We start from the raw sequence: 576,716 nt of genomic DNA on the forward strand, positions 1-576,716 counted from the left end.
AATAAAAATTTCATGACAATTTCCTACAAGAAAAATTTTGTGACATTTCATGTAAGTTCACCATGGTCACCATCACAAGAAAGTTCTTACCCGATCTGTGCGTGCTGTCATTGTGACTACCTGATCCAATCTCATAATGCATTAATTCACCTAAAACATCATGCAGCTATTAAAGTGGTGATTGTTGAGCACCGTGGGAACAATATTGAAGTCTTCTTGTGAGAAGTTAGTAGAAAGGAACTACAGAGTCACAGAATGCCAAGTTGGAAGGGATTTCCAGGATTATCTGGTCCAATCCTTCTAGGTGATAGTGTAGTTTAAATGAGTTGGCCCACACTCTGCCAAGCTTTGTCTTGAAATTGACCAATTCAGGGGAATCCACTGCTTCTCTTGTGAGATTATTCCAATGCCCAGCTGCTCTCATTGTGAAAAATTTCCTTCTATATTCCAATCAGAATCTCTCCAGGAATGACATGTACCCATTAGCCCTTGTCATTTCCATGTAACCCCTTGTAACAAGGAAGTCTCCATTATCCTAGCAGCCACCCTAGTATGTAGTAATAAAGTCTTCCCTAAACCTGTTCAAGGTTAAACAAGCCCAGTTCTCTCAACCTTTCCTCACATTGCAGGTCTTTCAGTCCATTGATAATTCTCATGGCTCTTGTCTGGATATTTACCAGTCTGTCCACATCTGTTTGTACATTACGGACTAAAACTGCATGCAGTGCTCCAGGTGGGGCCTGAGCAGTGCTGAGTAGAGTGGGACAATGACTTCTTTGTCTCTTCTGGTAATAGCCTTGCTGATGCAACTCAGCATCCTGTTGGCCTTCTTTGCTGCAGCAGTACACCATTCACCCATGCTGAGCTTCTGGCCTAGCAAGATATCCAGGTCCCTTTCCCCATGACTGCTCTCCATCCAGGTGGATCCCAGTCTGAGCTGCACTCTCAGGCTATGTATTCTCAGGTACACGATCATATCTTTTTCCCTAGTGAACTTTGTGAGGCTCTTGCTAGTGCACTCATTCAGCCTGTTCAGGTCTTCCTGAAGAGTGTTTTTCCTTTCTGAAGTGTCATCCTCCCCATTCATTTTGGTGTCGTCTGCAAACTTTGTCAGGATGGTCTTGATTCTAACATCAAGATCACTTATGTGGCTATTAAACAGTGTTTAGGCTGAAAATTGATCCCTAGGGAACCCCATTTCTGACTGGATGCCAGGTTGAGAAATAACTATTGACTACCATGCTTTGGGTATGGACTGTCAGCCAGCTCCCCACCTGTCTAGGCACTAATGTGTCTGTTTCTCAAGGGGGAGGCTACAGGGTACTGTGTCAAAAGCCTTTGAGAAGTGAGGTAGACAATGTCAGCTGCTCACCTTGAATCAAATGCATTAGTTCCTTTGTCATAGAAGGCGATCATGTTTATCAAGCATGATTTGCCCCTGATAAATCCATGTTGTTCTTTCCCAATTATATACTTCAGTTGACCTGAGACAGACCCCAGGAGGATTTGTTACATAATTTTCCTAGGGATTGGTGAGACTGAGTAGGTTTAGACTAGATATTAGGGTAAGTTTTCACACAAAGAGTGGTCAGGCATTGGAGGTGGTTGAGTCTTCAGCCCTGGATGTGTTTAAAAGTCATTTGATTGTGGTGCCTGGGGCTATGGTTTTGGGTGAACCTTGCAGAACAAGGGTTATCAGTTGGACTTGATAACCCTGAAGGTCTTTTCCAAGCTGACTGTTTCTGTGATTCTGTAATGGGTCTATAATTAACCTGGGTCCTCCTTAGAACCCTTCTTGTAAGTGGGGGCGACATTAGACTTCTTTCAGTCTTCAGGGATCTCTCCTGATCTCTCTGTGTGTCTTCTCACATATTATGGAAAACATCCTTGCACCAGCATCATGTAGCTCTCTTAGCACCCTTGGATGGATGACATCCAGGCCCATCAGTTTGAATCTCTTAAGACAGGGAAATAGGAAACAAACACAGACATTTGCTGTGCATTTGATGTGCTTTGAGTAGGATATTGAATATATTGTCAGTATTACCGACTCCTGGATGTTGATAATTTCTATCATCCCAGTTTCAGGCATGGGCAAATGTTGTGATAGGTATTGCCACAGATTCCCTCATACTGGAAATAGCAATGTGTTTTCATCATTATTTTATTTCATATGGTGCTGTGATGATACAAAGTGGAAAACTGTGTAGTATCACCTTCTGTAACAATAAAATGCTGAGCCTGAGCTGCAGGGTATTAGGCACATCCTTTTGAAGAGCTCAGGCTTTTAGATTGATTCATCCTTGTGTCATGCCAACAGACTGTGTGATTACACCACCCTCTAAGCCTGTGTAACAATAACACAATTTCCAGAGGAGCAATAAGATCTCCAGGTGTTTAGGAATTTGGTTTTGAATCTTATCTTGACGGGTTAGCACGATACCTCTTTATACTGAGGTCTTTGTCACCACTGGTGGATTACCTTGCAGCTTCCACAGAAGGCTCAGTTGTAGGAAATGCCAGTCCTTGATTTTCTGTAAAAAGGATTTGACAGATAATAAAACAACAGGGAGCATTATTAGGCTTACCCTTCTTTCTTATAGGCTCGACAGCCTTGCAAGGGTGGTTGATGAGTTTCTGCAAGCTGCCCCAAGGCTGTCACATACTTTCAGTTCCCAGCCCAAATCTTTCTGCTAGTTTTATTAAAGGTGTTTATTGATACTGGTGCAATCAGTCTCTATCTCTTTGTCCACACTGAAACTAAATGACAAAAGTATTTATCCTCTCCTAATAAGAGCTGACTTTCCTCATTTCTTAGGCTCTGCTGTGCAGCAATAATCTGTGAGTCAACATAAACAATTTCTTCATTTTCCAGGCCTTTATTTCTACTGCTGTCCATTTCCTTCTGTGGTCATTTGGTGAGCTAAACCATGCTACTGGTCAGTCAGCAAAGAGTAGGATAAGTAAGAAAAAAAGGTATTTTTAAATGAGGAAATTACCATATTGCAGTCTTGCTCAGATGTGCAAGTAGATGTGCAGACACATCAGAGGAGTTAATGCAGAAGGTATAGATGGATGTCAAAGAGGCAGGCTTAGAGACTAATGCAGAATTACTGCAGTGGCCTTAAGTTGGTTGAATTAGGTCATTTCCTTCTGCCCTGCTGCCTAAGGACTTTCAATTAACATTTATACTACATACCTTAATTGCTAGATTCCTGGCTTCAGGCTGTTTCCCTCTGCTTGTAGGTTCCTTAACATATTACATTATAATTTTACATATAGGCAATTTACATATTCAGTGTGTAGCCCCCTTTTAAGGTGTAAAAGGTGTAGAAGTGAGCTTTTATTGGAGTCTGCTTGTATAACTTGCAAGCACGTAAAAATCACTAATCTGAATGTGAGGTGACCCTTTGTACTTTATTAGATTTAGGACCTTCAAATTATAGACATTGAGCTGGGCACATAGCCCAGATGATTAGTAGTATTTAAGTAACTGATTAGACAAAGATAGTTTTAATCTGTTATCACTTAAACCCTCTTTTGAAATGCAGAATACCTTTGTGCTTATTAGAGCTTCTTACCAAAACTGAATGCAGTCAGACTCTTCTATGACCCCTTTAAATGACTGTGCATTGTTCTTTTTGGGTGTGGGGGAAGGATGAAACAAATTCTAATTATTTGAATTTTTTTTTTTTCCTCAAAGTCATGATGTAACCTTAAAGCATCTTCAACCTGCAGAAAGGTGCAAAGTTGTCTTCATTTTCTGGAGAAATTTGTATTATACACTTCTCTTATTTTTGTAGGTCTCATTGTAGAAAAATAAATAAACCACCCTAATGGCAGCAGAGTTATTTCTTTGTGAGGGATTCCTCTCTATTTTGCATTTCTTTGTCTTTGTCCAGTTCTGTAACTCCTGACTTTGAAAAATTTTTCAGTGATCCAGGAAATCTATTTCTCCTTTCTTCTTGGTACTTTCATGCTTCTGCTTTAGGAAGGCATTAACAATGCATTAAATAGGAGTCATTACTCATAAGTAAGAGAGTGCTTGTTAGAAGCAGAATGTCTCATTTTTAAATCAGTGTTTTTAATCATTATTTATAAAATCCTTTCCTAGTCATCTGCCATCAGCAAAATAATCTAAAGTATACTTCTAGCATTTGCAAGGAAGGCTTCATGTTTAGAGATGGGGAAAATAATCTATGAAAATTGTTCTTTACTGATGAAACTAGAGTATGGATTTGAATCAGGAAGAACAGGTTGCAGGATATTTTAAGCTATGAAACAGAACTTGCAGTTGACCAGTTTTGCTAATAGATACTGCTGCAGTCTCTGGGAATTGCTGCAGGTTCAAACATACATAAACATTAGGAAAAAGCACACCCTGAAAGACAAAGAAGGTTAATGAGTTAGCCTTCAAATTTCTGCCTACAAAACAAAGTAATTAAAAGGTATGTAAGTGAGTATCATGAGCTGGTGCCCGTTTCAAAGATAGAGAGATGATGTCAGCTACCAAATGGTAAATTAGTATAGATGTGACCTGCTATTCTAATCAATTATCTTTTCTCGACAAACATGGGAAAAACATATTGATTTAATCTTCAGATTTTGTTTCTATATGCATAGAGTAAATCACTTTTGGCATCTTGAACATGAAAGTAATTTACTGTGCTAATACTGTAGTTTTTTTGGGTCTCAGATGCATTTATATACTCAATTTCCTCTTATGAAGCTAAACTTCCACCAAAAAAAAAAAAAAATTAAAAAATAATGCTTTTTCAGGTTGCATTTTTGGTCTCTGAAGAATGACCTTACAGCTTTTACATGTTAGAAAGTGATTAGGTTTTGGAAAGAATATTTATTCCACCTCTCCACTCTATATACTGTAATTTGTGAAGTTTGTGTCATAAATCTAGCCAGTGATCAGCATAACAGCATGACACTTTACATATCTCTTTCCTGAATTATCATACAGCTTCTGTCTTACAATTTGCTCTTGAATGCAGGCTGAAGCATTAAGATTCCTTGCATGAAAAATGGTTCCTGAAACCCTCATTAACTTTTTTTTTTCCCCCTCAAATTTTCCTGTGTGTTTCCCTGTGCTTTTATCTGCATCATGTAGAAACAAATGGCTTTATTCTGGTGTTCTCTATTACAGTTATATTATGTTAAACCTTTTTGGTTTTGACACCTTTACTTCCAAACACTTTATTATCTTTCAGCCTATCACTATCTCTTTTAATTTTAGTTAGGCATTATAATCGGTTTTTTTCTCCATCCATCTGTCCATCTCATTGATATTAATATATTGTAACCATAACGTAAAAAAATAAAAAGTTACGAACACCAGAGTACTTTTTTTTTGTTCTCCAGTGTTTTAAGCATATCTAAATCTATTTAATTTCAGAAATAGTCTCTCTCTTATTGACACACTACATTTAACAGTTCTCGGTTGGCAAACCAAATGACATGTGTGTGATCCTTTATCATCCCTAGGCAAAAAAGAATATGCAAGGTAAGAATACTGACATATACAGCCACCTACTCCTCCCTTTGTAACATTACCAGAATCCTCAAATTGAGGTAAAATGTACATTGCCTAAGGCGAAGTGTCCTGTGAAGCTTTGTCCCTTGGGCTGCACAGACTGCATGATGCATGGAAATGAGGCAGTCTTTCTCCACGTACTTTGTTTCATGAGAAGACAGTGTCTTGATATCTCTTTTATTTTCCTAAATATTTAATTTTCCATGTATTTTTGCTTAAAATTACCCTCCTATTTCATGCACATTACAAACATACTGCTGCCCGTGTAAATGTAATTAGTCCGTTTCTACACAATGTGGCCTTCTGTACACCAAATCTGTTTTTCTGTTTATTCTGAGCAAAAAGCTACTGATCTGCATTTGAATTCACATGCATCTTCCTATGTGTACTAGAGGAAGACATGAAGATGTTAGTGAATAAGGGAGTAGGTCAAAGCAGACCTAACATTTATTTCCATTTATGATCTTGAGGTTGTCATGCTCCTGTACTCTTCTTCATGGTGTAGCTCCTGATCAAGATGCAGATAGCAACTATTGTCAGAATGGCTGAAGTCTTTCAATGGACTGGGGTTAATAATTGAGTCATTGCTTGGCTGATAAAACCTCTTGTGCTAGTGGTGGCAGGACCAAGCTGCAGGAATCAATAAAAATTTCCTTGAGCTTTGAAACAACAGCTTAATGCTGCTGAAGAGTAATGGTTGCTTAAAGAAACTTTTGATTTGATGTACCTTTTCAGATACATGAAGATCTTACAAAGTACACTTATCTACATTTAAGTAGCAGGAATGATAATTTTGGGAGTTTGCTTATTTCTGTCTGCATGATTGAAGCTTGTTAATAGATACTTCAATTATCTAAAGTTGTCTTTACTCTTTATTAAATGTATGAATAATTCTAATACTAAATAAAGGCCTGTCTAATACTCCTTTCCTTGACAGCAGTCTGTACCAGCTGCTCAAGTCAGAGTCCAGGAGGTGGAGGATGTGATGAGGATTCCTCTTTTCAACAGGATGCAATCTGAGATTTGGAAACCCTCTTAGAGTATGAGAGCATTACTCATGTCTTTTTTTAACCACAGTTATCTTACATTTCACATTTCTGGAAGTCATTTTCCTCATCTATTTGTTCCATTGCTTTGGGAAATCTCCTTAGAGTGCCACTACTTGATGAAAAGTTTTTTTTGGGGTTTCCCTGCTACACTGGGACCTCATCTAAGAGAACTTCAGAGCTCTTTATCATTTTTCATTCTCCAGACACAGTTTCATTTCACTCACCCATACACACAGGGACACACATCAATATATTTTTGAAGCTTAGGTATTTCTATAAGTTTTCATGAAAAATGACATTCAAAAGCCTCCCATTGATTTTTTTTGGATAAATGGTTCATGCAGAAACTTGCTTGACAGCCAACAGGAATGAATAAGCTTATTCCAATAAAATCACCTCCATGTCTGATTACAGTATTTTTCAATGGCCAGTTTTGTGCAGAGAAAGAGATCCCTACGGGGAGGTCATTTGTCAGCCAAAGTCAAAGCTTTAATGTTACTCTGAAATAGCTCAGTTGAAGTTGGGTGAGAATTTCTCTTTTTCCTTTCAGATTAAAAAAAAAAAAAAAAAAAAAAGGAAAGGAAAGTAGGAAAAAAATGTGGAGAATCACAGCACATATAAAGAAGGACTCATTCACAGCAGTCATATGATTTCAAATAAGCTCCTGGTGCCAATACATTAATTTTGTGTTATAATGGGGCACTTAGTTGTGAAAAGACTTTTTTGCTGTTACATTTTCCCACATCTATATCTTCTTTAAGTCTATTCAACTTTATTTTGCCAAGGTATTCTTGAGCACATTTTTATCATGAGATTATTAGTCATGTTTCTCAGTGCAGTGGCTACAATAATGTACACTCCATCCCTAGGAATTAGTTTTGCTCTCAGCTCTCCTGATAATTATTTTTAACTAAACAATAATCCTTATGTCTGAAGCAGCTTCTGCACTGAGCAGTTGTTTCAGTGGGATATGAAATTTAAATGGCAATAACTGTACTTGCTTTGCTCCACAGTTGTCAGCTAAATTGGATTTTTCACATAAATTGTGCATTCTCCTCTCACATGAACCATTTCAACAGCAGTGTGAACCTGCTGTCCTCAGTTAGCAAGGTCTTCATTTTAGTTTAGTTTAACTAAAGAATTTTATCTTTGCTGAAGAATGATGGAAAGCTTTTAGTTCAGCATGTTTAGCAAACACTGGCTAGTATAGTGCAAAATAACACAGAGGGGGAAAAAATGGCTGTACATTCAGAGCAGAACTTAAAGGGAGAAGGATTTCTCTTAGTTTTCCCTTGCAGCTCTGTAAGCTCACAGGACCACAGGATCAAGGATGTTAGAGGTTGGAAGAGACCCAAAGAGATCACTGAGTCCAACCCCCCTGCCAGAGCAGGGCCATACAATCTAGATCAGGTCAGCGGAACTCATCAGACAGGCCTTGAAAATCTCCAGAGAAGGAGACTCCACAGCCTCTCTGGGGAGCTCTGTGACCCTTACAGTAAAGAAGTTCCCCCTGTGTTGATGTGGAATCTCCTGTGCTGCAGCTTACAACCATTGCTCCTTGTCCTATCACAGGGAGCAAGTGAGCAGAGCCTGTCCCTCCACTCCTGACACCCAGCCCTTAGATAAGTATAAACATTTATTAAATTATTTCTCAGTCTTCCCCAGACTAAAAAGTCCCAGGTCCCTCAGCCTCTCTTCATAAGGCAGTGCTCCAGTCCCCTCATCATCACTGCAGCCTTCTGCTGGACCTTCTTTGGCAGATCCCTGTCCCTCTTAAATTGAGGAGTCCCAAAACCGAACACAGTACTTAAGATGAGGTCTCACAACGGCAGAGTAGAGAGGAAGGAGAAACCTCCCTTGAGCTGCTGGACACACTCTTCTTAATACACCCCAGGATCCCATTGGCCTTCTTGGCCACAAGGGCACATTGCTGTGCCATGGTTAACTTGTTATCCACCAGCACTCCCCGGTCCCTCTCCACAGGGCTGCTCTCCAGTAAATCACCTCCCAGCCTGTACTGGTGCAGTTTATTATTCCTCCCCAGATGCAGGACTCTGCACTTGTCCTTGTTGTACTCCATCTGGTTCCTCTGTTCCCAGCTCTCCAGTTTGTCCACGTCTTGCTGGTTGGCTGCACAGCCTTCAGATGTATCAGCCAAGCCTCCCAGTCTGGTGTCATCAGCACACTTGCTGAGCAGACACTCTGTCTCCTTATCAATGTCACCAATGAAGATGCTGAACAGCATTGGACCCAGCACTGATCCCTGGGAGATACATAATAGGAACCAAAGTATTTAATTGCGAGTTGAGAAAAAGCTCAAACTGTTTGGATGTACATGGAGGTTCTGCTACCCTTCTAATGTTTAAGCAAGGTAATAACACTTGGTGTCCTTTTCTTCCTGAGGAACAAAATGAAAACCTCATTCCTAGCAGCAATGACCCTTTTGCTTTATTTTTTTTTATAAGAAGGGTAAGTATTGCATTAAATTAAAATAATTTGTTCCAGAAAAGGATTCAGGTTCTGTGGTTCTGAGTATTGACACATGTAATTCTTAGGTGGCTTCTGTCTAGAGTGATACTCCAAGGCACTGTATTACTGAAGCAGTTCACTGGGGTGATGCCAGGAAAATATGCAAATTGGACAGACTACTGAGCAGGAAAACTGGATGGAGCTAACCAACCGTACATGAGGCCACGTCACATCTGAAACCTGATCGCTCCTTCAGGCCACTTGCATTAAAACAACCCCATGCAGGACTACAGGACTGGGGAAGAGTGGCTGGATGGCTGCCCAATGGAACAGGATGTGGTAGTGCTGGCTGACAGCTGAAAAGCCAACAGCACCCTGCCTTGTGTCAGAAATCATGTGACCAGCAGAATTAGGACAGCGATCATGCCCCTTTACTCATCACTGGTGAGACTGCATGCCAAATACTGTGTTCAGTTTTGAGCCCCTCACTACAGGAAGGACATTTTATTTGCTGGCTGTTGTTGGAAGAAGGAAAACAAAGCTGGTGAAGGATCTAGAGAATAAGTCTTATGAGAAGCAGCTGAGGCAACTGGGATTGCTTAGCCAGGAGAAAAGGAGACTCAGAGGAGACCTTCTCACTCCCTACAACTCCCTGAACGGAGGTTTTTATCAGGAGGAGGTTGGTCTCTTCCACCTAATATCAAGCGATAGGGCAAGAGGAAGTAGCTTCAAGTTGCACCATGGGAAGTTTAGATTGGATATAAGGAAAAAAATCTTCACTGGAAAGGTTGCAAGTCCTGGAAAAGACTGCCCAGAGAAACAGCGAGGTCACCATTTGTGGTAGTTGGAAAAAGCCGTGCAAACTTGCTGCTGAGGGGTATGGTTTAGTGTTGAACTTCACAGTGATAGGTGAACTATAGGACTCAATGATCTTAATGGTCTTTTCCAACCTAAAAGATTCTATGCTTCTGTGTAGGTACTTAGTTAGAGGAAGACTATTGGGTAGTGCTTGACACAGCTCATCTTCATTTGGACCAAGTGGTTAATCTTCTCCTTCAGTGCTGAAGGGAGGGGTGGTTTCATCTTTTTAACCAGATGCGTTTTAGAAGAAACAGCTGGCTGTCTGGACATACAAATAGGTCTGAATGAGTGTCACAAGCTGATAGTTGAATATGAGAATTTAGCTTCCTTTCCCGCTGCTTTGCCTCAGGCCATAGACTCCAATACTTAATAAAAGGCATTTCCTTCCTACTATTTAAGACTCAGAGTCAGTACCTTGCATCAAGCACTTGCAACTCAATAGAACAAGGCCTAGACCAGAATCTCCTAGAGTCGTGCTGCTGGCCACAGGTCCATGTTTTGCTTTCAATTAAGTCACTCTGAACATAACACAAGGTTTTGATGGAAAGCAGAATGAATTTTAAGCTACTAAAGGGCAAAGTCAACAATGTAGTTGCTAGATTTGGAAAGCAAATGCAAAGTAAAAAAGGCAATTACATACCTTATTAGCCAGCTGCACTTGGCTTGGTTTCCTGCCTCCACTCTGCTTGTTTGCCCAAGAGCTGACGGGATGGATTCGTAGCTTGTTAGAGCTAGGACCAAGTTCCTCTAACAAGCCTCATCCATCTGTCATCGTCTCTGCTGAGCTGGAACCTCTGACTTAGGACAATGTCTGTCTTTAATGAACTGCCTTACTCACCAAGACATCTACAGAGCGTAAACATAGCCCAAGGGGATTGCCAATAATCCAGTCTTGATAGTTAATTTGATTACTGTTTGAATTTATGAGCCTTCTGCTAAAGTAAATTTGTCTGATGTAATATTAGCTACTTACACACAAACATGTTTTTGAAATACTATTTCATACTGAGTTGCTGTGATGTCTTTTTTTTTCATCAGTAGATGATGCATTAATACCATATAAGTGGTGCTCTTTGTAATACACAGGTTGATGAATACCCATGGAATCATTTGAGCTTGTAAGACTTTTTAGCAGCTGACTTTGCTAGAACATCAGGATTATTTATAGTCAAAACACTTCAAGGATAACATAAATGTAGGTGAAACACTGGGGAAGAGAGCAAAACAGGGTGCACTGCATATGACTTGTTATTTGACAAAAAATTAAAAAGAAAATTATGAGTTTTCCAAATTGTGTGAACAGATTAAAACCTCAGGAAAACATTCATATTTGCAAAATAAAACAGGCTTTTTTTCTAGCTTTCTGGTGAACTAAGTAACAACAACAACAACAAAAAAAAAAACCCCATGAAAATGATGTCTGTGAAATACATTATTCAATAGAAAAAGGCATGTTGGTTTATTTGGGGGGCTTATGTAACTTTTATTCACATGTTCTGTTCAATTTATAATTAAAAAAAAAAAAAACAACCCAGTACTTTGAAACTGAAAAGCCACAAATGGTGAAATTTTGAGAAGTTTTAAAAAAAAATGAGTATTTCATCATTATATTGACCTATTTTGGACATATTTGATAGCAAAATATATCTTATTTAGAGTGGGGAATTTCACTTCATTGGAAGGGTTTTCTCTTGTTGCACAGCCTGGGAAGACACGTTGCCCCGAGTGAGCCTGAAGACAGCATGTACATCTAATCAAGTGAGGGTGTTGCATCTTAATGATTCCCAAGGTGACCAATAATCATTTTTTTCAAGATAATTAGGGATGAGTTGGGCTTCCAGGGTTTCAGCTTTAGAGCTTAAATTCTGTGCAAATTTCATTTTGGGTCATTTGTTTAATCTTGCCTAGGGCAACAGGGAACCTTTCATTACTATGTGTTTAATCTGTCAGAATAAGTGGGAGTTTTCTTTTGCCTTTAGTACAAAAGTACCTGATGCTATGTGAGGGTTTGATAAGAGCTAATAGCAGCTTTACTGAATGCACCTTACTTTGCTAGGGGATCTCCAATTTCCATAGTCTTCTACCTGAAACACATTTCTATCTAATTAATTTCTGGTGGCAGCTGAGCCTTGACACTCATTCTACACTTCCAGCTCAAAAGGCAGTGCTATAAACTAACCACATTTTAGTGTATGTTTTCCATCCAAGGAGTAAAATGCACAAGAGTAGCTGTCACTTTGCATTCACCAATTCAAAATCGTGTAAGCATTTTGCAAAGGAACCAGTGCAGTTCTCAAGAGCAGTGCAGGACTGGCAGCCTTGAAAATTGAAGTTGTCTGTCCACTGACTGTCTGCTGTGATGGAGTTCACTATGGGATTTCCTGTCAGATGCTGTTGAGATGCACAGCTCTGTTTTGAAGATTCAGTTTATTGCCATGGGATAACTCTGATGTCCAGTACAGTCATTGGTAACACAAAAACCACAGTACTAACTGCACACTAAGCAACATTTACTAATCATAGACTCATAGAAAGTTAGGGATCGGAAGTCATTGCTGGAGATCATCTAATTCAATCCATCTTCTAAAGCAGGTATGCCTAGATCAGGTTGCACAGGAACATGCCCAGGTGAAAGCATGAACAAAATAACTGGAAAAGGGCTAGGCTCTGGAAATGTGCATACATTTTATTTTTCTTTTTCTGCAATGATTATATCTGGACTAATCAGAGCATTTTGATTAGGCTATTAAGATTTTACTTATCCGGACAATAAATTATTGATTTTACATTCCACTGAATTCCTTTCTTCTCATTACAAAATTTGGAGTGCAACCTATCTGAGCTATATCTGTAATTACTGACATAACCTGAAGCAGGTTTTATGCCCACAAAAGAAGTGGGCTGTTTTCACAGAAAAGGTAAATGAATTGTGCACCACACGGTGGGCTTTAGATTTTTATGAATATGTAGTAGTTTTAAGAATAATTAGAAAGTGGATGGATTTAGAATTCATCAGTTCACTTATATAGGCTCCATTTCAGCTACATCCAGGTTTCTAGTCTTACAGGGCTGTAACAGTCAAGGCTGTTATGCCTGACAACGCCAGTGCAGAGGAGGAGCATTGCCTTTCTCTGGGATTGCTCTGAGAAAAGCCAGGAAACGAGGGAAATTAACTGAGACATTGTGAAGAAAAATGTTTGTTGTTTTCTTTGCCAACCAGGAGTCCCAAAGCTATGAACAAACTGTTATGAAAGAACCCATTTCTCTCAAACCACAACTGGGTTCCTTGGGAAGGTTGTGTTGATTATAAAGACCACAGCAAATGCACCAGATGAAAACCAACATATGATATGCTGTGAATGCAAAGACTCTTTGCTTTGACATCTCTTACACAAGATTCCTAGACTCTCTGTACAATGCCATGCTCTGCTCCAGGTCCAGCCTCCCCCACTCCTCATTTCAGCTATAGAAACTGGCTGACTCTTAGGGAATTGCATTTTCCTTTGCCTGTAACTACCATCTATCTGTCTGAGATAAGTGTGTACTTTAAGGAAATGGCCATTTCTGGGAATAACCTAAGTAATGTCATTTTGTATATATTGCTTCCATTTTACTTAAATGAGCAGATCATGTACTGCATTCTTTCTTTTTTAATTTTTTCCCCTCATCCTTACCCCTCCCAGATAATCAGCAACACAAAGAGGGATAGATTCAATTCAACTCTGATTACTGTGGATGTGATGTAGGGAACAAATAGTTATGAGGCAATGTAAAACAAGGGTGTGATTCATGCTGTGACAAAGGCAAGACAGTGCAGATGCAAACTGTTTCCAGGAAAGAAGTTAAGGAGTAAACAGAAAGCCATTAAAATATAAGCAGATGGCAATAGTATTAAAATTTAGAACAAGCTCAATGGAAAGAAGAGCTGAGCACAAATAAGGTGGAAACTGAAGGATAGTGTAAAAATCAGAGAGACCCACTCTGCAAGCTCATTGGCATGAAGAGATATATTTGTGGTTGTATGTCATGGTCCAAGATCTTATCAATGATGATAGTTTATAATGCTCTTTTTTTTTTTTTTAATTAATCTATTGTGCAGTAGTTTGCTCTTTGCTTGTTACTTTCTTATTTAACCTCCTTGCGTCTTGTAGGTGCTAAATTACTCATTAGACATTACCAACTTTGGGTTCTTTGTAAAGTTAATGGAAGAGAGATCGCTGTTTCTTCATGATAGAGAAAACTCTTCACCAAAGCCATAAGGTATGCAAGAATAACCAGAGAATTCACCACCTGTGCACAATCTGGACCTCTTCATTGCTGTCTGTGGAAATTTTCTTTATTGCATACTCCACATGCCAAAACAAAATGCAGAGGTGGCTTTTGAGGGTAAATTTGTTGGGTATTAAGACATGTGAAGAGGAATTCTCCCCTACAAGTGGTAGATTTATGGCTGAATGGCAGCAGATGAACACCTAATACTCATGTGAGCTATACTCACACACGAGCAGAATTTTGTGATAAAATTCTAGATAGGAAATTGCAGTATTTTTTTTTTATATTCAGGCTGGCTTTTTCTCTGTGTGTTTGATTGGCTCTGAGCATTGTAGTGTCATGGTTCGTGACTCAGACTCCTCCCTTCTATTAGCAAATAATAAAAAAAAGAAACAGTTGGGGAACAGAAACAGCAGAAAACTGTGTGAAGGGAATACCTGAGTGGATATAAAGGAAGGAGTGAAAAGCATTCACGTGAGGAAATTAGTCTGCTTGGCACACGTAGACTACACCTGAGGATACACACAGGACTTGTGAATTACTCTCTATTTATGAACAAAAGTGATTAATACACCTTAATCAATGACAATAAACTTCAACAGAGTCCTGTGGAGACATGCACCAGCTAAATTGTGTCCAGTGGGAAGTGATGTCCTCACAGTGACGAGTGGCTGTTGAGATTGGTAGGACAGCATATTGATGCTACAGAAATATTATACTAAGCAATGGCCATCCCCCAGGAGGGAGGTATTGTGCAAAGGCATTAAGTCACTGTTTGTCATTACTGTGCACAATAATTTTCTGGTGTGTTGTGGTAGGCCTGATGGGCCAGAAATAGTCTTATACATGTCCTGACTTGCCCAGGCAGGTTTTTTTGCCCTCCCTCCTGTTAAGGGGAGAAGCAACTGTGGGAAAGAAAACAAAAGAATCTGGAGCCACTAAGTCTAAGGACTGTGGCCTACCCGGACTTGTCATGGTCCTGTGGTAAACAAGGTACACACATTTGATTTGGCTTGTGCCTGCCTTGTGCAAGGCCTGTGCTTTTCTCAAACTTGGGTAAAGCAAGCTTATGGCTTTACCTAATAGGTTTGGCTAACTGCCATTCTGATCAGCTGTTCTATGTCCAAAGGCTCATTGATCTCGGCCCACATTGATATAAAGAGATATGCAGGTAAGCACTATGTGCTCTGCTGTACTCTGCCATTGTTTTTGTTCCTGCTGTTGTCTGCAGCTATTGCATGCTGCCCTATTGTTTGCCTAGAAATTCCATTGTCATGAGTTCACCAGGAACAGACTCTAAATGTCTCCACATGATCAGCCTGCATAACCAGTGTGACATTGTGCTGAGACTGCACATCACAAGACATCCTGCCTACACCTGAAAGTCTCCTGCCGAGATGAGAAGTCCTGGAGATATACAGATTGTCCAGAGGAGCCAGGAGACAAGGTCAGAGATTGTCTGCCTCCTTTCCCTAGAAGCCTGGGAAGAATCAAGTCTCACTGGACGACGAGACAGTGTTCTCTGAAAGTGTTTGGGTACTTTCTGGGATGGTGGCTAGCCGCACAAGTCAGGTAATAAAGCCTCTTTGCAATTCTGCATTGCCTTCTACCATAAGCAGAAAGGGCTCCTTGAGTTCATCGAGTGGGCAAGTGGTATATTGACTGCAAATGGAGAGAATGGACACAGGCGCCTGTCAAAAGGGGCAAAGGAAAACCCTTCCAGCCCCTCTCACATCCTCAGTTGCCCTTGCACAACAGATGTAGGGCACTAGAGGTTGAGGGGGAGGTGGTTTTGGTGGCAGAAGCATCACCATCTGAGGGGTTGACTAAAGAAAATCGGTTGTCCCCTCACATCAGAACTTGTAACCAAAAGAAAAAGATGAGAGTAATTGTTATTGGTGATTTCTTCCTGAAGGGAACAGAGGGCCCCATATGCTGGCCTGATCCCTCCCACAGGGAAGTCTGCTGCCTCCCTGGGGCCTGGGTCAGGGATGCTACCAGAAGGCTGCCTACTGCAGTGCAGCCCTCTGACTACTACCCCTTATTATTTATACAGGCAGGAAATGATGAAGTTGATAACAGAGATCTAAAAGCTATCAAAAGAGACTTCAAGGTACTGGGAAAATCAGTTGAGGGGTTGGGGGCACAGGTAGTCTTTTCATCTTTACCCTTAGTCACAGGTTGGAATGCAGAGAGGAATAGGAAATTGTACCTGATTAACAAGTGGCTCAGAGGCTGGGCACAACTGACTCAGAGGGGTAGAAAGATACTGGCACATGGTCTGGCTGGGCTTGTTGAAAAGGCTTTAAACAAGGGCCGGAAGGGGGAGTGGGTTAAACATGACAGCACTAGAGACAAACCGAAGGAGGCTGAGGGTGGTAGGCCAGAGATAGGGGTAAAAGCAGCAGCCCAGCTGAAGTGTGTGTACACAAATGCATGCAGTATGGGAAACAAACAAGAGGACCTGGAAGCCTTGGTACAAGAGGAAAACTACAATGTTGTCACCATCACAGAAATGTGGTGGGATGACTCACACAATTGGAGTGCTGTAATCAGTGGCTACAGACTCTTCAGGAGAGACAGGCAAGGGAGAAGGGGTGGAGGAGTGGCCCTGTATATTAGGGATCCTCTGGATGTCATGGAGGTAGAAATTAAGGATGAGTCCCTATGGGTAAGACTTAAGGGAAAGGCCAACAAGTCTGACATCCTGGTTGGAGTCTGTTATAGACCACCCAGCCAGGAATAGAATCATAGAATCATAGAATCAACCAGGTTGGAAGAGACCTCCAAGATCATCCAGTCCAACCTAGCACCCAGCCCTAGCCAGTCAACTAGACCATGGCACTAAGTGCCTCATCCAGTCTTTTCTTGAAGACCTCCAGGGACGGTGCCTCCACCACCTCCCTGGGCAGCCCATTCCAATGCCAATCACTCTCTCTGTGAAGAACTTCTTCCTAACATCCAGCCTATACTTACCCTGGCACAACTTGAGACTGTGTCCCCTTGTTCTGTTGCTGGTTGTCTGGCAGAAGAGGCCACCCCCCACCTGGCTACAATGCCCCTTCAGGTAGTTGTAGACAGTAATAAGATCATCCCTGAGCCTCCTCTTCTCCAGGCTAAACAACCCCAGCTCCTTCAGCCTCTCCTCATAGGGTTTGTGTTCCAGGCCCCTCACCAGCTTTGTTGCCCTTCTCTGGACACATTCCAGGACCTCAACATCTTTTTTGAATTGAGGAGCCCAGAACTGGACATAGGACTCAAGGTGTGGTCTGACCAGTGCTGAGTACAGGGGAAGAATAACCTCCCTTGTCCTACTGGCCACACTGTTCCTGATGCAGGCCAGGATGCCATTGGATCTCTTGGCTACCTGGGCAGACTGCTGGCTCATCTTCAGCCTACTATCCATCAGCACCCCCAGGTCCCTTTCCTCCTGGCTGCTCTCCAGACACTCTGTCCCCAGCCTATAGTGCTGCTTGGGGTTGCTGTGGCCAAAGTGCACAACCCTGCGCTTGGCCTTGTTAAATCTCATCCCATTGGCCTCTGCCCACCCATCCAGCCTGTCCAGGTCCCTCTGCAGGGCTCTCCTACCTTCCAACAGATCAACACCTGCTCCTAGCTTGGTGTCATCTGCAAACTTACTGATGCTGGACTCAATCCCCTCATCCAGATCATCAGTAAAGATATTGAACAGGACTGGGCCCAGCACTGATCCAAGTGGATGTGGCACCATTCACCACCACTCTCTGAGCTCTGCCATCCGGCCAGTTCTTGATCCAGCACAGAGTGAATCTGTCCAAACCATGAGCTGCCAGCTTGGCTAGGAGCTTCTTGTGGCAGACAGTGTCAAAGGCTTTGCTGAAGTCCAAGTAGACTACATCCACAGCCTGCCCCACATTCACCAGTTGGGTAATCTGATCATAAAAGGAGATCAGGTTGGTGAGGCAGGACCTGCCCTTCCTAAACCCATGCTGGCTGGGCCTGATCCCTTGGCCATCCTGTAGGTGCTTTGTGATGGCACTCAAGATGACCTGTTCCATCACCTTGCCTGGCACTGAGGTCAGGCTCACAGCTCTGTAGTTTTCTGGCTCCTCCTTACGACCCTTCTTGTGGATGGGTATCACATTGGCCAGCTTCCAGTCTTCAGGGACCTCTCCAGTGAGCCAGGACTGCTGATAAATGATGGAGAGTGGCTTGGCCAGCTCATCTGCCAGCTCTCTCAGCACCCTAGGGTGGATCCCATCTGGTCCCACAGACTTGTGAGGATCCAAATGACGCAGCAGGTCCCTTACTGCTTCCTCATGGATTAGAGGGGGACTGTACTGATCCCTAACTCCATCCACCACTTTAGGAGTCCAGCTGTCCTGGAGACAACCTGTCCCACTAGTGAAGATTGAGGCAAAGAAGGTGTTAAGCACCTCTGCCTTTTCCTCATCCTTTGTCACTATGTTCCCCTCTCTATCTAGTAAGGACTGGAGGTTGTCCTTGGCCCTTCTCTTGCCATTCATATATTTAAAGAAACACTTTTTATTTTCCTTGGCAGCCGTGGCCAGCCTGAGCTCCAAGTGGGCTTTTACCTCTCTAGTTTTTCCTCTACAAGACCTAGCAACTTCCTTGAACTTCTCCTGGGACACCTCCCCTCTCTTCCAAAGGTGATACACTCTTTTTAATCTTTAATTCCTTCAGCAGCTCCCTGCCCATCCAGCCTGACTGCCTCCCTCATCAGCTGATCTTCCAGCTCAGTGGCACTGCCTGCTCCTGAGCCTTCAGGAGTTCTTTCTTGAAACAGCTCCAACCTTCCTGGACCCCTTTGTTTTCAAGGGCTTTTTCCCAAGGAACTTTCTGAATTAGTTCCTTAAATAGGCTGAAGTCTGCCCTTTGGAAGTCCAGTGTGAAGGTTCTGTTAATGCCCCTCCTGGTTTCTCCATGTATTGAAAACTCTATAACTTCATGGTCACTGGACCCCAGGCTGCCTCCAAGCACCACATCCCCTACCAGCCCCTCTCTACTTGTGAGCAGCAGGTCAAGCAGGGCTGCCCCCCTGGTAGGCTCACGTAACAGCTGGGATAGGAAGTTGTCTTCCACACATTGCAGAAACCTTCTAGTCTGCTTCTTCTCTGCAGTGTTTAAGTCCCAGCAGATGTCTGGTAGGTTAAAGTCGCCCACCAGAACAAGGGCAGGTGATCTTGAGGCAGACTCCAGTTTGTAACAGACTCCAACCAGGATATCAGCCTTGTTGGCCTTCGCCTTAAGTCTCACCCATAATGACTCAACTTGATCATCTTTGATTTCTACCTCCATGACATCCAGAGCATCCCTAATATACAGAGCTACTCCCCCACCCTTTCTCCCTTGCCTGTCTCTCCTGAAGAGTCTGTAGCCACTGATTACAGCACTCCAATCATGTGAGCCATCCCACCACGTTTCAGTGATGGCAACAATATCATAGTTTTCTTCCAGCACCAGAGCTTCCAGCTCCTCTTGTTTGTTACCCATACTGCATGCATTAGTGTACATGCACTTCAGCTGGGCTGCTGCTTTTAGCCCTATCTCTAGCCTACGGTCCTCAATTCCCTTTGATTTATCTCTGGTGCTGTCATGTTTAACCCCCTCCCCCTTCCATTCTAGTCTGCCACAACAAGCTCCTAGCCAAGCTGGCAGCTCATAGTTTGGACAGATTCACTCTGTGCTGGATCAACTGGCTGGAAGGCTGGGCCCAGAGAGTGGTGGTGAATGGTGCCACATGCAGTTGGCAGCCAGTCACTAGTGGTGTTCCCCAAGGATCAGTGCTTGGCCCAGTCCTGTTCAATATCTTTATTGATGACCTGGATGAGGGCATTGAGTCCAGCATCAGTAGGTTTGCAGATGACATCAAGCTAGGAGCAGGTGTTGATCTGTTGGAAGGTAGGAGAGCCCTGCAGAGGGACCTGGACAGGCTGGATGGGTGGGCAGAGGCCAATGCGATGAGATCTAACACGGCCCAGTGCAGGGTTGTGCACTTTGGCCACAACATCCCAAGAAGCACTACAGGCTGGCGACAGAGTGTCTGGGGAGCAGCCAGGAAGAAATGGACCTGGGGGTGCTGATTGAGAGTAGGCTGAAGATGAGCCAGCAGTGTGCCCAGGTGGCCGAGAGAGCCAATGGCATCCTGGCCTCTACCAGGAACAGTGTGGCCAGTAGGACAAGGGAGGTTATTCTTCCCCTGTACTCAATACTGGTCAGGCCACACCTTGAGTACTGTGTCCAGTTCTGGGCCCCTCAATTCAAGAGAGCTGTTGAGGTCCTGGAATGTGTCCAGAGAAGGGCAACAAAGCTGGTGAAAGGCCTGGAACACAAACCCTATGAGAAGAGGCTGAGGGAGTTGGGGTTGTTTAGCCTGGAGAAGAGGAGGCTCAGGGATGACCTCATTGCTGTCTATGACTACCTGAAGGGAGGCTGTAGCCAGGTGGGGGGTGGTCTCTTCTGCCAGACAACCAGCAACAGAACAAGGGGACACAGTCTCAAGTTGTGGCGGGGGAAGTATAGGCTGGATGTTAGGAGGAAGTTCTTCACAGAGAGAGTGATTGGCATTGGAATGGGCTGCCCAGGGAGGTGGTGGAGTTGCCATCCCTAGGGTTGTTCAAGAAAAGCCTGGATGAGGCACTTAGTGCCATGGCCTAGTTGACTGGACAGGACTGGGTGATAGGTTGGACTGGATGATCTTGGAGGTCTCTTCCAACCTGATTGATTCTATGATTCTATGATTCTATTACCTTTAACTTGTAAAATGCTGCATATAGCTGTATGTATTGTAAACATCTCCTTAGATATTATGCTAAGCTGTAATTATAAAGCTTCATTCCTTAACCTCCAGATGGATGAGTCTAGTCTGGGTGATTTCACCTCAATACAACCTCCTTTCATGGAATTGTGGAGAGCTGTGAAGTCTCCCCTCAGCCTGCTCTTCTCCAAAGTCAACAATCCAATTTTCCTTAGCCATTACTCTTAAGAGTTGTTTCCAGACCCTTCATCAGCTTCTGTGGCCACCTTTGAGCACCTCAGTATCCTTCTTGTTGGAAGAGGCCTCAAACTGAACACAGTATGCCAGGTATGGCCTCCCAAGTGCTGAGTACAGGGGCAGGTCAGCTCCTTACTGCTGCCGGCCACACTGTTCCTGATACAGGCCAGGATGCCTTTGGCCTTCTTGGCCACCTGGGCACACTGATGGCTCATCTTCAACCATTTGTCAACCAACACCCCCAGGTCCATTAGTGATAGGCAGCTTTCCAGTCACTCTGCCTAAAGCCTGTAGCATCATCTGGGGTTGTTGTGACCCAAGTGCAGGACCTAACCTATGGACTTCGCTAAACCTCATACAACTGACCTTGACCCATCAGTCCAGTCTGTCCAGGCCTCTCTGTAGAGCCTTCCTACCTTTGAGCACATCACATGTTCCCACACAATTTTGTGTTATCTGCAAACTTGCTGAAGGGAGCACTCAATTCTCTCAACTAGATCATTGATAAAGATATTAAAGAGAATTGGTCTCAGTGCTGAGCTCTTGGAAACAGCACTAAGTGACCATCCTCCCACTAACTGGATTTAACTTCATTCACCACCACTCTGGGTCCAGCCATCCAGTCAGTCCTTAACCCAGTGAATCATCCACCCACCCTTGCCAATTCCTCTGGGAGGATACTCTGGGAAAGGCTTTACTAAAGTCCAGGCAAGCAACATCTACAGCCTTTCCCTCATCCACTAAGCAGGTCAACCTGTCATAGCAAGAGATCAGGTTTGTTAAGCAGGACCTGCCCTTCAGGAACCCACGGTGACTGTGCCTGATCCTCTGGTTGCCCTGCATGACATCAAATATGAAGAAAACTTTTCTAAAGTGAGGAAGTGCAAAGGTACTAAAGTGGGGAAGTGGAACAGGTACACTCTAGGTATAGTCCTGGTAGTGAAAAAGCCCTAGAATTTGTCATTGAAAATGGAGAATTAACCCATGATCCCAAAGACAGTTAACAGAACTTAAAAACATGAATATTTAACAAAGAATAGCTTGCAAATAATACTATGAGTGCATGGAAAAGTGCAGAATGTCTTTGCTGCTTCCACTTCCACACATTAATTTTTCCAATACCATTTTTGCTCCCAAATGCCTTGGCACTACTTTTCAAGTGGTTACCATATTCTTGGTCAGTTTACATTTACTTCCTGCAGGTACTCAGTGGTTAATTGTATTCTTTTTAATTTCTATTTTCTGGTCTTCAGATGCATCTTTGTTATTCCCTTAAGGAAAGACGTGAATTTTTGTTAATCATTCTGGTAGTCCTTCTCTGTATAGATTCAACTGAAGCTAACTTTCTTCTTGATCAAAAGTGACATGAATTACATTTAATGATCCATATGAACCCTTATGAATGGTCTGTTTCATCTGATAAGCTATAATGGTTAGACTTGATGGTCTTAAAGGTCTTTTCCAAATGACACGTTCTGTGGTTCTATTATTCTAAGTTTCAAGGAGAGCAATTTTGATCTGGGCTAGACATGAAAGCACATTTTGCACATGAGACTCCTAAGCATTTCCAGAAACATTAAGTTTTGGTGGAAGTAGCAGCATATTTGTGTCCAGACAAGTGCAGAGATTCTGTGGGCATACTTAACTCATGATTACTTTCTCAAGGAGAGTTCAGAATTCATTCTTATCATTAGGCATGATCTCTCTGAAAAGGCTCCAAAAAGTTTGCTTTGCTACACCTCTGAACATAAAACAGATCTTGTAAATTGTGTTTATAAATAAAACATGAATAAATATCTTGGTTAAGTTGACCATTACAGGAATAAGTAGTTTTCTAAAATGCCTTGAACCTGTACACTTTGTAGGTCAGCCTTTTGCACACAAAAGCCTGCCCTGACCACTGTGGAAGTGACCACATCTACTGCTTTTCAGTATCAAACTATCACTCATCCTTGAAACACTATTTATTTTCTATATATATTCTTCTCACAGCCTTAAATTCTCGTTTAGATTTAAATAGTGGTGGCCAAGGACAATGGATAAAGTGTGAGCTATCACATCCGATGACATTTTCTATCAATAGGCTACCAAAAAGATATTACATTCAACCATATGTATTAGCACTAAAAGGGAGAGAAAGCATTATCACTCAAGAAGCAATTCTTTTCTTTGGTATCTACAAGTGGGGACGATTCTCATTATAAGTAGAGGTTGTAACACTGTGGCTAGACTATATCACACTTTCCAATATTCATTTTAGCATCTCCAGGGTGACTGCATCTACTGTGGCACAGTGCCATCCTGTGGACCCTAAGGTTATCTAAGGCAACCACACTGATACAGCAGGCATGGCAACTTAAACTGTTGAGCAATTTTTCGTGTGAGGCATTAAACTAGATCTTGCTCAGTAATTGCTCATGCATTAGTTAAATGCTGTTGGCTGAAACCTGTGCCTGTGCTTCCTCATGCAACCACACAGTTCATCCTGTGGCACTGATGACATTAAATTCCTGAGATGCCTGGAGCACAATAATCTTCTTCATACCAGCTTTCAAAAAAATACAGAACTGAGTTCCACATTTTATCAAGGTAACCACTCCCAATGCTTTTGTTGAAAAGCAGGTAAGATCTAACTTTTGTCAGAAGTCTTTTTTTGATGGAGAAGTATATTTACAATTTGATCAAATTTACATTGAGTGCTGACACGCTAGTGGTCAGGATGTAAGTGCCCATGGGAGAGCCAGGCTCAAGGCCTTGCTGTGGGTCACAAAGAGTTTTTTTTCTTGCAACTAGTGCTAAATCTGACCATGAGAAACTCACACCCTAAGGCAGATTTAGGAGGTCTGTCTTTCCCATCTTCGGTAAACTTTGTGATCCTTATTCATATGCCTTTGAAATGATCTGGCTCCATAAAATTTCATCATGTTGAAAGTATTTTATCTGACTTTGACAGTATTATCTTGTCCTTTCAGGGGATCTATTTCCTGTCAAGCACCTGTGTGGGGCATATCTTTTTCCCAGAAGGTTTGATCTATGTCCTTGCTCTTATTTTTCTGATAGGTCTGGAAAAAAAGAGTTTCAGCAAGCCTAAGAAAGCTTTGAAATAAGTCTAGGGAAAGCAGGGGAAAAAAAAAAATCTATTGCCTTGAGAGTTCATGCAAGGGGCTGGCTGGTATCAAGCTTGTGAGTTGAACGCTCTATGACCCCAACAGGATAAAGACAGATCATCTGATATATGCATGTGCAAATATAATGCTGCTGAATGCAAAAGTGTTGTGCTGAGTGTTGAATGAATGCTCTCTGGTGACTATTTATGAAAGCAGAGCTTTAAAAGTGTTAATGCAATCAATAAAAAGGAAAAGGTCTGGGAGTAGCACTCAATCTAAGCAGTCAAAGCTTTACAGAACATTGCCACTGAAATAAATATTTAGTAACTCTACAGTGAAGGTGCTATTCTTTTGACAGGATGAGTTTCATGCCTCACAGCACAAAAGTTATGAGATTTCAGTCAGTAATCAAGAAATAACTCTATATTTTTCATCGCAAAAAGACATTGCTTCTTTTCCCCTGACATACTAACAATTAAGTGAAACGGTTCTACCTTATCTCCATATCCACACTCTCCTTTCATTTTTAAGCAAAAAGAGCTCAAAAGGGGAAAAAAAGGGCTCAGAAAGAGAAGATAAAACAGGTGAAACAAAACCAGAAAATGTATGTTAACTACACTGTACCAAAGTTGAAATTGGTATAAGTGTCAATGGATGTCACTACATGGCACTATTGCATGTTTTGGTTCTGAGAGCAAAGCTCCTCTAGAGCTCATGCCTAGGACCACAGATAATGCACTGATAATGCCCCAAAAATTTAACTGGATATTTGGATTTCATAGTCTCAGTTTTAGCAGGAAAATAGACTGCTTGTTTTCACTACTACACAATAACTACAGCACTTACAACATGACCTTTTTACATATTTGCTGTTAGTGACTTACTTTATAAATTTACTTTTATACTAAACACAGTTCATTTTGTGTAGTGCTTCCAATTATAAGAGTGAAATGATGCAGAAGATTTGTTTCAATAACAAATAAATAATTGAAACAGCATTTTTTCAGATGAGAAGCTGGGGATTTTGACAGTTGAGGAGGGCAGCTGAGGACTTTGGCATGTAAGAAAGCTTTGGGGAAAATACACGAAGGCAAGATGTTTCTGCTACAATGAAGCAATGAAATACTTTAATAATGTTGCCTCTTAAAATGCGTCCTAGTTTCTGGAGTCCTAGAGGTGAGGTTGCAAATCCATCTTGAAATGACTGCTTCCAACTCAACAGCCTCTGGAAGACAATGCTACATCCATTAAACTGCATTTTCCTTCTTTTCTCTGAAGGGCAAAATTTCAAGGAGGCGTTTGATTGATAAGAAGTTATCTCTCTGACATGAATACTTGGGCTGCTGCTGCTGGAACGCTAGACTGTACAGCAGAGAGAGGGTAGGGACAGAGAAAAGTGTATGGCTGTGAAATAAATGCTCTGATATCAAGTAGTTCACAGATAGGAGAGTGAAGGAGTGAAAAATGAGAGCGAGATCTAAATGTCCCACAGTGTGACTAGCCATCTTCATGGTGATGGGGGGGAGGGGGGAATGCCTCAAAATACAGCAGAGGACATTTTCCTACATAAAACACAGAAGTAGCTGTAGAATTTCTAAAATACTGACTACTGCCATCAGGAAGCTGGGTTGTTATTCATCTAAACTCAGCATATTTCAAGCATTTAAAATTCAGAAGTGTCTTGAAGTGCCTTTTAATCTGTTACTGTTTGTTGTCTAGAAGGATCACAGAAAATACCTAAATGTAGGTAAAATTTTGATAGCATTGCATTTTTTTTACAAAACTGAAAAAAAAAAATCTTAAGTAAGTACTTTGGAAAATGTTTCTATCAGTTACATCCTGGAGGTGCCCCAGCTGACAATCAGAACTGAGTTCTAAAATCGCTGTCAGTGATGCAACAGCTTTACTGCTTGCCAAAAGCACTTCCCACTCTTTCCAATCAGCGTAATTAGATCAAGGCCAACCTCATATTCATTGTGCTGTTATCTTTTCCTGTAACCAAATATTCCTAAGGTAATAAAAGCATTGAAATGCACCTGGTCTTAGCTAAAATCCACCATGCACGCTGTAATTTAAGGTAATGAGGCTTTTAACTTCATTAGTCAATGAATTCAGTACAATTCATGTACTTAACATTTTTAAATTGATTTTGTGTTCTACGTATTAGCAAGGAAGATTCATTCATCCTAGAAATTCTTGGTGGGATTTCATGCATGGGTGCTGTCCTACCACAAATGTTTGGTTGTGTGTATATATATATGTATGTATGTATGTATGTATTTACCAAGAGAAACCTCTCAAAATTATTTCAAGATTTAAGTTTTTTTGCTATGTGTATTGACTTCGGTCTCAGGAGAGGAATGTTTAGTAAAATATCCCTGTAGTGGAATTGATTGTTTGTCTGTTTTGGTTCCTCAAATTAAACAAAGACATCCATTTTTTTTGTTCCTGCTTTTAAACTTCTTGACTCCTTGTATGAATCCAAACTGCTTTTAAATAGAATGGACAGATGGTTCAACATGTCCAATAAGGTTATCCTGGGACTTGTAAATGTTGATTCTTAGATTTAGATGACCATACTGGAGTAGGGAGTGGTATCCACATAGTCTCTCATTCTCAGTGATTTAAAGGCATTCTTATGACTGGTAATTCAATTAACATTATTTTAACTGCCTTGTGCGTGAGTTGTTTTGTATGGGTTTTTGTTTTAGTGCATTTTTAGTTGATTTTTGTTTGTTCATTTGTTTGTTTTGCTTTGCATTTTGTTTGTTTGCTTGGTTTTCTTGAGAAATACAATCTCGTGTAATAAAAGAGCATATTATTGTATTTTGGCCATTCCAAGTATTACCTGCATGTGTGTGTTTTTTTTGGTTTGTTTTTGTTTTGTAATTCTATTTATTCTATGATTACTACTTCTGTGGTTCATATGAGCATGAACCATAATTACAAACATAGAAAAATATCCCATTTTATTTGTATAAATCATGGGGAAACAGCTCAGCTAAATTAATACTCCCCCATGGAATAATTTATATAATAAGGCCATTTTCCATTAGCTTAAAAGGTATTCTTGTATAGCTTATTTATTCCATGCAGTTGATAGTTGCAAGAGAAAATACTCCTACTTACAAATCCTTTCTTTTTTTTTTTTTTGGCTAGACCTAAAAATCACAGCTGTCATACTGAGGTAAACATTGCAAAATATTATTTACAAGAAAGCAGTGCAAATTTCTTTATATCTCTTTTGGATTGACACTTCCAAGGAAAGGAAAAAAAAAAAAGAAGAAAAAAAAGAAAGCTTTTGAAAGCACTAAGTATTGGCCTCAGATTGTTCCCACTAAAATCAGTGTGTTTTATTATTGGCTTCGGTGGAAACTGAGTGAGTTGAACACCAAGCAGCTTAGGGAATGTGAATATAGGGTCAGAGCTGTTTAAGAGGCATCATGTGTGGACGTTGTTCATGTGGTGCTCAGCTTCGGATCTCATCCCTTTGCTGTGGCCTAGAAGGAGGGTAGGAGGAGAGTAAACATCTTCACAAAAATTTGAGAGCATTACCTGCTTTATTTATTTTTCCTTTTATTCTTTTTATATTTTTTTTTTCTTAGAGGTGACTACAGTCATGTGAAATGGAAGAACACAAAATTGCACTTGAAAATTGTGTAAATGAGGTGAACTGTGAAATTACAGAACTAAAAGCAGGCAACATATGTTGTGCCCTTCAAATTCTGATACAGGTGATAGGGAGGCAACCCTGCTGTGTCACATTATGGTTTGTAAGAAATAGCTGTTTACAAGGCAAATATGTTTCTTTTGGTCGGCTGTGCTAAAATATTTCTGTGAGACTAGTCTCAAATTTAGTACACAGAATTAAAGAATTCATACAGGGCCACTTTTGTCTGAGTGAAATCAATTGGTATTTTGTAACTGTAAAATAGACTTATAGTTTTGGTAGTGTTTAAGTAGAGCACTTCAGAGTAGCTTCCGAACAACACGCCCCAATTTTAAAATTAGGTATGTTTCAAAGATTAAAACTCATGAAGGTCAGAGGAACCTCTAACCCATTTATAGCTATGAAAAACTTCCAGCCACAGCCTTCCAAGGACTAGCAATTTGGGTTTGTTTATAAAAACCACAAAGCAACCCCCGCATTTCAAATCCTTATTATAGTTCATAGTGTGATATTGCTTCACCAGGTGGCCTGCTTTCATGACTTGTGTGTTTCTTTATAGAACTAAGAGCTGGTTGGGCCTTCATAATTACACACATTACTTAATTATGCCCCAGCTAACATTTCAGAAGTTGACAGAAATATTATGAATATAAATCTTTATAAGAGGATAGTAACATTTCTACAGTTTCTAGTTGTTAAATTCATAGATTCATCACTACTCCTTCTTGTTCTTGTACTTTCTCCTCATCTGTTGCCATCTTACACTTTCTTCTGCATTAGACTTAAAGAATCATAGAATGCATGGGGCTGGAAGGGACCTTTAAAGGTCACAGTATCACAGAATTGTTGGGGTTGGAAGAGACCTCAAGAATCATCTAGTTCCAACCCTCCTGTCATAGACAGGGACACTTTCCACTAGGTCAGATTCCCCAGAGCCACATCCTGTCTGACCTTAAAAACCTTCAGGGTGAAGAGCTTCTTTCTAATGTATAATCTAAGTCTACCCTTCTCTAGCTTGAATCCATTCTCCTTAATTCTATCACTACCCAACATCCTAAAAAGTCTCTTAACAGCTTTCCTGTAGTCCCCTTTCAGATACTGGAAGGCCACAATAAGGTCTCCTTGAAGCCTCCTCTTTTCCAAAATGAACAGGCCCAACTCTTTCTGCCAGTTCTCATAGGAGAGATGCTCCAACTCTCTGATCATCCTTCTCTGGACACACTCCAGCATGCCCATATCTTGTAAAAGGGACTCCAGAACTGGATGCAGTATTCCAGGTGGGGTCTTGTAAGAGTGGTGTAGAGAGAGAGAGAATCACGTCTCTTGACCAGCTGGCCACAGTTCTCCTGATGCAGCCCAGGGTATGGTCAGCTCTCTGGGCTGCAAGTGCACAATGGTGGCTCACTTTGAGCTTCTCATCCACCAGCACCCCCATGTCCTTTTCTTCAGGGCTGCTCTCAAGCCAGCCACTCCCCAGCCTATAGTGGTGCCTGGGATTGCCCCAGTCCATATGCGGTGCTCTGCATTTGATCTTGTTGAATCTTGTGAGGTTGGCAGGAGCTCACCTCTCCAGCCTGTCAAAGTCCCTCTGGAGGGATCCCTTCCCTCCTGCATGTCAGCTGCACCATACAGCTTGGTGTCAGTGGTGAAATTGCTGAAGGTGCACTCACTGAGGGTGCAGTCAATGCCAGTGTCCATATCACCAACAAAAATGTTAAACAAGACTAGTCCAAGTACTGATCCTTGAGGCACTCCACTTGTCACTAGTCTCCACCTGGACATGGTCCCATTGACAGATACTCTTTGGGTGCATCTGTCAAACCAGTTCTTTATCCACTGAGTTGCCCATCCACTGAACCCATATTTTATCAGGATGTCGTGTGGGATAGTGGGATAGGGCTTTGCCCAGGTCTGGATGAATGATGATGGATGTTCTTCTCTTGTCTATTGATGTTGTGACCCTGTCATAGAAGGCCACCAGGTTTGTCAGGCATGATGTGCCCTTGGTGAAGCCATGTCAGTTGTACCAAATCACCTCTTCTGCCTCAGCAGTGCCTCCAGGAGGATCTGCTCCATGATTTCATCAGTTACAGAGGTGAGACTGACTGGCTTGTAGTTCTTTGGATCATTCTTCTTTCTCTTTTTGAAAATGGGAGTTATGTTTCCCCTTTTCCAGTCAGTGGGGTATTGTATTAAATGTTTTAATTATGTGAGCATTTTCCAAAATTTTCAATCTCTTCCTCTGATCATCTTTATTTGAAGAGAATCATAGAATCATGGATTCAGCATTGGAAAGGACCACAAGGATCATCTAGTTCAAATCATGATGTCCCTGCCATGGGCAGGGACACCCTACCCTAGATAAGGCTGGCCAGAACCCCATCCACCCTGGCCTTAAACATCTTCCGGAATGGGGCCTCAACCACCTCCTTGGGCAACCCATTCCAGGATCTCAGCACTCTCATGCTGAACAACTTCCTCCTTATGTCCAGTCTGACCCTACCCATCTCCATCTTTGCGCCATTCCCCCTAGTCCTGTCACTCCCTGATAGCCTGAAAAGTCCTTCCCCAGCTTTTTTGTAGACCCCTTTCAGATACTGGAAGGCCACAAGAAGGTCATCTGGGAGCCTTCTCTTCTCCAGACTGAGCAGCCCCAACTCTTTCAGTCTGTCCTCATAGCAGAGGTGCTCCAGCCCTCTGATCAACCCAGTGGCCCTTCTCTGGACACACTCCAGCACATCCACATCCTTCTTGTAATGGGGGCTCCAGAACTGGATACAGTACTCCAGGTGGGGGTCTCACCAGAGTGGAGTAGAGGGGAAGAATCACCTCCCTCGACCTGCTGGCCACACTTGTCCTGATGCAGCCTAGGATCTGGTTGGCCCTCCTAGCTGGAACTGCTGGCTCATGTTGAGCTTCTCATCCACCAGCACCTCCAAGTCTCTCTCCTCAGGGCTGCTCTCCAGTCAGTCGCTGCCCAGCCTGAATTTGTGCTTGGGATTGCCCTAACCCAGATGCAGGACCCTGTACTTGGTCTTGTTGAACCTCATGAGGTTGGCTTGTGCCCACCTCTCCAGCCTGTCCAAGTCCTTCTGGATGGCATCCCTGCCCTCCAGCATGTCTGCTGCACCACACAGCTTGGTGTCATCAGCAGACTTTCTGAGGATGCACTCAGTGCCTCTGTCTATGCCACCAACAAAGATGTTGAACAAGACTGGTCCCAGCACTGATCTCTGAGGGACTCTGCTTGTCACTGGTCTCCACTTGGACATGGACCCATTGACAGCCACTCTTTGGGTGTGGCCATCAAGCCAGTTCTTTATCCATTTAGTGCTCCACCCATCAAACCCACGTGTCACCAGCTTGGAGACCAGGATGAGCTGCAGAACATTGCCAAAGACCTTGCAGGTCAGTGTCAAAGGTCTTGCTCAGGTCCAGTCTAGTCTCAACATAAAGTCACAAAGAGAGCTAAATTTTTCCTTTTTCATACATATTTACTTCTTGCATATTCTCCAGACTACATTCTGTTTGCTACTCTGGGCTGTAAGAGTAATAGCTGTAATTGTGCTCTGCTGGTAAGTAATGCACAAGTCTACTGCAAGGTGGGCTTTGTTTCAGGACAGTTTTCTGCCTTTGAAAAAGACGTACTATGCATTGTGAAAAAGCATCAGGTGATTCAAATTCGTCGATAGGGTATTTGGCTCTTTACAATTGTTGTCGCTTTTATTGATGTCAGTGTTACTATCTTTTTACTCTCATAAGAATTGCTGAAGATACTGGATACAGTTACAATATCAAGTTGCTTTGGTCCTTCTTTCCATGGTCCTCACCCATCAGTTAGTAAGATCCTCTGCTTTTATCCGAAATGAGCAGATTAACTCTCTAGCTGAGAGAAATTAACTCTGACTGAAGAATAAACTAGGATCTATACCAAATAAGAAGTATGAACACAGCCATTTACACTGCTTCATCTGGAGACCAGCACTTACTGCCTGCTGTGGTAATCACACTACTATTGATGAACCAATATGCACACCTCTGTTGAGCCACATTTTGTTGTTTCAGGACTCCACTAACACTGCTGGATAAAGCAATGTTTTTTTTTTTTCCCACAAGTGTTTTCTGAGCTCTCTCATTAACCCATTAAGCTATTGTAATACCAGGCTGGGTATTTACCACACTATCATGCCCCAAATTCCTTAGTGGTGCTGAAGGACATTAAGTCAGCCCAGGCACCTTGATCACCTTGTCTTTCCATATCAGAAAAAAGATTTTGCAAAATAGGGCAAAAAAAAACAATTAATCAACCAATCAAAACCAACCAAAGCATCCAACCTAACAAACAAATCACAGACTCACAGAATCACAGAATTAACCAGGTTGGAAAAGACCTCTAGGATCATCGAGTCTAACCTATCACCCAACCCTTCCAGTTAACTAAACCATGGCACAAAGTGCCTCATATAGCCTCCCCTCAAACACCTCCAGGGATGAGGACTCCACCACCTCCCTGGGCAGCCCACTCCAGTGCCAGTCACTCTTTATATGAAGAACTTCTTCCTAATGTCCAGCCTAAACCTGCCCTGGTGCAGTTTGAGACTGTGTCCTCTTGTTCTGTCACTGGGTGCCTGGGAGAAGAGACCAACCCCCTCCTGACTACAACTTCCTTTCAGGTAGTTGTAAAGAGCAATAAGGTCTCCCCTGAGCCTCCTCTTCTCCAGGCTGAAGACACCAGCTGTGCTTGACACCTCTGACAAGCTATGAGCAATGTGCTCAGTGTCTCTGGTGCCCAGGCGCAGGGGCAGGACAGCCACAGTGGCATCTCACCCTGTCCAGGAGTGCTAGGGTCAGGCACAGCATGCCCAGGTCAGTCCCAGGTTTGCTCTGCTCTGGCTGCCCAGCTCCAGGACAGGGCACTTGACAGTCCCCCAGCTCACAGGGACTTTGGAAGGACTCAGGTGCCAAACAAACAAGCAAACAAAAATCCCCAACCCCAAAACCAACAACAAAACCCAAACCAAAATCTCCCCGGAAATCAAACCAAAACCAAATGAAAACCCAATGGGATATCGTTAACACACTACAATTCCTTCAGTTTCTGCTCATAATCCTACCCTGGCTCAATTTTCCTATTCCTTTTGTCTCATAATTGTCAATTACAGTCCCCTTGAAGCCGTTTGGAGGCATCATTGTGGATTTTCTTCAAGTGGGAATACTTTCCCTAATTTTTTTTTTTTTTTTTTTTTTTTTTTTTTTTAAATTTTAAAGGTCCCACAGACCTTTGCAAAGAAATAAAGAACAGATCATATTTTGAAGTTCCATATTATCTGATTTTTATGATATAAAATAAATGCAATATTAATTCCTGCTTAATGCACTATTCATTAATACAAATTGATTTTCATTATGCATTGATTTAGTATTAATTACTGCCCCAGGAAGTAGTACCCACTGCTTCTGTGCCTAGAGGGGAATAATTACATTTAGTTAAAACTTTACCCCACTATTGGGCACCAAGGATTTTCTGCACAAATTCTCTATGATGTACCTCTGTGTGAGATACACACCCTTTGAAGATTCATGACAGATCAGCACAAGGCTTGAAAACCAGACCGGTTTCTATTAAGGTTGTTCCTAAACTTGAGAAGAATGCCCAGTAATACAAGTTTGTCTCTTATCTGCTCCTGTAGAAGAATACAAGCAGGCTGTTTAGACATAGCTGCCTTATCTCTTTCTTGTTTTCCTTTATAAAATAATATTTACTATGCAAATAATTTTTCCCCCCATGAGCAGCTACAAAATGGAAAACACAACCAGAGGGGAGACCTTATCTGTCTCTTCAACTATCTTGAGGGAGATGGAATCCAGGTGGGGGTCAATCTCATCTCCCTAGTAAAATGAAATGAGAGGAAGTGGCCTTAAGTTGCACCAGGGGAGGTTTAGACTGGATATTGGAAGATTTTTTACTTGAAAGGATTATTAAACACTGGCTGCCCAGGGAGGTGTTTGGATCACCATGCCTGGAGGCAGAGATGTGCTGCTGAGGAACATGGTTTAGCACTAGACTTGAAAGAGTTAGATAATAGTTGGTCTTGATGATCTTAAATGTCTCTCCCAACCAAAATGATTTTTAAAGCAATGATCCCTGCTTTGTGTTATCAAGCCCTAATAAAGATCTTTGTTAGTAACTGTAAATTGCTACTGGCAATTTTATCTATTGTAATTTCTATAAGATAAATTATGTGTATTTGCATTCAATGACCTCACAAAAGCAAAAGGAAGCTTTTGCTCCATATTCTTCCTTTGAGTAAAGTAAGCTAAATATATTTGTGTAGCTCACTTCTTCTTCCTAAGGATTTTCAGTGCTCTACTGAGCCATCTGAGAATGAAGGATATTTTTCTGTGCACATGAGTTGAGTGAAATTAATTCCTGTGCAGCTGACCACTAAAAAACTGAGGCATTTGTCAGTCTAGAAGTATAATTTCAGTGGATTTATATTGGCCATTCCAGCTGCTTATAAAGAATTGCATCTTGTGTTTCTTATTTAAAGAAAAGTACTCTCAGTGGAAAATAGACTAAAAGTCTGCATCCACTGGTTTAGGCCTGGGCATTTAAAATTGCATGTTGTATTCCTTCAACCTGAAAACTTTACATTTCCAGCCAGAGAGAAAGTGATAATGTAGGAGCCTGGGGGCAGCAGAAGAGATTTATTAGTACTTAAGATTCCTTGTTAGCAAAGATAGCCTGTTTTCTAGTATTTTATCAGAACCCAAGTGCAGTAAGACAAATGGTTATTCTTTAGTGAAATATTTCACTAGAAATATTCCACAATACTTTTACTTTTCCCTACACTCATACACACACATGTATTTTATATTTGCTAAGGCTTCACTTGTGGCTTTTGTTTTTGTTTGTTGGTTTTCTTTTTTTGCCACAGTTGATCTTAGGAGTTTACTGGGATTTAACATGATGTAGTGTAATTGCTGACTCTGTAGGAGGTAAAATACCATATAAGAAAGTGGTAAAATGAGGAATAAACAAGTGGTATAATGGATTGTGTCCCTGGCAAGTTTCTGTGTAAAACAAGGTCACAAAGGACAAAATACCTAGCAAAAATGTGAGTTCAAAAAAAAAGCTCTTCTTAATGACATTTGTGTATACAAATGTATGATTGCATCTGCACACAAGCTACTCAGGACTAGAGGACAGAAGTGACCCTTATACCTTTTCAAGAGCAAGAATGAGGATACTACACATTGATTGGAAGTCTAAAGAGAAATAGGGACTCTGTCCCTATGGTTTTGTTAAGGGAGACCCAGGATCCCTCAGACTACCACAGTATCATATTGGTGTTCATTGCAAAACTCTAACATGCCAAAAAGTGAGTTTCTTGCAGCTGATCAAGAACAAGAAGGATCTCAGAGAGAACCACAGGAAGCAGAAAAATCTGTTCCTCTATTTTTGACCCCTCTCGGTATTCTACTGTCCCACTTTTACTCCTTTTACCAAGTCCTTCTGTACAGATGTTTCACATCACTGCCAGAAGGTAACAGTCTCTTGTGCTCAATGCAAAAGAATCAAAGAACCATAGAACCACAGAATTACAAAATCAACCAGGTTGGAAGTGATCTCCAAGGTCATCCAGTCCAACCTATCATCCAGCCCTGTACAATCAACTAGACCATGGCACTAAGTGCCTCATCCAGGCTTTTCTTGAACACCTCCAGGGATGGCAACTCCACCGCCCCCCCATGGGCAGCCCATTCCAATGGGAAATCACTCTCTCTGGGAAGAACTTCCTCCTAGCATCCAGCCTATACCTGCCCCAAAACAACTAGAGACTGTGTCCCCTTGTTGTATTGGTGGTTGCCTGTGAGAAGAGACCAACCCCCACCTGGCTACAGCCTCCCTTCAGGTAGTTGTAGATGGCAATGAGGTCCTCCCTGAGCCTCCTTTTCTCCAGGCTAAACAACCCCAGCTCCCTCAGCTTCTCCTCATAGGATTTGTGTTCCAGGCCTTTCACCAGCTTCATTGTCCTTCTCTGGATATGTTCCAGTACCTCAACATCTCTCTTGAACTGAGGAGCCCAGAACTGGACACAGTACTCAAGGTGTGGCCTGACCAGTGCTGAGTACAGGAGAAGAATAACCTCCCTTGTCCTACTGGCCACAATGTTCCTGATACAGGCCAGGATGCCACTGCCGCAAACATCTCACTGGGTGTTTAGTTAGTAATCCTCCAGAAACAAGGATTGTTTAACAACCTGAATGACCACTGAAAGGTTTCTGATTTTTCAGTATTGGTCATGATCTTCTCAGGTTCTCCATCCCCTACCAGTATTCCTGTGAAATTGTGTAAAATTGTACTCCATTAGCATTTATTATATTTTCTGTAGCCTTCCATGCTGACTGAACATAATAATGATCTCTGCACTTTGGAGATTCCAGGCTGGTTTTATTAACTGTACTTCTATTATGATTTACAGCTGTGCACTTTGAGGTTTCAGCAGGATAAGAAAAGCATTGCTTTTCACAATTACTGAAGTGGCAAAGGAAACAAAACCCTGAATTGTCAAGACATTGTAGTTACCGAAGCAGTGGCCAATGTCTTGTATCAACTTTCTAGTCCTTTTACTGACATGACAACAGATACTGAACACAGTGGTATTGTAGGAAAATGCAGAAAAAGGGAAAACAAGTCAAAATGCAAGGTTATAATTATACCTCATTTTATCTTTCAGTTTGCATAGGGGCTGAAAGGTCTTTTTTTGTTTGTTTTCTTTTAAAGGCACATTTTAGATGGTATTATTTTGGTCCATTTAATCATACATTTTAAAACTTAAATCTCATCATTTTACTTCTTCCATTCTGTTATCCTATTGAAGCTATGTGGTATAAATCATGGGCTAATGTGAAGTGAACTAGTAAATTCGTGCATGATAGGCAATTCTTTTTTTTTGTATCTGCTGAAGTATTTCACAGGTGCTGGTAAATACATTACACTGAATATTTGTAAGTGGCTTTTGAAGAATGCAAATTCAGAAGTCTGTACTTCCTGAGAAGTTTAAACCCTTTGACTTTCAGTGTTCTATGAAGATACAGGAGTTTAGCCTCAAATTGTTTTGTTTGTTCTGCATTTGGTTTCTGGAGATAAGAAACCTGTAGCCATGGAAGTCATTTGAGGAAAGGTACTTCAGCTAAGTTCCACAGGAAATAATTTCTTTATGATGACCTTGTGTCACTGCAAGTACAAAGTAGTCTTCACAGCTGAATGCTCTAGCTCCAGGGATTACTAATGATGAAAAGTAATAGCTTTTAAACTTCTGTCCACTTGAGCTATGTGTCACACACATTTATTCCCTTTGGACTTTTTAGAGTTTATTTATGCCGTATCTTTCAGGATGTTTTCAGTAAAGCAATATCACCTTGGTGATAAGTTCACATGAATTTCAGGTACATCACAGTAAGACATTGATTTACCTCCAGGGAGCTGAGGAACTCAGAAGTATATATGACAATCTAGAAAGCGTTGGCCACTTTCTATTGCATTGGTGTTCAGTACCTTCAGTAAAATACTCTTAGGAAATACTTTGAGAAGCAAGTAGGTAAAACATCAAAAAATATGAAGTTCTGCTTTGGTCAGAGATACGGATGAAAAACAATCAATTGGGTAATGAGAAAAGTCCCAGAGAATTATAAGCATAACAAATTCAAGGCACAAAATATAAGGTATATCTGTTGTGACCTTTACTTTATTTCTCTCCTGTGGCAGATTTGTTCCTTGCTGAGCACTGCCCTGAGCCCCAGCCAGCCTAGATATAAAACATTAAGTCATGAAGATGCCAGTCACTATTCCCTTTGAAAGTTTATATATCACCTTACTTAGCATTCAGGAAGCCAGGAAGAGTTTTACGGATATCTCTGCTTTGTCTGATTATGAAACCTAAGGATAGTTATTAGTCACAAGCCTCCATGACAACCTGTGGCAAGAAGCAGCCCCTCAACAGAGGCACTTATGGTACACTGGGTCTTCTCCAGCATTTTTGAACCAAGCACGACTTTTAGTACAGCCTTATACCCATAATTGTATTTAAAAAAACAAATTTCATCTGCCTGTGAGGATAAAGAACATTAATATCCTTCGATGTAACACTCTGTGCACTAGAAAACAGAAATCTCCTAAAGTCACTACTTGTAACTAGCTATTCAGGTGCTGTAGATCTCCTCAGCACAGTGCTATACATGCTGAAGAGCAGATTCTGAGCAGTGTCACATTCAGTACAACTTGCGATTTACAAGGCAATCAGGAGGGCATCAGAGATGTTCTGCTTAGGGAGATCATAACTGACTGTAACATGATGCAGGTTTGAAGATATGTGAAAAATAAGGGCACACAACACTCTCCCTGGAAATGCAACTTCTAGAAGTTTGAGCTAACTTAAGTATGTGGGAACAAACAGTCATGGGGAACACACAACAAAATGGACTTGAAAAGTGGTTTGCATGTAGATAAGTACATGTAGGTTTAGGTAGGGCATCATACTGCTCATCTTTACCTTGCACATTATTTCTGGAATAAAATACACATGATGACACTGCCATGTGGGCAATCACAGGGTGGAGCATTCAAGCAGAGAGCTGCACTGGAAGACTGTTACATGGCATTAAAGGAAAATGACTTAATGTATTCACTTCTAAAGAAAAGCAAATTACTCATTTGCACTTGACTTATTTTGTTCTTTTGCTAGTTCTTAAATTTATAGGCACAATATATTTTGCTTAATCTCCAGCTAGGGGTGGATGATTAGTCACAAGTGGACAATGGGCAAGCAAGTGTGAGAAAAAATCTGTGCATTAGTAAATGCAGAACTCAATAATGCAAAGAAGTCTGTAATATGATTGTATTTAAAGATTTTATTGAAGCATTTCATAGAATGGCTCATAAAATTTGACCTGAAAAAATTAATTCAGGTCAGTTGGAAAGAAACATGAGGACAAAATTACAAGATGATCATTAAAAAGTGCCATGATAAACAGTTATGTGCTAAGATGTTGGGAGGTTGCTGTTGGGGTATCAAAAGGATTAACAATTATTTCAGTTTCATGTAATAACTCAATTAATTGCCTGAAATAAAAATATGGAAAAAAAACTATTACATTTATAAAAGAACCTGAATTAGCACCTGGTGTCATTCCCTCTGACATAACCCCATAAAATGAAAGTTTGTGGCTAGACCTGTGTGTCAGATGAATATGCAAACATTACTGTTTATGGATTTTACATGCCAATATGTTTGGACTATCATCTTCTCTGAGGAAAAGTGAAGATCATTCTTCTTACTGTCCTGTTGGAGAACATAATTACAGAAGAATTATAGAAGAGGGAAGAGGGTCTTTGTGGAGGACATTGCAGGGCTAGTTGACAGGGCTTTAAGAGGGATGTGAAGGGGGAGTGGGATAAAGTCATCGGGTTTCCATGTGGCAAGGTGCGGGAGGACACACCAGTGTGGGAGCAACAGGGGACTAGTAAGAGCTCTCAACCTGCTGCCCAGAAACATGCTGGGGACAAAATAAAGCAGTCAAACTCTTGCAGAGATGAGTCAGATCCCCTTGAAGTAGTAGCTGCCAACTACTGAAAACATCACATGGTAATGATGACATGAGGGGCAGAGATAAGTTGGGAGCTACAGAGGTGCCTGAACATGGGCAGGTGGAATCTGACCCTAAGATTTGTTTACAGACTGACAAAACAGCTCCCAAGCATCAGGGTAAGGGAATATCACAAAGTTTGCTCCATAAAGGCACAACTGAAATGCCTCTACATTAATGCAAGGAGCATGGGGAACAAACAGGAAGAACTGCAAATATATGCAAGTCTACAGGGTTATGATGTTGTTGGCATCACTGAGACATGGTGGGATGGATCTCATGATTGGAGCTTGAGGATAAATGGTTATAGACTCTTCAGGAGGGTCAGGCAGGGGAGAAGGGGAGGGAGTGTTGCCCTCTACATCAATGATAAACTGAAGTCAGTCCACGGAGCTCCACCTGGGGATGTGCAATGCAAAAGCAGAGAGCTTATGGGAAAGGTTAAAGGGAAGGCAGGAAAAGGTGAGACCATAGTAGGAGTTTGCTACAGACCTCCTGATGAGGAAGGTGAAGAAGTGTTGCGCAGGGGGTATTCTGCGACCTACACTGATTAGGCGGAGGGCAGAAATTAATTAATGCGAGAGGATATTTATAAATATATATATATTTATTAACTTCCAATATTTCAACCCTCGCCACCCCCAACCACTGAACTTTAATGTTAAAAGGATTCTTACACAGTTATGAAGACATTATGGGAATATATATCTACAGAAACTTATTAATAACTAGCAAACATTGAAACTATTAACAGAGAGAGTTTTCCCCGTGGCTTAATGCCGCCCGGGGTCTTATACTATTTGCCCAGCAAAGCTGAGCTGAGAACTGCTCTCTGCTATATGGCAGAGGTAATAGAAATTACAGAGGCATCTACTCACAATTCTTATCAATCACCTTTCAAGGCTGTGTCAGCCTGTGCCTAGTGTCCAATTCTTCAGTGTCTCTGCCTGTGGGCTTTGAGGCTGGAATCCTCTGGCATCCGAGGAAACAGCAGTCTCTGACCTTATGCGGCTGGATCCTGCTGGCTGCTCTCTCCAGGGGTACACAGGCAGGATCTCCAGGTGCAGAGGCAGGACTCCATGCAGTCTGAGTACGGGTCTAAAGCTGACCAAAGGCAGGCATAAAGCTGCAAGGCAGTATGCAGGCAGGCAAGCAATGTGGCAGAGCCACAAGTAATGTGGGGAAGGCTGCACGTGAGCCTGTGCACCCCTATTTATTAAATGTGGGCCGAGAGTCAATGCTCTCATTGGCCACTCGAATGACCAACCAGGTTGGCAGTCAGCCAAACATTACCATACTGGGCAAAACCAAAAGGCCTGGACTCCAAATATGGAAATCACATGGGCCCAGCACCAGACAGGCCTGAGCTGGGCATGTGGAGACTTACACAATCAGGTGTCCTGGGCAGCTGACTTTATGGCCCCGGTCTGTTGTGCCCCTTTGTGCTCATTTACCCCTGGTGCAGGCAGAGAGACATGTCCAGGCAGAGCAGGCATAAATAAGCCTGCTTTGGGGCCTACAGGCCCTCCACAACAAGAAGATGAGGCCCTTTACAAACAAACAGGAGAAGCTTCACACTCACAGGCCCTGATCCTTATGGGGGACTTCAACCACCCTGACATCTGTTGGAAGGATAACACAGCAGAGCACAAGCAATCTAAGAAGTTCCTGGAATGCATTGATGATAACTTCTCCTCCCAGTGGTAGAGGAATCCACAAGAAAAGGTGCTGTGCTGGACCTAGACCTTACCAACAAGGAGGGGCTGGCGAGTGAAGTGAAGCTAAAGGGTAGCCTTGGCTGCAGTGACCATGAAATGGTAGAGCTTAAGATCCATCCCTCCCTGAAAGTGTTCAAAGCCAAATTGGATGAGGCCTTGAGTGACCTGCTCTAGTGGGAGGTGTCGCAGCCTACGGCAAGGGGCTGGAACTGGATGATCCTTGAGGTCTCTTCCAACCTAAACCATTCTATGGTTCTATAAGACTGATCCTCTGTCAATGACTAAAGCTAAGGGAGGGGAAGTAAGTAACAGGTATGCTATATGTTTCTTCTGCAGGTTGATGAGATGACAATGGGGAAAGCTGTAGCTGTGAAAGCACCTGCCTGGTTTAGATCCCCAGAATACTGAATGAGAGGCCATATGAAATTCTCCTGTGCACACACACAAATACATACACATGTTGTATTTTGGACGTTATGGTGACAGAGGTCAGTGCATTGACAATGTACTTGCTCTGAGTACTTCACTGACTGATCATGATGTTCATCAAGATTTCTTTAGGTTTAGCTTTGCTTTACAGCCCTAAGAAGATTATTTACTTCAGGAAAACCTTTTCTAGTGTGTCAGTTTGCTTTTAACACCAATGAATAGATTGATATCTTGCCAGGATGGATTGGACCCACAAACTCTGTTGTCACTTTTTCTGTGTGTAGTCTGCAGACTCTTGTCTTCCCCCATTTCTTTTTCTGTTTCTGCATGAGAAAGGGCATGTAATCTTCCTGCTCATAACAGATAGGAAGTAGAGTGATATTTGCAAAGCTAATGATTGCTGAGAGCTGTGGTTTTTGTCCCTATAAACAGGCAAGGTGGTTCTTGGAGGCAGGGTAATTATTTTCTCCCAGCCTTCATGAAGGCTATGAGGCTCATATACACAAGGAGATAAATTTTCTAAGGTAGTAGTTGGATATAGAGCCACAACTTTTTCACTTGGCACACTGAGGATCCAAGCTGCAGCTAGTCTTGAATACCTCTTCTTCTGATTCTGGGAATACAGGATGCTCATCTATTGCAAACCTCAGTGGGGACACCAACTTCATAAAACCATGTACTGTGGTCCCTTACAAGTTTGTTTTTTTTTTTTTTTTTTGTTTTGTTTGTTTGCTTTTTTTTTTTTTTTTTTTTTTTTTTTTGTAATGACATCATACAGCAGAACTTGCTGTGATGAAAGTGTCAACAGGCCTTTGCAGTGGCTGGAGAGTACTGTCTGAAGAAGGTAAACTATTTGCTTAGCACCATTTTTATGACAGACCTATCTCCACAGGTTTGGAGACATTTCCTTCATTCTCCTTCTGAAGCTACTTCTGTTTGTCAAGAACATGATTTTAATAGCACTTAGCACAGTGCCACCAGTGAAGACTACCCTTTCCTTTGTGACATTGCTGTCTTGCCTTTAGCTCCAACAATAAAGCTGAAAGTAACCATATACTTCTAACAAAATTACAATCTTGTGGGACTACAGCTTAGAACAGAGCAGATACACTTGCTGGTTTCCCTCATGAGTAAAATGAGAAGAAATCACCAGTGTTGAAAAGTGACAATTTTGGAAAATTTTAAAATGTGCCCATGACTGCTTCTGTCTGAAAAAAAAAACTGATTATGCACTGCCACAGATTGTATGATTCCTCTCAGACTGAGACAGTTTAATTTTAGCTGGTGGGAATAGTGATGAAAAAAACAACCCACCTACTGGAACCAGCAGGGACATTCAAAGGATGATGGAACATAAAACAGTATAGTATATATGGTCAGGTGGCTTGGATATAGTTTCATTATTTTGTGATAATTAGTGTCACTTGCATGAAAGCTCACCCTTAAAATATACTGATTTACTCAGCAGTGTTCTGCTTCAACAGTACCCTTAGGGACAGCTGTGAATAATAACAAAGGAAGAAGGGGTTTGGGCTAGGATATTCAGACAGATGGATAGACAGGTGATTTACATGTGTATATGATATATAGGTTAAGTTCTACTAATTAAAGAAGGAAATAAAAAAGAAATAGAAGATGGTGAATTATTTCTAGTGTTGCATGATTGACATCAAAACCTAGTCTCCCCACACTGCAGAGCAGCAGTTATTGTGCTGCTGGGGGGATCATTACCCTTTTGATCCAATATTTGCTTCTCTTTTAATCTTAAATTTCTTATGTAACTAATTTCCTTAATCTAAGTTTTCCCTCTATCCTTACTGCTACTAATTAGAAAGGGATCTGCACACTCAAGGATAATTTTACTGAAATATGGTTATTTCTCATCATCTGAGGAGCTGTCAGCACTGGTTTTTAAATTTCTTTCACCCACATAGTCAAGTTGTAGAAAATAATCATGGCCAGCAGTCTTTTCATTTTCATGCTGCAACAGGATAATAAAGAAGCTTTACACTGGATTCTGTGCTGACCTGCCACAGAAGCTACTAATAAAGTGTGCAGTGGAAAATAGTTTTAAGCAGCGGGGCAGGCAGCAAAGGACATGGTTCACTGTTAGCCATAGCAGGTCCCTAATGCTATTTGTAGGACTGATCTGTTTCTTTGCCTCCTCTTCAGTCATCCATTGTATGGGATCATGTTGGGAGACTGAGCTCCCAAGCAGATCTTGTACCTGCACTGGATGAAATTTACCTCCTGGTTCCTGTGTTACTTTTATGATAACATTTACTTGCATACATGAGAACTGTTTTATATGTCTATATTTTTGCTTCATCCTTCATCAGGACTATGATGAAATGAGTTTCACAGAAAACCATACAAATGTTACATCATTTTCACTGATACATTTAAGCATTGCAGTAAGTTCCCTGACATTAAATAGCTTGCCACATCCCAGGTTCACCTAGGCAATAATCCTATCAGCAATCACCTATGAGATCTTTCAGCTCTCCGAGTCCTCCTCCAGGCCTGAAAAAAAGTGATGCCACAAGTTTTGATGATCTCCAGTAGAAAATGGAAGACATCCTGTTAATCCTTCCCAGCCACCTCTTAATGTTAGCTAATATTTTTCTGCCACTCATCTGTGGTGGACAAGAAGCTCAGGTATGAGAGTTACTGTTGAAGATTTTTGAAGTGAAATGCACTGACCCTTTTTGAAGTCCCATTTTCAGCTGGGAAAAACTATATACTGCAGTTGCCTCTATAACCTTCAGTTGTTCCCACACAAAATGCTGGACAGGCTGATGAGAAACTTCTCATTGGCAAACCTCAATAAAGGTGCAAGCAGGATGCAAACAATCCTACTGCTGGAGCATGCAAAGTCAGTGTGGCTGTTTGCAGCTTGTCCATGTGTAGAGCTGGAGGTTACAAAAGCAAGCCCTACAGGGCCAACTCTGACAATCCTGCTGCCCAGGAGAGGATAGCGTTGCCTTGTTTCACAAGGGACTTATGGCCTCAGAATGTCAATAGCTGCGATTTTAAAGGTGACCACTTTAAATACGGTCTGTAAATACAAATATATGAAAAGCATATGCTAAGAGCAGAGTGCTGTTTTGCATTCAGTTAGCTGTGTCCATGAAGCCACCTTCATATTTTTTCTATTAAATCCATGTGGAAAACAAAACAAAACAAACCCCCAAAACTCCAAAACCCTCAAACCACAAACAACCCCACAAAAAATTCTTTAGAAAATATCTTGTTAAGGCTGGTACCAAATCAAAGCCTGAAATTGTGCCAAGGGAGGTTTACATTGAGTATTAAGAAACAAAAAATTCTTCTCTAAAGGAGCGGCCAAGCATTGGAACAAGATGTCCAGTGAGATGGTGGAGTGTCCATTCCCTGGAGGTGTTCTAGAGATGTATGGACATGGCACTTTGGGACATGATTTAATAGCAGTGGTGGTGTTAGTGTAATGATTTGACTTCATCTTAGAGGACAGGGATCTTCTTGAGAGGGTCCAATGGAAACCTGGAGAATGATGAAGGGCTTAATCATCTCTCCTATGAAGAAAGATTGAGAGACCTGAAACTCTTTAGTCTTGAGACAATAAGGCTGAGAGAGGATCTTGTCAATGTCTATAAGCATCTGAGGGGTGGATGTCAAGATGAAAGTGCCAGTCTCTTTTGAGTAGTGTCCAGTGATAGAACAAGGAACAGCAGATACCACCTAGAACACAGGTGTTCCATGTCAACACAGGAGACACTTCTTTACAGTGAGTATGATGGAGCACTGGAACAGGCTGCCCAAAGAGATTGTGGCTGGAGACAAATACCTACGTTGATGTGTTCCTGTCCAGACTGCCCCAAGTGATCCTGCTCTGGCAGGAGGGTTAGACCCAATGATCTGTCTCTGGAGGTCTCTTCCAACCTCTAACATCTTGTTATTCTGTGGTTTTTCCAACCAAAACAGTTCTGTGGTTCTATGAAACACTGTTTCTGACTGCAACTGACTTGTGCATGCAGGACCTTTTCTTTTTTTTAATTGTTTATTTACTGGCCTGTTTTCTCTCTTGTCTGGTATGCAGGAAAAAAACCACTTGAACAAGGGTACCACTTTGGATAAGGAAAACCAAAAGCATGAAAAAAGGAATAGAGACAGATAGATAGATAGATAGATAGATAGATAGATAGATAGATAGATAGATAGATAGATAGATAGACAGACAGATAGGTAAATATAGACTAAGGAAATAAATGAACTGGAGAGACACATGTCTTACCTGTTGAGTCACAGACTCACAGATTATCTCTAGTATGATTTTAGTGGTGAACCCATGGCTCCAAGTGAGCATGTCTCATTTCTGCTCAAAATCCCATTGTAGTGGAATTAGAGCATTCTTCTCATCCCTTTTATTATTTCCCCCCTCTGTTTCTGGTTGTCTATTGTTCTAAATTATATACTTATCTCCAAACCAGATTTTCAAAGTATAATATATTCATATAAAAGATTGTGATGATAATTGAAAAGATCTCTTGAACTGCATCTCTTCTATTAGCCTCTTTCAAGTTGTACTACATTATTTCTTTGTCAAAGAGTAACTGGTGCATAATGTTTCTTCTGAGCTCATTGTCTTTAGGGATTGGATTTTATAAAGAGGAGTGAACTCTAATACCATAAAGACTTCAAAATAAACATATTTAGCAATTATCCTCAGAATTACTTGTGAAAGATCAAGCAAAACCAATCAATTTTTTTTAAATGAGAAATGCAGTCTCACTAAAATAAAAGCCAACAAACACAAACCTGCCTCTGCTCTTCCCTCTGCTACCCACACAGACATCTTTCATCTAGATGTTATTGTCAAGAGAAGAGAAATATCAGAAGGTTTCTTGGCTCATTTCAGCATAACCTCAAACTGATGCTATTGAAGCTTGTTTGGGTGACCCTGGTGTAAAACTGATACAGGTTAAGGGGCTATTAAAATTGATACTTTTAAAACATTCTAAGAAGCACAGCTTTGATGCATGCCAGTGACTGCAGTGGCACCATGGAATATTGACAGGTACACACCAGTCCCAGTCTCCCACAGCTTTCACAGTAACTCAATTACAATATTGTATTTCTTTTGAGCTGACAGAAGTTCCTACAGCTGATATTTTAAGAACTCTGCACGTAGATGGAAACTTGCAGACACACGGGCAGTAGATGTGTGTCAGGATTCTGCATTATGCATGAAGGTCACTGCTTTTTGCCAGATCTGGAGAAGCTCATTGTACTTCGAGGGTGGTTTCTCATTGAGTTCAGCATGACAGTGTTGTCAGCAGCCCTACAATTTGCCTCCCAGAGCCTTCCATTTTGAAGGCTTTGTGCTAACCTAGCGGTGTGTGAAAAGGCAGAGGTGACATATCTAGATATTAATAAGGGTATTTTTTGGAAGGAAGGTCTTGTAAAGAGCAAACATACTTGTTTTGCAGGGACTAACCTTGAGCTGCTCTTTTTTTTCATACATCCTGTTTAAACAAGATTTATAGTCTTGCCATTTGTAGGTGATTATATTTGGACAATAGTGTGCATATAAAGTTAATTGCATTGAAGCTATACACTGCAAGAACTTCCAATAATTTGGAAAAAGTCTCCAGGTGGAAACACATTGTCTAAAACACATAAGCTATCCAGAGAGAGTAATTAAACCCTTACATGCTTAATATTATTTTTTTACTAGTAGGTTGCCTGTGTCTGAAGTGGCTTGGCTTAACTCTCTATTCTATTAGCTAACCACATTATAAAACCCACTGAATTAACAGTCTCCTATATATTTGCTCAGTGACTTGAACCGAGTGCAGGTTTTGAGGAAGCAGTTGTCCATTATTTCTCTTCCTAAATCAATACTCCTTTGAAGGAGTCACTAAGATAATTTATGCTTTTAGTCCCATAGCACTTGTTCAGTCTGGCAGTTGTGGAGAAGGTCAGCAGAGGTAAAGCTGTGTTTCTTAAGATACAGCAGCTCTGAGAAATCCCAGGTCAGTCTAATTACAACCAGTCTAAGCTAAGCACAATGGCAGCCTGCCTTATGCTTCAGAGAGCTTGGAGGTGTGATGTGCCTTGGGAAAATGAAACATGCACTCCAATTTGTGTACTCATAGGGCTGATGTGGCAGTCACCTGGGATGTAATTTGATTTACCTTTGAATGAAATCCTCTGAAGTAAAACAGGTTAATTGCCTTTGTCAACAATTGCACCTGCTACGCAAACTAATGATCAAAAGGGTCTGCTGATGGACAGCAGATCATACAGCATTTTTCTTACCAAAAGCAGTCTGAGGCCACTGCATGTCTGCCCTTGGCAGAGCAAAGGAGCTGCCTGCCCTGTGTGAGGTGAGTTTGGTCTTCCTATTAGAGTGGTTGTTCTCTCCAACATCAAACAAGCAGATTGGTACTATGGCTGGTAGAGATTTCACTTACAGTTGTACACATGAATCTTCATACCTGAGACTTGTATGCCTACACAGAGGAAACAGTCTTGCTGCTGAGAACATTTTCCTAATGAACAATTTATGGGTTTGTTTGCTTAATAGATCCATGTTTGGCTGAGTCCCATGGCTTTCACAAATTGTTCATGTTATAATAGATGAGTTTCTGACCCTGTCTCTCCCGAATTTGTTCCTGTGTTTATGAAAGTGTCATGTGCATGAGGACATTAAGCAAATGCTGCGAGACATTTTCTGCACTTTGAAGGGAAATGTTTTCAGCCAGCCATGTGGGAATGATTCTATATTTTATTTTAAAAAATGCACAAGTTTTGAAATAATGAAGATTAATACATGCTGACAGTTTCTGGGTTAAGCCTCTCTTCTGAGAAGGTTTGTTCATTGTGACTCCAGGACAGTAAATTCTCAAAATAAGGTAAACAGTCAAAAATAAACCTGTTAAATATATGCTACATGGTTATTTTAAGCAGAGATCAGGTTTAGTGAGATGGGATGGCACTTGATTATATTAACACATATTTGAAACAAGTGGAATGGAGTTCATGCTGAAATCTAGCTCAGATGTGTGAATATTGTGAGATTTACTTTGTGTAAAATCTGAGAAGCCAGAACATTTAAATCCAATAAATATCCATGAAATATATTTTTTAAAACAGTGTATGTTAGCTATTTTTAAAATGGTATGTTTGTTCTAAGAAGGGAATTATATGTCCTTGAACATAAGCCCTGTTGACTTCTGTGTATCATGTCTCTGAGGACATTAAGAAGAACAAGTCTAATGTCTTAAGATAGGAAGCCTCCACTCCTTGCAAAAACAAGATAGGTAGTCTCTATGGTATCACAGTGTCACAGTATCAACAAGGCTGGAAAAGACCTCGCAGATCATCAAGTCCAACCCTTTACCACAATTCTCAAGGCTTGACCATGGCACCAAGTGCCACATCCAATCTTGCCTTGAACAGTCCCAGGGACAGCGACTCCACCACCTCCCTGGGCAGCCCATTCCAGTATCCAATGACTCTCTCAGTGAAGAACTTTCTCCTCACCTCAAGCCTCAATTTCCCCTGACGTAGCTTGAGGCTGTGTCCTCTCATTCTGGCACTGGCCACCTGAGAGAATAGAGCAACCTCCTCCTGGCCACAACCACCCCTCAGGTAGTTGTAGACAACAATAAGGTCACCCCTGAGCCTTCTCTTCTCCAGGCTAAACAATCCCAGCTCCCTCAGCCTCTCCTCGTAGGGCTTGTGCTCAAGGCCTCTCACCAGCCTCGTCGCCCTTCTCTTCCTAAAAGGGTGTATCATATTGTTTTAATAAGCTACAGTTATTCTAGTCTCAAGAAGTAGTTCGCAAAGAAACTTTCATTACTGCACTGAAGAAAGCTGTGAGCTGGCAATTCATTTCCAGTTGAAATGCCAAATTGAATCACAGTTACTCAATGTGAAGAATGTAGATCCAAACTGCTGAATATTGGCTTTGTCATGATCTCACTGCTGAGATGAAAATCTCACCTTCCTTCCCATGGTAAGAAGCTGGGGGAAAAAAATTCTCATTTTAGAGGACAATGATATAATTTTCACAGAATATGGAATCCGTGAAGGCATCTTGCAGGAAAAAAAAAATTATCACACCTGTATCGTCTATTATTTCAAATAGCTGCACCAAAGGAAGTTCCAGTATTATTAGGTGAAATATTCACATTTGGACAACTCTGAACATGTGTGCAATTCAGAATTACATTTAGAAAGGGAAAATAATAATTACATGAAAAATTATTCCCTGATTTTCCTACAATTAATGATGCAGCACTTGCACTGTTAGAAATCAAGCATAAGAAGACCTCGTATTTTGAGTGGTTTTAATCATGTATAGGATTTTTTTCCCCCTCAAATAATGACTATAATTTTATAAGGGGCATTTCACATATCTCATAAAGAATGGGAAAAAAAAGCCTCAGTTAGAGACTTGATCTAAAAAAAGCTAAGGTGTGGAGCATTCATTGTCTTCCTTCAGGCTAGAAGGATAAGGCATAGCGTTTCTCCCAGTGGCAATTCTCTGTTGCATTTATCACATTAATTTTCCCTCTCAAAAATATGGCTGCAGGAGGATAGAAGAAAAGGTACGGCTTCAATAAGAAAAACTGAGTAAGACTTATCTTCAAATATCATATGGCCCTCCACAAACTGTAAGAGTCATGCTCTGAGTAAACAGTGTCAGCTGCCTGCATAATATTTGACTAGAAATGTTAGACTTTATGAACTTAAAGATGCATCATTTAAAGTAAAGGGAAGATCTGAATCAGATTCAGATTTGATTTTAGATTAATATGCTTGAATGATGTGCTGGTTCTGCATAATATTCTCAGGCAGGACCACAATGTATTAAAGCACTTCAGTACACACTGAATATGAAACAATACATAAGTCCTGTGAAAGGCAGCAGAATTTGAATAGAAAACAAAACAGGACAAAACAAATTGCATCAACAGATTAACACAAAGCTTAAGAAACAACAGAGGATGGTGGGAAAAGACTGTATAGTTTTGGGGGACTCCTAGGTCTGGCAAAAATCCTGAGAGAAATAATTTAGATGTAGAGAAAGGCTGAATATTATTGCCTTTGAGTTTGGTAGTGAAGTCCAAGCATGATGGACACATGCAAACATACAAAAACCGTATCTGTCTGTGCTTGAGAATTAGATGTATGGTGCTCTTCACTTGCATGAAGGAGGAGAGCAAGGCATTTGTCACTGGAGGAACAACTCATGAATCCTTCTTCCTTGTACAATGGGCTGAATTCTGCTCACAGCTTCACTGACACCAGGAGACTTACTTTGTAATAGGTCCTGATGGTTTTCCTTTGAATCTCCCTAGTATCTCCAGGCTGATAGTCCACTTGCAGCCTTCTCAGATCTTCAAGTGATAGCAGGGCTGGCCACTGGACAGATGACAGATCTTCTTTACTAACTAACTCCTGCCCTATCCCAGAAAGAAGTGAAAGGAAATGAAGGAGAAAGACTGGAAAACTACAACAGATTTGTTGTAAAACCAAAACCAAAGCCATAATTACCCAATAAGATAAAATCTATGCATGCATATACAAACTCAATATCTAGCACAATTCCCCTGGCAATTATATCACCGCTACCACTCATGCTGTGGGCAGGCACTGGGGAAGACCCAGACAACTCAGTGGCAGATGGAAACCAGATTCAAGAGCTGGATTCTGGGACTAGATTCTAGAACTGGATTCAAGAAAACATAGGTTGGGACTGAAGGCAGAACAGATGAAGTCCTCCTCAGACACTGGCATTGACGAAGAAGCTTCATCCTCATGATCCTTCATCTTTATACTGAAGATGATGTATATGTAATTCATCCCTTGTTAGTCAATTTAGAGTCACCTGTCCTGTCTCCTCCTCCCCTTTGGGGTGACCTCTTATCTTCTGCATCCCAAATGTAGCACAAAGGATAAGCAGTGATCTTGGTCTCTGTAGGAGCAAGTAGAGTTTCTGCACATAGATCCTTGGCAGTAACTATTGAACCTTAGCACTACTAGGAACAGACATTGCAAAACCACTCTGTTAACTTCACAAAGTGCTCTTATTTAGAAAAACTGAGCTCTAGAGTAAGATGACTGTACAGAATTAGTTCTGGTTTAACTCAAACCAGAACAGGGAGTCAGCTATGTCCAGGGCAGATTTCTTTCTTATCATTGCCATGACTTATGGGGAAGGTTAGTATGGGACTTATTGTGGTTATCTCTGCCTTCCCACCTGACTGTTGGGTCAGTCACACATCTGTATGTGCTGTGCTGCATTGTATGGTGTCAACTACAGGGAGAAAGTCACCATCAAAGCTGTAGGGCCATGGAAAGACAAGCTACAAATTTTCTGCTCAGTTAATGCTTTCTCTGAGCACAGCTTGTGGCAAGTCCTTTTTGGTTTGCAAATAAATCTGTTTTACTTTGTGCCTTTTGTTCTCACCTTTCATTTAGTGCCTGGCTTTTAAGTTTTCACTTAACAAAACAAAACAGGTAAATAAGCAAAGTAACATGGAACATATTAGCATGTAGTGAGTTTTTCATTATACTGAAAATTAACTCTTTGCTCTTTGTGATTCATTGTCAGCTGCAAGGAATAATTAACAACGGACAAAGAATGAATGCCATTATAAGGAGCAGTACAGCTGAGATTTTGTGTCTCATTTGCAATTATGCCTGAAGGTAACAAGATCGCATAGCAGGCTGAGATCCTGTGCAATCAGTTCAGAGACTTTAATGTAATAGGAATGGAAAAAGGTTATGGTGAAGGCATAAGCAAAGATGCCAGTCACACAGCTGCTTCTGAATATTACAGTCTGTATAGCAGTGCTATTCAAATCTGTGAACCTACCCAAAGCCAAAGTCCATCACAAGTAAACATGTGTGTACTGCTGTATTGCCTTTATCACAGCTGAGGAGAGCACAGAGCAAAGATATTTCTCACAGCTGTGCTCCTCTTGATTGTGCAAATATATCTCAAATCCTGGACAGTATTTTCAGGTATTTCTCTTCCCTCTCCCTGCCCCACCATGGCTTCAGTTTAATAAAGGCTGAGAACTAGTATTCATGGATATTGGTTTGTTTTTTTTTTTTTCAAATGTTCTCCTAATTCCACTGCATGGAATTAGATTGTCTCAAGACAAAAACAAATGGAGAAGAAACCCAGAGGCAGAACATGCTTAGAAGTTATCTTTCAGATTGGAAGACTTGAAGAGTCACTAATGTACTGGGTCAGGTAAGTTCAGCTCAAGATCTACCTGTTTCACCTTCAGTCCCAATAGAATGAATATTCAGTCTCAATAAATTGAATAAGTCTCAATGAATTGAATAATAAATAAATAAATAAATAAATACTTATAAAATCTAATTATGTACTGCATACTCTTGACGTATCTTTTTAACCAGAAGGTGCTGGGTCTATGCTGTTTCTGCCAGTGACACTCATAGTTCATAGAGCCTCATGATTTGAATAACTGGGACCAGGCCAAATTACATTTTCTTGCGTCACCTCATTTCAGTTTCTGCGTGTTTGAGAATGGGGAAAGAAGGACAAGCCAACACCATGAGAAAGGACAGAGATGCAGAAGCAAAGTGGAAACTGGAGACAACTTCCAATCGGACTTCACTAACATTGCTCACTTGGCTCTTAAAACTGTGCCAAGAATCTTACTGATGAGCTCAATTACTGTCTTACAGCCAGGGAAGCACAGTTGAAACCTTGCCTCTTTATTCAGAGCTGAAATGAAAGACCAAATTCTGTGAAAGATTCACTGGGACTGAAGACTGGTCCCATCAACACTTTTACTGTAGATATAAAGGGAAAAATCCTTGCTTGGTGAGAACAAGGAGTAGGTAAAAGGATGTTAAACAAAGTTGTCCTCCCCAGTACAGACCAAGTTTTACGTTTTCTGGCTAGTGCAGGTTGTCTTGAGACAGTTAATGAATGCTAGTGAGTCTTTGCTCATTTTTCAGTCAAAACTAAGGTTTTGTAGCATTTCAGGAGACAATTTGGCCTGCATAACTGTCAACACAATAGGTTGATTCACTGTGACACTGGGATGCAACCAAAAGGATCACCCATATATACCAAGGGCTCAAAATAAGGAAAAAAGAAGGCTATAAAGGACTTCTTGTGAATGTACTAACAAAATGTGTACCAATGGAGATTTTTTTACAACATTGTGCAAGACAGTTTCACAGTCACCCATGAGAAATGTTGGGTAAGAACTATGCAGTGTTCATTTGAGCCTTGGTAATCCTGAGCTGCCTCCTGGGTACCTGGAAGGAGCATGGCTCTCATCAGAAAGCACATCACCAGTTGCAATGGAACATTATTGCACATTTTACTCTCCTTCAACTTAAACAAGCCCTTACTGTGAAGAGGTTGCTTGAAATCAATTTGTTGACTCATATGGCTATTTACTGGGCTGTTGGCATCAAGGGTGTCTCAAGCAACCTTTCCATTTGGTATGACAAGGATAGAAGACTAGTACCATACATTTCATTGTGGACTTGTAACAGTCCATTATATGACTTCAGGGACATATTCGTTCCTTTGGGAAGTCTAAATGCATTTCAGACATTAATCTGAATAGAATGTACTCCATTGGAGAAGAAATCAACCACAAATGCATTTTTTACAGGCCATAGGAATGCTTGTGGTAGAGGCTAGGGAAAGGATTGCTAAATGTTTAAAAGTATCCAAACTGTTTTAGTTGAAGTGCAGCCTTTAATACCATGAAGGGATTAACTGGGACATGTTTACTGAACCATTCCTGTTACCCACTGTATTTACGGATGTAAACTGTGCCTGCCATTCAGTCAGCTCAGCAGTTGCACTGGGACTGGGTAAATTTTCCTTCACCACATCACACCTAGCTTCTGGACTGCTCTGGTTTAGAAGTCTGGCTTTAGACTCCCAGAAATATTTGGGGAATGTGACCGTTACAGTAAAACGTGTTCTTAATGAAAAGCTATTTGTGAATAGATGGTCTCCTTTCCACAGCTAGACAACACTTTCTATTACAGCTTAGTAACTGGAAAGAGATGGAAAGGTGGAGCAGCCAATGCAAGTGATGAGTGACATGCTATATACGTATGTTATATAAATACTGTGTCAGATTCTTCTGGCAGTCACTTTGACTCCTATCTGGAAATTAAATATCTTTCTGAACAAGAAAATCTTTTTGTTTATTCTGGTCATAGGTCAGTGATTTTTTTTTTTTTTAATAAAATACTTTCGAATCACAATGAAGGGAAACACTTGAAGAAAACTCCCTTTCTGTGTGACCATCTAAGCCAAAGGTAATTAAGCAAATGAGGAACATAAATAAAATACCCACAGATAAGCACAGTCCCCTTTCTCCACTTAATTTTCTCAAATGGATGAAAATTATATCAGTATACATAGGATGAACTTAATTGGCATCCTTGAAATGATAGTTCAAAACACTAACTAGTAACAAAATTAGACAGAAAGACTAATCACACTGCTTTGCTTACAGGTCAGAGCCACAATTGGTGTAAACTGACAGCTACAAACCAGGTACTTGCCTGGTTTGGAGGCTCCCATCTATGGGAGCTTACTGAGGCTTTAACTGTGAGTAAAACGACCCAATTTCAATTATATGTGCTCAGCTTTAGCTTGCCAGTGACAGAAGATGGGGCTCTGACAGAGATGTTCTCTCTACCTTGACCTTACTCTATTTCATTGACAGAACCATACTGAAATGCTTAGATATCTTAAACCACTGCTAGTCTCTGCCTTGGCAAGTGTGTTGTGCCAAGGTTGTAGTCTGTGCTAGAAGAAAATGAGACTCTTCAACTTTGCAGCAGAGGATCTTTCATCCTCTTGACATTGTAGTTTCCAGCATAACTTGCAAAATGTCATACTGTATTTGTGAAATTGGATATTGTTTAATTTCCTTTGCACCTTCTCAAGGAAGAAGTAGAGATGTCAGCTTAAAAATGAATTTTGGGGAAACACAAAGAGCAGTACATTGCAAGTATTTTATATATATATATATAAAATATATATATATATATACACATTAAATGCCTGTGGTGGAAGGGCTGAAGCCCGAAAATAGAGATCTCCCTATGCCTCTACATTCCTGGGCATGTTTTCCTGCCAGGATCTATGGTAGTAAGCAGGTTGTGTAACACAAGCACACCCAGTCCGTGTACCCCTGGGGTCCACCCAGGTGATCCGCATATTTGGGAGGGTCCAGGCAAACAGCTCCTACCTATTAAGGTAAGGTTTGGCTTACTGCCAACCTGATTGGTCACTTTGGGTGGCCAAAAGGGCCACGAATCTTGGCCCACAGTCTATAAAGAGGGGTGCAAAGGTGCACCGCATGTTCAGAGTATCCAGACTCAGCTGCTTAGACTAAGCACTGGTCAGATCTGTTCAGACTCAGCAATCTGATCCACATTGCAGCTCTGACCTGCACCAGAAGTGCTCAGTCGCTCATACCCACATGCTTGGAAGCCAAAGCATTGCTCCGATGCGCACAGAGGCTTAGACCTCTTACTTTGACCTCAAACTGCAGTTAAGCTGTCTGCGTACCTTTAGAAGCAGAGCACCTTCAGGCCTGCACCTGATACATGCATGGAGAGCCGACAGCCCCCTAAGACGAGAGCCAGACAGGCATACCGGCCAGCTATCTCGATTTATCCACAGAGCTCAGTCTCCCTGCGGCCTGGCACACACTGCGTACCTGCTGCTATAGCCTGGAGGACCCACAAACACCGCCTGCTAGCTGTGAAAGGACCGTGCCAGAAGCTGCACAGATGAATCCTTCTCCTGTTCCTGAAATCCCGCCAGCTGATCATCCCTGGATATGCAGCATCCAGAAAACCAGCAGCAGGAAAAGTTAGAGAGGCAAAAGCCCACTTGGAGCTCAGGCTGGCCACGCCTGTCAAGGAAAATAAAAAGTGTTTCTTTAAATATATGAATGGCAAGAGAAGGGCCAAGGACAACCTCCAGTCCTTATTAGATAGAGAGGGGAACATAGTGACAAAGGATGAGGAAAAGGCAGAGGTGCTTAACACCTTCTTTGCCTCAATCTTCACTAGTGGGACAGGTTGTCTCCAGGACAGCTGGACTCCTAAAGTGGTGGATGGAGTCAGGGACCAGTACAGTCCCCCTCTAATCCATGAGGAAGCAGTAAGGGACCTGCTGCATCATTTGGATCCTCACAAGTCCATGCGACCGGATGGGATCCACCCTAGGGTGCTGAGAGAGCTGGCAGGTGAGCTGGCCAAGCCACTCTCCATCATTTATCAACAGTCCTGGCTCACTGGAGAGGTCCCTGAAGACTGGAAACTGGCCAATGTGATACCCATCCACAAGAAGGGTTGTAAGGAGGAGCCAGAAAACTACAGAGCTGTGAGCCTGACCTCAGTGCCAGGCAAGGTGATGGAACAGGTCATCTTGAGTGCCATCACAAAGCACCTAGAGGATGGCCAAGGGATCAGGCCCAGCCAGCATGGGTTTAGGAAGGGCAGGTCCTGCCTCACCAACCTCATCTCCTTTTATGATCAGATTACCCAACTGGTGAATGTGGGGCAGGCTGTGGATGTAGTCTACTTGGACTTCAGCAAAGCCTTTGACACTGTCTGCCACAAGAAGCTCCTAGCCAAGCTGACAGCTCATGGTTTGGACAGATTCACTCTGTGCTGGATCAAGAACTGGCTGGATGGCAGAGCTCAGAGAGTGGTGGTGAATGGTGCCACATCCAGTTGGCAGCCAGTCACTAGTGGTGTTCCCCAAGGATCAGTGCTGGGCCCAGTCCTGTTCAATATCTTTATTGATGACCTGGACGAGGGCATTGAGTCCAGCATCAGTAAGTTTGCAGATGACACCAAGCTAGGAGCAGGTGTTGATCTACTGGAAGGTAGGAGAGTCCTGCAGAGGGACCTGGACAGGCTGGATGGGTGGTCAGAGGCCAATGGGATGAGATTTAACAAGGCCAAGTGCAGAGTTGTGCACTTTGGCCACAACAACCCCAAGCAGCGCTATAGGCTGGGGACAGAGTGGCTGGAGAGCAGTCAGGAGGAAAGTGACCTGGGGGTACTGATAGACAGTAAGCTGAAGATGAGCCAGCAGTGTGCGCAGGTGGCCAAGAGAGCCAATGGCATCCTGGCCTGCATCAGGAACAGTGTGGCCAGTAGGACAAGGGAGGTTATTCTTCCCCTGTACTCGGCACTGGTCAGACCACACCTTGAGTCCTGTGTCCAGTTCTGGACTCCCCAATTCAAGAGAGATGTTGAGGTGCTGCAGCATGTCCAGAGAAGGGCAACAAAGCTGGTGAGGGGCCTGGAGCACAAATCCTATGAGGAGAGGTTGAGGGAGTTGGGCCTGTTTAGCCTGGAGAAGAGGAGGCTCAGGGGTGATCTTATTACTGTCTACAACTACCTGAAGGGGCATTGTAGTCAGGTGGGGGGTGGCCTCTTCCCCCAGGTAACCAGCAATAAAACAAGGGGACACAGTCTCAAGTTGTGCCGGGGTAGGTATAGGCTGGATATTAGGAGGGAGTTCTTCACAGAGAGAGTGATTTCCCATTGGAATGGGCTGCCCAGGGAGGTGGTGGAGGCACCGTCCCTGGCGGTCCTCAAGAAAAGACTGGATGAGGCACTTAGTGCCATGGTCTAGTTGACTGGATAGGGCTGGGTGCTAGGTTGGACTGGATGATCTTGGAGGTCTCTTCCAACCTGGTTAATTCTATGATTCTATGATTCTATGGTGAAAGACATATTGCCAAAGCTTGTAATGACAGGACAAGGAGCAATAGTTTTAAACTGCAAGGGTAGATGTACACTGCACATAGGGAAGAATTTTTTTACATTGAGGATGAAGAGGAACAGGTCACCCAGAGAAATTGTGGATGCTCCATCCTCAGCAATGTTCAAGGCCAGGCTGGACTGAGTTCTAAGTAGTCTGGTGAAATATGTCCCTGCTTATGTCAGCTGGTTTAAGCTAGAGATGATTAAAAAAAATATCTTCCAAGCCAAAACATTCTGTGATTCTATAATTTTGTGTCCACATATAACAGAAATTTATATCACTCACATATCCTGGGAACAAAAAGACCTCTAACATGTAGGGCTCCTATACAACAAGTCCTAATTTCTGCAGTCTGTTCTATGAGAAATGGAAGAAAATCGTGAGGGAAAGGGCAGTATACATCACTGAACTTACTGACCAAAAGATTTGATAGAAATGGAATTAAGTCCTACCGTGATAGGCCTGATACATGGGACACAGTCTCAAGTTGTGCCGGGGTAGGTATAGGCTGGATGTTAGGAAGAAGTTCTTCCCAGAGAGAATGATTTGCCATTGGAATGGGCTGCCCAGGGAGGTGGTGGAGGCACCGTCCCTGGAGGTCCTCAAGAAAAGACTGGATGAGGCACTTAGTGCCATGGTCTAGTTGACTGGATAGGACTGGGTGATAGGTTGGACTGGATGATCTTGGAGGTCTCTTCCAACCTGGTTGATTCTATGATTCTATGAAAATAGGCTTAATACATATCCTGGCTTACATAAGCATGTTTTTCTGCTCCACGAGAGGCAAGCATGGGAAAAAGACACAAAAGAACCTGGAGCTACTGAATCTGGCCTGCCCAGGGTCCTGTGGTAAACAAGATACACACACTTAGCTTGTGCCTGCCTAGTGCAAGGCCTGTGCTTTCCCTGAATTTGGGTAAAAGCGAGCCTGTGGCTTTGCCTAATATGGTAAGGTTTGGCCAACTGTGATTCTGATTGGCTATTCTGGGTCCAAGGGCAATTAATCTCGGCCCACATTGATGAAAGGAGATATGCAGGTAAGCAACATGTTCCCCTGTGCTCAGCTGTGCTCTCTCTGCTGTGCTCAGCTGTGGTGTGGTATTGCCTACTGCAATTGTCTACTGTATTATTGTTTGCTGGTAAAATCCACTGTCATGAGTTGCCAGGAGCAGACCCTGGATGCCTACCTGTGATCAGCCTGTGTGGCCAGCTTGACATCATGCTGAGACTGTACATTGCATGACATCCTGCCTCTACATCTGAAAGTCCTGCTTAGAAGTCCTGGACGTACACAGATCGTTCAGAGAAGCCAGGAGACAAGGTCAGAGATTGCCTGCCTCTTTTCCCCAGAAGCCTGGGAAGAATCACATGTCAGTGGCTGACGAGGCAAGAGTCCCCTGAAAGCATTTGGGCACTGTTTGGATCTGTGGCTAGCCCCCGCAAGTCTGATAGTAATAATTTGAGTGTAAATGCTTCAAAGCCTCTTTGTATTTCACCATTGCCTTCTGCCATAAGCAGAAAGAGCTCCACGAGTCCATCTAGTGGGCAAGTGGTACACTGACCGCAAGCGGCATTTGACCACAGGAATCTTCTCTTCCAATTCAATTAATGTTTATATATTTTGCTGGTTATTACTAGATCTAGATATTAGCCATAGAATGTTTCTATGACCATGTAAGAACCAAAATATTATCAAAATTAGTGGTCAGGGGTGGTGAGAGTTCTGAATAGCAAAATTAATAAACAATATTAATTTTGGAAAATATCATCTTACATTAATTAATTTCCCCTTTGTAACAAGTTCTGGGCTCAGTAATGAGTCTCCTGATGCTCTGTAGATTTATTTGGACAGTTGTATAAATATTGGAGAGCTGCAGGAATTGCAACACTGAAATGTAGTCACCTTCTTTCTGTTTTACTCATTCTCACAGCATAGGACATACACTACACCAGCATGTCCATATGCTGTAGTGCATAGTGTACTGATCCACACTACTCACTTCCATTAGAACATGTTGTATCACTTTTTAACAGGCCTTTGAATCTGCTTCAATGGGTCACATTCATATTTTATGCCAGAGCTTGTTTATTTAATTGTATTTATTGTCATCAAGGCAATACATTTCTTTACAGCTCCTACTGACCTCTTGCAGCATCACAGAAAACCAATATATTTCAAAATGTTCATTTAGCCAGCTTTTGATTTTCCAGTCTGATGCAAATGTTTTGTGACCTTTCCTATCATCTTTTGAGAGCTGATATCCTTCATCTAGTCTTGTGGCCATCAGAAGTGTGCCTACTGACCTATCATCTGTTCTGCAACTTCAACCACAATGCATCAGCTCATAAAACAGTGAGAATGCAGCATCAGAAATATTACAGTGATGAATAGGCTGTGCTCTGACCATTCCCCCTGTCTGCTGTGCCACATCTGCATTTCAGTAGTCATGTGTGCTTCCCATACATTTCCCTACATGTGGAGCCCACTTCTCAGTTGACATATAGCACATCAAAACACAACAGGCATTGTTACTAGCGTATACTGACAAAGCATATTTTGCTTCACTCCTAGCAAGCTAAATGGTGAAAACAAGGCATTTATCCATGTTCTCAAGTTCAGAGGCAGTTAGATGTGTACACTTACCTGTCCCTAAAGGCTAAGACATATACATTTCATTGAACAATAATCTGTGACATAAGCTGTTACAAACTATGCAACGACGTCCTATACAAGTCTGCGTATCATGTTTTATATGCTTAATGTAAAGCAGTCTTTTGCATCCTAAAGTGTATCTCTCTCTCAAGAAAATTATGTAAAATAGACACACACACTTATATATATATATATATATAAAGTTTGTATCAGTAACATTATCTTCTATTTTGTCCTAGTTTATAAGCCTGAGTGATCACAGGTCTTTTAGTGATCACCAAGTGAACAAGTTAACCTCCTATTGTTTGAATCCAAGGTACAAAGTTAAGTGTCATTGTATTTACCACACAAGTAACAGAGACTGCATATTTCATACTGTTGTAGGGTGTTAATATTCATGTTAATCCCTTTGCTCATTAGCAACATGTATGGGAGGGTGGACATTGATAAATAGTTGCTATTCAAAAGAGAATTACTCATTATTTTCTCTCGTTGTCTTCATTAGAGATTGTGGGTATCCACATTATGAAGAATGAGAGGAAAAATCACTTTCATTTCTCCAGGAACAGGCCCCATGTTTCATGAAGGAGTTGCAATTTATAATTAAGTCAGAAAGTTTCAAGATGTCTATTTTCAGAAGTCTGTAACTGAAGTGCTAATACATAATTCAATGAAAACAATCTGTGTGTGTGTGTGTGTGTGTATGCCTGCATGCATCTTTATATTCTCATTTCTGTGACTAGTAGAGATACGCAATCAGAAAAAATCGCAACATCAGTTCTGTGACTTGCCCATTGACAGATGGTACGTTGTTAGTGTTCAGACTGCACATTTGGCAGACAAGGTACACCAGTGTCTGCTTGTCGATGGTTTTTAATCTCCAAAAGATTTTTTTTATTGAGAGAATAGAAACTGCAACAGATATGAAAGAAAATAATAAAAGTAGGGATCTTATGGGGAAGACAGGGAGGGACTGTTTATCAAGTAAGGAGTGCAGTGATAGGATGAGATGTTAACTGTTTCAAACTGAAATGGGAGATTTAGACTAGATATTAGGAAGAAAATTTTTACTGGGGAGGAGTTGAGACACTGGAACAGGTTGCCCAGAGAGGTTGTGTATGGCACATCCCTGAAATTATTCAAGGCCAGGATGGATGAGGTTCTGAGCAACCTCAGCTAGTGGCCCTGGCCATGACACTGGGGTTGTATCTAGGTGACTTTATGGTCCCTTCCAATCCAAACCATTCTATGATTCCTTGATCAGTAAGAGTAAACCACTAAAGCTTCATATCTCTTAAGTATACAAAATATGTTGTAAAAGTCTTATTGTTTAAAATCGGAATCAAATGGCATTTACATGTGCTACTTCAACCCCTAAGGTTCTTCAGATACCAACATGATACAGTTAACTGAGAAATCTTGGGGAGGAGGAGGCTGTACACAGCAAATAAAATGAAGAGAGGTGAGGATTGTGGCACCTCTGCTGGAAGCCTCATAACGGGTCTGCTTGGCAGTTGCTCTTTATCTTCCCCAAAATTAATTTGCCTGCGCAGGAGTGCAGAGGAGAAGGATAAGGATTGCTAAACATCCCAAGAAATTTGACTTAAAGGAAATAAAATTGTCAGTTTACATTTCTGGTGCTCACTCCTAGATCAGCATGATAGGAAAATATTTTTAGACTCACTAGAACCTTTGCCTTTTTTTTTTTTTTTTAATCTGAAAGAACAAAGGAAACACAATGAAGGGAGTGCAGCACCACTGCTGATTTTGACAGAAACAAACTTACCACAAAGACCCCAAGAATGAATCCAGGAAAATGCCACATCATATCTCTGCTCCACATTTGCTGCTAGTGTGCCTGAGATAAGTTGTATGTCCTTCAAGGTGTTGCAATGTAAGTGCTTCAAAAATGAGCTCATTTTTCAAAAGTTTTATTGTTAAGTTTGAATACTAGACAAGGTCATACTGGTTTTACATTGTTCTACATGATTTAAGTATATACAAAACCATTTGAATAATTAACACAGCTTGAAAGGTTGCAAAGGTCATTGTGTCCAAGATACTTCTGTACTTACTGACACATCTGCAGCCAGCACTAAATATTATAGTTCATATTTGTTGTATAGCAAAGATACACTCATTTAGTATCCTTAGTCTTCAAAAGTGACACTAATTTGTATGCAGCCATTCCAAAAGAGAAAGTCAACCTCAAAACCAGAGCCAGTTAACTTGATAAGCCCTTTAACAGAATACAAATAAAACAGAGCCTTGTGCCAGTGTTTTATTTCCCAGGCTATAAACACAGCACATTAAAGAGCTACAGAAAGGTGAAATCTGCCTAAAAATACGTGGTTTGGGGTGATATTTAATTAGGATAACATTTTCAGTCTTGTTCAATTACATTGTTACAATTAATACAGAACCCAAGGATCATTTCAGAGTGTTTCTCTATCCCCTCTTAAAGGGACTTATGCTACTCTCCAATTATTTCTGGTTTTGGGATGCCAGTTGCTTTGTCTAGGAGAGAACAGCCATGCTACTTTATGTACTTTATAAGTTGGCTTGAACCTTCAAGGGTGTTGGTTAAGACAAGAAAACAAAACTAAAGGCAAAAAAAAAATAATTCTGGACTATAAACTGATTATCTTTTTTGTTGTGGTGGTTTTGGTTTTAATGTGAAGTATTCCTTAGAAATCAAGAGCTATTTCAGACTTATACAGCTGACACTGGGAGTAGAAATTGGTACTATGGCTGCACAACATCACTTAGAGAAAGCTTCTCAGTAGCTAAGGAATAATCAAATTAGCAAAGCCCCAGTACGTTGGTATATGATTCTTCTAAGAATTATCAGAGAGTGCTGTTGACAACGTATGGAGCTTTCTTTGCAGGTTGTGAAGACTGCTGGCAGATGAAAGCAGACACAACAGACAAGGATAAAAATACTCTAAATTAATACAAAATGAAGTTACTCTCTTAACTATCATGATCACTATTTTTATATGCAGATGAATGAATAACAATTAAATTACTAAATCAAGAAAGACTACTTCAACACCGTAACTGAAGTTGTAAAAGGTGAATAAACACACAGAAAAATCACTTAAGAACGCATAACAAGTATTTCAAAGGATCATCAAAGCAGGTGGGTAAACTTGTGAGCCTAATTTCCTGAAATGGCCTTCCATTTTTTTGGGTACAGGTGACTAAAGGAGTAAGCTGCATGCTATTTCTCATCTCTGTAATCAAATTCAGGGTTAATTGATCTCCTACAATAGGAAAATGATTTTGGACCTCTTTAAATATTTTGCATGCCTTATAAACATTTTTCCTCCCAGAGCCTTAAGGGCAAAGCATGGGCAGTTGGTAATTTATGAATACACTTGTCCTCCACTGGTCAGAATTGTTTTGCTCTTCAGAAGTACTATCACGATTGACTTTCTCTTTAAAATCACTCACTATGCTTGAAGACCACTCTATATATACATCATTAAGGAATGCTGTTAACACAGTTACAGACAAGACAGTAACAGTCTAGTGGCTTTTGTTATGCAGCACAAAGTAAAAAATAAAGAACAAAGTTAGCAGTGTTGCACAAGACCTCAACATTTCTTACACATACTTTTACCTTTACAAGACTCTTTTTAAAGAAGTTTTTAAATGTCTAAGCCTTATAAAATAAATACTTGTATAAATACAGTTTAAGGATTAAGTCATTTTATAGAGGCAGGGTGTTCTGTTTGTTAAAATGTGACAGTTTAAGTGACACTATCAGAAAACCGCCACCAATATATCCCCAATTCTTGCATGTAAAATTCCTGGCTGCTATTCTAGAGTCTTTCACAGTTCAATGGATCATATATTTTGTCTGTGGTGGAGAATGTGTGATTGAATGCAGGTTTTTGAATCCAAACCATTTTGTTTCCAAAGTAAACCTTGCCCTTTGCAGACTGTGGGCTGACTAGCAGTTTGCCTGGGAAGCAGTGCCCAGGTTCATACTTTAGTGTTTTGGTGAGAATGTAAGAGACAAAAAATAAGTGCCATTTGTTAAAACATGCAGCTGTATTTTTATCTACCCATCTCTCTGTCTGTCTATCTCTCTCCACATCAGCATGTTATGAAATTAGAAGTGCAACAGCAATCGCAGTTGCTGTTGTTTCAGATAAATCAACCCCTTGCTCCTTGTCTCAGGAGTTTTTTAGACTTAGGTGTTACTATATCCTAGTCATAGACCACTTCATTTCAAGGAAACTCAAGAGTACAAAGGTTGGCATCGTTATCTCCATTGTTAGGGGAAACTGAGGCACAGGGGAGAATATCACCCCTGCTCTTCCAATTTTCATCTTAAAACCTAATTGTTAAAATGGGGTCCTAGCTGTTAAAATGGGGTCCACGCTGGCAATCAAACTAAATCAACACAGCATGTATGAACAACACAGCATGTAGATGAAGCAAGATAAAAAACAGATGCCTTGTGGCTTACTGGGAAATGTCTCAAAAGACATAGTTGGGAGTATTAAGAGTGCCAAGGACCCAGCTTTGGTGAACTCCTGCAACACTTCTTGTCTTCATGCCTAGGATGAAGGCTGAGAACACCACCATATGAAGAGCCTGTTGAGGAGATATCTAGCAATAAGGGAGTCATTCCTCCTCTGTGTCTTCTAGTGCCTGATTCTTTCACCCCCATATTCACAACATCACAGAAATTTAAGAGGTTTCTGAATGAATTGGGCAGGAAGCTCCATCTAGGGCTGTGTGCTCTTTTCTGGGCAAGTCACAAAACAGGCTTAGGACTTCCAATGCACTGTGTGCCTTTTACATACATGGGTACTTATGATGAGGCACCAGAAGTGTGGTACACAAGTGGTGTCTCATCTGGGCCTCTTTGAAATAGCGCATCTCCAACAGAAATAATAACTTTTGGCAAATTCTTAATTCCACAATACTCTGATAACAGATTTTGCTCTGTATGCAAACAAGTAGCCTCTTTCAAAGAAAATAACATTGGTGGTGACACTAAACAGAAAAGATGGAGGTCATGTCTCTAGCATGCAAAATAGAGGAGGAAAAGCACTAGTTGAGAAAACCCTTTAGGTGTGTGGACTTTGCTTTTCAAATTAAAGTGATGAAAGGTAGCTCGCAATATCACAGGTACCATGTTTTACAGTACCACAAAATATCTTCCAAAATATATGTCATAAATACTGACAGTGTTTGATAGGCACAATTACTATAATGCAGTCATCCCCAAGTAAACTTATTGCTAAAAGCTGCAGTATCACTTCTTGCAAGTAAGATGACAATATGATTTATGAAGAACTCGTCAGCCCAATGTTTCTAAAGCTGCAAATGAGCTTTGTCATGCTATTTCTCTTCCCTTGTAAAAAGGATGCTGCTGTTTTTTCCCTAACACGTTTCAGCTAGTGTGAACGACTCAGAGGAAAACTAGAAAGATAATTCCACAGCAGAAGGGACAACACTAACAGATTTCAAGGACAAAATCGGATTGGATCATTTAAAGGGCAGGCTTAGACTTCCTTGCAAAAGACAGTTAGCGGCCTACCATATGATGAGCTTTTGTTCATGAAAAACCCACTCAGTATCCTACAGGCTTTGCACAGTTTCTTCTACGAAGGGACTTTTAGCTACACCAGCAGCTGTGATGTCTGACAGAGACCCGCTTCAGTCTTCCACTGCGCAGCCCAGCAGCTCTGACCGCAGGGTGATCCTGCCGTACCACGACCACGGGAGGATGCGAATGTGCCGGGCGTAGATCGGAGGGTCAATAACGTTCTTGCGGTGAGTGTCATTGTCAAAATTTCCCTGGAAAACCTGCAGGTCAAGCAACAAGAAGAGTTAAAGTCCACCAGATTCAGAAACAGCTGCGGTAAGAGTTCTGCTGTCTGTGTGCACTTCTTCATGCTGAATTTTGATCATCTGGTGCACGCAACTCATGCTGCAAAGAGTACCTGCCCTTGTTAAGACCTCAATAATTCATTGCATGCCAGGAAGCTCAGAGATGGGGATATACATGGGATGCTCAGTCCTGCAGTCCTCTGCATATGCAGCCTTCATTTCATAGAATTGTAGAAGTTCCCAAACTTCAGTCTGTGTTTAAACTATGTGAGATTTCCTACCCACACCCCCCCCCCCCCCCCCCTGCCCTGGTAGCCACTATTGAGATTCAAAGGCCACAGCATCACTTTGTTTTGTTTTGTTTCTTTTCAAAATGATCAGATTATTATTTTGGGATATTTTCAGGTTTTTTTGTGGGAAATGTCCCTTCTCTTCAAATGTCAGACAATTCACTTTTTCTTTGTTGAAACTGAATCTGAAATGAAATGAATGAGTTTCATGTGCATTATGCAGAGAACAAATACATTTGTCCTGCAAAAGTGCTTATACATCTGAATTAGTACAGAATGACAAATTGCCTAGGGTTCTTATGAAAAATGTCAGAGACTGAATTCAGAAGAAGCTGGTCTTCTGTTTCAGCCCTTGAGCTGGTTCCTTTGTGACATGTTTACAGAGTACTGGATGAAAATATTAACTTTTTTTGGTCTCTATGCTACATCTTTAAGTTTTGAAAGCTTCTCGCAAGTGCTCTCAATTTGGCATGTCAGACAAAACATGTGTCCTCCACAAATGACGCTCTTTCACAAGTGATATATTTCTCCTCTGGAATCTCATTAACACACAGATAGGAGCATTAAAACATCTAGGACTTAAAATAGTATGAGGGGTTGAAATTACACCCCAAATAAATCACCAGACTAGCTCAGAAAGTTTAGAAGCAAAACAAAGCTATATTTAAAAGCAAGCTAAAATCTAGAAGCATAAATTGCAGTGAATACATACTAAATACATCTGCACATATTTACAATTATTTACAGTTCAGAAACAACACAATTATTCCCCATCCCCTGGGACAAACCCAAAAGGGGCTACCATGAGCCTCCTTCTTCCCCTCCAGCAGCCCACAAACAAAACACACCAGCAGGGCAGGAAAGAGGATAGGGGAGTAGTGTAAAGCAGAATCACATAGGGAAGAAGCAGGAAGGACAAGAATTGCAGCAAACCGTACACTAATCCAGCAAGTGAATGGAATGATCCGGACTTACCATTATTTTTCTTTTGTATGCTATCCCTTGCTTTATTTTACCTTTTACTCAAATATGCCCAGAAAGTGCCTATTTCTTCTTTACAATTTAGAACCAGACTAGAGTGTTGAGTTCCAAACCACCACAGGTAGGTAGATAAAATTGCAATCAGACTGACCGCAGAAACAAGTGTTTGAGTCTCTTAATCACAGAACCAAATTTTGATGGTCAAGTGCAGTGTTGATTATACAATCAGCTGGAACTTGGGCTAATAAGATTGTGCCTGAATTTGAGCTTCTTTGTGCCCAGGTGGTCAAGAGAGCCAATGGCATCCTGGCCTGCATCAGGAACACTGTGGCCAGTAGGACAAGGGAGGTTATTCTTCTCCTGTACTCAGCACTGGTCAGGCCACACCTTGAGTACTGTGTCCAGTTCTGGGCTCCTCAGTTCAAGAGAGATGTTGAGGTACTGGAACATATCCAGAGAAGGACAATGAAGCTGTTGAAGGGCCTGAAACACAAACCCTATGAGGAGAGGCTGAGGGAGCTGGGGTTGTTTAGCCTGGAGAAGAGGAGGCTCAAGGGTGACCTCATTGCTGTCTACAACTACCTGAAGGGAGGTTGTAGCCAGGTGGGAGTTGGTCTCTTCTCCCAGGCAACCAGCAATAGAACAAGGGGACACAGTCTCAAGTTGTGCCGGGGAAAGTATAGACTGGATGCTAGGAGGAAGTTCTTGCCAGAGAGAGTGATTGGCATTGGGCTGCCCAGGGGGGTGGTGGAGTCACTGTCCCTGGAGGTGTTCAAGAGGAGACTGGATGAGGCACTTAGTGCTATGGTCTAGTTGACTGGCTAGGGCTGGATGCTAGGTTGTACTGGATGATCTTGGAGGTCTCTTCCAACCTGGTTGATTCTATGAGTCTATGATTCTATGTGGTAGTATAGCACACAGTACAACATGACATCACCCAACACACAATATGCTGGTAGAAAAGCTTAGAAGTATTTTTTTTTTTGGGTGGGTGGGTGGGTGTGTTGTTTAATTTTGATTTCTTGCACATGCAAGCAGTATATCTGTTGATATTTTTTACCAAGGATAAGCAATGCAGAACTGCAGACAAATCTTGCTACAGAACCACTGGAAAATTGCTGTAGTCTCTGTTTTACTTTCCTTATGGAAGAGCATTTCACAGATAACATCTAAATGAAGGCTTAGAGCAAAAAACATCAGTTACCAGAAGAATCCAACCTCCACCCCAGTATTTGTGTCTGCATATAGCTACGCAAAATAAATAAAATTATGTGATGTGAGCCAAGCAACAAATAGAGCTGAAGAAAATTGTCATTTACTTAAAGCAGGAAAACAAGGATTAAATCTTTTTTCTAATTCAAACATGATTTCATTAGCACCTGAACTCAAACTCATCTCTTTCAGAGGTTAAATTATGCAAATCAAAAACTCTCCTTCCCTCAAAATTCATGACTCAATTCCAAGAAAATGCCTAAACATGATAGAACAGAAAAAATGATTTTAGGGAAATAAATTTATCAGAAAGTGAGAGAAGCTTTGTCAGCATCCACAAGTGTGACCTGCATGAAATGTAACATTCTAAGAGCATATTTACTGTTTGGTTTTTTTTTTCTGCTGTAGACCCAAGGGAAATTTCTTATGGGAAAAAATGTGTTGTCACTCTTCATTTTATTTCAGTCTGAATACACTAATGGATGGAGTCAAAAGACTTGGAAATAACAGAGGGGATAAAGGAGAAAAAACATACATGCAAATTATCAGTACAAAAAAGCTATTTCTTTAGACAAAAAGTTTTTAATGGTTTGGTTTTTTTGTGATTTTTTTTTTTTGGGGTGGGGGGGTTGTTTGTTTGTTAGGTTTTTTAAATTAATTTTTGATTGCTTTATGCTCAAACTTGCTCATAATTAAAGAACCACCGAAGCAGTTAAAAGCCCTTGAAGAGCTGCTAACCCCTTACCGTAAGTGAACAATCCCTACATGTTTCCAATAAGTTTGTTTCCTTACAAAAGACCACTGAAGTCTGTAATTATTTATTAGCATTCAACAAGCTGATGGTAGAGTTATAATACCTTGCTCTATGCAAAAAAATACCCTCAATGACAACAAAACTCAAGTTGATTAGCACTGAAGGAGCAAAGAGCAGGGATCTAAGTTTTTAACTTGTCAATGCATAACGCCAGCACATATCTTCTCTTTGAGTTCTGGGTGCAGAACTCAAAATCTTCATTTGGAGCACAGACTTATTCCTGCCTTTTTTTCAACCTGCAAATACACTATGGGAAGCACCAAGGTCTCCATAACCGTGGATGGATGTCCTTGTGCAAATTATTAAATGGACTGGCTCTTCAGCTTGGAAGGAGATACGATATGGATGTCTGTAAAATTATAAGTGGCATGGAGAAAATCAATGATGGGCAATATTGCACTGTCCTCTTACCAGTGTCACCAGGGAACAAGGAATGATGGCTGATTTGTCCTGAGCCAGCTAAAGGTCATGGTTTCCCATACAACACATAATTAAACTGTGACACAGTTTCCATAGCCTTTAACTACTGTAAAAAATCAGATAAATTGTTAGGGGTGAAATCAGCAGGGGCTATAAAAGACACAGATATAAAAAAGCTGGAGGCTGGGAAAGTACACTAGGGAAGAATAAAAGCCCTGCATCTCATTTCTTCTCTAGTCATCATTTGCAAGATGTACCCTCCCTTAGACAAAGCTTCAGTCTCCCCCATCCCATCATCTCCCATGTTACAAGGTGCCTCTGTCAGCAGAAGTGAAGTGAAGCTTCAGCTTTTGAAAATCCTGTTGTAGAATGTTAAACATTTTACGGTGGATGTTTCTATTTATGTCAGTTTGCATACTTAAAGGGTGTGACTTGCTAAAACATTTACTCAGCAGCTTCATCAAGTTTACTCATACACACCCCACACACATATGTGTAGCTCATCTGTAGCTTAGTCTCTTACAGATGCTGTTAAAAAAAAGTTGAAAATGCATGTTATTGCATTTTTAAGTATCATAATTTATTTCTTTATGATCAGTTCATACAAAAGAGAATCAAAGCCTGGAAAATACGTACTGACAACCCCTGACAAAAAAGACTTATGAAATATAAAAAACTCTTGTTGGTTCTTGAGCTCTGTGGTAAAGGATTGGACTTGATGATCTGTGAGGTCTCTTTCAACCCTGATAATACTGTGATACTGTGATAATTGTCTGACAAGCAATTTGTGTGTCTTGCCTTTAAACTTTCGCTGGAATTTTTCAACAGAACTGTTTTTTGCTCTTGGTGGAGTGAACCTTTCACCATGAAGTTGCAAGTAGGCAACACTAGGTAAAAAGGGGAGAAACATGCCTTGATTTCCCATCAGTAGAGCTATTGTTTACAGGCTTACCTTAATCTTGAAAAGACAGAAAAGGGATCTGATCAATGTCTATAAATACTGGGGGCTGGATGTCAAATGGATGAGGCCAATCTCTTTTTGGTGGTCTGCAGCAATAAGACAAGGATGTACAGGTGCAAATTTGAACATAGACAGTTTCACCCCAACAGAGGAGAAGCTTCTTACAGTCAGGGTAACAGAGCATTGAAACAGGCTGTCCAGGGAGGTTGTGGAGTCTCCTTCCCTCGAGACTCCATACATTGTTAGGAGGAAATTCTTGCCAGAGAGAGTGGTTTGCCATTGGAATGGGCTGCCCAGGGAGGTAGTGGAGTCACCGTCCCTGGAGGTGTTCAAGAAAAGACTGGATGAGGCACCTGGTGCCATGGTCTGGTTGACTGGATAGGGCTGGATGATAGATTGGACTGGATGATCTTGGAGGTCTCTTCCACCCTGGTTGATTCTATGATTCTATGAAATATGTGATGGCTGGCCAGGAGTGGGGGGACAGGCTCTGCTCATTGCTCCCTGGGATAGGACAAGGAGTAATGGGTGTAAATTGCAGCAAAAGAGGCTCTGCCTCAACACAAGGGGGAACTTCTTGACTGGAAGTGTCCCAGAGCACTGGCACAGGCTGCCCAGAGAGGTTGTGGAGTCTCCTTCTCTGGAGCCTTTCAAGGCCTGTCTGGATGTGTTCCTCTGTGATCTGTGTTAGATAGTATTGTCCTGCTCTGGCAGGGGGGTTGGACACGATGATCTCCTTGGGTCCCTTCCAACCCCTAACATCCTGTGAGCCTGTGAGCCTGTGATTGCTGTGTAGAGTACCCTAAGTGACCCTGCTTTTGGCAGTGGGGCTGGATTTGATGATGTTTGGAGGTGCCTTCCAATCTCTAACCTTCTGTGTGTGCTAGTTTGAAGCAAGCTACAATGTTTTGATGAAAAGAACTAGATAATGGGCTGTGAAAAGGAAAACAATTGTGATGTCAACTTCTCTCATAGTCCCGCTGAGAAGTCTGGGAACAAGAAAGTAAACATTAGATAACATTCTCCATTTTGTTCTCACTCTGTCTTCAGATCGAGCCACATCTCCTTAACCTCACTGCCACTAACCTTCCTTTTTAACCTCTTGGCTGCACCTTTATTCCTTTCTCAGGATTTGGGGTAAGGTTGAGAGGAAAGGGGGAGGTGTTGGGGTGGTTTGAGAGCCCCTCCTGGGGACTCAGGTTTCTGGGAGGGGAGTTGTGCTTCTGTGTTACTTTTTCCTTGTATATTTCTATATATAACTTTATATATTGTAAATAGCTGCTTGTATATTGTGCTGCTTGCAAATAAATAGCTTCATTTATATTCCTGGAGGCCTTCTGAGTTAGCTGGGGCAATTCCAAAAGTGTGTGTGGGGCGGGTAAGAGCCCAAACCATCACACTGTGATTCTGCATCCGTTGGAAAAAGCTTCAAATAGAAAACACTGTGGAGGAGTCTTTTTTCATACACAGGAAATACAAGCATGTATCTCGGGGCGTATGTATTTTTGGACTGATTAAGAGGATTTCTCTTCAGTGGTTATGCATAAAACCTCTGGGTGTAAGTTTCTTTCTCCTGGTATTAGCCAACTTCCTTTCATCTTCACCAAGTACGTTTTCCAGGAATGTCTGAAAAGGCAGCAGTGGATTGGCACGTGATGGACAGCTATGTGAGAGGATGCAGCGACAGGAGAAAGACTGTTTTTTCCTCTCCTTGATAGTGAATACAATTGTGTATTGCACAACCTTTGTTATTTCTTCAAATTCAGAACAGATAGCAGGCAGATAAAACTTTTGAACTTGTGAAACATACTATAATGTTCTAGTTGTTTGGTTTTTTTTTTCCACTTCATCTGTCTACTGATGCTACTAAAATGGGAATTTATTCCACTCTATATAGTTTATAAGTGTTTTGTGATAGAAGATTTGAAGCCAAGGAATAAAAGAAAAATTCTGAAGACTGACCTCCTTCCAGAGATGCTTATGAAAACTCAAAGTGGAGACTGTTAATTTGAATACTTTGTCTTCCTTTACCTCTTGGTGTGGTACAAGAGAGAAATGTGTGTACTGGATGCACAAACTAGGATGCATAGAGTTAAATTTTAACCTGATACAAATTGTGTTAACTCAGGTGAAAGTAATGGAAGTCATGCAAGACATAGACTAGTGTAGGAAAAAAAAAAAAGTTAAAATTAGTGCTAGATAAGAAATATTATTTTAAATAATAATACTAAATACTAATAATAATTTACATAAGGTTTAAAAAAATGTTCTTTAACTGTGCCAAGTATGTAGGTGACATGTAGGAACTGTATTTAACAATGTAAGCCAGTGAGTATAATAATTATAACACCATGCAGAAAAAAACATTAGCAAATGCAGCGCAAAGATTTTTTTACCCTGACATAATCTAACTTTGTATTTACAACAGGTTCCTGTCTTCTGTTACTATGGCAAGCAACTAGACATGCAAAGTATAATATGCATCATTTCAAGTGAAAAATCCAATGGCCTTTTGTGTACGGGACATTGTCCACCTGCAGTTAATTGCACTGCTGATGGCAAATAGTGACTGACGGTGCTGTAAACTCCTTCAGGCTACTTTCAAATGTTCTTGCCTTATTTTAAATCACAGACTCTAAAATGCCATTTGACACAGCAGCTGGCCTTGAGTTATCTACAGCAGACTGTGCAATTTACAAATCACATATGGAATCTGATTTAAAAAAAAAAAAGAAGTCAAATTTGGTTTGAATGTCCTTAGCTTTGGAGGCATAGTGAGCTACTGACCTCTAGTTGAGAGAAACAAGATAGCTATTAGCTCTGGTCCTTTTTCTAGAATATTTTTCTATAACCTTCTTGCCAGCTTGCAATATAATTTATTTTGCTTCTTGGAGACACCAGGAAAAGCTTTCATATTTTCCAGGCAACTCATTCAAACTACTTAAAATGAATGAGAAAGGCTTCATTTTTTTAGACACAAGATTTTTTTTTTCCCCCCAGTGACTTTTCATCTGCATTCATAGAAGTTTAGCACAGACATGACCTCAAATGACTGGCTGTTAAAACAGCAGAAGCCAAATAGGAGCGGCAGGAGCTGTTCTTGGAGCAGCTCTTCCATTTGAAATAGTGTTGAACGCCATACTTCCATCTGTTTAAAACAACTAATTTGTTGCAGATTGATCAATTATACAGGCTGCACATAGTGCACTTCTGCCTGCAAGATGCTATTATTTTTTTCCTTTGTGAAATAACTTTACAAAGGATGAGGACACAGAGGTGTATAGGACACAGAGGTGTATAGGTTCAAGAATTCACTGAGTTCTCCTTGTACATTAGGACTCATCCTGTAAACTGCTGAACTGAGATGTTCAACACCAGACAGGATTAAGTTACTTAAATGTGTGGTAAAGCTGCAATATTAATCCACAAATTGCTGTTACCAGCCTACCAACATCTTCATAATTCCTGTGTCTGAAACAGTCTTTTTATCCTTGCTTTTTGAGAATGTAAAATGACATCTTTTCATTAGGGCTTTAAAAAGTAGGTTTCAATGATTTTGCCAGCATCACAGGGTGAGTATAAGATGAGTCAGTTGTCTGCAGAGGATATAAGAAATCTATATACTCCATCCTTTATAGAAGAAATCAAGATGTTCAGTTAATAGGTGGAATGAATGATGCTGCAGTTGATAGCTGTCAGTATCTATCTTTTACCTCCCTTCTGTGTCTCCAAAGGACAGCAGAAACATCTAAGAGGAGTTTTGCTTTGCTGTGAAAACATGGTTGCTTTTACAGTGTTCTTGGAATTTGGGCAAAATTTTGCATCTTGAGCTAAGGAAATTGTGTGGATCCTGATCAAAGATGTTGCTATTATTCAGGATCAATGACATTGTTTCTCCTCTGCTCCCCACGGATGAGGCACAGAATGTTTTATCTTCAGTTCTTTTTTTTTTTCTTTAACTTTTTATTTTTAATCATAGAATCATCTTTGGTGGAAAAGACCTTCAAGATTAGGGTCCAGCCATTGAGCTAACACCACCAGGGCCATTAAACCATGTCCCAAAGGGCACTCTCTACATGTTTTTTGAATGCCTCCCAGGACTGTGACTCCATCACCTCCTTGGGCAGCCTGTTCCAAAGCCTGACCACTCTTTCAGTAAAGAATTTCTTCATCATTTTCAATCTAAACCTCCTCTGGCACAGCTTGAGGCTGTTTCCTCTTGTTCTATCACTTGTTATTAGGGAGATCAGCCCCCAATTCACTGCCTTTGAGAGGCAGAGAGCAAGAAGGTGTCCTCTGAGTCTCCTTTTCTTCTATGAAGCAATCACAGTTTCCCCAGCTGATCCTCATAAAACTTACTCTCCAGACTGTTCACCAACTCCACTGTTGCATTTTTGTGTGGCCAGTATTTCTGGTGCTATACATCTGCAGTGTGAAAATCCCATTTGCATTGAGACATACCTAGCTGGAGTGATGATGAAAGATTTGGAGTTAGACTGGAGGTTTTACTGAGTGATGCTCTGCGTCTCTGTCTGAATTCAGTTTAAGTATCCTCACTAATTAAATTGAAGATGGAAATAGATTTGCTTATTAAAAGTGCAGATGTGGTCAAGTTCTTCCCCTTTTGAAAGGTTGGATCAAAATTCAAAGAGGTCTTTGCAAATTAGAGAAATGCCCAGAAGATCAATGATGCAATTTAACAACGATTAGGAAGTCATAACTAATGTCACGGGTCTGATATGGAGGCTGATGGAGCAGACAGTAATTCTGTGATAAAGACTGCAACACAAGTAGTCTGGGAAAACACACTTCAGAATGAGCTGGTCCAACCAGGGAGCAACAGATGATCTCAGACTGAGAAATCATCTTTGAGGAAAGATTGAAAGAATAATAGATTAACATACTTCAACCAAAAAAAGCTACCTGAAAAGATGAAGATAAAATCGTGGGGGTTGTGTCCTATCAAGCCAGAGTGATTGTATTGCAGGGAGAGTGACAAGTGACACCCTGCAGCAGACTGCTTACATTTCATTACTGATTGCTTCTATGAATGTATTAAATAATAATCTGATGAAGAATGGTGCAGATTTGAGCACAGCATGAGGTAAATGAACTAATCTTTGAACTGTTTGCACCTACTTCTAGGGTGGGAGGAAATGACTTCAAAGCTGTTGAATCCTGTGTTCTGCTGAGAAAACACCACAGGAAATGGAATCATAGAATCATCCAGGTTGGAGGAGATCTCCAAGATCATCTAGTCCAACCAATTACCTAGCCCTGTCCAATAAATTAACCATGGCACTAAGTGCCTTGTTCAGTGTTTTCTTGAACACCTCCAAGGATGGCAACTCCACCACCTCCCTGGGTAGCCCATTCCAATGCCAATCACTCTCTCTAGCAAGAACTTCCTCCTAACATCCAGCCTGTATCTCCCCCGAAACAGCCTGAGACTGTGTCCCCTTGTTCTGTTGCTGGTTGCCTGGGAGAAGAGACCAACCCACACCTGGCTACAGCCTCTCTTCAGGTAGTTATAGACAGCAATGAGGTCACCCTTGAGCCTCCTCTTCTCCAGGCTAAACAACCTCAGCTTCCTCAGCGTCTCCTCAGAGGACTTGTGTTCCAGGCCTTTCACCAGCTTCATTGTCCTTCTCTGGATATGTTCCAGTGTCTCAACATCCCTCTTGAACTGAGGAGCCCAGAACTGGACACAGAGTTCAAGGTGTGGTCTGACCAGTGTTGAGTACAGAGGAAGAATAACCTCCCTTGTCCCACTGGCCACACTGTTCCTGATGCAGCCCAGGATAGATTCCTCATAAGTCAAGGGATATTTGTCTAACTGCTGTCTTGAAATCCTTTTGCAGTCCTATCTCCTATAAAGTTTTGCCAAGTTCGCCGACTGACAGCTAGTATTTCTAGAATGCCAGACTCTGCCATCAGGCTTTTGACTCTTCTAGGCTTTTGTCATATGGAAAACTTTTGAAAAGTAAAGATATTTTGGTTGAGTGTCTAGACTCATATAAGTGATCTTGTTTGCTTACTTCATGCAAAATTAAATTCAGAAGTTGAAACTTCTAATTTCCAGATAAGTATATTTGATCACATTCTGTTTTAATTGTTCTTGATTTGTTAAAGAGCCATAATAAGGTGCACCTATTTTATTCTTAGGGATGTGATGTTAATTTATATGGCACGTGTGAGATGTTTTAATAAGACAATGATGGAGAGTTTTCCATTGTTCCTAACAGAATGTGCATATAGCAATTAACAATCCAGCTGATGATGTAAGCAAAAAGAATTTAACTGCCTTGGCAAACATTGTAAACAAGTGTGGCCTAGAACAATTCTGTAAAGTGAGTGCATTTTCTTTCAGATTTGCTTGTGACTGCTATTGTGGCTCCCAATGGAAACTGTAATGCATGCTTCATTTTTCAGTAAAATGGAATGAGGGAATTTATTAATTGAAGCTTGACATGGAGAAGACATTTCTTTCACGGTGGATCTTCTGCTTTTTAAACACCAGAGACTTAAAAGAGAATGTGTGCAAATTACAGAAGTGACTATCTGTTATTTATATTAATTTATGATACACTTACAAAAGATGAGTCGTCTGTTTCCACTTTTCATCTGACAACCAATCATATATCCATAATCATTGGTGTCAAGACCTTCTCATCTAGATGGCCAAAATAACTGATTTTGTTTTCTCTATTTAAGATCCTTTGGAATTTGATAGGGGAAAATCTCATTGCAGGATATAACTATTTTGGCATTTAAGAGTAGAACTCCAATTTTGAATAATAATTTTACAAAGTTAATGTGTCTATGCAGGCATACATCCACGGTTTCAATCCAGTAATTTAGGGCAAACTCCACTAATAAATTCATGCACATTCGATCAATCATTTAGAAGCTCTGAGATTTAAGAGATATGGGTCTAATCCCTCATCAACAGATCTACCTAAACTCATGCAACATGCACCAAGAGGAGGCTTAGGGGTGACCTCATTGCTGTCTGCAACTACATGTTGTAACCAGCTGGAGGTTGGCCTCTTCTCCCAGGCAACCAGCAGTAGAACAAGGGGACACAGTCTCAAGTGGTGCTGGGGGAAGTATAGGCAGGATGTTATGAGGAAGTTCTTCCCAGAGAGAGTGATTTGCCATTGGAATGGGCTGCCCAGGGAGGTGGTGGAGTTGCCATCCCTAGGGGTGTTCAAGAGAAGCCTGGATGAGGCACTTAGTGCCATGGTCTAATTGACTGGATAGGGCTGGGTGCTAGGTTGAACTGGATGATCTTGGAGGTCTCTTCCAACCTGGTTGATTTTATGATTCTATTCTATTCTATTCTATTCTATTCTATTCTATTCTATTCTATTCTATTCTATTCTATTCTATTCTATTCTATTCTATTCTGTTCTATTCTATTCTATTCTATTCTATTCTATTCTATTCTATGCATTGATTAAAACAAAGACCCAGTTGGCCTACATGAAGGGTATTCATTTTTTAATGAAGAATTTTTGTTTATTCAAAGAAAAATATGTACACGGCTGTGCTAGTTTGAAGCTAGCTAGAATGTTTTGGTAAGACGGACTAGATTACAGGCTGGGAAAGGAAAACAATGGTGATGTCTACTTCCCTCATAGGCCTGCTGAGAGTTGATTGGTTAGGGCTGGCTGATAGGTTGGACTAGATGATCTTGGAGGTCTCTTCCAACCTGGTTGATTCTATGATTCTATGATTCTATGATTCTAAGAACAAGAATCAAAACATAGATAACTCACTTCTCCTGCTAGGGAGCTCTGAGCTGCATCCTCTTTCTAACCTCACCCTCCATTTCTCTGACTAATCCACTTTGCTTCCTAACACCCTGGTCAAACCTCCATTCTTCCTTGGGACAGAGATAAGGTTGAGAAGGGTGTGGTGAAGGGGTTAAGCCCCAAAACTGAGGCCTCCCTATGCCTCTACATGCCTGGACATGTTTTTCTGCCAGGACCCATGGCAGTCAACAGGTTATGTAACACACACCCCCCCAGTCCGTGTACCCCTGGGGTCTGCCCAGGTAATCCCCTACTGGGAGGGTCCAGGCAAACAGCTACTGCCTATTAAGGTAAGGTTTGGGCTTACTGCCAACCTGAGAGAAGAGAGCAACCTCCCCCTGGCCACAACCACCCTTCAGGTAGTTGTAGACAGCAATAAAGTCACCCCTGAGCCTCCTCTTCTCCAGGCTAAACAATCCCAGCTCCCTCAGCCTCTCCTTGTAGGGCCTGTGCTCGAGGCCTCTCACCAGCCTCGTCGCCCTTCTCTGGACACGCTCAAGCATCTCAATGTCCCTCCTAAACTGGGGAGCCCAGAACTGAACACAGTACTCAAGGTGTGGTCTAACCAGTGCAGAGTACAGGGGCAGAATGACCTCCCTGCTCCTGCTGACCACACCATTCCTGATGCAGGCCAGGATGCCACTGGCTCTCTTGGCCACCTGGGCACACTACTGGCTCATGTTCAGGCGGGTATCAAACAGCACCCCCAGATCCCTTTCTGTTTGGCTGCTCTCCAGCCACTCCGACCCCAGCCTGTATCTCTGCATGGGGTTGTTGTAGCCAAAGTGCAGCGCCCTGCACTTGGAGCTATTGAACCCCATCCCATTGGACTCTGCCCATCTGTCCAGGCGGTCAAGGTCCCGCTGCAGAGCCCTTCTGCCCTCCAACCCAGTCACATCTGCCCCCAGCTTAGTGTCATCTGCAAACTTTCTGATGACTGACTCCATGGCCTCATCCAGATCATCTATGAAGATGTTAAAGAGGATGGGGCCCAGCACTGATCCCTGAGGGACACCACTAGTGACTGGCCACCAGCTGGATGTGGCACCATTCACCACCACTCTCTGGGCTCGGCCCTCCAGCCAGTTCCTAACCCAGCACAGAGTGTTGCCATCCAAGCCACGGGCTGACAGCTTAGCCAGCAGTTTGCTGTGGGGGAGAGTGTCAAAGACCTTGCTGAAGTCCAGATAGACCACATCCACAGGCCTCCCCACATCCACCAAGCGGGTCACCTGATCATAGAAGGAGATCAGGTTAGAAAGGCAGGATCTGCCCTTCCTAAACCCATGCTGGCTGGACCTGAGCCCTTTCCCATCCCTCTGGTGTGCTCTTATCACCCCCAAGATAACCTACTCCATCAGTTTCCCTGGCACTGAGGTCAGGCTGATAGGTCTGTAGTTCCTGGGTTCCTCCATCTGACCCTTCTTGTGGATGGGGACCACGTTGCCATTTTCCAGTCTCCTGGGACCTCTCCGGTGAGCCAGGACTGCTGGAAAATGATGGAGAGTGGCTTGGCCAGCTCAGCTGCCAGCTCTCTCAGCACCCTGGGATGGATCCCATCTGGTCCCATGGACTTGTGGGTGTCCAGGTGGCTCAGCCGGTCCTGAACTAATTCTTCATGAATTTCCAGGGGAACACACTGCTCCCCGACCCCATCCCCCAGTTCAAGAGCCCACTTGCCTCTATGGAGCTCAAGTCTCCCTGCAGCCCGGCAGACCCTGCTTGCCAGCTGCCCTGTAAGCCTGGAAAAATCCAGACCCAGGAGACCTTCCAGACTGTCTTCTAACCTACAAACACAGCCTGCTAGCTGTACAGATGACCATGTCAGAAGCTGCACGGACAAATCCTTCTCCTGCACCTGGAAATCCTGCCAGCTGATCATCCCTGGACACGGCATCCAGAAGCAGCAGCACCGAGGCAGAGACCACTTCACACCAGGAGAGAAGATCAGAGAAATCCTGTTTACCCCAGAGACTGGGAACACTTATCATTCTGGGACAGATTCCAGCTTCACCAAGACCCGAATACTGGGCATACGCTGTGGCACGATCCCAGGAGGGTGATTAATGATTAATACTTAAGAGCAACACATTTAAGCAAGCTCTAATTCCTTTGTAAAATAAGTTACCTCTTTCTTAAGAGCAGACACAGTTTCAGCCCTTGCTGGGCAGCAATATAGTTGTTAAGAGGCATTAAGCCTAAGGGAATCTTTCTCTCTGTCTATAGTTGTTGATATTTTGATATTTCCATTTAATAATCCAATCCCTGTAAATATATCCCAACTGTTTTCATAACTTTGCACAAAAGAACTTGATTTCATAGTGGTTGGGGGTGGTACAGATTTGTAAATATTAATTTTAATAAATAATTTTATAAAAAAATTAATACTGCCTCAAATTAATTTCTCACCTTCTCCTAACAGGGAAGTTATAAGAGAAATCCCCTCCACAACAAAGGGTAAGGGGAAGGTGAAAGGGCAGTTGGAAGCCCCTCCTGGGGACTCAGGTTTCTGGGAGGGGAGTTGTGGTTCTGCACTACCTTTTACCTTGCGTATTTCTGTATATAACTGCATATACTGTAAATAGCTGCTTGTATATTGTGCTAAAATGTAAATAATAAGCCTCATTCAATTTCCAGAGCCAGCTGAATCTAGTCTGACTGATTTCCAAGGGGTGTGTGTGGAGGGAACACCCAAACCATCAAAACGGGGAACATTTATTGCCCTGAATAGAGATGTTAGAAACACCAGATTTGGGGCATGCATTGTCAGATAGATCAGATGTGTGGTATTCTTATTAGTGTATCTTTGGTTTCAGTCATAATCCCATTGCTATACTTAACAATTGACATTTTGTCAGCTTTTGTCAGCATTACCTTAAGCAATGCATATGCTGTAATCTCCTTCTTAGCAGATGCCATTATGAAATCCAGACATGTGCAATATAAAAGTGCTATAGATTTTAAAGAAACAGGATAATGAATAATATCTTAAACAGCAAAAGTTGAATGCTTCGAGTAAATCAGTAAGCAAACCTAAATTTCTCGATACCTTTCATTAAAGAAGTTGCAATACTTTTTAATGTTTTTGCATTAATTTAATAGTGTAATAAAAATGAATCTTTCCACTAGGCATTTGAGACCTTAGTGATTTATTTCCAGAAAAAGAAAAAAAAAGAAGAAAAAAAAAACCCAATCCAAAATGTTTGGGCAATGTGGTACACTATGCACAAGGGCTATACAGAAAATGTCAGAAAATAGTGCAAACTTATGAAAATACACACTAAGAGACTGTTTTTAAATGTACAAATAAACTGCTATTTATATGCCTTCTTCTCTAATGTTAAAGGAAGAAATAATTCCCCTAAATGGAGAACTGTAAAGTTTTATGTCCCATATTTAATAGCATTAAACCAGGTGCACTGCACTTCTAGGTGTGATACTACTGCACTGTGAATGTCATTGTGTTATATGACTCTTTTTTATTAACCTTGACTTTTATCTGTGGGATTCTATGCATATGGAACCCTATAAAGCAGGCAGCATGCAATAATCTACAGGCTTCCAGCACTAGAGTTACTACAGATGTAGTCCATTGTAAATGCAACCGAAATATTAATTTTCTCTTTGCTTTACCTTATCCTTCTTTTGCTTTTCATCTTGATATATGAACCAGTGCTCTCCATCATTGCTGTATGCAAGCTTGTAAGACCCCACAAACTGGACATGACCAAAATCTTTAGCTCCTTGGGTGATGATACCAGTGATCTTTGTAGGAACAAGCAGATCAACCTAAGCAAAACAAAACAGAAATAAAACAAGACACATGAGAATGTGATTAGAACAGTTTCTGTTCACAGTCTGACTTTACACTACACCAAAGCAAAATGGTGCAGCATGTCACACCATGTTTGCAGACTGTTCCTGGGTGCAGATAGGAAACTCAGAGTTGTTAAGAAGCCCCATATTGCACAATGAGAAAGGATCTAGTCTAAGAGGTGGCTTTGCGCTGCCTTGCAGTCATGCTGACACCAGAGACAAGAATTTCCATTCCCTGCTCTAAAAAAGCGTTTCCTTTCCATGTGCTCTTAATAATCAGGACACAATGTGCCAGAAATTGGTTCCCCAAGTGCCTTTCCATTTTCTTTCCAGTAAAAAATCTGTGCTTTACTAAATCTTTTAAAACTTTTTTTGCTGAAGGTTTCTTCTCTTTTTAAGCTGTTACTTCATTTTGCTACCTCTAAAGCTCTGACTTTTTCACTCGTTGAGGTTTTTTTGGGTTTTTTTTTTTTTTTTTTGAGTTCTTTATTTTATAATCTTAGCAAAAGATTTAAAAATACAAGGCAGGAATCTTGAGGCCTAGTATAATCTGAGCTTTCAAGCGGCTTTCATGTGAGTCAGTGCATCTGTGATCACTCTTTTGAACTAGAACTCAAAACTGGAAATAACAGATTCAGTCCATAAGCCTTGAATTAAAATGTTGAAGAAGCAGAAGAAAAATAACAGAAGTAAATTGACCAAATAATGTACTTTTGGAGGAAGAATGGAGGAGTAAACGAATTCCCTGTTAAAACTGACATTTTCTTGAAATGTGATGGCAAAAAAATGAGGCTTCACTCTGTGTCCTCCAGCAATGTGGGAAGACAGTAAAATAAGAAAAAAAGGTGGATTTATTTCAAACAGTAAATGGTAGTGAAGCAGTTGGCTTTTTTTTAATATTGTCCATTAAGTCAGGCAAGAGACTAATAGCAAAAATACTACAGTAAAACAAGAGGACTGCTGAACTCATGAGAAGATGAGTGGTAGGTATTTAAATTAAGAACAAGAAGCTGAATAAATACAGAATCTCTGGCTGACCAAATGCTGATGATCCAGTCTTGTGATCTTGGGAAGCTGAGATCCCTTCAGAAAACAAGAATGTGACTGGATGTGGGACAAGAAAGAAGGACAGACATATTATAAAGCATAAGATATTAATTATGAGAAGAGAAAGAAAAATAAACAAGCATTAATAAGTCAGCCCAAGGTGATGCCTTTGAAAGATGAGTGATCCAAGATAACACACACATAAAGAAATATGAGTGGATTTAGAAGAAAAAATGAGGAAAAATTACTCTGGAGCAATCACACAAGAAAGACTGCTAGAACTTTCAAACTCAGGTAATAAATGACGAGTAGTGAATCCTTTTAAGAAAAGAAGTAACTTGAAAGCTTCAATACTGTGATACTACATCAGGAAGTGCAATATGTCGTTGTCTGCAGATGGTTCAAGAATTTTGCTTCTACCAGAATGAGCTAATTTACTGTCATCTGATAGCAGCAATTTTGCTTATAAAAGCTCCTCTTTGGTCTTTGGTCTATTGAGAGAGAGATTGAGACTCAATTGATGGTCCCTTGGAACAGGAGTCTGCTTTTGATGCTTCCATGGACTGCTTGAGGGAGCTTCTATCTTCTGTAAGGAGTGTAGGAAAGCTTACTTCCATAGCCTAAGTGAGCCTCTGGGAAATGAACACTGCTAATTAGTATAGGCCTTCCATGAATTAATAAACACCAGGTCTCCAGACCTTGCTTCCAAATATTTTGGAGTCTAAAGGAATAGCCTGTTTTTCAAACAAGCTGATCTGGTAAGGAATCACTAATTGGTCCACACTTTCAGGCAGCATTTGAACTAAACATTTTAGAACCAGCTTCAGACACTCTTTATAAATAATTTTGACATTAACATTTCACAAGTGTAACTTCTTTTTTTTTTAGCAGGGACTGCTTCTTACACTAAAAGTTAATGTCTCTCCTCTTAACTTGAAAAAATGTCTCCATAAAATCAGTTGTTTATTTTTCAAATGTTGAAAGTAATCTAAAAGGATTTCACAAATATTTAACATGGCCATGACACTCAGAGCATTTCTCATTGAAATTCAGAGCAGGGAGAAAGAAATTCTCATTAAGATTCAAGGGATTTCAAAGTTAAAATTGCAATAAATCTTTATTACTACATAGATCCAATGTCCATAAAAATGTCCCAGTAACAATTGTTTTGTTCTTACAGGACATATCCAGCGGCCTTGTGCTCTCTATTCAGAAAAATTATATGGGAAGATGAAAGGTAATTTGGCATATGTTCAGTCTTTTTCTGAAAGACTTTCATAGCACTTTGTAGAATATATATGTCTTTGTGTCTGTATGTAATGTATTAAAGAAAAATAAAATACAGAAAAGAGAGGGGCAATGAACAGACTGTGTTTAAGGCCTTGATGTTACAGGCAATGCACATTGCTGAAGACTGAGAAAAAGAATAAAAAGATAGAGTACTAGCATCTCCTCCTCATGCTTTAGTATCTTATTTACTTATTTATTCATAAGCTGGTGAGAAGCTTCCAGACAGCGAATACTATCATTAACCTAGCATTAGAGAAATACAGTTTTCACTGTTCACTGTTTTGATCATCTACAAAAGGTAGCTTTTCATTCTTCCTATTGAAAATATTTCACAGCAGAAAAGTGAGAAGAATTTACTCCAAATTCTAGGAAAAAAAAAAAAAACAAAAAACCAAAACACAACCAACACAAACCCTGCATTAAAATAGCTTAAACAGAAGTCCTATCTTCTAGTGAGGGCACAGAACACATTTATTCTTTCAGGGCAGATTGCAAGTTACAGGCAATCAAACAAATTACCAGGGAGAGAAGTTGAATTAATGCAGAACCACTATGTACTCTTCAAAGCTGAGTGTGATTAACAGGATCAGAATGTGACTTTGGCTTTTTCAGTGCACTAGAATTTAGAACGAGGTTGAGGCAATTAGTCTGCGACTGATAGGACCATTAGCTGGTTACAAGAAGAACCATGGTTTACAGTTTAATGTACATTTCTGCAAGCAGCTGATCAAAAAGCAGTTTAACATCTCATGTCTGAAAGAACTCTCTTGGGCTGCAGCTACTCCCTTTTCCCACCTTGCTTCAGATGTTAAAGACAATTCAGTATGATTTGGAGGAGAATTAATTTAAGAAAAGCAAAAAGATAAATCCACCTGAGTAAGAAACATTTTTAACGAGCCACTGCACAGATGCACAGCATGAACTCTGTGTCAACGTGCAGTTAAATGTGGAGTGACTAGTACTTGTACTGTAAAGTGGTCTTTCTCATCCGGAGAAAACAAGTCACATGTGTGCTCTGTCCCTGCTATGAGCAGTCCAGGGCTCACAAACTTCAATCTTCATGTACAAGTGACTGTGCAGTTATGGCCAGTATTCATTTAGACACCTTTTCACCTCAAGTCCTTGAGAAATGCAACTTACAGATGAAGACTTTCTGGCACTACTCATTTCTCTCAAGAGCAGAAACATATGGATTAGATACTTCCAGACATTTGAGAAATCTGCCCATAAATTAGTTCAGATCTGAAAACAGTAAAAATGGGTTCTCATACACTGTGTTCAAGCACAGATATTCTTCTGGACTCAAGACAGTCCTCACAGCGATGCATTGCCTAGCACAACCTCCTGGCTTGGGTCTCCATTATGTCAGAAAGGTCTGTGTAAGTGGAGTAGATGTGCATGACATATCAACCCCAACTGTGAGCATCCTCTCCCCATTCCTTTTCCCTCTTTTACAGGGTGAAAACAAATTAAGTTGCAGGAATTTTCTGGGACTACTGAGGCGGACAGCACATGACTGATAGCCATATGTGAACAGGAATCAAGAGACAAAGTGAGTAACTTTGATAAGATCACATGTGGAAGCTTAGTTCAAGGAGTCTCTTCCAGAACAGAAACACACACTGTCCCTCTGACATACAAGAAGACAAGCCACAAGAAGATACAACTTGTAGAAGTCTCCAGCACCTGGGACACTAACCCAGGGAAGATGGATCTAGATGGCCATATATCACACCTGGCACCAGGTGACCTTGCTTCATCAGAGGAGGCTGGGCCAGATAACCCTCAGAGATCCCTTACAATCTCAACTCTTCTGTGATTCTGATGCCTGGCTGAATCCAGCCACACTGCCCAAAGCACTGGAGACTGAGAAACCATCACAGCTTCATTGGTACTAACAAACAGTACAGTGCAATGGGCACAGATCTGTAAAGCAAAGAAGACAAGGTGTGTACAGGGGTCTTCCTTCCAACTACTTTGGACCAACTTTTGAAGCATGCCTTTTGGCTCAGTTTAATCTGAAAGAAGTGAATTTTGTGGTCTGTCAGGGCACTCTGCCATGCAAAACAAAGCATGGAAAGTGAAGATGATCATTAAAAATAACACATTGTTTATCTGCTCATTAATGTCAGAGGAAAAGACAGAACCATCAGAATCCAGGAGGCATCCAAACCTATTTCATGATGAAAATAATAGCTCAGTAAAACTTCATCTCAGGACATGCAATCTCAGTTACAGTTCAAAAGAGAGAGATGGGGTGAAAGATTTCAGGAGTGCTGAGAGTTAAGATTTAGCTCAATAATGGGTTCTAATAATTAATTTAAATGTTCATTTAAGATCCCTCTCTATATAGCTATTTTGTTTCTGCTGCCATATATATATGTACCCAGCTTTTCTTGTAATTTTTGCCACATAATTTTTCTGCCATGTTTGGTTTTATTTACTTTTCTGACTTTTGCAGACTGGTTGTTGCTAGGTAACACATGAATTTCTAGGTAATCCTACTCTCTAAGACAAATAACATGCCCCTTTGGACTAAAAGCACCAGAGATCAAAACCAAAGAAACCTGGATCTATCACAGGTGAGAAGAGAGAAGAGCTGCCAAGGTTAGGGTAGTACTCTGAAAATGTTTTTAAAAAGGAATGCTAGCCTAGCCATCAGATGCAACTTCACCAAGCCATGGATCTGTGTATCACATATGCTGATCTTGCAAGGAGGTCTCAAATATCTGGGTTGTTAGTGTCAGAAACTCATGGTTAGACATCTGAATCCCACCAAGACAGTTTTTCACACTTTAGCTGTCTTGAGCAGACTATTTACAGAACCACAGAACCTTAGAGATTGGAGTGACGTCCAGAGATCAAGTCCAAGCCCCCTGCCAAAAGCATGGTCATCTAGGGTAGTCTGCACAGGAGTGCATCCAGGTGGGTTTTGATAGTTTTAAGAGAAGGACAATTCACAGCCCTCCCTGGGCAGCCTGTTCCAGTGCTCTGTCACCCTCACTCTAAAGAAGTTTGTCCTCACGTTGAGGTGAAACCTCCAGTGTTCCAGTTTACTCTTCATTTAACAGGTCTGGACTTCGGTGATTTTTCCAGGATAAACTGTCACATTCAGACAGTTGCTATCTTTACCCAAGGCTAAGAAAAGGAGGGTCTGGCTTCAATGTCTGCAGTATAAAGGCAGAACTGCATCCTTCCTTATCTTTCTGCATCAGATGTAGGCACTTAGCATTCTTCTCTATGCTCAGACAACACTGGAGATAAAAGGAAAATTGGTGACCATACGATTGCTGCAGATGTGTAACAACTGTATGTTTCTATTTCAGCAGCCTTTCTTGTTTGTAAACTATGCAGCTTAACATTTCAGACTCTTTTCAAAGGCTCGTATTAAGAAAAAGAAACCCAGGATATAATCCATCATGCCTAATTGAACCTAAAAAAAATTGGAGGGAAAAAAATAGAGAAAAAAAATAAACCAATCAAGCAGCTATATATACTTGGTAAAGAAATACAGCTTACAGGGCAGCATTATATGTAACAGAGTGGTTTTAGTATAGTCACTTAAATATGCACTCTTAGGGTAAACATTCATTAATAAAACCTGGAAAAAATTAGAATAAGAAAAAAAGTTATGAGACAAAAGGAAATGCTCTAGAGGAAGACATAATAATTTGTTAGGAAGAAGCATTTCAAAGCTTCTTGTTCAATATTCCACTATAAAGGATTTTCATTTTTTTCTAAGCAAAATAAAATTTACATTTAATTGGGTCTGCATTAGTTAGCATACGTTTAAAATTAAGCTCATGGACTCAGGCACAGATGGGTTATTTTCAGACAAATTAAGGCTGGAGTGCCATTCTTCTTCCTCTTTAAAAATGTTTGGTGATTTATTATTTTTTTTTTCCATTCCTTGCTTGCTTTTCAATTTAATCTTAGACCTTCAACACTGTTTTAATCTTGTGCCATTGTGTTTTTAATGTCTCTGGTCTTTGCCTAAAGAGAACTAGAAGAGACTCTTATTTTCTCGTATACTCTTATTTGCCTCCTCTCAAAGAGCACAATCCCTCTGAGCTGCTTGTGCTAGTTTGAAGCAGGGTAGAATGTTTTGGTGAGAAGAATTAGATCATAGGCTGTGAAAGGAAAACAGTGGTGATGTCTACTTCCCTCAGAGTCTCGCTAAGGAGTTTGGGAAGAAGAAATGAAAACATAAGATAACACTCTCACCATTTTCACTCCCTCTTGCTTGGGCTGCTGGCTGAGCAACATCCCTAACACCACCTTCCATGTGGCCTAACCCACCTTCGCTTCTTAACCTCTTGGCCAAACCTCCATTCTTCCTTAGGACCAGGGTAAGGTTGAGAGGGGTAGGGGGAAGATAAAGGTCTGGTTGAGAGCCCCTCCTGCGGACTCAGGTTTCTGGGAGGGGAGTTGTGTTTCTGTATTACCTTTTACCTTGTATATTTCTGTCTATAACTGTATATACTGTAAATAGCTGCTTGTATATTGTGCCAGCTGTAAATAATAAGCTTCATTCATATTTTCAGAGCCAGCTGAGTCTAGTCTGGGTGATTTCTAAAGTGTGGGGGGGGAGGCAACACTCAAACCACCCTACTGCTTTATGTCCGCAGCAACTGCACCTAAGAAGCAGCGTCACATACTGTCAGTTGTCCCATGCACAATTTTAAAACTGAGATTGTGAGGCCTGTCACTTGAAATTTCCATGGACTGTCAAAAATAGATCTCAGGTCATTATTTTGAAATAGCTCACGAGTCACTTTATTTCCTTTAACAACTCCTTAAGTAGCAGCTACTTCTTGAAGAGTAAATCCTTAATTAATGTGTTTATGTACTTATTAATCAGTGTTGTAGAGATGTCACAGGAAAAAGAGAAAAAGCACCTGAATTACCATAGAATTTTCATCATTTTAGAAAAAAATTCAGATTAATCAGATGTTTCTGATCAGTTGTTGCCATTTTAAGAGGAGTATCTATTTCTTACAGAGAAATGTTTTATAGCCATACTTTACTAAACCACGACTAATCTAATTTTGTTGATATCTCAAATTTAAAATAAAAAAAGAATGAATTTTAGCCCTAGAACCTGGATTTTCAAAAGTGCCAAAGGGAGCTGCTGCCCATTTCCCATGGGAACTCAAGGCAGTTGATGTTCCACAGTTGTATCAGCAAACTAGTAAATCCTGCCTGCAGTGCACACAAGATAATACTGTTTTCATACTGATCCTGCAAGCCAGAGTGACTCCTGTGGATGTGAGTTGTCTTCCAGAACTTATCAGGGAGCATTCATGTCCTCATGGGAAAGGACAGTATCCAGTATACCCATGTCTGGACATAATTTGAAGTAAGTGTAATATTTCAAAATGATAACATCAGTTATCATTTAGATGTAGATAACATCTACAGTCTTTTCACCTGACACTGACTATTTCACATCTGTATTAATAGTGTAAATGTGATCTAAAGATTTTCATAGAAATGATTGTGTTGTTCACCAACAGTCAAGAAACTATTTATTAACCAGAAATACTCTGTCTGCTGTGGCATAGTGAAAGTTTATGAGTCTTTGATGATGTTAATAGACTTTAAAATAGTCTGTTAAATTACCAGTGATTAAGCAGGTTTAGACATTTGGTTGAGTTAGAAGAAACTTTTGAGCTACATCAGTACATTTCAAGAGTTGAAAAAAAAATCTCTAATACCATTTTTAGATTAACGAGCTGGAGATTTTGTGGGAAAGCCAAGGACAAAATAATACTTGCCATTTAAAAGCAAAACCACCACCACCCCCCTGCAAAAAAACCCACATCAAACCAAACGAATAAAAAAAAAAAAAAATCCAAACCCCCAAACTCCACAAAATAGAAAAAAGATGAATATGACTGTAAGTGGTTCATGATACAACATGTTGACAACATAATATTCTGCTTCTCTGTCAAAAGTCTTCAGCTGAAGACTACTGTAATCCATGGCTGTGCAGTACAATTCATTGTCCCTAGCACCTAGTTATGGCTAGAAACAGATATGGAAATGGGGATAAAAAATAATTTACAATTAATTCTTTACATAATGTTAACAAGCATGCATAAAACTGAATGGTGAGAAGCAGTTTTCGGGAGTATGATCTCTGGAATACACAATTTAAGGCAGTTATTACCATGCTCATTATTTTGGATCAGAAAGTTTTGATTCTGACTGAAGGTGAAAATAAATCACAGAAAGGAACAATTAACAGAGTTTAAAAGATAATATAAAAAACATGGACCATTTGCATTTCTGCTTGTCCTTCCTTTACATTAATGTGTGAATAAGGAACATCCTGAGATGTTAGGTAGCCATGCTCCACTTTTAGATTGTAGGAAGAGCAAGAAGGAATTGTGTTAGCTCATCTTATTTTACTAAAATGTATCTGAAGATGCTGAACAATTTTATCAGTAAAATTTCCTTCATGCTAGTGCTTTAGCCTCTGAACCAGTGAGTCCTCTGTTCCTACACCATAGCAGGGAATTTGAGGTGATGGAGTGGGTAAAACGACAGGGTTCTGCACTTTGGCCACAACAACCCCAAGTAGTGCTATAGGCTGGGGACTGAGTGGCTGGAGAGCAGCCAGGAGGAAAGGGACCTGGGGGTACTGGTGGATAGTAGGCTGAAGATGAGCCAGCAGTGTGCCCAGGTGGCCAAGAGAGCCAATAGCATCCTGGCCTGTATCAGGAACAGTGTGGCCAGTAGGACAAGGGAGGTTATTCTTCTCCTGTACTCAACACTGGTCAGGCCACACCTTGAGTCCTGTGTCCAGTTCTGGGCCCCTCAATACAAGAGAGATGTTGAGGTGCTGGAACATGTCCAGAGAAGGGCAACAAAGCTGGTGAGGGGCCTGGAACACAAACCCTCTGAGGAGAGGCTGAGGGAGCTGGAGTTGTTTAGCCTGGAGAAGAGGAGGCTCAGGGGTGACCTCATTGCCATCTACAACTACCTGAAGGAAGGCTGTAGCCAGGTGGGGGTTGGTCTCTTCTCCCAGGCAACCAGCAACAGAACAAGGGGACACAGTCTCAAGTTGTGCTGGTGGAGGTCTAGGCTGGATGTTAGGAGGAAGTTCTTACCAGAGAGAGTGATTTGCCATTGGAATGGGCTGCCCAGGGAGGTGGTGGAGTTGCCATCCCTGGAGGTCTTCAAGAGAAGCCTGGATGTGGCACTTAGTGCCATGGTCTAGTTGACTGGCTAGGGTTGGGTGTTAGGTTGGCCTGGATGATCTTGGAGGTCTCTTCCAACCTGCTTGATTCTATGATTCTAAGCTAGTGTCAAGCAAATAGAAGAACACCTGGAACGTGAGCGTGGGAAACAGCATCTATTTAACTGTAAATTTCAGAATGACACTTGTTAACCAGAAATACAAAGATTGAGGAAGTTAACATTTTATACCAACACTTCAAAACAACATCAGCTTTTGAACTACCGTCAGGAGAAATCTAGCTACCCTGGATTTCAATTATCTTAGGTTTCTAACATAGTGGTAGTTTTAAACCGGAATTGAAGGCTGCCAACAAAATGCCTGGGAAAGCAAAACCCTTCCTATAATGAATTACTTCAACTTCTGCTTGGCTTTCAGTAGGAAAGATGATATAATGCCTTTTATTGGAGGACTGACAAATACCTTTGTAAAAGTGTTGAGATCTTAAATGGATTCACCTATCATAAGCAGTTAATTTTATTTTAAAAATGAAAAATAATGGTGGTAATATGGATTTTCATTATTCACTTGGTTGGCTTTTCTCAAGTGATTAATAATGTTGCAAATATGTAAGTGTATAAGTATATAATTTTTTTTCAGTACCAAAATGTGTCCCAGTAATCTATGAATATCTAGACTGCAGATGAACAAGTAAACTAAAGATGTTTGCACATAAGATACGGCAAATAACATTAATTAATAAAACTACTGAACTGCTGAAATACAGAAACCTGACTGTAACCAAAGTTAAAACTGCCTAGAAGATAAGTGGGGTTTAAGATGGAAGTTCCCCCTTCTGTTTAAAGCCTCTAAATATATGACTCTTGTTTTCATAGGAAATACATCCATGACAGCATCGTTCATGCTATTCTTTTTAAGAGTGACTTTGCCCATTTGTCAACCAGGATTATTATGTGTAACCTATTTCATACAGCCATACTGCTGTAGCTGTAAACTAAAAACGTCAGAATGGTACTGCCAATTTTTGAAAACAGCAGTAAGCTTCTCTCTGCTTTTTTCTCCCCTCTCTCTTTCTTTGTGTTCTCCTCCTTAAATGAAAAGATAGGCTTTTGTTTCCAGTGATACATGGCTAATGACCATCAGAAAGACACTAAATTGGTGCACTACAATGTAGAAATTAGTTTTGGCTCTGTTATCTAGAGAAGTGTTTTTCCAGGTTTACAGAGGATATTAAGTTTCTTTTTCCTTTTAGACTAAATAGCTTGACGCTTCTAAGGCAATAATCTCATAATGTACTGGCTTGAATACAATTAAAAGGTCTATTAATCTTCATTCTCCAGGACATAAGAAAGATTATCTGTTATTAGTAAAAAAGACACCCTGGAGCCCCTATTATAGGGCTTTGTAAATAGACCTCTGGTCAAAATGAGACTAGGCTACTGGCAGGACATATCCAACTGTGGGACTCTGTTCTGCCTTTGATCTGACACAGATGCATTTTCTTGGCTTTCAAAACACCCTGTTACGCTTATCAGTTCTCTGCACCTACTGCAGAGCATGTGGAAAGCACAAGGCATGACTGATTCAAGGGATTAACACTTTGCTAAAATCGTTGACCAAGCCTGCAGTTAAATGAGAAAATATTTTCTTGTTCCCTCAAAGTGTAAAAATAAATAAATAAATAAATAAATAAATCACTTTTTACTGTCAGAAATAAAAAAACCCAAACACCCACATCCTGAGAGCTGCAAGATGAAGAAGTTTGCTTTTGAAATATGTGATCAGTATCTCAGCCATTAGACTTGCCCAGCCCAGACTCAGTTGCTGATCCAGGTAAGGAAAAGAAGAGTTTTGAAAATGAACTTCCACATCCCAGATAAAAATAACAATTTAATAGCTTTTACTATTTTTACTGTATAGTCTGTTCCAGAGCTTTGGTGTGGTGGAGGGGCAGCAGCCCCAAAACTGAGGCCTCCCCATGCCTCTACATGCCTGGACATGTTTTTTCTGCCAGGACCTATGGCAGTAAACCGGTCACGTAACACACACACACCCAGTCCGTGTACCCCTGGGGCAAACAGGTCCTGCCTATTAAGGTAAGGTTTGGGCTTACTGCCAACCTGATTGGTCACTTTAGATGGCCAAATGAGCCACGAATCTCGGCTCAGAGTCTATAAAGAGGAGTGCAAAGGAGCACCACGTGTTCAGAGTGTTCAGAGGATCAAGCTCAGCTCTCTGATCCACATAGCAGCACTGACCTGCTTGCATGGCCTAGACACAGAGTCAGGCCCTTACTCTCTTGCAGACATTACTGAGGCTCAGACCTCTTGTATTGATCTCAAGGTGCAGTTAAGCTGTCTGTGAACCCTTTGAGAAGCAGAGCGCATGCACGCCTGCATTTCATACATATATGGGGAGCCGAGAGCCCCCTGCCTAAGCCTAGAGCAGCCGTGCATACTGGCTTGCTGCCTTGCATTTATCTACGGAGCTCAAGTCTCCCTGCAGCCTGGCAGACCCTGCTTGCCAGCTGTCCTGTAAGCCTGGAGAATCCAGGCCCAGCAGACCTTCAGACTGTCTGCTAACCGACAAACATAACCTGATAGCTGTGAGATGACTGTGCCAGAAGCTGCACAGACAAACTCCTGCACCTGGAAATCCTGCCAGCTGATCATCCCTGGACACGGCATCCAGAAGCAGCAGCACCGAGGCAGAGACCACTTCACACCAGGAGAGAAGATCAGAGAAATCCTGTTTACCCCAGAGACTGGGAACACTTATCATTCTGGAACAGATTCCAGCTTCACCAAGACCCGAATACTGGGCACACTCTGTGGCACGATCCTGGGAGGGTGATTGATAATTAATACTGAAGAGCAACACATTTAAGCAAGCTTTAATTCCTTTGTAATATAAGTTACCTCTTTCTTAAGAGCAGACACAGTTTCAGCCCTTGCTGGGCAAACAGTATAGTTGTTAAGAGGCATTAAGCCTAAGGGAATCTTTCTGTCTATAGTTGTTGATAATTCGATATTTCCATTTAATAATCCAATCCCTGTAAATATATCCCAACTGTTTTCATAACTTTGCACAAAAGAACTTGATTTCATAGTGGTTGGGGGTGGTACAGATTTGTAAATATTAATTTTAATAAATAATTTAATAAAAAATAAATACTGCCTCAAATTAATTTCTCACCTCCCCCTAGTAGGGAAGGAATAGAGAAATCCCCTCCATGACATTTGGCGATGTAAGTTCCACAGAAACAGATCGTCTTGGAGGTCTCATAGGAATTTTCACCGAGGAACAGGTTCAAACTCAGATTTTAAACTGGAACCCACAGATGTAGTAGCAATTAATTCAAACTGCACTACATTAACTCAAATATTATGTAATGCTGACTTGTAAAGAGAGCTATAGTCTTTAGAAGTGATTAAAAAATTATGCCTCTGAAATTCGAACAATAGCTTTCATGAAACCAAAAGTTTCACCATTTTAATAGTGATATGAATTGCTACTGAAGTTCAAAGCTATATATGGAGTCTTATATTTATAGCAAAAAGATTTAACGGCAAAAATACAAACTGCAAGATACTTTATATTTCATAGCAAAACATAAAATTTCAGGTTTTCACTTACAATGTTCTTTCCATAAAAACAGAGATTGTTGAAGTCGTTGAAAGATTTTTCATTATTAAAAAATTGGTGACTACTCTAACCTTTGTGTTAATTAATCAAAGGAATACTGATGCCCATGTGCTGTGCTGATTTTGACCAGGATAGAGTTAAATTTCTCCATAACAGCTGATGTGGGGCTGTGTTTTGGATATAGCATTGATAACACAGGGATGATCTCATTACTTTGTATAGTGCTTATACAGCGCCACAGCCTTCCTTGCTCTTTACCTAACCTAACCGTCAATCAGATTGGGGATACAAAAGAGGGCATGAGGTGACACGGCTTGGACAGGTGATTCTGAATGACTAAAGGGGATGTTCTAGACCTTATGATGACATACCCAGCACATAAAGCCATTTGACGAGGAAAGAAGAGGTGTTCATTGCGATGGTGTTTGTCTCCCTAAGTCACTGCTGTGTGTGATGGAGCCCTGCTTTCCTGGAGAAGGGTGGAGATCTGCCCTCTAGTGGGTAGTGGTGACTGAGTCCCTTGTTTCGCTTTGCTTGCGTGTGTGTAAGTTTTGCTTTATCTACTAAGCTGTCTTTATCTCCACCTGTGTGTTTTCTCACTCTTCTCATTCTCTCCCTCATCCCATCAAGTGGAAGTGAGAGAGCGGCTGTATGTAGCTTAGTTGCTGGCTGGAGTTAGACCACAACAGGGACACAGGCAACAGGATAATCAATACAGACAAATTATTTTCTAAATGTACTGGTTTAACACAGTCTGCTCTAACATGCAAGCCCTTCACACACAGATTTCAAGCAAAAGTAACACAAAGACCCCTGGGTTGAGGTAGAGTTTTATGAGAATAATACACCACACACTTTCCAGTCTATTATCTAGCCTATTTAGCAGAAAAGCACAGCAAAAGCAGAAGCACCAGCAGCAGAAACTAGTCATAGAATGAACCCCCTCCACACCTGCAGCCAGCCCAGGTTAAAAAAACCCACCACCTGAAACCTCAAAACTGGAAGCAGCAATCAGAAATAGGAAGCCTCCATTCCAGGTCAAGCTCATGTGGGGTGGGAGAGTGGTCTGCAAACGTGACCCCAGATGTCCCTAGCCATCTTTGATCCCCCCAGGTCAAAGTTTAGCCTGCTCCTACTTCCTGTCCATTACCCTATTAAAGAGGAATTTGAGTTTCTCTGTCTCTTGTTCCTGCCTTCACCTTTGCAACATCTCTCTGTGGCTGTTACTGATAACCACATGGCCAGTCTATCATGTGGCTAACTCTGTTAACTCCTGCATACAACAACAAAATCCATCTCAATTCAGAGAATCCACTGCCATCCAACCTGGTTTTGTATATCTACTCTGTTCCCTTCCCTTGTATCTCTGTAATCTTCCTTTATCTTAAATACTTTTTATTTGTTGTTAATCTTTTCCTTTTAACCTCCAAATTGGCTTAAGACTGTTCTTTGGTTGTTTGGCCACCTTTTTTCCCCCTTCTGCCTAAAATTTTCTATACAGAGAGAAGAAAACAGGGGAAGCCACCCTAAATTTTGTTCTGCCAGGCTTGTGAGCTCCAGGAAAGGTTAAATGATAACAGCCTCTCACATAACTATCCAAAATCAAAGCCCCATGATACTTTGCTTCAGCCAGCACTTTCATTTTGAAGCTGGCATGACATCAACATGGTGTTGAATACTCATCAGCAGACTCAGCTGAGTCCATGACACTAAGCTCATCTAAACTCTTCTCAGTTTGAAAAGAATTGATGTGGAAGACTTAAAGTCTGTGAACATGGAGCTTGCTGGTGGAAGCTACATCTAATTTGTTATGTCTTCTTATACATTGAAAGACCATATTCCTTAAGAAAATAATTTAGTGTGAGTGACTGGCCCACATAACTCAAATCAGACCTGGATGACATAATTTTATTACTATTATTTTCCTACAGATTGATAGAATTAAAACACTCCTACATTTGGACCCTAGCTCATGTGACAGCATAAAAATAATATAGAAGGTTGGCATGTAAATATATCCGCCTCAGCTTCTCATCCAACACTGCAACAGGGTCTAAAAACTCTTTGTAGAATTTAAAGAAAGCTAGGGTATATTTGATCGAGGCTGCAAAGACTCTCAAAACTGATGTTGCCTTAATAATAACACTGGACAAAACACATGGTTGTAGAACGTGATCTGCTTCCACTGTGCTTTCACAGTGCTTGCACTGAAGAAAACGAAGAAACCACATGCACGTGCTTTTTATACTCTAAATGCAACCTAGTCTAAGTTCTTACACCTAAAACCTCTCTGGTGCTCCTAAACTAGGAATGGAATCAGTGATTGTTAAAGGCCATTAGGAAAAGTTTTCATATATTTGAGATGACACTTGAAAGTTGTGTTGTAGATACACTAGAAGTAGTAAATTACTACCATTTCCAGTATAAATAGCTATACGTATGTTCCAAGCACCACTCTGCTTACTTTCTGTGCTTAACATACTAAAGATTTAGACAACAACAAGAGTTATATCATCATCACACTGGGAAGGTTAGTGAAAACATCTTAGTAATTTTTTCAATATAGGATGAGTGCCAAAATTGTCTAGAAGCACTTTGGCTGCAGCTTAGATTTTTTGGAAAAGAAGAAAACAACTGTTCTTTGAAGCAAAGAAAGAGCAACATATAGCTATTGCTGGAAAAGCAAACACCATCCTCTCAAAAACATAATTATTGTTGATAATAAACAAGGCTGGATGCCAAAGAAAGCAGTATCTGAAGCAAAATGTTTATACATACCCACTCAACCCCTACTGGCATCTGTTACAGCTAACAAAGAGCATACCACAAAGGAAGAAGTCTGGTCTGCCATAAGACAGCAGAAAGATAAGAAATGATCAAGTATTAATGAAGATGAAATCTTAACTTAAAAGTTTTGAGCACCAACATAAAGTAGTCTATGAAAGAGTAGCATTAACTAATTTCAAAAGAATGCACCTTTAGCTCTGGGCTAAGGGCTTTTCTTTGTGCTAGTTTGAGCCTAGCTGGAATATTTTAATGAGAAAAATTAGATTAAGGGCCGTGGAAAGAAAACAATGGTAACGTCTACTTCACTCATAGGCTTGCTGAAATGCATGAAAACAAGAGCACAAAACACAGACAAGACAGGGCGAGAGTGTCAGTGTGTGTGTATCTCTGTCAGAGCCTGGGGTTTCTCCCTGGGCTGCTTCTGTGTATCTAATCCTTCTGCTTTCTATCTCCCCTCGCTGATCCTCCAAACTCATCCAGTACATAAAGGCAAAATCTGGGATAAGGTAGAGGCATGGAAAGGAGGTGGAAGGGTGGTTTGGGAGCCCCTCCTGGGGACTCTGATTTCTGGGAATGGTGTTGTGTTTCTATTTAGAGAGACAAAGCTGGTGAAAGGCCTGGAACACAAGCCTGGCCTGTGTCAGGAACAGTGTGGCCACTAGGACGAGGGATGTTATTCTTCCCCTGTACTCAGCATTGGTCAGGCCACACCTTGAGTCCTGTGTCCAGTTCTGGGCCCCTCAATTCAAGGGTGAGGTTGAGATATTGGAACATGTCTTGAGAAGGGCGACAAGGCTGGTGAAAGGCCTGGAACACAAACCCTCTGAGGAGAGGCTGAGGGAGCTAGGGTTGTTTAGCCTGGGGAAGAGGAGGCTCAGGGGGGACCTCATTGCCATCTACAACTACCTGATGGGAGGCTGTAGCCAGGTGGGGGTTGGTTTCTTCTCACAGACAACCAGCAATAGAACAAGGGGACACAGTCTCAAGTTGTGCCAGGGAAAGTATAGGCTGGAAGTTAGGAGGGAGTTCTTCACAGAGAGAGTGATTTACCACTGGAATGGGCTGCCCAGGGAGGTGGTGGAGTCACTGTCCCTGGAGGTGTTCAAGAAAAGACTGGATGAGGCACTTAGTGCCATGGTCTAGTTGACTGGACAGGGCTGGGTGCTAGGTTGGACTGGATGATCTTGGATGTCTCTTCCAACCTGCTTAATTCTATGTTTCTATGATTCTATTACCTTTAACTTGTAAAATGCTGCATATAGCTGTATGTATTGTAAACATCTCCTTAGATATTATGCTAAGCTGTAAATATAAAGCTTCATTCTTTAACCTCCAGATGGATGAGTCTAGTCTGGGTGATTTCATAAGAGTTGGGGAGGGGGGTGAATAGCTTCCAAACAGTCACATCCTTGTAGATCCATGAGGGTCTTACTTGGGTTTGGTTTGGTGTTTGGGGATTTTTTATGATTTTTTTTTAATGTGACTGTTTTATTTTGTCTGGTTTGTTTGGTTTGTTTTTCCCTTATGTTCCAAGCATTGCCTTCTCAAAGATTAATCTTTTAAATGCCTCCTGAAGCCCTTGCTCTACTAAATGGGTAGGACCCTAATTTGTTAAACCCCAGTGTATACTGTCAAAAAATCTTCACCTCTGTGGAAGGCTTGGCAAAACCAGAATTTTTAAGTCAACTTTAAGCATGTGTGAGATGTTGTGACACATCTGTTTTCATATTCCAGTGGTTAAAAAAATGTATAAATCAGAGAAACAAACTTGAACATGTTCCGATTGCATGTATCAGGAAAATGTCTTAGATAAAAAAAATGTCTTAATATATATTAACTTCTACTAGAAAACAAAGCACTGCTGTCATACATAAAGATCTTTGGCTTATCACTGAATGGGCTGTCTGTTAAATAGGGTTTTCTATCTAGAATTAAGTGAAATACTGCCATTAGGCAGTTTACGGGTTTTATCTACAGACTCTGAGTAGATATTTCTCTCTCATGCATTGCATTTCCATGAAGTGGACTATTTCCTACCTATTTGCTCTGTAGGAAGCAGAAAATATACCTATTACTGTAATGCAAATTAGGAGTAATTTGTATACTGACTTGCAACAGATTATTGTGCTTATATCAGACGACTCAGTGAAACAATGTAATCTTCAAATTTGCTACGGTATCCAGTAGTGAAAATGTTCCTTTTCCTTACAGAAAACAGTATTTTAAACCACACAGATGTTAATGGAATGTTTATTATTATTTAGAGCTACAGTATTTTTCCTCTCTGAGTGATTCCTAGAAAGTCTTTCAAGAAAAGTGTTGCCAAGATGAGGTTAAAAAGACATTTTTAAGATTATGCCTACAGTGAATGTAACTGTCCTGTTTATCATCATCTACAAGGAAAACACATCACCCTAAGTCAAAAATGCGTTCTTTTAGAATTTCTTAATGCTACACTTTTACAGACTCCTTTATGTCAATGTACCTGTCCTGTTTATCATCATTTCTGGAAAGTCATAGAGAACAGGAGAGGTGCTTGATGACTAGAAGAAAGACAATGTCACTCCAGTCTTTAAAAAAGGTAAGAAGGATGACCCAGACAACTACAGAGCAGTCAGACTCACCTCCATCCCTGGAAAGGTGATGGAGCAGCTCATTCTGGAGACCATCTCTAACCACATGGAAACAAAACAGAGTTATCAGGTGTAGCTGTTGTGGTAGGCCTGATAAGCCCATCCTGCCCTGCCTAGGCATGTTTTTCTGCTCCACCAGAGATGCATGCATGGGAAAAGAACACATAGGAACCTGTAGCCACTGAGTCTAAGCACTCTGGCCTGCCCGGTGCCCTGTGGTGAACAAGGTACATGCACTTAGCTTGTGTAAGGCCTATGCTATTCCCAAATTAGGGAAAAGTGAGTTCATGGCTTTGCCTAATATGGTAAGCTTTGGCTAACTGCCATTCTGATTGGCTACTCTGTGTCCAAAGGGCAATTAATCTCAGCCCATATTGATAAAAGGAGATATGCTATGCAGATAAACAACATGCTCACTCCCGTGCTCTCTGTCATGCTGTCTGCTGTGCTCAGCTGTGCTCTGCCGTTGCCTGCTGCAATTGCCTACTGCCTTATTGTTTGCTGGTAGACTCCACTGTTCTGAATTACCAGCAGACTTGGATGCCTGCGTGCAATTGGCCTGTGTGGTCTGTGTGACATTGTGCTGAGATTGTTCATCACATAGCATCCTGCCTCTACACCTGAAAGTGTATCAGTGACCTGGATGAGGGCATTGAGCGTACCCTCAGCAAGTTCAATGATGGTACAAAACTGGGGTGATGGCTGACACCTATCAGGGTGTGCTGCCATCCAATGAGATCTAGCCAGGCAGGGGAGCTGGGTGAAGGCTAACTATATGAAATTCAATAAGGACAAGTACAGGATCCTGTATCTGGGGAGGAATAACGACAGGCAGTTCAGGTTAGGGGTTGCCCTATTGGACAGCAGCTCCACAGAGAAAGACCTTGCAGTGCTAGTGGACAGAAAATTCTGCATGGGCCAGCAATGTGCCCTTGTGGTCAAGACAGCCAATGGTATCCTGGGGTTCATCAAGAAAAGTGTGTCTAGCATGTCTAGGGAAGTACTTCTCCCCTCTACTCTGCCCTGGTGAACCCACATCTGGAGTATTGTATCCAGTTTTAGGCTCCCCAGTTCAAGAGGGACAAGGACCTACCGCAGGGAGTCCAAAGGAGAGCCACAAGGATAACTGGGGGACTTGAGCATCTCCTGTATGAAGAGAGACTGAGAAACCTGAGGCTGTTTTGTCTGGAGAAGAGAAGAATGAGAAGAGATCTGAGCAATGTGTATAAATATCTGAGAGGTTGCTGTCAAGTAGATGGAGCCAATCTCTTTGTGGTGGTCAGGGGCAATAAGACAAGGAGCAATGGATACAAACTTGAACTTAGGAGGTTTCCCCTCAGCACGAGGAGAAATTTCTTTACAGCAAGGGTGATGGAGCACTGGAACAGGCTGCCCAGGGTGGGTTTTGGTGTCTCCCTCTCTTGAAACTTTCAAAACCTGCCTGGATGCATTCCTGTGCAGACTATTCTAAAGGACTCTACTTTTGGCAGTGGGGTTGGACCCAATCTTCTCTGGAGGTCCATTCCAACCTCTACCATTCTGTGATTCTGTGATCCCAAACGTCTTGTTAAACAGGCTTCATGGAATTGGGTGAGAATGATCTGCTGAGAATAAGCAACAAATTGCATTTCAGTTGGAATTAAACAATGTCTTTGTTTCAGCTCCCTCCCCCCCCAAAAAAAAAAAAACAAACAAAACCCACAAATAAAGGGCCTAATTAACCTTCTTTATGTCTGCTACTGTACTTACACCCAAAAATTTCAATGAAAATATTTGGTATAGGCATGGAACAGCCGTTAGAGATACTGAGTTCAGAAGAAATTACTATCTCACTGAGCCTGACCTGCTTATATCAAAGGCCAGAGATCTCACCTCAGAAGTACAGATCATCCTCTAAGACTACTTAGGTTAGATATTTAGCCATTTTAAACTGCAAATCCATGGATGAGAAGGATGAAGCTTTGCTTACAAATAATTTTGATTGTAGAAGGGTCTTGAAGAGCAGAGAGTGAAGGGGCTTCTATAAACTGTTAGGGGGTTACTCTGACTTTGAAGTACATTTTGACTCTCCGCAGTAAATATTTCATTCTCTATCTTGAACAACAGAAAACTGTATAAAAGCAAATACCTACTAGAAAAAGTACTGATTTTCATAGTATAAACTGAATACTTTGTCCACAGCTGCCACTTTCCTTTAGTATTGTGGGTGCAGCAAAAAAAATGTAGTTTAACAGCAAAAAAGACAATATATTAATTCCCAGTATTTCCATAATTGCAAATGTAAATTAGGCTGTTTGAATCCTGATATTATGTGCTGTATTCAGTAATTTATTTCAAGGCTGTGATGATGATCCTAGGATGCCAACACAGTTTGTACTTTGGTTTAAAACTGATAACTTGGTATGTATGTCTGCAGCTACACTGGCACATGAGAGCAAAGGTCTGAGGCTAAATCAGAGCTGAGCATTTGGGCTTTTAAAAGTTGTGTTCTCAGCATTTTTTTTAATTTTGTTTTTGATTACACATTCGGTTTCAGATAAGAACCTTAAAGAAAAGGATTTTTTTAAAAAATTTTGCTTGTCCAAGTAATGCACATTTGAAATGGTCAATGACTATTTAGAAAACAAAGAAAGAAACCTCACAAAATTCTTTTTATTTTATTGGGCCTTCACATGGTTAATGAAAGCTTCATTGACTGAGATGTCAGTGGAATTATCTACAAGCAGAAGTCTGGATGCATTTTGATTGTTCAGAAGCCAATCGGACTCTTTACAACAGCAAAATTGTGAAAGAGCTTTTATCTGAAATGTTATAAGATGGCACCAGTTCTTGACAGCAGGTGAGAGGATCAGCCTGTAGAGACTCTCTTGCTGTCTGTAGCTCAACAGAGCATGGCAAAACATCACAGGCATGCATGGTATCAAGGAACACGATTCATTGCCGATGCTACACAAATGACTCATACAAGGCCTATTGAAAACTCTAAAAGAAATTCTTGTATAAAATTTTGAAAGGCGACCTTGGTTTTCAGTAAGACTCTGTCAGTGTGCTTGCGTACATTGGCAAGTTATCTTTTCTATACTGGAAGTCTTTTGTAGCCAAAAGGTATCATTCTGCTATAGAAATACTCGTATATACATATGTATATGCGCGCACACACACACACACACATATATTTACTTACATACACAGATATTTACTCTGGAACTGCACTGCCTTTTTAACTAATGGATTTCACATTTCCCTACCTGTGAGGTTGCTATTTGGGTTACATGAGCATGCTCTCAAACATACCACTTAATTAATTTTTCCTTCAAAATTAATAATTATTTGTCCACTGAGACCAACCCTTACAACAGCATTATGTGTCTTTATGCCAGGGTGATAAATGTAGGGATTTTTATATATGTATATAAAAGGATTTATGATTAATTCAATTGTGACAAGGTGTAAGCACATGTGTAAGATGAAGGAAATAAAAACAAACAAAGAAACAAAAAAAACCCAACACCAAAAATATTGCTGAGGGCAAGTAAGAGAAGCAAATTTCTTGATATAAGGGAAATAAAGACTGGGAGATACAACACAGGTGATATAACAACAATAACAACAAAAAAACAAAAGGAGGAATAAAATTCTGCAGGGTTATGTGGCAGTTGTGCCTGGGCCAGCTGCAAGAGATGGTACGTATAGTCAATAATTTTCATTGTTGTTCATGGATATTAGATGAAATTAAGTCTGGAATATTTTTTTCATCAAGACCATGTGAAATATTAAACCCACATATTTGTATTCTTTCTATTTCATAGAATCATAGAATGTCAGGAGATGGAAGGCAACTGGAAAGATCATTTGTTCCAGTAATACTGTGATACTGTGAAAGATCATTTGTTCCAGCCCCCCTGCCAGAGCAGGATCACCTAGAGCAGATACATCCAGACATATCTTTAATGTCTCAAGAGAGGAGGGAGACTCCACAGCCTCCCTGGGCAGCTGGTTCCAGTGCTCTGTCACCTTCTCAGTTTAAAAAAATCATCCTCAGATTCATATAGAACCTCTTATGCCTTAACTTCCACCCATTGCCCCTTGTCGTGTCACTGGGCATCACCAAGAAGAGCCTGGCTCCATCCTCCTGGCACTCACCCCTTACATGTTTATAAATATTAATCAGGTTACCCCTTAGTTGTATCCTCTCCAAGATAAAGAGCCCCAGCTCCCTCAGTCTCTCCTCATAAGGAAGATGTTCAACTTCCTTAATCATTTTTGTGGCTCTGAACTGGACTTTATCAAGCAGCTCCCCATCCTTCTTGAGCTGAGTGGCCCAGAACTGTACACAGTGCTCCAGATGTGGCATCACCTGGTGTCGTGGAGGGGATGCTCTTATTTCTCCTCTGTTAGGGGGAGGTGAGAAATTAATTTGAGGTGGTATTAATTGTTATAAAATTATTTATTAAAATTAATATTTACAAATTTGTACCACCCCCAACCACTATGTAATCAAGTTCTTATGTGCAAGTTTATGAAAACAGTTGGGATATATTTACAGGGATTGGATTATTAAATGGAAATATCAAATTATCAACAACTACAGACAGAGAGAAAGATTCCCTTAGGCTTAATGCCTCTTAACAACTATACTGTTTGCCCAGCAAGGGCTGAAACTGTGTCTGCTCTTAAGACAGAGGTAACTTATATTACAAAGGAATTAAAGCTTGCTTAGATGTGTTGCTTTTAAGTATCAATCATTAGTCACCCTCCCAGGGTTGTGTCACAGTGTGTGCCCAGTATTTGGGTCTTGGTGAAGCTGGAATCTGTTCCGGCTTGTAGGAGAAATGATAAGTGTTCCCAGTCTCTGGGGTAAACAGGATTTCTCTAACCTTCTCTCCTGGTGTGAAATGATCTCTGCCTCAGTGCTGCTGCTTCTGGATGCCGTGTCCAGGGATGATCAGCTGGCATGATTTTCAGGTGCAGGAGGAGGATTTGTCCGTGTAACTTCTGACACGGTCATCTGTACAGCTATCAGGCTGTGTTTGTAGGTTTGCAGACTATCTGGAAAGGGTCTGCTGGGCCTGGATCTTTCCAGGCTTACAGGACAGCTGGCAAGCAAGGTCTGCCGGGCTGCAGGGAGACTTGAGCTCCATAGATAAATGCAGGATAGCAAGCCAGTATGTACGGCTGCTCTAGGCTTAGGCAGGGGGCTCTCAGCTCCCCATACATGTACCAAATGCAGGCGTGCGTGCGCTCTGCTTCTCAAAGAGTTCACAGACAGCTTAACTGTGCCTTGAGATCAATGCAAGAGGTCTGAGCCTCAGTAATGTCTGCAAGAGAGTAAGGGCCTGACTCTGTGTCTAGGCCATGCAAGCAGGTCTGTGTTGCTATGTGGATCAGAGAGCTGAGCTTGAACTTTCTGAACACGTGGTGCTCCTTTGCACTCCTCTTTATAGACTCTGAGCCAAGATTCGTGGCTCATTTGGACATCTAAAGAGACCAATCAGGCTGGCAGTAAGCCAAACCTTACCTTAATGGGCAGTAGCTGTTTGCCTGGACCCTCCCAGTAGGGGATTACCTGGGTGAACCCCAGGGGTACATGGGCTGGGTGTGTGTGTTACACAACCTGTTTACTGCCATAGATCCTGGCAGAAAAACATGTTCAGGCATGCAGAGGCATAGAGAAGCCTCAGTTTTGGGGCTGCTGCCCCTCCACCACACCTGAGCAGAGCACGGGGGAAGGAGAACCTCCCTTGACCTACTGACCACAGCCCTTCTAATACACCTCAGAATGGCATTGGCCCTCCTGGCCACAATAGCACACTGCTGGCTCATGGCCATCTTTCCATCCACCAAGACTCCCAAATCCTTCTCCCCTTCACTGCTTTCCAGCAGGTCAGTCCCAACCTATCCTGATACATGGGATTGTTTTTTTCCCAAGTGCATGACTCTACACTTGCCCCTGTTGAACCTCATTCAGTTTCTCCCTGCCCAACTCTCCAGTCTGTCTAAGTCTCCCTGCATGGCAGCACAACTCTCTGAGGCATCAGCTTGGTGATGTCAGTAAACTTGCTGACAGTGTACTCCATGCCCACATCCAGGTCATTGATGAATACACTGAAGAATGGTTCCAGTATCAACCCCATAGGAATTCCACTAGTTGCAGGCCTCCATTTAATGTTTCCTCCTGTATGGACACCATAGCTATATACTATCAGGAAACAATGTCATTATATTTGGAAGCTTTAAAGCAGTTGCTGGTGCCTGATCCACACATGTATAAATGCTCTGCAAAGGCACAAGACCTTTTCCTGTTCCTGTATTTGCCAATATTGGAATGAATAATTGAGCCTTAGAGCTTCACTGTGGAAAGCATCTTCAGGAGGACATTCATGCTGACAGCTTCTAGCCCTGAGCACCAACAGTGACAGCACATGTAGCAAGCATACAGCTAACAAACACCCTATTTGACAAGTTCAAAGTATTCTACAAGTTTATAGCTCCATTTTCGCTTTTTTTTTTTTTTTTTGGCCTTTTTTTTCCTCCCAAGGAAGTCCTTCAGAGCAAATCTAAGAACTGCAGGATACACTTACTCCTGTACTGGCCCATTAGCCACAACCAGGGATGCTTCAGTATTCCTTGGAAGCAGGTTATATCAGATAAAATTAAGAATGTCATATTCCTGTTAGATAGTAAATCTATCATCTGGCCATGTAAGGTATATCTACTTTTTTTCTGCAGACCTTGCCTCAGCTACATTCTCACTGATGCATGCAAATGATATGTTATTCGTTATACACATCTGTGCTTACTCAATTATTTTGGGAACATTGCAGGAATACCCTTCCTTTATCATTGCTTTCTACATCAGTTTGCATGCACCTACCCTTTACTATCCAATCCACTCTGAATTCTCTAAAAATGAGCAAAAATAATTTAGGCAAAAGTAAGACAAATAAGTACTTTGTAAAATTTTAACAGTCACTGAAAATGCTTTTAACCTGTTGACAAGTGTGTTGTCACGCACAAATGACATCATGTGCATCCTAAATTTAACACTATGACAATAAGAAGTGTGCTACACACCAAACACAGTTTATTTGTTCACAGTGTTCTTCGTTTTTCAGGTAGAATGTCAGATAATTTAGGCTTTTGCTATATGGAAGCTGAAATGTAATGATCTTGGAGAAATATGGAGCTAATGGTTTTGTGAACTAAAATAAATGAGATGGGACTTGCTGCTGTTTTTATGTACTGCTTAACATAGACCTCTGCAGTATGTATTTTTATCTGTACAAACCAAGCCTTTTCTAAACAAGTCAATAAGATGGGATGTGACATATGTTTTTCTCTTCCTAAATGCTGATAGTTTTATCTCTACCAAATTGCACCCTGGTTGTCTGCAAGCAGACAAGATTCATAGACGCATACACAGTCCATGTCTAGTTGACATGTTGCCAGACCATCCTAAGGAATTAGTCTTTCATTCATAGCAAGCTAAAAACAGCAGTACTTCAAAACTGTATGTATCTATCAACCACATTCCAGTTTGTCTCTTGTCTGCAAGCTCATGGAAAGAGCAGTGAGGCATGAACCTTACTCTGCCTCTTGCAGGCATGATCTTAAATTAGTATAATTTTCATGAGCTCCAAAGGGGAATATGTTGTCTCTTGCTCTCTGTTCCCAAAAGTACACAGATTAGTCTTGCATGTCTCTTGTTCCGCTGCTACAGTCTGACACAAAGACAGGAGCTGTTGTAGTAGCTACAACACCAGTGACAGCCACCAAACAATGGTTTAGTTCCCACAGCTGCTCAATTAGCATTATTCTCACCAGACTTTCTATTTGTTTCCAAAACAGTTTTACCAATGGATGGTAAAGATCTGCTCCTCTTTGTGCTTATTGCAATTTGCTTAATTATATTAAAAACTAAACAGATTTTTTTCTTCCTCATTGAGAAGTAAAAGCAGCACTAAACTTCTTAAAGGAATGTATTTGAAAAGTGTTATTTCCTATTTTTGACTTACTGCTTAAAATGTGTTACTCAAAAATATGTCACTACTATAAACCATCCTGCAGAGGTCTGACTATTACAGTACCCACTTGAATTTGGGTACAGACTAGAAATATGATAACATATTAAATACATATAACTGTGTTTGATCATTACGGTAACAAACTTAGACAGAGTAAAAGAGAAATCAGTGTGGTAACTGATTTATCTGACATTAAACTCATTATTCTGAATCTAATCTTTTTCCCTGAGTAATCTTTGTTGAACTAGTGAATGTTCAGGCTTCTCTAGTTTCATGACTTTGCTCCTCTTTTGGTATGCAAGTGTTAGATGCATATCAGTGCAGAATATTTGTAGTGCATGCAGCATTGCTGATCTGAAATCTTGTTGACTGGCTGCTTTGTGACTACAAATGCAAAAAAGAGCCAAAGGCTTGCAGGCTGTTTGTTAGCTGCAGTGATATCTACCAATTAATTATAATTACTCCACTTCCATGGATGCCTTGAGCACTGCTTGTACCATGCCCTGCACTTGGTGTATGTCCAAAACAACGTAGCAGGTCTTATGAAATATCAGCACTCTGATTTCAATAAGTAGGTGTCCATGATGTTTATGATTTATCATAAGGAGAGTGGAAAGACTTGGGAAGTGCTGTGGTAGAAGAACACTGATGCCACAGAAACATCTGAAGAAGAGATACCCATCAGCAAGGCAACACCCTCTGCATAGGGTTGCCATCCACATGTGGATGTCCATGTGGAGGGAAGGCAGAGGGCAAACCTTTCTTCATAGCTTTCCCTAGAGCTGCTGGTGCAGGGTTTGACAAGTCTAACAATGGGGAGCCTGCTCTAAATGTCGGCATGACTGGATGGATGAAAGGGCTGGAGTCGAGAGGACAGGTGGTAAAGACAGGCAAATGTAAACATTTGTTTCTTCTGAGGAGATAGGAGGTTCACAAGAAAATTATAGCAGGATGTTGACAACGTGACTCAGGCTGCTGCTGTTTCACAGAAGCCTAGTTATCTTAATATACTTTTTTTTTTTTTTTTTTTTTTTTTTAAAGTAGGTAGCCTGTATTGGATTTTTCTGTAGTAAGAGTGACTTAACTTTTAACATGAGTCTACTACTTGAGTCTCTTTTCTCTGGTAAAATGTTTAAAATATTCTGCCCTGTTTTGTCTTGGAAGTGACATACATACGTTACAAAATCAGTGTGCACCTCAGGATACCTTTATCGGCCTGATAAATCCCACAATTATGGTGTAGTAGACAGAAGTGCAAAGGTGTGGATTATAGCTATTGAGCAAAATCTCTCCATGAATTTGAAAAGAAGCACAGATGACACTATTACTGACAATGTTTGTCCCCACCCCCCTTCCACAACAGCCACTGGTAGGTAACTTTGATTTAATTTTCATTCTGGCAGTGTGTCCAGTGCATGACTGTAATTTATCATCCAACCTGATGTGATGCATCAGTTCAATGAATCTGAACATCATATAAGGCTTTAGATTTTATGCTGAAAAAACAACAGTCACCACTTCACCTCTTCTGATGCAGCCAATCAAGAACAGCTCATCAGGTCTCACAACATGTTCCCAATTCCCAGAGAAAGCCAGCAATGGCCTTGATTCTCTAGCCAGGGACAGTGGCAAGCAATTTTTCTTTCAGAAGGGTTGTAAGCAGAAAGGGGAAAGACACAAGTCTGCAAATCTGGTGAAAAGTAGGTAACACAAATTTTTTTTTTTTTTTTTTTAGGAATTTGAGCACGTCACCAGACATTTTGCATGAACCTAAATTTCCAGCTAACAGCATCTTCAGATTCAAGTGCTCTCAGAAAGGCAGAGCTGCTCAAATTTTTCTGGAAAGCACCTGGAGCTTTTTTTTCTTTTTCTTTTTTTTTTTTTTTTTAAGTGCTGAAGTATGTGAGCACCTGTACTCAAACACAATCAAAAGAAAGCTGAGTGACAGGTAGGCATTATTGACTATATCAGATAGGCAATATAATAACAGCTAAGTATGTATATAAAATTCAGCAAAAATAAAATGCAAAAATATTGATAATGCTATAGGCTGGATGTTAGGAGGAAGTTCTTCACAGAGAGAGTGATTTGCCATTGGAATGGGCTGCCCAGGGAGGTGGTGGAGTCACCCTCCCTGGAGGTGTTCAAGAAAAAGCCTGGATGAGGCACTTAGTGCCATGGTCTAGTTGACTGGATAGGGCTGGGTGCTAGGTTGGAGTGGATGATCTTGGAGGTTTCTTCCAACCTGCTTGATTCTATGATTCTATGATTCTATTACCTTTAACTTGTATAATGCTGTATATAGCTGTATGTATTGTAAATATCTCCTTAGATATTGTGCTAAGCTGTAAATATAAAGCTTCATTCCTTAACCTCCAGATGAGTGAGCCTAGTCTGAGTGATTTCATAAGAGTGGAGATGGGGAGGCTGATAATTTCCAAATTATCACATCCTTGTAGATCCATGTGATCTTACTTGAGTTTGATTTGGTGCTAGGTTGGACTGGATGATCTTGAAGTTCTCTTCCAACCTGGTTGATTCTATGATTCTATGAATTTGTTGAAATACGCAAAAATGCATACTTGAATAAATATATAGTAATTTGGAAACCTGTACAACAATTAAACTCAAATAAATATGATTAAATTATTAAACTATAAAGTAAGGTACCTAAACAGGCCTTAAAATCATTAATTGGCAGTATCCATGCAATAACCACTGCACAAATTAAACCCTTTATCTCAGAAACAAAATACAAGCACTTAGAAAAAGCACCTCTTGTAGGCAACATCTTTCACATGACAGGAAGAACAGACAATACACAAATGCCTTTTGCTCTCTACTGGGTGGATGAGCTCTTATTTTCATGTCAATTTCCTAGTGCTTATTCTGCTCCCTGTAAGGTCTCCCCACTGCTCTAACAGCTTATAATGTTAGAATGGAGTGTCCCATAGTCAGCATTCCCTCATAACATAGCATAAATCACACATTTTTGTTACTGTTGTCTTCATCTAATACAAAGTGCATCCACTGCATCTGATTCACAGAAAAGTGAAAAATCTCACAGTTTCTTTACAAACAAGATGCTCTTGTGAGCTCACAAAAAAACTGAAGTTCACAGGATCACAGAATGTTAGGGGTTGGAAGGGACCAAAAGAGAGCACTGAGTTCAACCCTCCTGCCAGAGTAGGACAATACTATCTAACACAGATCACAGAGGAACACATCCAGACAGGCCTTGAAAGTCTCCAGAGAAGGAGACCTCACAACCTCTCTGGGGAGCCTATTCCAGTGCTCTATGACCCTTACAGTAAAGAAGTTTCCCCTTGTGTTGTGGTGGAACCTCTTTTGCTGCAACTTACACCCATTGCTCCTTGTCCTGTCACAGGGAGCAATTGAGAAGAGCCTGTCCCCTGGCTTCTGGCTATTTATAAACATTCAGCAAATCCTTCTCTTTTCCAGACTAAAATGTCCCAAGTCTCTCAGCCTCTCCTCATAAGCCATACCCTCCAGTCCTCTAATCATCCTCATAGCCCTCCACTGGACTGTCTCCAGCAGATCCCTGTCCCTCCTAAACTAGGGAGCCCAAAACTGAACACAGTATTCAAGATGGTGTCTCACGAGGGCAGTGTAGAGGGGAAGGATGACCTGCCTTGATCTGCTGGACACACTCTTCCTAATACACCCAAGTTCTTGTTGAGTGAAGTTCTTGTTGCATGAAGTTACTCTAAAATATATTATAGTGCTCACACTTTTAAATTTGCTCAGCTGTGCTTCATGTGATGTTTGCAATCTGACACCAAATTCTGCATGTCATTCCTATCTGTACAGTGTATGCTGACAATGCTGTCCCACACATACTACCAAACCAGGTGTATTTAATGATGATGAGTCTGGTGCTAGGAAAGCAACACAGGCTTCAGTAATTGGATATTAAATCTAACATTTATACTGGACATAACCAGTTATGTCCTATGCCTTGATACATATCAATGTGCCACAAATGTGTTAGAATGTTGCAGTAAATTCAGCTTTTCGTGCATAGCTTGCTATGAAACATCTTGCCTATCCTCCAATCATTTATTTAAGCAGGGTGAAAAATGTTATGAAGAAATGGAAAGCCAAAGCTATGTTCAGTACCTTTAAAACTCCATTGACTGTCAGGAACACTTCAAAATTCTTCTGTGAAAAACCATCTTATGTCTATTTGCACAATAGCTCTTCCGTTCCTTTATGCCGTATAAACGTCTCTATGCAGTTTTAATTTGTGAGAGGAACAATATTGTGAAGATCACTTGATACTATCATATATAATGAAAATTTAAGAGTTCAGAAAAGTTGATAATGAAACAACGAGGTAATTGCTATCCTGGCCACTTGCTTAGTTGCTTTATAGGTAATTCATTCTGTGGTGAAGATATTGTGGTGGAGGGGCAGCAGCCCCAAAACTGAGGCCTCTCTATGCCTCTACATGCCTGGACATGTTCTTCTGCCAGGACCCACGAGGCAGAAAACAGGCCCGTGTAACACACACATGCCCGGTGCGTGTACCCTGAGGTCCGGGCAGGTAATCCCCTATTGGGAGATCCAGGCATGTCTCTACTGCCTATTGGGGTAAGGTTTGGCTTACGGCCAACCTGATAGGTCATTTTAGATGTCCAACAAGCCACGAATCTCCGTCCAGAGTTCATAAAGAGGGATGCACAGCAGCACCACGTGGTCAGACAGTCCAGAGGTTCAAACTGTTCAGAAGTCTACAGCATTTACAGTATCACAGTATCACAGTATCACCAAGGTTGGAAGAGACCTCACAGATCATCAAGTCCAACCCTTTACCACAGTGCCCAAGGTTAGACCATGGCACCAAGTGCCACATCCAACCCTGCCTTGAACTGCTCCAGGGACGTCGACTCCACCACCTCCCCAGGCAGCCCATTCCAGTGTCCAATGACTCTCTCAGTGAAGAACTTTCTCCTCACCTCGAGCCAAAATTTCCCCTGGCGCAGCCTGAGGCTGTGTCCTCTTGTTCTGGAGCTGACTACCTGAGACAAGAGAGCAACCTCCCCCTGGCCACAACCACCCTTCAGGTAGTTGTAGACAGCAATAAGGTCACCCCTGAGCCTCCTCTTCTCCAGGTTGAACAATCCCAGCTCCCTCAGCCTCTCCTCGTAGGGCTTGTGCTCGAGGCCTCTCACCAGCCTCGTCGCCCTTCTCTGGACACGCTCGAGCATCTCAGTGTCCTTCCTAAACTCGGGGGCCCAGAACTGAACACAGTACTCGAGGTGTGGTCTGACCAGTGCAGAGTACAGGGGCAGAATGACCTCCCTGCTCCTGCTGACCACACCATTCCTGATGCAGGCCAGGATGCCACTGGCTCTCTTGGCCACCTGGGCACACTGCTGGCTCATGTTCAGGCAGGTATCAATCAGTACCCCCAGATCCCTCTCTGTCTGGCTGCTCTCCAGCCACTCCGACCCCAGCCTGTATCTCTGCATGGGGTTGTTGTGGCCAAAGTGCAGCACCCTGCACTTCGAGCTATTGAATGCCATCCCATTGGCCTCTGCCCATCTGTGCAGGCGGTCAAGGTCCCACTGCAGAGCCCTTCTGCCCTCCAACCCAGTCACATCTGCCCCCAGCTTAGTGTCATCTAGACTCAGCTCTGATCCACAGCAGCATCCTGCTGCCCTGACCAGCTTACATGGCCTAGACACAGGATCAGGCCTCACTCACTTGTAAGCATTACTGAGGCTCAGACCTCTTGCATTGATCTCAAGGTGCAGTTAAGCTGTCTGCGAACCCTTTGAGAAGCAGAGCTCATGCACGCCTGCACTTTATATATATATGGGGAGCTAAGAACCCTCTGCCTAAGCCTAGAGCTATTTTGTTTTAACTATGGATCTCGTCTCCCTGCAGCACAGCACAGACCCTGCTTGCCATCTATTCTGTAAGTCTGGGAAGACCCAGAGCCCAGCAGACCCTCAGACTGTCTGCAAACCTGCAAACACAGCCTGCTAGCTGTGAGACTGTGTCAGAAGCTACATGGACAAATTCTTCTGAACCTGGGAATCCTGCCAGCTGATCATCCCTGGACACACGGCTTCCAGAAGAAAAGGCAGCATCGAGGCAAAGATCACACCAGGAGAGGTTAGAGAAAACTCTATTTAACCCAGAGACTGAGAACACTTATCATTCCTTGCAAGCCGGGACAGACTCCAGCTGCAAAGACCCCAAATACTGGGCACACACTTAGACAGAATCCTGGGAGGGTGATTAATGATTAATACTCAAGAGCAACACATCTAAACAAGCTTTAATCCCTTTGTGATATAAGTTATCTCTATCTGAAGAGCACATAGTTTCAGCCTTTGCTGGGCAGACACTGGAGTTGTTAAGAGGCATTAAGCCTAAGGGAATTTCTCTGTCTATAGTTGTTAATAATTTGATATTTCCACTTAATCCCTGTAAATATATCCCAAGCTATTTTCATAAACTTGCAATATGAACCTGGATTTCATAGTGGTTGGGAGTGGTACAAATTTGTAAATATTAATTTTAATAAATAATTTTATAAAAATTCAAACCCGCCTCAAATTAATTTCTCACCTCCCCCTAACAGAGGAGGAACAGAGAAAACCCCTCCATGGCAGGTATTTCAGCTATGTATTGCAAAATATGGCACAGTGCTTGAGATGAAAAATAGAAAGACTGAATGACATACACACAGAGGATTTGTAACACGTAAGCAAGCCCCTTGGCAGATATTTCACATACTTCTCGCTCTCTTCTAATGCAGTCCACCTTGTCCACCTGGCAGTACCTCAGAGACCTTTTGGGTTCACCAACATGGATGAAACTAATAGATTGACTATAACCAGTTGCAGAAATTAACCCTCAGAAATGAACTTAAAGTACTACAAAATTTGTGTAACATCCATAAATTACCCTTTGGGAGCTATTCTTGAGTCAATCAGATTATGTAAACTCAGTGTAGAAAACTATTTGGATTGTCAGATTACAGAAACATACTTTGTATTTGTCCTGAAGGGCTGAGCATTTCCTTCCAACTATATAAAATAGAATATCTTGAAAGCAGTTTTCCTAACAATAGAATTATACAGAAATGGAGAAAAAACTCACAAACCTAAAAATCTCATTTTAATAAAAACCCTCCACCTTTGCTATTCCAATCTTCTTTTTGAGTTTACTTTTCCTTTTCCTTGACAGTGCTACCTTCAATTATATTGTACATGTTTGTAGAAAACTGACAGAAGAGAAGAAGTTAACTGGTGCATTTTTAAATTAAATATATATATATATATATATACACACAAAAGACAAAATACATCAGATTGACATTGACAGATAATCAAATTGTCTACAAAGCTCCAGTTTTCAAGATTGTATTGCCCAAATGTCTGAAGTGTAATGCTAAAACAGGATTTCCAGTTCTCTGCAAAAAGTGAGAAGCAGATTAAATTTGAATAGTTAATTTTAATGTTTTCATTTAGTGTCCTGTGCCTTAAAATTTAACTTGATTATAACTTTTAGTGCAAGAAATAAAATTTAATTCCCAGAATTTAGCTCTGGTTTCAGACAAAATGAAATGGAGAGGCTGATGAAATGTAAGAGAACTCCAATGTAAATTGATTAGTCACAATTTTCATCTTCTGGGTGAGCTTCTGTAATAGATGACAGATTTTTTAAGTTATAGAGTGAAATGTTGCTCAACATAGAATCATAGAATGAAACAGCTTGGAAGAGACCTCCAAGATCATCCAGTCCAACCTAGCACCCAGCCCTATCCAGTCAACCAGACCATGGCACTAAGTGCCTCATCCAGGCTTTTCTTGAAGACCTCCAGGGACGGTGCCTCCACCACCTCCCTGGGCAGCCCATTCCAATGACAAATCACTCTCTCTGTGAAGAACTCCCTCCTAACATCCAGCCTATGCATCCCCTGGCACAGCTTGAGACTGTGTCCCCTTGTTCTGTTGCTGGTTGCCTGTGAGAAGAGACCAACTCCCCCCTGGCTACAACCTCCCTTCAGGTAGTTGTAGACAGCAATGAGGTCACCCCTGAGCCTCCTCTTCTCCAGGTTGAACAACCCCAGCTCCCTAGCCTCTCCTCAGAGGGTTTGTGTTCCAGGCCCCTCACCAGCTTTGTTGCCCTTCTCTGGACATGTTCCAGCACCTCAACATCTCTCTTGAATTGAGGAGCCCAGAACTGGACACAGTACTCAAGGTGTGACCTGACCAGTGCTGAGAACAGAGGAAGAATAACCTCCCTTGTCCTACTGGCCACACTGTTCCTGATACAGGCCAGGATGCCATTGGCTCTCTTGGCCACCTGGGCACACTGCTGGCTCATCTTCAGCCTACTATCCACCAGCACTCCCAGGTCCCTTTCTTTCTGTCTGCTCTCAGCCACTCTGTCCACATCCCGTAGTGTTGTTTGGGGTTGTTTGGGCCAAAGTGCAGAACCCTGCACTTGGCCTTGTTAAATCTCATCCCGTTGGCCTCTGCACACCCATCCAGCCTGTCTAGGTCCCTCTGCAGGGCTCTCCATGACAACATTTATTTTCAATTGCTCCATTGTTACCAAGAATTCTATTGTTCCATTTGAAGTTTAACTTTTTAGAGGGTCAAAAAATACAACACGGGAGGAGTTTGCTACCTATCCTTTCTTGCTCAGATAGTGGGTGCTGTTATTGTTTCATTAGAACTGAAAAATAAATGACATTTTATGACATTTTGCCAGAAGAGTGGAATGCAATTAGAAAAAGATACGAAGTAACTCAGACTTGCAAAATTCTCAAAAGATCCTTGTTCTCCTGTTTTATTTATGATTTATATTTCAAATGGAAAATCTATCTTAGAAGTGAAAAAAAAATCTTTATATGCAGAGTAAGACTGCCCTAGCAACACAAAATTACATACACTAGGACAAGAAATCGAGAAAATAAGGGGAATGTGTTAAAATTCTCTGATAATAACCCTCAAATAATTCTTAAATTCTCACAAAACAAATATTTAATAACAAAAGACTTTCTAAGACCATTGCTATGAACCTTGGAAAAACAGACTTCTAAAATCCCCTCAAATTAAAACAAGCCTTTTGATCTATTTTGGAGTACAAAGCAAATCTTGCTGTGGCCTTGGAGTTTATATCAGTGTATACTGGGGGAAGTGAAAAGTGCTTTGGTGACAGATACTGAGAAAAATGGTCAACCACTAATAACTAAACTGGCAGCTGTTTTAAAGCAGGTCTGAGGCTTATTTTGAGAAAAGCAATACTCCCAGTGGAGATAGGTCTGTGGGCAGGAAACAGTCAAGCTTGTTTAAGACTCAAAATGGATGTATTTGTTTGCCAACTACCAGGTACCTCTCTACCTCTAAGTCCTTTGGATTTGGCTCACAATCCTCTTATATAGGATCCATCACTTTTGTGATGCACACATTCTTTGACTGAGATTCACACCATTCATTGTTACTGCATTAGCATGCAACATGTATTTACATAAGGAAGAAAAGAATTCTTTTACCAGAGAACCTACTGAAGTGGATGAAGAACCTTCACAGGTTGAGTACCAATGAGAGATACTGAATATGATTTTCTCCTGTGGTGGCCTTGGTTGCTGCTCTCAATTGTGATCACTGTGCTCTGAGTTCTTACTGAGTTTGTAGGCATTCATACTTTGTGAATTCAGCTGATCAGTGAGTTTTATATTATCCACACCACCGTATTAAGTAGCTGTTTAGTCAATAATCCATCCTCTCAATATATCTTACCTCAATTTGGCTCAACCAAATGGCATTGGAGAGTCATCGAATCAACCAGGTTGGAAGAGACCTCCAAGATCATCCAGTCCAACCTAGCACCCATTCCTGTCCAATTAACTAGACCATGGCACTAAGTGCCTCATCCAGACTTTCTTGAACACCTCCAGGAACAGCAACTCCACCACTGCCCTGGGCAGCTCATTCCATTCTCTGTGAAGAACTTCCTCTTAACATCCAGCCTAGACCTCCCCTAAAACAACTTGATACTGTGTCCCCTTGTTCTATTGCTGGTTGCCTGAGAGAAGAGACTGACCCCCACCTGGCTACAACCTCCCTTCAGGTAGTTGTAGACAGCAATGAAGTCACCCCTGAGCCTCCTCTTCTCCAGGCTAAAAAATCCCAGCTCCCTCAGCCTCTCCTCATAGAGTTTGTGTTCTAGGCCTTTCATCAGCTTTGTTGCCCTTCTCTGGACACATTCCAGTATCTCAACATCTCTCTTGAATTGAGTTGGTGCTTCTCCAAAACAAGCCAGTCTTACCTCCTTCTCCAATGTGCTATTGAGGTTTCTAAAAGTTCAAAATGCTCATCATTATGTAGTGAGACATGAAACTGAACCCACATTATCTGTATATGTGATATAGAGAAGTAGTGCTTGTGTTCACTGCAACTGAAGTTGCTTTGGAAGGAATATGCAGTGGAGGTCTGTTCCTGTGTTTGTGAATACTGTAGTACTTCTGATGTTGCTGTAGGGATATCATCAATTACCTGCTGTAAGCCCTTTATAAAACATTATGATAGTTTCCTTCCTAGGTGAATACAGCGTTGTAATTTTCACTACCTCTTTACAAGGGAGGTCTATTCAGGTGGGCCTAAATATTTTTAATTTTTCATGAGAAATAACAGATCTGTTTGTGTTTATGTTTGTTGTTGTTTTTTTTTCAGAGATGTTTTCCTTTAATTAGCTATATATAGACCTAGCTTCTAATTGCGAAGATATTTTTCTGCTTAATTATACAACGAAGAAAAGTTTGGTTTAAATAGGATTAATATATCTTCTGGTTAATTAAACATGAAGCTTCTAAGAAGATGACTCTGAAAACAAAAGCAATTAAGACTTGGTTATGTATGGAACATAATTAGGCAGGACGTTCTTGTAATCCAAATTGTTAAAGTATGCATTTCTTTAAAATAACTTGTTATCTGACTTATTTTAGAAAAGAATATGAAACAAGAATACGAGCACTGCCAACTCAGGTACCTTCTTAGCTCTGTCCTGATACCAAAGATTAATTATAGATTAAAAAGCATGTCTCTGTTCTGAGAAAATTTGCCTCCGTTTCTGTCTTTATGCTTGCTGAGCATGTCTCATTCCCTGTGAGCAGATGTACACACAGAACCAAGTCCAAAATAAGTAAGGAAACTCCAGTGAGAGGCTGTTTTGACACTCTCTATCACAAGTCTCAAGGTGCTCTTGAACAAGTCCCAGATAAGTGAAGAAATGTTTAGGTGCAGTATTTTTGTATCCGCTGTTATTTCCTTTTAAAATTCTCTTTCTTTCTTACTTTTTCTGATAAGATTTTTCTATTATGTTGTACTTTCTGACAGGAAAATTGCTCTTGTGTTACTTGAGGATCAAGCAGAATGAATGCTATTAAGTGAAGTGGAAAGATACACAATACACCACCACATAAACACACCTGAGTTAATGTGTTGTGGGGCACTCCAAATTCCTTCTTCCCCCACCTCCATCTCCAGAGATTTGAGTGGAGGAAGAAGAGGGCTCAAAAAACTGCTTCCCCCTTCATGGATTTGGAGGGGAAACAGAAAAATGCAACTTTTCCACACGTGGAAGCTCACACAGGAATCAGCTGGTGGTTGGCTAGATACTTTGTGCCCAGTATCTATGGCAAGTGGACACTTTGTCTAGGAAAAATCATAAATAGAGTAAGGAAAAAGGTGCCGGGTTTCTGATTTGCAGTTTCTGCTTTACAGTGTTCCTGTTTTAGAGAGTTCCCACTTTTGGATGGCTTCAACTTTTGCATGGCTCCTGTTTTTGCACTGTCCTGTGCAGTCCCTCTCTTGCACAGTTCATGCCACTTGCACACAAGTCTGCAAGCTTAGCAGGTGCTAAGCTTGCAGGTCCATTTGAGAGAGCTGCCAGCAGCACCTGGACCAGGCTTCTCTCAAACCACACCATGTCCTGACTTCCTGCTCACTACCCTGAGCCGAGGAAGAAATTAGCAATTTGATTTTTCCCTGTGTTGCCAAGGCAGTACCACTCCACGAATCTGCCTTGTGGAAGCTGTGTCTGACACACTTCTGACTTCGGCATTTTTTCCTACTCACTTTGGACTTTTGCCACGTGGATCTGCATGATTGGATATTGCTTGCAGTTTCAGAAGCTGACAAACAGAGAAATTCACCAGGGATCATAGCCAATTTCCTACCTCACCTCTGTCAGTAAAGTCTGCTGTTCCCTTCAATTCTCTGCTCAGCCTGATTTCTAAGTGGGGTAATGCTGTGTTCTAGCTTAGCCTTTTCCATTTTCTGACTTTCCTAAATCACTAAGCTTTCCTATAAGCATCCTTGTGAAGACTTCCTAACTCAATTAGAGCCTGTAAATAAACCTTAACTAATTCTGTATATAGTTTGGGGGTGGAGTTTTTGGGAAAATAAAAATAATTCCTGCCTTGGCCAATTTACATCTAACCAAATCAATGTGGGATCCAAACTCAAAGTATCTAAGCAAGAAACCAAGCTGATATTAGCACCAAACTATGAGTGGGATGTTACTAGGGGAAAAAATACATGATGAAACCAATGAATAAGTTAACATTCAGAAATCGCGTGAGAAATATCTACATCTGCTTCATGTGATCCTTGTACATGCTAAGATAGAACTATTTAATTTCTCTTCTTTCTGCCAGATAAATGTCAACCTAGTTAAACACTTTTCCCACTACTCTGAAGAAGGCTGTCAGGTAGTTTGCTTCCTTCTAATTTAGATTGATTTAAGGTTCCTTTGCCACTGCTACTCTGTATTTGTGTCTGCTTCTAACTACTTTATGCAAGGAACCAAACAAGAAAATGTGTACAATTTGAACAAACATGTTCTAAAGTTAACTGAAATGCCATAATAAAGCTTTACTCCATTTTAAAAGTGGTATTAGGCCTAAAAGCATGTGAATGTGAAATTGAGAGGTGTACCCAGAAAATGATAGCTTTCCAAGATCTTTGTACATTTAATGCATGGTGCCTTAACTGGTAGATGAAGAACATATGTATCTTTGTCAAGAAGTAACATTTTGGGGAAAAAAAGCACAGATCTAATACAATTAGTAGAGTCCAGTTAATATCACATGAAGTTATCATTGACCTAAACTAGATTGACCTCCTCTAGTCTCTTGTTTTCACTCCAAAGTGGCTTTTGTCTCATCTGTTTCTACATCAGGTATTTTTTGCTGCTCAAAAATACTTGACCTTGTCATGGTCACTTCGTTTCTCTCCATCACCATTTTCTTGGTGTTTTGTTTGTTTGTTTGTTTGTTTGTTTTGTTTTTTTTTTTCCCTGTCATGTCAAGACTGAAAATATTATGGGGCAGCAGCAGTGCCCAGTTGTGCTAAAATCAGTTTGAATGTAGCTATGAAAATAAAGAATGATTTTGTTATGAAAAAGTGGATGTTATTTTGAAACATTGATATGAAAAGAAAAAAAAAAGAAACAAATTTGCACCCTTTGCTTCTGTAGCCCTACTTAACCAATTTTTGTAGCTATTTTGCTATTATAAGAGAGGGCAAGGAAAATACAATTTCGTTTCACAGAGGCAGAGTTTTATTTTAAAGCAGCTGTGTAAAATAGGCAGTAATTTAAAACAAAAAAAACAAAACTAATATCTCACAATTAAAATTCAATGTGTGCCTTTTTCAAAAGGTGCTGCTATTGGCATAGACCAACAGCAATATTTCCACTGTAAATATGCAGTAACAAAAATATACTCTAGATTCAAATCTTATCTACATCAAAATTCAGAACAACCAGAGAGTTTTCGCTTACACTCACAGATTTTTTTAAAGCAAGATCAAAACCTGTTAATATAATAGGAAATGGGTCATTACTCAATCTAACTTTGATCGGCAGGGAAGAGATGTATAGAGGAAAAAATACAAGTCGGTAAGGGAACTGACAGTATGCTCCTGTGATTCTTGACAGCTGGACATGATTCAGCTGCTTATGGACACTTCTCAAGTAATTTTTGCCAGTGATGATAAATTTGTTATGCTTCAAAGACAGACTATGGAACACTAAGTTAACCCCCCATTAGAGAAAAAGGAATATAATTCACTGAATAAGGTAAGACTTTGTGCAATGAAACATTTTTCTGCTATAAAATGTAACCATAGGTAATTTATAGTTCAGATAAACTCTTTGTTTATACCTGTTTATGAAGGTATCATCATACAAATTTTTATCACAGAAACAATTGTGATGCAACTATTTGTTGCCTATTTCCTGGACCTTCATGAAAAAAATGGCTCTGTATTCTCTCTGTCCTTCTGTGAAATACCTTTTCTGTTTGGCCAGACTATAATCAATGATTCCACCAAGGCTTGAGATTTTGCTATGAAATGATATAAAATACAGCCCAAATACAGCATTGAAAATGCAAAATAAACTGAAATTTTACACTGCCTTTTTTAATTTAAAGGCTTAATTTCAATTACCACTATAAACATTTTGATGAAATGAATTGTTGAAGAAAGCTATGCAAAGTCAAAAGCAATTTAGGAAGGGCAGTGCTGAAATGCACAATTTAAGAACATTATTAATGTGAATAATGCATTTAACTTGAAAAGATTTTGAGGAAAAACTAGGTTAGAGACTGACCTCTGGAATAGCCATCAAATGCTGTCTGGCAAGAAACCAAGACTAGGATATCAAGGCATATAGAATCGTAGAATCAACCAGGTTGGAAGAGACCTCCAAGATCATGCAGTCCAATCTAGCACCCAGCCCTAGCCAGTCAACTAGACCATGGCACTAAGTGCCTCATCCAGTCTTTTTCTTGAACAACTCCAGGGACAGTGACTCCACCACCTCCCTGGGCAGCCCATTCCAATCGCAAACCACTCTCTCTGCCAACAACTTCCTCCTAACAACCAGCCTATACTTCCTCTGGCACAACTTGAGACTTTGTCCCCTTGTCCTACTGCTGGTTGTCTGGGAAAAGAGACCAACTCCCAGCTGGCTACAACCTCCCTTCAGGTAGTGGTAGACAGCAATGAGGTCACCCTTGAACGTCCTCTTCTCCAGGCTAAACAACCCCAGCTCCCTCACCCTCTCCTCATAGGGTTTGTGTTCCAGGCCCTTCACCAGCTTTGTCACCCTTCCCTGGACACGTTCCAGCAGGTCAACATCTTTCTTGAATTGAGGAGCCCAGAAATCGACACAAGACTCAAGGTGTGGCCTGACCAGTGCTGAGTACAGGGGAAAAATAACCTCCCTTGTCCTATTGGCCACACTGTTCCTGATACAGGCCAGGATGCCATTGGCTCTCCTGGCCACGTGGGCACACTGCTGGCTCATCTTCTGCCTACTATCCATCAGTACCCCCAGGTCCCTTTCCTCCTGGCTGCTCTCCAGCCACTCTGTCCCCATCCTGTAGTGCTGTTTGGGATTGTTTGGGCCAAAGTGCAGAACCCTGCCCTTGGCCTTCTTAAATCTCATCCCATTGGCCTCTGCCCATCCCTCCAGCCTGTCTAGGTCCCTCTACAGGGCTCTCGTATCTTCCAACAGATCAACACCTGCTCCTAGCTTGGTGTCATCTGCAAGCTTACTGATGCTCAATCCACTCATCCAGATCATCAATACAGATGTTGAACAGGACTGGGACATGTCTTAATATCATTTCTCTAAACCATGTGTTTATTGGTAGTGTTCTTCCTGTTTATGATGAGGAACACACTGTTCTAGAAACAAATAGTGATATTCTAGTTGCAGCTTGTGGTTTCCAAGCAAGTGAAGAAGACTGTACAGTAGCCCACTGGTATTTTAAGCTAGGCAAGACAAAGTAAATAAATTCAACACTCTATAAATTAGAAGCGAGTTATCTCTCTGCCTGCTTCTGTCCTTAACTAAATCACTCAGAACTATTTGTCTATTACTACCTATTTTACCATTGGCTGATTTTTATAGGGAAATCAAGTTATAGTGAATTTCTGGCAAAGTATAAGAAAGGAAAGATCCATATTAATAATCTGATTGTGACCTGCCTTGTGATGTTCTTGCATCCTGTGAACTACCAGACTACAGAATCTCTTCACTGAGATGAGCATAATGCCAAGGAGATACCAAATCTGAGTTTCTAATAAATCCTTCAAGCAGAAATGACACCTGCCTTGCCGTAGACCAGAAGAAAGCAAAATTATGCTTTTGAGTTGAAAAGATAAAATGGTTAATAATATCTGTAGGTATCTCTCAGTACTCCAATAAAAACAGGGGACAAAGAAAGGCCCTACACAGCTTGTCTGAAATTTGAAAACTCACTTTTGTGCTTCTGGGAAATTATAATTAAAAAACAGTACTATCTTTATACCTGAAGAATGAGAGAGATCTTTTGTTGCTGTGCATGTAAAGGGCATGGATTTCTTTCTTAATTCTGGTGGTGATGGCTATGGTTTATTGAAAATAAAGAGCAGATACATGCCTTTTGTCTATGATCTGTTGTAATTAAGCTTACAATTCCCATGGCATACTTATCTTTCAAAGATCAATCAGAATGTGCTGATTAGCAATCCAAGCCTTCCAGAAGTCATGTAATTTCCTCATTATGTTGACTACTAGATTGGTTTTAAACTAATAATTTATTATATTATGAATTTATCCTATTACAGTTTTTGGTCTTTCAATTTCTTATTTAATTTAGATGTTTTTAATTTTTTTTTCCATCCAAACTGTAGGTGTTAAAAGAAAATAGTTAGGCCGGTGACCAGACAAAAAAACACTTATCTGGCTACGTTAGCCAGGATTGGTATTAATGCTTGTTTTGCTAACAGCACAATTCAAAAGATAACTAAATGATCCATGCAATTTTCTCCTCATGAAATGCTACAGTATAGTGCTTTCCTATCTCCTAAATCTCTGCAGAATTCGTTATGAATGAACAGACAAATACAATAAAAAAGGGAGAAAAGACGCAGGCGCAATAAAAGATGAGAAACAAATACCATGAGAGACAAGAAACAACATTCCATTTTGGTTTAGTCACAGAATGAACAGCAACATTAAAATAAACTCAGCTAACCAATAAGAGATGAAAAAATAACGTTCTTTTCCCATATTAAAAAGTGGAAGGATTCAACTCATGTAACTTTCCTCACTCAAAATTTCATCTTCTGTTTAAGCTAATTGTCTGTCTGTGGCTAATGGGCTAAAGGCCTACCTCCAGGGTGATTCACAGCAGGCAAAATTAGGATAAGATGATTTATTCCCTCAGGAGAACTGTGGCCAGCAGATTGAAGGAGATGATTCTTCCCCTCTACTCTACTCTGGTGAGACCTCACCTGGAGTACTGTGTCCAGTCCTGGTGTCCCCAATACAAGAAGGATGTGGATGTGCTGGAGGATGTCCAGAGAATGGTGACTAGGATGATCAGAGGGCTGCAGCACCTCTCCTGTGAGGACAGGCTGAAAGAGTTGGGGCTGTCCAGTCTGGGGAAGAAGAGGCTCTGAGGTGGTCTTGTGGCCTTCCAGTATCTGAAAGGGCACTACAAAAAAGCTGGGAAAGGACTTTTCAGGATATCAGGGAGTGACAGAACTAGGGGGGATGGAGCAAAGCTGGAGATGGTTAGGCTCAGGCTGGACGTGAGGAACTTCTTCAGCATGAGAGTGGTGAGAGGCTGGAATGGGTTGCCCAGGGAGGTGGTTGAGGCCCCATCCCTGGAGGTGTTTAAGGCCAGGCTGGATGGGGCTCTGGCCAGCCTGATCTAGGGTAGGGTGTCCCTGGGCATGGCAGGGGTGTTGGAACTAGATGATCTTTGTGGTCCCTTCCAACACTGACTGATGCTATGATTCTATGAGAGTGCTGTCCTCTTTCCATTGCCTATAGAGGGAGCCTAAGCAACTAATTTGAGCTAGATATTTTAAGACATCTTTACATTGCATATGTAAATGTTATATATAAAAATCTGCAAATTTTAAAATTGCATCAGGTTACATAGCAAATAACTAGAAGTGCTAAAAAAATAAAAGGGGGGGAGGGGGAGTCTGAGTTATCACTAGCCTCATGTTAGCTGTGCTTTGCATGAGGCTGCCAAAGCTGACATGACATGAAGCATAGTTACCCTCTGTCTTCCTTTAATCTTCATTTATCTTAGTATTTAGACAGTTTGGGATGCCTTGAGTTGGTGGTGCAAAGCACAACTTATGCCACTGACAAGTCTTGCAAATACTGAAGAAATGCAGCATAAAGTCTACTTTCTTTGAGTACTCTATAAGAAAAACTGAATAGAAGCTGTGTTTGGTTCAGCCTTTACATAACAACTCTTTCATTTTATCACTTAGAAGCTCAGACACTGTAACTGAATGCTGGAAAACAAACATGAATAGATCCTGTCATGGCATGAGACTTTGCAGACAGATGCTTTTGCATACATATACATACATATATATATATAAGAGAAAAATCAATTGGAACATCTGTGAATATGATTTTGACTTTGTTTTCAAACCAGAGACATTATTATGTAGAAAAAAATCTGGTCAAGTATTAAACTGGCATAATAAATCAACTGCAGCACTGAAACAACTGTTTTCTTGTGGTGTTAATGAAAAATCTTACTAATGTTGTCTTGTATTGGAAATTAGGTTGGCACTAAAATACCCACTCCTAATGTATTATTCTATTGGCAATCTTCACATCTTGAAAATGTGCAGTTTTATATATGACAGTCTTCAAACTATCTACTGTATTTATCAGTAGTTGGTGGTTTTTTTTCCCCTAATAGCACTTAGCTGATTCCATCACATACAATCAGCTAGAGAAACATTAGTGTAAGACATTGCTTGTTGCTCCACTCTACTCTGTAAGGGAAGAATGATTTTCCTAAATCATCTGAGCTCAATGGCAGATATAAAGTAACTGGGTGGATGAAATATCAAGTTTATGATTCATGCACATCTAGCTGCAGAACATTCTACTAGCTTTGCAGCAAAATACAAGCTAAACAAACAAATTAAAGCAATTTTTTGCAGTGAGTGAACTCTTTTAATGTTTCAAGCACAGTAAGAAATAAAAAGATACTGCAGGGCTGCTGGTCACCTGAGAATACAGAGATATAAAACGAACTTCAGCAGGCTTACAAGATGGGTATTCTTTTCAGCCAGCTGCGACCCGTTGAGAGACAGGCCTTCAAAAACCTGATGTATCACCATTTTGAAGATAAAATGCTGCCAGTACCCATGTACAAAGATAAAATTAGGACTAGGGTAACATACAAACCAATTTATTCAAAAGAGATGGTTGATGGGGGAGAATACATCTTGAGATCCTTGTGGACACCAAATGAAATGAGATGCCCAAGTCCAGGAATATTGCAGAAGGTGGTAGATTACAGAAAGAGCATCAGAGTAATTATTTGCTAAAGCACCAGGCAAAGGACAAGCAGGGAAAGGCAATAAAGCAGACCACATTGCTGTCTCTATTATACAGTGAAAGAGAGTGGGAAATCAGTACAATGATGAACATAGCACCTGTTAATCTGGCAGAAATAAGGAAATATTTTAAATCACCAAAACTTAACTATGAGTTAGAAGGAAAAAGAGGAGTTTAAGTTGCTGTTCTAATTTTGTAGAAACTGTACATTTTTGTGCAGATTTTAGCAGAAAAATCAGTATCAGAGACAGAATGGATTCTGAGGGAGATGTTAACTCTTTTGAATGGCAGTCTCAGAGAGGAAAATGAGGTCTAGAACAGTGAATATCTATTTATGAGGGCAGTCATCAAACATCTGAACAATAGGAATAATTCAGTGCCTCATTCTGAGCATATGGTGACAAGTTCTTTAATATAAAGTGAATGAAGAAATGAGGAATGGTGTGACCAGCTGGCATGACAATCCTAGATTGCAACCAGGAGGAGCAGAAGCATTCCCAAAATTGGCAAAGAAGCCTGATTGCAGTAGTTCAGCAACAGATCTTGAGAGAAGTCTGTGAACTGTTCTAGGTGGCAAATGATACTGACAAGCAAATTAAAGTAATGAGGGAATGGGAGTGCCTTGTTGGAAAATGGAGTTAAGGCTTTTTTTTCTTTTCTCAGTAATTAACTTGAAATGCTTTACCTCAGTTTATGCTAAGTTTATACATAATTATGGGAAGCAAACCATTACCGGTTTTCTTCTTCCTTTTTTTTTTTTTTTTTTTTAATTTCACATCCCCACCTCCCTCTAATATTTAATTTTATGCAGATAATTTCACAGAAGTGTCTTCAAAATGACAGGAATACCTAGAGAAATTATTCAGGAGTAGAGAAAGTTGCTGGAACTAATTACTTGCATTAGATCAGGTACCAAACACAAGCAGTTATTTTGTTCTGTATGGGCAAGCTGCATAGATTTCAGCTGCAAGTACAGAGATACTAAACAGACAGGGTAACTAGGCTGATGAAAGCTTCTGTGTCATTAATTAGGCCAAGTAAATGACATGCCTTCTGCATTCTGCAGCATCATCTTTAAAGGAAGAGTGCCCTTGAAAAAGTACATGGTGAAGTTTCACATACAGACTATGACTGAGATGTAAAGGTCTGGTTTTGGTCATTTGAACTCATTAACTCCATATTACAAAAATACTTTCTTCCAGTGCTAATGATGGTGTTTGGTGTAAAGAAGTGTTGTGCAAAGAGGGAGCTGGGGTTGTTTAGCCTGGAGAAGAGGAGGCTCAGGGGTGACCTTATTGCTGTCTACAACTACCTGAAGGGTGGTTGTGGCCAGGAGGAGGTTGCTCTCTTCTCTCAGGTGGCCAGCTCCAGAACGAGAGGACACAGCCTCAGGCTGCGCCAGGGGAGATTTAGGCTGGAGGTGAGGAGAAAGTTCTTCACTGAGAGAGTCATTGGACACTGGAATGGGCTGCCCAGGGAGGTGGTGGAGTCACCGTCCCTGGGGCTGTTCAAGGCAAGGTTGGACGTGGCACTTGGTGCCATGGTCTAGCCTTGAGCTCTGTGGTAAAGGGTGTCTTCCAATCCTAATAATACTGTGTGATCCTGGAGTTTGCAAGTGAACAGAGTTGGGATCACAACAGATTTTCAACAGCTGCAGCTCCAGTAAGATAAATATTCTTCCTGACCCTAAAAATGTACAGTATCTGTGTGGAGCTGCATAGTGCTTCATATTCCCATGTCCAGGGCTGAATTATGGATGTAGTAATTCCGAACACTTTTAAACAAAGAGTATGCCTGTTAATGGCTGCATTTTTAAATGCATAGGTGATTGAAAAATTTCCTTTTTGAGAGAAAACTGAGTAAAATAATCAGCTCATAATGGAGAAGAATTTATCTCTTGGGTTCATCCAAAAATGCTGTGAATTGCCCATAAGGAGCAAGAAAGATTTATGCAAACGTGATCTCTTAGCAGCCATTATCACAGCAGGTGCTCTGAAATGTCTGTCAGCACACAAGCTTTTAGGCAGAGAACAGTTAATAGCAATGGAATTTGGGCAAAGATTATCCAAAATAACTGTAAGTCATAACAGATCTGTTCAAACCATCCATAGGACACACTACGACAAACATTCTAGAAGGCATTCAGTAAGACTTTACCTAATTTTATAGTCTTCCCAGTGAAAATTCTAAATGGTAAAACAGAACAAGCAAACAAAAAGATGTGGAGAAAATTCAAAGGGCATGGAGAGCAAACAAAAAAGATGTGGAGAAAATTCAAAGGGCATGGAGAGCAAACACTGTGAAGTATCATAGGGGTAGGCCAGCTATTTTTGCAAAATCCATAGGTCTATTTTTAAGCCCATTTTAGGGTACCCTGGGATCACAAGTGGAATCATTCTTTGTAAGATGTAATTGGTGAGGAAGAAGGGCATCCAGATAAGTTTGGTTTCACATGCTTTTTCTTAGAAATGTTTTGACTAAACTCTTTGAAAACACCACAACTTAGTGTTTTAAAAGGTTACAGTACAATACTCTGCGTTTTAAGGGAAAACAAAGAACTATAAGTAAAGAGAATAACAATGAATGGATGAATTTAAATCATAAACATTTTTTTCTTACAGAATCTAGACTTGAAGCATGCTAGTCCACCTTTATTCATGAACTGAAATCAGAATAATCAGCCCATAATAGAAGTTAACTACTGTCTTAATGTCCTGGATTCCTGTGTATCCCGAAGTTCCTCTCCCTCTGTGGTTTGAATGGGAGAGGAAAAGGCTCAAAAAGACCTGTTTCACCCCCCTGCCCTGCAGGCGTGAAGGGGGTGAGCAAGGGGCCCTTCCAGCAGGAAGGGTGCCCCATGCAGTGCCCGCGCTGGAATCAGGCTGGGGATTTGTCCTGGAGTCCTGTACCCCTAAATTCCTCTCCTGCCCGGACTTCGGGGGGAAAGGGGAAAAGCCGCCTGGTTTCCCCCACCCCCCTCGCCTGCCCTGCAGCCGTGAAGGGGGCGGGGACTGCCCCGTGAAGGGGGGGAGGACTGCCCCGTGAGTTCCCGCGCTGGAGCCAGGCCGGGACTGGCCGTGCGCTTTCGCGCCTAAGGTGTGGTAACTCTGCCCTTTCTCTAGCGAAGGTTATAAATATTGGGGGTCTTCCCGCCTTTGGGGTTCCCGCTTTGGACTTTGCCTGTGCCTGGACGTATGTCTCTGCCTGAGCTCACACACTCCCCTGTGCCTGGACTGCAGAGAGACCAAGGATTTGCTTTCCTGTTAGGCACACCTTTGTGTGCCTAACGACCCTTAACGACCCTTAACGACTCCTGCAGCCGCTGGAGGAGGAAGACAGACTGCACGAGCCAGCCTGAGTGAGTTATTTGGCTTAGCTTAATTTAGTAAGAAACCGCTATTAATTAATAGCTGAGTCCTTTTCCAACCTCTGACTTCCAAATATAGTCAGATTGTAGATTTAATTCTCATGCAACTCAGCCTGTTTATCAAACGAAATTAATCTTTGTATATATAGTTGTGGGGGCGGGTTTTTGTAAAAATAAAAAATATCTATTTTTGATAAATTCTCGACTCGGCCACATATTTCTTCCCTCTGCAACATTATGGCGCAGTGTACACAGGGTAGTTCAATCATAGAATTTCTACATGAAAAGGGATGCCTAATCACAGGACTTGATTTAATTTGGGCTCAGAAAAATTGTAAAAATCCGGAGAAAATCCTGGGAAAATTAGCTGAGTGCTCAGACCCTGTGATTACAGAGTCTCCAATGGAGCATTTCTCTGTTGTTCTGGGGTCAGTCGTGACCCAGACTCTGGCCGAATTTGAAAATTATGAAAAAAGAATTCAGACCTTGGAAAAGGATTTATTAGCAGAAAAAGCTAAGAGCCAAAGTATCTAGGAAAGCATGCTGGTGCAGACAAAGAGCCTGACCGTGGCACTGACTGCCCAGATGAAAGAAAGGCTTGTAACGCCTGCAGACACTAGCTCTTCGGTCTCCGTGTCTGAATTTGAATGGAGTGATTTGCGGGAATCGGGGAAAAAGGCAGAGAATGCCCCGAGGGGCTCTTCGGGGGAGAAGAGTTCCCCGAAACCAGGCACAAAAGACTCTGCTAGAGACTCAGAGAATTCCTCTGCACATGCCTCTGTGCGGCAGAAAGCCTCAAAGCCACACAGAAAGCGCAGGTCCCAACCGGACTCCCCCGTGGCTAGCGGCAAAGAGAGCTCCGGTGAGGAGGGCGCCATGGTGCAGAAGCATGTGCTGCCGGTAATAAGGACTGAGTCCGTGAAGGGCAGAAAAGGCGCTGCAGGGACCACCGTGATCAAAAAGCAGTTTACAGACGCACAGCTCGGTGACTTACAAGTCAAATATGCGAGAGATCCTGGGGACTCAATCGCTGACTATGTGTATCGAGTGTCCCGAGCCAGTGGGGACCGGGTCCTTCTAGACTCGCAGGAAGTGGCTGGAGACTGGGGGGACGATGTGTTCCTGACACGTGAACCCGAGGGGACACACAGCCTCATCGCTCGGATAGCTTACTGGGCAAGCAGCGTCCGCCCAGCCTACCGTGGGGAGCTGACGGAACTAAGAGTCACCAGCTCCTCTGAGCTCATCACTGCTCTCCGCAGACTTGCCACTGTCCAGGCTATCTATGATAAGGGACATTACGATTGCCCGTTTTATGCCCCTGTGGACCCGGAGAGACTGCACCCTATTCTGAAGGGTTTGCCAGCAACTCTGCAAATCCAAGTAATGAAGAATGTTGAAAAAATTGAATGTGTGATTGCAAAGAATTCAGAGGACGGTGCTACAGAATATGTAATGACTTGGGCTGAACTGTTAACTGACTTGAATGCCCACGGGCTGCAGTTTGGGTTTGGGTCTCCTGAAGGAAAAGGGGCTGGGGAGAGACAGTCTCGTGCTTCTCCCCCAGAAAATACCAGGACTCTGCGCAGGCAAGTCTGGCCAGTGCAGGACTGCCCCCTGCAAGGGGACCGGTCCTTCAGGCTTCTCCCCGAGGGGAAGGGGCAGAGACCCACAGAGTGACTGGAGACCCAGAGGAAAGAACAGTTGGTATCTACAAGCCCTGACTTTAGGGGTACCAAAAGCTGTTTTAAGGCAGCTGGCAGACTGGCAGCTGAAGGATCTAGTGCGGTGCCTTCAGAAATCGGCTGCAAAATCCAGAGGCAGCCGCGAGAAGCCCAGGGCCAGCAGCAGCGGCACGCCCAGTGGTGGCTCCCGGAGTGGCTCGCCCAGAAGCGGCAGCCCCCCCGCTGGGAACTGCAGCTCGCCCCCAGACAGAAAGGTTAACCCTTTCTCGTCTCCCACACGGGAGGCAAAACATTGAATTAGTGTAATAGTGGCTCGGCAGCTTTTAATGGTCAGCAGTCACGGGGAGAGCTACAGAAGCCCCCAGAATGAAGACCTGCTGCCTAGGTGAGCCACGTGGTCACTGACCACCTGCCCCAGTACAAAGACCACTGGATCAGTGCACGGTGGATCGTCACCAATTATTAATTGTCAAGCCTGGCCTTCATAGGCTGAGGCAGGTTTTGTCTCCTTACAGGTTAAGGTCGAGGCAGAGGACCAGTTCCTGACCACCTGACCAGCACCTGGGAAAGGGAGAGCCAGCTACACAAGAGATGGAGTCATATCACCGGGGTGGCCAGTGGCTGATGGCATCCGGACCCACGGACTGTGACCTCCAGCCATGGACTCAGAGCATCTAAGGCTCTGCCATGAACTTGGTTGCTCTACCAGGAACAGAGCAATCTTCAAATTGACTGTGTAGCTTTATTAATACTGTTTGGGCTATTGTTAAGCCTTGTTAAGTATTGTTAAATATTGTTGGGGCGATTAATGTGTTATATATTGTTAATGTTGGAAAAGGCTAAGCCATATATATATTAATAGGTTACTAAGTTGAAGGGGGATCACCTGTCACTCAAGTTCTAGACAAAGATGCTCATTACCACTGGGGTGGGATGTCCTGGAGTCCTGTACCCCTAAATTCCTCTCCTGCCCGGACTTCGGGGGGAAAGGGGAAAAGCCGCCTGGTTTCCCCCCCTCTCGCCTGCCCTGCAGCCGTGAAGGGGGCGGGAACTGCCCCGTGAGTTCCCGCGCTGGAGCCAGGCTGGGATTGGCCGTGCGCTTTCGCGCCTAAGGTGTGGTAACTCTGCCCTTTCTCTAGCGAAGGTTATAAATATTGGGGGTCTTCCCGCCTTTGGGGTTCCCGCTTTGGACTTTGCCTGTGCCTGGACGTATGTCTCTGCCTGAGCTCACACACTCCCCTCGGCTGGACTGCAGAGACCTTCAGGAATTCGCTTTCCTGTAGACACCTTTGTGTGCCTAACGACCCTTAACGACCCTTAACGACTCCTGCAGCCGCTGGAGGAGGAAGACAGACCACACGAGCCAGCCTGAGTGAGTTATTTGGCTTAGCTTAATTTAGTAAGAAACCGCTATTAATTAATAGCTGAGTCCTTTTCCAACCTCTGACTTCCAAATATAGTCAGATTATTGATGGTATCCTTGTAGATTAATTCTCATGCAACTCAGCCTGTTTATCAAACGAAATTAATCTTTGTATATATAGTTGTGGGGGCGGGTTTTTGTAAAAATAAAAAATATCTATTTTTGATAAATTCTCGACTCGGCCACGTATTACTGTCCTCTGCAACAGGATTGGATGTGGTCTTCGCACCTAGGAAGTGGTAACTCTGCTCTTTTGTCTAGGAAGAGTATAAATATTGGGGGACTTCCCGTTCTTGGGGTTCCCTCCTTAGAGTTCTCTCCCTCCTGTATAGATTCTGCTGAAGGAGCCTCTGGTGCTCTGCTCCAAAAGAGAGCTTCCGGCCATTAGCATCTTTATGCAGGCTCAATAGGCCTTAACGACCCTTGACAGCCTCTGAAAGAGAGTGAGGGGACAAGCATCTGGACCACCCTTCTTTTCAGCCAGCCTGACTCATCTGTGGGTAACTTTGACTCAGCCTTATTAATAGTGGGGGATGCTATGTCTAATAGCTTAGCCTTTTCCAACTTCTGACTTCAAAAGTAGTCAAATTACCTATGGTGTCCTTGCAGATTTTCTCAACCTAACTGAATCTGCCAATTAAAACTAAATTAATTTCTGTATATAGTTTTGGGGGTGGGTTTTCAGGAAAATGAAATAAGTCTATTTTTATATAAAATTCCTGACTCAGCTGCGTTAATTCCCTGCCTCCACAACACTTAAGCACACACACTCAAAAAAAAAAAAAAAAAGTAGTTTGAACACTTCCTTTTGGAGAAATATCATAATGACTTTTGGAAAAGAGTAAATTGGTCATATTCCTCTGAAGTTACTGGATTTAGTCACATGACAAATGAATGGAAAGATGACTGTTTCTTCACAACTTTCAGCTTTGCCAAATTAAAACAAACAATCAAGAACAGAAAAAAAAAAAAAAAACAAACCACCTTATACTTCAAGGACTTGCACAGATCAAGCAAGTGGTAAGATTACATTTTCAGGTGCAAACTTAGAATCACAGAATCAGTCAGGGTTGGAAGGGACCACAGGGATCACCTAGTTCCAACCTCCCTAACCTAGATCAGGACTTAGAATACAATGAAAAATTTTAGCAAATAAGAATCAACTCTGCAGCCCCTGCTCATCTGCAGCTGATGAAAAATCCACTGTCACCCACAGGAGAAATAACACACCACAGGATATTTCTATGGCACATCCTCAATTTCTTGATATCACTGATAGGGCTAAATACAATACAAATGCCTCTCTTTTACATGAAGAAACATCTTCATCTGCTTCTCCATCACAAAACACAGCAATAAAATTTTCTTCCTTTCCAGAAGTTAGTAACTGCTGTTTCCACAAGATGCTCTAAAACACTTTAAGCAAATCTCAGGATCTTCGGCTATTAAAAAGTCAGAGAGAAAAGGCAACTGCTTCTTCCTTTCTGTATGTCTCTAAACTGGGAAAAGATAGTAATCATATTGCTAAATTGCTTAGCAACTGTAGGTAAAAAACCTAATATGCTGTAATTTATATGTGAAAAGATTGCAGGGGGTTAGTGGCCATGTCTAGTGCTATTGAGGCTTCCCATTGAGAACCACACTGTAAACTGGCAGCTGACTGAAAACACTGCTATTTTCAACAGTTCAGAAAGTGTAAATGTGTCAGGTCCTGGTCAAATAGGCCTCCACACTGGTGATTTATTGCAATCTTTTACATTAGTGTGCTACTGACTTGTATAAATCACTCCCAGGCTGAAAACAGTTCCTCTGCACAGCTTTATAATGAATTCATGTGCTCAATCAGTCTTGTTAGCATCACAGTGGTGTCAGAAGGTGGTTTTGAGCAATCTCAAATTGACAAAGATAACTTTTATGAGCCAGATTTGGTAGTGTTCACAAAGTTGAAGTAAATATGCCTTTCCAGGGAGCTTTGTTGGAAGGACAGTAGTACTAGGAGGTTGTGGGGAGGGGGGCTGTCAAGGGAATAACCCTATCTCAATCTATAAAGGAGGAGAAGCCAGTGGAATAAATCTGCAACTACTTTGGAGATACATGAAAAGAAGTGAGGCCAGCAGATTGGCAGAGGTCATTCTGCTCCTCTATTATGCCTTGGTGAGATCCCATTTTAAGTACTGGCCACCCACTGTGTCCAGCTCTGGAGTTCTCAGTACAAGAAAGCAAGTCCAAAGGAAGTCAGGTGCTGTAACACCTCTGCTGTAAGGACAGACAGAGATTTGTAGTTGTTCAGACTGAGGAATAGAAGGCTTTGGTGAAAGCCTGTTGTGGTCTATCAGTAATTAAGAGGAACTATAATAAAATATGGGTACAGTTGTTTTAGTAGACTTTTTTTGTGACGAGACAAGGGGAGATGTTTTTTAAACTAAAAAAGGGGAGCTTCAGACTAGATAGAAGATAAAAAGAATTGCAGTGAGGGTGGTGAGACATTAGCACAGGTTGTGAATACAGGTTGTAGAAGCCCTACTCCTGGAAACATTCAAGGTCGTGTTGTACAGGGCTCTGAGCAACATGATGTAGTTAAAGGTGTCTATGCTTATTGGCAGAGAGGTTGCGCTAGATGGCCTTTAAATGTCCCTTCTAAATCAAAGCATTCTATGATTCTGTTTACATCTACCAACAAAGGAAAATTCTTGGCTCCTGGGTAACTCATAAAGCATGGATAGTACAGGTAAAAGTTTTCCTGAGAAGGGTTTTCTACAACTGAGGTAAAGACATTAGTATCTGTGTGGGCTTTTATAGCTTCGTCATGTACAGAGTTAGGATGGCTACACTTAGAAGCTATGAACTTAATCTTTAGCCAGTCAAACATTCTCACAGCAGAAACACAAAGAAGACAAACATTTAGGAAAATGCATGTAAAACTTTACCTGCAACCACTGTGACTGGTCATTGTGTCCAGAGGTCCAGGCATTAACTTTGCCTTGCTTGTCCAGCCGGGCTTTCCTGGGCTCCCAAGCAAACATGTCCATGTTGAGTGTACGGAAAACACTGGAGGCAGTAATTTGGTAGTCCTGTATATGTCCTGATTTCATCCCCAGGGGTTCAGAGCATCCTAGAATAGCAAAATAAGATCTATGACACTACCTATTTGTCTCTGTAAGTGGTTTAAGTTTTCTGTTCTGGAAAGCTGTCAATTTTTGAAGAAAAGGCTTTAATCAAGACTACTGTTGGAGGAATTTACAAACAAATGAAAAACAGCTGGTTCAAAGCACTTTATTTCAATGCTACATTAGAACAATAAAAAAACAAGATAGAGAATTTGATACATTTTAACCCAGCATAAATTTATGAAGGAATCAAATGGAAAATTTTGTCTCTTAGCTTCATTTTATTTTCCTGTCCAGTAGCTTGCTGTTGTTTCCCCTTTCAGTATGATTTTCTCGTGCTTTTATGTCATGTCACATCAACCATGCTACTAACGCATGACTTAGTTTGCCTACTAAGGAAACATTAATTTTTCTGAAAGCCACCGCTGAAGTAAAATGTTAACAAGTACTGAGCTCTTCCATGTTTTTTGAATTATGTGACATCTTATCAAAAACTTAGGAAGCTCCAACACCCACTAACAGAGTGGAAGACTTGTGGTGGAGGGGCAGCAGCCCCAAAACTGAGGCTTTTCTATGCCTCTGCATGCCCAGACATGCTCTTCTGCCAGGACCCAGGAGGCAGCAAATAAGTTGCATAACACACACACGCCCAGCCCGTGTGCCCCTGAGGTCGGGGAGGTAATCCCCTATTGGGAGGGTCCAGGCATATCTCCATTGCCTATTGGGGCAAGGTTTGACTTACTGCCAACCTAATTGGTCACTTCAGATGTCCAATGAGCCACGAATCTCGGCCCAGAGCCTATAAAGAGGGGTGCAAAGCAGCACCATGTGGTCAGACGTTCAGCCCATTCAGAGGTTCAAACTGCTCATTAGTTTAGAGCACATAGACTCAGCTCTGATCCACAGCAGCACCCTGCTGCCCTGACCTTGCTTGCATTGGCCTAGACACAGGATCAGGCCTCGCTCACTCACAAGTATTACAGAGGTTTAGACCTCGTTCATTGATCTCAAGGCACAGCCAAGCTATCTGCCAGCCCTCTGAGAAGCAGAGCATATTCATGCCTGCACCATACATATATGGGGAGCCGAGAACCCCCTGCCTAAAGCCTAGAGCTATCTTGATTCAGCTATGGAGTTAATCTCCCTGCAGCTTGGCATAGATATTGCTTGCCAGCTATCCTGTAACTCTGGAAAGACCCAGAGCCAGCAGACCCCTTTCCAGATGGTCTGCAAACCTGCAAACGTAGCCTGCTAGCTACCCAAACCTTGTCAGAAGCTACACGTGCCGAATCCTCCTCCTGCATCGGGAAAAAACCTGCCAGCTGATCATTCCTGGACATGCATGGCTTCCAGAAGAAAGGCAGCAACGAGGCAGAGACTACCTTCACCCCAGGAGAGAAGGTTAGAGGAATACTGTTACCCCAGAGACTGGGAAAACCCTTATCAATTCCCCTTGCAAGTTGGGACAAATCCCCAGCTCCATCAAGTCCCTAGAGACTGAGGCACAAGCTGAGGCAGATTCCTGGAAGAGTGATTTAATGATTGATGCTTAAGAACAGCACACATAAGTAAGCTTCAATACCTTTGTAATATAAGTTGCCTCTATCTAAAGAGCACACACAGTTTCAGCCCTTGCTGGGCAAACACTAGAGTTGTTAAGAGGCATTAAGCCTAAGAAATACTTATCTCTCTCAATAATTGTTAATAATTTGATATTTCCACTTAATAATCAATCCCTGTAAATATATATATATATATATATCCCAAGCTATTTTCATAAACTTGCAAAAGAACCCTGGATTTCATAGTGGTTGGGGTGGTGTAAATTTGTAAATATTAATTTTAATAAATAATTTTATAAAAAATCAAAACCGCCTCAAACTAATTTCTCACCTCCCCCTAACAGGAGAGGAACAGAGAAATCCCCTCCATGACAAGACTGTAGAAAAGCATAGGAGGAAGAATGTCAGGAAATAACAGCTCAGGAGAAATCAAGGGCCAAAGGCTTATTTATTTACACCTAGTGGATGTCCCACATCTTTGAGTTATTTTTACTGTAGCAAGAGTTAGATCTTGTGCCTTTCTATGGGTATCCTCAGAAAAACAAAACCAAACCACCCCCAACCCCCAACTGATCAACCCCTCCCCCCCAGTTCATAGATTCATACCTTCATAGAGCAGTTTGGGTTGGAAGGGACCTTGAAGATCATTTAGTTCCAACCTTCCTGGCATTGGCAGGGACACTCTCCACTAGAGCAGATTGCTCAAAGCTTCATCCAGCCTGGCCTTGAACAGCCCCAGGGAAGGCATATCCACAACCTCCTTGGGCAATGTGTTCAAGTGTCTCATCACTCTTACTGAAAAGAATTTCTTCCTAACATACAGTCTTTAAATCTACCCCCTTCCAACTGAAATCCATTGTAGAAAGTCCTTCCCTGGCTTTCTTGTGGCCCCCTTCAGGTACTGGAAGACCGATATAAGGTCTCCTGGGAGTCCTTTCTTCTCCAGAATGAGCAGCCTCTGCTCTTTCAGCTTTTCCCTATAGGGGAGGCTCTCCAGCCCTTTGTGTGTCTGTGTTCCTCTGTCTTGCTATTGTACACTAGGAACACAGAAGGTAGGTGTGGTTTCAGAAGAGCGAATACACAGCTGACAACAGAAGTACAGATTTTGACAGCAGTACTGTAACAACAGTACAGGTAGTCAAGGGAGGCAGATGAGCTGCATGGATTTAAAATGTAAAAAAAAAAACAAACAACCAAACAAAAAAAAAAAAGGACAGAAGTGAGACATCTGCTAAGAGGTCAGCAAAGGTGGATGAATGAGAAATGTTTGATGGCTAAGGAAAAGGTGAAAGATGGAGATGGGAATGTAAAAAGAAACCTTTTTCTCATCTCGTTTCTGCCACAGCTGTCAAAAACATGCATATGTGTAGCTGTCCCAAAGTTTTCACTTTACAAATCTGGGATACTACTTGGCTAAGCAGCTGACTTGACTCAGTTACACTGCCAATTACGTTTTTATTAACTTGTTGCAGAAACAGTGCACTCAGGATCTAACAGCTGGCTTTGCAAGGAGTGCATCACCACTGTGAGTGCACAGAACCTTGACTTTAAATATCGTTAGCAAGACAGAGGTTGTCCACCTGACACTCACATATTGCCCTCCATTGATGTGACACCATTTGTGGCATCACCAGCTGTGTATTATAAGGTGGACATCTAAATCAGGTGACCCGCTTGGTGGATGTGGGGAGGCCTGTGGTTGTGGTCTATCTGGACTTCAGCAAGGCCTTTGACACTGTCCCCCACAGCAAACTGCTGGCTAAGCTGTCAGCCCATGGCTTGGATGGCAACACTCTGTGCTGGGTTAGGAAGTGGCTGGAGGGCCGGACCTAGAGAGAGGTGGTGAATGGTGCCACATCCAGCTGGCGGCCAGTCACTAGTGGTGTCCCTCAGGGATCTGTGCTGGGCCCCATCCTCTTTAACATCTTCATAGATGATCTGGATGAGGGCATGGAGTCAGTCATCAGCAAGTTTGCAGATGACACCAAGCTGGGGGCAGATGTGACTGGGTTGGAGGGCAGAAGGGCTCTGCAGCGGGACCTTGACCGCCTGCACAGATGGGCAGAGTCCAATGGGATGGCATTCAATAGCTCCAAGTGCAGGATGCTGCACTTTGGCCACAACAACCCCATGCAGAGATACAGGCTGGGGTCGGAGTGGCTGGAGAGCAGCCAAACAGAGAGGGATCTGGGGGTGCTGATTGATACCCGCCTGAACATGAGCCAGCAGTGTGCCCAGGTGGTCAAGAGAGCCAGTGGCATCCTGGCCTGCATCAGGAATGGTGTGGTCAGCAGGAGCAGGGAGGTCATTCTGCCCCTGTACTCTGCACTGGTTAGACCACACCTTGAGTACTGTGTTCAGTTCTGGGCCACCCAGTTTAGGAGGGACATTGAGATGCTCGAGCATGTCCAGAGAAGGGCGACGAGGCTGGTGAGAGGCCTTGAGCAAAGCCCTATGAGGAGAGGCTGAGGGAGCTGGGATTGTTTAGCCTGGAGAAGAGGAGGCTCAGGGGTGACCTTATTGCTGTCTACAACTACCTGAAGGGTGGTTGTGGCCAGGGGGAGGTTGCTCTCTTCTCTCAGATGGCCAGTGCCAGAACGAGAGGACACAGCCTCAGGCTGTGCCAGGGGAGATTTAGGCTGGAGGTGAGGAGAAAGTTCTTCACTGAGAGAGTCATTGGACACTGGAATGGGCTGCCCGGGGAGGTGGTGGAGTCGCTGTCCCTGGGGCTGTTCAAGGCAAGGTTGGACGTGGCACTTGGTGCCATGGTCTAGCCTTGAGCTCTGTGGTAAAGGGTTGGACTTGATGATCTGTGAGGTCTCTTCCAACCCTGATGATACTGTGATACTGTGATTTCCTGGTGAGACCATGCCTCTACTCAGCTGGTATCTCTTGGTAGAAGCAGAGCACTGTGTGACCACTTAAAATACCTTTTGAAGTTTTTTATTTTGGTTTCCACTTTATTTGAGTGAGATATCAAAGCTGACTCACTTTGCCTTTTTTCTCCGCAATATGTTCACCCAGATTTAAAAGTTTGATTATTTTTTTGTTTGTTTGTTTCTTTGATATTATTCGCAAAGATCTTTGGGTCAGATTGTACTTTCTCTTGCACCTGTAGGCTTAACACACAGAATTAAGTGGATGCTGCCCCCCTGAGGGTGTCTGAGATCAAGTTGGATGAGGCCTTTGGCAATGTGATCTCATGTCCCTCCCCATGGCAGGGAGGAGTTGGAATTAGATGATCTTTGAGGTCCCTCTCAACCCAAATCGTTCTATGAATTGTTATAGATTCAAAGCAGGAAGGTAAGATTGAACCCTTTGGGGATGGGGGGAGGGCCCAGCAGCAGAAACAAAGGCATATTGCCAGAGAGGTAATAATGTGTTCTTTAATCTAGTAACTAGTGTATTTAAAATTTGAAGTAGTGACAGATTTCATGTTAAATTATAAAATGAACAGAAAAGAGAGAAGAAAAGAACACAACTTTTCGGAACTGATTTTCAGTGCACAAATGGAAATAGCACAACCTTGTCTACAGAATGAATTACCTAGTTCAAACAATAACAAAACAATTTTCCAGGGAGTAGGAGGGAGCAATTGATAGCACATATGGCAGAGACTTTTCTGTTGTTTTAGAGAAAGACTTTGCTTATTATTCAATTCTGAAGTGTCACTCTGGGATCACAAGGGTCAGCAGGAATGTTTCATCAGAAGCATCTGAGGGAGGTTCTTGACACAAAACCACCAGTTGTTGAAACTGTTTTTCTGTGCTGGTCAAATCCATCAAAAATGGCTTTGCCTTTTCTGATTATTATTATTGATTTATGAAACAAAAGATGTGTCTGCTTGTGTCTCTGTCCATGCATGCATGCATTAATGGGATTTTACACTTGCCTTCATCTCCACTGCAGCAAAGGGGAGAGGAAGACTTATTAAAGTAACAGGAGAAAGTGAGAATATCAATGAGAACCAGGAGAAACGAGTTCAATTCACAGGGATGATATCCAATGTTACAGAAAGCAACGGCAGACCCAGTCACTTCCCTGCTTCTATAGCACCCTGCTTCAATGCCAGAAGAGCAAGAGAGCAAAGAGGAGAATCATCAAAACAGCAAACAACTGTGTCTGTAGGTAGTAATGCCTCATAGAAGTGTATTTATAACAATACTGCTAACTCCCCTGTGTATCTCTTACCCACTGCACTGTATCTTTGTTAATTTTGTTCTGCAACCTCTTTTACAAGCTGTTAAAGTTAGTAACAGCTGATGTAGACATACTTATGGGTATGCTCTGTGGAGCATTTTAGGTCAGAATGTTTGAGATGCTTTGAATGTCACCAGCTGTTATAAATGGTATCTCATAACTCTATATGTTTAAACCTATCTAGGTAAAAGTTTGCAGTTATTTCTTATTGGGTCTGGCTCAATGAAATAGGGATAATGAAGATGAGTGTGGATTGAAAGAGTTCACATGAAAGTTATTCTTTCCTAACCCTTCTGAGGGCAATATGCTATACTCTTCAGTATGTGTCCTGTGTCACCTACCTTTTCTTTCAAGGAAGCTCATACACCCAAAGTGAATGGTAAGCACTCAGGACAATGGAAGCAAACCCACAAATGAATCTGCAGCCAAAGGTCTACATGCCTCCTGGGCCAGAATTCAGAGAATCACAGAATCGTAGGGGTTGGAAGGGACCTCTGAAGTCAAATTCTGCTGGTAAAGCGGGTTTGTCCAGAGGAGGTTGCCCAAGATTGTGACTCCAGAGGAGACTCCACAATCTCTCTGGGCAGCCTGTTCCAGTGATCCAGCGTCTTCAAAGTAAAGTTTTCCTTATGTTTAAGTGAAACCTCTTGTGTTTCTCCCCATTGACCATTTTTCTATCACTGGGCAGTATTGAGAAGATCCCAGTCTCATCCTCATGACCTCCTCACTTTAGATACAAAGGTGTACTGAGAAAATCCCTTCTCAATCTGCTCTTTTTGAGGTTAAAAAGTCCCATGTCTCTCAGCCTTTCCTCTTAAGAGGGATGTTCCAGTTTCCCCAGACTGTTTTTTTGGCTCTCCAGTAGCTCGCTATCCCTCTTGAACTGGAGATTTCAGAACTGAAAACAATACTCCAGATGCAGCTGCACCAGAACCGAGTAGAGTGGGAGGAGAACGTCATTTGACTTGTTGGTCACACCCTTCTTACTGCACCCTAGAATATAATTGGCCTCTTGGCATGTTTCTGGCTAATGGTGAACTTGCTTTTCACATCACTTCTCTGCAGAGCTGCTTACCAGAAGGTCAAGCTCTTGCCTATACTTGTGCAGGGGGTTATTCTTCCCCATTCATGTAGTTTTGAAAAGAAGTAGCATAAGGCAATTACCTGAGGGCAAAGGTGATTCTGTTTTAATTAATACTATGATATTTTTACTTTTTGAAAATCAAGGTAGTTAGAAAGCTTTCTTCCTATTAATGAACATAGGATTCCTTTCCAGATTAAACAGTGCTGAAGATAAGCAAGGGGGAAAAACATAGTATTTATGGACTTGAGCTGTGCCAGGGAAGGTCCAGGATAGATATTTGGAAAAAAATATTCACAGAAAGAGTTACCAAGCTTTGGAACAGGCCCAGGAAAGTGATGGAATCACCATGCATGGAGGTATCTAAAAGATGCTTGGATGTGCCTAGGGACATGGTCTAGTGATGGTGGCTTAGCAGTAGTGGTTGGATTGCAAGCTTAAGGTTAGCAGCTGGACTTGATGATCTCCAGAGTCTTTTTCAAGTCAACAGGTCTATGATTCTACAGTTCTATTAAATGCAAATGCTACAAAGTCCCCTCATGTGTAAGTTTGTGTGAGTGATATCTGTAATTAGTTTTAAGATGTAGAAATAGTTAACAGAGTAACATGCCAGAAGAAGAAAATTACATACTGAGAAGATTCTACAATTCTCACAAGGATGGTTAAGTTCCAGCATGCCTCTGCAAGAACTGTCAAACTTAGAAAACCAAGAATTTTCTGAGTTGGTACACAGCCACCAACATACATGAACATCAACAATGTGTGACATGGACTATGTGGAAGGAAGAGCATACTAACAGAGACGATTGAGTGTGTGAGTGATTTCTATGAGTAAGTGACTGTGCTGTGTGATCAGTTACCTGTTTTTAAAACCATCAGCTTGATACTACTATTAAAAACAGCTTAATGAATAAAAGCATTCTAATAAACAGTAGCTATGATCTGCTTCTCCTCCCACATCAATATTCTATGAAGAGAAGAGAATTTCTAACACAGAGATGTACAATCAAGTCAGACAGGAAGATAAGGCCAAGAAAATTAATGCCTAATTTATTGACGGTCAACTCCACAAGAAATAATTGTGATTTTCAATATGATCTGACCTCAGGTCCCAGCAAGTAAAGATATTTATGAGCCTCAAGCAGATTGTATTGAACATTTTGCTGAAGTTTGTCCTGAGAAATAATTAGTTTTCATAATGATCTAGTGCTGTAAGACAGTCTCCCCCCCTTCTGCAGTGACTCTTTTTTAGCACCAGAACTTGCTAGAAAACCCATACTTCTTGAAGTATTACATCTGGTATGGCTTGTCCAGAGAGGTTGTATATGTCCCTTCCCTGGAAATGTTCAAGGCCAGGTTGCATGGGGCTTTGTGTAACCTGGCCTAGTTGAGAGGCATCCCTGTCCATGTCAGGAGATTCAAACCAGATGGTAGGAAAGGGTTCTTTACAGTGAGGGTGGTGAGACACTAGCACAGGTTGCCCAGGGAGGTTGTGGATGCTCCCTTCCTGGAGGTGTTCAAGGCCAGGTTGGATGAGGCCTTGAACAACCTGTTCTAATGGGAGGTCTTCCTGCCTATGGCAGGGGGTTGGAACTGGATCCTTAAGGTCCCTTCCAACCTAAACCATTCTATGACTCTATGATGTATAATTATACTCTTCTTTCAGTAAGACTGAAATAGTTCTGAGCCTTGGCTGCTTGCAGTCCTAAGAAGTTATGACCTTGAAAATGTTAGGAGACCATTGAAATTAATTCCCGTCAGTAGCTTTCACAGCTCTTTGAGTGAAACAATTCCTGGTCATTCTGGCAAGGATTTACCCTAAATTGTCATTCCAGAAATGAAAGACATAAGAAAAATCAAATAAATATAATAGATTAAAGCATCTAGAAAGAATTTTCTATTTACTTTCAAACCTATCTATACTGGAGAAAAACTACAGTGAGATTATTGTATTAACTTTTCATTTCTGATTCTGGTTTTGATGCCACTAGAGAACTGAGAATTATTTATCTCCATCTCTTTTGATATATCATTTGTGAACTGGATTATCATTGTTTGTACAGTAAGCAGAAGGCCACATATAAATAATTCTTAATTTAATTCAATGGAGTGCTCCTACTGGCAAAAGGTTTTTCCCTTGAAAAATATATAAACTGTTCACATGCTTTACTTTTGTAAAGTATTTGTAAGGGAATACAGCTCCTGCAAAAACTGACTAGAGGTCAGGCTTTACATTTATGAGCTGTAACTTCTAGTACTACAAACTTTAAGAGGGTTTATATTGGCTCATATTGCTGTTTTACTTTTTTTGTATGAGATGCAATCTATGTTTCTGCTAGAAAACCACAAAACAAGCCTAAACTGAAATCTTGACTAAAACAGTCCAGCAAAATAATCTCTTACTGCACTTTGAGTAGTCCTCAATGGCAGCTGAAGCACACTTGTACCTCTGAGAATATCATACAGCACATTGTTGTGGTCACCCAGCAGCCAGAAGAAATTAAGTCAGGTTCAATGCCTGCGTCTGGTGTATGGCCCTGCACAAACAGCTTTGGATTTCAGAAACCATTTTCAGTGCTTAGTTTGAGCTGTGCTGAGTTAGAGATTCTTTGTCTCATAGACATTTGGAGGCCTGGTAGCTGTTGACACAAAACTGAGTGGAAGTGTTCATCTGCTTGAGGATCCTAAGGCTCTGCAAAGAGGTGTGAACAGATTGGATTGAAGGGCAGAGGTCAGTTGTATTAGGTTAAACAAGGCTAAGTGCCAGGTCTTGCACTTCAGTCATGACAAGGCGATGCAAAGCAACAGGCTAAAGACAGAATGGCTCAAAAGTTGCCAGCAGTCCTGGCTCACCGGAGAGGTCCCAGGAGACTGGAAAATGGCCAACGTGATCCCCATCCACAAGAAGGGTCGGATGGAGGAACCTGGGAACTACAGACCTGTCAGCCTGACCTCAGTGCCAGGGAAACTGATGGAGCAGGTTATCTTGGGGGTGGGATGGCAAAGGGCTCAGGTCCAGCCAGCATGGGTTTAGGAAGGGCAGATCCTGCCTCTCCAACCTGATCTCCTTCTATGATCAGGTGACCTGCTTGGTGGATGTGGGGAGGCCTGTGGATGTGGTCTATCTGGACTTCAGCAAGGCCTTTGACACTGTCCCCCACAGCAAACTGCTGGCTAAGCTGTCAGCCCGTGGCTTGGATGGCAACACTCTGTGCTGGGTTAGGAAGTGGCTGGAGGGCCGGACCCAGAGAGTGGTGGTGAATGGCGCCACATGCAGCTGGCGGCCAGTCACTAGTGGTGTCCCTCAGGGATCAGTGCTGGGCCCCATCCTCTTTAACATCTTCATAGATGATCTGGATGAGGGCACGGAGTCAGTCATCAGCAAGTTTGCAGATGACACCAAGCTGGGGGCAGATGTGACTGGGTTGGAGGGCAGAAGGGCTCTGCAGTGGGGCCTCGACCGCCTGGACAGATGGGCAGAGTCCAATGGGATGGCATTCAATAGCTCCAAGTGCAGGGCGCTGCACTTTGGCCACAACAACCCCATGCAGAGATACAAGCTGGGGTCAGAGTGGCTGGAAAGCAGCCAAACAGAAAGGGATCTGGGGGTGCTGATTGATACCCGCCTGAACATGAGCCAGCAGTGTGCCCAGGTGGCCAAGAGAGCCAGTGGCATCCTGGCCTGCATCAGGAATGGTGTGGTCAGCAGGAGCAGGGAGGTCATTCTGCCCCTGTACTCTGCACTGGTTAGACCACACCTTGAGTACTGTGTTCAGTTCTGGGCCACCCAGTTTAGGAAGGACACTGAGATGCTTGAGCGTGTCCAGAGAAGGGCGACGAGGCTGGTGAGAGGCCTTGAGCACAAGCCCTATGAGGAGAGGCTGAGGGAGCTGGGATTGTTTAGCCTGGAGAAGAGGAGGCTCAGGGGTGACCTTATTGCTGTCTACAACTACCTGAAGGGTGGTTGTGGCCAGGGGGAGGTTGCTCTCTTCTCTCAGATGGCCAGTGCCAGAACGAGAGGACACAGCCTCAGGCTGTGCCAGGGGAGATTTAGGCTGGAGGTGAGGAGAAAGTTCTTCACTGAGAGAGTCATTGGACACTGGAATGGGCTGCCTGGGGAGGTGGTGGAGTCGCCGTCCCTGGGGCAGTTCAAGGCAAGATTGGACGTGGCACTTGGTGCCATGGTCTAGCCTTGAGCTCTGTGGTAAAGGGTTGGACTTGATGATCTGTGAGGTCTCTTCCAACCTTGGTGATACTGTGATACTGTGATACTGTGATTTCCTTATCTAGCAGTGCTCCACCGATCAAGTCTGTGTTTTTCCATCTTGGTGATCAGGATGTCATGTGGGACAGAGTCAAATGCCTTACTCAGGTCCAGGTAGATGATGTCAGTTGCCCTTCCCTTGTCCGTTGTTGCTGTGACTTCATCATAAAAAGCCACTGTGTTTGTCAGACATGATTTGCCCTTGGAGAAGCCATTGCTGGTTACCACCAATCACCTCTGCTTTGTTTTCCATTTGCCTTGGCAGAGCCTTCGGGAGGATCTGCTCCATGATCTTGCCAGGCACAGAGATGAGACTGACTGCTCTGTAGTTCCTGGGGTCATTCTTTCATCTCTTCTTGATGATGGGCATTATGTTTGCCCTTTTCCAGTCAGCAGGAACTTCACCAGTCTGCCATGACCTTTCAAATATGATGGACAGTGGTTTAGCAACTTCATCTACCAGTTCCCTCAGAACTTGTGGGTAAATCTTGTCAGGTCCCATGGTCTTGTGTATGTTCAGATTGCTTAGGTGCTCACAACTGTGGTCTTCAGTTATAGTGGGCAGACCTTCCTTCTGCCAGTCCTTACATTTGCCTTCTGGAACTTGGACATTGTGGTTGGCGCTCTTGCTGTTGAAGACTGAGGCAAGGAAGTCATTGAGCACATCAGCCTTATCCATATCCTTTGTCACCAGCTCTCCATTTCCCTTCTGGAAGAGTGCCACATTCTCCCTAGTCCTCTTTTTCTCACTAATATACCTGAAGAAGTTCTTCTTGTTCCCCTTAATGTCCCTAGCCAGATTTAATTCTAGCTGTCCTTTAGCTTCCTTAACCTGAGCTCTGGTTGCACAAACAACTTCTTTGTATTTGTCCCAGGTTCCCTGTCCTTGCTTCCACTCCCTGTGGGCTTTCTTCTTGCACCTAAGTGTGTCCAGGAGCTCTCTATTCATTCTAGAAGACTTCCTGGTGTTCTTACCTGCCTTCCTCTTTTTTTTGGGATGCATTGCTCCTGGGCCTGGAGGAGGTGATCCTTGAACATTGACCAGGTTTCCTGGGCCCCCCTTCCTTCCAGATTTTTTTTCCCCATGGCACCCTGCCAAGAAGGTCCCTGAAGAGGTTGAAGTCTGCTCTTCTGAAATCCAGAGCAGTGAGTTTGGTATGCACCCTCCTTGATGCCTTGAGGATTTTAAATTCAAATGGACTGAAATTGCATTAGGGGAGGTTTAGATTGGATATTAGGAAAAAATTATTTATGGCAAGACTTGCCAAACAATAGAGTAGGCTTCCCAGAGAGGTGAGAAAGTCACCATTCCTTAAGGTTTTCAAGAAACGTGTGGACATGGCACTTTGTGATGTGCTTTAATGTCTGTGGTGGTTAGGTCAATAGTTGGACTGAATGATCTTAGAAGTCTTTTCCAAACAAAGCAATTTTATGATTCTATGATCAAAACTGCTTCAAATGACCTTTGTGAGGTCATATGTGACTGTGGGCAAATATGTGCATAAAAATTTACCCAGTGTTATTAGCTTGCTACCACATTACCTTACTATGGCTGCCCTTACTACAAGGAACTCTGTCACATCGTTCAAGCACGTGTTGCTTTGCATAATGCACACAAAAGATGATGAGTCTGGATAAACTCAAACTTGACAACTGCATTTTATGAGGAACTAACTGCACATGATTAAAACCTCAGGGATAAAAATGTCCTGCTTGATGTCTGTTTTCAGAGGGGCAACAATTACAGAAAACCTACCTGACAGTTCACAGCCAAGAAGTTCCATTCTTAATGTGCAGTGTCTTCTGCACACCTGGGGATACAGCCGTATGTACTGAGACTTGATTGGAGGGGTGAAGGAGTTAGCGTATGGGGTATTATTGTCCACATTTCCGCGAAACACCTGTGACAAAATGACATACCTATAAAAACATGCCAGGAGCATTTCTGGACATTCAGTTCATTTCCATAATTCAGAGGTATCTGCGTCATTCCTCTAAGACTCTCTGCACATATGTCTAAAAGCTTCTCACAAGCAGAGGCTGCTTTCATCCTTTCCAGTGCCCAACATATAAGGCTTTAGCAAAATACTCTCGCTCAGCATACATTTACCACCTATGTTGAATCAGGACATCTACTGTGTCAAGCCTAGAAGCTGAAGCTACTAATACAACTAAATTATGTTGTCTTTTCTAATTAGTGTATTAAATAGTCTCAATTCAATTTAGCTAGCAATTATTTACCCCGATTGACATTTATTTTTTCACTCTACTTCAAGAACCTGATCCAACTCCCTCTGAAGTGTAACATAACCTCCCATTGATCGCAGGGGGAGCTGAATTAAACCTTTAAGCATTCTTCTCTTCACTCCTCACTCTAACCAGATATGCCTGTACTTTGTTTTCTTTCCTCATTATATGCATCTTCACACAGCATTTTAATTTCCTAATTGTGAAACTATGTCTAATGCTGCAAAGTGCCTTAGTTCTATCTTAACTTACACAGTAAAAGGATTTTTGCTCTTTGTATGCACAACTCCACAAAAATAAGTGTAAACTGTAAACATGCTTCCCACTGGATTACACTGCTTGTGCAGTAGCGAGATTAACTTGGGTTCTGTGCTCTTAAGGGTTAACACTAATCTGCTAATGCAATGAAACCAAATTCTAAGCAGAGTAATGAGTAATTACTGGTAAACTAATTAAAATGAAAAACAGTTAAGTGTAATAAACAGGATTATTCTAGCCTTGGGACATAGTATTTATACACCCATCAATTAAAATGTAAGAAAATCTTAACAGACAGAAGTGAAAATTTATTGACAGAGTGTTTTTCAGAGAAAAATAATAACAAGGCAACCTACATCACAGTGTCAGGCGGTTACACTTACTACTACAGACACCCCATCCTCCTGAAGGCTGCTAAACCATAATGTGCTCATATACAGAAGGCCTAATCTTACCATATCTTCTTTTGTGCCTTTTACTTTGTACATCATCCATGACTTCCCATCATTGCTGTACGCAATTTTGTACGATTTTACATATTCTGGACTTCCAATCCTCTTGGCACCTTGAGTTATAACTCCAGTGACTCGCATCTTCTTCTGCAGGTTAATCTGAAATAGCAGACACATATTACCATTAAACATACGAGGAACACAATCCAGGTTCCTTTCACTTCTATTTATTTATTTATTATTTAATGACTGATGGGAAAAAAGCTGTTTCTACAGCATTTAAATTACTGTCTTTACACTGGGAGTTATTTCAGCTTTCATTGATTTCATGATCATGTGCACATAAATAGATAAAAAAAAAAAAAAGAAATCTGAGCAAAAAACCTATTCCAACACCTTCATGTATATGCATGCATACACACCTATTATTGGTATACAGTACATTACCAGTGCATTATTGAGCTGGAACATATCACTGGTATATAGGATTACTGCTGTATATTTTCTTCCTAAAAAGGAAATACAACACTCTGATAATTTACCAAAAACTGACTCTTCTGCTCTGTTAGAAGCCAAATTGCAATCCCACAAAATTTCTTTGTGAAGGTAAAAAAAATGTGAATGTTCTGTAAAGCAAACAAGTAGACCTTTCCTTGATTCTCACTGAAGATTCATATATCTAAAGATCAAAATTGAAATGCCATTCCCAAAAGTCAACAGCAAAATATCGATGGCTGTCAATGGAAAGAAACATTTTTTCATGCACTTGTATATGTTGAGATCAATGTCTTGAAGTACAAAATGAAGATGTGTGTAAGAGTTCAACAATATTCACACAAACCTAATTTTGTCTTCTTTATTCCCCTATGATATGGAAAAAAAACCCTATACTCTTAGAGAATCCAGAATGTGAAATTCAACACAAGCAATGCAGCATTGTTAGTCTTGTCCCTGCAAGGAAGTCAGTCATGAAGCACTCTCTGGCACTTGCACTTCTACCCTCTTGCTGGTAGACAGCTGAAATCTGTGACTTTTGCATCAAATGAAGCTTAGCAAAAGGCTGTCATACTGTGAGAACTGCATGAAGGTGCAGGCAGATGTGCGATAAAAAGAAGTGAATGGAAATGCTAGAGAGTAAACAACTGGGACAAAGTAAATAATGCATTAAACTATGTTAGTGTTTTTCTCTCCTCCAAATAGATCTTATCTCTGCTCCCCAATGAGTAGAGCTGACCTTGTATGAAACTTACCATTTGGGAGGGTAGCCCAAGAATATGGAGAGTCAGATGCAGATCAAGTACTTGTTGCCCAAAACCTTTAATCTATTTATTCTTACAGCATGGTCTCAAGATTCTTACCCACTTGGGAAACATAATCTAGCCCCTTTTAAGGATGAGAGATGATCAGACTTCAGTGTTTCAGCATTGTATTATGTACCCAATGGGAAAGTGGAGAAAAGACTGCTGTTTTTTGATCTACTCTGGCTATATCTCTGCTACTTAGCCTGATATAGCTTGGCTTCTGGTATTTTTCTTCTTAAGGCAAAAACAAACCAAAAAAAAAAATAGAGAATAGTTTTAGCATGGTTCTCCCTATAAGAAAATAACAAATACTCATATAATTTTAGACTAACAATTGGTATTTTAGAGGCTTAATCCCACTGAGATAGGACAAGCTGCCTCTCCATTTGTAATTTGAGGATACTAATAAAAAGGAGAGTAATTAATTTTTCACAATTTACAAAATTGTTATGCATTAAGTGAACACATTCTCAAAAAAAAAAAAAAAACACAAACAAACCCCAAAAACCAACCAACCAACCAACCAACCAAAAAAAAAAAAAAAAAAAACCAAACAGAAAAGAAATTGCAGTCAAACAGAAACCAGGCAACCAGACATTGGTTATTTGCCATTTGCATATACTGACCAGTAATATTTTCACCTTTCACTGTTTGAGAAAAGGAAGATACAATACACTAAACAAATTGTATGTAGCTCAGTTATCCATATACATGCTATTCTTTTGGCTTCATTCCCATCCATTTACTGATAATCTCAGGAAGGTTTTTTTGGATGAGAATTTACGTGGATTATTCCACAGACACACACCCACCCCCTACCCCCTTCTCATTTACTGAGAAAGAGCAGCTTCAAACAAAATCATGGCTTTAACCACTGAATGTTGTACTTCCATGCTGGCTGCTTTCCACGCTCCAGCCTCCATCTCTGATGCACAGCACATCAACCACTGCTTGTCAAGAAGCAAAACAACAACAAAAGTGCCCATCCAAAAGTAACCTGTCAAATACTTTGTAACCTGTCAAATACTTTAATGCTATAGCTGAAACTCAAACTTGAAATGAAGAAAAAAAAAACCATAAAATGAAGATTTGGTCAGATTATCATAAAAATGAAGCAAAATAATTAATTCCGTAAATAGTCATTTAATATACAAATTGTGTAACGTGAGGTTCAGGAGGTAAAAATTCTGTTGTGTTTTTGTTTGTTGGGTTTTTTGGTTTGGGTTTTTTTTTTTTTTTTGGGTTTTTTTGTTTCTTTGTTTTCTATATATACCACCTTGCTTTATACCCTTATCTGGGTATCTGTATGTATAAGATACATAATCTTATTCACTTCTTTGAACAGGCATAATCTTTACTTTTAGAGTATCCATACTCTGAGTCACAAACTGAGCTTTGGCTTTAGGCATTATTGAGCTAGATAGAATGCAGGAAATAAAAACAAGGTGCTGTGGTTTGCAATTAGGTCTACATCTTCTGCCAATGTTTGCAGGAAAATCCAAATGAAGAGTGGAAAGAAAACACTTTCAAATCCCTGCAGCTTGCTTACATACAAAATGCCCATGAGGCTAACATTATGCCAGCAGAAGCTACATTCAGTGCATACAGATACACCAGGAATAAGTTGAGCCTTTGTGCCTTATATATACACTTTAAAATTTTCAAACCAGAGCTTATCAAACCTCAAAATATTGCAACTGTGCAATGACTACAATGAAGCAGGGGCTGAAGTCTTTCTTAATGTACTTTAGTCAGAAGCAAAGTTGCCCACATGAAGTGTGAACTAGCTCTTTTAGCACTGAAAGTGTTTACAAAGGTGTTTTTCTGTGGCTGTTGTGAAGGAAAACAGCTTAGGGAAAAAAAACAGCTTAAGAAAAACTTCTTTGTGGATTCAGATCTAGGACAGACTATTACATATTCTAATCAAATGGGTGACTGTTTTAAAATAAATGAAATGGTGAAAGTCATCAGAATAAGCACAAGAGTTTAAAATGCCTCTCCAAAAGAACATAATGTATTTACTAAGTTACAAAGGACCCCTTGTCATTGTGCAGATTAACTAGAAAAAAATCAAGGATAAGATCAGTACTATTTTGAGGGATTTATCCAGGTAATTTCAGTATTAACACATGCTAAAGACCTTGTGAGAAAAGGATACTTGCATAGAAATTTAAGGAAACTCAAACAATTTTGATAGTGGTGTTCCTTAGGGATCAGTACTGGGTTCATTTTTGTCCAATACCTTTATCAATGACCTGGATGAGGGGATTGAGTGTACCCACAGCAAGTTTAATGATGATATGGAATTGGTGGGGGTGGCTGACACCCTGGAATGCTGTGCTGCCATCCAACGAGATCTGGACCAGCTGAAGAGTCGGTCTAAGATGAATCTTATGAAGTTCAATAAGGACAAGCACAGTCTTACCTCTAGGGAGGAATAGCTCCAAGCACCAGTAAGGAATAGGAATCATCCTGCTGGAAAACAACTCCACAAGGAAAGACCTTGGAGTTCTGGTGGACAGCAAGTTCTGCCAGCAATGTGCCCTTGAGGCCAAGAGAGCCAATGGTATCCCTGAGTGCATTAGGAAAAATGTGGCCAGCAGATCTAGGGAGGTTCTCCTTTCACTCTACTCTGTCCTCGTGAGACCACACCTGGAATACAGTGCCCAGTTTTGGGCTGCTCAGCTTAAGACAGACAAGGACCTCTGGAGAGACCCCAACGAGAGCTGTGAGGATTATTATAGGACTGGAACATCTCTCCTGTAAAGAGAGACTGAGAGACCTGTGGCTGTTTAGTCTGGAGAAGAGCAGGCTGAGTGGGGATCTTACCACTATCTATAAATACCTGAGAAGTGGGTCTCAAGATGAAGCTACCAGTCTGTCTTTGGCGCCCAGTGAAAGAAGAAGGAACAACAGGTACAAGCTAGAACACAGGAGATTTCATCTCAACACAAGGAGAATCTTCCTTTTGGTGAGGGTGACGGAGCACTGGAACAAACTGTCCAGATAGGTTGTGGAGTCTCCTTCCCTGGAGACTTTAAACACCTGCCTGGGTGTGTTTCTGTGCAGCCTGCCTTGGATGATCCTCCTCTGGCAGGGGGTTAGACTATTGGAGTAGATTCTAGAGGTCCTTCCCAACCCCGAACATTCTGTGATTCTGTGATTTTATGATTCTACCAGCCCTACTTAAATTTAAGGTTATTATCATAGTCACATATTCAAACTTGATACTCAGCTCATCTATGAAGCTTAGTTCAGCCCCACTCGGGGAGGGGCACCTCTGTCTAGCAACTTCCAAGAGACCTAATTCACAGAATTCACCTAAAATAAGTCAAGTGTTTGTCTGTGATGTTCACAAGCAGATCCAAGGATGTCTCTTGCCTTATATCTTCATGGGATAAAGCACCCTATAAAACTTGGGTAAGGTGCATAGTTGGTGGAGTCTCCTTGAAGTCATTCGAAAAGTCTTGACACTATCCTGAGCAGCTGCTCTTGCTGAACCTACTCTGGTGGGTGGATTGGATCAGGTGATCTCCAGAGGTCCCTTCCAACCTTTATAATTTCGTTAGTCTGTGATGGTGTCTGCCTGAAATAGAATTTGCATTTCAGTGAGAAAATTTTCTGGGGCTATAATTAAGTGATGAACACTGAATTGAGGTGGTAAAACTGCATGTAAAAGCAAGCCAGTAGTCTCACAATTTAAATCTGATGCTACAAGAAACAGATTGTATCTACACAGTATACCGTGCTGATACTATGAAAAACTAAGCTAGACCTCAGACATCATAGTCAGCTCAAGTTAGCAGAGAGTGGCAAGTCAACGCTGTATACACTGTTGGAGGCTGAATTCACACACTGCTGCTTGCTCCGTGCCTTCTATACTATGTCATATAGCCAAAACTAAGTAAAAAGAAATTCACTTAAGGTATGCTCTCTTGAGCATGGTCTATGTCCAAGAGCTGGAGAACAAAATCAGCTCTATTGGTTTAAAAAGCTCCCAGTAGTCCTTGAAATGTCTTTTAAACCTTGTTCCTTTCAACTACCACAACCATCCTGACTCCTTGATTAGACGATTTTCATCATCCCAGCAGGTTATAGAGTCATGTCCTCTTTCAAAAGGAGGGGGGAAAGTAACCAGCATGGTACTTTTCTGTCTCTCGTCACTGATTCTTTAGGAGTACTTATCTGTTAAACAGTTCTTGCTGATGTAACAATGGTTTTGACTGCAATGACTCACACAAGTCTGTCTTAGGATGCTAAATCATTCTGCTGTCTACACTGATGAAGACATAACAAGTCAAGATGTACTGGAACTTGAAAACTGCACCAGAAATGAAATAAAACTAATGAAAAGCAGTATTTCCCCAAGAGAAAGTGGCAATATGAACAAGGTAATTTTATGAGTTCTTGTAGAATGCTCAGTGCATCCTTTTCTAAGGCAATTCAGAACCATCCCTGCAGGCCTGCACAGCATGTGTGCAACTTCACTTTCAGGGTGTAAATGTCAGGCCACAACACAGAAGCAATGACTCCACACTTGCTTTCCAGAAACACTCCAAAGGGCTCCACAGGGCAAAGACCTAAAGTAACTTCTGAGCATGCTTAACAAATCTCAGAATTGTAGAAAGAAAAAAGAAAAAAAAAATCACAATTATATGTCAGTGAAACAGAGCAATTGAGATGAGGGACAGCACTAGTGGACTAAGTTCATATTCCTGTTGAACTTGTGAACAAATATTGACATATTCAGTGTGCAAAAGCTATATACTTGGCCATGGGGGAAAAAAAAAAAAAAAAAGTAAAAGATTAGTTGCATCTGTCTCATCTACATTAGTACATGTAGGAGAGGAGAAAAAAGGATTAGAAAATGGCCTGACTTTAGGAAGACACAGTATGCAACACTCCCTGGCCAGAATACATAACCATATTCCCCTTATTTTTTATTACGCTATTAGCAGTAACACCACTAATATTTCATACAGAACACGTTTATTCTAAAGTATACCTTAAGAACAAGTTTACAATAAACTTTCAGATTAAAACCTTCAAGAAACATTGGGTCTCTGAGACTGTAAATGTAGTTTTACATGAGCCTTCATCCATAAAGAGTAGTTCAGTTTATGGAGAGCTATGGTGTTTACCTCTTTCAGCTATGAGATACAATAGCATTGCTATAAATAATTCTCCATATTTTCTAGCATAAAGGGGTTTTTGTTGTTTTTGTTTGGTTTTTTTGTTAACTCATACTATTACTCATATGAAAACAGGGTTGAATAAGGGACCAAGGTTATACTGACATTTGAAGATTTATTACAGCAACCCTTCCCTGCTGATTTCATCATTTTTTGAAGGATTGAAATTTAATTTTTCTGTCCTGTTTTAAGAAGTCATAATTCTGATAAAGCTAGACAGCAATCACCCACAGAAACAGTTTCTGGTGAAAAATAGGAACACTTATCAATGGAAATGTTTGCAATAAACACAGGAAAGGAGTAATCTGACACAATTCTCTCAATAGTGCAAAATTCAGCGATTCTGAGCACTCCCTCCTGTGTTTCCTTTTCTGTCTCCAAGCGCTACAGACTCTGATCATAACTGAACATTGCTGTTTGACCCTGATGTCACAGCAAGAGCAAGAGGCTGCAGAGCAGGACTCAGCATGTGATGAGGTGCAGGAAGGTTGGAGAAGGTCAGTTACTATTATCTCTCCTATTGGAAAGCATTAGTGGCACCCAGATGTAAGGCACTCATATAGCTTGCCTGTCTGTGGCTTTTTTGTTACTCTCCTAATCAGCACTGTCAGCAGAGCTTCTCCAGATTTAGTTGAGTGCATTAATACAGGCAGCATAGTAGCAATGGTATGTGTTTTAACTAGCATCTGGATTAGGTAACACAGTGATTTATCCATAGGAGCATTCTGGGTTCTGCTACCTATCTAGAAGGAGGTTTATTGCACAGATAAAAGCCAATATCTTTTATCTTATAGTTGTGACAGTCTGGGAGAACTAACACTTCAAAACAATAATTCCTGACTTGATTGTAAGAGTCTACCTTGCAGACAAAGCAATAATTTTTTTTGTTTCACAGATGCAGAAAAGTCTCTTCACAACTTTGCTATTAGATTATCTGCAAGCTCCTCTTCCCAATGCTCCTGCTTCCAGAGTGCCTCACCAGCCTATCATACTTTACAATAGCAGCAAGCACCTTTCAGGACTTCTTTGTATTTTCAGCCATAACCAATCCTCTAAAAGCAACTCATCATCTTTACTGTCTTCAATAAGCCCATTTATATGTTTTATCTTAGACATGCTGAATCAGAGATAGAAACCAGCCCACTAAGTTAACTTGCCTTTCTGTGAAAAGATCAGAGTATAGGTTAAACATAAATACAGGGAAAGTTTGGCCCATATAATGCCAATACAAAGGAACATACATTATGAATATTACCAAAAAACACTCACTTCATTTGACATTTACTGAGAAATTTCATTTTATGCCTCAGAGAGTTTACATAATTACACAGACTAAAAACTTTATTGGTCTGTTTATTCTTATTACTAAAGCATTATTTTAGTCCCAAAGGTTGTTGTTGTTATAAATGCCACTGACTGGATAGTATGAATTATTCAAATATTGGCATGTTTAGACTGTCCTCTCAAGAAGAGGCCCACAATCAATCTCACATTGTTCTGAGACTTATGTCCCTGTAAAATTTCATCTCATTTAAAAAGTATTGATTCAGTGGGGGAGAGCTACCTGCTATTTAAAGTTAGCTAACAATTACTAAGTATGTTTATTACTGTTATTAATTCCTGCACATACTCTGAACCTGTGAAAATACTTCCTGTCTTTGGCACGCTAATGTCTCCCACAGAGAACTTAGCCTAAAATGTCTAGAATATTTCTTAAGGTGTCAGTCAAAGTATGTGCAAATAAAAAAGTCAGAGAAAATATCTATATGTATTTCCACTTGTAAAACAGCTTTGATCAATAGCTCGTAGAGGTTAGAAGATAGGATGTTAGACTCAGGTCACAGAAACAAACATGCATTTTTCTTTTAATCCTACATGAAAAAACATATTCTTTGGGGAGAAGAAGTAAACTCAACAGGTATGATATTAAAATCACCATGAATATGTGCTCAGGAAAAATTCTCAATGTGTCCTTTGCAAATATCAAAGGTACTTTCTTTCCATCTGATTTTAAGAAATTTGGGTAGATACACGGTAGTGAAAACTCTGGTAGCAAATACAACCTGCCTTCTTTGGCCACAACAACCCCAAGCAGCGCTATAGGCTGGGGACTGAGTGGCTGGAAAGCAGCCAGGAGGAAAGGGACCTGGGGGTACTGATAAGACAGTAAGCTGAACATGAGCCAGCAGTGTGCCCAGGTGGCCAAGAGAGCCAATGGCATCCTGGCCTGCATCAAGAACAGTGTGGCCAGTAGGACAAGGGAGGTTATTCTTCCCCTGTACTCAGCACTGCTCAGACCACACCTTGAGTCCTGTGTCCAGTTCTGGGCCCCTCAATTCAAGAAGGATGTTGAGGTGCTGGAACATGTCCAGAGAAGGGCAACAAAGCTGGTGAGGGGCCTGGAGCACAAATCCTATGAGGAGAGGTTGAGGGAGCTGGGCCTGTTTAGCCTGGAGAAGAGGAGGCTCAGGGGTGACTTTATTACTGTCTACAACTACCTGAAGGGGCATTGTAGCCAGGTGGGGGGTGGCCTCTTCTCCCAGGTAACCAGCAATAGAACAAGGGGACGCAGTCTCAAGTTGTGCCAGGGTAGGTCTAGGCTGGATGTTGGGAGGAAGTTCTTCCCAGAGAGAGTGATTGGCATTGGAATGGGCTGCCCAGGGAGGTGGTGGAGGCACCGTCCCTGGGGGTCTTCAAGAAAAGACTGGATGAGGCACTTAGTGCCATGGTCTAGTTGATTGGATAGGGCTGGGTGATAGGTTGGACTGGATGATCTTGGAGCTCTCTTCCAACCTGGTTGATTCTATGATTCTATGATTCTATGATTCAAGCTCAACAAGGACAATTGAGAAGAATTCCCCTTCTGATTTCACTTGGCTTTATCTACCTCCTATACTATCATGCCAAGAAATGTTAAATAAAAAGAAATGTGCTAGAAACTGATGAGTCTGATGTCAGTATGAAGAAATTCCCTGCACTAGATTTGAATGTTGAAGTTAAGTCTGGAATCAAACACATCCAGTGAAAGATGAGAGCTAAAGTAAAAAGTGAAACAGCAGGGAAAATGAAGGAGATTAGACTTACCTAACACTCTGAGATCATGCTGAGGTTTTATGACCGTTGTGCACTCCCAGCTTATTTCAAGACACTGGGAAAATAAAGCTGTTTGGCATCTTCATCAGAAGAAATACAGTAAGAGACAGCAGTGCTATCAAAATGTGCACAAGCAGCCTGTGCAGAGAGTACTTCTTAACTATACTTCACTACCTTGTTTTTTTCTTAATAAAGTTCGTCATCAGAAATCATGCTGATGACTATATTCAGTGTCCCAGGTTGAGAATTACAGGGTTAAAAAATCTTCTGGGGACTAGAAGACTGTTATTCAATCCCATAATTCTGCTATCTCTTTATAAACTCACTACAAAGTGAGCTTGTTCTCCTTTTCTCCTCTTCCTCCTGCCCTGTGTCTGATGTCAGCCACTTCATGAGGAAGAACATGTAAGCAGTAGGCCTGTTTTGGGGCCTCCAGAGCCTTGTTTAGGCCTTTTGGATGGTGGAGGCATTGCAGGGGAGGGAAGGATTGGCACACTGGGGAGTATAGATTCAGGTTTTGGGTTGGGGCAAAATTCAAGGGGCTTGCCAGGGATGCAGTAATTGCTTTGTAATGTCTATCTCTGTGTTTCTCTCTAAATGTAATTCTGTATTTTTTCCTCTAATTTCATTTGAGAGCTTAATTTCTGTGCTATCTTTAAAAACCACCACATTCGGGTATTGGAACAGGTTGGAAAGGGAGGTGGTGTAGTCACCGTCCTTGGAGGTGTTCAAGAAAACACGTGGACATGGTACCTCAGGACATGGTTTAATGGCCATAGTGGTATTAGGTCAATGTTTGGACTCAATGATCTTACACGTCTTCTCCAATTGAAACAATTCTATTATCCTATGACTACTGTAAAGAAAGGGGAAGAGTCTACCTGCAGAGTGGTTCCACAGGACATTATTGTCCTGGGCTGTGCAACAGGCAAACTTCCTTTCTGATGTAATCTTTTCTAGATCAGTCGTGGGAGATGCTGCAAATTCTGTATTCAAACAACTTTTGCAGCTTTTGCAAGGAGCACATGAGAAACAAGAGATAGAGTAGATCTGTGCTTGCAAACTCTGGTGAGTAACTACATTTCATACAATTATACTTTAGCTACCCTATCTCAGCTAGCATTGAACTGTTTTCAGCTGCTAAATAACTTAAAATGTAGAATGTCAATTTTTATAACATTTATTATAAAATACACATCTTGACCCCCTTTCTTCCTTGGTCAAAGTAAACCTAATCATTATCATTTTTTTCTTTCCCAGTGATCCTGGCAGCCACAGCTTTATGATGCTTACTTTGCTGATTATATATCATCCTTTTGTCCTTCCTATGTATCTGCAGACACATTGTCTAGTTTTTGAGTTGTCATTTTATAGAAGACTCTAAGAACATTAGTGTTCCAGCTGTAACTAGGACTTTTGACTCATCTGGTAACACTGCCAGGGAAACTGTTTAGATAGTGTCCATGTCATGACAAAACTTGTGGGAGAAAGACAAAAGGGAAAAATAGCAGTATGTGAAAGTCATCTTTCCTACCTGCTGTCAGCCTTGAGAATAATCTCTTAGTTGCTGTGAGACTGGTTGTGTAGAGAACAAGGTTTTAGAGGTAGACCAGTAAGCACACAAAGGACAGATAGTTTTGTGACTTCTAAAAAGACTGGGGCAATCAAATGGTTTCTCCACCTGTGGATGCTCAAATGATTAATCCATCCTGAATCTTAAGAAGTTGGCTGAATGTTTTTTGAATCAACAAACACACTCACATTTTTCATTATCTATTGAAATGAAGAATTAATAGACAAATATATACATGGAAAAAAAAACAGTGAGACTTCCCAATCATTTTAATTCTCTCTGCAGTTCTCCTCAAATAGATTAGATTGCAAACAAATGCTTTGTATCAGAGTAAAAATCCTCCAAATCTGAAAAGTGTCACTGAAAGACTAATGAGTTTCATTTATTTGATCCACTGAGTGTTCTGTGAAAACTCTTGTCCACTTATGCCTTAAAGATGAGAAGAAGGGGAAATAGGAAGAAAAACGAGAGAAAAGAGAGAGTGAGGTATATAATAAAGGAAAATATCTGCACCCTTGGATCCAGGACCATACTCGTAGGATTAGTCCAAGTTCTTTGGACATCCAGCAGGGAATTCTATGGTAGATGTATCACTGGGCCCAAAAGATTGCAGTCCTTTTATATCCTTCATCCTTTTATACCCTTTGGGCAACTCAAAAAGGAGGCCACTGAAGGAAGCTCCTCCTATTAAAAGCTTACTACAGGCTTTTCCATGGCACAGTTGTGATGTTTTAGAGCAAGGAAAGGGAAAATTCCATCTCCTTTTCCCATGTTTAAGCCATATGTCAGGAAGAGTAGCTCCAGAAAGGAAGTTGTTGAAAGACATTGAGGACCATCAAAAGCCATTGCCCTGTCTGTTTGGGTGAGGTACTGCCACACATTGCTTGAGACAATGGAAAGTTGGGCTCTTAAGTCAAAGAGTATGGGTTAACTTTATGTATTATTTTATGCTGGAATACTACGGTGTTGGTGACTTCCTCTAGTTCAAACAGCCTATGTAATCCAGTAACTTTTCTTTATCAGCTATGAAATTGCAGAGAAACATGGAGGTGAAGAGAGGGACCATATGCTCCTTTCCTTCACAACTGGAACTCTGCCTCTGATTTCATTCTGCAGATTCTTCTGTGACCTACCTACACAGAGACATGAGCACTGTCTATATGTGCAGCTCTGGGGCCATTAACACAGAGGTAAGAGGTAAGTGTGCAGACATGCCTCTGTACCACACACACATACACAGAGAATCTTAATATATTGGCATTCAATTTTACTTTTTCTTGAACTTTGTTTCCTGAACTTTAGCTGTCATAACACTGATTTTATTAATAGAAATCAAGTCCTAGAAGGAGAGCAATTGTCAGTGATGACTGTTTGCTTTGTGGGTTTGAAAGTGAATGTTTACAGCACAAAATATGACTTGTTCAACTATCACACATCAGCATAGTAACATCTTACAGATTTAGATGCTGTCATTTCCACAGGAGGGCCATGCACCACTCTGTAACAATTGGTGAGGCACTACATAAGTGCTGAGGCATGTCCACATGACACTTATTACTGAGGCAAAAAAGCAGACGGACACACATTTGTTCATTTCAGTGTATCACCACTTGCTGGTTTGATTGCTTTTGATATCAGGACCGTAAATGTGAAAAAACATTAAGTTAAAATAGATGCTGTTACAGATGCATGAAACGATTTGTTTAAAAGTACTGCTACCCCAGTTGTTCAGCCATGTGACATGGAGTAATTAAGGAAAGTTGGCACATCGGCTGACAGAGAATGTTATGGATAGTATTCATAACAGCATCAAGCTTTAGTTGCCATGGGAATGCTAATTCTGAACTGACTGCATTTGCGTATCCGAAACCTTGATCAAAAGTTGCCTGAATAGATATGTGCGTGGGTGTTTGTGTATACAAAGAGTGAAACTAGGAGATAGACGATGATAGCAAATAGGTGCCAAGACATGGGACACCGGGGAGTATCTGGATGATTACACTTCTTTAAGAAGTAGGCTCCCAGTGCTTTTGTTTTCTTGGCCGTTGTGAGTACATGAATTATACTTTTTGCCTACAAGCTAAATGTACAGATCTTGAGGAATGTCTACAGCTAGCAGACGCTGGTATTGAGTTCACTGAAGTCAGTGAGCTTATCACAGATTTGGACTAGCTGAAAAGCTCTTCTAATTCCTGCAGTTCAAAGGTCCTGTGTAGGATAGTTTTGAGAAAATTCAACGGCATTTTTTGTTATTAGATTCAATTCTCCCCTGCCAAAGTACTTGCTGCCATTTCCCAATATCCCCCAGGGAAATCATCCTTTGATGTTAAGTCAAATTTTGGAGTATTGATGACAAATTGAAGAGCTTTGATAGTTTTAAAAGGATGTAACCTAGCTTACTATGTCTTTCTATATGGTTTGAGTCACCTTACATGATGACTCTGAGATTGTATTTCATAAAGTTCATTTGGCCACATTATACTAAGCTGAGAGCTATATTAAGTAATATTAAATATTTAATGTATGATGACAGGTATTTTTGGAAGCTGATACAACAGTACTCATGAATGAGGAAATGAACTTTGACAAAATGAGTGGTTTAACAGATGGTAGCTTGCTTAGAGCTCTCACTAACAGATGTTAGAATGAATGTTCTGCAAGACCTCTGTGTATTTTGGGTTTTATCATTTTATTAGCAAATAGCTATCACCTGGTATATACTTGTTCTTTGGAAGTTCTTGATGTAGAAGCTGCTAATTTTTTTCATTGCCTCTTTTGGAGAAAAATCCTCAACACTTTATTAGTTGCAGTCTGGGGATAAGAGCCACAGCACTTAGAAAGTCTCATCATAAGTACATTTTTTGTGTCATGGTACTTATGATTCACAGACACACAATTGCCTATGTCAGTATTAGGGACTGCAGGCCCCAAAGATGTGAGGTTGAGTACCAGAGATGGGAATAAAACCAGAGCTGGTGTTGGAGACACTTATGTAAAAAAATCAAACTAAGCCATAAATGAAAACATACATTCTGCCACCTGAAACACTATTCTATTTATTTAGACTGGAAAACAAAACACAGAAAATCGTTCTCAAGGATCACTTTAAAACAGTACCAGCATGGTTTCTAGAGTAAGAAGAAATAGAACCAATATATTCTTCATGCTGCACAATTCTGGTCTTACTCCAATGATTATAAACTATGTTAAAGCAAACATCATATCCAAGAACATATCAACACATTATTTAGTCCTCAGATATAATTTTAATGAATGCTGTGTATGGGTAAGACTTAAGGAAGACCATCATGATCTCTCTTCTCTGGATGAACATTGCCACTACCAATGAGTATGTTGAGTGTGGACACCCACTAAGGCATGGGACATTTCCACACCTTTCATAGAATGCTCAATGTGTGGGTTCCTAATTCATCTCTCTGACTTTTGCTTTGGGAATGTTTGCTTTGAAAACTACATTTTTGTGCCTCTAACTGTACTCAGTTGAGCTAAAAAATCTAAATTACATAGGGGCTTGTTAAAAATTTTACTTTGAATCTGCTGGGGAAGATCTCTTTCCATCACAGGTTGCTGGGGAGCTGGGGTTGTTTAACCTGGAGAAGAGGAGGCTCAGGGAGGACCTCATTGCTGTCTACAACTACCTGAAAGGACACTGTAGCCAGGTGGGAGTTGGTCTTTTCTCCCAGGGAACCAGCAACAGAACAAGAGGACAGTCTTAAATTGTGCTGGGGGAAGTATAGGCTGGATGTTAGGAGGAAGTTTTTGCCAGAGAGAGTGATTGGCACTGGAATGGGCTGCCCAGGGAGGTGGTGGAGTCACTGTTCCTGGAGTTGTCCAAGAAAAGCCATGGTCTACTTGACTGGCTAGGGCTGGGAGATAGGTTGGACTGGATGATCCTGGAGGTCTCTTCCAACCTGGTTGATTCTATGATTCTATGATTCTATGATTTTATTAAGAGTCTCTACAGAAGATCTGTTTACTTAGAGTTTCAAGAAATCTTCTTAAAATTGTACATTCCTATTTTAAAACAAACAAACAACCCAAACAAACCCCAAATAAATGACTCTCCCCCCAAAAAACAGAACACCCCACCCTAAAACAACAGTATTTGAAACAGATGCACTAAAAAAGGGAAAAGTAAATAAACTTGATGTGTTTTATTTTTTAATAAAATACTAATAATACTTATCAATGCCAACTAGACACCTTTTCCATCAAATTGTTTTACCTCAAAACTTTGAGTTTCATCTGGACTTTATCACATCACAGTAATTTAGGGAAACAATTAGAAAAAATGCTAGAATTGGAATGCCGTTTTCATATATTCTAAACAAATCTTCCACCTTTTACATTTTGAAATAACGTTTGACATACAAAAATCCATTCAAGAAAAGTACAAAAATATGAAAGAGGTGAATTATTTGGAGAGGGAAAAAAATCTCAGACTAAATATTCTGGATATTTTTGTATGCAACAAATTCTGAGGAAAAAGCTAACCACTCAACCTGAGCCAACTTTACTTCCCATTTTTTGATTCTGCAACCTAACTAAACAGTCTTTTCCCCCCCTCTTTTCCTCCCCCTTCTAGTTAATAACTTATATTTATGTACAACAGTCTACAGCAATAATTCAAGTGTTCAGTCATAACTCCCACACAGTGGCATGATATGCAATATTTAGTTTGTTTTCTTAATATTCTCCAGACATAAGTGTATGTTCAAACTGCTTTTGGTGTCTGCGAATTAACAGTGATCTCATAAAAACAGTATCTATGTCAAAGGGACCACAAAGTACTTTAAAAAGAGGTAGTGGTCTCTTGTGCTCCATTAAGGGTTTTGCAGCATCATGCAGGGATCCTCTTCACCATCCATCCCAGGAAATGAGCAGAAATTAAGGCCCTCTTCACAGCTGTGGCAGCTCAATCATGGTGCAATAGCAGCAACTGCACAGACACCAGCAGGCACTGACCTGTTCTGCTTCTTGCTTACTTGACTGGGCACAAGCAGGATCAAGTTTACCCAGTCTTTTCAATCAAAAAATTTCCCTGACTACTCCTGACTCTTTGCCAATGGTGCTGTTATATCATCTTTTCTGGGTAATGCTTCCTATCAGACTTCACTGCATAACTAGATTTTTTTCTACCTAGCCTTTAATCTGATACTTTTTAGTCTATACCTCTTCTATGCCATTACTCTTTTCTTACTTTGGTCCAGATTAACCTATGTTTTGGAGGCGGATATTCTAACTGCTACCGAAGCGCTTCTGTGGGCTCCTTCTCCATTCCAGGCTTCATGATGCACATGGTGTGTCTTACTATGCTTAAGCAAATTAACATTTAGAAAGGTTCAGCTGTTGACCAAGAACTCAATGCGCTGTTACCATTAGCTATATTACTAGTTATACCAAATGCTGCTATCTTGTCTTGCAGTTTTCTTCATGACATTCCAGCTTATGCATTTTTGTCAAATCCCACTTGGGTTGAAGCCTTTGTGCATTACAGGGGTAATAATTGGAGTGATTTACAAAAAGGAAAGCATTTGATGAAAATAAAAGGGAAACCAGTTATAAATAGGGGGAAATTAGTTAAGAAATACTAGGATTTGGTGTTGAAATAGTGAGAGAAGAGGAAATGTAAGACTACAGACAGATTTCTATATTAGAAATCACTAGAGGGGAGTAACATTTAGAAGGTTCTGCCTGCAATTTGTGTTAGAGATTAACAGCTATTATGACTTTGGATATGATAGAGAGAATAGAAACAACAATCTTGCCCATAGCCACCTCTGTTCTTATCCATACTGCCTTGGCAAAATAAATGACTATGGACACAAAAACACAGACATGTGCAAGGAAGGAGTAGAGATGAAATAAAATCAGAATTAAAAAAAAAAAAAAGAGTCATATTTTAAGGCCAGAAGTTCAAAAGGACAAAAGGGAAAAAAGGAAACCAATGATCTCTTTAAGAAAAAAAGATTTCTTGCTGGAATAGGCAAAATGACCACATTGTTGATATCTAAGGAACAATTAATGAAAAATAGAAGCAATGGATTTTTTTCTTATTGTATTTGGGAGCATTAAAGGTTTGTGTCATTAGTAAAAGGCCAAACATTATACACAGGTACTATTTTATCACAAGCAACCTGTGAGGAGAAACAGAGGTCAGCAGAACTTTAAAAGGCAGTATAACTTACTCTGACTTTAATTTTCTTTCAAAATCATGGTCACTGACCCTGTAAATCACAAGCCAATTACAAGCATTGTAGCACCATTACTAATTACATGCTGAGAGTGTAAATTTAAAATGGCAATTTCAATTTTCAGTTCATTGAGAGAATGCAGGAAAATGAAATTGCATACTAATTAGTTCATGTGTGTCAGACACCTGAAAGATTAGAGAAAAAATCTCTACACTCATTACAAGTGAGTTATAAGCAAAACACTCAAACCTTTCATTTGCCAGGCTGCATATAAATAAAGAAATTAAATGACAAAGAAAATTGATAATGATAGAACAAGGCAAAAATAGCTACAGGCTTGTACATAATTATACTTTGGGGTACTTTACCCATTATACACAGCTTCCTTTAGATTTATCTAGCATTAGAAACTGCAAGAGGCTACTGCTTTAGGTTCACTGCACTAAATGCTGATTTACATTTCCTAAACATGGAGTTGCTGGGTTTGTAACTTTCCGCTTAATCTCCATCAAACATTCACATAATTTTCCAAGCACCATCTTCTGGATCAGCTGCTCCAGTCAGACCAAGATAGAAAAAAGTCCCACATACAGAACCAGAAACCTCACATCAAGATCTGGTGACAAGATTGAGGGGAAAAAAAAAAAAAAAAAAAAAAAAAAAAAAAAGTAAAAACTCTGAGTAGGCTGCTTTTAGGATGGAGCATTTCTCCCACAAGACCAAAAGGAAGGTAGCCAGTAATTTAACACAAATCGGAGTGTGTTGACTTTTTATAACCTTCCTCAAATGCTTGAAATGTATCTCCCTGCCTATTACAGAAGCTGTGCAAAAATAAAAGATGGGATTTCTGCTTCTCCTCTCAACAGAAACTGTTCATCCATATAAAGGTCAGGCACTGCCTGTGTCTTAGAGTCTGTTTCATGCTTGAAGAACAGAACAATGCTCTACTGTAAAGAACCTATTGTGCAGTACATGAGTTTGTGGAGACTGGTATCCTCACTGAGTCAAAATAGGATTTCTGCAGAAGACTAAAAGGTACTTTTTCTCTAAAAGTATCATCTCCTTGAAAAAACATTTAGATTTTCTGTGCCAGGTGTTTTAGCAGAAAAGTCTTCAGAAATGGAAAATGAACAGACAAACAAAAATAACAACAACAACAAAAAAACCCCAATAACGACAGGAAAAAACAAACAAGAACCCAAAACCTCAGCACATCACAAATCACTAAATGTTTTAACTCCTTTTTTTAAATTACAAAAAGTAATTTGAATTTTTGTGCTGAATTAAAAATAAAAAGAAAGTACTTGGCAAGTTTTGTGTAAATTATAGATAAAAATTCATTTTAAAAGAAAAACAGGGCAGGGGGAACAAAGGGAATGCTAAGTGCTTAGTACACATTAATCATATAATTTACCTGGCTTCTAGAGAAAATCCTAATACAGCTGTCAAAATGACAGAATAACCTTCATGGGATTGGGACTATCTAAATTAGGTCATTAACTCAAAGATCCCCATATTTTTTTGAAACCTGATGCTATTGACCGAGATTTGTAGATACAACTTCTCTATTGGTCCAACATTCCTTCCAGATAAAAGCAAAGGAAACACTTCACTGGGAGCCGAGTTCAGAGCAAACATAATGCTGATTTGGGCAGAAACCTGCACCACTGCCTCCCAGTTGCCTCTGTAGCGGATGATGACTTTGCCAAGTACAATGGTGGAAGCAATGGGTTGTTAGAGAACCCCACCCAGTTGCAGAATCATAGAATGGTAGATGAGACCTCTAGGGTTGTTTATTCCAACCTTTCTGCTAACATAGGTATGTCTAGTCAGGTTGAACAGGAAAGCATTCAGACACGTTTTTAAAGTCTCCAGAGAAGAAGACTACACAACCTCTCTGGACAACCTGGTCCAGTCCTCTGACATGGTCAAAGAAGTTTTCTCTTATGTTTAGGTGGAACTTCCCATGTTCCAGTCTGTGGCTGTTGCCCCTTCTACTGTCACTGTGCCCACTGAAAGTAGTCCAGCCCCATCTTCTTGACAACTGTTGATAAGCATTGATAAAATCCCCTCTTACTCTTCTCTTCTCTTGAGGCTAAATAGCTACAGGTCTCACAACCTTTCATCATAAAAGAGATGTGCTATTTCCCTTATCATCTTTGTAGCCTCCATGGGACTCTTTCAAGTAGCACCTTGTCTCTCCTGAACTGAGTAGCCTGGAACTCCAGTACTCTAGATGTGGCTTCATCAGGGCAGAGTAAAGGGGCAAGAGAACCTCCCTCAACCTGCTAGATACAGTCTTAGTGCACTCCAGGTCCCAAGTCCTTTGCCACAGAGCAGCTCTCTACTCCATATCCTTCTAAAAGACATGCTTAGATGGTCAGCCCTAAATGATATTCAGTATTTTCTCCAGCGCATTTAAGAAAGCCCACACTTTAAATCAGCCAAAAAGCTACTGCATTATCAATGTTTTCATTATCCATTACAGTTACATTAGCTTTCTACCTCTGTGAAAATAATTCTGCCCGAGTCTCTTGACATTACCCTTTACAGTTCTTTTTCAATACATAAAATTTACAGACTTCTTAACCCCTCTGGTCTTTACAGGAGAAAACTGACTTAAGATACATTTGAAGGGACTCTGTGTTTTCACTTTGCAGTGAATAACATGCAGTAACATCAGTTTCATTTTTCAGAACTGACAAAATCCTGCACTCTTACCACACCAGTATCAGAAAATTTCATCAAACAGTGTTTTGTGCCTGCTCTCCAAACAAGAAAAATGATGAAGGAATCGTGTATGCTTTTTCCCCAAGCATATGAGAACTGCTCACAAAACTCACAAATGGTAGTCAGTATAAAAATGTGAACAGAAATCATGCATGTGAAGTTGTTGTAAGAAGAATGTGCCTGAAACACCCAAGTGGCAGATGGACAATTCAACTTAGCACTGGTGGAGAAGATGCTTGGGTACCATCTTCTGCTACACTTTTGGTAGGTTTACTGAGAGAGAAACATCTTCTTCACATGTTAACTATGATGATTACTGAAAAAAGGTTTTCCCATAAGTTACCTAACATCACTTTTATTAAATAACAACTGAAAATGACAAAGCTTAGCTCAATTCACATGTCATGAAAAGAAAATAACTATAAAAGTAAAGAAATAGACCACTAGATTGTCATTTCCTTCATTGCAAACCAGGCACAGCACTTCATATTCACTGCTTCATGACTTTTACTGAAGTAACTTACTAGGCACAGAGAAATCTAGTCTACAAAGAGGGCACTGCCATTTGTATCATTCTATCAGTCATATCCTTGAGTGGGAATGAAAAGACAGCCCCACAGATGTGGTTGAACTAACAGCTCTATCAACCTTAATTATAACAGTTCTTGTTACTTTCAGCCTGAAGCATGCAAGACTTAACCTGTGTGCCCAAAGCAGCTTGTCGGAGAGGACGAACTATCCCTGCAGGCTCTGGCACAGCCAAAAACACATTAAAGCACTCTAGAATGATGCCCAAGAAAGGCTGCAATTGTCTGAGTATCTCTACCAAGAGATATTGCTGCAAAAGCTAATGTAACATATGGGGAAAGCAGTTTCCTTGAAAAGAGTCTTTATAAATTTGCTTCAATGGTTTAAAGCCACAATGGAACATATGCATACATTATTTAAGAAGATTTAAGCATTTGTAAAGTCAAGATTATTACTATTTTGCAACTAAATAGTCCCTTTTAGCCTAGGCTATATTTCTGACAGTGAATAAAAATCTAGTTGTTAGTTTACCACTTGTCTTCATCAGTTTCTTAAGTGACTCTGGCAACTGAATCAAAGAGATTTTTTTCATCCTCAGTTCCATCTGTTACCTGAATCCATGGCCATCTGTCATTCTCTGCAGCAGTCCAAGCATTCACAAGACCCTTCTTATTAAGTCGTGCATAGTATGGATACCATTTCTGGAGTCCAAAAAGAGCCCGATGAGTGGATGACGCAGTAATTTGCTGGTTTGACACAATTCCTCCTTCTATCCCTAGTGGGCCAGAGCATCCTGCAAATGGAAATAAGAAAATAAACAATTGCAGTTGAAGTGGCCAACTCTTCCGAGTTCCAAGTGGCTGTAATTACAAATAGCATGAAAATAGATCCAAAATATCATGTCAAATGCATTACTAGATGAGATGTAAAACACTCAGCCAGTGCCTTCTTTTTTTGAGAAAAAGTACAAAAAGCGTTGCTCATAAATATCTCTAACTGTTGCAATATTAGTTAAATAGACCAAGTTTTTGATTTCTTTTAGTTTGTCCTGTTGAGGAGCCATGAGTTCGGGCTTTATGGCTACAATGAAAGAAAATGATTTTTAGATTCCAATGTCAAAACAATTGCTAAAAGCAAACAAAAATCTGCAATTACTGCAAAGTTCCATATTGCTGCTCTTGTCTTAGAAGTTAGAATACAACCAATATGCTACAAATTGTTATTGCAGTTATCTTTAGAAATATAAAATCGGGCACATGGTATTGTTCAGTTATGTCAAAACCAGCTAAAGGTCTTACATATTTAATCAACCTTAATACTCTAGTGTTCCTAATTTTATATGTGACATTTGTTATTAATTTGTTCACCTGAAATACTTGTAACCTTTCTAAAAGTCAAGATATTTCTGCGTACATCGTTTTTTTGAAGCCACTGTTATTTGGGCCCAGGTACAAGAGCATTCAATTATTGTGAGCAATCCAAACAGAACATTTTGAAAATTCATTATATACCAAATGATTGGCATTCTATCTACTATTAAATACCCTCAACCACTTTCACATAAATGAGATTTTTTTTCCCCCTCAGTTCTGGTGCAGAGTTTAAAGATAAATTAATTGCAAAAACTACTGCAGCAGCTGATCTTGATCAGTTGCCCAAAAGATCTGCTTTGTGAGTCAATGGTACTTCAGGAACTTTGAGCAAAATAGAAATAGACATATAAGTAATACTTTAGGTTTTCTCAGAAGCCTGGAGGTATTTCACCTCAAGCAGTACCCAAGAATGAACTTTGCATTGGTACTGCTATGAAATCCTTTCATACGGGTAGAATTCCTCATTAGCTTAAAGGTACAGAGAAGAAAAAGTGGCCTGTGAAATCAGCTCCTCTCAGCAGAAGCTGAGGCAGGCAGACAACACTGGAAGTCACGGGTGACACAACCCCCATGCATTGTGTGCTACTAATAATGGAGGCAAACATAAACTAAAGTATGGTTTTAAGTTGACTATGGAACAGGGGCCAAGGACAAGTAGGTGCTTGCTCTCTGAAAAGGTGAACCAAATCTCCCCTACCTGTGTAGTTCTGAATGTGCTACTTCTTAAATGACAAAACTGGTCTACTTGTAAGATATGCCTATGTGAAATCATGGCCTTGCTGAAATTAATGACTGACTGGCACCATACCATAATTTCACAGAATCAGACCATGCTGTGGGTCATGATGGACCTTTACAGTCATCAAAGGTCAGGTGAAATTTGAAGTCCTAATGCTACTTGTCTATGACATGTGTCACTCAATAAAGGCTGTGAATTCAGCACTTGAGTAATAACTCTTCACGCTGCACAAAATACAATAAAATGCAAGTCTCTTCTGCTGCTGTGCCAGGTGTGCAGTACCACCAGAAGAAAAATTGTCACCAGAATAGGCAGGCAAAGTATAAGACACATTGAAAAAGCCCACATGTCTTGGAAAAGTGTCATTTTTCATTGTTCAATCAAGTGTAACTTGCAAATTGAAAGACCTATTCAGATCTTAGTTCTGTGCTTGAAATCTTTTCATCTAATGAGAATAAATTCCTTTACCTGATCTGCTTCTAAGTCAGAGGTAAAGTACTCTACTTGCCTAAGAAAATGGTGTATTTTCTTAGGAAATGGCAAAGTTTCTTATATTTACTTACTGAAATATCTTTGTCATTTCATAATGGAAAAGAAAGTATATGGAGGTGTGTCTATATTTATGTGTAACTCATAAAGACACATGAGTTCACAAACGACTGGTTCCAGTTTACCGTGAAGTTAACCACCCCAACAGCTGGTATTTGAGATTAATAATTAGTTTAAAATAGATGTGTGAGAAAAGAGAAGAGAGGTTCACAAGCTGAGCTTTAAAAAGGAAGCCTGGAACCAAGGCAGGTGTTTTAATATGGATATGGAGCATGCAGATGTGTTCTGTCTGCTTATGGTGAGGAGCAAAACGATAGGGACCCTGCCAGCCCTGATGATATTATTCAATGACCTAAAGGAAAAATGTGTTCTGGAGGGCAGGCCCGCAGCATGTAGTAGTACCAGCTTTGAGTGGGGTCCAGAATAAGGGTATTTAAGCTTTAGCAGTGACTTTTCAAAAGAAAATGCATTCAGTGCCAACAACCTTGATCTCATATAGGCATCCCAGCTTTGGCAGACTTTGAAGAGGTTTGGATGACTTTTTTTGTTGTTGTTGTGATTGTTTTGTCTTGGTTTTGGTTTATTTGCCCTTTTTTTTTTTTCTTTTGGTTTACCCTTATCAGCCCCTACTTAAGGTGAAGATCTTTTTGGAGTGTTTCAACTGGAAAGCGTGTTATTTCTCATGCTTTAGGTAGAATAACTGGCATTTGAAATATGTGTGAATCCCTTAAAAGTAAAAGGTGAATTTTCCTTTCTTAGTTGGAGGCAGTTAAATTAACAAGTACAGCACTCAGCTGTACTTTGTCAGCTATGACCATATACAGTCAGAAGTGTTTACCCTCCTTAGCTTTAAGAGGATTATTATTGAAATCTCTACCCTCAGGGAATAGGTGCTTCATTGTACAAGCTTTCTATTTTAATTGCAGTTCTCTTGTTAGTCATGTTTGTCAGCATTTCAACCTGAGTTAAATACAAAATTTACTATTCTTAAAAATTTTAACTACCATCATTGGGGGTACTTTTCACATTGATGTTCAGGTCAAGTATAATAAAGAACAGTGTAGGACAGCAAGTTATCCATGGGACAGCAACGTGCTCTTGTAACTAAGAAGGTCAATGGTATCCTGGTGTGCATTAGGAAAAGTGTGGCCAGCAGGTCTTGGGAGGTTCTTTTCCTCCTCTACTCTGCCCTGGTGTGACCAGACGTGGAATATTGTGCCCAGTTTTGATCTCCCCAGTTCAAGACAGACGGATTTACTGCAGATAATCCAGCAGAGAGCTATAAGGATTATTGCAGGACTGGAACATCTCTCCTGTGAAGAAAGGCTGAGAGACCTGTGGCTATTTAGTCTGGAGAACAGCAGGCTGAGTGGAGATTTTACCACTATCTATAAATATCTGAGGAGTGAGTGTCAAGATGAAGGTGCCAGTCTGTCTTTGGTAGTGCCCAGTGAAAGAAGAAGGAACAACAGGTACGAGTTTAGAACACAGGAGATTTCATCTCAACATGAGGAGAAGTGTCTTTATGATGAGGCTGATGGAGCACTGGAACAGGATGTCCAAATAGGTTGTGGAGTCTCCTTCCCTGGAGACTTTCAAAACGTGCCTGGATGAGTTTCTGTGCAGACTGCCATAGGTGATCCTCCTTTGGCCAGGGATTGGACTAGATATCTAGAGGTCCCTTCCAACTCCTAACATTCTGTGATTCTGTACTAGAGTTGAAAATTATTTCTAAGTAATATTTGCTTTACAACACAAAATGCATGTACATACCACTAAGATCTGCCTTTAGAGAAACATCTTTTTGACCTGCTCTGTAGGGTATCAAATCATTCTCATGAGGGAAGCTTGGATTAAGAAAAAGCTTAACTGTGCTCAAGACCTGCTTGCAGGTCCAAACCACAGAAATTGCAATGCAGCCCTTCTCTGACCACAGCAGTGCTGATAAACAGAACAATCTCCTAGGCACAGGCCTGTCGAATGGGTCTTCAGGATACCCACCCAATCTCTCTTTGCCTGAGACATGAGACACTTCTACATACATCATGAGGAGGACTTTTTGAGTAGTCTTACCTTCTCTTTGACCATACTGAATTTAACCTTCTGTTTCAAAGCCAGGTCAGTCTTTATCTCAAGGTGTTTTTAAAGCTCCTTAGCTAATTTAAAAAATTCTAAGTACATTACTTAAATTATCAAAATATTTTCTCTATTTCTTATTTACTGAACTATCAGGACTTCAGCAGTTTTGATAGGATTTTGTGAGTAAATTCCTTCTGTTGTTAAATCTCCTCATTTACCCAGCTGCTAGGTCTTGTTTTTTTAATCAGACATTATTCTACAACAAAAGCTTTAATTTTACTGTCATTTATCATTGACAGGAATTTTTTGAACACATTTTTTGGATAGTCAAACACCACACAACAAATGAACTTCTCTTAGCTATATGCTCATTAATTTTTCTTCCAAATATTCCAGTAGTTTTGTGAGTCATACTTTCTCCTTACAAAAAACTCTGAAGCTTTTGTGCAAAAGCAATGAGGCTATTACTCTCTAAATATCCAAGACATTTACTTTGCCTAAAATCTGTCAGCTGAAGAAGATATCTCTAGTTCCATCAAAGATGTAACATCAGTAAAGGGCTGGTTGCAGACTTGCTTCTTCACAAGACATTCAATCTGAGACACAAACAATACTTTCCTTCAAGTCAAGATATCAATTACTTCTTTTAGTGCTTAAGGGCTGTGATGTGCCATTGACTGCTAACAATGATGAAAACAAGCAAATGCTGCTTTTGGAGATCGTTTGTTAAATAAAACTGAGACATATTTTGCAGAACAAGTACAAGCTGTATTGTATTTTGTCAGTATACATCTGCTTCTATTAAATCCACAGTTCATTTAACAAAAATCATGATAGCCTGGAAAACTGCAGTCTCCAAGGGAGTAATAATGTCAGTACAGTGACTGTAGAATTCAGTCTGGTCAGTGTCAGTCATTTAATAGGAAATCGTTTTTATTAGTTAATGCTGACACACTGGGGTATGACAAAGAGCAAGAAAGTTAAAAAAAGAGGCAAGAAAGTAAACAAACAAACAAACAAACAAGCAAGCAAAAACATTAAGCACCCCCCCCCAAAAAAAAAAACAAACAAAAAAAAAAACAACAAACCCCACAAACAAACAAAAAAACCCCAAACCCAGCAATTTAAAAGCTGCTTGATAGGTTCATGGTACAGACTGACAAATCAAATTTTATCATCTGGAGATACTATTTTAGTACATGAAATAGCAAAGTACTATGCAAGCAACGCTTTCTTTAATCCACTGGTATGTGATAAAAAACCCCTGTTGTTGCTTCCAGTGTTTTCGTCAAACACAAACCTATGCCCTCAATGTCCCATTGTTCAAGAAGATGACAGAATTTAAGGTGTACCAATAGCTATGTGCATGTGAATGGATTGAGTCATGGATAAATATTCAACAATACAGGAAAAGTGAAGGATTCATTTATACCTTTACATTTCTCCCAAGGATCGTAGAATTATTTTTGTTGGAAAAGACCCATGAGATCTAGTCCCACAGCTCATGTGAAGAGGGTTATATTACTATATATAGATTATAAAAGTGCTTGGAAGGCTTCTTTAGCAGTCTCAAAATTAACTAGATCTGAAATGTTAGGTTACGTTTTGCATCACAAAGGCAAAGATTGTTAGTTCAAATTTCACTTGTAGACAAAGGATATAGGGATCTGTGCTAGTTTGAAGCTAGCTAGAATGTTTTGGTGAGAAGAATTAGATTACAGGCTGTGAAAAGGAAACAATGGTGATGTCTACCTTACTCATAGGCTTGCTGAGGTGTATAAGAACAAGAACATAAATATAGATAACAGAGTCTCTCTCTGTCTCTCTGGAGCTGAACTTCTCTAACCTAACCTGCCGTCTGTGTGACTAATCCATCTGCTTCCTAACACCCCGGCTGATCCTCCAATCTACCTTGGGCGTAAGGCAAAGTCTTGGGTAAGGTAGAGGGGTGGGAGGAAGGTGGAAGGGTGGTTGGGAGCCCCTCCTGCTCCCAACCACCAGGTTTCTTGGAGGGATGTTGTGTTTCTGTTTTACTTTTTAACTTGAATATTTCTGTATATATCTGTATATATATATATAGTAAATATCTGCTTGTATATTGTGTAAGCTGTAAATATAAAGCTTCATTAAATTTCCAGAGCTGCCCAGTCTAGTCTGGGTGATTTTACAAGGTGTGAGTGGCCAGGTAATACCCAAACCATCACAGGATCAAAAAGCTTCCCAGACAGAGGATGTGTTTCCACTCTCATCACTTGTAACAATAATTCCACCCAGATGAACAAGAATATTTGTGAAAAAAGAAATCAAAGACAGTTAGGTCATGGGGTTTTATGACAGTATCTCTTCAGTGTCAATTTAGAATAGGAAATAAGTAACTGATTCCTCCTCTTAACAGGGGAGGCACACCATTTTAAATCAAAGAATTACTACAGTAGGAGGTAATAAGTAGATGGCATTGGGTAAAGATGTTACTTGAGCATATTTAATTGAGACTTCTATATTTATATCAGTGCATAAATTAAGCAAAACCTCCAAATAGTTTAAAAAATGGCTTGCAAATGTGAGGATTATGTTTCTGCAAGCTGAAGGAAAAGATCTCTTGTGATTGATGATGAAACATGCCTGAAACTGTGGATATATATATCTTTCATTTCCTCTGTTGGTTTGTCTCTCTAGCTAACGTCATCAAAACAAACAGATGCAAAATTGAACACGTACAGAAAACAAATCTGCTTTAGACATCTGCAATCCTGTCTTTCTCCAAGCACCTCATTTTCTGGAATGAGATTACTCTAGCTGTGCTTAGCATAACACAATAATTGTGCCAAACACAAACCCTGACAATGGGATTACAGAAAACCTCTGATATTGTGGTTAATTAATGCCGATACATGCATAAGCTTCCCAGTACGCAGTTGAGGCTTCAGACTCTTATTTCTTCTTATTCCTCTTGCCACCCACTCCTCCTTGCTCAGTTTGTTTTGCCAAGTATAGCACTCTTCAGATAACAGTTAATTTGTTTTTACAGGAGCTGCTTAAATGGATATGGACAATTGTTCTGTGTTTGGCTATTAAAGTGCCCATCCATATGCACTGTAAGAAGTGGTGCTCTTGTAAGGGTTGTTTTTTTGCAACCATAACATGACAACGCTAAAATTCATATAAATATTATCTAAAGTGCTCTTGCAGTGAGACAACCAGGAGGCACAAGCTCCTTTACTACTAGAAGTGTAAGTAAATCCTCCTGTGGTTTTAGCAACACAACAGTTCCCAATGGCCAACGTCATGGCACAATTTTATAGATGACCTCTGATGTTTTCAGTACTTAATGCTAATATATGCACAAGCTCCCTAGAATGTAACCTAGGCTTCACCCTTCTATTCCTTCCTATTTGTTCATACAGAGACTTCAGCGTTATGACTACAAGTACTTTCCCACAGCCAGCATTCCCCAGAGTGGGATTCACATTCTTCTGAGAGGAATTCAGAGGATTTTCTATACTGAAAAAGTCTGCAAAACCTTACACTTTCAGCATGGTGCAGAAGCATAAGGAAATGATGTCTCAGACACTGAAAGCAGATTAGGCCTTTTTGTATGCCATTGTGTCTGAAACGAAGGGTTGTCACTCTGGGCTGATTTGTTCTAGTTCTAGTCTACTTCATTCCAGTTTGGCAAATTCTTCATTCTCCTCTTCGAGTAGAATAGGTCTGTAAATTTCCCCAAAACACAGGGATTCATGTCTGGGTGACTGCAGTTGAAAAGGACCTCCAGAATAGTGACATGCTATTTGTAGATCCTTGTCAGAGAAAACAGCTCTGTAACAGCCTGTAAATGTCTCTCATCCAAGACATACTAACTGCAGCTACATCATTCCTGATTGCTGAACACTTTGTTTCAAAAGTTCCTGTAGTGGACATTCAATAATCCCACGTGGTATTTGATTGAAGTCCAACCTGAATCTTTCTTATTCAATTTGTAATATTTTGGGTCTGATTCTGTGACTGTGGACACCAATGTCCTCTTCTCCTTTAATCTACCTTTCTCCTCTTCTATTCTACCTGGGGATGCCAAACCTACACAAAGCACATGACACAGAACAAAATGTGGAGGAGCACAGTTGTCCTTTCTCTATAGGTTGTCATACTAACTGGAAGCATGATCTAAAAACCAGGGAAGAGTTTAGAATGCATAAAAATGATCAGCTGTGCTGTGATGCACCATACCAGTTTACAGCCACAGCAGAAAACTACTATCACTCCATGACGGTTTAAGAAAGGACAAGCACCACTGACTAACTACCAAATGCAAAATGTTTCCTCTGAGTTTACATCATTATTCAAGTTACAGCATTCACCAGTTCACTGATGCATATCACCTTTATTTTGTTTTCAAGTAGTAGTTATGATTTTTTTTTCATTAGATTATATTGCAGTCAGAGTTTAGTTTTTCAAGCTCCTCTACTGAGCTCCCTATAGAAATATATTAATCTTTACCTGAAAAAAAAGATTGGTTTATATTTGAAGTTGGCACTGTGAAAAAAAAAGCTTTTTGACTATGATTGAGTAGTGACATTAACACCAGTTACATAAATCACAGTCAATTAAATACTAAAATTGATCTGAAGTAACTCTGAAGTAACTATAAAAAAGCTTCTCACAAGAATTAACTTACATTCATATTATAGAAGTTAAATTCATAGCAGCTTTCAAGTCACAATATAAAATAATTGCCATGTGGTCACAATTACACCCTTAGGGAATGGCAGACACAGAAACTACTGCCCCAAATTTTCACAAAACAGTAACTGATTACTATTATCTTAAGTTACAATGATGTGAAAAGACATATGATTCAAAGTTCTATTTGCAACTCCCAAGGTTTTTAACTAGACATGGACTTGGACAGCTGTGGGCAGAGGAGATTTGTGCAGTTGTGGATCTAATAATTACTTCCTTGTAGCTATTGCCAAGGTTTGTGGCACAGAGTACAGCCAATTAACAATTTAAGCGTAACTTAGACATGTAAAAATGAAATTAGGAACCCAGATGGATTTAAAGATAATCTTTTAGTAGCTGCTAAATCCTGTGCAATCTGTGTACTTCTCCCCTTCTTGGGTAATGGTAGAAGTACTTCTTAAAGAGCACAGAAAGCTCAGCAGATTTCCACTTATGTTAGGAAATGTGCTAATGATTCCAGGAAAGCAATGGACAACTTATTTCAGAGTTCCTTGGCTTAGTATTTCCATTCATCTGTTTGTACTGACATGCAGTTTAGACTTTTTTTGCTTGTTTGTTTATTTGTTTGGTTTATAGTTGGATTTTATTTATCTTGGGGCATTAGTTTTTGTTTCTCTGTTTTGTTTGTGGAGAATGCTATATAGATAAAATCTTATCTATGTGGGCAAATGTATCATATTGTAATGTATCCTTTCTAAAAGATGTATTCTTTTTTTGGCACAGGGAAACATTCATACAAAAAACCTAGTAATTTTTAAACAGATTGGATGAATATATCTTAAACTGATAATATTAAAATTTCCAGGAACTGACAGCACTCCCAGGAAGGAAAACTGCAAACTGAACAATATCCATACCAGTAACACAAAATGAGGTTCACTGTCTGCAAAACTCAGAGTCTACCTCCCAACTTGAGTGACCTGTTGATGGACACACACAGACATATGCTGGCTGGTCAGAATGTTGATTTCAGAGCTACTAACAGAACAGGAAATCTTAATGATTTCCTCTATAGCTTTTGTTAAATCTTATCAGGAGAGGTGAAATACCTGGATTCTGACTACCTGACTCTTTTGAACCTTGGCTTAATTTTATGAATTTGTTACAGGAACTAGATGCTGACAGAATGGTGTTTTTTTTTTTGTTTGTCTGTGGGATTTTTATACATTTGTTGTTGTTGTTGGTTAGTTTTGTTTTGTTTCATGTATTTCATTGATTTGTTTCGTGTTAAGTGCTAACTTACTACTCTGAATTTGAAGGAAGCTCATGATGTGTTTATTTATGTGCTTAATGATTGCTTCTTCTCAAAATCTGTTCCAAAAGGCAACTTTGGAAAAAACCAAAACCTTCTCTTGGAATTAAAATCGGAAAGATGGAGAAACAGTGCCAGTGGAAAACAACCTGCATTTTTCTAGCAGGCCTTCAATGGAAATCAGTGGGATTACAACATCAATGTAATTACCATTCCTGCAAGCCAGCCTGACAATGACAATATTCATTTGCCAGAAGAAGAGTATGAGCTTTTCATGTGAGAAATCTCATTTTGCTGCCCAGATTCATTCTTTCTGTGTTTGTAGTTTGTTTTCTTGTTTGTTCATTGTGTTTCCTTTTTTCCTGTTGGTTTTTTGTTTGTTTCTTTTTCCCCCCATAAGAACAGCAACTGTTCCTAGAAATCACATTATTTGTTTCGAGATGTATTCACTAAAATTGTTTAAAAACTACTAGTGGCACTAACACAAATTCTACATTACAATGGAATACATGTTCTTTAGAGAGAAAAAAAAAAGTAAAAAAGGTGGCAACATCTTACAATATGCTGCTGAAGTTATATGCTAAATATGAGCTACAGCCACAATGTTAAACACAAACTGCATGCAGATGATTGTTATTTAAATCTGTCTACAGAAACAGCAGCTTCTGTAGTCTCTTAAGCATTTTCCATCTTCTTCTATTCATCTAGCTTTTTAATAACTGGAAATTCAGATATCAGCATTTAGATCTTGTTCCTGGAAGCCATATGATGTATGTATAACCTTATATTCATGTAAAGCAGCTTTAAGGATCAGAGCTTGAAGCCCTGTTGAAAATACAGAATTAATTTAAAGGTCAAGGACTTTTATTAGAGTGGAAAAAAACTTAGAATAAAGATTCAGGAAGAAGTCCCTCATTACTGGAATAGGGTAGTAGAATGAGATGTTATATTTCTGGCTCCATGGAGTATTTTAAACACAAACCTGCACATATACCTTATCAACACTCTCTTCACCATAAGAAGAACATTATTCTGAACCTTTTTTTCATAAGAAATAGCTAAGGAAAAAAAGAAAATGTGAGTGATGAAATCTGTATGACTCAATTTCAGTCATCCAAAAGTTACACACCTACTCTGAACTAGCTAGGCTTTTTCTGTTATCTGTGAGAAGAATCAGGCAACTATAAACTACAATTTCCCTTATTCCATCGTCTATAAAGAAAGATTTAAGATAGACATAATTATCTTTTCTGTATCTATTGACCAAGGAACAAGTCTAGATCACCAACCTCAATTTAGTGCCTAGGTTTAGGAAGCTAAAATTAAATGAAAGATATTTGTTGAAATCTGAAAACACTGAAAAGATAGTACTTTGAAATACATCACATATTTTATTGCAAATCTAGATTTACCAGGCAGTTAACATACTTGGGTTTTATGAGTGAAGATCATATAAAAATAGATGACAAATATAAGATGAGCATAACAGTGAATAAACAACATTCCAGACTTTTTTCTTTTTTTTTCTTTCTTTTTTTTTTTTTAAAGATCACAAAGTTTTGATATGACTTTGGATCTGAAATTACTAAGTGCTTCAAGCTGAAATACTCACATAAAACCTCAGAAAGTTAATTACCATAGAAATACAAAGTGACTTGTCATTCTATCTGTATTACATCTAATGTCGCTGCTGAATTCCAGGGGTCAATACATGGTTCAATGTCTTCATTAATGACCCAGAAACTGAGACAGCGCATGCACCCTCAGCAAGCTGGCATGTGATACCAAATTGGAAGGATACAACAAATGCTAGTGCTACCATAGAATCATAGAATCAAGGAGGTTGGAAGAGACCTCCAAGATCATCCAGTCCAACCTATCACCCAGCCCTATCCAGTCAACTAGACCATGGCACTAAGTGCCTCATCCAGTCTTTTCTTGAACCCTTCAGGGACAGCGACTCCACCACCTCCCTGGGCAGCCCATTCCAATGGCAAATCACTCTCTCTGGCATGAACTTCCTCCTAACATCCAGCCTGTATTTCCCCCGAAACAACTTGAGACTGTGTCCCCTTATTTTGTTGCTGGTTGCCTGGGAGAAGAGACCAACCCCACTTGTCTACAATGTCCCTTCAGGTAGTTGTAGACAGCAATGAAGTCACCCCTGAGCCTCCTCTTCTCCAGGCTAAACAACCCCAGCTCCCTCAGCCTCTCCTCATAGAGTTTGTGCTCCAGGCCCCTCACCAGCTTTGTCACCCTTCTCTGGACAAGTTCCAGCACCTCAACATCTCTTTTGAATTGAGGAGCCCAGAACTGGACACAGTACTCAAGGTGTGGCCTGACCAGTGTCAGGGGAAGAATAACCTCCCTCATCCTACTGGCCACACTGTTCCTGATGCAGGCCAGGATACCACTGGCTCTCTTGGCCACCTGGGCACACTGCTGTCTCACCTTCAGCCACTATCTACCAGTACCCCCAGGTTTCTTTCTGCCTGACTACTCTCCAGCCACTCTGTTCCCAGCCTGTAGCGCTGCTTGGGGTTGTTGTGGCCAAAGAACAGAACCCTGCACCATCCTTTAGTGGGTTTGGGCTGAGCTGGGGTTTATTTTTCTCAAGGCATCTTTCTAGTGCTGTGCTTTGCAGTGCTGCAGCAGAGTGTTGACAACACACCAGTGTTTTGGCTGCTGCTGAGCCCAGCGCCCAGGCTGGGTTTTTCCAACATCTGCCCACCCCAAGACTATGCTGAGAGAACACTGCCAAGCCAGGTGACCTAGACTGGCCAAAGGGATATTCCATGGATGAGGCACTTATTGCCATGGTCTAGTTGACTGAATAGGGCTGGGTGCTAGGTTGGACTGGAGGATCTTGGAGATTTCTTCCAACCTCCTTGATTCTATGATTCTGTGTCAGCTCAGATACAAGAACAAAGTGAAGGAAGTAAGTATTTGTTCACAGTGTCTGCCCTCTGAAAGTAACTACCAAGTTCAGAGAGCCCTGGTTCCTGAGACCGAGCATCAGGATGTTGACGTGAAGTAGAGACTAGCATCTCTCTCTGCTTTTGTTTTCCATGTGGCCTATTGCTCTACTTGTTGCTATTATTAAATTACTTCTCTCTTAACACTGGCTTTTGTTATATTTTCTCCTCTCCTTTGTCCATTTAAAAAGGGGAGTGATAGAGCAACTTTGGTGGGCATTTGACCCCCAGCCAGGGCCAAAATTCCGCCCATCCAGAAGGAACACAACAGGTTATGCAAAGTCCTGCCTCTGGAAAAGAGTAACTCCAAGCACTAGCACAAACTATGGGCCAATCAGCCTGAAAGAGCATTGGTAAGCAGGACCTAGGAGTCTCAGGTAGCAAGCAAACCAGGAGAAAGCATGACAAAAAATGTCAACATCCTCCTGAGCTGCATTAGTCAAGGTACTGAGAGCAGGTCAAGGTAGGTGATCCCACCCCTCCACTCAGCACTGAGAAGGCACTTCTGGGGTGCTGTGTTCAGTACTGTGATCCTCACTGTTAAAAAGACATGGACTTGCTGGAATGAGTCCAGTGCATCACAATGATGACTAATGGAATGGAGCATCTGATCTACAAGGAGAGATGCTGGAATCTGGACTACTCAACTTGCAGAAAACAAGGCTCAGGAAGGCTCAGTCTTATTGATGTCTGACAGGAGGGAGTGAATACAATGGAGCCAATGTCTCCTCAGTGGTGTCCACTGGCAGAATAAGAGGCAATTGGAACAAATTAAAATGCAGGAATTTACATTGGAACTAAAGGATAGAGGTTTTTTTATAGTGAGAATAGTCTGACTTTGGAATGGATTTTACATTGAGGTTGTGAAGCCCCATTTATGGAGCTACAAAAAAGCTGGGTGGACATATTTGTAGGTAATTGGTTCTAGGTGGCTGTGCTCAAGCAGGGAGGCTGGACTAGATAACTTCCAGAGGACCCTGCTAACCTCAACCTTTCAGTGATTCATGATGGTTCAAACTCTCAATCTTTTCAGAACAATGCTCACAGACTGACAAATCTTGGTGTTGAACCAGCACAGATGAATCCTTCCTGAGTAGGATCTAACATTGTTTTGTTGACTTTAGCAAGTTAGTGATTTACAATGGATGAAGATTTGTCTCTAAACTACTTCACTTTATCCAGTATTATACATTGTTACATCACAAAATAATAACAACATCTAATTTGTTCATTAGCCTTTTTTTCCTCATTAGGACTCATGCACAGGCAGAACAGATTCATACAAATGTGATTGCAGCCCCATTTTTTTCAATAAATATGAATATACTTCAGTTCCAGTCAGTTCCAGTCTATTAAAATGATAAATAAAATTTCTATCTGTTTTCTTATACTAAATCTTTTTTTTTTTTTTTTTTTTTTACTGTTAGCTGCATGGATAATAATATATTTTTAGAAGTAGAAGAATTTATGATTGTGGGAATTACACCTTAAATTTCAAAACAAGGTAGAAGCCCTGGAAGACTCCTCATTGTCAGAAGATGTTGCCTTTACATATGTGTGTAGACTAAATATATGCTATGACAGACTGAAGAAGAATGGTTTGCCATTGGAATGGGCTGCCCAGGGAGGTGGTGGAGTTGCCACCTCTGGAGGCTTCAAAGAAAAGACTGGATGAGGCATGTGTTTCCATGGTCTGGTTGACTGGACAAGGCTGGGTGATAGGTCAGACTGGATGATCTTGGAGATCTCTTCCAACCTGCTTGATTCTATGATTCTATGATATCTCAAGTTGCTGGGAGTATTCTGTTTGGCATTGTACATTCAGTTTAATTCAGTCATACTTACTCAAAGCAAACATTGTGTCAAAGTATTTTGAAGGACAGTCACATAGACACAATAGCTGCATTCCTGTATCCCTATTTTTAAAATAGATTGTCCTCTTTTCTTTCTTTTTTTCTTTTTTTTTTAATGTATTTTTGTGAGGTGGATTCAAGCACATTCCTACTGCAACCTCATTTGCTACTAATTTATGATAGTTTATTTTTTGTTCCTCTCCCCCCACTGCCTTGCTACCACTTAACTGCTTCTTATGTCATCTCTTCAAGCATCACTTCTAAATACAAGCAAATTCCTCTATCGACCCTCCTATACAAAGGAAGATTTTCACTAGAAATGCATTCTAAGTTGTGCAAGAGTTGTATATGGAACACTTAATTTTTAAATTTTAAAACTCTGAAGATCTCTAACACTGCCCAAAAGAGATGATATCCTACTGCATCCACATTAGGTGTAAATCTGGCTTTGCTAATCAGACCTTTACAGGTAATTAAAAATTTCTAGCTGTACTGAAGTGCTGCTTTGGTTTAAGCTATTCAACCTCTCATTATCTGGACTGGAGTTTGAAGATTGCTGCTGAGCATAACACAAGAGGAACACATTATACTGCAACACTATAAACTCAACTTTGCACGATTTAGCTATTGGCTATTTCAATCATTCCACAGCTAATCAAATAGTTTGCTTACTCTGTGTAGCTCAAGTGTTTTCTCTACAATCCAATGTTCTGATCTGAGTGATATTGAGCAACTGAGCTGTAGAAACTCATGTTAATTGTTGTTCTGAAGACTAATCCTACAGGCAAGACCAAATCAATGCTTTTGTTTCCACTGAAGGAATTTAATCAGCACTTCCACTGAGACAAGGTAACAGATCATGTGCTCCTCTTTCTAGTCTATGACAAGGCAAAATGAAACCACAGCACAGAATTTACAAAAACCCATTTTGTTTTCTATTCCAGTGAACTTGGACAATGTATGTCACTGATTATTTAAAATACTTTTTGTCTAGTTTAGCCTGGAGAAGAGGAGGCTCAGGGGTGACCTCATTGCTGTTTACAACTACCTGAAGGGACATTGTAGCCAGGTGGGGGTTGGCCTCTTCCCCCAGGCAACCAGCAGTAGAACAAGGGGATACAGTCTCAAGTTGTGCTGGGGAAAGTATAGGCTGGATGTTAGGAGGAAGTTCTTCCCAGAGAGAGTGATTGGCATTGGAATGGGCTGCCCAGGGAGGTGGTGGAGGCACCGTCCCTGGAGGTGTTCAAGAGAAGACTGGCTGAGGCACTAAGTGCCATGGTCTAGTTGACTGGATAGGGCTGGGTGCTAGGTTGGACTGGATGATCTTGGAGGTCTCTTCCAACCTGGTTGATTCTATGATTCTAAGAAAAATAATAGTCACCTACAAAAGGATTTATAACTTCCAAGTGACTCTTAACTACCTAATGTAGTAGCACATTTTTGCACAACCTTGTTTAGTCTGCAGAACCATTCTGCTGATTAACAGAAGGCATTTATCTCAATACATTTTATTCACAGATTTAAACCAGAATGGGTTTGTTTGCTTATTAACATTTTAATTATTCTTACTCTGATTTCTTAAGTGTGATTCCAAGTATGGTAGTAGTCAATGTGGTTAGTGCAGCACTGAGGTGAAGAATGTGATTCATCTTGTTTCATGCCTTCACATAAAATACTGTATGTCAAAGGTGACATCTTTACCAGTTTGCATCAGTAGCAGCTAATGAGCACACAGACACTTTCAGACAAGCAAACTTTTCCAATGTTGTTGTGCAAAGCTTCAAGTCTCTAATAGGTGACATAAAATGAAGGGACTAGTTAAGTTCCACTCAAAGGAAGACAGCTTTTCAGGCAGTAATGGGAAGAATTGGTACCTATTTGCTGATATGATCAAAGTGATTAAATGCTTTTTATGCTGAGGTAGCATCAGCCAAGAGTAGCGCACTATTCTGTTATCACAGTGGTCAACACAGTTCATGAGTGTAAGCAATGACTATCAGAACTAATAAAGTATAAAGAATTAGGATGTTATGTTCTACTTCTCAACAGTGCCATTACTGCTAAGTGACTGTCACATGGTTCCATTACCAAATACTTTCTTCATGTTTTTATAGTAAGGTTGCATAATTCACATTTGGCCTTTAGCTACTTTGCCAATTCTCAGATAGTCTGAGGATTTTAAAAATGGAAACAAAAGGATTTCAGTGTTTTTCTAACAGTTCATAATGACTTGCTTTTTCCACTTGTAATGTGATTTAATGACAAAGAGTTTTTAGGACTTGTGAAATTGAAACAGAAGGTACCAATTAAACTGAAGTAAAACCTTTGAGGGTGACTGAGCACTGGAATAGGCTGTCCAGAAAGCTCGTGGAGTCTCCTTCTCTGGAGACTTTCAAAACCCACCTGTACATGTTCCGTGTTCCAATGTGGGTGAACTTTAGCAGGAAGGTTTGACTAGATGATCTCTCGAGGTCCCTTTCAAGGCCCACTATTCCATGATTTTGTGATTTAGAGACTACAGAGCTGCACCAATAGATCAATGCTCTACTCTCATCTAAGAAAAACAGTTGTCCTGTAAGGAACCAGAGGCAGATGACTTGACTTCGATGCCTTGTAATCTACAAAGTCTCTAACTAGGATCACTGTGTACCTAGATAAACAGAGTCTGTAGGAAATGGGCCAACATGACTTCTGTAGGTGGCAGTCCTGCGTCATCTGATGGAATCATTTAATGCTGACAATATGTGTGGGGGTGAAATAAACACAGTGGAAACAGAACTCTTGGATTTTCAGAAGAGATTTGATAGGGTTCTACATGAAAGGGTCTTGACAGGGATTGGGAAAGAGGACTGCTGTAGACGGAAGTCTAATTAAAGAGAAGGAAGCAAATTTTCAGTAGGAAATGTCAGCAATGGAATCCCCTGAGGATCATTGTTGGAGACAGTTTTACCCATCAGTGACCTGGAAGAAAGAATTAATGGGAAAATTGTCCACTTTGAAGATAATTTCTCTTGATCATATGGTACTTTGATGAGGCGCAGCTCAAGAAAGATGTAGAAAATTGAGTGAGCTGTGTCAAAAAGGTGATGGGTGAACCTCAGTGTACACATATGGAAGGCACTGCTTCAGTCTAAAAAAAAAGCTAAACTGTGCATACATGCTACTGAAATTGGAAATGGCAATTACAGCTCCAGAGAGAGATCTCAATGTTATCATCACCAGTTCTCTGAAGTAATTGGATCAGAATTTAATGTCAGCTAAAATTTCCAATAAAAATTTAGGCACTGAGAACAAGACCTAGAGTATCATTTTAAAGCTACACAAAACTCTGATGTTACCGTATACTACGTGCAGATCAGGTGTCTGAATCCCAGGAAAGCATGGAGCTAAACAAAGTATAGGCAGTCCAGAGGAGGACCACGGAGATGATCAGAGAACTAGAGCATCTTCCCTATGGGGACAGGATGCAAGAGTTGGGGCTGCTGAGACTCGAGAAGACTCTGGGAAGACAATAGAGAGGCCTTCCAGTACCTGAAAGGGGCCCACAAGAAAGCTGGGAAGAGACCTTTTACAAGAGCTTGTAGTGATAGGATGAGGGGGAATGGCTTTGAGCTGGAAGAGGGTAGATTTAGAGTCAAAATTCTTATGGTAAGAAATAAATAATTACTCTAAAAAATTCTTCATGGGAGAGTGGTGGGGCACTGGGACAGGTTGACCAGGGAGGTTGTAAATATCCCTTCCCAGGAGGTGTTCAAGACCAGATTGAATGAGGCCTCAAGCAGCACGATGTAGTGGGAAGTGCTTCCCATGGCAGAGTAGTTGGAACTAGATGATCCTCAAGGTCTTTATAACCCAACTCATGCTATGATTCTATCAAAGTATAGAGAATGGTATTTCAAGTCATTAATGGAGAAAAGCAGATACAGTAGGATTTCTCAAGTTGGAGAGGAAAAGGCTAAGGAGGGATAAGACTGAACTTTAATAGACAAGATAAATACAGTATTGTTTGTCATAATTGCATTACTGAAAACAGGGAGCACAGAAAATCAAATTAACACAAGTAAAAAGATGCATGATGGATAGTAATGTTCTGGAGCCTTTAAGAGGCAGGTATAGAATCAGCAGATGCAGAAATATATCTGACACATTCAGGCACAATAGATCCACAGGTAGTATTGAAGAGACTGACAAGGGTGTAATTGCTAATAATCCTACCAGAATTGAAAAACTGCAGAAGGTAAGAGGGATACAAATGACAGAACCTGCCTAAGCCTACACTATCTCCTTAAAAAATGTTTGTGACTGACACAGTCAGATGTGATGGAAAGGCAAAGAGGCTGTTGAACAACCATTATATCCTATTTATTTTTTTAAACGTTCTTAAGAAATTAACAATAAAATGGTAGTGAAATTTAGCTAAGAATCCATTATATTATTCATGTAAATAATCTATTTAAAAACAGCTCCCCAAGAAAACACACTGCATACATAATGAATAAGAGTAGCAGCTCAATTAAGAATAGAAACTAGACTTTTTAAAGCTACTATTTCAGAAGGCATTTCTTTTTAATACTGTTTATAGGCTCTTTACTTGTTATTATGTGGGAAACCCAATTATCCAATAATTTAATATTATACAGGAAAAGAAAAGGCAATGGAAAAAGAGAGTTGCATTTCGCAGAATCACAGAACTAATCAGATCAGAAAAGATCTTCAAGGTCATCAAGTCCAACCTATTAGTCCAACACCATCTAATCAACTAAACTATGGCACTAAATGGCACATCCAGCCTCTTTTTAAACAATTCCAGGGATGGTGATTCCACCACCTACCTGGGCAGCCTATTCCAATGTCCAGTCACTCTTTCTGTGAAGAATTTTTTCCCTAATATCCAGCCTAAACCTCCTCTGGTGCAGTTGTGACTGTGCCTTCTCATTATGTCACTGGTTGCCTGGGAGAAGAAACCAACCCCCTACATGGCTACAACCTTATTTCAGGTAATTGTAGATAATGAAAAGTTCTTCCATGAGCCTCCTCTTCTCCAAGCTAAACAATCCCAGCTTTCTCAGCTGCTCCTCATAGAACTGTGATCCATACCCCTCACCAGCCTGCTTGCCCTTCTCTAGATACGTTTGAGCATTGCAACATCCTTCTTAAACTGAGAGGCCCAGAAATGGACACAGTAATCAAGGTGTGGCCCAATCAGTGCTGAGTACAGGGGCAAAAGGACTTCTCTGGTCCTGCTGGCCACACTATTTCTGATACAGGGCAGATTGTCATTGGCCTTCTTGGTTACTTGGACACATTGCTCGCTCATGTTCAGCCAGTTGTCGACCACTTCTCCCAGGTACCTTTCTGTGTGGCCACTCTCCAGCAAAACTAAAAAAGAATATCCTTCTTCATGACCTTCTAAAATGAACGTGGTCAATGAAGAGTCACTGGGCAGCTGTGACATTTTCATTCCAGATGTTTAGAGAAGAGGTGGAATGCCACAGAATCGTGGAATGGTAGGCATTGGAAGGTGCCTCTGGAGGTAACCTAGTCCAGCATTTGTGATAATGTAGATTAATCTAGAACAGGTTGCAAAGGAACATGTTCAGGCAGGTTTTGAAAGCTTCCAGAGAAAAAGTCCCCACAGTTTATCTGGGCAGCCTGTTCCAGTACATTACCCTCATGTAAAGAAGTTTTAATATCAGTTCAAGTGAAGCTTAGTGTTCTAGCTTATACATGATGTCTCTTATCCTATTCCACAGAGAACAGCCCATCCTCATAGTCATGACCTCCATCCTTTAGATATCTCATAAAAGCATAGAATCATGGAATGGTTTAGGTTGGAAGGGGCCTCAAGGATCAACCAGTTCCAATCCCCCACCATAGACAGGGACACCTCCCACTATGCTCAAGGCCTCATCCAACCTGTCCTTGAAAACCTCCAGGAAGGGAGCATCCACAACCTCCCTGGGCAACCTGTTCCAGTGTCTTACCATCGTAACTGTAAAGAACTCTTTCCTAACATCTAGTTTGAATCTCCCCTCTGCCAACTAAACCCATTACCCCTCGTCCTGTCATTACAAGACCTTGTAAACAATCCTTCCCCTGTCTTCCTGTAGTCCCCTTCAGGTACCGGAAGGCTACTATAGGGTCTCCTCCAGGCTGAAGAGCCCCAACTCTTCTAGCTTGCCCTCATAGCAGAGGTGGTCTAGTCCTCTGATCATCTTTGTGGCCCTCCTCTGGACTTGCTCTAACAGTTCCATTTCCTTCTTGTGGTGGGGGCTCCAGAACTGTACCCAATACTCCAGGTGGGATCTGACAAGAGCAGAGTAAGGGGGCAGAATCCCCTCCCTTGCCCTGCTGGCCACACTTCTCTTGATGCAGCCCAGGACATGGTAGCTGTCTGGGCTGCATGTGCACACTGCTGGCTCATATTGAGACTTTCATCAACCCAGATGCTCAGGTCCTTTTCCTCAGGGCTGTTCTCCAGCCATTCATCATCCAGACTGTATCTGTGCTTGGGATTGCACCGACCCAGGTGCAGGACCTTACACTTGGTCTTGTTCAATGTCATGAGGTTGGCCTGGGCCCACCTCTCCAGCCTGTCCAGGTCCCTCTGAATGGCATCCCTGCCCTCTAGCAAGCTGACTGTGCCACACAGCTTGGTGTCATCTGCAAAGTTGTTGAGGGTGCACTCGATTTATCTGTCCATATCACTGACAAAGATGTTAAACAGCACTGGTCCCAGCACTGACTTCTGAGTGGTCTCCAAGTGGACAATGTGCCTTTGATCACCACTCTCTGTGTGTGACCACCCAGCCAATTCTTTATCCAGCAGTGCTCCACCCATCAAGTCTGTGTTTTTCCAGCCTGGTGACCATGACGTCATGTGGGGCAAAGTCAAATGCCTTACTCAGGTCCAGGTAGATGATGTCAGTTGCCCTTCCCTTGTCCACTGTTGCTGTGACTTCATCATAAAGAGCCACTAAATTAGTCAGGCATGACTTGCCCTTGGTGAAGCCATTGCTGGTTACCACCAATCACCTCTGCTTTGTTTTCCATTTGCCTTAGCAGAGCCTTCAGGAGGATCTGCTTCAAGATCCTGCCAGGCACAGAGTTGAGACTGACTGCTCTGTAGCTCCCGCTTTTATGAATATTTTTGCATATATACATTTATAAGATCCCTTCTCAGTCTTTTGTTTTCTAGGCTAAAGAGCCACAGGTCTCTCCACCTCTCATCATAAGAGAGGCGTTCTTGCCACAGTCCAGGTAGACAACATCCATTACTCTTCTCTCATCTACCCAGCTAGTCACACCATCACAGAAGGCTATCAGATTGCTAAAAAATGAGTTCCCCTTCATGAATCCATGATGATTATTCCTGAAAAAATTCTGTCCCCTCATGTGCTTAGAGATGACCTCCAGAATTAGATGTTCCACCACCTTTCCAAGGGTGACTGGCCTGTAGTTTCCTGGATCAAGATATACTCTTGGATGTTGAAGAACATCACCCAGTTATCAAAATCCAAATATTTTGAAACTTTCCTTTCATGAATAAAGTATGAAGAAATACTTGTATTTTTTGTGGATAAAATGCCCTCATCTTACTCACAAAATATCTAGGCATTTGAAAAAATATAGATTGACCTAGTGGCTTTGACTTTTGCCTGTGTAAAGAGAACTATTCACAAAATATTGTAACAAAAAGTAAATGGGAAATTACCAGTCAGTAATACAGAAATTTTTGCAACTCTGGTTACAGATTCATCCTGCTGTGTTAGACTCTGATGGCTGAGTAAGAGCCAGAAGACCCTATTGTGCTGACAATGTTATGACAATTAAGAAATTCCAAGTAAAGTTGCACATGACAAAATTACAGTGCAATTACCACAGCCAGGCTATTTGATTATTTTGATTCAACACAGTAGCAGCAACATGAAACTGTGCTATTATTTATCCATAATGACTTATCAAAACCTTTTAACACTTATAAAAAATTACATATCTCTGTTTGGATTCTCAAAAACCTCTTCATCCTGTGTCCTTAGTGCCAGTGCGAAAAGCTCACATGAACCTGGAAAAATCATAATGCTTTTCTTGTCTAAGTGTCCTTGGGTAATATATCTTCTGATTTTAAATTCTTTTGGCTTAACATAGGCCACAATACTGCAATGATGATCTGTTAAATTAACTGCAGTGGGATTAACAGAGCAGGGAAATTTGTTTCTCGGCTCTTATCTTGTGAGGAGAGCCTAATGTCAGCACTGAAAACAAAACTCACAACAAGGAGGAAAGTCTGTACTTAACTATATCTCTAGCAGGCATGCATTTGCATCTAACATGGATAAGAATGAACTGCAGTTTGGAAAACAGAGGAGTATGAGCTGGCAGTTTGTAAGTCTTTCAAGAGTTGTTAGAAGAACAAATCCAGTACCTATTTAGAATCAAATTCCTTCTTTCTCTGATCAAATTTGAAATTGTGTTACTCATACTCCAGCCCCTGAGGTACTAGGAACTACAGGCTTGGACTCTCACACTGTCTTCTGAAGCCGTTCCATCACACTTAGTTACATGACAGGCCAGGATCTGCTTTTCCTCAGGCCCCTTCCTTAGTCACAGAAACAGAATAGTGAGATCTCTATTTTCCCATGAGGAAATATTTCTGTCTTACATTCCTTAAGCACAGACACTACAGGCAGGTGAAGTCTTTTTTGTTTACAAAAAACTACACTTTACCTCAAATTTTTACACTGGCTAAATCATGCAACACCCTACTCAGCTTCCTGCCTGGGTACATTTCTTGAGGACAACTTCTCTCAACACTTTGCAAACACAACAAAGGTGACATAGGTGTCACTATGATAGATAATGTCTGCCAATCAGGCTTTTCATATGGAATCAAGCCTTACATTTAAAGTATATTGAGATGCTGAAACTAGGATTCTCCATCCCTAATAGTAATAATTAACAGCATCAAGAACTTTATATTCCAGTCTTTAAATCAATGTGCAATTATTTCTAGAGACATTTAATTTCTTAGATGAAGGGGACAAACATGCTACACTTCATTAATAAGTCATATTTTACCTCGAGCAGTTATACTTGCATGTCTGAGACTGAAGAACATCCTTTTAAAGGACATAATGTAACTTATACCCTACCTTGCCTGCAGAGAACTCAGTGGGAGACACTGCCTTCAGCAGAGAAGAGAGGAGGCTGAAGAGGCTCATGTACTTTGGGTAAGAAATTTCAGCCTTGAAGATTTTTCTCCTAACACTTTTTGTGAAGGAAAAAACTCACTATGTCTAAAAGTGATCAAACCTCAATATTCATTCAAATTTACACCAGAAAAAAAATGTTAAAGATTTTGTGGGGGGGAAAAAATAAAGAAAATTGGAAGGACCAGGAGGTATGAAAATGAGGAGAAAAGGTTTTCAGTAATCACAATAAAATCCATATTCATCTTCCTATATGGACTTTTTTTTTCCTGCTACCCAGAAGAGAAAGAAAACTTCATAAAACACTGAAGAAAGAGTCATATTTGAACATAGGAATCAAATTTGTTTTCCAAGTTAAAATAATATTAGGGAATATTTTTCCTTGCAATATTTGCTTTTCTCTAACTTTGATACAATGAATTGCAGCATGGTTACTTGTTATTCTATGGCTAGGATGAAATTTCAAATCATGAATGGGTGAACTGCATAAAAGAAAGGAAGTCATTATAATATTAAGTTTCAGCAACAGGTGCATAAATGGGAATTGATACTATTAGAATAAAACCAGACACAATGTGACAAACTACAGACTGAAACAAATCTTCAATGAGGACATGTAAAGGTACTGTACAGATTTGCCAGCAAAGGTAAATGGTGTTTACACGTGAGCTCTATCACACCAATTTTTCTCTATTAGTACTGGGTACTGTTGCAGAGGGGAAATTAATTGATGCAAGATGATATTTTCCAAAATTAATATTGTTTATTAATTTTGCTATTCAGAACTCTCACCACCCCCAACCACTAATTTTAATAGTATTTTCGTTCTTACACGGTCATGAAGACATTCCATAGTTAATATCTAGATCTAGTAATAACCAGAAAAATATATACACATTAATTGAACTGGAAGAGAATGTTCCATGGTCAAATGCTGCTTGCGGCCAATACGTCGTTTGCCCAGTAGATGGGCTCAAGCTCCTTCTGCTCTATGGCAGAAGACAATAGAGAATTACAAAGAGGCATTTAAGCATTTACACACAAATTATTATCACTGACTTGTGGGGGCTAGCTACAATCCAGACAGTGCCCAAATTCATTCAAGGGACTCTGTCTTGTTGAATGTTGGACTTGAATTTTCCTGGCTTCTGGGGAAAGGATGCAGACAATCTCTGACCTTGTCTCCTGGTTTCTCCTGGACAATCTGTATATATATATCCAGGAATTCTAGGCAGGACCTTCAGGTGCAGAAGGCAGATGTTGTGCAGTCTCAGCACGATGTCACACTGGCCACACAGGCCAATCAGGTGCAGACATCCAGGGTCTGCTCCTGGTAACTCGCAGCAGTGGAGTTTGCCAGGCAAGCAATAAGGCAGTGTGCAAGAGCAGCACAGCTGGGCACAGCAGAGAGAGCACAGCAAAGAGCAGGGAAGCAAAGCAGGGAAGCAAAAGCAGGTTGTTCACCTGAGTCTCCTTTTATCACTGTGGGCTGAGATTAATTGCCCTTTGTACACAAGAATAGCCAATCAGGATGGCAGTTAGCCAAACCTTACCATATTAGGCAAAGCCACAGGCTTGCTTTTCCCTGATTTGGGAAAAGCACAGGCCTTGCACTAGGCAGGCACAAGCCAAGTGTGTGTACCTTACACCACAGGACCCTGGGCAGGCCAGACTCAGTGGCTCCAGATTCTTTTGTGTCTGTTTCCCATGCTTGCCTCTTTGGTGGAGCAGAAAAACATGCCTAGGCAAGGCAGGACATGTATAAGCCTATTTTGGGCCTATCAGGCCTACCACAACAGATACTAATTGGTCTGTCAGTTTTAAAAGGTAAAAAAATTGTGCAATACTCTCCTGTAAATAAAATCTCTAAGTAACTACAAGAAATCAATATCTGATCAAATTACATTCAGCACTAATACTAGAAAACAATCACTGATTAAGAGTAACTCAGTCATTTTTCTCTTGGCAAAGTACCTGTGAATTCTTAAAATTTTAACCCTACTCAATTCCAAAATCTCCCTTGCACCCTCTGAATCCCAGTCCCAGTGTGCCATGAGAGAAAGACTCAAAGCCTTTCTCTCCCAGTATTGCACTGCCATTGAATTTTTCACATCTATCCATCTCTTCATTTATGTCAAAGAAGTGACACCTTTGCGTAAGAAACACTGTGGCTGATGATCCTCCAAGCTGCAAGGGTGCATGCCATTTGCCTCTGATGTTACAGGCTATGACTGATAGCCTGAATCTCGAGGAGACTAGGAAACAGACTAAGTTGTAATGAATGATATGTTGATTTTCATTCTAACATAACCAACATTAAGACACTGAAGATATTCTGAATTTCTTGCAAGTCCTCTCGGATCATCTAATGGAATGCAGCAAATGAGCATGATGGTGGTCAGGACTAAAATAGATGTAACTTAATAGTTTTGCTCATTTTCCTCCTGCATATCTTACACATCACTGCATCAATGCCTGGAACAGGAGCTTTGCTGGACTCTCCATCTGTCCAAAGCAGCAGGAGCTGTGAATCTGGCCTCAGCAGGAAGTTGATCACTGAACGTACTACATTCCCTTCTCCTTCTCAAAACTGCAGGTAGGAGCTATGCTGAGCCTGGAGATTTTAGTCCATTTAGGGTTCATGTAACCATGTTTTGTTTCATTTTCTCTTTAGTTCACCTGGATTTGTCATCTTTCATAGCTTGGTTTGAATTCCAAGGCCAAACGATTCTCCAAAATATGAATAAACTTTCAAACCCCAAACTCTTCCAAGTGTTATGATGTACTTGTGAATAATTCTGACCTGTGCCTGGTTTATCACCCACTGCAAACCTCAAAGCTGTTTTAATATGAGGGGTTTGTATGGCTCGAAAACAGGCTGTCCTGTCATTGTTCATTTATCTGTTGGCCAAAGGGAAGTAGTAAAAGAATAGGCTGAGTCAGATGGCAATGAATCTATTTTGAAATAATTTTCCTAAAACTTACAAACACTAAGCACTGCAATAAAGCACTGACTTAGCTATTGGAAACTTTGTTGAGTCTACTGAAACTGTAAACTGTTCTTTTTATGTATTTATAATTGTTAGTGCTCCTATTCAAGGTGTTTTTACATGTTTTAAAGCAGGGGTGTTTGTCATAATAACCAGTGATTTGTTTTCACCCTGCTTCTACTGGCTACAAACACTCTGGCTTTTTTTTCTTTTACAGTACCAATTGCCTACCTGCAGATTATTTCTGATTTCTGTGGGGACATAAAAAATGAATGTGCATTATTGACCAGACCAGAAACTTAAGAACGATAGAGGCTACTTTGAGAATAACAATGTGCTGTAATTTTTCTTTTAAGGCTTAGTAATACTGAAATATGCATTGTCATAGATTTGCCATGCATAAAAATGCATGTAAAAAGTTCTTCAAACACAGGAACAGTGGATTGTATGAAAAGTATATTTCCTCTTCTACCTTTTGTGCACAGACAGGTTGAACACAGGTAGAACAAGAAATCATTAAGCCCAGTTCAGCCTTCCTGCTCTTTACTGAAGAATGAGCTAAGAATGAAGCATCCCTGAGAGAAGCCAATAAGTAGGTTTAAGTAAGAAAATATGGCAATAGAGTTGCCCCATCGAGGTGGTTGATGCTAAAATGAGAGGTTACAAAGTCAAGTTGTAGATGCCTCAATACAGAATTGAGTTCATATTGTAGTTATTGTCACAACCCAAAAGCTGCTATTGCACTAGACAACATGTAGTAAGGAAATGATTAAAGGTAAAATACACCTGTTGGGTCCTAAGGGCTTGTCTGAATATCTTAAAATGAGTTCCTGTCAGATATGTGAGTAAAGACTGTATCCTTTGCTGCCTAATCAAAGTAAGATATTGCAAAATGAATTTTCAAAGGGAGACGTTGCTGTAAAGTACAGCTGCATCAAGATGAAAACTTACCCAGCAGCATAGGGCTAAGGATTTTGTTTCAACATCAAACACTTTGAGAGATCACTCTCATTTTCCTGCTGCATTGAAAGGAAGGACTACAATTCTGATCTGATGAGCCTAATTTTGCACACTTTTATGTTATACATGCACACTTTTATGTTATACATGGGCCTGCAGCTGAAGGGCAAGGGTCTGCTTTGTTGTTTGAAGACTCAATATTAAATACAGTAGAATTTGATTAATATTTCTCACTAGGTCACTGAAGTGCCTGGGAGAACATTACAACATTAACTACACGTTATATCATTCCTGTAGCATTTTCTGCCTCCTTGCACTTTCATGCTAATACACTACACAGAAATGCCAGACAATACACCCACAACAGGGAGGACTCACAAAACCTCATTAGTTTCAGCAAAAAAACGCAAGATGGGCTTTGTTCATTGCAGATACAGAAATTTTGCTCTGTCCATGATTAGCTGAAATAGTTAAAAATGCATATACAGCATCACCTTTACCAATGATACACTTAGCTTGTCTTTCAGGATTTAATTAACCTGTTAAATACTTTCTGGTTTAATTCTCATAGTATGTTCAATAAACAACAAATCACCTACATGGAGTTGTTGAAGTCACAGTTAATATGTAAAAGTTTTTCATTTTTCACTTTCAAAATGTATTTCTAATATGCCTTTGTTCTGAAATAGTTCTATAATTCATAGAGGTCATAAATCAAGTATTGTTATTAACTTACTATTAAGTCGATGCACTGCTTTTGAGCACAATATTCTTTCAATTTTTCCTTTTGTCTGAGATTAACCACTCACTATTCCCTAAACCAGCAAGCACATCATATGAATGATTGAGTTAACTGCCTGAAGTACAACTAAAGAAAGAAAATTAATTTCTCTAAGGGTAGTATCCGTGTAGATATAGCTACACACACACACATATATACATATACCTATAAAATCTCTTCTACTTATTCTATGTGTGTCCTGAATTTGTCATATCAATAATAGCAAACAGGAGTGCATATATTTACTGAATGATTTTTCATTCTATCTTTGTAAAATTAGATTTTCATGGGAATTTCAGTTTTTAGATTTTATGATCATGAAGAAAAATAGACCAAGAAAAAAAAATTCTTATCTTTACCTTAAATGTGAATTAAAGAACAGTTCCTACTCTTTCGATTAGGCCGTGGCACAATTAAAATTTCTAAGCTGGTGTCAAGTCTTGATTTCATGCTTAGGCTCTGTCCTCTGCCATTTGTTTGTATGAGACCAACACTGATGAGGCTGTGAAGTTGACTGGATCAAAGAACTGATCTGTTCCATTAATTCAATTTATTTATTTATTTATTTAGATTTTCTAGATTGATTTTGGCCAGGATATCAAGGCAAATGAGTAAAATATCATCCACACTGAGCATCTACAAAAACAGCAGGGATGCGCAAAGAACTGAAGGAAGACTTCTTCAGGCAGCAGCATGTAATTATTCAAGGAACCATTACTTCAGAAGTCAATGCTATGAAAAACAGGGGTAGGGAATTTTTGTCCCATAAAATCTGTTTGGAAATTTCTGGAATTTGAAGACAATTACAAAGAGCTTGATTATTTAGTGAATTACAAAGAGACCAACAAGCAACTTGTCCTGAGTCAGTTTAAGATCATAATCTACAGGTTCATCTAAAAATCTCTCCAGCTTTATCATCCACCTTAACACAATTTCTAGTACATAATCAAAAGATAAATGAAAATGGAACAGAAACTCCAGCATAAAAATGTCAATTGTTGTTGTCCCAGTGAACGTGTGTCTTCCTCTTTTGCAGATTATTATGATGCCCTTAATTTAAATACAGGAATCTGTATTTCTAGAAACTGCAATTCTTTTTATGATTTTTTTTTTTCCTCATCAAAAGCTGAAAACCTGAATGAAAGGCTGGCAGATACTAACAAAAGAATCATTGACATCTTGAATGTTGTTGTAGTTTCAACAATATGATATAGAGGTTTGTTAAATTTATATAACACCAGTATTTCAGGTCATGAAGCAACCAGATATTCAAAACAAAGAATATGCTTAGAACCATAATTCACTGTGCTGGTTTGAGACTAACTGAAATATTTCACTGAGAGAAATTAAATTCTTAACTGTGAAAAGAAAGAAGAAAAACAACCCTTGCCCTATATTTGTCTGCTGAGAAGCGCAGATGATCAAAATGTAGATAAGATGGGCACTTCACACACGCACACTGCACAGATCTCACTTCGGGCTGTGCCTTCTTTCTGGTGGTCTGGTCTCTGGATGACTCTGCCTTTAACTCTCTAATACACCTAACCCTTTTTTTCCGCTAACCTTCTTGTTGTCTCTTTTTGACATCTCACCTCAGATCTCCAGATTTATCACATGAGATATACGTGAGTTGACCAGGTTATTTCTGAAGGGAGGGAAAAGGGGAGGGGAAAAGGAAGGGAAAAAGGGAGGGGAAAAGGGAGAGAAAAAGGGAGAGAAAAAGGAAGAGGGAAGGGTGTTTGGGTTGGGGGCCCTCCTGGGGACCCTGATTGTTTCTGGGAGGGATATTGTGTTTCTGTGTTACTTTTAATTTGTATATAATTGTGTATAATTGTGTATATGTGCTTGTATATTGTGCTAAACTGTAAATATAGCTTCATTCCTTAATTTCCAGCTGTCTGAGTCTAATCTGGGTGATTTTCTTAAGTGTGGGGGGGCAGACAACTCCCAAATCATCACATTCACATTAGATTATTCACAGAACTAGTCAAAGTGGTATTCTGAGATGCAAAGAAAGTCAGGTTTTCCTAAATTTTTATTCAAAGATATTTTTATAATAATAATAATAATAATAATAATAATAATAATAATAATAATCAGTAATTTAGGAAACTCAAGTTCCTCCATGTTGATTTCTATCAAGTAAAGTGTTCCACAGTGGCTAACAACAAGCTTTAAGCTGCAACATATTCCCAAGTGGAGAAACATAAAAACTGTCATGCTTTAAAACCTAAGTTCCTCATTAGGACTAGAAACAAGGTATGGCTATAATGGGATAGTGTTTGCCATTCATCACCAGTGCAGTGGTAAACAAATAAATTTTAATAAGGTATTTTCATGGGCCAAATTCACCAGTAACCCTGCTATTAAGTTTATAAATTTAAGAAAATGGTTACATTCTGATTCTTCTCCATATTTTGTAAACACAGACATATGGAAGACAAATTTCAGCTAGACATAAAGCTTCCCTCTTGAAAAGACAGTTTTCATCTCATTCATAAATTGGTTTACTTTTCCTTGCACTTTTTGCGACCTCTTCCTGTGATGTTTGTTTTGCTTGGCGTTTTTAAGAATCTAAGCATTGAGGCTTTCTGAACTTGGCACACTGCTGAGGCAAGACTGATAAGAGCTGTAGCTTGGGAAGACAAAGATAGCCAAGAATCACTGAAAACTGTGATCACCAAGCAGAGGAGTTCAAAGGACAAGAACCTAAAGCCAGAAAGTCCCAACAAATAAGGACACTTCCTGGAAAACAAACTTAGAAGTGAAATACAGAAGAGAGCAATACAGTCTCCTAAAAAGTACTGTGAAGCTAGTTATTTCTCCCACACTAAATAGCATGCAGTTTGCAGTTATCCTGCATTCCTGGGAATAACGTTGAAGGAAAGAAAATTCTAAAATCACAGCACATCAGAACACTTTGGCTGACACCATCTAGCCTGGGAGTATAAGGCTGCATGTAAGCAGAAGTCTTGAAAGTCTTTTTATGCTTAGGTCTGTCAGACCTTTAGATAATTTTTAAGTAAAACTGACACTGAAAGAAGAGGCATTTTAATTTAAATAAAAAAATGTCACTTTGATTTCCACAGAGAGGAAGGTAGAAGACAACCAAGTGCAGTATAGACAGTGTACTAAAACATAAAGCACAGGAAACAAATGACAATAATCTGAGCATACACTGCTTAGCAGGATTTCTGACATGCTAGACAAACAAAATTGCTGCACTTGCTCTGAATACAGTTCTACATGTGAGTGTGTTGAATATACAGAGAAGAATGTGAAGGGGCCATAGTACATGCAAAAAATATTTGTGGTGACTAAATTTATCCGTATCATTACAGAAAGAGATGAGAAAATTTGCCATATGCTTTAATGGCAGCAGCTCTTGGCAATCAGCAAAATACATCTCCAAAGTGCACAATGGTGAAATGGTAATATGTTTAGTAACATCTGCTACGTAAACAAACAAACAAACAGAAAAAACCAAGAAGAAATAAGAAAGTGATTAAAAATTACCTGTGGAACTCCTCACAAACAATTGCGATTCACCTCCCATGTTGCTCTTGGGAGATTTTAATAAAAAAGACTTGTACTGAGTACAAACAGTCTGACACTGATGAAAGTGGCTCCCCGATGCCTGCAAGAGAACTTTGCAATCCGGAAAGTAAAAACTTCAATCTTGGGAGAATCTGTCTTGGAAGCAGTGCTTATTTATAGACACTCCAAGACTAAAGAAAGCTGTAATAGAGGTAATTACAACTGATAGCTTGAATTCAGCACGGAAGTAAGAAATAGGTTCAGAGAGTTCAAGAACAGAAGGAGATGCAGCTGCATTAAGGAAACTCTGAGGCCATAAGAAATCAGGAAAGTAATATGGAATTAATAATGGTTAGATTTTGCTTTCAGATGAAGGGAAAAGGTAATTTCATTCCCTGCTGTGTTTACTAAACATCTGCAGGCAAATTTTGTAAATACCAAATGCTCTGTGAAGTATCACTTAATCAGTTGATAAGCTTATTCCAGAACAATTGAGAATGTTTTAGAGGTGTCACTATTCTTGCACTCCATGTTACTTTGACTTCACCTCATCCTGGGCTTTCTAGCAACATGAAGCACCCAGTTAAAGTATCATTTGTGCCAGAATGGCTAAACATAACAAGACCTAATAACAAAGAAAAAAGACTGAAATTAACTCTCTTCAGAAACAAACAAACAAAATCACATAAATGAACAAACAAACAAATAACAGGAAAACAAGAGTTTAGGCCAGTGATTCAAAATGAGAAGAATATGTAAATAAAATGGATGGCCCTAAAGGAGCAGAAGTTGGGATACGAAGCACATCAGCTGATCAGGAGATCAGCAATAAAATGGAATAAAATTATTTAGGAGATCAGCTAAGAGAGGCTAACTATGGTGAAATTAAATGGTGGAATGCAAAAAGAGAGTGAGAAAAAACCTAGTTGGAGAAATATAAAGAAACATTCTGACATAAACTACTTCAAGCTGATGAATGTGATGAGTCATTATTACAAAGCAGTGGTATTTAGGATATATCAAACTAGATGCACTATCAGAAAATGCATCCTGGAAAACAAACTTACAATGTCAGAAAAACAGACTACATAATGTATTTTTGCCTTTTCAGTCTCAATCTAGGATATTGCTTATATTCTGTGATGTGGATTAGCAATCTTTGAGCTTTGTGAGGTATTTCTGAGACAGCAGTCAGTAATTTACATAATTAGTATAACAGTATTTAATTATATGATTACTGTAAATATGTGTAAGACTCTAATGGTGCAATTAGAATGTGTAATTACTAGTTGTAATTACATAATTAGGTATGATGACATAACTAAACTTCTCATTAAAAAAGGATACTTGCAAGAGCAGCTATAGGTACCATTTTAATGCTCACTGTGCTAAAGCTAGCTCAAAAACAGGTGAATACTAAAAACTGTGAATTGTGCTGCAGTACCTGGAGAATGTGTTGACTTTTCTGAACTGGGATAGTTCAATGATTACAGTCAGTACAAACATTATGGCCATCCTTAATTATCTATTACTTATTAATAACTCTTCAAACCTTATCTGAATAATGTGAGTGTAGAGTTATATAATGGAAGTGTTCAAATATCTGTGTTGTGTAGCATTTTCTAATTACTGATTCGAGTAATATATTAACTTTTCTAACATCCTCAAAGCATCTCTGATTTCACGCTCCTCCCATGACACTGCTTTCCAAGAAACAGTACAGAAGCTTTTTACCACTGCATTGCCATGCCACCCCCTCTGAGGCACGACAGGATCACAGAATTGTGGAATGGTTTGAACTATAGAAGGGCTCTTAAAGATCATCTATTACCAAAGCCCCTGACATGGGCAGGGACACTTTCCACTAGACCACACTCCTCAAAGTCCCATCCAACATAGCCTTGAACACTTCAGTGAGCAGACATTCTCTTGACAGGCTGTGCTGGTGCCTCACTACCTTTACAGTAAGTAATTCCTTATTAGTATCTAACCTAAATCTACTCCACTTCAGTTTGAAAACATTGCTTCTCCCCCTGTCACTACACTACCTGATAAAAAATATCTCCTCATCTTTACTGTAGGCCTTCTTGAAGTACTGGAAAAGGTGCTCTAAGGCCTCTCTAGAGACTTCTCAAGGCTGAACAACCTTGACAGCCTGTACACACATTGCAGCTGACAAAATACTAATTATTGCAAAGGACATTTTCAAACTCATTGTCTTTGATTTCTAAGCCAAAGCAATTTCACTGTTATATAGAGACAAAATAATTATTAAAACTCTTTTACACTCAACAGAACTATCCTTTCAGATAATAGGGCTCTCTTCTCTGGAGTCCTGGGTCACAAGTGTCAGCATTTGTCTACAGAAGCATCTTTCAGAAAAAAACATTTTACTAGGTGATTGGTTTACCAGTGTAAATCTCCAAAACATGACCCAGAACAAAAGACTCTACGTAAAATGTTTTGCAATTTGTTACTACTTTCAACAGAATTCTTTCACTATTTCAAAATACTGGAAATTTAAGTTCACTTATGTGTATAATTACATAGACACCTATACAAAGAAAAAAGAAAAAAAAAAAAGAAATAACAGATGATGATCCAGAAAATACAATAACCACTTCAAGTAATAGCTTTGACTACTACATCTCTAGCAGAAGAGGAGATTGGTTTTATGTGAACTCTAATACAAGCAATGTTAATGACGCAGCCGAAAAAGCAGACGGGATAAACTCTGAAGGCATGGATGAGATTCCTGGTAGAATTCCAAATAGCAATTCAATAGAACCTTGTAAGAATCATAGAATCATAGAATCAACCAGGTTGGAAGAGACCTCCAAGATCGGCCAGTCCAACCTAGCACCCAGCCTTATCAAATCAACTGGATCATGGCACTAAGTGCCTCATCCAGTCTTTTCTTGAGCACCTCCAGGGGTGGAGACTCCACCACCTCCCTGGGCAGCCCATTCCAATGCCAATCACTCTCTCTGGCAAGAGCTTCCTTCTAACATCCAGCCTAGACCTACCCTGGCACAACTTGAGACTGTGTCCCCTTGTTCTATTGCTGGTGTCTGGGAGAAGAGACCAACCCCCACCTGGCTACAACCTCCCTTCAGGTAGGACGCAAGGAAATACATTAAGTGATTCACTGGCAAATTTCACAGGTTACTTTAACAGGTGTTCATGTTTTAACAAATTCTTTCAAGTAGCCACACAGGCCTGTAAAGTTTCTTGAATTTTATACATGTTATGTCGAATGTCTCAAATATTTTGCTTGTTGCAGATACAAATTTGGGAACTCAAGAAGGCTACCCAAAAAATTGATTAGCTTACCACTTCATGCTATTTGTCCATGTTGTTTCCTTCTCCATTCATCCCCATGCATCCAGAATGTGAACTCAGAAAAATGAATTATATTTTTCTGCTTTGTAATTTCATTTATTTGGTATTCAGCTTGCAATTTTTTTTTTTATGTTGTTTTCCTGCTACATATAAAGTACCCTCTTTGAACTAGAACTCCTTTTATAGAATGTGGATGACTTCAGTATTTCATGTAGAATGTGAATGACTTCAGTATTTCATCCGTTTTGCATGTAGTATCTAATACTACAAATGCTAACAGGCAAATACTTGGATTTTTTTCACTCCTTAAGGTGCCAAGCTTGACATACCTTAACTTTGTAGTATTTTACATTTGTCTTTTCTTTTTCTTTTTTTTTTTTTTTTTTGGGGGGGATGGTGGTGTTAGCTTTTTTTGCACAACAACATTATATTAGCATCCTTTCCACTAAAATTAGCATCCATTCCACTAAACCACACAGGCTTTCTTCCATACAATGTTATTAACTGTTAAGGTATACTGACATTCACACATGAAGAATTTGTAGTAACGATTTTAGGAATGAGACCTGTATAGTAGATTCATAATTTTACTGCTATGTTACTATTGTGTGAGGACAGGGCCTGGTGGAATTCTGCTAATGACTTCTTTGCAGACCAGTGTTTCAGCCTTCAGAAGCTAGAGTCATGTCAGAAAGTTACATATGTTTTACTCCTGCTTTTACACTTGTTGGTATCTGCTAATAACTACTCTTGAAGACAGGATGCCTCAAGTCTGAATCAGATTTTCTATTTTGCCACTTTACATTATGTGGTCCCTTCTTGTTTGACTCTATCCTGGAAGTCCTGTGTACCTCTGAATTCCTCTCTCTCCGTGGCTTGAGAATGGGAGGGGGAAAGCCGCCTGGTTCCCCCCCCTCGCCTGCCCTGCAGGCGTGAAGGGGGTGAGCAAAGGGGTCCTGCCCACACGAGGAGTGCCCTATGCAGTGCCCGCGCTGGGATCTGGCTGGGATTGGCTGTGCGCTTTCGCGGCTAAGGTGTGGTAACTCTGCCCTTTGTCTAGTGAGGGTATGCCTTTGGGGGTTCCCACCTTGGATTTCATGCTTGCCTGAGACTTCCCCCCCACCCCCCCATCCCCACTCCCTTTCCCCTAAGCTGAATATAGAAAGCTTCAAAAGGATTGCTTCCCCATTGACACATTTGTAAGAGCTTAACGACTCTTAACGATCCACCTGCGACTGCTGAAAAGAGAATGACAGAGGCAGACCAGACCGGGAGCAAGGAAGCCTGACTGCGAGTTATTTTGGCTCAACTTTATTAGTAAGAAAACCGCTATTAATTAATAGCTAAAGCCTTTTCCAACTTCTGACTTCCAAAATAGTCAGATTATTGATGGTATCCCTGTAGATAATTCTCATGCGACTGAATCTGCTAATTAAACTAAATTAATCTTTGTATATATAGTTTTGGGGATGGGTTTTTGGGAAAATAAAATAACTATTTTTGTATTAAATTCCTGACTCAGCCACACATTAATTCCTGCCTCCACAACATACTCTCAGATAATAATTTTGTGAATGTTTCCAGAGGCTTTACTTGAATGCATGACATACTTGGTCACTTAAGGTAAGATAATTATTTTGAGAATGTATATTTGTAGATGTCGTGGTAGGCCTGAATAGGTCAAAATAGGCTTGAACATGTCCTGGCTTGCCCAGATATGTTTTGCAGCTCACTCTGTTTTGGGGAGAAGCAATTACGGGAAAGAGAATAAAGAACGTGGAGCCACTGAGTCTAAGGATTCTGCTGTTGTGGAGAGGTTTCTCTATTCCTCCCCTGTCAGGGGGAGGTGAGAAATTAATTTGAGGCGGTTTTGATTTTTTTATAAAATTAATTATTAAAATTAATATTTACAAATTTACACCACTCCAAGCACTATGAAATCCAAGTTCGTTTGCAAGTTTATGAAAATAGCTTTGGGATATATTTACAGGGATTGATTATTAAATGGAAATATCAAATTATCAACAATTATTGACAGAGAGAAAGATTTCTTAGGTTTAATGCCTCTTAACAGCTCTAGTGTTTGCCCAGCAAGGGCTGAAACTATGTGTGCTCCTCAGATAGAGATAAGTTATATTACAAAGGAATTAAAGCTTGTTCAGGATGTGTTGCTCTTGAGTATTAATCATTAAATCACCCTCCCGGGAATCTGTCTCAGCGTGTGCCCAGTATTGGGTCTTGAAGGTGGAGTCTGTCCCGGCTTGCAAGGGATGATAAAGTTTTCCCAGTCTTCCCAGTCTCTGGGGTAAATAGAATTTTCTCTAACCTTTTCTCCTGGGGTGACCTCTGCCTCAGAGCTGTTGCTTCTAGATGCCGTGTCCAGGGATGATCAGCTGGCAGGATTCCAGGTACAGGAGAAGGATTTGTCCATGTTGCTTCTGACATGGTCTGGCAGTTAGCAAGCTGCATTTGCAGGTTTGCAGACTGTCTGAGGGTCTGCTGAGCTCTGGGTCTTTCCAGAGTTACAGGATAGCTGGAAAGTAGTATTTATGCTGTGCTGCAGGGAGATTTAACTCCGCAGATGATTCAAGATAGCTCTAGGCTTTAGGCAGGGGGTCTCTCGGCTCCCCATATACGTATGGTGCAGGCATGAATGTGCTCTGCTTCTCAGAGGGCTGGCAGATAGCTTGGCTGTGCCTTGAGATCAATGCATGAGATCTAAGCCTCTGTAATGCTTGCAAGTGAGCAAGGCCTGATCCTGTGTCTTGGCCAATGCAAGCGGGTCAGGGCAGCAGGATGCTGCTGTGGATCAGAGCTGAGTCTATGTGCTCTAATCATCTGAACTGGTAAACAGTCTGGACCGTCTGATTGGACTGAACAGGACTGAACATCTGACCACGTGGTGCTGCTTTGCACCCCTCTTTATAGGCTCTGGGGCCAAGATTCATGGCTTGTTGGGCATCTAAAATGACCAATTAGGCTGGCCGTAAGCCAAACCTTGCCCCAATAGGCAGTAGAGACATGCCTGGACCCTCCCAATAGGGGATTACCTGCCCAGATCTCAGGGGCACACAGGCTGGGCATGTGTGTGTTACACAATTTGTTTGCTGCCTTGTGGGTCCTAGCAGAAGAACATGTCTGGGCAAGTAGAGGAATAGAAAAGCCTTAGTTTTGGGGCTACTGCCCCTCCACCACATACGTCTTGCCCAGAGTTGTTTTGCTCCTGTTTGCATCCTGTGGTAAACACATTTGGCTCATGTCTGTCTCATGCAAGGCCTATGTTTTTCACAAATTTGGTTAAAGCAAGCATATGGCTTCATTTAATATGGTCAAGCTCACCTAACTAACATTCTGAATGGCTAATCTGTGTCCAAAGTCCCATTAGTCTTGGGCTGTATTGATAAAAAGAAATGAACAGGTAACACAACATGCTCTGCCTTTGTATTCATGCCTGCTACTGCCTGCTGCTGTCATAGAATCTTAGAATCATAGAATCAACCAGGTTGGAAGAGACCTCCAAGATCATCCACTCCAACCTAGCACCCAGCTCTATCCAATCAACTAGACCATGGCACTAAGTGCCTCATCCAGTCTTTTCTTGAAGACCCCCGGGGACGATGCCTCCACCACCTCCCTCGGCAGCCCATTCCAATGCCAATCACTCTCTCTGGCAAGAGCTTCCTTCTAACATCCAGCCTAGACCTACCCTGGCACAACTTGAGACTGTGTCCCCTTGTTCTATTGCTGGTTACCTGGGAGAAGAGGCCACCCCCCACCTGGCTACAATGCCCCTTCAGGTAGTTGTAGACAGTAATAAGATCACCCCTGAGCCTCCTCTTCTCCAGGCTAAACAACTCCAGCTCCCTCAGCCTCTCCTCATAGGATTTGTGCTCCAGGCCCCTCACCAGCTTTGTTGCCCTTCTCTGGACATGTTCCAGCACCTCAACATCTTTCTTGAATTGAGGGGCCCAGAACTGGACACAGTACTCAAGGTGTGGCCTGACCAGTGTCATTGCTTTCTGCCTCTGGCAGTGATTCTGCCATTGCCTTCTGCAGCATTATGCAGCTCGCTCTGCTGCACTGCCTGGAAACTGCCTGCTTCAAGTTTACCAGGACAGGCTCTAAATGCCTCCACGTGATTGGCCTGCATAGCCAACATGACATTGTACTGAGATTGCACATCGCCAGGCATCCTGTCTACACCTGGAAGTCTCCTGCCAAGATGGGAAGTCTTGGACACACAGATTGTCTGGAGAAATCAGGACCAGTTCAGAGACAGTCTGCCTCCTTTCCTCAGCACCCTGTGAAGCCTGGAAAGAATTAGAAGCCTTAGCAGCTGACAAGACACCAATAGAACCCTCTGCAAGTGTTCAGGTACTGTTTGAAGCTGCAACTAGCCCTGTGAGATGAGAGATAAGTTTTGTGAGTAAACAGTTAAAACTTCTCTGTAATTCACCAGTTGCCTTCTGCCACAAACAGAAAGGGGCTTCCTGAGTCGATTTAGTAGGCAAGCAGTATATTGATCGCAAGTGGTATATTGACTGCAAGAACCTTCTCTTCCAGTTGAACTAGTGTTATATCGCTGCTAGTTACTTCTTGAATGTTCTAGATCATATAGTATTGCTTTGTATAATGTTTCCATAACTGTTGCAGAAGAACTTGACTACTATTAAAATTAGTGTTCAGGGATGGTGAGAATTTTGAATATCAAAATTAATAAACAATATTATTTTTTAAAATACCATCTTGCAATCAATTAATTATCCCTCCATTACAGTAGACTAGGGAAATATTTCCATATTATTCCAAAGGAGTTTCTGCAAGTGAAAATACCTTTTTTTTTTTTTTTTTTTTTAATTACAAAATAAATATCAGAGCATGTGGTACTTACTCTGTTGGCAGTTTTTTCCCATAAATTCACCTGGACATTCGCAGGAATAGTTGGCAACAAGATCCGTACAGATTCCACCATTCTTGCAGGGTTCAGCTTCACATTCATTTACATCTGCAGGGAGCACACAAGATAATGTTAAGATTAAGCAAAGATAAATAAATTGTAAAAGCAATAAGCACATGTTTTAAAGTCCTAAACCACAATATATTTATACAATTGATACCAGAACGCACACAACCTTTTGCCTAGAAAACATATTTAGTAAAGGATGTGAGTAAACAGAACATGCTTTAGTAAACATCAAAATAATTTCATATACATTTAGGTAGTTTCGTATAAATACTGACATTTTTCATGTCCCATCACATAACAGAGTTTAACGTTCTGCTCATGCATATTCATTGTAACTTCCAGAGGACATCAGGGGCAGAAGTCACAGCTTGCCCTTAAACAAGCAAATTCAATTACTTGTGTGGATGTAATCATTAGTGATCCTTGCAACTTCAACAAAGGTAGCTACCTCTTCATCAAGAGATGCCAGTTAAGAATGTCTCAATTCATCTCAATTCATTAAACATCTAACTGACAAAATTGTTTAACCATCTAAAAAATTCTGTTTTGTGCATGAATTAATGGGCAAATTGAAACTAATAGCTTGATCTAGAAGCTCGCAAATTTTATTAAATTCAAAAGACAGAAAAAATAGTTAATTTCACTTGAATTTCCCTAAATACAAAAGACAGAAAAGTTGATTTCATTTGAGTTTCCCATTGTCAACTGAAGCAAGAATAATGCTCCTCTGATTTTCAGTGTTGTGATATTCAAGTATAATATCAGATTCTCTTCCTCATGTGCAGTATAGTAGTTTTCAGTCATCATAAATAGACAGACGAAGGATGATGATAAAAATCTCTGTCACTGCATTCTGTATGTAGCAGAAATATTGTATGGAATATATGGGCTGCATCAATGCATACAGTTAAACGTTTAGAAGATGGCAACTTCACAAGGAGCTGAAGTCTTGATGCATTAAACAGTGTAAGCAGAAAAGCTATAATTTTACCTTATTTGTTAGCACATATTCATTTTACACATAGTTGCTGATGATTTGCACACGTGCATAGCACACAGAGAAGTTCAAATAAGGAGAGACTTAATAAAGATGAACTAATTGCTTTCACTGGAAGGAATGCCCTGTGAACTGAAATACTCCTCATTGTTGTGCTGAATCTGCCTCTATTCCCAGGCTGCACACCCAGATTGTGCTCATATAGACATATCTAATAAGATGCTACATAAACGTATAAATCTGATGCAATAAAGCTTGTGCAGAAGCAGATTTCAACTCTTCCAACAAAATTGCTGCAAATCTAAAAATCTGTTAGGTGTGCAATACATGTAAGGTAAGCTCAAAGCTACCTGTAAAGCTACCTGGGCTTCATATCAGGCCCAGGGTATGATATGAATTCTAGGTGGAGGACACTGACTAGCAGTATATGCCCCATGAGACAATACTGGTACAATTCTGTTTAACATCTTCATTATTCATCTGAATGGTGGGACGGAGTGAGATCTCACCAGATTTACTGACAATAGAAAACTAGGAGGAGTAGCTGGTGGAGCAGATGGCTATGCTGCTATTCAGAGGGATCACAACAACCTGGAGGAGGAACATTTTGAAGTTCAACAAGAGGAAGGCCTGTCTTTCCATCTGGGGAGAAACAACCCCATGCATGAGTACATTTTATCAATCTGAGCAGCTTGGAAACACGTTGGTGGAAAATTATCTGAATGTCCTACTGGACAATATGTTTAGTATAAGAATGCAGTACAATGCTACGGAAAAAGCACTCCTGAGCTGCATTAGGTAGGTGATGGAGGTGATGAAGGAGGTGATCCTTCTCCTCTATTCAGCACTGGTGAGGCCATTCCTAGAATGCTGCATCCAGTTCTGGGTGTTCTGCTAATAATAGATACATGGACATACTGAAGAGTCCAGCAAATGGCCACTAAGGTAGTTAAAGGACTGGAGTACCTTTCTGTCAGGAGAGGCTGAAAGAGCTGGCATTCTAGCTTTAAAGAAGAGAAGGTCAGGAGGGAAATCTGCCAGTGTACACAAATGCCTGAAAGGATTGTGTAAAGAAGATGGAGCCAGGACAAGGGGTAATGGGCACAAACTGAAACACTGTCCCTTGTCTTAACATTAGGAAACTCTTTACTGTGAGGGTGACTGAATATTGGCACAGGTTGCCCAGGGTGTTTGTGGAGTCTCCATCCCTGGACATGCTCAAAATTCATTTTCATATAGTCCTAGACAACAAGCTCTAGATGTCTCTGCTGAAGTAGGGGGATGCAGATCAGGTGATCTCCAGAGGTCCCGTTTAACCTCAACCTTTCTGTGATAATCTTCCCATTCCTGTAAATAGGAATGCAAGGCCAGACCTTCAGCTAAATGTGGAGGCTAGTTCTTCAAATCAGAAAAAATACCAATTTTGTACTAAAATTGATATATACTGTTCTCTGAGCTTCCTTTTAATATGTCATGTCTTACTATTTGTTACTTATAAAAATATCACACACTGGACTAATAAAAATTTGTAGAGTTAGCTGAATTTCTGTTCAGCTGTGTGTGTTTCTCAGACACCTTAGTGTGTGAGAAATAAAACCTGCCATGGGTAATTACCAAAGAACAGACCTGCTTGATTCTAAATTAAGTTCTTTATATGTATTTATAAAATTTTGCAAGATTCTTCATTTCCCTAGTTGTTCTTTAAAGCAAAACCTATTAACCTTACATTTTCATCATTTTAATGCAGACTAACACATTTTGTATTGAAAAAAAAATCAAAGTCGCTGTGAACTAAATAACATTAAGTGAACATATGAATTGTCTCTTACTTTGTGAAATAAAGATAATAAATTACTATCTTAAAAGCTTTCCTGTGCAAAGATAATATATTCTCTAGATATTTAAAATATTCTAATTTGCCATTCCTACTGAAATATGTATGAAAAAATGCACAGTGTTCCTGTATGTTTGGTATTGTCTGTGTGATGAGATAGAAAACAGGCTGAACCTTAAGTACCAGATACTTTTAATGCAATCCTCATACTTTATCCCAGTGGAACAATTAGCTGTGATCAGTGCAGAGTGATGGAAGTGTTTATTATTGTCTTTGCTACTTGGATCCTAAAGAGGTTTTTTTTTTTTTTTGTTTGTTTGTTTTTTTTTTTTTTGTAATTTCAAAACCTTTAGTCCCATCAATTCAAATATGTCATAATTCATGCGTAAGAAAAGACAAGCTCATTGTAGAATCTTGTTTGATACCAGAACAGACATTTAGCTGGAAAAATAATGAACTGAACTGTGTTAAAGAAAGAAATCATAGAATCACCATAAGTTCTGTAGAGTTATTTAATTTAGAACTCATTATTTAACCAGAATGTATGAATGAATGTGCAGGAGAAATTCCTGCAGATTGTGGTCAGACTATCTTCAAGTTCCTAGATGTGCCAAATATGATACTGAACTTTACATCAGCTGGTACATTTCTTTCTTCTGAATCACAGATATTATCTTTCAAATTTTGCAATATTGTCACAATTATAACTAAATTTGCAGAAAAAAAAATTAAATGTCAGAGTTTCTAGAGTAGTTGTTTCTAAAGACAATAAAGGCTCCTAAGCAAAAATTTCCTGTCATTAGGTAAGAATTATTCACTGATTATGCAACCAGCCTATGTGAGAAGACTGTGCTTTTAGTGCAAATTAGCTAATAAAAAGTAAAATTGTTATAGGTTGCTCATGATTTTGTAGTTAAGCTTAGTTATGCTGGGTCAGATTTTGAAGTGTAGTTCAGATAGAAATCTCATGCATCGCAATAACTAAAACTTAGGTGGCTGGGGAGTAACAGACAATTGAGATGTCCTCACAGAACAACTTTTAAACACTGAATGAAATGGAATCCTGAAAAGGTTTAAGTGCCAGCACAAGAAATGCCTGTATTTCTTAATAGTGTACAAATTTGCTGGGGGAAAAAAAAAAAAAAGAAAAAAGACATCTAAAAAGCCCCAATCCCAAAAAAGTCAACAACCCCTCCATGCCCAATCCCTCAAGATTTTTCTACTGGATTCTGAATTTGATAGTGGTGCAGGAACCAGGAATCACTAAGACAGCTGATTAGGAAGTAAAGTCTGTCCTAAGGTCTCATTTTATTCTTGAGATGATTAAATTTATGTTTCCTGCCTCCTAAGATCAAACCATAGCTAGAAAGCTATTAAGCATATTTCTATTAGAAGCACAGACATCATGCATCCTGGAACAGAAGTGTGTTGTCAGGAACTGTGCAAGTGAAAGCTTTGCTACATTACATAGTGACTTGACAATCATTATGAAGCAGTACTCTAAGTTTTTTAATTTCTTTTATTGAATGTATATTTTTTGATCTTGTATACATTTGATGAAATATGAGCAAAAACTAGTAATATCATAGAATCATAGAATCATAGAATCATAGAATCAACCAGGTTGGAAGAGACCTCCAAGATCATCGAGTCCAACCTATCACCCAGCCCTAGCCAGTCAACTAGACCATGGCACTAAGTGCCTCATCCAGTCTTTTCTTGAAGACCCCCAGGGACGGTGCCTCCACCACCTCCCTGGGCAGCCCATTCCAATGGGAAATCACTCTCTCTGTGAAGAACTTCTTCCTAATATCCAGCCTAGACCTACCCTGGCACAACTTGAGACTGTGTCCCCTTGTTTTATTGCTGGTTACCTGGGAGAAGAGGCCACCCCCCACCTGGCTACAATGCCCCTTCAGGTAGTTGTAGACAGTAATAAGATCACCCCTGAGCCTCCTCTTCTCCAGGCTAAACAGGCCCAGTTCCCTCAACCTCTCCTCATAGGATTTGTGTTCCAGGCCCCTCACCAGCTTTGTTGCCCTTCTCTGGACATGCTCCAGCACCTCAACATCTTTCTTGAATTGAGGAGCCCAGAACTGGACACAGTACTCAAGGTGTGGCCTGACCAGTGCTGAGTACAGGGGCAGAATAACCTCCCTTGTCCTACTGGCCACACTGTTCCTGATGCAGGCCAGGATGCCATTGGCTCTCTTGGCCACCTGGGCACACTGCTGGCTCATCTTCAGCTTACTATCTATCAGTACCCCCAGGTCCCTTTCCTCCTGGCTGCTCTCCAGCCACAAACATAATGTAATTATTATTCACAAACATAATGTAATTAATCCTCATTTACCTGACATATACAGAATAATAGAATCACAGAATCAGTGAGTTTGGAAGAGATCTCAAAGATCAAGTCCAGCCTATGACCCAGCATCACAGCAGCTAAACCATGACACCAAGTGCCACATTCATCTTCTCTTAAACACCTCCAGGGACAGTGACTCCACCACCTTCCTGGGTAGTCCTTTCCAGTATCTAATCACCCTTTCCATAGGATCACAGGATGTTAGGGGTTGGAAGGGACCCAAAGAGATCATCGAGTTGAACCCCCTTGCCAGGTAGGACAATACTATCTAACACAGATCACAGAGGAACACATCCAGACAGGCCTGGAAAGTCTCCAGAGAAGAAGACCTCACATTCTATCTGGGGAGCCTGTTTCAGTGCTCTGTGACCCTTACAGCAAAATAGTTCCCCCTTGTGTTGAGGTGGAACCTCTTGTGCTGCAACTTACACCCACTGTTCCTTGTCCTATCACAGGGAGCAAGTGAGCAGAGCCTGTCCCCCCACTCCTGGCCAGCCTTTAGATACTTAGAAACATTTATCAAATCCCCTCTCAGTCTTCTTTTCTCCAGACTAAAAAGCCCCAAGTCCCTCAGCCTGTCCGCAAAAGCCATGCCCTCCAGTCCCCTAATCATCCTCATTCCATGAGGAAGTGGTTCCTAACATCCAACCTAAACATTCCTTGATGCAGCTTCAGACTACACACTCTTGCCCTGTCACAAGTTGCCTGGGAGAAGAGCCTAACCCCTATCTGACTACAGCTTCCTTTCAGGTAGACGTAGAGTGATAAGGTCGCCCCTGAATCTCCTGTTATCCAGGTTGAACAACCCCAGCTCCCTCAGCTGCTCATTATAAGACTGTTCCTCCTCTCTGCTCTCATCACTCTCATCTGGACCCACTCCAGCACTTCAATATCCTTCTTGCAAGTGAGGGGCCCAGCACTGCACACAGTACTTGAGGTAAGGCCTCAACGTTATGTGGCAGAATTACATTCCTGGTCCTGCTGGCCACACTATGCCATTGGCCTTCCGTGCCACCTGGGCACACTGTTGGCTCATGTTCAGCTGGTTGTCACCCAACACTCCTAAGTCTCTCTCTTCCAGGCTACTCTCCAGCCACTCATCCCCCAGTCTGTAGTGCTGCACAGGGTTATTGTAGCCTAAGTGTAAGATCTTGCACTTGATCCCCTTGAATCCCATACCACTGCCCTCAGCCCATTGACCCAGCCTGTCCAGGTCCCTCTGCAGCACCTTCCTACCCTCCAGGAGATCTAAATTCCCTCCCAACTCAGTGTTATCCATGAATTTACTGATGGTAGTCTCAATCCCCTCATTCAGGTCATCAGTAAAGATGTTGAAAAGAACTAGGCCAAACTTGTATTGTCCTGAAAAAGGACTCCACATTATAAAAATGTTATAATAACAATTTTAAAAAGTAACTATCAGCAAGCTACTTGGTCTAAGTCTGACTCCTTGTGATGAAGGGAGTGATAAGCTCAATCAGTCGTTCTTCCCAATGCAGCTTGCATCTTGGCTGCAAATTATGCACCAGTTTCTTGTTCCTGTGCTCTGCTTGCTTCACATTTCCTGGATTCCTGGTTCCTGGCACTTGAACCCTATTTTCTGATCCAGGACCACCTTTTGCAGTACAGACTTCCTGATGCTCCCTCCTGCTGACAAGCGCATTGTTTTCTCATCCTTTGATGTGATATTTATTCTGGATTCCTGATCACACTTGGTCTTCTAATTTTAATTCTGAGGTTTGTGTTTAATCAGTCTTTGATCTTGATAGAATGGATGGCCCATCACAGCCACAACATCTGTGTTCAAGTGGCAATAACAGCAGTCATCCTGGCCCTTATTTATGAGCATTGATTAGATATAATTCAGATATGCATTACTAAAACTAAAACTGTTTTGTTGTGTGTTTTTTGTTTGTTTGTTTTAATTTCAGTTGTTTGTTTGATTTTTTTCCCCCGTAGTAAAATTCCCCCTCCCCAATTTAATATATAGGGAAAAAAAAAAAAAAGGTAGGAATAGAATCATTTAATCATAGAATCAACCAGGTTGGAAGAGACCTCCAAGATCAGCCAGTCCAACCCATCCCACATCCCTATCCAGTCAACTAGACCATGGCACTAAGTGCCTCATCCAGTCTTTTCTTGAAGACCTCCAGGGATGGTGCCTCCACCACCTCCCTGGGCAGCCCATTCCAATGCCAATCACTCTCTCTGGGAAGAACTTCCTCCCAACATCCAGCCTAGACCTACCCTGGCACAACTTGAGACTGCGTCCCCTTGCTCTATTGGTGGTTGCCTGGGAGAAGAGGCCACCCCCCACCTGGCTACAATGTCCTTTCAGGTAGTTGTAGACAGCAATGAGGTCACTGATTCAAACTTCTGTATCATAACTGACTTCTACAAAGAGCCATAACTATACACCGAAAAATGATCATGTTCAAATAGTTTTACACCTGGAAACTGTCAGAGCATAAAGTAGAGAATTACAGTAAGGAATTGTTATCTTTTAGTTGGAGCTGAGTCTAGTGTTTTCTTCTAGTTGTGTGATATTTCATTGTAGATTTTTTGGATGCATGTTCTGTATTTTTTTTTTCTTTATTGTATATTGATCCTGAAAGATTTAATTGAATGAATAAGTGATGTATCAGTAGTACCACACAAAATAATATCAGGTAGTATTTAAACATGAGCTTTCAGATATTTAAGCCTTTCATCATTACTTTCCTCTAATTACCATGGAAGTCAAATTTTATATTATATATGTTTGGGTTTTCTTCTTCCTGTTAGTAGAGATTTGTACTGATTTGTTCAAGCACCATATTTTTATCAGACATTAAATGGTAAAGCTCCACTGAAAAGAATCAAATTTCATCAGTTTTATTTGGTAAAGAATCTGATTCAGGAGAATCAATAGAATTTAATATAGATATCTTTAAAGCACTCTACTCATTTGGATGACAGAATTTGAAGCATTGCACAAATTCAGGTATAGAGTGACACTATTCACTATTCCTTTAAGAGTACAAGATTTTTGTTAGTATTTACCAAAACAATGAATGAATAAACAACACCAACATTTTTTGGATGTCCAGGTAGATCACTTTTGATTTTTTGTTAAAAGATAAGGAAGATAGAAGTAATTATTATGATAATTATTATTTTTGTTATTGCTCATTTTAGGTTTAAGAGAGTTTCTAATCTATTTCTGATGACATATTTATCTGTAATTAATGCAAACAAAAAATCAGCTGTAACTTCAGCTATAACTGTTCCTTGATCTAGCTACAATTACACAAAAGCAAACACTGGTACATTATTGGTTCAGTCCTGGTGTGGAACATTTAAAAGTTCTGTAGCACATTTCCTTGGCATTTTGGAATTTATCATGTATTATAAATCTGAACTGGATATATCCAAAATTTGTTCAATGCAGGACAGTCACCTGGCAAAACTCAGCACCTTACTTTGTCAATGCTGGTTTCCTGACCACAGAAGTCTCTCAAAATGTTGCACGAAATAGCCTGCAGGAAGCTTCCACTATAATGCTATGCCAAAGACAGCCAACATAGAAACATCTTTATTGTTTGATCTTCACAAAACAGCTTTAAGCTTGAGATGAAAAGTTACAAGTACTCCCCACCCTTAGTGTCTACTCTTGCATAGTTTACATAGTCTTTCCAGCTTAGAAAGAAGGATGTTTTGGGAGACTGTGTCAAAGCTCTTACAAAAGTCCAAATGGATGACATCTGTTGGATTTCCTTTGTGTACTGATGTAGTTACACCATTGTAGAAAGTCACTAGGTTGGTGAGACAAGATTGCCCTTTGTGAAGTCATGCTGGCTGTTTTGAATCACCTCCATGTTCTCCATGTGCCTTATCAGTGCTTCTAGGATGATCTGTTCCATGATCTTCTTAGGTACAGAGGTGAGGCTGACAGGTCAGTAATTTCAATAAGTTCTCTTTTTTTTTACTCTTTAAAAAGATGAGTGCAATGTTTCCTTTCTTCCAGTCTCCAGGAAGAGATTCCTGACTGCCAAGACTTTTCAAATATTGTGGAGAGTGGCCTGGCAATTACATTAGACAACTGCCTAAGGACTGGGATGCATCTCATTGAATCCCATGGATTTTTTTTGTGTTGAGGTTCCTCAGGTGGTCCTGAACTTGATCTCCCCTGACAACGGGGGTGAGTTTATCTTGCTGGACTGCATTATTGACTTGGGACAGAGAGAGAGCATGACTTCTAGCGAAGACTGCATATTTAGCATTTTATGGGCAGTGCATATTTAATAAAGTGCAAGTTTTCCAGCAAGAGAGCAAGTATTAATTATTTCTCCAATTTAACACTCAAAAAGTTGGTTTGCTTTTTTTGTTGTGTTTTCCTTAGAAATTATTGGAAACTACATATAAGAACTGAAAGCTCACAGACTTAATTTCATGAAAGCCTAACAGGATATTCTAGAATGTATAAAGGTGCTTGTTGAATTCAAAGGACTTTGAGCAGATTCTAAACAAGGTAGGACCACTCAGGAATCTTTGCAGCCTTAACTATACATCTCGTTACACTCATAGCAACATTTCTGGCTTTATTTTAATACCTTTTTGTGTATTTTGAAGATATCTTTTTATCCCCATTTCTGTTTTGAAAACTTCTATAAAGTAAAAGACAAAAATGATGATTGCTCTGTTCATACAATTAAGTTTGAATCCACATGAGTGCCTATTGCCTGCCTTGCAAAAGTTTTATCTTTTAGTTATAGCTACAAAAAAAAAAAAATTTTTCTCTGTGGAGTCACATTTCCAACACTGGTCTATGCCAGTGCTTATGGACCTTCCACTTACCTGTTTAAATGCATATTTAAAGTATTTGTGGAAAAGGAGGTTCCACCTCAACACAAGGGGGAACTTCTTTATTGTAAGGATCACAGAACACTAGAACAGGCTCCCCAGGGAGGTCGTGGAGTGTCCTTCTCTGGAAAGTTTCAAGGCCTGTCTGGAAGTGTTCCGCTGTGATCTGTGTTAGATAGTATTGTCTTGCTCTGGCAGAGAGGTTGAACTCGATCTCTTTGGGTCCCTTCCAATCCCATACATCCTATGATACTGTGATTTTCATCTAAGATAACTGAAATAGAACAAAATTCTCAAGACCTTTCTTATAGTTTTATGAAGGTTTTTTTTTCTTTTTTAAACAAATCAGATTTTTAAATTTATTATTTTTTAATGCATACTGGCATGAAAACCTTTCTCCCATTGAATAACTCACCATTTAATTTTACACTCTAAAAACTTGTCTTCAGGGCAACAATTGCTATCATTTCCACTGTATGTTATTAAAATAATTGGCTATTTATTTAACAGGTATTTGACAAATCATTTTAACTATAGTTAAGAAAGAGCACCAAACCAACAAGCAACTTACGAAAAAGTGAATAATCTTCTGAATCATTGTTTATTACAAGCACTGCTTAAAAAAATCTCAGCTTCAGGAACAAATTTAAATTATCCAGCATTAGACTGTACCCTCTAACTGGATTATTTGTTGACACACTGTAGGTAGGATTATGGCAAGAAAGCCAATTATTTTCAAAGCAGGTTTGAACTCAGATTAGTAAATTTTCCTTTGGATGTCTCAAAATAATTGTATTATTTCAAAATCCAGTAGTTTATGCATTTCAGAATAGACTGAGGAAAGGGATAAGTCTCTTTCATGAGCACAGTTATGGCATGTATGTTTTCAAAAATGTGATTAAATCAACAAGTCCTGGAGGATATGATGATGGATGGTCTAAAATGACTAAAACAGATGGTTATATTTGTTCATATGTCTGTATCTGATACACATGGGGTGAAGTATATTCCTTTATGGCCAATCTATATACATCTCATTTGAGGTCTCACAAAAAAAAATTCTGTGGGACTTCAGCACACTTAGGTTGTGTAAGTGTACATAAATGTGCTGCATAAAGGCAATTTTGCTAATACTTTTCTATTTCATGCCCCTGTTTGCACTTAAATAAATGCATGTTTTATTGCTTATGAATCTTATTGTTAGGCTTGATCAGAGAAATAATCTAGTAAATAGCAGAACGTCTTAGATCTTTTGAGACACTTTTAAACTTTTTTCATTCTCCAGTAGCTGTGAAGTACCACTTTTCATTGCATTTAACATACATGGACACAAAGGAAGAGCCCATTTATAAACACTCGAGAGTTACAGAGGGTTCATAAATGAATGGATAACTTAATACTGGATTAATCAAACACACAGTATTTATTATAGCAAATCACTATGTTCACTATAAACACAGCTATGGTAAAAAGTTTGGATGGAGATACGTCACTGGTGGTGTACTACAGGCTTTAGCACTGGGGTTAGCACTGTTTAATGCCTTCAGTAATGATGCAGACACTGGGACAAAGCACACCCTCAGTAAGCTAGTTGATTATAAAAAAGATAGGAGGATTGGCTGGCTTGTCAGAGGGCTGAGCTGTCATCCATAAGGAGCTCAGCAGGCTGGAGAAATAGACTGAAACTGGAATTAGGTGAAGTTCAACCAGAGGAAGTGAAAAGTCCTAGGAATGAACAGCTCCGTGTACCAGAACACATTGGGAAGGCAACAAGCTGGATGGCAGTATGGCAGACAAGGACTCGAGAAGTTCCCAGGGGACAAGTTGACCATGACACAGTAATGTATCCACATGGCAAAGAAGGCCAAAAGCCTCCTGAGTTGTGTTAGGTAGAACATTTCCAGCAAGTCTTTCCCTTCAGCTACACTTCAGAGATACAGAGCCATTGAAAGTCTTGGGCTGGAAGGAACTTTCAAAGATCGTCTAGCCAAATCATTCTGACATGGGCAGGGACATTTTTCAATAGATCAGGTTGCACAAAGCCCCACTGAACCTAATTTTCAATATTTCCAGGCGTAGAGCATTTGGAGAGCTGTGTCTAGTGTTGGGCTTCTCAGTACAAAAAAGACATGGACTTTTGAGTTAGCCCAGACCAGGGCTATAGCAGTAACTAATTATGGCAGGTACAATGCTCTGACAAACACGAAGGTCCTGACAGACACTGGACAAAGGGCTGAGGCTTGCTAGATGGTGACAAACATCTCAACACCTACAGACATTAACTGGTGTTTCTGTGCCCAGAGGTTGCTTTGTGTTGCTTGGAGGACTTAGCTCTACAACTAAAAAATTGACCACAGTGTACACTCAACAGGGTATAAGTGGAGCCCTGCTATGGAGAGAGTTGGGTTCTCTACACAACAAGCAGCTAACAGTCAGATCCTCTCCCCTTAGACTGGGATGCCATCTAAGGAATCCTCATCTTGCTTTGTAAGTGTATATATTTTGGTTACTCATGAGAAGAGTTTCCCTTTCTGAGTGAGCAAATGAATGAGTGTACTTCTTGGTTCATCTCTCTCTAGATGGCTTAACGGGTTGTGCAGCAGTATATTACCAATTGACACCTGAACTTGTAATATTTTTTTTTGTGTCAGAATGTGTCCTGAGTATTTGCAGTAAATCTGCAGTTTTCTGTCTGTTTTTTGGGGGTCTTCAAGACACAAACCTACAAAGTGATGCTGACAGACCTGACACAACCCTGTCTGGGGAAGTTCCAGTCAGTCATATCCGCATATAAATATCTAATGGGTGGGAATGAAGATGAAAAAGTCACACTCTCTTCAGTAATGACCATTGACCAAACAAGAGGCAACAGGAACAAGTTAAACCATGGAAAATGCCATCTGATAGCATCTTCTTTAAGTGAGAGTGTTCAGATGTTAACAAGAGGTTGTGGAGGTCTTCATCTTGGCAAATATTCAAAACATGACTGGGATTGTGACTGGACATGAACCTGGGCAACCTGCTCTGGTTGAGCAGGTAAATTGGACTAGGTGAACTCTGAAGATGCCTTCCAACCTAAACAGTTTTGTCATTCTGTGATACGTGCATGTGTTATATATACTATTAACATAGTGGGTATAATCTATGGCAACTACACTTATTTGCTAACCACACATCAACTTTTTGTCTTTAAGACTGTAGTACTTTCCTTGTCTCCTCTGCAAAGGTGAAAAGAAAGACCACATATTCCTCCTCATAAAAGATGCAAAGTGTGTATATGGGTATATAGTACAAGAAGGGAGATATTTATTGTGATGACTTCTATCTCCAACCAGCTCTATTATATCAGCGCATATATACCCTGGCTGATCTTCACAACTCACAGAGAGATATAAGTTCTGCACTAGACACATCTCTAAGAATGAGAACTTGTATTTATGTCAACTAGCCCAGGAGGTGTCACCTTTGCTTAATGATTACATCCAATAAGACCTATCAAAACAGATTTATGCATTTCCCACAAGAATGTTTAGAAGCTAAGGAACTGCCTTTCAGTCTATACATATAATATGTACCATAACTTAAAGCCATGTGAGTTACAATCCCTGTAAAAGTTCTTTCTTTTTCTGCTGGTAGAGCACTAACATAATGAAATCAGAAGTAAATACTACAGACTTAGAATCTTAGGTTCAGTCAAACATTCTTTAGATCACAGTATCACAGTATCACAGTATCATCAGGGTTGGAAGAGACCTCACAGATCATCAAGTCCAACCCTTTACCACAGAGCTCAAGGCTAGACCATGGCACCAAGTGTCAAGTCCAATCTTGCCTTGAACAACTCCAGGGACAGCGACTCCACCACCTCCCCGGGCAGCCCATTCCAGTGTCCAATGACTCTCTCAGTGAAGAACTTTCTCCTCACCTCCAGCCTAAATTTCCCCTGGCGCAGCCTGAGGCTGTGTCCTCTCATTCTGGTGCTGGCCACCTGAGAGAAGAGAGCAACCTCCTCCTGGCCACAACCACCCTTCAGGTAGTTGTAGACAGCAATAAGGTCACCCCCGAGCCTCCTCTTCTCCAGGCTAAACAATCCCAGCTCCCTCAGCCTCTCCTCGTAGGGCTTGTGCTCAAGGCCTCTCACCAGCCTCGTCGCCCTTCTCTGGACATGCTCAAGCATCTCAATGTCCCTCCTAAACTGGGGGGCCCAGAACTGAACACAGTACTCAAGGTGTGGTCTAACCAGTGCAGAGTACAGGGGCAGAATGACCTCCCTGCTCCTGATGACCACACCATTCCTGATGCAGGCCAGGATGCCACTGGCTCTCTTGGCCACCTGGGCACACTGCTGGCTCACGTTCAGGTGGGTATCAATCAGCACCCCCAGATCCCTCTCTGTCTGGCTGCTCTCCAGCCACTCCGACCCCAGCCTGTATCTCTGCATGGGGTTGTTGTGGCCAAAGTGCAGCAACCCTGCACTTGGAGCTATTGAATGCCATCCCATTGGACTCTGCCCATCTGTGCAGGCGGTCAAGGTCCCACTGCAGAGCCCTTCTGCCATCCAACCCAGTCACATCTGCCCCCAGCTTGGTGTCATCTGCAAACTTGCTGATGACTGATTCGATGCCCTCATCCAGGTCATCAATGAAGATGTTAAAGAGGATGTGGCCCAGCACTGATCCCTGAGGGACACCACTAGTGACTGGCCGCTAGCTGGATGTGGCACTTTTTCTAGTTTTGGTGTTCTACAGTGTTATTCTCAAGTTTTCTTAAATATTAACTATGAATAACAAAGAAAATAGGATGAGAAAAAGGAAGGCTAACGAAAGATGCCAGTATGGAAGAGAATATTGCTTTAAAATAAATGAAAAATTGCACAAGAGCAATGACTATGCATAAAGAACTCTACTAGATACACAAAAGGATCACATAAAATACATTTTCAGATGCCTTACTGACTTGCGTAGAGGGAAAAAGAATCAGGCAATATTATAAAACTTACCTATTATTTCAGGTAAATAGAAATTTAATTTCTCCTTATAGTGTAATACATACACATCTGCACCATGGAACGTCAACTCACTGCTCATATTTTGTGATAAAAGGGAGCAGTTCCCGAATGTTGTAATTTTTGCTCATTCATGGCCAAGTACATATACCAGCCAAAGTACTTCTGAGATGATAAGCAACTACTGAAGCTCTGCGCACTAGGGCAGACAGTAAGAAATAAAAACATCCTCTAGAAAGGCTGAAGAGTATTTATGCTTTTATTAACAGCAATTACCAGGAAGGAGTGTACTGGTTTCAACATTATATCTGATCTATTAGAAATGCAGAGCTGACAATTCTACATTTTATGGTCCTCTTCATGTTCCTGTATCCCTGCTTTTCTGGGACCTAACTCTGGCTGTATTCAGTGACTTGATCTTACCAAAAATCCCTTCTTGTAGTGAGTTGTAAACCTCCAAATAAGCCTAATGAGATGATTCAAGCTGAAGTCTGATGGCGATATATTCTTAAGGAAGATGAACATCACTACTTTCAGCAGTATCAGGCAATCACAGCAAAGTTCAGGTCAGATCATCATGTTGCAGAAAACCTGGTGTCTCATAATGTCAGACATTTGCCAGTTATAAGAAAAGGAAGATAAATAAATTATGTTTATTGTTTTCAGTGTATTTGGAGAAAAGCATAGGTACAGACAGGTTATGTCCACATTTGTAAGTAATATGGACTTACAGAATTATAGCTGTAGGGTGAAATGATTAGAGCTGAGGACACTATGTCTGCATGTGCCTAAACATATCTTAGAGATATTATCTTTGTAGAAGTTCTAGGCAGGACAGGATGCCTCTTTACCCACTGGAATATTTTATGTCAGTTCCTAGTGTGTACACAAGGAATTTTAGACTAACAGACTATTTTCTTTTAGATTATTTTTATCTCAAAGGGATCCAGTTCTTGTGCTTTGAGACTGCCGTCACAAAAAGCAATGCACAGCAAGTGAAGACGATCAAGAGATTTCCTTTAAAAATGCATTCCTAATTCAAACCAAAACATTCATCCAGATTCCCTATAGAAATAATTGCATGTTATTTAACACATCACAATAAATGCAAGGTAGAAGAATATCCTGAATGTTTATATGCAAATGTGACAACACTACGATTTTTGCTTGAGATATTTTATGAATACAAAGGGAATGCAGAGTGTTATGTACTACTAGACTATTATCTCATTATATTGACCTTCAAGTCCAAGTATTGCTTTTTCAAGTTTCACACATAAGTAATCAGTATGACTTTATATCCTTTTCTTCCTCTGTATACTGCCTATTCACAAATAAATCCACTTATACCATAAGTATATACATGTGAATAAACACTAATTATAATTTGAGTGGAGTGGATAAAGTATTGAATACATTTCTGGATCTTCCCTCTATAAAGTGCTTTGGCTTCTTCAGTCTATTCACCGAGTCTGCAGTATAAAAGAAACACCTGATGACTAAATGTGGGTCTTTTAATTTTTTTAAACTATTTTTAGAAAATCTGGCATTTGTATTGTTCAAGATTCAAATATTAAAGCCAGTCATATAATTTTCAACTCATTTAATGAAGAACAGAAATAATAATATTCTCTATAGTGATTGGGAACTAAGCAGCCATGTGTCAGCACGAGTCCTAACACAAATACAGTGTTTTAATTCTGTATCCTTGACAGACTTACACACCCAGACGGTTGAGCACAGTAGTTCTTACTGCAGCAGAACAAGAACAAGGAATTAAAAGATCTAAATTACAAAACTTGTCTTTCTTTGTAACAGCTGCTTCCTACACAGATGGATCAGGCTGTGCCACTGTGTGACAAAATTCTAAATGATAACTTTTGTTTAATTAAATAATGAGATTTCATTTCAAGATTTAATTTATCTTCATTATGTTACTCACAGAAATGTCCTGGTACATCTGTAATGAGTCTGAGAGCGCAACAAAGACTGGAAGCAATTCTTCCTTCAAAGCTGCAGCATGCGTGTGTGGATACTGCACTATCTCAGTGGCTGAATTTGTCTTCCTGTTTCTACCTGGGGTGGAGGGGCAGCAGCCCCAAAACTGAGGCCTCCCTATGCCTCTACATGCCTGGATATGTTTTTCTGCCAGGACCTATGGCAGTAAACAAGTTGTGTAACAAACACACACCCAGTCCGTGTACCCCTGGGTCTGCCCAGGTAATCCCCTACTGAGAGGGTCCAGGCAAACAGCTACTGCCTATTAAGGTAAGGTTTGGGCTTACTGCCAACCTGATTGGTCACTTTAGATGGCCACATGAGCCAGGAGTGCAAAGGAGCGCCACATGTTCAGAAAGTTCAGAGCATTCAGAGCATTCAGAGGATCAAGCCCAGCTCTCTGATCCACATAGCAGCACCCTGCTGCCCTGACCTGCTTGCATGGCCTAGACACAGAGTCAGGCCCTTACTCGCTTGCAAGCATTACTGAGGCTCAGACCTCTTGCATTGATCTCAAGGCACAGTTAAGCTGTCTGTGAACCCTTTGAGAAGCAGAGCGCATGCACGCCTACATTTGGTACATATATGGGAAGCTGAGAGCCCCCTGCCTAAGCCTAGAGCAGCCGTACATACTGGCTTGCTATCCTGCATTTATCTACAGAGCTCAAGTCTCCCTGCAGCCTGGCACACTGATTACCAGCTGCTAATTAACCTATTAAAATGGATCATCCTGCATGTGAGAGCTATGAGCGTTGTGATTGGCCTGACGGGCCAGAAATAGGCTTATACCTGTAATGGCCTGCCAAAACTTGTCTTGGTCCTGTGGTAAACAAAATACACACGCTTAGTACACACACATAGCTTGTGCCTGCCTTGCACAAGGCCTATGCTTTTCCCAAATTTGGGTAAAGTAAGCCTATGGCTTTGCCTAATATGGTCAGGTTTGGCTAACTTCTGATTGGCTATTCTGTATCCAGAGGGCAATTAATCTTGGCCAACACTGATAAAAGAGATACACAGGTAAATGCAGCGTGCTCTGCCATGCTGTGCAATTGTATTTGTGTCTAGTGTTGCCTGCTGCTATTGCATACTGCCTTACTGTCTGCCTGGAAACTCCACTGTCGTGAATTTACCAGGAACAGACTCTAAATGCCTTCATGAATTGGCCTGCATAGCCAGCATGACATTGTGCTATGACTGCACATTGCAGGACATGCTGCCTGCACCTGAAAATCTTCTGGCAAGACAAGAAGTCCTGGAGATACACAGATGATCCAGAGGAGCCAGAAGACAAGGTCAGAGACTGTCTGCCCTCTTTCCTCAGAAGCCTGGGAAAAAAATCAAGTCTCAGCGGCCAACAAGACAGTTCTCTGAAAGCGTTTGGGTACTGTCTCGGACTCTGTCTAGCCCCATGAGTCAGGTAATAATTATTTTGTGAGCAAATACTTAAAAGCCTCTTTGTAATTCTCAATTGCCTTCTGCCGTAAGCAGAAAGAGCTTCTTGGGTCCATCTATTGGGCAAGATGTATATTGACTGCAAGCAACAGTTGACCGCAGGAATCTTTTCTTCCAGTTCAATTCATGTTCATATATTTTGCTGATTATGACTAGAGTTAGTTATTATCTGTAAAATGTTTCCATGACAGTCTGAAGAACAGATTATTATTACTAAAATTAGTGGTCGGAGGCATCAAGAGTTCTGGATCTTACATTTAATAAACAATATTAATTTTGGAAAAAATATAATCTCACATTAATTGATTTCCCCTGCATAACAATGTGAATGGTCAGAGAGCTGGAGTACGCCTCATATGAAGAAAGACCGAGGGATCTCGGACTACTCAGCTTAGAGCAGAGGAAGGTCTGGGGAGACCTTCCTGAATCCTGTCAAAATATAAATAGGGCTATAAGAAAGATGAAGAAAGACATTTTACCAGGGCTTGTAGTGACAGAAGAAGAAACAGTTTTAAATTGGAAGAAGGTAGATTTTGATTAAATATTAGAAAGAACTTTTTAATTATTAGGGTGGTAAACTGCTGGAATAACTTACCCTGAAAAGCTGTGGATACCCCATTACTGCAAGTGTTCAAGGCCAGAAAGGTGTCCCTGACCATGCCAGAGTGATGGCCTAGAAGATCTTTGCAACCCAAACCAATCTATGATTTTATGATTCTATGATCTATATAGCTTTCTGATTCACAGCTGTAAATATTAACACATTCAACCACAATAATTCCATACTTATGTAACAGTGTGGTTTACATACTGTCTTAGAATTTTCCCTCCATGAAGACTTTCATCAAGAAAAGTTGGTATAAGTGACAAATTTGGAACATCCCAATGTTTTCAGTCACTTAACATCTCAAGGCAGTGTCAGAAAAACTCATGTTTAAATCTTTAATGAAAGGGATCGTGGATAATGATCAAGGATAATGTTTTAAATAGCAGGCATTCCTTCACTGTTAGAAAGATGGAGTCACATAGAGAGTGAAGAATAGGGTGATTCACAAAGTGTTTTGCTTGACAAACTGCTAAGCATGAAGGCAAAAGTTTACAATAACAGAAATCAATTGTGACCAGCAACACTGTTTAAAGGATCACACTAAGAATCAAGGTGAGTTTGAGTTTTTGAATCGCTGTTATTCCATTTAAAATCTGTTCTCCTTTGTAGAGCCTTTCTCTATCAAACCCTTGATAAGAGAGCATTAAGACCGTTCCCATTGAAAAGGCTAAGACTGAACAAGGAGAAAACCAATAATCGTCACACTTCTGGAAGGCTGTCAAGACCAGAATATTGAATTTGATAATTGAAAAACTGAAAGCAAAGCAACATGAAATGCTTATTTTCTTGCCTCAAGTTCTGAAAAGCAAAGGCAAGAATATCATTTAGATATTACAAAGTTGTCTTTTCCAGTGAAGGAAACAATCCTGTACTGTGTTTTATAACAGAATTAATATGAACATGTGCTTTTGTAAGTATGAGAGGGAACACAAGAAAGCAGGAAACAACAAAATTATATTGAGGTGCTAGATAACTTTCTGATTGTTTGGAGGCATGACTTGTTGTGGAAGGCCAATAGGCTTAAAACATGTCCTGGCTTGCCCCATACTTCTGCTGATGAGGCAAGCAAGGGCAGAAGGAAAACAAAGGCTTATGCCATTATGTCCCCTATCAAAGTGATAAGCAGGTACCCAGAAAGTTTATGTACTTTGTTAGCGTTTTGCCCAAGTAAGGGTAAGCAAGCCCTTGTTTCACCTCATAAGGTTGGTTTGGCAAAGTGCTATTCTGATTGGTGAATCACTGTGGCCAAAGAAGCCATTACATTGGGGCAAATAGTATAAATGGAGCTAAGTTGCAAACAGTGTACTGTGCTCTGGCAATGTGTTCTGCACTGTCTCATGCTTCAGAGCTTTGATGTACAAGCTTTTACTACCTGAAACTTACCATGTCTCAAGTTTACCAGGAGAAGACATTAGGTGCCTCATGATGTGACAAGAAATGGCACAGACATCATGCTCTCTGCACATCTGTAAGACATCCTGCCTGTACCTCTGCAAACCTTCATGCCAAATCTGGAGTCCAGTCTCTATCCCAACACCCTGTTGATCTTGGGAAGAACTAGAAGTCTCAACAGCTTTTAAGACACCAACAGAACTCCCTTCAAGTGTTTGGGTACTGCCTGGAAACTATAATTCAGCTCCAGGAGTCCAGAGATAATATTTTATGAGTTAATATTCTTAAGTCTCTCTATAACTGAATATTATTGTGCCTTCTGCCTTAGCAGAAAGGAGCCTCTTGAGTCTCTCTTGTGGGTGAGCAGCATATTTGCCACAAGATTCTCTTTCCAAAATAGTTTAATGTTTGTTACATTATTGCTAGTTATTTGTTAAGTATTCTAGATTCCCTCTTTATTTACCTTTCTGTAATACTTCTCACGACCATGCAAAGAACCTATTATTATTAAAAAACATGGCCTGTGATGAGATTGCTAATTATAAAAAATAATAAATTATATTCATTTTGGAATAGATCCAACCCATACCGTTACCAGCCCATGGCTTGGATGGCAACACTCTATGCTGGGTTAGGAACTGGCTGGAGGGCTGAACCCAGAGAGTGGTGGTGAATGGTGCCACATGCAGCTGGCGGCCAGTCACTAGTGGTGTCCCTCAGGGATCAGTGCTGGGCCCCATCCTCTTTAACATCTTCATAGATGACCTGGATGAGGGCATGGAGTCAGTCATCAGCAAGTTTGCAGATGACACTAAGCTGGGGGCAGATGTGACTGGGTTGGAGAGCAGAAGGGCTCTGCAGGGGGACCTTGACCGCCTGCACAGATGGGCAGAGTCCAATGGGATGGCATTCAATAGCTCCAAGTGCAGGGTGCTGCACTTTGGCCACAACAACCCCATGCAGAGATACAAGCTGGGGTCGGAGTGGCTGGAGAGCAGCCAGACAGAGAGGGATCTGGGGGTGCTGATTGATGCCTGCCTGAACATGAGCCAGCAGTGTGCCCAGGTGGCCAAGAGAGCCAGTGGCATCCTGGCCTGCATCAGGAATGGTGTGGTCATCAGGAGCAGGGAGGTCATTCTGCCCCTGTACTCTGCACTGGTTAGACCACACCTTGAGTACTGTGTTCAGTTCTGGGCCCCACAGTTTAGGAGGGACATTGAGATGCTTGAGCGTGTCCAGAGAAGGGCAACGAGGCTGGTGAGAGGCCTTGAGCACAAGCCCTATGAGGAGAGGCTGAGGGAGCTGGGGTTGTTTAGCCTGGAGAAGAGGAGGCTCAGGGGTGACCTTATTGCTGTCTACAGCTACCTGAAGGGTCGTTGTGGTGTGCTAGTTTGAAGCAAGCTAGAATGTTTTGGTAACAGAACTAGATAACGGGCAGTGAAATGAAAAACAATTGTGTCTAGTTCTCTCACAGTCACGCTGAGAACTCTGGGAAGAAGAAAGACTTTTTCTCCATTTTTGTTACTCACTTTTGCTTTTGCCTTAGACCTGGTCACACCTCAGTAACCTTGCTCCTACTAACCTTGCTCCCTAACCTCTTGGCTGCACCTCTTTTCTTCCTGAGAACTGGGGTAAGGTTGAGAGGGCCGGGGGGAGGTGTTGGGGTGGTTTGGAAGCCCCTCCCGGGGACTCAGGTTTCTGGGAGGGGAGTTGTGCTTTTGTATTGTTTATCCTTTGTATATTTCTGTATATAACTGTATATAACTGTATATATTGTAAATAGCTGCTTGTAAATTCTGCTAGCTGTAAATAAATTGCTTTATCTATATTCCCAGGGTCCGTCTGAGTTAGCTGGGGCAAATTCAAAAGTGTGGGGGGGCGGGGTAACCCCCAAACCATCACATGTGGCCAGGAGGAGGTTGCTCTCTTCTCCCAGGTGGCCAGCACCAGAACAAGAGGACACAGCCTCAGGCTGCACCAGGGGAGATTTAGGCTGGAGGTGAGGAGAAAGTTCTTCACTGAGAGAGTCATTGGACACTGGAATGGGCTGCCTGGGGAGGTGGTGGAGTCGCCGTCCCTGGGACTATTCAAGGCAAGGTTGGACATGGCACTTGGTGCCATGGTCTAGCCTTGAGCTCTGTGGTAAAGGGTTGGACTTGATGATCTGTGAGGTCTCTTCCAACCCTGATGATACTGTGATACTGTGATAATCTTGAAAAAATATATAAAAGATACTGTATGAAATAATGCAGTATTAAGTGAAAAGAATGAGCATAGCACTTCAAGAAATTCAATACTGAATTAATTGCTGCTCCACTTTTCCAGGGAAACCATTGCTGCACTTTAGGCTCATTGCCCTAGCCTAGTGTCTTAATTGTAGATAAGAGTAAGTTTGTCCAGAGAATTCTGGTGAGGGGCCTGGAACACAAATCCTATGAGGAGAGGTTGAGGAAGCTGGGCCTGTTTAGCCTGGAGAAGAGGAGGCTCAGGGGTGATCTTATTACTGTCTACAACTACCTGAAGGGGCATTGTAGCCAGGTGGGGGGTGGCCTCTTCTCCCAGGCAACCAGCAATAGAACAAGGGGACACAGTCTCAAGTTGTGCCAGGGTAGGTCTAGGCTGGATATTAGGAAGAAGTTCTTCACAGAGAGAGTGATTTCCCATTGGAATGGGCTGCCCAGGGAGGTGGTGGAGGCACCGTCCCTGGGGATGTTCAGGAAGAGACTGGATGAGGCACTTAGTGCCATGGTCTAGTTGATTGGTTAGGGCTGGGTGCTAGGTTGGACTGGATGATCTTGGAGGCCTCTTCCAACCTGGTTGATTCTATGATTCTATGATTCTAGTCTAAAGGATAAACAATTTAGCTTATTTTTTATCAATAACCATACTCTGATGTAAACTGAAGCTTGAGTGATCACACAATCACAGAATCACAGAACATCAGAGGTTGGAAGGGACCTCAGGGATCATCGAGTCCACCCCCTATGCCCAAGGAAGATCACCTAGGGTAGTCCACACAGACACACAGAAATGCACCCAGGTGGGTTTTGAAAGTCTCTAGAGAAGGCGATTTAATGAGGATATCAATGGTATAATGATTGCTGTAATTTCATTCAAAATAGCCATCTATTTAAATATGAGACTTTATATGTAGTAAATATAAAATCCCACACTGGTATGACAGTTTAAGAGATAAAAAAACCCAAAGCAAACAAAAAACATTACAGTAGGAGTGCAAGAGATCAGGTGAATCATAGAGTCTAGTTCCTTGTTGTTTACTGAAGAACTTCTTATAAATTCTGAAACTACTCATCATTTTCTTATGACATTTATTTGTTACAAAATCAGTGTAGCAGTATATCACATATATCACAGAATTACATGATGTTAGAGGTTGGAAGTGACCTCTGGAGATCTTCAGGTCCAACCCCATGTTAGAGAGGGGGATTTCTGTACCTACGCCTATTTGGTGAAGGAAAGAAATTAATTTGAGGTGATATAAATGTTATATAAAAATATAATTTATTAAATTTAATATTTATGAACTCTCACCACCCCCAACCACTGTATATGAATATTTAGTTTGGTTCAAGGTTATGAAAACAATTTAGGACAGAACATATACAGGGATTTGGTTATTTAACTAGCAAACATCAAACTATAAACAGAGAGAGAAGCTTGCCCTTTGGCTTAATGCTGCTTGGGAGCTTATGCTATTTGCCCAGCAGGGAGGCTGAAACTCTTTCTGCTCTATGGCAGAGACAACTTATGTTACAGAGGTATTAAAGCTTTACTCACAAGTGTTATTATTAATTATTATTCAATAATCACCCTCCGGGGTTGGGTCGCAGCCTGTGCCCAATGTCCAGACTTCAGGGGCTTTGCCTGTGGACTTGGATGCTGGAATCTTCCCGGCTTGAGGGGAAATGATAAATCTTCCCAGTCTCTGGGGTAATAGGTTCTCTAACCTTTGTTCTCTTGGTGATGGATGATCTCTGCCTTGATGCCGCTGTCTTCTTCTGGATACTGTGTCCAGGGATTATCAGATGGCAGGATTACAGGAACAGGAGAACAATGTCCGTGCAGTCTCTGTCACAGTTCCTTCACAGGTTCAGGCTGGATGTGTTAGCAGGCCATCCAGAAGTCTGCTTCCTGGTTCTCTCAGCGGCAGTGGCTTTTACCAGGCAATGATGAGCAGCAAGCATGCAAAGTGTGCTCAGCGGCTGGGAGTCTGAGCTCCATAGGTAAATCAATGATACTGGATCAGGTCCTGATAGCAATATAGCTTGCAGATGTGCATAGCTGGATTAGGAGGCTATAGGCTCCTTTTATATAAATGTGTGCAGGCTTAAATGAGCTCTGCATCTAAGGAATGCAGGCAAGTAAGCTGCAAACGAATCAAAGCATGAGGTCTGTGGCTCTGAATGCTGCAAGTGAGGGTCAGACTCTGTGTCTGAGCCTTGCAGGGTCTGTGCCATGTGGGTGAGTCAGAGACGGCTGAGCTGCACTGCAGGAAGGGTCAGAGAGCTGAGCACATGGTTCTTCTGTGCACCCATCTTTATTGACTGTGGGCCGAGATTAACAGGCCCTTTGGCCACTAGAGTGACCAAACAAGTTGGCAGTTAGCCAAACTTTACCATAATAGGCAGGAGGCTCTTGTCTAGATTCTCCCAAATATGAGGATCACATGGATTTGCCCCAGGGAGACACGAGCTGGGGGTGTGTGGCTTACACAACTTGTTTACAACCAGGGGTCCTGGCAGAAAAGCATGTCCAGGCATGCACAGGCATAGACAAGCCTCTTTTCAGGCCCTAGGCCCTCCACGACACCCTCCTGCCAGAGTAGCACCATATAATCTAGTGTAGATCTCACAGGAATGCATTCAGATGGGCCTTGAAAATTGTCAAAGAAGGAGACTCTACAACATCTCTAGGGAGCCTGTTGCAGTGTTCTGTGACCCTCACAGCAAAGAATTTCTTCCTCATGTTGAGGTGGAACTTTCTGTGTTGTAGTTTACATCCATTGCCCCTTGGCCTATCACAGGTTGCAACTGAGAATAGGTTTTCCCTTCCTTCTTGACACACAGCCCTCAGATATTTATAAACACCGATTAAATCCCCTCTCAGTCTTCTCCTCTCCAGATTGAAAAGACCCAGGTCTCTCATAAGGCAGTGCTCCTGTCCCTTAATCATCCTTGTAGCCCTCCATTGGACCCTCTCAAATAGATCCCCCACCCTGTTGAACTGGAAAACCAAGGACTGGATACAATATTCTAGGTGGGGCCTCAATAGGGCAGAGTAGAAGTGGAGGAGAGCCTCTGTTGATCTGCTGGATACAGTCTTCTTCATGTATCCTAGGATCATATTGACCTTGGCCACAAGGGTACATTGCTGTCCCATGGATAGCTTGTTGTCCATCAGGACTTCCAGGTCCTCCTCCATGGGGCTGCTCTCTAGAATATCACCTTTTCAAAAAGCAGTGGAAGACCATTTACACGTTGTTTTCAAAAATAGAGTCCAGTCATTGACCTCTAAAAAGGAATCTTTGTGGGCTTTATTATAAAATTGTTTTCATGCAACATTTGCAATACTCTTAACATTTGTGTGTGCTGCATTCAGGAATATAAACAGTTATTCTGCATAAACACACAGAAAAAGAGTATTACAACATCTATGTTATAAAAGGAAGTGTGTAATGTTGATATTTCAGTGTGATAAATATTATTGCATTTAATATTTTTTCATTCAGAATCTATTACTAATTCAAATATAAGGAGGAAATTATATATGAAAGGACTGCATGTGTTACCTCTTTAACAGAAAACATGCATAGATTTAATGTCTGACAATGAAACAACAATTTATGCATTTTTTTGAATATTACTTTCTTTTCACAGTAAAACAATGCTAATCCTTAAGAAAGACAATAATTAGGAAAAGAGAGACTCACCCTTCTATAAAATATATTTAGAAGGACTATTGACCACTTCAATGACTTGTATACCACAGACACACATCTTCTTAAAAATACCATTCATTGTATGGTTCACTCAGTGTATAGATCCTTAGAAATTCACTCTTCTGTTCCCATAAAACTCAAAAAGCAATTGGGAAGATCTATTTCTACATATCATGACACCTTATGAAAGAGACTCGAGGTCCCTTCCAACCTAGACCATTCTATGATTCTATGATCAAAGAAGGCAGTGTAATGGAAGCCTGACCTTCACATCCTGTTCTGTTTAAACCAGGAAAAATTGAAAAGTGACTTCCAATAAAACACTGCATAAAGAATATGGAAAATAATGCAAGGATCTTTTAGCAGACAGTATTATATCATTATAGATTGCTGTTGCAATAAAATAAACCATAAAACAAAAAAAGGTTTTGAGAAGGCCACAGAGAAACCATTTAAAAATCCTGGGAAAACTGCCACACGAAACAGAAAAATAAATAATTTTAACTGTTTGCATGAAAAAGAGAAGAGAGAGCACTACAAACGTATGCAAAACAATAAGAAGCATACAAAGGGCATTCAAAAACTGCTTTTCTTCTACTAATACACAAAGAAATATTCAAAGATGTTGAAACCCAGCAAGTCTGAAATGGAAGAGTTTTTTTTTTATATATATATACAGTACAATTAGAGTACTGTCTCAGGAAAAAGTTAAGGTCAGTAATTCAACATAAGAAACTTATTTGAAATTCATGTGAATCAAATAATAAATACTGTTAAATAAGCAGAAACTAGCAAAAGTGAAACAAAATTGGAGAGGACACTATATTTCCTACCTGGGATTTTAAACCAATCTTAAACAAAGTCCAGAAATAAAAGGCAGAATGAAATAAAATCATCAAAGAGGTGGCAAGATACGATCCTTCTTTTCATGGCAAGGGTATTTTGACCCTTCTGAGAAGATTCTGGTGCTGTATATCACTTGAGATTTCACATTTTTCTCTCAAGGCTTCAGGTAATCCTAGTTCAGTCAACTACTGCTTCAAACAAGACATTTATATGGATTTCAAGGAAAATAAATCTCTACTTCCAAGAGTCCAAAAATTATTGTCATTATTGTTCAGTCGTGCCACACATGCATTTTAAGATCCATCATCAAAACTTCTCACTGTTTTCAACTGACAAACTCATCTGTTTTTTGGTTTTGTTTTTTTCACAGAAAAGTTTTCCTGGAGTTCTGTGAACAGAGCAAACATTTGCTGTGCTCCCATACTTGCTGATTCTGCCATTTCTGTGCTCACCTTTTTATCCCCTTAGAAAGTTTCCATTTTAGGAACAATATCTACTGATTATTTTCCCAATAGCCTTTATTGGTGATCTCACTTAAATGTCTTTCAAATTACCTGCTCTATCTTACCTTTTACTTAAGCAAAATTCTAGAAGATTCCCAAATGGTATAGAAATGCTATGTCCTCCTTTCATTTCTCACCTAATCTGGTCATATATGGGAATAGTTTTCAGAATTTAGCTCAATGACAATTAGACATATTACTTCTCTTAGACACTTTTATACATGTAACACCTGGGTTAGATCTGCAACTCATCAAACAGATATCTCCCTCCAAAGAGGAAGCCATTGTAAGCATTTATCAGCAGAAGCATGGCAAGAACATCTGGTATAGTGTAACTGTACGTATCCTAGTACATTGCATTTGCCCAATTGGCTAGAGGTATGGCTGGCTTGGAACAAGTTGCATCTGTGTGAGAAGCACTTGATTTTAACCTCCAAAATAAGACAGCTGCATGAAAAGCCATCCATGGGGAACGGTTTCTGGAGTGCTCCACCACCAAATTACAGCCAGAAATGGCTGCACTCATTCTTTGTAACAACAACAACAACAAAAAAATCATGCCACAGGATGTCTACATGTTCCTCACATATTTTTCTTCCTATCAGATGGAAAAGTTAGCAGGATTTGAATCTGTATGTAGAACATGTGGACTACACATCATGTCAATTGACCAGAAATGCGTAGCCACTGGCCTTTCCAGTTGCAGCCCTACAGTTAAAAACCATTGTCCTATGGGTAATTGGGAAGATGCCTCAATGAACATTCACAATGTGAGCTGATGCTCTGCCACATGGACCCCAACTGTGCAAATCCTCAGTACAACAATGTAGCAGGTGGAGGTATCACAGACTATCTATGGAGCACAAGGTATTTAGCTATGGTTGACAGAGTTAATGTTTCTCAGAATACAAAACCACATATAAATTAAAGTCTTAAATCTGAATTCTCAGACTTGGTGTTTTCTGTTTGGATGTCTGTCATTTGAATTAGTTGAGTGGCAGCTAGTAACACACTTGTGACACATACCACTAGAAATGCCTCTAGTTTAATTTTTGTTTGAGTTTTTTTTTTTTTTTTTGGTTTTTTGCCTGTTTGGTTGGGTTTTTTTTGCATGTTTGGGATTTTGTTTGTTTGTTTGTCTGTTTTTCTGGTGGAAAACTTGTCCATTTCAATGTTTTGTATATTGCCATGGATTTTTACATGCTCTACAAAACTGTATATCTAGACTGTTTTACCAGGTGACAGTATAACCCCTCTATACATGGGTGAAGGACTTAGTTATGTGAAGACTGACTATTTGTCTGGCATTTTCATAGGACTGAATAACATAATTACAATATCCAGGGACAACCAGTTCATCCTCTGGGATCTATCTTGGTCTCTGTAGGTTTTTTTAGGAAATTTGGGATAACATGGATGATGGTTTGGGTGTTCCTCGCTCCTCCCCCCCTTACTTTGGAAATCACCCAGACTAGACTCAGCTGGCTCTGGAAATATGAATGAAGCTTATATTTACAGCTTAGCACAATATACAAGCAGATATTTACAGTATATACAGTTATATACAGAAATATGCAAGGTAAAAGGTAATACAGAAACACAACTCCCCTCCCAGAAACCTGAGTCCCCAGCAGGGGCTCTCAACCACCCCTACACCTTCCCCCTACACCTATCAACCTTACCCAAGTCCCAAGGAAGAATGGAGGCTCGGCCAGAGGGTTAGAAAGCAAAGTGGGTTAGTCCAAAGTGGAGGGTGAGGTTAGAGAGCAAGATGTAGCTCAGCCAGCAGCCCCAGAAAGAGTGGTGCCGAGTGTGTTATCTATGGTTTGACATGTTTTTATGCAACTCAGTAAGCCTATGAGGGAAGTAGACATCACCATTATTTTCCTTCTACAGCCTATAATCTAGTTCTTCTCACCAAAACATTCTAGCTAGCTTCAAACCAGCACACATGCGACTCCTCAGACTACAAAATTCCAAGGTCAGGCAGCGGCAATGATTTGCCTGTCCTCCTGTTGTGTTTAAAACAGTCCTGTACAGTGTTGCCAGACAGAACCAGCAGCAAAACCTGATGCAATCCCACACAGTCCCACTGTGGTGGCAGTTACTGCTTTGGCTTTAACCATAAGCAGCAAGACAAGCAACAAAGGTACTTTCACATTACTGAACCCCACTCTGGTCAAGACGACAGAGATATTCACAGATGGTCCTGACCTGGTAATGCTTGCCAATGGCAATGACTCATAGTGAGTCCTTTTCCATTTCATCCATCTGTTTCTCATCCTCCACCTGTACCTCCTACTTTTCACATGAGTTTGATAAGGCAATGGAGAAGTGGGGAAGGATAACTAAGCATAAGAAGCAGGATGGGAAATCTGTTAAGCTGTTTGTGTCTAGATTAGGGAAGCAGAATGATGCTTTTCCATTTCCTTCTGAATGTCTTTGTATCTGTGCTGTCAAGAGTCCAGCTGTCAGCTGGACTGTACCACTTATAGAAGGCACTGTAGAACCTACAACCTGACCAGCATTGAAAGTGCACTCAGCTGGTGGCAAGATAGGTCTACTTCTTATACCTCTGATCTTGCAGCCAGAAAACCAGAGCTGTTTAGTGATAACACCAGGAGTGGTGCATCACCTGACACAAAGACATACAGGAATCCAGAGCTTTTGTAAGTGGCAGAAGTCAGGTTACTTTTATGGTCCCTTGAATTATGTAGGGGTGGAATCTATAACCATAATAGGTGCTAATAGGCCATGAGGATGATCAGAGAGCTGGAGCACCTCTGTTGTGGAGGGCCTGTAGGCCCGGAAGCAGGCTTATTTACACCTGCTCTGCCTGGACATGTCTCTCGGCCTGCACCAGGGGTAAACGAGCACAAAGGGGCACAACAGACTGGGGCCATAAAGTCAGCTGCCCAGGACACCTGATTGTGTAAGTCCCCACACACCCAGCTCAGGCCTGCCTGGTGCTGGGCCCATGTGATTCCCATATTTGGAGTCCAGGCCTGTGGGTTTTGCCCAGTATGGTAAGGTTTCGCTGACTGCCAACCTGGTTGGTCATTCGAGTGGCCAATGAGACCATTAACTCTCTGCCCACATTTAATAAATAGGGGTGCACAGGCTCACGTGCAGCCTTCCCCACATTGCTTGCGGCTCTGCCACATTGCTTGCCTGCCTGCATACTGCCTTGCAGCTTTATGCCTGCCTTTACCTATGGAGCACAGCCTCCCAGCAGCCGCGCACCTTGTATGCCTGCTGCCTATCATTGCCTGGCCAGCGTGCCACTGATACTGAGATAACCAGGGAGCAGACTCTAGATTGTCTGCAGTCAATCGGCCTGAGAAGCCAGCGTTAGACCCGTGCTCAGACTGCACGGAATCCTGCCTCTGCACCTGGAGATTCTGCCTGCGTACTCCTGGAGAGAGCAGCCAGCAGAAATCAGCAGCAAGGTCAGAGACTGCCATTTCCCCTGAAACCAGACGATTCCAGCCTCAAAGTCCACAGGTAGACACCCTGAAGAATTGGACACTTGTAACAGGCTGTGACATAGTCCCGGAGGGTGATTTCTTATTAATCCGAATTGTGAGTAGATACTTGAAATGCCTCTGTAATTTCTGTTACCTCTGCCATAAAGCAGAGAGCAGATTATAGTGTAAGACTGTAAGCGGCATTAAGCCATGGGGAAAACTCTCTCTGTGCTAATAGTTCGAATGTTTGCTAGTTATTAATAAGTTTCTGTAGATATATAATACCAAAATATCTTCATAACCGTGTAAAAACGAATGTCAATATTAAAGTTCAGTGGTTGGGGGTGGTGAGAGTTGAAATATTGGAAGTTAATAAATATACATATATATTTATAAATATCCTCTCATGTTAATTAATTTCTCCTCTCCGCCAAATCGGCGTAGGTTGCAGAATACCCCCTCCTCAACAACCTCCCCTATGAGGGCAGACTGAAAGAGATGGGGCTGCTTGTTCTGGAGAAGAGGAGGCTCTGAGGTGACCTGATTGTGGCCTTCTAGTATCTGAAGGGGCCTTACAAAAAAAGCCAGGGAAGGACTTTTTAGGATATCAGGGAGTGACAGGACCAGAGGGAATGGAGCAAAGCTGGAGGTCGGTAGCTTCAGACTGGATGTGAGGAGGAAATTCTTCACCATGAGGGTAGTAAGAGCCTGGAATGGGTTGCCCATGGAGGTGCTTGAGGCTCCATCCCTGGAGATGTTTAAGGCCAGGCTGGATGAGGCTCTAGGGTAGGGTGTCCCTGGCCATGGCAGGGGAGTTGGAGCTAGATGATCCTTGTAATCCCTTCCAACCCTGACTGATTCTATTATTCTATGATTCTATGACTCTAATTTTGGGTCTCAAGTTGACTATGTTGCAGGCTTGACACAAGCCTACCTATTACTGGTGGCTTGGTGGATTGAAGAGATGGAACCTGCCTATGCCAGAGGGATCTTCACTCCTGCATGCTTTGGAAACTGACAAGCCCTTTACTCAATTGCTCCAAGGGTGGAAGGAGTCACTGACTGTGTCTATCTTGAATACCATGGTCCACCAGGGTGACTATGATGTAGTTGCCATTTCAGAAACTTGGTGGGATGACAGGCATGGTTGGAGTGCTATACTGGGGAGATTCAACCTCTTCAGGAGAGATAGGCAAGGGAGAAGAGGAGGAGGAGTGGCCCTGTATATTAGGGAGTCACTCCTTGCCACTGAGCTTGAGGTGAGCAACGAAGGGATTGAGACCTTGTGGGTTAAAATCAGAGGGAGGACTAACAAATCTGACATCCTGGTTGGAGTCTGTTATAGACCACCCAACCAGGATGAGGAAACAGATGAGATATTTTACAAACAATTGGAGGTTGTCTCAAGATCATCAGATCTTGTTCTTGTGGGTGACTTTAACCTCCCAGATATCTGCTCAGCGGAGAGGAGGCAGTCCAGGAGATTTATAGAGTGCATGGAGGACAGCTTCATGACCCAGCTGTTAAGTGAGCCTACTAGGGGTCAAGCTCAGCTTGACCTGCTGCTCTCCAACAGAGAAGGGCTGGTGGGAGATGTGACAGTGGGAGGCTGCCTGGGGTATAGTGATCATGAGATAGTGGAGTTTTCAATATACAGGGAGATAGGGAGGAACTATAACAGAACCCACACCTTGGACTTCTGGAGGGCAAACTTCAGTTTGCTCAAGAAACTTATTTCCAAAGTCCACTGGGCAGCAGTCCTTGGGAACAAAGGGGTCCAGGATGGTTGGACCTACTTTAAACAGGAGATTTTGAAGGCACAGGAACTGGCAGTTCCCATGTGCTGAAAGACGAGCCGGCAGGGAAGGCAACCAGCCTGAATGAGCAAACAGTTCCTGAAGGAATTGGGGGAAAAAAAGAGGGTGTATCACCTCTGGAAGGAGAGGAAGGGTTCTCCTGACGTGTGTAAGGATGTAGCCAGACTATGCAGGAGAAAAATTAGAGAGGCTAAGGCCCAGCTAGAACTTAGGCTGCCACCTCTGTGAAGAATAATAAAAAGCACTTTTATAAATTTATCAATGCCAAAAAGAACAACAAGAAGAGCCTCCACTCCTAACTGGACCAGGAGTGGAACATTATAGCAGATGATGAGGAAAAGGCTGAGGTCCTGAATGCCTTCTTCACCTCAGTTTTCAACAGTAAGGAGGGAGAAGGAGGCAAGTGGCCTCTTGAACTGGGGGATGGGGTCGGGGAGTGGTGTGTTGCCCTGGAAATTCATGAAGAAGTAGTTCAGGACCTGCTGAGCCACCTGGACACCCACAAGTCCATGGGACCAGATGGGATCTATCCCAGGGTGCTGAGATAGCTGGCAGCTGAGCTAGCCAAGCCTCTCTCCATCATTTTCCAGCAGTCCTGGCTCACCGGAGAGGTCCCAGGAGACTGGAAAATGGCCAACGTGGTCCCCATCCACAAGAAGGGTCGGATGGAGGAACCTGGGAACTACAGACCTGTCAGCCTGACCTCAGTGCCAGGGAAACTGATGGAGCAGGTTATCTTGGGGATGATAAGAGCACACCTGAGGGATGGCAAAGGGCTCAGGTCCAGCCAGTATGGGTTTAGGAAGGGCAGATCCTGCCTCTCCAACCTGATCTCCTTCTATGATCAGGTGACCCGCTTGGTGGATGTGGGGAGGCCTGTGGATGTGGTCTATCTGGATTTCAGCAAGGCCTTTGACACTGTCCCCCACAGCAAACTGCTGGCTAACTGTCAGCCCATGACTTGGATGGCAACACTCTGTGCTGGGTTAGGAACTGGCTGCAGGGCCGGACCCATAGACTGGTGGTGAATGGTGCCACATCCAGCTGGCGGCTGTCACTGGTGGTGTCCCTCAGGGATCAGTGCTGGGCCCCATCCTCTTTAACATCTTCATTGATGATCTGGATGAGGGCATGGAGTCAGTCATCAGCAAGTTTGCAGATGACACTAAGCTGGGGGCAGATGTGGCTGGATTGGAGAGCAGAAGGGCTCTGCAGGGGGACCTTGACCGCCTGCACAGATGGGCAGAGTCCAATGGGATGGCATTCAATAGCTCCAAGTGCAGGGTGCTGCACTTTGGCCACAACAACTCCATGCAGAGATACAGGCTGGGGTCGGAGTGGCTGGAGAGCAGCCAGACAGAGAGGGATCTGGGGGTGCTGATTGATGCCTGCCTGAACATGAGCCAGCAGTGTGCCCAGGTGGCCAAGAGAGCCAGTGGCATCCTGGCCTGCATCAGGAATGGTGTGGTCATCAGGAGCAGGGAGGTCATTCTGCCCCTGTACTCTGCACTGGTTAGACCACACCTTGAGTACTGTGTTCAGTTCTGGGCCCCCCAGTTTAGGAAGGACATTGAGATGCTTGAGCATGTCCAGAGAAGGGCGACGAGGCTGGTGAGAAGCCTTGAGCACAGCCCTACGAGGAGAGGCTGAGGGAGCTGGGATTGTTTAGCCTGGAGAAGAGGAGGCTCAGGGGTGACCTTATTGCTGTCTACAACTACCTGAAGGGTGGTTGTGGCCAGGGGGACGTTGCTCTCTTCTCTCAGGTGGCCAGCACCAGAACGAGAGGACACAGCCTCAGGCTGCGTCAGAGGAAATTTAGGCTGGAGGTGAGGAGAAAGTTCTTCACTGAGAGAGTCATTGGACACTGGAATGGGCTGCCTGGGGAGGTGGTGGAGTCGCCGTCCCTGGGGCAGTTCAAGGCAAGATTGGACATGGCACTTGGTGCCATGGTCTAGCCTTGAGCTCTGTGGTAAAGGGTTGGACTTGATGATCTATGAGGTCTCTTCCAAACTTGATGATACTTTGATACTGTGATACTCCCTGAGGTTGGAAACACACACCACTTGGACTGGTCATCAGCTGGTCCAGATTACACTGAAACTAAACGAAACTCCAAGAGAATCTGCAATCAGCAGTAGTATATGTGCATTTGTCATTTAGTGGTAGGACACCCACGCATTATGTAGGAAGATCCAGGTTTTGTTTCTGGCTGGTGCACCCACTGCAAAGCAATCCAACTTCACTATGAGTTAGAACAGACAGAAACTGATTTGCAGTGTCCATTGTTTGATATTGATTGTTACTTTGCTATTTAGCATAATGCATATCTAGATAGAGTGGAGATGTGGTTGTTCAGTCTAGAGAAAAATATGGGGGGAGGCCTTAGAGCTGTCTTCCCATAGCTGATGGGATCCTAGAGGAAGGCTGGAGGGGGACTTTTCATAAAGGATGTCTAGCAATGAGAGAAGTGGGTATGACTTTCAGCTGAGGAAGAGTAAGCTTAGAGTGGATCTCATGAAGAAGTACTTTAGTATCAGGGTGGTGAGACTCTGGAAAAAGTTGCCCAGGGAGGTTGTGGATGCCTCCTCCCTGGGGGTGTCCAAAATCCATACTAGATGAGGCCTTGAGCAGCTGAGTCAGGTCAGAAGTATCCCAGCCCATGGTGGGGACCATAGAGATGATGGATGTGCCATCCAGCCTAAGCCATTCTATGATTCTGTATGCTATGATTCTATGAACTGCAGTAGGTATTTTCAAGAGAAGGCAGAAAGATCTTGGAAGACTAACTGTCTTGAAATCTGTGGTTAAAGAAAAAGGAATTGTAACACAGTGATTACCTGGTTCTTTCTGGTGAATGACAAGGCCATGTATTTACATAGTTTTCAGTCATGATGCTGAAGAAGGAAAATGATTTGCTGTTCTTACAAATTAGGATTATTGCCAGAGAGTACACTTTAGTCTTCCCCAGCATGGATTGAGTGCTATTTTTGGGAATTCAAGTGCTCTAAGTTACTTTCTGGAAGAGCTTCTTTCTCAGTGTGGCAAAACTGTAGGGAGATTTGCCTTGCCTAAAGGTAGCTCTTGCCAGCAACTCCTCTCTCTTTGTCACTAGATACCAGCAGTAGCACATTGGAGAGCCAGGTTGCCAGACCTTGGCAGCATGACAAGTTGCAAGACAGACACACTCTGGGGAGGCTCTTCATACCAATTAGATAAAGAAATGCCTCTTAAATAATGGAGGAATACTGAAAGAACATAATGTTCTTGGGTATCACTACAAAAATCAACCCAGGTGCCTGCTTGAGGTAGACTTTCCTATTCATACATTGGTTAGTTCATGAGCTCTGAAATGGGAAACTTGTCTTCCTTTTTTTTTTTTTTTTTTTTTTTTTAACCATTGAGGAATCTAGGGTGAACCTGATCTAGGGTAAGATGTCCCTGCCCATGGCAGGGGGATTGGAACTAGATGATCCTTGTGGCCCCTTCCAACCCTGACTGATTCTATGATTCTAGGGATTGGAATTTTTTCAGACAATTGCTGTCAAGTAATATGAGTTTTGCAATAAATCCATAATACTAAATTGCTATTACTAATTATGTACACAGCACACAACTGAAATTGCTAAGGATCTCTTTTATAATTTACATATTAATTATTTACACCAGTAAAAGGTGAAGGAATCTCAGAAATATTGACAGGCTGTTTATTGATGGGAGTGACAAAATACCAGCTTTGTGAATGTAACTCGACTGCAAAATCAATCAACTAGATTAATTGATTTAGCAACAAAGTCTTAGCCATGGAAGAAATCCAAGACAGAAAAATCTGAACATCACAACTGTCACGTGTTTTTTTTTTTTTTTAATCTCAGCTGTTTAGATCAAGATAGGTGTCTTGCAATGAGGTAGTTTTAGTTTATTGTTGGATGGAACCACTTTGACAGACTTCTTATGTGATTTACAGTGTGTTCAGAACTGAATTGCTAAACTTTATGAAACAGATGAATTTGTATCAAAGGAACTTCATGAATTGAGCTAAAGGGATATCACATGAAAAGAGTTATATTGAGTCCACCACTGGCAGTCCCATACTTCTTCCTGATTGCAGAGATCTCCTCTGCTGCTTCTCATAGCTGATATCCTTAGAGACCCTCTGAACATTTATATTGTATATGATTTATGATCGTGTTGTAAATCAGATTATCTGAAAAGTACTGAATTTCATTCTTCCCTGTAGAGTAACTGTTCACATAAACTTGTCTTATCTCAAATCATTTCAGCTGCCTTCCTGGATTCTGGTTTCCCTTCAGTGAATCTAAATCACACCTGTGAGAGCTTTATTTTATTCTCCAGTTATTATAAATACACTTTGCCTGATTATCAGGATCATTAGCTAGCTGTTACATACCTGAATATTTCTAAAAGATACTGGGGACCCAGGAAACAATTCCATAATGCACTATTATAAGTTTTTCCCCCTTTTTTTCATGAAGTATGTGACAAGAGATGGCATTTCCCCAAATAGCAGACTAGCATGAATTTTGCTTGATGAAAATTTGTGGTGTTATTCACTTAATTACATTTAGTGGAAGGAGAAGTCTTATGTGTCACATGTTGATTGAATGATTATTTTTGTCATGACATCTTGGGCCATATAAGGATGCTTTTGCAGGAGTGTCTTCATGTGGCTGCACATCAATGATACACAGAAGTGGTCTGCTGCACCCACCTCACACCGTCATGTAGTCTAAGAAAGTACAGCTTCATGACTTTCCACTCTCCAAAGACTTTTCCTTCGCTTATCATGTGGCAGGCTCACATAAATTGCAAAAAGCACAAGGAATAGGGCTGTGAACCAGAAGGCACTGCACCCACAATTTAGACGAGGTACAATTTTTAGGCTGGTAGAACTCCTGATTTACAGCTGAACAAAACATTGCCTGCTGTCAGAATTTCAATACTCTTGAACTCCTAGCTGTCTGGTTTAATGGCTGACTATGAATATCCTTTGCCATCACAATTATACTATGAATTCAGTCCCACATCTTCACTGAGTGCTCTAATGATATGACAATTAAATTAAGAGATAACTGTTGCTGGTAGTCAGATCTGCTAGATGGGTATTCTTCAAATCAGGGCTAGACAGAACAGATCCCAGAGGAGTGGATAATATCCAGTATGTTCTTTGACCCAGTGGAAGATGTAGATGCATAATGCAACTAGATTAAGTTAGTGGGACTATCTATGTCACCTATGTAATTAACTGAGAGAGAGTGTGGCCACAGTTAATGAAATCAAGTATCTATATTCAGGTCTTTGGAGACACTTTGTATTGAGTATATAAGGGACATAACAAACATAAGTAGTTATCTGAGATGGACTGTGTTGATTCCTAACACTTCAAATTATAAACAAGTGTCTAAATGGAGTAGTTAATCAAGGTGGACTGGATTCAGTGCTTATTCACTCTGATTTGAATCAGTTTCACTCCAATTTGTGTTCAGTTCTGGGACCCCCAGTTTAGGAGGGACATCGAGATGCTTGAGCGTGTCCAGAGAAGGGCGACGAGGCTGGTGAGAGGTCTCAAGCACAAGCCCTAGGAGAGGCTGAGGGAGCTGAGATTGTTTAGCCTGGAGAAGAGGAGGCTCAGGGGGAACCTTATTGTTGTCTACAACTACCTGAGGGGAGGTTGTGGCCAGGAGGAGGTTGCTCTCTTCTCTCAGGTGGCCAGCGCCAGAATGAGAGGACACAGCCTCAAGCTATACCAGGGGAAATTTAGGCTGGAGGTGAGGAGAAAGTTCTTCACTGAGAGAGTCATTGGACACTGGAATGGGCTGCCCGGGGAGGTGGTGGAGTTGCCATCCCTGGGGCTGTTCAAGGCAAGATTGGATGTGGCACTTGGTGCCATGGTCTAGCCTTGAGCTCTGTGGTAAAGGGTTGGACTTGATGATCTGTGAGGTCTTTTCCAACCTTGTTGATACTGTGATACTGTGAATCAGTATATTTATCTTTTGTATGAAGATGGAATTAGACTCTTGCCTACTTATTTGACATTTTAACCTCTTAACTGAGTAACAGTTGACTTCCAAATGCATCGATAACAAGAGATTTTAGGAGCCATGTTGTGTTTTATTGAACAAAATAAAACATGGACTTGACACACAAGTTTCTCCTTAGGCAAGAACTTGTTCTAAAGGGGTTTTACATATGATAAAACAAAACAGCTTCTATTTAAGTGGCAATTAGAGAATTTACAGATTAGGACATGATCTGGTCAGTCACTTGCATATGACCATGCATAGCTCTTAGTAAAGTGTTTTAATCACACAGAACTTCTGACGTCATTAAATGCAAAAACATGGACTTGGAATTTTCATTATGAGCATGAGAAATGCAAAACCTGTTTGCTTCTTAAAAAATTTGGTTAGTGAAGTGCTCATCTTTGCATATAACCCTTCCCTCTGTGAGATATTATTGAAATCTCCAGATATTTTTTTCTTCACATATAGCTTCTTTTCAGTTCTGTAACTACACACTCTAACACCAGTATATCAACTTGTTGTTCCTAATCTGACATAAACCCAGAAAAAAGTCTTCAAAGAAGTAATAGTGGTTAGAAAGAGGTCCAGATACTGTATTTTAAACAGGACTAAATGTGCATTTGACTTAAATCTGAAATTTCTATCTAAGACTTTAAGTATTATTTTGCTGGTTTGAGGCCAGTTAGAATATTTTAATGAGATAAATCAGATCATTAGTTGTGAAAAGAAAATAATGACGAAGCCTGTATCATTCATTGGTTTGCTGAGAGGCATAAAAAGTTAAAATGTCAACATCCCAGACAAGCTCTGGTCTGGGATGCTGGATCTATTTGCTTCCTCTTCACTCCACTCTAATTATCTCCCCACAAATCTTGGCTAACACATAACAACATAATCTTTGCTGGTTGTTTTATCTGTCCAGGAAAGTAGAGGGAGAATGAGAGGGTAGCTTTGAGCCCCTTTTGGGCAGCTTTTCTTGTCAGGGAGGGAGTTTGGATTTCTGCATTCTTTCTAATTTGTATATAATTGTAAATACTTGTAAATATATTGCGTATATGTGCTTGTAAATTTTGCCTTTCTGTAAATATAGCTTAATTTTACTTCCAAGCTGTCTGAGATAGTCTGGTAAATTCCAATAGTGTGGTGGGGGAAAGTTCCTACCTCACCAAAATTATTCAAAATGTTTGTTCACAATTTCTAAATGCATAGGTAGAGAAAGATCTAGAAGACCTACTTATTCATCCATTTATTTTCAATTCCCACTTTAGCATTAATCAAAACAAACACACCAACAATTCCAAGATAAGAAGATAGACCTACTATTTAAAATATGCTTTTCCATAAATAAATGTGCTTAAATCCATACTAAATGTGTTACTTTTCATTGCCATGATCTGGAATATGTGTAGCAAATTATGCATTGTTGTGTCCAGTAAGCTGGAAGTAAGATCAATTTCTGAAGGTAGTAGTAGCATTCAGTAGTATTAGCTTGCTCATAATATAAAGGCCAAAGACATCAGACTTCAGAAAACAAGATCCCATATTAATCCTAAACACTGCAAGCAATAAAAAAGCTCCTATCTATAAATACAATAAAAGTTGCCATGTGGTACTTACTGTGTTGGCAGTGAATCCCATTAAATCCCTCTGGACATTTACAAACATATCCTATGAATGTGTCGCCTCGGTATGCTTCACTAATTTCACATATCCCACCATTATGACATGGATTAGGTAGGCAGGGTCCTGAGAGAAGGAGGGGGGAAAAAAAAGATGTATATATATATATACACATAAACAGACACGTATTAAAAACCATAATAAGTTGTGTAATTTATGTGTTCATTAAAGGAATACGATCCCTTATGTAAACCTTCATATTCCACTACCCACTAAAATATACCCTTCACTTATCTCAAATAACTTGCCAGCACAGATTTCTAAGAACAAGAAAAAATATGAAGCATGTCACTATTCATTAATCACAACATTATTTTTTAATGTAAGAGAAGACAGGAGACTTAGAAGCTGAATCTTGCTCTCCTATTAAAGATAACAGGCATTCAAACTTTTATACCGCTGAGGAAATATGTATTAATCAAATGTGCCTATCATGCAGAGGGTGACATGTACAATATCTACGAATAATCACTACATGTCAAGTTAGTCATTGAGGAGTTTTTTTGCTGTAGCTTTGGGTGACTTTCTGAAAATATGACTATCTAGGTCAGCAGTTAGTAGTTACTAAACCAAACGCTTCTTTTCCATTGACTACTTTTCCTCAGAGCTGCTCTCCAGCCATTCATCATCCAGCCCATATCTGTGCTTGGGATTGAGCGGACTCAGATGCAGGACCTTACACTTGACCTTCTAGCATTTCATGAAGTTGGCCCAGGCCTACCTCTCCAGCCAGTCCAGGTCCGTTTGGATGGATCCCTGCCCTCTAGCAAGTCAGCTGTGCCACACAGCTTGGTGTCATTTGCAGACTTGCTGAGGGTGTACTTGATTCCTCTGTCCATGTCACTGACAAAGATGTTAAGCAGCACTGGTCCCAGCACTGACCCCTGAGGGATGCCTCTTATCACTGGTCTCCAGGTGCACATTGTGCCCTTGATCACCACTCCCTGCATGTGACCATCCAGCCAATTCCTTATCCAGCAGTGCTCCACCCATCAAGTCTGTGTTTTTCCCATTTGGTGACCAGGATGTCATGTGGGATGACTTACTCAGCTTTTGAGTTCTGATCTAAAGGTGTTCATTTAACAACATACACTAAAAGCCTTTAACCTGTTATTATCTTACTAATGCTACCTGTAACATACTTCCCACAAGACCAAAGTGTTTTAGTATTTCACAGTATCACAGTATCACAGTATCACCAAGGTTGGAAGAGACCTCACAGATCATCAAGTCCAACCCTTTACCACAGTGCCCAAGGCTAGACCATGGCACCAATTGCCACATCCAACCTTGCCTTGAACTGCCCCAGGGATGACGACTCCACCACCTCCCCAGGCAGCCCATTCCAGTGCCCAATGACTCTCTCAGTGAAGAATTTTCTCCTCACCTCGAGCCGAAATTTCCCCTGGCGCAGCCTGAGGCTGTGTCCTCTTGTTCTGGAGCTGGCCACCTGAGAGAAGAGAGCAACCTCCTCCTGGCCACAACCACCCCTCAGGTAGTTGTAGACAGTAATAAGGTCACCCCTGAGCCTCCTCTTCTCCAGGCTAAACAACCCCAGCTCCCTCAGCCTCACCTCGTAGGGCTTGTGCTCAAGGCCTCTCACCAGCCTCGTCGCCCTTCTCTGGACACGCTCAAGCATCTCAGTGTCCTTCCTAAACTGGGGGGCCCAGAACTGAACGCAGTACTCGAGGTGTGGTCTGACCAGTGCAGAGTACAGGGGCAGAATGACCTCCCTGCTCCTGATGACCACACCATTCCTGATGCAGGCCAGGATGCCACTGGCTCTCTTGGCCACCTGGGCACACTGCTGGCTCATGTTCAGGCGGGTATCAATCAGTACCCCCAGATCCCTCTCTGTCTGGCTGCTCTCCAGCCACTCTGACCCCAGCCTGTATCTCTGCATGGGGTTGTTGTGGCTTTTGGTTTTGTGATTGTTTTGATTTTGTTAGTGGTGGTTAGCCCCTCCCCCCCCCCCCCCCCAACCTCACTTTAAATAACTAAAGAACTGGTAATTATTGTTTGCAAAGCCTTATTTGGAGGTTTATGTGTGAAAAGACTTGTGAATTCAGTGTAAAGTATGCTATTTGGAGTCTTTATCATGTACACAAAAATGTATTCATCTTCGCATATTGACATGAAATGTCATAATTATTCACCCACTTAAAACTGCAGTTAAAAAACCAAACAAATAAAAAAAAACAACAAACAAACAAGAGAAAATAAATTCTCTCCATAGGATAATTTACTGACAGCCAGCCCTGAGAATTTCATGATTTAATCTTAAAAGAGCTATAACATTAATATTTCTGAGGATCTGCCTGTTAGTTTATACTTTCAATTACAAACACAAGGCTTGACAGATGTTCACAGCAATGGCAGTCATTCAGAACGTCATATTAATGAAAACTGCACTCTCTAAGAAAGAATTAATTTGCAAAAGATAAAATTTAACAGAACGAAAAGGATATCAGAACACATTCCCCAATTTTCTCGGTGGTTATAGCAATTTTAGAAACTATCCATTTACACATTTCTATTACAATTTATGTCATCAGTCCACTCCAGGACACAGTCCTGTAGAAGGTGTACTTTTATAAATCATTAAAAGTGGGATATTATAGAATCATAGAATCAACCAGGTTGGAAAAGTTCTCCAAGGTCATGCAACCTATTACCCAGCCCTATCCAATCAACTAGACCATGGCATTAAGTGCCTCATCCAGGCTTTTTTAAAACACCTTCAGGGACAGCATCTCCACCACCTCCCTGGGCAGCCCATTCCAATGGCAAATCACTCTCTCTGGGAAGAAATTCCTCCTAACATTTAGCCTATACCTCCCCCAAAACAACTTGAGACTGTGTCTCCTTGTTCTGTTGCTGGTTGCCTGGGAGAAGAGACCAACACCACCAGGCTACAACCTCCCTTCAGGTAGTTGTAGACAGTAATGAGGTCCCCCCTGAGCCTCCTCTTCTCCAGGCTAATCAACCCCAGCTCCCTCAGCCTCTCCTCATAGGGTTTGTGTTCCAGGCCCTTCGCCAGCTTTGTTGCCCTTCTCTGGACATGTTTTAGCACCTCAACATCTCTCTTGAATTGAAGAGCCCAGAATGGGAAATAGTACTCAAGTTGTGGCCTGACCAGTGCTGAGTACAGAGGAAGAATAACCTCCCTTGTCCTACTGGCCACACTGTACCTGATGCAGGCCAGGATGCCATTGGCTGTACTGGCCACCTGGGCACACTGCTGGCTCATCTCCAGTCTACTAACTACCAGTACCCCCAGGTTCCTTTCTTCCTGGCTGGTCTCCAGCCACTCTGTCCCCAGCCTTTCAGTGAACCAAATAAATAAATGGCATAAATATATAGTGGTTTATCCTAAATGCAATTAACAGCAAAAACGTCAGAAATCATGAAGATGAGAAGAAGGAGATTAAATGTTGATTTTTTTTTGCCTTTATCCCTTCACATTCTGCATTATATTTTAAATATGATGGTAAATTACAGCTGTAATTCCAAACAACATAGATCACACCTTTAACAGGTCTAGGAAGAATCATGACTTCCAAGTAACACAGATTCTGCTGATATTTATTTTCCTCTGTATTATTTTTGGGAAAAAAAACCCAACCCCCCCAAAAAAAAACAACCAACTAATCCCCCCCAAACCAAACCAAGCAAAAAACCTCAACCAAACCAACCCATCCCCCATAAAACCTGCCAACCAACCAAATGAAACACCAAAAAACCCAAACCAAGCGACCTCCCCAACCATGTTTAATAATTTGCAATTTTGGTCTCCCTGTGAATGTGAGCTGTGTAACTTTTTCCAAGTCTCTATCACAGTGCTGCAGTTTGTTGAGTACCTGCAGGTAGCCTCATTTGTTAATTATTTCTATGTTAGCAGATCTCTAATCTTCCAAGAACAATAAATCTTTTAATAATTACTTTCTCATTTTGCTTGCTGCTTTCTCCATATGGCTTGTTAAGCACATGTTCAGCATACTTTTGTTGATTTTCTTTGGATTTTGCATTTTCTCAGAACAGCCCAAAGAACAAAGCTTAAAAGGTCATTTGAGGTGCACAGTAATAAATATACTGTTGCATGCCAGTATTTCTAACTAATCTGACTGCTCTAAGATGACTTTCTATGCAGAAAAAAACAACACAAAATCAAAATCCCTACATTAAAAATATGGGGTTTTTTCTTTTTTTTTTTCCTTATTATATTTAGGTTTTGATCATAGACATACAATAGCAGTATGTTCAGTCTAAATTTTGAGTAATCTTGATTTGAGTTTTTTAATCTTTGTTCAACGGAAATTAGTAGTGTGAAAATTGTTTCGAGTGCAATGAAACATCCTAATGAAATGCACTGAAACCAGTAAACAATAATCTAATTTTCACTAGTTAGCATTAATTCCCTAAAAAGGACGCAGGTATGACTTCTCTGTGTTCTAAGAGAATGAATGACTGAAGCTACTGTATTATGCTGTCTTATTTCTTATAATTGTCTAGAGGACCATACCCTGAATTCACACGTTGTAAGGTATTTAAAATGCATGAATCTTTAACTGCATGCTTTATTGATTTATTTATTTACTAACGAATCTGCAGAAGCCCTGCTGCAAGGTATGCAGGTTCCAGTGGTTTGGAGGGTCTGGGCTGTAATCCTACTGTCATTCCGTTAAACATCAAAACTGGCATGCAACATCTTGGCACTGATGCCGTATGGTCAGAGGTTCAGAATGTATAAGTTCAGAGGTGTATAGTGTTTTAAAGCACTATATTGATTGCTGGATAATTAATTTCCTGACAATCTGATTAATACTCTTAGACACTCAGGCATACGGTAAAAGTTTAAAAAAAAAACAAACCCAAAACTCCTTCTTTAACAAAATAAATCAAACCTAAGAAACCAAACATGTCAACTAATTTCCAAAAAGTAGTGGACTTCAGGGATTTTGTTTTTTGAATCAATAGTACTGCAGGTAATCTTTAAGTGGCTTCCAACACAAAGAGAACAATAACATTTGATCAATATTAATGAGGAGTGGAATTCAATGGTATGCTTTCCAGGCATTTTTATCCATGCTCATATAAAATAATGTCAACAAGATTAATTGTGCACTCAAAGTAATAGAGCTATTCACTTTGCTGCTCTTTTGTGTCCTTCTTTGTGCAGTTCCAGTCGTATTAGCCAACATAATAAGTCCAGTCCAAAATATATCATTCTGTTATTCAACTGAAATCCCATGCTGTTTTCAAATAAATATGTCAAAAGGTAAGTTAAAGCATAGCAGCTTTTGAAATTTTTAGATACTCTTCCTAAAACCTCTGAGATTTTATAGATGGACAAATGAAACAAAGACTTCCTTAGTAGAGTTGAATAGGGACTCAAGGCAGAACCATGTTATTTGTTTTCTCCTCTGACAAGTACAGTCAGCTAAAACTTCATAAAAATGTGATCTTTCATAATGTAATACTGAAGTGGTAATTACATATCCGAGAGAAACCATTGCTTTTTTCTATAGCAAGAAAAGCCAGGAAAACATCATTTCACCAATAAAAATGTTCTATGAGGCAGTGGTAATAAGATTGAATTATCCTGTTTAGGAAAACTGTACCTTTGTTTTATCTTGTAGGATATTTTAACTCTTATGAAATAATGGAATGGAGTTTCCTACAGTTTCTCCTTCACAGTCTGGAGGAAACACATTTTTGAAAAGCACTTTATCTTCTTTGGAACCTCTTGGGTTTGTTTGTTTTGGTGTTACAGTTTAGGACTAGAGTCTTAATACTAAATAAAATTTTCTAAGGAATTCAGAGGGAGTTTAAGGGGATGGACACAGACTGTTTTTCATGCTTTTCAGGTTTTTTGTTTGTTTGTGGTCTTTTGGTTCAGTGGTTGGTTTTGCTTTTTTTTAAACAAAATCTCAAGAACAAAGACATTTTTAAAAAAGCTTAGAAACATTGACCAGTGCAAGGCACATTTAAATATGTGACTGTGGCAGTCCATATCTAAAATTTAAATTATTTTGTTTTACTATGGAGTGGCTCTGTCTACAAGAATAAGCTACCTATTGCTATAGGAAAGCATCTGAAGAACAAGATAGTTCATGTAGAGGACAGTGTCCTTCTGGGAAAGGGATGAAAGCATTATCCTGGTGGTCTCTCCCAAGGCTTTTCATCTGGGTAAGTTTGTATCTGTATATGTGAAGTATAGTGGTGATTACTGAATCTCTATGTGTCTAGGATGCATTAGATAAAACATTAAAAAAAAAAAAATGTTTCCATGTGAAAATTGATATGGATGAAATTTCACTGCCTCTGTTCCTCAGCAACAACACAGAGATGGAAGATTGATAAGGAGGACAAAGAGCAGATTGTGAGCAGTGGACCAAGGCAACAGAAAGGCTTTGATACTCAGTTAGGAAGGACTTTTACCTTATCACTCTAATGTTTCTTCAGGAATGCCGCCTGTTATCTAAGTCCATCCCTTTTCTATTCCTGGCCAGCCCCATGCTGTGCCAGCCGGCCCTCTGCCAGCCCCTTTGTCATGCTGGTCCTTCTCATTGGTGGCTACCTATTGTCTATACAGCCTCTTATGTAACTTTGGTTAAGTGCAAGGCAAAGAAAATTATAAAAACCACAACAAAAGTGATTCTGCATCCACCCAGTTGCAGAGCCAGTGCCTTCAATGTCATATTTCCATTGCCTTGTTGATGAAGCACTGCTTCTCTTCCACTCCTCATCCAGCTAAGAACGGCAAGAGCAAAACACAAATTCATTTGCAGTGCTTCACCAGGGACCAACACTGTTCGGCCACAGAGTGTGGGGGAGGGTTGCCAAGCCCTCATTAGACAGAATTGTGGCCCAAGAACCATCAATCGCGGGGTCAGAAGCCCATGGCACCAGCCGCCGTCCCAGCGCCGTTCACAGCTGTGGAAGAATTTCTCCCACAGCGGGGCATGAGCTGTAAACATGAGACCTTGTTATCAGAAAAGGTCCTTGAGCTGGAAGGCACTGTAAGCAACCTACGCACATCTGCTGAGGGCTGACCCTGCCAGCCCCTGGGGTGGAACCACAGGTTGTTTTGATAAAGAATAACCTACCTGTGCCTTACACATAACTTTGAGCCAATCTGAATTGTCCACTTGTGCCAGCCCCAGTATGGCTGGGTACACCTCCTCTAAGAACTATATAAGACACTGCACTACCCTAATAAAATCGCACTGCATTGATCGCACTGATCGCACCGATGCACAGAAGCTATAGAGTCAACTCATCAGTGCCCCGATCCAGGAGCCTCTGGACCTCAGCACCCAGCTTGGCTCGTACCCGTGGAAGCTCAGACAGCACGCCCCAATAACCCCTGAATTGTTCCAATCCACGATATTTGGGACCTTTCAAACTGACTCCGGCCCGTGAGTAACTGAGAAACGTGATCTAATCCAGAATAATCTCTCAATAGCCTAATAACCTACCAGTGGCACTTTCATGCCACAGACTCTCTTCCTAAATCCTTTCAAACTTTTGCTAAATTCCCAATTTGTTGTGCATAGAACATTCTGTAATATAATCTCGCAAGCGCATATAAAGAACTTGTGTGGGGTAGTTGCAAATAAGTTTGGGGAAGGGGGATTTCTAGTGTATATAATATTAAATATTTTAAACTCTTTAAAATTCAGCCTCATATTTCATTCCCCCAAAACCCAGACAAACTCCTCCACAACACAGAGTGAATGTATTTGGTACAACTCACTGAGGTTCATTATTAAGAAGTCTACAGATGCTTGGACAGATATTTTTCTGATAAGTCTTTATATAGTATTCAAACAGCTGACAAAGGCCAAATTTGGAATGCCATGGTGGAGTTGTGTAACATTAGCTAAACAAAATCTAAGAAATCATATAACAGTTGAAATAGCAGCCATAACAGGGAAAAACAAACCCAAAAAACAACAACACTACCCCCACCATGGCTATTTCCTTCACCACTCCCCAATTCAGTGATAGCCATCTGTAAACCAAGCTCTTTGTAATACTTGTACCACACAGCATAAGCTTTTTTATTTTTTTCCTAACTATAATATCAATTGATTCAATGGAAAAGATATTAAAAAAACTAAAGTAGTTATTAAAAAGTACCAGGTAGTTATAGGTGATGTAGTTAAACAAGAACTCTACAGCAATCACATCTTCCTCAAAGCCTGTGTGCTTGCCTCTATGCTAAAAGACGAAGATGATTAAATATCAAACCTCACCATTTCTTATTAAGACATGTTAAATGAGGAACAAAAAAAACTAAAGAGAGAGGGGAAAAAAAAGTATGTTCCAAAGGAGTGATGCATGCCATACAATCACATTTGGAATGAAAGTAAAATTAAAAGCAGTCAAATTCAAATGCCAACACTTTGGATAGTATCTATCTATCTATCTATCTATCTATCTATCTATCTATCTATCTATCTATCTATCTATTTTCTCTTCATATATTAATAATGCAGCTTTAATGAAAAATACTAGAATAGATATTGACCTTCATATACATCAAGATAAAGATACTGTTAGCAACAAAGCTAATTGCTTCATTTGTTTTGTAGAGTATAACTGGAGTAGGACTAATAGATAATGCTACTCTGATGATATAGTAACCTCCGCCTACCATCAAAACACATATCAGAGTTGTCACACAATTAATAAAGGTATCAAATGATTTTACATTTCACTGTAAAAGTAAAATATTCTCTAGCTGCTTGCCTTCCTACCACTATCTCTGCTTAAGTCTCTTTTGGCTCTGTGTGAATGCCAGTCAAATGTTTTTGGTTTTTTCCACCCTCTGGCAAGTTAAAATCTCCATGAGGAGATCTCTCACACCATTTCATCAACAGTAGTTTGAGATTTTCTCTGCTCTTGTGTTTTGACAATTCATAATACTCTACATGCTTCCTCTGCTAAAGCAAAGCCTTCAAAATAAGCTGTGACAGAGTTCACTTAGCAAAATCTCTTAAATTTTTAAATTAATATTTGTAAAAGAAGCCAGTGGTGCATATAACTTCTTTCATCTTTATAAGAAAAGAACTAATCTCCTTGCTGCTGGAACTAGCAGAATGGCACGAGCCTCCCATGGTGAAGGTAAGGGTTACCATATGGAGTTGGGCTCATTATTCAGGTCGTCCAACATCCTATCCCTGCTGCTCATCAGTTGGCATGGAAGGCCAAAATAGGCCTTAACGTATCCTGGCTTGCCCAGGCATGTTTTCTGCTTTCCTCCCTCCTCTTGTTGGGGGAAGCAAGAGCAGGCGTGACACCTCTGAAGCTCACTCTCTCCTTCCAAACTTGTAAACACATGAGGATACGGTGTTTATACTCTTGTTTGTGTTTTGCCCAAATAAGGCAAATATCACCAAGTATGGTCAGTTTTGACTAAATACCACGGGCTGATCTGTTGCCAAAGGAACCATTAGTCTCGGGATACACTGTCAAAAGGATGAGCAGTTAAAAACAATGTGCTCTGCTGTGGTCTCTGCTCTATCTTGACATGCTTGGCTTCAATGTGCTTCTGCCATTGCTCTGCTTTATAGAGCTTCTGCTCCACTGTTGTTGCGTTGTGCAATACTCTGCTAAGCTATAAGCTAGCTCTGCTACATAATAACAATCCCTGGTGGTTTGGGTTTGTATACCTGGAAACCTGCTGTGTCTCAAGTTTGTCAGGGGAAGACATCAAGTGCCTTCAAGCGATTGGCTCAACATAGCCAGCACAACATTGTGCCCATCTGCACAACTGCAAGGCATCCTGCTCGCCCCTCTGCAAAGCTCCATGCCAAATCTGAAGACTAAGAAGAACCAATATCAGGTCAGAGATCATCTCCTTCTCTCCCAGCACCCTTGTTAGAGCCTAGGAAGAACTAGAAGCCTCAAGAGCTATCAAGGCACTGACAGAACTCCCTGCAAGTGTTTGGGAAATCTCTGGAAACTGCAGTTAGCTCCAGGAGTCCGGAGATATTAATATTGGCAAGTATTCAAAAGACCCTTTGTAATTGAATCCAAGTGCCTTCTGCCTTAAGCAGAAAGGAGCTTCTAGAGTCCCTCTAGTGGGCAAGAGGTATAATTGACCGTAAGTATCTCTTTCCAGTTCTAATGATTTAATGTTTGTTACATTATTACTAGGTATTTCTTAAGTGTTCTAGCTTCTGTTCTCATCTGTGCAATGCTTTCATGTCTGTTGCAAAGAACCTATTATTATTAAAATTGTGGCTAGAGTCCTGAATATCAAAATTAATAAACAATATTAATTTTGGAAAAAACCCTCTCACACTACAATTACCAGCCGTTACATCACTTCACAAGATCACAGAGTGGTAGTGTTTGAAGGGCACAATCCAGAGATCATCTAGTTCAACACAACTGATAAAGTGAGTTTACCTAGGTAAGTTTCTGTTACTGCATAGGAAATAGATAGGTTCCTCAACTTCAAAGAAAGATGAACAATCTTTCAGTTAGAATAATTAAAAATCTGCATTTGTTATTTTACAATTATTTAAGATGAGCTTAACCTCCTTTTTTTTTTTTTTTCATATTTAACATTCTTTTCTAACTAGTATGTATGTTTGCTCCATAGAGTTGAATATTGTGTTTCTGTTGTCTATACACGCACAAATGAGAGACCATCTTTTTTTTGGAAACGTATTAAAACATATTCACCTTTTCCTTTCCTCACCAAACTTTTGAAAACTTGGTTCCAAAGTTCATCAGACACACATCCAAAATACCACAAAACCCCACTAAAAAGAGACCATCTTCCACAGAGACACATAAATGAGCATTCAAATCCAGGAGGAATGTCCCTACAGGTTCTGACAGAAAACTGCTTTATTGCACAAAAAAAGGCAGGAATATAACAAGAACTTTGTAGGGTCTCTGATCTTCCTCACATTTACTACTTTGCCTATTAATTTAATATGCTTGTACAAGGCTTATCTGACACGGGGGCTGATTTTGAATGCCCCTAGCTTCATGTCTGCGTGGGAGCTGTGATACATCAGAGACCATTTTAACACTTTGTGACAGAAATTATCCTGCATCTGCTGAGTTCTGCGGATCATTAAATCATATCAAAATACATACTTATGTCTCAGTCTATCTATAGGTTCAGACACACAAGTACGACATTTCTCTTCTGGCAATGCAGCCTAGGGAGTTGGTTCTCACTAGCAAACCTCCTTCAGGCCTGTGCACCACCTTTGTGGTTAAGACAAGACCAAATTTCTGCTCAAATATTTTGTAGATTTCACCAGCAAGTAGAAGAAGACTGACATTTCCCATGAATGCTCCTGATCCCAAGAATACAAGGCTTATTTATTACTGCAGACTGCAGACAGATCTCAGCTGCCTACTTTGCAGTCCATGATTCTGAGGACATTTGAAGAGAATGTTCCTAGTAGGTATGCTATTGACCTTCTGCCAGAAGGGTTAGTAAGCATGAGAATAGTTTCTTACAGTCATGATACTAATTTTGTCACGTAGGTATGAAACAATAATTAATGAATATACCGTAATCCAGTATCTGGTCTTTTTCACAGCTATTTATTTTTGACTTTAAAAATCACCCTTAGTTAAAATTTTGCATAACCTTCAGAACATTTCAGAGTCCAGCTCCTGTTATACTGGTGCATCATGACATGGTTCAAAGCAAATTAAGGAGTGTCTCAGTTTGACTAAAATCCATGGAAGTTGAACTTGTTGTATTTTGAAGTACCTCATTCTTCAGGTTGTCCAAAGTGTAATAAGACATTCTTGCTCATCCAGCATACTTGAATATTTGTAAAACAGAAAAAAAAAAAAAAAACCCAAGCAAATGAACAAAACCAAACAAAAAAACAAGATGAATCATAACATCACCTACAGATCAATATATTTCATATTATTTCCTTTTGAAATTTGTTACTTTTGATTCTATTTTGCTGTTGCAATATAAAATAATTTGGTATCAACACATGTTTGCTATACCTACGTCTTACTATTTGTTTGGTTGTTTTAACCTGAAAAGAGCAGGCATTGCTCTTACATTATTCACAGTTTATGTGTAATATTGATAAGATTAGTTGATTGTTATATGCTATACCTGTTGATGCACTAAAGTAGTAAAAATAATTATCAGTTGCAAACACCTTTATCCCATTAACATTCTAAAAATACCAGCTTTAAAAACAATAAAAATCTGTTCAGACAGGCTCATAAGTGAATTAGTACTGTATTAGATTCTATCAACTATATATTCATTACAAACTAATGGCACTGATCCAGACTTAATTGCACTGTGATTAAATATTTATCTTGTTTTTAATGCAGCAAATGGACCGTAGTGATTATAATGATTAAGGTGTCTCCATCTGGATGCAGCAAAATCTAAGGTTCACCCCTTGCACACAAAATGCTTCAGGTCATTTCCACATGTTTCCCTCTAATTTTATTATGTGTGATTCTAACACAAAGAAGAAATATAAACTGATTGTCCAGTTATTTCCCAAACCTTTCTTTTAACTAAATAACTAGGCTATTGTGCTAGTTTGAGGCTAATTGGAATATTTTAATGAGAGAAATTAGATTATAGGCTGTGAAGAGAAAACAATGGTGATATCTACTTCACTCATAGGCTTGCTGAGATGTATAAAAACAAGGACACAAACATAGATAAGACAGCATGAGTGTTTCTATCTGCAGGAATCAGTGCCTGTGTTTTCTCCCCAGGCTTTTGCACCTGTGTAACCTAACTAATCATTTCTGCTTCTAACCCTCCCTCCTGAACCTCCAAACTCATCTTGCACATAAGGCAAACTCTGGGATAAGGTAGAGGGGTGGAAAGAAGGTGGAAGGGTGGTTGGGAGCACCTCATGGGGACTCTGATTTCTGAGAGAGGTGTTGTGTTTCTGTATTACTTTTAACTTGTATATTTCTGTATATAGCTGTAACTGTTGTAATATATTGTAACTATCTACTTGTCTATTGAGCTAATCTGTGAATATAAAGCTTCATTCCTTAATTTCCAGCCGGCTGAGCCTAATCTGGGTATTCATAAGAGTAACTTCCAAACCGTCACAACTATTTTCTGACAAGATACTGTTTAAGTTTGATGGGTGTATGACACCCTTAAAAAACAATCAAGGTTCTCACCTAACCCCTACATGGACTGAAAATGACAGATTACACCCAAATTAGCTTTTCTGGGAGCTCTAGGAATGTTGAGGTATTCTAAAGTGGAAGCCACAAAAATGATCAGAGGAATAGAATATGTCTCCAATGAAAGCAGGCTGAGACTATTGGATTTGTGTAGTGTGAACAAGAGAAGGCTCTCAGGAGACATTATTGTGGTATTACAGTACTTAAAGGGGGTGGTATATAAGAAAGACAATAACAAGAAAGATGGGCAGGCGTGTTGTGGCTGGACAAGAAGTGATGTTTTTAAGCCAAAGGAGAAGAGATTTAGACTAAGACATAAAGAAGGAGGGTTTTTATTTGACAGCAAGAAAGGTGAAGCACTGGAGCAGGTTGTCCAGAGAGGTGGTAGATGCCCTATCCCTGAAATATTCGGGGTTGGTTTTAATGGGGCTCCAGGCAACTTGAAAATATCCCTGCTTACTGCAGAGTGGTTAGATTAGATGACCATAAAGGTTCCTTCCAACCCAAACTTTACTATGATTTGCTATGATTTCTAAATTTGACTTGTGGTCAGCATAGTAGGCAATATGATAATACATAGAGTGAGACTGAAAATGTTCCAAAAGCTGGAGAAAGTATTCAGTTGTTTAATGCATTACATTTTCCCCAAAGTCTCTCTCATTATTTCTTCTCATACTTCTCACCTTCAAAGCTTCTTTCCCCATTTTCAATGTTCCTTTTCATCTCTGTCATTTGTCCCTTATTTATGTTTCTGAATAAAGTATTCTTCCTCCAGCAGTTATCTCATAACTGTGCAACAGCAAATGAATGTGAGACCTATTCTGCATCCCAGGTTTTATCTTCCCAAAGAACACCTGATGTGTTTACATAAATGTAGGTTCAGAATCTATTCCTTCCTCTAATTGTGCACTCAGGCAGCATCACTTTTTTTTTTTTTTTTTTTGCCCCTTGATAATACTTCTCGATGAAACTTCTTTCACTGTACTGCTGTCCCAAGTGCGAGTGCTTGGTTGCTACACCACATTTTTTTGTGAATTACTTTGTATCATCATTCAATACAGATTAATTTTCCAGCTTAGATTAGAAATAATTTCCAAGTCTTATTTTCAGTTTATTCTGTTTCACTCCTAGCAGCAAAACCTCTGCAAGCACAGAGAGGATTTTGGAACATTTTGCTGGAGAGAATTCTGTATGTTAAATATTTGGAGAATTATTATAGATTGGGATGTTTGAAAGACTCAATTCATAAGGCCAGTTCTGGCATCACTAAGTTCTTCAAGCTCTTCACTAAAACAAACTCTTCAAATCCATCCTCTCTACAGCTGACAAAAATGCATCTCTGCATTTAACACATGGAGGACAGCTAATTCAAGATAGCAGCACAGCTTCAGCAAGGGCAAGTCCTATCTGACCAATCTACAATGGTGTAACTATATCCACGGACAACGGAAGACCAACAGACACCATCTATTGGGACTTTCCTAAAGCCTTTGGTACAGTCCCCTGTACCATCCATCTCTCTGAACTGGAGAGTTGGATTTGATGGGTGGACTTCAGTGGATAAGGAACTGGTTGGATGAGTGCATAAAAAGGTCAACAGGTTGATGTCTGGATGGACATGTATGATAAGTGGTGTCTCTCAAGAGTTTGTAATAGGACCACTGCTTTTTCATTATCTTCCTCAATGATATAGACAGCATGATTGAGTGCACCCTTAATAAGTTTGCAGGTGACACCCAGCTGAGCACTGGGGTTGATAAGACTGAAGGTTGGGATGTCATTCTGAGGGACATAGACAGGCTGGACAGGTGGATTGAGAAGACTCTCACAAGGTTCTATCTGGAAAGGTTCAAAGTCCCGCACCCAGGTCAGGACAATCCCACATATAAATTGAGAGCAGAACTGCAGAAGAAGACTTGAGGGTACTGAAGTACAAGAAGCTGGGCATGACTCAGGTGTTCTCACTTGCAGACCAGATAGTCAATTGCATCCTGGGCTGCATCAGAAGAAGTGTGGTGAGCAGATTGAAAGAGGTGATTCTGTCACTCTGCTCTGGTGAGACTTCACTTGAAGTACTCTGTCCAGATATGGGAGTCCCAATATAAAAGGGACTTAATGGAGCAGGTCCAGAGGAGGACAACCACCAACATGATCAGAGGGCTGGAGCACCTCCCTTATGAAGACAAGTTAAATAACTGAACAGCCTGGAGAGAACAAGACTCTGGGAGAGACATTGTAACTACATTTCAGTATCTGAAAGGGACCTAGAGGAAGGCTAGGGAAGGATTATTTAGAAGGACATGTGGTGATAGAATGAGGGGAAATTATTTTAAACTGGAGCAGGACAGATTTAGGTTTGACATAAGGAAGAATTTCTTTACAATGAAAGTGGTAAACATTGAAAAAAGTTGTCCCATTTCTGGAAACATTGACTATGAGACTCGACGTGGTCCTGGGCAGATTGATCTAGCTGGAGGTGTCCATGCTGACTGAAGTGGGGTTGGACAAGATGACCTTTGAAGGTCCCTTCCGACCCAGTGCAGCCTGCAAATACACTACATTGGTCTATTGTTTTTAAAAAAAATATATACCCAGCAATAAAACTGCAACACTGCTATTTTTATCATCTTAATTCATATGTGTAATGTCTGTTTTTATTGTTTCACTGCACTTTAAATTGCAAATGATCAGAACCTTTTTCTGCTGTGTTCCACTAATAACTGGAAAATGAATTAAAAAAAAAAAGGGGGGGGGGGGGGGAAGAAAAAAATAAAGAAGAAAAGACTTTGTGAACATTAATTGTAACATAAAATGGTTTAAAATACAGTTAGTCTTCTTGCTGAATATTCCAGTGGGAACAGGAAAGTGAAATATTCTAAACTTCTGCTATTCATATTTATATGAGTCAGGTCTTAATTACTAGTGTCACATTAATGACTTGGAAACAAGAGAAGAGAGTCTCAGAGGGTGGTTATGCTTAGAATAAGAAATATTATTTTAAAATGATGAAAAATAATTCCTAAATGTAAAATATATATAATCCAAAAAGGCATAAAGCTGTCCACAGCTGAAACCAAGGAAAATAGACAAGACTCACACTCCAGACATATATTTCTCTTAGGATGTAGAACAGAGGAAATATATGCTTCTCTCTTTGCATTTTCTTTCCAGCTGTCATCAAACTCTTCTGATTTCATATATCATACTCTAAATCATTTTGAATTCCAGATCCTGTCTATGTCCTCCAACTCTTACCCTTTTCTTAGCTAATCGTTCTCTTTTCTTCTCATATGCCCTTCCTGCTTCATATTGAGATACAGGCTGTGGTCGGAGTGGCTGGAGAGCAGCCAGACAGAGAGGGATCTGGGGGTATTGATTGATACCCACCTGAACATGAGCCAGCAGTGTGCCCAGGTGGCCAAGAGAGCCAGTGGCATCCTGGCCTGCATCAGGAATGGTGTGGTCAGCAGGAGCACGGAGGTCATTCTGCCCCTGTACTCTGCACTGGTCAGACCACACCTCGAGTACTGCGTTCAGTTCTGGGCCCCCCAGTTTAGGAAGGACATTGAGATGCTTGAGCATGTCCAGAGAAGGGTGACGAGGCTGGTGAGAGGCCTCGAGCACAAGCCCTACGAGGAGAGGCTGAGGGAGCTGGGGTTGTTTAGCCTGGAGAAGAGGAGGCTCAGGGGTGACCTTATTGCTGTCTACAGCTACCTGAAGGGTGGTTGTGGCCAGGGGGAGGTTGCTCTGTTCTCTCAGGTGGCCAGCGCCAGAACGAGAGGACACAGCCTCAGGCTGCGCCAGGGGAAATTTAGGCTGGAGGTGAGGAGAAAGTTCTTCACTGAGAGAGTCATTGGACACTGGAATGGGCTGCCTGGGGAGGTGGTGGAGTTGTCGTCCCTGGGGCAGTTCAAGGCAAGGTTGGATGTGGCACTTGGTGCCATGGTCTAGCCTTGGGCACTGTGGTAAAGGGTTGGACTTGATGATCTGTGAGGTCTCTTCCAACCTTGGTGATACTGTGATACTGTGATACTGTGATATTGGTATTCATGCAACACAGAAAACCACATATTACATAACCATCCCACATTAACATCACAACCCATGTTTGCAGTTATGACCCTTCCGTTTTTAAGATATACACTGTATTATCACTGGATGCCTGCTTCCTTTCCATCAGCTACCTCCATGGCACAAACATAGATTAGTTGGTCTTAACTAATGTGATCCCTGACCTACTTTTGTGGGCAATAGCAAAGGGTTAGAGCAAAAGTTCATGCATAGCAATACTGGAGATTAGTCTTTCTTGGGAAAAAAAACCCCAACAAACCAAACTTTAACTTAAAATTCGGGGGTTTTTTTGTATTACACACAATGCAGTTGTCATTATTGTTGTTCAAACACAATTCTTTGCATAGATAAATTTTGGCTTCAGTAGAGTGTGGTGGTTTTTAAAGATGGGAGAGAAATTAAACTCTCAAATGAAATTGGAGAAAAAATACAGAATTATATTTGGAAAGAAATGGAGAGATAGACATTAGAAAGCAATTAGCACATCCCTGGCAAACCCCCTTGAATTTTCTCTCAACCCAAAAAACCTAAATCTAATACTCCTCAGTGCTCCAATCCTCTCCACCCCCCACCCCCCGGTGCCTCACCATCCAAGAGGCCTAAACACAAGGCTCTGGAGGCGCCCAAACAGGCCTACTGCTTACATGTTCTTCCTGGTAAAGTGGCCTTTGCCAGGCACAGAGCAGAAGGAGGAGGAAAGGAGAATAAGCTGACTTTGTAGCGAGTTTATAAAGAGATAGCAGAATTATGGGATTGAATAACAATCTTCTAGTCCCCAGAAGATTTTTTAACCCTATAGTCTCAACCTGGGACACAGAGTCTCATGAAAGGGCTGGAGCATAAGCTGCAGCACTCCCGAGGTCCTTTACAGAACTAGAACTGCAGATTTCCCTGGAGCCATACACTCTTTTCTGATGTCCACCCTCAGTTGTGCAATGGATATCTGATCAGACACATCAAACTTTCCTTTGGTTTGCAAGATCCACAGTTCTGTGCATGGGCATAATGATGGCCCTATTTATCTGAGTGACTTCAAAAGAGGAGGGCATGAACTAGACATAATTAACTTCTCCTCATCTCATGATGGATGACCTTAGTGCATGTTAATATTCTCTTTCCAATCTAGTCTAATTGGTAGTTGGATATGGTTCCTGAAAGAGAATCCATAATATCATTCATTTGTTGATGGAGTGGAGTCAGGCACAGAGAAGGTCATCTGGTTTACAAATGTGTGTTGTGTGGTCAGGTTCTAAATAACAGGGAATAAAACCAAGAGGAAACACTATGAAAACAAGCTCCCTGATTCACCAATGTAATGTGTACTTCCATCAAGGGTATTGCTGGTAACATGACTTAAATGATTTGAAGCAAATTCTTTATTTGGAATTCCTTGAAAGGTTGCAAAATATTTGTCTGTCTTCTGCTAGCAAAAACTTAGATAGGAACAAGAGTTGATGACAAATACTTCACATTACACTTTCTTTTCTTGACCCTGCTCAAGGGAGACTAAAGCAGAAGGTGGACCTGATAGGATCATTGATTTGTATTTTATTTCTAAAAAATACCCAGTATTACCTTTTTTTTTTTTTGAAGAGAAAATTATTGGAATGGTTTTCTCATCAAAGAGGCTGAATTAAAACAAAAGGAAACTGAGAAATTCCAAGTCAATATGGAAAAATTAAGAGTCAGATATTGAAATATTGTCAGCCTTTCCCTTAGCATATATTAATAAATAAATACTGTTCTACAGTTTTAACAAGACAAAATGTTGTAGAAAACTTCAAACTAATGGAATTCATGAATAACTGTAACAGAAGCTTCTGATATTGCTGCAGAGTGTTAATTCATGCTTTGCAAGTAAATGTTAAAATATGGCACTCCAGGCAAATTGAATATATAAATTTAAATCCAGACTTTTTGTCCTTGGACTATGTTATGGCTTCTTCATTGTATTTAGTCATTGGAATAAAAATACTTTTCACAGAATCACAGAACCATAGAATGTCAGTGGCTGGCAGGGAGCTCAAAATATCCAGTCCAGCCCTCCTGCCAGCGCCGGATCACCTATACCACATCACACAGGAATGCATCCAGGCCATTTTTTAATTTGTCCAGAGAGGAAGACTCCACATCTGTATAGGGTTAACACTCCTGGGGGAGTGACCCTGAACCTGACCCTAGGGGTCTTGGCCCCTCCTCAGGGGTGGGCCACACTCCAGGTGATGGTTAGCCCACTCCCCCCACTTCCTGTGGTATAAAAGAGACAGGACCTCCCTGTCTCTCCCTTTTTCTCTCTTCCTGCGTTCATGATCGCACACACACTGATACTGCATACCAGCACAACACGTGGCAGCCACGAGGCAGAGACACCATCACACTACTCGGGTTGTATCCATCCCTGTTTGTATTTTGCTGTTTTCCCTTCCTTATCCTTTGTAAACTCCCCTACCTCCAATCCCTTTTTCTAAGTTATTGTTAAACTTTTCCTTTTTTACTTCCAAATCGAGTGAGATTGATTTATTTGGGTGTCCCTACCTTTATCTCTCTCCCTGTCTTTTGGGGAAAGGAGGGGGAAGAGGGGAGGGCACTCTATAAATTCTATAAATTGTCATTGGGTCTACCAAATTTATAAGAGTCTCTGGGAACCTGCATTTGAACCCAAGACAACATCCAACCTGGGCAGGCTGTTCCAGTGTTCTGTCAACCTTGCAGTGAAAAAATTCCTCCTCATGTGTCCATGAAACTTCCTATGCCTCATCTCCCCACTCACTGCCCCTTATCCTATCATTGGGCATCACCAAGCAGAGCCTGGCCCCATCTTCCTGGCACTCACCCTTTACATATTTATAAATACTGATGAGGATACCTCTCAGTCTCCTCTTCTCCAAGCTAAAGAGCCCCAGCTCCCTCAATCTCTCCTCATAAGAGAGATATTCCATTCCCTTAATCATTTTTGTGTCTCTATGCTGGACTCTCTCAAGTAGTTCTATGTCCCTCTTGAACTGGAAGACACAGAACTGGACACAGTAATCTAGATGTGGCCTTACCAGATCAGAGCAGTGGAGGAGGAGTACCTTGCTCGACCTGTTAGCCACACTCCTAACACACCCTAAAATGGCATCGGCCCTCCTGGCCACCAGAGCACATTGCTGGCTCATGGTCAACCTTCCAACCACTAGGACTCCCAGATCCTTTTCCCCTTTGCTGCCTTCCAACCTGTCAGTCCCCAACCTATACTGATCCCTGGGGTTGCTCTTTCCCAGGTGCAAGACTCTACACTTGCTGTTGCTGAATTTCATTAAATTTCTCCCTGCCCAACACTCCAGCCTGACCAAGTCTCGCTGAATGGCAGCACAAGCCTCCAGTGTGTCAGCCACTGTGCCCAATTTGGTGTCATCAGCAAACTTCCTGACAGTGCACTCTGTGCCCTCATCCAGGTCACTGATGGACAGAATGGGTCCCAGTACTGATCCCTGTCGAACTCCACTAGTTACAGGCCTCCAACTAGACTCCATCCCGTTGACCACAACTGTTTGACTTAATAGACACAGTTTAAATTACTTCTTGTATAGGGTTAACACTCCAGGGGGGCGTAACCCTGAACCTGACCCTAGGGGTCTTGGCCCCCTCCCCAGGGGTGGGCCACACTCCAGGTGATGGTTAGCCCACTCCCCCCACTTCCTGTGGTATAAAAGAGAGGTACTTCCTGCTCCTCTCTTTCTTTTCTTCACTCCCTCTCGACACACACACACTCACACACACACTGCATACCAGCACACCACATGGCAGCCACGAGGCAGAGACACCATCACATTGCTCGGGTTGTATCCATCCCTTTTTGTATTTTGCTGTTTTCCCTTCCTTATCCTTTGTAAACTCCCCTACCTCCAATACCTTTTCTAAGTTATTGTTAAACTTTTCCTTTTTAACTTCCAAATCGAGTGAGATTGATTTATTTGGGTGTGCTTACCTCTCTCTCTCTCCCGATCTTTGGGAAAAAGGAGGGAGAAGAGGGGAGGGCACTCTATAAATTCTATAAATTGTCATTGGGTCTATTAAATTTATTAGAGTCTCTGGGAACTTGCAAGTGAACCCAAGACAATTTATTTGGTGTCTCAAACGTGGGGCTAGGTAGAAAGAATTCTTTCAGAGAAGATTTGGAAGTTCAAAAATGGATATTCTGAGAGTCTTAATCGTTCAAGCTTTTGGATGGCTGTTTTGGTCCTGAGTGTTGAAGTTTATAAGTTACCATGTCTTCTGGATTGTCATTGATGTGGTCTGGGAATATTCTAAGCATTTGCCTGTCCGAGTCTATGCCTATTTCTTGAATTCTGTTAGTAATCTAACTGTGTTTAGAAATGTTTCTGGAACATGAAATCAATCTGAGTATATGCATTGGAACACAGAAGCTCCAGATATTTTGGGGGAGAAATGGCACTGGATAACTGTTATTTCACTGTGTTTAAATGTGGTCTTGGGAATTTACATTGTAGCTCTGAGCTGGAACATGTGGAAATTTTGTGTGAGGGCCGCCATTAAGGTGATGAGGGGGAGGGGTGGCTCTCACTGCCCTGGCTGCAGCTGCGAGGGGTGGGCGACAGGTCAGACTGGTCCGACGGGTCAGGCAGCCCCGAGCACAGGCACCGCCCCTAGCGCGGCTCTGCCCTGAACTCCACCCCCGGTCCCGCCCAGGGCAGCCCCCCGGACCCTGTACCCACAGCCCAGCCCCATTCACCTCACCCCCATCACCACGCGGCAAGTTAGAACACACCCGAACCCTCCTACAGACACAGATCCAGGGCAAGGTACCTCATCGGGAACCAGCACTCCCCAGCCACAGCAACCAGCTGGAAATGGATCTGATAATGGAGTTAATCTTTATCAGCTCCACGCCCAGAAAGTAAAACAGGCACACAAGGCAGGAGTATGCAAGGGCAAACGGACAGTCCCTTTTAGCCTGGCTTTTGAAATGTTGGGATGCATGAGCAGAAAGCGTGGACATAGATCAGAGGGAGACAAAGCAGCTGGGATCCTTGTCGAGGGATAGGGGCATAGATAAAGAGCTGGGGAGGCTCGATGGTACCCGCTCACTTTGGGCCAGGCTTCTCATAGCTGTGAGATACTGATATCCCACCAAGGATGATATGATTTTCCATCCCCTTAAATGGACAGATATGGAACAGGGTATCTCATACCTGAGGCAAATGGCTGTACAGGAGATAATCTATGGAGCCGGCCAGATGCCCTCGGACCCTGATGATGTCCGCATGAAGCCAGCCCTCTTAAAGAAACTGACCCAGTGTGCCCGTTCCACATATGCCCCTACACTGGGAGCACTGCTGCTGGGCAGAGACCCCAACAATCTTCCCACAATCAGGGAGTTTGTGAATGACCTAAGACAGTTTGAAGACAGTTTGTCGAGGAAAACCTTAATTGCCACTGTAGAGACCCTCACCCAAGAAGTGAATGAGCTAAAAGCCTCTTTCTCTGAACTGCAGAAGGCAGAGGACAACTGCTCTTCACCTTCAGAATGGGTGCAAGTCTCAGCTGTAAGGAACACACGCCGCCATACTTCTCCTCCTCCCTGTAGGAGACCAGCCCAGAGCAGACAGGGTACACACAGGGGTTCACTTTGGAGAACACTGTGTGAACATGGGGAAAGCATGGACAGATGGCATGGCCAGCCCACCTCAGCTCTATGGGCCAGAGTAAGGGAACTGCAGGGAACAAACACAGGGAATAACTCCTCCAGAAGAGGGGTTGCCCCAGTGTCCCGCAGGCAGCCCTCTCGCCCAAGGGATGGTAAGGTCAGTAACTCAGGTCCATGTGCCTCATGCGGTCACACTGCTCAGCATTAGAGGTGCCCTGTCTCCAGCCAGGCGGAGGCCAGGGATAACAGAGTATACTGGGATGTGTTTGTGAAATGGCCTGGCACTTCTGAAGCCGAGAAGTACAGAGCGTTGGTAGACACCAGTGCCCAATGCACTCTGATCCCCTCCAGCCACAGGGGGACAGAAACTATTACAATTTCAGGAGTCACAGGGGGTTCTCAGGAGTTGACTGTGCTGCAGGCTGAGATAAGCCTCACCGGGAATGTGTGGGAGAAGCACTCCATAGTAACTGGCCCTGATGCACCTTGCATCCTGGGGATCGACTTTCTCCGGGAAGGGTACTTTAAAGATCCGAAGGGGAACAAGTGGGCTTTTGGCATAGCAGCTGTAGAGACTGCAGACAAAGAGCAGCTGTCTGTCATGCCTGGCTTGTCAGATGACCCTTCCGTGGTTGGTACCCACAAGGTGGAGGATGTTAAGTTACCTGTTGCTTCTCATGTAGTTCATCGCAGGCAATACCGCACCAACAGAGACTCCCTGCTACCCATACAGCAGCTGATTCACCGCCTGGAGCAGCAAGAGCATGGGGTGGCTGGAAACCTACCCAGTACCTCATGCTACTGCCCGTAACACCATTCTGGGCTTGCAGAGCCACATCCTGTGGAGACACGGTACCCCAGAGAGAATTGAGTCAGACAATGGGACCCATTTCAAGAACCACCTTGTAAGCAACTGGGCAAAAGAGCATGGGATAGAATGGGTTTACCACATCCCATACTACCCACAAGCTGCAGGAAAGACTGAGCGTCACAATGGCCTGCCGAAAACCACCCTGAAGGCTATGGGAGGTGGAACTCTCAGAAACTGGGAGAAGCACCTTGCAGAAGCCACTTGGCTGGTGAACAGCAGGGGATCAGTTGGTCCTGCTCAGTCTGCCCTACTGCCCATAGTTGAGGGAGATGGAGTTCCTGTAGTCTGTGAAAGGAATCTACTGGGAAAGACTGTGTGTGTTGCTCCTGCCTCTGGTGGGGGAAAACCTATCAAAGGGGTGGTATCTGCAGAGGGTCCTGGTCACACATACTGGGTAATGCTGGAAACTGGTGTTATCGAGTGTGTCCCTCAGAGAAATCTCTCTTTAGCTGAAAAGGTTTTGAAATCTCAGAGTTGATTCCATGTGTTCCAGATATTTCAGGTTATCTTGTATTATAGTTGTATAATAGTTGTATCATAGTTGTGTAATACTTGTATTATAGTTCATAAGGGGTTACAAGTTGTTTTTGTAGTTATACCCTCACCACTACACGGCATCCAACAGAACCTACATCACATCAGCAGCTACCCAGAGTCCTACAGCATCGCATCACAACGAGGCATCCAACCAGAACCCTGCATCTGATTCATCACTGATGCCCTGCAGTGAGAGACTGTTCCTGATTTCCCTCCAGAGGATGTCTACAGCCATCTCATCTACACCTGTTCCCCTGATGCCAGACACCAAGAGACTGTTCCTGATGTTTTTCTTCACAGAGGGAAAAGACTCTTTCCTGAGTTCCAACAAGAACTGTTCCTGTTTCACTGACTTTTCTTCCATTCCTGTCCTGCTCACACCTCACCAACCTGCACCGGACCAGAGGAGCACATCACCTTGGGATACAGCCGGGGACCAAGAGGGACTTTAAGAACTCTTAACCCAGGGACACTTTTTCCCATCTTTGGAGAAGAAGACTGTCCGTAGGAAGGTGGAAGTGGTCAAACCAAGGGGTGGAATGTATAGGGTTAACACTCCTGGGGGAGTAACCCTGAACCTGACCCTAGGGGTCTTGGCCCCTCCCCAGGGGTGGGCCACACTCCAGGTGATGGTTAGCCCACTCCCCCCACTTCCTGTGGTATAAAAGAGAGGTACTTCCTGCTCCTCTCTTTCTTTTCTTCACTCCCTCTCGACACACACACTGCATACCAGCACACCACATGGCAGCCACGAGGCAGAGACACCATCACATTGCTCGGGTTGTATCCATCCCTTTTTGTATTTTGCTGTTTTCCCTTCCTTATCCTTTGTAAACTCCCCTACCTCCAATACCTTTTCTAAGTTATTGTTAAACTTCTCCTTTTTGACTTCCAAATTGAGTGAGATTGATTTATTTGGGTGTGCTTACCTCTCTCTCTCTCTCCCGATCTTTGGGAAAAAGGAGGGGGGAAGAGGGGAGGGCACTCTATAAATTCTATAAATTGTCATTGGGTCTATTAAATTTATTAGAGTCTCTGGGAACTTGCAAGTGAACCCAAGACACTTCTAAAGGTACAAATCTTTAACTGTGTGTATATATATATATATATATATATATATATATATATATATATATATATATGTAGACAATTGTTACAGACAGGCAGACATTCATAATAGCATGTTATATTTTCATAATTGTGATTTTTATCGGAACAGTTGTCACACACTTACAACTTCCAAGCCAACCAGTGGAAGTTATATCCTGAATAAATAATGATTGTACACTTCTGTACTGGACTGTCAAGTTTTCTGCTCTTTTACTTATCTCCAGTCACAGAGATAATTTTAATTTGGCAGTTTGTTTTTCCACAGCTCTGTGGATCTTACATAAGTATGGTTTTGCCACAATTTTCCAATCACATAATGTTTATTCACAGAGAGTACTACTGAAATCAAAAGCTTTATGTAAGTGAAAATAAAGAAAAAAAATAGTCAATTACAAAATAGTATTTTGAAAGACTACAGTTATAAAGATAAGATTACACAATTCAGCAGAAGAGAGATGAATACTACATGTAATTCTGGCTTTATGTCTAATAACGGAAATTCATGTTGTGATGTAAAATGATGTTTATCTAAACAACTTATTGTGACAATATATGGAATATTATTTAATTGCAGTATTAAAGTCTTCAAAATAATATACAATGAAAAAGAATCTATTCAGTTTCTAACACTTAAAAAAATATATATATGTTGGCTCTGTCAAGTGGTGATTAGAAAATGGAAAGACAATCTAGAGGAGCAAAAATTGAATTAGTAGATGTGAATTAAAAGTAATAGGTATTTGCTATTCCAAGAAATTCTCTTAGAAGTTGTGGCATATATATAGAAATCTCCCCATCCCTGTCTGAATTAACTCAGTTAAGCTTCTGTTTAATACACCAAGGCTTCCAAAGTAATTAATGTTTTCTTTATAAGTGTAACATCTGAATTTCAACTCTAATGTCTAGTCTTAGTCAGTATTAATGGCAGGCAACTTGTGACTTTGTATTAAGACACAAATTCCAAATCTTCCTTTTCTTTTTTTGGCCTGTTCAAGCTAGAACAGACTTAAAGATCTTCTTAACACCTCAGTGATATAACTCCTGAGAGACTCCAGCTACCTGATCCATTACTGAATAGTACAGACTGAAGTTAGAGTCAAGACAGTTTGGAATAGGAAGGCTTTTCAATTTGGTAGAGTTTTGGGGAAAATTAGTAGTAGACAGAAATGCAGTGAACACAGGATAGTCCAGGAAGAATTTATTTTCATGGGAACTGGGCATTAGATCAGTAGTTGATGAGACAGAGATTCATAATAATAAAGACCAGATGGAAATGAACAACCCAACTCAGGTCTGTTTTAAAACCTGCTCTTGGTCCTCCAGAGCACTTTATTCAATTTGCAGACAATTCCATTACCTGTCAGTTTTAACACTTCCTGGGCTTTGATGCACCGCAAATCACAGCAGTGTAATGGTATTATGCATATCCATGATCACTGATGATAAAATACTGTTCTTTCAGAAATGAAGAAAAACTTGTGTGTCTGAATGTCTATGTACTAGCTGGTTCAGTGAGGTATGCTGCTGGTATCTACAAACCTTTCCTTGTTGCAGCCTGCCTGCAACACATGTAGCTGCATCAGAAAATAGTCCTAAAAAACACACCTTTCACTGAATTTAAAATGGGTCACAATCACAAAGAAGCCTGAATTTAACAGGTGTACCACATTTTCTCCATTCAGCCATGCTCTCTGCTACTTTGCCATGTATCAATAGGCTCCTTACTTTAGTTGCTATAGCTTAGCCACATAAGTCTTACTCTTCCTACATAACAGGATACGAATTACTGAAAAGAAAGAACAAGAATCCTGGTTGTAAGAATTAAAACCTTCTGTTGTGCAAGATTGCCAAGAATCAGAACTAATTTGCCCTCATGGCCACCAGAGCACATTGCTGGCTCATGGTCAACCTTCCACTAGGATCCCCAGATCCTTTTCCCCTTCACTGTCAGCCAACAGGTCAGTCCCCAACCTTTACTGATCCCTGGGGTTGTTCTTTCCCAGTGCAAGACTCTATGCTTGCCCTTGTTGAACTTCATTAAATTTCTCCATGCCCAACCCTTCAGCCTGTCTAACTGGATGGCAGCACAACCCTCTGATGTGTCAGCCACTGTGCTAAATTTGGTGTCATCAGCAAACTTGCTGACAGTGCACTCTGTGCCCTCATCCAGGTAATTGATATATGTATTGAACAGAACTGGTCACAGTAGTGACCCCTGAGGGAGCCCATTAGTTACAGGCCTCCAGTTAGACTCTGTCCCACTGACCACAACTCTCTGACTTCTTCCCTTCAACCGATTCACATCCACCGCATTCCCTGGTCATTCAGACCACACTGCCTCAGTTTAGACAGAAGGATGCTGTGGGAGTGTCAAATGCTTTATTGAAATCAAGATAAACCACATCCACAGCTCTACTATCACCTATCCACCTAGTTATGTCCTCATAAAAGGCTATCAGGGTGGTCAAACATGGCTTTCCTTTGATAAAACCATGTTGACTGCTACTAATGACCCCCTCGTCCTGACCAGTCTAAAGATACCTGGATCCTCCCTCTTACCCTTCTTGAATATCAGAGCAATGTTTGCCCTCCTCCAGTCCCCGGATACCTCTTCAGTCCACCATGACTTACCAAAGATGATGGAGACTGGTCTGGCAATGACCTCTGCCAGCTCCCTCCGCACTCATGGGTGCATGCTATCAGGACCCATGGATTTGTGGATGTTCAATTTAATTATTTAGCTGTTCCCTAATACAGTCCTCCTCAACTAAGGAAAACTCTTTCTTTGTCATGTCTTTCACTGGGGCCTCAGAGGTCTGGGGCTCCTAAGGACAAACATATCAATGGTGTCGGGTAATCCGAAGATTCACACTGGTTGACTTTGTTCAGGATCTAAAATCATTATGTTGAGGTAGTCCACACCAAGGCTGTACATCTCCCACTGCAAAGATATTAGATTTGAGGGGACCTCATCACAGTCACTCATTTATTTTATATAACTTTCAGTCTTTTCTTCAGAAACTCTGTCAGTATAGTCATACCTGGTTGTTTTTTATAGGCTCAGGATCCTTGAAACATAGAACATTCATTTTGTTAGATTGCATTTTAGAATGAAATACCATAAATGAATATGAGGAATAATATATTGAAATATAATGAGACAACAACTTTACAAAAAGTGAGGTCCTAAAAACCCAGGGAGAAAAGTCAGAGATGCATGCATACTCATATGTACATACACATCATGATACTGAGCTGCACACATACAAAATCCAATTAAAGGTCTTTCCTGTAGAAACTAGAAAAAGAGATTTGCTTAAATTCAAAGTTTTTTTCCCAGATTGATATTAACCATGTACACTCTTCTATAGTAAATTAAAAAACGACCAAACAAAAAACACCAAAGCAAACCAATAACAGCAAAATAAAACCCAGACAAAAGAAAAACCAAAACACATCCCATGCCAAACAAACAAACAAACAAACAAAAAACCACAACAAATCACACATGAATAACTGCTCATTTTGTTTTCAAAATCTGAGTTGCTATGATGACTTGTCCTCTGCAGGCTTGCACTTCTTTCACTGAAAAGGCTGGCCTAGATTTGAATATGTACCTATGAAGAAGAAATCAGAGTGCAGTGACCTCTGCCTATGCTGCTGCTGCACTGCTCTCCAAAAAAGACTACTACCCAAAGAGTCTTGGCACAGGTTAGTGTCCAATACACAACTACCAACAGTGCCATTTTCAAATTCATGTGTATGCAGGAACTGGCACTCATGATGTGTACAACACCACTGAAACTTTGCAAAACAAATGTTATTTGTCTATCATGGAAGGATCTGGTTTGCTGTCCACGCAAAATACAGTTAGCATCTTTAAGAGCACACTTATTTTATCATCCTTAATTTTGCTATCAAGTCCTATATCTATGTGACTGGTCATTCTAAAAATGGGCTGTCGCTTGATACTTCATCTTTGTGAATGAATGTGCAATATGAAGTCCCAAATGATGAGGACAGCAAAAAGGAGTGAGCAAAAAAAAAAAAAAAAAAAAAAAACAAAAACGAGTAGGCTGGAAGAAGGAATCAGAAGTAGAAGGTGGGCTGGAAGGAAACAATTGGCACTTGGTGCCATGGTCTAGCCTTGGGCACTGTGGTAAAGGGTTGGACTTGATGATCTGTGAGGTCTCTTCCAACCTTGGTGATACTGTGATACTGTGATAATTGCAACAGCAACTAGTCCAACATGGGTCATTCCACCACAGCCTTCTGTTTGTATGTACCTATCCGGTCTCATTAATATGTACATTTCCTCCTATTTCTTTGCCTGTCAGCTCCCTCCCTGCTCAGCAATTTCTAGTCTCAACTTCCACCTTAGTTGAAAATCTGTCCTTTCTAACAGGAGAGGATTTTACTATCTCTTCTGTGCTATGGTTATGCTTTTGCAGTATTTTCTTCAGCTCTACTTCTTGGAGATACAGAGATTTCAAAGAACAACATGATACAGTTGAGATCCCTGGTGCAAAAAGAAGAGTAGTTTGCTCTTCACCTTTATTTTTGCTCCATCTTTAGAGGATGAAGTAATCAATATGAAATAATAATCGTTGATAATTTTATTCACATGGCTCTGTCTTATCTGCTAGCTCTGCTCTTCGTATCTGTACAAGCAAGGTCTATATATCTACAAAAGTCTTCTTGGGGAATGCTGCTTTCCAAACAGAGAAGCATCTAAGTAAAGCTGCCCTATTGTTACAGATCTGGTACCAAAGTACAGCAACAACATTGCTGGAGCCTGAGACAAAGATACTGTATCCCTCTTCCAGGGAGACATGTCCATCTGTTCTACTCCCTGCTATCCTTGATATCTGGATGGTTTGGTAGTTGGTGTGGCAGACCTGATTTCATCCACATTCAGACAGCAGTATGAACTGCTGCTTTTCCTATAACAGACTTATCAACTCTGTAGATTAGGAGCTGTCTCTGCTAATTGAGCGTGAACTAAGACTGCCACCTTGGCTGACTCTGTGGACTTTTCCATGGTAGAGATAAAAGCAACCCCTGACACCACAGAGTGAAATTGCATGTCCCATATCCAAAGCAACAGAGCATAAAGGTTTCTCAGTAAAACAGCTTTGAGAATCAAAATGGGCAGCAGAACATCATTTATTCCTAACTTCATTATGAGGAATACTGAAATAATTCAAACTGAATTCATCTTGAGATAGATGCCTGGTGTGGAATATTCAAGGGTCAGGTAAGGAAGTGATAAACAATCAAAAGAAAATGCTGATGAGATAAAGAGCCAATTCCGGTGGTACTACATGATCCTCCACTTGCATTTGTATACTGGGATGAATGTTGTGGGCTCACCACAAACATCACTCTAAAACTATGCAGATTATGGAAAACTGCCAATATATGAGTTTCTCAGAGAGTCAACAGCACTGCAGGCTAATCTTCACCTCCTAGCAGCCTTTCTTGTCTAATAGTGAAAAGAATTGAATTTTGCCAAAGTGAGTTTTTCTACAATTCATGGGCAAATATTCACTAAGGGATAGGCTGAAAATACTAATTAATTTCCATTCTTGATGCAAGCAAGATTTCTAGCTTTTAAATGCAACAGCCTACTGAAATAGCCTTCAGTGCCACCTGGCATGTAAAGCTATTTTTACTTCATTAGACTCATTTCCATGAGAATACAGTCTAATATGACCTTTATATAATGTTCTGATTTAGTCCATATATTGCTTGGAATATGCAGAAAAAGTAATTAACAAGTTACCTTCAGGCACTGAAAAAATCAAATATGTACTTCAAGAAGAAAAAGAAAAGGAATTGTTACAAATGTGTAAACCAAGTTAAGAGAAAAAATCTCTGTTACAGACCCTAGGGGAACAGTAAATCCTTTCCCTTAGAATAATACAGAAAGATGCTTTTTCTCTTTGAAATGTGTGAAACAGAATAGTTTTGCATACCATGACAAAATTATTGTGCCCCAAAAGACAGCCTGAGAGCATGCTGTCACAAAACTTCAACACTTCAGACTGCTTTGTACAGAGGGCAATAAACTGAAATCCTTGAGACTGGATCAGATGCATCCTTGAGGTTGAGCAAATTAATTATCTCATTAACTTTTTGGAATGTTTCATTCCATGAAGCAAGTAAAATCTGTTTGTTTGTTTGTTTTTCTCTGAAAATTACCATTTCAACTTCTTAGAATCAATAGAAGCTCATTAAGGCATTAATTTTCAGGAAGAGGAAATGTGAAATCCAATCTCATACCTTCAATTAGTTAAATATATTTAAGGCAACATATAGTACAGTTAACATAAAAGGATATATAGATTATTCCTATGTAAATATTAACCTCAGTAAGACACCAAATGTTTTTCATTTGAAGACATAGTGTAGCTCTCCGAGATTCAACCACATTGCAGCACCGAATAGTAAAAGCATTTGCTGACATGAAAGACATTGTTTTTCTCTTCAAGCAAAAGATCTGTCTATCACCAAATCTTGGAACAGTTTCTATTAGAATGGATCATTAAAGATCACCTAATCCAACCCCAGTCTCTGTAGGCAGGGACATCTTTCACCAAACTAGATTGTTCAAAGTGTTATCCAATATGACCTTGAATATTTCCAGGGAAAGGGTATCCACAACTCTGGGCAACCTGTTCCAGTATCTCACCACTAACATTGTAAAAAATTTCATGTGTCCAGTATAAATTTATCTGCTTTCTAAATCATATAATATCAAACTATTCCAAAATATCTAACACAAAGTTACCTAAGATCCTTCTGAGTAGAATTTCCTGCCTTCCATCATGAATAGCTACGAAAAATCAAATTCTTAAGAATTCAATGTTGTGAATTTTCCTCAAAAGAAAAATAAGCTGGGACAAGAAAAACTTGTGATGTTAATAATCTTATGTCTAGAGTTTTAAAGTTGTGAAAAGTTAAAATTCATCATCTTTTAAATGCAAAGATATATAAAAAAGAAAAACACTTTTTTCTTTTTTATTAACCAAAACCCTGGCTTACATTTTTACAACATTTTAACAAAACAAACAACTCACCATATCCTATAAATAATTTTATACCAGAAAACTGATAGAAAGTTCTACTTATAGGTACTACAATATTGCTCATTAGTTTTAAATCTACACATTAAAAACGCTTGGCACTCATGGCAAATGTATATTAAATGCATTGCTTTATTTTCACTATTCCAATTTTCTCCTAAAATAATTTTCAAGAAGCTGAAATTCAAAGTAAGGAAAACAACTGATTAAATATCCTGTGTAAATGTAGGGAAGTAATGTCATTTTTCACAGGAAAAATCAGACTGCTTGTAACAGTTGCACACAGTATACAAAAGAACTGTCCCTACGTGTAGGCTGTGCATCATGAGGCTGTTTCAGGGATTTTTTTTTTACTAGTGTTTTTGCAGAAGAAATTTCTGTCATATATTGAGGTTACTATCTCTTCAACACTTGAATTTCATTTAAACAAAATTAAATTCAAAAAGTAAAAAGAACTTTTGTTGTCCTGGAAGTCTGACTACCCTTGTGTACTGTATATATAGATGGAATATGAAGACATAAATGCCAGTTTATCTAAAACAGAATTACAGAATACATGCGGTTGGAAGAGACCTCAAAGATCATCCAGTCCAACTCCTGAAGCAGCACTGAAGAGTTAACACTAAACCATGTCCCTAAGTGCTAGGTCCACACATTGCTCAAATGCCTCCAGTGGCAAAGGCAAAAATGGCTTCAGTTTCATCATTTCTTGGGAGAACTACTCTTTGATATCTTTAGAAATAGATAAATTTGGGATAAAGTAGGGAATAAATGCAAACAACTATGATAAAAGCTTTAAACAGGAAGACTCTCAAAGGAAGTTAACAAATTAGGCCTAAAACCACTTATCAACAAAGCAACCTCCTTCTAGCTCAACCAAAAAACTTAGAAGACTCTTGTGCAGATAAGAAAAGAAACATGGAAACAAATCTCCAAGAGAACTGTTCTGAGATTTCCCTCACTTGCTTTCACAAGATGCATCACCTTCTGGTAAAACTACCTTTGTGTTCTGAAACACAAAATAAATGAGCAAATGTGCAGAAATGATTCAAAAGGGAGTGTCCTAGATATCTATGACAACATAAAGCCATAGGTATTCAACTGGCATGGAAAAAGATATTTAGATCAATTGCTGTTTTAGATAAAGAGCTAAGAAAAACCTTGTTGAAATATATGAAGATCATTTGAAATTCTCCTTGATTTAGATTTGGTTAAAAATCATGTAAAAGTAGACTAAATATGTTTAATGACTTACAATTTCTTTCCGTTAGACTGAAGCATTCTGAAACTGAAGAGATATTCACAAGGTTTGTATCATTTCAAGACTGCTGATCATCAAACTAATGGTTGCAACAATCAGAAAAAATTTAGAAACTTTGTGTCTATGAGATTACTCATGGATAGAGTTGTCCCAAGTAGCAGGCTATGAGAAGTAGTTCTGTTTTATCCATTTGAGTGAATAGAAAAAGATATTTTAATTTTGATCTTGATTACAGGTCAATTAAAATTTTATAGCATTCACAAAATGTTAAATACACTGTTTATAGTCTCCATTAAATGGATCTGTAGTTTATCCTAACTCAGGTTCTTTACCAAATAAAATTACTGTTTTGAAAAGCACTATGTTGCCTTCCAGTTAATCTTCTCATTTTTAAACCCTTGAAACTGGAATCATTGAATCCTAGAACAGTTTACATTGGAAAAGACCCTTAAAATCATCAAGTCCAGCTATCGACCCAGCACTATTAAGCCACCAGTAAACTACATTCCACAGCACCACATCTACCTGAAGGGGCATTGTAGCCAGGTGGGGGGTGGCCTCTTCTCCCAGGCAACCAGCAATAGAACAAGGGGACACAGTCTCAAGTTGTGCCAGGGTAGGTCTAGGCTGGATATTAGGAAGAAGTTCTTCACAGAGAGAATGATTTCCCATTGGAATGGGCTGCCCAGGGAGGTGGTGGAGGCACCATCCCTGGGGGTCTTCAAGACAAGATTGGATGAGGCACTTAGTGCCATGGTCTAGTTGACTGGATAGGGCTGGGTGATAGGTTGGACTGGATGATCTTGGAGGTCTCTTCCAACCTGGTTGATTCTATGATTCTATGATTCTATGATTCTACATGTCTTCCAAGTACCTTCAAGGGTGGGAACTCTGCCATTTCTCTGAGCAGCTTGTTCCAATGGCTTGACAACCCTTTCAGGCGAGTAATTGTTCCTAATATTCAAGCTAACAGCAACTTTTACACTACATTTACAGTCCCTTCTCAGAGTGTTTAGATGAGAAACAGAAAGTACTTCTAACAATTCTGAATGCTAAGTGTTGATTTCTGAAGCTAGCAGCTGGAAGTGTATATATACCTCACCTACAACACTCCCAGATCAGCACTAGAATCAAGTTATTTACAGTAAAATAAATGTCACAAATGTGAGGAAACTTGATGGAAAAAAGCAAGGTCTGGTAGATAACAAAAGTTTCTTTCTGCCTATACAAGGCACATCTCACAAAAAAAAAATGTGAAAGGCTTTGAGAGCCTGCATGAGGCTTTGGGTGTAGTTTTTATTTATTTTTCAGAATGCCTGCATCCTTCAAGCTGCATGACTGCCTTCCCACCCTGAGGAAGATATCTGTTTTAAGCAGAACACACAGCTCTACAAACATCAATGCATTCTGAGAAATAAATTACATTAAAACAATCCCATAAGAACCCACTAATCTATTACTTTCAAAACAATCACATCTGGTCATACCTTAAAGCAAAATCAATTGAAACAAAAAAATACAAAGCATCTGAAGAGATAGCATTGCTTATTATTTTTTTAAGATACAAATTAATGTTAAAGGACAGTTGCACTTTATTACCAACATTTTCCTCCAGAAAAGCTATAAGAAGTAATATCTTTATAAAGGAGGTTTAAAAATCACTTTCACATGCACCTCTTTCATCACTAAATATTAGATTTTTTTTTCTACTCTTAATGCAACACTCTGGTTTTGACTTTGACTACCCTTGGGGCAAGATATTGCACTTTATTGTTAAAATGTGTACTGTGCTTACAGGCTGCATTGTCCTATGCCCAACTCAAATCTAGTAAAACTCCAATATAGTAAACACATGCTTAAGCACATGCTTAGACAAACAGTAGGTCTCCTAAACAGTGATTATCCAAATACTAAGTACATACTTCACTGCTTTACTGAGGAAGACATGTACTTCCATGCCAAAACCAAAACCAAAATCAAATCCAAAACCGAAACCAAAACCAAGAAACCAATCAACCAAACCAATCAAACAACCTAAAAAAAAAAATATATTACTGTTTTGTTTTAACGAAGTTCTAAACAAATGGTATCTATACTTAAATAGATTTTTTTTTTTTTATCATTGTCACATTTCATGCAAATGCAGAGTTGGGTTATACTCTATTAATATCTAGCTGAAGAGTTTAAATGCAAAGTTTGCTACTCAAGGCAAAGACTGGAATTGTTTTCCCAAAGGTGGAAATTTTCATTTGAATGAAAAAAAAAAAAAAAATCATTCTATGCCTGGAGAAATTTAGTCAAATTAATTCCTGAAGCTTCAGATTAACCAAAATTTTTCCCAGGAAAATAATTGTTTCAAAAACTATTCCCAAAGACCGAATCATGTGGAGTAGGCAATGTCCTAGAACCACATCAAATAACATAAAGTGTTAGTTACATTTATTTGCTTACTTCAGCAGGTATTTAGTCATGTTTCCTTCTAACATAATTCTGAGCATTTGAGATTTATTTGCACAAATGTTTACAAATGAGTATTTTGTCTCGTACTGTAAATCTACCATGTACCATTTATGCCAGAGAAATCTGTTACCTGTCAAAATCAAAGAAGAGAGGCATTCTAGTGCTACACATCTAAGTACTTCTGGCTGTTGATCTGTCAGTGTGGGAATATCTATCTGCATTGCTGTAGAAGTGCAACTCCCACATGTATCATCTTACTGCAAATAGCATCTTCTCATCAAATAACTAGCACAAAAAGGTCGCTTGTACTTCCATCAGGAGTTTTCATGTAAGAAGTTACACTCCTACTATCACTGTATAAATGATAGTGGTACACCTGCAGGAACAGGGAAATGATCTTACGCCCATACTCAGCACTGGTGAGTCCAAACCTTGAATACTGTGTCAGTTTTGGGCCCCTCAATACAAGAAGGTGCTGGAGTTTGTTGAGAGAAGCTGGTGAAAGGTCTGGTGAACAAGTCTTATGTTGGACAGATGGGATTGTTCAGTCTGGAGAAGAGAAAACTGCATGGAGATCTCATTGCTCTCTACTTGAAGGGAGGCTGTAGTGAGGTGGGGGTTGGTTTCTTCTCCTTAGTACCAAGTAATGAGAGAAAAAGGCCTCAGTGAACTGGGAAAGGTTTAGATGGGATATTAGAAGAAACCTCTTCATTGAAAGGATTCTCAAACACTGAAATAAGGTCCCCAGGGAGGTGACTGAATCCCATCCCTGGAGGTGTTTAAAAGAAATGCAGATGTGGTGGTAAGGGACATGTTTAGCATCAGACTTGGCAGAGTTAGATAATGGTTGGACTCAATGATCTTAAAGGTCTTTTCCATCTGAAACAATTCTCTGACTTTATGATTCTATAAATGCTGAAACTATGAGAACTAGAATAGCAAATATGACAGTGAAAATTCAATGCAGCTCATTTGATCAACTATGAGTAAATAAATGACTTGAGTTTGAAATACATCTGATCAAACCTTGGAGGTAAATATTTGGAAAAAATGATAGTGCCAAGATGAAATTTATAATGGGTGATTAAGGAGATTATGACTATTTAATAATACTCTTTGATGGAGCAAAGCTTAAAAGATTTTCATATAAATGATTGGCTTGAAGAGAAGAATTGTGTGGAGAAATAAACAAAGCAGTATCATTAGGGCAGAGTGAAGCAAAGCAGTCAAAATTATTTAAAATAATCCATTTACATGAATACAAAACCAATCAAACAATATGATCTGGCACTTCAAAAGTTCAAGGGCTTCTTCAAAACTAAATGCAGAATCTATGGGCTCTTATGGCACTAGTGAAATATTAGCTGATCAGGTTAGCAGAGGTCTGTAGTCAAGCACCTGTGGCTGTCTTATTAGTTGCACTTCACTTGTTTTAACCATTATCCACTGATGTATCTGGTTAGCTTCACCAGGTCACAGGCAGGAGTTTTCAAAAAAGTGGTAGTGATGTTCAAAGTGCAAAGAAAGCTGTATTTCATGCCTTGCTCCAGACATTGCAACAGAAACAATGGCTTTATAATACACAGCTATAGCAAGATTGTCTTAAACTGTATCTTCACAATATGTGCATACTTAAACCAGTATCACAGTATCACCAAGGTTGGAAGAGACCTCATAGATCATCAAGTCCAACCAAGGTTATAAAGGGAAAAAAAAAGGTGACTTAAAAAAACTCCCTCCATAGAAAAGTCTTATTTTGTAACTAACACTTCTACTGAACAGTAATGATAAGTTTCTATAAAGACATTTTCTATGAAAATTTGAAGACTGACATATCTCAAGAAATGTATAACTGAAGGTTGATGTTTAATAATGGCGATATGTGTATCCTTGGGGGTGTGTTAGCTATTTTCCAAACACTTCCTTTTTCTGTTTCACAGAGGGTTTTTCTTCTCTCAGTCATGATTTCTGTCCATTCCACTGTTATCTTCCTTTTCAAAGCTCCCTTTTGCTTCTTTCTCTATTCATTGCTAGTCTTTACTATTCTCCCTTTTTCATTTCACACTTGGGGCTGTTCTCCATCCTTTCATTTATTATTCTCCATCGTATCCTAATTACTTATATGACTCCCAAGTTGTAGGTTAGTGTTGTAAACAGTGTTCAATCTTTACTTGCCATTTTCCTTTCTTCATTCACTTTCCTTATCTTTTCTCCTTTGGTTCTCCAGAGACCTTTACTTCTTTTAACAGCAACTATAAAGTGACTCCCTATTCATTTGGTGTTTTAGTTCACTGAGTTTATACAACTCAATGCTATTTCAAATATGTTAAGCTGTTTAGAGGCATTCTTTAGTATGTTGTCTTCGCTTTCCTTAAGTACCCCCCAAACTAATGGATTGTCAATTAATTAGAAATAGTTACTCTTTACAACAGAATAGACATTATAGGTTTGTGTCTCTTGGGAAACTCCTGAACTAATTTTTATGACTGTGCTGTTAACCATTCTCACTACTTGGCAGCCTGTCAATGGAAATAAAAGATTGCTGAACAGATATCCAGACCATAGCCTGCAGAATATTTAATCTGAGCAGGATGCTTCTGCACCACTGTCCTACCCTTCCTTCACTGCTTGTTCCCAGGCAGCACTGGCCTTAAGGATGACACTTTTGTTGATCATGCAGATGACTCAGTTTTCACCAGCATGAAGACAAGAAAAAAACCCACAAGCACTATTTTTAAAGTCCTGATTGTTTTGAGCCTGGTTTGTTGCCTGAAGCCCAATGACTGATCTTAACCAAAGAAGCAAAAAAGGAAAGAACATGTGGCAGAGAAGACTTTGAACAACTATTAGAGGAATATACCTCCTACTGATGCCAAAACGAGAGATAAAAAGACAAAAGACAGGGGAATGGATAGAAAAAAATCCAACACTGATATGGCTATTCGGCAGGTGTTACACACAAGATAAACCTGGTTAAAATGATTCTTTTTAAAAAGATAGCTCTCAATGAATGGTTACCGTGATGCAAATGTAATCCTTAAGTATTTACATCTGCTGGAGTTGACTCCTCTTCAACAAGGGCCAGGCAAAAATGTAGGGAGTCAGAGGTTAGAGGGGCAGAGGATGGGAAAAAGGAGGGAGAGAGAGAGAGAGATGTGAAGAAATCTAGGTGGTTCATGCTATACTATTAATATTTTCTTAATATGTGAACAATGAGATATCATTAAAATATTTTTTCTCTCTAAATAGCTTAATCAACTAGGGTAACAGATATTTCATCTTAGTGGAGAATTAAGATAAAATAAGTTAAGATCTTAATCTTTCGCTCTCTTTTTCCTGGTATGATAGACTTGGTACTGCAATAGCAATACTCAACAGAGGCACTTCAGGCAGCTTCCCTGCAGTAAAATTCCCAGCCAGAGCTAGATGTCACAATAGTGAAAATGAGCTGCTCTTAAGGGAAAGCCTTCTATAAAATCAACTTCAGGACCAAGACTTTTTGTGTAGTTGATAAGGCCATTGTCTAATGACAGAGATAATCCAAATGCTGATTAACAGTTAAAGAGAATGTTCCACACTTCTTCCCTATCTCTTCGCCCTCTACCCATTCTGTTCTTTTCAATTTCTTCCCAACTTGGTGTTTGCAGTAATGAATTAATTATCCTGAAATTTAGTTAGTGAACAAAAATAGCAGTTTTGGGTTTGGTTTTGTTTTTCTGGTAGAGTTATGGAGAGGGCAGTTGCCTGTTGGATTCTCCATTTCAGATGTTCATTACCTAAGGAAAGCAACAAAAATATGTATCTTCATACTAGAACCTTTCCCTTTTGGTGATAGATAACCATTAAATTACCTTAAGTTACTATCAGAAAGTATGTATGGTTATATACTATCTATTATCCACCCATTCAAAAGAAAATAGCAGACATAGTCACAATAAAACTATTTTAGAAGTACATCAATGACCTATTTCTTTCTCTCTTTGCAGTCGGTGTGTTTTATATACACATGCGTCATAAAAATGATCTTCTCACAGTCTTGGAAAGTTTTCAATGACAGAACAAGCACCAATCAAGTGTTTCTCACTTGGATACTATAAAAGCACCTAGAAGTCTTAAGAGGACTCTCCATAAATGTGATATAGAGGACCTCTTAAGATAGTAAGCACAGAAATCTATACTTTTTTTGGTTTGTTTCTGTTTTAAGGAGTCTGTTCTATGTGTTGAAATGAAAGCCCTTTATTTTTCGTCTCTTGCAGAATAGGTTCCATAATACAGTGCTTCAACAGTTACTGCAAACACTGAGCCACGCTGATGAGCTCAGAGCTTGCACTTGATATGGGTAAAGCTTTCAGACTTTCTCAAAGACCAGTGACTTCTTTGCCTTCTGTATCACTCCTTGTATTATGCAGGGACAAATCAGCAAAGATTGATCCCTCTAGTGCAATCTCACGAGACATAGCACAGATTTTGTCTACAGACACAAACAACATTTAAGAGCAATTATAAACTTTATTTAAGCAAGTACAACATTTTGTATGCCACTGTATATGATAATTAACGCTGGACACATCAGTTATTTCTGATTGCAGAGAAGTATGGTGTTCTTTCTGGGGCTGTCAAATCTGATCAATAGAAAATAATGAATTACTGTCTGAAACACCAACCACCCATCTTCTCTCTGTTTAAAATTTCCTGAGGTAAACCAGTGATTTTTATTTACGTAGCTTGGTGTTCAGATAAACACTTAAGAAGTGTACACTGTGAGAGCAGTGCATTATGAAATGGATAATACAAAATGGCTAAAACAGAGTACCTCGCAGCCTAACCCTTCTCTTTTGTAACTCCTGGTGTCTGGATGGGTATCTTGAAATAAGACTAATCAGTTTTGAGGTGTATATATGTAAATATACATCTAGCCTTCAAATTTTACAATAACATGTCTTTTACTGGACTTAAGTAAAATGGGTTTGTAATGGTATAGGATTTCTAGACAAGTTAGGAAAGAAGGGAAGATAATACCCTATCATTTTTAATACATCAACAGTTATGAACAGGAGAGTAAAAAAATACCAACCAACAAAACAAAACCAAAAGCACAGTATTTGAATATTAAAAACAACAGAATTGCTACTAAGTAAACAAACTACAAACTAAGTTAATTAAGAATGTTTTTAATGTCTCAATTACACTCACTCATGGCACAGAGCATTAGATAAACAGAACAGAACATAAATGTTAGAAGTCCCATCATTAAATGTTACAAATGCCCAAATTATGTATTAGCTGCAAACTTAACTGCTGCCTGAGCAATGAATGATTGAAAGTACTAGTGACTTTGCATTAAAGCTAGTTAAGCAGAATTGTCTTTATACAAAGAATATTCATTCCAGCAACACTTTTTTTTCCAGGCTATTTGAATAAAATTCATAGACTTATTTAATGGGATGAATACTAACATTAACAATGTAGAATCGGATTCTGTCATTACTCTGATGATTGCTTCAGTGTACTCTGCACCTGGGCACACATCTCAGTAAAATAGGATAGCTGCATAACAGCTGAAATAAATAATTCAGAACCCCAGACAGCTATGCCAATAATGATACTTCTGTGTTTGTTTAGTTTTAACTATCCAATTCCTGGTTTAGAGTCTTGCAGGAATAGACTACATTGAGTTCCTGTTGAAGATAGACTAGAGCTAGAGAGAACTGCTTTTACAAAACGTAAAAGACCTAGTTCTACTCATCAATAGGCACGAAAATGCAGTTACAAACTTATTTGTACTTTGTGAATAATTAAAAAATCAAATTAACTTAATCTCTTGCTATATGTGACAGGAAGTCTTTCATCCCTCATGGCTAGATAAACCATGTTCAAAAAAAGAACAATCTTCAGAAAGATATTGAATACTCAAAGAACACACTATTTTTGCTTTATCATTCCAGCTCATGCACAATGTCAGCACTGCTCTTCACTCATTAAGTAAATGCACTAAATTACCACACCAAAAATTTCCTATGCCAGGCCTTTTTTGACATCAGCAGAGATTTCAAGTGTAAAGTTATTTTTAAAAACTATTTATAGAATTACTCATTTCCATACTAATTATCTGTAATTTACTTCCTTTACTTATTTCAAGCCCTATGAGGAGAGGCTGAGGCAGCCGGAGCTGTTTAGCCTGAAGAAGAGGAGGCTCAGGGGTGACCTCATTGCTGCCTACAACTGCCTGAAAGGAGGCTGTAGACAAGTGGGGCTTGGTCTCTTCTGCCAGGCAACCATCAGTAGAACAAGGGGACACAGCCTCAAGTTGTGTCGGAGGAAATATAGGCTGGATGTTAGGAGGAAGTTCTTCCCAGAGAGAGTGATTGGCATTGGAATGGGCTGCCCAGGGAGGTGGTGGCAGCACCATCCCTGGAGGTGTTCAAGAAAAGACTGGATGAGGCACTTAGTCCACAGTCTAGTTGATTGGCTAGGGTTGGGTGCTAGGTTAGACCGGATGATCTTGGAGATCTCTTCCAACCTAGTTGATTCTATGATTCTATGATAGGGGTATAGTGCTGGAAACGCCTTTCTCAACTGGGCTGGCATGAGCTGGTGACTCACTACGATGTGTGACGGATCATCAGCAGCCTGGCTTTCACTTTCTACTTTTAACGTGATGGGGCTCACAAAGAGGAACCAGATATTTGTCACAAAAATAAATAAAAAACAGTCACAGACATTCCCAAGCCACGGTCTGATAACAGTACTGTGTGAATCATAGAATCAACCAGGTTGGAAAAGACCTCCAAGATCATTCAGTCCAACTTCTCAAACCTATCCACCCAGTCCAATCTATCCAACCCAGATCATCCCGTTCATCCCAATCCAATCAACTAGACCATGGCAGTAAGTGCCTTATACAGTTTTTTCTTGAAGTTAAATTGTAACATACTTGGTAGCTTTAAAGCATTTTCAGGAACACTTTCCTGTGGTTTTTAATGTGTCATTGACATAACTAAGGCATATGACAGCACAAACATGAGTTTTTATCTGCCTGGACAGGTGGCTGGGGCCACATCACTGGAGATATTCAAGATAAGGCTCAACAGTCTCTGGACAATCTGATGTAGTTGAGGAAGCCATTGCTGACTACAAAGATTGGACTAGATGACCTTTGGAGGTCCTTTCCCACCCAGACCACTTTGTGACTCTATGATCTGTGATTTGGTGTGGGTTTGTTGTTTTGTTTGGGGGTTTTGTTTGTTTGATGGTTTTATTGTAGCTTTTTTTTTAAAATTTGTTTTCTTGTTTTCACAAAATCCGATTTTACCTTTGAAGTGAATAATAATGCATCACATCGGTGGGTGGAAAAATCAAGAAGACATGGGCAAATTTGGAGCTCATACATCGGGACACAGATTGCCCAGCACATATTAGCTTAAGAGATACAATGTAAGAAGTTGAAGTTTTGATAGAATCATAGAATCATAAAATCATAGAATCATAGAATCATAGAATCAGTCAGGGTTGCAAGGGACCAAGGATCATATAGTTCCAACCTCCCTGCCATGGCAAGGGACACCTTACACTACATCAGGCTATCTAGAACTTCATCCACTCTGGCCTTAAACACCTCCAGGGATGGAGCTTCCGCCACCTCCCTGGACAACTCATTCCAGGGTCTTACCACTCTCATGCTGAAGAACTTCCTAATATCAATATGAATCTACACATTTCTAGATTTGTTCCATTCCCCTGGTCCCAGGACTGATATTTGAGGGACTCTACTTGTCACTGGCTGCCACTGGGATGTGGAGCCACTGACAGCCACTCTTTGGGTGCAGCCATCAAGCCAGTTCTTTATCCATCTAGTAGTACATCCCTCAAACCCACGTTTCACCAGTTTGGAGATCAGGATGTTATGTGAGACAGTGTTGAAGGCTTTCTTCGGGTTCAGGTAAATGACATCAGTTGCTCTCCCCTCATTGATTAATGGTGTGACCTTGTCATAGAAGGCCACCAGGTTTGTCAGGCAGGATTTGCCTTTTGCTGAAGCCATGCTGATTGTAGCAAATCACCTCTTCACTATTATTATGTCTCATTAGTGCCTCCAGGAGGATCTGCTTCATGATCTTACTTGGTACGGAGGTGAGACTTACTGGCCTATAGTTTCCTGGTTCTTCCTTCTTACTGTTTTTGAAAATGTGGGTTATGTTTCACCTTTTCCAGTCAGTGGGGACTTCACAGGATTGCCATGACTTTTGGAATATAATAGAGAGGGATACTACAGTACAACAGTGTGCTATGCTACATTAGATATAATGACAAATTTCATTGTTTATGTTGATATTAAGGCTTGTGTTAATTTTTATATTAATGTGAAATATACTTGCTTTTAACTTTCAGATAAAATCTAAGACTGGTATATAAAATAAGAAGCTTATATATATGACATTTCCTCTATGGAAAAGGCTGTGTGAGAGCTTTATGTAATTATCCAAATGAATCACCAGTGAACAGTAAGATCCCAGTGCAAATAACCTCTTTCTGAATGCAGAGTCAAAAATACAGAATATCCTGCTCAGCTTCAAATCTCAGGGTCTCAGAAGACCTACTCACTCAGAAAGTTGGCTGGCTGACTGACTTCCCAAAAAACTCATCATCACTCATCCAACATCTGATTTTAATGCTAGAGATGTTTTGTTGAAAATACACACTTGAGAAATCTACCTCCATCCACTCTCTATTTCACAAACTTCAGTTCATTTTTCTGTACACTGACTCAATCTTTGATTCTCAGCATGGCTGTGTGGGCAGTATTGGCATGAGTGATGAAGCAACCTATTGTCAACCAAATAGCTCAGACAAGCCATATTTCCACCAAAGACTCCCTTGAACCCATCCTTGCACTGTTACACACAGCCAGGTCAAGTATACTAAAGATATCTCCAAGCCATAGTTCACATGATTAACATAATCTCACCAACTCATAACAACTACCTCAACCAATTCAACTGGCTGTCCCTGCAGCAATTCATATAAATAATTACCACTGCTTGTTATAAAGAAGAGGAGGAAACCCTATGAAAGGCAGACTGTTTTGAAGATGAACAAATCTGATGAATGTGGAAAAGTCATCTCATCTATGGCAGTCGGTCAAAAGTAGTCTGCCAGTTTGACTAAGAGGTTTTTATATTGCAGTTTTCCAGTGAAGTTTGGTTTGTTCTGTTAACTGTTTGGTAACTGTAATTCTAGTGGTAAAACACTAGCCTATCCTTCAACATTCACAGACTCCTGGAAACAACAGTGCCTCCTTCTAGCTTCAGGTGCCTAAACTGTGTTTGCATCTATTATAGGGAAAAGAAAAGAAAAGAAAACAAAACCAACCAACCAAAAACAGCAACAAAAAAAACCCAATCAAACACAACAAAAGAAACAAATAGATAAACAAACAAACAAAAATCCACCAAAGAACAACAAAAAAATAAGAAAGAAGACACCACACAACTCACCAATGCTTGCTGAGAAAACTCACTATATTGATAAAATTCTATTTGGGTGATTAGTTCTATGTGGAAAAACCAAAAGCATTAATTAAGAGACTAGAAATCCTGTGGCACTTAAACCAGGAAATCTGTGAATCACTCCTCATTGTTTTACACCACTTAAGCACTTAAGACCAATGAAAAACTTACTTTTCCTTATCTTCATAATTCTATTTCAAGAAACAATTTTTTAACAAAAAATGGGTATCTAACAAAAAAATCAGGTGCTATTGAAATCTAGAATACTAGTGTCTAAAAAATGGCAGTGTTAGAAATGCTGTTAAAGGCAGCTAACTGATTCTCACTAGCCTTCCTTTTTATCTAAGCTTTAGGGCCTGGTGCTGAATGAGAATGTTTAAATTGGAAATAAAAGATTTATTTTGGTGTTTTTATATGTTTTGCAGAAGACAAGATTAAAGAGTGATTTTGTAGTTAGTACTTTTACATTGCAGCTCTGTAGAACAAGTCGGTCCATGGCGTGCCCACTGAGCCTAGTATTTGGCAAGATGCTCTTCTTAAGGAAAACAGCGTAAAAAAGATTTAAATTTAAAACAATTATTCACTTGTTAGTCAGCCACAGCTCTTGCCAAGATTCCAAGTGCTGCCAAAGGCACAACAGTGTTGAAGCTGTAATTCTGAAGCCAGCAATAGTCTGTCATGACTTGAAATATCACATAATATTTCATATACACACACACACGCTGCCATGTGCAGTTTTGAGATGTGCATGTTTGAAAAGAGCAAAGACTGTAATCAGAAAGTATCTGAGAACTTTTATGCACAAAACCCCCACATCTGCTCAAATAGCTAAGTGATTAAGACCATAAATTTGTGGACAGTAGTTTGCTCCTTTAAATTTCAAATGGCATTCCCAACGTACAAATCATAGAATTATAGTATCAAGCAGGTTGGAAGAGATCTCCAAGATCATCCACTCCAACCTAGCACCCAGCCCTAGCCAGTCATCTAGACCATGGCACTAAGTGCTTCATCCAGTCTTTTCCTGAACACCCCCAGGGACGGTGCCTCCACCACCTCCCTGGGCAGCCCATTCCAATGGCAATCACTCTCTCTAGGAAGAACTTCCTCCTAACATCCAGCCTATACTTTCCCCGGCACAACTTGAGACTGTGTCCCCTTGTTCTACTGCTGGTTGCCTGGGAGAAGAGACCAACACCCACCTGACTACAATCTCCCTTCAGGTAGTTGTATAATGTATAATCTTAAGATTAAACACTTAAAAAGCTATAAAATGTGCTTAGTGTTAAGTAGGTACCTTCTAGCATCTGTTACACTTAGAGATGCAAAATCCTATCTAGAGTATCCCCATACTTACACGTAGAAAGTTTTGCCTTTTAAGCCTAACCATTTAATATTGTCATTTTTCAGCCACTTGACTGAAGCTTTTTCACTTGCTTGTTTTGTGTGCTTTAAGGGAAATTACACCAGCTATTCTTATATGAACGGAGAATTATAAAGACACATCATATACCACACAACAAAGTAATAATGATGATGGTGTAATTTCTGTTTTATGGATATTTTCCCTCTTAAGAAAAACAAAACAAAAAACCCACAACCTATGATATAAACTTAGTTATAAGATCATGATGTCTTAAATCTATTTTAAGTATCATAGAATTATAGAATCATTTCGTTTGGAAAAGACCTCTAAGATCTTTGAGTACACCCACTAACCTACCACCACTATGGCCATTACACCATGTCCCTAACTGACATGTCTACACACTTTTTTAACACCTCCAGGGGCGATGACTCCACCAGGCTATTCCAACGCCTGACCACTCTTTCAGTAAAGATTTTTTTTCCCTAATATTCAATCTAAACCTCTAAACTTGATAGTAGGGAGAAGAGATATCCATAGGAATTTGCATAATCACTGCAGATGTGTGCCCAAGTACTTGACCCAGGCCAAGTCCAAGACACCTGGGTGACATGTCAGACACAACATTCCTTCATATTATGGGCTAAATATGTGTTGCATCTTAATCCACAGGTGACAGAGGCTGACTGAGGCATCTGTTTGATCTGCTTTTGAGAACAGTTTAGTCAAAGCTGGGAAACTCCAGACACTTGTTCATTTTGCGAGGGGAGAGAGCAAGGCTTTCTGAAAGGTATTCAAATACATGTGAAAATTAATTGGGACTGACATAAGCAAAGGTTGAGCAGGGTCTCAGCATCACCAAATCTTCCACCAGAACTGCAGAAAATTGGCAGAAATTGCTACCATACTACTTGACAATATGGAATACCTAACATCTTATAGAATGAGAAAGTATTTAGAATACAATAAACAATGCTCAAAACAGCAGAAAATACCAATTAAAACAAACAAATCCAACTTTAATGCAGAAACTTTCTTTGACATGAGGGTATGGAACTGTCCAGAGAAGTGCTACAAGAATGACTGAGTGCCTGGAATATCTCTGCCATGAGGGGAGGCTGAGGGAGCTGAGGTTGTTCAGCCTAGAAAAGGGAAGACTCCTGGGGGACCTTGTAACTGCTATCCAGTAACTGAAGAGATCTTACGGGAAGGATAGAGACAGATTTGCATAAAGGTGTCCAGCAATAGGATTAATGGAAATGGTTTTCAGCTGAGGGACAGTAGATCTAGACTACATTACAGGAAGAAGTTCTTCAGCACAAGGGCAGTGAGACTCTGGAATCTCAGAGTGGTTGTGAACTCTCTCTCCCCGAAGGTGTTTAAGGCCAGATTAGATGAGGCCTCTGGCAGCCAAATGTAGTTGAGAGGCTTCCCTGCCCATGACAGGGAGGTTAGCGTAGATGATCTCTGAGGTCGCTTCCAACCTAAGGTATTCTATGATTCTAGCTCCAGACTAACCTCCACCAGAAAGGTTGCTGCCAGCAAATCATGTTAGGATTGATCAGCGTGACTCACTAGAATACTTACTAGGAAGTTCAACTCTGTAATTTCAGGACAAATATACATCCTGCAATTTTCAGTGCTCTCTCAAATACTTTGTGGTTTTGGGGAAATTTTCTAATATGCCAGTGATAAAGAGTTTACTGCCAGTGAATAAAATGACAAATAGGAAATTTTATGAACATGTGAGAAGTTTTTAGGTTGTTAAAATGAAAAGTAGTATTGTATAGTCAATGAAACTAGAAAATACTCTTAAAACATGTGAAAAAAAAAAACCTGCAGAACCTACAGTCCTCAGTTCAAATGACTCGCCTGCTTCATAGGTCCTATAGAAAAAAATAACCTTTTTTCCTTTTTCTTTTCTATTTCTTTTTTTTTTTTTTTAAAGTCTCTAGTACTCTTTTTCAGCATGACTGAGGGCTGACATACTGCCTTACAGAGATAATTTCCATGCAACACAGTCTTCACCACAGAAAATTTGAGCTGTAAATTGTATAACATGCCAAGAGGAGATTTCAAAGGAGCAGATGGAAGCTAAAATGAAGGATGTGGCCTTAGAGAAGTCCCATGCAGGGAGACATATCGCTTTGGTGCAGTATGTGCTTTTAATAGTTTTTTAGTAACTGCAGGAATGAGGAGCAGGAACCATAAAGCTACCCGGCATGAATACAAGTGTAGAAAAGGGAAAATGAGTCTTGGTGCAAGAAAGGCAAGGCAGACATTTTTATATGGGTAAGACAATATTCTGAACACCCAGGTAAAATATGGAGACTGGAACATACTGCTTAAGGAATGATTGGCATATCAGTATTCACTTCTAACTTTTCCGATTGAATGACTATAAAAGAAAATCTTACTACCCTTATAGATAATACTGGCTTTATATTTAACTTTAGTATAGCTGGAATAAGACCTAAATATATTTGAATGTATTATTGTTTAACACTGAGTAATATATGTTGAAAAATATGTATGATGTACACTGTGGCAAAACTGTCAATAATTCCTAGCTTCAACTAAACACTGCCCTCATCTAGATCTCAAAGAATTTATTACTATCTGTCTATGTTAAAAACAAAGTCAACCACCCAGGGAAACACCAATTTATCTAAGGACATCTGCAGAGGCCTTATTGAACCCAGTCCTTTCCAAACCTAGCACATCGTTCTGCCCTAAAACACAAGTGACAAAGTTTACTTTAAACTTGGGGCAGTGTGAACAAATTACTGTGCCCCTAGATTGATTTCACTGAGCATGCAAAGCTCTTTCTTGACAACTATATTTCAACAGAAATGCCAGAAGAGAAACATGCTTAAACAGAAGTGTAAAAACAGCTGCCTTTTTCTCTTGCTAACAGTAATATGGCTTTGTTATATTTAGTGAAACAACGCAAAAGAGAACACAGTGAAATTATAGAAAAATACACATGGTGTGAGATTCCTTTATTCTTTTCAGAAATGCCACATTTTCCTCCTCAGTTTGTCATCTCTACACTGATCTTAATTTTTGCAGAAAATAATTAGAAATTGAGCACTCAAGGATTTTTCTCATGAACAAGTTAAGATAATTTACATTGATTTTTCTTTTATCTTAATGAATAAAGGCCTAGAAGTCAGAAGTTTATCAGCCTCTCTGACTTCACTTCTATGAGAAGCATTTTCACAGAAGCCATCAGCCAGCACTCTGGTACTCCTCCACGCCTTTCAATTTCCATTAGGCTAAGAGTCAGGCCTATTGATTCTGAGCTGGCATTTTTTTAAGATTTTTTTTTTGTTCTGAGTATATGAATTTTCTGAAATCCACCTAACCCCTAGTTTTCCATACATTCCTCAGAGCAGATTTATTCATTTTCCCCAAACATTCCATCATAAGAAGAGTTCTACTTTTCCAGAAGATGTTCGGCACCCTCTCCAGGGGCTGAATTTCAAAAGCAATCCCAACCAGCACCACCCACCATGAGAAATAAAAGCTGTCAGGTTCTGGCAAGCTGCGTTAAAAATCTGTCCATCATTCCTTCTGATTTTCCCTTTTCTGTGTAGCAAGCAGATGGGAAAACCTTTCCTTGTGTTACTCCCTTCCATCTGATGTTTGGTGGAGTCTGTACAACTTCTACACCCTTGCAACTCCACTGCACACTGTTAGAACCCATTACAAAACCAGGAATTAGTATTCATATAACCTGTCCTACTCAGCACTTGAGGTGTTGTAAATGCTTTTTACTTAGTCGAGTCAGGATAGAATAATGTAAATCAACACTGATCCTTGCTTTTGGATTATACACAGAAACACAGGATACACAGACAAAGCTGTATGATGTTCTCAGGCATTGAAAATGAGACATGCAATATTATTGTTTATCTGCTGATGTGGCACTTTTGTTTGGGCTGAGTGCTCACAATTATGGATTCCAGATTTTGGACAACATATAGATCAAGGACCAGAGATGCTGGGGTGTCTCCATTTCTTGAACATATCCAAAAGCAAATATTCAATGGAACACAGTCCTAGGAAGCCAGCTCTAGGTGACCTTGCTTGAGCAGCAGGGGTTGAACCATAGGACCTCCAGAGGTCTCTTCTCACCTCAACCCCACTTGGAGTCTTTGAATCTCATTGTGTTTAAACAACAATTAACAGAAGGGCTGTGCCATGGGGTAAAACCAAAATATATTTCTAATTCCTCAACTTTTTTCCTTTAGCTGTCTCTCTACACAATGATTTAACAGGCATTTTATGACATGTTGACTGACATACTATCATTACTGAAATACATTACATTTGAAGGGATGATTAGAATGACAGTAACGGAAAAATCCCTACCGCTTCCATCATTATTTTAATTTCTAATGTTCAAGGCAAATACATTTAAGTGCTCTAAGTGTACGTTACTGGAGATCTGGGAAGATGATAGGCAGATCCATAGCTAACTCGTGGAAGCTACTGTAAAAATGTTGACTGAAAGGCTGGAAAATGACAAATTTTCATTACAGTTAAGTGCACTAAAGAAGAAGAAATTACTAGTTTGCCCTCAGCATCATTAATTGCTTTCTTCTGGAGAGAATCTGAAGAATACTATTTTTGTTTGTTCTTTTGGGTATTTTGTCTCCTCACCTAATGGAAAAAAACAACTTAGTACATTTTAAGCGGAAGTGTAAGACTTAATATCTGTGTCAGCTTAACACTTCCATGCTCATAGTTTGAGAATTCATCTTAATTTCAACTCTTTCATGAAACAAAATTCAAATCCAGCGATCTTAAAACATTTGAAATATTTTTTATTTCAAAATTAAACACAAATAAATAGTGTAAAAAATAGTTCCTTTATATATTTTTATTAATATTTACCCAAGCTTTTTAGGTTAAACCTTTTTCTGTTACTTTTTAGGTCAGATATATATGTGTTAGTTTTTAAAGTGAAAAATTCCTTCTGAATTTAACTCACATTCATGAATAATTTGTGTGGTCCCCATGGCACTTTTCAGTTAATATTAATTAAAAGAAAAAATCAGGTTTAAAAATGGGCAATCTAAATGCCTATAATGCTAAGAGATGTAATTGATTGATTTTTTTTTCAGTTACTCAACTCTATATATTTTTAACATTAATACAAAATAGTATCTAATATCAGAACCGAGTGACTTTACTGACTTAACCAATGACAAAAATTAATCGTTCAATGTTTTGTCAAATAAAGTATTTTTTTTACATTCCAAAGCCTTTTTTCTTTTTTTTTTTTTCCCTAGAAAATTTATTATGACTACATAAAATAAAATAATCCCCTTAAGGAAGTTTGCTAGAATATTAATTTTTACATTAAATCATGTATTTTAAAGTCTGTGTTAATTAATACATACAACATTCTGCAAAAGCTTTCTACATCAAAGATTATTATGACTAAACGCAAGATACACCCAAGAGAAAGACATAAAAAAATAGTATTAATGAAATATTCATTTGGTGAGCAACTTCTTCTACTTCATAAATATTCCATGTCTTAACCTAATGAATTTTAGCCATGACTCTGCATTAAAATTACAAAATGACACACTATATATTTAAAAAAACCCTAAACCACAAAATACATACACAGACATGTATACACACACATGCTCTCCTGCTGTAGACTGAGAAAAGAAAATGTCCAAATGTTGTCTGCAGTCAAGGACTAAATTGAGACAGCCAATATTTTACTGAGTTTCCTTCACTTATGTATCTTCTTATTGATTCTTTTGCACCACACAAAGATCTTTACACAAGATCCACTTTATAAATGTAAAAGTGCCTGACTGGATTTATTGTCTCCTGCTGACCTGAAATAAATCAATCAAATCCACATTTGTATTGCCTTCCACTGGCTGAGATTTTTTACTGTACTACCTTGCAGTTTTAGAATATTTTTCATCACCCCTCACCACACCAAGGCACAATTCAGGTCTCTTAATGCTAATAAAAACTCCACTGAAATCACTGAAGTCTAATCTAGTCACGACAAAATCTGAGTTTACAACTCCAAGATAATTAATTCATCTGTAATTAGGTCAAGCCCTCCCATCAGAAAGTGACAATCTATATTTTGTTACCATTTTGTAATGAGAATTTCACATCTCAATGAGTGAGGAGCTTAATGAAGTTCTATTTATTTCCTAAAATTTATTTTAGTGCAAAATTCTTCCGCCTTCATTCCACACATGGTCTCAGAAGTCTGGATAAGGTGTGCAGTAGTAGGTCTGTGACTGGCTACTGTGCCTCAAAGTGGTCAATAAAGTCACCGGAGAGGGATTTTTTTTTCAAACCTGCAGATGTTTCAGTGCTCTTCAGGGGAGAGGACAGCTCAATTTAATGAGTTTTATTTTCCTTCTGATAGGCAACTTATAAAGTGACAGTCACTTCGGTAGATTGAGGGACATGCTAAAGCCCAGGGAATGGCAGATGTTGTTTGCTTCCTAATAGCATTAAGGAAGAAAGAAGTTAGTGGTACATCCACATTATCCATAAAAATTGAGTCACTAAACTGAAAACAAGCAAGCCAAAATGTTTTCTATCCAAGTTTCCTCTCCCTTCTAAATGTCCTTTGGCCTTTCTTATCCCCCTTGAAGCCTTTAAAGGGTATTTCTTGCCAACCTTCTTCTTGTAAATATGAGCCTGTTATCTGCTCTGTGCTTCAATTAAATTATATTTAAATGTTGCCATCATTTCATATCATGATCATACATTTATTCTTCCTTTTCCTTTTCAGTAAGAATGTCATCAGCATAATGCCAGTTGTAACTTGTGTTACATCAACCAAGGAAATATGTGACCCCAGAAAGAGTCCATGTTCAGGAACGTCTGCCAAAACTATGATGAATGTGGTGAGAACAATCCAGAAGAGTATCTAATTCCTCATCCAGTTTTGTTTGTGGCACAATATATTGGATAACAGCCAGTACTGATTCTTATTTAAAACCAAACCAAAACCTCAAAACAACAAACCAAGCAACTGAAGTTTTCTGAGGCAAAAGCAAAAATGAGTTTCTCTCTGACATTAAGCTATTCAACAGTTTTGGGGCACTGGAAGATAGTGTGGGTTTCATATTGCCAGAATAACTGAAGGAAACTTTATGCTAATAATCAGCTTCTCTATAGGTGCTCATCCCATTGTATTACAGAACCTTACACTTTATTCACATTTGCACTCCTCTCTCTAGCTGGGACAACTATTGATAATGTACTCTGAATAGTCCTGTATATAGCTTACAGTATTTAGTTACCTACATGGCAATGATTCTGCTGCACGACTGCAAGACAGACTGGTGTATTTTTTCTTATTGCATGCCTTTCTCAACAGCAATTTATGTTTATCCACTCACCAAAGAATTATTTTTCTATGTGTCATGCAAACTATTTTTCATTATCTCATCCACTGTCTTTTAATATTAGGAATGAATATCACATTAAATGAGGTGTCTGGATGCAGAGACATAACAAATCTTTAAAAAAAACCCCAACCAATCAAAAAGAAACCCCAAACCAAAACAAACAAACAAACAAACCCCACCACAAAACCTCAAACCCACATTCAATTAGTTTGCTGCCTCTAATAAAACAGACTGGGACAAAGGCACCTAGTTCTTGTATCTGTATTTCACAAAACACCTGAAAATATGAAGAGAAAGTAGCACCTCAGAAATGTTACCAGAAGAAGAAACACTACAAATAATCAGAAGTAAAAGTTAGAGAGTTCTGTTGCACAGCTATTGAAACATAAGTAGAGAAGAGCCCAAACACTATTTACATATACAAAGTAAATCTGATGCTGAAACACTTTTTGTTTTGTTTTCCAACACATTGTGCTGACAACAATAGCAAAGTTTGCTAAATTGTACACTCACCTCAAAACTTGAAGTGATGTCTCTAGATGAAGTTTTATGTGTATATTGTACCCCCATGGTTGGCAGGTAAATGGTGTCAAAAAGGGAAAATGTAACTTGAACTATGGATCATCAAAGCAAATGTATTTTCCAGCTAACTAGATCACCAGTCCTTATCTCATCTCAAAAGATTCCTGGCTCTAAATCTCCTTCTCTTTCTATGTACTTTAGTGAGATTCCTGAGAAATGCAAAGCCTTAGTCTGACTCTTTGGACTTTATGCAGCAACATTTGGGTGTGATTACACACTGTGCTTTCCTGGAGTTCATGTTGTATTTCCTAATGATCTGTTCTGGTGCAAACGTTGATAAATCCTCATAGACAACGAGAGATACAATTTTATTCAGTTTGCATGCTTGTGAATAATGGACCCTGAATAATTTTTAAAAAATACAGTGCACTCATATACATATATACTTATATATATGGAATGAAAAAAAACCCCAACAAACCACCAAAACCCAAACAACAAATCCCAAACACTAAAAATCAAAAAGAAAGCCTGATTCAGATATTTGAAAATGTTCAAATCATCAATTACTCAAATCACTTTCTAAGTGCAGCTATAAAAACGGAGTGGAATGACTTTGTTTACCATGCCATCCCATAATTTGAACATGTTTTTCTACTTTCTTTCAATCATTACACCTGTGTTCTCAGCTTCTGCCACCATTTTGCCCTCAGAAAGGGTTTTAGAAGTATTGTGCAGGTTCTTCAGTATTTTCTGTGCTCCCAAACAGTGAAAATGCACAGTTCTACAGACGACATAATCCCATAGGTTACACATGCCACCTAATAGGCAACTAAACAATTTTCTTGAAGTTTCATTCAGACTGTGGCATCAGTTCTCTCTCTTTCTTAGTTGCTTTGCTGGGCCATTTTGATTCCTTTTAATAATGCTCCCTTCATCATTTTGTTCTCAGCAGGTAAACCACTGCTGTTCTGTTTCACTGTACTGCACCCTGGTTTTCTATTAATCACATTCTCTTCGCTGCTCCAATTTTCACCAGACAGATCGTTGCTGGTGGTCTTTCATGTACCACATGCTGAGTAATGACTTGGAAAAAAAAAATCTGTTTATAAAGCTAAATTATCTCCATCCTACCCAAATATGGTAATGAAGGCTGTAAAGAAAGGTATAAACAATCTGGATTTGCTAAACCGCACATACAAGGCTGCTCGTCTCCCACTCAACCAGCAAATTTCTATTTCCAGGAAGCCCTGCCTCACCAAGGTAAGTGATTATGGCATCAAAAATGTATCCTTTTTTTTCATTTGGTAACATCATGTGTCTCACATGACAATCAGCCAGTAGAGCTGAAGTAGACCAAAAATATATAAAAAATGGTAAATGGTGAGTACTGAACGAGCCTGTGATTTATGGATACTAAGTCAAAGAAGAACAGTGCAGCTACCATGGACCATTTTTGAATGAACACACTTCATGAGAAACATGAATGCAATAATGTTTGCTATGGACAAATTATGAAATTCAATTCATTGACAAATGAAATTGTATTAAAAATATGCCAAATAATTCAATTATGAGTAACCAGATTATTCTAGTCTTAATATTCCTTTTCCTAAACAAGAGTTAGATATTTCTCTAAAAGTATTACTACCAGCTCAATTACAGCAAGGCCATACAAGAATTAAGTAATTTAATTATGTCTGTATTTAACTGTAAGATGCATGAAATAAATGCTTAACAGAACCCAGTTCTAAACAGCATCAAGATTCATTGCCTGCTAGATTAATATTCACATTCCTTATTTTAGGCAGCTTTTTATTTCATGGTCTTTGGGCACTCATATATTTTGTTGCAGTACTTGAAACATAATTAATCTAATTTTTGATAACTGACTTTTTGAAAATTATCAAGTCCTTTCTTCCAGCCTGAAATCGGCAAGTGGTGAACATTCTGATGCTTGCATTCACATTGATATATTTAATTACTTTGTCTATGCTACATTGACCAGGGTCTGTTGTTTTGGTATAACTAAGACTGATTCCAATGACATCACTAGTGAGGACGAAGTTAATCCACTGCTTACTTTTGCTGCTGACTTAGGCTAATGTATTGTTCAGCTACGGGCTAATGACTCCTGCAGATGTTTCTTATTTCATGCCAGGAAAAGCAGAAGCTGAAATTAAATATTTTCTTCTTATGACCATTATAGTTCCCCTTACAAATTATAGCCAGCTTAGTAATATTTTTTGAATAATTCAAATGACACTGACAACATAGTTTTCCTATCTGCAAAAATTAATCTTACAGGAATAAACTCTGGCCTCATTAGACTGTTCATAATGAATAATGTAACTGATGATTAAGAAGTTGACCTGCCTAAGAAGGAGAGAAAAGTAATAAGAAATTGTAATCAAGACAGATCTGCCTCTCTCCTTCAACCAGAGTACCTCTGTACTTAAATATGCTGGCATGTCTCTGTCTTTGAATTATTTCACATTGTTACTGCCCCCACCTTGCTTACACACAGAGAAGTCCAAGAACACATCTCAGGAATGCCTTTTGTTCAATGCCAATTAAATTCTATGCTGCCATACTCAGAACTGGTCTTACTGTTTTAAAACTTCTAGTCAATAGTAGTCTAATACACTGAATTTTAGCCATTAAAATATTGGGTTTGTTTCTCAGGACCTTAAGATCTAAAATGCAACCACGATGCTGTTGCAAGCCTTGATCTTACCACTGCTTGTGCGTATCCTGATTTTGTGAGGTCACAGGGCTGCAACAACTTCTCAGGACCTTTGCTCAGTCACATCTATACAACTAAGAATCTGTACTGACAATAATAACTGCCTCTGCTATGTCAGGACTGTTATTAATCCTTAGTATGCCAACAGCAGAAAGCTAGTTAAGGTAGGGGAAGGACTCATCTGCCATAAGAACAGGGATTTTGTTGGCTGAACTGAATACAGAAGTGGTTTAAGTATCTGAAAATGGTGCAATTTGGGTTTTATGAAGCCTTTTAAACAACATTAATACTTAGAGTATCATGTTTTGCTGAGCCCCAAAATACTGTAGATTTTGAATGAGAATCTAATTTTTACCTTAATTAAATGCAATTTGTTATTTTGTGCGTAAACATCTTGAGCTTTTCGGTCTTGCTAAACCTTTAGTCAAATAATCTAGAAAATAAGCAGTTTCACTGAATATCATATTATCACATTGGAGAGCAACTGGGCATAAAAGAGCTGGGTTCTTTTGTTCTGATTAAATATTGCCTTTTCCTCATCTATGCCTTTTCTTGGCTGTTACCCTTATTGCATCACGTGGCATGTTATTTCTTGGATCGCCAGGTCTCTGTCTTTATCCATCTGACATACTATCAAAGCACTTGACTATTCACTATATCTTGGTGCCTCAATGACATCAGCACAGCAAAACACTCAACAGGAAGGAACATTTGGACATGGCAGATGAACAACTTTGCTTCCGCAGTGCAACTTCACAGGGACTGACCGTTTTCTGTCATTTCTCAGGGAATGGAGCAATATCCGTTTGTCAAGCTGTCAGAGGCTACAAGACCAAGTTAGTAGCTATCACAGTAAAATTTTAGTTACAGACATAATTCTGCAGGAGTTACATCAAGGAACACAGGTTTTTCAGCAGGCAGTTTTGAAACACCACAACTTAACACATGCATGCCCCTTCTTGATGAAATCCAGCTTGATGATAAGGAATCTTTTTATGAGTGTCACCTTTAAGCATCTTAACATCTGAGAATTTATTGTTTTGGTTAGTCCCAGACTCCACATTCTTCAGTTTCTCTCACTGAATAAGCAGCGCTCTCTTTGCCTTAAATCGCACAGCAGTATCTTCTGCATAAGATTGGATCAGACTTCTCCCACAACTTCCCAGACAGGAGTAATGAAAAATAAGAACATATCTTGCCTACATTTTTGACCATTTATGGCTTTTACTGTAACTCATCTGACAGTTTGGGGGACTAACACATGTTTTTTACCTTGCTTTGGTTTTGCTCTTTGGTTTGTTTTATAAAGCACATTAATTATGATTCCATATGCATTAGCCTTAAACACACATTCAAAGATGTAGTTGCTTCCCAGCTCATTTTGATAGACCAAATAATTGTTAGCAAATGTTTCTAAAGGTTAGCATTACAAACACAGAAGTCAATCAAAAGACTACAGGGAAAAAAAAAAAGAAAAAAGAAAAGAAGAATTAATTCACAAATTGAATATAGACATAATATTAAAAAAAAAATTGGCTTTCAATTGCATTCTTTGTTCACCTTTTACCTGCATCTCATTATACTGCCTCTTTCCTCACACAAACCATTCCTGCCTCTTCCTCTGATAACAGTCTCTTATAACTCTTTCAATGTTTACTTTGAAGAGTTCAATAAATACATACAAGAAATTACTCATACTGCATTAAAAAAATAAGTTACATTTTCTTTGTGTCTGAAGAATATATATTTTTTTTAACTGGCCTCTAGTTCAATGCAAGCACCTTGGCAGATATCTAAGAGCTAACTAAATTGACAGCCTTGCAACTGTGGTTAAAACGCAGACCTGCTCTGATACAGTGAAGAAGCCAGCAAACCTTTAAGATACTGTAGCAGTACCTAATTTATTGATTTGTCATAAATTCTTTTTATTTATTAGAATCAGTTCAGTTTGGGCTAAATTGGTGCCTGCAATGTTTTACCAACTCTTTTTCTTCCAGATTTAAACTTGATGAGTGGAGAACTTTACACGATGTGAAAATATCCACTTAGACACCTATGGACAAAGGGAACTTTACTTCTGTCCTGGTTTTATTATCAGAATCACAGAATCACAAGATGGTAGGAGTTGGAAGGGATCTGTGGAGATCATCTACTCCAGCCTCCTGCCAAGGAAAGTTCACCTGCCAAAGGTCACACAGAAACATGTCCAGGCAAGTTTAGATTGTCTTCAGACGTGGAGACTCAACCACCTCTCTGGGCAGATTGTTCCAGTGCTCAGTCACCCTTACATTAAAGAGGTATCTCCTCATATTTAGACAAAACCTCTTCTGTTCAAACTTGTGCCCATTATTCCTTGTCATGTCACTCAGGAACACGGAAAAGACTGGCTCCATGCTCCTGACACTTGCCTTTTAAATATTTATAAATATTTCATAGAATCATAGAATCAACCAGTTGGAGGAGACCTCCAAGATCATCTAGTCCAACCTATCACCCAGCCCTAGGCAGTCAACTACACCATAGAATCCTAGGATCAACTAGGTTGGAAGAATCCTCCAAGATCATTCAGGCCAACCTAGCACCCAGCCCTAGCCAGTCAACTAGACCATGGCACTAAGTGCCGCATCCAGTCTTCTCTTGAACACCTCCAGGGATGGTGACTCCACCACCTTCCTGGGCAGCCCATTCCAATGGGAAATCACTCTCTCTGTCAAAAACTTCCTTCCAACATCCAGCCTATAGCTCCCCTGGCACAGCCTGAGGCTGTGTCCCCTTGTTCTGTTGCTGGTTGCCTGGGAGAAGAGACCAACCCACACCTGGCTACAACCTCCCTTCAGGTAGTTGTGGACAGCAATGAGGTCACCCCTGAGCCTCCTCTTCTCCAGGCTAAACAATCCCAGCTCCCTCAGCCTCTCCTCATAGGGTTTGTGTTCCAGGCCTCTCACCAGCTTCATCGCCCTTCTTTGGACATGTTCCAGCACCTCAACATCTCTCTTGAATTGAGGGGCCCAGAGCTGGACACAGTACTCAAGGTATGGCCTGAGCAGTGTTGAGTACAGGGGAAGAATAACCTCCCTTGTCCTACTGGCCACACTGTTCCTGATGCAGGCCAGGATGCCATTGGCTCTCTTGGCCACCTGGGCACATTGCTGGCTCATCTCCAGCCTACTATCTACCAGTACCCCCAGGTCCATTTCTGCCTGGCTGCTCTCCAGGTGCTCTATCCCAGCCTGTAGCGTTGCTTGGGGTTGTTGTGGCCAAAGTTTGACATTTCCTGTTCATCTTTTCTTTTTTAAGACTAAAAAGACCCATTTCTCTCATTTTTTCCTCATAGGAGAGAAGTTCTAGTTCCCCAATCATGTTTGTTGCCCTTTTTGGCACCCTGTCCAGCACGTTCTTGTCCTTGAAATGGGGAGCCTAGAAACTGAGGCAAAAGGCACCAGACTCCAGGAAAACAGAGACGAAAAATTAACTTTAAGGGAATCACCACCATAGCAGCTTCTCTTTCTGTTCTAGCCTTTCCTACACATGCAGCTAAAAAGACCGGTTGAGCAAGCATAGTCAAGAAACCAAAGAGTTATCGCAGTTCAAATCCATAAGGAATGAAATAAGCACACTGACTGGAATTTAATGAGAAAGGACTCTGGCATTTACAGATATCTTTGATTCTCCCACTCAAATAGAAGCTCTGAATGCATGCACACATGCACTGCTCCCAACACCATCTTTCTGAGTGAGGGATGACACACAGGATAAATAGCTGCAACTTGTACTTCATTACATGTGTTTTTGATAGGTAAAAGAAATAACAAATGCATTGCTCAGATTACATGTACACATCTTTCTGCAACTTTGCATGTTTATGTGGATGCACTGATGTAGAGAGAAAGAGCTGTACATTAATTGAAATGAAGTATTTGAAGCATCTGTATGAGAATTTAAAGTCTGAGCTTTTGTATCCTACCCTCTATACAGGGAATTCTTGTATTGCAAGCCTAAATGTTCCAGGCTGTTTTGACCATTCCTGCAGACAGTTAGGAAAGGAGAAAGTAATCACGGTTTTATGTACAGGGACAGATAACAAGAGCAAATTATATATGCATGTCTTGCACCCATCCATTTGAAAAAAAAAAACACATTAAAACCATAAGTGCATTCCTGTATATTTGAATTATTTTTTTTGTTGAAAGCATAGATTAGAAGATTGGAACTGTGCATATTTGCACCAATAATTCACAAAGAAATATATAAACTGAATAGCATCATAAATACCAAGGAAGCTCAAGTGTGGCTTTATCAAGTCATGTGGCTTCAAGCTTCCTAGCTTCAGAAGCAAAAAAACCAAGACTGAAGCCATGTCACACACCCCACCCACCCTGTCTTCTAAACTTCAGAATTGCCTGGATTACAGAAGAATCAGTGCAATGCATGATTCAAAATGAAGATAGTATGGTTGACTGGAGAATTTGTACCTCAAATTTATATTCTAATATTATAGATATAACCAGTGAGGGCTAACTAAACATATTAATTTTAATTCCATTAATTCTTTCATTAATTCTTTTTTTTTTTTTTTTATGTCAGAAATAATATATCAACTCTCCTAAATCATGGCAACTCTCAAGCAGGTGTTCAGCTCAAATAAAACATGTGAAATACTAATTCTGCAACCATAATTTAGCATGGAATCTTATGCCCTAATCATTTTATTCATTAATATGACAAAATATAACATAACTCTGACTGAATTACTACTAATTATTAACTTATATCACCATTAAATTGAGAAGTTGTGCTCCTGTGATCTAAGTCAAATTATTTATATGCTTCTTATAGTCAGCATTTTACTGTCTTACATTCTGCAGCTACATTGAAAAGAAAAGGAAAAGGAAAAGGAAAAGGAAAGGGAAAAGTACATCTGGCTCATCTTGCCAATAGCTGAAGTGTGAAAACTCATCCTGTATAATACCCAACTGGAGTGTGTCATTGACTGTTATTCAGGATAGGTGTTCACTTGATGTGTGCCAAGACTCAGTGGCTCTGGGTGCATATAGAGATGAACACATGACATTATGGTGTCTTTGTCCCCCCAAAACAACCATCCCAGATAATTTACTAGATAAAAGGAGGAGAAGAGAAAGTAGTGGATTCCTTCAGCCTTGTTTTTAACAGATAACATGAGCTGGTGCGGCTCCAACAAAATAGCAACAAAGGTAGATAAAGAAAGCTGATCTTACCCTAATGAGGTATGGACAGTGGGACAACCCTTAGATGATTCCTGATAAACCAGATGGAACTGGAGATATAGCAGCACCATTTAGTTCATTCATTATTCACATTACCTCAATATCTCTTCAACATACTGAAGGATTAGCAAATAAAAACGTTTTCCTGAAAACTCAAGGAATTTTTTTCTTCCTCTTTTTTTGACTGGTAATTTTAATAGAAGTTTGATAATGAATTTTGTCTTTCATATTTTGATTCCCTTATTATCAGATTATCTTGTATAACTCCTTTGTTTTATTTACTCCTTGAAATAAATCCTGAATTTATTCAGTAGCCTAATTGGAAAGACATGCAACCATAAACTTATTTGGAAGTTCCTGTAATTCATATAATCAACGATTCTATGATTGGAATTACATCTATATTTGGAAAAAAAAAAACAACAAAAACCCAAAACAACAGCAAGATAAACTAGTGAAGAGTTAAATCATTTAGTTGTTCTCCTTAAACAGGTAAAAAGGGGTTCTGTGGGTAGTCTTTTGCTGTAAAAAAAGTAATAAAAATCTCATCCGGTGTATGCTAACAGCTTATTTCTATACTCTTTACAGTTGCGCCCACTTCTGCCAAGAGTCCCCAATGATTAACACATGTAAGAACAAGGTATATTTATTCAAGACATTCCTAGCTGTTTATATTCCAGTTAAAATATCATTTAATATTCTGGAGCTGCACAGAAAAAAAATGGTAATAAAATATTCTACTAGAGCTTAAATACTTAGGTAAATTTTGCATCTGGAAAGGAGTACTGAACAGTGCAGGCCACATCTTGTACCCTTAAGCAAATAAATTACTTAACAGACATTTAAAAACAACAAGAGAGAATGAGCATATAAAGGCATTAGATTCCACAGAGTAACACAATGAAAAGAAATTTCTGAGCTAGTAAGAGCAACTTTTCCAAGGGAAAAAAAAAAAACAAAACAACAAACCAACCAAACTTTTAGGAACTTCATACAGTATGAAAAAAAATTTTGTAATGAATTATGGTAAATATAGGTAAACATACATAGTGGGAAAGAGGCAGGAACATGGAATTCCAAGCCATGATGAGCCTTTTATATAGACAGTTTTAAAAAGAAATTAAAAAATTGGAAAATAGGGTGGAAAAGAATGAAACTACAGTGATATTCATCTGCCTCTGGGTTTCAATGTTTTTTTTTTTTACCATATTGCATTAACAAATTTCATTAACATAAATACCATCAGGTATTCTACCTGGTCATGTTTGCCTAAGAAGTCTAAAGTTGTCTAATCTGAATCTCCTAGGATGCCAGGTTTATCATCTCGTTAAAGATGATTTGCCTTTTCTTCTAGAGAATCATCTTCCTTGTGGCAATTTTATTTTAGTAAGTTGCCTCCATGCTGTTGAGTCACATGGTTCTGCGTAAAAATCCAGAAGCACATTATATTATATGAAATGGGAACACAAACAGGAGCAGTAATTTAAGAGCAGCTCTTTTCCTTATATCTGAACATTATGAGAAATAAAATTGTCTAGTCTCTTCAAAAACATCAAAACTACTGATTTTCCATTACGCAAGAAACTAAAGGAACAAGAAAGTGAAGCTATAAAAGTACCACCCCTACTCTAGCAACACATAAGAGTAGTTAATCACTGGGTCTTCTTGGTAATTCTTAATGAGTGGTGTACTTTAAGAAGCATAAAAAGTTGTGCAGCTCTTCATTACTTAAGAGTGAGGCAAGAGTCTGATATAACAGCCTAGCAGCAATATCTTTCTTTTCACTGGCAGTTTAGTCTTATCCTGAACAACTTCAGTGGTACTAAGGGATGTGGAATATGCACACATTTGTCTATCAGTTTATTTATTCCATAAATAAATTCCAGGTCTCAATGTGTCATATACTGGATTCAGATGGTGTCATCTCCTATGTCTGAGGCCACCAAGGCTACTTTCAGTCAAAGTGGTTGAATTATTTGAAGGCTTTGTTGTCCAGCCATTGTTAGAGTACCTATCCAGAGACATTTTCCATCTGTTTTAAAAAAGGCTCTGCACAGATTTTAATGTGCTGCCTTTTTTAATGGTAGATCTATCTGGCAAAACGTAATTGGCTTATTCTACCTACTTGTTTGAAGTCGGTTTAGAACATATCAGGCCATAGACACATTATATTGCTAGAGCAACCATTCTTACTTTTTTCTATTTTCTTCACCCCTTCGAGTAGTTCAAAACTTTTGGTCAGCTGCAAACAGGCACCCAATGCGAATAGAGTTGGCACCCAGGATGTGCCTGACTTCCAGTGTACACGGCCTGAGTAGGTCTGATCTGCATAATGCCAAGTCTTGTTTCTGGAACACCATGGCTGTCATAGATGATATACTTGGAATTTTCCTTCAAAAATTACCTGGGTTGAAAGTCCACACTTCATCATTTGGTGACTCTTCTCTGTGACCTACATGCGGACTTTTCTGGACATTTTTGTATAAGAGGTTTCTTCTTGGTGTTGGAGCTTTTAATAAGACCATGATCTACTGCTGAAAGCTTCGTCCCTCCAACTGAAAACAAGGGCAGGGGATGAGTTTTGCTCAAAAATCTTATTAACCTTTGCAAGGTTTCATCCTGAGCAGTAGCTCTGGCAACAAGAGTATGGATGTTTTTCATTTATCTTTTTAATTAGATACATAAAATGCATAAAATCCCCCTCAGCACATTCTACTGCTCTTTTACCAAACACTCTAGTGTATGGCTACAACTAATCATTCCTTGCCAGTTTCTATTTTCAAGTTACAAATTTATAAATGGAAAAAAACCCCAAAACAACCCAAACAAACAAGCCCCCCAAAAAACCATAAACCAAAACCCAAACCAACCAAGAAATAAAAAGAAGTGTGGTATGATTTTCAGGATAGGGTATATTTGACAGGATATTTTTTATAAAGGCAACAAACTTTCTACTCCCTCTTTACAAATTGTGTGGATCAATGGTACTAAGCAGACTTCTAAGATTAGTCATATTCAAAATATTTTATAAAAAATAGTTTCTGACTAAACCCAAGAGTGTATTAATCAGCTTTTCTTCGATTACCAATAGCATCTTGGGCTATGTCAGGGAAAGCTTTGCCAGCAGGTCACAAGAGGTGATCTTTCTCTCTGCTCTGCACTGATGAGACACATCTGCAGTACTATGCCCAGTTCTGGGCTTCCCAGTATAAAAGAGATATGGACACACTGCAGCAAATCCAGCAAAGGGCAACAAAGATAAAGAACATGCTGGAGCAACTGTCACACAAAGAGAAACTGCACAAGCTTGGACTGCTCAGTAAGAGGAAAAGATGCTTCAGGGAAATCTTACCCAAGTAAATAGAAAGACATGATGGGAAGATATGAGGAAGATGAAGCCAGACTCTTATCAGTTGTATCTAGTAAAAAGTGATAGTGGTTGCAACTCAAAATATAAGAAATTCCAGCTGAACATATTTTATTTGGTTTTGCTGTAAGTATTAGGGAAGTATGGGATTCACCTGTCTAGAAGAGGCAAGGCAATCTTTGGCAGCAGGCAGGCCAACTTGGTGAGGTGGGCTTTAAACTGAAGGACACAGGTGGCAGGGTCTGAAGTTGCAACATTTAAGTCATTGCAACCAAATGGGGAATGTCAGGCCAACTAGAGCAAGAGGTGTTCAAGGTCAGGCTGGATGAGGCCTTGAGCAGCCTGGTCGAAGATGTCCCTGCCCATTAAAGGAGTGTTGGAACTAGATGATCTTCAAGGTCCTTTCTAAACTAATGCATTCTATGAATTTGTGAATAAATGTTCCTTATCTTCCATCCAATATAAGAAACCGTCTAGTGATCTCAAAGGTATGTCTAACAATGCACACAGCCCAGGAAACAGACAGGAGGAACCGAAGGTCTGTGCCCAGCCAGCAAGTTATGACCTCATAGGAACAACTGAGATAACTCACGTGACTGGAGGATCACAGTGGATTGCTATTGGCTGTTTGGTGAAGACAGGACGAGAAGTCATCACATTTTACATTGAGAAACTTGAATGTATAGAAGTCAGCTACAGTGATTGAGGAAGCCCTATTGAATTCATCTGGGTCAAGATCAGAAGGATTTTGTCCCAGAGGATGTTCAGTAGACATATCCTACTGACCTCCAAACCAAGGTAAACAAAGCAATATTTGGGTCTCAAGCCAGCTTCGAGTCAAGTCAGCCTGTTTCCTATGGGTGACTTTAAATACCTAGACACTTTCTGAACACCTTTGAACTATGCAGCAGCTCACATGTCATCTGTTAAGTTCCTGGAAATCATAGAGGACTGTTTCCTCACACAAGTGCTTGATGTGCCTGACAGGGATGACACACTTCTGGACTTGCTACTCACAGACCAAGAAAACCTGTTCTGTAATATCTCAGTCAGAGACAGCCTTGGCTGCAGTGATCACAATATTGTGGAGTTCAGAATTCTGTTGTGCACGTAGAAGGTTAGTAACAAGACAAAAAAAAATAGATTTCAGAAGAGCAAACCAATTCAGTCAAAACACAGCTCGAAGGCATTTCATGGGAAGCTTCTATAGAGAATAAAGGACATAGCGAGTAGTGGGATTTTTTTTCTCCATCCTGGAAGCACGAAATCAGTTCATGCCCTTTGAAGAGCAACAGACCCTCTTAGTTTAACCACGAGCCTGCTCAAAGCCGAAAGAGAAGCATACCAAAAGGTGGCGGTAAATAGCTCCTGTTCAAACTGATAATCTGTCGCAAGTGAGGTCCTCCAGGGATTCGGCCCAACACTGTTCAGTATCGGTGTAAGAGATCTGGATGATGAGATCAGCTGTGTCCAAGAAAGGTTTGTTGATGATAACAAAAAGAGTGGGAAAGTAGGCACTTTGGAAGGGAGAGCCACCCTGAAAGAAGAGCTGCATATGTTGTAAGATGAACCTGATGAGGTTCAACAAGGAAGAGTGTAAGATGTTGCACGTGGGAAAACACAATCCAGGAATACAGCATAGACTGGGATCCACCTGGCTGAGGAGCAGCTTTGTGGAAAGGGACCTGGGAGTCTGGTGGATAGCAAGCTCATTGTGAGTAAACAATATGCTGCTGCAGCAAAGAAAGCCAAAAGGATGCTGGTTTGTATCAACGAGGGGATCACCTGCAGAGATAAAGTAATTCTCCCACTCTTCTCAGTACTTTTAAGTCCACACCTGGAGTACTGTGTTCAGTTTTGGTCCTTTGTATGTTAAAAAGGACAGGAAGGGTCCAGAGATGAGCCACAAAGGTGATCAAAAGGTTTAGAAACTCCCGTTTCAGCAAAGGTTGAAAGAAATGTGTTTGTTCAGCCTGGAGAAAGCAAGGTTTAGGGGAGACTTTATCAACATATTTCAGTGTTTAAAGGGTGATTACAAAGAAGATGGAAAGAAGACTTGTTTTTACAAGGAGTTGCATGGGAAAGATGAGGGCTAATGGGCACAAAGCACTGAAAACAAGAGGAAAGCTTTCCAAGATAGCATTCAGCCGCTGCAATAATGTCTCCAGGGAAGAGGTGGGATGACTACTTTTTAAGGTTCAAATGGACAAGGTTGGACCAGATGACCCTTCTCCGATTCTGTGATTATATGAATATCCATTATTTTAGCATTCTCGCCAACTCTGACTAGAGCCCATATTTTCACACCAGATTTACTAACTACCAACACCTAAGGCAGAAACATTTTGGCACAAATGTGTAGTTATCACATTTTCTATGCTGCTGTCACTTATTAAGCTAGTCTGCTTACATGCATTTTTCTTCTCAATTTAGGTTTCTGTGCAGTATGCACTTTTCGAGCTATTAAAAAACTAAAAATTAGGACTTAATTTGTCGAATCATTTTTATAAATACCTGTTGATTGCCTTTCAACAGAATTGTGTAATCTTTGAGAATATCTCCTAATGATCAAGTGCCCTGATTATGTGATAGTTGCTGTTTAAAAATCTTTTTGAAAATGAATTCCATGTAAAAACTGCTATTAACAGAGATGTGAAAATATAGTCTATAGACTTCAGAGCACAATGCTGAGAAATGCTCTCAGCAGGCTGAATGTGTATCTGCTACAACCTTACTATGAGGAAATTTAGTAGTCCATACCCATACTGCAAATATTAAGCATAGGGAAAGTAATGCAAGAGTACACTTCAAATAGTTTAGTAAATACCTTGGGGATATTTCCCACTAAAACCAACCAAACAAAAATCAGATTCACACAAAATCAGCTTCATTTTATTCTGGTGCCATGCTGATAGAGCTCCACTTAACAACTTATTCTGTTGCCCAGAAGTGGAAATATGGACATTATTAAGAACTCTGCAGCAATAAGCTGTTGCTCAAGAAACCTATCACTTTCCCTCTTCGCCCACAAGAAAAGAAATGAGCACAGAATCCAAAGAGATATCATGGATAAAGCTCAGCAGGGAAGAACTTGTTTTCTACGTTCCTACACGCTCCTTCTCACTCATGTCCCAGAAAAGACGAGCCTCCAAACATATAACTTATTTATTCTTTCTATAATCAACTAAACACAGGCCCAGCTCACCACTCTGCTGCCTCACTTTTATACCAACAGAACCACTGAAAGGATTTGCAAGAGGGAAAAAACCAAAACTGAACAAAACAAATACTGAAACAAGCAAACAAAACATCAAAACAAACAAAAAAACAAATCCAAACAAAAAAACAAATCCAAACAGACAGTCTTTTCCTTTGCAATTTTTCCAAATAATAAATCAACATCGAGAGCTAAGCATGACACTTTACTGTAGAACTCAAAGCCATATAATAAAATCTCCCTGCCAGCAATAAGAGACACAGTGAATAAGTCAGGTAGATTCTGTCATGATGGCCTTAAATATAGTCAATTTGCTTGACACTACACATACTGCAGTGACAGTAGATGCTGAAATCTGAAGTTCACACTCCATTTACCAGTATCCTCGGCAATCTGCACTGACTACTGCATTTTACTAAGGAAAGTGCTGCCAGCAGGCTAAGGGGTGTGATTATTTCCCTGACATTGTTCAGGGACTGAAGCACCTGACATATGAGCAGTACCTAAGACAGCTAGGACTGTGTGGTGGGGTTTACACCATTTAGAGTTTGAGATTAATCTCCCAAAGGTAAACTAACACAATACTCAGAATTTTGGAAGTAAAATGAAACTATTATTTACAAAATTGACTACATATGAAAGGTAATAAACATACACAAATACATATATAAATGAACAAATAGAAAATAGCCCAGCTAATTGCCCTGGACAGAAAGTCCAGCCCTCCCCACCCCCCTCTCCCCCATGCAAACTCCAGCTAACAGAGTATTAACTCTTCCCAGCTCCCAGACAGCATCCTTACCAGCCTAAGGAATGCCTGAGGCAGAGAAACAGTCAAGGCCAGAGGAACAGACAGATGGAGGGGAGAGCAAGGGAGAGCAAGCAAGAGAGAGAAAACTCCAAACTTCAGATTATATAGAAAAACAACAGGCAAATGAACTGAGATAAATACATTGCTTTTGTTCTGTTCAGGGCCCTTTTGGGATGTACTTTCGAATTCTCTTGAAAATTTTATTTATAGGTAAAGACCCTAGTCCTGAAACTGTAACAGATTGTTAAAAAAGAAGAAGTCTCAGAAATAAAGACAAGAGAGACAGGACACTCTCAGTGCTACACAGCAGCAAGATAAGAGACAAAACCCAGAAACTAAATTTCTGAACATTTGATTTAAATATATTTGGGGTTTTAGCAGTTCATTTGGTTGGGTTTTTGCTTGTTGGTTTGCGGGTTTGTTTTTTTTTTCATTTGGTATTTGTTTCTTTGGGTGTGGGTGTTTTTGTGATTTTTTAAAAATTTTGTTTATTATTTTTGTTTTGCTTTGGTTTTTCTCCATTGTGAGTAATAAAACATTGGATAGGATGCCATAAGAAGATGTGAAGTCTCCACCATTGGCAATATATAAAATCCAACTGGATATGGACATTAGAAACTTGTACCTCTGATATTCCCTTAAGAAATAGGGTTAGAGAACTCTGGAGGTGCCTTCCATCCTCAACTACTCTGACTTTGTGATTGTCAGTGTTTTAATTTGCATTATTTCAGACTACTTAATTTAGAGCTACAGTAGATAAATTCATATCAATTACATATTGGACACAATTGTCACTAAGCCATTGTATTTTTTTTCTAAGAATGTATTAATTTCAGTATTTCTATGTTAGAAAGAAAATCCATTTGTACATTCATTCAATGTGTGGTGCAAATGATCCTCCTTAAAATAATCACATATAATAGAATTATAGAGCCATTTAAAAAAATCCTACAGTCATTTTAACTCACAAGATTTAAAAGCATCTGCAATATTGACTGGAAAACAGTTTATCCTTACTTTTTTTTTTTTTTTTTTTTTTTTTTTTTTTTTTTTTTTTTTTTTTTTTTTTTTTTTTTACAAGCTCTTGTCCTTTCAATCCGGAGATCAGGACAGCAAAACTAGGAAGAGGTTGTACAAATAAAGCTACAAAGCCAACAGATCACAGCAGTCTGGGTCTAATCCATCTGACTGAATTTTTAGCTAACAGCATGAAAAGAGAAGAACTTCTTTGATTCCTGTGTCCCAGGCTCAGAGACAGTAACTGTTATAATTCCCCTTGGATACTGGAAAGACTGAAGTGATACAGGAAACACTGCAAAGTGATAAACAAGGAAACCCAGCACTGTATCCTAAACTCTTGTCAGAATAATGATGTAATGCACAATTGTCATCCCTTTTATTTTTTACTTCAAGCTCTCCTCCTGAATCTCAGCCACCATATTGCACATAGACCCAGGTTCCCTGTGTATTATGTGTGTAAGATCACTAGCTTGCCTTTCCACCACACATATTGACATTTTTTATCGTGCTTTTCAATAATGAGGTCCTCTCAGTGACTATTGGGAAGCAACACAAAAAATAAAGGCATTTTCCAGTAAGAGTACTGACAACCTATTTGAATGCAGCTTTGGAGACTGTTCCCAGCACTCTTCTAATGTGCTCATGGCTCCTCTACCCTTCCCGTCATTGTACCTCATTTATCTTTTAACTTACATAAATTAAACATGTTCACTAGTTTATCCTCTCAGACATCTATTGAATTTCAGATTTGGAAGATCAAAAGTGAATAGTTTCAAGTTGCTCATTTTTCAAAGATAACAAAATGGTCACTCATGGTACATACTGTGATAGCCGCATGGCATATTAACCTTAGCTGCTCTTTCTTTGAATTCTATATTCAGTCATGTATTTCTCTCTGTGCTTTCATCTATTCACACACTAAACAAAACTGGAATAATTTTTGTGTTAAAAAAAAATCCTCAAATATTGTTGCAATATATATAGCCACAATGTCACTGGTCTTCTGTCCATGCCACTGTCCATGAATAAGCTACTTTTCCTTCATTAACTATACACATTGATTAGGATACATAGTTTCTCTGAACAGTATGTTCTGACGTCTTCTATTAATTGTATGCAACAATTGTAGTTTAAGGTACTTCTGTAATTAAGATCACTTCTGAGAATTACTGTCATTTAAATGATGTAAAGTCTGTCAACTTGTTGTCTGTAATGATTCTCATACCAACGTTAATTACAGGTGAATCATAGAATTGTTCCAGTTGGAAGTGACCTCTAAGATCATTGAGTCCAACTGCTGACCTAACACCACCATGACATTTAACCATGTCCTGTAGTACCATGTTTTTTCAACACCGTCGGGGACAGTGAGCTGGGATTGTTTAGCCTGGAGAAGAGGAGGCTCAGGGGTGACCTTATTGCTGTCTACAACTACCTGAGAGGAGGTTGTGGCCAGGAGGAGGTTGCTCTCTTCTCTCAGGTGGCCAGCACCAGAACAAGAGGACACAGCCTCAAGCTGTGCTGGGGGAAATTTAGGCTGGAGGTGAGGAGAAAGTTCTTCACTGAGAGAGTCATTGGACACTGGAATGGGCTGCCCAGGGAGGTGGTGGAGTTGCCGTCCCTGGAGCCGTCCCAAGGCAAGATTGGATGTGGCACTTGGTGCCATGGTCTAGCCTTGAGCTCTGTGGTAAAGGGTTGGACTTGATGATCTATGAGGTCTCTTCCAACCTTGGTGATACTGTGATACTGTGACTCCACCACCTCCCCAGTGGCAGCCTGACCACTCTTTCGGCAAAGAAATTTTTTTTTCCTTATATCTAATATAAACTTCCCCTGGTTCAGTCTGAGGCCTTTTCTTCTCATCTTGATACTAGGGAAAAGAGATCAATCCCCAGCTAATTACAGCCTCTTTTCATGTAGTTGTAGAGAACAATGAGGTCTCCCCTCAGCCTCCTCTTCTCCAAACTAAACAATCTCTGTTCTCTCAGCCACTCCTCATTAAGACCTTTTCTCTAGAACCTTCACCTACTTTGTTGCCCTTCTCTGGACAGATTCCAGCACTTCAATGTCTTTCTTGTAGTGAGTGGCCCAGAATTGAATCTAGGACTCAAGGTGTGGCCTCATGAATGCTGACAACAGGGGCAAGATCATTTACCTGCTCCTGCTGGTAACACTATTCGTGATACAGACCAGGATGCATTCACAAGCCTTTTTGGCTACCTGAGCAGGCTGCTGGCTCATATTCAGCTGGCTGTCAACCTGCATCTCTAGGTCCTTTTCTGCTGGGCATCTTTCCAGCCACTCCGCCTAAGCCTGTGTGGGGTTGGTGTGACCCAGTTGTAGGACTCAGCACTCAGCTTTGTTAAACCTCATTCAACTGACCTTGGCCCATCATTCCAGCCTGTCCAGATCCTTCTACAGAGCCTTCTTACTCTCAAGCAGATCAACACTTACACCAAATTTGTTGTCAGCTGCAAACTTACTGAGGATGTACTCAATTTCCTCATCTAGATCACTGATAAACATATTAAAGAAAACTTGTCACAGTACTGAGCCCTGGGGAATGACACCTGTGATCAGATACCAACTGGCTTTATCTCCCAACTCTCTTCGGGCCTCTCCATCCAGGCAATTTTTAATCCAGCAAATAGTCCACCCACACAAGCTATGAGCTGCCAGTTTCTCCAGGAGGATGATGTTGGATACAGCAACAAATGCTCTATTGAAGTTCAGTCTTTCCCTTGTCCACTGAGTAGATCACCTTGTCATGGTGATATCAGGTTTGTCAAGCAGGACCTGCCCTTCAGGAACCATCACTGACTGGTCCTGATCCCCAGCTGCCCTGCACATGCTGCATAGTAGTACTCAGGATGGCTTGTTCCACAACCTTCTGCAGCACCAAGATGAGACTGCTAGGTCTGCAATTCCCCTATTCCTCCTACCCCTATTCTTGTAGATGGGCATCATATTTGACAATGTCCAGTCAGATGGAAACTCCCCAGTTAGCCAGAGCTGCTGGTAAGTGGTTGAAAGTGGTTTCTGCAAGCTCTCTCGGTACCGTCAGATAGAAGCTATCCAGCTTCACTGACTTGTGTGCTTGTAAGTGGTACAGCAGATCACTAACCTTCTCCTCTTGGACATTCTGCTTCCCATCTCTATCTTCCAGCTCAGTGGGATGGGTATGCAGCAAACAACTGGTCTTACTTCTACAGGCTGAGACAAAGAGGATATTGAGTATCTCGACCTTTTCCCCCTTCTTGACCACTCTATTCATCCGTGAATGTAACAAAGGACAGAGATTATCCTGAATCTTTCTTTTCTTTCTAATATATTTGTTGAAGATTTTTTTGTTCTCTTTGACAGATGAAGTCAAATTAATTTCCAGTTGGGCTTTGGACTTTATAATTTTCTCTCTACATAAGCTCACAACAGCCTTGTAGTCCTCCCACATGGCAATCTAGGTTAAAATTCATGCTTCTAAAGATATAGATAGGAGTCTGTTAAAGACATAACACAGGCCATAGTGTCCTTATTATCTTTGGAAAACATCCTACTATTTGGAAAGCTGGATAAAATTACCTTTTGTCCTTATCTGTTTAGATAAATCTTTTCCTACCTGACTGCAGGATGTGCTGTACTGAAAAGAATCACAACATACTTTTTTTCTGCTTTATTCTATCTTATTCTCTGCCAGTTTATCAGATATTTAAAATCTGTAGAATACACAAAGCATTGGAAATACTTGGCTGCACAAACAGGGTAATATTATAGATATGTAGTCTAATCTCAACATTTCTAGCATTTACTATAAGGAAAAAAGGCAGGACTACCATCAGAGAAAAAGTAGGATCAGAATAGGATTAGTAATTTAAAATATGCAAATTACTATTGCAAATACTTTACAAAAGTACTGCTTTTGGATACACACAAGGTTACAGGAACAGAAAATACTGGAGAAGTGGGGCGGAGGAGAAAAATAACACCAATAATGAATCTTCCTTAGGTTGAAATAAGGTGTCATGATCATGTTAGCTTATTTTACATCTTAGGCTTAAGACAAAAATGGAAGTTACATTCTTAAGTTCTTGAATGAGCGGCCCTCAAGTACTTGAAGTGGGCTACAGGGTAGCTTGGGAGGGACTTTTTACAAGGGCTTGGCATGATCACAGAATCACAGAATTACAGAATGTCAGGGGCTGGAAGGGACCTCAAAAGATCATAGAATCATAGAATGAGTCAGGGTTGAAAGGGACTACAAGGTTCATCTAGTTCAAACCCCCTTGCCATGGGCAGGGACACCCTATCCTAGACCAGGCTGGCCAGAGCCTCATCCAGCCTGGCCTTAAACACCACAAGTCCATGGGACCAGATGGGATCCATCCCAGGGTGCTGAGAGAGCTGGCAGCTGAGCTGGCCAAGCCACTCTCCATCATTTTCCAGCAGTCCTGGCTCACCGGAGAGGTCCCAGGAGACTGGAAAATGGCCAACGTGGTCCCCATCCACAAGAAGGGTCAGATGGAGGAACCTGGGAACTACAGACCCATCAGCCTGACCTCAGTGCCAGGGAAACTGATGGAGAAGGTTATCTTGGGGGTGATAAGAGCGCACCTGAGGGATGGCAAAGGGCTCAGGTCCAGCCAGCATGGGTTTAGGAAGGGCAGATCCTGCCTCTCCAACCTGGTCTCCTTCTATGATCAGGTGACCCGCTTGGTGGATGTGGGGAGGCCTGTGGATGTGGTCTATCTGGACTTCAGCAAGGCCTTTTACACTGTCCCCCACAGCAAGCTGCTGGCTAAGCTGTCAGCCCGTGGCTTGGATGGCAACACTCTGTGCTGGGTTAGGAAGTGGCTGGAGGGCCGAGCCCAGAGAGTGGTGGTGAATGGTGCCACATCCAGCTGGCGGCCAGTCACTGGTGGTGTCCCTCAGGGATCAGTGCTGGGCCCCATCCTCTTCAATATCTTCATAGATGATCTGGATGAGGGCATGGAGTCAGTCATCAGCAAGTTTGCAGATGACACCAAGCTGGGGGCAGATGTGACTGAGTTGGAAGGCAGAAGGGCTCTGCAGCGGGACCTTGACCGCCTGCACAGATCGGCAGAGTCCAATGGGATGGGGTTCAATAGCTCCAAGTGCAGGGTGCTGCACTTTGGCCACAACAACCCCATGCAGAGATACAGGCTGGGGACAGAGTGACTGGAGAGCAGCCAAACAGAGAGGGATCTGGGGGTGCTGATTGATACCTGCCTGAACGTGAGCCAGCAGTGTGCCCAGGTGGCCAAGAGAGCCAATGGCATCCTGGCCTGCATCAGGAATGGTGTGGTCAGCAGGAGCAGGGAGGTCAATCTGTCCCTGTACTCTGCACTGGTTAGACCACACCTCGAGTACTGTGTTCAGTTCTGGGCCCCCCAGTTTAGGAGGGACATTGAGATGCTTGAGAGTGTCCAGAGAAGGGCGACGAGGCTGGTGAGAGGCCTTGAGCACAAGCCCTACGAGGAGAGGCTGAGGGAGCTGGGATTGTTTAGCCTGGAGAAGAGGAGGCTCAGGGGTGACCTTATTGCTGTCTACAACTACCTGAGGGGTGGTTGTGGCCAGGAGGAGGTTGCTCTCTTCTCTCAGGTGGCCAGCACCAGAACGAGAGGACACAGCCTCAGGCTGCACCAGGGGAGATTTAGGCTGGAGGTGAGGAGAAAGTTCTTCACTGAGAGAGTCATTGGACACTGGAATGGGCTGCCCAGGGAGGTGGTGGAGTCGCCATCCCTGGAGCCGTCCCAAGGCAAGACTGGACGTGGCACTTGGTGCCATAGTCTAGCCTTGAGCTCTGTGGTAAAGGGTTGGACTTGATGATCTGTGAGGTCTCTTCCAACCCTGATAATACTGTGATACTGTGATACCTCCAGGGACAGGACCTCAACCACTTCCAGGCTCTGACCACTCTCATGCTGAATCTACTCATCTCCAGCTTTGCTCCATTCCTCCTAGTCCTGTCACTCCTTGATATCCTGAAAAGTCCTTCCCCCGAATTTTTGTAGGCCCCCTTCAGATACTGGAAGACCACAAGAAGGTCACTTCAGAACCTTCTCTTCTCCAGACTGAACGGCCTCAACTCTTTCAGCCTGTCCTCATAGTGCTGCAGCCCTCTGATCATCCTTGTGGCCCCTCTCTGGACACGCTCCAGCATGTCCACATCCCTCTTGTAGTAGTGGCTCCAGAACTGGGTGCAGATTCCAGGTGGGGTCTCACCAAAGCAGAGTAGAGAGGAAGAATCACCTCCCTCAACCTGCCTGCCACACTTCTCTGATGTAGTCGAGGATCTGGTTGGCTTTCTGGGCTGCAAGTGCACACATTGAGCTTCTCATCCACCAGTACCCTCAAGTCCCTCTCCTTAGGGCTGCTTCCCAGCCAGTCCAACCTCCCTACCAGAGCAGGGTCACCTACACCAGATCACACAGGAACTTGTCTGAGCACGTTTTGAATATCTTTAGAGAGGGAGACTTCACAATCCCCCTGGGCAACCTGTTCCAGCATTCTGTCACCCTCACACCGAAAAAAAAATTCATCCTCATGTTTAAATGAAACTTCCTATGCCTCAGCTTCCACCCATTGCCCCTTGTCCTGTCATTGGGCATCACCAAGCAGAGCCTGGCTCCATCCTCCTGGCACTCATCCTTTACATATTTTTAAACATTGATGAGGTTACCTCTCAGTCTCCTCTTCTCCAAGCTAAAGAACCCCAGCTCCTTCAGTCTCTCCTTGTAAGAGTGATGTTCCATTATCTTAATTATACTTCTATGCTGGACTCTCTTAAGCAGTTCTATGTCTCTCTTGAACTGAGGCACACAGAACTGGGCACAGTACTCCAGATGGAGCCTCACTAGGACAGAGTAGAGGTGCAGGAGAACCTCTCTCAACCTACCAGCCACACCTTTTTCAATGCACCCCAGAATGACATGGGCCCTACTGGTCAGAAGAGCACATTGCTAGCTCATGGACAACCATGATAGGAGGAAGATTGAAGCTTGAGGAAGGGAAATTTAGACGGGAAATTAAGAATGCATTGTTTACAGTAAGGGTGATGAGACACTGTAACATGTTGCCCAGGGATGCTGCAGTTGCCCTCTCTCTGGAGGTATTCAAGGCCAGGTTGGATGAGGCCTTGAGCAACCTGGTCTAGAAGTTGTCCCTGCTGACTGCAGAGGGAGTTGGACTAGACGACCTTTGGAGGTCTTTTCCAACCCAGATGACTTTATGAATCTATGAACTATTGATGCTGCTCCCAAATTGTCTTAAATCGGGTTGGCATGACTTCTGCCTAAATATTTAATCATCCTACCTTTATGTACTTTTATGCATCTGTCTTTTCTTTTTTTTTTTTTAATATATAAATTTATAACCTTCCATCTGTATAGCATTCTATTTACCCATTTTTATGCATGACTTGTTAACTTTTAATGTGAAATCCTACTGTCTGAAGTACTGTCTGGCTAGTGTTCAGAGATTGACAGTAGCCTGTCAGCAGGACAGAACAAAGTGCAGTAGTGGAATATCTAAAGACAATGCCAAAAAGAAGACTCAATAGCTTTAAAAATTTGCTATACAGACTTTTTAGGGGGACAGAGACTGGCATAGGCTCTTCTCTCTGAGTTTTGTTCACCTTCTCAGTTGCTCTTTTCTTCTTATTCAGTGCCTCCTGACATCTTGAATGTCAATTCTCTACCAGCTAAGTATTTTCAACTACATAGGATACAGTCAGAAGGGAGACTTTATGGAGTAAGAAATAGATTTGGGGTGATAGCTTGTTATAAAGAGAAGTGATCTTTGTTAGTGTTCCTTCTCGAGTCATGCACCTGATATGGTAAAAGTGATCAAAATGAAGCCTTGCACTCCTAGGCTACTCACAGACTACCTTTTAACAAATTATTCTACTTGAAACACTTCAATGCCTGAATTAATGTACTCTAACTGACTAATAGATTATACTAGTCCTCATCTTTTTCAAAGGAAAAATCAAAGTACTGTTTTCATTGTTTTCAGTGGTTTGTATGACTTTATGTAGGGGAATATAATGCTGAATAAGCCTCAGACAGCCTTAACAAAAAGTAAAAGTTTTGGGTTTCATTTTCTTTTTTCCTTTTTTTTTTTTTTTTAAAGTTTTCAAAAAGTAATTGCCAGTCTGTGAATCTATATGAGTGTTTAAAAGCATCTCCATGGAGAAAGACCCTGGAGTCCCAGTGGACAGCAGGGTAGCACAGGATAGCACTATGCCCTTGTGTTCAAGAGGGCCAACAGCATCCTGAGGTGCATTAAGGAACGTGTGTCAAGCAAGTCTAGGGAGGTTCACCTTCCCCTCTACTTTGCTTAGGTGAGACCTCACCTGGAACACTGTGGCCCAATTTTGGGCTCCACAATTCAAGATAGACAGGAATCTGCTGGAGTGAATATAACAGAGAGTTACCAGGATTGTGAGACTGGATGATCTCTGTTATGAAGAAAGACTGAGAGACCTTGGGCTGTTTAGTCTGGAAAACAGAAGGCTGAGAGGAGCTCTTATCAACGTCTATAAATATCTGAGGGTTGGGTATGAAGATGAAGGTGGTAGTCTCCTTTTGGTGCTTCCCAATGACAGGACAAGGAACACTGTGTATGAGCTAGGACACAGGGTATCCCATCTCTTCACAAGGGGGCATTTCATTATGGTGAGGGCAATGGAGCACTGGAGGGCAATGGAGCTCTGGAATAGGCTATCCAGAGAGGTTGTGGAGTCTCCTTCTCTAGAGAATTTCAAAACCCAGTAGGATGCATTCCTGTGTGGGCTGCTCTACGTGATCCTTCTTTGGAGGTGAGTTTGGACCAGTTGATCTCTGAAAATCCCTTAAAGCCCCTAACATTCTGTGATTCTGTGACTTAACCTTATAGGACAAACACAAACTAAACCAACACTTTGGATTTTAGCTAACATAGGAATATCAATAATCTTAACCAATGTTGTTCAGTAGTTACTTCCTCTGGGCTGGAAATTAAAAATAGTATTCCACCTGCATGAGCACTGTGATTACATCATGTTCTCAAGCTCTCTATTTGCTTATGCTTTACTCTGCTCACCAAATTGAGATTTTATTGAAGTGTTTGAAGAATCTAGTTAAGTATATGCACATTTTTTTAAAGCCCTGTTAATGCCTAGTTGTAAATTGCAGTGGCAATTATTACAATATGCCTTATTTCACAGGATCACAGGATGTTAGGGGATGGGAAGGACCCAAGGAGATCATCGAGTCCAACCCCCCTGCCAGAGCAGGACAATACTATCTAACACAGATCTCAGAGGAATGCATCCAGACAGGCCTGGAAAGTCTCCAGAGAAGGAGACTCCACAACCTCTATGGGGAGCCTGTGCCAGTGCTCTGGGACCCTTATAGTAAAGAAGTTCCTCCTTGTGTTGAGGCAGAATCTCTTTTGCTGCAACTTACACCCATTGTTCCTTGTCCTATCACAGGGAGCAAGTGAGCGGAGCCTGTCCCCCCACTCCTGACCATCCTTCAGATACTTATAACATTTATCAAATGCTCTCTAAGCCTTCTTTTCTCCAGGCTAAAAAGATCCAAGTCCCTCAGCCTCTCCTCATAAGCCATGCCTTCCAGTCCCCTAATCATCCTCATAGCTCTCCCCTGGACCCTCTCCAGCAGATCCCTGTCCCTCTTCAACTGGGGAGCCCAAAACTGAACACAGTATTCAAGATGAGGTCTCACCAGGACAGAGTAGAGGGGGAGGAGAACCTCCCTTGAGCTACTGGACACACTCCTAATACACCCCAGGATCTCATTGGTCTTCTTGGCCACAAGGGCACATTGCTGTGCCATGGTTAACTTGTTATCCACCAGGACACCCAGGTCCCTTTCCACAGGGCTGCTTTCCAGCAGATCACCTCCCAGCCTGTACTGGTGCAGTTTATTATTCCTCCCCAGATGCAGGACTTTGCACTTGTCCTTGTTGAACTCCATCTGGTTCCTCTGTGTCCAGCTCTCAGTCTGTCCAGGTCTTTCTGGATGGACACACAGCCTTCAGCTGTATCAGCCAAGCCTTCCAGCCTGGTGTCATCAGCAAACTTGCTGAGCAGGCACTCTGTGCCCTCAGCAATGTCATTGATGAAGACATTGAAAAGGACTGGCCCTAGAACTGATCCCTGGGGAACACCACTGGTCATAGCTCTCCAGCTGGATCTGGCACCGCTGATCACCACCCTCTGAACTCTATCTTGCAACCAGTTCCTAATCCACCTCACTGTCTGCTCTTCCATCCCACACTTCCTCATCTTGCTCACTAAAATGTCATGGGAGACAGTGTCAAAGGCCTTGTTAAGGTCAAGGTAGACTACATGCACTAGTTTCCCTGAATCTCCTCATTCAGTTATGGCACCGTGGAATGTTATCAGGTTAATCAAGCTTGACTTCCCCTTGGTAAATCCATGCTGACTACTTCTGATAACCTTCTTCTCTTCCAAGTGCCTTGAGATGCCCTCCAACAGGAGCTGCTCCATCATTTTTCCAGGGATGGAGGTGATGCTGACTGGTCTATAGTTTCCTGGAACGTCTTTCTTGCCCTTTTTGAAGACTGGAGTGCCATTGGCTCTCCTCCAGTCCTCAGGCACCTCTCCTGTCTGCCATGATTTGGCAAAGATGATGGAGAGTGGCAGAGCGATAATATCAGGCAGTTCTCTCAGCACCCTTGGGTGCATCTCATCAGGGCCCATGGGCTTGTGAATGTTTAATTTGTATAACTGATCCCTAACCCAGTCTGCACTGACCAGTGGGGAGTGTTCCCTCCTCCAGGCTTCTCCTCCTTCATCCAGAGTCTGGAGTCCATAGGGGAGTTCAGCCTTAGGTGTAAAGACTGAAGCAAAGTAGGCATTCAGCAACTCTGCCTTCTCTGCATCCTCAGTTATCAAGGCCGCCTCCTCGTTCAGCAGTGCCCCCACACCTTCCCTGTGCTTCCTTTTCCTACTGGTGTATTTGAAGAAGCCTTTCTTGTTCTGTTTTACTTCCTTTGCCAGCTACAGTTCCAGAAGGGCTTTGGCCTTCCTAGTTGCTTTCCTACAAGCCCTGACTACTTCTCTGTAGTTCTCCCAAGTGACCAATCCCTTTTTCCATGAATTGTAAGATTCTTTCTTCCCTGAGATTTCCTTCAGGAGCTTCTTATTCAATCATGCAGGTCTCCTAGCACATCTACCTGTTTTTTTACTCAGGGGCACACACCTAGCTTGGGCTTGGAGGAAGTGGTCTTCAAAAACTAGCCACCTTTCCTGGGCTCCTTTACCCTCCAGAGCCTTAGTCCATGGGGATTCTGCAAGCACGTCCCTGAAGAGCACAAAGTTAGCTTTGCAGAAGTCCAGGGTTGCAATTCTACTTGTTGCTCTGATTCTACCCTCTAGAATACTAAACTCCACCATGACATGATCACTGTCCTCAAGGCTATTCCTGACCTTAACGTTCTCAACCAGTCCCTCTTTATTAGTTAATACAAGATCCAGCAGTGCACCTCTCTTTGTTGGTTCCTCCACTACCTAGACCAAGAAGTTATCATTGATACACTGCAAGAGCCTTTTGGACTGTCTGTGCCTGGCTGTGTGATCTTCCCAGCAAATATTAGGGTGATTGAAGTCTCTCATGAGTACCAAGGAGTTAGCTCTAGAGGCTACCTCCAGCTATCTGTAGAAATCCTCATCAACATTGTCCTCTTGGTCTCAGCTATGCACAATTCAATTTCTTGCCAATGAAGCACATGATAAAGTCAGAAGTATCCTGCAGTGAACGCAATGTCAAATACATTTTAGGGTAATAGGTTAAATAGTTGTAGGATAAATTCAGAACTTTCACAAGCATGCATAAAAATAGTAGAGAAGGATATGGAAAACAAGGTTCTGAAACAGTATCTTCCATATTCATGTGTGACTACACCAAGGAAACAAGTAGTTACTTGTACAACTCAAATGTTAGGTAATAACGAGCTGCTGTCACATTTTGCAGTCAGAACAAAATGCAATTGGTGTCTATGCAAAATTGGTCACTCTCTCACAGGAGCTATTCCATCTTCCTGCAGAAAACTTCTCTTTAGGGAAATCAAATTCATTTCAAATTCTCTTAATATTGCATTCTAGAGACTTAGAATTCATTCCCAGAACAACATTAGCATTGTTTCTGACTAAATTCTGCTCACTTTATCTCATGATAGAGAGGGATATACTTAATATCTCTGGAACACTGTATTCCAGTTATGTCTGTTTAGTCTGTATTCCAGTTGTGTCTGTGTAGTCTTCATTTACTTACTGAGAAATAAAAACCACACAGGTTCAGGATGGCTCCATTGAGCTTAGCCGTGAGTTTCAGTGAAACATTTGTAGAAGCAAAGCTGCTGGTGCTACTTTTCTGCCCAAGGCTGGTGTCCTACACTAGAGCAAGATGCATAAGCATTACTCAGCTGTCATGGACTGAAGCATGTTAGCATAACCTAGACTGATGAATCACCGACATGGACTTACAATATGAAATACCTGAAAGGTCATACTGCTTTTAAATGGTTTGGGTTTTTTTGGTTTTGATTTGTTGTTTTCTGACATCAGGAGAAATGCAAACAGGACATGAAAAGCCTTTCGATAAGAAGTGCTGCCACAGAATCTCCACTTGTGTGTATTTTTCTAATACAAACAAATGGAGACACTGGCTTCTTCTGTAAGTCAATGTTATGCTGTTCTATGCTGTGCTACACTATGCTATCCTATCATAGAATCATAGAGTAGTCTGGGTTGGAAGAGACCTCTGAAGGACATCTAGTCCAACCCCCTCTGCAGTCAGCAAGGGCATCCTCAACAAGATCAGGTTGCCCAGAGCCCTGTCAGGCTTCACTTTGAATAGCTCCAGGGATGAAACCCCAGCTACCTCCCTGAGCAACCTGTTCCAGTATTCTAACACCCTCCTGATAAAGAACTTGTTCCAGTGTCTAATCTAAATCTGCTCTTCTCTACTTTGAAGCCATTGTTGCTTGTCCTGTCACTGCAGACCTTTGTAAACAGTCTCTCTCCATCCTTCTTCTAGGCCCCCTTCAGGTACTGGAAAGCTATTAGATTTCCCTGGAGCCTCCTTTTTTCTAGGCTGAACAATCACAGCTCTCTCAGTCTGTCCTAATAGCAGATGTGCTCCAGCCTCCTGATCATCTCTGTGGACCTCCTCTGGACCCGCTCTGCCAGAACCACAGAATGGTTTAAGTTGGAAGGGACCTAAAGGATCATTCACTTCCAACCCCCTGCCCTAGAGGTGCATGCCCTTCTTGTATTGAGGGCTCCAGAGCTGGATGCAGTACTCTGGGTGAGGCTTCATGAGAGCAAAGTAGCAGAATCACCTCTCTGGATCTGCAGGTAACACATCTTTCGATGTAGCCCAGGCCTTCTGGTCTGTAAGTTCACACTGTCTACTCATGTCCAGTTTCTTGTCCATCAGCACCCCCTAGTCATTTTCCACAGGGCTGCTTTTTATTATCTTATCCCCTCGTCTGTGTTGATAGTGAGGATTGTTCTGGCCCAGGTACAGGACCCTGCACTTGCTCATGTTGAACTTCATGAGGTTCACCTGGGCCCAGCTCTCCAGCTTATCCAGGTCCATCTGAATGCTATCCTATCCCACTGGCGTATCGACAGCACCACTCAGCTTCGTGTCATCTGCACACTTGCTGAAGGTGCACTTGATCTTACTTTCTTTATCATTGATAGACATATTAAACAGAATTACTCCCAGTGCAGATCCCTGAGGGACACCACTTGTCACTGCTTTCCATATGGACTTCAAGCCACAGAGCACTACGTTCTGGATGCAATCATCCAACCAATTCCTTATCCACTGAATATTCCACTGGCTAAATCTGTATCTCTTCACTTTGGAGATCAGGATATGGTAGGGGACCGTGTCAAAGGCCTTGCAGAAGTCCAGGTAGATCACATCCATAGGTCATCCCTTATCTACTAACATAATCAGTTTAACATAGAAAGTCACTAGTCAAGAAGAATTTGCCTCTAGTAAAGCCATTGTGGCTTGAATCACTTCCTTGTTCTCCATGTGCCTTAGCATGGCATCTAGGAGTACCTCTTTCCTGCTCTTCCCAGGTACGGAGGTGAGGCTGACAGGTTGGTAGTTCCCAGGATCATCTTTTCTACCTTTTTTAAAAAATGGATGCAATGTTTACTTTATGCCAGTCTGCAGGGACTTTACCTGACTGCCAGAACTTTTCAAATATCATGGAGACTGGCTCAGCAACTGCATCCTCTAATTCCCTCAGGACTCTGAGATTCCTTTCTTCAGGTACCATGGACTTGTATGTCTTCAGGTTCCTCAGATGATCACACGTCTTGTCTTCACTTACAGTGGGAGGGACTTTCTGTCTCTGGTCTCCAACTTGTGGGCCATCAATGTGAGAGCCATGAGATGAGGAGGAGAGGGATTTCCAGTGAAGATCGTGGCAAAAAAAGTTGAGAATCTCAGTCTTCTCCTTGTCCTTTGATACAACATCCTCACTGTTGTTCATCAGGGTTCTTATGCTTTCTTTAACCTTTATTTTCTGGTTTACATACTTGTAGAAGCCTTTCTTGATTTTCTTTGGATCTCTTGCCAAGCTCAGTTCCAGCTGTTCTTGGCTTTCCTGACCTCATCCCTACACAACCAGGCAATGTCCCTCTTTTCAGGATGCTTGTCCCTTCTTCCATATCTTGTATAGCTCCAACTTATCCTTTGACCAGCAGGTCATGAATTAGCCATAGTGATCTCTTGCCTTCCTTGCCTAATTTCTTACATGCAGTGGTTGAGATCTCTTGTTCTTTATCAAAAGCATCCTTAAAAATCTGCCAGCTCTGTTCTGCTCCCTTGTCTCTGAGAGCCATTTCCCATGAAGTCCTATTTACTAACTCCTTGAAGAGGTGGAATTTGCTTTCCTAAAATTTAGGATCCTACCTATGCTTCTCATGGGCTTCATACCCATTAGTACACTGAATTGCACTAGTGCATATTCGCTGCAGCCCAGACTGTCTTTGACTTTGACATCCCTGATGACTTCACTTGCATTTGTGACCAACAGGCCCAATAACTCATTCTCTGAAGTCGATCTGTTAATATCTTATCTTAAGAAGTTGTCATCTAGGCACTCCAGGAGCCTCTTGGGTTGCCTACAGCTAGCTGTGCTACCTTTACAATAGATGTTGGGGTGGTTAAAATCCCCAGAAGCACTAGAGCCTGTGATCATGACCTCTCCTTGAGCTGGTGTAAGAAGTCTTCATCAACAGGCTCCACTTGACTGGGCAGCCTGCAGTAGACTCCTACGACAAGGCTCCCTTTGCTGTTCCCATCCCTAATACCTACTGTTGTGGAAAGCCAAAACAGGCCTAAATATGTCCTGGCTTCCCCAGACATGTATTCCTTGTTCCTCCTCTCTTCCACTGTTGGGAGAAGCAGCATGGGAAAGACAAAGGCCTGGTGCCACCATGTGTCTTCCAAGTTGCAAACAGGGTACCCAGACGTGTTTATATATTTGTCTGTGTTCTGTCCTACAAGGGTAAAAGCAGACTCTAGCTCACCTAATATGGTGAAGTTTGGCTAACTGTCATTCTGATTTGCTAACCTGTGGCCAAAGAGCCATTAGTTTCTGGCTGAATCAATAAAAGAGATGAGCAGGTAAAGACAATGTACTTCTGCCCCATTGCTCTCTGACGTTGCATCCTGCCATGCTCTACCTGCTACATAATAACAAGCCCTGATACTTTGGGTTTTTACACCTGGAAAGTGCCTTGTCTAAGTTTACCAGGAGAAGCAATTAACTGCCTCGTGACATGATGAGAAGTGTCATTGACATTGTGCGCCCATCTGCACATCTGCAAGGCATCCTGCCTGTGCCTCTACAAACCTTCGTGCCAAGATTGGAGTCAAAGAGGAGCTAAGATCAGGTCAGAGATTCTCTGACTCTCTCTCAGCACCCTGTTAAGAGACTGGGAAGATCTAGAAGCCTTAACAGCTATTAAGACACTGACAAAACTTCCTTCAAGTGTTTGGGTACTGTCTGGGAATTATAATTCAGGCCGGGGAGTCTGGAGATAATATTTTGTGAGTAAATACTCAAAAGCCTCTCTGTAAGAAATTCTATAAAACGTTCTAATTGAATGCAAGTGCCTTCTGCCTTAAGCAGAAAGGAGCTTCTTGAGTCCCTCTAGTGGGCAAGTTGTATAATCGACTGCGAGAACCTCTTTCCAGTTCCAATAGTTCAATGTTTATTATGTTTTGCTAGTTATTTCTTAAGTGTTCTAGATTGCCTCTGTTTTTCCTCTGTGTAAGGTTTTTTTGTGACCGTGCAAAGAACCTGATTAAAAATAAGTTATGCAGTGAGATTAAATATATTAATATAAAAAATAATAACATATATTACTTCTTGAAATAAACCCACCCATACCCTTACACCTACCCATAAGCTTTCAACCTGCTCATGGCTATTTTTTAGTGGCAGCTCTTCACACTCTATCTATTACTTTACACAGAAGGCCACACCTCCACCCCTTCTTCCTCTGCTGTCCCTTCTGAACAGCTTGCAGCCATTGACAGCCACATTCCAGACATAGGATCCTATCCTGCCCTGTCCTGTCCTGTCCTGTCCTGTCCTGTCCTATACCTCACAGCTCAGTCAAAGAAACAGGTAGAAATTTTACCTATTTAAACAGTAGTGTTTATTTATTCCTACAATGCATACTTCTATACCTTCTTTGGGATAATGCTAGGACATGATCAACTTGCAGCTCTTGTGGTCCACGAAAAATGATGGGATGACAAGTAACACAATAAATTTACCACCATACTCTCCCTTGAACTTTGCTCTTCTCCTAAAATTTTCTTAAGACAGAGGCCTGACCTTACAGATGTTTTGAAGTTCCTGCTCATTTAGTCTTACTCTGAGTCAAATGCACATCACAGACTTCTAGTACACTTGACCTGCAGTCTGTGCACTCATCTAATGACCAATTACAATCTCAAGCCGGATGTTTTGTTTCAAAATTCAAATAGGTGACAACTATGTGTTATTCTAATATCTTCCATGCTGTTCCTGTAATTTCACTTGAGTAATTACACCTTACTTTGGAAATAGGCATAAAACTATCAGAAATCAAGATTTAAATAACCATTAAATAGCAGGAGAGATATATATATGCCTAATTACAGTCTTCTCCAAGAAATATCTGTTGCTTAGAGTCAAAATGATGATATTTTGTGAAGTAAAGCACTGCAATTTTCTGAGTGATTATGCTTTGCAGATACACTTGTCTGACACTGTTTTAATAGTATGCTAAATAAGGTACAGATAACTTTATCTATAGATAAAGGATCTCTAGAGATAAGGTTAAGAGATCAACAATGGACAGCACAATGACCCCAACACTATACAAAATGTTATGGACAGTGGGACACTCATACAACTACTCAGGACTTAAAGTTTGCACTTACCAACCTCCACAATACTAGAGCAATTCGGATCAGTGAAGCCTTCAGGGCATTCACATGAGTAGAAGTCATCATTGAGCCCCGAAAGACAGATGCCACCATTTTTGCATGGGTTGGAGTCACACATATCCCCTGTGGGTTAGGGAAAAAAATATCAAATATAAATAACTGCATAAAACTCTCCAAAACTTACGAACAAGATCAAAGTATGGAAGACTGCTGATAACCAAGAACAGAAAGCAATGACATTCTTTGCATCCTTTGAAGACTTTTTTGCTAATTCCAGTTAGTGTATATTTAAAAGCAAACCTCTGTGTAATCAGCTTCCCATAGCCTTGTACTTTATCAAATATGATTCTCCTAGACGCACTGACAGCTATTTACTTGGCAAAGAAACAAAATTTAGCAGAAAATAGTTTTTTTCTTTCTCTCATTTGAAGTCACTAGGACATATACTTAGAAAGGAATTCACCCTGGATTTTAGCTCTCCAGGTTTCCTTTAACACAGAGCTGAACAATCATTTCAGTTCAGACTATTGACTTATCACTGGGTTTGTAAGCAAAGAACTGAGGTCGTGATTGCATCATCATGTCCTGGAGACTTAGTCACTTTTAAATGACACAGTGGCACAGATTTGATCCAGATGAGACAATGTCAGGCAGTTGTACTTTTGCTAAACATTGAACATGGCATTCAGGCCAGTAGTGTGCTTCCATGGTGGCTTTATGTCAGCCACATAAAGATGTGTGATCTTACGATAAATGTTGAAAGTACAGACAAAAGTCATTGAAGTGTTTTGAGCAAGTTAATTTTAATGCTAGACTGCATACAATCAATGATTTTTATTGTGGAGCCCTATGCCTTGAGATCATAGAATCATACAATCAATCAGGTTGGAAGAGACCTCGAAGATCATCCAATCCAACCTATCCCCCAGCTCCCAGGGAGACTTTTCACTGATGTGATCCACTAATTCCATGGCAAGTTTGGAAGCTTGAGTGGTCACAGTCTCTTAGTGCTTCTCAACAATCCCCTCTATGTATCAAGAAAGATTGTAAAGTTCTGCCATAACTTGGTTTGACTGGAGAATAGAACAAATTGCTTAGAAACAAAACTATTCTTCTTTTCAAAATTGCACTAGGCTATGGACCACCTATTCTTCAAAATTCCCATGCACACAGGACAAGTGAGTAGTTTCAGTCTGCCTATATAGTGCAAAACGAGCACAATTTGTGTACCCTTCAACTGTTCTTCAATGAAAATACACTACTCAGTCTGTCAGTGTCAAAAGACATGAACTCTGACAGAAGCATCATAGGGCTGCTTTATGCTATCAGGATTTGAACATGTCTCCAGTGTTACCATTGCAAATAATACAACATTGTGATTTCCTAGCTAATGTTATTTGGAGCAACCTTCAGTAGGAGATGTAAAAGAGTGAACAGATTGTCTGTTAAATTCTTGTAGTTCCTCAGTTTTAACACCCTTAAAGAACCCCACGCTGTCACAGTTCTAGAAATGCATGGGATTAGAACACTACATCATGTCAGGTAATATATGCACTTTTTTTTTTCTAAATTTCAGTCCTCCTCTTCTAAGACAGATCTGTGCTCTCTACTGCTCAGCATTATTTTTGGAAATACTAAGACTCTGCTCAGTGGGCTGTTCTGCAATTTTTTTTTTTGCAAATGCAACTGAAAGCACTATATGAAGATTTGTAATTATTTTTAAAAAATACATTATTTTGTATTCTTTTTTTTTTTAGTTGAAAAGTTTCCAGCCCCTTGCCATGTAATTGTAAAGAGTTACAGAAATCCACTTGTTTACAACAGTAGTACTGACACTATAATACATTTTGGACTACAGTGGCAGTAAGGGAAATCAAAATGTGTTCTATGTTTTTCTGGCACACAGACTTAAGATTAGTGCCTGCTGTGAGAATTCAAGTCTAGCAGTCACTTCAGACATTTACCTGGTTGCTTTATGAATTCTGTGCCTCAGTTGCAAAATATGATAGTGCATTAGTTTGCTGGGTTCTTTTTCATTTAGTTTAATTCTAAGCTGTCTTCATAACACAGAAAATTGTCTTTTGTCTACATAAGTGGTATTAACTATTACATCCTGAACGTTGTCCAGCTGAGCAACTGATGTAATTTACCTGGACATGAACAAGGACTTTGACATGGTCCCACACCACACCCTGGTCTCCAAGCTGGTGACACATGGGTTTGATGAGAGAACCACTAAATGGATAAAGAACTGGCTTGATGGCCACACCCAAAGAGTGGCTGTCAATGGGTCCATGTCTAAGTGGAGGCCAGTGCCAAATGGAGTCCCTCAGGGATCAGTCCTGGGACCAGTCTTGTTCACCATCTTTGTCGGTGCCACGGACAGTGGCACTAAGTGCATCCTCAGCAAGTTTGCTGATGACACCAAGCTGTGTGGAGCAGCAGACAGGCTGGAAGGAAGGGATGCCATGCAGAGGGACCTGGACAGGCTGAAGAGGTGGGCACAAGCCACCCTCATGAGGTTCAACAAGATCAAGTGTAAGGTCCTGCAGATGGGTCCAGGCAATGCCAAGCACAACTAAAGGCTGGGCAGTGACTGGCTGGAGAGCAGCCCTGAGGGACTTATGAGTGCTGGTGAACGAGAAGCTCAACATGAGCCATCAGTGTGCACTTACAGCCTGGAGGGCCAAACAGATCCTGGGCTACACCAGGAGAAGTGGGGCCAGCAGGTCAAGGGAGGTGATTCTCCCCCTCTACTCTGCTCTGGTAAGACCCCACCTGGAGTACTGCATCCAGTTCTGGATCCTCTATTACAAGAGGGATGTGGAGATGCTGGAGTGTGTCCAGAGAAGGGCCATGAGGATGATCAGAGGGCTGGAGCACCTCTCCTATGAGGACAGACTGAAAGAGTTGGGGCTGTTCAGTCTGGAGAAGAGAAGGCTCTGAAGTGACCTTCTTGTGGCCTTCCAGTATCTGAAGGGGGCCTACAAAAAAGCTGGGGGGACACTTTTTACGATATTAGGTAGTGACAGGTCTAGGAGGAATGGAGCAAATCTGGAGATGGGCAGGTTCAGACTGGGCATGAGGAAGAAGTTCTTCACTGTGAGAGTGGTGAGAGCCTGGAATAGGTTGCTCAGGGAGGTGGTTGAGGCCCCATCTCTGGAGGTGTTTAAGGCCAGGCTGGATGAGGCTCTGGCCAGTCTGGTTTAGGGTAGAGTGTCTCTGGCCATGGCAGGGGGGTTGCAACTGGATGATCCTTGTGGTGCTTTTCAAACTTGACTGATTCTATGATTATATGACGGAGAAATATTTTAGAAAAAAAATCAACACATAAAAAATTATCTGTATGATGACTAGACATTATCTGTCTTCCTAACTGAATACAAATCACAGAATCAGATTGCATTGGGTTGGAAGGGACCCTCAAAAATAACCTTGTCCACCTTCCCTGCACTTATCAGAGGCACCTCCAATTAGATCAGGCTGCCTAGGGCCATATTAAGTCTCATCCTGAATGTCTCCAGGAATGAGAACTCAATGACATCTCTGAGCAACTTGTTGCAGTATTTTAACACTCTTATTGTAAAGAACTTCCTCCTGATGTCCAGCATAAACCTATCCTGCTCCAGCTTAAAATCATTGTCCCTTATGCTATCACCATAAGCCTTTCTAAACAGTTCTTCCCCAGCTTTCCTGTAGGTATTCTTCAGATATTGGAATTGTAGCTATAAGGTATCCCTGGAGCCTTCTCTTCTCCAGGCTGAACCACTCAAATTCATTTAACCTGTTTTAACAGGAGAGGTGTTACAGCCTTCTGATCATCTTGGTGTCTCTCCTCTGGTCCCGTGCTAGCAAGTTCATGTTTCTGTTGTGTTGGGGGCCACAGAGCAGAATGCAGTACTCCAGATGAGGTTTCACCAGAGCAGAGTAGCAGAATCACCTCTTGACTTGCTGGACACACTTCTTCTAATGCAGTCCAGAATGCAATTTGCCTTCTATGCTGTAAGTGCACTTGGCTGGCTCATGTCCATTTATTTGCCCGTCATTACCTCCAAGTGCTTTTCTGCAGGGCTGCTCTCAATCTCATTGCTCCCCAGACTGTAGTGATATCAAGAATTGTCCCAACCAAGGTGCAGGACCTTTTACTTTCTCTTATTCAATCTCATGAGATTCTCCTCAGTCCATTCCTCCAGCCTGTCCATCCCTCTGGATGGCACTCAGGCTTCAGTATTATCAACCAGACCACTCATCTTGATATCACCTGCAAACTTGCTGAGGATGCACTCAGTCTCTCTGTGTATATCACTGATGAAGACACTGAACAGCACCAGTACAGACCCCTGAGGGACACCTCTTGTTACCCATCTTTTTCTGGACATCAACCTTTTACCACTACCTTTTGTATTCAACCATCTAATCAATTCCTTATCCACTGAAAATCAAAACATCTCATTACCTATGCTTGTTGTATGATTGGGGTAGTAAAGGGTGCTTATTTTCTATTTTATTTTAGTTCATGGGGGTTTAGAAATTTGGTTGAGAAAGAACAACTCTACTAACTAAATGCTCTGACAACTGTAATCCTGTAGCTTGAGTTAAATTAATAAACTGAGGCCAAGTGCTGGGTCCTGCATCTGGGCAGAGGCAATCCCAGGCATCAATATAGTCTGAAGAGTGACTGGCTTGAGAGCGGCCCTGAAGGAAAGGACTTCCTGATGGATGAGAAGCTTAACATGAGCCACTAGTGTGCATTTGCCGCCTGGAGGGCCAACCAGATCCTGGGCTGCATCAAGAGGAGTGTGACCAGCAGGTTGAGAGAAGTGATTCTCCCTATCTACACCACTGTTGAGACTCTCCTGGAGCCCTGGATACCTCAAAATTCCTCTCCCTTCGTGGTTTGTATGGGAGAGGAAAGACACAAAAAACCACTTGTTCCTCTGCCCTGCGGGTGAAGGTGGGGCAAGAAAAGTGTCTTTCTAGCACGAGGGGTGACCCATGCAGATGCCTGTGCTGGAATCGGGCTGGTGATTGGCTGTGGTCTTTGTGCCTAGGAAGTGGTAATCAAATCTTTGTCTAGGAAAGATACAAATATTGAGGTACTTCCTGCCTTGGGGTTCCCGCCTTAGAGTTCACCCCTGCCTGGATATTTCCTGCAGAGAGTCCCCTGGCGGTGCAGAGAGCAAGCTTCTGAAGGACTGAACCATCCCTCCCCTCCTTAGAACAGCTTCCCACCATATGCACCCTTTGTGCAAGCTAATGAGCCTCGGATGTCTTTTGAAAGAGGGAGAACTGACAAGCATCTGAACCACCCTTTCTCTCAGACAGCCTGGCTCACCTGTGAGTAGTAAACTTTCTGCTCAGCGTGATTGATACTGGGAAAGCTGTGTTTATCTACAGCATCCTTTATAAGATATTACCAATGAAACTGAGTCTACTAATTAAGCTAAATTAATTTCTGTGTGTAGTTTTGGGGGTGGGGTTTCAGGAAATAAAATAATTCTATTTTGAGACTCCACCTGGAGCACTGTGTACAGTTCTGGACCTCCTATTACAAGAAAGACAAGAACATGTTGGAATGTGTGCAGAGAAACGCCACAAAGATTATCAGAGGGTTCAAGCACCTCTCCTATGAGGACAGGCTGAGAAAGTTGTAATTGTTCAGTTTGGCAAAGAGAAGGCTTCAAGTAAATTTTATTGTGGATTTCCAGTATCTGAAGGGGACCTACAAGAAAGCAGTGGAGGGACTTCCTAGAATGTCAGACTGTGATACGACTAGGGAGAATGGATCCAGGCTAGAGGAGGGTAGATTTAGATTAGCTGTTAGAATGAATTTCTTCACCATAAAGGTGGTGAGACACTGAAACAGGTTGCCCAGAGAGGTGGTGGAAGCACTATCCTTGGATGTTTTTAAGGCCAGGCTGGATGTAACTCTGAATAATCTGATCTATTGGAAAGTGTTCCTGCCCACGGCAAAGGGGTTAGAACTGGAATATCCCTGAGGTCCCTTCCAACTCTGACAATTCTGTGGTTTTGTGAAATTAAATGTCATTTGCAGCAGAAAGACTTACTATGCAAATCTGTATGAATATTCTGATTAAAATGAGAGAGAACATTTTTTACACATATGTTTCCTGATTCAGGTTCTTCTGATTTCAGTTATACAATATGAGAAAGGAAGATAAAGGTAAAATGAAAAAAAGCTATTTCCATTTGTAAGTTTTATACTGAATGACAAGTGGACTACATCCCCAGTTTTTTATGACATCCCTAGAAGCTGAATCTCCTACAATGATCAATGAGTGGATACTTTGTAGTTTTCATCTGTCTGAAAATTCATGATGGCTTTTTCAGTCTGAAGTGACCTAGCTCACAGTTTGGGAATAATAAAGCAGATGCTATCCTCTAATGATAGTCATTTATTTTCACATTCAGTGAATAACTGGACTAGGAGCTCTTCTGACTGGCTGCTTTGGCCCAAATTTTACTGTCAGTCACTGGAGTAAAATTTTAATTCTTATTGTATCACGTGACAGAAATAAAAATAATATAGCACACCTCTAAAGAGAATGGCATAAAACTGGTAAGACGAAGAGCAGAACATAACTACAGATCGTGTCACAGTTACTTAATGCTAAAGAAGGCAAGACGGGAAAATCTACACTTTAAATAACAATGGCAAAAATAGTTCTGTAGTCTGGTGTCAAAAAAGATGCAGTTAGAGAAATTAGCAACCATGTAAAAAGAAGCAAGAAATAATTCTACTTAAGACTAGATACCAGGCTGTGCAGATTTCCATACTTAAAATGTTAGCACTCTTAGTTATGGCTTAGTGTGTGTGAAATTGTGCAGAACAAAGTAAGTATCACCTTCAAATCAACAATATTTCCCTCAATTTACAATTTTTGGCCTCTCAAGGAGCCATTTATGTTGAAATGGTGAAATCAAATTTGTTGTAGATTCTACTAACTTTCGTGATTAGAATTTGATATTAAAGGCTCTCCTCTTAATAAGAAAAGCTTATATAGATGCACTTTGTTTTGACACAACTGATTAAGGAATTTGCTTTCCTTAAATTACTGAGTTGCAGATGACAACGTTCAACACAAGAGTAATTCTAGAGTTTAAACTTAGTTATTTAAACTTACTTCTGTGGTTGTGGTGGTTTGGGGGCCTTTAAGAAGACCACAAAGGTAAAGTCTTCCAAAAAGAGACAGAGTCCCAAGTGACAGACTCGGCCATCCCAGGGTATTGTAACATTGCTATTCTATTCTGCTTTCTGGTATCACAGTTTATAAAGCAGTTCTTAGTTGACAATGGTGTCTTCCTCCCTGCTTCTCCTTCCTTCACCTCACCTCTTTTCAGGAGGTGAACATGTCCCCACTTATCTCATGGTTTGTGTGTTTGGGGGAGACAGTTTCTAGCTGGCAGGTGTCATGAGACCTGCTGAAGCCTTATAGGCCTGAGGTGGGGAGGGCAGTCTGGATGGGGTGGAGAAGTCTAGAAGGTTTTGATCTGGTAAGCCTGGCCTAGTTTATGAATGTATTCAGACTACCTGAATACCTTGTGCACATATGTACTTGTAAATAGAATTTACCTTTAAACTTCTAATCAGCATGCAGCATTTCTGTTTTTACTTCCCAAAAGAAGTAAATAAAACTTTTGTCTTCTGGTCTTGGGTAGCTCATGGCCCTAAAACCAGCACAGTGGTGAGTGAAAGAGTAAACCCAAAGAAAAAGGACTCTGTCTTTTACAGTAACTCTTACAAATTTGTGTTCTCTGCTGCTCAATTTCCCAGTCTCTAGAAATTAAAGAAACCCTCAAATAGGAATTCAATTGTTTGGAGAAGAAAATAAACCAAAACAAAACACCAAGAGACTGCCAGAACTTGTGACCACTTTGCATTTACCTCTTCTCAGGAGACCCTTGCTTTGAAGCAATGTTATATATACAATTAATTTTATAGATTTATTTTATATATGTATATATATGCTAGATATGTAATCCACTGTCTTGATTTCAGTTAAAAAAAGAATATACTCTGTTCAGCGCTTTCACTTTCCATCTAGATCTCTTTTGAGTTACTGCATTTTCTGAAGTCAATGGGCATATGTCACCTTATTGTTATCACTTCATTAAAGTAATTTTAATTTCCTTTGCCAATTAGTAAGTCTCTCTCTTTACTTCCTCTTCCCCTTTAGGGAGGGAGACAGGCTAATAGAGAGCATCTGTCATTTGTCTAGTGCCCAGACAAGCCTTAATCCTTGACATCCACATTGCCTCAGACTGTACTGGATTCAAGAGCAGACAAAGCATTTGTATTATTAAGGGATACCAAATTATAAGGGATACCAAAGAAGTTTTTAAAAATTATTTTTCCTCACATCTTTACTTCCTTCAGAGCACTCATAAGTCATGTAAGTCCTTGGGTGAATTGTTTACTCTCTTTCTCATACACAAGGTTGGTTAGGAGTGAAGTAAGAGAAAGAAAAAAAGTAAAATTGAAGTAAAGATCCACACATACTCAAAATTGCAGATTTTAAAATGCTACCTACTTCCCCAAACCCAGGCAAAAAAACACATCAAAACTCAAATAAAACAGTGAGGTATTTGCTCTTTACTAACAGTTAGTTTTTTTTTAAAGAATCTGACAGATTTTGCTCATAGGGAATAACTCAATCAGTGGATCTGGATCTCTTTTATTAAAAGCACTTGGGAGAGGAATGCTCCATGATATACCTATACCTAACCACTCTTAAGCCAAGTCTTCTTCAACAAAATACTGAATATACAATCAATGCTTCTTTCCACAGGCAACTCATGGTGGGGAAGAGGGTAAATATTGCAAATCCACTCTTTGACAAACTTTACATTTTCATATAGCATACTATCGTGGACGGGATTTCTCTATTCCTCCCCTGTTAGGGTGAGGTGAGAAATTAATTTGAGGTGGTTTTAATTTTTTATAAAATTATTTATTAAAATGAATATTTACAAATTTGACCACCCCCAACCACTATAAAATCCAGGTTCAGATTGCAAGGTTATGAAAATAGCTTGGGATATATTTACAGGGATTGATTATTAAGTGGAAATATCAAATTATTAACAACTATAGACAGAGAAAGATTTCTTAGGCTTAATGCCTCTTACCAACTCTAGTGTCTGCCCATCAAGGGCTGAAACCGTGTGTGCTCTTCAGATAGAGATAACTTATATTACAAAGGAATCAAAGCCTACTTAGGTGCTGCTCTTAGGTATCAATTATTAATCACCCTCTCGGGATTCTGTCCCAGTGTGTGCCCAGTGTTTGGGGTCCTGATGTAGCTGGAGATCTGTCCTGGCCTGCAAGGGGAACCTACAAGGTGTTCCCAGTCTCTGGGTCAAACAGAATTTTCTCTAACCTCTCCTGGGGTGATCTCTGCCTTGATGCTGCAGCTTCTGGATGCTGTGCGAGTCCAGGGATGATCAGCTGGCAGGTTTTCCCAATGCAGGAGAAGGATTTGTCCGTGTAGCTTCTAACACGGTCTCACAGGCTGTGTTTGCAGGTTTGTAGACAGTCTGAGGGTCTGCTGGGCCTGGATCTTTTCAGACTTACAGAATAGCTGATAAGCAGGGTCTATGCCATGCTGCAGGGAGACTTGAGCTCCGTAGATAAATGCAGGATAGCAAGCCAATATGTACAGCTGCTCTTGAGCTTAAGCAGGGGGCTCTCGGCTCCCCATATATGTACCAAATGCAGGCGTGCATGCGCTCTGCTTCTCAAAGGGTTCACAGACAGCTTAACTGTGCCTTGAGATCAATGCAAGAGGTCTGAGCCTCTGTAATGCTTGCAAGTGAGTGAGGCCTGATCCTGTGTCTAAGCCATGCAAGCAGGTCAGGGCAGCAGGGTGCTGTGGTGGATCAGAGCTGAGTCTAAATGCTCTAAGCTTCTGAATGGTTTAAACCTCTGGACCGTCTGACCACATGGTGCTGCTGTGCACCCCTCTTTATGGACTCTGGGCCGAGATTCATGGCTCGTTGGATATCTAAATGACCAATCAGGCTGGCAGTAAGCCAAACCTTACCCCAATAGGCAGTAGAGACATGCCTGGACCTCCCAATAGGAGATTACCTGGGTGGACCCCAGGATACACAGGCTGGGCGTATGTGGGTTACACAATCTGTTTACTGCCTCGTGGGTCCTGGCAGAAAAACATGCCCAGGCATGCAGAGGCACAGAGAGGCCTCAGTTTTGGGGCTGCTGCCCCTCCACCACACATACCTTTTTGCTCTTATAAAATTCCATAAAGTATGACTTGATTTTTGACTGAAGATTGCAATACTTTGTTTGACAGCAAAGGACAACCTGAGAAAAAGAACTAAACTTCTTGGTATAAATAATGCAGCAGAACATGATGGTATCAGTTAGCCCATCAATCTTTGTCAAGAGCAGAAATTCACAAAGTTTATGAAAACATTTTTTTTTTGTGATATGAAGGCTAAAGAAGATGCACTGTGCAAAGACAGAACCATCCACAGCCACATGCATGTACTTTTCATAAAGCACTCATTGCGGTAAAAGCACAGAGACTAGGTAGCTAGCATTTCAATTTTTCAGCTCACTACTGTCTGTCAGTGAAAAAACCCAAACCAAACCATAACCAAAACCAAAAATTCCTTCAATGTAACACTATTAACTCTTTAACATTAGAGCTCCTGGGATAGGAATACTTGCCAAGCGTATTAGTCATGAATAAGGCATGGGAGAAGCATTTCAGTCCCTATGCACAAAACCGTTAGCCTAAAATAAATAATATTTCCCTTAACTATCTTATAAAACCTAGAAGTGATAACTGTTATAATTCCTGGCAGAAGAGTTTCTAGAAGAAACATCTGTTTGTGACAATGAAGACAAACAAATTAGCACATCTTAAAAAATTGCATCATTTCACAAGATTTCAAAAACAGAAGCAACGGAAGAAATATGTTTTGGATGCTTGGGCACATTTTCTCTGTAATTTAATAACAGAATAGATTCTGTGAAATAGAAACTGTTCATGGAAACCTGTTAATTCTTCTATGTAGCATTAATTAAATGCAAATATGACCATGTTTACTATAAATAACTTACGGAGAAATTTGCAGAAGGTGATACAGAAGGCAAACATACTGATGCTGTAAGAGTCTGAAGAGATGATGATATCCAATGAAACAAGCATGACAAAATCTGCATGTATCACAGTATCACAGTATTATTAGGATTGGAAGAGACCTCACAGATCATCAAGTCCAGCCCTTTACCACAGAGCCCAAGGCTAGACCATGCCACGTCCAATCCTGCCTTGAACAGCCCCAGGGACGGCGACTCCACCACCTCCCTGGGAAGCCCATTCCAGTGTCCAATGACTCTCTCAGTGAAGAACTTTCTCCTCACCTCAAGCCTAAATCTCCGCTGGCGCAGCCTGAGGCTGTGTCCTCTCGTTCTGGTGCTGGCCACCTGAGAGAAGAGAGCAACCTCCTCCTGGCCACAACCACCCCTCAGGTAGTTGTAGACAACAATAAGGTCACCCCTGAGCCTCCTCTTCTCCAGGCTAAACAATCCCAGCTCCCTCAGCCTCTTCTCATAGGGCTTGTGCTCAAGGCCTCTCACCAGCCTCGTCGCCCTTCTCTGGACATGCTCAAGCATTTCAATGTCCCTCCTAAACTGGGGGGCCCAGAACTGAACACAGTACTCAAGGTGTGGTCTAACCAGTGCAATAATAACCAGTGTAATAACACGTAGGTTCAGGCTGCCAGATATGGAACTAAAGTACAATACTCCTGTCCTGGTTTAACACAGCCTTTTGTAAACAAGACTCACTGCAATGAACTACAGTGAGTGAAACATGCCTAAAACCAAACCCACCAACCAACCAACCAACCAAAAAAAAAAAAAAAAAAAAAAAAAAAAAGGGACCTCTAGTGGTCAAGATAAGGAGAGTTTAAATGGAAATAATGTACAATTACCTTAGCTGCATCAGCAGCAGCAACTGGATATAAAACAATGGTCCCACCCTTGCAAGCCTGCAGCTAGCCAACTCCCCAACCCAGAAACCAGAAGCAGCAATTGGGAGCTCTCGTTTTACAATCCGAACTTCAAGCTCCATGATACTTTGCTCTAAACAATACTTTCATTTCGAAGCTGGTGTGATGGTATTGTATATCCATCAGCATATCTGGTAGGCCAAACCCATGACAACTCTTTACTGCTATGTTATATAATGTGTGTTTATAATTATTTGTATATCATCTCACTAAATACCTCTTTTCTTAACCCAGGATTGTTTTGTCTTAGTTTGCCTCTTAGCTTTTTTTTTGGTGAGGAGAGTAGGCTGTCTTGAAGCAAGACAGTGTTGTAGGTCAAGTCATGGGACATAGGACACATTGAACCATCATCCTAGAAAGTATATTTTTATTCAGTTCTGTACACTGATGCATGAAATATGGCTTATTTTAAAAGCTCTTTCTAACAAAATAGAATTTACAGCTATTCCCTTTCATGAGAATAAAACTTGTTACAAAGAAGAAATCTCCAGGTGGCATGAAAGAACGAACAGCCCAGAAAAAAGTCAGTTGAAAGAAATTAGATCTAGGGATAATAAAAATGAGTATCAGTTCTGAAGCCCAGAAGAGCAACTAAACTTCAGAAGAACTGAGAACACACTTGCTACAAACAGCAGTTTCATGTTAAAATCAATTTTCAGAAAGAGAGCTTTAATAGTTTTCTGATTTACAAAATCATCTGTACAGTGTGTAGGTTCAAATCTATTTCTCCACAGCCAAACCATTGCTGAGAAGCAGAACCATAAATCATATTGAAGATACATCTGTGCAGAGATGCAAAAATCAAACATGAAAACAGATGAGCTCTGCAGTTCTTTCAAGAAATTCGTAAGGTGAGTTCTGTTTTTTTTTTTTTTTTTAGATTTCGTGGTAAGGCAGAAAATTTGTTTTTCCTAAGGCAAAAGTACAGTTGAATAATTAACTTGTATGCCTTATCATTTGAAAGAGAAGGTAAAAGTTTCTAGATATCAATAGCTCACCCACCTTCTTCTCACTTTCTATGTTGTCTTGCTCACTATGCAGGTGGAAAGTTCACCTAAATTTCTAACTAGGATATTCATGGAAGACTGTTTAAATAGTTTTAGAAAATGAATAAACTGATATCATCATCTCTAAATCCCTGCATATGAATTGGATGGGAAAACTCACAGAAAAATGTAAATCTCAGGATAATAAACTCATAATTTTATCACAGGTCTCATGAAAATTGAGGTAATTCCTGCTTTTTTGAAAGCATCTGTGAACAAGGGTATACACGTAAATAAGTTGTAGCTTGCAGTTACAGAAGAGAACTGCAACATACTTGTGTAAACTAAGTGTAAACATTTATTTGAATTCAACTTTTTCTGGACTGTAAACTGACAGGATGCACCAGCTAATTTTTGAAGACCTGAGATGGTATTATGAAAAGAAAAATCAGATTATTCTAAGTAGAGCACTCTTATTCAAATACCACTCTAGGACAGGACTGGACTGAAACATTAATCCTGGGTGAAGATGAACTGCTGACTTAAGCTTTGGTTTTAGACTAACAATACAATACTGTGAAAGTGTGTCCTGACTTCCAGGGCTAGAATACAGCCCTAAAGTAACATGTGCAGAGATTAATTTCTATCATAATAAATCCACTTCTGCCTTAAGAAAAGTATTATCTTTTTCCTTGCTAAAAGTCTACAGTATGAGATATGTTATTAATTTGAATGTGAAAGAGCAGCAGGTCATGGTACTTCAGCCTACTGTGTTACAGTCTTTTTAAGCATCTGATATTTGACAATAGGATTCACAAGTAGAAACAGAAAACAGCTTCAAAAGTAAACTCTTCTGTCTTTCATAGGTTGCAGAGAGTTCATTTCTGTGTCAACTGTCTCTGCAGGGAAAAAAATGAACTATTCCTGTCATTTCAAATCTTTATTAGTAAAAAACATCAAAAGTGATTAAAGGAGGAACATGGTTATATAATGCACTTCTGAGTATTCTTATGACTTGTGGAAAATTTTTCATGCACACACTGTCATGAGGGTTTGGGGAAAGCTGTCATCAGTTCAGACAGTGTTTCCTCAAAGAAAAAGAGATATATTCATCTGAACTGATCAGCTGATTGTACCAGTGACTCACCACACCTCAGCTAAAATCAATGATGCTTCCTACAAAGGCATGGAGACAGGTGATAAGTGCCTTTAACAAAGATGCCCTAACATCTATCAACAGAACCTTCAACATCTCTTCTCTCTATATGCTTGAGAAAGCTGGCAAAAATTACCTAGACACTACTTGTAAGTACTTGTTTGATTTCAGTTGTCATTCACATCATCCCTGTTTATGCAATTATTTGCCACTTGCTAAGACTAAGCTGTATTTCTGCACCTGTTCAGGTCTACAGTGTGAAAGAGGCTTATGAAAAGGGAAAGAATAAAAGTTTACAACAAGACTTTCTGTACAAGGCACTTAGGTTAAACTGTCTTCACAGTATCACAGTATCACAGTATCACCAAGGTTGGAAGAGACCTCATAGATCACCAAGTCCAACCCTTTACCACAGAGCTCAAGGCTAGACCATGGCACCAAGTGTCACCTCTAATCTTGCCTTGAACAGCTCCAGGGACGGCGACTCCACCACCTCCCTGGGCAGCCCATTCCAGTGTCCAATGACTCTCTCAGTGAAGAACTTTCTCCTCACCTCCAGCCTAAATCTCCCCTGGCACAGCCTGAGGCTGTGTCCTCTCGTTCTGGTGCTGGCCACCTGAGAGAAGAGAGCAACCTCCTCCTGGCCACAACCACCCCTCAGGTAGTTGTAGACAGCAATAAGGTCACCCCTGAGCCTCCTCTTCTCCAGGCTAAACAATCTCAGCTCCCTCAGCCTCTCCTCATAGGGCTGTGCTCAAGGCCTCTCACCAGCCTCGTCGCCCTTCTCTGGACACGCTCAAGCATTTCAATGTCCCTCCTAAACTGGGGGGCCCAGAACTGAACACAGTACTCAAGGTGTAGCCTAACCAGTCTTCCCATTAAGTTCTTTTGTACAATTAAAACTTCCTTTTGTACAGTCAAAACTTCAAATCATGATGGGAATGCATTGTAATTTCCAGTTACTTGTCCTTTGTTTTTAAAGCTGATCAGATTTTTTTAGTAGTACCTTCAGTTGATAACTATCCTTTAATAAAATATTCACATTTCTTGCAAGAAATTGCTGTAGTTCACAGCTTCACTGGATTACATAAAAAACACCTTGGGCCCTGAAGTCTTCTAACTGCTAGTAGGCTGCACTTCTATAGCCATGATCATCAGATGGTCAGTGACTGAACCTAGGTTGAGTTTTTGGTTATTAGCTCTTAAGTCTTTCTTCAAAACATTCGCAGTTCCATAGGCTATGAAAATTTCTCAACAGGAGGCAACTCAGACACACAGCAGCTTCTCTCTTACCCATTCTCTAATTTTCACGAAGTGAAAATCCACTCAAACAGTCAAAGAGGCAGCACAGTCCAAAGAGTGCCTTTTAAAATAAACAGTTGTGTTTATGACCTTTTCTAGCTCAGTAACAACTTCCTCTCTTCTCTTCCTTAAGGACTAAATGCATTCAGGTACATATATTGCTACTGGTATTGACAGCTATATTTGAAGCTTCTACTTTACTAGTGATGCATAACAGTTTGAAAAACCCCAGGAACTTGCTTTAGAATTATTACTTTAAAATAAATACTTCAAATTTTCATCCACAATTTACATCTCAGTTTTGCCTTTACGTTTATCCTTTTTCCCCTCCATAGCAGCACTGTGTGTGTGTGTATGTGTATACATATACATAACTATATTTAGCTTCACACTTATATCTATACTTATACATGCTTTATATCTATATGGAAATGAAAGTGTTTCATTTTCCCTTTGTTTGCTCTGTCTTGGATATATTCAAGCACTGGTTGCTAGGCAATTATTAAATCTCAGCACTGGTGAATTTATCTTTTCCCACCCTCAGTAAACCAAAATTTGAAAGGTGAGTAATTAAAAAGTAATCACTAACAGTTTTTAAAACTCTAATTTCATCTCATGGTATCCTTATATTTTCATCAAAATTAAATACCTTAAAACAATATAAATTCAAATGTATTCTTTGAAAAGTATTCAGCAGTCTCTAGTAAATTCTGGTTTTGAATATCCACTCATAGATAGGTTATTTGCTCACATTTTTTACAAGAAGTGTCAACACTGTTCAAGAAATGGGCACCATTTAATATCCCAAGTTAAGTATCCAAAGCACAGACTATGTAAAATTAATAATTCATGTAATTTTAAAAATATTGAAAAATCATATAAGCACCAAGTGTAACCAAGTGTAATCCTGAAGATTTATCTATGTATATACAAAGAGATATATATATATATATATATATATATATACTCCAGCTGACATGCTGGAGGGAAGGGATCCATCCAGATGGACCTTGACAGGATGGAGAAGTGGGCTGCTGCCAACCTCATGAGGTTCAACAAGTCCAATTGCAGGGTCCTGCATCTGGGTCAGGGCAATCTCAGGCATTAATATAGTGTGAGGAGTGACTGGCTTTAGAGCAGGCCTAAAGAAAAGGACTTGGGGATGCTGGTGGTGAGAAGTTCAACATGAACCACCAGTGTGCACTTGTAGCTCAGAGAGCCAAATGCATCCTGGGCTGCATCAAGGGAATTGTGACCAGTAGGTCGAGAGAGGTGATTCTCTCCATCTACATCACTCTTGTGAGACTCTGCCTGAAGTACTGTGAGAAGTTATGGAACCTCTATTACAAAAAAGATATGGACATGATGGAGCATGTCCAGAGAAAGGCCACAAGGATGATCAGAGGGCTGGAGCACTTTTCCTATGAGGACAGGCTGAGAGCTGTGATTGTTCAGTTTGGAGAAGAGAAGGTTCTAAGGAAATGTTATTGTGGACTTCCAGTATATGAAGGGGACCTAAAAGAAAGCAGTGGAGGGACTTCTTAGAATGTCAGGATGTGATAGGACTATAGGGAAAATGGATCCAGGCTAGAGGAGGGTAGATTAGATTAGCTGTTAGAATGAATTTCTTCATCACAAGGGTGGTGAGACACTGAAATAGGTTTCTGAGAGAGGTGGTGGAAGAACCACCCTTGGATAGTTTTTAAGACCAGGCTGCATGTGGCTCTGGGCAACCTGATCTAGTGGAAAGTGTCCCTGCCAATGGCAAGGGCATTGCAACTAGATGATCCCTTCCAATTCTGACAATAATGTGATTCTGTAATATGAGCAAATCAGTGTTTCAAGCTCAGGTTTCAGTGTCTGCATTATATGAAGCATGGAGATTTTGGTTCAGATTTAATGATTTTCCTTCATGTGATCTGAATGTGTCCAAAAGACACATGATTGGTTCAGGATCTTAAGTAAAAGGTAGCATCTCCACATGAATACAGCTTCTAGTCCAATTTTGTTTGGAATTTTGGGCTCATGCCCATCAACATTTTCTATAGGCTTCACACAGAATGAGTGTAAGATGTAATCACGGCATTCCTTTCCAAAGACAACCGGCATACTGGATGACATTTTGACACATACACTGGCACTTCACTCTCTTTCCTAAGTGAACTCTTTCTACAATGAGCTTTCTTATTCTATTATACCAAACCCTCCAGCTAAGGAGAAAATTATTCTGTATGTTTCTGTTGTTACAATTAGATATCCATTCATTTAATGAACTTTTTGGCCACATAAATATTTAATTCTAACACTACGAAAGTTGTGTCATCATTAAAGTTGGCTAAGAAGATACAGCAGTGTTTATGGTTTTGGTAATTTTCTTTCTGGCTTTACAGGAAGGTGATGTTACTGATCACACTTAGAATAATAATTAGGTAAATGGAGATATGTGTCCCTCCCATGAGAGAGATGAAATAACAAGGGCATCACAGCTGACAGCTGCAATAAAGAAGTTATTCTGTTTGTTTGAGATGACGCAGCTAGCAATAATATGTAAGTGCTGTAGATGCACGATGAAAACTCTTGTGGTAATTTTTGCTAAGAGTTTCTAGAAAGATGAACAGAAGCAATTTTTACTTTATTCATTTATATTGTTCAGATATGACATTTTGCACATATAAAGAGTCCTGTACAGGCTGTGTAGCATACTGTTATTTGTAAAATAGTTTTCTTCTAGCATTAGATTTTCCCCAAACACAACACAAAATTAGATGAAGCAGCTCATCTACCAGGCATATTTTAATAAAAGGCAACAGGCAAGAACTGAATGTGAACCTCTGAGAGCATTTATTTCAAAAGGCAGCATGTGACACAAAGACATCAAAACCAAGGATTTAGCCAAGGATTTGGATTACAATAAAGTCATTTGATGGTCATAGTTGCTTCGCACACATCTGCATTGTATTCACTCGTGACCTTAAGGAACTACTTAGCCTCACTACTCTGCAGCTCAGCTCATTTTTCCTTTCCCATTTTTATCTTCAGAGACCTCCTTGGCAGGTTGCCATGAGAAAAAACTCTGGAAGAAAGGGGGGTTCAGGAAAGCTGGTCAATGTCCAAAGATCACCTCTTCCAGCAATGCATCCCAAAAAAGAGGAAGGCAGGCAAGAATGCCAGGAGGCCTGCATGGATGAATAGAGACCTCCTGAACACACTTAGATGCAAGTGTAGAGATGTGTGTTCTCTCCTACAGAGAGGGGAAGCAAGGGCAGGTAATCTGGGATGAACACAAAGAAATAATTCATGCAACCAGAGTTCAGGTTAGGAAAGCTAATGGCTAGAACTGAATCTGGCTAGGGACATTAAGGGGAACAAGAAGGATTTCTTCAGATATATTAGTGAGAAAAGGAGGGCTAGAGAGAATGTGGAGCCCTTCCAGAAGGGAAACGGAGAGCTGGTGACAAAAGATGTGGATAAGGATGAGGAGATCAATGACTTCCTTGCCTCAGTCTTCAACAGCAAGAGCTCCAACCACAATGTCCAAGTCTCAGAGGGCAAAAGAAAGAACTGGGAGAATGAAGATCTGCCCACTGTAATTAAAGATCATGTTTGTGAGCACTTAAGGAACCTGAACATGCACAAGTCTGCAAGTACATGGGGCCTGAGATCCACCTATGGGTCATGGCAGACTGGTGAAGTTCTTGCTGACTGGAAAAGGGCAAACATAATGCCTCCCTCAGGGGTCAGTGCTGGGACCAGTGCTGTTTAACATCTTTGTCAGAGATATGGACAGAGGAATTGAGTGCACCCTCAGCAAGTCTGCAGATGACTCCAAGCTGTGTGGCACAGTTGGCTTGCTAGAGAGCAGGGACGCCATTCAGAGGGACCTGGACAGGCTGGAGAGGTGGGGCAAGGGCAACCTAATGACATTCAAAAAGGCTAAGTGTAAGGTCCTGCATCTGAGTTGGCACAATCTCAAGCAGAAATACAGGCTGGGTGGCGAATGGCTGGAGAGCAGCCCTGAGGAAAAGGACCTGGAGGTCTGGGTTGATAAAAAGCTCAACATAAACCAGCAGTGTGCATGTGCAGCCCAGACAGAAACTGTGTCCTGGGCTGCATCAAGAGAAATGTGGCCAGCAGGGCAAGGGAGGGGATTCTGCCCCTCTGCTCTGCTCTTGTCAGACCCCATCTGGAGTACTTGTGTACAGTTCTGGAGCCCTCAACCCAAGAAGGAAATGGAACTCTTAAAGTGAGTCCAGAGGAGGGTCAGGAAGGAAGATGATCAGAGGGCTGAAGCACCTCTCCTATAAGGACAGGCTAAGAGAGTTGGGGCTTTTCAACCTGGAGAAGAGAAAGCTTCAAGGAGACCTTATAGTAGCCTTCCAGTATCTGAAGGGTACCTACAGGAAGGCTGAGGTAGGACTACTTACAAGGTCTTGTAACGACAGGATGAGGGGTAATGGGTTTAAACTGTAAAAGGGAAGATCCAAACTAGATATTAGGAAAGGGTTCTGTACAGTGAGGGTGGTGATATACTGGAACAGGCTGCATGCCTCACACCCTGGAGGTGTTCAAGGCTAGGCCTTGAGCGACCTCTTTTAGTGGGAGGTGTCCCTGTCTATGGGAAGGGGTTTGGAACTGGATGATCTTTGAGGTCTTTTCCAAGCTAAACCATTCTATGATTCTATGATCTTTCTTTCAAGTGCTCCAGGCCATTCTGCAAGGACTGCATCAGACTTTAAAAGCCACTTGACTATATGACGGTTTATGGGAATGTTAAGTAAGAAAAAATTCTTTATGTCAAAACCTTGTCTCAGTATGGCCACACTGCAGTAGCAAACTGCATTCTTGACAGTGTTTTTAAATGTATTGTTATTCTCTGCTGTGATTTGTAAAACCTGAATAAAGATAAGTAGCAACTTGAATGATGCTTGCTGCTTAATATGGAGTGAGAGATGAAAATGACAACTGGGGAGGACAATTGAAAAAGAATGAGAAAGAAATAAGTCTGGCAGAAAACAGTATAAATGAAAGATAGTCACAATGAAGTGGTGAGAATATGATGTTTTTATTTCATCACATTGTAGGAGGGACCTTAACTCCTATTTTAGTAGTGACACACATAGATCTCTCACTATTAAGCCAAATAACTACTCTATTTCAGCTGTTCAACATTGACAAATAGCCCCATAACAACCAGTTCCTTGTCTGGCATCACAAGACAACTAAAATACCTGATCTGAAGAGCTCAATTGCTTCTAGCCTAAAGGATAAGTCATTGACCTGCAGTTCAACATCCCAGATACATCCCAGATTCAATAGCATGTCTTAAGCAGATCTGAAAACAAAGCTGATCTCCCACTCTAAATTCATAAGAAAAAGGAAAATGGCAGTTACCGTAACTGCCCTACTGTTTTGGGTTTTGGTTTTTTTTTTTTTTTTTTTAGTTTATCTGCAGGTTTGCTTTATTAACTGCATTCAGGTAATGTTACCATAGTTAATTATGTATAGGATGTCCATGACATACTATTTGAAATGCAACTGCTGTTCTTTGGCACTTAACAGAGTCCTGAGGCTGCATGTTTAGCAATTATTTTTAAAAACAGGGGACTGAGTGGACAGGAAATACCACACTAAGGGAAAAACACTAAAAAGGAGGTGGAAATACTGAATATTATGGATATATATATAATAATAATAAATATACTATATTAAAAAATCAAACATCAAGTTTAGAAGAATGAAGGGAGAAAGGTGATTTTTTTAATACATACAATTGAATAAGCCTTTGTCACTGTACATCAACGCCCTCTGATCTCTTTCCACTTTCCAAACTCCAACCATTTGTAAACATGGGATGCCAGAAGAGAAGATATTAGCATCTTTTAGACTAAGAACAAATTCTTTACATGGAGTGTATGGTGCTAGCAACACACTAATACAAGACAAGTATTATGTATACATGCACACATTTATTTGCATAGAAGTTTATAATATGCAAAGTAAAAAAAAAAAAAAAAAAATCTAGATCACTACCATCTTAAGAAACAAAGAATCCAGACCTGAAAACACTTGAGGGCATGAATGTCTTTTCTCTTAGAAGACTCCATATGAGTACCAGAAAGGAGAAAGAAAGAGAGGAAGAGAGACAGAGAGAGGAAGAGAGAGAGAGAGGAGAGAGAGAGAGAGAGAGAGAGAGAGAATGAAAGAGGAAGGAAGGAAGGAAGGAAGGAAGGAAGGAAGGAAGGAAGGAAGGAAGGAAGGAAGGAAGGAAGGAAGGAAGGAAGGAAGGAAGGAAGGAAGGAAGGAAGGAAGGAAGGAAGGAAGGAAGGAAGGAAGGAAGCTCTGAAAATTAAATATTATTTTAAAAGAAAATTCAATACATTTTGTCATGACACATCTGAGTATCTGGTACTGGTAATAAAATACTTCCTAATAAAAAATGAAATATTACACATTTACAAAGCCCTCCAGTTTCAACAAATCAGTGGTTGCTGACACAGAAATGTTTTGTGGAATACTCCTGAGAAGTAAAGTTTGCCTTCTAATGAGAACATCTGTTCTTTTTCACATGCTGTCTCTGTTATACAGAAGGTACCTAAAAATACTCTCTTCTGAGTCACCATAAATTCTTCTGCCAGGACACCTACAGAAAATAAGCAGATAAAGCATACAGGAGTATAAAGATTTAAGTGTAGAAGCGTGTGCTATGGGAGATTGAATGCATTTTTCTACACAAGAGTAAAACTCTGGGGGTCAGAATGCATCTTATTTTGCTTATTTTGCTGATCTACAGTGAATGGTGAGATGTGCACAGTAGGGCAAGATCAGCACTTGTCTCCTGGTTCTTTATGTCCTTGTACATTTATTGTCAAATATGTTCATACAATTAACTTCATTTGGATTTCTTTCAGTCTTTCAGCAAATGCAGGTGATTTCCTGACTTTAGTTCCATGTCCTAACTTAACAAATGTGAGGTTTTTTATCACTTGCTGTTGGTATCCACTAATTTGTGTCATTCACAAAGAACACTGTAGTTCTAGCACGAACAGGAGATTAGAGAAGCCTCATTATTCACCAACAGCAAATATAAAAGAGTTATTGCAAGTATGCAGACTCTACTACCTGATCTTGACAAATGAAGGGATCACAATAATAAAAAGACTGAATATAACAGTGGAGTCTGAAACTCAAACTATTTCTCCCCAAGTAATGCCATTAACAATAACATGGAGGCTCATTAGGGAATTACTTTATTTTATTTTTTTCTCTATTTGTGGGCCTTATTAAAAGAATCACCTGTTATTAGGTGTGCAACGTAGTGATGTGTTTCCCACTGGAACTTTTAACTTCATTTTTTACTCCAAGATGAGTAAAGCTGTGGAGGGACTTTTTAGGCTATCAGGTAGTGACAGGACTAGGGGGAATGGAGCAAAGCTGGAGATGAGCAGGTTCAAGCGGATGTGAGGAGGAAGTTCTTCAGCATGAGAGTGGTGAGAGCCTGGAATGGGTTGCCCAGGGAGGTGGTTGAGGCCCCATCCCTGGAGGTGTTTAAGGCCAGGCTGGATGGGGCTCTGGCCTGCCTGATCTTGGGTAGGGTGTCCCTGGGCATGGCAGGGGTGTTGGAACTAGATGATCCTTGTGGTCCCTTACAACACTGACTGATTCTATGATTCTATGACTCTGATTCTAATCCTGCTTTTATATTGCACAGAGACACATAACACAGACCAAAGTCACAAGGCCAATTCTTTATTTTGATCTTGACTTCAAACTAACTTTCTTTTTGCCTTTTAGTACTAAAAAGTACTAAAATACATGCATTTTTTCAGTGTGCTAGCCCAGATTATTAGCTGCAGTTACATCTGCAGCTAGCTGCCAGTATGGGCTAGCTCATTATCCCTGCTTTCAATGGGGTTTTCACCCCATTGGAGCTGTAGGCAGAGCTGCTGTTTTGCAAAAGCCCCATAGCCAAGATACAGCCCTGATTATACTGCCTCATTACCAGCACGGAGAAGAGTACATAACACACAGCAGTGCTGAACATCCTGAATGATAAAAGCATTATTTGCATAACACTTGGTGTTCCTGCAGGTTTAAGGCTAAATAGATCTCCCAGGGAAATTGAAAGCAAAAATATTCCAAAAACCTGGATCAGGCCACTTGGTGCTCAAGATCTCTATGTCACAAGCTGTTACACAACTTCTAATGAGATCAGCAGAATCAGTTTAAAACCAAAAGCTGCTTGTATTGCTCATGCCAGTTCAAAGTAACTCTATTAGTTTGATGGCATTATTCCTGCTCAATATTGTCAACAAAATGAGTATTTTAATAGTTTCCTCCATTGCTTAATTATATGGTCTCACCAAAACGTTTTTTAAAGACAATTTCTTAGGATTTTAATTCCTTATAACACTGCTTCTATCCTTTTCTCCAATTTCCTGTCTCATTTATTTTTCAGTCCAGCAATATTTAAGCCAAATTTCCTATTTCTTATAATTTTCTGATTATTTTTTTAAATCTTTTTTTTTAGCCTAATTTATTTTAATTTGGTTTTCCTTCAGACGGTAGTATCTGCTTTTTAATTTGCTACAGACTTTTATGATCTTTCATTTGTTACTTGTCTGCTACCATTTTCTTGCTAAGTAGTTTAAAGCTATTATTTTAAGAGTCTAGAAGCTTTTGAGCTCTTTCGTGCGTTCTAGTGGCATATCAGTTTTGTCTCAGTAGTATTTCTGATTGCCAGTTTACTAAGCCAGAAATTGCTGCAAATGCCTCCTGCTAGCCTTGGTTAAATCAAAAGTGCATGATGTGTGTCAGACAATTCAGTGAAATCAATAGAAAACATTTATCCTTTATTTGCATTTATGTATACATCTATAAAAAAAGGCATTAAATGGGTCAGACTTTTACAATTCTGGGAAAAGGTATTTGTTGAAGTCTCCTGCTATGTTATTCAGTAATAAAGTGATTTAGGTTATGAAAGGTGCATTCAAAGAATTAGGATACTGCACACAGTTCAAATCAATTCAAACAACAATTTCAGCATGACACAATCTTGTTTTTTCTTTATACATCTACCTTGGTAGGTGATTGAGAGGAAGACAATGCAATATAAATATCTTTCTTGCAGCAGTTGCCAAGCAAGACTAACAACATTTGTCCAAGAAGCTCAGCTATTAAAAGCACCACAATAGAACACATCTTGAATAATTGTAAATCAAAGCCAGACACTAATGCATACTACCACACTCTCTTATTTTCTTGAAAAGTGCTATAAATAAACAAAAGCAAAGAATGGAGTAAATTTTGTTTTACTGTTAGCACTGCAATGAGGACAACAGGTTTTCTCAGCTAAAACTTTACAATGCAAATTAGAGTTAAAAAGCATGACAATAAATAATTATATTATATTATTTAATAATAATTAAAAGAAAGGTGAAAATATACAAACCATAGTATTTACCTGTGCCTAAGACTTCTGTGCTTATCCTCCAGGTAGAAAATGATAGCTGTAAGTATTTTCTGAAATGCTCCTCTATTCAATAGCATTAAAAATAAAGTTCGTGGACTTTTATTTCCCACCATACTGTACAGCTTCTATTTTCAACAAGAAAATTATTGCTACCTCCCTGATCATCTACTTAATTATAAATCCATCTTATATGTAGCCCTGAAGAAATCAGCTATTTTCTAATAGATCAGGTCCAAAACTTATTGAATGGCTTCATGTAAGAAATCTTTGTTTTACTGGAATACAAAATTGACTAATCAGAATAACACAGAGATTATTATCAGAGGTGTGTATAACCAATCCACACATCTTTGCCAAACTGTCAGTTTAGAAATGAAAACCCCCAAAACATTAAAAGCCACCTTATAGGTGTCTCATCCCATTTGTCTACTACTATGCCTTTAAAACGTACCATCCTCCACACTGTTCCAAGCACTGTCTGAAAGATTCTGGATATTCTTCAAAGCTATGCCAAGAAGATGATCCAGAATTAAGCTACTGAGAGTGTTCTGGGAACTATGCTTGGATCTGCGAGGTGCGCCTGTTCTATTCCCAATTCAAAATGCCTCTTTCCTCTAGTGTCAGCATCTGAACAATGAAACAATAGAGAGAGAGAGACTCTTGCACAGGAGAAGGTCTGTCTCTACTCCATTGCAAGAGATGCTAATCGATCATCAGTAGAACAAAAGGGAACAAGTAGGTATGAGGAGCTGGACTCCACCTCTGTCTCTCTTTTACTTTCAAAGGAAGGGACTCAGTGTAAAGTATTCTCTGATTCCAGCTACATTTTTTTCTTGCTGTTACTTTGGTGAGGGGAGAAGTGATTGACACTCTCTACACTCCTCCACTAGCAGCACATTAAGAACTTTTGCTATGCTATCCAGGACACATATAACAAAACCAGAAAATTTTAAAGAGATTTAACAGTGATTTTTTTTTTCTCTCTAAAAAATTGGCAAGTGCCTGGGTGCTTCCTTCTTTCATTTTGCTTTATTGTGGATTTTGCCTGGCTCTTGTCACTATGCAGGTCTAAGATCTGGATGAATATAGTAAGAAGCAGAAGTATGGAATGATCATCTTTCTAGTGATAGACTATAGCAGAGAGTTAGACCAGGCCATTTTGTGGGGCAAAGAAAGACCAAAAGATCTCCTTAGTCAGAAACAAACAACCAATCAAACAAAAAAAAACAAACTCAAAATAAACAAAATCCCCAACCCCCCCAAAAAACCCACAACTAACCCCCCTCTCCCAAACCAACAAAAACAACAGCAAAAATCAATAAACTAAACAAACAAACAAAAACCAACAGGGAGAACACCTCTTAGAGATGTCCTTGTTTACTCCTAGGAAAAGTCTGCATTTTGGGGGTTAAAGAAATGGTGGCTGAACTTGAGTATTGCTCTGTGGCAGGATTAGCAAGTGTTTGTTGTTTGCTTTTTTCCCTGAGGGAAGGTAAGGTGGAAATAGAACTCTAGCTAGAATTAAGAACTAAAAGCCAGTCTACCCAGTCTGTTCTCTTGCATGCCAATGGACTTTAGTACAGGCTGCTGTACTGCTGTACTCCAAGCAGGTAAATATTGATCTTATCAACTGATAAACAATCATGGCAAATTAAAAAGTAATACACCATCAACAACCAAATACATATGATTCTAGCTGGTTATTCAAACCCAGCTATTTCAGATCCTACTCTAAGAAGATCTGGAGTTCAGCCTTTGAAAAACTCCAGTTCAATTGGTTTAGATGCCTTAGCATCTGATCATGAAGTTTGACTCATAATAAGGAAAAACTTTTGGACTACCCAAAGACGAATCACCATAATGAGCAAACAGTCAGTGCTTTTTCTTGTGCTAACCACAAACGGTAACAGTTCTACATGGACTGCTGATCATCCAAAGTCTGCACAGTACCTTCATAAAACATGTTAGCATGCCCTAAAGAAGTGATTCTTAAATATTAGCTTCCACTTTTAGATTTTTGTGAATGGTAAGGGTTATGATAATCCTAACATTTCAAAGGTTTACCTGACTTCAAGTGTAATCTGTTCCACAGACATCAAAGGACTTCTTCAAAGCCATAGCAGCCTCCAATGCAGACCAGCTTGCAGGCTTTGTGCTTTGGGTCTTGAATATCAAACTAAATGGAAGCCAGGATTACAGATACTCCCACATTAAACCACTTTTATATACATGTGACTAATTTCAGTCCAGAAACTCATAATTCTTCAGAAATGTAGCCCTTATGATCATTTTGGCATGCAAGCTACTTAGATAATGCCAGTAACCTCCCCAGCTCTTTGGACAAAGGAATGTATGAATTCAAGAACAAAATATTTCTTTTGTTTTCCCTGCTTGTCCTCTTTTTTTAATTAAAACTGTTAGGGTGTATCAAAATTCACTGTAAATGTTCATGTGGCTGACATGAACATCAGTTCAGCCTGATTATATTCTGAACTTCAATTTACAAAACCAAGAATAGTACTGGAATAACAGTGATCTGGCAAGCACCATCACAGATCAGTAACTTAGAGTATCCCTAAATTTAGAGTATTTAATTCTGAAGCTGCTCAGGGAGAACACATTTTTTTTCTCATCCATTTCCCTGTGTCCTACTCTTCTTGTTCTCTTAGCCCCAACCACTCTGAACAGAAACCATGCAGTACAGTTAGTTATGGAGACAACAGCACACCTCCTCAAAAGCATTACGCTCTCCACCTGCAATAATGCAAAATGGATTTATAATGCTATAATTTCATATCTAACCTGATGTAAGATTTAAGCTTGGTTCAAATAAGTATGTACTTTGCCCTCTGGCAAATCTTATTTTGCAAAAGAGGTATTTCCACAAACCATTTATGTTTTGAATTTATGACATTTACTTACACAATTCCTTCGAATGAAAGAATTCCAGACCATGTTTAACTTGCAATGCACTACAGTCATGTAGCAAACATAGAGTGATCTCTGCATACATTCCATACAAATGTGTGATAAATGATGCACAAAGTTGTCCAGCAAATCATACCACAGGCAGTGACCGTTCCTGTGTCTGTCTACTGCTGCCTGACCTTTAGCAGAGACTCTAAGGATAGCCCAGTACAGGGTAGTACACAGCACACTGTCCAACCACTAGGACATGTTACAGTGAAACATATTCATGTTACATGCTACAATTACACTTCTGATTATTGAGAATGGAATTAGTAGGTTTTGTGGTAGGCCTGATAGGCACAAAATAGGCTTATACATGTCCTGCCTTGCTAGGCATGTTTTCCTGCTCCACCAAAGAGGCAAGCATGGGAGACGGACACAAACCCAGGAGCCAGGAGTCTGGCCTGCCCAGAGTCCTGTGGTGTAAGGTACACACACTTGGCTTGTGCCTCATGACTACAAGGCCTGTGCTTTTCCCAAAGTAAGGAAAAATGAGCCTATGGCTTTGCCTAACATGATCAGCTTTGGCTAACTGGCATCCTGATTGGCTCTTCTTGTGTCCAAAGGGCAATTAATCTTGGCCCACATTGATAAAAGGAGATATACAGGTGAACAACCTGCTTTTGCTTCCCTGCTCTTTGCCTCCTCTTTGCCATGCTCTCTGCTGTGCCCAGCCATGCTGCTATTGCACACTGCCTTATTGCTTGCCTGGCAAACTCCACTGCAGCGAGTTACCAGGAGCAGATCCTGGATGTTTGCATGTGATCAGCCTGTGTGGCCAGCGTGACAGTGTGCTGAGACTGCTCGACATCCTTCTTCTGCACCTGAAGGTCCTGCTTAGAATTCCTGGACATATATACAAATTGTCCAGAAGAAGCCAGGAGACAAGGTCAGAGATTGTCTGCATCCTTTCCCCAGCATCCAGGAAGATTCAAGCCTCAATGTCCAACAAGACAGAGTCCCCTGAAAACATTTCGGCTCTGTCTGGACTGTGGCTAGCCCCTGCGAGGGTATAATAATAATAATTTGTGTGTAAATGCTTAAATGCCTCTTTGTAATTCTCTACTGCCTTCTGCCATAGAGCAGAAAGAGCTTGAGCCCATTTACTGGGCAAACGGGGTATTGACCACAAGTGGCATTTGACCATGGGAACCTTCTTTTCCAGTTCAATTAATGTTTATATATTTTGCTGGTTATTACTAGATCTAGATATTATCCATAGAATGTTTCCATGATTGTGTAAGAACCAACCAAAACATTACTAAAATTAGTGGTTGGGAGTGGCGAGAGTTCTGAATAGCAAAATTTATAAATATATTAATTTTGGAAAATATCTTCTCACATCAATTAATTTCCCCTCCACAACAGTAGGTGTGATATAACATTTTATCATCCAGGACTTTCTTGGCATTTTGTGATTACCATGTTGAAAAATTGAGAGGTCATAAGAATTTTCATTTCTAAATATGAAATTCTCTAAAAAGTCAGCGTCTATGTTTTTATTACTTTTTTTTGAGACTAAAAATCAACAACAGGCTTTGCGAGACTCTCTTGAAACTTGTTTTTTAATAATGATGCTCTTGCAAGGCTTTTTCAATAATGGAATATATTTTTATGGTAAATGGAAAAAAATTATGACCATTATTATCATATTCAAGAAGCACTGATTATACATGATAGACTTACAAGCCCCTTGTTGCTTTCCAACTCACAGCCAAAGGCACTAAAAAAATTACCACAAATGCTTTGAGGTTACACTGCTGACATGACAGTGATTCCTTTGTTGAGTTCCTATGAGCCAGAGCCTGATGATTTAATTAACCTACATTATAAACAAGACACTTATTCAATTGAGAATAAATTCAAGGAGAACTATTTTCAGTGTACAATAGAAACACTTAGGTTTGGTGGTTTCTTTTTGTGTTTTTTTTTTTTTTTTTCTTTTACTATATATACACAAGTACACTTTTGGTACTTCTGCATTGATTTTTATGTCTCTGCCATGGACTCCAGGACAGTCTCTCTATCAAAGTGGGGAATATTTCTGTCCTGGAAGTCCTGTGTACCCCTAAATTCCTCTCTCTCCGTGGCTTGAATGGGAGAGGAAAAGCCGTCTGGTTCCCCCTCCTCGCCTGCCCCGCAGGTGTGAAGGGGGTGAGCAAAGGGGTCCTGCCCACACGAGGAGTGCCCCGTGCAGCGCCTGTGCTGGGATCTGGCTGGGATTGGCTGTGCACTTTCGTGCCTAAGGTGTGGTAACTCTGCCCTTTGTCTAGTGAGGGTATAAATTGGGGGTCTTCCCGCCTTGGATTTCATCCATGCCTGAACCTTCGTGCTGCCTGAGACTTTCCCACCCGTCGCTCGCCTAAGCTGAATACAGAAAGCTTCAAAGAACGGCTTCCCCATTGACACTTTTGTAAGAGCTCAACGACTCTTAACGATCCACCTACAGCTGCTGAAAAGGGAGCCAGAAAGAGAGACAGACCACACGAGGAAGCCTGATCATGAGTTATTTTGGCTCAACTTTATTAGTAAGAAATCTGCTATTAATTAATAGCTAAAGCCTTTTCCAACTTCTGACTTCCAAAATAGTCAGATTATTGATGGTATCCCTGTAGGTAATTCTCACGCAACTCAATCTGCTAATTAAACTAAATTAATCTTTGTATATATAGTTTTGGGGGCGGGTTTTTGGAAAATAAAATAACTATTTTTATATAAAATTCCCGACTCGGCCACACATTAATTCCTGCCTCCACAACAATTTCATCACTGGATTGATGCAGGAATAAATACTGTGTAAGAAAAATAATGAATCATAGAATCATATAATCAGTCAGGGTTGGAAGGGACCACAAGGATCAATTAGTTCCAACACCCCTGCCATGCCCAGGGACACCCTACCCTAGATCAGGCCAGCCAGAGCCTCATCCAGCCTGGTCTTACCTCCAGGGATGGGGCCTCAACTGCCTCCCTGGGCAACCCATTCCAGGCTCTCACCACTTTCATGCCGAAGAACTTCTTCCTCACGTCCAGTCTGAGCCCATGCTCTTAACACTTACAGAGTAGAGTAAAGAAGATGTTTGCTAGCGTAATCATCATACTCAGTGCAAATTTCTGGCCAAATACAGAAACCTATTACAAAGCTTAGTTTATGACTCCAGTTTACTATGACTGCCAAGTGACTCACTTATTCCTGCACACCATCGTCTTGGGTTTTTCTGAAAATTACAGTAAAACAGTAATGTGATATTTTACAAAAACACTAGATGAAGGCAAATATCCAGCCTTAACACAAGCTTCCCTGCCGGAATTATGAAGTTCTCAGTAATTTCAGAAAGAAAGGGCTCTGCATGGTTACTCCCTACCTGATTATTCCTTTCATTCCAGCTCAGTTGTGCTGCCATCTCACCATACCTGCACCTGACCATGTTTTTCAGTCCCTACAAGAACACTTCCCAGTCAGAACATTAAACTAAAAAAAAAAAAAAAAGCAAAAAGCATAATCCCCATATATTTTTCATGTCATGAACAAACAGATTATTTTCCCTGGTAATTATACATCACTTTCATCTCTAGTCTTATTTCGGATGTCAATTCTTCAAACATATAAAATTTAAAAAAGAGGGGAGGAGGGGGAAATATCAGAAGGCAGCAAAAGATAACATCAGATAAGCCAAACTCAAAGTGCTAACAGATTTTCATCCACTTAGTAACTTTGTTATTAATATCACCCTCTCTGTGGTAAACAAGTAAAAAAGGATTACCTGTCCCATAATTACAGAAAGATTGCAAAGTGTTTACTGCTTGCAATCAGTTAATGTTGTTCTCTCTATTCTTTTAAAAGGTCAATGAGGATTATTTCAAAATAAATAAATTAATAACTAAAACTGCAATCTGGTGAGAAATATCATTGTTAGGGAAAGGCAGTTTGTTTTAAGATTTTGTATTAGCATGGCTGGATGGCAGACCCCAGAGACTGGTGGTGAATGATGCCACATCCAGTTGGCAGCCAGTCACTAGTGGTGTTCCCCAAGGATCAGTGCTGGGCCCAGTCCTGTTCAATACCTTTATTGATGATCTGGACAAGGGGATTGAGTCCAGCATCAGTAAGTTTGCAGATGGCACCAAGCTAGGAGCAGGTGTTGATCTGTTGGAAGGTAGGAAAGCCCTGCAGAGGGACCTGGACAGGTTGGATAGGTAGGCAGACGTCCATAGGATGACATTTAACAAGGCCAAGTGCAGGGTTCTACACTTTGGCCATAACAACCCCAAGCAGCGCTACAGGCTGGGGACTGAGTGGCTGGAAAGCAGCCAGGAGGAAAGGGACCTGGGGGTACTGAGAGATAGTAGGCTTAAGGATGAGCCAGCAGTGTGCCTAGGTGGCCAAGAGAGCCAATGGCATCCTGGCCTGCATCAGGAACAGTGTGGCCAGTAGGACAAGGGAGGTTATTCTTCCCCTGTACTCAGCACTGGTCAGGCTACACCTTGAGTCCTGTGTCCAGTTCTGGGCCCCTCAATTCAAGAAGGATGTTGAGGTGCTAGAATGTGTCCAGAGAAGGGCAACAAAGATGGTGAAGGGCCTGGAACACAAACCCTATGAAGAGAGGCTGAGGGAGCTGGGGTTGTTTATCCTGAAGAAGAGGAGGCTCAGGGGTGACCTCATTACTGTCTACAACTACCTGAAGGGACATTGTAGCCAGGTGGGGGGTGGCCTCTTCTCCCAGGCAACCAGCAATAGAACAAGGGGACACAGTCTCAAGTTGTGCCGGAGGAAGTATAGGCTGGATGTTAGGAGGAAGTTCTTCACAGAGAGAGTGATTTGCCATTGGAATGGGCTGCCCAGAGAGGTGGTGGAGGCAGTGTACCTGGAGGTGTTCAAGAAAAGACTGGCTGAGGCACTTAGTGCCATGGTCTAGTTGACTGGCTAGGGCTGGGTGATTGGACTGGATGATCTTGGAGGTCTCTTCCAACCTGGTTGAGTCTATGATTCTGTGATTCTATGACACAACATGAAGTTAAATAAAATGTTAATTTGGGTGACATATTTTCCATCAGTGGTGGCTTAGAAAGATTTGGCTTTGCTGCCCATATATAAAGTGATAGCAGAATTATGAGATTGAATGACAAAATTATGATTTCCGAAGTTTACCTCCTGGAGTTCCTTGGTCCTCATGGAGAACTCCATGGCTTTCTTAAGGGAACCTGGGTCATATTGCAACAGCCTGAATTCAGTATTGCTCAGTGTGCCTCATGCACAATCAGCATCAAGTCCTACATGGACATGGTTTAGAAAAAACTGTTTCTCCCTTAAACTTGACATTAAATAAAATAAAATCTCACTCTGAACTTGTGCTGCTGTTGCCATTAATTCAAACCTACTGTAACAAAAAATACAAACATTTCATTCAGTTTAGCACTTTGCTGAGAAACTGTTTAATGAGGACTGAACTTGATGTGTAAAGGATGCATACTATCAAAGCAATCAAAAGAGATTTTAGTTAGTAGTATTATAAACACAAATAAGTTGCTATGTAAATGTTCAAGTTTACTCACCATTTGAATCATATAAAACCTCTGAATTTTACTAGAGATGGCATTACTGCAAGACATAACTGAGTACTTTAAGAATACCTAAATCCTTATATGGCTTCTGAGAAATGTTTGATTTATGTATAAGCTATTCAAATAAGGTCATATAGGATGTAAACATCTGGATATGATTTAGGCTACAGGAACATTAAAAGTTTTAGTTTTCTCCAGATTTCAATTCCCCAAACAGTAGCTAGCGTGTAAAAAAGTCACTACAATGACATTGGTTTAAAATTTGAATTAGTACAATAAGGAGTGACAAGTGACATTCTGTAAGTAATTGCATCTCCAGTTAAGTCCAAAATACATATAAGCTACAGCTGAAATAATGAACAATTATTTATGTACAATGTACAATAATGAACAAGTAATTTATGATGAAACGTGATTAGTATGATGAATCATAGTAACTTATGATGAAATTCGTAACTCTCCAGGATTACCATGAAAGCCTGATGTGTGAGATGAAAGCACAGCATTAACTACATTTTAAAACTATTCAAACTACTTCACAGGAGCTCCTAATCCTTGAAATTCCATATAACAAACACAATTGTGATTTGTGGATACAGGCATAGAATATTTTAAACTATTTAATTTTGTGCATGTCACCATCTATCTTGCTTAGTGTTTGGGTCTGTGTCCTGGAGTCCTGTATACCCATAAATTCCTCTCCTGCCGTGACTTCGGGGGAGAGGGGAAGCCGCCTGGTCTCCCTCTCTTGCCTGCCCTGCGGGCATGAAGGGGGTGAGCGAAGGGGTCCTGCCCGCACGAGGAGTGCCCCGTGCAGTGCCCGTGCTGGAATGGAGCTGGGATTGGCTGTGCGCTTTAGTGCCTAAGGTGTGGTAACTCTGCCCTTTGTCTAGCGAAGGTATAAATATTTGGAGTTCCTGCCTTGGAGTTCGTCCCTGCTTGGAGTTAGTTACTGCCTGAACCTTCGTGCCTGCCTGAGACTTCTCCCCCCCCACCTCGCCTGGTGCTCTGCTCCAAAAGGATTGCTTCACCCATTGACACCTTTTGTAAGAGCTGAATACCTCTTAACGACTCTTCGGCAGCTTCTGAAGGAGAACGAGAGGGACAGGCCGTGAGGAAGTCAGCCTGATCGTGAGTTATTTTGGCTCAGCTCTGCTTTATTAGTAAGAAAACCGCTATAATTTAATAGCTAAAGCCTTTTCCAACTTCTGACTTCCAAAATAGTCAGATTATCGATGGTATCCTTGTAGATATTCTCAAGCAACTGAATCTGTTAATGAAACTAAATCAATCTTTGTATATATAGTTTTTGGGGCGTTTTTTTGGGAAAATAAACCAACTCTATTTTTGTATAAAATTCCCGACTCGGCCACACATTAATCCCTGCCTCCACAACAGTCTGTACTTTGGTTTGGAGGGTTTTATAAAGCCAAGCACAGATGCAGAAGGAAATAATCTAACCCATGTTGTCTTTGGCTTGTGAATGGATCCTCATCCTCTCTGACAAACCATGATACTTTAATTGCAGGGACTACTTATCCTAATATGTCAGCTCTTTTATTGTTAATCCACTACCATCCAAACTAAGAGACAAAACTGGAGTAAAAAAAAAATCATAACTGTTTCTTCTCAGTCAAATTACCCAATTGACACTTCTATACAAAGACATTATCACAAACTTTTATTGCAATTTCTTACATACAGTTATGATCCTACCAGTAAAAGCATTTGCATGGCTAACATCATTATTTGGATATGCCTGTCTGAACTGCCCCTTTAAGTTAAAGCTCTTAAGACTCTTAAGACAGATTTCTTTTACAGGGCAACTGGAACATAGCACTGTTGTATGAAAAAAATTCCATTACTCAAGATAAATCCTAAGAAAATACAATCTTCAAACATGTAAGCCAAACACTTTGGCAAAGCTGAAGTATGAATATGACTCAATTCTTTGTCAGGCAAGACAATGAAAGATTCCTGTAGATACAGACTCTTCTCCCACATGACTTCAGCTTGAGTCATGATGTGATAGAATTTATCACATTTCAAAAAATTGAAGGTAGAAAATGCCATTCTCTAACAATTCTTGCTTTTACCAGAAGCACTGGTGATGTACAATGCATATTGTATTTACTGAACTTTATGGTCCAAATCAACCATACAAAGGAGCATCAGTAAGACAACAGACACATACCAAGAGGGCAGGAAAAATCCCTAGCCAAACTATTTAAAATTAGAGGTATAAATATTTCACAGAAACATCAAAGCTTCTGAAATTTATTTGCTGCATTTGCTAAAGTTAAATAAACCACTTCCCCAACAATATAATTTAGCTAACAGTTTGTTAGTAACAAGTAACAGCTTCAGGTTTAAGTTTTCCAATTACAAATATCTCATCATAGCTCTGAAGATGTCACTAATGCACAGATTTAAGCAGTTCAAACAAACTCAAAAAATGGTTGTTGAAAAATTATTGTTTTCAAATTCAGTGGAGAAAGGAGATTCACATTCACTCAAGTTAATCTGAAAAAATTTTGTGTTATCACAAGTAAGAGACTATTTTTAATGATGGATAACATACATCTGGAGGTCTATGATCACAACCAACTTTCTGACTTCACCCTCCTCTTTAAATGATTTATGAGTTAATTTTAATAATATGACTGCAGAAGTGGTTAATCACCCAAAGAATATTACATTGTTTTTGAGTAATTTTCTGGGTACTTTAATGCATACACATAAAAAAACTCCCCTTATTTCTAGAATCTGACACTGCTTCAAATTCTAACAATTCATCAGCCATCCTGAAGTATTACATCCACTTTATAGTTGCTTTCTGGTGGAACACAGAATCAGTATCACATAGGGGAAATAGGAAGAGATGTAGGAAAACACGTATGACATTTCTTGCCAGGTATTAAGAGTCCTACTTGCAGTAAGTGCACACTTGTAGCCCAGAAGGCAAATCATATCCAGGGCTTCATTAAAAAAAGTGTGGCCAGCAGATCCAGAGAGGTGACTCTTTCACTTTATTCTGCTTTGGTGAGAACTCACCTGGAGTACTGCATCCTGCTCTGAAACCCTCCTTACAGGAAGCACATGGACCTGATGGAGCAGGTCCAGAGGAGGGTCGTGAAAATGATCAAAGGGTTGGAGCACCTCTGCTAAAAGAACAGGCTTAGGGAGCTGGGGTTGTGCAGTCTGGAGAGGAGAAGGCTTCGGGGGACCTAATAGTATCCTTCCAGTACCTGAAGAGGGCCTACAGGAAAGATGGAAAGAAGCTATTTACAAAGACCTGCAGTGATAGGATGAGAAGTAAGCTTGAGAAGAGCAGATTTGGATTGGATGTTATGAACAAGTTCTTTACAACGAGGATGGTGGAGCACTGGAACAGGTTGTCCAGAGAAGTGATTGAGGCCCCTAACATGGAGACATTCAAGGTGAGGCTTGACAGGGCCCTGGGTGACCTGGTCTAGTGGGGATGTCCCTGCTGACTGCAAGGGCACTGGACTAGATGACTTCTTGATGTCTCTTCCAGCCTGGGAAATTCTATGATTTTATGATTCTAGAATGACTCAGTGGACTAAATTATTTTCCTGAAAAGCAGCCAAGTGTTCAGGCAGAGTCCCTTCATCATGATTTTAAGATGGTTTCCATCTGACCTGACCTGAAGTCCACACTAGGCAGAACTAAACTACTGCGTAAATTGCAGATTACAGCCCTCCTGCACCCAGCATCTTGGTAGTGAAGACCTCTCTTAAAAGTGTCCCACATTGCTAAAAACTATGAGCATGTAAGGTCTGAGTTTTTGTGAGCCTTTAAGATGTATTTAGCTGAAGATACAATAACTAGTTTCATCAAATCCTGGAATCACTCCCGCATCACATACAGAAGCAAAGATTATACTCAATGTCCTTTCAATTTGTTTTTGCCTGTTTTCCCCTGTTGTTGTGGTAGGCTTGATAGGCAGTGCCACTGAGCCGGAAGATGAGCCGACGAGGGAGGCAGCCAGGCTGGATGGGCAGGGAGCTGCTGAAGGAATTAAAGATTAAAAAGAGAGTGTATCACCTTTGGAAAAGAGGGGAGGTGTCCCAGGAGAAGTTCAAGGAGGTTGCTAGGTCTTGTAGAGGAAAAATTAGAGAGGCAAAAGCCCACTTGGAGCTCAGGCTGGCCACAGCTGCCAAGGAAAATAAAAAGTGTTTCTTTAAATATATGAATAGCAAGAGAAGGGCCAAGGACAACCTCCAGTCCTTGTTAGATAGAGAGGGGAATAGAGTGACAAAGGATGAGGAAAAGGCAGAGGTGCTTAACACCTTCTTTGCCTCAATCTTCACTAGTGGGACAGGTTGTCTCCAGGACAGCTGGACTCCTGAAGTGGTGGATGGAGTCAGGGACCAGTACAGTCCCCCTCTAATCCATGAGGAAGCAGTAAGGGATCTGCTAAGTCACTTGGATCCTCACAAGTCCATGGGACCGGATGGGATCCACCCTAGGGTGCTGAGAGAGCTGGCAGCTGAGCTGGCCAAGCCACTCTCCATCATTTATCAGCAGTCCTGGCTCACTGGAGAGGTCCCTGAAGACTGGAAGCTGGCCAATGTGATTCCCATACACAAGAAGGGTCGTAAGGAGGAGCCAGAAAACTACAGACCTGTGAGCCTGACCTCAGTGCCAGGCAAGGTCATGGAACAGGTCATCTTGGGTGCCATCACAAAGCACCTACAGGATAGCCAAGGGATCAGGCCCAGCCAGCATGGGTTTAGGAAGGGCAGGTCCTGCCTCACCAACCTGATCTCCTTTTATGATCAGGTTACCCGCCTGGTGAATGTGGGGAAGGCTGTGGATGTAGTCTACTTGGACTTCAGCAAAGCCTTTGACACTGTCTGCCACAAGAAGCTCCTAGCCAAGCTGGCAGCTCATGGTTTGGACAGATTCACTCTGTGCTGGATCAAGAACTGGCTGGATGGCAGAGCTCAGAGAGTGGTGGTGAATGGTGCCACGTCCAGTTGGCAGCCAGTCACAAGTGGTGTTCCCCAAGGATCAGTGCTGGGCCCAGTCCTGTTCAATATCTTTATTGATGATCTGGACGAGGGCATTGAGTCCAGCATCAGTAAGTTTGCAGATGACACCAAGCTAGGAGCAGGTGTTGATCTGTTGGAAGGTAGGAGAGCCCTGCAGAGGGACCTGGACAGGCTGGATGGGTGGGCAGAGGCCAATGAGATGAGATTTAACAAGGCCAAGTGCAGGGTTCTGCACTTTGGCCACAATAACCCCAAGCAGCGCTATAGGCTGGGGACTGAGTGGCTGGAGAGCAGCCAGGAGGAAAGGGACCTGGGGGTACTGATAGATAGTAAGCTGAAGATGAGCCAGCAGTGTGCCCAGGTGGCCAAGAGAGCCAATGGCATCCTGGCCTGCATCAGGAATAGTGTGGCCAGCAGGACAAGGGAGGTTATTCTTCCCCTGTACTCAGCACTGGTCAGGCCACACCTTGAGTACTGTGTCCAGTTCTGGGCCCCTCAATTCAAGAAAGATGTTGAGGTACTGGAACATGTCCAGAGAAGGGCAACGAAGCTGGTGAGGGGCCTGGAACACAAATCCTATGAGGAGAGGTTGAGAGAACTGGGCCTGTTTAGCCTGGAGAAGAGGAGGCTCAGGGGTGATCTTATTACTGTCTACAACTACCTGAAGGGACATTGTAGCCAGGTGGGGGTTGGCCTCTTCTCCCAGGTAACCAGCAATAGAACAAGGGGACACAGTCTCAAGTTGTGCCAGGGTAGGTATAGGCTGGATGTTAGGAAGAAGTTTTTCACAGAGAGAGTGATTTCCCATTGGAATGGGCTGCCCAGGGAGGTGGTGGAGGCACCGTCCCTGGGGGTCTTCAAGAAAAGACTGGATGAGGCACTCAGTGCCATGGTCTAGTTGACTGGCTAGGGCTGGGTGATAGGTTGGACTGGATGATCTTTGAGGTCTCTTCCAACCTGGTTGATTCTATGATTCTATGATTCTATGATTCTTCTTACATACCTTTTAAGAAAAACTTGAGTGAACTTGTCTCTGGTAATAACCACTTTCTCAAGTCCATAAGATAACTGTATAGGGTTAATAGTCTAGTTGATGTATAGTTTTAAATTTCTGTTATTATTGTCATCTTGAAAAACTTCTAAAATGGATGATTTCTTTTTAGGTCTTGCACTAGTTTGCCCAGCTTTGAGTTTCACAGGTTCTTTTAAAATAATTTTTACAGAAGACTCTGTGGGTGTGACTAGACAAGAAACTCATACAGGTCTATTCAAAACAAATTGTCATAATATGAACAAAACTCCCAGTTTTTAATCTAGCATAGGTGTTTGAAGAACATAAAGAATCATAGAATCACAAAATCTCTCCAGAGATTCCCATTTGATAAAGTTTTGACATGTTTGAGCTTCTTCGAGAGAACGAACTCAGGGATGTGTCACTCCACATTTGCAACCTTGCTTGGACTTTTCAGGGATATTTTCACCAGACAAGCCTTCAGATGCTATTATCTAAAAAAATCCCCCTCTAAAATTGATTTATTTGAAAATAACATTGCAAGCATAACTTTTTCTACCTTCCAGAAATAACCACTGGATGAAAGTGGATGACTCAAGTGAAAAAAAAAAATCCAAACCACACATTCATGAAGAGCACTGAGATTGCAATACTTGCTAGAGCAGCTATGTGTTATAAAACCAATAAATAAATCACATTTTACTACTGAACTGTTATTTTTTCTCAGTAATGCCAAAAAAATAGTTGTCAATGTTTCTTCACTTTTTGTAACAGTCTTCACACAAGTGGTCAACACATAGCTGAATACAAATCAGCAGAAGAATCTTGACATGGTGCTTGCTATTTGCCTTCACTCTTTCAATCTGCCATTTGCAAGGAAACACAAACATGAAGATATAAGCAGACAATAATCTAAAAAAGAATGTATGTAAAATTATTAGTGCACAAGTGACATTAGTTCAAATTTAAATACACCTTCAGTTCAATAGATACGCAACATTCAAAAGCAGTCAAACAGCATTTGTAATAGAGACCACAGCCATAGGACAGGAAAACAAAGATGCACAGATAAGCATTTTTTACAAGCAATGTCCTAACTGCAGTTCCTCTACCACTGCCATTTCTTTAGAATTACTGTAATACCAGAGACTCCTACTACTCAATCATTTTCTCCTAATCATCCTGTTCCAGAAGAGTTAGGAGATCTTTCAAAAACTACACATTCTGAAACAAAAATAAGTCAAATTTATAGCACTTCTCTCTCCAAGAGAAAGAGCAGCCTTATAGGGAGCATTCCACATCGTCTTTAGGAGAAAGCATCTTAGAGAAGTGGGTTAGTCTACATCTCACCCACTGAATAAAAGATAGAATTATAATAATTGATGGTGAAATTACTCACTCTTCCTTGATCATACGCTCTATGGTATTAGTATCAGCAACACTGGATCCATGCCAAAAAAATACAACTGAAAACGAAAAACAACCACCCAACCAGCAAGGAATCAAGACAGGCAATTGGAAGACTGAATGACCAGTTAAAAGACTGTAGTAACAGCAAGACATATAATTGGACAGAAGAAGGACAATAAACACTGCCTCTACAAACAGTTTGTCAGCAGTACTGCATGGTTGTCTTTCTGCACAGGAAGGTTTGAGTTAAATTGCAATGCTGATGTGATCATAGAATCATCGAATCATAGAATCAACCAGGTTGGAAGAGACGTCCAAGATCATCCAGTCCAACCTAACACCCAGCCCTAGCCAGTCAACTAGACCATGGCACTAAGTGCCTCATCCAGTCTTTTCTTGAACACCTCCAGGGACAGTGCCTCCACCACCTTCCTGGGCAGCCCATTCCAATGGGAAATCACTCTCTCTGTGATGAACTTCCTCCTAACATCCAGCCTAGACCTACCCCAGCACAACTTGAGACTGTGTCCCCTTGTTCTATTGCTGGTTGCCTGGGAGAAGAGGCCACCCCCCCACCTGGCTACAATGTCCCTTCAGGTAGTTGTAGACAGCAATGAGGTCACCCCTGAGCCTCCTCTTCTCCAGGCTAAACAACCCCAGCTCCCTCAGCCTCTCCTCACAGGGTTTGTGTTCCAGGTCCCTCACCAGCTTTGTTGCCCTTCTCTGGACACATTCCAGCACCTCAACATCCTTCTTGAATTGAGGGGCCCAGAACTGGACATAGGACTCAGGCTATGGCCTGACCAGTGCTGAGTACAGGGGAAGAATAACCTCCCTTGTCCTACTGGCCACACTGTTCCTGATGCAAGCCAGGATGCCATTGGCTCTCTTGGCCACCTGGGCACACTGCTGGCTCATCTTCAGCCTACTATCTCTCAGTACCCCCAGGTCCATTTCCTCCTGGCTGCTCCCCAGCCACTCAGTCCCCAGCCTATAGTGCTGCTTGGGGCTGTTGTGGCCAAAGTGCAGAACCCTGCACTTGGCCTTGTTAAATCTTATCCCATTGGCCTCTGCCCACCCATCCAGCCTGTCCAGGTCCCTCTGCAGGGCTCTCCTACCTTCCAACAGATCAACACCTGCTCCTAGTTTGGTGCCATCTGCAAACTTGCTGATGCTGGACTCAATCCCCTTGTCCAGATCATCAATAAAGGTATTGAACAGGACTGGGCCCAGCACTGATCCTTGGGGAACACCACTAGTGACTGGCTGCCAACTGCATGTGGCACCGTTCACCACCACTCTCTGAGCTCTGCCATCCAGCCAGCTCTTGACCCATATCAGAGTGAATCTGTCCAAGCCACGAGCTGCCAGCTCGGCTGGGAGCTTGTTGTGGCAGATGGTGAAAAAGGCTTTGCTGAAGTCCAGGTAGACTACATCCACAGCCTGTCCCACATTCACCAGGCAGGTAATCTGATCATTGAAGGAGATCAGGTTGGTCAGGCAGGACCTGCCCTTCCTAAACACATGCTGGCTGGACCTGATCCCTTGGCTATCCTGTAGGTGCTTTGTGATGGCACTCAAGGTGACTTGTTCCATCACCTTGCCTGGCACTGAGGTCAGGCTCACAGCTCTGTAGTTTTCTGGTTCCTCCTTTTGACCCTTCTTGTGGATGGGTATCACATTGGCCAGCTTCCAGTCTTCAGGGACCTCTCCAGTGAGCCAGGACTGCTGATAAATGATGGAGAGTGGCTTGGCCAGCTCACCTGCCAGCTCTCTCAGAACCTCAGGATGGATCCCATCCGGCCCCATGGACTTGTGAGGATCCAAGTGGCTCAGCAGGTCCCTTCTTCCTCATGGATTACAGGGAGACTACACTGGACCCTGACTCCATCTGCCACTTCAGGAGTCCAGTTGTCCTGACTATTGAAGATTGAGGCAAAGAAAGTGTTAAGCACCTCTGCCTTTTCCTCATCCTTTGTCCCTATATTCCCCTCTCTGTCTAATAAGGACTGGAGGTTGTCCTTGGCCCTTCTCTCGCCATTAATACATTTATAGAAACATTTTTTATGCTCCTTATCAGCCGTGGCCAGCCTCAGTTCTAAATGGGCTTTTGCCTCCCTATTTTTTTTTTCTACAAGACCTAGCAACATCCTTGAATTCTTCCTGGGAAATCTCCCCTTTTTTCCAAAGGCAATATACTCTTTTTTAACTTTAATTCCTTCAGCAGCTCCCTGCCCATCCAGTCTGGCTGCCTCCCTTGTCGGCTCGTCTTCCAGCTCAATGGCACAGCTGCTCCTGTGCCTTCAGGAGTTCTTTCTTGAAGTAGGTCCAACCTTCCTGGACCCCTTGTTTTTAAGGGCTGTTTCCCAATGAACCTTCTGAGTTAGTTCCTTAAACAGACTGAAGTCTGCCCTTCGGAAGTCCAGTGGAGGTTCTGTTGATGCCCCTCCTGGTTTCTCCATATATTGAAAACTCTATAATTTCATGGTCACTGGACCCCAGGTAGCCTCTGACCACCACTTGCCCTACCAGCTCCTCTCTATTTGTGAGCAGCAGGTCAAGCAGGGCTGTCCCTCTGGTAGGCTCACATTACAGCTGGGATAAGAAGTTGTTCTCTACACACTCTAGAACCTTCTAGACTGCCTCTTCGCTGCAGTATTTAAGTCCCAGCAGATGTCTGGCAGGTTAAAGTCGCTCACAAGATCAAGGGCAGGTGATCTTGAGGCAGCCTTCAGTTGTTTAATAATTCAACCTCTTCTTCCTGGTTGGGTGGTCTATAACAGACTCCAGACTCCAGCCAGGATGTCAGTCTTGTCGGCCTTCCCCTTAATTCTCACCCATAAAGACTCAATCCTTAATTTCTATCTCCATGACATCCAGAGCACCCCTAATATACAGAGCCACTTGTGGTGGAGGGCCTGTGGGCCACAAAGCAGGCTTATTTTATGCCTGCTCTGCCTGGACATGTCTCTCTGCCTGCACCAGGGGTAAATGAGCACAAAGGGGCACAACAGACCAGGGCCATAAAGTAGGTTGCCCAGGACACCTGATTGTGTAAGTCCCCATACACCCAGCTCAGGCCTGCCTGGTGCTGGACCCACATGATTCCCATATTTGGAGTCCAGGCCTGTGGGTTTTGCCCAGTATGGTAAGGTTTCGCTGACTGCCAACCTGATTGGTCATTTGAGTGGCCAATGAGACCATTAACTCTCGGCCCACATTTAATAAATTGGGGTGCACAGGCTCATGTGCAGCCTTCCCCACATTACTTGTAGCTCCGCCACATTGCTTGCCTGCCTGCGTACTGCCTTGCAGCTTTATGCCTGCCTTTAGCCAGTGTTAAACCCATGCTCAGACTGCACAGAATCCTGCCTCTGCACCTGGAGATCCTGCCTGCTTACTCCTGGAGAGAGCAGCCAGCAGGATGCAGCAGCATAAGGTCAGAAAGTCTTACTTCCCCTGAAACCGGAGGATTCCAGCCTCAAAGTCCACAGGCAGAGACCCTGAAGAATTGGACTCTTGCAATAGGCTGTGACATAGCTCTGGAGGGTGATTTATTATTAATATGAATTGTGAGTAAATACTTGAAATGCCTCTGTGATTTCTATTACCTCTGCCATAAAGCAGAGAGCAGCTTTCAGCTCAGCTTTGCTGAGCAAATAGTATAAGACCCCAGGAGGCAATAAGCCGCGGGGAAAACTCTCTCTCTGTATATAGTTTGAATGTTTGCTAGTTATTAATAAGTTTCTGTAGATATATATTCCCATAATGTCTTCATAACCATGTAAAAAATCCTTTTAATATTAAAGTTCAGTGGTTGGGGGTTGGAATATTGGAAGTTAACAAATATATATATTTTTATAAATATTCTCTCTCATTAATTAATTTCTCCCCTCCGCCACAACTGGACTACAGGCAATACCCCCTCCATGACACCACTCCACCACCCCTCCTCCCTTGCCTGTCTCCTGAAGAGTCTGTAGCCATTGATTACAGCACTCCAATCATGCGAGTCATCCCACCACGTTTCAGTGACGGCAACAATATCATAGTTTTCCTTCAGCACCAAAGCTTCCATCTCCTCTTGTTTGTTACCCATACTGCGTGCATTAGTGTACATGCACTTCACCTGGGCTGCTGCTTTTACCCCTAGCTCTAGCCTACCATCCTCAATTTCCTTTGGTTTATCTCTAGTGCTGTCGTGTTTAACCCCCTCCCCCATCCACTCTAGTTAAAGCCCTCTCAATAAGCTGAGACAGCTCATGTGCCAGGGTCCTTCTGCCCCTCTGAGTCAGTTGTACCCCATCTGTTGCTTGCAGACTCATGGCCATATAAAGTTCCCCAAGAGCAAAGAATCCAAATTTATATTGAAACACCAGTCTCCTGGCCACATGTTAATCAAATACATTTTCCTCTTCCTCTCTGCATTCCAGCCTGTGACTAAGGGTAAAGATGAAAAGACTACCTGTCCCCCTGCTCCCTCAACTGCTTTTCCCAGTGCCTTGAAGTCCCTTTTGATAGCTTTTAGCCCTCTGTTATCAACCTCATCATTCCCTGCCTGTGTAAGTAATAAGGGATAGTAATCAGAGGGCTGCACTACAGTAGACAGCCTGGCAACATCCCTGACCCAGGCCCCAGGGAGGCAGCAGAGCCTGTCTGGAAGGGGTCTGGCCGGCATATGGGGCCCTCTGTTCCCTTCAGAAGGGAGTCACCTCCTCTTTTTCTTCAGGGTACTTGTTCTCATGCGAGGGGGCAACTGATTTGTTTCAGTTGCCTTCCCAGCCGGTGATGCTTCTGCCTGCTCCAAAACCACCTCACCCTCAACCTCTAGTGCCCTATATCTGCTAGTAAGGGCAGCTGAGGATGTGAGGATGACTGGAAGGGTTTTCCCTTGCTCATTCTGGCAGGCACCTGCATCCATTCTCCACTGTTTCTTGGTTCATCTCTCTCTGGTAAGGGGGCCTGCAGAGCATGATGCTGTAGGTCCAGTTCTCTTTTACTTTCAGCCTTAAGCCTTTCCACTTCGCCCTTGAGCTCAGCCACTAGGTTAAACAGTCTATTAATCTGCTCACACCTAATGCACCCATTGCCACCCTTGACTTTGAGTGCCAGGCTCCAACACTCCTCACAGCCAATTGCTTGAACATCTGCATTCCTACAGGTGGGCTCTGTTTGGGTGCCCACAGTTTTACAAGTATTGTAAAACTTTGACCTAGTTTGCACTATGTCTCCCTTGCTTCAAGGTCCGATGGTAGTTGGTTTGGGTGTGAAGGGTTTGTGGGTTTCTTTTCTGTGTGGATTTTTTTTTATGGCTTTAAATTACAGGAGAGAGTATTATAAAATCATAGAATCAACCAGTTTGGAAGAGACGTCCAAGATCATCCAGTCCAACCTAGCACCCAGCTCTAGCCAATCAACTAGACCATGGCACTAAGTGCCTCATCCAGTCTTTTCTTGAATATCTCCATGGATGGTGATGCCACCATCTCCCTGGGCAGGCCATTCCAATGGCAAATCACCCTCTCTGACAAGAACTTCCTCCTAACATCCAGCCTATACTTGCCCCAGCAGAACCTGAGACTGTATCTCCTTGTTCTGTTGCTGGTTGCCTGGGAGAAGAGACCAACTTCCACATGGCTACAGCCTCCCTTCAGGTAGTTGTAGATGGCAATGAGGTCACCCCTGAGCCAGCTCTTCTCCAAGCAAAACAACCCCAGCTCCCTCAGCCTCTCCTCAGAGGGTTTGTGTTCCAGGCCCCTCACCAGCTTTGTCACCCTTCTCTGGACATGTTCCAGCACCTCAGCATCTCTCTTGAATTGAGGAGTCCAGAACTGCACACAGTACTCAAGGTGTGGCCTGACCAGTGCTGAGTACAGGGGAAGATTAACCTCCCTTGTCCTACTGGCCACACTGTTCCTGATACAGGCCAGGATGACATTGGCTTTCCTGGCCACCTAGGCACACTTGCTAGCTTATGTTTAGCCTACTGTCTACCAGTACTCCCCCAGGTCACTTCCAGCCACTCTGTCTCGAATCTGTAGCACTGCCAGGGGTGTTGTGGCTAAAGTGCACATACAGATTTAGATATATTGAAAAAAGTCTTTACAGTGAGGGTGGTGATACTGGAGCACATCATCCAGGGAAGTTCTTGATGCTCCCTGCTTTGAAATGTTCAAGGCCAGGCTGGACAGTGTCTTCAGCAACCTGTTCTAGTAGAAGGTGTCTTTGCCTATGGCAGGAGGTTTGCAACTAGATGATCTTTAAGGTCCTTTCCAACTCAAAGTATTCTGTGATAAGTCTACCATCAAGGAGATCTAGACAGAATACCAAAGTTTGCTTCCAGTTTTGTAAGAAACTGTAGCATCTTTTAGGGAACAAAATTACTATGTACTTCCCTAAGGTTTTATATTGCTATCTGTGCTGATCTTCCATTTTAAGACCTGTCTGGCTGTAAAGTCTCAAAAGAATCACAACGTACCAACTCACATTAAATCAACAAGAGTTTTCCTCTAGACTATGGGAAGATGGATCTATGCAATGCAGAATGCTGCTCAAAGTCCTGTGACAGACAACTAGTCAAGTCTTAGATCTGGAGCTGATTTCTTTGATTTTCAACTGCTCCTGGTAACACTGTTATGGAAGGTAGCAGAGCCCTTTTGTAGGCCCCATTTTTGTACAAGATCGTGGCTCACATGAAGACCAAGTCATCGTAAAATCAAAACAATATTTCTATCTGCTGTCCCAGCAGCCTCAGAGCCTCTGAGAAGATTTTTCCCCCAGAGGGGTAAAAGGTAAACATTGGCTATGTTTTGAGACAAGGACCTTGGTTCCCATCGCCCGATGTCGCCCGCTGAACATCTGTTGGGGGCTGACCCCTGGGTGGTCCTACAGGTTGTTTGGGGTAATAATTGTCCAATTGTATGAATTGATTATAACTTTGTACCAATCTGTAAAATTAACATAAAATCGCCTGAACTGGCTAAACACACCTCTTTTGAACACTATAAAAATGCTGCATTTGCCTTAATTGGGAGACCTCTCACTCTTAACCCTGCTCTCCTTCTGAATGGCACCCTGCCTGCACATGCATCGCTCGGCATTCGCACCCCAGCATTAAAATTACGGCCAGCTTGGCACGAACTCGGCACGAACTCGTCAGCCTCAGGGGCCAGGGCCCAGCTCAGCCCGGACCTGCAGGAGGCTCGGACAACATGCCTGAAATTTATAAACACTTTGAAACTCTTCTGAACTGCTTTGGACAGTGAGTAACTGACAAACTCTTTATTTAGAGACTGAATAATCTCTCAAGACTTAAAGAACTCTCTTAAAATCACAGACTCTCTTCATTTTTGCCATTTTCTATTTTAATCTGCAACCGCGAACCAAGAACTTAGGTGGGATAGCTATAAATAAGTTTGGGGAAGGGGTTTTCTAGTGTTTTAGTAATAAACCTTTTAACTGTCTTTTATAATTCGTCCTCGCATGTTATTCCCCATAAATTCCCCATAACTCCGTTCCACAACAAGCACATATTTAATATGGGGTGCATGCCCATTAGTTATGTTTCCCTCATGTGTTAGGAACTAAAAGCAAGATAGTTTGGAAGAAAATGAACAATCTCAAACCCTGAGAAGTGTCTTATTTTTTGTCATTTAGTTTTGTCTGAATATCTTTTCAACACAATATCCTTTTTTATCACGCTACTTTTCAGAATACACAGTAATTTGTGTGTCTGCCAGGACACTTAAGCCTTGATTTAGGATTAATATACTATTTGCAGAAACTTAGTCTCTGTCTTGTAGCTGTCATGACTTCATGCTCACAACTGCACTCACACACTGAGAAGTCTTTACTTGTTGTAAGCATTTTTCTGTGATAGCTTTATCACTGCCTGTTCTTCAAGAGTACAAACTTACTTTGAAAAATCTGCTTTGTAAAATACGTTATCTGAACAATTATTGCATTAGAAATCTTTGCAGTTACATCCTCAGCTCTGTGCCATGAAAAATGCATTGAGGGTAGATGGAAAAAAAAAATCTTAAGCAAAAAATTTCTTCGAGAGCTTCTTGAACCAGTGGTTGTTGAACCTTGCAGCTGTTACTGTCTCAAGACATGAAACAGACTTCTCTCCAAAGTATGTAGCTCCTTGAAATTCTGTCTGTCCTGGTTCCTGCTTTTATGATGTATGTCTGTATCTGAACAAATTCTGAGACTTCTGCACAGTTGTCCATGCAGTAGATCAAACACTAAACCATCCAATCCTCCTGTTTCACAGATTAAGTCTAAGAAGATAAGTGCTCAAATCCATGCCTGTTGTTATCCCCAAGAAGATTGCCTCCATCCTTCATGTTGTGCCTCCTCTTGGATTACTAGGTGGGCTGGGCAGAACTGCCATTTACAGAGACAGAAAAAGATACAGACAGAAAGAAGATAAAGTATCAAATTGGAGATAATGTTTGCTAGGTAACATGATCTGAAAACAAACCAAACCAAACAAAAATCAACCAACCAAAACAAATGAGCCACGACTGTGCTCATTCTCATGTTGTTTGTTAAGTTCCTGCCTGTGTATGTCCTGTCATCAGTGACAAAATGGTGACGAATAAAAAAGATCTCAGCAGTTCAGGGGAAAAAAGGAATATTGACTGCAGAGTAAGATCTTTCCATCCCCCTATCTGAATCCTTAAACATCTAATTCAAGAGACAGAGACTAGTAAAATCTTTGGAGGGAAAGAAAATGTTTTCGTATTTTTTTCCTCAGGTTACTTGTTCTGCCCTTGGCTGCTGTGTTTTTTTTTTTTTCAGAAAGGAGTACAGTTGTAAAGGAACACTTGTCCTCCACCTTAGAGATTATCACAAAATCTATTTTGGAAATCTCAGCTCAAATTTCTAGATATTTACTTTTTTTCCCCTATTTCCTATCTCCACTAAGTGAATTATATTTTCACCATATTTTGCATGTTCTCTTTCACAACGAAAATTTGTGCCAAAATGAATCCTTCTACATCATGGGAATTAAGTAAAACAGAAAGCTACATTCTATATCTGTTACGTCTAACAGCTCTGAATTGCCATCTGAGAATAAAATGGAGTTTCGATTGGCACTTACTCAATGTCCCGTGATCAATTTATCTAAATGTGCTAGTTTGAAGAAGGCTAGAATGTTTTGGTGAGAAGGACTAGAACACAGGCTGTGGAAAGAAAACAATAGTGATGTCTACTTTGCTCACAGTCTTGCTGAGAAGTATAGGAACAAGAAATAAAAACATTAGATAACACACTCAGCATCGCTCTCGCTGCTGCTGCTGGCTGAGCTTCTTTTCTCTAACCTCACCCTCCATTTTGGGCTAACCCACTTTGCTTCCTAAACCTCTGTCTGAACCTCTATTCTTCTTTGGGGCTGGGGTAAGGTTGAGAGGGATAGGGGGAAGGTGAAGGGGTGGTTCAGAGCCCCTCCTGGGGACTCAGGTTTCTGGGAGGGGAGTTCTGTTTCTGTACTACCTTTTACCTTGCATATTTCTGTATATAACTGTATATACTGTAAATATCTGCTTGTATATTGTGCCAGCTGTAAATAATAAGCTTCATTCATATTTCCAGAGCCAGCTGAATCTAGTCTGGGTGACTTCTAAAGTGTGGGAGGCAGGGAACACCCAAACCATCACACTAAATAATAACTTTTTTTTTTTCACATGGCATGACCTTACTGAAATTTTCACCACATTAACATGGTAGGAGATCATTTGTCATACTCAGTGTTTCTGTTAGAGTTTGCACTTCATCTGCACTTGCAAGTCCATCATAATTAAGTAGAATATGAGTTTAACAGGTACTTCCAGGTAACTCCATGCGTGGGCACTTTGACCCATTTTAGATAAATTTAGAAGAGCCTACTGCTATAAAAGTTCATTTACAGAGAATTCCTCAGCATGAGACACACAACAGCTTTTCTGTGTTCCCTGTACTCTTACAGTCACTTCTTGATATGAAGACATATTTGTCAATCTTGAATTTATTTTTTAAGTGGATAAAGTGGAAGTATATTTTTATGCAAATAAAGAAAATACATTTTATTCACTGCTTGGTTTTGTTGATTATACTGCAACATAAAATTTGACAACTTGAAATAAAAATAAGGTACGTAGTAAAATTAACCAGAAAATGTTGGAAGCAGCAATATCCAAGCAATTTTACAGGATTTGTATTTTTATTGATATCTGTAGAAGCTTTGCTTGTTATCACTCCTAAAAAAAACACTATAGAAGACTTTTTTTGTGAAGAACCTAAACCCACAGATTTCCACCTTAGAGCACACCAAATACTAGTTTGTCTCTTCCCCTATTCCTCCCATCCTTCTTACTAACCCCATGATTTCTTTTTTCTCCATAGAAAAACAAGTGTTTATTCTATTTGGGTACTAGTTGTATAAAAGAGATAAATATATATAGCTAGATGAAAAAAAAGCATATTGAAATAAATAAATTATTAGTTCTGGATTTAGACACTACAGCTACTTATTATTAGCAGAAACATTTGCATCTAATACATGAATTTCCCAAATGAACTTCTAAAGCCTCATCACAGAAGAGCAGATTGTAATATCTTTTTATGCTTCTTGCTAATTCCAATAATCAAAATATGCATCAGCTATTTTCTAGCATCACCCTACCACAAGTTAGGTAATTATTAGGGTCACAGCCTTTACAAAGTGAAAACACTTAGCGACTCTCCCAACTGGGTAAATGGAAACAAAAATGAAATATGCTTATGTTCTGAGATGAAACAATACATATCACCTTCCACTTAAAAGATCTAGATGAAGCTCTGCAATTTGTTGTAAGGTTTTGTTTCTGTAGTTGCTCAATGTTTTGAACTGGGTGAAAAGGTAGGAGTTTGCACCTCTTAGGTTGTTCGTGTAGGATCTCTATGCTGGATCACTTTGAATCTGAAAGCTGGTAGGTGTTTTAGTACCTCTGATACATGGCGCTGCTACCTGTAAGAGTTCAGATCATCAAGATCATGGGATTGTGGAGAAAGGTGTCTCAGGGTAATACAAAGAAACACACTATAAAAGAAGAGAGAGGCAGAAATCTCAGTGAAACCACTGACCTTAATAGCTGTGGACAAAACTTATTCTCACTGACCTCAAAGATGATTCAAGCAGCCTTGGAAATACCTGGGAAAGCTATGAATTTTTGCTAAGTAACAATCAATATTTAGAATTAAATAGGTCCAGGTATTAAGTAGGACAGACCATAAATACAAGGAAGGAAGAATAATCCAAATATGATGATAAAACTCCCTGTTAAACTCAGTGCCCTGACACTAACAGTTACTATCTGCAAATTCTTCTGCAAACGCAGCAGCACTTAGCATCAGAGTGCGTCAATCAATTATTCTCCAAGCTAAAATAATTTGTATGTCAAAATGAATGGAGGAAGCAACCTTCAGTGTCTGCATGAACAGAGGTTCTGCAAAGACATGTTAAGTGTTAGATAAGGGTTGATACACATTCAACCAGCAATGCTGCTGACTTCAGCTAGATCTATCACAACCATAAAATCTTATAAAAAGTATTCTGCCTTTTCTACTTCAGACAATATTTAAGAAAGAAAATACTTAAGCCATACACGCAAATCAAGTGAGTGAAAAATACGTTTAACCTCAGGGAAGGCACCCAGGCTGGACCTGGTGTTAATCATTGTGCAGTGAGCTGAGTTATATTGTATTAATATGTTAGTTGTTAATGTAATAGCAGCTTGTGCTGAACATTGTGAATTGCAATTGTGAACTTCATAAAATCTTCAGACTCCCAAAAGAAAAAAACTGGCAAAGTTTTCAAGACAGCATAAGTATTTCAATTTGTATCTTGAAACAAAAATTCATTTTGAAATGTGATTGCTGTGGTTTCCTTAGCAAAGTGAACACACTCCAAAACCACATAATGTATTATTCCAGGAAACAAGCACCAACTATTTCATTTTGGAGGAAGAACTTTTGCTTTGCTTTGATCAGCAAAACAGTTACTCACAAGGTCACACCAGGAATGTACAATGAAAGACATTGTTTTTCCATTTATTGGAAATATTGCACGGTCCCTAATGATTGGCACAGATAATAGGAAAAAGAGAAACGATCTCATGGTTACAACAGCAAAGGGAACCTCCAGTTCCACCCAGACTTCGGTCTGCTGCTTATTTTGTGAGCTCCAGAGGCTGTAAGCAAAACTGATGAGAATGTAAATCTACAATAATAGTATGATCTGTGAGATGTATTTTCAAAGTTCTCTTTAAAGGAAAAGAATACTGTGATAGTATTAGATAGTCAGAGCATCCTACATCAGCTTCCTCTTTCTGCAAATATCCTCTCATTTTAAAGAGTTGTTAGAGAAATGTTTTCAGACACATTGCAAAGATACAAGAGGGATGAACACTCATGAGCCTGCAAGGAAATTAATCATTCTCTCTCAGGGGCAGGTTTTTGAATAGCATGTAATAAATAATGCTCAACCCTGCTGTGATTACAAGGCAAACAGTCTTTGAACTGTAACTCTTCTCTGGGATAAATAACAGAAAAAACAAACAAACAAACAAGTTTTATACAGGTTTGGGGTGTGGAATTACGGAATCACAGAACAGAATCACAGAACAGAGGTTGGAAGGGGCCTCCAGAGATCATCGACTCCACCCCCTCCCCGTCAAAGTAGGACCACTAGGGTAGCTTGCACAGGAGTGCATCCAGGAAGGTTTTTAACGTCTCCAGAGGAGACTCCATGACCTCTCTGGGCAGCCTGTTCCAGTGCTCCGTCACCATCACTATAAAGAACTTTCTCCTCATATTGAGGTGAAATCTTCTATGTTCAAGTTTGTACCTGTTGCTCTTTCCCTTACTGCTGTGCACCACTGGAAAGAGATTGGCCCTACCCACTTGACACTCATCCCTCAGATCTTTGTACACAGTGATCAGATCTCCTCTCAGACTTCCCTTCTCAAAACTAAAGAGCCCCAGGTCTCTCACCACAGGGGAGAAACTCAAATCCCCTATTTCATCTTCACGGCTCTCCGCTGGACTCTCTCCAGCAGGTTCCTGTCTCTCCTGAACTCGGGAGCCCAAAACTGGACACAGTGGTCCAGGTGTGGTCTCACCAGGGCAGAGTGGAGGGAGAGAAGAAACTCCCTAGGCCTAAACTGAATCTTCCCAGTTTGTTAACCACAACTGCAGAGATGGAGTGGTCCAAAAGGCAGTCTGAGATGTGATAGACTAATGAGTCGACACACCCACCTTGTATTGCACCACAGGCCAAAGATGAGTTGAATAAAGGCCATTCAGACAAACATAATTCTTGTGTTTCCTTCCTCTAAACTGCTTGTCTGAGTTTGCAAACTTACTATTCCTCTAGAAATTATTGTGTATATGCTTTAGTTGTTATATTCTTTTAACCCTGTTAGTGCAGCTGTAACAGGAGATGAGATGTGTGAATTCAGACATTACAAAGATCTATACAAACTGAAAAGACTTACATAGAAAACTGAGTAACAGCAAACACAAAGCTTTCTTCCAGTTTCCAAAGCCAATTAATTCTGTAAGCCTTCATTTTAGACTAATGTTTATAAATCATTAAAATAATCTCTAAAATCTACTATTATTGCATGGCTCTCTGGGAATGAAGCACTCAACTGTGAACACATTTCCAAGGCAAAGCAAATTGAAGAGCCAGGAACAGCCCAGTGCTCAAGGAATTTTAACATTCTTCAAGGTGGCATCATCTAACTAATTAAATTGATTACAGTTGAGAAATCAACAGGTCTAGAGATAAATTCCTAATCTTGAGTGCCCTAAAATTCTTGATTATTACTCTGCTAATCGTGTGAATGTATTGCTATTAACTTTAGGAGTTCAGAAAAAGAACAGAAAACAAACTTTGCTATCGCTCAAAACCATTATGAATAATAAAGTTAATTTCTAAACTCTGATTCCCACTGCAGCTGCTGAAAGAAAGTAATTTCACACTGTATCAAAAGGCAAATTAAAAGTTAACAGAGGGATCATTAAATCTACTCTGAGATTTCTAAATATCAGTTTATCTAGGTCCTATTCTGAGAGGAAATATCCATTACAAAACACATGTAGGGAGGAAACTATATGCAGTGTGGCCATGCACCTCTTTACTGAAGAAGTGGAAAATATTTAATTCTTTTTAAAACTATTTACACTGAAAAGAAAAGAAGCACTGATATCACTATGCACAAAGCAAGCAGTGTGATCTGAGTTGCACAAAAATGAAGGCAGAGAGAGAAGGAGAGAAGAACAAACTGAGGAAGTAGTTAGACTAGATGATTGTTGTAGGTTCTTTCCAGCTGAACTACTGCAACATTCTGTTCTACCCTATTCTATTCTACCCTATTCTATTCTATTCTATTCTATTCTATTCTATTCCATTCTATTCTCACAGGATCACAGGATATTAGGGGTTGGAAGGGACCCAAGGAGGTCATCGAGTCCAACCCCCTTGCCAGAGCAGGACAATACTATCTAACACAGATCACAGAGGAACACATCCAGACAGGCCTGGAAAGTCTCCAGAGAATGAGACTCCACAACCTCCCTAGGGAGCCTGTGCCAGTGCTCTGTGACCCTTACAGTAAAGAAGTTCCTCCTTGTGTTGAGGTGGAACCTCTTATGCTGCAATTTACACCCACTGTTCTTTGTCCTATCACAGGGAGCAAGTGAGCAGAGCCTGTCTCCCCACTCCTGGCCAGCCTTCAGATACTTATAAACATTTATCAAATCCCCTCTCAGTCTTGTCTTCTCCAGACTAAAAAGCCCCAGGTCCCTCAGCCTCTCCTCATAAGCCATGCCCTCCAGTCCCCTAATCATCCTCATAGCTCCCCCCTGAACCCTCTCCAGCAGATTCCTGTCCCTCTTTAAACTGGAGAGCCCAAAACTGAACACAGTATTCAAGATGAGGTCTCACCAGGACAGAGTAGAGGGGGAGGAGAACCTCCCTTGAGCTGCTGGACACACTCTTCCTAATACACCCCAGGATCCCATTGGCCTCCTTGGCCACAAGGGCACATTGCTGTGCCATGGTTAACTTGTTATCCACCAGGACACCCAGGTCCCTCTCCACAGGACAGCTTTCCAGCAGATCACCTCCCAGCCTGTACTGGTGCAGTTTATTATTCCTCCCCAGATACAGGACTCTGCACTTGTCCTTGTTGAACTCCATCTGGTTCCTCTGTGCCCAGCTCTCAGTCTGTCCAGGTCTCACTGGATGGCTGCACAGCCTTCAGCTGTATCAGCCCAGCCTCCCAGCTTGGTGTCATCTATTCTATTCTATTCTATTCTATTCTATTCTATTCTATTCTATTCTATTCTATTCTATTCTATTCTATTCTAGTTTAGTCTAGTCTATTCTTTTCTATTCTACTCTTAAACTCTAAGAAGAAGCAGTAGCTTGAACACAGGTCTCCCAAATCTTTACTCTTTTAAATGTTTCTTCCTTCTTGCACACTTCCTCTATTTCCAAGGTAGCACTTTAATTTGCGTAGACATAGCATATGTCCCTGTTCTTAAGGGTAATTCTCTCATGATATTTCTGCATCAGGGAAAAGGCAAATTGGATTTTTTTCCCCCCCTCCAAATTATACTATAGAAAGGTATGCCCTCTTTTTCTAGACAGTTCAGTTTTTCCTCCCATATCCCAGACTCTTGTAGCTATGGACTCCTTACAGGTATAACCGCTTTTCCTGAGGAATGAAAGAAAGGGAAATTTGACGTATTTTTATTATTATACAGACTCAAGCTACCTATTCCCAGAAAGGTCACAGGCATGATATGCCCTTGGTGAAGCCAGGTTGGTTACCACCTATCTCCTCTGCTTTGCTTTCCATTTGCCTTAGCAGAGCCTTCAGGAGCTCTTTATTCATCCATGAAGGCCTCCTGGCATTCCCTATCTATCTCCAGGTTGTCATCACGTCATCACTATCATATGGATTATCATGTGATTTTTCCCTGTTGGCAGCTACTACCTGAAGGGGATCTGGTTCATCTCTGTAAGACTTTGATTGCGTTATTTTGTCCCCAGTATGTTTCTGGGAAGCAGGTTGAGAGCCCTTACTAGTCCTTCATTGGTCTCACCCTGGTGTGTCATCTCACACCTTGCCACATGGATGCCTGATGACTTTGTCTCCCTCCTCCTTCACATCCCATTCAAAGCCCTGTCAACTAGCTCTGCAATCTCTTCTGCAAAGACCCTATTCCTCCCCTCAAATGAGGTGTCTCCTCTTTGGTGTCAACAACCCTGGTGCTGTATAGATCATACCATTGTCAAAGAATCCAAATTTATGTTGGTGACACCATCCATGAAGCCATGTATTAAAAGACTGTATGTGGCTGCTTAATCCAATGTCACTGCCACCACTTGGAATAACAGAAGAGGACTTGTGCCCCTGAATCTCATACCACTTGTCCCAAGGCCTTGAAGTCTTTTTAGATTGTTAGGGGGCTAACAGTCATCATTTCTTCTCCTCCTACATGGAAGATCAATAACGGGTAGTAGTCCATAAAGTGCACTAGGCTAGGAATTTTCCTAGCAACATCCCTAACCTGGGCTCCAGATAGGCAGCATACCTCCCTGTGAGAGGGGTCTGCCCAACATATAAGTCCCTCTGTTCCTCTCAGAAGTGAATCACTCTACTTTTCTCCTTTGTTGCACTACTCCTTAATCTTGGGGTTGGCTGACACATCCTGGGCAACTGAGCAGGTGGACTTTCCTCTCCATCCTCCTCTGCCCAATCCTTAGTTTCTAGTGACTCTTATCTGTTGTGCAAGGGCAGCTGGTAAGGCTGAGAAGATTGGGAGGGGGATCTCCTTTCTCTCTGTGTGGGGGCACCTGCCTTCACTTCCCCTTATCTCATGGATCTACCCCTTTACTTGTTTTATCTGGGTAGCAAAAGGAAATGGAATCCTCTACTACTTGTGCAGCCCTCACCTGCTGCACCTCCCTCAGGGATGGTATAGCCTGGCTCCACCAGTCAATTTCCCTTTCACAATCCCATGTAGAGCTTAGTCTCTCAACTTCCTCCTTTAGCCCAGCCACCATACTGAGCAGATCACCCACCTGCCCACCACCCTCCATTCCAAATGCTAGGCTCGGCATTCTCTGCAGCCAGGGGTCTGGACACTCACATATTTGCTTGAAGGAACCACAATGGGCGCCTACATGGCAAAAGCTTTGTTAGCCACAGTATTTGTCTGGGTTACAACCATGGCTAATACTTTGGTGTCTGAGTTTTTCTGGTTGCTCTGTTGCTTGCCGGGATGGGGCGAAGCAGCTGCTGCCCCTCCGCACAGTGCTGCACTGCTGACTCACCACGTTTGTATCTCCCACGCAACCTCGGCTGGGCCTGTGGCCGCCCCTGCAGCGCTGGCTCCCCTCTCTGCAGCTGCCTCTGCGGCGGCAAGTCCTGTTGGCCTGAAGGCCAGAGCTGGTCCCCGTGCTGCTGCCTCTCCGAAATCAAAATACTTCTGATAAGATGGTTTGGAACTGTCTCTAACCAGTGGCAGCCACATGATCTAAACGTTAAAAATTGTTTACCTCATTAAGTACTAGCGCACGTTCAGCAGGAAGACAATCCCACGTAGCGAGAGTGGCGTGGGCTAAATGGTTAAGCTGAACAGCCAACAGAATACATTGTTTCAAAGAGTAAAGTTCCTAATCTAGAATTCCCAAGTTAATTATTGTTTTGCTTCATAACCTCACTTTTCATCAAGGAATTACTGTGTAATAGGCCAGATGAGGCCACTAAGGATTTGGTGAGTACATAAGATAATTAAGCAACGTCACCATTTCTAAAGCAGTTGAATATGTACGGCAACGGAAGTGAACAATAGGACATGAAGGTGCAAGTAAAGGAAAAATTATCTTGAAGCATCACCTCTGTAGTTAATCAAAATTAGTTGCCTACAGATAAGTTTATATGCTCGTCAACCTTACAGCAACCACATATGTAGCTTAATCTGTGACACGAATGTGGTTGCATATCACAGCCTACCATAAAAAAATACCTCACACCAGAAAGCCAGAAACCAAACACAAAAGCTTACTATCCATTAAAGGGGTAAAAAAAAGAATGCTCAAGCAGAGTAAAGCAGATGTGAGTGTAGGGGTCTATGTTCATCAATTCACACTGCTTTTCCTGAAGCATTTCTGAATCACATGCTATACAACCCACACAAAGAGCTGGAGGGAAAAAAAAACTTAAAAAGGTAAAGTGAGAGACAGATTCACTGTTGTTGTACTTTTTCTAAGGTAAATTACTTCCTTTTGCAGTTTGTAAAGAGGTTGTAGGGAGACAGGATCCACAGTCGTGCAACAGAAAGTCTGCAGTACCTCAGCACACGGTTTTGTAAGGTCTGGCCCTGGAAATACTAAAACTTGAACACAAACTAAATAAGTATAAATACAATTACCTCCAAATGCATTTTCATAAGCTTTAAGTGTCTTATTAGACCACAGGCAGCTTGTGTCCAAAATATCCTTTTTCTTCTATATTAAAGTATTAGTAAAGAATAATGTGATCTCTATAATATCATTATTTCAATATCTATTTTAATTCATTAATATAGAAGAATATAATACATTCTAATAGATGTCTGGTCAATTATTATGAGGGAGGCGATTCTGCCTCTCCAGGCCACTCTGACAAGACAACAGCTGGAGTACTGCATCTGGCAGTGGAGTCCTTAACATAGGAAAAACATGAACCTGTTGGAATGGGTCTAGAGCATAGTCAAAAAAATGAGAAGAGAGCCGGTCTTCTCTGAAGAAAGACTAAGAGAGCTGGGGCTGTTCAGCCTAGAGAAGAGAAGGCACTGGGGAGACATTATTGTGACATTTCAGTCCTTAAAGGAGTTGACAAGAAAGATGGAGAAAAAAATTTTAGCAGGATCTGTGAGGCAAGACAAGGGGTGATGGTTTAAAACTAAAAGAGATAGATTTAGACTAGAGAACAAAGAAATTTATTGCTCTGAGATGGTGAGACACTGGCCCAGGTTACTCAGGCAGTGGATGGTCCATCCCTGGAAACATTTCATGTCAGGTTGGGCTGGGCTTTGAACGACTTGATCTAATTAAATCTGTCCCTGCTCTTTGTGTGGGGGTTGGACTATATAACCTTTATGGATCCAGCACACAGCATTCTATGATTCTATGAGCGATACAGTTTTAGTGCATTCAACCACATAGTACATTATCATTTTGCCTATGCATGGATATAAACGTCATGTTTGTGCTCCAAGCTGCCTAGTCCTTTCCAATTCAGAAAGTCTTGAAAATATGTCCCTGTGGCTCTCCTCCTGAGCTCTCACAACTACCTGATTTCTGACTCATTTTTGGCAAAAAGTGTATGTCTCACTTCAGGACAAGCAGGTGAAGATATGCAGAAAGGAGAGTTGATGAAACACAATTGAGCCTTACAATTCTTTCACTGCTCAAAAAGAATGTTCAAAATGATCTAAAGGAACACTAGTGTGCATCTGACAATTCTCCTAAGCATTTTTGCAAACTGATGTCTTTTATTGTGCTCATAATCATGTTCTACATAAATGTCTGTATTCTTTCACTTGGAAAAGGAAAGCTATTGTTCTCTTTCCTCCTCTCCACCGATGACTTTTCTTCTCTAAACAACAAACTAATAGATAAAACTAAAAATAAAAGTGAGCAGAAGATTAGAAAGATATTGTGTTGTATCACTGTCTGGAACATGACTTCGAAACCACTTCAAAAAAAATCTTTTGTTATGTTAATACATTTTGCACTGATACCATTCCCTATTGAAACATAGATGGCAATAGCATTTATGAGCATGCTTGAACCATTCTTTTTCGTCTTTTTCTCCATCAGTTCACAAGCTTATGCTATAATTGCACAGGACACCTAGAGGCACTGCCATATGTTCTGGATACTATCTCTTGCAGAGTGATCAGCAACCCTCAGTTTTGCCTTGCACGCTCCACCTATCACAGGTATGCTGACATCTATGAGAACAGACATCCTGCCTGTGTCTCCCAGCTTAATTAGAAGTGTCATTTTTCTGGACTCAGACACTACACAGTGATGTCTAAACCCATCATTTCCACAACAGACCCAGAAATAAATCATTATCATAACAGGTCAACTATATCCTTGTTCTCCATGTGATTTAATTGTAACTGCTACTCTTTATGTGCATGCTGGAGGAGTTATATTCACTGGCTCTGTGTTACCAGGGCCTCCTGTCAGCATCATTAGCAGAGGGAACGTAAGGTGAATATGAACTTCATGTGGATAATGAGCATGCTGAAAAAAGTAACTCCAGCAAACAGTGGCATGACTTCCGAAACGTCATTGAACAGGTCTGTTAGTATTGCCATTAGCAGTCTTCCTGGTGATACAAAGTTGCAGAATGTTATCAATGCTGCAGCAGATTGGTATAGTAGAGGAATAATTGGATGAACTCAAGAGAATGCAACAATACAGATGTGATACATTTACTAGAACAACATATCAATTCTCAATCATCCGATCCATGCTGTCCTGATTCCATGAAAAAGGCAAGCAGCATGCTAAGGATGTGCTAGATGAGGTATCTTTGCTAGAGATTAAAAAAGATGAGTATCATTCTGTAAGATCTTGGTGAGCTGTTATCTGGATCATTATATACAGTCATGGTCACTATGAAAAGTTAACTTAAGCAGAGAGGAGTAGAAACCTTACCATACCTGCAGATTTCAGAATAACTTCAGATAAATCAGCACTGAAAGCATAACATATTGTTATTATTTTTTACCACTGTTCTTTCCTAACATTTTCCCTATGTGTTTAAAGTATCAGTATCAGCACAAATACTCAAGTATGCAAATTTCTCATACATAAAAGTCTGAAAACTAAAAAAAAAAAAAAAAAAAAAAAAGATGTCTCATATTTTCTCAACGATTACTACTATCATATTTACAAACTGCTAGATTACTGGTCAGTACAAATTTTAACCTAGTTGGCACATTTAAACCAAATCAAGAGAGGACAGGACTGTATATTTCTCACACCAGAGCAAGCAAACACTATACAGTTTATTTCAAACATGTAGTGGCCCAAGAAGCAGTCCTGTAACAGAATATAATTTTGCTTCATCGCTGGTTAGTTCTGATCTGTGCATTCAATATTATGGTTCAGTGTTTTAGAGAGCACAGCCTAAAATGGAATTATATGAGTAGAAGTCTTCAAAATCTCTACTCCCAAGCAGTTATTGCTGAAGTTACAAACAAACTACTTAATCAAGACAATTAGTAGCCATATAATGAGAAATATATCCAACGCAGGTACTACAAGCTTCATGTTACAGCACAGAGAATGTGGAGCTACTCTATTCTAAGTACCTACAACTCTAAGTAATATTCAGTCTGCATCTCCAATGCCCAGCCTAATGAAATTCACAGTTTTTTACATTCCCAGTCTTCTCTAAGCTAGTTGATTTTGATGGCACATAAGCAATTGACATTTTATTGCACATAAACCATTAATCTCTTGGCATGGACAACAGAACAAATTATTAACTTTCCAGCTGCATAGTAGGAGAGAAGCAGGCATGTGTGCGTCTGAAACACTTATTGGCTACATTGCATCTGAAAGATAATACTTCTGCTTCAGAGATGACTAACAGCAGAAACTGAAATTAACTTTGTGATTTATACAATAAAATCAAACAAAAGAAAACAACAAAACACAGAAATTTCATAGGTTTTTATATGAAAAGTTCTACTAATTACTTCATTCACTTCATGTACTCCCACGTGTGACTAGAGAATTGTGGGAGAAGCACACTAGACTATTAAATTCCTCTCATTTTTTTGACATGTCAACCCTCAGGTGACCAAGACTATCAGTTTACTGAAAGAGCAAGAATAAGACAGTAACTCTCACATATTCACAAAGAGACAAATGTTTGCTCCACTATAACGAACTAAATATTTCAAAGATTTATTTATCAGAATAAGTTTTTGTGATTATTTGTGGCAGGGCTTTGTTTGTTTGTTTGTTTGTTTGCTTTTTGGTTTGCTTACTTTGGTTTTGTTGTTTGTTTGTTTTTTTTCTGTTGTGTGTTTTTTTTGTTTGCTTTTTTTTTTTTAATGAAGACACCTGCAATAACAGTAAAGATTTTTTTTTCCAGAACTATGAACATGTCTGTAAACAGTAAAAAATTACTTGTTACTAATTGGACAATTCAAATGAACAAGGAGAAGGTAATTCCACACAGAAATGGATGGTGCCAGTTAGGTATTTTATATTCCTAGAAGATTTCTAAGTACAGAATATCTAGGAAAACACTACAGAAATTAATAAAAGACATTTGGCTGTTCAATAACATGACAAGCATCTCTGACTTTACACAGATGAAACAACCGGGTGATCTTTTTATGACATTCCTTCCCTCCTGCTGATTCACAGCTTATGAAGACTTGGCAAAGGGTAGCTTTAAATTTCCTCCCAGGATGCTATTCCAGCTCCTCCTGTCCCAGTAAATACCTTCCAGATTTCATTACTAAACCGAAGATGTCTGTGTTTATTTGATGAAAAAAGCAAAGGAAAAGGACTAGGGAAAAAAAAAAAAAAGAAGAAGAAGAAAAAGGAAAGGAAGCAAAAAGCATAGAACAGAAAATCCTGGCAGTCTCTGCCTTCTGGCATAGCCTCAAGCTAAAAGTAACACTGGGATGCTTCTTGCAGATGACATAGCCTTGTATAGGAATTTCCTCCACATCTCCTCATTGCTTCAGGGATCTGCAATTTGCTTTTGGCACAAGCAGTGCTGAGCACCATCACCCATTGCTCCAGCAGTGCTGAACCAATGTAACACAGAAGGTTTAGGGGGTTACAGGCTCTTCACTCAGTTATAGCCTGGGCTGTGGCAAAATGAGTTTTCCTACTCATGTACTGCATCCACTGCATCATGAGTGCACACACCAATTCTAGCGCTCCTGTGTGTGCACACACACCCTGATTTACAAAGAAAACCACATACAGCTGAAGAAACCTAACTCCCTCTAAAGCCTTCCTGAGGGTTCCATGACACTTCAGTTCTCTCTTTTAAGTAATAACCTGCTCCACAAAGACTATTTTGGTCTTTAGAGACCTTTAAGATAATCAACTTTAGCTGTTATCGAGCTCTAACAATTCTGGTGGTAAACCATGGCCCTCAGCACCACATTTCTGTCTTTTAAAAAGCTCCAAGAATGGAAATTCAGCTGCCTCCCTGAGAATCCTATTGCAGTGCTTGAGAATGCTTTCAGTGAATGATAAATCTACTGCAGTGCAGCAACCTTCATACCACTGGCTAATAAACAGGCAAGCTGCACATAAAGTCAAAAAGCATGTCAAATACAGCCAAATATTTGTTCTTGTATTACAAGATAATGCTAGTGGCTATGTGTCATTAAGAGATAGTAAATGTTATTTCTACTTTCCAGTTTACTTTCCTGTTTTCATTGAGCATTGTTTTTAAGCAGATAAAAACACCATGTGTGCAACAGGCATGAAAAGCTCTTTAGCTGGCCAGAGCTGCTCATGTAGATTCAAAGGCAACAGAATCCACACCAGCCCCAAAAGCTGTAAGGACACAGTAGTGCATGTTGTCTTGGCACAGTGCAACTTTTTGACTGGAGATGTACCACTACATAACATCACACTACATCACATACCTCTGCAAGTTTGCAGTGGAACAGCCAGCACTAACCATCTGTGACTGAAATTCCTACTATATGTAGGCCACTTTTCACAAAGTCTATCAAGAAAAGTGTTCTAACTTTAGTTTACCCTTCTGGCACTTCCATGTGACTACGCCAGTAGCTTCAGTCTAGTTCAAAGCCAGTTAATTCTTCTCTGACTGCACAAAAAATTGGAGACTACAATAGGATATTAGGCTGGAAAGGGTTAGGAGATATTTGAAGCAGCTGTCCATGGAAGTGTTGGAGTCACCATCCATACAGGAATTTTAAAAGGTTTATAGATGTGGTGCAGAGGGGACATGGTTTACCGGTGACCTGGCACTTGCTAGGTTAACAATTGGACTTGATGTTATAGGTCTCCTCCAGCCAAAGTGGTTCTATGACTGCACAAGACCACAGACCTCTTAGGAGCAAGGGATGCAATATGTATAAAGAGATCCAAGAGTTTATATTCCTGAAAGTTAGACTCCATGTCACCACTGTGCAATGAAGACTTGCAAAATATATATATGTCTGTATTCCCTAAACAGACCATGGGGAGCCACCTGATGGTTTCGGCATATCTATTACTTTGAGTTATGAGCTGTCTAAATGGTTTATTAGTCCTGCTGGGTCATCATGACAAATGCCTCAGGGACACAAACCAAGAAGTATTCCCAGATGCACATCTGGTCTAAGGATGCAATTCTTATCCAGAGAGGACATTTTTATAAATTTTTTGCATTCAAATATGCAGTGTCCCAAGAATGTATTTTATTAGAATTTACTTTTATTCGGGTAACAGTCTGTTTTTATAAGCTGTCACAGTGGACAACAGAAGTGTCCTAAGTCTTCCTAACACCTCTAAGTGCTGCAAAACCTTGAATCTCATCTCATGGTATCTGATATATTAGCAAACATAGAAAAGGTATCGTTTGTCTTGCAGGGTAATATTAGAGGTTTTATGAACCAACTTATAAAATTTATGCATAAACTCATTCAGTCATGTTAAGCTTTGTTTTTTTTTTCTTAATAGGTTTAGTTTCATCCTGACATACCTGCTTGTAACACACAGTTGCAATAATTTCTGTATAAAGCCAAAAAAACCCCAATACCCATATTTTAAGGACTCCATTCACTTACAAATAATTTGATCTACCCCTTAAAATCTTAAGATTATATTATTATTGTCCAGATCATTAAATTCTCCTTTCACTTTGACCATTCTATATTAGTCTGTCATTTTGATGATTCCACTGTCCTTAGGTTTTTCTGCTGGAATAGCTTCCAACTGACATTCTGGCAGGTGATTAAGATCCTCTTGTGGCAAAACTAGTAAAAGAAGCCACATCGTTCCCATTTCAGACAACCCCACCACTGTTAGACATAGAAGACTGGCAAGTTAAATAACCCAATGCCAAAATGCAGCCAAAAATCCAGTTTCTATCTGAAAGTCAGCAAAGGGAATTCTGAAGTGACTGGGTATTTGCTCAGAAATTTGAGAAGTAATATGTGCATTTACCTTTCGGATAAGATGTACTCAGATTTTAGTGATTTTCTTTGGGTTTGTATTATTTCATGAAATATTTGGAGTATCTTGATGTTAGCACTTCTCATGTTAGCCACAGTATTCAGGACACAACTAACTCACAGAATCAGAGAATTAACAAGGTTGAGAGAGACCTCCAAGATCATCCAGTACAACCTAGCACTCAGCCTTATCCAATCAACTAGGCCTTGGCACTAAGTGCCTCAGCCAGTCTTCTCTAGAACATCTCCAGGGACGGCAACTCCACCACTCCCCTGGGCAGCCCATTCCAATGGCAAATCACTCTCTCTGGCAAGAACTTCCTCCTAACATCCAGCCTATATCTCCCCCAGCACAACTTGAGACTGTGTTCCCTTTGTAGAATCAACCAAGTTGGAAGAGATCTCCAAGATCATCCAGTCCAACCTATCACCCAGCCCTAGCCAGTCAACTAGATGATGGCACTAAGTGCCTCATTCAGTCTTTTTTTGGGCACCTCCAGGGATGGTGCCTCCACCACCTCCCTGGGCAGCCCATTCCAAAGGCATATCACTCTCTGTGAAAAACTTCCTTCTAACATCCAACCTATACCTCCCCTGGCACAACTTGAGACTGCATTCCCTTGTTCTATTGTTGGTTACCTGGAAGAGGAGACTTAACCTCACCTGGCTACAGCCTCCCTTCAGGTAGTTGTAGACAGCAATGAGGTCACTCCTGAGCCTCCTCCTCCTCAGGCTAAGCAAGCCCAGCTCCCTCAGCCTCTCCTTATACTGCTTGTGTTCCAGGCCTCTCTCCAGCTTCGTTGCCCTTCTCTGGGCACGTTCCAGTATCTCAACATCTCTCTTAAATTGAGGAGCCCAGAACTGGACACAGTACTAAGGCTGTGGCCTGACCAGTGTTGAGTACAGAGGAAGAATAACCTGACTTGTCCTGCTGGCCAAATTGTTCAATTTGCTTTCCTGGCCACCTGGGCATGCTGCTGGCTCATGTTCAACCTACTATCTACTAGTCATGATATCTCTATTGTTAGTTCTCATCTATTCTTTGTGTCATGGAGGACCCATGGGCCCAAAATAGGCTTATACATGTTTACCTATCAAACGGACACAAAGGGACACAAAGGGCCTGGCGCCATAAGGTCTGGCCTGCCCAGAGCCCAGGTTGTGTAACACTGTTGTGTAAGCTCACGCACCTAGCTTATGGCCTACTGGGTGCAGGGCCTGTGTTATTCCCATATTTGGGGGAGCCAGGCCTGTAGACCCTGCCTAATATAGTATGGTTTGGCTAACTGCCATCCTGATTGGCTATTCTTGTGTACAAAGGGCAATTAATCTCAGCGCACATTGATAAAAGGAGATATGCAGGTGAATAACCTGCTTTTGCTTCCCTGCTTTGCTTCCCTGCTCTTTGCTGTGCTCTCTCTGCTGTGCCCAGCCCTGCTGCTATTGCACACTGCCTTATTGCTTGCCTGGCAAACTCCACTGCAGCGAGTTACCAGGAGCAGATCCTGGATGTCTGCACACGATCGGCCTGTGTGGCCAGTGTGGCATCATGCTGAGACAGCACAACATCTGCCTTTGCACCTGAAGGTCCTGCTTAGAATTCCTGGACATATATACAGATTGTCCAGAAGAAGCCAGGAGACAAGGTCAGAGATTGTCTGCATCCTTTCCCCAGCAGCCAGGAAGATTCAAGCCTCAATGTCCAACAAGACAGAATCCCCTCAAAGCATTTGGGCACTGTCTGGACTGTGGCTAGCCCCTGCAAGGGTAATCACAATCTGTGTGTAAATGCTTAAATAAATGCCTCTTTGTAATTCTCTACTGCCTTCTGCCATGAGCAGAAAGAGCTTCAGCCCATCTACTGAGCAAATGGTGTATTGACCACAAGTGGCATTTGACCATGGGAATAGTCTCTTCCAGTTCAATCAATGTTTATATATTTTGCTGGTTATATTAGATGTAGATATTATCCACAGAATGTTTTCATGACCATATAAGAACCAAAATATTATTAAAATTAGTGGTTGGAGGTGACGAGAGTTCTGAATAGCAAAATTAATGAACAATATTAATTTTGGAAAATATAATCTCACATCAATTAATTTCCCCTTCCGCAACACTTTGCTCCCTGTCTTTCACCTTAGCTTGAAAAGGATTCTGCTTCTACACACATTCCTACAGCCTTCACAGATGCCTTCTCCATGGCACTAATCCTTTCTATTCTTTCGTTTCAAAGGTCACTCTAGTGAACATAGCACAGGCACCACCAGTAGAATTGGGGTGACTTACTGTGATGTGGTCTTGGCTGTACACTGTCACCATGTAGTCTGTATCTTGATGGCATTTATGAGCTCAAGGTTCATCTCGCTTCATAAAAACATAAACTGGCACATAATTCACCTGAATATATCTATACTTTTAAAGAAAAGAGTGTCTTTACCATTAACATAAGAAAAGTTCAAGTAAACAATAATAATTTTTAAAAATCCAAACATTTTCTGACAAGCCATAGTTTTGCTCACACCTATTGATAAATCAAAATTCACCTTTGCTAATTTCTGAGAGACAGAGGCAAACATATCCTGGCACTTGAGTTACAGCAAGTCAAGTTATAGCCTTATCAGAAAGGTAAGAAGCAATGAGTCAATTAAAAACCTACAAGGAATGCAGTCCAAGTACGAAACACCCACCAGCTGAGCTGATACCAGTGAATATCACACCTTGATGACTAAATCAGTACTCATAGAGTAATCTTAATCAGGTTCATCTTGACTTTATGACAGTATCGCTTAACATTTTGCAGCTATTCAACCTATTTCCAGTTTCTTTTCATTGAGTTACATGGGATTATTTGAACACAGTATTTGTTTATCTCTCTCAGTTGACTACATGACTTGTCTCAAGACTATAGTCCCCTAATTACTCCCATCAGATCAGAGTAATTACAGAGCATACCAAATCAAGGCATGTGGATTTCCTATCCTTGGAAACCTGTGCAAAGATGCCATGGTAACATAGAGAGTCAAAGAGGTCTCAGACCTCAGCTCGGTATGCATAAAGCTTGTGCATGTGCTTGAGTCTAGTAGGGTGGAAATTCCCCACATGTCTTGTTTTAGGGAAGATACTCTTTCTTGCATACCCATTTGTTTTGAATTAAAACATGCACTAGATATTAGGACTATAATGAATTTTGTTTCTTCTCCAAGACCTTTGGAACAGATACATCATTTCACAGAATCACAGAAACATTCAGGTTGGAAAAGACCCTCAGGATCACCAAGCCAAACTCTGCAAGGTTCGTCCTAAACTATATCCCTGAGCACCACATCCAAACAACCTCTAAACATACCCAAGGTTGGTGACTCAACCACCTTCCTGGAAAGCCCACTCCAATGCCTGACTACTCTTTCCATGACAGAATGTTACCTGATGTCCAATTTAAACCTACCCAGTCACAGCTTGAGGCTATGCCCTCTTATACTATCACTAATTACCTCTGATAAGAGACCAGCAGCAGTCTCTCCACAATGCCCTTTGAGGTAGCTGTAGATAGCAATGAGGTCTGTTCTCCAGACTTCTCTTTTTCAAACCAAACAGGCCCCTGCTCCTGCAGTCTCTCTGTGTAAGATTTATTCTCCAGGCCCTTCACCCCTTCATCAGCTTCGTTGCCTTCCTCTGTACTCGCTCCAGCACCTCCACATCCCTCTTCTGTTGAGGTGCCCCAAACTGAACACAATACTTGAGGTGTGACCTCACCAGAGCCACAAGGGGACAATCACCTTCCTACTGCTGCGGGACACAGCATTTCCAATACCATCCAGGATGCCACTGGCTTCTTTGCCACCTTGGCACACTGCTTGCTCGTATTCAGCTGCTTATCAATTAGAACCCCTGTTGTGGAGGGCCTGTAGGCCCGAAAATAGGCTTGTTTATGCCTTGCCCTGCCTGGACATGTTTTTCTGTCTAAACCAGAGGTAAACACATTAAATGAGCACAAAGGGGCACAACAGGCCTGGTGCCATAAAGTCTGGTCTGCCAGGAACCCTGGTTGTAAACATGTTGTGTAAGCCCCCACACACCCAGCTCGTGTCTCCCTGGTGTAAGCCCATGTGATCCCCATATTTGGGAAAGTCCAGGCAACTGGCATTTGCCTATTATGGTAAGGTTTGGCTGACTGCCAACCTGACTGGTCATTCTAATGGTCAAAGGGATCATTAATCTCGGCCCACATTCAATAAATAGGGGTACACAGGTAAACAACATGCTCAGATCCTCATGCTCTGACCCACTTGCAGCGCCGACTCCCCCTGCATAGCCTGGACTCCGTACATTGATTGCCTGCCTGTGTACCTTACTTGCAGATCTCACTTGAGCCTGCCTATATATATATATGTGGAGCCTATAGTCTCCTGGCCAGCCATGCACATCTGCACGCCACTGTGTTATCAGGACCAGATCCTGTATTGCCTGCCTTTACCTACAGATCTCATATTCCCAGCATCCGTGTACACCTTACATGCCCTCTGCCTATCACTGCCTGGTAAGAGCCATGGCTACTGAGTTAACCAGGAAGCAGACTCTGGATTGTCTGCACAGGATCGGCCTACTAGCTGCGTGAGAATCGTGCTTAGACAGTATGACACCCTACTCCTGTGCCTGAGATCCTGCCTGCCTAAGAATCCCTGGACAGAGCATCCAGAAGAAGCTAGCAGCACAAAGGCAGAGACTGCATCCTTCGCCAGGAGAAGCAGGTCAGAGACTGTCATCTCCCCAGAAGCTGGGAAGATTCATCCTTTCCCCTGAAGACGGAGGATTCCAGCCTCAAAGTCCACAGGGAAAGTTCCCCTGAAGTCTGGACAGTAGGCATAGGCTGTGACATAGCCCAGGAGGGTGATTGATTATTAATAAGAGTTGTGAGTAATGACTTTGATGCCTCTGTAATATAAGTTGTCTCTGCCATAGAGCAGAATCAGTTTCCAGCTCACTCTGCTGGGCAAATAGCATATAGACCCCAAACAGTATTTGCTGTGGGGAAAAATCCTTTCTCTGTTTATAGTTTGAATGTTTGCTAGTTATTAATAAGTTGTTCTGTAGATATTTATCCTATAATGTTTTCATGACCGTGTAGAACCATTTTAATATTAAATACAGTGGTTGGGGGTGGTGAGAGTTCAGAATATTGAATTTAATAAATATATATTTTTATATAACATTATCTCCCACCAATTAATTTTTCCCCTCTGCCAAAATTGGCGTAGGTACCAGAATACCCCTCTGCAACAACCCCCTTATTCAATCTTCCATTTCACTCTTTCTGCACTCTAGCAGTGTGGTTACCACAGCGTGTTCTACCAAACCCTGTCAATTAGAATCAGTTGGATATGTTCCACTAAGTTTTAGAAACTTTGTTAGTGAAAAAAAAAATCCCTTTTCATAGAATCATAGAATCAACCAGGTTGGAAGAGACCTCCAAGGTCATCCAGTCCAACCTATCACAAACACTTGTTCTGTGTAATTGCACCTTATGGGCAGATAGCAGAGCTCTTTTTGATGCACCTGGATTTCTGGACAGAAAAATGTTTGAATAAAGAAAAATAAAGATTTGAGCCTTAATCATCAGTTTCTCTGAGAAGCACACTAACAAGTGTCTTCCCTATGAGTCTTCAGTGACCTTGATTTCCTGTCAGTATGAGAAGGATCCTGAATTATAATAGCTTACATGAAATAAAAATAATATTGCAATACTGACCACTATTACTTTGCTTGCAACTTGATTCTAAAAAGGGTGAGAGAGAGGTACTAGGCTGGCTGATGTTCTGCCAATTTTTATCCTTAATTATACCCCTAAGACACAGCCTTTCCTATCCACTAGCACAGCTAATCATCCCAAATTCTCATCTGCTTGAGTTTATAATAATTTGTCATCTTTCACTCATGCTTTCAGAAACGGAACAGTGACTTTCCAAATGTTACTGCAGAGGTTTATACAAGCCTTTTGCTTTAACTAGATCATTACTGTCCTTTCATAGCTCCATTTTCTCACCCTTTCCCATCATGTCCAACATATGTCACTGCTCTGTGTTTTCAAAGCTCTTTGAAGGAGTAACTCTTAATGTATCATTTCATAGTAACAAGAAGTCCAGCTAAATCTTCCACATACTTGGAAATTCATCCCAAGTTGCCCTTTAGCTTTGGAAAGACATTTTTTGCAAAGTTCAGCAAAGTTGTCTTTTATCTTCTGCACAACCATTCTTAAAACTTTCCTTTTTGCACCATTTGCTGACCTTTGGTTACCCCAGAAGATCGCAAGCACTAAAGCAACTTCAACCACCACAGTCTCTCAATTCATTAGGTTCCATCTGTGTTCAAGTAGCATTTTCTTTTATCCTGAGGCTGCAAGGCTTGGGGATTCTTTTTCCCCCCAGTATGATTTCCTACATACAATGTCATGGCTCCAGTCAGTATGTCCCTAGATGCTGTGAGAACGAATTGGATAGATTTACACAATCATGGTCCTCAAAAGACTTGCCATGAAACTGATTCAGTGGCCACAGTAACTCAGTATGCTTTGTTAGAAAAAGAAGGAAATGTACTGCTCACCCCAACTATGACTCTTAACATCTGCAAGGCAATTTCATGCTCTAGATCAGAAATTAGAAGAGCAGTAACAGGATGCTTGCATAAATGGACATCAAGCCAAAACAAAATACCTTATTCTTGCAGCCAAGTTACTAAGCAGCAGTAACAGAAATCAGCAACTGTCCTGCTGCATCTAAGCTTTCGGCACACTCTATGCCACCAGTGCCACATCAGCAGCACTGTTACTATTCCAGGATCCTAGTGAAAAAGTTAAACTAAAAAACATGCCCTTAAACTGGGGCTCTCACATTGCAGTACATTTGGCTGGGAGACAATGCTTGTGTAAGCATCAGGGGAAAATAGAGGAATCCTAATATAAACCCTAAATGTAATCCTCAGTTGATGACTTCTGTGATAAAAAGTGAAGTGTTTACATCTCAGGATACATTTTCCAGAATCTGTAGCGTTGCAAGGTATTGAATTCTGTTGAATGCTCAATTTTTAATGAAGGTAATCAAAAGCAACAAAAGCTGTCCAGGTTATTCAACTGACATGTCTTTTTTTTTTTTTTCCAAGTAAAAGAAACATTTAATACCAAACTAAGATATACAGCTCATGATCAAAGCTCAGTAATCATGACCTCTTAATTCACGTGTATTTTTACTTCTCTTCCTATGTGGATTACCGTATACTGATTAGCTATGTTTACCCATAACTTTTATTAACAAACTAGTGCAGGGTACATTCATTTTACTGGCTAATTTGTTTGAAACTAATTTCTTGAGGCAGAGCCCAGTGAACTGAAGCATCTATAGTTTTTTGTGGAAAATATAGCAGCACTTCTCATTAGTTTTAAAGATCAGATGCTTTATTACACAAAATACCTAATTTCTTATCTCAGCCAAGAATCAGGGAGGTTTTAAATTAGATAATTAATTATTAGAAAATATCTGTTCTTCCCCCAGAGTGTAACCAAAATGAATCATCAATTCAGTTCACTTTAATTTCTTCCCCTAACACTCATATCAGCAGAGTTGTTAAACTCTTTGCACGATCACTGAATCTTAAATCTACAAATCTCCTCATCTCAGTGGGAGGTTCTTGTCTGAGATATCTTGTGCCAAATCCAGATTGTATTTTAAAATGCAGACTCATGACTTCATCCCAAAATGTTTGAAAACCAGGATTTTCTGTCACAATCTGAAAATTAGACATTTCTATTATTCCCATGTCACGGAGATAAAATGTTCAAGAATCGATACATATTACTACCCTTTTTTTTTTTCTTTTCATTTTTTATTTCATAAGTAAACATAAAGGGAAGTTAACAATGAAAGTAAATCTCTTGATTTGGGGTTTTTACACATAACTGCTAAATACTAAACTGCAAAATAAACAAAAAAAAAAAAAGGACTGAAAAGCCACAGCTTGTTTAATTTTACTTAGTCTACTAATGATGAGGTTCCCTCATCATAGAAGGTTCTATCCACAGACTGTTTGGAGGTGGTCCACTAGAACTCCCACGTCCCATGCAACACAAGACTTGGGCTGTTAGCTTTATAGTGTACATTCAACTGTCATCATCTCATTTTCATCTCCCTGATGGCATGCAGTGCAGTTGGCAGGCAAGACCATCACTGTCTCCACTCTGAGCATCTCCACAGCCTGAGGCTGGGGCAGCAGTATCATCCCTCAAGGTTTCTGAGGTATCGGGCCCGGTCCCTACCACAGGCAGTCTCTTTTGTCAGATAAACATAAATAAATCATGTTCCCCCAAGATTAAACAGCCACCTCCAACACCTGGATTTGAAGGACAGTGATCATTTTTCTAGTATATAAACTCGGCTGGTTTATTGCAAAACTATGATTTCACCTTTCAGTATTAAAAAAAGTTCATAGATGAACTTTCAATACAAAATTCAGAAAAAAAAAATTTGAAAAAGTTTTAGACCAGTCTCCAGTAAGCTGTAATGCAGCTCTTTCCTGAAGGTTCTCTGAAACCATAAAAAAACTAAATTATCATAGAATCACAGAATGTCAGGGGATGGAAGGGACAACAAAAGATCATCTGGTCCAGCCCCTCTGCCAGGACAGGATCATCTGGAGCAGCTCACACTGGAATGCATCTAGACAGTTCTTGAATATCTCCAGAGAGGGAGACTCCACAACCTCCCTGGGCAGCTGGTTCCAGTGCTCTGTCATCCTCACAGGGAAAAAATTCTTCCTCAGGTTCACATGGAACCTCCTATGCCTCAACTTCCACTCTTTGCCCCTTGTCCTGTCACTGAGCATCACTGAGAAGAGGCTGTCTCCATCCTCCCAGCACTCACCTCTTACATATTTATAAACATTAATCAGGTTATCCCTTAGTCTTCTCCTCTCCAAGGTAAAAAGCCCCAGCTCCCAGTCTCTCCTCATAAGGAAGATGTTCAAACTCTTTAATCATTTTTGTGGCTCTGCACTGGACTCTCTCAAGCAGCAACCTGGGCTTCTTGAGCTGCAGGGCCCAAAACTGGACACAATACTCCAGATGAGGCCTCATCAGGGCAGAATAGAGGGGAACGAGAACCTCCCTCAACCTTCTAACCACAGCCCTTCTAATACACCCTAGAATGGCACTGGCCTTCCTTGCCAAAAGAGAACACTGCTGGCTTCTGGCCATCCTTCCATCCTCCAGGACTCCCAAGTCCCTCTGCCCTTCACTGCTGTCCAGCAGGTTAGTCCCCAACCTATGCTGATACATGGGATTGTTCTTTCCCAGGTGCAGAACTCTACAATTGTCTCTGTTAAGCTTCATTAAATTTCTCCCTGTCCAACCCTCCAGCCTGTCTAAGTCTCTCTAAATGGCAGCACAAGCCACTCCACTCAGCTTGGTGTTGTCAGCAAACTTGTTGACAGTGCACTCTATGCCCTCATTCAGGTCATTAATGAATACACAGAATAATACTGGCCCCAGTACTGACTTCTGGGGAACTCCACTAGTTACAGGCCTCCATCTAGACCCTGTCCCATTGACCACAACACTCTGACTTCTTTCCTTTAACCAGTTCACAATCTACCTCACTACTCCATCACCCAGACCACACCTGCTCAGTTTAGCTATGAGGATGCTGTGGGAGACAGTGTCATATGCTTTACTGAAATCAAGGTAAAGCACATCTACTGCTCTTCCATAATCTATCCACCTGGTTACATCCTCATAGAAGATTATCAGGTTGGTCAAATGTGACTTCCCCTTTGTAAAACCATTCTGACTGCTCCCAGTGACCTTGTCCTTGATATAGCAAAGCACAGCACTGAGGATAAGCCACTCCATTATCTTTCTGGGAAGAGAGGTTTACCAGTCTATAGTTACTTGGGTCCTCCTTTTTACCATTTTTGAAGATTGGAATGATATTTTCCCTCTTCCAATCCCCAGGCACCCTATAAAGTATGTTTATAATAACAGAAAAGAAAATAATTAAGATTTAGTTACTCATTTTGGACATGAAGTGGCAGCTTGCAATATAGATAGTAGTTCTGGCTAACTTGCAGACTTTAATCCAGCAGAAGCTTTGGTGTCAAGTTATTTTGTTGTACTCACAAGATGTTTGTTATTAAAATCAAGACAATCCACAAAATCCATAGTCCTGAAAGAGTTAAATCTGAAGAGCAACCTGCTTTTGACATCAAATTTGGGGTAACATCTACTGGTTCCCTTGGTCTTTGAACCATCAACTGAAAGACCAAAAATCTAGAAGTTCAAGACAGTTAACATTATGAATGTGATAAGAAAAGAAGAAAAAGGGGTAAAATAATAGTCTAGAGAAACAGTGAGTTAAGGTACAATATAATATAAATCTTAAACCTGAAAACCACCTTCAAATAACACTGTTTGTGACACAGCCTTTTATCTGTGTTTTCTGCCCTGAGTGCACTATGCCTCCAGCTGGCTCTACTTTTTGGCCATTATGGCTTCTAACTGCTAATTTTCAGAACTATTAGAAAGCTTTCAATTATATGGAGAGTTTCAGGGAAAAAAAAACCCCAACTCCATATAAAACATTTGTGCAAAGGAAGAATGTAGGACTTCACAAAACCCTCAAACTTTAAGAAACAACAAATCCAGCCAAAGAGATGAGAATTACACCACTTTTAACAAAGAGACACAGCTAAATAAATAAACCTCCTCTTCACTCTTCCAGGCAACACTGCATGTAGTCTAAAATCTGAAGGTAGTTAGAGATAAATAAACTAGATCACTACACAGATACTAAGGATAAATACAGTCATTTCTAATGCAGGCAAATCTCTCAAGAAATTTTATTTATTTATTTATTTGTGTATTTATTTATAATCCTAAGATAGATGTACTGAATGCAGAAGGCTGCTTTGTCTTCAAATGGCACCATCACTCTTCACGTTTTGGTGAATATTGCAGAACATAGATACTACCTAAAGTTCTGTCCAGTGTTAGTACTTAGCAGTATGTTAGAAAAAAGCCAACAGCTATACACAAAATTGCAGAATAGTACAGTAATGACCCATCCTCCCCAGCTAATACATTCTTCTTACAATTAATTTAATTGCCAGTTAAAACCAGACTAACCATGACAGGCTCATGTAGTGACTCATCCATGCTGCTCCAAGAACAACACTGGCAAATATACCACAAATCCTATACAGATACAATTCCTTCCAAGTCCTTATTTCCATCAGACAGATCTAATATACCTTAAAGAGGGTTAAGGCTAAAGAATCTATTTTCACCTAGACAGCAATAGGAAGTACCTAACACAGGAATGACCCTTCTCCTTCATAAGTCAGTAGAGGAGTGATGTCCTCTTGTGACCTTCAGGCTGCTCTCCAAAGCTAAAACTCTGGGCAAAGCCTATGTGACCAAACAGCAGAGGTGATCCAGAGTTATTCCACTGCTTAGGGAGGATATGATCCAAAGTAAGTATTCTATTTTTAGACTGCATCAACTTAGAACTACCTTCCATAAACCCAGTTTCAGCAGATACACACTACCGCTTGTAATCTACTAGAACAGTAATTTCATGTGTTTGATGTTGTTGTCTTTCAAAGAACAGATGTTGTATGTCTAAAATATTCAGTAATTTTACTGCTGTATCTTAACAGGAAAATGTACCACAGCAAATCTATACCCTTTCAGAAGCTGCCTTTTCTACAGAAAATCTGTTCTGAAATCCTATTTTAAAGGCTTTTAAAAATTATTCCAACTGTTACAAAATACATACACCATGCTGTAAACAGACTGGGCATTTGTAATTTGAATTGTAAAAGCCTCTAAAACTTCATTTTGAAAAAGAAAAATAAATGAGAATCTCTTACATGCACAGTAATAAAGTGAAAACACAGAGTAACATTAACTGAGAGTTCTCTTGAAGCTGCAATTTCAGATGATTACCTGTTTGCAAGATCCCTGCAATTCTTTGGGTAAATATTACCAGTATATTAAGACTTCGCACACACAATTGAAATCTATATGCAAGCATCTGCAATGCTTGTAATGCAGAAGCTTGCACTACAGGAGACCTAACACCACAGTTTTAAGCAGGCCTAAGTCATCAGACCTCATTATTTCTCTTAAAGTTAGATGCCTTTCTATATGACGTATCGACCTTTCTTTTCACACTTCAGGGATGCTCTGTATCATCTGGAAGGTACACAGACTTCAAGAAGCAGCAAAGGGAATAAAAAGAACTTGATGTGAGACAAGAGACAAAAGATTGCTATGAAAGATGATAGCACAAGACTTCATGATTGCCTGCCAAACTAGAATATTTATAGGGTAAAAGAGTAGCTTCCTAAATCTCCAAAAACATAAAAGATGGAACCTTCATGTATGTCTTACTGCAATTCTTCAGCTCCCTGAAAACAGTGTTGCTCTAGAGGAAAAGCCCCAGCTCAGAAAAAAATATAATTAAATCAAAATGATCTTTATTCCAGTGAAGTTGTGTTATAGTTCTAGAATATTTTGTCTTCCATTCTCGACCTTAAAAGGAGATTTCTAGTTGTGATTTAAAATTCTGTGCAGATTTTTCTCCAGCAGATTTTTCCCCAAGTATAATGCTATAACCACAATTCATTGCTGGAAAAGAAACCAGCATACTTTTTTGAATTACTTATTGCTGTTTACAGAAAATAAAACAAACAAACAAAGAAGAACCCCACACCAACCCAAAACTTGTATCTCAAAAGCCAAGCAGCAGGCTAGTAGATCAAAACTAGTCAATCATTTGTCTCAAAGCCTATGAAGAGGTATAGCTCCAGTAGGGCCAACCTGTGAAATTGTGCTGATGGGACAGTGCCATTCAGCAGGTCACAACACGTTTAGATCAGTCTGCTTATTTGCTGAAGGACTGATCCATGTCCAGCTGAATCAGGGTGTCAGATTCAGTACATACACATACATATGGAGTTCTTCTGAAAATAAATAAATAAACATTTTGAGGTTTTAATTTTCAATTTTCCTCTTTCCTCCTGAAACAACTAAAGCATGTAGTGATTTTACTAATTCATCTTGACTTCTTTCTTCCTGCTCAGCCTTCATAGGATCATAGAACCAGCCATGTTGGAAGAGACCTCCAAGGTCATCCACTCCAACCTATCACCCAGCCCTGACCAATCAATCAGACCATGGCACTAAGTGCCTCATCCAGTATTTTCTTCAACACCTCCAGAGACGGCATCTCCATCTCCTCCCTGGGCAGCCCATTCCAATGGCAAATCACTCTCTCTCTCAAGAACATCCTCCTAACATCCAGCCTAGACCTCCCCTGGCACAACTTGAGACTGTGTCCCCTTGTTCTGTTGCTGGTTGCCTGGGAGAAGAAACCAAACCTCACCTGGCTACAGCCTCCCTTCAGGTAGTTGTAGACAGCAATGAGGTCACCTCTGAGCCTGATTTTCTCCAGGCTAAACAACCCCAGCTCCCTCAGCCTCTCCTCATAGGGCTGTGTTCCAGGCCTCTCACCAGCTTCGTCACCCTCCTCTGGACACTTTCCAGTGTCTCAACACCTCTCTTGAATTAAGGAGCCCAGAACTGGACAGAGTACTCAAAATGTGGCCTGATTAGTGTTGAGTACAGGAGAAGAATAACCTCCTTTGTTCTACTGGCCACACTGTTCCTGATACACTCCCACTTCTGTCCACAACTCTATTTAAGTCAACTTCCTGCTCTTTCTTTCTTGCTTCTGCCTTCATCATGTGGCATGTTGCTGCTCCTGCTCCTGTTAACTATGTGGTCAACCTAAACATGTGGCCAGACCTCCTACCTTGTGTTCAGGCCGTCATCCAAGAACAATCCATTTCAATCCAGACAATCCACTACCATCCAAGCTGGTTTTGTATATGTATCTGTATATATTCTTTTATATCTCTGCAACCTTCTTTTCTCTCAAATATCTTTTGTATTTGTTAAAATTACCTTCTAATTTCCAAACCAGTGCAAGTTTGTTCTTCTGTTGCTTCACCCCTTTTACTCTTCTGCCTAATTTCTCTGTATGGGGAGAAGGGGAGAGGGGAGATGTCCTAAATTCTGTTCCGTTAGAGGACTGTGGGCTCCAGGAAAACTTAAATGGCAACACTACTGAGAGTACATAGGAAGCTCCTGAGCCTTGCCTACTTTGCATGGCCAAGGAGCAATCTTTATACACAAGACAAATATTTGGCACAAAACAATTAAGGAAGAAAAACACTGTAATCTATCCTCATCAAAATAACCTACCAGGACAGTTTAGTTAATCAACACTTGATTGGTCCCAGGATGGCAAGGCAGCATGCAAATACTGAGAGCTGGGAGATGGCAGGAGAAATGCAGAGTCTGCTCCTCTGTCTACAGCCATGCCAAAGCAATGCAGACACGAAAACAATGCATACTCATGGTTTTGATTTCTGTACCCCATTTTCATAGTAGGTGATATTTAACTATTCAGATGGCAGGGAGAAATGGAGCATTTTGTACTTCTGGGTAGGTTGGGGCAGTGAGTGAGCTTGTCTCTGTACTCAGCGTGGTTTAATTTCACCTGTTTGGCACTGCAAAACAGACCTGGGACACCCACTCATGGAGTGCTAGCAAACATCTGATGGAGTAGGTCTAGAAACTTATTTCTTTGCAAAACATGCATGCCACAGAGAAAACTATCTGTAACTTCCTTGTGAAGAAATCAGGTCAGGACGAAACTGGTGTCCAACAACCCTGTGCCACCTGCCTCTTCCACTGGCCCTTCCTTGCACTAACACTGGGGCTTGCCTTATCCTGCTCTAAGTCACCCCAGCATGTTAACCTACCAGCAAACTAACATGGAATGTATTTTTCAGCATAAGACTAGTGCTGAAATCAAGGAAAAGTTAGTGCCAAACAGCAATCAGATGGGCTTGGCCACACTGTCAGATCTCACACAGCAAAATTGCTTGTCTCAGCTGATGTTTAGCAGCAACAAGCCATGATGACTTTGGAAGTTTCCTACACATTAGACTATTGTTTCAACCCTCCTGTGGCCAAGAGATTCTGACCTACAGATGAGAGCTGCACCTATTACTACTTCACTTTTTCTCACACTCAGCATTTTAAATGCATATTAGCACATAATTATTCAACTATACTGAAAGACACTGAGGCATACTAGACTAATAACTGTTCTTGCTGTGTAAAGCAATATAGATGCAGTCTTAATATTAAGCCAATGTATAAAGTCAACCACTTTGTCCTCTAGCTGATTACAGGGTTCTTGCTCAGTGCATTGATTTTGCTTCCTTTGACATATTTCATGAAAGAAGAGACATACCTCTAAGACTGCATTGCCAGGTAGATCTAATACTGCTTGAATTACCATTTTTTGTTTTTCTTTGGTAATTCACCACGGCTTTAATAATAAGTTGAACCACAACACACAAATCTGGAGAAGAGTTTGAGGTTAAGTAAAACTGCCACTACAGAAAGGAACCAGATTGTAGTACCTGATCTGGTGTGAGGTGTCCTTGCCCACGGCAGGAGGGTTGGAACTAAATGATCTTTGAGGTCCCTTCCAGATGTTACAATTCTGTCATTCTACATGTAGGCATGCAAGAGTACAAAACTGCATAATTTCTTATAGAAGTTTCTAAATGAAAACATGTACTTGAAAATGTACACCAGGTTAAAGAAAAACCTGATGAAGAAAGTCAGGAAGTTAATATAGAATGAGCTTGGTCATACCCAGTAAAATGAAAGGTATTATTAAAGATGTTGATCATTATCTTGAAAGGCTATCTATGAATGATACATCATTTTGTATAACGTCAGATGGTAAGCCATGAAAAAGAAAGAAATCAGAAAAAAAATCTTTAAAGAAATATATATGAGGCTTACCACAGAAGAGAACTAAGTCATTTTTGCTACTTCTCATGACAACAGTACATAATTTCTCCATCCACACTATACACTATCCACGGTTTAATCTAATCTCCCCTTAAAATTGTTCAAATAAATAGACATTCTGTGGTTTTAAAACAGTTCTGGGATAGTATCTGAAAGCAATCAGCTACAAGGTCTTAGTTTTTAACCTAGAAAAGCCCTTGCACAGCAATCCTCTGCAATTCCTCACACAAGTAAGGAATCTGACAGATTCTGTAGCAAATAATATTTTCTCTATCTCTATTTCAAAAACTCAAGCTGCAAAGTGTAGGAGTTTAAAAAAAAAAAAAAAAAAAAAAGTGAGTCTCAGAGCACAGGCCACCGTCTGCAAATATAATAATTTAGTAGAAAAACAAAACCTGGTGAACAGATTAAAGCAGTATGGTCTATGGAATTGTAACAGAGAATAATCTGAGAGCAGGCCTGGATTAAAAGGATTGTTTGTGTGCAGTGACATCCAGCAGCGATAGAGGCTGCCATACATGAGGGAGAGGTGGACTGAAAGATGTACATGGTAAAAATAAAATAAATCATACATTTTCTGTTTTCCATTGTGTCACAGCAGCGCATGGTGCATATGTCTTATCAAAATCCTCTGTTGTAGAAACCTAAGACACGGGTAATCAGATGGCAGAAATTACTGGTATTTACATGCTGCTGTCACAGCTCTCTGTGATTATACAGGTTGACACAGCATCTTGACAATGATAAGAAAAAAAGCAGGTTTTGTATAAATGTTGTCAGCCTTCCTGCATAGAAGCACAGCAAATAAATTACTTCAGCTAAAAATTTGCAATCATCTCTTTCAGGTTTTTTTTTTGTGTGCGCGTTACTGCAAGAATACTCAGAGACACAAAGAGAAAGCCCTTTATGCCTAAACTGTAGCCTTAGCCTATAGTAAGGCCACAATCTGGCTATGAAAAAATGCCTTGTGCTATTTAAAACTGAGAACAAGGTAAAAATTAGTTGCAGGGAAAGTGGGACAGGAAGAAGGGCAGAAAGTTATTTGCAAAACACTAAAATGTCCTGCTCTATATTAAAACAAACAAATAAACAAACAAAAAACCACTCAAATTATAACTTTCAGATTCAAATTCACAGTCAGTTTAAACACATGATATCCATGTCACAGATGGGCAACACAAACACTGGAGTAGGACAAGGAAGACTGATTACTTGTTGAACTCCTGCACATGCAGAATTGCAACAGATAAAGTAGTTTTGGTTGACAAATTTCCCAATAGCTTTAATCAAGAGTCATTACTTGATGCAGACACTGCATGCTGGACAGGTTACACCTCTGGATCTTCCCCTGTTCTCCCATGCACCACCTGGCACGAAAGGCAACAGACAGGAAAAACCCACATTGAACATCTCACCTCCTCCAGTAAAGGTCCTGACTCTTGTCCCTCTTGCCTGTGGCTGGCCTCCAATGTCATATATGACTCATGAAACTGAGGCAGTCAAACATCTTTTGCTCACACGTTTAGTTTTGTTTCTCCTGCCTGTGCTTTGTGAAAGAGTAGCAGATCTTCTTCACCTTCTTATCCATATGCTGCTCCTCCCTGCTGTCGTCTGCATACTTGAGTTTACTGCTTTAAATATTGTAGTTAAACCCCTAAGTTCTACGACTGAAAACTTGATGTTCTGCTGCCACAAGTGGTAGGATTGTCCTTTTCAATGACATAGACAAATGACCATTATTTTGTATTTTCAAACAAATTCAACAAAATCTTATAGTCATAAAAGGTCTTTATTTGTCACCTTATTAAAAAATTTGGAGGAAGTGGAGTGAATCAGCTTCAAGAAACAGTCTTAGAATTTCATTGCTTTTGCTGAAAATAACAATTTGACTTGAAATACATAGCTCTGCATCTCAAGTTCCCAGGAGGATGAAGTCTTATCTAACATTACTCAACTTTTAAGAAGTATCTGACTAGATGTGTGGCATATAAATGAATGGAACTCCTATGTACACTGTCTGAAGTGTGGATGCACCCACAGTATACTATGTGTGTGTGTATATATATATAGATAGATATATTCACCATATAGCACATAAATTAATTTGTTTTCATGTGTGTTTCATCTGATAACCCATTCACTCACACACAACATACAATAATTACTAGCTAGATTAGCTAGAGACTGTCATTAGACAATCATGGTCTGTTTCATTTCTCAGCTTTTAAAACTTAAAATAGAAGAACACCCCCACTGTGATGAAAGGTAGCACATCTTGCTGATTAAAGAGAAAAAACCCCACACAAACAGAAAAGAGGAAAACCCCACAAGTATATTCCCACAGCCCCATGACTGAGATTTGATAAAATGCTAAACCATTAAAAGAAATGCATAAATTCTCTATCTCTGAATTTCTGGGACACCTGCTGCAGGCACCGCCCCTGCTTTCAGTGACATCCAGCATCCAGGTCCACAATAGTTGCTACTGTTTCCAACAGATCCGTGCTTTGGCCCTGCAACTGAAGTGGCGACTTGCTCTAGTGGTAGGTGTCCCTGCCTATGTAAGGGGTTTGGAACTGGATGATCTTTGATTTCGCTTCCAACCTAAACCATTCTATGATTCTAAAAGCTGCATTAGCTCCTGTGCTGTTAGAAAATTAGCTATAGTTTACTGTTACTACACACAGTGAGTGGCTGTCCCTCTAACACAAGATCTAAGTTTCCTATAAAGAAGGACCTATCATCACTTATTCCTGAATTTAGGCTGATGTTGGCTTTTCTCTGCATTCTCTCTTCACCTTATTTAAAAGAAAACTGTGTGTAGATTCTCCAATATAAGATAGCATTTTTTTGAGCTTTATAAGTTTGCAGACATTAAGACTCTTAAAGCCCTTACTTGGTTTTGAACCTTTTACCTCATATTTTCTTTCTTAATGTATTATCTGACAAAGAGAATTTAAATTCATATTTTCACCACGATCCTGTTTCAAAAGCTGAAATAAAGTAATACTGTTTTGGCATTCAACTCATATCCTTTCAAAATTAAGGCAGTTTAGCTCCAAGTATGCTACAAAGAAGCCAAACATTATTTGTACTACAACGCTGACCATCCTTTAAGATTTCAGAAATACTGGATCTGTGGCTTACATAAGTCTGAAATGTGTCAAAACCTAAAAAATGTGAAACAGTAACATGCTGTCTGCTATGTGACTCACAGTAAGTTAGAGAATAACAGATTTATTTCTGACTCTTGACTTTTATTAAATGCCACTTTTCCAGATATCCTTACTTACAGTGAAGGGCTATCAGGCTGAGTTTGTCGCTGCTGCTGTATGGATATGTGCTGCATAAACAGTTAATTCATGGCATAAAAAACAACCTCTTAATAAAAAGTGATTGTCTTTTGAAATATTTTTCAAAGTGGACCATTTCCTTGATTTTTTTTAACTGGATGGTAACTGGAAAAATGCAGAGGAGGGAACATAAGACAGGACCTCTTTTCAGTGTGCTACCATTGATACACAACCTCGCATGAAGCATATCCTTTGAAGTACAAAGGGTAAAGACATAAAGGACAGAGAAAGAGGAAACTGGACACAAAAAACCGCAACTAATAGCACTAGGACTCTTAATTCCACTTACAATACTGCATGGCTTGACACCAAATTGTGTCCTAGGATGACCAGACACGTACAGGACGCAATGGTATATCTGCTATATGCTTCTGGAGGTTATATGAGCAGTCATGGAAAATCAATTTGAATACAAATGTAATTTGTTAAAAGAACAGTACAAATCGTTATGCAGGGTCACACTGTCAGCCATCTGTACAGAAGCAGATGCTGTCCAAAGATACAGAGCCATTCAGTAAAACAGAGGAATCTTGGTCTTTAAAAGTCTCTGTGATCTTTCCAGTCTTTTGGTATAATTACATGAGAACAAAGCCACAGTTTACCTCTCTTGCTTCTCAGCACTTTTACTCCTTGCAGCGCCTTGCAGCTGCAGAAAGAGGCTTTATAGACACTTTTAAGCCTCAGAGAAACTGCAGATTCCCACTGTAATGGAGAAAAAGTAATATCTTTGAAACAGATTTTTCAAAGTTCCAAAATATTTATCCAAGGCTGACAAGACACAGTCATAAAGAACTGGATTTGCCTGGTTTTAGCAATGTCAATATCATTTTTAGGCAAACATACATGAAAAATTACTAACAAACTAAGCAAAAAAAAGCATGATACAATCTAAGGACAATCACAATAAAGAAAACTCAAAATAGTAAATCTTCAGGAGAACCTGTGGCAAAGATTCAGCATATAGACAGGGAGTATACCAATCTGCTATGCACTTACAGTACCATTACCGTAGCTGATCAGATTCTCCATTCCATAAAGTAAATGTGGGGGCTAAAGCAGCAACCAGCTTTAAATTAAGTTTTCAGGATTTTTGATCCTAACCTTCATGGTCTGATCTGAAAGGTATTGGCTCATTTGTTCCTAAAAAATTACACAGTGGGACTCAGGAACCTGTATTCTGAACTATGAGATGTGCTACATTTATTCCACCTGAAATAATCTCTTGTAGTCACTTCTGTAGTCACAGTCTGTCCACTACACAGTAGACTATCAGACTGGTTCACCTTCCAATTTGACTGAGGAACAGCCACAACAGTAAACGTTGTATTACAGTTGTTTTCAATTATGCACAGAAGGACAGTCCTTATTAAAAATACACCTACATCTTTCCTGTAATCTGAGGGGTAGAAGTCATTGCACCCTTACAGCATAGTTTCATCATATACGTGCCTATAAACACATCTCTGAAGATCAGGCTCCTATTACAGTGAATGAGATTGCAAACTGTTATCAGACTGACCACTAGGAAGAAAATTTCAGTCTTCCATTGGGATAACTTTTTTTTTCTTCATCATCATCATCATTGTCATCATCATCATCATCATCACAATCATCATCTCCCTATCTCAGTCATTCTCCATCTTTTCTATTTGTTTGTTTGTTTTTAAAGAAAATGAGTGCTGATACACTATACATGTGTTCTGCATGCAAAAAGAAAAATAGGGGTTTAAGATATGATGAATAAAGAGGATTTACATCTCCATCATCAAGTTTCAGACCTCCAGTGAAAAAAAAATAATCAGTACTTTTACTTGGAACACAGGTCAGTGACGAGTCATATGACTTAACATTCATCTGCAGCTGGAATTTATCCCTAAAGAAGACTGGGAAGAACTGGTCACGGAATGGATGGCAATACCATGGGTTTTCGTTATACACCCTTATGTAAAGGGACTTATCAGCAAGCAGCATTGAAACATGGCACAGAAACTTTTTTACTGTTTAAAATCTGCTCTCTAAAGAGTTTTAAGTTAGCTGCAGTGCTTACAGTCATCATAACTTCGAGAGGATCTATTAAAAGTAAACATTATGACAGCAAGCAAAATTAACCCAGTATATCAGACCTGTCAAGCAGCATTTTATTCTGTACCAGCGTTAGAAAGACAGAAAGAAAGAAAGGCTCAGTTTAATTTTCTTCCACTTCATTCTGAAAACCAAGGACAAACCTGAAGAATAACAGCTTAAGCAATTAGAGGGCAAACAGCACAGCCACCACCCCCCCTCCCCCACCCCTTTCTATTTCATTGCGAAGTTCTCTCTTCTGAAGTTGCCCAAGAACACAGCAAGACCATGGACTTTAGTGAAAAAGATTGCTCAGGTGAGAGCTATGAGAAGTCCTACAGAACCTAATGCAGAGTATTTATGAAAAGTCCAAGCTTTGAGATAGATACAGCATCTTTTGCTTAAAAGATTTTTGGCTTAAACGGCAGATACAAGGACATACTGCATCAGCTATCACATGCTCCCTGAAACTGGATTTTGAGAAGCCACCATGCTAAATAATTGAACATCTAATAAAATATTCAATTTTACTGACACATTGGTTCCATTTTAAAATAAAAATCGTGGATAATGACAAGAACAGGTCTAAAAGTCAATGGAAATATTTCATTACTCATTAAGATAACAATTGTGCTACTAAGCTTCGAGAAAATGCAGCTCCGACCCCATGAGAATGCCCCCACTGAGAATGTCCCCACTCTGGGTACTGCACGGAGCCACAGAAAGAGCGCCGGCACAAGGGTATGTCTGAAGCTCGTAGTAGGCGAAAGGCTCAGGGGCGTGGGGGTAATGGGTAAACCGCAAATGGGACGGGGGCCGCTCACAGAGAACTGAGGGGGTGCAGAGGGAACCCACTGCAGCCCCTTTGCCACGAGCTGTGCCCCTTCCCCGACGGCTCTGCAGCTGCCTCGGTGGGGAGTGACGGGGAAGCACCGGGAACGGACGGGACGGGCGGCAGGTGAGCTCTCCCCCGGCAGCCCCAGACCCCTTTGCCTTCACAAATGCTGTTGCCGTGGAACAGGTCTTCCTCCTCCAGTATCATCCACGACGTTTAGCTCGTTGCAAGACAAGCTCCGAGAACTTTTTTAATGCGAGAAGAGAAAACCCATCTACCCTGTGCTACACGATTTTCTACATAATCCTCCAAGAACTCTGAAGTTTGGCTTTTTTGGGTTGGTTTTTGGTTTTGGTTTTGTTTTTTGTTTTGGTTTTTTTCCTCAGATGGGGGTGGGGTGTGTTTGGTGGTGTCTGGGGTTTTGGTGATTTTGCTTGTTTGTTGTTGGGTTTTTTTGGGGGTTTTTTTGCCTTTTTTTTTTTTTTTTTTTTTTTTTTTTTTTTTTTCTTTCGGTGAGGAGGGGAACGAGATACTGAGAAGGCGCCGTTGGTGTGTCAGATGGAGATGCCCTAGTTAGAGGGAGGGAGGAAAAGAGTAGCTTGACAAGGGCTGTTCACTGCTGCCGAGATGATGCTAAAGCTCCCGAACGTGTTTGCAAACTGTTCCGAGGATTGCTGGATCTCCGGTTCAGAGCTAGCAGCTTTCAAATTAAAATGAAGACCGGTGATTGGGGCGGGCCGGGGGGGGGAAGTGTGTGTGTTGGGGTGGGGGGGTGGGGAAGCGGGTGTAGAGAGGAAGGGAAAAGAGATGTGGACAGCTCTGCGGATATTATTAAATCTTCCCAGCCGCTCATCTGGATTACATTTAAGCTCTCACAGCTTTTCTTTCCCCCACTAATTAAGCGTAGTTTCAAAACAGAACATGCCTCAGGATGGATCTCTCGTCGACTTCTATTTAGAACGCAGAGATAAGTGTTTTTTATTATTATTAATAACAATAAAAGAAGGCGAGCCCAGACGGAGGCACCCGGCTGCCGGTCGCGCCTCTCGGCTCCCCAGCGCACTTCGTCTCTGACTTTCAGAGAGCTCCGCGCGCCCTCGAACCCCGGTCCCCTCCGGTCCCCACCGGTGCCCACTCCCCCGTCTCCTCACCTCGGGCGAGGCGCGGCGCCGCCAGGCTCCCGCAGAGCACCAGCCATGCCAGCACCGGGCGGCTCATGGTCCTCTCCTTCCGCGGCCGCGCCGCCTCTGCCGAAAGAAGCAGGAAAGCGGACGGGCGACTGGCGGCTGCCCCTTCGCCCGGCGAGGCGAGGTGGAGCAATGGGAAGCGAAGGTCTCTCCCGGTTCGGTGCGGCTCCCGCTGCCGCCGCCCTAGCAGCGGCTCGGAGGCTGCCCCGTCGCCCGCCGGCTCTGTGCGCCCGCCAGGTGCCGCCGCGCCTCCAGCATGGCCCGGCCACCCGCCTCCGTCCCGCCGCCGCCTCCTCCTCCTTTTCTTCCTCCTCCTCCTCCTGCGCGACCGCAGCCGCTCCGCCCTGCGCCCGCTCTCGCTCTGCGCCCCACAAGCAGCTCTTTCGGGGGGAGGCGCCGGCGGCAGGCGGTGCTGTTCGGCACACCCCAGCACCTGCTCCGCCCTCCCCCAGCCGCGCCTCCCCTGCCGCTGCGGAGGGAGATGCGGGGGCCGGAGGCGTCGGAGCGGGTAGCGGTGGTGTGAGATGAAGTACAGCGGCAAGGCGAGGCGGTGAGGGTTCTGACACAGCCTTGCCCCCAAAGGCCGCTCTCGTGCAGCCTCTGTCCCCCGGGTCCCGTTCGCGTGGGCAGCGGTGGTCTAGGGAGCGGGCTCAGGGCTGCACCCGTAGAGAGCCGCGATTAATCAGTGTGTTGCATTAACACAACAAATTAGAGGTTACGGAGTCTCAGTCTCTGGAGGCATTCGAAACCCGCCCGGACGTGTTCCTATGTGATTTACTCTAGTGACTCTGATCAGGCAAGGGCTTGAACTCGGTGATCTCCAGAGGTCTCTTACAACTCTTAACCGTTCTGTGATTTTGTGACTCTGTGGTTTAGTTCTCGGCCCTGTGAGTAGGTGCCCTCTTCTATTAGGCGATGGACACAGTTCACAGAAGTAATTTTACCCTCCACAAACTTTCATCTTGTAGGTGTTGTCTAAACCCTGTGTTCTGCTGAGCACTGCTTCGGCTGCCAACTTAAAATCCTCTCTGAACATCCAGATAAGGAGTTTACAAGAAATGTATAGTTCCGTTCTTCCACCGCTCACCCCACTCAGGATGTCACATTGCCTGTTACTAAAAGGAAATCAAAGCCAGACTGCAAGACATGGAACTTTTAAGTACCTCAAGGTCTCATGTCAGACCACTACTCACTTTTTTTTTTTTTTTTCCTCCTATCTGCATATATACAGCTACAAAGGTGAAGTAAGTACTAATTGCCCAAAGGGAGTCAAAATGCTCTTCAGATATTTTATATCTTTAATTTGCATCCCCTCTACATGCCCTCATAGTAAAAGAGTCCATATTAGTATTATATTAAACATTAATGCCATCGCTGAAATATGAAGAATGCACTGTGCAGCATTAGACCGTGGGCAGAAGCATATCTATAGATACAATCTCAGTGTCTAGGGTGGTTGTGTGACAAGGGGAGGCATCATGAAATTAAGTGTGGAAATGACCCGATAAATCATCTAATCTGTTGCCTACTTTGGCTAGCGTCTCACAGTAGTTTCCAGCATTTCATTCTGTAAGCCTTTTGTCGACCAATAAATGCCTGTAAGTGGCAGGGTGACAGCCCTTTCCTAAAGCCCCAATTTTACATCTGAGCTTGGAAGTAATCACATTTTTTCTGACATTGGAACTCTTTCAATTTCCACACCTTGCATTGTCAGGAAAGAATTAAAGGGATCAGGCTTTTTGCATTAGTTAATCTACGAAATTACCAGAAATAACATACTCTCAATAAAAAAGCACTTTACACCCAGAATCCGAGAGCATTTTCTACTCACACACAGAGTGCAGGTGCACACACCAAGCATGCACTTCACTCATCACAGAGGTGCAAGCTTCTCTGATGGCACTCAGCCGTTGGTGGTGGGGCACTGCAAAATCATCCAGCAGGTTAGGACGGATAAAAGAAATACCCCCTACACTAGTGAAGCTAGTGCTTGTAGAGAAAATATGTTAGCATGGGCTTCAGTCCAGCATATCTCTCTGGACATACAGTAGCTGGTAGCATTCACCGAAACTTTTGCTGTTTTGTGTGCTAGTGAAATTCACCTGGCAGTACTCGTGGGGGCTACAGTCATGCTTCCTTCTGCTGCACAGACATCCTCTGTGACTGCCTCACTACTTCTACAGCAACTTGGATTTTACACATCAGTTCTCTATGCCAGAGATCTCTTAAGAACTACTGTCTGGAAAGAAAAGACTTCTATTTCTCCTCGTGGGTTGTTTTATTATCAGTACAGAGATAGTGGAAATTTAGGAAGCCTTGACAAAGCTTCTGATACTAATGCACAGTTTCTCCACAACGGTGCTAATTTTACTGCTTATCTCTGTTTTACAACCAAGAATCCAGCTGTCATAATTACAAGGCAAGCTGCACTTCAGCTGCTGTGGCAGCCCAGCTTGCCGGCACCCCCAAGTGGTAGGCTTTCCTTTTTTTAATTTTTCTTGGGGGAATAATCCTGTAATGTAGTCCCTTTATTTCCCCAATTAGCATGAATCTACAGGGCCTAACTACGCTTGGTACTAGCAAGTCTTTTTCCATTGTGAGCCTGTGACTAGCAGCTGATTGAAATGACACAGAAATAGCTTCTTCAAAGAGAAGCATTGTTTATTCAGCCAAAAGGGGTGAAATAACAAAAGGTTTTTATGTTTCATTCTTACCTAAAGTGCAATGCCTTTTTGTTTTCAGATACTGAATAAGTTTTATTCAACAAAATCTATTTCCTCATCTCAGAGAAGTCAGGCTGTTCCTGCAGCTTTTTTGCTGCCCCTGTTTACCAAGATCCCCTTCAAATGCTGGTTTCCTCTGCTTGTTCCTCTCTGTTTCAGGAAGGCCCTGGTGTGGGAATGCTGGGGGAGTTCCCCTTCATCCAGTACCTCCCCTCTAGCCCAGTCTTTTTTTCTTAGCACAGAGAAGAAAGAGGAAAAAAAAATCCTGCTCCAGCTCTGTGGTGTGAAAATGGCTCCAGGGTACAGACTGTTTTTTCCTCCCAACTTCAATGTAGCATTATTTGCATCTTGGTTTTCTTAATATGGATTTTCTAATCTGTATAAGCCAAATGTATATGCCATGCTAGCATGAGCTTTTCTCAAGACTCTCTCTGTGACTGCACTATAGGCCTTCAACTCTTCAGTGCTACATCACCAGATTTGCCTCCAGGGTTGTGGTTGCATCATGTCATTGTACTCTTTGGCTGCGGTGATCATCCCCCTGACCTGACCTTCTCAGTGAAGAAGCTGACCTGGTGTCCTTCATTGTTTTCTAAAGTTCAGAAATGGTGGATTTTTCCATTTGTTGTATACATCTTTCTTGACACAACTGCTTTACCTGACTGTGAGAAAAACTGCCTAATGACTCTGCTACCATTTCTAAGTATTGTGGATGTGTAGACATTCTTTTCACATGGGAAAGCTCAGGACCCGAGACATCTTGAAGGCTGTCCTTCCCTTATCATCTTATCCATCTGCAAAATTTACTTCCCACAGCAAAGGCATTTGGCTGAAATATGGACAAGGTTGAAATGAAATGGCACAATCCATTTCAGGACAAGCTGATATTCTCACATATGATATGACTTTTAATATTTATATGCAACATATAAATATTACAGTATTATGTTCATATTTTGATGTTAATCTGTAATGTAAAATTCTCCTTTCTTTTCTGTGAATTCATCATATGCATAATGATCTGGAATTTAGCAATGAGGTGGTCTTGAGAGCTTCCAGGTATTAGTCCTTACTCATCTTCCTTTATCTGCCATTCCTTGCATGAAGAGAGGGCACAAAGATCACTTTTCATTTTCCAAATTGTTTCCAGATTTTAGGATAATTTCTGCTGAGCTTCAGGTGCCTTCAATGTAATATCCAAATATTTAGTTGGGGTACTTTTGATCACTCAGGGTCAAGAAGCCTTTTGCATTAATTTTTTTTCCATCTCCTTCCCTCTAAATAATCAGAATTGTTTACCAAGAACAATTCTGCTTCAAAGAATTACTAGATAAAGACCATGAGAACTACTGAAATCTGCAACATCCCATCTTTAGGCTGAGAATCTTTATTGATCCTCTGGAATGGAAGAGGCAGAGTAGAGAGACAGAGAAACTGATGCCTTTTAAAGGGAAAACACAATATTGTCAGTCTTTGATGCTGGGCAAGAGCTATTCCTTTCATTAGTACCATATCCTTCCTCATTTTTGTCTACGTAAAAGGCCATCGGTGTCCTGGAGTCCTGTATACCCCTAAATTCCTCTCCCTCTGTGGCTTGAATGGGAGAGGAAAAGCCGTCTGGTTCCCCCTCCCCCCCTCACTCCCCCCACCCCCCCCCCCGGCTTGCCCTGCAGGTGTGAAGAGGGTGAGCAAAGGCTTTTCCTTCCTGCATGAGGGGTGCCCCATGCAGTGCCTGCGCTGGAATTGGGCTAGGATTGGCTGCCTCCTTCGTGCCTAAGGAAGTGGTGACTCTGCTCTTTGTCTCGAGAGGGTATAAATATTGGGGGCTTCCCGCCTTTGGGGTTCCCTCCTTGGAGTTCATTCCCGCCTTGGAGTTCGTTACTGCCTGAACCTTCTTGCTTGCCTGAGACTTCGTTCCCCCCCCCCCCCGGCCTGGATATAGAAAGAGCTTCAAAGGACTGCTTCACCCATTGACACCTTTGTAAAAGCCTAACGACTCTTAACGACCCTCCTGCAGCTGCTGAAAGGGAACGAGAGGGACAGTCCGCAGAACGAAGTCAGCCTGATCGTGAGTTATTTTGGCTCAACTTTATTATTAAGTGGGAAATGCTATTAATTAATAGCTAAAGCCTTTTCCAACTTCTGACTTCCAAAATAGTCAGATTATCGATGACATTCTTGCAGATATTCTCAAACGAGCTGAATCTGGTAACTAAACTAAATTAATCTTTGTATATATAGTTTTGGGGGTGGGTTTTGGGAAAATAAAATAACTCTATTTTTGTATAAAAATTCCTGACTCGGCCACATTAATTCCCTGCCTCCACAACAGTCGGTAAAGAAACAACAACGATGAGTCTTAATGGATGAAATGAATTTTCAGCATAAGAAACAGATTACCTGTTAATATGTAACACTAGTGATACAAGGTCTAATACTTGTTGCACAAAAGGTGACACCCAAAGAATGATTGTCAATGGGTTCATGTCCAAGTGAAGGCCAATGTGCAGTTCTGAAGCCCCTGTTACAAGAAAGATAGGAACATGCTGGAACACATCCAGAGAAGGACCATGAGGTTGATCAGAGGGTTGGAGCACCTCTCCTACGAGGACAGGCTGAAAGAGTTGGGCTTGTTCAGTTTGGAGAGGGCTCCAAGGAGACTTTATTGTGGCCTTCCAGTATCTGAAAGGGGCCTACAAGAAAGCTGTTGAGGGGTTTTTTAGGATGTCAGGCTGTGACAGGGCTAGAGGGAATAGATCCAGGCTAGACGAGGGTAGATTTAGATTATACATTAGAAAGAAGTTCTACCACATAAGGGAAGACAGTCAAACAGGTTGCCCAGAGAGGTGGTGGAAGCAGCACCTTTGAATGTTTTTAAGGCCAGGATGGATCTGGCTCTAGGCAACCTGATCTAGTGGAAAGTGTCTCTGCCCATGGCGGGGGGGTGCTACTAGATGATCCTTGAGATCCTTTCCAACTCTGACAATTCTGTGATTCTATCTGTGTTGCAGTAGTAAAGGAGTAAGTGCTTAGCCTTGCTATTCACTGACCTCTTGCCAATTTTAGAAGTATTCATCAGGTAAACATAAATGTAACCTGTCAATTACCCTATAACACCTTTAGAGTATCTTGGGTACCAGCTTTGCTCAGGAGATTAGCTTTATCACTGAGTCCCATCAAAGCACCGGCCAGATTTGAGCCTTCTTAAAGTGAGAGATCAGGACAGCCCCAAAGCCCTGGATGTACAGGCAGAGATTATAGTGCCAACTTAGTTATAATTAGAGCTACAAAAAGCCACTGCTGCACAAAGGCAGTAGAACTTTCCATAATGTTTTCTAATAATATGTACTTTGCTTGTCAGGGATTTGTCATACACCATTCACCATAAGCGGCTACTCTGATTCTGCAAGTCATCGGCGTATGCTTGCCTCAGAGAGAAGAACAGGTATTATATCTGTCTATCACTGACACCACATCACTGCCAGAATTACTCCTTTGGTTGACACCGCCTCTGAAAAAAGAGAACAATATGTTCTTTCATCTCTTCCTGAACAGAGCCTGATCCATCACTTCTTGAGCATGCAAGGTTTCTGGTTATGTCAAAGTGATGCTTTTTGTTATACAAAGTATGGAAGATCCTGCTTCCCTCAAAACTTTCCTGTACAAAAAGAGCGTCACTTAATGCTGCATCACAGGGACTGGTTGGAGAAATGGCTGCACAAAACAGCAAAACTCTTAAAGTCTTTCCATCTTCTGGAATATGGATTTTTTTTTTTTTTACTGTTTTTAGAAATGAGGCAACAAAATGAGTGCCATAATTGTTTTTTATTTCCTCTCTTTTATCTTAAAATAAGCCTTTACTATCTATAGAGGACAGATACTTAAGAATCCCATGCATGAGCTAAATCTCTAAGCATGTTTTGAGATAAATCCTTTTTTATCCATAATACAAATGTGTAACATGCACAAGAACATAAAGGAAAGTTGTGTACAGGCTAAGGTGTGAGAGCAGTGCCTGTAATGAAGTGTTCTTATATTTTGCTCTATGTATCCTTCTGCTTACCTCTGGAACTATGGAAATAGGTGCTAACTGATTTTAGCTAAAAGTATTCCCTGTCCACTTGTGAAAGGAAGAAAGTTAGCAATTTAGATTTATGAGAACAGCGAATGCTGTCTCTTTTGGCAGCAGTAAGATGTGTAGGACATGAGTCCTAACACATGTCTGTTCACTGCCTCTACAAACAGTTTGTCAGCAGTACTGCATGGTTGTCTTTCTGCACAGGAAGATTTGAGTTAAATTGCAATGCTGATGTGATCATAGAATCATAGAATCAACCAGGTTGGAAGAGACCTCCAAGATCATCCAGTCCAACCTATCACCCAGCCCTAACCAATCAACTAGACCATGGCACTAAGTGCCTCAGCCAGTCTTTTCTTGAAGACCCCCAGGGACGGTGCCTCCACCACCTCCCTGGGCAGCCCATTCCAATGGGAAATCACTCTCTCTGTGAAGAACTTATTCCTAATATCCAGCCTATACCTACCCTGGCACAACTTGAGACTATGTCCCCTTGTTCTATTGCTGGTTGCCTGGGAGAAGAGACCACCCCCCACCTGGCTACAATGCCCCTTCAGGTAGTTGTAAACAGTCATAAGATCACCCCTGAGCCTCCTCTTCTCCAGGCTAAACAGGCCCAGCTCCCTCAACCTCTCCTCATAGGATTTGTGCTCCAGGCCCCTCACCAGCTTTGTTGCCCTTCTCTGGACATGTTCCAGCACCTCAACATCTTTCTTGAATTGAGGGGCCCAGAACTGGACACAGTACTCAAAGTGTGGCCTGACCAGTGCTGAGTATAGGGAAAGAATAACCTCCCTTGTCCTACTGGCCACACTGTTCCTGATGCAGGCCAGGATGCCATTGGCTCTCTTGGCCACCTGGGCACACTGCTGGCTCATCTTCAGCCTACTATCTATCAGTACCCCCAGGACCCTTTCCTCCTGGCTGCTCTCCAGCCACTCAGTCCCCAGCCTATAGCGCTGCTTGGGGTTATTGTGGCCAAAGTGCAGAACCCTGCACTTGGCCTTGTTAAATCTCATCTCATTGGCCTCTGCCCACCCATCCAGCCTGCCTAGGTCCCTCTGCAGGGCTCTCCTACCTTCCAACAGATCAACACCTGCTCCTAGCTTGGGATTATCTACAAACTTACTGATGTTGGACTCAATGCCCTCGTCCAGATCATCAATAAAGATATTGAACAGGACTGGGCCCAGCACTGATCTTTGGGGAACACCACTAGTGACTGGCTGCCAACTGGATGTGGCACCATTCACCATCACTCTCTGAGCTCTGCCATCCAGCCAGCTCTTGACCCAGCACAGAGTGAATCTGTCCAAACCATGAGCTGCCAGCTTGGCTAGGAGCTTCTTATCGCAGACAGTGTCAAAGGCTTTGCTGAAGTCCAAGTAGACTACATCCACAGCCTGCCCCACATTCACCAGGCAGGTAACCTGATCATAAAAGGAGATCAGGTTGGTGAGGCAGGACCTACCCTTCCTAAACCCATGCTGGCTGGGCCTGATCCCTTGGCTATCCTGTAGGTGCTTTGTGATGGCACCCAAGATGACCTGTTCCATGACCTTGCCTGGCACTGAGGTCAGGCTGACAGGTCTGTAGTTTTCTGGCTTCTCCTTACGACCCTTCTTGTGAATGGGTATCACATTGGCCAGCTTCCAGTCTTCAGAGACCTCTCCAGTGAGCCAGGACTGTTGTTAAATGATGGAGAGTGGCCTGGCCAGCTCATCTGCCAGCTCTCTCAGCACCCTAGGGTGGATCCCATCCTGTCCCATGGACTTGTGAGGATCCAAATGACGTAGCAGGTCCCTTACTGCTTCCTCATGGATCAGAGGGGGACTGTACTGGTCCCTGACTCCATCCACCACTTCAGGAGTCCAGCTGTCCTGGAGACAACCTGTCTCACTCTTGAAGATTGAGGCAAAGAAGGTGTTAAGCACCTCTGCCTTTTCCTCATCCTTTGTCACTATGTTCCCCTCTCTATCTAGTAAGGACTGGAGGTTGTCCTTGCCCCTTCTCTTGCCATTCATATATTTAAAGAAACACTTTTTATTTTCCTTGGCAGCTGTGGCCAGCCTGAGCTCCAAGTGGGCTTTTGCCTCTCTAATTTTTCCTCTACAAGACCTAACAACTTCCTTGAACTTCTCCTGGGACACCTCCCCTCTTTTCCAAAGGTGATACACTCTCTTTTTAATCTTTAATTCCTTCAGCAGCTCCCTGCCCATCCAGCCTGGCTGCCTCCCTCGTCGGCTCATCTTCCGGCTCAATGGCACTGCCTGCTCCTGTGCCTTCAGGAGTTCTTTCTTGAAGCAGGTCCAACCTTCCTGGACCCCTTCATTTCTAAGGGCTCTTTCCCAAGGAACTTTCTGAATTAGTTCCTTAAATAGGCTGAAGTCTGCCCTTCGGAAGTCCAGTGTGGAGATTCTGTTGATGCCCCTCCTGGTTTCTCCATGTATTGAAAACTCTATAATTTCATGGTCACTGGACCCCAGGCAGCCTCCAACCACCACATCCCCTACCAGCCCCTCTCTACTTGTGAGCAGCAGGTCAAGCAGGGCTGCCCCCCTGGTAGGCTCACGTAACAGCTGGGATAGGAAGTTGTCTTCCACACATTGCAGAAACCTTCTAGTCTGCTTCTTCTCTGCAGTGTTTAAGTCCCAGCAGATGTCTGGTAGGTTAAAGTCGCCCACCAAAACAAGGGCAGGTGATCTTGAGGCAGCCTCCAGTTGCTTAAAGAGCAATAAATCAACCTCTTCTTCCTGGTTGGATGGTCTGTAACAGACTCCAACCAGGATATCAGCCTTGTTGACCTTCGCCTTAAGTCTCACCCATAATGACTCAACTTGATCATCTTTGATTTCTACCTCCATGACATCCAGAGCATCCCTAATATACAGAGCCACTCCCCCACCCTTTCTCCCTTGCCTGTCTCTCCTGAAGAGTCTGTAGCCATTGATTACTGCACTCCAAGCATGTGAATCATCCCACCACGTTTCAGTGATGGCGACAATATCAGTTTTCCTCCAGCACCAGAGCTTCCAGCTCCTCTTGTTTGTTACCCATACTGCGTGCATTAGTGTACATGCACTTCAGCTGGGCTGCTGCTTTTACCCCTAGCTCTAGCCTACCATCCTCAATTCCCTTTGATTTATCTCTGGTGCTGTCATGTTTAACCCCTTCCCCCTTCCATTCTAGTTTAAAGCCCTCTCAACAAGCCCAGCCAGCTTATGTGCCAGGGTCCTTCTCCCTTTCTGTGATAGTTGTATCCCATCTGCTGATTGCAGACCTGTGGCAAGATGAAGTTCCCCAAGATCAAAGAATCTAAAGTTGTGTTGGAGGCACCAACCTCTGAGCCACTTGTTCATCAAATATGCTTTCCTGTTCTTCTCTGTTTAGGTAACAAGGCAAAGATGCACTCCAGGAGTCACTCACAGCAAGCTTCATATAGTGTGCCTTCTGATGTTGGTGCAAACTGCTTTCTGCTCAATATTCTGCACCAGAAGGTGATAATCACAGAATCACAGAATAATGGGAGTTGTAAGGGACTCCCGAAATCAATGAGCTCAACCCCTCTGCTAAAGCAGAGTCACACAGGAACACACCCAGATGGGTTTTCAAAGTCTTCAGAAAAGGAAACCCCACAGCATCTCTGTGCAGTCTATTCCAGTGCTCCATTACCCTCACAGTAAAGAAGTGGCTCCTTGTGTTGAGATGCAACCTCTTGTGTTATAGTTTATACCCACCATTCCTCATCCTATCACTGGGCATCACCAAAAGGAGACTATCACCTTCATCTTGACACCTACATCTCAGCTATTTATTTTCAGCCTTCTATTCTCAAGCCCCATATCTCTTAGCCTTTCTTCATGGGAGAGATGTTCGAGTCCAATAACCATCCTTATATCTCTCTGCTGGTCTCTCTAGCAAATCCCTGTCTCTTGAATTTGGGATTCCAAAACTGGGCACAGTATTCTAGGTGTGTTCGCACCAGGACAGAGTAGAGGGAGAGAAGAACCTCTCTTGGCCTGCTGGACACATTTTTTAATGCACCCCGGGACACTGTTGGCCTTGGTCACAAGGGCACATTGCTATCCTATGGAGGACTTGCTGTCCACTAGGACTCCACGGTCTTTCTCCATGGAGCTGCTTTCCAGCAGGACAACCCCTAGTCTGTACTGGTTCATGGAGTCATTCCTTCCCAGATGCAGGACTTTTCAGTTGTCTTCTTGGATGGCAGCACATCCTGATAAGCTGTCAGCCACCTCCCACAGTTTTGTATCATCAGTGAATTTGCTCATTCAAGTTATTGATGAAGATATTGAACAAAACTGGAGTCAGTACTGATCCCTGGGGAACACCACCAGTCACAGGCTTCCAGCTGGACTCTACAAGTCTGAATTCTCTGTTGAGCCAGTTTCCAATCCTATCATCTAACCTCCCTTTCTTGAGTTTACCTGAGAGAAATGAAGCTGCTCCATCATCCTTTCATGGATGGAAGTGAAGCTGACTGGTCTGTAGCTGTCCAGGTCTTTCTTCTGCCCTTTTTGAATACTGGAGTGACATTGGCCATCTTCCAGTCCTCAGGCACCTCCCCTATTCTCCATGATCTTTCAAAAATGATGGAGAGCAACATCAGCCAGTTCCCTCAGCATTTGTGGGTGCACCCCATCAGAACCCAAGGGTCTGTGCATTTTCATTCCATTCAAGCGATCTCTAACCCAATCCACACTGACCAGTGGAGAGTCTCTGTCTGATTTTACTCTCTTATCTCCAGTACCTGAGATTCCTGAGAGCTGGTCTTAGCAGTAAAGACTGAGACAATGAAGGCATTTAGTAATTCTACCATCTGTTATCATGTCTCCCACCTCATTTAACAATAGACCCACTTCTTCCCTAATGCTGTTATCAAGTGAGTACAAGTCCCTCAGCCTGAGAACTATGGAGTACTCACGCTTTTTGAGAGGACAGTGAACACCCAGAGTGTCCATGACAGTACTTAACCCTCTGCTTTGCCACCTACATCAGTTTATAAAGTGTCTTTGTACTTGATAGTGAAGAGGAGTATTACAGGAACCTGGGATATTCTGTTTCTGTGCCCTCCATGGCCTACATCCCTCTTCCAGTTGCAAGCACATGTACTTAAAGAAAATCATTGAAAGAGAGCTTATCAGACAAAACATGACTCAACTTCTTGTGAAAACAAGTTAACTCACACCTCTCTACTTTTATTTTGCCTTTTTCTCCATTGGTGCATGATTCTGGAATGGGCTGCCCGGGGAGGTGCTGGAGTCACCGTCCCTGGAGCTGTTCAAGGCAGGATTGGACGTGGCACTTGAGCTCTGTGGTGAAGGGTTTGACTTGAAGATCTATGAGGTCTCTTTCAACCTTGGTGATACTGTGATAGTGTGATGCCTATTTTCTCCACGTGCACGCTGGCTGCCTTGCACTAGTAAAGACTGTTCTTCCTACTTGTTTATAGTACCTTTTATGGCAAAGCAGAAGCACGGTATTTAATGAGAGTATCCAGCTCAAGCCAAACATTTAGCTCATTCTAAACAACTATTTAGAGAAAAGGAGAGGCCATTTCTTTGAAATTTCTAGCATAGTTTGCTTTTCCTTTCATCTTTCAATATTAGGACCTATCAGTTCCCTGAATCATTGCAGGAACATCTATGCAATGCAGTCCAGTAAAACAGTTTTGCAACAACTTTCTTGATTCATTCGCATGCAGTATGTCCCTGCTCACTTCAGAGGGGTTGGGCAGGATGACCTTTCAGGGTCCATTCCAACCTAATGCAATCTGTGAACATTTAATTCCATGAATAAATGTTGCAGTCTGCTTCTTGGCATTGCTATCACTTCATAGCTGAATTTGCATGAAATACAGTGGTAGGAGAAAGTGGATAACATTCTGAATGCAGTTTTTAAAGGTGAATCTTGATGTTGTGACCTTAAATCTGTAATGATCAAGCTGTTGTTTTGGGTTTGCTTTTGTTTGTTTATTAGGACTTTTTTGCTTCAGTGCTACATAAATGCTGAAGCTGCAGTTTTGCAAAGTTAAATGTATTACACCAAGGTCTGCATCCTACTGTTAGTTATATTAGAATTTCAAGGACAGCACCAGAAATTATCAAAGTGAAAAGAGTTTATTTCACATACATACTAAAGATATATTCATTTTCACAATAGTGTGCTTTAACCATTTAAACTGACATGTTGCTTTTCCCATGCTGCTTTTTGCCATGTGTACTCTTGCAGATAATTACAATAAGAGGACCTTTTTTTTTTTTTTTTTTTTTTGTTAAATTTTTATTCTGATAGAGACATGGAACATAATTTTAAAAAATATTTTGTCTTAACTTTCAGCATTTGTATTGCACAGTTAGTTTTAACAGCTCATTCACACTGAATTTTGGAACCCAGGGGAGGAACCATTAAATCACAATAAAGTATTTAATGGAGTTGTACCATCTGCATTTCAGAGACTTAACTGCAAACTGAGCCAAAGATCTTGTGATTTTAGAACATGAGAATATTATTTGAGCCGGGAGACTTTTGACACCTGGTCTCTCATGATGCAATGCATTTCAAATCAACATTACATACACTTAATAGATTTTGATTACTGGTTTTGTCTGAAACACGCAGACAACTAACCAAAGCTTTTTCTTTTGTCTTTTGATGAGCTAGCAGCCTGTCATGGTATTCTGTAAAACACTTAGGTTAGAATTTGACAATGTGAGAGATTTTGGGAACACTTTTATGCCACTGTTGTGAACTGACGAAGCCATCCTGTCTCAACATATGACAACTTTTCCCTGTCATAAAATTGTGTTTAAGTATTCATGGATTTATGGTTGTTTTGGGTGAGGTTTTCTGTTTCCTTCCCCCCCTTTTTTTTCCCTTGAGCTAAGACCTAGAGATAGCTGATAGAAAATAATTTTTATCGCTAAAAAAAAAAAAAAAAAAAGAAAAAAAAAGAAGAAAGGCCCTATGCTGGTTCCAGTTACATTTCTGAAAGGTAATATTTGTCATGACCAGTAGAATCTTTTTTCATTCAAGATGGAAAAGGGAATACTCATCTAAAGAGACACATGATGCTCTTTTCTATTTAGATTGTTAGTGACACAGCAGACAGAAAACTTCACTGACACAAGATTCTGAGATTCCTACCCATACTCTGATTCCAGCAGTACAGCTGCTTCATCTGGCTTTCTGATATATCAATTATATGTCTTGGCTGTTTCCTTCTGCTCGGGGACTACAGTTTCCAAATAAGTAGTCTGGTTCTCATGATAATTTTGAGAAATCTTCATTTTGTCTCATTTGGGCTTAGCCCTATTGACAGTCAAAACATATTTTTCAAACAGCTATTGTAATGGCTGGGATGTGAGGTTGAACCTCTTTAGAGACCCTGCCAAGGTGCTGCAGCCAAAGCTCCTTCCTCAGGGGAGTTTCTAATGTAAGATTACAACTGAAAAAAAAAGAAAGTAAAAATACAAGAGAGAAACAAAGTGAGTGGGCAAAAGAAAAAGGTAAAAAAATAAGATGTTTTATGATAAAATAAGATCTATCCAGACAACTATTTTTCTGTTTGTGATATTAACTGTATTTGATATGGGTCTTGGAATGGGAAGAATTTGAAGATGATTTATCTGAGTTAAGAACTCCTTTAGCCCTCAGACTGATATCTGTACTCTAAGGGGCACCTCTTTAGGATTCTGCAGGTCCCAGAGCACCAACAATGATCTGTTTTGAGTTCACGATCAGGACGTGTGTCCCTGGATCAGGAGCTTATTGCAGTGCTGTTTTACCCCACTAGCAGTCAATTTTAATAATGGTAATAGTAAAAATAATAACAATAGTAATTATAAATAAAATTTAAAAGGAAATTCAGAAAGCAAAAAATATTGAAGTATAGGCATGCAGAACATGCATTTATGTAACCTCTGGATGAGTGTATTGGCTGTATTACTCAACAGAATTTATAATGTATTATGACTACTTGGTTCTAATACTGTGGATAAAAATAATATTAAAATATTTCACACAAATGTTTCTTTCCTCCAAGATTTATATATATATATGTCCCTCTGCTTATTCAGTTTAGATATCCTTAAACACTATTTTTAGTAGTGGTTTTGTCATGTCAAAAACTTTGTTTAATATTTATAATTGGGAGTTTTGTCTCTTAAGCAAGAATACTTTGAAGGACAATTTCTATCCTCCACTTTTCTTACTCTGAGAAAGCTTCCTGTTTAAAAGATTTCCTTAGACAAGGATATGAAAGTGAAGAGTATGATAAAGGGTTATTCTGTTTATATTTATTTTTAAATATGGTACTCAAGATACAGAATTTACAGAAAGGTAGTTTTCTTTCAAGTCTTTTGATCCTAGTCAGCTAAACAGGGAAGATTAATTACCTCTACAAAATTCAATTATAAAATACGAATAGATATAGTATGGAAGCATATTATTTGTGAAGGTATTTTTAAATGTAAGCAGTTAAATACTTCAGTATCTTGCAAATTAGGATGGATCTTAGAAATCTTGTATACCCATTCACCAGAAATATAATACTGTCTAATGTCAAAAGTAAGTTTTTGTAACTTTAATAATAAAATAGCGATTATTGGACTGCTGCAGTCATAGGGAAGTAGAATGTTCAATCTAAAAATCTCTCTTTTTGTGATGGGGAAAAGAGAGAAAAAAAGATGCAGAAGCTGATAAGAGTAGCTAAAGATACACATCACAAAATATTTTTATGATTAACCTTTAACAAGATGATTATTAGAGTCCTGCTTTTCACAGAATCACAGAACCTTAGAAGTTGGAAGGAACCTCAAGAGATCATCAAGTCCAACCTCCCTGCCAAGGCAGAATCACATAGGGTAGTTACCACAGGAATGCCTCCAGGTGGGTTTCAAAAGTCTCCAGAGAGGGAGCTTCCACAACCTCTCTGGGTAGCCTGTTCCAGTGCTCTGTCACCCTGACTGTGAAGAAGCTTCTCCTCATGTTGAGGTGAAACCTTCTGTGTTCCAGTTTGTAGCTGTTGCTCCTTGTCTTATTGCTGCAGACCACCAAAAAGAGATTGGCAACAACTTCAACCATATATATACTATGGAGGTAGAAACAACCTACTTACAGCCTTTATTTTAGGGAGAAGGCAGCCTAGTTGAGGTTTAAATTCACTTTTGTAGACTTCAGATTAATTGAATTCACTTCTGCAGACCTCAGATTAATAAAAGAATATTATATCTGAAGTACAAAATTATTATGACCTTCGAGCCTGAAGAAAAGTCACATTCTACTAGAAGGACAAAGAAGGGTTGCACTTCAATGCCAAATGTGATTTGTTGATTCATACGTTGTTTGTACTTCTGGAAACTAAAGCCCCTAAGGATCAAAGGAGTGATCCAACCATTCCTTTAGAAAGTTTCTTTGTTCATACGGTTCTGCAGATGTTGTTCCTTTGTTGTAAGGTTGAAAAATACATGCTTCACACTTGGGTGCAATGGGCCAAGTGCTCTTCAGAGATAATAAAAGGAATACTTGTACTTGGTCCACTAGAGGCTCCCAAAGCTGGCCTACCACACTGTGAATTACACAAGAGAAATCTGCTGAAACTAATCAAACAATCAAACAAAAAGAAGACGATACCACACCAAACCAACAAACCAACACACTAAAACCACAACAGACAAAAACCCCACCACCTGGCTCAGTTTGGATTGAAAACACAATTACTTTGCTAAATTTTAGAAAATCTGAATTTGAATGGCTTCAAGTCCTACCCAGGAATCTTCCCTGTCATGCAAATGTATGCCCCTTCAGTTTGAGTTAGTTGCCTCACAATTCCCCTGTCCTGTAGGCCTTTTTTTCCTAAGTAAGACTGTGTTCAACGTTCTTTTAATCCATATTTCTTAGCCCATCTTCCTGTTGGATATGAAACTTCTGGAAGACTATACTCACACTGTAACTCTAGGAGTTTTCTTTTGAACCATTAAAAATAGCTTCTAGACTCCAGCTGTTTGAAAGCTAGATTGCATCTTCTGATGTATTAGGAAGATCAGTTGCCAAATACAGACATTTTTGTTTCTCCCTGGGCAGAGACACAAACACACATAATTTAGACAGCTATTGCTCACACTGATGAGAAGATGAAGACTAATCAGAATACAGGGTCTTTCTCCATGGGAAACTAGGATGACAAACAGAAGAAGGATCAGAGGTTGTTTTTTATTTAGAAGATGACAGGAAGTAACCAGAAATATTATCAAAGGCTGAGAAAAATAAAGGGAGGGGATAAAGTCATTCAAAAGAGACCAAAATACTGTATTGTGGAGGAGAAATATTAATAAATTATTAGAAGAGTGTAACCCAATGGTACTTTAGTGTGGCTTTACTGAAATGTGGAAAACAGAGATCATCATGGTTGCACATTCATACAGATAGTGCAGTGGATTTTGACAAAATTAACAGAGACTCCACAACATATGTAGAGGACTAGGTTTAATTAGTTCTGCTGCTTTCAGAGAAATTTTTTTTTCCATTGTTTTTTTAACACAAGCACTTTGGAAATGTAAGTGTAATGCACTTTATAAATGTATTTTTTGGTTGCAGAAAAGGTGGGATAAATGTTTCTCTCCACCTTTTACCTGCAGTAACAAGACGTACTATCTATGAGCAAATGTTAACATTAACACTTTGATCGCTTATGAGAAATACACATTTAGACAGAAACTTTAAAGGCTAATACTATTGCACATAAACTTGGTGACATCTTCTATAGTAAAAATAGTAAATATTATTATAACAATATATGACAAGCATTTGCTGGAGTATACAGTTAGCATTCTAACTGAACTTTATATGCTTTTTGTACTCAGTTTGCAGCTTGTATTTTTTTGTTTTATTACTTCTCTTTTCCATCCACTTAAAAAAGTTACCCATTGAGGTAATTATTTTAAGATAATATCTCCTCTTTATGTATTTTTGTTTAATTAAGAATTGCTTTTCTATAGGTGAAAAGGGAAGCGTGAATACGAACTACTTTAATACAAACCAGGGAGCAGTTTCTGTATCTTGTTTTCACTGTAGTAATCAGATTTATTTTCAAAATCTAGAACTTCCTGAGTAAGAAAACAAGGCCATCATCCATCAGGAACAGGCTACCCAGGATGGGGTTATGGAGTCTCCCTCCCTGGAGTTATTTGAGACCCACTTGGATGCATTCCTGTGTGATCTGGCAGGGGGATTAGACTGAATGATCTTTCAAGGTCACTTCCAGCCCCTGATCTTCTGTGATTCTGTGATTGTATGAAATATATCCATCATTATTACACCAAAAAAGTCAGTATGAAGAGCAGTGTGATTTACGATACATTTGTAATGCTGTGTAATACTTAAAATGACATGAGTCCAACAAACAAACAAGCAAAGGCAAGAATTAACACCACCACCACCAGTTAGTGAATTGGAGTCATGTGGACACTCATGACCAAGATTTTGAAGAAACATCTCTCAAAGCATATAGCATCATACACAAGTACTAACTACTGTGTTTGTTGTCTGGAAAAACAAAACAATTTTCTCTCATCTTTGATATATTTGACTGTATCTTCAATAAAATTGATTAAAAAAATAATGTGTTTGGTTTAGTTAGTTGATTGGTTTTTAAACTGGAGGGATGTTAGCAACATCTTTCATGTATTTCCCAGTACTAAATTTAAAAATACCTGCAGTTGATTGCAAGAAAGAGATATGAGTACTTGCAAATAATCAAGCAAATCAAATCTCAAAATGAGAGATGGATATTTGAGTCACAATCCTTTCCTGGAATTTAGCACAGGTGCTTATTTTTCATTCTGTACCGTGGAAGTTAGCTGGCATAATGGCGAACAAAACCTGATTTTGCCTGAATAATATACAGTAATTTGGTATCTTAGGAGAGCAGTTTTTCTGACAGTCTTACCCTAACTAAAGAATGACCTAATGACTAATTATTTGCTAGCACCTTTAATTAGCCAGCCTTTTTTGTCTGCTGTTCTTTGAAAGGTGGCCCGATTGACCGATGGAATGGTAAATAGTTGATCAATAGATTCCCTTGACGTGCCTTTATCTTGTCATGCTTTAATATCACAATCAGTGTCGTAGAAAGTGGGATCAAGTGGATCTTCATCAGGTTTTCAGATGACACCAAGATGAATAGTGTAGGTGAAATGCCTAAGGGATAGGATGTCATCCACAGGGACTTGGACAAGCTTGAGAAGTGGTCCTGTGTGATCCTCATGACATTCAAAAAGACCAAGTACAGAATTCTGCATCTGTGTTAGGGCAATTCTCACTATCAATATAGGCTGGGGGATAAAGAGTTCATAGAATCATAGAATCAGTCAGGGTTGGAAGGAACCACAAGGATCATCTAGTTCCAACTCCCCTGCCATGGGCAGGGACACCCTACCCTAGACCAGGCTGGCCAGAGCCCCATCCAGCCTGGCCTTAAACACCTCCAGAGGGGGCCCAACCACCTCCCTGGGCAACCCATTCCAGGCTCTCACCACTCTCATGCTGAAGAACTTCCTCCTCATGCCCAGTCTGAACCTACTTATCTCCAGTGATGCTCCATTCCCCCCACTGCTGTCACTGCCTGATTGAGGCCTGGTGTTGTGGAGGCAGGGAATTAATGCGGCCGACTCAGGAATTATATAAAAATAGAGTTATGTTATTTTCCCAAAAACCCACCCCCAAAACTATATACAGAAATTAATTTAGTTTTAATTAGCAGATTCAGTTCGGTTGAGAAGATCTGCAAGGATACCATATGTAATTTGACTAATTTTGAAGTCAGATGTTGGAAAAGGCCGAGCTATTAAATGACAGCATTCTCCACTAATAATAAAGCTGAGCCAGAGTTACTCACAGGTGAGTCAGGCTGGCTGAAAAGAAGGGCAGTCCAGCTGCCGTCCAAGGGTCGTTAGGGTCTATTGAGCCTGCATAAAGGGTGCTAATGGCAGGAAGCGTCCTTCGGAGCAGAGCACCAGGGACTCATTCTGCAGAATCTGTCCAGGCAGGGGAGAACTCTAAGATGGTGTTGTGGAGAGAGATTTCTCTGTTTCTCCCTTATTAGAGGGAGGTGAGAAATTAATTTGAGGTGGTATTATTTTTTTATAAAATTATTTATTAAAATTAATATTTACAAATCTGTACCACCCCCAACCACTATGTAATTAAGTTCTATTGCATGGTTATGAAAACAGTTGGGATATATTTACAGAGATTTGATTATTAAATGGAAATATCAAATTATCAACAACTGTAGACAGAGAGAAAGATTCCCTTAGGCTTAATGCCTCTTAACAACTGTACTGTCTGCTCAGTAGGGGCTGAAATCTGTGTGTGCTCTTAAGACAGAGGTAACTTCTATTACAAAGGAATTAAAGCTTGCTTAAATGTGTTGCTCTCTAAGTATTAATAATCACCCTCCCGGGATTGTGTCACAGCATGTGCCCATTATTCAGGTCTTTGTGGAGCTGAAATCTTCCCAGCTTGCCGGGGAATGATAAGTGCTCCCAATCTCTGGGGTGAACAGGATTTCTCTGACCTTCTCTCCTGGTGTGAAGTGGTCTCTGCCTTGATGCTGCTGCTTCTTCTGGATGCTGCGTGTCCAGGGATGGTCATCTGGTAGGATTTCCAGGGGCAGGAGGAGGATTTGTCCATGCAAAGACCGTGTCCTGGCACGGTCTTCTCACATCTAGCAGGCAGTGGTCGTGGGTTTGCAGACAATCTGGAACGTCTGCTGATCCTGATTCCTCAGGCTACAAGCAGTGGGCAAGCAATATCTTCCAGGCTGCAGGGAGACTTGAGCTCCGTAGATAAATGCAGGATAGCAAGCCAGTATGTACGGCTGCTCTAGGCTTAGGCAGGGGGCTCTCAGCTCCCCATATATGTAAAAGTGCAGGCGTGCATGCGCTCTGCTTCTCAAAGGGTTCACAGACAGCTTAACTGTGCATTGAGATCAATGCAAGAGGACTGAGCCTCAGGGAGTTTGCAAGTGAGTAAGGGCCTGATTCTGTGTCTGGGCCGTGCAAGCAGGTCAGGGCAGCAAGATGCTGCTATATGGATCAGAGAGCTGAGCTTGAACCTCTAAACACTCTGAACATGTGGTGCTCCTTTGCACCCCTTTTTATAGATTCTGAGCCTAGATTCGTGGCTTGTTTTGGCCATCTAAAGTGACCAATCAGGTTGGCAGTAAGCCCAAACCCTACCTTAATAGGCAGGAGCTGTTTGCCTGGACCCTCCCAATAGGGGATTACCTGAGCGGACCCCAGGGATACACTGGCTGGGCGTGTGTGTGTTACACAACCTGTTTGCTGCCATGGGTCCTGGCAGGAAAACATGTCCAGGCATGTAGAGGCATAGGGAGGCCTCAGTTTTGGGGCTGCAGCTCCTCCACCACAGATAGGAATGAACTCTAAGTCAGGAACCCCAAGGCGGGAAGTCACCCAATATTTATACTCTTCCTAGACAAAGAGCAGAGTTACCACTTCCAGCCTGATTCCAGAGCGGGCACTGCACAGGGCACCCCTTGTGCGGGAAGGGCCCCTTGCTCACCCCCTTCATGCCTGCAGGGCAGAGGGGGTGACAGGTCTTTTCGTGCCTTTTCCTCTCCCATTCAAACCACAGAGGGAGAGGAATTTTGGGGTATACAGGACTCCAGGACACCTGGTTGAGGGCCCCGTCATTATCAATTATGAATATTAATTTATGTATTAATATTATTTTTTATTAAGAATATTTTAAAACTGGGGGAAATCCCTGAGGTTCTTTGGATTTTCAGCTGACAAGAAGCAATTGCATAGAACTAAACAGTTTAATCGATCAAAACTTGGAAAACAATAATGCAAGAATAGGAAAAATTCTAACTAATGCCTATGCAGTCTTGGCATATACTCATGATGCCTTTGGTCCCTAAGTCTCCTGTATGAAAGACTCTTTCAAACACACATTGATCCCGGGGTAAAATACAAATATTTCAGGCAGAGGAGGAAGGAGATGCTGCTAAGCCACTAGTGTGAGCTGCATACACGTGGCTGCCTGTTAACCAGCCGCAAACGAGGAGATGCTCTCTGCAGACAAAGGCACGGTGCAGAAAGGCTGCTGCAGAAAGACGTCCGCAGAAAGGCTGGTGTAGAAAGCCCCCTAGCCCTCAACACTTTGCTGGGGGGGGGGGGGGGAGAAACCCTTATTGTTTGCTTATCTACTCACTCCTGGACCCCAGCACAACAACAGGAGGAGAGACAGGGTTAAACCTGCCTGGCAGGATTTATGCCCTACCAGGACAGCTGTATTGTCCCTCCAGCAGATGTCAGAGTGGTTCAAATCCCCCATAAGGACTAGGGCTTGTGACCTGGAAGACACTTCTATTTGCCTGTGAAGGGCCTCATCTGTTTGGTTCTGCTGGTCAGGTGGCCTGTATCACAGAATCATAGAATCAAGCAGGTTGGAAGAGACCTCCAAGACCTTCCAGTCCAACCTATCACCCAACCCTGACCAATCAACCAGACCATGGCACTAAATGACTCATCCAGTACTTTCTTGAACACCTCCAGGAATGGTGACTCCACCACCTCCCTGGGCAGCCCATTCCAAAGGCAAAATACTCTCTCTCTGAAGAACTTCCTCCTAATGTCCAGCCTATACTCCCCTGGCACAACTTGAGACTATGTCCCCTTGTTCTGTTGCTGGTTGCCTGGCAGCAGAGAACAACCCCCACCTGGCTACAGCCTCCCTTCAGGTAGCTGTAGACAGCAATGAGGTCACCCCTGAGCCTCCTCTTCTCCAGGCTAAACAATCCCAGCTCCCTCAGCCTCTTCTCATAGGGTTTGTGTTCCAGGCCTTTCACCAGCTTTGTTGCCCTTCTCTGGATATGTTCCAGCACCTCAACATCTCTCTTGAATTGAGGAGCCCAGAACTGGACACAGGACTCAAGGTGTGGCCTGACCAGTGCTGAGTACAGGGAAAGAATAACCTCCCTTGTCCTACTGGCCACACTGTTCCTGATGCAAGCCAGGATGCCATTGGCTCTCTCAGCTACCTGGGCACACTGCTGCCTCATCTTTAGCCTACTCTCCAGCAGTACTTCCACGTCTCTTTCTACCTGGCTGCTTTCCAGCCACTCTGTCCCCAGCCTGTACTGCTACTTGGGCTTCTTGTGGCCAAAGTGCAGAACCCTTCACTTGGCCTTGTTGAATCTCATCCCCTTGGCCTCTGCCCACCCATCCAGCCTGCCTAGGTCCCTCTGCAGGGCTCTCCTACCTTTCAACAGATCAACACCTGCTCCTAGCTTGGTGCCATCTGCAAACTTGAGTCCAGACTCAATCCCCTAGTCCAGATCATCGACAGAGATAGTGAACAGGACTGTACCCAGCACTGATCCTTCGAGAACACCACTGGGATGTGGTGTTCCCCAAGGAACCAACTGGATGTGACACCATTCACCACTACTCTTTGGGACCAGCCTTCCAGCCAGTTCTTGACCCATATCATAGAGAATCTGTCCAAGCCATGAACTGCCAGCTTGGCCAGAAGCTTGTTGTGGCAGACAGTGTCAAAGGCTTTGCTGAAGTCCAGGTAGACTACATTCACAGCCTTCCCCACATTCACCAGGCAGGTAACCTGATCATAAAAGGAGATCAGGTTGGTGAGGCAGGACCTACCCTTCCTAAACCCATGCTGACTGGGCCTGATCCCTTGGCTATCCTGTAGGTGCTTTGTGATGGCACCCAAGATGACCTGTTCCATGACCTTGCCTGGCACTGAGGTCAGACTGACAGGTCTGTAGTTTTCCGGTTCTTCCTTCTGGCTCTCATGGATGGGCATCACATTGGCAGCTTCCACTCTTCAGGCACCTCTCAGGTGAGCCAGGACTGTTGATGAGAGAGTGGCTTGGCCAGCTCATCTGTCAGGTTTCTCAGCATCCTAGGATGGATCTCATCTGGTCCCATGGACCTGTGAGGATCCGAGTGTCTCAGCAGGTCCCTTACTTCTTTCTTGTGGATTACAGGGAGACTATACTGGACCCTGACTCCATCTGCCACTTCAGGAGTCCAGTTGTCCCACTACTGAGGTGTTAAGCACCTCTGCCTTTTTGTCATCCTTTGTCACTATATTCCCCTCTCCATCTAGTAAGGACTGGAGGTTGTCCTTGCCGCTTCTCTTGCCATTAATATACTTATAGAAACATTTATAGACACATTTATATATATTTATAGAAAAAAATTATAGGTAGCAGACACCTACACTATAATCACCCTCCTCTGTCTTCCCTTTAATTTTAACTCATATACTCTCAACCAGCTCATCATCGTTCCCCATGTGGAGCTCCACTGATACTAGCTAGTCACTGATATATAGGGCAACGCTTGCTCCACTCCTTTCCAGCCTATCCTTCCTGAAGAGCTTAAACCCATCTATCTCCACATTCCAATCATAGGAATCATCCCACTAAGTTTCAGTAATAGCCACTATGTCATGGCGTCCCAGCAGCAGTGTGGCCTTAATTGATCCTGTTTGGTGCCCCATGCTCTCTACTTTTGCATAGAGGCACTTCAGCTGGGCTGGTCTTGTCATCCTCTTGTACCAAGTCACCTTGGTTTCCTCAGATTGTCCTGGTGCATTATCCCTGGCTTGCTCCAGGGAAGCAAGTTGAGAGCCCTCATTAGCTCTCCATCCCTCTGCCTTGAGTGAGCTGCGCCGCTGTTTGTCACTAGCCAGCAGGAGACTATTAACCTCTTCCCCTTTCAAATCTAGTTTAAAGCCCTATCAATGAGCACTGCAAGTTCCTGCCCCAGGATCCTTTTACCCCTCTGAGACAAGTGCATTCCAGTAATTGCTTGCAGCTCTGGTGCCTTGTAAACTGAGCCATGGTTGTAGAATTCAACTCCCTCTTGATGACACCAGCCCCGGAGCCATGAATTGAGCTGTTGGCTCTTCCTACATGTTCCTTCATCCATCACTGATGTTAGGGGATTGTTATCAACCTTGTGGAGAAGGACTTGGAGGTACTCATGGGTGAGAAGCTGGACATGGCATAGCAACATGCACTTGAAACCTAGAGACCAAATCACATCCTGGGCAGTGTCAGAAGAAGCATGGTCAGCAGGTCGAGGGAAGGGGACTTTGCCCGTCAACTCTGGCAAGACCTTACCTCAAGTACTGCATTTAGAGTTCTCAGCACAAAAAAGTCATTAACCTATTGAAGAAGAGACAAAAAAAAAAAAAAAATGTCAGAGGGATGGATCATCTCTCCTACTAGGATGTGCTAAGAGAGTTGTGTTTGTCCATCCTGGAGAAGAGAAGGCTCCATAGAACTCTTATTGTGGTCTTTCAGTACTTGAGGTGGCTGACAAGAAAGATGGGGACAGGTTTTTTAGCAAGGCCTCCTGCACATGGACAAGACTTAATAGTTTGAAAATAAAAGAGGGCAGTTTTAGACTAGATACAAGGAGAAAAATTATCACAGTAGGAGTTGCAAAAACATCGGTACAGGTTGCCTGGAGAGGTGGTAGATGCCCATTCAGGGAAGCACTGAAGGTCAGGTTGGACAGGGCTCTGAGTGATCTGATGTAGTTAAAGATATCCCTCCTCACTGCTGGGGGCTTGATCTGGGTGACCTTTCAATGTCTCTTCCAACCTAAGGCATTCTATGATTCTATTTCTTAATCCACATACAAATGAATGTAGCAATGATGCTAAAATAAGCGTGCAGAGCACCCAATCAAATTAAAGCCCAGTACACCAAATCAGATGGAGAAAACCATATTTAATTAACGTTAGGCAATGCTGAGGATGACAATGACATACATACAATATATTCATAAAAGAGAAAAACATTCTTTGACATCTGCTGTAGCACTACAAAATTTTATTATTTGCTTTCACACCTAATTAGCAGTTGCAAAACAATGCCCTTAGGTTTACATTTATTCTACTTTATTTTGTATGGTCAGTAATTTCCCTTTTTACATGAAGCCACATAGAGAGGAATTAAAGTTACAGGAAACAAGAATAAGAAAAACTGTTCAATAAAACCTGAATTATTCAGAAGAGGGAGGGTCATTGCATGATACATTGATCAACAGCTAAAACTTTCAAGATCAAATGTATGCTTTGTACAACTATATTGTGGTAGGCCTCATAGGCCCAAAACAGGCTTATACATGTCTTGCCTTGCCTAGGCATGTTTTTCTGCTCCACCAAAGAGGCAAGCACAGGAAAAGGACACAAAAGAACCTGCAGCCACTGAGTCTGGCCTGCCCAAAGTCCTGTGGGGTAAGGTGCACACACTTGGCTTGTGCCTGCCTAGTGCAAGGCCCATGCTTTTCCCAATTAGGGAAAAGTGAGCCTGTGGCTTTGCCTAATATGGTAAGGTTTGGCTAACTGCCATCCTCATTGGCTATTCTTGTGTCCAAAGAGCAATTATTCTCGTCCCACATTGATAAAAGTAGATATGCAGGTGAACAATGTGCTTTTGCTTCCCTGCTTTGCTTCCCTGCTCTTTGCCGTGCCCTCTCTGCTGTGCCCAGCCCTGCTGCTATTGCACACTGCCTTATTGCTTGCCTGGTAAATTTCACTGCTGTGAGTTACCAGGAGCAGACCCTGGATGTCTGCATGTGATCAGCCTGTGTGGCCAGTGTGACATCATGCTGAGACTGCACAACATCTGCCTCTGCACCTGAAGGTGCTGCCTGGAATCCCTGGACTTATATACAGATCATCCAGAAGAAGCCAAGAGACAGGTCAGAGATTGTCTGTGTCCTTTTCCCTGAAGCTGGGAAGATTCAAGCCTCAACGTCCAACAAGACAGAATTCCTTGAAATTATTTGGGCACTGTCTGGACTGTGGCTAGCTCCTGCAAGGGTAGTAATAATAATCTGTGAGTAAAAGCTCAATACCTCTTTGTAATTCTCTACTGCCTTCCGCCATAGAGCAGAGAGAGCTTGAGCCCATCTACTGGGCAAACGGCATATTGACCACAAGTGGAATTTGACCGCAGGAATAGTCTCTTCCAGTTCAATTAATGTTTATATATTTTGCTGGTTATATTGGATGTAGATATTATCCATAGAATGTTTCCATGACCATGTAAGAACTGAAATATTATTAAAATTAGTGGTTGGGGGTGGTGAGAGTTCTGAATAGCAAAATTAATAAACAATACTAATTTTTGAAAATATCATCTCGCATCAATTCATTTCCCCTTCCTCAACAAACTATAACTTAATAAACTCTCAGTTTAGCTGCATTCCAGTGTATCACCATCTTCCAATCCCTACACAAGAATTTTTTGACCTTCAAAAACTTTGTCTACAGCAGTGATTAGAAACAAAGCCTTTCCACAGTAATCTACAAAAATCCAACAGTACTTACTCAAGATCACCTCCAACTCAATGAAATCTAATTGCTGATGCAGCAATTTTTATGGTCTGCCTCATGGACATTTTACTACAGCTGAAATAGCGACTGATATAAGTTCCCGATAGTTTATTAAAAAGAAGAAAAAAATAGAAAAGGCATAGTTTAACACAACCACATTTTTTCTTAATGCACTTTCAATTTGGATTTTTTTTAATCTTTTTTTTTTTTTGTTGAAGATTTCTATGAGCAAATTACATGATCAAATTTTCTCATTTTCTTGCATAGAAGGAGAGAATGCACAAAGGCACCTCTTGGAGCAAATGAAGACCTAATTGTTCCTCATTTGCTGTGGCTATTCTACTCATGAGTGGAAACATAGATGAGAAATGCAGTCATTCCTTTCAGAAGTATGAAACATCAGATTGTAATTTGTCTATGCTGTATAGTTCTCATAAATGCTACTAAGAGGGCAAAATTTACTTTAAGAAAACAAACATTGCTATCTTTTAGCTTTTAGATGTGTAGAAAGTCTTGAAAAAATAAAGAAAACAAGTTGGTGCAGTGTCTGGAAGTGATCTGTGATCATCTACCCCACAAAATTTTTTCCATGTATCTGGTACTATGTGCTGAGAATTGCTATATCGAAGTGTAACAGACTTCCGTAACACCTGAAGTTCTGAGACACACAGGAACCAGCTGCTTGGAAGCCATTGCAGGAAAGGCAGTGAAGGGGTTCCAGTCTGCAAGACCATTTTACATTCCCTTGCAGATTCACAGACATAGCTCTGAATTGAAACCAATAGGAAGGGAAATTGTAGAATTTTTATCAGTGGCACCATTTGATTTGGTTGGAGACTAATTGTCCTGTTGAGGCAGGAATTATAAAAATACAATTATTTTTATTTAAAAAAAAAACCCTCCCCCAAACTATATACAGAACTAGTTATGATTTATTTACAGGTTCTATTTCAGTCAGGAAGTCCTCAAAAGGATGCTAGTGGGAAAGTTTAATAATTTAGGAAACTCAGAAAATGGAAAAGATTAAGCTACAAGGCAGCTCTACCCCATTTGTACATCAGGCTAAGCAGAGAACCTAGGGAACAGATTTTACTCACAGAGGTGAGGTAAGAATTTGGTGATTATCCCTGCTGAATTTCTTTGCAGCAGCCTCTGAAACTGCAAGCTATAGCCAATCGTGGATCCATGTGGCAAAGGCTGAGGTGAATAAACCCCGCCAAAGTCAAAGTGTCACAGACACAGCTTCCACAGGGCAAAAGACCATGGAGCAGCACTGCTTTAGAAGCACAGGGGAAAAGAAAACTGCTGCCATGCTGCTCAGCTTGGGATAGCAAGCAGGAAGTCAGGATGCGATCTGGTCCAGGTGCTGCTGGCAGCTCTCTCTCAAGTGATCCTAGAGACTTGCCAAACTTGAAGACTTGTGAGTGAGCAGCATGAACTGTGCAAGAGCAGAACTGCACGGAATGGTGTGAGAGCAGGAACTCCATGCTTTTTTCTTCACTCTATTTATATTTTCCTAGACAATGTGTCCACTTGCCATATATACTGGATGCAAAGAATCCAGCCAATCACCAACCAGTTCCACATGGTCTTTCCCATGAGTCAGGACACATGTGGAAGTGGCACCTTTTGCTGTTCCCCCTTCAAGCCTGCAAAGGGTGGGGAAAGCAGTTTTTTGTGCCTTCTTCTTCCCCCATTCAAACCTCCAGAGGTGGAGAGTGGGGGAAGAAGGTATTTGGAGTGCCCCACAACACTATTTAATGAAAATGTCTCTTAAATGAAAGTAATTTAGATAGCAGTAATAAGATAATACCATGTTTTGTTAAGTTACCATGACAGTTGTTTGTTGGGTGATTTGAGGGTGTTTGTTCTTTTTGTGTCTGTGTGGTTGGGTTTGGGGGGGCTTGTTTGTTTTGGGGTTGGTTTTATTTTGATTTTTTGATTTGGTGGGGTTGTTGGGTTTGTTTTTTGTTTTTGGTTGTGTTTTTTTTTTTTTTAATTTGCCTCTTTGTAGACATTTTACAGAAGATGAGATCTTAGGAACTGAGCTTCCTGTCTCAGCCTTTTCCCGTTATGGTTCCAAGACAGAATGATATAAATTCATCCATTATTAGCTTGATTAGAGACTTACCTTCAAAATCCATAGACCACTTTTAGATAAAAATGTAACTTTCAAGGCACATATTTAGCTAAACATTTTATGTAGCTAGGTAAATATTTTATCTTTAAAAATTTCACTTTTCAGATTTTTTTTTTCCCCAGGCTTGGAATATGCTGTAATAGCTTTGCAGAGCTAATTCTCACATTCTTCACTTGCTTTACTTGTACCAGGCCCTAAAAGTGGAAGTGTTTAAGCCATGTTAAAAACACACTGCCCATGCCTAATTCCTCTGCCTCTTCCTTCTGGCTGCTTGACATTCTGACCATCTCTTCATGATGCAAATTAAGAGACTGCTCCTTCCTCATACCTGACAAACTGTCATGGCTGGATACATGGAAGACAAATATGCTAATACTATATTTCCTGCATAACTACATATGCATCGTCCTTTGATCCCTCAGGAGGTCTGAAAATGCTGTGCTTCAAAGTAATCTGCATAAAGTTTTTCCATCTACATGCTCATCATGAGAATCTGTCTCTAAAAAAAAGGTGATTTACAAGAAGACAGTAATTGTAGAAGATTAGTTCATTCAGTGTTAAAGAAATAAACTGCAGACTAATGCTACTAGGACTGAGTTTCTGTGAGGTGTTTGGTCACTAAGCAGGCATGTAATGGGATGGTCAGCACTGGCTAGATGCGTGCTAAAATGAAGTCACAAACTGCCTGGATTACCTTAAGCAACACTCAAGGTGATGCTACTCTAGAGCACCAGTGCATCTCCTCCTGATACCATACAATAAGATATGATATATACCACAGGGCTTTATGGAAGCATGTAATGGACAATGTAGTCATCTCCACAGACTCCTTGTCACACTGCAGTCACTGGAGGCTGTTATGATGGAGATATGTTCATTTTGCTCATAGAATCATAGAATAAACAGGGTTGGAAGAGACCTCCAAGATCATCCAGTCCAACCTAGCACCCAGACCTATCCAATCAACTAGATCATGGCACTAAGTGCCTCATCCAGTCTTTTCTTAAACACCTCCAGGGACAGTGCCTCCACCACCTCTCTTGGCAGCCCATTTCAATGCCAATCACTCTCTTTGTGAAGAACTCCCTCCTAACATCCAGCCTATACCTCCCCTGGCACAGCTTGAGACTGTGTCCCCTTGTTCTATTGCTGGTTGTCTGGGAGAAGAGACCAAACCCCACCTGGATACAACCTCCCCTCAGGTAGTTGTAGACAGCAATGAGGTCACCCCTGAGTCTTCTTTTCTCCCAGCTAAACAACCCCAACTCCCTCAGCCTCTCCTCATAGGGTTTGTGTTCCAGGCCTTTCACCAGCTTTGTTGCCCTTCTCTGGACACATTTCAGCACCTCAACATCTCTCTTGAATTGAGGAGCCCAGAACTGGACACAGTACTCAAGGTGTGGCCTGACCAGTACAGGGACAGAGTAACCTCCCTTGGCCTACTTGCCACACTGTTCTTGATGCAGGCCAGGAGAGCCAATGGCACCCACCTGGGCACACTGCTGACTCATCTTCAGCCTACTCTCTAGCAGTACCTCCAGGTCCCTTTCTTCCTGGCTGCTTTCCAGCCTCTCTGTCCCCCGCCTGTAGCGCTGCTTGGGGTTGTTGTGGCCAAAGTGTAGAACCCTGCACTTGGCCTTGTTATATCTCATCCCATTGGCCTCTGCCCACCCATCCAGCCTGTCCAGGTCCCTCTGCAGGGCTCTCCTACCTTCCAACAGATCCACACCTGCTCCTAGCTTGGTGTCATCTGCAAACTTACTGATGCTGGACTCAATCCCCTCCTCCAAATCATCAGTAAAGATATTGAACAGGACTGTGCCCAGCACCAATCCTTGGGGAACACCATTAGTGCCTGGCTGCCAACTGCATGTGACACCATTTACCACCACTCTCTGGGCCCATCCCTCCAGTCACTTCCTGATCTAGATCAGAGTGAATCTGTCCAAGCCATGAGCTGCCAGCTTTTGGTAAATTGCAGCAGCACTGGTACAGCAGTACAAAAGACCAGTGTCTACCAAAGTGTACAGCAGTACAAAAGACCATGTTGCCTGTCACTCTGCTCTGGACAAAATAAATGCATCCTCTGTGCACCTGCTCTTTGTTGCAAATGGGTATGATATTGATTCTTGACCAGGCAAAAATATCTTTGCAGCATAATAGATACATAGGAGACTCTCAGAAGCTACATTAAAAGAAATATAGAAGTACTTTCTCATAGATCTTAATTGCAAAACAATGGCAATTCAGGAAAAGGAAAAACATTGTAAGTATTGTCTAATACTGAACTTAAAGTATCGCCTGGCATGTAATATTAAAAGGACATATATTTTTGTTCAATGAGACATAAAGTAATGTTAATCATCAGTTAATGGATTCTTTGAAATATACTTAACATGTTAGGTTGAATTTAAGATGAAGCCCATGAACGTTTGAATTTGGGATGACACTCATGAAGCTTTTGCTGTTGCTAGCTCATAATCTGGGTTGTGATTATTACAATTGGTAATCAGTCACAACGCCAAATTACAGAGAAACATATTAGTGTGGATGAGATATGTTTCTATACATATATTTTTCTTTCAAAAAATCAGTAATTATTATTTGATATTCTTGTACATGATCACAAACTCTGAATTCTCCTAACATATAACCTTCAGACTTCCTTTTGTGTTTTTACTGTTAAACACTGTTTCCCACTTAAACCCCAGACCAAAATGATTTCATAAAGGATTAGGTTTTTTTTTCCCTGTAGTCTGAAGCAAAACCATCTCACTTTTGCTGATGCATTAACAGTTAGCCATGCAAACTATGGGTATTGGAAAACAGTTTGGGTTTGTGTAGTCTGAGGCACTGAAGGAACTTTGCCCTTTGAGCTTTTAGGCATACATTTTTTGCAAAGATCTAGCATATTCTAGTATAAAAAGAACAGGCTATGTCAATCTCTTTTGTGGTTGGAGTTGTTCTTTCTCCTTCTTCTCTCCATCTCTTTTTCCTTCCTCCTTCAGTTGGCACCTTCTAACTTTATATACTCCCATGTGCCATATAAACTACTGATATGTATGATGTGAAGACTTTTAGTACAGAAATCTGTTTCACACCATTTATTTTAATTAGTTTTATCATGCCATTTTGTCCTATTTTCAGGTTTCCTCTGGTTGACAGACAAATGAATTCCTTTAAGGAAAGTTAAACTTTTAACTTGAGTTTTTTTCTTATACTGGATCTATGCTACCATAAAAGCAAATAAAAACTGACATTACTTTTATAAGGACACTGCTTAATCAAAACTGAATATCTGGAAAATATAAGGCTTTTCACATCATATGATAGTTTCAGCCTAAGTTACCCCACATCTTCAAAAAAAGTCTCAAACCCCATATAAAAACAGCTTTCCCTCCCAAGATGAATAAAGACAAAAGTCTAAGTCCCTTCATTAAAAGAAGAAATACTGTCTCTGTAGAAGACATTAAAAGATTATGGAAGCTTTTAATAGCAATTAATTAATGCAACCTGGAAGCCATTGATAAGAAAAAAAAAAAAAAAAAGAGAGAGACAACTTTTCTTGAAGTTATCTGTAGGAAAACTTATCATCTCTTTTGTATCGTTGAATAATTCATTGAGAATCACACATATTTTCTAAAACCTACAGTTCATCACTCAGGTTAGAAAACAATTCCCAGGCCTCTAAAAATTCAGTGTGCTTAGATAAGGAGGTATCTTGTCTTCACTGACGTCAACAGTCTAATGAGGCATCACTTTTGCTGTATAACAAAATACAGACAGCAGCCAGTATTTATATGTGCAGGAAAGGATCCTGATCAGTAGGTTAGGAATATTGCTTAGCTATCCTTAAAGGGAATTCCTTAAGCTTATGAGCAAAACTTTGAGGATCAAGCTCCTTGAAGGATGCATTTGGCATGTGAAAGACTTAGTAATCAATTTAATCTCAAGTTAGCTGTAAATGCCTAATGTTATGGAGTTAAATATTAAATATGTTAAGGACCGCTTTTATTCAAGTAAATGAAAGAAGAGATAATTAATGTGAGAGTTCAAAAAGTGGCCATTGGAATGGGCTGCCTTGGGAGATGGTGGAGTCCCCCTTCCTTTAAGTGTTGAAAAAGAGACAGGATGCGCACTTGGTGCCATGATTTAGTTGATTAGATAATAGTGAGTGGTAGGTTTGACTTGATGATCTTGAAGGTGTTTTCCAACCTGATTGACTCTGTGATTCTGATTTTGTGATTTGGAGTTGTTTGTGAAAATTGGGAAAGTAGAATGTATGTATTAGTATTTCAAGTGTTAAACAGAATATTTTGAATTTCTGTTATTTTGTGCAGAATTTCAGAACAACTGATGCTACTTGCTCTTTGAGACTGGCATGGTCTCTATGGAGCTGTTTTATAGGTATTTACTGTTTAAGGTGTTTTTCCCTCTTTAGAAGCTTTAGGATACTTAGCTGAGTCATTTGGATAGGCATTATGAAAGATTTATGTCTGTATTTTTAGTAGTGTGGTGTACAATAGAAAAGAATCTTAGTGACCAAAAACTCTATTATTACTTATTTTAAATGTTTTACTGAGGTACTGTAAATTGGTTTTCTACTTCCTACTGAACAGAGAGAAGATATGGCAGCTGCTTCCAGCTTTAATTTGCCTTTTGTTCTGACTTTGATCATAACATTTTGATAATCCGTAGTAAATTATTGGAGTAGATCCTTCTTAATAAAAAAAAAAAATCCTTCTTTTTCCTTCTCACATTATCTTTATAAATTAGACATATAATATCCTAGATTCCTAGTCTCTTTTATGTACTGTTACACAGCTTCTGCAATAGATGCTTCCTGACACTTAATATCTCGTAGAAAGTTCTGATGTGGGGATACTCTTCCCCAGATATGCCTGATTTGGCTTCTGCTTGCATTTTGTATTTTACATTAGACATCCCACTGTGCCCTGACAGAAAGAGATCACTCTGTTTTCCAAACTGAAAGCAACGCAACAGCACTGTTGCATGCGTTGCCTTGCTATAGGTTGTATGATGCAATATTCAAGTTAATAACATAACTACAACTAATCTGGGGTAATGGACACTTAGGAAGAATGCAGCCTTTGTTCAAATACATTGATTGCTGGTGTTCTTCTATTGATCCTGGGATCAAATTTTATCTTCATAGTAACATATAGAATGAAGTAGTAAAGGCCATAACGTGATCCTTTCTGAAGCAGAAATTCTAGATATGGATCCAGAGGACCATGAAGATGGTCAGAAGGCTGGAGGAATCCCCCTGTGGAGACAAGCACTGAGAGTTGGGGCTGCTCAGTCTGTAGAAAAGAAGACTCTGGGGAGAACTTATAGGGGCCTTCAACTACCTAAAGGGAGCTACACTAAAGCTGGAAACGGACTTTTTACAAGGGCATGTAGTGATAGGGTGAGAGGGAACAGCTCTAAGCTTGAGGACTTTAGGAAAAAAATTCATGCAGTGAAGATGGTGAGACAATGGAAGAGGTAATTGCTTTGTAATGTCTGTTGCTGTATTTTCTGTCTCTAAATATAATTCTGTATTTTCTCTCCAATTTGATTTGAGAGTTTAATTTCTGTTGTCTCTCTATTAAAAAAAAAAAAAATACAATCTTGAATGTCCCTTTCAACCTAACCCATTCTATGAATCTATGAATCTTTCTACCGTTATTATGACTGCAGAAATTGAGAACTCTCCAATATCCAGTGAATGGGTTTGGAGATCTGTGATCATACTGCATTAGGATTTCTCTTCCTTTCCATTCCACTCCCTCCCATGCCTGTAGAAATAGAAGGCAAACAATAGACTGTAATTACTTTCCATGGGAAATGCTAATTAACCAACCGAGTAAGTTCATAGTGTGCTAAAATGTTTTAAAAAGAGTAAGAGCTCTATTTAAAGCAGGATTTAGTCAAAATGCTCTCTCTTACCTAAAGTCAGAGGATCCAAACTCTCTAGCTCATAGTTATGGATAAATTAATAGAAAAAAAATAACCTTCAATATCTAGGCTACAGAGGTCATGCTAGACACATGACCTGATTCTATAAAAACATTGAAAGTATCTTGTGTAAAACAAGAAGTCTTTCTTATGTGTGGTAGGTTGACACCAACCAGCACCTAAGTCCTATACAGCTTCTCACTCACTGTACCTGAAGTGGGATGAGGGAGAAAATAGGAAGTGCAAAAGTGAGAAAACTCGTGGATTGCAACAAAGACATTAACATAAGAAGGAAGAATTAGAACCCAACAACCTATAGAAGTGAGTCAAATGTAACTAGATGATCCTTGGGATTCCTTCCAAACCTGACACTTCTATGATTCTATGTGCAGACAGTCTCTGAGCAATAGCTCTCTCCCCTACCAAAATTTTCTTCTTCAGTGTTTATTGTTAGGCACATTATATAGATGTAATACCCCTTTGAACAATTCAGGCCACCCATCTGAACTGTGTCCCAGCTTCTTGCCTGTCTCCAGCCTTCTGTCACGGAGGGGTATTCTGCCACCTATGCCAATTGTGGCAGAGGGGAGAAATCAATTAATGTAAGAGGATATTTATAAAAATATATATATTTATTAACTTCCACTATTTTCAACTCTCACCACCCCCAACCACTGAGCTTTAGTATTAATATTTGTTCTACGCAGTTATGAAGAAATTGTGGGAATATATATCAAACATTAACTATTATAACAACTAGCATACATTCAAACTATTAACAGAGAGAGTATTTTTCCCTGCTTAATGCTGCTTGGGATTTATATCCTATTTGCCCAGCAGAGTAGGCTGAAAATTGGTAGGAGGCGATAGAGATTACAGAGGCACTACTAATACTCACAATTCTGATTAATCAATAATCACCCTACGGGGCTACGTCATAGCCTATGCCTAGTGTCCAATTCTTCAGGGTCTCTGCCTGTGTACTTTGTGGCTGGAATCCTCCGGCTTCAGGGGAAATGACAGTATCTGACCTTATGCTACTGATTTCTTCTGGATGCTCTCTCCAGGGATATGTAGGCAGGATCTCAGGTGCAGAGACAGGATGCCATGCTGTCTCAACACTGTCTAAAGCTGGCTACTCAGGCCAATCATGGGCAGACAAGAGGGTCTGCTCCTGGCAACTTATGACAATGGCGCGCACCAGATAATCATATAAAGGCAGGCATAAGTGAGCTCTGCAAGTATGTATGCATGCAGGCAGGCAAGCAAGCAATGTGGGGGAGCAAGCAAGTAAGCCTGTGTACCCCTATTTATTAAATGTGGGCCAAGAATTTATAGCCCATTGGCCACTAGAATGACCAATCAGGTTGGCAGTCAGCCAAACCTTACCATACTAGGCAAAACCCACGGGCCTGGACCTCAAATACGGTAATGACATGGGTCTAGCACTAGGCAGGCACGAGCTGGGCATGTGGGGGCTTACACAATCAGGTGTCCTGGGCAACTGACTTTATGGCACCAGGTCTGTTGTGCCCTTTTGTGCTCATTTAGTATGTTTACCCCTGGTGCAGGCAGAGAAACATGTCCAGGCAAGGCAAGGCATAAATAAGCCTGCTTTTGGGCCTACAGGCCCTCCACAACACCTACTTGCTGGTGGAGCAAAGTGTTAGTCAAAAAAAGTCTAGATGCTGTGCAAGCAGTGCTCGGTGAGAAACAAAATGCCAATGCGTTACCAACATTGCTTTAGCCACAGATTCAAAACTCAGCACCATACAGGCTGCTGTGAGAAGAATAAACTTCATCTCAATCAGAACCACCTCAGCACTGGACTTTAGTTATAAACACTTCCTGCCAAGTACCTCTAATCTAATTTTGGAAATGTGCATTATAAAGAACTTGCAGAAGGATACTGCAAGATACCAATCTTCTCCTAGGAAAATGATCTTTAGTAGAAGTGGTTATTTGAGACCTCATGCTACCAATTACCTGTGTAACTGCAGGTACACAAATTAACATCAAAAAATAAAAGATATTTAAAAGTACAGGTAGGTATGTAAAATCTCATGTCTAGCCCAGATAGAATTTGTTGGTTTTCCTCTAAGATATCTAGTCTCTTTGAGCAACCTTGGGGTCCAGCGGAGGGCTAGGTGAATGATAAGGGGACTGGAGGGCATGGCTTCTGAAGAGAGGCTGAGGGATCTGGGGCTTTTTAGTCTGGAGAAAACTGAAAGGGGATTTAATAAATGTTTATAAACATCTGAGGGCTGATTAGGAGACGGAGGACAGGCTCTGCTCACTTGCTCCCTGTGATAGGACAAGGAACAGTAGGTGTAAATTGCAGCACAAGAGGTTCCACCTCAACACAAGGGCGAACTGCTTCACTATAAGCGTCACAGAGCACTGGAATAGGCTCCCCAGAGAGGTTGTGAGGTCTCCTTATCTGGAGCCTTTCAAGGCCTGTCTGGATGTGTTTCTCTGTGATCTATGCTAGATTGTGTGGTCCTGCTCTGGCAGGGAGTTTGGATTCAATGATCTCCTTGGATGCCTTCCAATCCCTAACATCCTGTGATCCTGTGAACCTTTTAGGTCATGTTCAGTGCAATGTGAGTTTATTGACCATGTTTATGGTACATTAACCCATGTGAGCATCCAGGAACCTATCTGACCTGTTAGACATAATTGTTCATTAAGATGGATCTAAAGTTCCCCTGAGGATCCCACAATAAGCTTTCTGTGATGCAGTAAGTCATAGTAGGGTAGAAGAGTTACACCGTTGATGAAATTATGAGATATTAATGCTTACACATTATTGTCCAATTCTCTTGGCAGAAGAAGGTTCCCTTATCTTCTATTCCCTTCCTTTTTTGAAAGTTTGTTTTTCTGATGGTGAAAATGTAAATTTCCATGTTATACCATAAGAGAAGGCTTCAGAAGCTTTGTTATATCTCAGTTGAAAGGCATTTGGTTACCTCTGGTTCAAGGAAAAGTGAGATAACTTAAGAATTTGCATGTCAACTACTAAGAATATAAGGAAAGAAAATGCTAGAAAGAAAGGAGGTAACTTCATCATGATTCTTATTGACAGTCATAAGGAGTTAAGTACTTAATATTCATTTGATTTTTTCAGAATTTTCTTTAGAAAGAGAAAAATTAACACTTTTTTATTAGGGAATTTTTAAGAATGATAATGATGACATTATGAAATAGATAACTGATCAATTTGTATTTAATGACTAAACCAGATATGACCCTTGCTGGCTATGTAAAACAAATTGGAACATTATCTTTCAATGCTTTAAGTTTCTTTCCCTGTACAGTATGGTGCATAGTTCAAACTGAAATTGTAAACTTGTCTTGATTTCATGGATGGAAAATAGTGGATGATGCATATCCACAGAAATTATTCGAGAATCCATAAGGACCACTTGCTGGCTCTGGCTCATGGGACAAACTTCTACAGACAGTTTTAAACAAATTTGTTTAGCCTTTGCTATCAGTTTTTAAACTGTATTTAATATACATTCTTGAATATGTTGAAACAAATCAAGTACTACTTTGAGAACAAAGTTTGAACACATAGAATCATAGAATCAGTCAAGGTTGGAAGGGACCACAGGGATCATCCAATTCCAACCCCTCTACCATGGGCAGGGACACTCTACCCTAGATCAGGCTGGCCAGAGCCTCATCCAGCCTGGTCTTAAACACCTCCAGGGACAGGGCCTCAACCACCTCCCTGGGCAACCCATCCTAGGCTCTCACCATTCTCATGCTGAAGAACTTTCTCCTCACATCCGGTCTGACATGTTGAATGGAACTAATGTTGCACAGATACATTCCTTTCTCTCAGTGAAGTACTGGCTGGCGGCCAGTCACTAGTGGTGTCCCTCAGGGATCTGTGCTGGGCCCCATCCTCTTTAACATCTTCAGACATGATGTGGATGAGGGCATTGAGTCAGTCATCAGCAAGTTTGCAGATGACACCAAGCTGGGGGCAGATGTGACTGAGTTGGAGGGCAGAAGGGCTCTGCAGTGGGACCTTGACCGCCTGGACAGATGGGCAGAGTCCAATGGGATGGGGTTCAACAGCTCCAAGTGCAGGGTGCTGCACTTTGGTCACAACAACCCCATGCAGAGATACAAGCTGGGGTCAGAGTGGCTGGAGAGCAGCCAGACAGAGAGGGATCTGGGGGTGCTGATTAGTACCCGCCTGAACATGAGCCAGCAGTGTGCCCAGGTGGCCAAGAGAGCCAGCGGCATCCTGGCCTGCATCAGGAATGGTGTGGTCAGCAGGAACAGGGAGGTCATTCTGCCCCTGTACTCTGCACTGGTTAGACCACACCTTGAGTACTGTGTTCAGTTCTGGGCCCCCCAGTTTAGGAAGGACACTGAGATGCTTGAGCGTGTCCAGAGAAGGGCAACGAGGCTGGTGAGAGGCCTTGAGCACAAGCCCTACGAGGAGAGGCTGAGGGAGCTGGGATTGTTTAGCCTGGAGAAGAGGAGGCTCAGGGGTGACGTTATTGCTGTCTACAACTACCTGAGGGGTGGTTGTGGCCAGGAGGAGGTTGCTCTCTTCTCTCAGGTGGCCAGCACCAGAACAAGAAGACACAGCCTCAGGCTGCGCCAGGGGAGATTTAGGCTGGAGGTGAGGAGAAAGTTCTTCACTGAGAGAGTCATTGGACACTGGAATGGGCTGCCCGGGGAGGTGGTGGAGTCGCTGTCCCTGGGGCAGTTCAAGGCAAGATTGGACGTGGCACTTGGTGCCATGGTCTAGCCTTGAGCTCTGTGGTAAAGGGTTGGACTTGATGATCTGTGAGGTCTCTTCCAACCTTGGTGATACTGTGATACTGTGATACTGTGTGAAAATTCTATAAATGATAATAATCCCTTATAATTTTAAAGAAAAAGGAAGACTTAGACATGCACATGGTTTAAACTTTCAGCCATCCTAAACATACACAGCTCTATTAATTTTAATCCAATTTATCTGAAAGTGGCTGATTTTTAATAATAAACTCAAGCTCAGCTACTGAAACCTTATATCATCATCTATCTTCATCATTGTAAAAATAGACTGAAATTGACTTATGTCATCAGGAAATTCCTACTTGGGATTTTTGTCCATTGCAATATGCAGTGAAATACAAATGGTATTTCAGCAACATAAAATTCCAAAACATTATATTAGCATCCTCTTACTATGTTTCGTATTTGGAGTTTGTTTCCTATTTTGTAAAATTATGCTACTAAAAAAAAAAAAAAAAGTGTATTTTTATTTTTTGTCCTTTCACGACTTTTTCATTTTTTTGTATACACTGCAAGCACCCCCCCCAAAAAAATAATTAAAGTTATCCTTATGTTCTACCCAATATAATTTTATCCTTACCTACTGTGCTTCAGAGACACCCCTTCTCAGGAAGAAAAATATGGTTTTGTATTGTCAGAACAGTCAAACTTATTTCAAAAATCATGACAGATCCTGTGTCCAGAGTTTGTGGCAGATACTCTCCATTAACCTCTCTCCCTTTCCAAAGGGAAGAGAAAGGAAGAGAGAGAGACTGATGGGCTGGAGAAGAAACCTAAAACAGTCAAAATAATAAAAGAAATACATATAGAAAACTAGCATCAAACCCTACCCTCAATGGCAACTAACACTGCTGATGTGGACAAACACAGGGGAAGTCCCAGACTGGGCTCAGTGGCAGATGGGAAGTGGATTCAGGAGCCAGACTCTGGAACTTGGTTCAGGAACACATGGATTGAAACCAAAGGCAGAACAGGCAGAGCTCTTGATCTGATTTGGAATAATTTGACAAGACAGGAATTACAAAAATATTTTTATTTTCCCTGAAAAGCCCTGCCCTGAGACTGTGTACAGAAATAGCTAACTTTTACTTACAGGTTCTAATTTGGTTGGGAATTTTCACAAGGATGCTTATGGGCAATTTTAGCAATTTAAGAAAATTAATATTTTATGAGGATATCCTGAGGTTAAGAAAAAACTAAACCCAAAAAATCTTCCTTTATAATAACACTGATATTAAGTGTATTCTGAAAACGGTTTATGGAATAAATGCCCAAACAGCATGTAGTTAAGTGCTACTTTTATGAGTGAACAATATGATGGAAGACTTGTTTCCTGATGAATGAGAAATAATTACTCATTTATGGTGGCTGTTAACACGTATGTTGGTATAGATTTAAGTAAAAATATACTTAATTCAGTATAGTTTATGATCTAGAAATTGTAATTCTCAGTTGAGTTTTCAGCAATGCTAATGGAAGGTTTTGTGACTTATTGTATTGATGTGACCCTGTGTAGTGATCCTGAGGAGTCCACTGCCACTACTTGTCTAATAAATAGAAAAACTTCAGGAGGAATACCTTATGCCATTTAAAATTGTCACTAGAAAATTAAAATTTAATTAAGAGAAGTTTGTTGTTTGGCTTTTTTTTTTTTTTTCAGTTTATGTTTGGTTTTTAGTTTGTTTGGTTGTTTTTTTTTTTAAATTTGGGTGTGTCTGCAGTACATGCTGATGTTGTATGGATAGAATCACAAAATCAACGAGGTTGGAAGAGACCTCCAAGATCTTCCAGTACAACCTATCACACAGCTCTATCCAGTCAATTGGATCATGGCACTAAGTGCCTCATCCAGTCTTTTCTTGAACACCTCCAGGGACAGCAAATCCACCACCTCCCTGGGCAGCCCATTCCAATGGCAAATAATACTAAATTAATTAAGTAACAAAAGCAGTTGTGCTACAACAATGCAGATTTGCATACAGTGTGCACAGTAAATACATCCTCATTTATGCACTGCCAGGAATCTTTATGACAGAAAATCTTTCATGCTTATTTCTTCACTGTTCTGTCTACATTTTTCCTCTTAACATTTTTATTGACTTAGTGACCAAGAATAATTTTTGTATGATATACTTTATAATGTTAAAGAGTCTGTTAAGAGTATCAAATGTTCCCTATTAAATTAACCTTACCTAAAGAAATATTTTTTTATTAGTTACATTGTTTAATTATTACAAATCAATATTTCTAACACTTTTAATTCTGTAGTCTTTATAGGAACCTGAGATTTCTTTCTTACACTGTCTATTCCATGCATTTCCCTCTCCGTCTTCTTTGAGATAAATTCTATCAGTTCCCATCTGTTTCAGTGAGCTTTGGTTTAGAACTCTAAAAGTTGCTTAGCTGATCAGTCTTTGAATTATTCAAAATGTTGGTCCTTCTAATTTTGTAAAGCAGCTCAGAAGAGTCACTATATCTCTTTTCACTTGTGGGATTGTGCTAGTTTGAAGCAAGCTGGAATGTTTTGGTAAAAGAACTAGATAATGGGCAGTGAAATGAAAACAATTGATGTCAACTTCTCTCACAGTCTCGCTGAGAGCTCTGGGAAGAAGAAGTAAACTTTCTCCATTTTGTTTTTCACTCTTGCTTTTGCCTTAGACCGAGACACATCTTTCTAACATCACTGCTTTCTAACCCTGCTCCCTAACCTCTTGGCTGAACCTCTCTTCTTCCTGGGAACTGGGGTACGGTTGAGAGGGCCGGGGCAGGTGTTGGGGTGGTTTGAGAGCCCCTCCTGGGGACTCAGGTTTCTGGGAGGGGAGTTGTGCTTTTGTATTGTTTATCCTTTGTATATTTCTGTATATAATTGTATATAACTGTATATATTGAAAATAGCTGCTTGTAAATTCTGCTAGCTGTAAATAAATTGCTTCATCTATATTCCCAGGGTCCGTCTGAGTTAGCTGGGGCAAATTCAAAAAGTGTGGGGGGGGCGGGTAAGAGCCCAAACCATCACAGGGATAAAATGGCCTATGAAATACACAGGTTCTGGAAGCAAAATTCTATCAGCAGGCATTGACTGCTTGTCTTTCAGGAAACAGAATATGTCACAGCAGAACTATGCTTTTGGATAGTTTGTTGTTAAGAAGAACTTACTCCGTAAAACATGGAACCAAAAGCCTCACCAATTTTCAAACAGATTAACAAATGTCCTCATTGCAGAATTTGGTCTCAGGGTGATATTGAACATATCAGAGATTTAAAAAATGAAACAAAACAAGTAAACAAACAAACAAAAACCAAACAACAATGACCAACCCACCCCCAAAACCACAAACCCAAAACCAACCAAACCCCAACAAGCACACATACACACCACCGCCACCTAAAACCCCATAATAAAACAGTGATGTGCAGAGCTTGGAAGGCCCTATGCTGTGAAAGAAAATCTCCTGTGACCTCTGCAGCTCTTCACATGGTCTTGTGCTTTGATTTAAGAAATCAGGAAGCTCATGTAATTTTATCCTTGCTTACACAGTTGTTGCTAATATTCTTGAATTCTCATTCTTAACTGAGATGTAACAAGCGGAATGGGGAGGAGGTTAAACATGACAGCACTAGAGACAAACCGAAAAAGGCCAAGGGTTTTGGGCCAGAGATAGGGGTAAAACTAGCACCCCAGTTGAAGTGTCTGTACACAAATGCATGCAGTATGGGTGACAAACAAGAGGAGCTGGAAGCCTTGGTACAAGAGGAGAACTACAATGTTGTCACCATCACAGAAATGTGGTGGGATGACTCACACAATTGGAGTGCTGTAATCAGTGGCTACAGACTCTTCAGGAGAGACAGGCAAGGGAGAAGGGGTGGAGGAGTGGCCCTATATATTAGGGATGCTCTGGATGTCATGGAGGTAGAGATTAAGGATGATCAGTTTGAGTCCCTATGGTAAGAATAATGGGAAGACCAAGAAGGCTGACATCCTGGTTGGAGTCTGTTATAGACCACACAGCCAGGAAGAAGAGATTGATTTATTATTCTTTAAGCAACTGGAGGCTGCCTCAAGATCACCTGCCCTTGTTCTGGTGGGCAACTTAAACCTGCCAGACATCTGCTAGGAATTTAGCACTGCAGAGAAGAGGCAGTCTAGAAGGTTCCTAGAGTGTATGTAGGACAACTTCTTATCCCAGCTGTTACGTGAGCCTACCAGGGATGCAGCCCTGCTTGACCTGCTGCTCACAAATAGAGAGGGGCTGGTGGGGGATGTGGTGGTCAGAGGCTGCTTGGGATCCAGTTGCCATGAAATCATAGAGTTTTCAATACATGGAGAAACCAGGAGGGGCATCAACAGAACCTCCACACTGGACTTCCGAATGGCAGACTTTGGCTTATTTAAGGAACTAACTTGGAGAGTTCCTTGGGAAACAGCCTTAAAAAAAGGTGTCCATGAAGGTTGGTCCTGCTTCAAGAAAGAACTCTTGAAGGCGCAGAAAGAGGCTGTCCCAGTGTGTTGGAAGATAAGCTGATGAGGGAGGCAGCCAGACTGGATGGGCAATGAGCTGCTGAAGGAATTAAACAAAACAAAACAAAACAAAACAAAAAAAAAAAAAAAAAAGGAAGTGTATCACCTTTGGAAAAAAAAGGGAGGTATCCCAGGAAAAGTTCAAGGGTGTTGTTAGGAAAAAAAATAGAGGCAAAAGCCCGTTTAGAACTGAGGCTGGCCACAGCTGTTAAGGAGAATAAAAAATGTTTATATAAATATATTAATGGCAAGAGAAGGGCCAAGGACAACCTCTAGTCCTAATTAGACGAAGAGGGGAATATAGTGACAAAGGATGAGGAAAATCTGCAATAGTGGGACAGATTGTCTCCAGGACAGCTGGCGTTATGAACTGGCAGATGGAGTTAGGGAGCAGTATAGTCCCCCTCTAATCCACGAGGAAGAAGTAAGAGACCTGCTGAGCCACTTGGATCCTCACAAGTCCATGGGACCAGATGAAATCCATCCTAGGGTGATGATAGAGCTGGCAGATGAGCTGGACAAGCCACTCTCCATCATTTAACAACAGTCCTGAATCACTTGAGAGGTGCCCAAAGACTGGAAGCTGGCCAATGTGATACTCATCCACAATAAGAGCCGGAAGGAGGAACTGGAAAACTATGGACCTACCAGCCTGACCTCAGTGCCAGGCAAGGTGATGGAACAGGTCATCTTGAGTGCCATCACGAAGCACCTACAGGATAGCCAAGGGATCAGGCTCAGCCAGCATGGGTTTAGGAAGGGCAGGTCCTACCTCACCAACCTGATCTCCTTTTATGATCAGGTTACCTACCCGGTGAATGTGGGGCAGGCTGTGGATGTAGTCTACCTGGACTTCAGCAAAGCCTTTGACACTGTCTGCCACAACAAGCTCCTAGCCAAGCTGGCAGCTCATGGTTTGGACAGATTCACTCTGATATGGGTCAGGAACTGGCTGGATGACAGATCCCAGAGAGCGGTGGTGAATGGTGCCACATGCAGTTGGCAGCCAGTCACTAGTGGTGTTCCCCAAAGATCAGTGCTGGGCCCAGTCCTGTTCAATATTGATGATTTGGAGGAGGGGATTGAGTCCAGCATCAGCAAGTTTGCAGATGATACCAAGCTAGGAGCAGGTGTGGATCTGTTGGAAGGTAGAAGTGCCCTGCGGAGGGACCTAGACAGGCTGGATAGGTGGGGTGAGGCCAACGGGATGAGATTTAACAAGGCCAAGTGCAGGGTTCTGCACTTTGGCCACAACAACCCCAAGCAGCGCTATAGGCTGGGGACTGAGTGGCTGGAAAGCAGCCAGGAAGAGAGGGACCTGGAGGTACTGCTAGAGAGTAGGCTGAAGATGAGTCAGCAGTGTGCCCAGGTGGCCAAGACAGCCAATGGCATCCTGGCCTGCATCAAGAACAGTGTGGCAAGTAGGCCAAGGGAGGTTACTCTGTCCCTGTACTCAGCACTGGTCAGGCCACCCCTTGAGTGCTGTGTCCAGTTCTGGGCCCCTCAATTCAAGAGAGATGTTGAGGTGCTGGAAAGTGTCCAGAGAAGGGCAACGAAGCTGGTGAAAGACCTGGAACACAAACCCTATGAGGAGAGGCTGAGGGAGCTGGGGTTGTTTAGCCTGGAGAAGAGGAGGCTCAGGGGTGACCTCATTGCTGTCTGCCACTACCTGAAGGGAGGCTGTAACCAGGTGGGGGTTGGTCTCTTCTCCCAGGTAACCAGCAATAGAACAAGGGGACACAGTCTCAAGTTGTTTTAGGGGAGGCATAGGCTGGATGTTAGGAGGAAGTTCTTCCCAGAGAGAGTGATTTGCTTTGGAATGGGCTACTCTGGGAGGTGGTGGAGTCACTGTCCCTGGAGGTGTTCAAGAAAAGACTGGATGAGGCACTTAGTGCCATGGTCTAGTTGACTGGATAGAGCTGTGTGATAGATTGGCCTAGATGATCTTGGAGGTCTCTTCCAACCTGGTTGATTCTATGATTCTAAGTGAAAGATAATAAACCTATTAATAAAATTTGGAGCATATTTTTGTCTTACTAAATATGTCCCCTGCCCTATAAATGTTTATTTGAGAAGAGGAATAAAAGCCTAAAAAAATCCTATATCAAATATACTCTACTAGAGTCCACTAAATCAGAATGATTTTTATCTAAGTGGACACATTTTGTCTTCCTTCTCTGCTTGGAGTAACAGTTGTTTATGAAGGAAAAAACAACCAATCAACCAAACAAATAAAAAAACACAACAAACCAACCAAACAAAAATTCCCCAAAACAAATAACCAACTAAATCTAAAGCCCCCAAAAGCCAGGAAAAAGTGTTAGCTACAAGTTACTTTTGTCATTAAGTAATTTATATATAGAGTTATGCATATGTGTGTCTGTGTGCGTGCACTGATGTGAGTAACCTCTTGCCATACCAAAATTACAAAAGGATATTAAGAAATTTAAGGTCATTGGCAGAAAAAGACAGTGGATCACATTCTTTTTATCAGCTTTATAACACTTTTAGCTATAAAATTATTTAGAAAAAACATGGATCTTTCTTCCACATTCCACTGACTCCAGCACATCCATAACTTGCCAAGTCTGCTTGACACTGGCATTCTCCTTTCTAGCCAAAGGAGAGAAATAGCCACTTGCAGAACATAGTCATCTAAATCATCTAATGTACTTCAAGTTAGATGAGCTTTTAGATTAAGGATGAGATGAATCATTCTCTTTTCCTCACTGTGTACAGTAAAGAAAATCCTCATGGCCAGCTCCTCTGCTGAATTACAGCAAAATCCAAAAGATAGTGCTAATCTGTCAGGTGTTTTCAGATTATTAGCTGCTAAATATGTGATGAGAGTTAAAATTAAATATCTGTGCATACAGACAGTGAATAGGGAGGTTTTAAAGCTTCTATAACCCAAGTTACTGTTCTTGCTTGTAGGAGATTTGACTGACGGGCAAGGTCACTTTACACTGAAGACAAAGAATAAGGTTATCAGGCTATGTGTGAGTCCCAGTGCACAGAATTTTAAGTTAAAGCATCACCCATTTTGTTTGATTTTGAATGTCACTCTTCAAACTGCAAGATATCCAGGCAACCTTAGGATTAAAATAAAGGAATAGAGCTTGCTGCAATGTATCTGCAACAAAACCAAGCACGAACAAATACGTGGTGGTAAAGTTCATTAAAAACCAATTTAAAACCAAAGACGTAATATTGTCTTTGCCTCAGAAAACCCCTAAACCTTGTTTGCTAATAGATAGGCAAGCCTATGTGTGACCTGGTTTTGTTTTCCTCTGAAACAAAGCTTAAAGGCTACTATCAGAGACAGGATTTTTGGTTAGCTGTGAAAAGCTATTTTTATAGTTCATACTTGGCTTCATCCTTTATATTTCGTGTGACACAGTAAGGTCGTTATTATGTTCTTATGTACTCTTTTTTCATTTCTTATTAATAAATCAAAGCAGATCCTTGCTAATTCGCTGAATCCATTTCCAGGGCACCTGTATCTGCATTACAGAGTGGTTTCTTCTCTTTGGCAAAGTCCTTAAATGTTCACTGCTGAGATATTCATTTCAGTAATGCATACCAAAGGCACTTTGTAAGGAAAATCTTCATTTCATTCCTTTTTAGAATCTGTTTTAGCAATCTCAGGCAAAAGGACTATTCAAAAACCCATTATTGGCAGGGAGATTTTGTTATTCACTATATGGGGCTTTGATGGGATCAAGTCCTGTGCAATAATCTATAAAACAAACCATGGCCCAGCTTTGCAGTCGTTGGGAATCAAGGGAGTTTAAGAGTTCCCCAAATATCTTCAGTATCTCGGGAAATAAAAAATAAGTTAATTAAAAAAAAAAAAATCAAAAATGTTCTCCTTGGCTGTAACTTTGGGATATACTCTGATAGAAAAGCATTTATCATTCTGAACTAATAAGACTTAGCAGTTGCTGAATGAATTTTTTTTTTTTTATCTTTGGACAGAATCTTAAAACAAAACTCCCATTCCTTTAACTTTGTATATCAAAATTTGTATCACAGGAAACAAAAGCAAAGACTAAAGGAGAAATGATTTTTTTTCTTTTTCAGAAATCACCACAAAACTAAACATCCTAGTGAGGGAAAGGGAAGTTGAATGCTGAAAGATTTCTAAACAGGCGATGATATCATTACTGAATTCTTGCTGCTTTTTTAATTAATCAGTCAGTCAAACCCTTGAAGATAAAATCTAGAAAATCCTTCTTAAATTCCCTTTCTCTAGGCTCATCTGCAAGTCTGAGATCTTTTTCTTTGTTTCTGAGTTGGAGTTTATGGCTCTGGCACATTCCATATTTTAAATTTGGGTAACTGTAAACCTGAACTTTGGAGATATTTTACTTATTACCAGAGCAATATTTTCTGAACTTAACATCTAACACACTTACTTGAAAGTGCTCTGCATTAATATTTCTTTCTCTTGATGTCTTTGCTGAATTAAAACCATTTGGCTGTAGGATGTCTTCTGACTTTTTTTTTTCTTTCTGTAATTTCTTCTTTTTCAAGATATCTTCCATGAGAAATAGCTTATTTTAAATGAATGCACAATGGCTTAGAATGAAATTAAAAATTAAGTTCTTAATGTGCCTCAGGCTCGATTAACCCACCCTCAGAAATCCTCCTTCTGTTCTCAACTCACATATAAATATCATAATGAAAACTTTTCCTACAGTAATTTAAAAGGAGGAAGAAAATTTCACAAGTAGGACATACCCTGACGAGTGTTAAGTTGCTAAATATTAGCTTTTATACTTCTCATTTCACCTGTAATCCTGTGAAATCTTGTCTTGTCAAGATCAGCCTGATCTGCATTGTGTTTTGTTTCATGTTGCCTGACTCAGATTCCTTTCTGAGTGCCTACTCCTCACCATTTTTCTCATCTATTCCAGTTTCTTCCACCCAGTGACTGATTCATCAGTGACCAGCAATAAGCCCCAAGCCAATACATGTCTTTCTTCTTAACTATTCTTCCATTCTACCATATTTTACAGCACACACATACACACACACACATATATATATCCCCATTTCTGTTTGCCTTCCTCTGTCTCATATAGGTTGGGTTTAGCAGAAGAATGTTGAAAGCAGGAAAGCACAGGCTCACTTGATCTGAGTAGCAGCAGCTGATAAGGTCCTGCTATGTTATTTTAGCCACATCTGCAGCATGTACACAACAGGAAAAAAAATCACAAAACGTGTTGGGACTTCTCATCAAATTTATTTCTGCTATCTAAGCCTGCTGTAGAGATGGTGCAGAAAGAATACATTGTCTGCTCCAAAATAAGTGTCTGTTCCTGCTGTTAATTCACGGAATTGTGGAATCATAGAATGTTAGGAGAAAGAAGAGAACTCTAGAGATCATTGAATCCAACTGCTTTGCCAAGCAGGATCACTTAAGGTAGGCCACAGGTGGTTTTTCAAAGTATCTAGAGAAGGAGACTCCACAACCTCTCTGGGCAGCCAATTCTAATGCCTCATCATCCTTACAATAAAGAAGTTTCTCCTGTTGAGAAGGAATTTCCAGTGTTCCTGTCACTGTTTCTTGTCACCACCAAAAGGAGACCATCACCTTCATCTTGATGCCCACCCATCAGGTATTTATAGGCTTAATGAAATCCTCTCTCAGCCTTCTCTCCACCAGACTAAACAGCCTCAGGTCTCAGACTTTTTTTGCAGGAGAGATGTTCAAGTCTTGCAATCATCCTCATAGCTCTCACTTGGACTTCCAGTAAATCCCTATTTCTCTTAAACTGGAGAGTCCTAAAATGGATATGGTATTCTGTAAATGTAGACTGAACACAGGGCTTCAGCACTTTTCCACTAATTATTAAGTAGCACACACACTTTATTTATGACAGCTATGGTAAGCTATGAAAGCTCTTCTGTACATAGATACATCCATTGCTTAGATCAACCATTCTACAAAATAATGGTGTTTCTTGGATTCAAGCAATTTCAGAAACTTCTGCTATGGACTAAATCATGTTCCCTCCCTATATTTTATTCTTTGAAATTATGGTTACTTTTGATCACAATCCCGACATAAGAAAATATTTATCTTGAGATATCCTGATATGGAAAACTCCACATTGTTAACTTTATGTGGATTATTCATTCTACACAATGACCAATGCATAATAATATTTGTTATTGGAAAATGTGCTGAACTGACCATAGATCCACCTCTTGAAAAATACCTTATTTCCATTATGTGCTATTCTTCTGCTAATATTATGCTATTGAGAAACATACCTTCATATTAAATTTTCTCTTCTATAACTCAATTATTTGAATATCTAAACTTTTTTTTTTTCCATTTCTGTTATGAAACTTTTAAAGTTAGGCTTCGATTTTTTTCTCTATGATATTAAAATCTGAGGAGTAAAAGAGGACTGCTGTCAGGCGTGCTGTTATGCAAAGAAATCAAGATTAAATGTTTTGACCTTTTAACCATAAATAATTACATATTTACTAATTACATATAATTTTGCAAACGAATCTTTATTTAGATGTTTTTAGGTGTTGTCCCAATAATCAAGATTTTGGATATAATTCTTTAAAGCTGAAAGAAATCATCAAATCTGAAAGAAAATAAACATCATTGAGTTATTTGACTTGTAACTGTTGGCTTTGGGTTTTGTTTAGTTTGGTTTGTTGGTTGGTGTTTTTTTTTTGTTTGTTTGTACTTTGGCAAAACAGTGATAGCTTAAGACTCTAAAAGAAAGAAAGATGTGAGTCAAATTGTTCTTGTACTAGATTTTATAGGTAAAACTACATTTGCTGGCATCTAAAGCAAATAATCTGAAATGTCCTTGATTTTCTTTTGTTGTGCTTTTGTTAAAATATGATTTGGAAAGCACCCTGCTGGTACACATAAGGATACAAAAAAAGAAAGGGACTCCAAGTGTGAGCATGTAATCAGAATTCAGTACTTACATAATTATGTCTTTCTTTGTTAAGTGCTTTGAACTCTTCAAATAAGCTCGTAGACTACTTGGCAATGTTGTTTTGATATTATTTTTCTTTTGTTGCTAGTGTTTAAAGCCCAATATATTCCACCACTACAGATAATTATGTTTATGTCCCTCCAGCCATTCTAAATAGCACTACTTAAAAGTTTGTGGGTTTTGACGTTTTCTTTTTTGGTTGGTTGGTTGGTTTTCTTTGTTTGTTTGTTTCTGAATGTTAAAATGTCTTTAGCATGTTCTTAGCGGCGATATTACTTTCCATCATAGTTTTTTTTCCAAGAGAATGACCTGAGAGATCCAAGTTTATGATTTGCATGTCCTTATTATAAAGACTCCCAGTTCAGAAAAGAAAGCTTTCAGTATAATGTATATAATTAATGTGCTGTGGGATTTTCATAGTGATTCAGCTCCAGCATAGGCATTTGCTGCTTAAGTCAATAATAAACTTTCCACTGACTTCAGAATTCAGCAATCTTGGAGCACCCTTGAAAGCTCCATTTCATGCACACTGAATAATACAAGAGATCATTCCCTGTGATCCACTGCCTAAGCTCAGCTCCTGCTGCTGGTAATAAAAACTTTGCTTCCTTAAAGAGTCTCACAAAACACAATATGAAAGAAGGAAGAAGGTCAATCATAGGATAAGAAGCAAATTAAAAAAAAAAAAAAAAAGGCAACCAGCACACTCCTCATTTAAAAATTTTAGACATTTCTCTTGCTGTTCAAGAGAGTAGCTCTTGTAGACAAAACATCTGAGTATGATTTTTTAAATCCTTTTCCCCCACCCCAAGTCCTGCGGCACAATAAACACTTGTTTGCCATATCCTTAAAGGTATAAAATCTAAGCCTTATTCACAGTCACTACTTCAGAATAGTTCCGCACTCACAAAAGTCTTATTGCTATAAAAGGCCTGACAGAGGGTCAGGCCCCCATTCTGCAGTCTGTGTGGCACTTTTCCTTAACTTACCTGTTGGGGTAAGAAAGGACAGACATTAATCTTCTTGCAGGTGCGAGGTGTCCTTCCAGCTGGGTTGGTGATTTGTTTTCCTGGAATCAGAACTCCAGAAAAGCATGAAAGTCTTTTAATGAAGGTGCACCATTCAGCAGAAAAGCAGAGTGTCATGTGGCTAAGTAATATAAATATCTGAAGGGTGGGTATCAAGTGAATGGGGCCAATATATTTTCAGTGTGCACAGTAATAAGACAAGGGACAATGGATACAAACTTGAACATAATAGGTTTCATCTCAACAAGAGGAGAAACTTCTTTACAGTGAGGGTGACAGAGCACTGAAATAGGCTGCCCAGAGAGGTTCTGGAGTCTCCTTTTCTGAAGACTTTGAAAGCCCACATGGATGCATTCCTGTGCAGACTACTTTAGGTGATTCTGCTTTGGCAGGGTGTTTAGACTTGATGATCTCTGGAGGTCATAGAATAATAGGATCATAGAATCAACCAGGTTGGAAGAGACCTCCAAGATCCAACCTATCACACAGCTCTATCCAGTCAACTAGACCATGGCACTAAGGGTCCCATCCAGTCTTCCCTTGAAAACCTCCAGGGACAGTAACTCCACCACCGCACTCAGCAGCCCATTCCAATGGCAAATCACTCTCTCTGGCAAGAGCTTCCTCCTAACATCCAACCTATACCTACCCTGGCACAACTTGAGAATGTGTCCCCTTGTTCTTTTGCTAGTTGCCTGGCAGAAGAGACCAACCTCCACCTGGCTACAACCTCCCTTCAGGTAGTTGTAGACAGCAATGAGGTCACCCCTGAGCCTCCTCTTCTCTAGGCTAAACAATCCCAGCTCCCTCAGCCTCTCAGAGGGTTTGTGTTCCAGGCCTCTTACCAGCTTCATTGCCCTTCTCTGGACACTTTCCAGCACCTCAACATCTCTCTTGAATTGAGGGGCCCAGAACTGGACACAGCACTCAAGGGGTGGCCTGACCAGTGCTGAGTACAGGGAAAGAATAACCTCCCTTGTCCTACTGGCTACACTGTTCCTGATACAGGCCAGGATGTCATTGGCTGTCTTGGCCACCTGGGCACACTGCTGACTCATCTTCAGCTTACTATCTACCAGCACCCCCAAGTCCCTTTCTTCCTGACTTCTTTCCAGCCACTCAGTCCCCAGCCTGTAGCGCTGCTTGGGGTTGTTGTGGCCAAAGTGCATAACGCTGCACTTGGCCTTATTAAATCTCATCCCACTGGCCTCTGCCCACTCCTCCAGCCTGTCTAGGTCCCTCTGCAAGGCACTCCTACCCTCCAACAGATCAACACCTGCTCCTAGTTTGGTGTAATCTGCAGACTTACTGATACTGGACTCAATCCCCTCATCCAGATCATCAATAAATATGAGCCCAGCTCTGATCCTTGGGGAACACCACTAGTGACTGGCTGCCAACTGCATGTGGCACCTTTCCCCACCACTCTCTGGGCTCTGCCATCCAGCCAGTTCTTGACCCAGCACAGAGTGAATCTGTCCAAGCCATGGGCTGCCAGCTTGGCTAGGAGCTTGTTGTGGCAGACAGTGTCAAAGGCTTTGCTAAAGTCCAGGTAGACTGCATCCACAGCCTTCCCCACATGTACCAAGTGGGTAATGTGATCATAAAAGGAAGTTCATCTCTAGCAGAAACATTCTATGGTTCTGTGTAATATCAAAGCAAAGTCGGTCTGGCGCATGGCAACATAGTAAAACAAGGCAGAGCAGAGCATGATGAGGCAAAAACACTACTGCAGAGAGCACATCAGAGCAGAGCACATTGCCCTACAGACTTGCCCATATTTATTAATTGCCCAATGGCTTGAAATTCACCAATCAGATCTGACCAAAACTGACCATATCAGGTGAAACCAGAACTTGCTTTACCTTTATGTGAGAAAACATAGACCATGCATAAACAGGTGTGTGTACCCTGTTTACCACCAAAACAGGCTGGGTGTCACCAAGCCTTTTGTCTTATGTCCCACACTGCTCCCCTGACCAGTAGAGGGAAAGAGTGAGCAGAAGATCACATCTGAGCAAGCCAGGACATGTATTGGGCCTATACTGGCCTTCCACCACATTTTCCATGTGACAGCCTTGTATCTAAGATGGAGAAACATGGACTTGGTGGGTGGACCACTCAGTGGGTAAGGAACTGGCTATATGTTGCACTCAAAGAACTGTGATCAATGGCTTGATGTCCAGTGGAGTCCAATGACAAATGAGGTCCCTCAGGGGTCTGTTCTCAGTCCTGTGTGGTCCATCTTTCTCAGTGACATGAACAGTGGCATCATGAAGTTTGCTGATGACACCAAGCTGCGTGGTGTACTCACTTGAGGCAAAGGATGCCATCCAGAAAGATCTTGATAAGGTTGGCAAGTGGGCCAGTACAAACTGCATGGGATTGAAAATGTCGAAGTGCAAGGTCCTGCATCTGTGTTGGGCCAATCCCAGGCACAAATGTAGGCTGGGTGAAGAGTAAGTTGAGAACAGCCTTGAAGGAAAATACCTGGGGATGCTGATTGCTGAGAAGCTTGACATGATGTGGCAATGTGCTCAGGCAACTCAGAAGGCAGATCACACCGTGGGCTACATCAAGAAAGGTGTGGCCAGCAGGTCAAGAGAGGTAATTTTTGTTCTTTACTCTGCTCTTGTGAGAGCCACACACACCTTGATTACTGTGTCCAGTTCTGCTGTTTCCATCACAAGAAAGACATGGAGCTGTTGGAGTGAGTCCAGAGGATGGCCATGAAAATATCTAAGGGCTGAAATGCCTTTTGCTATGAGAATAGGCTGAGAGAGCTGGAGTTGTTCAGCCTGGAGAAGAGAAGGCTCCAATGGGATCATATAGCTGCCTTCCAGTACTTTAAGGTAACCTGCAGGAAGCTGGAGAGAGACTTTTTCATAAAGGTGACAGAACAAGGGGGAATGGTTTTAAGCAAAGACAAATTAGGCCTAGATGAGGTCTTAGGAAGAAGTTCTTCAGTATGAGGCTGGTGAGACTCTGGAAATGGTGGCCCAGAGAGATTGTGAACCTCTCTTCCCTGGGGGTGTTCAAGGCCAGGTTAGATGATCTCTAAGGTCCCTTCCCACCTAAGCCACTCTATTATTCTATGATATTGGAAAAAAAGAATCAATATTTCTTATGTATGGCAAAGGGTCAGTAGCTTCTGAGAGACATACCATCTTCATTCTGATGAACTTAGTTGTGATAAAGCTTGAGCATGTTTTTTTCTGGAGTCCATTTTGAATAGCTGACCTTATTTAGACTTAACACTTAGGCCAAGCTGAAGAGCTACAAAGAAATACTACTTCCAGAACACACACTGGTTGCACACTCTCTTTTCTCCATTCTAAGGGCAAAATCTGTCCTCATAAGATTACCTAGATTTTTTTTTTAGCACTGAAGAAATCATACACTGATAAAAATAGATATAAAATGACAATAGTTTCTGATTTGTTACTTCTAACATGCACATTACTTCAAAGATATATAGCTAAAACTAAAATTTATAAAAGTAGATAATTAAAATAGGAAAGAGATGTCTGATTTCATTAATTTAAGTTGCATTCTTTTTGTTTTTAGTAGCTGTATTTATTTGAAAGACTTTCTTTTCTCCTGATCCATTTCAAAAGTACCAAATGGAAACTGAAGCTTTAAAGCTAAACATTTTTTAACTTCAAAAACTGGATAGACTCTGCCTTGAACTTCTCAATGATCTGGCAAATTTTGACAATGTTATCATAAAATGTGCTGAAATATTCCTGCAAAAGCAGATTTATGGTGCCACTACAGCACAGGACTGTATCCTTTATATAGCAAGGTCCTCAAATATGCAGGACTGTCACAGGTGCTCTCATATGTCATTTCCATCCATAATAGCTTTAAGAGGGAAAATGAAACATGGATGGCAATGGTTCCTTTCTGCTCCAGCACTTCCTGACTTTACTGTAAATCCCTAGAGCTCTTAGTAAGTAACTCAAGATAGAGAAGCATGATAAGAACAGACCAGCTGTGTTATGCTGTGGTACCATCTTTATCCTATGTTGATAGCCCAGGAATTTTCACTGTTTTGCTTTGCATATGACTATTTTTCCACCTCCTTGTTTTTCAGTTGCACATGAGTCTCTGAGCTGCTCTCATATTTCCTTAAGAAATCTAAATCCATCTCTAGAAATAATACTGCTCTCGAAATGTTTTAAGCTTGGTAGATTATTTCTGTGATTTCTACTACAAAGGCTGTAACTAATCAAATGGAGCTGCTTTCTCCCAGCTCTCATGCAGGGCTGTGCCCAGCTGTGTAACTAGTACAAGCACAGCCTGCCTCCGGGAAGCAGGTCAATGCTGCATGGTATCATAGAATCATAGAATCATAGAATCAACCAGGTTGGAAGAGACCTCCAAGATCAGCCACTTCAACCTAGCACTCAGCTCTATCCAATCAACTAGACCATGGCATTAAGTGCCTCGTCCAGTCTTTTCCTGAACACCTCCAGAGATGGTGCCTCCACCACCTCCCTGGGCAGCCCATTCCAATGCCAATCACTCTCTCTGTGAAGAACTCCTTCCTAATATCCAGCCTATACCTACCCTGGCACAACTTGAGACTGTGTCCCCTTGTTCTATTGCTGGTTACCTGGGAGAAGAGGTCACCCCCCACCTGGCTACAACCTCCCTTCAGGTAGTTGTAGACAGTAATAAGATCACCCCTGAGCCTCCTCTTCTCCAGGCTAAACAGGCCCAGCTCCCTCAACCTCTCCTCAGAGGGTTTGTGTTCCAGGCCCCTCACCAGCTTTGTTGCCCTTCTCTGGACATGTTCCAGCACCTCAACATCCCTCTTGAATTGAGGGGCCCAGAACTGGACACAGGACTCAAGGTGTGGCCTGACCAGCGCTGAGTACAGGGGAAGAATAACCTCCCTTGTCCTACTGGCCACACTGTTCCTGATGCAGGCCAGGATGCCATTGGCTCTCTTGGCCACCTGGGCACACTGCTGACTCATCTTCAGCTTACTATCTATCAGTGCCCCCAGGTCCCTTTCCTCCTGACTGCTCTCCAGCCACTCAGTCCCCAGCCTATAGCGCTGCTTGGGGTTGTTGTGGCCAAAGTGCAGAACCCTGCACTTGGCCTTGTTAAATCTCATCCCATTGGCCTCTGCCCACCCATCCAGCCTGTCCAGGTCCCTCTGCAGGGCTCTCCTACCTTCCAACAGATCCACACCTGCTCCTAGCTTGGTATGCCTGGGAGAAGTCAGCAGTATCGGACACTGGCATATAGAGGTAGCTGCATGCTGAAAGATGAAGGATCCTGAGTTTTTTGTCCAGGTCTGGGATAAATCAGTCAACCCAATGCTGCTGTGCTGTCTTGGAGCTTAGCATATAATGCACAATCGTGATCTTCAGTAGAAATTTAGCACACTTGCAAACCAAGCTCTTTTGGTGCTATGCTGTTGCTTTAGACAATTCTGCAGAAATAGATGGATGTTAATTTGACAGCCCCTGTATCTCTGTCCTCATCTGAGAATTCTAAATTCTCTTTGTCAGGGAATGACTGATTAAGTGATATCACCGTGAATGTGGTACAGAGATTAAAAAAAAAAAAAAAAAGAAAGAAAAGTGATTGAAATGACCCAAACATTTGCTTCTTCATTTAGATCAAGTCTCTGTTGGAGATTTTGATTAACTTTTCCTCATTAATTTTTATTTTCATAAATCTCTGCACTTCGAGATTCCCTGTGGATTCTTGGGCAGAGATGTGACTCACATAAAACACCTTCAACCTTATACTACACCTAAAAAAAAAAATAATTTGGGCAAATAGTAGTGCTGAAAGCCAACTTCTGCTTCATACAGAGTGTGCTTCACACTAAATGTGTCCAGAATTGAATCTCCTGTGGTTCTGAAGCAGAATTCTTGTTTGTCTTTGCTGAACAGATACCAGAACAGTAAATCTAAGCACATGCTCTGGACAATCTCAGGGTTTCTCACTTTAAACTTGTTCAGTTTGCAATCCTGGAATATTCTTTTGTTCACTGTGTGTGAGTTTAATTCTGGTCACAATATATAGCCAAGTTGTTTTTGCAGCCACTTATGAAATCAGCAGGATGTCATACTTTTCTTTGGGTGGTTTTACCTCTTTACAAGTCATACGTGCCACTTACATTGTTATGCAAAATGAAAGCATTTTAACCATTAATAAAACATAAGTAACATAATAAGCAAGACAATTACAAAGACTTTTAAAAAGAAATTTACTAATGGGTAAAAGAAAATGCCTGCCAAGTCTTACCGTTACATTTATTTTAAAAGCAAAGCAATTTCTTTTCCACAGGAACAAGTTTCCAGTAAACAGCTGAAGAAATTGTAACAGCAATGACACCATTTCATTGCAAACTTTTTCTAGTGAAATCTAAGAAATCCTTATTAGTTCTCCAGGCTAACATAAATTAGTGAATTAACAATTGGCTACAATTAACAAATTTTTAAATCTGCCATAATTAAATAGCTGTTGATTAGGTTTTGTAAATATAGACTATAAAAACTGCATTTTCCCATAAAATGACTAAACCATATTCACAAAAGTAGACATTCCAGAGTTCTGTTTAGTTATTTCTTTCAATTATTTTCAGAAGTGACAGTAATGAAAGTAGATGATGGCAATGAAATGGGAATTATCATGTTAGATAACTTTCATCTTGTAGAAAATATTTCAGAGAAAAATAACACAAGAAGCAAGGTTTTGGAAACATTGAGCAGTATGTAAACAGAAGTTACATAGCAGGCACAGTACTGGAAGAATAAACCATTGCTTATATATCCTTTCATGTTGGAGTGAGTAGCTACCCACAGTGTCATCTTTTGCACAGGGTATGCACATGAATGATTTTGAGATCAGAAAGTAAAAGAAAGAGGAAGTGTGGCAGCTTGTCATTAAGTTGCTGAACTCTACAAATCATTTAAAGCAAAGCTTGCCCCTAGCCTGCTGTCTTGGGGAGTAAAATGAGATTTGGAACTTCTGTCTTGTTACTGCAGGTAGTAGCAGGTCCCTGGTTTGATGGTAACACATTCTCGTTTTCCTCAGCTATGTTTGCAGACCTGTGATAATTATTATTAAGACTCTCAATTAAAGGCATTTGAAGTCATGCCAGTGCAAAAATGCATAATACCCAACATGCATCTCCAGCTTAGTGTGTTGTGATGTGTTATCTACCTCATTCACAAGCTTAAATTGATTTTTTGTTTCATCTAATGAGTGAAATATAGAAGAACTGCTTGGGGAAAAAGTATTTCCAGTCCTTAGAAGTACAGATCATACATTATATGATCAATGCCAAAACAATACGACTTGCTGAAAGAGCAGTGAGACCAGGGAGTGTGAGAGTCTAAGCTTTTGTAGACCAGCATCTGGTTTCTGCTGGATAAGACCCTAAGCTTCTTATTTTGGCTGATGTTTTCTGTTTAATCTGTTTTCCTAAGGAGCCCTAATATAAATGTTAATATTTTATGCAGATCAGACTATGATGCTTGTTGCAAATAGCTGGAAAGTCCAGGAGCATCTCTGAAATCAAGTTCCTGGGATTTTCTGAACAAGATAGAAGGCCACCTTGGAAGAAATCTTCCATTGGTATTGAAAATTCATGAGAATTTTCCCATGCAGTCTGTGTGTCATAATGGATTAACATATTAGTCTCCTACCTCAGAAATCTTGGCATCTTTTATAATCTGGGTAAATGAATATCTAAAATGAGTTCAGTAAACTTGACACCTTTCAATTGCAAAATGATGCAAAGTTCATAAACACAACATGATCCTACAATACTCTTGAGAATTTATGTATACATATGTATGTATACATACATATATATGTATATGAATACAATGCTTTTGAGGAATACAATGCACCAATGCATTTGGGAAAGAAAAGCACAAGTAACATTTGCAAATTCAAAGATGCTATTTTCTGCATTCTTGGATTCCTGGTGTTTGGTTTGAAGCAGAAGGGAAAATTGTTTTGTAGGGTTTTATTTTGTTTTGTTTCATTTTGTTTTTTTTTAATTGAGCTTGATACAAAATACAAATTGGAAGTAATTAAAATTTAAAAGGAGAATGATAATCAGAAACTGCTTTTATATTACTGCTATGGAGGGGATTCTGCTGCCTACGCCAATTGTGGCAGAGGGGAGAAATTAATTAGTGCAAGATTATATTCTATAAAAATATATAAATTTATTAATTTTAATATTCTAAACTCTCACCATACCCAACCACTGAATTTTAATATTAATATCTGTTTTTACATGGTTATGAAAGACATTCTAGGAATAACATCAAACAGTAACTTGTTAGTAACCAGCAAACATTCAAACTATAAACAGAGAGACGAATTTCCCCATGGCCAAATGCTGCTTGGGGTCAATACGCTATTTGCTCAGTAGGTGGGCCCAAGCTCTTTCTGCTCAATGGCAGAAGGCAGTAAAGAATTACAGAGGCATTAAAGCATTTACTCACAAATTCTTATTGACTATCAATCACCCTCTGGGGTTATGTCACAGTCTGTGTAAGTGTCCAATCTTCAGGGAATTCTGCCCATGGACTTCGAGGCTGGAATTTTCCCGACTTCAGGAGAAAGGATGCAATCTCTGACCTTGCCTACTGGACTGTTCTGGTAGCTCTGTCCAGGGATTCTAAGGCAGGACCTTTACGTGCAGAGGCAGGATGTCGTGCATTCTCAGCATGATTTCACGCTGACCATACAGGCTGATCACATGCAGACAAGTGGTGTCTGCTCCTGGCAACTCGTGGCAATTGAGTTTACCAGGCAGTGACAAGGCAGTGGGCATGCAATAGGGTGTGTGGCTGCATGGGAGACTGGGCTCTGTACAGGCAGGCAATACTGGATCTAGTCTTGGTAGCTCATCGCAGTAGCATGCACATGTGCACAGTTGGCTGGGGGCCCATGGGAGGCTCTGTCTCCATAGAGAAAAGTAGATGCACTGCGGGTGAGCACTCAGGCAGGTGCAAAAGCAAAAGCAAAAGGCAGAAGCAAAAGCAGGTTGTTTACCTGTGTACCTCCCATTTATCAAATGTGGGCCGAGATTAATGGCCCTTTAGACACCAAATGGCCAATCAACTTGGCAGTTAGCCAAAACATACCATAATGGGGAAAATTAACAAGCCTGCTTTTCCCTAATTTGGGAAAGGCACGGGCCTTGCACTAGGCAGGCACAAGCCAGGTGTCTGTATCTTACACACTATGTTACACAACCTGGGCCCTGGGCAGGCCAGACTTCATGGTGCCAGGTGTATTGTGTTTCCTTGTGCTCGTTTATGTGTTTACCTCTGGTGTGGGTAGAAAAACATGTCCAGGCAAGACAAAGAATGAGTACACCTATTTTGGGCCTATTGGCCCTCCATGACAATTATGTTTGGATCAAAAAGCCAGTGAGTCTTTTAGAGGCATTTTGGTCAAGTTCTTAATTTCAGGCAGTTATTTTTCATTTAAATGCAATCCGTTTCCAAGCAGTGGCATTCAAAAACAATTGTATCCAAACGCTGGAATGGAAGGAAGGCAAGATTTTTGCATTAAAAGATATGATATTTATATGTCCCCCACAGCAAACTGCTGGCTAAGCTGTCAGCCCACGGCTTGGATGGCAACACTCTGTGTTTGGAACTGGCTGGAGGGCCGAGCCCAGAGAGTGGTGGTGAATGGTGCCACATCCAGCTGGTGGCCAGTCACTAGTGGTGTCCCTCAGGGATCAGTGCTGGACCCCATCCTCTTTAACATCTTCATATATGACCTGGATGACGGCATGGAATAAGTCATCAGCAAGTTTGCAGATGACACCAAGCTGGGGGCAGATGTGACTGAGTTGGAAGGCAGAAGGGCTCTGCAGCGGGACCTTGACCGCCTGGACAGATGGGTAGAGTCCAATGGGATGGCGTTCAATAGGTCCAAGTGCAGGGTGCTGCACTTTGGCCACAACAACCCCATGCAGAGATACAGGCTGGGGTTGGAGTGGCTGGAGAGCAGCCAGACAGAGAGGGATCTGGGGGTGCTGATTAGTACCCACCTGAACATGAGCCAGCAGTGTGCCCAGGTGGCCAAGAGAGCCAGTGGCATCCTGGCCTGCATCAGGAATGGTGTGGTCAGCAGGAGCAGGGAGGTCATTCTGCCCCTGTACTCTGCACTGGTTAGACCACACCTTGAGTACTGTGTTCGGTTCTGGGCCCCCCAGTTTAGGAGGGACATCGAAATGCTTGAGCGTGTCCAGAGAAGGGCGACGAGGCTGGTGAGAGGTCTCAAGCACAAGCCCTATGAGGAGAGGCTGAGGGAGCTGAGATTGTTTAGCCTGGAGAAGAGGAGGCTCAGGGGTGACGTTATTGCTGTCTACAACTACCTGAGGGGTGGTTGTGGCCAGGAGGAGGTTGCTCTCTTCTCTCAGGTGGCCAGCACCAGAACAAGAGGACACAGCCTCAGGCTGCGCCAGGGGAGATTTAGGCTGGAGGTGAGGAGAAAGTTCTTCACTGAGAGAGTCATTGGACACTGGAATGGGCTGCCCGGGGAGGTGGTGGAGTCGTCGTCCCTGGGGCTGTTCAAGGCAAGGTTGGATGTGGCACTTGGTGCCATGGTCTAGACTTGAGCTCTGTGGTAAAGGGTTGGACTTGATGATCTGTGAGGTCTCTTCCAATCCTAATAATACTGTGATACTGTGATACTGTGATACTGTATTTAGTTTGAAAAAGAAGACAGAACTGGATAGGGTCACTAGAGTAAAAAGAAGATCTTAAATATGCAGAAAATATGGCACACAATTAATTTAGGATCAATATTACTCAGAAGTGATGTCATGCATTGGTTGTATCAAGCACAACATGACAGAGCATATTTGTTTTTCAAATTAATTTTAAACAGCAGCCTAACAACACTGTAGTTAATTGCAGATGCAGTAGACTTAGTTATTCTTCTTCTAAACTGTATGTGCTGGTATTCTTTACTGATACACCTGGAAATAATGTTGAAATCAAATTAAAAAATATAACAGGCATTATAGTAAACTATAAAGAATCATAGAATCATAGAATCAACCAGGTTAGAAGAGACCTCCAACATCATCCAGTCCAACCTATCCTACCAGCCATAGGCAGTCAACTAGACCATGGCACTATGTGTCTCACCCAATCTTTTCTTCAATACCTTCAGGGATGGGTACTGCACCACCTTCCTGGACAGCCCATTCCGGTGGCAAATCACTCTCTCTGTGAAGAACTTCCTCCTAACATCCAGCCTATGCCTCCCCCAGTACATCTTGCGACTGTGTCCCCTTGTTCTATTGCTGGTTTTAGTCTGATTTTTGTCTGCTCTTGCACATGTATAATATCATTATAAAAATGCTGAACTGTTACATAGTGGATATGACAGTGTCCAAGCAACACAGATTTATACTCATGTTATGCCTGCAGATGTAGAGATCAAAACAGAATGTGCTGTCATAATAAACCATTTCAACATTGAGAAGCAATGAGAATGCTTGAGTAGCACTACTCCAATTTTAAAAATCTTGTAGGTTTTGGGTTGAGATTGTTTTTTTGGTTGGTTGGTTGGTTTTATTGTGATTTTTTGTTTGTTTTGTTGTGTTTGTGTTTTGTTTTTGTTTGTTTGTTTGTTTGTTTTTCTGGAAGTGCAGGTGGATTTGATTGAAAATAAATTATCCTGGGAAAGAATTTGACACTTTTGTGAGGAAATATAGACTTTTTTTTTTTTTTTTAATAACTGAGCTATCTTGTTGAACAGCAGAAATGCTTTCTAGCCTGAGATTTCCATTTGGCTAATGATTCTTTCAGCATAAGGTATAACTAAAGCTGTCACTGCAACAACTATAGCAATACATCAATAAATAATGTTTTCCCATTTTTTTAGCTCTACCAAGTGAAATGAAGAGATCACTGGACTTAGTAAGCTGGTATTGGTAGAATAAAAAATCCACAAAATATATGCAGTTGGAAAAAAATGGTAATGTTCTTAAGGGATGTTTACTTTCTTGAATTTCTTGAAAGACATACATTTGTGCAAATTCTGTGACTCTCCAAGACCAAGAAGATATTGTGTGTTGGTTAATGTAATATGATTTTCCTATGTAATCACATAAATAAGAGGCAGCACATTACTTTTTTCACATGTTCACAAAAATTGAACCACAATGAAGACAGTGTAGATATGTACCTACTAATACCAGCTGAGTCTGTGTGCAGAATATCTTTTAGCTGTACAACCTAGTAAAATACTAAGTTTAACCTTTTTTGAATACATCTCCAAGGACGTTTTTCACTTACAATTTGAAACTGAACCACATAATATACACATTACAATTTTATCGAAATTACTTCCTACTTAGACCGACATGAATGAATTGTTAATTAAATAAGGGATTTTTTTTTTTTTTAAGATGTTCTAACACATGGCAAACCTAAATTACTTAGTAATGATTATATCTTTCAATGACAGATTCAGTGCCTGGTAGATGAGGTGCTTGCCTTTCATTTTTAATTGACCATTAAAAAAATAGCTAATTAATTCCTTGTTTCTGTAACATTTTAAGTTGAAGAAAGTGTTCATTTCCCCAAACTGGTAAACCAAAAACTAAAAAATATATTTTTACCAGATATAAATCACAAAGATGTTTTCTGTATAGCAGATGAATGGATATGGTCATGAAAATGTACAAATGCAGCCTTAACTCTTAAAGTTTCTTGATATTTTGAATTTATAAGCACACGATTTTGTTTGGTTTTGGTTTGCGTGTTTGTTTGTTCTTTGAGTTTTGGTGGTTTTATTGCTGGGTTTTTTGTTTGTTTGTTTGTTTTGTTTTGTTTTGTTTTTTACACTGCAAGTATAAGATAATTTTATAATTCCAGAAGCCCCCTCACATATAAACACACTTTTTTTTTCATGTCCTGGTCCTTACAGTCAGCAGTGGTTTTCTCAGCAGCTAAGCTCTTTGTAATTTGCTGTTTCGATTACTTGCCCAGAGGCCTTTTGTATCTTACCAGGAATCCATTCGCAATCTATTACAAAGTGATGATGTTGGATTTAGGAGTCTCAATAAAGTAGGGCAGATATTTTGGGTATGTAGATAGGACAGCAGGAAAAAAAAAGCCGGGGGAAAAAAATAGAAAAATTTACCTGATCTTAGAAGCAGAATCTTCATGCAATCGAAATATAAGTGAAGAATCCCAGTGATTGACTGTTTTGTGTGAATGAAAAATGAGGAATCTGATGGTGAACTGGTGACTTTTTTTTTTTTCCCTTCCAAAAAAGTAAAGTGAAAATAATAAAATTATTTATCTTGTAGAACTGGGACATAATAAGGGTCTCTTTACCTCCACAGTGCTCACTATTACAACTGAAAAGGTGTAGAAACAGAGTATACCTCCCAGTCATAGAGAAGTCAGATTTCCCTTAGATCATATAAAATTCTTTTGCACAACTTTTGTATTTTGCCAGGTTTCCATAATATTAAAAAATGAACTAGACTGTGTAAGTCTCTCCCTGTAAATAAAAGTACTTACAGGGTTTGAGTTATGTTTCAATAGGAGAAACACTGTTAGAAATAATTTTGTTCAATGTTCAATTTGCTCTTATAAAAGCAAAGTAAACTAAACCAAAAACCTGTTGCAGAGGGGAAATTAATTGATGCGAGATGATATTTTCCAAAATTAATATTGTTTATTAACTTTGCTATTCAGAACTCTCACCACTCCTGATCACTAATTTTAACAATATTTTGGTTCTTACATGGTCGTGGAAACATTCTGTGGATAATATCTAGATCTAGTAATAACCAGCAAAATACATAAACATTAACTGAACTGGAAGAGAAGATTCCTGTGGTCAAACACCGCTTGTGGTCAATATGCTGCTTGCCCAGTAGATGGGCTCAAGCTCTCTCTGCTCTATGGCAGAAGGCTGTAGAGATATATAAAAAGGCATTTAAGCATTTACTCACAGATTATTAGTATTACCCACTCATGGGGACTAGCCACAGTCCAGACAGTGCCCACATGCTTTCAGAGGACTCTGTCTTGTTGGACATTGAGGCTTGAATCTTCCTGGCTTCTGGGGAAAGGATGCAGACGATCTCTGGCCTTGTTCTCCTGGCTTCTTCTGGACTATCTATATGTATGTCCAGGAATTGTAAGCAGGGCTTCAGGTGTAGAGGCAGGATGTCGTGCAGTCTCAGCTGATCACATGCAGGCATCCAGGGTCTGCTCCTGGTAACTCGCAGCAGTGGAGTTTGCCAGGCAAGCAATAAGGCAGTGTGCAATAGCAGCATGGCTGGGCACAGCAGAGAGAGCACAGCAAAGAGCAGGGAAGCAAAGCAGGGAAGCAAAAGCAGGTTGTTCACCTGCATATCTCCTTTTATCAATGTGGGCCAAGATTAATTGCCCTTCGTACACAAGAATAGCCAATCAGGATGGCAGTTAGCCAAACCTTACCATATTAGGCAAAGCCACGGGCTCACTTTTTCCTCATTTGAGAAAAGCATGGGCCTAGGCAGGCACAAGCCAAGTGTGTGTACCTTACCCCACAGGACTTTGGGCAGGCCAGACTCAGTGGCTGCAGGTTCTTTTGTGTCCTTTTCCTGTGCTTGCCTCTTTGGTGGAGCAGAAAAACATGCCTAGGCAAGGCAAGACATGTATAAGCCTGTTTGGGGCCTATGAGGCCTACCACAACAAAACCTTCCCCCCAAAAAACCCAAAACCAAACAGTTCTTTGATGCTGTATTTTCAATATCAGAAAATGTATATGGCATGGCAAGAGCTTGCAACTGCAGCATGTGTGTTCTTTACATTTAATGTGGGTGAATGGAATATTTTACTCTCATCTCCAGCATCAATCAGGTTTTGCATGGCTATAACTTTAATATATTTTCAATTCAATGGCTCCATTTTTTTTTATACAAGATCAAACCCATTTGCCTTTCATCAGGAAAGAAATACAAAATTTGCAGCTGAAACTTAAAATTATGCATACGAAACATAGAACTTACATCACAATGTTTTATTTGCCGAGGTCAGTGTTCTTAACAAAGTTATCTCATTTATTTTTGGAATAAAAATTCTTTTCTAAAAGATTTCAATAAGCCAGCTGTTTTGTTGGGATCATATTTTACACTTTTTCAGTATACTTTTATGAACATCTTCTAAAAAGTGTGATTGATAATAATAATGTTATTTATATAATATAATAACAATGTTATTTCATGTCTAGGTGCCTTTAATCTTTCCATGTTAAAGTAATAATGCAAGCTTCTTGGGTATTTCTTGTACATATATGCTGACAACTTACTTGGTGGCATTTTTTGAGCAAACACATGGGCTGCACTGCTTATTCTTGTTTCTGCTCTTGCAAATAAGTATATCTTTTGCATTGTGTTTATTAGCATCATGATTGGTTGTGATTTGCCACAACTGCATTTAATACACAATACTAATTTCTGGCCTGATACATATATGAAGGCTTTTGGTGTTGAAATATGTTAATGAATAATATTTTCACTAATTCTATAACTTCAGCTCTTTTCAGAGCTCATTGATACTAGCATAAAAGTAAGTTTACTCAATTTAGCAATGATTCCAGTGTTTCACTTTAAAATTACACAGGTCTGATATTGATTGTCTTTCAGTTCAAATGTGATATGTCTTTCATTCAAATCTTCTTTAAAACAAATTTGACTACTAATCCCTTCTAAAAACCAAATAGACAAAACTGTTATACATCTGTTTGAAATGTTTTTTGAGAATAATTATTTTAGAACTGCATCTTAAGAAACAGATGACATAACACCTGCTCCCAGTAATACCTTATTGCCTGTAAAGAGGAGTTAAACTACCTCTTAGACTGGATAAGCATGACAAATTCTGACCCTTTGTTTCTATACAAATAAAACCACAGTGTGGCTTATCAGTTCTCCCTGAAGTTAATTTGAAGTTTAGGCTATAAAGGGGTAGGGAGTGTGTGTGTGTGTGTTGAGGGTGGGGGGAGGGGAAATGTAAAAAGCACTGATCTGAAGAGATCTAATTTCTTTCATACTTTCTCTCTGCATGGGAGATTTGATAGCAAGTACTGTAGTTTAAAAGTCTGAGTAAATGCAAATGAAGGAGAAACTGGGACATCTGGGCATAAAAGTATATTATGTAGTTCTAAGAGGTCCAGTGGCACTTGTGTTGTGTTTAATCATGTAGAACAAAGTAGATATTAGATCCTGGTAGACTATTTTGCTTAGCATTCTACAAGTTGTATTTAAATCTCAGTGGCCTGAATGCTAATTAATAGAACAAATTAATCTTTTTGACCCAAAGGAAATTTACAAGCATGTTCTTTGTACACTTACAAGGATATTTATGTAGCATTTCAATGGTTCCATTGCAAAAAAATATCCCAAATCAAAATTAAGTCCCAAATCAAAATTAAGAGGAAATGGTGTTTAATCAGTGGGGCTTTTCAGAATGTAATTGTTTGAGTAGAGCAAGGTTGTTGCTCAACCCAGTGTCAAAACAGTTTGACATCTCAGAGGAGATTATTTTCTCAGAAGGAAACTATTTTTTCTCCTTGAAATCAGCAAATTGATACTGTTCTCTAAAGGTATTCAGAGGTTTTCCTAATGTGTTTCATTAATCAAGAACAAGGAAAAGATTGCAGTGGATGCCAAATAGAAAAATGAGGCTAAATGTGACGAAGAGGAAAATTCATCCCATTTGTTGAGATGGAAACTCAAAAAGTAAGGGCATTATAGGTGTGAGTGATAGCTGAGCAGCTAATTTCCAATATACAAGGAGGGGGAAATAAAAAACACAATAAATCCCAGGCTAATTAAATGGGAAGTGTTTCAAAAAGAATCCCTTTAGCTGGTGAGCATTAGGTTGATTGGGAATGCCGAGAACTCTATAGAGCAGGAAGAAAATATTTTCACTGACAGAGGCCTTTCAAATAACAGTTTTGTATGGAAAAAGAAAATGTTTGAGCCATTTTATATTTGAATTAAAAAATTTCTTAGAGACAGGCTTTCTCTGAGTACATTTTTGCCTCATAAATGCACTGATTTTAGAGTTGAAGCCCTGTTCTCCAAAGACACAACCTTGTCTTCTTTGTTTTAGTAAACTTTCACAATATAATAGAAAATGTCAGACTTACCATCAGTGTTTTTCCTTACTTCTTGTAACTACACATGTACTTGTTGTTTCTCAGGAAGAGCTGGTCAAGTTATTTATTGTTTGCTTGATCATTTCAGACATAACAGCAGAAGTCTCAATACTGCTTGCAGCAAGCAAAAACCTACCCTGAGCCTACCCTGGGATGAGCAAGCCCTTCACTGAGAGACTATAAAGAGATACACAGCAAAGCAAACATAACAAAGCAAATATAGGATGGATCAGTCTTTGCATTTCCATCTATTGCTATACATCAGCATCCCCATGCCTTTACTGCAGTCAGCTCTTTTAAGTGCTGTAGCAAACTTCACTGAAGTAATATTATGCCTCAGCATTGAGCTGCGGAACTGGCCACTTGTAAGGCCATCCCTCTGGCGGATCTTTCTTTCCTTCTTTGATCATGAAAGCTGCGATAGACTTCGTGGCTGCTGACTATGGTTATGAATCGTCTCACAGGGGTGGAATACATGCAATTGTGAATTTCTTTCCACTACCATCTACATCCTGATCCAAATTAATCAATTTTGTCATCCTTTAAATGTGAATATTCTCATCTATGAAGGGTTGTAACATTACAGCTGTACAAGTTTTAACCTCCTTCCTGCTGTTACTTCTAGCAGAACAGCTTTATTGTAGCATCATTTGGCATTCTGCCCTCAGCATCACATGCAAAACCACATATGTGAACATGTTGTCTAGCTATACTAGTTTATTATGGTTTGGGGATCATCATAGAAACAGTAACATCACTTCAGCTTGGGTGTCAGGAGAGACTGAGGAAATTTTCATGCACGATCAAGACATTGCTTCAATAAAGAAATACTGCATTTATTAGTGGAAAATAAAAGTGGCCAAGCAAAGACACTTTACTATCAAGACTGAATCTCTGAAACCCAAAACTTGGTAGTGTTTACCCATCTAAGCAAGGTTTATAGTGCCCACACTTCTTTAAAAAATTTGCAGGTTTTTTTGATCTAACTAAATAGCTGTGTGCTAGTGAGAGTGAGCATGCACCACTGGTACACAAGCACATTGAGAAGAGATGTAGCATAGAAACAGCCTGTTTGAGGAGCCTTCAGGCACAAGGTGTGATTCTCTGACATTATGAATGCATGTATAAAATGTCTAGGGATTTGATTTACATCAGTAAAAATGAAATCAGGAACTTGACTCAATACAGACTGTACATTATGGCCAGGAAGAAAATGGATAAGAACTATAATGATCTTATTTTAAGTTTTTCTTAGTAAAATGATAGTCATATGTAATTTATTATTAACAATCAAAAACAGTCTCTGTGGAATATTTACAGGTGAAAGAAAAATGTAAGTCATTTTTTCTAAGGCTGGCAGATAAACCGGTTGGTCTGAATTCTCACCTCCATAAAAAAGCCATTATTAAAAGATGGATTTCAGTTTACACCATAAAAAAACACAACCCAGTCACAGCTGGGATTTACACTGGTCATATCTTTCTTATAACCATGCTAGCCGCCCCTTGCCCAAAGATGTATACACATAGTATGCCACAGGTAGAATTTTCCTTTTTCCCAAAAATGCAACCCTTTTGAGTGGTGCAAAACTGCTGAGAAAGATCTTGGCTCCTAAAACTCTAAACAGACTACTTTGTCATTAAAACACCACTCCTTTCTTCCATTTAATTTGAGGTAACACACACAAAATATTATGGGGTTTACTTTTTGTTTATTTATCTGCTTTTTTTTTTTTTGGGGGGGGGGAGGGAACGCGACACTGTCCCAGTCAAGTGAGATTGCTGATCATATATCCCATTATTATTTAGTCCTCTAGTTCCCATGACAGTTGTGTATCTGACTGCAGCTCTAGGAACAGAGTCTGCTCAGGTGACATATGAAAATTATGCAACTCAGCAGTGATAGCATAAAAGCAGTCATTCGTAGTATGGAGCTCCTCAGTCAAGCATGTGTTCTTACAAGGCATTTCTATCGTTAGTACTATCTGGATTCCCTGCCCCAACACAATGTAGCAAAATAATTAAACTGAGCAGACTGCCAAAGTGCATGCTAATTAACTTTGGTTAACTTCCTCCAGTATTAGCCTATGAGAAGAACATAATTTGAAATAATTGGGCATTGGAGACCTCTAAAAGCTCATCAACTTGTTCATTTTCTGGTGCTTTACCCTCACTGAACATATATGAACCTTAGGGACTTTCTTGAACTGTGCTATTAACAATGGTCATTCAAAAGCAGGTGTTCTGGTGGTGCCCTTTTGCAAAAAACAGGAATCTGATGCTAGCATCAATACACTTGCTCAGGTTAACATGAACATTGAGCTCTGTAGGGCACTAGTGTGATGAAAATATGCCTAGGACTAATGTAAACCAACAGAATGGGGAAGATTGCTTCAATACAGGAAAGTAACCTACACTGGTACAACAAAGATTGAAAAGAAAAGACTTTTAATTTTAAAAGAAGCATGGCATGTCACTCTTCACACAGTGAGCAGGATACTTCTTTATGATGTTGCTTATTCCTCTGAGCCTTGTGTTCTAGTGCCACAGAGACCAAAGACAATATACCTAATAAACTTTATAGGTGGCAGCTTTTTTACCTTTGCTAAGGGAACACTGTGATTTAAGACAGTCATGCTATAGATGTGATCATTGCTCTTCCAAGTAAAAGAGTAGTAACCTTCTTCCCCTTTCTGTTCCTAGCAAAAAAAATTATCTTGTAGAAGTCTTTTGATAGCACTGTTGAAACTCTTGAACAAGAGGTGAAAAATGGCTAATAAAGAACAGCTGGTGTAGATAAAACAATGATAGGAAAACAGACAGACTTTGAATACATAGTCAAAAAGACCTAAGGCAGATTTAGCCTAGCTGTTGACACTAACCAGTTCAGCATCTCTTTCTTTAGGTTTCAGTGTAACCATCTTTCCAAACAATCACTATTTGTTCATAAATTTGAATGATTTCTCCATGAATTTGCTCAAACAGCTTAGTGGTATCCTACTTGGTATGCACAGAGCATAACTCTTTTCTGTACCCAAACCACCAATTCAGTAGAGTACTAACTTTGCAAATCATTCATATGTCTTCTAACATTTGCACAGCCGCCCACACCAAATCAACACTCTGAGCCCAGAATAAACATGGCACACTGCTGTATGGTCCCTCACCCTTTGAAGATGGGGAATGACATACTGGTTTGCAGTTTTCCTGCTATTTTTTTACAAAGATAGTCTTCTAGATACATCTGTCACTAAGTGTACAAGAAAACAACTGAAAAGAAAAAAGTTCATGAGTTTGGAAATGCTTTACTATAATTTTTAAATATGTTCTAATGTATGGTCACAGCCATACACTTGGGTTAAAAACTGTCTGGATGAGCGGGCACAGAGAGTGGTTGTGAATGGGGCAGCATCCTGAGTGATCAATGGTGTTCCCCAGGGATCATTACTGGACCCAGTTCTATTCAACATCTGTCATGGGTGACACCAAGGTGGGGAGAACTGTCAATTTGCTGGAAGGTAAGAAGACATTTCAGAGGGACCTGGACAGGCTGGGTTGATGGGCTGAGGCCAACAGTATGAGGTTTGACAAGACCAAATACAGAGTCCTACACTTTGGCCACAATAGCCCTATGCAGTACTACACACTGGGGGATGAGTGGCTGGAGAGCAGCCTGGTAGAGAGAGACCTGAGAGTGCTGAGTGACAAACAGCTGAACATAAGCCAGCAGTGTGCCTGAGTGGCATGGGAGGCCAATGGTCTTTTGGCTTTTATCAGGAATTGTGTAGCAAATAGGTCTTGGGATGTAATTCTGCCACTGTACTGCCACTGGTAAGGCCTCACCTTGAGCAGTGTGCAGTGCTGGGCCACTCACTGCAGGAAGGATATTGAGGTGCTGGTGTGGATCCAGAAGAGAGTGATGGGAGTGGTGTGGTGGCTAGAGGATAAGTCTTATGAAGAGAGGCTGAGGGAGCTGGTGTTGTTCGTCCTAGAGGAGACTCAGGGAGGACCTTATCACTCTATACAACTACCTGAAGGTAAGTTGTAGGAAGATGGGGGTCAGGCTCTTCTCCTAGGCAACCTGTGACAAGATGATAAGGCATGTCCCGAAGGTGCACCAGGGGAAGTTTAGATTGGATGTTAGGAAGCACTTCCTCATAGAAAGGGTAATTAGACACTGGAATGGTCTGCCCAGGGAGGTGGTGGAGTTCCCATCACTGAAGGTGTATAAGAAAAGGCTGGATGTGGCGTTTAGTGTCATGGTCTGATCAATGTGGTGTGTTCAGCCATAGGCTGGACTTGATCTCAGAAGTCTATTCTGGCTGCAATAATTCTGTGGTTCTGTGATTCTGTAACTTGAGGGAGTGTCAACACACATTTTGCATTACTTCCTCTTAGAGTGAACTGGCTTCAGAACAGGACATGGTAGCAAGGAAGCAAGAAAGTTCTACAGAGCTGACTTCAGAGATGTGTCTCTAATTTAATTCTGATAATAAATTTTTATTTATCCAGTATGTCCACCTCTCAAAATTATTACACCACTCTCAGGGTTCTTATTTTTCTCCTGATCCTCCCAAGTGCATACCATTCCCAATAAAGTTATGACCCCCGTAAGCCTCTTTCCCCAGTCTCATTTTCAAAGACCCTGGCATGAAGTTTGCATGGCATGGTTTTGGTAGAGCTAAGAGTGGCTTCCCTGAGACACTGCTCTAAGTTTGATAGAATTGATGCCAGCCAGCTGTAGGATGGACCTACTGCTGAGCCCATGAGCCATGATCTGTGAGGTCTCTTCCAACCCTGATGATACTATGATACTATGACCTCTCTGAAAACACATTTTTAAAAGGGGTAAACACAACCCCTGTGCAACAAACTGCAATTGTAGACAAAGAAAACAATAAGAACATGTAGAAGGCCATGTGGTTGCACCAGAGGTGGTCGGGCAACCAGCTAGCAAGGGAGTTACATGTCAAATGGTGTTTGAAAGGTTTCTGGTTTGCACCACAGCACTGCTAATGGATGAATTGTAGTAACCTGCTAACACAAGTCTTGCAGTTTTCAGTGCCCACTGAGCAGGTGAGAGGTCATTGACTCTGAGGAGAGTCTTGTGTGATGTGAACCAGTTCAACATCTTCATCAATGACATTGATGAGGGCACAGAGTGTCTTCTCAGCAAGTTTGCTTGATGACACCAATCTGGGAGGTTTGGCTGATACAGCTGAAGGCTGTGCAGCCTTCCAGTGAGACCTGGACAGACTGGAGAGCTGGGCACAGAGGAACCAGATGGAGTTCAACAAGGACAAGTGCAGAGTCCTGCATCTGGGGGAGGAATAACAAACTGCACCAGTACAGGCTGGGAGGTGATCTGCTGGAAAGCAATCCTGTGGAGAGGGACCTGTGAGTGATGGTGGATAACAAGTTAATCCATGGCACAGTAACGTGCCCTTGTGGCCAAGAAGACCAATGAGATCCTGGGGTGTATTAGGAGTGTGTCCAGCAGAACAAGGGAGGTTCTCCTCCCCCTCTACTCTGTTCTGGTGAGACCTCATCTTGAATACTGTGTTCAGTTTTGGGCTCCCCAGTTGAAGAGGGACAGGAATCTGCTGGAGAGGGTTCAGGGGGGAGCTATGAGGATGATTAGGGGACTGGAGGGCATGGCTTATGAGGAGAGGCTGAGGGACCTGGGGCTTTTTAGTCTGGAGAAGAGAAGACTGAGAGGGGATTTGATAAATGTTTATAAGTATCTGAAGGCTGGCCAGGAGTGGGGGGACAGGCTCTGCTCACTTGCTCCCTGTGATAGGACAAGGAGCAATGGATGTAAGTTGCAGCAAAGAGATTCTGCCTCAATGCAAGGGGGAACTTCTCTACTCTAAGGGTCACAGAGCACTGGAACTCCCCAGATTGATTATGAGGTCTCCTTCTCTGGAGACTTTCCAGGCCTGTCTGGATGTGTTCCTCTGAGATCTGTGTTAGATAGTATTGTCCTGCTCTAGCAGAGGGGTTGGACTCGATGACCTCCTTGGGTCACTTCCAACCCCTAATATCCTGTGATCCTGAACCCTTAAAGAGCCTTCTTGACACACTGAGCTTGAGCCCAACTGGACATCACCTACCATCACCTGATACCACACCCTCCATGCATATGCATGAAGTTCCCAGAAACTGGACAGAGATTTTAGGACACAGATTGTTTAAAGTGGTATGATCATAGTCCATTTGGAGAAAAAAAAACAGCAGCCTGAAATTGTGTAATCAAGGGAGGCACTGGGCAAAGAAGATAATTTTTTTTTAGAATAAAATAAATTATTAAGAAATAAATAAAATAAAATAAAATAATGTCATTATTTGATAAGTATTAAATCTGAATTTGTGGAAGAAAATGTCCCTTCAGTCCCTTTTAGAAGGCTTTTTACATTAACACTGGGATAAATCATAAGAGTAGCAATCAATTCTGAATTCTGCTATCTACTGAGAGTTGATTTCTGAAGCCACACTCTGCACTCTGTGTTGATGAGCAAGTATTCATTTCATCACTTTCACAGGTCTTCACTAAATTAAATCAGGAATTTTACTATGCATCAAAACTGTAGCATATTGATAAACAACTCTGTAGTAAAAATGGATGTCAGCTTGTAGTGCCATATTTTACAGCTTCCATGGAAAGCCTTCCCAGATACAGCAGCTGTATTACTTGAGCCTATGTATTTCTTATATCCAATGCAAAATACATTCTTGCTTACTCATTAACCTTGATCGGTAGCATATGCTAAAGCACTGTTTCTTGTTCTTTACTCATGTAATAGAGTACTCTTATTTGCTGCTGAATAATTAATTTATCTGGATTTATGAGGATGTTAGGAAGAAGTTCTTCACCATGAGGATCGGGAGACAATGGAACAGGTTGCCCAGGGAGGTGGTGGAAGCCCCATCCCTGGACATCTTTAAGGCCAGACTGGATGGGGCTCTGAGCAACCTGATCCAGTGTGAGGTGTTCCTGCCCATGGCAGGGAGGTTGGAACTAGATGATCCTCGAGGTCCCTTCCAGCCCTGGAAGGGCTATTTCCCTCTTACCCATTTTCTGAAATGGGATATCTGTGTTCTGAAATTTTTGTACAGTCCCACAGAGATATCTATAAACAAGTTCCTGCATTTTAAGATGTCTGCTCATCAATTAATTGTTATCAATTGATTGATTGATTTGTGGAAAGTTTTATTTCATTTACCAAAAGAAATATTTTTAAAAAAATTGTATTTAGGTCTTGTAGCTCTATTTCTTTGTTCTTTTCACTCTTAAAACTAAAGAAGTACTTAGAATACTGTGAGTTCATAATTGATTGTCTTTTAGATCAAAGATTCTGAAAATAATTTAATTTTTTACCATTTAACATTTTAAACTCAAAATTTATTTCTAGTTAAGAAGGACAAAAACTTAAAAGAAAGAGCTAAACTTTAAAAATATGCAACTGAACCATCAATAACTTAGCTTTTTCACATATAAAGCTATTTAAAAGCTAAGAGTACAAGGCAATTCAATATAGGTGGAAAATTGAAAGGCTGTATTACCCAGTATCAGTTTTGCAGGTATTCTCTGCATGGCAATGGTTTGTGTGAAGTTAAATTGACTGAAACGCATCTAAAAAAAAAATAATAAAACCCCAGGAGGCAGATTTAGAAAAGTCTTCCTTCTCAGTCAGCTACAAAACTATTTTTTATTTCATAAAGCATTAAAAATTAGGCTTAAAAAAAATAATTAATGATTCTCTTCCTCTCCGTCATCATAGCTATGGCAGCAAAATACATGGAAATAGTCACTACAAGAGAGAAGATTCAATAATTTAAGCTGATGTTGCTGAAGAGTGTTTTGATATGAAACTGTAGTTTATAGTTGTTAAGTTCCTCTTAGGTATACTAACACTTTCTTCCTCTTTTATTTCCTGCTTTCTTACCTTTTATTGTCTTCTGCTTTTACACACAGTTATGAATGTGTACTATCATTCAAACTTCTGACCTCAATATTCACTTTCCATCTCAAGTATATCCTGTCACTCATACAATTTCATTTCTTATCTGCATTATTTTACCATCCTTTGGACACTTACTGGTCAAAGAACAAAAAGGAGTTGACCAATATTAACAAACCAACAACCAACCAAAAAGCCCCAAATCATTTATGATGGTCTGGGAAAAACCTGCCCCCCCCACTCTTATGAAATCACCCAGACTAGACTCAGCCAGCTGGAAATTAAGGAATGAAGCTTTGTATTCACAGCTTAGCACAATATACAAACAGATATTTACAATATTTACAGATGTATACAGAAATATAGACGTTAAAGGTAATACAGAAACATTACACCCCTTCCAGAAATCAGAGTCCCCAGGAGAGGCTCCCAACCACTCTTCCACCTTCTTTACACCCCTCTACCTTATCCCAGAGTATGCATTATATGCAAAGTTGAGCTTGGAGGATCAGCAAGGGAGGTTAGAAGCAGAAGGATTAGTTACACAGAAACAACCCAGGGAGAAAGCACAGGCTCTGACAGAGACACATACTGTGGTGGGTGGTGGTAGGCTTGATAGGGCAAACATGGGCTTATCCATGCCCAGGCATGTTTGCCTGCACCCTCCTCCTGTGCTGGGAAAGCAACTTCGGAAGGGAAGGGTAAAAGCCCAGGCTTTGCCTAACATGGTGAGGCCTGGCAAGGTGCCAGTCCGATAGGCTAATCGATGTCCAGTGCTCCACTAGTCATGGGCTGGATGTTGCTAAAAGGGATGAGCAGGTAGCACGAGGCTCCTGCCATCTCATTTTGCATCCTGAATTTGCCTGGAGAACTTACCAGGAACAGGCTCCAAATGCCTGCATGCAATCACCTTGCATAGCCTCCAGTGTGACACTGTGCTGAGACCGTGCACACCTCAAGTCATCCTGCCTGCCCCTGAAAGTCTTCCTGCTACGACTACAAGTCCTGGAGATACACAGATCATCCAGAGGAGCTGGAGACAAGGCCAGAGATCATTGGCTTCATTTCAACAGAAGCCTGGGAGAAATCAAGTCTCAGCAGCCAATCAGACAGAGTTCCCGGTGCTTTAGGTACTGCCTGATTTATAGTTTTGTGAGTAAATACTTAAAAGCCTCTTCCAGTATAATATTCACATTTGCCACTTTAAGAAATAAGTGATCTAGTTTTGCCTGTGCCTTGCGTGAATAAATTTCCATCCTGTGCATTGTTTTGAACCTGTGAATAAGTTTCTGGTGAGTTTTAATGTCAGTAAACACTTTTCATAGTTATTGACAATCATTGCCTGGAAATCAAAATTAATACAAATTATTAATTTTGCATCCTTCACACACACTGTCTTAGCTATGTTTTAGTTCTTGTTTTTGTTCGTGTTTTTATACATCTCAGCAAGCCTATGAGCGAAGTAGACATCACCATTATTTTCTTTTCACAGTCTGTAATCTAATTTCTCTCATTAAATTATTCCAGTTTGCCTCAAACTAGCACACTATTTATTAATTTCTTTTATTTGAGCTATTCTTTTGGCTATAACTTTAAGAGTATATTTTAAGAACATAATGAAAGGTTTGCAGGCCAAAACATCTATGCACAATTGAAATTACATTTTAAAACACAATAATACTTAAGCATTTGAGTTGATTAGAACCAATTACATCTGACGTGCTAAAGTATAATTTTATTTTTCTTGAAATTAATAATAGAATCTCATAAACTTCAGCTAAATTCAGCTATATCCCTTGTGAAGCCTACATTTCAGCAGCTTTTAGGTTGTTTTTATTTGTTTGTCAGGGTTTTTTTGGGTCTTTATTGCTTTATCAAACCAGTCAGGTGTTAAATCCGTGTCAGCTAAACATTGCTTTTTGGACTACTCCTTTCCAATTAGGAAAATCCCTCATCCTTAACAAATTAATTTCTTATCTTTCTTGCTTTCATATTATCACAGTTAAGTGCCAAAACAGGACAATAATATTTAATGAGACTTCATTGAGACCTAGGGGAAAAAAAAAAGAGAGAATTCAGTAAACAGAGCCAGTTTCTTAGCTGCTGTGTACCTGAGCATAGCTCTTCCTAAACTGTACAGAACTGACATGCTTCTGGATAGAAATATAGTAAGAAGCTTTTTCGTTTTGCATGTTTTAGTCTTTCACTTTCTGTATTACAGACTGAGGAAAGAGTTCCCAAAGATCAGGTTAAGGGAAAATCAGTCAGTAAGTCAGCTCCAATAAAGGCACAACTGAAATGTCTCTACACTAACACAAGGAGCACAGGGAACAAACAGGAAGAATTGCAAATATGTGCAGGTCTACAGGGTTATGATGTCATTGGCATCACTGAGACATGGTGGGATGGATCTCATGACTGGAACTTGGAGTTAGATGTTTATAGACTCTTCAGGAAAGATAGACACAGGAGAAGGGGAAGGGGTGTTGCCTTCCACATCAATGATAAACATTGGGTTTATCATTGAGCTCCACCTGGGGATGTGCAACACAAAAACAGAGAGCTTGTGGGTAAAGGTTAAAGGTGTGATGTTTTGGATGTTATCCGCCCCCCCCCACACTTTTGTAATTTGCCCGGCTAACTCAGATGTGCTCCAGGAATATAAAAGAAGCTATCTATTTTACAGCAGCACAATATACAAGCAGCTATTTACAATATATACAGTTATATACAAAGAAAAAGTAATACAGAAGCACAACTCCCCTCCCAGAAACCTGAGTCCCCAGGAGGGGTTCTCAACCACCCCAGCACCTCCCCTGGCCCCTCTCAACCTTACCCCAATCCTAAGAAAAGAATAAAGGTGCAGCCAAGAGGTTAAGAAGGAAGGTTAGTGGCAGTGAGGTTAAGGAGATGTGGCTCAGTCTGAAGGCAAAAGCAGAGTGAAAGACAAAATGGAGAATGTTATCTAATCTTTACTTCTTCTTCCCAGAACTCTCAGCGAGACTGATGAGGAAACAACCATTGTTTTCCTTTTCACAGCCTATTATCTAGTTCTTTTCACCAAAACATTCTAGCTTGCTTCAAACTAGCACAAAAGGGAAGGCAGGGGAAGACATTCTGATTGTGGTGGTAGGCCTGATGGGGCAAACATGGGCTTAGCCATGCCCAGACATGTTTGCCTGCACTCTCCTCCTGTGCTGGGAAAGCAACCTCGAAAGGGGAGGGTGAACACCCAGGCTTTGCCTAATATGGTGAGGCCTGGTAAAATATCATTCCAATTGGCTAATTGATGTCCAATGCCCCACCAGTCACGGGATGGATGTTGATAAAAGGGATGAGCAGGTAGCACGAGGCTGCTGCCGTCTCATTTTGCATCCTGAATTTGCCTGGAGAGCTTACCAGGAACAGGTGTCATGGAGGGGCTTCTCTTATTCCTCCTCTTTTAGGGGGAGGTGAGAAATTAATTTGAGGCCGTATTGATTTTTTATTATTTTTTAGTTAAAATTAATATTTACTAATTTGTACCACCCCCAACCACTATGAAATCAGGTTCGTTTGCAAGTTTATGAAAACAGTTGGGATATATTTACAGGGATTGATTATTAAATGGAAATATCAAATTATCAACAACTATAGACAGAGAGAAATTCCCTTAGGCTTAATGCCTCTTAACAACTCTAGTGTCTGCCCAGCAAGGGCTGAAACTCTGTGTGCTCCTCAGGTAGAGGTAACTTATGTTACAAAGGATTTAAGGCTTGCTTAGATGTGTTGCTCTTTTGAATATTAATCATTAATCACCCTCCTGGGATTCTGTCTCAGCGTGTGCCTCAGTATTGGGGTCTTGGTGAAGCTGATATCTCTCCCAGCTTGCAGGGAATGGTAAGGGTTCCCAGTCTCTGGGGTAAATAGAATTTTCTCTAACCTTCTCTCCTGGGGTGAAGTGGTCTCTGCCTTGGAGCTGTTGCTTCTTCTGGATGCTGCGTCCAGGGATGATCAGCTGGCAGATGTTCCCCGGTGCAGGAGAAGGATCTGTCTGTGCATCTTCTAACATGGTCTCACAGCTAGCAGGCTGTGTTTGCAGGTTTGCAGACAGTCTGAGGGTCTGCTGGGCCTAGATCTTTCCAAACTTACAGAATAGCTGGCAAGCATGGTCTATGCCGTGCTTCAGGGAGACTTGAGCTCCGTAGATAAATGCAAGGCAGCAAGCCAGTATGTATGGCTGCTCTTGGGCTTAAGCAGGGGACTCTCAGCTCCCCATATATGTACCAAATGCAAGCGTGCATGCGCTCTGCTTCTCAAAGGGTTCACAGACAGCTTAACTGCGCCTTGAGCTCAATGCATGAGGTCTGAGCCTCTGTAATGCTTGCAAATGAGTAAGGCCCGATCCTGTGTCTAGGCCATGAAAGCAGGTCAGGGCAGCAGAGTGCTGCTGTGGGTCAGAGCTGAGCCTGAATGCTCTCAATGCTGTGAACTTCTAAACAGTTTGAACGGTCTGACCACGTGGTGCTGCTATGCACCCCTCTTTATAAGCTCGGGGCTGAGATTCGTGGCTCATCTGGACATCTACAGTGACCAATCAGGTTGGCCGTAAGCCAAACCTTGCCCCAATAGGCAACAGAGACATGCCTGGACTCTCCCAATAGGAGATCACCTGGGCGGACCCCTGGGGTACACAGACTGGGCGTGTGTGTGATACACAATCTGTTTACTGCCTCGTGGGTCCTGGCAGAAAAACATATCCAGGCATGCAGAGGCATAGAGAAGCCTCAGTTTTGGGGCTGCTGCCCCTCCACCACAACAGGCTCCAAATGCCTGCATGCAATCACCTTGCATAGCCTCCAGTGTGACACTGTGCTGAGACCGTGCACACCTCAAGTCATCCTGCCTGCCCCTGAAAGTCTTCCTGCTACGACTACAAGTCCTGGAGATACACAGATCATCCAGAGGAGCTGGAGACAAGGCCAGAGATCATTGGCCTCATTTCAACAGAAGCCTGGGAGAAATCAAGTCTCAGCAGCCAATCAGACAGAGTTCCCGGTGCTTTAGGTACTGCCTGATTTATAGTTTTGTGAGTAAATACTTAAAAGCCTCTTCCAGTATAATATTCACATTTGCCACTTTAAGAAATAAGTGATCTAGTTTTGCCTGTGCCTTGCGTGAATAAATTTCCATCCTGTGCATTGTTTTGAACCTGTGAATAAGTTTCTGGTGAGTTTTAATGTCAGTAAACACTTTTCATAGTTATTAACAATCATAACCTGGATATCAAAATTAATACAGATTATTAATTTCACATAATCCTTCACACTGATCAGGCAGGCAAAGCAGATGAGGCCCTTTACAAACAAATAGGAGAAGCTTCATGATCACATGCCCTGTTCTTCATGGAGGACTTCAACCACCCTGACATCTGTTGGAAGGACAACACAGCAAAGCGTTAGTAATCTAAGAGGTTCCTGGAATGCATTGATGATAACTTCCACCTCCAAGTCGTAGAGGAATGCTGGAAGGATGGGGGGCCCAGGAAATCTGGTCAATGTTTAAGGATCACCTCCTCCATGCCCAAGAGCAATGCATCCCAAGAAAGCGTACAGCAGGTAAGAACATCAGGAGGTCTGCATGGATGCTCCTGGACACACTTAGATGCAAGAAGAAAGCCCACAGGGAGTGGAAGCAAGGACAGGGAACCTGAGATAAATAGAAAGAAATTGTTTGTGCAACCAGAGCTCAGGTTAGGAAAGCTAAAGGACAGCTAGAATTAAATCTGGCTAGGGACATTAAGGGGAACAAGAAGAACTTCTTCAGGTATATTAGTGAGAAAAGGAGAACTATGGAGAATATGAGACCCTTCCAGAAGGGAAATGGAGAGCTGGTGACAAAGGATATGGATAAGGCTGAAGTGCTCAATTACTTTCTTGCCTCAGTCTTCAACAGCAAGAGCGCCAACCACAATGTCCAAGTCCCAGAAAGCAAAAGTAAGGACTGGCAGAAGGAAGATCTGCCCACTATAACTGAAGACCACATTTGTGAGCACCTAAGGAATCTGAACATACACAAGTCCATGGGGCCCTATGAGATCCACCCAGGGGTCCTAAGGGATCTGATAGGTGAAGTTGCTAAACCACTGTCCATCATATTTGAAATGTCATGGTAGACTGGTGAAGTTCCTGCTGACTTCAGGGCAAACATAACACCTATCTTGAAGAAGGGAGAAAAGGATGACCCCAGGAACTACAGAGCAGCCATTCTCACCTCTGTGCCTGGCAAGATCATGGAGCAGATCCTCCTGAAGGCTCTGCTAAGGCAAATGGAAAACAAAGCAGAGGTGATTGGTGGTAACCAGCAATGGCCTTACCAATGGCAAATGATGCCTGGCAAATTTGGTGGCTTTCTATGATGAAGTCACATCAATAATGGACAAGGGAAGGGCAACTGACATCATCTACCTGGACCTAAGTAAGACATTTGACTCTATCCCACATGACATCCTGGTCAACAAGCTGGAAAAACACAGATTTGATGGGTGGAGCACTGCTGGATAAGGAATTGGCTGGATGGTCCCACACAGAGAGTGCTGATCAACAGCACAATGTCCACCTGGAGACCAGTGACAAGTGGCATCCCTCAGGGGTTAGTGCTGGGACCATTTCTGTTTAACATCTTTGTCCGTGATATGGACAGAGGCATTGAATGCACCCTCAGCAAGTCTGCAGATGACACCAAGCTGTGTGGCACAGTCAGCTTGCTAGAGGGGAGGGATGCCTTCTGGAGGGACCTGGACCGGCTGGAGAGGTAGGCCCAGGCCAACCTCATGACATTGAACAAGGCCAAGTGTAAAGTCCTGCACTTGGGTCAGAGCAATCCCAAGCACAGATACAGGCTGGATGGTGAATGGCTGGAGAGCAGCCCTGAGGAAAAGGACCTGAGGGTCTGCATTGATGAAAAGCTCAACATGAGGCAGCAGTGTGCACATGCAGCCCAGACAGCAACCATGTCCTGTACTGCATCAAGAGAAATGTGGCCAGCAGGGCAAGGGAGGGGATTCTCCCCCTTTGCTCTTGTCAGACTCCACCTGTGTACAGTTCTGGAACCCCCAACTCGGGAAGGACATTGAACTGTTAGACTGAGCCCAGACAAGGGCCATGCAGATGCTCAGAGGGCTGGAGAACCTCTGCTATGAGGATAGGGTAAGAGAGTTGGGGCTTTTCAGCCTGGAGAAGAGAAGGCTTTGAGGAGACCTTATAGTGGCCATCCGGTATCTGAAGGAGACCTACAAGAAGACCAGTGAGGGACTATTTACAGGATCTTGTAATGACAGGACAAGGGGTAATGAGTTTAAACAGAAAGAGGGGAGATTCAAACTAGCTATTAGGAAAGAGTTCTGTCCAGTGAGGGTGATGAGACACTTGAACATGTTGCCCCGAGAGTTTGTGGCTGCTTCCTCTCTGGAGGTGTTCAAGGCCAGGTTGGAGGAGGCCTTGAGCAATCTGTTGCAGTGGGAGGTGTGCCTGCCTTTTCTTCACTGAAAAACCTGAGAAAATCAAATTATTTGCAGTGTCAATGAATTATTCTTACTATTGTTGAGGTTATGAGCAGCATCTGCAGATGTTTGTTCCAAGTCTCCTGATAAAAGAGAGTAAGCTAGAACATGCTGTGCCTGACTGTATTCAGTCAGAGTTTGAATATCTCCAAGAACAGAGACTCCAAGCTCTGTGACAAATATGCTTTAGTATTTGAAAATAAAATTTCTTACCTTTAAGTAGAATTTTGCATATTTCAGTTGGTGTCCCTTGTTTCTTTCTCTTGATATAACTGGCTTTGTATTCTCTATACCCACCCAATTAGGTATTTATTATGTTTAAAAAAAAATCATTATGTAATAAACTGAGCTACCAAAATGCCTGTTTTATGCTGCTGAAAGTTTAGGCTAAATGTTCTGGGCATTTTGAAAATTAATTGACTCGAAGTCAACTGGCCTGAAATCATACAGAAAAATAAACCACATTCTTTTGTAAGTGGGATCATAGGTCTTTACCTATGAGCACTGTGTTAAAAAAAAAAATAAAAAATGCAATAACTGTGCTTAATAGCATTCAGAGTATTTGGAGAACACAGGGCAATTTGAGAAAGTTTTAGAGCACATGGATAAAAAAGACACATACATTCCCACTGAATTTTGATTGCATCATATGGAAATTACTTTTTTTTCCATTGGAAATAAACAGAAATCTCTCCTTGGATTAGGAGAACAGCTTCAAAGTTCTAGTCCACAAACAGGTCTATCGCCCCTTCAAATGCATGACATATCAAGACAATTTGACTTCTTGTGTGCTCTCCTGGTAGTCAAATAATAATTTCTAAAACTTTAGGCTTGGTTCTATGAAAACCTTTAAAATTTCTATAGAAGATCAGTAAAAATGAATTAAATCTCATCTATCTTCTGTTACAAAGCTTCCTATAGTAACATACAGTATTTATAAAGTCTATCAAGTAAAACCATATCTGAAATACTTATTTCTGTCAATAGATATATATTTTCCCATTTTTCCAATAAAAATGATATTGTTTTTTAGATACAGCATAATTTATATATACAGTTCAGAAGTCTCACGTTTTCTGAAAAATTAAATTCTTGAAGAAACACAGGATAAGACTATTTAAGTTCAGATGTTTTATCATGGGCTAAATAGAGAAGTTAGTGTCATTATTCTTTTAAGATTATCATTCTAAGATGCCTTAAAACTGCTAGACAATTATTGTAATTTTACATGATGAATCTGTTAACTTTCAAGAATTTGGCTCCATAACTGAGTTTAATTGACATGCTAGGAAACAAGAAAGAATCAATTTTCACTAGTTAAAGTTGTTTAGAAGCCCAACAGAAATCAATTGTTGTGTACATGCACTTTAAATGTCATCAAATATGAAATGATATGAATTTTTGATGACATCAGGAAAGTCAGCATTTGTACATTAGTTATATTATAAAATTGCCCTATAGACCCACCTAATTGTAGTCTGTCAGCATTTCTGTAGCATAAGCTACAGAAGGTAAATGACCTGTCCTGTAAGAACAAAAAATGCCAAGTCTTTTTATCAAGCACTGCCATGCATTCTTGTCCTCTTTAACAATCCTCCATAGATTATCTTCTTTGAACATTGGGAAGACTAACTCATTTTATAAGATCTTTCCACACAAATTACAGAATGTTCACATCTATAATAATGTTTTCAAGAAACTTGAAAAGTTTTCTTTTGAGGCAATGAAGAGCATAAACAGATTATCATGGTCTCATAAATCAATGTTCCTTGTGTTGATGAGACTACAAGGTCCAGAGTGAGACACTTGGACAGGTATAAGGAAGAAAGGAAGAAAGGAAGAAAGGAAGAAAGGAAGAAAGAAAGAAAGAAAGAAAGAAAGAAAGAAAGAAAGAAAGAAAGAAAGAAAGAAAGAAAGAAAGAAAGAAAGAAAGAAAGAAAGAAAGAAAGAAGGAAAGAAAGAAAGAAGGAAAGAAAGAAAGAAAAGAAAGAAAGAAAGAAAGAAAGAAAACCAACCAACCAAAAAACAGGAAAAAAAAACCCAACACTTTTAGTGAAATTAGGAAGTAACAATTGTAAATCAATCACCTCCATGCTAAAATTTCCATCTTAGAACAGCTGCAAATGTGAAAATCCTCCAGGCCAAAGTGGGAGACAGTCTTGAACTACATTAGTTAGGGCAGTGTGACAGGACCATGCAATACCTTCAGAAATACCTACGATGAGTTCTCAGCTCAGTTTTTTTTTTTTTTTAAACAAACAAATGATCAAAAACCAAACCAAACCAACTCCCCCGATAAAAAATAATGAACACACAACACACACACACAAACACACACACATCAGAATGTGCAGTTTATTCATTATCAGTTTTTCCATGAATACAGATAAAATTACTTCTGTTATTTTTTATTAATTACATATGATATCAGCTGTGACCAGCAGAAAAATGGACAAGCTTTCTATCTTGTTTGCCATGATCCTAATCCTTTTCAAGTCACTGCTTTCTCTTTGTACTGTGATAGGCACATTTCTTTTCCCTGTGTGTATTGTTACACTTGTCTGTTTGTAACTACTTCTCCATCACACACATATTCTAAAACAATCTTCTGAAATAGCTTTCTCCGTTTATCCTGCTTTTATTTATCCAGAGAATAAAACCAGTTTTCAGTTGAGACACAGGGTTGTGGTAAACATAGCATTTTGGAAAAGAGCACTGGCTTCCAAAACATACAAGACTCGTGCGAATTGTAATTCCCGTCTCATCGTTTGGACAAAGACTGAAATTGTGCTTCTGCAGACAACAATTGAACAGTTCAGCTGAAGGGATCTTAAAGATCATCTAGTTAAAATACCCCTACCATGGGCACCAGAGCAGGTTGCTCAAGGCCCTCTCCAACCTGGCTTTGAATACTTTCAGGAAGGAGACATCCACAGCCTCCTTGGGCAACCTGTTCTAGTGTCTCACCACTCTCACTATAGATAGTTTCTTCCTAATATCTGATACAAATCTACCTTTTCCCAGCTCAAAGCCATCCCCCCTTCATCCTATCACTACAAGCCCTTGTAAAAAGTCTCTGCCCAGCTATCTTGTTGGCCAACTCCAGATCCCAGAAGGCTGCTATGTGGTCTTCCCAGAGCTTTCTGTTTTCCAGGATGAGAAGCCCCAGCTCTTGCAGCCTGCCTCCATAGGGAACAGGCTCCTATGATCATCAGGTGAAATTAACTAGGCCAAGTTATATGAGAAATATTTGGGTTATTATTAACAGGTGTACTAAAGCCTGCTTTATTAATCACAGCATGTCATGATACATGGCTTTCTACTTTATACTGTTATCTGCAGGACAGTCTCTTTTCAGTGGTGCCCTGTGATGGGATGAGCAGCAATGGACACAAGCTGGAAGACAGAAAGTTCTGCCTCATTATGAGAAAAAAAATCCTTGATTTATAGATGATAAAGCAACAGACCAGGTTGGAAAGAGAGGTTGTGGAGGATCTTTCCCTAGAGACTTTCAAGACCTGTCTGGACACCTTCTAGTGCAACCTGATTTAGATGATCTTGTTTTGTCTTGGAGGTTGGACTCAATGATTCTGTGATCTATAAATGTATATGTAAAAGTACACTTTTTGTTAAGCAGCAAATTTTGAGTTTAATTTGTTGTTCTTTATTCTAGTAGCAACATACTCATGGATGAAAGGAACATCTATTGTAATTATCTTGTAGTTCCTATTACTGCAGTATCTGAAAGTAATGATTATTTATATCTACACTGAAACAGGGAGGTGACAACAGCCATAGTCATAGAAACAATCAAAGTATTGAAATCCAAATTTAAATTCCCAGCTCTCCAAAATTATCTACAGCAAAACCAGTCCTTTCAAAATGGAGGAATGGAATTGAAGAGGAGAGTCTACCTTATTTGGGAAGGAGGAATGCATAGAATATCAGGCATCATTCTTCAACATGCACCAATTCTCACTGACATGACTAATATTTTTCAAACTTGTAAAGCACTGTCCCCAGTTGTGAAATCACTGTTCATACCAATTCGATCACCTGTGTCACTGCACGCACAGAGATAACCTACTCTGTACTGTGGAGAAGTGTGGAGTCAGAGCTCTGTGATAAATGAAATCTTCATGGTGTTATGGTAAAACATAGGGGGTTTTGGCATATTCTGAAAGATTACATGGCTAGCTTCTTTTTTACAGTGTGAGGGGGAAAAGTCACCTCATGAGAGGATGACAGTAGGCAGCACAAACCATCTGTGGAAGGTTAGATTAGTTCCTCCTCAGATGGATAGGAAGAAACTTATGGACCAGGTGATGACAGAGATGAAGCTATATACACAAGGTGTATTTTCAGGATATGAGATTTAAGTATTCACCTCTGTACAAAGATGGGGCTGTCACCTTCCTTCTGTATGTTTAATAAAGATGTAGAGATATGAAAAAATGTTTTAGCAGTGCTGATGAATCATGCCAACTCTGTAGAGCTACTGCTTTGACAAGGAAACCACAAGGCAGACTGATGGGGTCTGTTCACTTGCTCAAGTTCCCCTGTGTAATACATTCCCAATATGAGAGGGAAATACAGAAGCAAGGCCATTCACAATGACACCCTATACCAAGATATGCATCTTGACAGTTTTGTTTCTTTACTGATACTCTGTACCCCACAGAAGTCAAGGGATCTTTCTACATGTGATGTCAGTTCATGTTCCAAGTTACCTCTCATTACTGTGTTTGAGACTGAGATGAACAAAAGCCAGATAAAGGGAGAGTGATTCAGCATGAGATCTGGGAGTTCTGCCTTAGTTTCCTGCTCCTGTCACAACTGGCGATACTGAGCAAACTGATTGATAGTCAGATCTCCTTGGCTACATTGAACTAAATATTTTAGAGCTACCAAAAATAGAATCATAGGATAGTAGGGGTTGAAAAGTCCTCTGGAGATCATCTAGCCCAACCCCCTCATTTAATGCAGGTTCATCTAGATCATGTTGCACAGAGGCATGCCTAGGTGGTTTTGAAAGTCTCCAGAGGAGGAGCTGCTGCTTGAATATTAACTGTCTCTCTTCAACCTCCCTGTCTTGTAGAGCCTTCAATCCATGAGATTTTTCCAAATAGGTCTCTGAAGGGGTCAAATTTGGCTCTTATGAAGTCCAGGCCTGCAATACTACTTACTGCCCTGCTACTTCCTTGCACAATCCTGAGCTCCACCATCTCATAGTCATGGCAGCCAAAGCTGCCTCCAGCTTTCACACTGAAGAGGAGGCTCAGGGGTGACCTCATTGCTGTCTACAACTACCTGAAAGGAGGCTGTAGCCAGGTGGGAGTCAGTCTCTTCTGCCAGGCAACCAGCAACAGAACAAGAGGACACAGTCTCAAGTTGTGCTGGGGTAGGTATAGGCTGGATGTTAGGAGGAAGTTCTTGCCAGAGAGAGAGATTTGCCATTGAAATGTGCTGCCCAGGGAGGTGGTGGAGATGCTGTCACTGGAGGTGTTCAAGCAAAGCCTGGATGAAGCATGTAGTGCCAAGGCTAGTTGATTGGTTAAAACTGTGTGATAGGTTGGACTGGATGATGTTGGAGGTCTCTTCCAACCTGATTGATTCTATGATTCATCCCTTCATTCACTATTACATGGTCCAGCAGGTCACCTCTCCTTTTAGAATCTTCCAGCATCTGTGTCTCTCTATGTTGTCTTCCCAGCAAATATCAGGGAGGTTGAAGTCAGCCTTTAGGATCAATGCATGTGATCTTGAAGCTACTCTTATCTGTCTGTAGAAGGCTTTGTCGATTTTGTGATCAAGTAGCCTAGTCAACACTCTGCTATAATATCACCTATATGAGCTCGTCCATTAATTCTTCACCACACACTTTTAGCTTTGTCTTGCTGCCTTACTTTTCTTTAAGAAGTGTATAGCCATTCATTGCAGCACTCCAGTCATGAGAGTCATCACAGTACGTTCCTGTGACATGGACTAAGCTGTATTGATCCTGCTGCACAATGGCTTCCAGCTCCTGGTTGCCTATGAAGTGCACTCTGGTGGATATATATTTGAACTGGACTATCAATTTCATCTCCAACCTAGGTATTCTACCCCTAGGTTCATCTAGAGTGAGCCTGGGTTTATCCTCTTCCCCCACTGAAGCCCTGCAAATTCATGGGCAAGAATCCTTTTTCCTCTTCTAGATAACTGGATTCTGTCACAAGCAGGCCCAATGCCTTTCCTTTCCTTTCCTTTCCTTTCCTTTCCTTTCCTTTCCTTTCCTTTCCTTTCCTTTCCTTTCCTTTCCTTTCCTTTCCTTTCCTTTCCTTTCCTTTCCTTTCCTTTCCTTTCCTTTCCTTTCCTTTCCTTTCCTTTCCTTTCCTTTCCTTTCCTTTCCTTTCCTTTCCTTTCCTTTCCTTTCCTTTCCTTTCCTTTCCTTTCCTTTCCTTTCCTTTCCTTTCCTTTCCTTTCCTTTCCTTTCCTTTCCTTTCCTTTCCTTTCCTTTCCTTTCCTTTCCTTTCCTTTCCTTTCCTTTCCTTTCCTTTCCTTTCCTTTCCTTTCCTTTCCTTTCCTTTCCTTTCCTTTCCTTTCCTTTCCTTTCCTTTCCTTTCCTTTCCTTTCCTTTCCTTTCCTTTCCTTTCCTTTCCTTTCCTTTCCTTTCCTTTCCTTTCCTTTCCTTTCCTTTCCTTTCCTTTCCTTTCCTTTCCTTTCCTTTCCTTTCCTTTCCTTTCCTTTCCTTTCCTTTCCTTTCCTTTCCTTTCCTTTCCTTTCCTTTCCTTTCCTTTCCTTTCCTTTCCTTTCCTTTCCTTTCCTTTCCTTTCCTTTCCTTTCCTTTCCTTTCCTTTCCTTTCCTTTCCTTTCCTTTCCTTTCCTTTCCTTTCCTTTCCTTTCCTTTCCTTTCCTTTCCTTTCCTTTCCTTTCCTTTCCTTTCCTTTCCTTTCCTTTCCTTTCCTTTCCTTTCCTTTCCTTTCCTTTCCTTTCCTTTCCTTTCCTTTCCTTTCCTTTCCTTTCCTTTCCTTTCCTTTCCTTTCCTTTCCTTTCCTTTCCTTTCCTTTCCTTTCCTTTCCTTTCCTTTCCTTTCCTTTCCTCTCCTCTCCTTTCCTCTCCTCTCCTCTCCTCTCCTCTCCTCTCCTCTCCTCTCCTCTCCTCTCCTCTCCTCTCCTCTCCTCTCCTCTCCTCTCCTCTCCTCTCCTCTCCTCTCCTCTCCTCTCCTCTCCTCTCCTCTCCTCTCCTCTCCTCTCCTCTCCTCTCCTCTCCTCTCCTCTCCTCTCCTCTCCTCTCCTCTCCTCTCCTCTCCTCTCCTCTCCTCTCCTCTCCTCTCCTCTCCTCTCCTCTCCTCTCCTCTCCTCTCCTCTCCTCTCCTCTCCTCTCCTCTCCTCTCCTCTCCTCTCCTCTCCTCTCCTCTCCTCTCCTCTCCTCTCCTCTCCTCTCCTCTCCTCTCCTCTCCTCTCCTCTCCTCTCCTCTCCTCTCCTCTCCTCTCCTCTCCTCTCCTCTCCTCTCCTCTCCTCTCCTCTCCTCTCCTCTCCTCTCCTCTCCTCTCCTCTCCTCTCCTCTCCTCTCCTCTCCTCTCCTCTCCTCTCCTCTCCTCTCCTCTCCTCTCCTCTCCCTTCCCCTTCCCCTCCCCTTCCCCTCCCCTTCCCCTTCCCCTCCCCTTCCCCTCCCCTTCCCCTTCCCCTCCCCTTCCCCTTCCCTTCCCTTCCCTTCCCTTCCCTTCCCTTCCCTTCCCTTCCCTTCCCTTCCCTTCCCTTCCCTTCCCTTCCCTTCCCTTCCCTTCCCTTCCCTTCCCTTCCCTTCCCTTCCCTTCCCTTCCCTTCCCTTCCCTTCCCTTCCCTTCCCTTCCCTTCCCTTCCCTTCCCTTCCCTTCCCTTCCCTTCCCCCTCCCCCTCCCCCTCCCCCTCCCCCTTCCCCTTCCTTTTAGTAAAAAACTTTCAGAAAGCTCATTTTATCCACTCTGTAATTTCTAACAACTGAAACTTATCTGAGGATGTTGCGGAGGAGAGGAACTGATACGTGGCCGAGTCGAGAATTTATCAAAAATGGTTATTTTTTATTTTCCCAAAAACCCGCCCTCACAACTATATATACAAAGATTAATTTATTTTAATAAACAGGTTCAGTTGCATGAGAATTTAATCTACAAGGATACCATCAATAATCTGACTATATTAGAATAAAGTCAGAAGTTGGAAAAGGACTCAGCTATTAATTAATAGCGGTTTCTTACTAAATTAAGCTAAGCCAAATAACTCACTCAGGCTGGCTCGTGCGGTCTGTCTTCCTCTTCCTTTCCAGCGGCTGCAGGAGTCGTTAATGGTTGTTAAGGGTCGTTAGGCACACAAAGGTGTGCCTAACAGGAAAGCGAATCCTTGGTCTCTCTGCAGTCCAGGCACAGGGGAGTGTGTGAGCTCAGGCAGACACATACGTCCAGGCACAGGCAAAGTCCAAAGCGGGAACCCCAAAGGCGGGAAGACCCCCAATATTTATAACCTTCGCTAGACAAAGGGCAGAGTTACCACACCTTAGGCGCGAAAGCGCACGGCCAATCCCAGCCTGGCTCCAGCGCGGGAACTCACAGGGCAGTCCCCGCCCCCTTCACGGGGCAGTCCTCCCCCCCTTCACGGCTACAGGGCAGGCGAGAGGGTGGGGGAAACCAGGCGGCTTCTCCCCTTTCCCCCCCGGAGTCCGGGCAGGAGAGGAATTTAGGGGTACAGGACTCCAGGACAGAGGAATTTGTCATCCCTTCATCCCTTCTATAAAGAGTTTTTCAGGAAAGGGCATGTTGCTGCAACTTGGTAACTTGAGAAGAGCTATCCCATGTAGAGGTCTGTTACTTCTGAAGTAAAAATCTGAATGGGATTCAAGTGATGAAGGGAAACGCCATTAGGTTCAACCTGTCCTGTCTTATTGTACCACAGGAGTGCCCAACCTTTTGGTAAGGACAGCTGTAAAGGTTCTTGTGGAGCATTGGGCCTGCATCTTATCTTCTATCTGACCCTCAAACTGATCCTGCTCATGTGAGAACATATGGATGGCTACTAAGGTGTAACATAGAAAACCTTTCTTTTAAATGTTTATGTAATTGTCTCACTATCATGCAGCTATAGAAATCATTGCCTTTTCAGTCTTGTTGAAAATATGCAAAACATCTGCATTCCTTTAAATTGACCACAGTTGCATAAAAAAAAATCTATGTTTATTAAAAAGGGGAACATTTTTATTTGAATAAGAGAAGGAATAAAATACTATATTTATTTACAACTTATTCTGAAAATATTTTTTAGATTTTAACAATCCAGAAAGATATGACTTATGGTGAGGAAATGTATGTATTTGCAGTGATTTTTTTTTTAATCTGTACAAGGATACCTGCAATAATTATAAGCATTTGTGAAACAATATAAGCTTCTGCTAGCATCAGAATGTGATAACCATTTAAGAGTAACTCTGATGTTAGTAAGAACTTCACTGCCTTCACTGTAGCAGCTTTTTATTGTATCTCATTGTACAGTGAAGTGTCTACTTAAATCAAAGCTCTTCAGTACTTTCACTGCAGTCAATGAATAACCTCACTCAAAATTGAAAATGAGCATAACTTTTTGGTTCTTTCTGAATCAGAATGAAACCTGCCCCACTTTTCAGTTAGTCAGCACAGTCTCTCATGATGATGCACTTCAAGCCTACAGTTGAAGCAGTCTCTGCATCATGAACTGAGAGATTAGATAAAGATGCTGAATAGTCAGTAAAAATTGTAAAGCTGTTTTGGAAATTATTATAGATAGAATCTTATGTGGCAAACGAAGGCAACTTGTAAATTGGGACTTATTGTAATTAAGATTAAAAAGATCTGGCTGTCTTTACAGTACATCATAAGGTTAGCTTGGATCATTGGCAAACATTCAATATGGTTATGAATTTTGCCAAAATCTACAAAACTGCTCTAATAGTAAATAAGCAATCTTGTTGCTGAAGATGCTACCTTTTTTAATATCTCACTCTGCCAGAAGGGTAAATATGCCATAATCATAGAACAGCTTGCATTTTAGCCTGTTCAAAACAACATTGACTACAGCTGTGTATCTCTGAAATAAGAGCAGTACGATGTGGATGCTAAAAGCAGGAATAACCTCTAAGATCAAATTCCACTGGGTAAGGTAGTAAATGTAGTGGTGCAAATTGTTTCAGGCTCTTCTTGGGACTACACTGTATGCAGGTTTTGTTCTGCTAGCATTTTTAACAAGGAGACATCTTTCTTGAAAGCATTCATTAAAATGGTACAAATTTATTCTGGTATATTCTTTTTTTTCCCCCACCTGTGTGGTGGAAAAGAATATTACGTCTTTTCTGTGACGTAATATACTTTAGGCAGAGTTGAAATGTATAATTCACAACAAATAATATTCACTTAAACTGAAGTGCTACATTCTAATCATATCTTGATAGGTTTGTGTTTCCTTCTTCCATCACCTTGACGTCTCCTTGGCTTTTGTGGGGTAATAGTGCTGTCCCAAAATACTTAAGATTAGGAAGTGAGCACACTTCGGTTATTTGAGAGCCCAAGAGACTCAGAAGATACTTCACATCATCCTCTATCAGAAATAGGCATGCAAGTGTATACATTCCAATGAAACATGCAGAAATGCACAACTATAACCACAAAAATGAATTTTCCTATATAGACTATGTGCTAGTTTGAAGCAAGCTAGAATGTTTTGGTAACAGAACTAGATAACGGGCAGTGAAATGAAAACAATTGATGTCAACTTCTCTCACAGTCTCGCTGAGAACTCTGGGAAGAAGAAAGACTTTTTCTCCATTTTGTTTCTCACTCTTGCTTTTGCCTTAGACCTGGTCACATCTCATTAACCCTGCTCCTACTAACCTTGCTCCCTAACCTCTTGGCTGCACCTCTCTTCTTCCTGAGAACTGGGGTAAGGTTGAGAGGGCCGGGGGGAGGTGTTGGGGTGGTTTAAAAGCCCCTCCTGGGGACTCAGGTTTCTGGGAGGGGAGTTGTGCTTTTGTATTGTTTATCCTTTGTATATTTCTGTATATAACTGTATATAACTGTATCTATTGTAAATAGCTGCTTGTAAATTCTGCTAGCTGTAAATAAATTGCTTCATCTATATTCCCAGGGTCCGTCTGAGTTAGCTGGGGCAAATTCAAAAAGTGTGGGAGGGGCGGGGTAACCCCCAAACCATCACGTTCTGTTACCAAAACATTCTAGCTTGCTTCAAACTAGCACAGACTATTAGCTGAAATATGTGCTGCATGTTTTTGGTTGGTTGGTTGGTTTGGTTTTGTTGGGGTGTGTGTGCCTGTTTGTTTGGGTTTTTTTTGGTGGATTTTTGGGTTGTGTTTTTGCTTGGTCATTGTTGTTGAGCAATTAGTGCTGATAAAGTTGAAAGGGCGTGCATGGTTGCATGGTATAGTTTCAATATTTTCCACAAGGAATTAATGAAACTGTGTTTTAAAACCAAAACAGTGAAGTAGCAAGATTTCATAATACATAGATATAAGTATCACTTTCTTTTCTACTTTTTATGAAAATCTACTGAAAATCAGAAATTAACTGCTGATATGAATGTGGCATCCTGGCCTGTATCAGGAACAGTGTGACCAGTAGGACAAGGGAGGTTATTCTTCCCCTGTACTCAACCCTGGTCAGGCCACATCTTGAGGACTGCGTCCAGTTCTGGGCCCCTCAATTCAAGAGAGATGTTGAGGTGCTGGAACATGTCCAGAGAAGGGCGACAAAGCTGGTGAGGGGCCTGGAACAAAAACCCTATGAGGAAAGGCTGAGGGAGCTGGGCCTGTTTAGCCTGGAGAAGAGGAGGCTCAGGGGTGACCTCACTGCTGTCTACAAGTACCTGAAGGGAGGTTGTAGCCAGATGGGAGTCAGTCTCTTCTCCCAGGCAACCAGCAATAGGACGAGGGGACACAGTCTCAAGTTGTGCCAGGGGAGGTCTAGGCTGGATGTTAGGATGAAATTCTTGCCAGAAAGAGTGATTTGCCATTGGAATGGGCTGCCCAGGGAGGTGGTGGAGGTGCCGTCCCTGGAGGTGTTCAAGAAAAGACTGGATGAGGCATGGTCTAGGTAACTGGGTAGGACCAGGTGCTAGGTTGGATGATCTTGGAGGTCTCTTCCAACCTGGTTGATCCTATGATTCTATGATTACCTGCTTTATTATATGATGATTTATTACACTCTGCTATATACAATATGTAATTGTGTTCATTTATAATAATTGCCATTCACTTTCTTAGATATAGGTAAAAATTTAAATATCTTTCCTACTCAAATGAAAACAAATTGTGAAAAAAAAACCCAAACACCAAAACTATGCCACATGTTGGTATAAAGTTTTGGTTAACCGCAAACTTCTTTAGTTGTTAAAGTCCTGTTCTCAGTTATGACATAAAATTAGTCACAGGTTAATGTTTTTATATTATTAAATTAATTCCCTTTGTATTCAAACTTAATTTTTACTTATTGATTTAATACAGAATGAACTAATTTTTGTGATTTGAAATTAGGTATTAAACTGACTTGTATATCCCTCACTGTTCAATAGTGAGCTTTTTTTTTTCTCTGTTGGATTTCTCTGCCTCTTTTTTAATGATTTTTCCTGCCTTTTTTTTCCCAAGCCCTAGAAGAACTGTACCTGGTTGCAGATATGCCTGTTCTTGATCAGTTGCCAATGAAAATAATTTTTTTGAGACTTAGAAAAATATGAGTGTTTTGTCTATTTCCACAGTCTTGTTTAGGCACCTAAAATTGATCTCTCGTAGTCTACAAGCTCGGGGACACTTCTGATTTCACTCAGTGTGGCTGCGCTCACATTTGTATCAACCCATTTTCAGTCCTAAACCAACAAAAGCCTTTTCTGTATGTCTTAACATTTCTTTGTATTAGAGTTTCGGGGTTTATTTTTAGGTTGGCTTTTGGTTTGTTTGTTTTTGTTTGTTTGGTTGGTTTTGTTATTTCCACTCAATGACCCATCCATTTGCTGCAGAAGATCTTTGCATTGCTGCATTAAGGCCACTGTCTTTTGACCTGTGGCTTAAACAGAGAAAATTGCAGATGTTGAGCTTCTATTGCTACTATGCAGAGGGACTTATTAGAGCTCCTTAAAGAATGAGCTTATTTCATTCCCAAAATGTAATTTACTTAGGAGTACTGAGTCAGAAAATGAAATTCTGTTAGATATTAAGTAAAGTGAAGAATAAACCCCATAATGTCAGCTAATGCTTTTATTTTGGGGAGGGGGGAAAGAAACTGGGGAAAGTGTCATTAAGTTGTGGTATATTTTAAATTCTTCATAGAATCACAGAACCATAGAAACATTCAGTTTGGAAAAGACCCTTGGGATCATCAAGTCTAACCAATAACCCAAGCACCACATCCAAACAACCTCTAAACACATCTGGGGTTGGTGACTCACAGCTCATTCCTATCCCTGACTATTCTTTCTGTAAAAGTTTTTTCCTAATGTTCATTTTAAACCTACCTAGTTGCAGCTTGAGGCTGTTTCCTCTTGTTCTAAGTACTTGAGTATTTCTTAGAATTCATAAATAGGTAAGTCATAAAATGTAAATTCTGGGGAAACATTCCATAAAGTAAACCTTGTCTTTAATTCTAGGGCCATTGGTAACTAAAATGAGGTGACTTATTATCTCATTTAAAACTGGGAAATACATAACATATATAATATAGGGAATATAAAATATACAAACTGTGTATTTTATACACTGACAAAAAAAAATCCCAGGGTTGCTTTACCAAAAAAGAGGAAACATGATCAATCTGAAAATAATTAATTTCCAAGACTTCTAAAGTCTTTCAAGAGTGAAATGCATGTTTTTAATGTAGTGTAATTAATATTTTTATAATTAAACTATCCCATTTATATTTATGTAGGGCTGAACTTCTTTCTGTCAGTTTAACATATTTGCAGCATTAGATTTGCATGGACATATTCTTGAGGAGAAGATACAAGAATACATCTATTTTTCTGGCTCTGTTTTATCATGCATGATGAAATTGAAGATAAACAACATCTAATACTGTCACTAAAGACAACCATCAAGATCCTGCCGGTTGCAGATGCCTAAAGTTGCCTTGCCAAAGTAAAATTCCTAAGCAGCAGTGAAAAAAAAAAAACCCAAACATCAAGGAAATTTGTTCAACATCAATTAAAAGGACTGGATATGTAATAGTCAATTTCATTTTTTTTAAGTCTCAAAAATGCAGTCTCTTTCCTTATGCACTGTTATTTCCTGCACTTTGGAACTCTGCGAAAACAGAATTTGTTTCATTTTCAAGGCCATCCAGCATAGGGAAGAATTCAAATCTAAATTCAAAACATTTAACTTGTTTTAACTCAAGTTAAAGGCTACAAACCTAAATGCTAGTGATTCTCTCTTCTCTAGAACTATGAGGTCTGTTTCTACATAACAGAGTCACTTGCTGTCATGAATGTGCTAGTTTGAAGCTAGCTAGAATATTTTGGTGAGAAGGATTAGATCACAGGCTGTGAAAGGGAAACAGGGTGATATCTACTTCACTCATAGGCTTGCTGAGGTGTATAAGAACAAGTATCCAAACACAGATAAGGCACTTCTTCTGCTGGGGAGTTCAGAGCTGCATTTTTTTTCTCTCTCTAGCCTCTCTTCCATTTCTCTGATTAATCCATTTTGCTTCCTAACCCCCTGGCCGAACCTCCACTCTTCCTTGGGGATGGGGCAAGGTTGAGAAGGTGTAAGGGCAGTTGGGAGCCCCTTCTGGGGGCTCAGGTTTCTGGAAGGGCTGTTGGTTTCTGTGTTACCTTTTACCTTGTATATTTCTGTATATAACTGTATATACTATAAATATCTGCTTGTATATTGAGCTAAACTGTAAATAACAAGCTTCATTAAATTTTCAGAGGTGGCTGAGTCTAGTCTGGGTGATTTCCAAAGTGTGTTGGGGCAGGGAACACCCAAACCATCACAATGAAAAATGGAGCAAAAATTCTGTTCTTGTGATTAGGTTATCTAGCCCTTAAATAAGCTCACTGCTTACAAGATTGAGGAGATTAATATTTGTGACTTAAAATTCAAATTTCAGACACCCATTTTTGTACCAGGAGTGTTTCCAGATGGTAGTGTCTGCCTGACCTTGGAATGAAGACAGGCCCTGTGTGTGAACAGGAATTCTGGTAAAAACGTTTAAAAAGAAACAAACAAACAAACAACCACAACTAAACCAAATTCTCCAGTACACAGGTTGTGCGATTTTTGTGCCAGTCTGCTTAGAGAGATTCATATGTAAACAGTGATCCATATTTATGAAAGGAAACATGATGTATTTAGGACTAAAATGATACTAACATTTCTGACACTATATACAGGCTTTTGTCTCAGTGTTCTTTTATCTATCTTTATCTTTTTCTTTTTTTTCCCAACAGATTGCACTTTGTGCACTTGTCAGGGGAATGGATGATGCCTACTTTCTTTCTGTCTCTTTCTTTCCTGCAGCACTAATAAAAGAAATTATCACTGACCTAAAAGAGAAGTATTGCTTGAAGTAAGATCACATAATTTTCCTCTGAAACAACAGTTAATATTGACATAATAAGGGAAATAAATACTAACAAAAATGGTTTAAGGGATGAATAACTTCTATCATGACAAGGAAACAGGACTCCCCTTGCCTTTCACAGTAAGACCTTGTATCGTAGAAACATAGGCTCATAGGATCATGAAATCAACCAGGTTGGAAGAGAACTGCAAGATCCTGATAGTCAATGTCAGATGTCTTCCGACCCCCTCAATGAGACTTGACTAGAATACAAATCACAGAACCACAAAATTACAGAATGTCATGGGCTCGAAGGGACCTCAAAAGATCATCTAGTCCAACTCCCTTGCCAGAGCAGAATCACCTATACCATATCACACAGGAACCCATTCAGGCAGGCCTTGAATATCTTCAGCGAGGCCCCCCCTGGCTGCCCCCTGGGCAGCCTGTACCAGTGTTCTGTCACCTTCACACACGCAAAGAAAATCCTTCTCACGTTTACATGAAGTTTCCTACACCTCAGATTCCACCCATTGCCCCTTGTCCTGTCATCATGCATCACCTAGCAGAGCCTGGCTCCATCTTTCTGGCACTCACCCTTTATGTACTTATAAACATTAATGTGGTCAACTCTCAGTCTCCTCCAAGCTAAAGAGCCCCAGCTCCCTCAGTCCCTCCTCATAAGAGAGATGTGCCATTCTCTGCTGGACTCTATCAAGCAGTTCTATGCCCATTTTAAACTGGGGGACCCAGAACTGTACACAATACTGTGGTGGAGGGGCAGTAGCCCCAAAACTGAGGCTTTTCTATGCCTCTGCACGCCCAGACATGCTCTTTTGCCAGGACCCATGAGGCAGCAAACAAGTTGCATAGCACACACACGCCCAGCCTATGTACCCCTGGGGTCTGCCCAGGTAATCCCCTATAGGGGAGGGTCCAGGCATATCTCTATTGCCTATTGAGGCAAGGTTTGGCCTACGGCTAGCCTGATTGGTCATTTTAGATGTCCAACGAGCCACGAATCTCGGCCCAGAGTCTATAAAGAGGGTGCATAGGAGCACCACGCGGTCAGATGGTCAGTCAGTCGAGTTCAGTCCGGTCAGACGATCCAGACTGTTTACCAGGTCAGAAGCTTAGAGCACATAGACTCAGCTCTGATCCACAGCAGCATTCTACTGCCCTGACCCGCTTGCATTAGCCTAGACAGGATCAGGCCTCTCTCACTCGCAAGCATTACAGAGGCTTAGACCTCATCCATTGATCTCAAGGCGCAGCCAGGCTATCTGCAAGCCCTCTGAGAAACAGAGCACTTTCATGCCTGCACCATACATATATGGGAGCCCAGAACCCCCTACCTAAGTCTAGAGCTATCTTGATTCATACGGAGTTAAATCTCCCTGCAGCACAGCATAGATCCTGCTTGCCTGGCATAAATACTACTTGCCAGCTATCCTGTAACTCTGGAAAGACACAGACCCAGCAGACCTCATTCCAGATGGTCTGCAAATCTGCAAATGCAGCCTGCTAGCTGCCCAGACCATGTCAGAAGAAACACGGACCAAATCTTTCTCCTGCATCTGGGAATCCTGCCAGCTGATCATCCCTGGACACATAGCATCCAGAAGCCGCAGCACCAAAGGCAGAGATCACCCCAGGAGAGAAGGTTAGAGAAATACTGTTACCCCAGAGACTGGGAAGATTGGGAAACTTTATCATCCCCTTGCAAGCCGGGACAAATCTCCACCTCCATCAAGTTCCAGAGACTGAGGAACATGCTGAGGGAGATTCCCAAGGTGATTTAATGATTAATTCTCAAGAGCATCACACCTAAGTGAGCTTTAACACCTTTGTAATATAAGTTGTCTCTATCTGAGTAGCATACAGAGTTTCAGCCCTTGCTGGGCAAACACTGGAGTTGTTAAGAGGCATTAAGCCTAAGAATCTTTCTCTCTGTCAGTAATTGTTAATAATTTGATATTTCCACTTAATAATCAATCCCTGTAATATCCCAAAGCTATTTTCATAACCTTGCATAAGAACCTGGATTTCATAGTGGTTGGGGGTGGTGTAAATTTATAAATATTAATTTTAATAAATACTTTTATAAAAAATCAAAACAGCCTCAAATTAATTTCTCACCTCCCCCTAACAGGGAAGGAATAGAGAAATCCCCTCCACAACAAGTACTCTAGGTTCAGCCTCACCAGGATAGGGGGGCAGGAGAACCACTCTTGATTTACTAACCACACCTCTTTCAATACATCCCAGAATGGCATCAGCCCTCCTGGCCACGAGAGCACATTTCTGGCTCATGGTCAACAGAAACAGAGCTGGAGATTTGCTGGAAAGCTGCCCTTCAAGATGATAGATCCACTATATCAAGAGAGTATGAGATGGAGTGTACTGTAAGCTGATGGGTGTCAACAATTCTTTTAAACTAACCCTCCCTTGGCTGTCGAGAGGTGAATGAAGAGAAAGGTGTTATTGATGAAATCAGGGAGCATACAAATAGCTGAGAGACTCAATGGACTGTGTGAAAACAGAGAAACAAATAGATATTTTTGTGAGGCTGGAAAATCAAATGAGAGCAAAATGTTATTCCTGGTAGACAGTATGAATAAAGATAACATGAAAGTATTGAAAAGGCAACTAGGTTTGAAATATGTGTGTAGCACATCTGAGTAAAGTTGATCATTACATGCTAATAAGTAAAAGTAATAGAGTCCTTAAGATTTTGGGTCAAAACTCTTTGAGGAAGAATTGTGAGAGTTTCTACTGGGGATGTACAGATGGACAGTCAAGAACTGGCTGGAGGGATGGGCCCAGAGAATGATGGTGAATGGTGCCACATCCAGTTGGCAGCCAGTCACTAGTGGTGTTCCCCAAGGATCAGTGCTGGGCCCAGTCCTGTTCAATATCTTTATTGATGATCTGGACGAGGGGATTGAGTCCAGCATCAGTAAGTTTGCAGATGACACCAAGCTAGGAGCAGGTGTTAATCTGTTGGAAGGTAGGAGAGCTCTGCAGAGGGACCTGGACAGGCTGGATGGGTGGGCAGAGACCAATGGGATGAGATTCAACAAGGCTAAGTGCAGGGTTCTGCACTTTGGCCACAACAACCCCAAGCAGCGCTACAGGCTGGGGACAGAATGGCTGGAGAGCAGTCAGGAAGAAAGGGACCTGGGAGTACAGGTAGATAGTACGCTGAAGATGAGGCAGCAGTGTGCCCAGGTGGCCAAGAGAGCTAATGGCATCCTGGCCTGCATCAGGAACAGTGTGGCCAGTAGGACAATGGAGATTATTCTTCCCCTATACTCAGCACTGGTCAGGCCACACCTTGAGTCCTGTGTCCAGTTCTGGGCTCCTCAATTCAAGAGAGATGTTGAGGTGCTGGAAAGTGTTCAGAGAAGAGCAATGAAGCTGGTGAAGGGCTCAGGGGTGACCTCATTGCTGAAGAGTAAAAGAAGTATTAGTACAGGATTTGTGAATTAGAGAAGAAATCGAGATAGGATTGGTACCTGAGCATGCTGAAAGGAAAGTGTGCCTGAAGGACATCACAGTAAATTTCAGAAGGACTCTACCTAGTGGACATAATTTACATCTTTTATTCAGACTTTGGCACACAGACTGTAGTTTTTATACGTAAACTCTGTAATATCACAGGATTGGGAAGAACTATTCATGCAGGAAGGATGACAGAATTATACAGGAAGAATTGAGTGCTTTTGGAAAGGGAGGAATCAAATGGGAGACATTTAGCAACAGAAAATAAAATGCCTATGTAAATCTTGTTCTTGAAGGCTGAGAAGGTGGTGGGGTTTTTTTTTGGTGGTTTTTTTTTTTTTTTTTTTCCCCTGTGGAATGAAGGATTATTAGGAAATTCTGCAAATTCTAGCTGACCTCAATGTGCAAAACCAACAAACATGATCCTACATTTCAGGGCTCCTCATAGAGACAGAAAAAGTTACAAAAGCCTTCACTAGTTTTAAGCTACAGATTGATAAATTAAGGGTTAACATACATGGTATGTTGACTGCTGCAGTCTGAGACCAGGCTTCAGTGATGGAGAGAATTGTTCTGGAACTACTGTTCATTATTCCAGTGTCTTATTTCCCTGACCCTCCCACCTAAACATCTGTGCTGCAGACATTACAGGGGACAATCTTTGCTTGGGGTGTGTTTTGTTCAATGACAGTGGCTGTCATTTTTTTGTAACACTGTTTGAAAAAAAGCTCTAAAACTTCAGCTATGTAACTGAGTGGTTTACGACCATATTTGCTTAAATGTGGAAATCTAGTTGACCCACAAAGAATATAACAGAGTGAGATATTTTCAACTACTAATGAGTCAGCAAATGAAAAATCAATAAGAGCATAAATGGAAATTTGTGTAGTTTTGTGCTGTCATGGGATAGATTATCTGGTCCTCTGCTTTAATGTGGTTTGAAGTTACTAGAGCACTGAAACAGGCTGTACAGAGAAATAGTGGCATTTCTGCCTCTGATGTCATTCAAAACTGGCCTCTGTGTGTTTTAGTCTAGTTGATCCTGCTCTATCAGGAGTGTGGGACTGGATGATCTTCAGAGTCCCTTTCAACTCCTACCATGTTTTAATACTGTGATTATGTAGTTTCTTTGGTAGGTTGGCTTTGGCAGGATGTCAGGTACTCCTCAGCCATTCTATCATTCCTCAGCTGGACAGGGGATGCAAAATGAATTGAAAAGTTTGTGGATCAAGATAAATCAGGGAGCTCATTCACTTGCTCCTGTCACAAGCAAAACAAGTTGAGGAAATTAGTTTCTTAAGAGTCAAATCAGAGTAGGATAATGAGAAAATAAAACCAAATCATAAAACAGCTTCCTCCCACCCCTCTCTGCTTTCCAGGCTTTCTATAGATCTTCTGTACCCCAACACAAGAGAATAAAGAATGGAGGCTGCAGTCAGTTCATCACACCTTGTCTCTGTCACCCCTTCCTCCTGTTCCAGCAGGGGGGATACCTTCCACAGGAGACAGCCCTCCACAAATTTCTCCAACATGAGTCCTTCCCATGGGTGGCTCAAATGTCCCTTCCATGAGATGTAGTCCTTGAGGAACAAATTGTTCTTGCATGGACTTCCCACAGAGTGACAGCCTCTTTCAGACATATCCACCTGCTCCAGCATGGGTCCTCCATGGTCTGCACATGGATGTCTACTCCACCATAGACTTCTATAGACTGCAAGTGGACAGCCTGCCTCAGTTTGGTCGTCAATACTGTATGCTCCAGTGGAATCTCTTCTCTGGCACCTGGAAACACTTCCTCTTCCTCTTTGTTCACTGGTGTTTGTAGATTTGTTTCTTTCAATTATTCTCACTTGTTCTTATTACTCTTTTTTGGCTGATGTTACTGTTTTGCAGCAGTTTTTTTCTTAAAATTTGTTTTCCCAAAGGCGCTACCCCTATCATTGATGAACTTGGCCTTGGCTGGTGGCAGAGACATCTTGAAGCCAGATGGCACTGGCTCTACCAAGCACGGAGGAAACATTTAGTAGCTTCTCCTCTTAGACTCCTCCTTCCCCTCCCTGCCAAACCCTTGCCACACAAAGCCTATACAGTTCCATACATACCATCATGATTTTTTTTCTTCACAAAGTATACAAATCCTCTCTGTACCTTTTCCAGTAGCTTCTCTGATCTTTGCTCATTCATAAAGGTCACAGCAAAACTTCAGTAGATGCACAGAATCACAAGCTATCACCTGAAGTCACTTGACTTGCTTCTTGCTTGGGTGGGAATTTATTTTACACTCTGGATCCTCTAGTGAGCCACAAAAAAATCAGTGCTGTCCATCTGACCTTCTGAATTGTAAATAAATAGACTACTTTTCATGATAATAGAGATTTTTAGCCTCAAAAATCTCACAATCAGATTTCTTATTGCAGTTGACAGACAACTTGAATTTAGGTGATCCATATAATGTACAATGCTTAAAGCAAGTTGCTAGATAATCAGCCCTTGATTTACACCTTTTTTTTTTTTTTTTAAATCACTGGAAAAGATACTCTTACCTCTGAATAAGACAGTTGTTTTCTGAGCTAGCTACTTTTCAGATGATTGAAATAAAATTGTACATTTCTGACATGTAATTAAAATATTCTTGCTAATGTTACCATATAGAGTGTTATTTTCAACCATTATCATAAATTATGGAGCTATAAAATGAGAATTAAAATGTGCACAGTTCTGTTTAAAATATAGCAATATAATTATTCTCTATTAAAATTCTAAATGAGCATCAAAATTCTAAGTATACACTAAGCATGTGGAGGAAAGGAGGGTGAGGTCTGTTGGTTTAAATACAAAGACTCAGTTTGTTTTGCTTCCCTATGCTGCAATTCAGATTCTTTATAGTCTGTTTCTTCAGGGAAAAAAAACAGAGCTATATCAGATGTTGGTATATATCTGTTTTACTGTGTCTGTCTGTTTGTCTGTCTATCTCTCTGTCAGGGGAATTACAGGTTTAAAGCTAGGCTGATGAACAGCAAGAGCAATGCACATGCAATGTTGGATTTGTAGGAAATCCCTGCATCACCTCTGGAATGACGTCATGGTGAGCTGAGGATATCTCTTGTGCAAATCCTAAGAAGACCCTAAGTGTCAGTAGATTCTTCATCTTGTGAATATGAAAAAGCCAAAGCAAACTCAGCAAAACAACCTCAAAACACCATCACTCCCCCGAAACAATAAAAAAAAAAACAACCAAATGAACAAAATCCCCCACAAAAAATCCCCACAACTCCCAAAACCAAAAAAAATCCCAAAAAACCCAACCTCCCAAAAAACCTCAACACCACAAAACCCCAAAAAAACACCCCTCCCCCCCAAACAAACTAACCAAAAAAATCCCAAACCACAAGAGAACCCCAAACCATCCCAAACTCTAGAACTGGACGAGTTGGTGGGCAGGCTCGAGAAAAGCCAGGATAAACTCTGGCCCTGGTGGCAGTGGAAATATCTTAGGAATGAAGAGTATGAGCCATATCATGGATTGCTCCCACATTTCTACATAGACATAGACTTCAGCAGTGCAGCCTATTAAAGCTGAAATGAGCACAGTATGATCACTGGAATAACAGTCATAGCTGCTTCATCAAGTAGTGGGAGATAACAATGTAGAGGAAACACAGTGTTTATATATTCATGTCATGATCATATGAGCTAGTTAGCAATAAATACACTGATTTAAGTGTATATGTGTAGATGACTGTTTCTGTAGAGATATATACACATGCACACATAGAACCTCACTGGTGCTTATCACTACAGTTTGAACTCCTCATACATATTAATGAATTTAGCCTCAAAATGTCCTCAGGAAGTAGAGAATTATTATTATCATATAAAAAGAAGAAATGTAATACATTGCAGCATGAAGAAAATAGCAGGAAAAAGAAGTGCTGCAGAAAATAGTAGTGGCAACCAAAAAGAAAATTCCACAGAGAGATTAAGATTAAAACCAGAAATCTTTAAAGTGCTGTAATTGAACATTACGAAACAACAGGCCACTAAAGAATAAAAAGGAAGGGCAATTTCTGACAGCACAGGGAGTCATTGCAATGTTTAAGATTCTGTGCATAGCTATTTGTATCTCAGGATTGTCCAGTGTATATAGCTCTCAGTATATTTTCTTGCAAGCACATCGTAAGTTTTAAGTGTTAGTAGAAAACACAGGAATAAATATTTGTAATGATGTCAAGCTTATATATTGATTCTTTCACAGCACAAAGACGTTGTAAATCTGGCAATTGGGAGTCTACTATCTAGAGGTTTTCATCATGCTCAGTACTCCAGATACTCCTGCCAGTTTTCTTAGAAGTTCAAGGCACTCGAAACTTAGGTTAGTATAAGAAATAAATAAAAATACCCAGACATTGATTATGACCTTGAGAGATTTTAAGGGTATCTCAAAATATCTGAAATGCTTTGCAAATTTTCCAGGTGTAATCATTTTTTAATAATTTTATGTACACTCCTCTGCTGAGCTCATCTCCACTGTGAGACTTCTCTAGTCCCTACAGCCCTAATAATAATATTCAGGATACTTCTAATTATGTACTCCTCAGTCTAGTTTCCTGTCTACAAGAACTTGTACCAAAATATCATTTCCATGATTATTGCAGTAGTTGTTAGTTCTTCAATATTTCACTGCCATCTAAATCATCCTTGGTGTTACATTGTCACAGATATATGCCTACAAAATTAATTTTAATACCATTATGATATTTTAAATTACTTATTGATATAAAAAATGTTGTCTGAGACTTGTTAACAATATTTACAAGTTGGTGATGACTATTTACACGAGGGGGCATCTACAGGCAAATATAAGCAGTGTTACACAATTTTAAACAATTTATTAAAACTAGCAAAATACAAAGAGTAAGCTTTTGGAGATTCTTGTGGTGCAATATGCCACTCGCTCTAAGGAGGACTTGAAAGGCTCCTTTCTGCTAAAAGCACAGAAGGTAGAGAGGACTTAATTACAGAGTAAGCAGAGAACTTATTACAAAGAGGTTTCCTCAAATACTCACAAATTAGTATCTCTGTATTTCCAAGGATAGTCCAGACAGCACCCAAAACACTTGGAGGGGTGCTGCCAATGGTATGGTAACCAGCAAATCTTTTAGAGTTTTCTTGGAGCATGTAGGCTGTCAGAGAGTCTCACATGGTCCTGTGGCTAGGCCTTGGTCCATTCTGAAGCTGGTGGTGTCCTTCTAGGTCACCAGACTTGGCACAGAGGTTTACTGGCATGCAGGCTAGCATGGTGTCTTGCAGCTTGGCAGTAACCTGCTCTCTCTCACAATGTAAGCTGTGCTGAGGTCTGTCTAAGTGAGCTCTCAAGCCGGGAGCAGCTTACTGTCTTTCAATAGTGGTAACTGATAGTGGCAGTAAGGCAGCCTAATCGGGGGCACTTGACTCTCCTGGTCTTACTCCTTCTGCATGATCTAGGCAGTCATTATCTGCTGGCAGGGTTGCTTACACTACGGCTGGCTGTGGTTTTGGGCAGCTTTTGCAATGACTTATCATCTACTGCATGGGCCCTCATACTTCTTCCTGGTAAACTGAGATGTGGCCAAGTTTCCAGGTAGATGAGGCACCAAAGCTGGGTATTAAATAGCAAGTCTTCTTGGTCTCCAGGGCAGCAAGGCAAGGCTTGCTAAGGCAAAGCAAGGCAAGGCATGGCATGATGAGTTGTTTACAACTTCTGGCCTACTTTTATCGATTGCCTGAGTCTTAATGGCTCCAGTGTACAAGTGAGATAAGGGCGTCCATTAACCAATGAGAATGACACTTTGCCAGAACTAACTATATTAAGTGAGGCCATGTGCTTGCCTTACCCAAATATGGGAAAAACTATGTCTTGCACGAGGCAGGCATGAGCCAGGTGTGTGTACCTTGCTTACCACAGTATGTACCCAGGAGCAAAACAAGTCTGGGAAAGCCAGAGTCCTTAGACTCAGTGGCTCCAGATTCTTTGGCCTCAATCCTGCATCTCTCCCCTCTCCAGAAGGTTAAGAGAGAAAGCAGGTGACCATGCCTGGACATGCCAGGACACATATTAGGCCTATATTTGGCCTGCCACAACATACATAAAACTGCAAGCTTAAACAAATATCCATACACCTTAAGAACTTGTGGAGGTATACTTGCAGAGATAACCTTTTCAAATTATTTAACACACATATTTCTAAAATGCCACTAACTCCACAGAGATTTTGTTGTTGACATTATTGCTGTTTCCTTTCTGCTCCCTTCTCAGTACAGAAAGTGGATTTTCAGCTTCCCCTTGTGACATTGTCAAAAACAACAGTAAAGGCAGGTTTTAACCATAGACATTAACAGCTTAAGCATGACTTGGATTCAGCTTGAGCCTGGCATCTTGCTGTGCCTTCTTCTATTGCTTAGTGCAACATGACTGTGATGTAAGTTTTTTTTAATATTCTGTAAAATTACATATTTAAAAAAGTGCCAGGCAAAGTATCTTCTGGTATCTACATTACCCAGAGTGGTGGACATACCCCAGTGAAATTTTTGCTTCTTGTGAAGATTTCTGCTTTGAGCAGGTGGATAGCCAGATCCTGCTATGAAATCTGGGGAAGTTGAGGTGTGCATCTACCGTTAATAAGTGCCTCAAAGCTTCAAGTTTAGTCTCACCCAGCGGAGTCACAAGGATGACTGGGGAACTTGATCTTCTCCCCTATGAAGAAATATTGAGAAAAGAGACAATTGAGAGATCTCATCAATGTGTATAAACATCTGAGGGGTGGGTGTCATGTATCTCCATCTCTGGAGATATTCGAGACCTGCCTGGATGAATTCCTCTGTGATCTGGTATAGGTGATCCTGCTCTGGCAGGGGGATTGGACTGGATGATCCCCCAAGTTCCTTTCCAGCCCTAATCCTATGTGATTTTGTGATTCTGTGATGTGGATAGGGCTAATTTCTTCTGGGTGGTCCACAGCAGTAAGACAAAGAGCAGTAGATACAAACTTGAACATAGAAGACTTCACGTCAGCATAATGAGAATCTTCTTTACAGTGAGGGTGATGGAGCACTGGAACGGGATGCCCAGAGAGGTTGTGGAGTCTCCTTCTCTGGTGACTCTCAAAACCCACCTGGATGCATTCCTGTGTGGACTATCTTAGGTGACCCTGCTTTGGCAGGGGTTTAGACTTGATGATCTCTGAAGGTCTCTTCCAACACCTAATGTTCTGTGATTGTGTGATTCTGTGAGCCACTGATGGAGTGACACAGTCCTAGGTATGAGCAGTGGCCAGGAGAGCCAGTGACATCCTGGCTTGTATCAGGAACAATGTGGCCAGTAGGACAAGGGATGTAATCACATTAACTGTATCACTGGAAAACGTACCTTTGTATATATATATTTCTGTGTAATTTTAATGTGATAATTATTAATTCATAAAAATCTTGCCCTTTGCTACTCAGGTATTGGTCTGTCAGATATATAGAATCATAATATCACTTGGGCTAGAAAAAACCCTTGAGCTCATCAGGTCCAACATCTAACCCTACTCTACCAGGTTCACCACTAAACCACATTGTTATGTGCCATATCTGAATGACCTTTAAACACATTCTTATATTGCCAGATATCAAGAAACTTTATATGTAGGCTGGCATTCATCTTGACTGAGATGGTTTGGGTGTTACCTGCTCCCCCACGCTTATGGAAGTCACCCAGACTAGACTCAGCAGCTAGAAATTAAAGAATGAAGCTTTATATTTACAGCTTAGCACAATATACAAGCAGGTATTTACCATATATATAGCTACATACAGAGATATGCAAGTGGAAAAGCAATATGGAAACACAACACCACTCCCAGAAACCTGAGTTCCCAGGAGAGGCTCCAAACCACCCTTTCACCCCCTTTTCACCCCTCTACCTTATCCCAGACTTTGCCTTACATTTAAGGTGAATTTGGGGAATCAGCCAGGGGTGTTAGGAAGCAGATAGATTAGTCACATAGATGGCAGGTTAGAGAGAAAGAAGTGCAGCCCAAAGCCAGAGAGCAACTGTATTATCTATATTTAGGTTCTTTTTATATATCTCAGCAACCCTGTGAGTGAAGTAGACATGACCATTGTTTCCTTTTCCAGCCTTTAATCCAATTCTTCTCACTAGGCTCAAACTAGCACAAAGACAGAGGTAGTTACTATTCCAGGGCAGAGGAGGATCAAAACTACATTCTTTGGCATATAGTTTGCTCTAATTTGCAAGTCTTTTATATTTCTTACCTGTTCTTATTTACAAGTATGACGATCATCAACTTAACTTCTTTTCACAGGATTTTATTTTTATTTTTTATTATTTTATAGCAATGAAATATGATTTCCTGAATCTTCTTCTATTAGATTTGGAGGAAAAGAAAAACAGAAACAAAACAAAAAAAACCCAAAAGTCATGAAGAGAGGCAGCAGGAGAAATTGGATTGCATCTATAAATTAATTAATTGGTGTTTATTTTTACCTACCAAAACATATGTGAAAATTAAAACTATTGAGATAATATTTTCCTAATGTGTGAACATGCATTAGTATAGCATAGGACTAAGCTCTATTACACCATAGCTACTACTACTGGTTCATAAGTCAGTTAGTTTAAAAGTAGTGAGTTAGTGCAATACCATGCTGCAGTCACAGTCATTTTTTAAGTTCTTTTGTGTATCAAGTTCTTTGAACTTGTATTTCAAGACCGTTTCTGTAGTGGGAAGGACCTTTTCAAAGAACTAACTAGTGCAGGGGACAAGGACAGGCATGCAGAACTTTCCAGTCCTCAGATCCTTTCTTAAGGTGTAGAAATGATGGAGTCACATCCTCCTTGGAACTGAATTTTCTGTGTATCACAGAATCACAGAATGTTAGGGGTTGGAAGTGACATCTAGCAGTCATTGAGTTCAACCTCTCTGCCAAAGCAATATGACTAAAGCAGGCTGCACAGAAACTCATCCAGATGGGTTTTGAAGCTCTCCGAAGAAGGAGACTACACAGCCTCTCCAGACAGCCTGTTTCGGTGATCCATTAACCTCACAGTAAAGAATTGTCTCCTCAGGCTAAGGTACAACCTCCTGGGTTCTGGCTTGTACCTATTGTTCCTTGTCCTATCACTGGGCATCAGCATCTTGACAATCACCCCTCAAATATTTATAGACATTGATAACATCATCTCTCAGCCTTGTCTTCTCGAGACCAAACTGCCCCAGTTCTCTCAGTCTTTCTTTGTAGGAGAAATGTTCAGGTCCTAAAATCATCCTAGTAGATCTCTGTGCCTCTTGAACTGAGGAGACCAAAACTGGATACAGTATTCCAGGCAAGGTCTCATCAGGGCAGACTAGGCAGAGAGAAGAAACTCACTAGACCTGCTGGACACACTTTTCTTGATGCACCTCAGGTTGGCATTGGCTCTCTCAGCTACAAAGACATTGTTGTCTCATGGACATCTTGTTGTCTATTAGGACTCTAAAGTCTTCCATGGAGTTGCTTTGCAGCAAGATGACCTCTAGCCTGTACTGTGTTTTCTTTACATATATATGCGTGTACACACATTTCATACACACACACATATATCTCTCTGTATATGCATATTTATATAAAATCAAGGAAGTATAAAATCTTCCTTATAAGTATTGATGTATGTATGTGTGTATATATATATATACACACACACACACACATATATATATATATATAAATGTCAGGAAATCTACAGTGCAGGAACAACTACCTCATAAAGAGGTAGAGCGATCACTCAAGAATAAAATCCTTCTCCTTACTGTTTCTCACATTACAAAACTGTTTATCACCTAAAAGGCACTATTACACTTGCTGTGATACTAGTCTTGCCCTCCATCACCAAGAAACTTGATCCCACTGTTCCCTGACACTAGGACACTCCTATATTTAGTTTTATCTTGCTCATACTTAGCAAAAACTGTTTCATTTTGTCACATTTCACAATGATCTAGAAGACAAGTTTCACATCTGTTGAAATACTAGCTTGTCTTAATCTCCATACACGTGGCAATAGACAATGTAGAAAGCTGTAAACTACTAAAATCCAATTTAATTCCTAAATGATTTTTATTCCATTTGGTGAAAAAGCGCTGTGACCCATTTAATCATATCCTGACTTAAAGAAATGGTAGAGTTGCCTAGGCAATCTGGCTACTATTTTAGAAGGCTCTTTATCATGTGAAACTTCCTTAGATACCCTTAACAAAAATTTCTCTGGAAAGTTCCTATATCTGAGCAAATATAAAATTAACAAGTAATTCCAACCCTTGTCTCTGAGCTATAAAAATGACAAGAGAAAGCTGTTACTGAAGGAATATATCTGCATAAATCTGAGCTCTTTATGCCCAGTAACAGGCTAAACATGAAGTGGCTCAAGGTTTTTCAGATAAATTGTATTTCATGATGAAGATAATGTATTTTTACTAGTCCATTCTATGAAAGCTGTGTGATTACCTATTTGTAAGGGCCTATAGAAAATTTAGAGTTCTAGATCAGTGGGAAACAAAAGCAAAACACAATTTTTCTTCCTGTCATGTTTAAGAGAATTTTAAGACAAATGTTGTATATTTCTATGAATATATAAATATTTTAGATGTGTGGAAATTACTTCCCTACCTTAATTTACTCAATGATCAAAAAAGCTGTCATTATTAAAATAAAACCCTAGATAGATGATTAAAAGGATCGTATTCTGTCCTTAATTTGCTAAGACATCTGGAAACTTATGCAAAAGTTCAAGCGGTAATTTTGAAAGAGCTTATCTGGATTCCAAGAAGAACACTATCACTCATTTTATATATCTTTTTTAAAAAGAGTAAAATAAGATAACTGATACATTTTTAACAACGTACTAAATTTACAAGAAATACAATATTGAATTCTGTAGGTTTCAGAAAGCTTCTGTGTTTTTGCACTTAATTTTATTCTCACAATTATATACAAATATCCCTACACAAATACATATTTAACTATATGTACATGTATAAAAGCATTTCTCATTATTTCAGATGCTTTTCTCTACTCAATTAATACAAGTTCAATAGGTTAGTATACAGGGTTAATGAAAAGTCAACAATTTTCTGAGACAAGTTTTATGATTAACAGCTTTGGAATAATATTCGTTAAACTCTCTCCCTGATATGATACTTAGTGTGCAATAATAGCTTATTAATATTTACTTTGTGTTGAAATTGTTGCATAGTCAATGCAATTACCAAAGTTAGAGAACTTAAACAAATTCACAGATACTTTAACTTGTCCATATGACCCTGCATTCTTGTTGCTTTTTGAGAGATATTTATGAGATTCATGAAAACCAAAAACATTGCTTTGTAACTGGTTGAACCTAAACTATGAGCAATTGCATGGAACAAAGGTCAAAAGAGGCATATAAAAGAAGCATTAATTATGACTTCATCCTTTATGTGTTTTTTTCCCCTCTTTTTTAATGTTACATTGTATGATTATATTCCTAAATATCAGTATCCTTTACATGATATTTTCTCCAAAAATACTCTGTGAGGGTAATTAACCTCATGATGGCTTCTTGCTTTTAATACTGTAATGGTCCTCAGCCAGCAGTGTTGTTTCCTTGTTTGAGGGAAACAGAGTTTAGAATCTCTACCTTTTCCTTACCAAAAGTTGGTAACAGCTCACTTCACTTGAATTCTGAACCATGTGTGTGAACTGGGTTTGAAAAACTTTAAATAAGCTGCTGAGCTACTTGAATTGTACAGGTAGTCAGTGTACATTTAAGAACATAAAAATGTATGCATTAGAGAATTCAATTTATGTGAAGGGTTAAAGAAGAAAATGCTACACTAACAAATCACGTTTTCAAAGAGGAAAAAACTAAAACTTTTTTGCAGTTATTTGTGTGCATTGTTATTTTAGTTTTAGAAGCAACATGACTCAATTGTTACCTTATTGTTGTTACCTCAGTCAGTGAGGCATACAACTGTGATGATGGTCAGTCCTGTGGCTGAGCACTGGATCGAGGGTACAAGGGGGTTCCCATAGTGAGGGACACTCAAGGCAGAGCAGAGAACTCCACCAGAAACCAGCAGTGGAAAACTGATTCACCTTGAGCATTGCCAGAAACCACGGTGGGATATCTGAGGGGCCCCAGGGAGTGCCAATGGCTAGGAATGATGACATATGGGCTAGCAAACAAGGATTGAGAGCATGCTGCAATTGTAGGCACACAGCTCAGGGTTTCTAGACCTCTGCTAGGATGGCGGACACTCACCTCAGAGTTAAGACCAGTACTTCTGCAGACAAAGCCCCTGACATATCTGATCATTCCACCTAGACGGAACTGTCAAGGAAAGAGACTTCAGTACAGATTTTTTATTCTAAGTGCCCAGGCCCTTTTCCAGTAAAACGGAGTACTTGAAACACAGATGCACTGGTTAATGATCTGTTGCATCAGATGTCAAAGTTACAGAAACAATTTATGACCTGCACAGTATTAGAAGGCCCAAAACCCATGCTTCTGTGTAGGATACCATAGGGAATGAGGTACTGTGGACCTTACTGACCCACAAAAGCAGAGCTCTGCCTCTGCCCCCACACACATGAGCATTACAATCAAATCCAGATTTTACAGCTGTAGACAGCATATGGGCATCAATTGCCAACCATTCACAAACTGGAACCTGTGTAAAACCAAGGAGGAATAAAGAATGAAGGCCTTAGAGTGCAAATGAAAAGTATTGGTACCCACATTACATTTTCTTCCATTTTAGCACCTATAGGAAAGGGTTCGGTTAGAAACAGGCATATTCACACAAAACAATTTCTGACTTCATGTTTGGTGTTGGCTAAAGGGGTTTTACTTTTATGACAACAGGACATTTTTCAGCTATTACATCCTGTTAGGTAGGGATGGGATTCACCTGTCTAGAAGAATCAGGGGAATCTTTGGCAGCAGGCAGACAACTTCATGAGATGAGCTCTAAATCAAAGGAGGTGGGGTCCAGAAAGCAACCAACTAGGGAATAAGCCAAGTCAACCAGAGCAGCAACAAATATTTTTTAGCAGCCTTCCAAAAAGAGAACCAGAAGACCAGTTACTTCAGGTGTAAGTGTACTCGTGTATGCAGCATGGGAAACAGGAGAGACTGGATATCGGCAGCCTGCCAGAATGCTGTGATATCATAACTGGGAAAACTCACATGCCTGTAGGATCTTGAGGAGGAGACACTTTGTTAAGGAGAAATTTGAATGTTTAGAAAACAAGTACAGCAGTTGTGGAGACCCTTTCAAATGCTTCTACTTTAAAATTAGAGGAGTTGTCTCGAAGGGGAATCAACATAGGCAGCTGCTACTTTCAGGGCAACAGAACCTTGCTCTTATGGATTATTTCAACTACTCAGGCATTTGTACAGCAGTTTACATGTCATCTGTCAAGTTCCTGAAATAAGCAGAGCACTGCTTCCTCAGGCAAATATCAGATGTGTCAACCAGGAATGAGGAACTGCTGGATTTGCCAATCACAAGTGTGATGGTTTGGGGGTTACCCCGCCCCCCCACACTTTTGAATTTGCCCCAGCTAACTCAGACGGACCCTGGGAATATAGATGAAGCAATTTATTTACAGCTAGCAGAATTTACAAGCAGCTATTTACAATATATACAGTTATATACAATTATATACAGAAATATACAAAGGATAAACAATACAAAAGCACAACTCCCCTCCCAGAAACCTGAGTCCCCAGGAGGGGCTCTCAAACCACCCCAACACCTCCCCCCGGCCCCTCTCAACCTTACCCCAGTTCTCAGGAAGAATAGAGGTGCAGCCAAGAGGTTAGGGAGCAAGGTTAGTGGGAGCAGGGTTAATGAGATGTGACCAGGTCTAAGGCAAAAGCAAGAGTGAGAGACAAAATGGAGAATAAGTCTTTCTTCTTCCCAGAGTTCTCAGCGTGACTGTGAGAGAAGTAGACACAATTGTTTTTCATTTCACTGCCTATTATCTAGTTCTGTTACCAAAACATTCCAGCTTGCTTCAAACTAGCACAATCCACCCCTTGTCTACTTCGCTCAGAGTATCGCTGAGAATTATCCAATCTAATCTAAACCAATATTTACACTAAAACAATATATACAAGTTCAGTTCACACTTCAATCAGATGTAGGTGATTCAAAAGCTCAGAACAGGGACTCTCAGGTGATGTTGGGTTCGTGCTCACGTATTGTAGATTCTATTGTAGATTCTCTCAGTGTTGGGCGCCGATGTTATCTAGAACAGAAAACTCCTAACAGTTTGAATTTAAACTCTCTCAGCTAAGGTTAGATTTCTCTGTGGAATACACTGGATTTCACCATTCTCCTGCATTACCCAATATGTATGACCAGGACCTTCAGCAGAAACCACCCCTCGGACAGGTTTCCCTTCACCCGAAGGAGAAAATACCCAAACAGTTTTCCCTAACAGATTCTTTTCATGTACAACAGGAACTTTATCACCATCTACTGTTTGGACCAAATCTGATTGTGCAGGTCCTGCTCTGTTTACTGAACCTCTACTATTTACCAACCAGGTAGCTTCTGCTAAATGTTTGTCCCAGTTTTTCAGAGTTCCACCCCCCATGGCTTTGAGGGTAGTTTTCAGCAAACCATTGTAGCGTTCAATTTTCCCTGAAGCTGGTGCATAGTAGGGTATGTGATAGATCCATTCAATACCATGCTCTTTGGCCCAGTTTTTCACAAGATTGTTCTTGAAATGAGTACCATTGTCTGACTCGATTCTCTCTGGAGTTCCATGTCTCCACAAGATTTGTCTCTCCAAACCAACAATAGTGTTACGTGCAGTAGCATGTGGAACTGGATAGGTTTCCAACCATCCAGTGCTGGCTTCTACCATCGTTAGCACATACTGCTTGCCAGAACGAGATCGAGGTAAAGTGATGTAGTCAATCTGCCAGGCTTCACCATACTTGTACTTTGACCATCGATCACCATACCATAAGGGCTTGATTCGCTTAGCCTGCTTAATAGCAGCACAAATGTCACAGTCATAGATGACTTGGGTGATAGCGTCCATGGACAAGTCAATCGACCTATCACGAGCCCATCGGTATGTTCCATCTCTGCCTTGATGTCCAGATGAGTCATGGGCCCACCGAGCTAAGAACAGCTCACCTCGGTGTTTCCAATCAAGGTCAATGTCAAGTTCAGAGTTGGTATCAACTTGATCAATCTTAGCAGCTTGATCTGCCTTCTGATTGTGGTGATGTTCCTCATTGGCTCTGCTCTTAGGCATGTGTGCGTCTACGTGCCGCACCTTCACTGGAGTTTTCTCCAGCCGTGCATCAATGTCCTGCCATAGATCAGCACACCAAATAGGCTTTCCTTTCCTCTGCCAACCATTCTTCTTCCAGTCCTTTAGCCAACCCCATAGAGCATTGGCTACCATCCACGAGTCAGTGTAGAGGTAAAGGATAGGCCAATTCTCACGTTCAGCCACATCAAGAGCAAGTTGAACAGCTTTTACCTCAGCGAACTGACTGGATTCTCCTTCGCCATCTTTCGTTTCGGTAACTCTCCTGGTTGGACTCCAAACCGCTGACTTCCACATTCGCTTGTTCCCAACAAGACGACAGGAACCGTCTGTGAACAAAGCATAGTTCTTTTCCTGATCAGAGAGATCACCATAGGGAGGAGCTTCCTCAGCACGAGTTATTTTCTCCTCTGGAGGTTTGGAACAGTCTGTGCCTTCCGGCCAGTTGGTGATCACCTCTACTAGACCAGGTCGGTCAAGATTACCCATTCGTGCTCGTTGGGTTATCAAAGCCATCCATTTAGACCAGGTTGCATCAGTGGCATGATGTGGTGATGAACCTTTGCCCTTGAACATCCAGTTTAGAACTGGCAGTCTAGGAGCTAGAAGCAATTGTGACTCAGTTCCAATCACTTCAGAAGCTGCTTTCACTCCCTCATAGGCTGCTAGAATCTCTTTCTCAGTTGCAGTGTAATTTGTCTCTGAACCTCTGTAACAACGTCCCCAGAAACCAAGAGGACGACCACGTGTCTCATGTGGAGCTCTCTGCCAGAGACTCCAAGTTGGACCATTATCACTGGCAGCCGTGTACAGAATGTTCTTAATGTCCGGACCAGATCTCACAGGACCCAAGCCCACTGCATGGACTACTTCTCGTTTGATCTGATCAAAGGCTGCTTGTTGTTCAGGTCCCCACTCGAAATTGTTTCTCTTACGAGTCACATCATGCAGAGGTTTGGCAATCTGACTGAAACCAGGAATGTGTAGTCTCCAAAATCCCACCACACCAAGAAAAGAAAGTGTGTCCTTCTTACTGGTGGGAACAGCCAGGGTAGAGACTTTGTTGATCACATCCTGAGGAATGTAACGGCGACCATCCTGCCACCGCACTCCCAGAAACTGAATTTCTCTGGCAGGTCCTTTGACCTTGTCTCTCTTAATGGCAAAACCTGCTTGCAGCAGAATGTCAATGATTTTGTTACCTTTCTCGAAGACTTCCTCAGCAGTTTGGCCCCACACAATGATGTCGTCGATGTACTGGATGTGCTCTGGAGCTTTACCTTTCTCCAGTGCATTGTGGATGACTGAGTGACAGATGGTTGAGCTGTGTTTCCACCCCTGAGGCAAACGATTGAACTGGTACTGGATTCCTCTCCAGGTGAATGCAAACTGAGGCCTGCACTCCTTTGCTATGGGAATAGAGAAGAAAGCATTAGCAATGTCTATTGTTGCATACCATTTAGCCTCCTTTGATTCCAGCTCGTACTGGAGTTCCAGCATGTCCGGCACAGCTGCACTCATGGGTGGCGTCACCTCGTTGAGGGCACGAAAGTCAACTGTGAGTCTCCAGTCGCCCGTAGGTTTGCGCACAGGCCAGATGGGACTGTTGAAAGGTGAATGAGCTTTCTCGATGACAGCCTGACTCTCCAGTTGACGAATCAGCTGATGAATGGGCAACAAAGAGTCACGGTTAGTTCTGTACTGCCTATGATGAACAGTTTGAGTTGCAATTGGCACTTCCAGGTCCTCTATGTCATGATGTCCCACAACTGCAGATTCATCAGAAAGTTCTGGTCTAACAGACAATTTCAATTTATCATCCTCAATCTCTACAGATGCTATTCCAAAAGCCCATTTATGACCCTTAGGATCTTTGAAACAACCTTGTCTCAAAAAGTCAATTCCCAAAATGCAAGGCGCATCAGGACCAGTTACAATAGTATGTGTCTTCCACTCTTTACCAGTTAAACTGATCTCAGCCTGTATCTTAGTTAACTCTTGAGATCCACCTGTGATTCCAAAAATAGAAATGGACTCTGTCCCTTTGCAATTAGATGGCAATAAAGTACACTGAGCACCTGTGTCAACTAAAGCCCTGTATTTCCGAACTCTTGAACTGCCAGGCCACCTAATGAATACATTCCAATAGATTCGGTTCTCTCCACTATCCCTTTCCTCCTCCTGGCTGGAGGCAGGGCACCCCTAATGCTGAACATGGCATGTGGGGTGTACACAATGATTAGTGTTGTTGCGAGAGGAACTGCAACTGTTGGAACAATTGCAGTTGCTCTCGGGAGCTGAAGAAGTGACAGCTACTTTTCTGGCATTATTGCCTCTGTTTCTGCCACTCTGCAGATCCCTGACTCTCTTTGAAAGAGCTGAAGTAGGTTTACCATCCCATTTGTTCATGTTCTCCCCGTATGTGTCACGCAGAAGTATCCACAGTGACGCACGTGATTGCTGCTGTCTGGGTGGAATTTGTCTCCTCCTAGGCTGGAATTGCCTTGCAGGAGGTGGGCGTCTGTTCCTGACTGCAGAAACATGCACCCATTCAGATGATGCAGGAACGGTATCCTTTACCAGATTGGTAATGTTTTTGAGATCCTCCTTCAGTTCTTTCATGCCATTTCTAATACCATTCTCAATACTATCCTTCATCTCTGTAGTCATAGTCTTAATGGCACAGATTATACCAGAATGTGACAAGCTATCCTCTATCTGCCTGAGCTGATCAGTGAATTCACCAACAGTAAAAGATCTTCCATTATCACTCCTTGCTAGGAACTTACTGGCCAAGATGTTAGCATAGGATGAAGGAGCAAGCTTAATCAGCTTCTTCATGAGACCTGTTCCCAAAGGAATATCGTCAGGCTCATGAGTACCATGATCTCCATAAAGCACTTCCTTCACAGCAAACTCCTTCAGAAGCTTAATTCCCTGCTCAATGGTGTTCCACTTCTTGGCAGCCCATGGCAAATCATCTCGGGAAGGATATCTCATAGCCACAGCCAACAGAAGGCGTGTCCACAAGCTAACCCTACCAAGAGGACTTGCCAGGTGTTTGTCTACTCCACTCTCCTTAGTGAGTGGTCCCAGCTGCTTGGCAGACTTGTCTCCTACCTGCAGGGCATTAGCACCAATGCCACGGCATCTCACTAGCCAGCTTAAGATTGGCTCACCTGATTCCCTTGTGTATTCCTTCCTAACTTCCCTGACCTCTCTGAGTGGATCCTTGGAGCCTTGGATGTCATCTTCCTCCTCTTCTTCCTGTTGTTCTGGTGGTGCCGGGCCTAACACAATCTTCCTCATAGCATTCCTAAACTCATTGGAACCATCCTCTCTCCTGGCAGCTAACCTCACAGCGCTCCTCTCACTTGAGTATTGTTGTCTCAGCACATCTACAAGGTCTCGTAGACTAACTGCCTCCTCTTCCTCTTCTTGCTGCTGATCACCAGAGGTCCCCTGCCTTACATCCTCCTGCGAACCACTCTTTGTCTTAGCTTTTGCCTTAGCAGGTGCCAGAAGGGCCTGAGCAGCAACAGACTTGGATGTGTCTGCTGGAGGATTTGAATCTTTAGGAGTCTGACTTGGTGGGTTTGAATCCTTAGGGGTCTGACCTGGAGCATTTGAATTATTGGAGGTCTGATTTGGAGCCTGTGAGTTCAGATCTGCCTTGCTTTTAACAGGAGGATTTTGGTTCTGGTCTGCTGGCTGGGGTTTCAAATTGGCTGAGCTGGTGTCATTAGGATTTGGACTGACTGGGCTAGCGTTACCAGCACTAGCAGTAGTATTAGCATTAGTGGGATTGTTTGCCTGTCCTCCTGGGATGCCTGCCAATCCTGCCATGTTTTGATTGTTTTCATTTTTGCTAGGAACATTCTGATTTTGGGTACTTGCCTGTGCTCCTGAGGCTCCTGCTAAACTCTGCGGCTTGTTTTTGTTATCAGTGTTTATGTTAGTGGTGGGAACACTGGCTGTGTTCCCAGAACCTATAGAGGAGGGTGGAGAGGCTGGCAAGGGGGAAGCCGATAACTGTGTTCCCTTGTTTTGCTGTGAAAGAGACTGCTTCTGAGACACAGAATTTTTCCTAGCTCTTACAGAAACTGGTTTTGAATTTTTCACCAATAATGCCAAAATTAATATGAATATTAAAATCATAAGAGCCAGATTACTGCAGACCAAACCCGTCACAATCTCTTTTCTGTAAAAATCCTTGCATGGACTTGGCATTTCAGTTTGGGGCTGGATGACCCTCATGAGAGCAGTAGATAAAGCAGCATTTTGACTGATCGTCACATTATTGACAAAAACTCTTGTAATATCACTAGTAATATTCTCAGTGACACTAAAACCAGCATAACCAAGAATGAAATCACCCCAGCTCCAGAACATGTTTGAAAGCTTAACTTTAGCCTTCTTAAAAACTACATGAAGCAAGAAATAACCAATTTGATCTTTGATCCAGTTGTACACAAAAAACCAGAAAACAGGCCACACAGCAATCCCCACCAAGTACAATAGCTGCTTGATTAGCTTCATCTTAATTCCCAGAGCTAATTTCCACTCACTGAAATATCAAGCCCCACGTTGGGAAAGCCAATTAAAAATGTGATGGTTTGGGGGTTACCCCGCCCCCCCACACTTTTGAATTTGCCCCAGCTAACTCAGACGGACCCTGGGAATATAGATGAAGCAATTTATTTACAGCTAGCAGAATTTACAAGCAGCTATTTACAATATATACAGTTATATACAATTATATACAGAAATATACAAAGGATAAACAATACAAAAGCACAACTCCCCTCCCAGAAACCTGAGTCCCCAGGAGGGGCTCTCAAACCACCCCAACACCTCCCCCCGGCCCCTCTCAACCTTACCCCAGTTCTCAGGAAGAATAGAGGTGCAGCCAAGAGGTTAGGGAGCAAGGTTAGTGGGAGCAGGGTTAATGAGATGTGACCAGGTCTAAGGCAAAAGCAAGAGTGAGAGACAAAATGGAGAATAAGTCTTTCTTCTTCCCAGAGTTCTCAGCGTGACTGTGAGAGAAGTAGACACAATTGTTTTTCATTTCACTGCCTATTATCTAGTTCTGTTACCAAAACATTCCAGCTTGCTTCAAACTAGCACAACAAGCCAAGAAAATCTGCTACAAAGGGTGGCTACAATGAAAATAGAGGCTTCCTTTTTCACAAGAAGTCGCATGGAAAAGATAGAAGGTGATGACTATAAGATAATGGGTAATGAGTATAAGACACTCTTGAGAAGATTCTGATTGAATAGGAGGAAAATTTTTCAGGATGAGAGCAATCAGCCGTTGGAATAATCTCTCCAGGGAAGTGGTGGAATGACACTTATAAGAATTGTCTGGACATGTTGGAACATCCTGTCTAGGCTGTTCTTTTGAAAAGAAAGATTGAACCAGAAGAACCTGCTATTTTATAATTCTATCTTTCCAAAATTCCATTATTATTGTGGTGGACTGATGTTGACTAAGTGCCAAGTGCCCACCAAGGCACTCAATCACCCTCTTCCTCAACAGAACATGGAGTTTAATAAAGCAAATATTATAGGGTATGAACTACTTTGATCATCTTGGGTCAGCTGTCCTGGCTGTATTCCCTCCCAAGATCTACACAAGGGTTAGGGTCAGACTGGCCACTAAACAAGTGACAGATGCACTCTATTAAAATTTTTGCCTTCACAGGAGGGGTAATAAGGGGAATACAGGAGATGGTTTATGAATTTGAAAAGAAAAGTGAAACTACTTTAATGAAAATAATAATATTAAAATAAAACAGATGTATACACATACAGACTCCACTGCCTTAATGGCAATTATGTCACTGGGGAAGATCCAGACGGAAGTCAGTAGCAGATGGGAACCGAAATCAGAAGCTGAAGTGTGTAACTGAACTTCAGGAATGCATGGATTTGGATTGAAGGCAGAACATGTGGGAATCGAAGAAGGGAGTCAGCTAAATGTGATAAACAAAGCATCTCTGGATTACATCCCTGTGTACCCTTGATGCAAGATTAAGGTTAGAAACATAGTAAACTGGTATGTTTACCTTGTGTAACATTTGCATAGAAGCTTAGCAAACTCAGAACAAAGAAGTGAAAGTAGTCTGTGCCAAGATAGCCAACACCTCACTGTTATCCAATAAGAATGTTAAAAACAGTATCTAACCCAATCAGTGTATTCTTAACCTGTAGAGTTACCATAACTTGTAGAATGACATATAAAAGCACTGCTGCTATCATAATAAATGGCTTCAGCTTCACCTTTGACTATTGTTTTTACACATTCTTGTGTTGTTGTTATTTTATCCATCACTAATTAATATATACAGTGACCAGAACAGACAAGTGACTTCCTTAGACACTGGCCATTGAAGAAGAGAGCCTGACTTTTGTGATCCCTCAGATCACACCAGGACACTCCAGCCTAGTGGAGCAGGTGTAATGTTGAAGAGACAGCCAAAATATCCTTGTGTTACCAACACCTTTGTGGCTTCCTATAGAAAGCAAAGAGCTATGAGGGCTACTATGGGGAAAATGAACTCTCTCTTTGATAGACCAAATACAATTATCTACATATAAATTATTGAAATTAAATGCAAACATCTCTATTTGTTAATCAAGTTTCATAACTCTCTACATAGAGATTTCCCCCGAGCTACAGTTTAAACTGAATTTCAGGAAAAACATAGACTTGTGTCCTGCAGTCCTGTATACCCCTAAATTGCTCTCCCTCTGTGGTTTGAATGGGAGAGGAAAAGATGAGAAAAGACCTGTTTCCCCCCCAGCCCTAGAGGTGTGAAGGGGGATAAACAAGGGGACTTTCCGGCATGAGGGGTGCCCCGTGCAGTGCCTGTGCTGGAATTGGGCTGGGGGATTGGCTGTGGTCTTCGCGCCTAGAAAGTGGTAACTCTGCTCTTTGTCTAGGAAGAGTATAAATATTGGGGGACTTTCCGCTCTTGAGGTTCCCACCTTAGAGATCATGCCTGCCTGAGACTTCTCCCCCCCCATAAAGGGAGCTCTGCTCCAAAGGATGGCTTCAGCCATTAGCACCTATTAAGGCCTCCTACGGCTTCTGAAAGAGAACCCAAGCAGACAAGCAGCTGGACCACCCTTTTCAGCCAGGCTGCCTGTGAGTTATTTGACTCAGCTTCATTATTAAGGAAAAAAACCACTATAATTTAATAGCTAAAAAGCCTTTTCCAACTTCTGACTTCCAAAATAGTCAAATTTTCTGTGGTATCCTGTAGATTTTCTCAAACGAGCTGAATCTGATAATTAAAACTAAATTAATTTCTGTATATACATCACAGCAATTTATGATCTGAAGAAAAAAAAAAACAATTATAAATATTACAACAGCATTACTTCCTAAATTTAAGGACTCTGATCAACCCTTTGATAGCAGAATTATTAACAAATGTTTTAGAAGATATTAACTTGGTATGGACAGGGTATATTCATTCTGCTCACTGCACTGAATCTGTGATATTGCTCCTCTTCAAGCAGTTCCCTCTTCTCCACATTCTCTTTAGCCAGACAGTGGTGCCGAATCAAGGTGACACTAAGCATCAGCTCAGAGGATGTTTGGTCACCATTTCTGGAGGACATAGATACCCCTGCTTTTGTGGTATGTGCTTCATGCCTACGGTAGTCCTCTGATTACTCATAACCTATCCCTGCCTGCAGTTCCAACACACATCTGTGCCCATTCCTATCCTATTTCACATTCCCAGCAGTATTTTTTAGGATGCTAGAAGGGATCTCCAGAGATAATTGCATCCAGCCCCTCTGCCAATGCAATATCACCTGGGGCAGGACCCACAGGAATACATCCAGACAGGTTTTGAATGTCTCAAGAGGAAACTCATTGACCTTTCTGGGCAGCCTGTCTTCAGAGTGGAGAAGTTTCTCCTCATGTGGAGGTAGAACCACCTATATTCCAACTTGCATTATTTCTTGTCCTATAACTGGACATCACTGATGAAAGATGTCGTGGAGGGCCCATAGGCCCCAAATAGGCTTATACCTGTTTACCTATCAAAAGGGACACAATAGACCTAGTGCCATAACGTTTGGCCTGCCCAGGACCCAGGTTGCTTAACGCGGTTGTATAAGCCCATGTGCCTAGCTTATGGCCCACCACGTGCAGGGCCCATGCTACTTCCATATTTGGGGGAGCCAGGCCTGTGGACCCTGCCTAATATGGTATGGTAGCTACCATCCTGATTGGCTATTCTGTGTCCAAAGGGCAATTAATCTCAACCCACATTGATAAAAGGTGATACATAAGTGAACAATGTGCTTTTGCCTCACTACTTTTGCTTCACTGCTTGCTGCTATATGCCTCTACTGCCTGCCTTTCTCTACGGAGCCCAGTATCCTGTGTAGCCATGCACTCTACTGCATGCCCATTGCCTTGTCACTGCCTGGTAAACTCCACTGCCGTGAGTTACCAGGAGCAGACTCTGGATTGTCTGCATGCGATTGGCCTGTGTGATCAGCATGACACCATGCTGAGACTGCATGACATCCTGCCACTGCACATGAAGGTCCTGCTTGGAATCCATGGACATATACACAGTATCACAGTATCACAGTATCATCAGGGTTGGAAGAGACCTCACAGATCATCAAGTCCAACCCTTTACCACAGAGCTCAAGGCTAGACCATGGCACCAAGTGCCACCTCCAACCTTGCCTTGAACTGCCCCAGGGACGGTGACTCCACCACCTCCCCGGGCAGCCCATTCCAGTGTCCAATGACTCTCTCAGTGAAGAACTTTCTCCTCACCTCAAGCCTAAATTTCCACTGGTGCAGCCTGAGGCTGTGTCCTCTTGTTCTGGTGCTGGCCACCTGAGAGAAGAGAGCAACCTCCTCCTGGCCACAACCACCCCTCAGGTAGTTGGAGACAGCAATAAGGTCACCCCTGAGACTCCTCTTCTCCAGGCTAAACAATCCCAGCTCCCTCAGCCTCTCCTCGTAGGGCTTGTGCTCAAGGCCTCTCACCAGCCTCGTTGCCCTTCTCTGGACACGCTCAAGCATCTCAGTGTCCCTCCTAAACTGGGGGGCCCAGAACTGAACACAGTACTCAAGGTGTGGTCTAACCAGTGCAGAGTACAGGGGCAGAATGACCTCCCTGCTCCTGCTGACCACACCATTCTTGATGCAGGCCAGGATGCCACTGGCTCTCTTGGCCACCTGGGCACACTGCTGGCTCATGTTCAGGTGGGTATCAATCAGCACCCCCAGTTCCCTTTCTGTTTGGCTGCTCTTCAGCCACTCCAACCCCATCCTGTATCTCTGCATGGGCTTGTTGTGGCCAAAGTGCAGCACCCTGCACTTGGAGCTATTGAATGCCATCCCATTGGACTCTGCCCATCTGTCCAGGCGGTCAAGGTCCTGCTGCAGAGCCCTTCTGCCCTCCAACCCAGCCACATCTGTCCCCAGCTTAGTGTCATCTGCAAACTTGCTGATGACTGACTCCATGCCCTCATCCAGATCATCTATGAAGATGTTAAGGAGGATGGGGCCCAGCACTCATCCCTGAGGGACACCACTAGTGACTGGCCGCCAGCTGGATGTGGCACCATTCACCACCACTCTCTGGGCTCGGCCCTCCAGCCACTTCCTAACCCAGCACAGAGTGTTGCCATCCAAGCCACGGGCTGACAGCTTAGCCAGCAGTTTGCTGTGGGGGACAGTGTCAAAGGCCTTGCTGAAGTCCAGATAGACCACATCCACAGCCCTCCCCACATCCACTAAGCGGGTCACCTGATCATAGAAGGAGATCAGGTTGGAGAGGCAGGATCTGCCCTTCCTAAACCCATGCTGGCTGGACCTGAACCCTTTGCCATCCCTCAGGTGCGCTCTTATCACCCCCAAGATAACCTGCTCCATCAGTTTCCCTGGCACTGAGGTCAGGCTGACAGGTCTGTAGTTCCCAGGTTCCTCCATCCGGCCCTTCTTGTGGATGGGGACCACGTTGGCCATTTTCCAGTCTCCTGGGACCTCTCCGGTGAGCCAGGACTGCTGGAAAATGATGGAGAGTGGCTTGACCAGCTCAGCTGCCAGCTCTCTCAGCACCCTGGGATGGATCCCATCTGGTCCCATGGACTTGTGGGTGTCCAGATGGCTCAGCAGGTCCTGAACTAATTCTTCATGAATTTCCAGGGGAACACACCACTCCCCAACCCCATCTCCCAGTTCAAGAGGTCACTTGCCTCCTCCTCTCTCCTTACTGTTGAAAACTGGAGGCAAAGAAGGCATTCAGGACCTCAGCCTTTTCTTCATCATCAGTTATAATGTTCCCCTCCTGATCCAGTAAGGAGTGGAGGCTCTTCCTGCCCTTCCTTTTAGCATTGATAAATTTATAAAAGTGCTTTTTGTTATCCTTCACGGAAGTGTCAGCCTAAGTTCTAGCTGGGCCTTAGCCTCTCTAATTTTTCTCCTGCATAGTCTGGCTACCTCCTTAAACATGTCAGAAGAAGCCTTCCCCTCCTTCCAAAGGTGATACATCTTCTTTTTTTCCCCCAATTCCTTCAGGAGCTGTTTACTCATCCAGGCTGGTCGCCTTCCCCGCCGGCTCATCTTTCGGCACATGGGAACTGCCAGCTCCTGTGCCTTCAAGAGCTCCTGTTTAAAGTAGGTCCAACCATCCTGGACCCCTTTGTTCTCAAGGACTGCTGCCCAGGGGACTTTGGAAATAAGTTTCTTAAGCAAATTGAAGTTTACCCTCTGAAAGTCCAAGGTGTAGGTTTTGTTGTAGTGCCACCCTACCTCCCTGCATATTGAAAACTCCACTAACTCGTGATCACTACCCCCTAGGCAGCCTCCCACTGTCACATCACCTACCAGCCCTTCTCTGTTGGAGAGAAACACAGATCATCCAGAAGAAGCCAGGAGAACAAGGTCAGTGACTGCCTGCATTTTTCCCTCAAGCTGGGAGATTCCAATCACAGCGTCAACAAGATAGAGTCTCCTGAAAGCATTTGGACACTGTCTGGACTGTGGCTAGCCCCCACGAGGGTAATAATAATAATTGTTGAGTAAATGCTTAAATTGTAATTCTCTATTGCCTTCTGCCATAAACCAGAAAGAGCTTGGGCCCATCTACTGGGCAAACAGAGTAGTGACCCCAGACAGCATATTGACCGTGGAGATTCTCTCTGTTTATTGTTTCAATGTTTGCTAGATAATAATAGTTCTGTTTGGTGTTATTCCTAGAATGTCTTCCATAACTGTGTTAATGAATTGAACAAATATTAATATTAAAACTTAGTGGTTGATGGTGGTGAGAGTTCAGAATATTGAAATCAATAAATTATATATTTTTATAAGATATCATCTCGCACCAATTAATTTCCCCTCTGCAACAAAAGCCTGGCACCTTCATCGTGAAACCCACCTGTCAGATATTTATTAACATCAATAAGATCCCCTCTCAGCCTTTTCTTCTCAAGACTAACCAGTTCCAGGCCTTTCAGTCTTTACTCATATGAGAGGCGAGTCTTTGTGTCATTTTGGGAACTGATGCACTTGGTGTCAATGGAAAGAAGATCTCTCTCTCTAGTAATTGGCATATATACTCAGGGAATCCAGATACTAGTATGAACTAGGCATTATATTATGCATGGCCTGAAAATTACATTTTTTATAATGCTATTATATGTGAAAAGTTACTAATAATCTGGTTTGGACCTATTTAGTTGACCTCTGTTTATCGCTACAAAACATACATTTAATTTCAGCCTTATATATTGTGCTTAAATTGTTCACTTCAGACTTATACTGCTGAAATTGCAATTTTCTACTTCATGTGACACTGTATCCCAGGACCAGATGATTATGACATTATATTCTGGAGAAGGATGTTAGATATTGAGTATTGTACTTTTATGTAATCTGCTGGAGAGATAATAATTTATGACAAAATTCATGAGGCTCAAAGTATTTATGAATATTTTGATAAACAAGCCCAAGGCAAACTGAAAAGTACAATTGGAAAGCAAATGCACTTCACATATTCCAGAATACTAAATATTATCCCATTACTCTATCACTCTTGTCCCCCATTAATACGTAGTCCATACTATTTTGGGAAGAGTAAAGACATTCCTCTCTACCTTGAGGTACCTTTGGCATCTTGTTAAATAGGGAAAAGATACTGGTGAGAATCTTGAGAGGGAGAAGGGCAGCACAGCTACTGCTAAAAAAATATATAGTCTGCAATGGTCTCTGCTGTTTCCTTTCTAACAGAAACTATAGGGAAGGGAAAGGGTCTGCAAATCTGTGTATGTATGCTGCTAGATGTGACTGACTTCTGCTGTAATTTACTGCATAGTATTATGTGGTGGAGTTTACGTCTGTTCATCTTTTTGAGAGATATATATTCTAAGTTCATAGATGATCTATGCACCCTTTGTATAAAGCAAAGTTGTTTGTTTTTTTTGTGTGTGTGTTCTAAGTAGTGCAATTAATAGGGAAAAAAAGTGTGTTAGGTTTAGAAATAAACAGAAAGGTGTTAATAGCCACTGTGTTTTAATGCACATCACTAATATAATTGATTCTATTTACTTTTTATATAGTGAAAGTAATAAATATATTTTTTCATATTTGAGAGATGATCTAACATATTTATTAGCCATGTCATCTTTAGCACTATGTGATTTGAAAGTTAGCAGTATTTAATATTTTTTTTGCTTTTCCCCTGAGATTTCATTAAAAAAATGAAGATATTTAATTTTCACTGTCACAAATAAAAGCTTTAACTTATCAATGGAAGTTTGAAACACTGAGTTCTTACAAATAATACTTTCCAATTGTTTACTGTTGTATGACCATTATATAAGGTAGAAAATAATCATATGTCACTAATTTTAGGTTAAAATACTGCTACTTTTTGGAAGCTACTGTAAATACAAATGAAGAAATTTAATGTGTTATTTGGAGGATAAAGTTGTGACTAACTAGCCACAGCTCTACTAAGTAATAATCACAAAATCAGAAACTCACAGACATTATAGCATAGGCTGTGGAGTTATTCTGATGTTATGCATTTGACATATTTGGGTCACCGGGGTAAATTTCTATGTGGAAAACATGACAGCTTTCAAGATGAAGATACCGAGATGAATAGTTCAAAATCTAGATGTGATTGTACAGTATCAGGTAAAATCTCAGAATAATCTATATTATGGTTGTGATTTAGAAAACCTGTGGTGTTATCAGAAGTTCTCCTCTATTGGTTTGCAGATACTCTCAAGGAGCAAAAATCTTGTATTTTTAAATATCTTTCTTTGGGCTACATATGTTTTGCAATGCTTTCTAGCCAGCTGATGAGAGATGATGATGAGATATGACAATGCTGGTCAAGTTAGCAAAGGATCAATATCTTTTTATTTTCATTTTGATTTGACTTCAACATATATTTATTACTGAGAGATATCTGACAACTTGGACACTCTATTTAAATTTCCTTGACACTTAGCTTGTTAGCTAGTCTGATGGCAGTTCTCTAAGCAATGGTGGAGAAAGTATTTGACTTCTTTAGCTGGAGTGGGCAAGACAGGGACAGGAGGTTGCTGTTTAGGAGTGCGCTGCTCAATTATAGAGAATCCATCTTGCGCTGAGCCAGGCTATCCACACAGTTTAAGACAGTACCGCATTTGTTGCTGTATTGGTTTGATTCTGAGGGCTTGTATACCACACAAACCTCTTATCAGTGTGGAGAGCCTCACTGAATGTTCCCACTCTAAAATGCAATCCAGTATCAGTAGTAAAAGGTGAAAAATGTGGAAATTCAGGAACCATTAAATCAGTGCTGCTGCAAAATAATTAGCCTGAAGTGATCTTGCGCTGACACTCTGTTGCACTGGTCAAGTGTAACAAATACACAGGAACAGAATCGATAAGGATAGAGCTCCACTGAATTTAGGTGTTTTGATTACTGCCAAATAATTACACGTGAGGCTCCTCACCTTGTAAAGGCAATTTACCCATCATTACTGAAATTCTTTCTGACTAGTTCTGGATGAACTCTCTACTGCTATATAATTTGTGAAGGATCACTGCTATGCTAGCAAATGATGATGCTGTGTGGATCATTTTCATATCAGCTATTCAGCTTACAGATTAATATTGCTCGTTAGATGGATAAATGTAATGAAGCAGCTACAGTATTAGTGGTTTGAGGAGATCATCAACTAAAGTTTATCAGAGAGACTGTATTTTGGAGAGGGACAGAAGACTAAGTCTTTTTTTTAAGATACATGATATACCGCACCAACAAACAAACAAACCTAAAACCAACCAACCAAACAAACAAACAAAAAACCCAAACAAAACCACCACACCACACCCCCAAACTCCCCCAAAGAGGAGACACTTTGAAATTATCACTCAGTATCATACATCCTATCATTACTGGTTTCAACAAGGGTATCCCAGCTCATAGCTGCAGGATTCATAGACAGGAAGACAAAATTTGCACTATGAATAGATGAAGAATGGGACTCACTAGTGTCTGCCTGAGCAAGCAGTCAAAAATGTTCACTGTAAGGAGTGAGTTCTTCCATTCATTTTCTTAACATCATAACTATAGATCCCAATTATGCTAGCTGGTGTGTTAAATACAGCTATCTCTTTGATGACCAAGCACATATAAAAACAGAAAAACTGCCCTAGCTAATAGCATGGCACTCATTGCATTAAAGTAAGGGATAATATGTCACAAAGATCTGTACACTTCAAGGCATATTTCATTATATTAGTGATAAATTTTGCTGACATCTTGAATGACACAAGCCTTATGAGTGAGCCTGGTTGGTTCAAAGTGCCAGGAAAAAAAACCTCATTCCTATTTTTTTTCCTCACTCTGCATTTGACACCTGGTGCCAGACATAGTGAGTCACAGGAATTATCTGTCTGCCAAGTTCCAGCTGGTATATTTCTGCTTCTGTGGCTGCTGAAACTTTTCTCTTTTGCAAAAGCACAGAGTGTTTGGGCCAGAGGCTAACCAACCAAGGAGGATTCTGAACCTGAGCATGTCAATCAATCTTTATTGACTTGGTGTACTTTTCATCTGACTGCTGAATAATATTTATTGTTTGCTTTCTTTCCTTTTTAGTGCACAATGAGAGTGGGAGCAGACATTTTATCAATTTTTCAGTTCCTGTGGTGCTTTTAATACAATTAATTAATGCAATCTGGTAACATTATTTATTTAATTTTGCTTCACAGCAATATGTAGCAATGTGTGGATGTTTTCCTATTTTTTTTTCAGATCTCAAGCACTTTATTCGTGAAGTGGCCTAAGAAGACCTGTTTGCATGTGCGGTAGATTTTTCTCAGAAACAAGATTGACTAACCAGAAAAAAAGCAGCATCTTACAGCTGTCATTCTCACTATAGACATAGTAATAATTATTGGAACTGGCACATATAAATTAGTCATAAAATAAGTATTTGATTTCTTTCACTACCATTATCATAAAATGGGAAAGCCAAAACTGTACTTCATCTGCATCTTCACTGAGCTCTGTGCCTGCAGCAGGGATGCATTATAACTTAATTTCTTGCAATACTCAATGCTGATATGAAGAAGCTAAGAGGCTGTCACTGTGGAGGTATTGATTGTTTCTGCTGGTAAATTAATTTTGTGATAGCTTCTTGCTCTGGACAAATCTCTTGTGTTTTGGGTGTTTTTTTTTTTTTTTAATCTTCACTGAAGATTAGACTTTGGAATTTTTTCACTGTCTGGTGAAATGTCACTGAACAGATGGTGCTTTTCACTGTTTTCTTGATTAGAACCTGATCTTTCAAAGTGCTTACACACATACTTAAGTGCAACAGCATTCCTATTTGTATTACTCTTTATAATCAATGTTTTGCTGATCTAGGGATTTAAATAATCCTACCAGCTAAATTTTAAGTTTCCTTAAAATTTAGCAATTAAGTTACATACTACTTCACTGAAAAAGATTGTTTAAACCTTTGACTGCAAAGAAGTCATCAGAATCCCTTGCTTGTGAGTATGCTCCAGTGTGGATATCTGCTTACACTAGCAACAGGTGAACATGATAAAGAAAGAACTGCACGAAATAAAAATTAAAAATAAGATCAGTCTCTCTACAAGCATTTTGGGTTTGGTTTTGGTGTTTTGTTTTTTTCCTCTGTGTGTGAGGTTTGTTTTTTTTTTTTTAAGAAGGAAATATAACTAGATTTTTTAAAAAAATAGAATTTGTGATTGTATCCTCAGATAACTCTCACCAGCTCACATACACAAAGCCTTAAGTATACCACTTAATCTGAACATTTCCTGTCTCTTCTCAGCAGGAGGCATTAAGAACTAGAAAACTCTTCCTGCTACAAGATTTGGAGGGGTGATCCATCAGTTGTGAGTATGCAAAGAACGGAGAAGTGTTTGAAGTTTCTTTTAAAACTTACATTGAAAAAGAAATTGTAGCCTGGTGGAAAGGTCAGCATCTGAATCCCCATATATGAGCTTCTAGGTTCAAAGCCATAATTCTTATTTTTTAAAGTACTTGTTCCTTGCACAAACCTGTCAAGAGTCTGTCCCTCAAGATTTTTTATACAGTGCAATTTAAAGGTGGAGAATGCAGACATTGCATTAGGCATGACTTTTCATGTAGTACACTGTTCTACTTTCCCCAAACAACAATACTATAGATTTCAGTAAATGCTTTTGGATGAAATATCAGTTCCTGCAGATGAGCACTGAACAAACTCGAACAGCACACAGTCATAGGCTCTGCCATGTATGATTCCCCTTTTGCTTTGCTTTTAGTTTTGTTTTTTTTTGTTTGATTGCTGTTTTTGTTCTGTTTTTGACTCAACATCCAAGGCTGCAGTCATAAGACATCATTCTAAATGAATGCATTAGGGCGTGCAGCAAGCAGTCTTTCTGTGGACCAGTAACCATTCATGATACTACATATAAGGGCAGTTCTCACTTGAAAAATAAAATCAGCTCCTACAATCATAAATAACACATTTTCTAACATATATTTTCATATTTTTATTTCATATTTCTATGAAAATAAGCTCTAACGTCACCTTAAACTATGCCATTTTCTTTTCTTCAAAATCCTTTTTTTTTTTTTTTTGGTACATCGTATTAGCATACAATCAAAATTGAAATTATACTATCTAATAATATTTCCCCTCTTTTTCAATTCCTTTTCTCTTCCATCTGATTATATTACTTGGAAAGAAAATATGTTCATGACGAAAAAAAAAAACAAACCATTTACGAAAGTAGAAAACAATCCCATATCAATAGCTCACGAAGAAAGAAAAGTAACACAGCAGACGATTTATCAGAGTATTTATTTACATTGGATGCCAATTCATTCACTCTATATATTATTTGCTGGATTGTTTCATTGCACAATAAATTAATTGTCTCCTGTCTGATGTTAGCCAAAACATCGTGAAACATTGAATGTACTCAGGGCCAGAATGTATTATTACAGCAGTATGTCGAAATTATGTTTGTGATTTTAATAAAATAAACACTAGTCAAACATCCTGTTTCAGGTCCTTCTACAAGTTATGTTATAATAATCACTTTATTATCATTCTATTATTTCTGTCATAATCCTTATTTGTTTTCCAATCCATTTTTTATTACTGTGTATTTTGAGTGCTGGCTTGCTGAGATACGGAATATGGTGTTATCATATCAGATACATGTCTCTGGAGATCCTAATAACAGCCCTCCAATACTGGAAAGGAGACTATAAGAAGGATAGAAAGAGACTGTTTATAAAGGCCTGTAATGACAGACAAGAGGCAATGACTGCAGACTAAGAGAAGAGTAGGTTCAGTTTGGATGTTAGGAACAAGTTCTCTACCATGATGGTGGTGAACACTGGAACCGGTTGCCCAAGGAGGCAGCTGAGACCACCTCCCTAGATGTATTCAAGCTGAGGCTCAACAGGGTTCTGGGCAGCCTGGTCTAGTTGAAATCACTTCCAGTACAGACCACTCTATGGTTCTGTGACAAACACTAGTGAATAATATAGAAAGACACTGAATGCACTGAGAAATGTGTCTAACACAGGAGATTCTGGTAATTTTTACGGTTTTTAATACAGCTTGTCAGTTACCATTCCACTTCACCAGCCAATATAATATTTTCTCACTCTAAGGCTCTCTGGGGAAGGGTTAAAATTGCCTAATAGAGTCTTATGACTTAATGATAGCTTTATCGTTTTTTTAACGAACACTGTGTTGTCAGATTCCTTCCCTGAAGATGCTTGTGCGTGCAGAACAGGGAAGAAACACCTCCAAGGAGTAGAAGCCTGTAGCTGCTGATACCTGAAGGCTATAAAACCACTCTTGCACGCATTTCACGGAGTCTAACTCTTCTTCCTTGCTAAGAACTGACAGAGCTACTACATAGGAAAATTGCTATGAGGAGATTGTACCATCATTTATGAATAAAATATCCATACTAAGCAACATTTAAAACAGGATAGCTTAAAACCTTTCCCCTTACCAACTATTGCTGTAGGATGGCATTCTGCATTTTGACTTAAATTATGTGTCCTGCAGTCAATTATGAATAAGAATCATCTTATAAATAATGTTTTACAGCTCACTGCAACTAATAAAGAATAGCAGAGGATAGTTTAACGTCTTCCAAAAATGAACAGTGGCATACTAACGTGTTCTTTTTTTTTTTTTTCTTTTCAATTTCCCCTTCTAAAAGTTTACATATGTTTTTTTTCCTTTCAGTTAGACCTAAGGCTTTTTTATCATATCTACTTCTGCTAGTGATTTATCTAGGTGTATAGTCATTATACCATAGCCATCTAAGAAACAGTAAAGCACAAATCTGAACAATAATGACGTTTCACTACCCAATATCTGAGTTATTTTGATATTGACTGTACAAGTGTAACAATGCTCATGAAATGAATCTTGGGTATTTAATAGGCAGTTGTGACTTCTGCTTTCACCCATGGTTAATTCAGCTACTAATCATGATCCAGAAGTGCAGAAAACAAAATGCTCATGACTTGCTGCTGTATGTAACTAGAGGTCGCTATATAAAATATTAACAGATATGATGCTGTGATTTTCAGCAATTCTAAGAAGCTACGTTTTGCTTTGATTCACAATTAATAGAATAATAGATAATAAATCATCACAATGTATATACGTACATATCTACCAGAACATTTTTTCCTCTGAATATTTGCAAGGAAATACTCTTTCATGTTTTTTTTTTTTTATTTCTGGAACTTATTTTTTATTGAATAGTTTTATTAGCACTTTTTTTTTTTTTTTTTAGGGAATAATTTTAGTAGGATGTTCTAAATGTCAGGATTAAGAAGCTCATAGGAAATTAATTCTGAATTTAGAATTTCAAGAAGACAAATGAGGTCTAACCAAGCACAAACATTAGTCTTCTAATCACTGAAGGAAGAAATTCCATTTTTTCCCTGACGAAGTATTAATAAAAAAAAAAAAAAGTATTGCCAGATGCAGTGTAAGTTGAAGAGATTAGTATGATAAAAACTTTATTAATAACATTAGAAAATGTCCCAAAAATTAAATTTTCTTTCCAACATTATTTTTTCTTTTCTACTTTAAGACACTAATGATTTTTTTCCCTTCTTGATACAGAAAAATAGAGTTAGATGATTTTATTACTTTATTTCTTTTATTCTTCCTGTTAGTATTTGTAAATATGCAGATATAATAAGGTCACATAGTTCTGAAGGTTTCTGCAGGTTTGGCAGGTCCACAGGAATTATTCTAAGCTATCCCCCAATGTATTCTTTTCCACTAGACATGACAATTTGCAAACAGTTTTGTCTCCATTTCTATTGCAGATAAGGGCACTGTATTCTGTCCCTGATAAAATATTTCAAAGCATTTACACATTTTATGACTTTGTTATTTTTTTGTTTGGTATAAAGAACCTGAGAATGTGTTCAAAAGCTTGAAGAACAGGAAAATAACTCCCATCAGATATATCTGATTCAAATGTTAGTTTTTAAAGTATGCTTCACTCTTGCATTATCTGTCTTCTAGCTTTTACTTTTAAGTAGCCATGTTTACATTCATATGACTTTATCATCATCTATTCAGAGGCTTACTCTTTTTTTATATTATTCAAGGTTAGAATTGTTTCAGTATATGCTGGGTGTTAGTGCTCCTTTTTCCTAAACTCTAAATTATAGCCAAATAGAAGACAAATACCACGTTACTTTTGATGTGATCATCCTATTGTGTTACTCCCTCAAAGCAGCAATTTGAGAGTTATTTATGGCTCTATTTATGTGCGCAAATCCACATACTGCCCTCTTTAAATTATTGTACTTTGTAAACTATCAGCAGTTTCCTTTGCATCGGTTAGTTAGCAGAAATAAATTACGAGCTCCCTACAGAGCTTCCATATATGCTAAGAGAAGTTCAATTTGGACAGCCTGTAAATGCTCTTTATTAATTCCCACAAAACCATTCTTTGCTTTCTACTGCTTTTCTCCTCATGACAGACCAAGAGTTCTCAGGCAAGAATGAGCCCCTGAGGTGTTCATCAATCTCAGAATAAAACAATGTTTGCCCTGGAGATCTCAGAACACAAATGCAGGAAGTATCACTTTCAATTTTAGGAAAAAATAAAGAATTGAATTGTGGATGAGGCAAGATAAATTCTTGAGGACGTGCTGGAAGGCTAATCTGGAACTGAATCCTATTTGATTTTGGTTCCATAACTAATCTGTAAGCTTTATTTTTAAACTAGAAGTAGTTTTCCACTGGACCAAATAACCCATTTATTTGTAGAAAATAGACCAAGCCAACAGGTAACTAATTATCACTTCCGGCAGAGGAAACAGCTGTGTTTGTTGGACAGGCAAAACCTCAACACTCACCTTCTTGAGCCCTCCAGCCTGCTGTTTTGCTTTGGCTGTCCTGGTGCAGTCTTCTCTCCAGCTCCAGGGAAACAATAGTTTCCTACAGGAATGAATATGAAAAGATAAAAAGTCTGCTGTTATTGGTGCTGGAATTGAGAAATGGTTGAATTGGGACATGAGGACACTCAGGAACATCCAAATTCCTGCCTCATATTCATGTTGCCTTCGCACAGTGAAGATGAAGTTGTATCCTACAGTCTCACATCTGTGTGTGTGCTGCTGCTCCTGTGGAAAAACACACTGAAGAAAAAAGGGGAGCTGATACAGAGTATTGAGTTTTTTCCACACAGAAAAAGTTGTTCAACAGGCAATGTTTTGCTATTCTGTGCAGTTTTGTTTCTTCTTTGCTTTGATTTTCTTTGCTTTTTCTTCATTTTTCTCCACTTTTCTTCACAAACAAACAACAGCATATGGTATCCATCATTGGCATTTTAGTTCAATACAATTTGAAAATATAACCCAAACCTTCTCATGAATCCTCTTATTGTTGTGATTATAAGTTGCTTCTAAGGCAGAACAACTTTTACTTTCAGGGAAACAAAACCTGTATTCTTTAGGTTGTGCATGTTGTTTTTTCACCCCTTCTGTTTTACTACGGTGCCATAGGTAACATATTACTAGCCTGTGCAGAAAAAAAAGTAATAAAATCATAGAAATCATAGAATGGTATGGCTTGAAAGGGACCTCTGAAGATCATCAACCCCAACTCCACTGCCAGAACATGATTACCTAAAGCAGATCATATAGGAACATGTCCAGGTGGTCCTTGAAACTCTCCAGAGTCAGAGACTCTGCCATCGTTCTGGGCAGTTTGTTTCAGTACTCTGGTACCTCTTAATTAAAGAAGCTCCTCTTCGTATTTAGATGGAACTTCTATGTTCAAGTTTATGCCTATTGATCCTTGTCCTGTCACTGAGGCCCACTGAGAAGAACCTGTCCCCATCCTCTGGACATTGACCTCTGATGTTTGTAACCATTAATAAGACACCCACTTCAGCCTCCTCTTCTCCAGGCTGAACAGCACAAGGCACTCTCAGCCTTTCCACACATGAGAGATGTTCCTGTCTCCTAAGCATCTTGCCTGCATTGGATTATATCCAGTAGTTCTTCATCTTAAGCTGAGGACTGCAGAACTGGATATAGTGCTCCAGATGAGGCCTCATCAGTGCAGAGTAGGGAGGGAAGAGAGCATGCTTTGACCTGCTGGCCACACTTCTCTTAATGCATCCCAAGATGCTCTTCAACAGGTCATCACCCAACTTTTACTGATCTATGGGGTTGTTATTCCACAGTTGTAGTACTTTACACTTGCCCTTAATCAGTTTCATTGGACTTCTCCTTGCCCTGCTCTCCAGCTTACCTAGGTCAGGATGGATAGCAACACAGCTTTCTTGTGTGCTAGCCGCTCCTCCCGATGTGGTATCAGCAGCAAATGTGCTGAAGGTACACTATCTCTTCAACCTGGTCATTGATGAGCATATTTAGCCTGGAGAAGAGGAGGCTCAGGGGTGATCTCACTGCTGTCTACAACTACTTGAAGTGAGGCTGTAGCCAGCTG

The 576,716-nt window shown here is 40.9% G+C and overlaps 1 protein-coding gene across 1 annotated transcript; it reads right to left on the reverse strand.

Annotated features, from left to right (window-relative positions):
- Positions 1 to 60,649: 60,649 nt before the first annotated feature.
- EDIL3 (EGF like repeats and discoidin domains 3) lies at positions 60,650 to 434,771 on the reverse strand. The gene is made up of 10 exons (XM_064140587.1): positions 434,393 to 434,771; positions 344,827 to 344,955; positions 255,811 to 255,939; positions 214,988 to 215,101; positions 174,332 to 174,513; positions 153,092 to 153,247; positions 151,888 to 152,032; positions 138,845 to 139,029; positions 83,202 to 83,357; positions 60,650 to 67,049 (listed from the first exon to the last, which is right to left on the reverse strand). The coding sequence occupies exons 1-10, from the start codon at positions 434,457 to 434,459 to the stop codon at positions 66,900 to 66,902; spliced, it is 1,413 nt and encodes a 470-aa protein (XP_063996657.1). The 5' UTR covers positions 434,460 to 434,771; the 3' UTR covers positions 60,650 to 66,899.
- Positions 434,772 to 576,716: the final 141,945 nt, after the last annotated feature.

Source organism: Pogoniulus pusillus, chromosome Z (genome assembly GCF_015220805.1).
Source record: "Pogoniulus pusillus isolate bPogPus1 chromosome Z, bPogPus1.pri, whole genome shotgun sequence".
In the NCBI taxonomy this organism is placed as follows: domain Eukaryota; kingdom Metazoa; phylum Chordata; class Aves; order Piciformes; family Lybiidae; genus Pogoniulus; species Pogoniulus pusillus.

Bases quoted from the DNA above. Each gene is read 5' to 3' on its own strand.
- EDIL3 (XM_064140587.1), bottom strand. From the start codon at position 434,459: ATGAGCCGCCCGGTGCTGGCATGGCTGGTGCTCTGCGGGAGCCTGGCG. The intron at 344,956-434,392 runs GTGAGGAGACGG...CCTAACCCACAG, and splicing joins GGCGCCGCGCCTCGCCCGAG to GGGATATGTGTGACTCCAAC. The intron at 139,030-151,887 runs GTAGGTTTTCTG...TTGCTATTCTAG, and splicing joins TCTTGGCTGTGAACTGTCAG to GATGCTCTGAACCCCTGGGG.